The 576,716-nt window shown below is 36.7% G+C and overlaps 32 protein-coding genes, 4 long non-coding RNA genes, 1 other non-coding gene and 1 pseudogene across 80 annotated transcripts; 22 read left to right on the forward strand and 16 right to left on the reverse strand.

The window, feature by feature from the left end:
* Nucleotides 1-4,755: 4,755 nt before the first annotated feature.
* LOC113116220 (translation initiation factor IF-2) lies at nt 4,756-7,375 on the forward strand. Its single transcript, XM_026284240.1, has 4 exons — nt 4,756-5,356; nt 5,526-5,580; nt 6,015-6,129; nt 6,449-7,375. The coding sequence occupies exons 1-4, from the start codon at nt 5,060-5,062 to the stop codon at nt 6,552-6,554; spliced, it is 573 nt and encodes a 190-aa protein (XP_026140025.1). The 5' UTR covers nt 4,756-5,059; the 3' UTR covers nt 6,555-7,375.
* Nucleotides 7,376-7,576: 201 nt separating this feature from the next.
* Nucleotides 7,577-16,180, reverse strand: LOC113116223 (uncharacterized). Of its 2 annotated transcripts, none has more exons than XR_003293995.1 (3): nt 15,855-16,179; nt 14,762-14,927; nt 7,577-7,970 (listed from the first exon to the last, which is right to left on the reverse strand). It is a non-coding gene; the product is annotated as an uncharacterized LOC113116223 (long non-coding RNA). The 2 variants fall into 2 exon arrangements; XR_003293996.1 differs by lacking the exon at nt 7,577-7,970 and adding an exon at nt 9,579-9,666 and having other exon boundaries at nt 15,855-16,180.
* Nucleotides 16,181-16,290: 110 nt separating this feature from the next.
* LOC113116217 (C-Jun-amino-terminal kinase-interacting protein 4-like) lies at nt 16,291-29,273 on the forward strand. 3 transcript variants are annotated; one of them, XR_003293994.1, is made up of 29 exons: nt 16,291-16,438; nt 17,129-17,577; nt 18,085-18,279; nt 18,873-18,993; nt 19,120-19,190; nt 19,288-19,355; nt 19,519-19,588; nt 19,702-19,859; nt 20,361-20,620; nt 21,150-21,207; nt 21,301-21,453; nt 21,597-21,636; nt 21,767-21,894; nt 22,242-22,298; nt 22,388-22,528; nt 23,615-23,741; nt 23,917-24,000; nt 24,806-24,853; nt 25,237-25,378; nt 26,204-26,246; nt 26,736-26,816; nt 26,912-26,979; nt 27,061-27,209; nt 27,299-27,470; nt 27,671-27,784; nt 27,879-27,977; nt 28,092-28,184; nt 28,293-28,549; nt 28,929-29,273. XR_003293994.1 is itself a non-coding variant. In XM_026284236.1 (28 exons), exons 2-28 carry the CDS (start codon nt 17,479-17,481, stop codon nt 28,400-28,402), a joined length of 2,949 nt encoding a protein of 982 aa, XP_026140021.1. In that variant the 5' UTR covers nt 16,291-16,438; nt 17,129-17,478; the 3' UTR covers nt 28,403-29,273. The 3 variants fall into 3 exon arrangements, 2 of the variants coding, with proteins under 2 accessions (XP_026140021.1, XP_026140022.1); XM_026284236.1 differs by having other exon boundaries at nt 28,293-29,273; XM_026284237.1 differs by having other exon boundaries at nt 22,245-22,298; nt 28,293-29,273.
* Nucleotides 29,274-30,437, reverse strand: tmem238a (transmembrane protein 238a). The gene is made up of 2 exons (XM_026284241.1): nt 30,269-30,437; nt 29,274-29,979 (listed from the first exon to the last, which is right to left on the reverse strand). Exon 2 carries the CDS (start codon nt 29,964-29,966, stop codon nt 29,637-29,639), a length of 330 nt encoding a protein of 109 aa, XP_026140026.1. The 5' UTR covers nt 29,967-29,979; nt 30,269-30,437; the 3' UTR covers nt 29,274-29,636.
* A 7,845-nt stretch (nt 30,438-38,282) lies between these two features.
* LOC113116224 (uncharacterized) lies at nt 38,283-41,613 on the reverse strand. Its single transcript, XR_003293997.1, has 5 exons — nt 40,742-41,613; nt 40,452-40,540; nt 40,129-40,231; nt 39,908-40,036; nt 38,283-39,786 (listed from the first exon to the last, which is right to left on the reverse strand). It is a non-coding gene; the product is annotated as an uncharacterized LOC113116224 (long non-coding RNA).
* Nucleotides 41,614-42,837: 1,224 nt separating this feature from the next.
* On the reverse strand, nt 42,838-49,039 carry LOC113116227 (uncharacterized). The gene is made up of 3 exons (XR_003293998.1): nt 48,937-49,039; nt 43,964-44,048; nt 42,838-43,893 (listed from the first exon to the last, which is right to left on the reverse strand). It is a non-coding gene; the product is annotated as an uncharacterized LOC113116227 (long non-coding RNA).
* Nucleotides 48,972-58,195, forward strand: LOC113116226 (coiled-coil domain-containing protein 106-like). The gene is made up of 8 exons (XM_026284245.1): nt 48,972-49,094; nt 49,219-49,320; nt 51,954-52,139; nt 52,666-52,716; nt 54,769-54,990; nt 55,329-55,538; nt 55,619-55,922; nt 57,235-58,195. The coding sequence occupies exons 1-8, from the start codon at nt 49,040-49,042 to the stop codon at nt 57,257-57,259; spliced, it is 1,155 nt and encodes a 384-aa protein (XP_026140030.1). The 5' UTR covers nt 48,972-49,039; the 3' UTR covers nt 57,260-58,195.
* Nucleotides 58,196-58,722: 527 nt separating this feature from the next.
* On the reverse strand, nt 58,723-73,234 carry LOC113116225 (zinc finger CCCH domain-containing protein 13-like). Of its 2 annotated transcripts, none has more exons than XM_026284243.1 (15): nt 72,659-73,234; nt 68,666-71,752; nt 67,270-67,318; nt 66,608-66,648; nt 64,699-65,033; nt 63,703-63,863; nt 63,335-63,487; nt 63,109-63,238; nt 62,824-62,898; nt 62,627-62,716; nt 62,397-62,545; nt 62,133-62,276; nt 61,839-61,909; nt 61,643-61,747; nt 58,723-60,060 (listed from the first exon to the last, which is right to left on the reverse strand). In XM_026284243.1, the coding sequence occupies exons 2-15, from the start codon at nt 71,571-71,573 to the stop codon at nt 59,924-59,926; spliced, it is 4,548 nt and encodes a 1,515-aa protein (XP_026140028.1). In that variant the 5' UTR covers nt 71,574-71,752; nt 72,659-73,234; the 3' UTR covers nt 58,723-59,923. The 2 variants fall into 2 exon arrangements, with proteins under 2 accessions (XP_026140028.1, XP_026140029.1); XM_026284244.1 differs by having other exon boundaries at nt 69,068-71,752; nt 72,659-73,231.
* A 2,308-nt stretch (nt 73,235-75,542) lies between these two features.
* On the forward strand, nt 75,543-80,005 carry LOC113116228 (cation-dependent mannose-6-phosphate receptor-like). Its single transcript, XM_026284246.1, has 7 exons — nt 75,543-75,835; nt 76,748-76,914; nt 77,017-77,174; nt 77,518-77,624; nt 78,005-78,135; nt 78,245-78,371; nt 78,463-80,005. Exons 2-7 carry the CDS (start codon nt 76,766-76,768, stop codon nt 78,586-78,588), a joined length of 798 nt encoding a protein of 265 aa, XP_026140031.1. The 5' UTR covers nt 75,543-75,835; nt 76,748-76,765; the 3' UTR covers nt 78,589-80,005.
* A 1,408-nt stretch (nt 80,006-81,413) lies between these two features.
* casp2 (caspase 2, apoptosis-related cysteine peptidase) lies at nt 81,414-94,810 on the forward strand. 3 transcript variants are annotated; one of them, XM_026284248.1, is made up of 12 exons: nt 81,414-81,776; nt 81,932-81,947; nt 82,583-82,744; nt 84,243-84,392; nt 84,992-85,067; nt 85,537-85,628; nt 85,746-85,925; nt 86,005-86,133; nt 88,597-88,687; nt 91,691-91,885; nt 91,987-92,096; nt 92,313-94,810. In XM_026284248.1, the coding sequence occupies exons 3-12, from the start codon at nt 82,592-82,594 to the stop codon at nt 92,445-92,447; spliced, it is 1,311 nt and encodes a 436-aa protein (XP_026140033.1). In that variant the 5' UTR covers nt 81,414-81,776; nt 81,932-81,947; nt 82,583-82,591; the 3' UTR covers nt 92,448-94,810. The 3 variants fall into 3 exon arrangements, with proteins under 3 accessions (XP_026140033.1, XP_026140032.1, XP_026140034.1); XM_026284247.1 differs by having other exon boundaries at nt 81,414-81,947; XM_026284249.1 differs by having other exon boundaries at nt 81,415-81,947; nt 91,691-91,879.
* A 2,595-nt stretch (nt 94,811-97,405) lies between these two features.
* LOC113116231 (chloride channel protein 1-like) lies at nt 97,406-131,326 on the forward strand. Its single transcript, XM_026284250.1, has 23 exons — nt 97,406-97,647; nt 108,587-108,803; nt 108,895-109,026; nt 110,822-110,950; nt 111,428-111,561; nt 112,038-112,115; nt 113,144-113,222; nt 115,019-115,144; nt 116,446-116,530; nt 116,700-116,801; nt 116,981-117,065; nt 117,509-117,664; nt 117,758-117,827; nt 121,153-121,263; nt 121,404-121,617; nt 121,834-121,967; nt 123,271-123,452; nt 123,684-123,765; nt 123,999-124,078; nt 125,573-125,617; nt 125,757-125,861; nt 126,921-127,007; nt 127,106-131,326. Exons 1-23 carry the CDS (start codon nt 97,597-97,599, stop codon nt 127,478-127,480), a joined length of 2,859 nt encoding a protein of 952 aa, XP_026140035.1. The 5' UTR covers nt 97,406-97,596; the 3' UTR covers nt 127,481-131,326.
* Nucleotides 131,327-133,142: 1,816 nt separating this feature from the next.
* LOC113116232 (uncharacterized) lies at nt 133,143-168,443 on the reverse strand. 11 transcript variants are annotated; one of them, XM_026284252.1, is made up of 10 exons: nt 168,272-168,443; nt 166,385-166,471; nt 149,319-149,353; nt 146,000-146,035; nt 145,461-145,566; nt 143,350-143,574; nt 141,694-141,834; nt 139,053-139,342; nt 136,473-136,730; nt 133,143-134,754 (listed from the first exon to the last, which is right to left on the reverse strand). In XM_026284252.1, the coding sequence occupies exons 1-10, from the start codon at nt 168,297-168,299 to the stop codon at nt 134,524-134,526; spliced, it is 1,437 nt and encodes a 478-aa protein (XP_026140037.1). In that variant the 5' UTR covers nt 168,300-168,443; the 3' UTR covers nt 133,143-134,523. The 11 variants fall into 11 exon arrangements, with proteins under 11 accessions (XP_026140037.1, XP_026140038.1, XP_026140036.1 ...); XM_026284253.1 differs by having other exon boundaries at nt 145,470-145,566; nt 149,319-149,356; XM_026284251.1 differs by having other exon boundaries at nt 149,319-149,356.
* A 12,573-nt stretch (nt 168,444-181,016) lies between these two features.
* On the forward strand, nt 181,017-203,595 carry zyx (zyxin). Of its 2 annotated transcripts, none has more exons than XM_026284263.1 (10): nt 181,017-181,257; nt 192,902-193,127; nt 193,946-194,196; nt 196,602-196,697; nt 197,481-198,080; nt 198,775-198,919; nt 200,206-200,375; nt 200,548-200,726; nt 201,410-201,530; nt 201,640-203,595. In XM_026284263.1, exons 2-10 carry the CDS (start codon nt 192,908-192,910, stop codon nt 201,751-201,753), a joined length of 1,896 nt encoding a protein of 631 aa, XP_026140048.1. In that variant the 5' UTR covers nt 181,017-181,257; nt 192,902-192,907; the 3' UTR covers nt 201,754-203,595. The 2 variants fall into 2 exon arrangements, with proteins under 2 accessions (XP_026140048.1, XP_026140047.1); XM_026284262.1 differs by lacking the exon at nt 181,017-181,257 and adding an exon at nt 182,052-182,314.
* A 527-nt stretch (nt 203,596-204,122) lies between these two features.
* Nucleotides 204,123-218,020, forward strand: LOC113116235 (kell blood group glycoprotein homolog; annotated as a pseudogene).
* Nucleotides 218,021-218,652: 632 nt separating this feature from the next.
* Nucleotides 218,653-221,091, forward strand: emg1 (EMG1 N1-specific pseudouridine methyltransferase). The gene is made up of 5 exons (XM_026284265.1): nt 218,653-218,845; nt 218,959-219,060; nt 219,355-219,496; nt 219,580-219,788; nt 219,920-221,091. Exons 1-5 carry the CDS (start codon nt 218,696-218,698, stop codon nt 220,031-220,033), a joined length of 717 nt encoding a protein of 238 aa, XP_026140050.1. The 5' UTR covers nt 218,653-218,695; the 3' UTR covers nt 220,034-221,091.
* A 581-nt stretch (nt 221,092-221,672) lies between these two features.
* On the reverse strand, nt 221,673-222,410 carry LOC113116237 (general transcription factor 3C polypeptide 6-like). Its single transcript, XM_026284266.1, has one exon. The coding sequence runs from the start codon at nt 222,301-222,303 to the stop codon at nt 221,767-221,769; it is 537 nt and encodes a 178-aa protein (XP_026140051.1). The 5' UTR covers nt 222,304-222,410; the 3' UTR covers nt 221,673-221,766.
* A 737-nt stretch (nt 222,411-223,147) lies between these two features.
* On the forward strand, nt 223,148-229,978 carry nop2 (NOP2 nucleolar protein homolog (yeast)). Of its 2 annotated transcripts, XM_026284268.1 has the most exons (17): nt 223,150-223,304; nt 223,483-223,571; nt 223,804-223,926; nt 224,046-224,085; nt 224,217-224,275; nt 224,364-224,596; nt 224,924-225,140; nt 225,243-225,442; nt 225,739-225,828; nt 227,483-227,570; nt 227,673-227,813; nt 227,964-228,103; nt 228,221-228,310; nt 228,431-228,553; nt 228,760-228,857; nt 228,985-229,121; nt 229,200-229,978. In XM_026284268.1, exons 3-17 carry the CDS (start codon nt 223,821-223,823, stop codon nt 229,643-229,645), a joined length of 2,208 nt encoding a protein of 735 aa, XP_026140053.1. In that variant the 5' UTR covers nt 223,150-223,304; nt 223,483-223,571; nt 223,804-223,820; the 3' UTR covers nt 229,646-229,978. The 2 variants fall into 2 exon arrangements, with proteins under 2 accessions (XP_026140052.1, XP_026140053.1); XM_026284267.1 differs by lacking the exon at nt 223,483-223,571 and having other exon boundaries at nt 223,148-223,304.
* On the forward strand, nt 225,522-225,663 carry LOC113116881 (small nucleolar RNA SNORA29). Its single transcript, XR_003294101.1, has one exon. It is a non-coding gene; the product is annotated as a small nucleolar RNA SNORA29 (small nucleolar RNA).
* A 9,929-nt stretch (nt 229,979-239,907) lies between the features above and the next one.
* nppcl (natriuretic peptide C-like) lies at nt 239,908-242,341 on the forward strand. 3 transcript variants are annotated; one of them, XM_026285152.1, is made up of 4 exons: nt 239,908-240,104; nt 240,314-240,427; nt 241,323-241,545; nt 241,642-242,341. In XM_026285152.1, exons 3-4 carry the CDS (start codon nt 241,447-241,449, stop codon nt 241,939-241,941), a joined length of 399 nt encoding a protein of 132 aa, XP_026140937.1. In that variant the 5' UTR covers nt 239,908-240,104; nt 240,314-240,427; nt 241,323-241,446; the 3' UTR covers nt 241,942-242,341. The 3 variants fall into 3 exon arrangements, with proteins under 3 accessions (XP_026140937.1, XP_026140935.1, XP_026140936.1); XM_026285150.1 differs by lacking the exon at nt 239,908-240,104 and having other exon boundaries at nt 240,122-240,427; XM_026285151.1 differs by lacking the exon at nt 239,908-240,104 and having other exon boundaries at nt 240,122-240,427; nt 241,416-241,545.
* Nucleotides 242,342-247,355: 5,014 nt separating this feature from the next.
* On the forward strand, nt 247,356-252,175 carry gapdh (glyceraldehyde-3-phosphate dehydrogenase). The gene is made up of 12 exons (XM_026284269.1): nt 247,356-247,447; nt 247,833-247,878; nt 249,374-249,473; nt 249,598-249,704; nt 249,790-249,880; nt 249,961-250,076; nt 250,484-250,565; nt 250,789-250,940; nt 251,259-251,337; nt 251,449-251,532; nt 251,604-251,701; nt 251,880-252,175. The coding sequence occupies exons 2-12, from the start codon at nt 247,856-247,858 to the stop codon at nt 251,947-251,949; spliced, it is 1,002 nt and encodes a 333-aa protein (XP_026140054.1). The 5' UTR covers nt 247,356-247,447; nt 247,833-247,855; the 3' UTR covers nt 251,950-252,175.
* A 1,710-nt stretch (nt 252,176-253,885) lies between these two features.
* opn9 (opsin 9) lies at nt 253,886-261,557 on the forward strand. 2 transcript variants are annotated; one of them, XM_026284270.1, is made up of 9 exons: nt 253,886-254,581; nt 254,767-254,896; nt 256,427-256,577; nt 257,538-257,677; nt 258,422-258,560; nt 258,767-258,881; nt 259,062-259,142; nt 259,455-259,989; nt 261,030-261,557. In XM_026284270.1, exons 2-9 carry the CDS (start codon nt 254,770-254,772, stop codon nt 261,332-261,334), a joined length of 1,593 nt encoding a protein of 530 aa, XP_026140055.1. In that variant the 5' UTR covers nt 253,886-254,581; nt 254,767-254,769; the 3' UTR covers nt 261,335-261,557. The 2 variants fall into 2 exon arrangements, with proteins under 2 accessions (XP_026140055.1, XP_026140056.1); XM_026284271.1 differs by having other exon boundaries at nt 253,886-254,896.
* A 602-nt stretch (nt 261,558-262,159) lies between these two features.
* On the forward strand, nt 262,160-277,176 carry iffo1b (intermediate filament family orphan 1b). Its single transcript, XM_026284273.1, has 9 exons — nt 262,160-263,531; nt 267,285-267,345; nt 267,497-267,592; nt 269,895-270,035; nt 270,782-270,969; nt 271,053-271,173; nt 272,335-272,424; nt 272,673-272,803; nt 273,534-277,176. The coding sequence occupies exons 1-9, from the start codon at nt 262,549-262,551 to the stop codon at nt 273,616-273,618; spliced, it is 1,896 nt and encodes a 631-aa protein (XP_026140058.1). The 5' UTR covers nt 262,160-262,548; the 3' UTR covers nt 273,619-277,176.
* Nucleotides 277,177-277,809: 633 nt separating this feature from the next.
* Nucleotides 277,810-286,795, forward strand: LOC113116244 (uncharacterized). Its single transcript, XM_026284275.1, has 9 exons — nt 277,810-277,920; nt 278,263-278,331; nt 278,525-278,576; nt 281,233-281,343; nt 281,449-281,679; nt 283,084-283,203; nt 283,305-283,336; nt 283,425-283,584; nt 285,790-286,795. The coding sequence occupies exons 2-9, from the start codon at nt 278,263-278,265 to the stop codon at nt 286,035-286,037; spliced, it is 1,023 nt and encodes a 340-aa protein (XP_026140060.1). The 5' UTR covers nt 277,810-277,920; the 3' UTR covers nt 286,038-286,795.
* Nucleotides 286,796-286,945: 150 nt separating this feature from the next.
* On the reverse strand, nt 286,946-302,054 carry LOC113116245 (tumor necrosis factor receptor superfamily member 5). Of its 7 annotated transcripts, none has more exons than XM_026284283.1 (6): nt 301,786-302,054; nt 292,630-292,757; nt 291,997-292,128; nt 289,219-289,374; nt 288,930-289,052; nt 286,946-287,649 (listed from the first exon to the last, which is right to left on the reverse strand). In XM_026284283.1, exons 2-6 carry the CDS (start codon nt 292,751-292,753, stop codon nt 287,549-287,551), a joined length of 636 nt encoding a protein of 211 aa, XP_026140068.1. In that variant the 5' UTR covers nt 292,754-292,757; nt 301,786-302,054; the 3' UTR covers nt 286,946-287,548. The 7 variants fall into 7 exon arrangements, with proteins under 7 accessions (XP_026140068.1, XP_026140063.1, XP_026140065.1 ...); XM_026284278.1 differs by lacking the exon at nt 301,786-302,054 and adding an exon at nt 295,776-295,850 and having other exon boundaries at nt 292,630-294,531; XM_026284280.1 differs by lacking the exon at nt 301,786-302,054 and adding an exon at nt 293,695-295,168.
* A 958-nt stretch (nt 302,055-303,012) lies between these two features.
* Nucleotides 303,013-309,665, forward strand: tnfrsf1a (tumor necrosis factor receptor superfamily, member 1a). Its single transcript, XM_026284274.1, has 10 exons — nt 303,013-303,262; nt 303,658-303,741; nt 304,242-304,359; nt 305,212-305,340; nt 305,746-305,895; nt 306,001-306,085; nt 306,299-306,381; nt 307,649-307,797; nt 308,188-308,308; nt 308,428-309,665. The coding sequence occupies exons 2-10, from the start codon at nt 303,706-303,708 to the stop codon at nt 308,730-308,732; spliced, it is 1,176 nt and encodes a 391-aa protein (XP_026140059.1). The 5' UTR covers nt 303,013-303,262; nt 303,658-303,705; the 3' UTR covers nt 308,733-309,665.
* A 926-nt stretch (nt 309,666-310,591) lies between these two features.
* plekhg6 (pleckstrin homology domain containing, family G (with RhoGef domain) member 6) lies at nt 310,592-326,711 on the forward strand. Its single transcript, XM_026284284.1, has 15 exons — nt 310,592-310,808; nt 312,904-313,093; nt 314,103-314,234; nt 314,335-314,487; nt 314,994-315,089; nt 315,293-315,343; nt 315,673-315,822; nt 315,926-316,036; nt 316,895-317,044; nt 317,749-317,883; nt 317,983-318,102; nt 318,193-318,322; nt 319,799-319,914; nt 321,587-323,016; nt 326,224-326,711. The coding sequence occupies exons 1-15, from the start codon at nt 310,780-310,782 to the stop codon at nt 326,408-326,410; spliced, it is 3,180 nt and encodes a 1,059-aa protein (XP_026140069.1). The 5' UTR covers nt 310,592-310,779; the 3' UTR covers nt 326,411-326,711.
* Nucleotides 326,712-326,767: 56 nt separating this feature from the next.
* lag3 (lymphocyte activating 3) lies at nt 326,768-329,240 on the reverse strand. Its single transcript, XM_026284285.1, has 8 exons — nt 329,101-329,240; nt 328,872-328,995; nt 328,568-328,782; nt 328,270-328,491; nt 327,871-328,176; nt 327,441-327,698; nt 327,186-327,304; nt 326,768-327,045 (listed from the first exon to the last, which is right to left on the reverse strand). The coding sequence occupies exons 1-8, from the start codon at nt 329,150-329,152 to the stop codon at nt 326,926-326,928; spliced, it is 1,416 nt and encodes a 471-aa protein (XP_026140070.1). The 5' UTR covers nt 329,153-329,240; the 3' UTR covers nt 326,768-326,925.
* Nucleotides 329,241-334,982: 5,742 nt separating this feature from the next.
* On the reverse strand, nt 334,983-339,635 carry rpl18 (ribosomal protein L18). The gene is made up of 7 exons (XM_026284286.1): nt 339,539-339,635; nt 338,837-338,923; nt 338,648-338,755; nt 338,383-338,481; nt 335,465-335,588; nt 335,208-335,277; nt 334,983-335,122 (listed from the first exon to the last, which is right to left on the reverse strand). The coding sequence occupies exons 1-7, from the start codon at nt 339,539-339,541 to the stop codon at nt 335,047-335,049; spliced, it is 567 nt and encodes a 188-aa protein (XP_026140071.1). The 5' UTR covers nt 339,542-339,635; the 3' UTR covers nt 334,983-335,046.
* A 1,580-nt stretch (nt 339,636-341,215) lies between these two features.
* LOC113116250 (mpv17-like protein) lies at nt 341,216-343,328 on the reverse strand. Its single transcript, XM_026284287.1, has 5 exons — nt 343,047-343,328; nt 342,392-342,850; nt 342,188-342,258; nt 342,028-342,057; nt 341,216-341,954 (listed from the first exon to the last, which is right to left on the reverse strand). Exons 2-5 carry the CDS (start codon nt 342,840-342,842, stop codon nt 341,835-341,837), a joined length of 672 nt encoding a protein of 223 aa, XP_026140072.1. The 5' UTR covers nt 342,843-342,850; nt 343,047-343,328; the 3' UTR covers nt 341,216-341,834.
* A 1,081-nt stretch (nt 343,329-344,409) lies between these two features.
* c16h19orf85 (chromosome 16 C19orf85 homolog) lies at nt 344,410-347,523 on the forward strand. The gene is made up of 4 exons (XM_026285153.1): nt 344,410-344,959; nt 345,172-345,361; nt 345,865-345,998; nt 346,073-347,523. Exons 2-4 carry the CDS (start codon nt 345,174-345,176, stop codon nt 347,425-347,427), a joined length of 1,677 nt encoding a protein of 558 aa, XP_026140938.1. The 5' UTR covers nt 344,410-344,959; nt 345,172-345,173; the 3' UTR covers nt 347,428-347,523.
* A 741-nt stretch (nt 347,524-348,264) lies between these two features.
* Nucleotides 348,265-385,931, reverse strand: myh14 (myosin, heavy chain 14, non-muscle). 7 transcript variants are annotated; one of them, XM_026284288.1, is made up of 45 exons: nt 385,725-385,931; nt 381,091-381,259; nt 377,376-377,582; nt 375,561-375,717; nt 374,805-374,832; nt 374,237-374,354; nt 373,587-373,634; nt 373,332-373,343; nt 372,175-372,267; nt 372,013-372,076; nt 371,758-371,856; nt 371,517-371,660; nt 371,192-371,406; nt 369,978-370,130; nt 369,721-369,894; nt 369,444-369,617; nt 369,240-369,354; nt 367,881-367,952; nt 367,192-367,397; nt 365,276-365,397; nt 364,898-364,967; nt 364,536-364,696; nt 364,354-364,462; nt 363,438-363,569; nt 363,124-363,330; nt 362,913-363,050; nt 362,708-362,831; nt 361,541-361,712; nt 361,221-361,433; nt 359,642-359,786; nt 359,321-359,527; nt 358,647-358,751; nt 357,816-357,968; nt 357,477-357,725; nt 356,595-356,807; nt 356,252-356,464; nt 355,981-356,142; nt 355,717-355,845; nt 355,538-355,626; nt 355,230-355,353; nt 354,940-355,148; nt 354,055-354,163; nt 353,493-353,665; nt 353,118-353,144; nt 348,265-352,008 (listed from the first exon to the last, which is right to left on the reverse strand). In XM_026284288.1, the coding sequence occupies exons 2-45, from the start codon at nt 381,247-381,249 to the stop codon at nt 351,819-351,821; spliced, it is 6,183 nt and encodes a 2,060-aa protein (XP_026140073.1). In that variant the 5' UTR covers nt 381,250-381,259; nt 385,725-385,931; the 3' UTR covers nt 348,265-351,818. The 7 variants fall into 7 exon arrangements, with proteins under 7 accessions (XP_026140073.1, XP_026140076.1, XP_026140077.1 ...); XM_026284291.1 differs by lacking the exon at nt 353,118-353,144; XM_026284292.1 differs by lacking the exon at nt 373,587-373,634 and having other exon boundaries at nt 351,819-352,008.
* Nucleotides 385,932-388,228: 2,297 nt separating this feature from the next.
* kcnj14 (potassium inwardly rectifying channel subfamily J member 14) lies at nt 388,229-405,694 on the reverse strand. Of its 4 annotated transcripts, none has more exons than XM_026284297.1 (6): nt 405,092-405,694; nt 397,883-397,950; nt 397,432-397,738; nt 395,107-397,349; nt 392,516-392,833; nt 388,229-391,550 (listed from the first exon to the last, which is right to left on the reverse strand). In XM_026284297.1, the coding sequence occupies exons 4-6, from the start codon at nt 396,154-396,156 to the stop codon at nt 391,290-391,292; spliced, it is 1,629 nt and encodes a 542-aa protein (XP_026140082.1). In that variant the 5' UTR covers nt 396,157-397,349; nt 397,432-397,738; nt 397,883-397,950; nt 405,092-405,694; the 3' UTR covers nt 388,229-391,289. The 4 variants fall into 4 exon arrangements, with proteins under 4 accessions (XP_026140082.1, XP_026140081.1, XP_026140084.1 ...); XM_026284296.1 differs by having other exon boundaries at nt 397,883-397,953; XM_026284299.1 differs by lacking the exon at nt 405,092-405,694 and adding an exon at nt 400,925-401,221.
* A 9,724-nt stretch (nt 405,695-415,418) lies between these two features.
* On the forward strand, nt 415,419-420,698 carry uts2r3 (urotensin-2 receptor 3). Of its 2 annotated transcripts, none has more exons than XM_026284301.1 (2): nt 415,419-415,721; nt 418,352-420,698. In XM_026284301.1, the coding sequence occupies exon 2, from the start codon at nt 418,500-418,502 to the stop codon at nt 419,643-419,645; it is 1,146 nt and encodes a 381-aa protein (XP_026140086.1). In that variant the 5' UTR covers nt 415,419-415,721; nt 418,352-418,499; the 3' UTR covers nt 419,646-420,698. The 2 variants fall into 2 exon arrangements, with proteins under 2 accessions (XP_026140086.1, XP_026140087.1); XM_026284302.1 differs by having other exon boundaries at nt 418,355-420,698.
* Nucleotides 420,699-428,641: 7,943 nt separating this feature from the next.
* Nucleotides 428,642-442,222, forward strand: LOC113116254 (MAGUK p55 subfamily member 6-like). 5 transcript variants are annotated; one of them, XM_026284305.1, is made up of 14 exons: nt 428,642-428,775; nt 430,656-430,715; nt 431,309-431,410; nt 433,204-433,322; nt 434,466-434,618; nt 434,815-434,964; nt 435,461-435,688; nt 437,450-437,581; nt 437,950-438,046; nt 438,165-438,236; nt 438,412-438,573; nt 438,786-438,988; nt 439,893-440,021; nt 441,005-441,270. In XM_026284305.1, the coding sequence occupies exons 3-14, from the start codon at nt 431,380-431,382 to the stop codon at nt 441,179-441,181; spliced, it is 1,653 nt and encodes a 550-aa protein (XP_026140090.1). In that variant the 5' UTR covers nt 428,642-428,775; nt 430,656-430,715; nt 431,309-431,379; the 3' UTR covers nt 441,182-441,270. The 5 variants fall into 5 exon arrangements, with proteins under 5 accessions (XP_026140090.1, XP_026140092.1, XP_026140088.1 ...); XM_026284303.1 differs by having other exon boundaries at nt 428,652-428,775; nt 430,638-430,715; nt 431,227-431,410; nt 441,005-442,222; XM_026284304.1 differs by having other exon boundaries at nt 428,652-428,775; nt 430,638-430,715.
* A 3,183-nt stretch (nt 442,223-445,405) lies between these two features.
* LOC113116255 (gasdermin-E-like) lies at nt 445,406-453,174 on the reverse strand. 2 transcript variants are annotated; one of them, XM_026284308.1, is made up of 11 exons: nt 453,086-453,153; nt 452,592-452,635; nt 452,101-452,316; nt 450,864-451,056; nt 448,931-449,099; nt 448,648-448,774; nt 448,385-448,501; nt 447,358-447,485; nt 447,081-447,252; nt 446,841-446,914; nt 445,406-446,378 (listed from the first exon to the last, which is right to left on the reverse strand). In XM_026284308.1, the coding sequence occupies exons 3-11, from the start codon at nt 452,306-452,308 to the stop codon at nt 446,148-446,150; spliced, it is 1,419 nt and encodes a 472-aa protein (XP_026140093.1). In that variant the 5' UTR covers nt 452,309-452,316; nt 452,592-452,635; nt 453,086-453,153; the 3' UTR covers nt 445,406-446,147. The 2 variants fall into 2 exon arrangements, with proteins under 2 accessions (XP_026140093.1, XP_026140094.1); XM_026284309.1 differs by lacking the exon at nt 452,592-452,635 and having other exon boundaries at nt 453,086-453,174.
* Nucleotides 453,175-454,964: 1,790 nt separating this feature from the next.
* LOC113116257 (oxysterol-binding protein-related protein 3-like) lies at nt 454,965-523,027 on the reverse strand. Of its 2 annotated transcripts, XM_026284310.1 has the most exons (23): nt 522,643-523,027; nt 488,906-489,148; nt 483,361-483,477; nt 482,315-482,368; nt 481,028-481,141; nt 479,857-480,021; nt 478,859-478,970; nt 478,656-478,759; nt 476,867-476,959; nt 476,325-476,484; nt 473,325-473,455; nt 472,039-472,146; nt 467,695-467,832; nt 466,954-467,047; nt 466,474-466,718; nt 463,661-463,798; nt 463,511-463,574; nt 463,328-463,406; nt 461,498-461,642; nt 460,333-460,477; nt 460,001-460,127; nt 456,439-456,561; nt 454,965-456,337 (listed from the first exon to the last, which is right to left on the reverse strand). In XM_026284310.1, the coding sequence occupies exons 2-23, from the start codon at nt 488,999-489,001 to the stop codon at nt 456,241-456,243; spliced, it is 2,649 nt and encodes an 882-aa protein (XP_026140095.1). In that variant the 5' UTR covers nt 489,002-489,148; nt 522,643-523,027; the 3' UTR covers nt 454,965-456,240. The 2 variants fall into 2 exon arrangements, with proteins under 2 accessions (XP_026140095.1, XP_026140096.1); XM_026284311.1 differs by lacking the exon at nt 472,039-472,146 and having other exon boundaries at nt 454,968-456,337; nt 522,643-523,026.
* A 14,157-nt stretch (nt 523,028-537,184) lies between these two features.
* LOC113116868 (uncharacterized) lies at nt 537,185-537,456 on the reverse strand. The gene is made up of 2 exons (XR_003294090.1): nt 537,378-537,456; nt 537,185-537,240 (listed from the first exon to the last, which is right to left on the reverse strand). It is a non-coding gene; the product is annotated as an uncharacterized LOC113116868 (long non-coding RNA).
* A 4,200-nt stretch (nt 537,457-541,656) lies between these two features.
* On the forward strand, nt 541,657-558,988 carry LOC113116258 (dual 3',5'-cyclic-AMP and -GMP phosphodiesterase 11A-like). Its single transcript, XM_026284312.1, has 20 exons — nt 541,657-542,658; nt 545,070-545,228; nt 547,819-547,908; nt 548,126-548,266; nt 549,902-549,966; nt 550,104-550,224; nt 551,078-551,153; nt 551,230-551,297; nt 551,446-551,538; nt 551,713-551,763; nt 553,122-553,268; nt 553,477-553,584; nt 554,431-554,540; nt 555,587-555,677; nt 557,299-557,399; nt 557,715-557,792; nt 557,868-557,931; nt 558,239-558,313; nt 558,406-558,489; nt 558,572-558,988. Exons 1-20 carry the CDS (start codon nt 541,816-541,818, stop codon nt 558,839-558,841), a joined length of 2,835 nt encoding a protein of 944 aa, XP_026140097.1. The 5' UTR covers nt 541,657-541,815; the 3' UTR covers nt 558,842-558,988.
* Nucleotides 558,989-576,716: the final 17,728 nt, after the last annotated feature.

Raw genomic sequence — 576,716 nt, forward strand, 5'->3', positions numbered from 1 at the left:
ATTTTGCACCTAGACAAATATACAGTCTATCTCACAAAACAAGTAACTGATAAAAAAATGAAATTAAATCTGACAAATACATGACAAAGCCTAATGGCTGTTCAAACTACATGACCTTTAACATTCTGACAATAAAACTTCATTCATTATCTAGTCTACCTTCTTTTTTTTTCTTTTTCTTTTCATAACCAGAACAGACACACCCCATCCTCCAACCCTCACAGATCCAGTCCGGCCAATTTTGTGCAGAACAGAACACTACACACCTAACCCTCCAAAGAATCTGTAGTTTAAGACATAGATAATTGCTCAAGTGCTATGATGCAATACAAACAAAAAAACACCACTCAAGGTTGAGTTAACAAAGTCAAAAGAGCAGTGTGAAGAAAAAAGCTATGCACAGTTCCATTCCCATTTTTTCCTGAGCACTCCAAGTTCATTCACAAAGCTCCTTCAAATTGTACCTGCACACAACTTCCTGTAAACAGACAAGAAAAAAGACTTTCAGATTTGTGGCCTTGAACAGCATAACTATAGACCCTTTTCCCATTTCTGGGGTTCTGCTTCTAAAGTGGTGAACGGAAACAAAGCAAAAATGCTAACGGGTATGAAACTTTCCACAGGAGAAAAAAAATATATTGAGAGCTTGATTACTGTTGTCAGAAGAGTGAAAGAAAAGGATTTGACGCCACAACCTCAGAAATTGTTTTAAAGTGTATTTACAGCCAAGTTAAGGTTGCTCTGTGCTTGCACTGAATTCTGTGTAAATGCACAATAATGCATAAATGCCAGACTAAATTATGCCTCCTCAGACCCAATTCAGCCCCTGGTATCAAATAGTTATGCAGTAATTGCAGTGAATATGCATTAATGCTTCTTTTAAGCAGCATTACACGTCATGTAAATACACCTAAAAGCCACTTCAGGAGCACTTTTCTGCCACCTTTTCAGTGTAAATTTGGCATTAGAAACACTTGTGCCTAATTTACACAACAAAGGTGGTATAATTGCATTTACAAAGGTATTACGGAGTGAACTGGGTCTGAGCTGGCACATTTTAGGCTGTATTACATTTTTACACTGACTTTTGAGCAGGCACAGAGCAGCCCTATCTCTTAACTCTTAGTTTTCTAAAATAGTAGGTATTTAGACTAATAATAATAATAAAAAAGTATAGTGTTATAAATTGACATTACTTTAAAAAAATGTCAGTGACTTTGAAAATTAGTTCTATTGGGGTTCATTAAAGTTACCATCATATTCAAAGGAATAAATTTATATCAACCCCTCTTACTTTGGCTCTTCCAGTGTCTGATCCACATATTTGCAGATCTTTAAATCTCGCTGTAGAATTTGCTGTTTCAGACCCTCAATCTCCTCCACAGCTTTCTTCTCCTCAGCTTCTTGGTTTTCTGCAGAACAACATGCGAGACGAAAATGACACGGCAATGAGCATTAATAATATCCACACATCTTCATTCCAATCAAACCCTAGAAGCAAGACGAACTCATATTTACCCTTTAGTTTCTGGAGTAAGTCTTTCACTTCGATGCTCTGCTTCTCTAATTTACCCTGAGAGAGGAAGAGACAGAAGAAGACTGTGTGAGAGCAGGAGCATGATTAAGGGTTATAGAGCATGGACAGAAGAAACTGAAACACAGTGCTCAGTTTAACAGAGAGCACAGTAATGGACCTGTCACAACACTTGATTTGCATAAAAGCAGGCAAATATCCACCGCAGGAATGTAATACAAAACATACAAGTCATCTCAGATGGCATGTTTCAACATGTTTCATCATGAGACTCAGAGATATTATTACAATTCATAATAATGTTTTTCTATTTTAATAGAATTAAAAATGCCATTAATTCCTGTGATTTTAGCAGCTATTTCTCCAGTCTTCAGTGTCTTATTACTATCAGTGTTGAAAACAGCTGTCCTGACCCAAAACTTTAAAACGCTGATGCATGCGAGGGATCAAATTAACATACTGTAATACTAATATTTCATTTTTTTTTTAAAATACTTCCTGGTCTTCTGTCTTTTGGTTCTTATGGAAACATGCAGAACTGGATATACAATGTTTTGTCTCCTTCCGGTACAGAAAGAGCAATGGAATGTGTTAATGCATTTTTATCTTGGTTTATACCGCTATATGATCATATAGAGTGCAAATATGAACATTCTTTGCCATAAAGTAAATCTTGGGGGTAAAGTTGTGTTCCTAAAACACTGTTTAATGGTTATGCTTTTGGGTGAATTAATAATTGAAGCATGTAACATTTCTATGGAGTTTAATTTATATGAATCAAGTTTTTCCATAATTTTGCATTCAGTAGTTCATTTTTAATAGTACTGTATTTTGTCAAAATAAATATGTAAAAGTACAAATGCTACATGCAATATTTAATTTAATATTGTGTGCAAGCCACAAGTACAGTGCTTCTCAGTGTTTTTTTTGGGGGGGGGGGGGGGGCGTAATTAAGCAAAGATGCAACAAATGAGAGCAGAGACACTGATAATGTTGCAAATTATTTCTAGTTTTCAACATTGAAAATAATAAGATATGTTTCTTAAGTATACCAACACTGAATACTGGCTTTGCCATGCTGAAAATTATTACATTCTAAAATATATATAAAAATTGGAAAAACTAAGCTATTTTTAAATTGCAATAATTTTTCACAATATTACAGATTTTACTGTATTTTTGATCAAATATGTGCAGCATTGATAAGCATAAGAAACCCATAAAAAATCTGTTCAACTCTAAACTTATTGTGTAAAAATGTATATTTAAATGAAATGGAATATAGCATGATGTAATGTGAAATATAGAATGTCACGCTGCAGGACAACATCAACAAAAGTATTTTGTGTCACCTACTCTCATATCAGAGACAAAAGAGATGTATGTGAAGGGATCGATCTCAAATTACTGAATGAAAATTAATCAACTCTTGATTTAAATCAATGGAAAGAGAATCACTGTACAGTTCTTTGAGATTATTTACACTACCTTCTCAGCATTGCAGGTGCCTAGTTCCTTTTCAGAATTGGCATTGGCTGTCTTAATGTCGTCCTTCTCTTTTTTAAGCTTATCCCTCTGTGTGATCAGAGGATTAAGATTTTTATTCAATTCTTCCACTTTCGTCTTGGCTGCCATGATCCCATCCTCCTTCAGCTTCATCTGTCGATCAGAAACTGCAATGCGTGTTTGGAGGTCACGAATGTGGAGCTCCTGCTGTACGGCCTGGTAGATTATAACAAGAAGCGCACAAAAGGCCAGAAAAACCATTGCTGATATGGCTCTCATCCTGAGGGAAGAAGAAAAGGGTAGAGCAGATGAAAGGTGTTCCTCCGGGGAAAGTTGATTTTGTTTTCTTTCTCTTTCTCTGGCGTGCTACTTGGTTCTCATAGCAGCAGCGTCTATACTGTTGACTGAATCCAACTTGACTCCCTGTCCTGTCTTCCTGAAAACCTATTGCTTTAAAACAGCGACAGGTAAGCCTGCTTTACCTGTCTGGAGTTAAACAAACTAATGTGTGTGTGTGCGTGTGAGAGAGAGAGAGAGAGAGAGAGAGAGAGAGTGGATCTTCCACTTCCTTGATACTGTTGCTGTGATCTCTGACCAACTTTTCCACTCTCTCCTCCCTCCTTTGTTTTGTCAAAGCAGCTAAAACAATATAGCAGAATACATACAAAAAAAAAATTTATCTGGTGTTTCTTCCAATTAAAGAATGTAACAAGTAGTCCTTCTTTATCTCTTACGCAGACTTTAGGTTTAAAGGTGTGGCATATTAAAACTCATCAAAATTGGTCAATCATTAGCCTACAATGTGGTTAAACAGGATGGACCGGGATATTCTTATTTGCATGAACTAAAGAACAAGCCTTTAAAGTGTATGTCGTCTGGGCATCAAAACCCCTTGTTCCCCCCCCCCAACCACGTTTAACAGGTGCTCACCTGCTGCGTTGAGGTTTCATTGGCCCACTTTACTGTGAAGGCTTGGCTCGACAGTTGTCAAAATGAATTTCTTTCCATCATTGTTCTTGGATTTCAATTCAAGTGTCAAGTTTCAAGCGTGCACGACTAAATTGAATTTTTTCCATGTCTGACAATATAGCGACGTGATGATATACCGGTTCATTGAACTTATAAAAAATAAAACTTATAGATGTTTGATGAGAACCTCAGCTCGATGGCACTTACAACAAACACCAGTTTTATGTGTAAAGAAAAGTGATAAAAAGAAAAAGCTTAAAAGCCCCTTTAACTATAACCTATAGCCTAAGCAAAATACGGGTTTTAAACCTGGCTTTAGCAAATGTTCAAATTTCTGTTTTGGAAGTGTATGCAAATTAGTTTATATTTAAATCAAGTCTTCAACACCTGTATTGTTAACCTTTGCAACTACGAGATGTAAAAGATGTGTAGGCCTAAAGGTTGTAAATGACGTGGCCTAATTATTTATGCGCTGATATCTGGGCGACGTGACATTACAACAGCATTAATACAAGAATAATCTAGAAGAACGTAATAAACAATAAAGTGGCTGCATATATAAGGGTTCTTTCGTGGGGTAAGGATGCAAAATAATCGCTGGATAATTTTAACCAGTTCTTTGAAAACAACGGTTCGAAAGAGCCGATTCTGAGAAATGAGTCGGACGTGCGTCGTGATAGGTTGACGTCACTGCAGGTGAACGCCAATGAGTTCGCTGGATGGGCGTGGCTTTCTTTAAGTGGGTTGTGTTACCTGTAGCGACGTCTCCACTCCCTTCAAACAGCGCTCAGGTGAGCAGGGATCTACCGATCGTTCAAAACATCAAAACCAGGAAGGAAGCTAACTGAGGATCACTTTATTAACCTACTTCCCAGTTGCATTTAGCAATTAACGTGGACTTGAGTGACAAAATAGTTTAAGATCTGTGTTCAGAATATAATGCTCCTGTCTTGTGGGAGGGGCTAGTGACGGGTAACTCTGATTATCATTACACCTGCAAGCGAAAGACAGGTTGTGAGTCCAGTCCAGCTTCTTCTCGAGTCCTCCATCATGAAGTTCCCTGCACTGCTGTTGGGTTTCCTCCTGGTGTGTAGTTTGGGGATCGCTGGCTACATCCACACCACACGAAAGCAGGAGACCCACCTGAGCAAACAGGCTTCATTTCTAGATATTAAGTTCAGAGTGACCAGAGATGTTCTGGGAGAATACCAAGATCAGCTGATCCAGATGAAAACACTGATAGAAAAAACGAAAAAAGAGGTGGACAGTCTAACCAAAGACCTGTCCATAGCCAAGACCTTCGCAGAGAAGAAAAAAGGTGACATTGCTACATGTAAAGGAGACAAGGTGAGCTCTAGAATGCGTTTTATGTTTTAAGTGCTCTCAAGTATTAATATACGTCTTAATTTCTTCATTGTATTACCATTGTACTCAATGGTCCAGCTATTGTGATTGACAGTATACCTTCAAATCCATGTAGGCCTATATGACACGTGATTTATTTATTCTTCTTCAGAAACGACTAACAGATGAAACTGCTGCTGTAGAGTCAGAAAAGAAACAAATCCAGGGTGAGTTGCCATCTCTTTATTTCCACTTTTCACAAGAAAACAGTTTGGACATTTTCAAAGCCCATATTGGCAAAGAATAATATGGAATTAGAAACAGTTCCTGATTGTACCTCTTTTAGCTAGATTTGTCAGTTATAGTAAGCTAAAGCCCATGAAAATATACTGCCCCCTAGCGGCAATAAATGCAAAGCCAGTCAGTCATGCCTGGATAAATCTAGCTAATGATGCATGGTGTAAGTCATTGTTAAGTACTCGAATTGAATCTAAATGTGCTGACAATAGCTTACATAATTGCTCTTATTACACTCATGTTTGCTGTCATTGTTTGCTTTAACCCTTTTACCTAATTAACACAAGTTATATTTCTATCATTTCTATTGTTTGTGTGTGTGTGTGTGTGTTTATAAATGTATTATATCTCTTTCTGTTCACAGCTGAGTTTGTGAAGGAGAAGTCACATTGGGGAACAGAGGCCCAATCTCTAAAAAACCAAATGGAGCAGCTGAGCACCCTTTGCAAGTACATCGACAAGACGTCTGATGAGGGAAAGTGAGTAAATTTTTATAATAAAACTATTTTCTATAGATCTCCAATCTCATGAAGCTGTCAGATAAAGCTAGCTGTGTTTAAATGGGTGCCGAATCTGTTGCTTGGTCTTTGACGGTGGTTCTGTGTGTAAGGCTGAAGGGTCATGGGTTAAAGCCCTGTACATGTTATATAGCCTGAAGCTTTCAAATGAGGATTTGGGATCATTTATGCATTTAAACTTGTAAAATTAAAAAATATATATATATTTATTTAAATAGGAATAAAGTGTATTTCTGCTAATCATTAACATTGCTTAACAATACTTCTTTCCTTATCCAAGGAAACTGTGTAAAATAACCGACGAGGCAAAGCCAAAGGAAATACAAGAGGTAAAACCCAAGGCTGAGGAACCAAAAGCCGAACAGCCAAAAGTAAATGTGGAGTGAAGAAAAAGTGGATGAGTATGCGTGTGTGTTAGGGGAGTGGAGCACAATAGCACGCCAGCGTCCGCTGGAGAATTGAACAGGACGGTGAACTAACTTGAACGTCTTGCTTGGGTTGATCTGCAGCATTCCAAAGGCATCCCTGAAATGACACACACTTTGGGTTCAAAGTTTGACTGACATCATGCCTGGTCTGGCATATTCCTCCTGTGCTTTCTGACAAATATTTCTATGTTCATGAGGAATATGGGATGATGCATGTGCATTTTCTCTATATCAATTGAATTTTGATGTCCACTTCACCCAAAAATGATTTTTTTTTTATTTATTTTTATTTTTTAAACGCTGCCTGTGTCTCGATGTGCATACTATCCATCTTAAATTCTATGTGATATTAGTAATTCTCAATACTAGTTAGGGCAGATAGGATGGATAGTATGCACATTCAGTTTCCTTTCCTTTTTTCTTTTAGAAAAAGAGTGTTAGGTTTAATTTTCTTTCTGGTTGTTTGATTTTTTTTCAAACCAAAAATGTAGTTTAGCTTGTCATTCCGACCCTCCCTCAGGCTCATTCATACGTCCCGCTTGTATCGACCAATGGGAAACTCTGACCCTCTCACTGTCACACCTAATCATCCTCACTCTGTTCCCCCGGTTACTATTGTTCTGCAGAGTTTAATCTGAGCCTTCAGTGACGCAGAAAACCAGTGACGAAGTTGTGAGAGTGGTTTACTCTTGCTCTTCTTTGTTGTAAGTTATGGTTTTATGCTGACACATTGTAATGTCTAATGTGAAAAGATAAATAAATAAAGTCAGAGTATGATTGGACATTTCTTTTAAGTATTCTTCCAGTAAATGGACGTTTACCACTTTGCAATGTAAAGCTCTTTAAAATACTTGTCTAGTCAATGTAGTCTGCTTTTAATCTTACTTGAACATAGTGGCTTCACACTTCACACACTTGTTATGCTGTTTAACCAGTTTGATTGTTGTGTAAGTAAAGGTTGGGTATAATGTGGTTTGAGATGAAACCCAACAGCAGATTTAATATACTGTACTGCTCCACCTTCTGACAAACCTTTGACAGTGTTTCTACTATTAACGGGACATTTTCATTTGGGTTTTAAATTAATATTTTGGGTTCACTAGAAGTTATGTTTAATCAAGAGCACATGGCATGATTAAATGTTCTTTTTAATAAAACAGTAAGTTTTCAATATTAAACGTTTTTATATAAAGTAATATTAAGCTTATAATTTTATGAAACCACTGGTTTAGGTTTATCTGTTAATTTGATCTGGAAAGTTGTTTAAATTAATAGTTCACCAAGTTTTACTTAGATTTTTCTTAACATTTCATTTGAATTCAACCAAAAATAAAGACTCACCCTCGTGTCACTCCAAACCTGTATGACTTTCTTCTGTGGAACACAAAATAAGATATTTAGAGAAATATATATATTTGTGTTCAATGTAACCAAAACTGTTTTGTTACCAAAAAGTTTTTTTTTGTCTTTTTCTTTTTTTTTTCCCCTAAACGTGCACAGAATAGGAGAGCCATTTTCCACTTTGAAATCATAATGTATATGTTTTGTGGCTATACTACTGAAACATTGAGTATTTATAACATGTACAAATTGTCTTTTTGTAATCCAGATTTTGTTTTTGTTTTTTTAAACGAAAGAAAAAAAAAAGAGAGACAAGTGGAAATGAAGTGCATATGGAATATTCTATTTTTGCTGCTGGTTTTATGAACATCTTAATTTAAATTGATTGTTTTTGAAATGGTAAGGTTAACGAGTATTTTTCTGTTTTTCTACATTAATCATGCTTTGTCAAACGGACCATATGTGAACTTAACTGGCTCATACACTGTGTGCATCCCTCCCCTCCCTTCTCTTTTCTCTTTCTGTTACCCCTCGGGCTCACAATTAGGGGAAACAATTAGTGTCTCTCTTCCGCCCTGTCTCACTCAGAAGGTCACCGTGTACAGCGGGGCTCAAAACTGACGATAACATCTGCTTCACTTCTGATTTTGGGCTCGTCTTATGTAACATTTAACGCACTTAATGTGAAATGTAAGCAATATAGAAAACAATGGTTTCAGTGCTGCTACTGGAAAATTATGTTTCCAGACAGCAGTCCAAAAATAATAAACAAAGTAGAATAGATGGTAATAATTGTTTTTTATTTCAAAGGAAAGATTACTTTTTAGAAATGATTAAATATGGCATGACAAAAAATATGAGATTTATTTTTAGACATTTTAAATAAATAGTTGGTAAAATGTTACTGTTATATATTTCTGTATAGTGCACATATTGCAATTGTTCTATAAAAATGAATAAAATAATAAGATATAATACTATTCCATGGACAGTATCAGCAAAGGAGGAAAAACTGTTTTTAATTTATAAATGCAATTTTATAAATTTCTGCTGGGCAGTAAGCAGGCTATACATCCAGATGGATTTCAAACCTGTAATTCTTCAATAGGAAACTCCCCCCCCCACCCTTGGAAGTGTAACACTTTTGAAACAGTTATTTTATGTTTATGACAATTTAGTAATATTAGTTTGATTTTGATTTGTAATTTCAGTCATTAAGCAATTAACGATACATTTTCCAGTTATGAATTACACAAGCAGAGGCCTTTTTCATTCAAAATGAAAATTATCCTTTGAATGAAGCTTAATTTTTGCTTCATTTCCAAGAAATTGCATGTAAAATGTGTAGATAAATATTAAGCATGCATCCAGTTTTTCAAATCAAAATACAAAAATATAATACAATCTCAGGTGTCTAACGAATGCTCAAATTCACAGTGAAATGTAACATGAAATCCAAAATACAATTTTTCCATTGCATTTCTTAGGAAATGATACAAATTAATGTTCAAGTGAAAGGACGTTTAGGTTCAGGTCAGCAAAAGCAGCTTGGGTGAATTTCGCCTTCATATACAGTTTGGGAGAATTTAATTTTGGTAAGTTGAACACAAAAAGACTAGAAACTAAATGACTTACATCTTGTTTTAGAGTTGTGCACAGTCCTGTAAACCTCTTCAGAGAAGCAAAAGGACAAACAGGGTTTTGTGTTAACCCCTACAGTATTTCTCACCTTAGATAAAAAAATAAAAAAATTAAAAATCTCATCCCATCCAGTTATAAAGAAGTTTTTTAACCATTTACTCTCATGCCTTAAAGCGTGAGGAAACGCTTTCAACATCATAAGCAAGATTTCACTAAATTGTATGTATATATAATATTGGTAAAATGTTCCTCATTTTATTGAGGATGATAATGCCAGACAATGGGTTAAAAGGCATTTGGAATATTATTTGAATTCATGTAAAAGGCTTTTGTTTTGCAACAATGTTCTGCATGTCTGCTTTTATTTCAGATTGGCTTTTTAGTTCAATATTTGCATTTAAAGTGCAGTTTCATATGATTTTGAGAAATATAAAATCTCATCCCATACACTGTTCAAAGATTTAATGTTTTGTATCTTCTATGCTCACACAGGTTGCATGTGTTTGATCAAAAATACAGTATGAACAGTGATATTCTTACAATTTTAAAATAAATGTTCCATGAAGATATTTTGTAAATGTCCTACTGTAATTATATCAAAACTTAATTTTTGATTAGTAATATGCATTGCTAAGAATTCATTTGGACAACTTTAAAGGCAATTTTCTCAGGTTTTTTCTTTGCACTCTCAGATTCCAGATTTTCAAATAGTTGTATTTTGACCAAATATTGTTCGATCCTAATAAACAATAGCCTAAATCAAATACTTATTTATTCAGCTTTAAAAATCGACACTTAAGACTGGTTTTGGGATTCAGTGTCTCATATTTCTTATTATTATCGATGCTGAGAACATTTATGCTGCTTAATATTTTTGTGGAAACTGTGATACATTGATTCAGGACTCAAAAGAACAATTTCTTTTCTTTTTTCTTTGTGAAAGGTAAGCTTATACTGCCACCTTTGCTCAGTTTAATGTGTCCTTGATTAATACAAAGACTTCTTCAAACAGTATATTATTCCCATTTCTAATCTTCAACTTTAAATATGAAGCAAACAAGCACTATTGAGTAACACAACTGACTTAATTGTGGTCTTCAACATTATCTAAAACCAAACAGGTGATGCTTTTCCCCAGTCACTCTGGTATCACTATTAAAAATTTTTTGTGGGTTAACAACTTTTATTTGCAGTCTCAGAAATATACTAGGGAGGTAGTTTGTTTGCGGATTCAATACACTCTTGTCTGACTGTTGCCCTCTGTGTGAGTGTATGTGTGAAATCACATCTATTGATCAGCCTAATGCAGGAGGAAGAGCCGGCGGCAAGGTGATCAATGCGCTCTTAATTAACCCCTGTGAGAGAGCATGTGTCTGTCTGTACGCCCGGGTCTAGAAAGGGTGCTAAACTTTGCTCAGGGGTGTATAAATACACCCATCCCAACTGAAACTTGTGACATTCATGCACTTTCTTGCTGCGGTGCATGACATGCTAACATGCAAATTATAACAGAAGACACTTTCAAGCGAAACTGACTTAAAGACATCGAGAATGTGAATGATTTCAGCCTGAAGTCTCCAAACTGTGAGTACTTTTGTGTGAGTCTGTGTGTGCCAATGCATATGAAAATGTTCATGTTCGTTACATAAACAAACAGAATGATTTCATGTCTGTTTAGCTTACTCTTTAGAACCTATTCCTTTATCTTATGTGTTTGTTGGCCAGGTAAAGAATCTTAATATTACTGAATTTAACATACTTAATAACAGAAATGTAAAAAGTCCGAGGTTTAGGGGTATAGGGTGAAAGCATAATTAGCTTTGTGCCATTTCGCACTTCATTCCTTTTATTTTGTCTCATGATTTTTCTAACTTCATGTCCGTTTCAGACGCTGTACGAGATGATGCGGAGGTTCGGATACGTCAGGGACTGTGTGATATGTTTGATATTCGGTTGCTTTCCTTATATCACGTCAACTAAATATCAGACATATTCCTACAGACTCTGGCACAAATCTTCCCATTCTTGGCCTCTCTTCATTCACCATCTGGGTTCATCAAAGATTCAGTTATTCATTACTTCCTTGATTGCTCCTTGAACAGGTTTATAGCTTTGAAGCAACATCAAAACACACAGTAAGACACACAATAACAGATTAATTTATGTTTTTCATGTCTTAGCTTTCATTTCTTAACAAAAACTTTCTGTTTTGCTCATTTATGTTTTACAGAAAGAAATTTACAACTGTGCTAGCTTAATTGCTGCTGTATCATACAGTTAAGGTTTTCACAGTGATGCTATGCAAAAACCATTTTTAGGTTCCCAACGAACCATTACGTGAACAGTTATTTAAACAGCCCTTTTTTTAACGGTTCTGAAGTACTCTTTTCGCAACACATAACTTTTTGTTGAATGTAAAGTTTCCATGAATGTTAAAAGTTTCTTCTTGAAATCTTGCCAATAAAGAAACTTTATTTTTAAGAGTGCATTTACAGAGTAAGTTTTGTATTCTGTGTTCTTATTAATGTTTTCTAACTGAAACTAAATGGCTAGCTGCAGTGTAATAATTTACATTTACTCATCAATTAATATAGGTATGACAAAGACATTTATTCCAAGAGAAACTGACACAGGGAAAATATATGCAATTTTAAAATAATATTAATACAATAATATTACATTTTCATTAAAATACTCAGTACTATTCAACCTTTTGTAGTTCTAGTATTAAACTTGTAGTACTCAAAATGTGTGTGGGTGTTTAAAAAAAAAGAAAATTCACTCTAAATAAAATGCCAGTGTTTATAGATCTAATTTTTAATTTGTCATAAAAAAGACTTTGACCTAGGAAATTGGCCAACAGAGTTTCAGTTAAATGGGCTTGGTCTAATTTAACAATACTCACACTATTGGCATCCACAGTCTAACAAGAGCATTATGGGCCATCAGATTTCACAATTTATAGTCTGACTCATATCAAGGGCGATGACTCTCTTTCAGAGCAGCTTTCTTTGGTTCTCAAATCTTTTGAATCACTATCTGATTTGGTTTGTATATCTTATAACCAGTTGTGTAATTATAGTAATAAATAAGAAATCTCTCTGTGTGTGTCTGTGTGTATGTTACCCTTTAACTCATGACTCAGAAAGCAGTCAGAAAGTGTACAGTCCATGCGCTCAAATTATGTCAGCTATACATTTTTATAAGGAAACTGCATATGATTTCATGCTATTTCAGTCTGAATAGTGAAAATGAATGATGGAGAAGATGAAGTACTGTATATGCCTGAAGCATTTGTTTGGTCATTGCTATTTATTTTTATTATTTTTTTGGCAACAGGCGATGGGTAAAGATTTAATCACTGAAGGTGTTTCTTCAGTTTTACTCAGCTGCCATACAGAAGTAGTTCAATCCATTTTCTTTTTGTTTAAAAAATCCTGGTTATCTGGTTATCAAAAATAAACAAAACTGTAATACACCTAATTAAGTACCATTGAAAAAATATCTTGAGATGATGCATTACAGAATATTCAGATTCATATAACTACTAGCAAAATATTTTAACATAAGTTATTTTAAAATGTTTTTTTTTTTTTAAATTTGTACATTTTAAAAACTAAATTTTAACCCTGAATATACACATAAACGCATCTTCAATATAACCCTACAGACGTGGATGAGACGTGATATTTGTCATTGAAACAAACAAATCTCAATTTTATAATCTTATTCTAATTCACTGCTCATGTACAAAAATGCGTATAGCTTGAAGGGCCAAAAATAGGACATCAAGGATGTATTCATGCATTTTGCAATGTCCCCACAGTGTACACAGTTATTTATTAACACACAGATTAGTGTAATTGCATACGCGATTACATCAGTAAGACTGCATAAATATCCATATTGACACTGAGTAAATATTGTCATACCATTTTTAACAAGATTGTTTTTTTTCACTTTTTGATTTTACTTTAATTGAAAATGCCTTTACTCTTAAACCTCCATCGCTGTGATGTCTAGTTTATCATTATCTGTGCACGAAAACACAAAAATAATATGCACTGTTTCTTGAAGCAACATAAATTAAATTAACTTCAATTAAAAGTAATAGCTTTGTGCATTAAATGCATAACATCATATTTATCTATGTGCGTTATGGTCAAGTAGGAGGGTCAGTTACGCAGAAGTACAGTATAAATATGAGAGATCATGGAGCATCATCACAATAAACTCAAGAGACTCTTAAGAAAGCACAGGAAAGATCAATATACGAGACAAGATTCACAGGGAAAGGTAAAAGCTTTACTTCCTTTAAGTCTAACATTTTGTTTTTACATACCTGAATGTGTCTTAATTTAGGGATTGGTTAGTTAGTCCGTCAGGAAAACGATATATATTGAAAAAATATAATGAATATAAATTATCTAAAGCAATAACTACAGTGATAAACAATAATAATGTTAATACTTCAAGTTTTACTGTAATAATAATAAAGTAATACCAAAAAACAAGATTCAAAAGGTAAAAAATATATATTGTTTTCGCTGACGGTTTAATAAAATGTTATCAATTCTCTATAAAATTTGAACAAAAACATTTAGTAACCAAAAAAAAAAAAAAAAAAAAAGTACCATAAGTATATTTCGAGAGAGACGAAAGAATACTGTGATGCTCAAAACAGTTCAGGATTTAAACAAAGCTTTGAAACCAAGTGCTGCATGCAAACTTCACTCCAAATGATATGTAATAAAGGCTAAATAATAACTGAAGAGCTGGATTTTTACAGATGGGTTCAAATGGTCATATACTGCTGATCGCAGGCTGTCTGCTGAACACAGTTGCTCCAGCTCTCTTAGTGAACAGAGGTGGAGAGTGCACATTCAACACCAAAGGTCACCGCATTTCAAACAAAAGGCCTTACTCTATTTATGTGTGGCACTAATGTCTAAATACATAAACTGTAAGTCTTTGTGCTATTTTTAGGCACCTGTGAATATGAAGGACAGGTCTTCGGCATTGGCGAGAGTTGGATTACTAAAGACTGTTACCAGTGTGTGTGTATGGAGCCCTTCGGCGTGGGCTGCTGCGATCAGTACGTCTGCACTTCTGAGACTACAGGAGGTTTTTTATTGAAGCTTTCCAAGCTGTTTGCATGCGCTGGGGCAAATCTACCCACTAACCTGCATTTATTCAGTGTGTTTTCTCCCCCTGACAGCAGCTCCCTACCAGTGGACTATCCCGAGTGGTGTGAGGTCATCAGAAAGCCCGACTCCTGCACCAGTGTGGCTGTGATGAGAGCCAATCACAAACTCCCTTGTCTTTATGGGAAGTGGGGCAGGACGCGACCTGAGACATGGAAGTCTGACAATGATTTATTGTTCTAAACAAAATCTTAATAAGACGAATTTAGGTTTGCTTGCAGTTTTACTTTTTTGGGAATTGAAAAGCATCAGCCATTTTTAATTGTAGTTTGGGGAATTAATGGTTCTCTGAATAAACAGATGTTGACCCTGATGTTGAAATACGTTGATGTTGAGAACTAATATAATGTCACTAGCTTTACCTGTTTAAATAAAGCTGCTATACACAGAATTCATTTTAGGATACTTGATTCTCAACTATTTAATTTCACTTCACTGAGAAGGTTTTCTAATTAATGGGACATGCCACTGTATAAAACGGAAAATAATCACCATAATTTCTTTATGTGGTCTAAATATAGATTAAATACAGTTAGAAATGCAGTTGCTCTAAATATACAGTAACTTGGATGGACCTATAATTGCAGTTAAGCAATTACAGACAAGTTAATGTGTGATGCCATAATTGTTGATGATTGAATATTTAAATAATTAAACAATTGTTGATTACAGGCTAATGTTGTTATTCTTTCTTCCATGGGATTGCCATCTTTGATTTTTTTTTTACTAAATATGAGGAATGTTTAAAACCTGTATTGGTTGTGACTTTACAATATTATACAAATAAACATAAAAAGACCCATCTAAATTAAATATTGACAAAATGCATAAATGTAAAAAAAAAAAAAAAAATCGAATTAAAGCTTATTTATTTATTTATTTATTTAAACAAAATATGTAAAGGTTTTAGCTTGACAAATGCAATAAGCACAAAAAAAATATATAAAATAAGTACATATGACAAAATATTGCATTTTTGGCATTTATTATAAAACAATGAAACTTTTTACTACAATGCATTTTTTTTATCATTTAAGAGATCATTTTAAAATGGACGTTGTTTCCAGAGTACCGTATTCGTCCAGTGTGTCCAGTATTCTTGTGTTAAGTCGGTGGCAGCAGCAGAAGCTCTGTCTCGTTTCCTGTGCTCTGTCAAGCAGCGGATCTGAAATCTGATCGCAATGAGTCGCTGTCTGTGGAGCGTCCGCAGGTCATAATAAACATGAACGCAAACCTAAGAGCTAACGGTGATAAACTCTGTCAAGATAAAACCGTTCAATTCTTTGATTATCTAAAACCTCTCAAACACAAAACTACAATGTGAAGTATTTAGCCAGGTGTGTTTGCTTTTCTACCAAAAAGTCACATGATAAGTCTGAGCCATCACGTGTCAATGGTCAAGTTTCAGGAAAGTTTTCATTTCTCGTCTAGGAAACCCCGCCCATATCCCGTCCGTTCTGCATAACAATTGGTTCTTATTCAACGATCTTCTTTTTGATTGGTCCAGACTAACGTCACTCAAACTGCTGACGCTCTAACCGCGCCTCCTTCTTTAACCTGGTTTAGAGTAATTGATATCGTTTCTAACGCGAAGGACTTGAATTTCATCCGTATGAACTTATAGACATGGTGTCCAAGCCTCACTAATATGTCAAGGTGAGTTGATAAATATGTTATTATCACAATAAATAATCGTTTACTTATGAAATGTACCGCTAAAAGACCGAGTGTCAATGCAGGCTCAGACAGACAGCGTTCAAGGTGTTTGCCGACGTCACGCAAAGTTTACTTACCTTTCTGTTCAATATTAAAGTTTATTTTTGTACTTTCTATTCACGCGGTAATGCTTTTTTGAGTCTGAGAGACTTGTTAGCCTTTATGGGATTATGTGCGTGCTTATGCATGTGCGTACAGTATGTGCACAAATGTGCATGACGTTTGTTTTTATTTTAAGTTAGTCGTTCAAATAACCTATCCACTAGCTTGTTCACTATTTAGGGTGAACTAGACAATTAATATAAAACATTTATTTACATATGAGCTACAGACAATTTAATAACAAAAGTTAAGTTGTAGGATTTTACAACATTAGATCTAAAACTACAACCAAACAGTTGAGCTTAACACGTTTTGGAGAGCTTGATCATGAACATGGACAAGATTTCTGTTAACATTTATGTAAACGTGTACTTTAGGTTGTGTGACTGGTTTCCCCATTTTATGGTTCACTTGAACAGTCCATGTAGTCTTGCTGTCAATGTGGGGTATTAATAGTGCATAAATGACAAGTGGTTCAAAATGGTTTTGTACTAACGCATGTTACTACCCTTTTTTTTATTCCACCAGAATGGACACCAAATCACCTCCAGACATGAGCAGTGCCGACTAACTCTGATGACTTGAGTCAGTTTAGTTTTTGAAAATGAATTTGAAACAGAAAACGAGAAGCATGGAAGAAGGGAAATTCACTGGAAATACCATTTGGCTTAAGAAAATAGTTCTGCTTCTGGGTAGATATTTATAGGGGCAAGAAGAGATATTTCAGTAGGTGTATATGCTGTCAATAACACATTTTAAGGTAGTGAAAACAGTGTGATTAAAAAACGAAGAGGTTTGGGTTGCATAGCAAGACTGGGGGTACATTCAAATTATAGTTTTATTAAATAAGCCAGTCAGAGAACGGAGAGCTGTGAAACATGGATTATGGTGACAGCGCTCTTTGTGGAAGCGGAGAACTGGAGCTGGATCCGGATATTGTGAGCGAGGAGGCGGGGAAACTGTATTCGGAGCTGCAGGTAACCAGTTAAGAGCCTCCACCTTTATTCACCCACCAATTAAAATATCTCTTTAGGCCTGTTCACACCAAGGTTTAAAACTCAAAAATTCACACCGCAACTATAACGATAACATCAGATTGTTGGAATCACTTCCAGAGCTCTTTTCCAGCTGATGAACGATAAAAACATTGACAGTCAGAATCCACTCGACTTCAAGGAGCTCGAGCATTTCAAGTTTGCAGACGAAATGACTGCAAAGTGCATTTATAATAAACAAAACATAGTTGTTCTCGGTGTAAACAGGACCATTAGAGGCATTTTTAGCATTTGCCACTTGCACAAATGCTAAGTTCACAGAGCAGATGTTTCACTGACTTTCATAAGGGAAGTGAGCCGTAGTATTTTTTCCCCTTTATAAGCACAAGTTATATGTAGAGCTCTTCCTGTGAGGGCAGCTGCCCACTAAGATAAGAGCATTAAATGTGTTGGGGGAATACGAATACGATTCACACTGTTTCTTTGTAGTCGGTGGTGGAGACCCATGGAGCTGGTGTGGTGGAGTCCCTGCTGCCCATCCTCGTCTGGGTTCTGGAAGGGCTGGCGAGCTGCAGGGCTCAGCTGAGAGAGAGAGAGGAGGAGGCCGAGAAAGAGAAAGACGAGAGAGAAGAACTGCTGGAGAGGTATCAGAGTGAGAAGACCCTGAGGAGAGAGAGCCAAGAGGTGAGACACAACGGTGGGAAGGAAGAATTAAAGCTCTTCCGTGACCTTTTAACCTTTTTAGCTTTTTATTATACTTTTTTTTTTTCTCAAAATATTTCATCTTTAAACGTGAACTGCTTTATATTACAGAACTGTAGTTTGGGATTTTATATTGGCACCCATAGGCAGAGTTAGTGGCCCATTCATGCATTCAACAATTATGGGTTTATGGGAAGCTTAATACTCCATAAACAGAATAAAGCTATTTGTGACCGCCTGGATAAGTTCTGTTCAAATTGGTCACATTTCTAATTGTTTTTAATATCCATTATAATATTTAATTATTAATTCACATCCTATTAATTCAACTACATTGCGTTTAACAAAAAAAATAATAAATATATTATTATTATTATTAAATAAATATACATTTAGCTGTCAACCGTGAATAATACGTATATCTTTACTGATGCCATCTCATGTGAGTGTGCATGATCAGAAACATATTTATTATGTATTTCATTGTCATTTCCTTTCTAATTAGTTTTGCACAAAGTTGCACCTATTAAATGTAAAAACTTTTTTAAAAATGAAACTTGTGTACATGCCATCAGCGCTATTTGGAGTTGGATGACCAGTTTGAGCAAGAGAGGAGGGCAATGCGTGCAAGAGAAAAGGAGAGAGAAAAGAGAGAAAGAGAGCTGGAGAAGAAAGCAAGGGAACAAGCTGATCAATGTGAGTCTCGCCGAATAAAACCTTTCACCCTTCTGCCCTCTATCTGCCCATCTAGAATGGTAACACATTGGCATGGTCTATATTAATAAATATTTGAAGTATATAAGCATTGTATTTTATTTGTAGTGATGGCTTTGGAGGAGCAGAAAGCAAATCTGACACGAGAGCTAAACTCAATCAAACACACACATAACAAGGTCTGTGCATCTGTGTTAGTTTAGCTTGAGCTTGTTGGTTACTTTACATTTAAATTGCTAAAATATATATTTTTCAATCTTCTCTTTTAATATCCAGTTAGTACTGACACACCGAGATCTGCTGGAAAAGAAAAAGGAGTGGGAGAGTGAGGCCTTCACTTTTAGGTAACACACACTTCCCCTTTCTTGAGAGGTAGAGGAATGCCACAATGTGATACACATTTCTTGCTTAGCATGATTTGCAAAAAGACTAACATTTCCTGTGCATTTGAGAAGGTAACTATTAGAGTGTTGTGAAGTGTCAGCGGGACATTCTCCTTGTTTGCAGGAATCATGTGCACCGCAAACATTCAGAAGCTGTTTCTACCCAGGGTCAAACAGAAACCTCCAGTGAAGAGGTTCATTTGTTTGTTGTTTTCTCCAAACAATATTTTGCATATTTTTGCATTCATGTCTACTGTAATACAATAAATATCTGTACTTTCATAACAGCATCCTTTTTATCTTGCAGCATGATCCAAAAGCTGGCAGTGCCCCTGATTCCACTGCGTCAGAAATGAGTAAAGTGACCGATGCTGAAGCTGATAATAATAACGGTCAGTCCTTCATCAGTGACATCATAAGCTCCACCCCTGAGCTGGCTCATCTGAAGGGCTTTATCCAAACTAGGTATAGAAATCTTTATAACATCTCATTGTTTTGCCCTAGACTGTTTCAACTTTGACCATGTTGAATATGTAAAATGTATATGAAAATTCAGCTTTGCTATCACAGGAAAAAATGTATTACAATAGAAAACAGTTCTGTAGATTTTTTTATACTGGAAAGGCGCTTTAAGACTTAAGAATTTACATATATAAGAATTTACATATATATATATATATAGCTTTCTGAATTTCTTTTCTTTTTATCTTCCACTTTGAGTCCAGGAAGTGAGTGGGAGTTGATCATCCTGTTGATGTTCTTTTATTTGGTTTACTTTTAAGTCATGTTAGATGATTCATTGTGATTTTTTTTCCTTCATGAAAAAAATGAGAAGAAACACAATCTGAGTTATAATTTGATGGTTTTTCTTTTATACAAATAACTAATCTCTTTCCAATAAACTTTATCTTTTTATCTTCATTTTTGTCTTGTTGTTCACCTCTCTCTCTCTTTTGCTCTCTCCAGCTCCACTGTTTGCTCAAAGACAGCAACTTCTGATTTCAACTCCACTTTGCTTGATGAAATGAATCAAGCCCAGGAGGATAAGAGAGAGGTGGATGAAGACCAGAAGGTGAAAGATGGAGAAAAAATGGAGGAGGAAGAGATGGATGATGACTCTGATTGCTTGGAGTGGGAGTTGAGAAATACAGACTCTGTGTTTTCAGAGTTATCTGAACTCAGCAGTGAATATGTCGAAAACGTCGACCGGGGGGCCAGTGTCAGAGGTACAGTACGATCATGTGTCTAATTTGAATGTATGTGTGTTGTTTAGATGAACAGGGAGAACAGCATCAATCCTTTTTATCAAATCTTACGTTTTTTGGTTTATTATGCAGCTCTCTGGAAGACTTGATTCTGATTGGTCAATTGCAGTATTCAGATATATTTGTATATAGTAATCACTAAACTGTAAATTTGGCCCTTGCTCTTCTGCACTGTGCTAGTTTCACGTATCACTCCGTTGCCCCTTTCTTTTCATATAATAAAATAATTTAACCCCAAGCTAATATTTAATGTCCATTCATGTATTTATTTTTTTGGTACGGGCTTGTAATAAGCATTCAAATGTACAGTCAGCTGGTTATACCGGTAAAATAAACCATTTCGGGATCATTTCAGAACCCCTTGTTTATTTGAATAAGTGTAACACTAATAATAACCAGCTGACTTTGCATTATGCTTTACTTCAATATAGATCCATCACTGTCTACATATGTGTGTGGTTGAAGCTTTGTGTTTTTGTTTGGTTTGCAGATAGCACAGAGCAGTTCGAGCAGATTCTTTCTCAGTATGAGGAACTAAAAACCACTCAGTAAGACAGTTTTTCTAATCAATCCGTTTGAGGCTCGGATCATGACCCGTGTGTTGTTATACAGTTTTTCCTCTCTCTGTGTCTCTGTCTCAGTGAAATGGTGGATGCTGCTCGTAAGGCCCTTATATCCCGTGTTGAGGAGGTGACCAGTGAGAGATCTGCCCTGACTATGGAACTTGATTCTTGCCGTGAAACCATCAGCCGACTGGAAGGAAAAACCAAAGAGATGGAGGATGAAATCAAGCGGTAAAAAAATCTCTCAAAGAGTAATTTTCATCTGTTTTGTTACTTTTAATGGTTCAAATGAACAGGTTTGTTAACAGTTTGTGTTTCGCTTGTTCTATTATGTATGTTTTTTTATGAAATGGCTTTTTATATTTTTAAAACAGGTTACGAAAAGAGCTTGAGACAATCTCAGAGGACCCTGATGTAAGTCTGCGATTGATTTTAGTTGCATTCCTGGAATGTTTATGGACGTCACTCTTCTAGAAATGATACTTTTTTAGTAACATTGAAATCAGTCACTAATTCCTGCCTCGTTCTCTCTTGCTCTCTCCAGGCTTCACTACCTACCTCCCTCCGTCGCTTCTCTCGTTCTGAGATGGCCCGGGTGGTCATGGAGAAGAATCAGTACAAAGAGCGACTGTTCGAACTGCAGGAAGCTATGCGGCGTGCCCAGCTTCAGAGGTGTGTGAAATTCTCTCTCCCTTGATGCAAATCTTATACTGACTGAACCGTAAACTGACTGATCTGTTCGCCGTCACCGTAAGTGGAGCATTATGGGTATTAATGATGCAACAAATAATGTGGCTTGTCTGTATATTTGTAACTTTGAATGAAGTCTATAAATAACTTCCCAGAAAAATCTCTCACGCCTGAGCACCTGAGAAACCAAATACCCACAGCGCCCTAAGATTGTGACCTCTGCACAAACAAAGACCTCTTTTGTTGTTGTTGTTGATGTTTTATACACAGAACATGAACAACTGTAGTATACACACACACTGATTTATGCATTCTGTCCTTCTCTACAGTAGAGTTACAAAAGAAGAGCGCCCCCCTGTGGAAGGGAAGGGAAGTGTCTGGAGCAGGTGAGGTTACTGTATATACTGTACAACTAGTGCTAACAGTGAGTTGGTGCGTGGTATTTCCTGCTGTGAGCCTCTCGTTTTTCTTGCAGGTTTAATCGTTTTCTAGGTTTGACAAAGGGTCAGTTAGCTCCAGCCTCAGCTGTTGCTTTAACCATCTCTCCCACAGCAGCTTCTGCACAAACACCAGTGGGGTCTCCACAGAAACTCCCTAGAAAATCACCCCAAACAGAGTGAGTCCTCTTGCAGTAGTAGTTTTAAATACCTGCTAATTGATAGCCATGATCGTTATTTTGCTTTGTATTAAAGTAGAGTATAAATGTTAGTTTAATATGGTTCTTAAAGTTATTTGATTTACAAGAAATTTTAAATTGCCTGATATTTTTAGGCCTCGAGCACCGCGGTGCGAGGATCCTCTTGGAATTGCTCTGTTTCTTATTATTGTAACTTGACACACAGTCATGAGGCTGTCTGTCATCTCCTGTTTTATGCTTTTTTTTCCCCCCTGCATGTTGGTTGCACCATATGACCCTGACCTCCGATATTAATAATCACTGAAGGACTTTTGAAATACATTTTTTTACAGGGTTAAATATTTGCCCCAGGAAAAAAAAAAAAACACAGGATAAATAATAATTTAGAAATTAAATACATTATAATTACTCAAGAGGTATATTCAATTCATTGTATGTGTGATTTGTATTTTTAATGTAATGTAAATTTATTTAAATGTCACTCACAAATGAATAGAAATGTCATTCACTCAAATATACACTGCGATTCAAAAATGGTAAGATCTGTTTGTTTTTGAAAGATGCCTTTTGTGCTCACCAAGGATGCACTTATTTGATAAAAATAAAGTAAAACAATAATATTATTGAAAAAAGTAACTCTTATGTTAACATATTTTCAAATGCAATTAATTCCTGTGATGGCAGAGCTGAATTTTCATCAGCCTTTACTTCACTCTTAATGTCTCAATATCATTTAGAAATAATTCTAAAATGCTGAAATTATTATAACCGTTAAAAAGTTTTGCTACCAAATATTTCACTACATTTATGCATGATACATTTATATTACAGAAAGTTTAAAGGAACAGCATATTCTATTCATATTCATATTCTAATATTCTATTTATTTTTTAACATTAAGAAAGTCTTTACTGTCAGTTTTAATTAATTTAATTCACTGACCCAAACTTTTGAACAATGGTGTGTATTTGAGAGACTATATACACACACACACATTCTCTGTTTCTTGTGCTTTTCATTATTACAGTTTGTTCAAATAGTGAATGATTTTTTTTTCTTGTGCAGAAGTTCTCCATCTCCCAGATTAAGGAAAAGAGAGTTGTACAGAGAGATCCGTTCTCATGTGTGGGGTACTCTGGGTAAAAAACAGCTCCATGGCTGGAGCATGCCTCTCTGTGTTACAAACATAAAGGTAAACACACATCTTTATCTTGTTATCTGTAGCACCAGGTATAGAGCCGTCTATTCCCCAAAGTGCATCTGAAACACATATTCAAGTCCAAGTGTGCTTATCAACAATATTTACAAGTAATGAATGGGATTATGAATCTGTCAGTTGATTCTGAAAGTGTGTTTGTGTGGAACAGGACTCTGAACTCCCTCCTGAGCCCAAAGATGTGCCCGTCCTCATCCAGCTGAGACTGCTGGACCAGAGAGACTCTACAGCCAAGGTGAGAGTCCCTGAACAGTCATCCACTCTTACTGTAGTACTATTGACATACTATTATTGAAGCTATTACTTATCCTAATAGTCTTACTAATTTTAATATTTCAGCATTAAAGGGATAGTTCACACAAATATTTAAATTGTCATCATTTACGTACCCCCCATTTGTTAAAGTTTCTTTATTAAGCTGAACACAAAAGAAGATATTTTGAAGAATTAGTTTCAGCTTTTTCTTACAGATAAATGACACCAAAATTCTTCTATGGTAAATATACACAGTTACAGTATATACATGATTACATTATATTTATTAATATTCATTATATTATTATTTCAATACTAAAAAAATAATTACAAACACGTGCACGCACACACATAAAGTGTGTGTGTATGTATGTATGTATGTATGTGTATATATATATATATATATATATATATATATATATATATATATATATATATATATATATATATATATATATATATATATATATATATATATATATATATATATATATATATATATTTAGTTAACAATAAAAACATTTAATTTAATAAAGTTTTGTGTCCCAGTGATAAAAGAAGAGAGTGTTAATTCAGTTTAGGATATGGTGAGTAATGCCAGCTTGAACATAATATAATTGGTGCTTAATATCTTACGTCACCATAGTTTACATTTGACTTCGTGTTTATTTCCCAAGAGTGTATGCGTAACCCAAAGAGGAAGTGATCTATTCTGACTTTAGCCAGCGGAGATGAAGGTCAGGGATGTAAAGGATGTTGATTAATAAATCTTGAATCTTTTACAGCTCACATGTGCTGTCGCAGTTCCTCCAGAGATATCAGGAGAGCAGACGGTACGTTCAACAATCCTTCACAGTATTTACAGCTGATAAACTTGTACAGGGTTCCCACACCTTATGACTAATGCATTACTGGCCGATTACTGGTTTTTAAAAAGAATTTCATACACATTACACTCATAATAAGCAATCTCGCCAATTGAATATTTTTGAGCCAAGCCTAACTAGAATAAAATTGTAATTTCCCAGCACTGGAAATCCCAGTTTTAAATTTCCCTCATATTTTCAGGTTTCCCATCAATGTGGGAACCTTGTATTACGGAACAGGTTGTTTTCTTGTCCAAAAAATGCATTTAACCACCACCTTCACCTAATTACCATGTTGCATGATGTCATTGATGGTTGTAAACATGTCACTCGCCGCCTCGCTTCCTCAGTGTTCTGTGTGGGCCGTCACTGGACCTGCATCCAGCAGTGATGTCACAGTGATTGACCCGGCTCGCTCCAATACCATTCTGGATCAGTTCAGCCTCCCACCCACGTCCCCTGCGTTATGCATCTGTGCTGTGCCCCCTGCTGGTCAGTCTGAGCTCTGCAGCTTTGTAGAATTTCCCCAGGTGTTCACAGCTGGATCAGTGGTGCTTGTGTAAGACTTCTGATGTCAGGGGCGATATCTGAGTAATAGTACTTATCTATCGTATTATCTAGAGGAATGTGTGCTTTTCTTGAGTATTACTCAAGAACACTTTAAAATGTACACTTTTTTCCAAGAAGGAAAAATACAGATTTTTCTTTTAGCATTTTTAAAGTACTCTATCATTCAGTCGTTTGGGGCTTGTAAGATAAATGTATTTGAAAGAAGTATGTGGGTCTTATGCTCAGCTAGGCAGCAATTATTTGATGAAAAATACAGCAAAACAGTACTGTTTTGACATATGATCCCAAACTTTTTCCCACTGTAGTGTACATACTGTATTTTCCAGATTATTGTAACTTAACACAGTAAGAAGGTCAATCACTTTTATTTAAAGCCAACAAAACAATTTTTTATGTCCTAAAGACATAGAAAGACTCAGGAGACTGAGAAAACTCCTTAAACAGGTTATTTATGAAGTTTAAAGTTATTCAAAACCAGTCTCCTCAAGTTGAGGGAAACTGCACTTCAGAATTAATTTAAAGGATCTTAGCAAGATCCTTCTTTGGTATTTTCTTCACTTTACCCATCACAAACTAAAACAATAATCTATATTTACACCCGTCTGTAGTTTATAGTTGAATGTTTTCTTTATTACATATAGCTGCATTATTAACGTTTCATGGCATTTGTCTTCATATGAGAGTATGTAATTCTAAGAGAATGTGTTTTACTGAATGTTGTTTCACTTATGTCTGTGCTTGTGTTAGGAGACACTGCGGGGACCGTGTGGATTGGAACACTGGATGGAGGGTGAGGCATGCCCTTCTTATTTAATTTTATTTCAGTAGGTTTTATCCCTAATATTAGTTGACATTTACATTTATGCATTTAGCAGACGCTTTTATCCAAAACGACTTACGGGGCATTCAGCCTATACATTTTTTACCAGTATGTAATTGAACCCACAACCTTTTGCACTGCAAACACAACGCTCTACCACTGAGCCACAGGCAAATTTTCATGCATAATTTAGTTTACAGAAATAAATTCCTCCTAAATGCTGTATATATACTTGTATGTAGTTGAAAAAGTTATTTTTATTATTATTATTATTATTATTTAATCAAAACAGGCCAACTGGAATTTGATTGATATTATTTGGATTAATTAGTTATCAATTTTTGCAAATGAAGTCTTCCTATATATATGTGTGTGTGTGTGTGTGTATGTACATAACAGTATATACTTTTTTTTTTTTCTGCTGCATGGGTTTCAACTGCTCATGTTTCTTTCTTGCAGTGTGCTGATTCATTCGTCCTCCAGCTCCAGACGCCGCTGTCTGCAGTCCGTCAGTCTTTCTGAGGGGGTTCACTCTCTGACGTTAGTGTCTGTTGAATATTGTCTGTCAGCTTGTGTCATCTGTGGTGTAAATGAAATTCCTGAGGTTTCTGATGGAATCCCTCCTGTTTGTAAAGGTATTCTCAGGGCGAGGTGATCGCTGGCTTGGCCAATGGGACGCTTGCATTCTTCACCCACAGTTCAGGTGTCTTTTTGTGGCTTAGTCTGCTTGGGTGTGTTTTTTAAAATATACATTACTTATTACTTATAATTATAATTTTTCTAGGCGTCTGGAATCTCCAGTCTCAAGAGGTGCTTTCGCTCGGCACGCCTCCTTTGCAGCCCGTTCGTTGCTGCTTAGCAAAAGAGGGCTGCCTTTGGGTGGGCTACTGGAATAAAGTTTACATGATCAGTGTGAAAATTCGGAAAGTAGAGGTTGGTCTCTGACCGAAAAGGTGTCATTGATTGTTCATCTTGTGCATCACAATCCTCACTCATTCACGTTTCTCTTTCTGTCCATTTAGAAATCGTTCACAGTGTCTGAGCGAAGTGAGCAGCAGGTGCGTTTTCTGTGCGCGGCAGGAAGTGGCGTTTGGGCTGCCTGCCGTTTGGATCCAATCCTCAGGCTATTTGATTGGACAACTGGCCGTCCTCTACAAGAAGTAGATTTATCATCCATAGTGACTAAAGCTTTAGGTATTTGATTTGTATTTATTTATTAATATGGGTAATTTATTGAATTTTACATGCATAGGTGTCTACTCTTCCAAAGCATTAGTGAGTTGTTGACTATCTTTATTCAGCAAGGATGGATTAAAAATTTACAAAAGTGACGCATGATTTTGTATGTGATTTTTATTTTTTATTTAATCTGCTTGGGCATCTTCATTTTGCAGGCTCTGCTTTCCTGTCCCTCTCTCCTCTTCAGATCACAGCCTTGTCTGTGGTCAGCGGGCGGTTGTGGGTGGGAACAGGAAGTGGGGCAATCTTCTCAGTTCCACTTTCCCTAAGTGAGTGTTTTCCCCCTAACTAAAATTAACTATTCTTAAATGGTTTGGAATTGTGTAACTTCTAAATGTTTTGATCTATTTTTTTTTTTTGCAGCTTCAGAGTCCTGCTCTATACCATACTGCTCTCTTGCTTCAGCTCAGCTCTGTTACCATGGCCATCGACAAGCAGTTAAATTCATCATTTCTGCTCCAGGTTTGAAACAAATATTGTTAACATTCAGTAACAGTAGATGGAAGATCAGTATTGGCAAGTATTTCAATACTTTGTTTCTTTTTTATCTTTTTTTTCTTTTTCTAACCAATGCAGGCTGCCGTAGTTCCTCCAGTTCAGCAGATGGCGCTGCTACTACCTCTCAGCTCATTCTCAGTGGTGGGGAAGGATACATCAACTTCCGAATTGGTGTGACTTTCCTTTTGGCACAGTTATTATGCCATAAATAATTTACATTTTTCCATTGAGAATGTTTTAAGATAAGATTATAATTAAGTGTACTATTCTTTCCTTTAGGAGATGATGGAAGTGATGGGGCCAATGAGTCTGTCCTACAGAGATCAGAACGAAGTCACATGATTATTTGGCAGAGCCCCACCCCCTCTGTCCCAAACCCCGCCCTCTGAAAGCACTTCAGCTGTTCACTCAAACAGTCTTTAAGCTCTATCTGGATAGGATTGAGCGTACTACATAAACAATGCATCAATTTTCTCCCGTCCCCCTTCTATTGATGCTCCCAAAGAGAAGTAAAGGGCTAAAGTCAAATTAAATCAGTAAGAGTTCTAGGACCTACAAATCTTCATTCTGCACTTTCATTTTTTTTTTTTGTGATCTAACTTTAAATGACATTGTATTTTTTTTAGTTTTATAACTGCTCCACAGACTTCTCTCCAGTGTGCCTTAATGTGCGTTTCCAAATTCTGCCTTGTATTTGAACAGTGACTTTTTTTTCTTTTTTAATTGTACACAACAATCATCCTAAATACTGGAACAAAGATGGTGTGTAATTGTAATGCTAGGCCAGGACCTATTAATATATAATTTTTTATTTTATTTTATTTTAAATCATGAGGAGTGATGCAAATGATATGCTGCTGGCCACAACGTGAAGTATTTTCAAAAAGAATCTTATGTTTGCTTGTCTTGCATTAGAAAAACTGGAAAAACTGGCACAAAGAAAAGTGACATCAAGATTGACACACTACCTGCATTCGGTGACTTTGACATCTATAGTGCACATACTTCAATCTGAACAAAATGGTTATTTTTCTTTAGGTTTGGTGTTATGGTGTGGTTTTATTTTTCATTTTATTATTATTGGTTTCAAAGTTATATGTTGTGAAATCAATGGAAGCTTCTGTATGGTGACTTGTGCAGTATTTTTGGAATGTGTGGCTCTTCCTATTTAATAAGCGAGAGAGAAAAGTGACAATGTTTTGTTAACTGGAAAATGTTATGAAAATGTGCAACTTTGTAAATACATTTTCACTCTGATTATAAATTGTTGAGTTTTTTTGAAAATTATTCAGTATTGTTAAAATGAAGCTCCAATGCTGCATGCTCGGTTTTAAATTATGAACAACTGATCAGTGCTTAAAAAAATGTATCACCCATGTTTTGCACAACAGAAGATTTATATACACTGTATAAAAGTTTTGCTGCAAAAAAGAAATACAGAATTACGTGTCCAAAAAAAAACTCATAATGTACATTGCACTACAGTTCCACATAACTGCAATTTCATAGTTTTTTGTAGTAGTAGCATCGAACACCACATTGTAACAATCATACTGTATCTGTCAGCCTTCATCCGTGCTTATCGATCCATTTTCCATCTGAGATGTTGGCCTCGCGCGGGGCTCAGGGCGTGCTGCGGCCGCGGTGGGGCTTCCGTATGCGGCGGCTCAGGGTGCGAGCGATCCGCTCCACGGCGTTGCGTTTGTGTGTCAGCTCAGTTCCTGATTTCAAACCCTCAATATTCCCACTGTACCACATCACCCAGCCCCCCATAGACAACAACACCAGCAGAGCTCCCGAATACAACAACAGATCCCCAAAGTCGCGACCCCCGACCTCAAGCGGCACGAACACACCGATCAGAAGAGCAGACACCCCGAGAAGATCCAGGAGGACTGCCAATACCAGGACAAACTTACAGTGGGTCAGTCCAACACGGTCAGCTGCAGGCATGGTGCACGCCCTTCTGCCACGAGAAGAAATCAAATTTAAATTAAATTTATGCATTTAGCAGACGCTTTTATCCAAAGCGACTTACAGTGCATTCAGACTATCATTTTTTACACATCATAAGAAGAACAGTATTAAAATCCTGAAGAGTCTCAGTTCTAGTAGAACAGGCCTTTTCGATTAATAAAACTGAAGATATCTTTTAGGTATAAAAACAATTGTTTTATGTTGCTTTATCTATAATCGAGCACTACCTTCCAAATAAAGAACACCAGCCTACACTGAGAGATTATAATTTTACTTACCTTTTATGACTGAAATGATATTCGTTTACGCAACTGCGAAAGTTGACACATTTGTGGTCGTTTGTGTTTTTCCGGGATTTGCCACCTGAGTTCAATCTAGCGGTGACGTCACGCAGGTGCGATGTCTTCTTCTTCTTCGTTTAGTTTTATGTTGTTAAAGGTCCATACCGCCACCTATTTTGGAGTGTGTAAAATCATGGCTTATCTTCTAAATACTCGTTTCATGCATAAACTTAATTAAAACTTCAACAACTGCGCTTTGGGAATTTTCTATCCCTTTAATATCCCATTCCCTCCCAAATATTATAATACATTCTTTAAATCTTCTACATTAAACTAAAACATCTATATTTTCTTTGCAATCACATACCTCACATTTATCTGTGTTTATTTTACTCGTAAGAAATAAAATATTAAGTCTAGTATGTCTTAAATTTAGTCTTGTCTATATTATTTCCTCTCTTCTATTTCCTCTCTTCTGAATTCTGTAATATTCTCTTCCTTTATTATCTAAATCCCATATCTGTTTATTATTTTTTTTGCCACTGTTTATCAATTTTACTTTTAATTAAAGAGGAATAAAAGAGGAATCTCTATTTTATCAGAATTATTTAGCACATCTTTCTCTAATTTATCAGCTTCTTCATTCCCTAAGATTCCTATGTGCTGGAATCAACAAAACTGAACTTCTATTTGCAATCTTTCAAAATTTAACAATACTGAGTAAATGTCTTTTAAAATATCATCTCCAGTTGTTTGATTTTTTGTCTTCCTCCACCCATTGTAAACCCAGAGATACTACAACTAGTTCAGCTGTATATATAGACACATGATTGGATATTCTTTTTTGAATCTTACTTTGAATTCAAGAATAGCAATACGCACACCCACATGTCCATGATCAGGATCTCTAGAACTATCTGTGTACATTTCTAAATAGCCATAATATTTTTTTGTTCATGAACTCTTAAACTAAATTACAAATATGTTCCTTTCCATTCTCCAACCATTGCTTTTTATTTTTAATTATGTCTAAGTTAACCATAGGTTCTAGAAATATGGTGGAATTATGACATTTTCTGTTATAAAATCAAATGTATTCATATCACATTCTTTAGTTTTCTTACCTATGTTCCAACTTAAACCTTTAAATACATGTAGATGCAAGATATTTCTCTATACTAACTTTTTCTATACTTTCTATACTATACTATACTTTTTGAGAATAACATATAACACAATTTAGTTTGTGGAATTTTAAAACCCAATTTATAAGACCAATTTTCAACATTTTTAATTTCTTTCAGAATTTTGTTATTAAGGGGGGGGGGGGGGGGGGGGGGGTGAAATGCTCGTTTTCACTCAATCTCCTGTTAATCTTGAGTACCTATAGAGTAGTACTGCATCCTTCATAACTCCAAAAAGTCTTTAGTTTTATTATATTCATAAGAGAAAGATAGTCTGTACCGATTTTTCCCAGAAAAACACGACCGTCTGGAGGCGTGACGTGTGGGCGGAGCTAAAGAATCACGAGCGCCAGTAGGCTTTTGCGTTGAGAGCGTTTGGAAACTGTGACATTACCAAGGAAAAAAACATCCAAAACAAACCATGGCTAACAGTCAGATTTGGCTTATATGTATGATCCAGAATCAGAACCAGAGGCTGAAATTTAACAAGAGCAGCATCAGCAACGACGTCTCTATGTGGTATGTACTGAAACTGTATATATTTGCTTAGCGGTTTTGTAAAATGGCTAAGTTCCACTTTATGTCGTCTTTTTTTAAAAAATTTTTAAGCTGTACATGTGGAAAGTGCAGCTTAATGACAACATCGCATGTTGTTTACTTAATGTGCTTACGCGCTGATAGCTAAGTTAACAACACAGAGATATTTGAAGCAGTTTTGCCCTTGCAACCAAAAACACACTTCTTTTGTGACAATTTGGTCTCTCGCTCTGATCAGTGAATGTCAGTGCTCTGCTCTACGGGAGCGCGCGCTCTTCCGGGGAGAAGTGCCTTAGGACCCATATAAGGAAATTCCGCTCCATCTAACGTCACACAGAGCCATACTCGAAAAAAACTTTCCGAAACTTGTGACAAACAAAAAGGAACAAAAATACTCCTTCAAACGTACACCTTAATTTTTGAAACTTTGTCCATGTTAAGCATGGGAATCCAGCTCTTTAACAGTGTAAAAATCTCAGTATGCATGAAATAGCATTTCACCCCCCCTTTAACATACTTAAAATTTTTTACTCTTTTTCAAATGACACCTTCATCAGCATAAAGGGCTGATTGACTCCCTCACCCTACATGGCTAAACATATCATTTATCATAATATTGAATAAAAGAGGACTGAGCACACTACCTTGAGGAACTCCATTAATAATATTATACCGATCCTACATTTACCATTACTGACCTATTTGTTGAAAAATCTCTTTACCCAATTAAATAGTCTTGCACTTATTCTTAGATTATTCATTTGTATTAATAATCCTTCTCTCCACATAGAATCATACGTTTTTTCTATATCAAAGTAAACAGTCATCATTATTTACTTCATACTAATTGACTTTTCTATTTCATTGCTTATTTTAATTATAGCATCTGTTGACCTTTTCTAAAACCACAATGATGGCTATTAATAATCCCTTTTTTCTAGATAATAATTTTCTTCATCTATTTGCAAAGATGTGATGTTAATGCAATTGGCCTGTAGTTCCGGACTTTCAGGAACCTTCCCTGGTTTTGGAAAAGGCAGGATAATTGCTCTTTTACACAGTCTAGAAACTTCACCTTCTCTCTGAATTGTATTAAATAATTCCAGAGTGAACTTTAATGCTTCTTCTGGTAGATGATGAAACATGGTATAGCTCTGTTGATCTTGTCCTGGGGCTGAATTTTTCGATCCAATGGCTCTTTTAAGCTCCATCATATTAAATTCCAAATCTAAAGGGTTATTCCCATCTTTCTTTTCAATAATTAGCTGCCTATTTCCTCTTAACATTTCTTCTTTCCTTTCCTTATGATAGTCAGTAAGATGACTGCAACTATGTATTCCTGAAAATTACCTAGTAAATCAGCCTTTTCCTTTTCTGTAACATCAATGTCCTCCCCTTCCAGGAAGTACAGGAATTGATTTCTAAACTCTTTTCCCACAGATTTTCTCCACACATTTCTTTTTGTGGATTTAATAGTTCTTCTCACTATAGTATTATATTATATTCTCCATATTCATATTTTTCTTTAAAATGAATTGAATTCTTGATTTCTTTCTTTAATTAACATAGAACATTCATCACTCCACCATGGAACTAATTTCTTGTTTTGAGATATTACTTTCTTAGGAATGTATTCTGCTGCTGCACTAATTATCATTCAGCTAACTTTGCACAAATGTCTACATTACCATTCATTTGTAGTAGTTAAGCTTCTTTTTTACAATGTTCTTTAAAATCTTCCAATTTTGCTTTGGAGAAACACCATTTATAATCATTATTATCCTTTTGTCTGTATACTTCAGCATCGATTTTACATAAAAATGGAAAATGATCACTACCAAGATTTTCTGTGCTTACTTTCCATACAATAAAACTAGTTGTGATGAAACCAATGTAAGATCAATGCTAGACATTTTTTTTCTTCTCAAATCAATTCTAGTACCCTTTAAATAATTTAAACATACCAATCTTCATAAATCCATCAATTCTTCAATCATTACTCCATTGCTATCTGTATGTTCACTACACCATAAACTATTATGGGCATTAAAATCTCCACACCATTTCTCTATTTCCATTTCTTTGCATTATTTAATTAAAATCATTTTATCATAATTTTATATTATAAAAATTAATTATAAAAGTACAATACTGATTATTATAAATGTATATGATTATGCATTATCCTAAAAGCTAATCCTTCCTTAATAAATGTAGTACATCCCCCTCCTTTTTTATCAACTCTGTCTTCACAAATTGAACTACATCCTGTTAGAACAAGGTTTAATTGTGGTCTTAACCAAGTCTCTGGGGTTTCATCCATGTCACTTAAAAACTTCTTAAATTCCTGGCCATTTGCAATTTGACGCCTCGAGTTCCAATGCAAAATACTCAGTGCCACTTTTATCCACTACCGGAGTCAAAGTTTAGGGGATTCATCATTTCAAATATGGCCTTGGTCTCCATACTAGAAATTCCTAGGTACTTCTTTGCAGCTACTTCTGTTTCCTCAATTCATATATTACTTTGCATATGAAAGCATCAAACTTTGTATGGTTAGGAGAGTTTCACTCCTGACCCTAGGGTTGTGGGTGTTCATGGTGTGTGTTCACTTTGGATGGGTTAAATGCAGAGCACAAATTCTGAGTATGGGTCACCATATTTGACTGTATGTCATGTGTGTGTTTTTTTATTTTACACTGATGAGATGGTTCTTTCATAAACCCTTGAACTCCTGTTTCCTTTACTTTTTCTTTCCCTGTTTTTACAGGTTTGTTTTGTTTAGGCTTGGTTACATCTGAAACTTTCTTCAGTGCTTCTGCAAAGGAAACATTATTCATAATTTAGATTTTTCCACCTTAATTTCATCCATAGTAACAGATAAAGGATGTCCCGATATAAGTTAACTCCTCTGAGCTTCTGTTCCAGGAATGTGCATCTTGATATTCTACGGTCCAGCGTTTTTATGTTCAGTATCTTATCTTGTTGAGCTTGTTGACAGTGTGAATCATAATTCATTTATTGCTCAAGTATTTAGCGAACTTGACCGTTCCTACCTCAATCACCTTGGCCTTTGAAATCGGATGGAAGTTATCCTCAAAAGTCAAAATAACACTGAATTGGTTCATTGACAGGTATTACATTATCACGTCCTCTCACTTTTTTTAAATGTATATCTTCTGTTTCTCTTTTTTCTTATGCTTATCATCTACCTTTTGCCATTCCATTTCCCTGTTAATATCTCAACTCCCATACTGAGATCCTGAAGCCATTCAATGAGATTCACGATATAGCTGCTGTGACTCACCTCTGGTTCCCTCCATTCATCATCCAGTGGCTCCGCCTCCGACCCGCAGGTGGTGTCGCGTGACCCGCCTTTCTTAAACGTCATTCATTCACTCGTTTGTTTTCCGTTACGTTTCCCCTAAATCACAAGACATGAAACATAAGAGGATGTGACGTTGGGGGCTTTTTATTTGGTTTCATTCTAGTATAAACACCTTTCACACTGATTTACCGGTTTCCAGCGAACCAGATGTCGTTTCTCTCAAACCAAAACCAAAACGTAATTGTAGAGGATTTACCGGGATTAACTGACAAAACATTCAGAAGCGCGTGAATCTCAGTGACGCTTTACTTCCGTTCAGACAACGCTCTGTTGTTTGGGGAATGAGTTGTATTTTTCAGGAAATTTATCATAGCTCTTAAAAAAAAAGTCCCTTTTTGAAAAGTTTGCGTATAAACACTATTTAAAATGTACTTCGTATATCATATGAAATAATAATCCAATTTTTTTTTAATTCAATAAGATATTATTTTTTTTACTTCTCAGATGTGATGTTATACTAGTCTATGATACATCACACCTGAGGAAAAAACACCTACATTTTATTAAGCAAAAATATGAAAGTTGGTTGTAATGAGATCCATAAATGCATTAAGTTCTAACCAAAAAGTAATTTTTTATGATTTTATAATAAGTGGTAAAAGTTGCCATATGGCACCACTGTATCAAAAAGAAAAAAAAAGAAAAGAAGGGTAGTTTTTCTATAAAATTATTTTATTTTCTATGTAAATGCACATTTCTTTTAAACATTTATAGATTTATATATTTGGAACTTATATATTTGAAGAATCACGAGCACGAGTAAGCTTTTGCTTTGAGAGCGTTTGGAAGCTGTGACATTACCGAGAGGAAAATAACATCCAAAACAAACCATGGCTAACAGTCAGATTCAGCGTATATTTATGATCCAGAATCAGATCCAGAGGCTGAAATTTAACAAGAGCAGCATCAGCAACGACGTCTCTATGTGGTATGTACTAAGCTGTATATATTTGCTTAGCGGGTTTGGAAAATGACTAAGTTCCACTTTGTCGTCTTTTTTTTGTTTTGTTTTTTTTTAAGCTGTACATGTGGAAAGTGCAGTTTGATGACAACATCGCATGTTGTTTACTTGATCTGCTTACGCACCGATAGCTAAGTTAACAACACAGATATATTTGAAGCAGTTTTACTCACCGCCTGCGGTTCCAACACACGATCGTGACCCTTTTTCGTTGGGATTGCATTATCCTTAAGAAATAAACGATGTGCAAATCCGGCGTCAAACTGGGCCTTGTTTGTAAAACAAGCATCTTCGAAATGCAGGGAACAAACACAAACACTTGCACAACTCCGTTGATGCTCTGTAAAAATAAACTCCATCCACTGGTCCCTTAATGCTGTTTTTTTTTGGTAATCTGTGCAGGGTTGTCTTGCTCTGGCAACCAAAAACACACTTCTTTTGTGACATTTCGCGACGCTCTCGCTCTGATCAGTGAAGTCTGTTGTGCTCTCAGTGCTCTGCTATACGGGAGCGCGCGCTCTTCCGGCAGAAGTGTCCTTAGGACCCATATAAGGAAATTCCGCTCCATCTAACGTCACACAGAGCCATACTCGAAAAAAACTTTTGGAAACTTGTGACAAACCGGAAGGAGTATTTTTGGAACAAAAATACTCCTTCAAACGTACAACTTAATTTTTGAAACTTTGTCCATGTTTAGCATGGGAATCCAACTCTTTAACAGTGTAAACCCCCCCCCCCCCCCCCTTAAGAATAAAGAAATGTGTAATTTATACATAAATAAAGCTACAAACAGCACATCACTGGCTACCAGGGTTTGTTCACCCCAAAATTAAAATTAGTCCATGTTTTACTCACCCTCAAGTTATCCTAGGTAGTGTATGTGACTTTCTTCCCTCAGACAAATAAAATCAGAGTTATATTAAATTGTTCTTGTTCTTTAAAGCTTTATAATGGCATTGGTGGGTGTTTTTGTTCAGTAGTCCAAAAGTAGTCATATAAAGCCCATCCATCCATATTAAAATGTTCCTCATGCTATGGGGGGTGAATAAGGGCCTCCTGTAGCATTTCAATGCATTTTTGTAAGAAAACGATCAATATTTAAAAGGTTATAAACACTTCTCTCTCACTTCCACTAACTGTCATATGTGGAAGCCGTTCCGGGTGTATGATGTAGGACATATGTCCTCACGACGGTGAGATATGCAAGTCTCCAGAGTTTATTTACAGGACAAAAGGAAGCAAAGTTTCCTTACTTATGCCAAGGAAAGCCAGTCTCCTCTGGGCTTATATCAAAATCCTCTGACATTTTCCTTTAAATTTTTTTCTTACATTTTTCAAGTTTATGACTTTTTTTTTTTTTCTTTTTTTTTTTTTCGCATTTCTGCATTCGTCATACGTCCTACATAATCTACAGGAATAGCATCCACCGACGACAGTTAGCAGAAGTGAGAAAAAAATGCATCAATTCACCACAGGAGGCCTTTATTCACACATCAGCCATATGAGGCATGTTTGGATGGATGCATTTTATTTGACTTCTTTTGGACTGTTGAACAAAAACACCCACCCACTGCTATGATAATGCTTGGAGGAGAAAGGATCATTTTTTATATTCATTTGATTGTATTTGTCTAAAAAAAAAAAGTCATATAAACCAAGGATGTCTTGGGGGTGAATTAAACATGGGCTAATGAAATTCTTTTTGCACCCTCAGATTCAAAATTTTCAAATAGTTTTATCTAACCATACATGTAAAGATTATTTATTCAGCTGTATAAATCTCAGTTCCAAAAAATGTACCATTATGACTGCTTGGTTTTGTGGTCCAGGGTCACATATTGTTTTAAAAAAAATTAAAAATAAATGTTAAATACACATATGGCAGCACTGTACTATGGGTTAAGAGTATAGCAGACTACTTACAAAAAATGCATGCAAATATCAGTTGTCATTTTTTATTTAAAAAAATATAATGCAATACAATGATTGAGATATGTACAGTACAAAGAAATGTTCAAGTCTTTTGTTTGATACCTTTAAAAGTACACCACTTAAATACTGTAAAGTGCGTGATTACAGAGTGAAAAAAACTAATAGTCATCTTATAATGTATAAGAACCTTCCATTACATTCATATGAATAATTAGATGAACCCAAAAATTTAGTTTTTTTTTCAGTCCAGTAAATGCTTGTCTTGAAATATTTTTACTAACCTTATAAAAGTTATGTTCCATGACCTGAAGGTGGATTTTTTTAAATAATTATACTAAAAGGCCTTTTACTTAATAATAAAATCATGAACTACCAGTCAAGAGGAACATGGTATAGATTGTATACAGTAGGCTTTCACCCAACTCAGTCTTTCCCACAAGAATCTCATTTATTGTCAGAGGTATTTGTTCATGCTGGAGGTCAGAGGGGTCATGCACTCATTATTTTTGAGAGGGCATGAGTGGGTTGGGGGGGGGGGTCGTCATGTGACACACAGTGGCCACAACAGCATATTGGCAAATTATTATTAAGCATTATTTATATTTGTAATTTTTATTAGTAACATTCCCAGACATATTAACTATACCATGAAATATCTCGATTCTCACCTTCATTGATTATTTATTTGATAATATGCGAGTGTCAAAGTAGCCTAATAATGTAATATATTAAATAAGTATAAAAACCTGTCTGTTTACTTAAGTAAAAGATATGGGTGTCATGCCATAATATATTTTAATATGACTGCCTTTATAATAAAAACGTTGTAAGTTAGGCTATTAATATTTCATTGTAAAGAAAGAGAGCAAAGAACATTTTCACTGACAGTCTAGAGTTAAATCAATCTCAAAAACTCCCATTAAAATCATTGAAACTGTTAATACTGTGAAATTAATATCTTATTTAAAGATTCGCACACACATCTGCTCTTTGTTGTTTCTGACGAGAGAATTTGCCAGAAAGAGGTATTCAGGTGACTCATCGGAACACCTTTGATTGGCTAATGCTTTAACAAGCTCAACAGAATCTTGTGTGATTGGTGATAATTATGTGCAGTCCTGTAAAAGCGCGCCAGCCAGCGAATGCAGATCTGAATTTAGCAGCTAATGATATGACTCGCTGAACATTCTCACACAGCAGAAAATATAAATCGCTTATTTTTGCTTTTGGAAGCTGCATTCAAAATCCACTTGGCTTTAAAATCTGAATGGGCATGAATGGGCATGAAAGGGCATGATGCCTCTTCTGGATGTAGAGCTGTGTTCTTGAGTCATACTTCAAGCTAATATCCCATCAATTTTTGAGAGAACACAATAATGGTTCCTGCCATGCCATTTTTTCCTTTCTTTTTTACATTCCCATGTAATGCTATCAAAGGACTTTTTGAAGTATCCGGACTGACATCCACACACGGTGTTATTTTGGGGTGTACATGGTGAAATCACCACCGCATCTGTCAGAGAAGCAGTCAGAGAACAAAGAGTGAACATGTATAAAAATATATACATTATATAAGTAATTTAAACTCTAAGTTCATTACAGAAGTCATGAAAGGAAGAAAAACTATATCATACATGGCTTGGTGCATTTCTCGCATCTGAAGCAGTTTGGGAAATAATTCATTTTGTCTAGGAATGTCCCGTTCTCACATTTCTGACATTGAGATGGCAAGTCTCTAGTGCATTTTCTTACCAACTTATACCCTAAAGAAAAATACATGACAGGTGAAGGGATTAAACCGGATATTTCCCTGAAAAATGTAAATGGTATTAGTTAAACATTTCAGACAGTGTACCTGGAGCACATTTGTCACAGCAGAGCCCGTCGCTCCAGTATTCATTTTTAGCACAATCACTTTTGCTGCCGACGCTGCGCTGCCCCATCACAACGCCTACGATCTGAAGTAAAACAGTTCATGACAGTTAAAAGGGTAACTATTTTTGCAGCTGAACTTAAGGCTTGGTATTATGCAACTGGATGATGTCATAACAGGCTATCCCATGAAATGTAGTTTAACCTCAGAACATCTGCCAAATATCTGTTGTGTGATTAAGAACACAACCATGGTGCTCATATTTGTGAAACTTGAAACCTGCTCACTACTTTCTAATGACTTACCAATGATGACAAAATACACAGCAGGAGTTTCCAACTTCGTTGTCCTTGGATGTGAAACATGCTTCTTATCATGGATGCAGTCAACCCTTCTGGAAGAAGAAGATTTAAAAGTATATTTCAGAAGACCAGTTAAGTATATATTGTCTTTGAATTGTGATATACAATATGTATTATCTGGTTAAAGGTTACATTCTGTGTGAGATATAGTTGTACATAACTGTATCTCAATATAATATTGATATATTTGTAGAACTACAAAACAAAATACAAAGAAGAGCACGTGACTTTACCTCTGTCCTCCGGGATCTAATGTTAGAGTTGCTCCTGTTTCCTTCAAACTGAAAGAACGAGTGGAATGGAAGCCCTTACAGGTTCTTATTTAAGTAGACAAATTACTCATCCTCTAACCACAAAACTATGCGGGGTACAATAAATGTCCCAATTACAAAACTTTAAACCGGTCCAGTCAGGTTTAGTCATCACTATGAGGAACTGAACTGGGAAAAACCTTTACTCCAAAAAGAGGAATTCCTGTCTCATGTCTCAGAATAAAGAATATTTAAACCTCTGTTCCACGAACATCTCTAATATAATATATGGCTGATTATCAATTATCAATAAACTAATTAAAAACAAATTATTAAATAAACCGATTCATAAACATAAATGTATTTATTTTGACCCCAATGATGGTTATGCATTGTAACATGCAATACATTTTCAATTCATATGTTTTTTTTTTTTATACACATTTTGGGCCAAAAGGAAATGTACTAAACAAGCATACACCAAATGTGACTTATTCCAGGAAATAAGGGAAGTTAATTTCTCCAGCGACAGTGCACAAGTTCCTGCTCAGAAATTATGATGTTTTGTCAAGGTTATGTTGACACTCTAAGTTATAAGAAATAGTCATTTGTTTCAAACTAAAGCCAACTATTGAGGCATTGTGGATCATTGATCCCATCATTTTCCAGCAATGTACAAATCACATGTATCTGCATATTTTAAATTAATTTGTGGAATGACCGCAAATACACTTAATCCTTTATTTTATTGATCAATCAATATAGTAACATAGCTACGGTGCCCATAAGGTTACTTGTTCGGTTTACTTAGTTTTGTCGTGGCCACGACATAATAACTCGTGGGAACGTGATAATATGTCGTGGCCACGAGATCATTTTGTCGAGTTAATGACATCCTTATGTCGTGGCCTCGAGATGCTATGTTGAGGGAACAATAGGGGTGTGACGGTTAGTGTATAACCATGTCATTAAAATATTTTTACAAACATTTTTTATCAAAAATTATTTTAATTTTTTAGATAGGATCATAAGATGCGCAATATATCGGGAGACATGGTTTTTACCACTTAATGAAGTTTTGTAAATCATCAGACATGATATTTACCACTTCATTAAATTTTGATTTGTAGAAAACCTTTCTTAAAAACTAATTTCGTTTTGTACAAATTTTATCTTAATTTTAATAAATGTTTCATCAACCAATTGCATGTATTTTAATAAATAAAAGGCAAATATAGCAGACAATGATAACCGACATGGAAGCACCAGCGCGCCGCGTTCACTTGCACTGCACTGTGAACTAGAGCGCATCTCATCCTAAATGAAACTCAGCGTAGGCCTATGCCTCATACATTAGCATTAAATATCTTTGCTGCATCCTTTCTAGAACAGACAATGGCTTTTTTTTGCGGCTCGCATCAGCAAAGCATTGCATCATCCATAGACCGCAAAACAATCAGCGGATGGCGGGCGGGTGCGGCTTTGAAATTTGCTCAAAAAACGTTGGCGCGGATGATGAGTTTTGTGACAGATCTCCTTAATAAACGGAGGTGCTGACACGGAGTTAACCCGCTATTTCCAAGAACAACCAATTGACTCTACAGCAGATCAACTAGCATGGTGGCGAGACAATGAAACACGCTGTCCGCTCCGCTTTTGGCCACGACATATTATCACGTTCCCACAAGTTATTAGGTCGTGGCCATGACAAAATGAAGTAAACCGAACAAGTCACCTTACGGGCACCGTACATAACTTATTAACTGACATTAATATTTTTTTTCTTTTCATTATTCAACATCAAACTGGATTTTTGCCATAGTGGCTTATTAAGGGACTGAAGATAAAAGTATTACGGCATGAATTGTGCTAAATGTGGTCCATTAAGCATCGATATGAAGGTATTATAAACAATGAATTTCTGTAGAGCTGCTTTGAAACAATGTGTATCGAAAAGGTGCTATACAAATAAAATGGACATCACATTGAAAAATCAAGATACTGCATGAACAAGATGTTTTTTATAAAAAATATTATTTTAATATTTACTAATTTAATTTTTTTATTAAACAGGGTTTAGTTTGTTAAGGGACTTTTTTTTCTCTCAGAACCACTTTTAAAATCTGCAAAAAAGAGAGAAAGTCATACAGTTTTGGAATGACGTGGGCGAGTAAATGATGACGTCAAGCAAACTAGATGAACTAGAAAAGATTACAAATGGAAAGAAAGTGTGCACGAGTTATCGCATCATCAGTCCACACCCATTGGGCTTGACTCAGTGACTTTTGTTTTAAAAGTAAGTTTAGTAACCATGACCATGCCAAAATACTATAGAATTTATAAACTAGAATTATAATGACAGAATGAATCATCTGGGTTAATTACTAGGTCCAGACATCCTAAAAATAGTCTTTGTATTCTTTGTGAAAGTATCTATTGAATGTTGCATTAAGATCTGACAAAGACTATTTAGACAAATGACATTACCAGAAACGAGTACGTGCATTCAGGATAGTAGCACCTTTTTGTTTCCCAGCTTGATGCTGTCGCTCCTTTTCATAATTTACTATTATGTAAAAGCCATAGCTTGGACAGGGGCTAAAATGTATTTTGCTCTTGTATGAATATAATAAAAATAGATTTTTTTTTACAAGCCAAGTCACATTACAATAAATGTTTTTTTGTCAGAGGTATTTGTCTATGCTGAAGGCACATCTGTGTTCTTTGGCAATAATATATGGTTACATTCACATAATTACTAAGGCTTCCCTGCTTATTATGTTTTAGTCATACAAAAACAGTCCTTTTAAAGGCCACACACCCCCATGAAATGCTATAAAAAGGACTTTTTGAAGTATCCAGACTGATTATTTTGGGGTGTATACGGTGAAATCACCACTGCATAAGTCACAGAACAAGTCAAAGAACAAAGAGTGAACATCTTAACAAAATCAACACAGCAAAATATACATAACTGACATTTTTATTTCATTACATAAGTCATGAAAGAAAAATTAAACTGTATAATACTTAGTCCATCTTGGGTATATCCCTCCCGTCTTGGTATATCCCTTCTGAACATTTCTCACACTGAGATGCCACGCCACTAGAACATTTTCTCATCAACTTTAACCCTGGAGAAAAATACATGACAGAGATTAAGCAGTCTATTCTTCTGAAAAAACGACCGTGTAGACAGTGTACCTTTGTCACAGCGGAGCCCGTCAATCCAGTATTCCTTTGTAGAACAATCACTTCTGCTGCGTGGGTCTGCCGCAAAGTCTGCCATCTGTGGAAACGTGTAACAGCTCATGACAATTAAAAGGGTAACAGTTCATGACATTTAAAAGGGTAACAGTTCATGACAGTTGAATTTATGGCTCGGTATTGCGCAAGTGGGTGATGTAATCACTGGGTAACCCTCGAAATGTAGTTTAACCTCAGATCTGCCAAATAACTGCTGTGTGATTAAGAACACAATAATGATGTAAATTAAACATATCTGTAAAATGTGAAATAAGCTCACTAGTTTCCTATGACTCATCACTAATAGTAAAAAAAAGTTTCCTAATTTTTGACTGTAGAGGAAGTAACAGTTCATCAGTCTAGTTGCAAATTCTATTCCAAGAGATTCTGAGTACTGTTTTTTGTTCCAATAAGTAATATCTGTCTTATCCAAATTTAATTGGAGAAAATGATTGGTCATCCAATCTTTAAAGATTTTTAACAAACTCTGTTAGATTAGATAATTTAGAAGTTTCATGTTGATATATATAGTTGAATGTCATCAGCATAACAGTTGAAATGAATCCCTTATTTTCTAATGATATTACCAAAGTGCAACATGTATATTGAAAATAGCAGAGGGTCTAGGACAGATCCTTGTGGATCTGCCATCTTCTTGATTTGCTAATTTCTGAACTATGCTTTTTGATATAACAGCATGATGTCACTATTTATCGCATCATCAGTCTACACTCATTTGGGCTTGAATCAGTACCTTCATCTCAGGAATGTAGTTACTATGAACATGCCAAAATAGTGTATAATTACTAAAGCAGAATTATAAGAGAATGCATCAATTTATGCATTCTTTGTGAAAATATCTACTGAATGTCACAATAAGATCTGACAAATAATATTTAGATATGCATTACAAATGACATCAACAGACATGTAGTGGGTGTCCACTGAGGAAGCAGCCTTTTATTTCCCAACTTGATGCTGTTCCCCCTTTTCATAATTTGCCTTTATGTAAAAGTCTAACCATGGATGGGGCAAAAAATATATATATACAAATCACTATTTTACTGTTGCATAAATAGTATGCAAAAGTATTACAGGTTTGTTTTTTAATAGTTTTGGCACTATTTTCAAAAGCAAGTTGTACATTTCAAAACTCTTAGTATTCTGAACATCAGTACTCACAACTGATCATCATTTTTTCATTTGCAAAGGTACAAAACACTAAAAACACAAAAGTATCCCTTTCATAGCATAAAATGTTTCATATATGTAAACATGTTATTCATGGTAACTGCTTTTTGTAAGACTATTACTAAACTTTCATTTCCTTTTCTTCTCATGTAGTTTAATAGGTGTCTTTCAGATTGATTAGAGAAGCATCTGAAAGAGGAAGACAGAAAGCATCAAAGACAGCATTTACAGTATGTCATGTAAATGGAGAAGAGAGCAGGAAAGTACCATAAGTCAGAGTGAAGGAACGAAACTGTAGACTGAGTCATATGATACGGCGATACCATTTACTTTTACACGACAGCTCATGCCTGTATCATATCTTAATCATAACACCTTTTGATGACACACCGGAGTAGCATTAAACTGAAAGAAAGTGAATGTTGTGACATTTGCTCAAGTATGGTAGCCCATACTCAGAATTGGTGCTCTGCATTTAACCCATCCAAGTGCACACACACAGTAGTGACAAGTGAACACACCATGAACACACACTCGGAGCAGTGAAATGAAAATGTTTTAGATGTTTCATCTGTTATATATTATACTAATACACACATTGTTGGGTAAGGGTAAAAAACAACTAATAATTAATAATTTAAACAGTGTAATAGGATTTTTGTAAAAAATTATTCTTGAACTGACCAAAGTATTTTTAAAGGGAGAATGTTTAACATTACATTTAAAATTCATGTTAAATCCACTATTGTTTCATATAGAATTGTTTTGGTCTATACATTATTTAATGCAATTACTTATGGCTTATCTGTAGGAACTGATGAGGCTGATGGCAGACAGATGTTGGAGTGTGCACAGGTGGTAGTCAGAGATATATAAAACACCTTATATTCTCAACCCTGTAACTGACAAAATAGGATTGGTTTAAATAAGATTTACATCTAGTCCATATCCTAGAAGTCCCTGCCAGACCTGTCTTGTTCCTAGAGCAGCAGTGAGCGCCGACCCCGAGCCTGCAGCAGTGAGCGCCAACCCCGAGCCAGCAGCAGTGAGATCGGTTCCAGAGCCAGTTTCTGTCCACGCTGATGCGGGCTCCAGAGATGTTGTTAAGTGTCCAGAGGTCACTCCTGTCATGTCCACAGATGTTGTCATGTGTCCAGAAGATGTTGTCGAGTGTCCAGAGACCACTCCCCACCCTACACAACCCAGACCTGCCCGGACCCCTCGTCGTCAGCCTTCATCCCGTCCACCTAAGACTCCTGACCCACCCACCCACCCTGGACCCCCCCCCCATTAACTTTGTTGTCCTGCCTCCTCCCCTTCCTTGTTTTTTATCTGATTTGCCACCCTAACCCTGTCATAGTGTATTCATGTTTACCTTTATTGTTATTTGTCATGCCTTGTTGGTTTGTGTCTCTGTCAGTCATGTCCCGCGTTTGATGTCCCCTTGAGGAGCGTCTGGAAGCCGCTCCTTAAGGGAGGGGTTCTGTCATGATTCTTCCCTCGTGTCCTTGATTTTCCTTTAGTCTTGAGGCAGGATCATGACAGGCCCGTGTTTTGTGTACAATTACATGGCATTGTCTTTGGGCCATGTGCTTGTGTTGTCTCGTTTCCTTGCCTTGCCCCCCTTGTTATCATAGTTTTGTCATTTATTGCTTTACCTGTGTCACCTGTTATGTCATGATTAGTCTCCCTATTTCTATCCCCTTGTGTTCACTGTCTTACCCCTCTTGGGTTTTGTTTTCCCCTTTTTGTCTTCAATAAACCCTGTTTGTTGTGCATCTTGTCTGCGCTTGAGTTCATCCCAACCCTCCACGTGACAAAGTATGAACATGTACAGCACTCAATACTTAATTGGGGCTCCTTTTGCCTGAATTACTGCAGCAATGCAGCGTGTCATGGAGTCGATCAGTCTGTGGCACTGCTCAGGTGTTATGAGAGCCCAGGTTGCTCTGATAGTGGCCTTCAGCTCTTCTGCATTCTTGGGTCTGGCATATCACATCTTCCTCTTCACAATACCCCACAGAATTTATGTTGGGTTAAGGTCAGGTGTGTTTGCTGGCCAATTAAGAACAGGGATACCATGGTCCTTAAACCAGGTAAAGGTAGCTTTGGCACTGTGTGCAGGTGCCAAGTCCTTCTGGAAAATTAAATCTGCACCTCTATAAAGTTGGTCAGCAGCAGGAAGCATGAAACGCTATAAATCTTCCTGGTATACGGCTGTGTTGACCTTGGACCTCAGAAAACACAGTGGACCAACACCAGCAGATGACATGGCACCACAAACCATCACTGACTTTGGAAATTTTACACTGGACCTCAAGCAACGTGGATTGTGTGCATCTCCTCTCTTCCTCCAGACTCTGGGACCCTGATATCCAAAAGACATGCAAAATTTACTTTCATCAGAGAACATAACTTTAGACCACTCAGCAGCAGTCCAGTCCTTTTTGAAGCAAGACGCTTCTGATGCTGTCTGTTGTTCAAGAGTGGCTTGACACAAGGAATGCGAAGCTGAAACCCGTGCCTTGCATACGTCTGTGCGTATTGGTTCTTGAAGCACTGACTCCAGCTGCAGTCCACTCTTTGTGAATCTCCCCCACATTTTTGAATGGGTTTTGTTTCACAATCCTCTCCAGGGTGCAGTTATCCCTATTGCTTGCCTTGTACACTTTTTTTTCTACCAGATATTTTCCTTCCCTTCACCTCTCTATTAATGTGCTTGGACACAGATCTCCTGTGAACAGCCAGCCTCTTTTGCAATTACCTTTTGTGTCTTGCCCTCCTAATTTTCTATTTTAATTTTATATGATGAGGTTGGGGTTGAGTTCAGACTGAGTGACATATAGTCTGTTTTTTAGAAAATATTTTGCATATTTTTAGTAAAATGTTTTTTCACAAGAAACACAAATACTTACATTGTTACCAAAAATGGGTACATTTTAAGTAGATACAAGAAAAAAATGCTTGGTGTAAGATATAAATAAAACATAATTTTATGATTATATATATATATATATATATATATATATATATATATATATATATATATATATATATATATATATATATGCAAGTGCAATATTTGTATTAGTCAAAATGGGCATACCAAAGTATTGTGAAAAGTTCACAATTCATTTTGTTGAACGCTACTTTAAAATTGCATGAACTGCAAATATTAATACTGTACATTGACTCTCAAGGCTTTTATTTTGAAGGTGGCATAATAGTGTCTATCTTCACGTTGTTTTTAGCTCTGCTACTGAGGGTGATTTAATTGTTATTGTTAGCAGGCTGATTCTTCAGCAAACACAGCGAAAGTGCATTGAGACACGCATCAAATACGTGACAGAAAAGCACCTTCACACGCGAACAACGGTTTGTACGTTACGTGTTTAGTGTCATCACGTGTTAGAAATACAGCGTGTATTTGGGATGGCTCTGTATGAAACGGTTTAAATGTGTTTAATTACACTGAGATGACTGGCTAACTGTTAGCTATTCGGCTCAGTGCAGTTAAACAAACGGTGTATAATCCCTTCACCACTACACTAACCGTGAATAAGATCAGTATTTTTTGATATCAAGAAGAGTGCAGCTCATGTTATAACCTGTCTAGTTGTTTTGGTTGTGGCTGGCTGGGTGTCTGGGTGATTGAAAGATAGTGACAGTTTGCCTGTTTAACTTTGTAACGTTACTCGTAAAACTGGTAAAATGCTAGTCATCTGGCATGTTTTATGTACCTTTTGTGATATGTTGCCGCATGCGTGTCTGCAGAGAAATAAAGCAGATGTTGTGAGTATTTTGGGGTGACAGTCGCTCTTCTGTGTCTGAACCGGTGGAAATATGAATGATGCGGATGCAGCCTCAAGAAAGCGCGCGAGCTCGCGAGAGCTCCAGAGTAAGTGTGCACGCGCTATAATAACACAGTCATAAATGCACTTTGGAGCTGATGACGTAACACCTGTGAATTTCCCTGAAAAAAATAATGTCCATCCTACGTGTCTTTAATCATCTTTCTTCAGCTCCCAAGAACGAGGATGCCTATGAAATCCCCATTCCCTTTGAAGACAACAACTTTGATCAGCAGGGAGGCTTCTACAACCAGAATGACCACAACTTTGACGGTCAGTTCAGATTATCATAATTATTACTTTGTATTGTTCGAGTGTCTTAGCGAATGTTAAAGGTTTAGTTTACCCACAAATGAAAATTCTGTCATTTACTCTCATTCAAACATCAACAACTTTTCGTTTCACACAAAGAAGGATGCCTCAATAACCAACGTTACATTATTAGGCTTAGCTTCCACACTAACTAAAATTCAATACAGCTTTATAATCATAGCAAGAAAATACAGGTGCATCTCAGTAAATTAGAATGTCGTGTTCATTTATTTCAGTAATTCATCTCAAATTGTGAAACTCGTGTATTAAATTCAGTGCACACAGACTGAATTAGTTAAAGTCTTTGGTTTTGTTAATTGTGATGATTTTTGCTGAAAAACCATTTCACCTACTATCACTATCAAACAAATTAGCATACTCCATAAGACCAATAAAAAACATTTTTAGTGAATTGTTGGCCTTCTGGAAAGTATGTTTATTAACTGTATATGTACTCAATACTTGGTAGGGGCTCTTTTTGCTTTAATTACTGCCTCAATTCATCGTGGCATGGAGGTGATCAGTTTGTGGCACTGCTGAGGTGGTATGGAAGCCCAGATTTCTTTGACAGTGGCCTTCAGCTCATCTGCATTGTTTGGTCTCTTGTTTCTCATTTTGCTCTTGATAATAGCCCATATATTCTCTCTGGGGTTGAGGTCTGTTGAGTTTGCTGGTCAGTCAAGCACTCCAACACCATGGTTCTTTAACCAACTTTTGGCAGTGTGGGCAGGTGCCAAATCCTGAATAAAATCAGCATCTTCAAAAAGCTGGTCAGCAGAAGGAAGCATGAAGTGCTCCAAGATTTCTTGGTAAATGGGTGCAGTGACTATGGTTTTCAAAAAACACAATGGACCAACACCAGCAGATGACATTGCACCCCAAATCAACACGGACTGTGGAAACTTAACACTGGACTTCAAGCAACTTATAACTATGAGCTTCTCATCCTTCCTCCAGAAACTAGGACCTTGGTTTCCAAATTAAATACAAATCTTGCTCTCATCTGAAAAGAGGACTTTGGACCACTGGGCAACAGTCCATTACTTCTCCTTAGCCCAGGAAAGATGCCTCTGACATTGTATGTGGTTCAGGAGTGGCTTAACAAGAGGAATACGACAACTGTAGCCAAATACCTTGACATGTCTGTATGCCTTTACCCTAGCCACAGTCCATTCCTTGTGAAGTTCACTCAAACTCATGAATCAATTTAGCTTGACAATCCTCATAAGGCTGCGGTTCTTTCGGTTGGTCGTGCATCTTTTTTTTCCACTCAACTTTCTGTTAACATGCTTGGATACAGCACTCTGTGAACAGCCAGCTTCTTTGGTAATGAAAGTTTGTGGCTCTTTGTGAAGTGTGTTAATGATTGTCTTCTGGACAACTGTCAGATCAGCAGTCTTCCCCATGATTGTTAAGCCTAGTGAACTAATTTGAGAGACAATTTTGAAAGCTCAGGAAACCTTTGCAGGTGTTTTGATATAATTAGCTGATTGACATGTAATCATACTCTAATTTGTTGAGATGAATTGGTGGGTTTTGGTTAAATGTGGGCTAAAATCATCACAATTAAAAGAACCAAAAACTTAAACTACTTCAATATGTGTACTTTGAATTTATTTAATACACAAGCTTCACAATTTGATTTGAATTACTGAAATTAACTTTTCCACGACATTTTAATTTATTGACAAGCACCTGTAGATTATTAGCTATGATGTTTCTGAAATAAAATATTTATGACCGTAAAAACAGTTAATTAAAAATATACACATATAATATTAAAGCATATACATAAACCTAAATAGGAAATAAATGGTTATGGAATAAGCGTGTGTGCTATTCTGTGTCCTAAAAACTAAAATTGGTGTCTCATATTTTACAGTCAATGCAATTTATGAAAGGCCATTAAATCTGTGTGTTCAAATTAAAGTAAAATGTAACTCCCTTGTTATCCTTTAACATTTTCATAGGTAACTTTAATTTAACTACAATTTTTTTTTTATTCAGTAACTGTAACCATAATTTAGTTACATGTAACTAGTTACTCCCCATCACTGCTTATAGTACCATCATTCATTATGTTACGTAGTTCTAAATAGGGAGTGACTGCCGTATATGTACTTTTATTATTAATTAGGGTAATTTATGTTGGGCATCGGATACGCTAAGGTTTACATTTTCTGTTTTATAGTTATATTAGTTGGGTTGGGGTTAAGTTATCAGGGTTGTTTCTCCTTTTTGATTATTTCTTTGTTTTCGCTTCTCTCAGTTTCCTACTTTTTCCCCATAGTTTCTTAAATAAATTTCTTTAAGGACTGCTAATCTTTACTTCTCAAAATAAATGGACTTCGCCTTGAACATCATTGTCTGTTGTCGGATCTCCTTATTTCATGGTTTGCCCCATTGCCAGCTGTGTCTCATTTAAATGTTTCGAAACATCCCCCAAAAATATCAAGCACGTAATCTTTATTTTTGAAGTTGTATGTGTTTGAAAGGACACTATAGCAAGTAAATAAAGACAGGATACATTATAATTTTTGGTTGAACTATGTATAGGTCACCATGTGGTTATATTCGCTTGTGTTGTGATTCAGGAAGTGATCCGCCAGCACAGAACAGCTCGTACCTGTTAATCAATAACCTGCGCACACAACTACAGATCTCACTGGAGAAGAATTCATGGCTGCAGAAACGCATCGAGGACCTGGAGGAGGAGAGGGACTTCCTGCGCTGCCAGCTCGATCGGTTCATCTTCTCGACCAAGAGTCAGGAAAGCAATGGTGAGACGAGGAAAGAACCAGAGGGAGAGAATAGATAGAGAGTGAGCGAACACAGTACTGATAGAGGATACTTAGTGCCACAAGAAAAAGTTAATGCAGTCAAAGGTCATTTGAGAAACAGTGGAATGTTTGGGAGAACTGTCATGTTGCACTTTAGTTTGTGCCTTTTTCCATAAACACTCTTCAGTTTACATAGTTTCATTTGTCATGCATACATGCTTTGTGTAGTGAAAGACAGGGAGTTGGATTTATAAAGTAAAATCAGTACTGAATAAATCTTATGTGTGCGAATTATGTAAACAATCTACAGTCCAGCTACACTACTATGTATGCATATTAAGTATATTATGGGCTTTGCTTTTACTATCCACAGAAAGAAAGGGTAATAAACAGTTTTATATGAAAAATTTTACATTCTCTTATGATCATGGCTGCAGTAAATCATCATATGATGCAGAAGTCAGGCTGCGTATTAATATAGATTTCCAGGAGTGACAGGAAAACTGAATTTCTGTTTTCCCTGCAGGTAATGATTCCAGGAGTTTTTCTTGGAGAAGGACACGAGAAAATGATCGTGGTAAAAACCTTTTTGACTTTCGAAAAATTAGACTCATTGAATATTATTAATACTATTATTCTTTTTATAAATATTTTTCATAATTTTTATTTTATATTTCCAGCTTTCATTTTGGTAAAATTTTTAGTCTTTTTTTTTTATTATTGTTCTTCCTTTTTATTAGTTTTTTTATGTTTATTTTTTTTTTTTGTGCTGTTCAGTTTTAGTTCATATTAGCTGATTTATTTCCAGTTAGTATTTTTAGTATTTTAAAGAGGTCACAGGCCCCCCGCCAGTGCTCTGTGCCATTCTTCCCTGAAGTTCACCACTAGCTGACCAAGTCGTGGCCTGCTTACGCACTACGCAGCTCTCACTTCAGTTGATGTCTCTCAGGAGTAGGACTATGAGCAAATGCCGCCCCTAGACAAGGCCGTGGCTGCTCACCTGTGTCATGCTTACCTGAACCTCTCCCTCATGAGATGGAAGTTAACGTTGAAACAGATCCTCGCGCAGATTTGCCCACGGGGACTGGTTCTTTTCCCACGATCTGAAAGATGCTTACTTTCACATCCAGATAGCCCCCCCATCACATACAATTCTCGAGATTTGCGTTCAAGGGCGTGGCTTACCAATATACAGTCCTTCCCTTCAGGCTGTCTCTAGCTCCTCGCACTTTTAAAATGTGCATGAACGCGGTGCTTTCCCCTCTGAGACAGATGGGAATCCGGGTTATTAATTATCTAGACGACTGGCCCAGTCGCAAACCGAGCAAGACCATCACAGATCCGGTCTCCTCAGACACTTGTAGTGTTCAGGCTTCAGGGTCAATTTTGCCAAGAGCTCACTCCTCCCCAGCCAATGTATCACATTCCTGGGTGCAGTCTTCGAGTGCGCCCTGGCAATTCAGCAGCTCGCAGCTTCCGCCAGGTATAAAGCCTGTTTCCCTCTGAAGTTTTTCCAGAAGATGCTAGGGCTGATGGCTTCCACCACCCCAGTTTTGCAGCTCGGCCTTCTACGGATGCGGCCTCTGCAAAATTGGCTGAAACTCCGGGTCCCACCTCATGTTGGCGGCATGGCTTCTTCGCATCACGGTCAATCAGGCCTTATAATAAAATATCATTGTACAGAACATTAATAAATCCTAACTAAAATATTTGAAGACGTTTCTTTTCGCTTGTGGTCAAAGCCTTTGTTGTGTTATCTTAACATGGTAAGGGTGAGAATCCTTGATGCAACATAGAGATTGCAGGGGCCAGATGCACAAACTTCGATTGGTTAATTCTAAATCATAATAAGTCTGACCAACCAGCAGTAGGGCTGCATGATAAACGTTCACTGACAAGCTCTATATGAAATATGGTCATGGTTTTGAGCAGCTTTTCAGTGAACAACGGCTCTGTGTAGTAAATGCTGCTCCTTGTCAAAGCGCGCAGGTGATGGAGATTTACCACTGATTACAAAACCGGCTTCACTGACAAGTTGCGCATAAAATATTGCATGCGATTTATCGTGCAGACCTAGCTAGCAGTTAGCTGAGGGTAATGAATCTCATTTTTCATATTCAAGTTAGACAAGTCTTTAATCCGTAGCTGGTTTTCCATCACCATGTTTTTTTGCACATTTTGAAGTATCGCATTAGAATCAAGTGATGAAAACGCTGAATTTTTTAAATAAAAATGCCTTAATTAGCAAATGAATTTATGCTCACTTGAGGTGTTTTTTTTTTTTACTTGTGCAAAAAAGGGTTAATGGAAGGATAGAAATGCATTTTGTGAATAAATTCCTCCAAGCACATAAAAAAATGTCATGTGACTAAGTGCTATGGGACGGTAAATCCAGACTAACCAGCGGGCCAATCTTGTTCCACAGCATCTGAAATGTTATATGGTCATTCGGAAATGCCCGAGCAAAGTCTATGAAAGTATTTCTGTATAATTGCCTCCCAGAACTGTTAAACGACTGCATTCCTTACAGCAGCATCCACCTCCGAAAGCAATGACAGCATTCGTTGTGTTTCGTCTAAGCCTATTATGCAACTGGCCACAGAATTAACTTTAATCATTAACGTTGCAGATCAACAAGTGGAGAACCAGCGTTCGTCCAACCGTCAATCATTCCAGCAGAGGCCAACCCAACAGACCTCAACCAATCCCAAGGCCCTGAGCTCTGTTCCTGGTCCAGTCAGTGCTCAGATAAATTCCTTGTATGGATCTCCGCACCCTCAGCCTCTTCTGCAGGGCCACGGTGGCGGCAGCACCAGCAGCGGCAAGAACAGGTCCCTCAATGAACTGCAAGGTGGGTCTAAAATGTTTTTTAACCTGTATTTGCACTATATTGCCATTTTGGTTTAAATGTTTACTGTATGTCTACAATAAGCATTTTTACAGCTTAGTTAAGAAGCTAACTTAAAAAAACCCTGAAGGCACTATATATTTACCATATTTCCATGTATGTTTTCATGAGCTTAATATTTTTCTAAAATATGATTAAAATGTTTTTTGGTATGTTATCCTTAATGTTTTTTAGAAGCAGTGATATATTTTTGCATGATTCTTTGATGAATCAAATTCAAAAGAACAGCATTTCATAGAAATCTTTTGTTTTATTTTTTTCCTTTTTTTATGCTTCCACAGAATCCCTCACTCTTCTGGGAGACGAAGAAGAGGATGACTACCTCGAGGATAGCTACCTAGAGGAAGAGGAAATGATGTCTCGAGAAGATGTGATCACAGAGAACATGTCGCTCGGGAACATTGGCACAGCTGGAAGACCCACCGGCAGTCATCCAGCTCTGAAGAGAAGAAGGGTTTTCAGAATCGCCAGAGGGAGAGAAAGACAGAGAGGTGAGGAAGACGAACAACTGCCTTTCTTCTGTTTCTGATCTCTTCAGTTCATCTTTCTCTCCTTCTTGCTGTTGTGCTAGTGAAAGACGCAGCGGGTGTGCTGTTCCGCTACAAAAAGATCCTGGTAACATACCAGAGGTTTAAGAACATGTCCAAGGCCTTCCAGATCCACGGTGTAGATCGTAATACGGTGGCCTCTACCACACCCATCGCTGAGCTTCTGCTGGTGGCTCCAGAGAAGGTGGCTGAGGTGGGCGAGTTTGACCCGTCTAAGGAAAAGCTTCTAGACTACGCCCGGCGGTGTTATATCGCCCTCGACCCACAGACACTCAGCAAAGTGCAAGCCCTGAAGAAGAACAACCTCCTCCTTCCCATCTCATACAGGTATTAATACATACATACATACATACATACATACATATATACATACATACAGATGCTTAGCAATTATAGTGTTCCTGTTCAATTTCTTTACTCTTTGTCACTCTTCCAGGACATAGTCATTTTACACAATTTATAAAATAGTTAGTTATAATGAATTGTTTATATGTACTGTTTTTTATTTATATGTTTATGGACTATATTGGAAATATAGTTTAAAGGAGTCATATTATGTTTTTTTTTAAGGATCACTTTTTTGTGTTTTTGGTGTAACAGAATATATTGACTTAGGCCCCGTCCACACGGAGACGCGTTTCTGTGAATATGCACAAATTTTTTATCGGCTAGATGTTTCGTCCACACGGATCCGGCGTTTTCGTAAGGTGAAACCGCTATTTTTTGAAACCGGGTGCCAGAGTGGATAAATTTGAAAACGCCGTCTTTGCGTTTTCGTCTGGACGGCTAATCCGTATATTTTCTGAAACGATGACGTCATCAGCCCACGTCTCCCCCCTAGTCAGACACCTCTACGTCACGTAACCGCAACAAAAACATGAACAAAAACTGAACGATTGTCTTTTTATTAACTAACATTAACACAGATTAATATTGTTCCATGTTCGTTTGTGTACCACGTGCAAGGTTTATGAGCATAGTCCAAGTCTTCTTCTCTGTTTTAAGTATATCTCTGTGGCAGAATTACAGCGCCACATACTGGTCTGGCATGTATACTAAATCATTTTGCGGTTTCGTGTGGACGCGGATATTTCTTGAGACGAGGGAAAAAAAGATCGGATTGGGGTAAGCTCCGTCTCCGTGTGGACGGGGCCTTATTCTCTTTGGATTTGAGACTTTGCAACTTTACTTTTCTTCTTTATGCACCAAAAGCTTGTAACACTCCATAGAGAAAGGAAACATTGAAATCGCATTGTATGACCCCTTTAATCAATATATTCTTAATAAATAAGCTCTCTAATAATAAATACTATATTTTAAGGATGCACAGATATTAAAATGTGTGCCAATAGCGATAAAAAACAGGTGGTTTTAAAATGTACAAATCAGCTTTAAATTTACAATTCAAAATCATAAATATCCATTATGAACTGAGATATAGCTTCATGAAAGAGCTTTATTTTTATCAGTGTGTTTTAAATGACTTGTGTAGATCATAATAGCATTCTTACATAATCTGTTGCGTTTGATTCAGTGTGGAAATTTAGATAAAACACATTCTTACATAAGGCACAAAATCTTGTATCGACAAACACTTAAGAAACTGACTGTCAGTTTTTTTTTTTTTATGCTTCTCCAGGTTGAAAGGAACGGATAATCGATAATAGGAAGATTTAGCAGGGTGATTCTTATCCTGCTACTATACAGTGGAACCCTTCACTGTATTTTAATGTACCATAGGACACACATCTCCCATCTCAACATTCACATTGTTCTGTTCAGATCCGCTGTACTCTGATCCAAGTGTATTATCACTCACTCATGAAACTGGACGCTCAAAGCTGCGGGTGGGTTGCACACTTTTGTGTTCAGGTTTGATATTTTAAAACAGAAGTTAGTTCTCAAACCCATTTTACACCATTCTTTCATAACAGAGTTTTTAGTATCCCCCAATTGTTGCTATGGTTAAAGCTCAAGAATTTCCCCTTTAGTTATGATATTTTCTGCTGGGTCATTAGATCCTTTCCGTTGTCCCAAGCGTGTGTCCTGGTTCTCCGTATCTCATAGCACTTACTTGACAGACTGAAAGACTTTTGAAATGTAGGTTCTTCTAAAAAGTGGTGCATGCATAGACCCATGCACTCCTCCTATTTTAACACTGTGCTACTCTACGCAAGCGGCACCTTTACGTTCTCATTTGAACCTCTTTGGATGTGATTTGTGGCGTGTTCGTGCATGTGTCTCCCTTAATAATGGCCTGTCTCCTATTAGATGACACTGACTGTTCAGCATGTGCAAAGTTTATATAGTGATATAATACATGTTAAAACAGTTGGTAATAGTACTAGTCTAGTACAGCATAGTGCAGATGTTAATGTTGTGTGAGGGAGTGAGTGCAGAGATGTTCCTGTTCTACCTGGTGCTGAAGTACTCATGAGTGTGTGTATGTGTCTTTGTTTTTGTTTGTCAAATTCACTTTGTGTGTGTGGGTGCATGTTGGGTGTTTGTTAATGTGCAGCGAGATTAGACTGTTCATGGCTCCTTTAAGCACATTTTGAATCCTCCAAGTGGTTAATAAAAAAACAGCAGGTTTCTCTTTACATCGCAATCTTCTTCCTCACCATCAGATCATGTTTGTGGGAACACTACGAAAAGTTTCAGTTTGTTAACAGTTAATACATTAGATGTCATAAACTAAAATGAACAGCATTACTATTGTTCAGTATTGATTTACTCTTTTATACCCTAGTGAAAAATAAATTTACTTAAATGTATCTAAATACATTTATTTAATGCTAAGTATACTAAATATACTTGTACTTATTTATAGACTAAATAAAAAATATCCTGCAATTGTACTTACGGTATACTTAAAGTTTTGTTTTTTATATATATATTAGTAAGTCTCGAACAATATGTCAGTAAATATGTTAATAGATTTGAACTGTACTTAGAATATCACTTTTTACTAGGGTAATGCATTATTTATAAAACTTGAAATTCAAAAAATATATTAGCTTATGTAGAAATGAACACTAATCTAAAATAATTCTTGAAATTATTTTCTTTTGTAAGTTCATGCTACCTAATACATTAACTAATGTTAACAAATTGAACCTAATTGTGAAGTGTCACTGTATTTGCATTATCTTGCACTTTTTAATGTCATTTTCCTGTCTGCTACCATTGATTAAGGGTCTGGGCTTAAGTATATATCAGTTTCACCTCAGGAACCAATCATTCGCGAATATTTCAAGTACAGTTTAGTTGATCATAAAATCATTTTCCGCTGTTGTGTTTGAGAAGCTGTTTATATAGTCTGGTCTTTTCTGTTATACTTTCATGAAATGTTCATTGATTCTTTGTATTGTGAATCACACTAAACCATTTGATTTCCTACTGAAGCCTGGGCCACTTTACTCTTTCATGCTGATTCTCCTTTCTTAAGGTCTTGCTACCTAATAGCCTTCCCATAATTCTTTAAAGTGCACTTGATAACACTAAAAACCCCATCTGCTAAATCATGAAATCATGTTCTTTCAGGAAACTAATTATCTGTTATTTTTAAAGGCATATTACAGTTATATGCTAATCAGTTTGAACAGGAAGCAGAGATGGAACTACACCATGAAAACAACACTCTTTTTTGTTAAAAACCTTTATTATGTACATTGTAGACAGCCTTGGGTACTGTACACCATAATTCTTGATCCCAAATAAAACTTGCACTAAAGTCCACTGTTTTTCACAGCTATTAATAATTTGTCCTTTTGCATCTTGTGTCCTAGAGCACACCAACAACTCTTCAAACGGTATTCCCATCAGGCTGCGGTCAGACAGCATTAATATTCCATGCTGAAGGGGATCTGATGTTTATAAATAACAGAGAACAAGTAGTTTTGGTGCAGTATTCAGTATTACACGCAGTGAAATGGCTCGCTCATATTGTGGACAACAGACTGTAGTCCAAATCTCTGCCCATGAATGTCTTTTATAAAAACTATGGAAGCAGCACAGATACTCATTCGTAACACGTACTGCATATGAATACATTTGTTCCATTTGCAATCTCTGTCAATGTCCATAAGATATCGTAAAAGTTCAACTGCTGCCATTCAGCATCATGCCATTCCTTTCTGCAGGATGTGGAGTAGAACCCTGACATGGGTGAGACCATCACACCCACATTACTCTTGATTGTATTCACAAAATAAATAGAAACTTCCCATGAAGTTGAGACGTAATTCTAGAAGTCTTACAAAAGTAATACAAAAAAATTGTAATTAGAAAAAGTCCACCTGAGAACATTGAAGGCTATGCATATTGCTTCACATTGCAGCTGTAGCAATTTTCACGGTGTCCAGAAGGTTGCGCTTTCTTGCTTTGTCGCTGACTATTGTCTCCAGATGAGACTCGGGGGCCCAACCACGTTGTCTGTCTGACAGACGAGTTCCTTCAACCCAGCCTGAATAAAAAGGAGAGAATCATAAATGGAATTTTGCCCTGAATTTGTCAAAGCATCCTTTAGCAGTTCTGGAATGTTACTTGTGACAGAACAACCAAGAATATCTACTAGGATCCAGTGGAGTTCATTTATCAGCACTATGAGCACACCTCATTAGTAATGCAATCATTGTACACTGTGTGGGAAAATATGCCTGTTTACATAAACTGTGGTAGCTAGGAATGCCTTAGTCATGAAAGAAACAGTCTTAAAAAATCTCCTTGAGTGCATTGTGTTAATAATACTGGTCCAAATAAGGAATAGAGAGTCTATCCAGTTGCCATCCCAAATATTGTTGCTAACCCTGAAAAAGTCGTATGAATTTCACATCTGATGACAGAAGAACCCTCTAGGGCAAGTGACAAATCCTCTTGATTTAGAGCCAAATCCAACTGCTTCTGACTTTCACCATACATTCTACAACGGCAGAGTCCGATCCTGCTCCTGGAGGGCCACCTTCCGGCGGAGATTAGCTCCAGCACCAATTAAACACTCTAGAACTATCTAATCTAGGTCTTTAGGATCACAAGAAGCTTCCAGGCAGGTGAGTTGAAGCTAATATTTGCAGTAGAGTGGACCTCTAGAATCAAGATTGGACATCCCTGTTTTACAGTGACCTAAATCAGTGCTTCTCAAACCTTTCCTGGGGAACCCAACCACTGCATATTTTCTGTGTCACCTCTATTTAACCTACCTAATTCAACTCAGTCAGTTCAATAGTAGAGTCTGCGATACTTGAACGTGGTGTGACCTGAGAGGAAGACATACAAATGGTGCAGCAGTTGGGGATCCCCAGGACAAGTTTGAAAAGCACTGACCTACATCTGGGGGTTTCCAAATCTAGACCTGGAGAATCCACTGAACATTTTGTTTATCTCCTTAATCAAACACTCCTGATTCAAGAATATTATCACCGGAGCTTTACACTACGCCTATGTAATCCACTGGAACGCCATGCTCTTGTGAACATGCACACAACAACAACAACAACAGTTAGCGCAAGAGATTATGGTTTGTGATGTTTTAAAGCTGTTTTTGATCTACCCGCACAAGTTCTACAAGAACTCTTCCATTGTATGTTGCATTAACAATAGAGACGAGTCTCATAAGATGGGCGTTAACGGGTTGGTTATATTTCTCGTCTACCACAAATCCCTTAGATCTCTAGTGAATTTGGGCTGGGTGCAGTCATGCAAGTTCTTAAACTAGACAATAAATATACTATCAATAAAGGCCAACAGAGGTTCTACTTTATAAGGTGACTACTTGTTTATATTGGTCAGGTGTTTTTTTAGGCTAACAAAACTGAACAAGTCAAGGTATGCAGGTGCACTTGATAATTACAGACAAGTGTGTTGAAACGGAGTGATTTCTGCTTGTAGGTAGATTTCCAGGAAAAGGATTGGGTGCCCCTGGGCAAATGTGAGTCCTAACATGTGAACCAACCATGGCTTTCCTGGAAGCAGTTGCAGTTCTTAGCACTGTTCTTAACCATGTGGTTAAAGATCTTTTTCTTGTGTTCATGTGATTAGATTTAACTCACCATCACTACTCTGCTGGTGCACTAACAGAACTTCAGCTTTCTCTAAACTTAGCTCATCGGGTTGCTGAGCGACAAATGCTTTGATGCACTGCATTTGTGGAATGTCTGCAAAAAAAAAAAAAAAAGGTTAGAACATGTTAATTAACTTGCATTAGAGTATTTACTTAGTTTCTTTTAAAGCAGGAAATGCACATACCCTGAACGGCACTGAAGTCAATCTCAGGATAAGGACGTGAAAGTGCTGATATCCAGCGCAATTTATTGGCTCTGAGAGATGATAGAAAATGAAAGATGGGAACAGATTAATTTAATGCAATATTCTGCACAACCAGATTTCAAAACTCAAGATTCTATTGGAAGTTGGCCCTACAGGAGCAAGACTGGACGTTCCTGCCCTACAGGGATGAGGACTTCACAGGCATGCACATGTGGCAGCCATTGCATGTTTACAAGCTAGCAACAGTTTCTCTCTCATAACTGACATACTTACTGGGTATCTGTCCGCAAGAGCAGGGCTTTCTGTGGCATGTGCAGACGGAACAGGTTCTTTTGTAAGGAATGCAGTTTGAACCTGCAGTTCTCAACCCGCAGCTCCGACACCGGTGCATGATCGATAACTGTAAACCTACCCCCTCTGCAAACAGGAAGTTAAGAATTAATTGCACCATAAAACGAAAGATATAATTTGCATTAAACATGAAAAGCCTGATTTCACTTTTCAAAGACTAAGAATGAGAAAGAAGGCAAAACATACTCTTTCCGCAAAGAAACCAGGAGATAGTCATTGAAAAGGTGCATATAAGCATTTCTCTCTTCTTCCCTGTCTTTCAGAGAAAAGTCTATCAGTTCAGTCACAGGTCCCTCTCGTACCAGTCTGCGGGACTGACTGATCAATGGAAGAGTCTAAGAGAGACAAAATAAGTCATTGTACATTTTAACTTTTATTTAGATGGCAAGTTAAGTTCCCAAACATGTCATGCTCACCTTGCACTCAAAGTCAACTTTGGCATTGAGGGTCACAAGTGACTCGATGTTCTTCATTTGAGAGATACTTTCATTACTCTCCTGAATCATCTGTTAAGAAGCAAGGAAACACGGTGAGAAAGAAAACTGATAAGAAATTCCAGTGCGGAGATGTGGGTGACTTAACTACATTGTTGCAAGTGCATCAAGAATCTCACCTTTTCGAGTAGTTTCATGGCCTTAATGGCCTGTGCTTCATCCTTGGTTTTTGAAGCAGTTCTCTTTACAATATTCTACCCAACAAAAACAAGAGAAAAGACAGAATTTAGAAATGAAGCATGCCATATTCGTTGTGACAAGATGGATGGCATATAATATCAAGATGATATAGCATATACAAAGAAGGCAGGTGAGAAAGCATGTGCTCCTAGCAAGCATGAGTCATGGCATTTCATGCAAAGTCGGGGAATTTGTCATCAAAAAATGTGGAGCGAAGGAAGTACCTGCACAAGCAATTTGAGGCGTGTGATTCTTTGAAATGGTAGAATGAGGAAAGAACGCAGAGGCAGTCGCTGACAAACCGGGTTACGCTCCAACTTTTCCACAACTCTACGGAATTCATGACTCTCGTCCCTATGAGAGATGGTGGAATAAAAAATAATAATAATCATATGGACAAAAATAAAACAGGAGAAGCTTTTTTCAAGACCAGCGCAAACAAATACTCACATCAATCTTTGATATGTCTTGTCCTGGTAAGATTGGTTGGTAAGGTATGGCACATACACATTTCTGAATTCTGGACAGTGTTGGATGATGATGTCACAGACAGTAAAGCGCATAAAGTCCTTCTCCACTGCTTCTTCCAGCTGGGACAGAAAGCTAAATGAAAAGAAGCATATATTGGTGATATTAGTAATTCAGATTTCAGAGCAGACATTTGAGAACTGACTCCAAGATGAATTCATACACGTTTAGGGAGTTATGTCTTAAGATGTCAGCAGCACACATAGTATATGTAGAAATCTAAACATCTTTCAAAAACTAAAAAGTGTTTATCTTCAGTAATTCTGTTAATTTAATGATAGGATTCTAACCTGTGACTGATGTCTCTAACATCATTTAGCCTGGAAAACAGCCAGTTTTTGTCTTGCGAAGACAGGATACCTTTGAGCTGTTTGGACATGACAAAGTTCTCCACTATGATGTCCAAACTGTGACGGTATGACGCTTCAGAGGTCACCACCTCAAACCTCACCTGAAAGAGACAGAGGCTCTTCATGCTGCTATCCTTACTAATAAAAACAAATATCTTTTGAAACACCTGTTTTGTTGCATATGGGTACTGCAATGTACCATGAAAGCCTGTTTCTGTCTCAAGATTTAAAGTTAATTGTAACATTGTATATAAAAAGTATGACTTTATTTTACACAAGTACAATCAGTTACAGTTGAAGTGTTCCTTTATATCTCAAAATAAGCTAAATCTTGCTGTGAGGACTGATGTGGTTTTGCATCTCACTCTGTTACATTGTTTTTTTTTTATCCCAAAATGTGATTTAAATCTTGCATTTATGAATTTGTTTTATTTTAATTGTTTACATTTACACAAATGTATTTCCCAATTGTGGTATTATATCTTGCAATGTGACTTTGAAACTTTTTGCAAAACCTTCTTACACAATTACCTGAATGTGTACAGTAAATAAAGCCATAATGCAAAAATACGTACAGTTAAAACAGTGGAAACTTAAGCCAAACTTAAACTTAAAAATTTAATTTAATTTAATAACAAAATATCTAAGCAGATTCAACATACTTTTCTAACATCACTTCTCACATTTTTACAATTGCTTCCAACCACCAAGATCCTTTTTAGTAAATGCACAACATGTTAGTTCCCCTCAAGTTCATTGTTTTATCATAGTGAAAAGTTTTGTTGCAAAGTGAGCTTGATCTGTTTTTCTTTCAGAGAAATCACTCTTGGTTTGGTATGTTATTATCAAGTACAAAGAAATGTATCATACATTTTTAAGTTTATGACTTGAGCCACTTTTAATGTTTAGTAGGGGATAACAATCAAATGATTCTACCTCCTGCAGGCGTCTCTCATCACTAGTAAGTTCCTCCAACTCTGGGCTGGTCCTCACTCCAGGGAGATCCTGCCACAGTGTGGGTGAGAAAGCAGAGATGGACAGGCGAGGGGACGGGGGTCTGTTTATGGATTGCTGAGGCACATTTAAACTTTGGCTGGTTTGGGACAGATTTTGAGGCAATATGATTTGAGGGATAGATGGGAGAGTTCTGTGTGATAACTTAGGGGAATGATTCGGAGAGGAAGATGTGCTTATTGACAGAGAATCAGAATGAGACAACTGAATCTCTCTGTTCTGCATCACCTCACTGTACTCCTGATACAACTGAGAGTCTGCAAGAGAAAGAGAAATCACTGAGATGATTCTAGAGCTGTGCTCCTCAACTGGACCCAGATTTTATACTGGAACTATTAAAAATATAAAAAAAAAATACTATTACTAATACTAATACTTTTTTTTTATACTATAAAAAAACACATCCTTGAAGTCAAGCACTGCCATTAATTAATATTAGCAGGAGGGACAAAATAAGCAACCAACAATTTGTATAAAACACATTGTGGTTGGCAGTAAACCAACCATGTTTACTCTCACTGCACATGATCCCGTATTTAATGAAGCCTAGGCCATATTTTATTTTAACTTTATGGTTTGTTCATAAGTGCATGGCATGCAACTTGTCTATGCTGTTATCTGCCTAATTGGCAGCAGAATTTGCTTAAAAACCAAGAAATACTCATGAGAAGTTTTTTTCTTTTCCCTTTAAAAAATTACTATGTATAATGCATACATATAACCATACCTTATACATATACAGTACAGACCAAAAGTTTGGACACACCTTCTCATTCAAAGAGTTTTCTTTATTTTCATGACTATGAAAATTGTAGAGTCACACTGAAGGCTTCAAGGGCTATTTGACCAAGAAGGAGAGTGATGGGGTGCTGCGCCAGATGACCTGGCCTCCACAGTCACCGGACCTGAACCCAATCGAGATGGTTTAGGGGTGAGCTGGACCGCAGACAGAAGGCAAAAGGGCCAACAAGTGCTAAGCATCTCTCGGGGAACTCCTTCAAGACTGTTGGAAGACCATTTCAGGTGACTACCTCTTGAAGCTCATCAAGAGAATGCCAAGAGTGTGCAAAGCAGTAATCAAAGCAAAAGGTGGCTACTGTGAAGAACCTACGATATGACATATTTTCAGTTGTTTCACACTTTTTTGTTATGTATTTAATTCCACATGTGTTAATTCATAGTTTTGATGCCTTCAGTGTGAATCTACAATTTTCATAGTCATGAAAATAAAGAAAACTCTTTGAATGAGAAGGTGTGTCCAAACTTTTGGTCTGTACTGTATATAAATTAATTTGTAAGATACAGTAAATGGAGCAGAAAAAAACCTAAAAAAGGCTAAACCTGTCAATGATCCACCAGGTCAAACAGAGATCAAGTCAGAATGTCATAGAAAGCAGGTCAGGGTTTGAACAGGGCAAAAAAACTAAATAAAAAAACAAGCATGAACATCCAAGAAAGTGTTTTTAACACTAAGCGGTTTATCTGCAGTTCCAAGTGAAATGCAAGCATAAACCTGCTCTTTGCCTGGAGGACTAGCCAAGTAGCATAGTCAGGAATGGCAAAACTTTCCCTGCACATTACATCTGAACTGTAACCATGTTATTCCTTTGTTTTACAGCCAGATACAATCATATTATTTACACTTTCATTAAATTGATATTTGTATCACTGGGAATTGTATGTGTCTTAGAAATGTTTTAATGGATCTTGAAGACTTTAAATAGAAATATTTTTCTGTTAAATATTTATCTAATCTGTTAGAGCAAAGTCCCTATAGTCTTTGGTTATAGCCATAAAGATCAAGACAGATAATGACAATCCAGGGACTTACTAAAGAATTTCGAATTCCTCTTTCTTGTCCTCCTAAGTTTCCTAAAAGTAAGAAGGAGAGAGAGAAAAACAGCAAAGGACATGTTATATAATGGTCATTTGTAAGATTTTCTACTAAATAAAATACTGTCAGTGGGGATAGACCGCATATAAAGTTATAAACATCAAACCGAAAAAGAAAAGGTTTCTCATGTCATGGTATCATTTCCATTTTTTTGTTGAAGATATTATCAGAGTTAGAACCTCGAAAGTAACCCAATTTTCCACTGAACAATATTAGATGTCCTAAAAATGCATGAATCCAGATGTAAGCACATTAGAAATGGGAATCATAGAGCATAAATTGAGCTGTCTTGTATGTCAGTCTCTTTGCACCAGTGTACCTGCAGGATTAAACAAACAGTTATGGACACCATCGTTTTCAGTTATGGACATCATCGAATACATTTACTATTCATAGTCAGCAACAATTCATTAATTCCTCCAAAAATATCCACCCACCTGCTATATGTAAAATAAAAAAAGCTTTTATTAAGCTTGACAGACACACCTGGAGTTGTCATCTCATATGAGTGTACATGATTTGAAATGTTTATCAAAAGTACAATTAACAAGGAACAAAATATAGGAGTGTTTATACATGCAGTATACACGTTCTCCTACCTTAGATCCATTTCACCCCAGGTAAGACTTAATTCGTCCTCTTCGTCATCTATACAAACCAAAACAGAGAAATCGGGACACATTACAATGTTGTTTTTAAGCACCTTAAGCTTTGATTAACCAAGATAAGATAAGAATCCAGTAAAAATGTATTTCAAGCAATACAGATGGGGATGGTTCTACATAGCTGTACACAAGCTGTACACATGGGAACCGCCTCAAGCTTTCTACAGAATAACTAAAAATGATAGACCGGAAGGCCTCTGGGTTTGAGCAACTGAACAGCTCTCAAGAAAATGTGGCAATAAATAAAAATAACCCTAATGCAATGAGAAATATGAGGTGGAACAAAAACAGTAAAGTGTACTGGAGGAAGACTTGTTATGCGTGAATGAGAACGGTGAAACATAGGAAATCTGGCAGCTCAAAATTCTGTCTCTTCCAAGAAATGCTGCTGTTTAAGAAGTCCTCAGCGGTCATGACTCCAACCCCACAAGAATCCTCAGGAGCCCTCTTGAGCTTCCAGGCTGTTAAAATGAGACTACCCCAAAAAAGAAAAAAAATGCTGGGAGAATACATTATTAGTTACTCCTGTGTTATGAGAACCTAAAGTGTACTGTTTGTGTGGTTTCAGATTCGTTTAATGTCCTAAGAATAGGTCTCTTAAACAATTTTAGGAATGTTCTCAGAATATTATTATTATTATTATTATTATTATTTCTTTTGACATTAGATCCATCATTGACTAATTATGTCTGACACAAGGCAATATGAATGAAAACTGAAAAATCACTGGGATGTGTTATACTCTCATTCTTTAAAGTGTCCACAGTCACCAGCAATCCATTTGAACATAAAACAACATTTAGGACCCAATTGTATCAGATTAAACAGAAAAACATATCTGCCACGTGCCTGTCAGTGAATAGTTTTAACTGCTTATTACTGTTCAAATGTTAGGAACAGTCAGTTACATGACAGGAAACAAAACATTTTAATGTCCATATTGACACTTATTTAAGGGAAAATAATTAATGGAGTTCTGTGTTACATTCTTGCGTAAGCACATTTACCCTCTCTATGTGTCATTATACGTGACAAAAGTGTTCCAGTGGCTCAGTGGTAGAGCACTGCGTTAGCAGCGCAAAAGGTCAGGGAACACACACACACACATATAAAAAAAATAATAAAATGTATACTCTGAATGCACTGTAAGTTGCTTTGGATAAAAGCGTCTGCTAAATGCATAAATGTGAAATATACCACTGGTATAATACATTTGAAAGAATAGGTTCAACAGACACATTTCGACCTTTCACAATCTCTTCTCACAGAGTGGGAGCAGGTGGGTGACTGAATGTCCAATTCAGCCTTCTTATGCTCGTCTTCCTCTCACCTGATTTGTTGAATATTCTCGTCCTGCGGTCCCTTCCAACTCCCTCTTCCTCATCCTCTTCCACTTTTTTGGTTTTCTCCGCTGACTTCCGGAACCCTCGCCTCCTCGCGTGAACCTCATTTCCCAAATTTCGAAAACTACTAGAGCTTACAACAACTTCCTCTTTACTCTCATTCTTCTTAGATACTTCTTCTACCTTCCCCTCTGCCTCTCCTTCTGAGGAAACCATGTGGTGGTTAGAACTAGGATCGAGCCAATCACGGTTCTCATTCAACTCTCTCTCCATCCCTCCCTGTTGTTCTTCTCCTCCCTCTATTATTTCTTTCGCTTTCCTTGATTTTTCCATTTCTCTCTCACTCTCTGTTTGTGTGTTGGTTTGCGTGTCTATGTGTGTCACACTACCTCTTGCATTTTCTGTGTCCACCGACTTTAGACCCAGGATCTCTTTCATCGTGTTCTTGGCCCATCTAAAGTGAGTGCTCCAAGTGTCATCAGAACCAGAATGTTCCATTGAGTCTCCAGTGGTTTCTTTTGCTCCTCTTTGTATTTTATCTTCAATATGAGTCTCTGTTCCCCCATGACCATTATTCTTGGATGGCCCTGAAGTTTCAGAAGGGTCTTGTAGGAAGAGTTGGGTGTCTTGTTCTGATTGCTCACTGGGAGGAATAATTTGGACTTTTAGTGATGTTACACTCTTTGTTGTCTGGTCAGTACTTCTTGCTCCCTCCCCTTTGTCCTCATTGGGACAAAGACTGAGGTTGTCCATTGCTCTTTCAATGTCCTGTTCACAGTGTTCAACCTTTTCAAATGTTTCATTTATGCTCATTTCACCTTGGGTTCCCATGTTATGAAATGAATGCTGATTGGCTGCCTCTTCAACAGTAGGATGTACATATGAATTTTCATTGGTTTGTGACGTGGGATGGGTCTGATCAATCACACAAAAGACACTTAGTGGTCCTTTCGGAGCTTCATTTGCCCCATTTTCTGTGTCCTCTGTAGTTCCTGATTGTTCAGAGACAGCTTTGGGAACTCCACCTTCCCAGAATTCTTTGCAGTCTTCAAAATCCTCTTCCTCTGCATCATCCCCTCCACTGGAGACAGTTACAAATCCATCATCTGCTGACAACACTCTGTTCTTCTCAGCTTGCGATTCTACCTCACTTCCTTCCTCATTCTCTAAATAGTCATGTCTATTATTGCTTCTCTGTTCATCTCTTTCCTTTTCTTCCAAGTTATCGGCCACTTTCTCTCTTTCCATCTGCCACTCTGATTCCATGGCTTCTTTATCATAAGCCATGTCTCCTTCCATCCTCTTCTCCTCGCTTTCTGCGTCCACATCCCTCATGAACTCTCCAGCCATTTCAAGTTCTCTATACTTGTCCTCAAGACATTTTTTCTTGGTTGGTTTCCTTCTCTCAGGCTCTTCTTCATTTCCTGTTGTCATGATTTCTTTGTATCTTTGGATGTATCTTTCTTTTGCTTTCTCTCTCTCTGTGTATTCTTTTAAACAAGGTTCTTTTCTCTCACTTCGAGGTTCCAGCCACATTTTCCTTATCTTGTTCTTCGGTTTCTTTGTAACTGCTTCCTCAGAAGCAAAGCTTTCACTCTTCTCTTCATTCCTCTGTGTACTCCTGTCTTCCTGCACTTCCTCTGTTCTTTCCTTCAGTCTCTCTTTATCAGTCTCAGATGTGTTTTCTCTGTCTCTGTCCTCAAGGTTCTCTCTCATCATCCTATTTTTTTCATTTTCAAAATCACTTTCTGAAATCAGCTCTCCAATAATCTCCATTTTACGTCTCCCTTTCTCTTTGTACTCTTTCCTCCGCCTCTCCCTCTCTTCAATCTCTCTTTCAGAGTACCTATCCCCATCTCTTGTCCTTTCTCCATCTCTATACCTTCCTCTTTCAGCTGTGTATAAGTTAGCGTCTCTTGAGTCTCTTGTTCTATCTCTTGGTTTATCTGTCTCTTTGAGCCGTTCAGAATTTTCTCCTTTTGGACCATGATAACCTGTCTCTTTGTAATCACTTCCTTTTACTGCCTTGTCTCGCCATCTTTCGGCTTCTCTCTCTCTACGTCTGTCTCTCTCTCTAACTCTGTCTGCCCTTCGCTCTGCATCATTGGCTCCTTCACTCTTGTAGAGTTTTTGTCTTTGTGTAGAGTCTTCTTCCCTCTTCCTTTCCTTACCCCTGACTCTTTCACTTTCTCCTTCAATTTTTATATCTCTTTTCCTAGATCTCTCTCCCTCTCTCTGTCTATCAGTCCTCCTTTCCCTATCTGAAAAGCTTTCTGTCTGTCCTTCCATGAGCCGAGGATAATATCTGTCCTCTCTGTCTCTTTGCCGATGTGTTTCTCTGTCTGTCTCTTTGTCCCTCATGCCTGAAAGGTCACTGACCCCTGGATAACTTTCTCTCCTTCTATCTCTCATTCTAGGGTCAAACTCCCTGTCTCGTTCCCTCTGTCTATCTGGCTCCACCATTACAGGCTTTCTCATTTCAATTCTCCTCAACTCCTCCCTGTATCTTGCAATTTCTCTTTCACACTGCATGTCCATGTCTCTGTATCTCCTCCTTTCCTTTTCTCTTTCATTTTCATACAGTATGTCCTTCGGTCTTCCCATTTGACGCTCTCTTTCATAGTCTGTAAGTGGTATGTTTCTGTCTCTCAATCTGTTTGGTTTTGTCATCCTTGGAAAAGTGTCCCCTTTTCTCCTCTCATTGTTTCGATCTCCATACTCAGCCTGCTCTGACATTGTTGAGCTTCCATTTGCACATCGATCTCCATTTCTCCGCCTCTCTCTTTCTCTCCAGTCAATCTTTTCATCTCTTCTTCTGGTTGCAGGAAATCTCTCCCTGTCCTTAATCCCATCGCACGTGTCTGGCACCATTTCTTTTTCTCTTGTTTTTTCCATTTTTTGGTGTTTCCAAGTCTCTTCTTCACCCAGGTCACCTTTGCCAATTAGCTAAAAGACTCAGATCACAGTTTGCACTCGGTCGATAACCTGTCTAGTGCACCTTAAGAGGATTGTATCTGCACAGTGTCTTGGACGGTCCAATTAATTTGACTGGTTTCCATTGCAACATAGAGAACCTATAAGGGAAGTCAAAAATCAATCAGTGAAGTCAATAAATCAATCAACCACATATAATTCATATTCCAAAGAGGAAAACATTCAAACATATTCTTGGAAATCTTCAAACTTTGGATCTTGTTGAAACGTGTCAGTTAGATGCCTTGGCAGCTTAAACAGTTACTTAAACTTTTTTTTTTTTTTAAGTGTCAAGTTGAATGCCTAACATGAATTAATTATTGATGCTTATCTGAAGTTACTTGGACTCAAAGTATGAATTTTATCAGAATTTTATTTTATTAATTCCCAGACAACTGAAGCTATGACCTTGGTGTTTCTTAAACTATACTCCACCAGATAACTTACAGCAATGCAACAGAAATACTGTTCTGGTCAAACGAATCACTTCAGATCAGTCTAATATACTGTTAATATGTATAAAACATATTGCCATTTGTATTTTTTATTGATATACTTCTCTTAACATTTCTACAGATCAATTACACTAATAAGAATTTATATTATGAATTATATATACAGTTGATAAACAGCCTGTTTGTCAGTTCAGCAAATTACAAAGAATGCAGTTCAACCAACCACTTCCCTATACTATTCTTGTATCTTATTCAGAGGCATTTCAAGTAATTCAAGCCTAGGAACAGCCAAAGCACTATTAAGAGCAGTTGAAGGAGCAAGTCTTTGACATAGCTGACTCATGATGCTCATTGAATCATACGATGTACAACAAATTAACATTAACAGAGTCATCAGAAAACCACTGTGGTGAATATAATAAACAGATTAATATTCCCAAGCATGACAATGCAGTATTTGCTTGTGATGTGGACGTTTGTTTAAAAAGGTTTGCTAAAGTAACAACAAAAAGGAAAAAATGAAAAGTTTTGGGAATAATGCAGAGGACTCACCTGAGAAGTGTCTTTGGTGACGCTTCTCTGTCTCTCTCCAACTTTTCCTTTGCTTTCTTGACAAAGTTAAGCTAGCAGGAATTGCACAACTCACAGTCATTTAACATATCAGTGTTTGCCCATTGAGAGATCCAAAGTTGAGCGAGATAAATGCTCTAAAAACACTGATTTAATTATCCAGCCTGCCTCTGCTCTACTTAATGTGTTCAGATAAGCAAAAATAGTTTTCATCAAAGTAAAAAGATTCTCGCAGTGTTCCCCTCTCTCTCTCTTGCTCTCTCTCTGTTTCTATATCTCTCTCAGTTTCTCTCTCTCTTGTCCCCTCCTCCCGCCCTTCTCAAATTCCCAAACAAGTTTGAACAGATTGACACTTATCTTCCTCCCCTTCTTCTGTTTTCCTTATGCTTTCGCTCTCTAGCACTGTTCTTGAGGAGCTCCAGAAGTAACCTTCAAGCTTGCACGCAGCTTTTCTTTAGTTCTCTTAAACTCAATAGACCCATAGTAATTGCGTTACAGCTTGTTCCAGTAATTCAGCCTTTCACACACCTCACCACTGCATGCTTCTCTTTCACAGAAGCAGGAAGTGCTCACATGTGTCACATACAAAGTAATGTCGCCTGCAGTTTATGTAACACAAAAGTTCTCCAAAAAAAATCTGTGAAAGACAGTGTAGCATAGATGACGCATTTGCGCATTAGGAAAGATAAACTGGAAAACACACACTTTTTTCTCTTTTTGCACAAAGTTTAGTATAAATTTATAAATATATTTTAGAATAAACTTTTAGTTTAAAATCAAAATATTTTTAAGTGATGATTAAGCGATATTGTTTGTAGTTTAAAATGCTTGTGTTTAATTGATCATTTTCTAAAGAGTCTGATGCTATAGGCCTAAATAGCCAAGATTCCTGTCTTCAAATTGAACCACCTGAACAAACTTAACTCCAGAGCATGCTGCTATCTAAATGCAAACAAGTATAACATAATAATCTAAACAAAACTGACAAAATCAATTAAATCTTCTGGACTAAGGTCAGGAGAAATGATCTAGCAGGTTCTAATGTATGACAGGCAAGAAAGGGCTCATTCAGGAAGACTGAAGTAAATTAATCAGCAGTGTTGGGTAAGTTACTCAAAAAAAGTAATCCATTACCAATTACTTCTTTGAAATTGTAATTTGATTACAATACTGATTACTGCATTTAAAAAGTAATCTGATTACTAATTACTTTCGAGTTACTTTAATTTTCAAGTTATCAAATCTAGAAAATACACTACAAAGATAAACTGGTTGCACTTTATTTTACGGTACATGTACTTATATGTACTTATAGTGTACTTACAGTGTATTTATCTAAGACATTTCTGGTAATACAAGGTAACTACATGGGGTAAGATTATGTTTAGGGGTAGGTTCAGGGTTAGTACCTAGTTATTACATAATTATTGTAATTACTATAATATGTACATAGTATGTACATGAGGAACGGGACTGTAAAATAAAGTGTTACCAATAAACTCATAGTTCTTTCATTAATTTAATGACTGAAAAAAATTCACAAGTAGCCTATTATTTTTATAGCCTACACTCCCATTATCTTCAAAACTTTTTTTGTTTAGTAAAATAAAATAAAAAATAGGGTGCACTTTCTGCAGTCGACGTGAATATCTTCCTAAATTAGTAATTTAAATGAATGAAAATGACCTGAGAAATACAATATATCTAAAGAAAGCTTGAAGTGTCTATTATTAAATTAAGTATAAGTCATGTCGAAAAAAATATTCTATTAAAATAATCCATATGAAACCAATGCGAGTTACAGTAGATTTAGATTTCATTTAAACTTTACCGCATTACCAGGAAAAGTAACTTGAAATGTAAAACAGGTATTTCAAATGTAATTACAAAGATAAAGTATATCCTGAAATCCTAAAGGAGAAAAGAAGTGCTAGCATATGGCCTTGGTTAGTTAACTAGTAGCATCTCACAAAACCACATATAAACATATTGGCATATAATAACAAAACACATCTAAACTGGTGCACTGAAATTAAACTGGTGCAATGTTAATATTACAAAGCTGATGTAAGAACTGACTGGATTAGCATTGTCACTCCATGTGACTAGTATTTAAACACATAACTTATGCTATATATATATATATATATATATATATATATATATATATATATATATATATATATATATATAATCTAACCAAACTCTCTTTGAGACTGAAAAACAGTTGTCATTTTCCTATAAAAAGCACAAATTAGGCCCTTGTTCATTTCTTGATATTTGAGATCAAGAGATTTGAATAAACGTTTTGTTGGACTAAAATTATGTTTGACATCCTAAGGTTGAAGATCAACAGCTCCTCAAGGTTAAGCACCTATGTTCACTGACAAACTGTTGAAAAAGACAAAACAACAGGCATTATTAGGGGTTTAAATCATACAGTCTATGGTTTAAATATACACGTTTAAAATACAAAAATTATGTTATAATTATATATATATATATATATATATATATATATATATATATATATATATATATATATATATATTACCAACCATATCTAATAGTTATCACCACAAAACATTACTAACTTTACATGATTAATGTATGATGTATAAAACTGAGGGCGTTTTCAAATGATCTTTGGTCAGCAAGTAAGCTATGAACATTCAAAGGTATCATTGGAATAACTAACTAAACGTTCGCCGTACTTCCACGATAAAATCCACATCGAACAGGACATTTTACTTTTAGGCTTATCGGGAAAAACACGTCTTTGTTTAAAGATGAACTAGATGTACAGCACTAGACTGTACTTGTTTGAGCAGCACTCAATATCCATGCGCACGTGCAGCACTTCGCCTTCCGCCTTCCGTACAGTCACATGTGGCGCCCGTTTAGGTTCACTTCCGCGTTTGAACAGAAACCATTAAATCCTTTGAATAATGCAAGCGTTTTAACGCGAATATAATCAGGAGTTTGTTTATTCAATGTGTTTATTGATACCACCGGATATTTTGGCGTAATGTCGTTAAGTATTGTTTAAAGACATTAAGTGCGACAGTTTGGGAAAGAAGATCCCAAGCTGGGTGGACAGCTATTAAGATCTTTACTTGTATTTATCTACAGTAAACACGGTCATAGGAATTCCGAAAGGTTGGTTTGTGATCAGCTTTATGCCTTTATTTCATTTCATGCATTATAAAGATGACAGTTTATGCTAACAGCATGTTTGTCTGGTTTCTAACTAAAGTTCTTCATGACCGTTTGCTTCATTGCTTACTTGAACCATGCAGTATAGCTTTAGTGTTGTCTTTTTCAGTCATTTAAAATAATCATAACACCGTTTTTGGCTTTACAACCAGGTTTTTGTAGTTTTGGTAACAGTTTGTAAACATGCACAACAATAGCATTCTTAGCGAGTTTTATCAAATTGTAAAAATAACAGCATCTGTCTGTAGTTTGAAAAACAAAAGTCTTTATTAAAGAACCTACGATGATCTTTCTGATTTAGCGTTTCAGAGTGCACCTTTTTGGTTTAAATCCTAAGCACTTTAGACCAAAAATATTTCACGTTTCAGGAAGTAATTGTTCAAAATCTTGGGATCATTAAGATTTTAATGTTATTTAATGCAGTCTTCTATGCTCATCAAGAATGTATTTATTTGATCTAAAATACAGAATTTATATGCTGATTTGATATCAGTGTTGAAACTGTTGTGCTACTTAATATTTTTATTGGAGCCTGTGATATTTTTCTTTGATTCCTTTATTAAAACAACAGCATTTATTCAAAATAAAAATTATATTCAAAAAAACATTTAAGCAGCACAACTTTTTCAAACATTGATTATAAATCAGCATGCATAGAATGATTTCTGAATGATCATGTGACTGAAGACTGGAGTAAAGCTGAATGCTGAAAATCCAGTTTTGTCATAAAATACTGGAGTTTGCATAGGGAAACCTGTATTATATGCACTGCCCACATTTTATGTGCATTCGCAAGTCAATCATTGCATAAATTCACTGCTCAGTTTTTTTAATGTGTTGCCCTTTTCCCATCAGGTGTCACCTGTGAAAGTCATGTTGCTGTCTCTGAGACTAATCGCTCCTCTTTTCCTACTACTTGCTGGAGTGCAAGCTGAGTTCACCACAAAAAACTGCAAGCTGATTTCAGGGAGCGAAACTGAGAAAAATACGCTCAATTTACTGGAGCCTCTCACCAATCAAAAGTAAGACTGTGTTTTTTTTTTTTTTTTCAAGTTGATCTAGCATTCTTTCGGTTTGCAGTTTGTGCTGGTCTTGTTAACTGTTTTCATATTGCCTCTGAACAGCTTCACCGCAGAAAGACCGGGGGACGCATATGTGTATATTTTTCAGGTGTGTGGAGATGCTGGCGGAATGAAAGATGCAGGTCTTGTGCAGAAAGAAAAAAAAGATGGAAAGGTTGTGCGAATCGGCAACTACAACCAAACACGAGCTATTAGAGGAAGTATGTAACCTTGCTTGCTGCTTTTTGCTACAGGTGGACTTTTCGAAATGTATCTTTCCTAATGTTTATTTCGGCCTTGGTATCTTTTTGGAATCAAAATTTGAAAGGTTGAATTGTTATAATTTATAATAATGACTACTGAATATTTCTGTTCTGTCAGCTGATTCTTCTGTGTATTGTGGCTTTTGTTTAATTTGATTATATAGTAGCAGTTAGCAGGGATGCATTGTAAATGCAATAAAACGCATCTAATTTGGCTAAATCACAGAACTTTTTCCATTTGTCACAGGAAGCCTTGCTAGCTCATTTTTTGACCCTAATTCTCCTTTTGTCCTTTATGCAGGTGACTGGATTCTGCTCTTCTATGAGGGGGGAGATGCATACGACAACCATTGTTCAAAAGAGCCGAGAAGTGCCTTGATTATGATTTCATGCAGTAAGAGTACTAAGGTATGAACTCTCCACCCCTATATTAATGAAATAAAAATGCATTTATTAATTTTTCATGGACTTTTAAAATCTATAATTAGATCTGGATAAGAAAAAATTAAGCATTATTATTGATCCTCATAACCAGTGTTTTGAGGTAATGCATTACAAGTTACGTAATCCGATTACTTTTTCAAGTGACTAGTAAAGTAACACATTACTTTTACCATAAACAAAGTTAGTAGCGTTAGTGCATTATCATGTTGGAACTAAATAATGATCTCAGGTATGCAAGATAGACCCTGACAATAACCAGAATGACCTCATAATTTCAACTGCAATTATTTCTTAGCTCTTATTACTTTTTGTAATTTTTTGTGTGTGTGGGTGTGTTTTCTTAGAATGCATTTTCGGTGGTTTTGGAGGACAATCAGAAGGACAGGGGATGTTATTACCTGTTTGAACTGGATTCTGATGCAGTCTGTCCTGTAATCCCATCCAAACTCAGTGCCGGCTCCATAATCCTTATTATGTGAGTGCTTCAAAATTCTCACAGTGATCCTCACACAATTAGAGATCATCAAGGAGCAAGATGAATGTCATACTTTACATGTGATCATGTTCCTGTTTGCTCTCCATAGTGTACTCTGCTGCCTGGCTGTGTATCTCACTGGTGGATTCCTCTATCAGAGACTCGTAGTTGGAGCCAAGGGAGTCGAGCAGTTCCCTAACTATGGCTTTTGGTCACAGATTGGCAACTTATCTGCTGTAAGTATAATAATTACATAAACATTTGTCTCAGTTTATCTTTTTTTTTTTTCTTAATGAATCAAATTAAAAAAATGTTTTATCCTCACAGGATGGATGCGATTTTGTCTGTCGGTCCCGTGGCAACAGAGAAGAAGCGCCCACATATAGAGGCGTGGCTACTGAACCTCTTGGGGAAGAGCAAGAGGAAAGGGATGACCATTTACTTCCCATGTGACCAAATCACATGAACCAATGAGAAGAGGCTGGACAGTTATTACGGTTTTGGAACCCAAAGAGAGATGTTCAGTTCAGCAGATGTATTTCTGGTTCAGAGCTGCTGTTTTTTTTCTTCACAATAGCACTTATTCACTATTTATCCATAAAAATGTTGATTTGGTGTTTGTTAAATGTTATGGTTTGCTAATTAGTTTTCAAAAATCCAAAGACATATATTGGATCATTTGATACTTATTACAAGATATCATCAACATGCAACACTGCCCCTGTTTTCTCTCTTTATAGGAAGTAAAAGACATCCAAGCTGCTCGACTGCGTTACTTGTAGTTTTGTTTAGAACGGTTAAATCTGCTTTTATTTGGAGAATGAACCCATCTTTGGTGAAACTTAAATGTTGTTGTTTTTTTAGTTGTGCTCCACCAACTCAATCAATTAAATGTTGAAAAAGATTTTTCTATTTCCAGATTTTCCAAAAAAATTAACTTATATTGATTATTTCAAAAATTGAATTAAAATATGCTAAATATTGTGGTAGTATAAAGAAGTTACAAGGATCTGATGAAACCTGCCTCTTTAGTTTGTTACAGCCTGTATGCAATGTTTCTGAATGATTTTGTTAATGATAAATTGCTATCATAACTGTTATTAATAAGATACTTAAGAAAAGTATGCTTTATAGAAGTTAAAAAGGTTTTCTGCGAGGGACCCATTTGTGGCACATTACTGTTGATATCAGTTAACAGATGTGACACAACATCTTTCCGTTTTTCACTTGATATTGCAAATGTTTATGATACTTTGACTAAGGGATATATTTCATATGGTATAAAAACTACATCCTCACTGGAAACCACAGCGTAAATTCCCAGACTATGACAGAACACTATTATGTTTGGCTTTCACCGTTTTTAAGTACTGTTTGTTTGAATGCACTGAAGCTTTTTCGTTTTTTTAGTGGAGTCATATATTTTCTCTAAACATAACCATGTTCTTGAGGAGCCTAGATGGTGAATGAGTTTAAAAACTCCTGTTTTTGAGGTAATAGATCATAGCCTTACATGTATTTGCAGATCCAGGAGGAAGAGAGCTGATGGTTATCAACCCAAGCCATACGAGGTGTTGTGAAGATTTGGTCTGTGTATAAAAGCTAGAGGCTTGAAGAGCACCTCTTATCATCAGATTGAAAGTGCTGGTTTAGCTTTTGCTTTAACAACTAGAGTCCAACTAATAGCATAAAGAGGAATGATGCATTGATTTGGCTTGATTCTGATGTACAGTACATCAGGCCTGTGCAAAGACGTGACTTCACTGTTCTTGCTACTGCTTTATTGTTCTTTACAATTTTAGTGTGAAAAATTCATATTTTGTTTGCTTTGTTTAGTAGAAAGTGTGAATAAAGTGTTTGATTACTGGTGTGTGTGCGCACTTGACTAGTGTTTCTGTAGAACTAACTAAATCTAATGAATTAACTATTAGTTATTAAGTTTGATCTATTTTTTTTTGTCCAATATTTAAATTACTAGACAGTTAAGACATTCAATTTTTCTTTCGTTCCTCCCTTTCAGTTCCCTTCTACTGATGGCTAAATCTGACTGGACTAGTTTCATTTAATATTTTGTTATTGCATCATTTAGGGTACCCCGCTGCTTAGTCATGTGGGTATGATGTAGAAAGGTGACTAATATTGTTACTTAAATGGACTTCCATTTCATTCATTCTTTCAGATTAATGGGACACGTCATTTAGGAAGAAAAAGCGACTCTACATTATATCCTGGAGGAAAAACGTAAAGTCGTGTGATCTTTGTCAGTTCAATTATATTAATATTGAATTGAGATGTTATATAACTGTAACTGCAACAAAATATAACATTGATTTAACTGGATACATTTATAATTCTACACTGTAAAATATAAATAAAAAAATAATTATAACAATATATCTACTTAGAATCTTGCCAGCAGATTGTAAGCAATATTAATTAAATTCAGCAATTAAGAATTAAGTTAGAATGAATCAAATGAGCTGTTTAAGGGTAATGCATGCAAGTGCAAATAAAATAAAGAAAAATTAACTAAAATATGGACAAAATGTTTCACTGGATAACCCCCCCCCCCCCCCCCCCCACAATGCTAATAAATACTACTCCATGACATTATTTTGCTAAGACAAAGATAAAGTTACTTATTAAAAACATTGAGTGGATTAATAAAAAATAATGTAACTTAATTAAATCTGATCTCAGTACTATAAGACATTCTGAAAGAACTCTTGATTTATTATTGCCAACATCAGTCATAGATATTTGACTCTGATTTCCACTTTTCCACAGGTTCTATATCAGCAATCTGGGAACTTGGTTTGGATGCAGTGATTGGAATTCAGGTTTATATATTACATTTGGACGTTACATTACAGTCTTTTTTTTGCACTAATCAATATTCACCTCTAAATTAAGCACCAATTATTGTTACATATAATGGTACAAATATTAGAAGAAAACAATAGTATAGTATAGTAAAAGAATAGTATTTTCAGTTAATGCAGTATAATATAAATTAAAAAAGAGGCAGCCTCTGGTAGTCCTACTACAACCAAGCCTGGTTGAGTCTGGGAAATATGGAGACTTTAAATAAAATGTGAAAAGAAATTAAACTTGTGCTGATATTTTATGGTCATTTGATATCATGAAATCACTAAATGAACTGTATTTCTAAGTTTCAAATTTCAAATTTCAAGTGGATGAAACAAACGTCCACACCTTTCGTGGGCGGACAAGGCTGTGATAGGCTGCTTCTCACGTCAATCATCTACATGCACAATGCTATTGGCTGGCCAGTAGGCTGGCTCAATCATCACCCGCGGAAGTTTGTATTGAGATAATCTGAGAGCTGTCAGTTATTTTTTAAAAATACATTTTTTTTCGGTACGAATTTTGTCGTTTTGCGTGTTGCCTCGAGAACGAAGAAGAAAAGACTAAGAGAAATTTATTTTAAAGGATGAATTTAGCATCGAGTACACGAAGCCTACACGACGCGCTAGCACCTGACTGCTAATAGTATTGTGTAGCTTGTTGTTATTTTAATAATAAAAAAATTATCGCTCCTCAATTTCATAACCAGCCTAGGAAAGGATCACAAAACTATTTAAGCTGCAATTAAGCAGCTGTCTTACTTTTATTATAAGGTTAGTGTCAGCATTGTTATGTATCGTTTTGATTAGCATGCTAATCTAGTTTGCAGCGCGAGCTAGCATTTATCATTCTGGATTTACATCAAATGAACCTCACGCTTCATACATCATAATTATAGTGTAATTTTCTGTCATCTCCACACGGCAAGGACTGTACCAAAACAGGTAAAGTGAACCTTGAAGCCTTTATTACTTGTTGACACTAGCAGGACACTGTGTGGAGGCACGCGGATCTCTTGAGCCTCCTCACCTGTGTGTGTACATGATCATGGTCGATGTTTTGACATCATGAACACAGACGAAGGTCACTTTCACCCCGAATAAAAAAGAAAAACCTAGTAAATTAAATCTGATAAATTATAGGCTCTATGCAAATAAAGGCATACTTAAAAATTAACATCTTATCGCAGTGACATTGACAGTTGCATGTTAATATAAAAACAGTATAGTAAAATGTTTTAATTTAAAGTCAGAATGAAGTAAACACAACAAATACGACATATCAGAATACTTAGAAATATTAATATATTAATAAAAATCTAAAATAATAAATATTAATAATGTACAGGTAATAGGTTTTTTTTACATAACTATAATATAATCATAAAAAATTAAAGTCTTAATAAATTCCAGTATCACTTAAAAAACAGTTTAAACTAATTTTGTTGAGTTATAAACATTTTTATTTTTGTATAATTTATAACCGTTCACTGTTATTTTATAATTTCTGTTAAATTGTAAAAAAAAAAAAAAATAATAATAATAATAATTGGATGGATGTTTTCCATTTTTAAACTCAGAGGTTCATCATGCTGGGAGATTGTGGCATGAAAGAGTGGGAGAGACGAGCGCTCAGGAAGAACTCTGTCACAATTCTGCAGGATTTAGTGGTGGATGATCTGCTGATCCAGTGTCTGCAACAAGATGGAATCCTTACAGAAAACATGGCTGAAACCATTATGGTACGTAGTATTACATCACTTTGTTGATTGTTTTCTGCGACAAACAGTTGTTCTGCTATGGTACAAGTCACTTTAGAAGCCACCAAACACTTCTATGTTTTCACTATTTAAAGACAGTTACATAAGTAGTTACACGAGTATGTATGGTGGCACAAAATAAAACGCGTCGATTTTCTAAGTGGATAAAAAATGAAAACTATAATGTATGGTGGAATTATCTTCCTTGTGGGTTGTGTAGAGGCACAGCTCCAGCGCACATGAATCTAATGTTTTAGAGGAGAATGTGTGTGTGGCAGTCAGTTACCACCCCAAGTGTTGATATTTACTGTACTTCGCAATCACAGATTCTAGCCTATGTCTTGGAGTATATGAGCCAAGTAAGAATTTTCACTGGATATTGTCATCTGAACAAGTAAGAAGTCGCACGTTTGTTCTGACCAACTGAGGGAAAAAAAGCATCACAATGAATCACGCTACCAATGGCGATTTTAATCTTAAGATCGGTTAGCTCATGTCACATGCAAATTATTATTATTGTTATACTTTATTCTCAAATTATTCATGTAAACAACATCAGCATTGCATGACTGTGAGGAGGCCTATAGTGTGTATTAGATTTCAATTTCTGTACAGTCTAACTTCTAATCGTCATACCATTCGAATTTCATATTAAGAAATTCATTTAACCAAAAAAAGCTAATTATGCTTCCTTTGAACTGGTTGTCTTTCAAATACAAATCTCTTGTAAACCCAGGCTATCTGTAATCAGATGCACATTTAAAACTGGAATATAATTTAATTTCATTCACATGTGTTTCATGAACATATAATCCTTTCTGGATCACAATCCGCCATCAACATGATACATTTAATTATTCCAGCTGCTGTGAGAAAAGGCTATAAAGGATCCTCCACCTGGAGGATCCTCATATGCGATAGTCTAGTAGCTGGGACAACTTCTTTATGTTAACGGACGTGACGTAATGACGTGGCACCATGCTTGAATTTCCCATGAAAACCTAGAAAAAAATGATTATAAGCTAACCGTTGTGAAACGGGCTAAAGTAAGGTGATAGTTTTGAACACCGGCTAGTTATGTACTTGTTCAAATATTGATTTCGGATGATTTTTAACTAAAAAAAGTTAAGGACTGCAGCTTTAATGCTGGTTTTATATATATATATATATATATATATATATACACGTAGAGTCTGTGAGAAATATGTTTTAAGTAGAACATGTTGCTTAAACTGAAATTTGATGTATGATAATGAAAAAGATAATTTATTCAGCTTTCAGATGATGTACAAATATCAATTTCAAAAAAAAAATTAATGGTCAAGGGTCACATGCGCGTACACACACACACACATACACACACACACACACACATACATATGTATAGATATATATAGATTGATTTAATAGTCCTAATGTGTAAAGACTCATAAATAAAGCTTTGATTATTTTTAACTATGGTGAAATTTTAATCTTTTAGGCTAAACCGACATCCCAGGGAAAGAGTCGTCATTTGTTGTTTCTTTTGCCTAAACGTGGCCCTCAAGCATTCAGCAGCTTCTGTGCTGCTCTTACGGCAACAGAGCAACAGCATCTCTGCAGACTGCTCATGGACTTTACTGAGAAAGACGTGAGTTCGTGCCCTCACTTCAGAATCACACCCACTTAAACTGACTTGACCGGTTTCTTTAAGAACAATGGTTGCAGTGATCATGCAGTGAGGGACTGGAAAAGTCTTCATCAATAACAGCACATTTGATGAGTTGCAGGGAGACAGATGTGCTGTTATCATAGGAATTATTTTTTTATACTTAATGGAAGGAGAATAAAGCATTTTTTTTTCTTTATATTGAAAATTATATATTTTTCCTAAACATTATATATAATCAACTATATAAAGTATTTTCTTTTCCAAAATACAAAATGTTCTCTGGTCATTAGTGGCAGATCAGTCTTCATAGAGATCACACCACGCACAGAGTTCAGATCTGGGTCGGTGGAATAGAGAGAGTAAAACTAAAGGGGAAGTTACAATGCAGCAAAGTCAATATTATGCACCAGTTTATTACCACACCCAAACTGCACTGATTCTTTAAAAAAACAATTACAAACTCTCCTTTCCTTTGTATTAGAGACTGACTGAAACTGTCATCGTGGTGTATATTCTGCATTTTGTTTATGTAGTCAGTGTAGAAAAGTGATTTTCTGTTTTGTTTATTATCTTCACAGAAAAGCTTTTCAGAGCCATCACTGTCCTTTCCAACTCAGGAATGTGTTATACCTGCGAAAAGAGCCCGGACTCATGGTGAACACTTTACTGTAACAACGATAAACCAAGCCAAATATCTGATACTGTTGTACACATGGATAAGGACATCCTATCAAAGAGGATGGTCATAAAAATTACTTTTTAAAATTGGTGATAAGTTTGCTGTAGGTCTTTTATTTTTACATAATAAACATAGCCTTATGGATGTGATTTCCAGTAAGATCTGTCCTGAAATTCTGAAATCATTGTTATTGGTTAATAAAAGTGTATTTATTTCAGGTGCCAAGACAATATTTACAATATTAAAATGTTTAATATTTTATTTTGTTTCAGCTTTATTTCAGTTACTAATAAGCATGTTTAGTTAAAAGTTGTAGTTTTTGTTAGCAATAACAATACCTTTTTACATTAACTGTTATAGAAGAAAGAACAGTTTGTAAAGGCAAATTATGTTAGATGAGTTTAATATTTTTGAGTGAAATGGGGTGGTTTTTGTGTGTTTTAGGGTCCATGGAGATGTGTTTGGATGCCGACTCTCCCGTGACCACAGCTGTTCTTCCCTGCACGCCGGATTTTTACCAGTCCCATAGATCACAGGTACAAGGACACAAACCCTATTCCTTTGCACACTCACACACAACCCATTTTATTTGCATATAATTTAAGCTATGTTAGCACAGTGTGTAACCTCTATGCAAATGTCTTTCCTTTCAGGCTTACCCGATGCGCTCCTGCCCACGAGGACTGGCCTTGGTACTGAGTAACATGAGGTTTGACTCGGCTAACAATGAGTTAGATGTCCGAAGGGGAGGAGAGGTGGATGAAGAGACGCTGAGAAGACTTTTCATGGAACTAGATTTCACAGTCAGCCTCCACAAAGACCTAACAGCAGAGGTGAGTTAGACACGCTGACAGATTCAGACTGCACTGCAAAGCAACGTCTTTTATTATGGTTTTGTTTTGTGTTTTTCAGGCAATGCGCAGGTGCCTAGAGCAGTTTGCCCAGCAGCGGGAACATGCACAGTATGACTGCACTATTGTGTGTTTGCTGTCACATGGAGTTGAGGGATCTGTCTATGGCACTGATGGACAGCTGCTGGAGGTGCGCTTGATTTTAATACCTAATTCTTATTGATGCACTGAAAATTTTGGCAACCAACAATTTTGGAAAGGCCAAAACAGTTGGGTTTTATTTAACGATTTACTGATTTTGTAAAAAAATGCATTATATTATGTATCAAATGTCCATCACCTGGTTTCAAATGGGGCGGCATTTACTACACAGAGCCGTAGTTCACTGAGAAGCTACGCAATATCACGTCATAATCGCAGATGATTCGCATTCGGTAAACTATAATATTTTATTACTTGAAATTAGGGGGGGCACGGTTCGCTGAAAAATACCGAACCTTTTTGATCAGTTTATCATTCTCAAAAAATAAATAAATAAGTAAGGTTGGCGTCATAATAGGAATAAAGTCAAAACTATGACAATAAAATCATGTTACAATGTGTGAAGTAAAAATGAATATATTATACCTGTATACTCTGCCAAAAATAATTTATAAAAAAAAAAAATGTGGCACTTTTCATTCTTCATATTTAACACAAAAAACAGCAACAGGCTTACTGATAATTTTTTTTAACTCAAATTTATTTCACTTAAAACTCATTTGTATTGTTCAGTTTTTTTTTTCTCAACAACGTTTTTATTTTGTGCTGCAAATATTAAACGGGAACATATCTATGATTCACATGCTGCTTGAAAGGAGGCGAATATCTCACTACAAATTAAAGAGTGTGGAAAAACATGTATTGTTTGTATTTGATCTTAAAATTGACAGAAGGCTGAGGCTTTGTGTAATAATAAAAAGTAACAAATGCCAAAGCTTATTACGATAAAAAATTTACATATTATTTCCAAGCATATATATATATATATATATATATATATATATATATATATATATATATATATATATATATATATTATATATGGCCTGTAACTAATTTATCATTATCAACCAGTGGAATATTAAATTTTATACTTTCAACAAATAACAAATAATTTTTATGCAGATAGCTAGTAACCACGACTTAATACATTGGAAACAGGACGTTTCTCGCTCAGCGCAGTGGAGTGCATTCTTTTGTTAACTTTGTGGTTTATTATTTTGAGTCGTTTGGGATGCGGTGACACAGAAGACCCTCTTACAACATATTGCTTTATAGATCTATTGCGTTTGACGCTCAGAAATGTTCACATAATCATGCTGAACATTAGAGGTCTTCACAGTGCACCCGAGACCTGTCGACCCGGGACCCGTACGGGTTCGGGTCTATATTTTAAATCATTAGCCGGGTCCGGGTCGGGTCCGAATCTATTACCTCGGGTCCCGGGTCTGTTTAACATTGTGTGTAATACCCGTGCGATCGGAGTCATCGGACTCAGATAACATCCGGCCGTGATCAAAGACTGCTTGTGTTTTTAATAACTTGCAACTTGTAAAATTAGGAAAAGAAAAGAGTGAGCTAAAAAAAGTGATCTTTCTCTCTCTCTTTCACTCGCAGACTCAAGAGTTAATACAAGTGCACACACAGTAATGCTTGCAGACTTGACACACTCATGTTTAATATATTTCAAATCAGCAACACAATCTGAGGTGAACTGTCACATGAATGTTTTCTATGACGCTCAAATTGCGTTAAAGCATTTTAGGTTGATAAAGCTAGCACGCATGTGCAGTTATGTTTCTATGGCAAGCAGTGAGGGACACTTCGACCGCCAAACTGCGTTTTACTTCGTTTTACTTTAATTCTTCGCAACAGGTTTATTGACTAGTAATAGCAATTTAAGGTGGAATATGTGAACGTCGGGTCCAGTCGGGTCTGTGTCTTCCCGGCGGGTTCGGGTCCAGATTTAAAAAAATATACGGGTCCGGGTCGGGTCCGGGTAGGCATTTCTCGGATCTACACGGGTCCGGGTCCAGCTTTTGAAATAATAGACGGGTCCGGGTCGGTTCGGTGTAGTACATTACGGGTCTCTGTCGGGTTCGGGCACGAATTTTTGGACCCGTGAAGACCTCTACTGCACATATCAGTAATGCAGCCTAATTAAACTGAACCGCACTCTGGCCCACCTCTTCCAACCAACTGTGTCGAGCGCGGCACGGATCGATCACATTAGTCAACCGAGCCGGGCTTTGGTGGTCAGACGCGCTCGTGGCACGTTTCTCATCCTTAGAAAATAATCGCACAGCCTAATCGGTATTCTGTAATTAAATCGACTAATTCAAAAATCGTGACCCATCCCTAATTATTACTATTATATTTCAAACTATTTCAAATTTAAGTTTTTAAAAAGTCTGTTTATGTTCGGCCAAGTGCATTCCGAATTTCCAGTTTTGACACAATTTTTATTTCGGTGCATCACTACTAATTTTTAGCTATAAATATACAGGTGTGATTTTATCAGTATGTTAGTTCCACTTGAAGTAAATTTATTGCATCACATAAGATTATTTTATATATCAGATTTTCAAATATCTCTCTCTTTGTCTCTCAGTTGGACTGGGTGTTTGAGGTATTTGATAATGCCCGCTGCCCTCTGCTCCAGAATAAGCCAAAGATGTTCTTCATTCAGGCTTGTCGTGGAGGTGAGTTATCAGTGATTAACCAGTCATTGTTAATGTGTTTTTAAACACAGACTACCGGTCAAACAAATGGACACACTTGACTGACTAAATAAAATAATGTTTTTGTTCATTGAAATAAAGAGTATAAAAAAGTAGAAATATTAGATTAAAAAATTTAAACTTAAAAATCTTTAGAAGAAAGTTGCCTTGTTAACTAACCAAAATAAAATACATTTAAGTTGATGTGATGAAATTAATTAAATTAGAACTGAAATTAAATGATAATAAAAATGCCAGAAGCACATAACAAAATTACAAAAACTAAAAAAATTAAGCTTAAATATATACTATATTATAAATAATACTTAAATAACACTGGACTGACTTTGTCCTTTTCTCCTAATTTTTAAAATAATTTAATCACTTCAGTGTTAGAAATTAGTTTTATATACATAGCGTTAATTTCATTAACAAAAACTATGACAAAATGACTAAGACGAAATGAAGATGAAACATGAAAGTGTCATTCAGCTAGTCTGACTTCTGGACTATATTGTTTGCTATTGTGGTTGCTGAATATAATGCACTTACTCAACAACTGTTGTTTTAATAGAGAATTTGGAATTAGTGGAACTACTAGGAATTTCATATTAATTTATACAATTAAAAGCCTATAATGGCCTATATCAGATCAGTGAGCTGCCATATTGCTCAAGGGTCTAACCTCAGTCGTAGTATTTTAAGTTGGAAACTGAAAATCCCAGGGTGTCCGCGGGGTTGTAAAAGGTAGTAAATGAAATTAGCCAAAATGAAGGGCATTAAAAAGTAATAAACGTCATCTGACAAGGTATCAAATTTTCGAGCTCAATTTTTTTTGATACACTTTAAATTCGTGTTAAGTGCAGGCCTTTCGTCTAACATTTGCGTGGATTTATTTATATGTTGAGAGAAGGACCTGAAGGATATCATGTGAGGTGTTCATTGGCACGCGCGCACACTGAAAAAAACTGGGTATCCGGCTGGCTTGCTGCCAAACATGTATGCGAGCTCGCTTCCATTCAGTAATTAAAATATGGGGAAATGCAAGTTTTCGAACCAGTTTTCACAAAAGATTGCAAATTTTCGTAATTGCCACAATTTCCGCAGAACCTGGGCTTAGAAGCGTCCAGTGATGTCATCGCAATGCGCATTCAGTCCTTCTCAGTCTTATCCTTATTCATTAAATAATGTTTAGACATTATAAATGGCAGTAATAAAAGTAAATTTTATCAGATGTAATATATTTATTACCTCTGTAAGACGTCTACTAAAGATCTGGGAATCATCTGCTGTGTACTCTGATAAAAGTCTAAGAAGTAGTTTTACATGGATTCTAATAAATGTCTATTTGACATCTAACAGGTAACATCTTAGAGACATACTGCAGATGAAGAAGCACTCTTTAAAATACATCTTTCATATGTATATGCAGACATTATGTGCGATTAAGGTACATCACTGTCAGGTGCTGGAGCCTCCTTCTGTAGAACTTAATGGCACTAGTGCTGGTGTTGTCAAACCTTAGTCTGGAGACCTACAGTGGTTCTCCAAGTCAGAACAGTCCTAACAGTGTTAAGAGAATGTTCTGTGTGGTATATTTTCACTGCAAAACAAAAAGAAATGTCGCAAATATAATTGCACATTTTGAGAAAAGCCGCAGAAAAATCTGTTATTTTGATCGCAAAAATTGTGAAATCCTGGAAACCCTGTTTGGTAGACCTTACATAGTTGTTTGTATTCTAACATTTTCACGAATTTGTGATAATTTTATTATTTAGCCTACTGTTGATTTTCGATGATAGTAGCTATAATATTGGAAAATTGATTTAATTAAATGGAGGTTGGAGTAGACTAACTTACCTGTTAAATATGCAAATTCAGGATTAATAGCTCCAGTCTAGGCCACAAGCAGGCAGGACATGGCATGACTTACTGGCTATAATAAAGCCAAACATAAATTATAGGGATTTTGTTTAAATGATTTTATCGTATGTTTAATCATATCCTGAGTATCCCCAATAGTGAGCCACAGCTGGAGAACGAATGATCTAACTTTGACAAAACAGTCCTGACATATCTAACACTGTCAAATGTTGCCCAACACTTGGCTCATGTTTTACTTTAGGTTAATAATGCTATAATTATAGGCTAAGGTTGTCTAATAAAGCAATAAGCCCTGCGAAGCCGTGGTTTTTGCTAAGCTATGGACCAAAACTATGGACAGAGGCCCATTGTGATTAATCCCTCTGCTTTACTTAAATGTATCAGCTTAATTTATTTTAATATGTTTATGATTAATTTAAAATATAATCATGTAATTTGTGTGGAAGTATTTCGAAATCTGTGGGCACTGGAAGTGTGGTGCTACATGTCTGAGGCACAGATAGCAGGAAGTGAACAGCCGTTGGTGTATTGAAGCACAAATAAGAGTCTTTCCTGCTCACTGAAGCTGCACGAGAGTAGTACTCTACCTGTCCGTGCCCTGCACAAGCGGAGACAGTGAAGGGATGTTCAGCTCAACTTCTCGGGTGTTGGATGAGAAACGAAACCGACTAAACTGTGACAAAACTGAAATGTTTATATATATTTTTTTGTTAAGTAGGATCGGAATCGGCCATGAAAAATTATGATCGGTGAATCACTAATCATAACAATTATAATTTTTGAGCAAAAACAATTTGTATTCATTATACAGCATGACAAAAAAGGGACTAAGATTTCATTGACTAAAATCTGTCTTAAATGCTTAACTTAAACTTGACTAAACAAAAACAGGACAAGGTTGACTAAACATGATGAGTAAAATGTACATTTGATTAAGACCAAGACTAAATTACAAATGGCTGTTAAAAAAAAAAAGTTTGTAAAATAACTTTATTTTATACCTTTATTGTACTTTAAATTGTCAATGAAATAACCACGGAAGTTAGCATGGCGTTCATGAACCCTATCACACATGCAAACAAACATTTCTTTCTGTTTCAGAGGAGATGGACAATGGTGTGGACCAGTTGGATGGTCAGGAACGGACTCAGTCTCCAGGCTGTGAACAGGGGGATGCTGGCAGAGAGGGGGAAAGAGATGACAAACAGAGGGAGGAGAATGACAGGGAGAGACTGAGAGTCAAACTGCCCCAGAGATCCGACATGATCTGTGGCTTTGCCACCCTCAAAGGTTTCAGTGTGTACACATTGATGTGTCTTCGTCTGATTTCTTACCATTCATCATGTCATATGTCACAGCCTGTGCTGATTTCTAATGTTTTGTGTTTTGTGTTTCAGGCACTGCTGCAATGAGAAACACCAAGAAAGGGTCCTGGTTCATTCAGGAACTGAACAGCGCAATCCGACAGAGAGCCAACAACACACACCTGGCAGACATTCTTGTGCAGGTAAAACGTTTTAGTCCTTTTATTTGAGTGACTTTTGCACATCCTGTCTGTCATAGTCTGATTGCGTGAAACTGCAGTAGATGAATTTTGCACCATTAAGGTTAATGATTAACCGATTAATTGATCGTTAATTTAAGCAACAATCAATCATGGAAATGATCGTAAATTGACATCCCTAGTTAAAATGTATTTTGCTTTCTCTGTTGTTCTCTGTAGGTAAACAGTCGAATTAAAAGCAGAGAGGGATATGCACCCGGTTCAGCCCATCATCGCTGTAAAGAGATGTCAGAGTTCACCAGTTCCCTCTGTAAAGACCTCTACTTCTTCCCCAAGTACTACCCCAACAACTAGACACACACACACGCACTCTCCAGACATGAAGCACACACAGAACACACTGCCCTCAGAACTGATTTTGATGCAGTTGCTGGAGCTCAGTGCATGTGTGTACATCCATCACCTGCTGTACACTCAGCGCTCAGCACATAACACACAGAGTCATGTAAATCTACTTACACCCATTCCATGTGTCGTCTGTTTCACATTCCTCAGCACAATGACAGGTTCATTAGGATGTGTGTGCATCATTTACAAATGAGTGTTTTTTATTTCTTTTTTGTCTACGATGCACTTAGAAAATGTATTTTTTTTATGCCTTGCTCTTTTTTTTTAACCCATGAAATTACTAAGAGTAAAGATGCCATTTGTGAGAAATATGTGGGAAAAAAAATCCATTTGTTTTCATGTTTTATAGGGGGAGATTGGGGTTAAAAATATTTTTTTTATTCAAATATTATTCTTTTTTTCATTCAACAGCTGTGTAAAATTTTACACAGAAATACCCTTTTTTTTACTGAAGCCAATATTTGATCAGGCTCTTGTTTTAACAGATTTATTTTTATTGTTTTCAATTTACTTTGTACAGTTTTTTTCTTTCTCAAGTTAACTCAAGTTCTGTATGTTTTGTAATTGCAGAGCTTTTTTTATAGCCAACCTGTAATCTTGTTGATACATTCAGAGCAGCTGCCTGTCACACATACGGTTGGTTGTATGGATAGACATGCATAGTAACATTGTGCCAGTACTATACCAAACCCCTCCTGCCATTTCACTCATTGGATTCACTCATACTTTATCTTTGGTTTCCTCAGTGCAGCTTTTCATGCATTCTATCAACATCAGTACAACTTTAAATTAATGTTTTCTATAAGTACTGTGGCATGACAAATGGTAATTTTCTTTAGTAACCCTGTGTTCACCATGGCAGCTTTATTGGATTTTAATAGGGCTTCCTGACTCAAAGTTAAAAAAAATTCTCTATTTTGGTTGGCATATAAAAGTTATTTTAAAAAAAATATAAATACTCTTGATCGTCCTGTAAATATTCATGCAATTCAAAAACTTCCGGATTTCAGTTTCATTCCAAATGGTGTTTTCAATGCGGAGTATTGTTAAAAAAAATAAATATATATATATATATACTCGCGCACACATCCTCATAATGTTTCATGATTATGCCTGTACATATGCATATTTCTTTTACTCTTGCACTTTTCTTTTCACTTTAAACATTCTGTGTGCCAACAAATGCACATTATGGAGACTGAAAGGATGCTGTCTGGAAGAAAAGCCTGCAGGTGGTGGTAGAGAGCCTTTGTGCTTCTTTAGCTCACCTCGTATCATTTAGAGAGCGGTTCCAGGGTTTAGACTCAGTCTTCTTGTTCTGCACACACACCATTATTCCTCCTGGGAATCTAGAGCGTAAATTTGATTCCATCTGTGTCTTTGTCTTCCTGATTCTGTAGTCATGACCTTAAGGTTATCACTCAATGTGATTCTTTTATTTTACTGTATTTTATTTGTACTGTTTTAGAAGCCAATGATGTAGATGTACACTGTTCATGCTGATATTGCTTTCAATCAACCTGCTTATTATTTTTTATTTTACCTAATAAGCTTCTTTGAACTTGAATATAGGGATAGGTTAATTTTAAGCAAATTTAAAATCCTAAATATAAAGTGAGGGGCTGGTGCAGATAAATAATTTATAAAAGATTACTTTCATAATGGGAAAAAGTGCCATGTTTGTTTAGAAAAAAAAAAGTATTTAAACAAATGTCTGGGTATTTGATGAAATATTATTTTCATCAGTCATATGAAGTTTTAAATAAAAAACAAAACTAAAGTAGGAAACATAAAAAGGTATAAAACTAAAAGGTATACACTAAGAAAATGTATTAAATTCAAACCCAAAGTTTTGCCAAACTGTATAAGTATTTCTTAAATCCTGCACTCATTCCATTGAGAGAATGCCAGCGCATTTACAGTACGTTCCCCAAAACCAGCCTAGCTTTGCTTTAAACAACTCAGGCTATTTCTCAGGCTGTGTTAAACTGGTTTTGAATGTGTGTTCAGAATTGTAATAGGGGAAGCGTTGTGATATTTAGCCCCTTAGGTTCTAGTTGTGGGAACAAATGTTTAAAAGTTCCCTTATGATGGTATTGAAACCCACAATGGACAGAGATGCATATTATAAAATCCAGTTTAGTTCCTGCCTGATGAGTGCCTACCTTAATATTACATGGTTTATTCACTGCCTTTTTCATCTGTACTAACCAACTATGAAAGGTGCTTAAAGAATCTTTAGGGAAACTGCCATTTTTGTATTTTTGTAATGCAAAAGCTTCCATGTAATAAAGAAATACTGTTCCAAAGACCTTTGACTTGCGTCGTTGATTGCTGAGTTTTGAGTCTATTGTCTGGCTGGTTATAATAGAGTATCAGCCATGTTGTATTAAGTTGTTTAGTATTCGATGTCTCTCACTCCCTCTCTGTTTTTCAGAGTTGTCCTCGGCTTCCGTGGTGATGCATTTTTATCTGCGTGCTCGGGTTTCTCTCTCCTGCCGTGGCTGCAGGGACGGCCGTCATTGTACCGATCCCGTAACACCTACCCATCTGAACTGCTAGCGTGACTCCAGCACTGAAGCCTTCGCCGCAAGGCCCAGATGGTATGTATATAAATGCGTGGAGGATTACTTTAATCGCTTTATTTATTTTTAGGCTTTATTTAGTTGTCCACTGAGGTATATCCTGACCCATCGATTGGAAGGGCCAGTTGTGATATAAAAAGCGACACGACAAACAACACAAAAAGGACCCCGTATGCAGCACTCTCGTCAGATCAACGGATGCTTCACTCGGACGTCCCTCTAGGTTAATATCCGTAAACATTTCAGACTCTAGAAGCCACGAGTTGGCAGAAAGTTTACGTATTCACCAACCCGTTAATCAGAGTAGTGGTTGAATAGCAGCAAGAGTGTGTTGTATTTTAAGACTCTGTGGGGCATCTGAGTTTCCTCGCTGCTGCATTGAACGCTGTTGTATTGGGTCACGTTGCCCCCCCCCCCAGCTCCTTCCAAAACGCATACTCTCTCATCATGTTACACGGGTGCCCCCGAGGGGGTGGTGTCCTGTCAAAAATCAGGACTCCTCCTCGCTCGCCAGAAGGAACAAAAACAAGAGCTGGAAGTAAAACGGAAATCCGACAGGGAGGGGTTCAGGCCCGCAGATTGATGGGGAGGTCTAGTAATGACTGAGAGCGGCGGGGATGTCGTTAATGTGAAAAGACAAGCAAATCTGGACCTGTGTTATCTATTTAACACAAAACACAAGTGCGCTCATTTGGGCTCAACTGTTTCAGTCACTCTCTCTCTGCCAGCTCTCTGTTCGAGTCTTTGTCTTTTTATTCACAACAGTACACTTACAGTAGTAATGTTTTTTTGTAAACAATTTTTCTTCGTAAAATTGATCCTTATTTATTTAATATATCCTGACAATGCTTGTGTTAGAATTTGAATCATGTTTCTGTTGACTACAGAATGCGTAGATTAAAAGAATGGTCACCCTACAAGAGTTTACCATGGTAAACATAACAAATTCAATAAAAGAAAGTTATTGTTAACATTGCAAAACTATGACAGATATCGGTTTATATTTCTGTATTAGTTCTGAAATATATATTAGAGTATTTCAAGTGGTTTTTTTTTAGAGCACTGGAAAAGTCATGTCAATTAATCCGATTCTGAAGTCTTTTATCAGGTAGAAATTATCGTAGATTTTTTATATGAAAAAATATTTTGGTAACTTTACAGTTAGGTTCTGACTTCTAACGTTAATGTCAGTTAATATGAGCTAACAATGTCAAATACGGATGAAGGGTTTATTAATATTTGTTAATGGTGATTTTGATGTATACTAATACATTATGTATTAGTTAGTAGTATTTAATAGACCTGCACTAAAATGATTGTACAGTGAGCAGTTGTATTTTTATTAACTAACGTTAATAAAGATGATTAAATACTGTAATAAATGTATTGCTCATTGCTAAAGAGTTCAGAATTGGGACCCTAAATGTGAAGTGTTACTAATAATTTTTATTTATATTCATATTTTATGAATTTTCTGACATTCAGGTAATTTTCTGACTTTTATCCAAAGTTATTTATAGTGCAATTTATTTATAGTTAATTTTGTTTTGGAAATACTGGAAATATCATGGCATTTCAAAGTTAAGATTCCTGGGCCTTTAAAGTACCAAAAAAAATTCTAAAATGGAAATGATAAAAAAGAAGAAATTTTCATAGTTTTTCTATCAACCTCTGTTAAGTTGATTGATTAAAAATGCTATCCATTTGTCGCAAATTACTGTAAATGATAATAATTCTTAGAAAGTGTGGCAACCCAGAATATTCAAAGTTTCCTAGAATATTTCTATAATTCCAAATAGAATTACAGTTAATTTAAGGTATATCTTTTTTTAAGGTTTTCACAGCCATGAAATATATCAGGTAAAAAAAAAAAAAAAAAAGAGGAGTTCTAAAATAGTGATTGTAGGTCCTGGAAATGTTTTGAAAATTAATAAAATAACATTTCATGGAAATTTCTTACTGCTTTCTGAACACTAAAGCATTGCTCTTTGAGAGTGCAGTCTCTATAAAATAATTTAAAGTCCCTGTCCCATAGGATAGGAACAATTCTGGAAAATCGTAGGTCAAAATCATTGAGAACCCTGACCTTTGTGTTACCAGCTTGCTACTTTACTAAATTTGCCAATACCATGTGTTGGACAGAAACTATGGAAACCATGGTAATGTTTTGAAAGAGTTGTGAATGTTTGTGATGTGCGTGCGTTCACTGCTCCTTCATAAGTGTTGTTGCAGCAGTGTTTTACAGGTAGGCCGACTCTTTTCCAGTTTGTGGATGGCGTGTTCCAGTGTATCTAATTGAAGAATCACACGTCTCAGCATTTTTCTTGCATGTGTGTGTTGCGGGTACTGTAACATAAGAGTGAGACAGCATGTGTGTATCTCGTGCTTTGAGAGGGGTGGTGTGTGTAACTGAATAAATGGGTAAGAGTCGGTGAGTGTATGTGTTTCATATGCTGTAACACAGGAGTGAGACTGCGTGTGTTTATTTTTGGCTCAGTGCGAGCGTGTCGATGGCTGCCGATGCGTCGCAAAGGAAAGCTCTGAGATACCAGCAAACCCTGGTCAGTCACTGTCTTTCTGTGCCTCTTTCTCTCTCCCGTTGTTTTGTTGTCTTACGCCGAGGCGTTTCACTGTTTTGCTTTTGGTGGGTGGCTTGCTGAGATTTGTCATGGTCAGTCTGGTCTGTTCTAACCTGGAAACGCTTGTCTTCCCAAAATATGACTCTTTAAATAATGGGTCTCAAAGTCTTTCACTTCACTAGCCTCGGCTTTAATTGATTTTCCATTCTATTCTTAGTGGTGGTGACACACATGGAGCTCACTGGGCTGTTCTAGCACAACTCATGAATAAGTATGAGAATTGTCGTAACCTGTGTCAACACCCGACTGATTAAAGACAATCTGTCTTGTAAACTTGCATTAGAGTCAATACAATGGATTTGTGATTTTTTTTTTAATCAGATGCTTATTCAGAGAGAACCATGTTTTGCGTGTTCTGCTTCCAATCTCCTTGTTTTTTTTTAATGCTCATCAGTCATTTTACGTTTACTCCAGGTTGCTTCCCATTGCAGCGTTTACATTTTGTGAAATCCGTTTACTGGTGTCATTCGGAGTGGAAAAAAAGTCTCTGGTTTCTAAAGTTTCTGTAAAACACCTCAAATGCCCTTGAGGATTATTTGCGATGTCGTAGACTTGCTGAACTAAGCAGATGTGTGGACCAAATCCGTGATTTCGTATTCGTGCTAACCTACGCACTCCATCTTTGCTGCTATACGCTAGCAGAAACCTGAGCATGCAGGTTAAATATACGCCTGGCCCTGCTGCTCTGCATGGACGCTATATGGCAGAGAGGAACGTATGGTCAGCTGGTCAGGTGCATTGAGCTATTTGTTAGAGTTTGGTTCTATTGGACAGCTTATTAGGAAGGCCGAAAGATTGTATTAAAGTAAAAGGAAATAGTTTGAGCACAAAAGGTCAAGTGTCAAAAGAAAGCGCGAGAGAATAGTCGTAAATTTGGTGTGTGAGAAAGTGAGACGATGGGGCGAAAGAGCGTCAATTCTTTAGCTGTCAGTTTTGCACTGTCACAAGTCATTAAGTTCCCACACACGGGCTCCCCTCAAACTTCCATTTCTCCACCTGTCTTCCTCTCTTCTCTCGCTCGCCAGTTCCCACATCGATTTTCCTCTCCTGCTGCACAATATGGGAAGATCGCCAGGGCTGGGAGCTTTTTTTAACCTCTGTAAATTTTACGCATTAACGCATAACTGCCCCTGCCGTCCCCTTTCTGTCCGTCTCGCACACGCAGGAGATTCCTGTAGGGAAAATAATCCAGTCAGAGAAAATCTTGATCATTAGCCTTATTAATAGGCTTTATGTGAGTGTTTTCCTCTTTATAATCAGATTTAATTCACTGTTGCTATTCATTTGTGCTCTGAAGATGAACAAAGGTCTTATGGGTTTGGAACAACATTAGGATGAGTAATTAATTACTGAATTTAAATTTTGGGGTGAATTTACCGTTTAAAGGGATAATTCACCTTAAACAATTATGTTCTTTTATTCACTTTAATGCTGTTCCAAGCCTGTAATACACAAAAGAACAAAAAATTATTTTGTCAACCAGATGTTTTTGGTTATGGAGACATTCCGGTTGCATTTAATTTAACAGTATGTTTAATAGGGATGCAACAATACAGTTAGCCCACGGTTCAATTAGGGTTGCATCGATCTGATACTCCGGATCGGTATCGGCTCCGATACTGGGATTTTCTTCAGGTTGGGTATTGTTCAGAGGAGACAGATCCAAATCTGATATTGTCCTTATACTATTGTGTTATTGTCGAGCCCCACGAAAGGCATTCAAACATTATAAAGCACCAAAACGTTTTCGTGGACATATTTCAAGTGTTCTAAAGCTGTTCCATAGTTTCATGTGAGGTATTAATATCGATGTAACGTTAAATTCAAGTTCACATAAACTCTTCTTTCAGCTGCATATGTCATCCTCCATTCAGCAATTAAAACAGCGTGTTGCGCTCGGTTACAAGCGTTAGTCCAAATGATGAAAGACTCTTCAAGAGCGCACATTAACTGAGGTTTAAAACTGTTCAAAGAAAAGGCTCATTAAACTAACGCACAGATTAATACACTACATATCAATATCTCTTCCCTTTGAACTATGTCCAGCTCGCGAACGAATCGTTTGATTTAACCGGTTCTTCCCAGTGAACCAGTTCACCAAATATGACTGAATCGTTTGAACTGGTTCGCGTCTCCAGATTAATCCACAAATTACTTAAGTTAATTACTTTTTTAACGTGGCTAACACTTCCTCTGAGTCTAAATAAACCAATATCCTAGAGTAATTTACTCAATTTACTAAAATTTACTCACATTTACTCAAACAGTTAACTGAACTGCAATGAAGAGAGAACTGAAGACGAACTTGAGTCGAGCAGCTTGTGTGTTGTACTAACTTTTCTATGTGACTCCGTGTTGTTTCAAGCTCATCATTCTGCGCATAGGATGAGCATAAGCGCTCTGTGCCACTCTGTATTGGTGCCTTTAGTATTATAATACTTTTCTGCGCAAAGAGTATTATTTGTCTTTCTTTGTCTGTCCTATCTATCATATGTTGCTACCTTAAGTACTATTCTATACATTTAAAATAAATGTCTTTTAGATTTCCATATAAATGTCCATAAAAAAAGAGCAATGTGTAACATTTTACCAGATCAGATCGGTTCTGAAAAAATGGTTCATTGCATCCCTAGATTTAATACACACTTTGGTTTTTTAACCTTGTTTTTCGGTTTGGTTTGGTTCTGATGGCTTAGCACTTTTTCCTAAGTAAATTAACAACACAAAACGTCTGTTCACTAATGTACACTGGAGAAAGAAATGGATTATTGTATGTCTGTTTAAAATGTGTTTTTGAGAGGAGGAGTATTTTGCCTATTTTTACCCAGTTTGCTAATGAATTTGGCCATCATGAAGTGTTATAAAACATGTAATGTCTGTTTCATTCATACTGGAAGCCAGGAGGTGCTCTTGGGACAGAAACTCCATATAACAAGAAGCATTACAACTAATGACATTCCAGGAAATCCCTAATATGAACAAAGTTGTCCAGCTATTACTATAGCTGAGTAAAGAGAAGATAGACATGTTTTGAATGATGAAACATAAAGAGAATAAAAACTTGACTGCGACAGTATAGTTTATATGTGTTCATCAAGCCATCTCGGATATATATATATTTTAAATATATATATATATATATATATATATATATGTATGTATGTATATGTGTGTGTGTGTATATATATGTGCTGTCACAACATTATCACTTGGTTCATCCATGTAGCATATGATCACACCGAAATCTGCATTTACGCTGCCGTTGACCTAAAGAGAGCTGCTGTTATGTATATGAATGAAACCGCTTTACAGTCAAACAGTATCATTATTTCTGTTGCAAACATTCAAATCACAGAAGTACTGGGATAAAAGTTTATAGATACTATATAAACTCAGATGTGTATGGTAGCAATTAAAATAGAGTAAATAAACGTTAAGTAATTTGACACTTCAAATGAAGATTTGCTGATTGTATTGTTAATGCCAGTAGGTGGCGAAAAGGGGATGTTAATGTATTTGTCTATGAATCATACAAGAGATTTTTTCCAAGAACACTTGATTTATCAGGTTAGGAAACGAGTACGTCTTGAGTGAGTCAATGAATAATCCATTAAATTACATGCAATTTTGTTTAGTTGTCTGATGTTTCCTCACGATATCTTTATAATCGTGAGAGAACCACAACTTCCATTGAAAAAACAAACAAACAAACTCAAGAATTTTCTCTTCTCAGCACGTAAACTCATGGGCACACACAAAGCCAATTCGGAAAGAGATAAAACACGCAACACACAAAACCTAAATCAATTCAATTCGTAAGCTAGTATTGAACCATAGATGTCATACCAACAGTTCAATGTTGTACTGAGAACTGTGACATCCCTAATGTGTTCTTGCAGTATACTTATCTAAGAAAGTACTGATACAAAATACAAAAAAAAAAAGTAACTACATGGTTAAGATAAGGTTTAGAGGTAGGTTCAAGATTAGTAACTACAGTAGTTATTATAATTACTATTATAACATAGTATTTGGAAAACTATACTAATGTTAAAGTGTAATTGACGTTTCTCTAAATTTCTTTTGTATTTCATAGTAAAAATTCATGCAGTTACATAGTCCTACTAAGTGCAAATAACCCACCTTGTTGGCTGAGGTAATTAACACTAACTCTCCCCATCACCATGACAGCAATATCAATAGCAGCAGCATCATTGGGAGGAAAGTGTGTAGCGGTGACATTTGACGCGATCAACCCACGTTCGAATACTCGTTCTTCCTTTTCACATCACATATCACATCAGATCAGAAAGATATTTATGTTCAATAAAAATTAAGGACATATTCGAAAAAGTATTGAAGTTTCGTACGGGTGTTTGTTGGGTAGGGTTACGAGTAGATGTAGTGAGGGCTTTATTATACCAATAGGGTGGCTTCCACTTAATATTTTTATTAAAAATAGTTATTTAAATTCAATACGTTATTATGGTAAACTGTTTTATAGACTGTTTTTCTGTTAGTAAACATTGTGATGTTTTTCTGTGGGCTGAGCTTAGGTGGAGGCAGAAAGATTCTCCTGAAGTTGCCAAGTCTGCGGTTTTCCTGCTGAATTTTGCTACTTAAACACTGTTGCTGCGGGTTGTTTATCTTGTCTGCGGGTTGAAGCGACCCAAACAATGTGATGTTTAGCCCCTGGAATGCATATTGTACCAGGGGAACTCTGGGCTAGCGATTGGGCTAGTTTTGAGTGGCAATTTGGTGTTTTGTTTTTTTTGGCCTGAACGCTTCACTAATGCTGTCTATGAAGTTTTTTTTCTATGAAAATCTGATTTTACCTGCATATTTAAGGTCACTCACTGTCCAGAACAGCGATTGTTAATTTAAAAGGTTAACTTTAACAGACAAAATTTTATATATTAAATTTAAAATCGGAGCCTCTTCTACATCTATTCTGGCTCCAACATGACAACAAGATAATACTTTAAGCTCCTTATGTTGCCGAATCTGTGCTGGTTTGAAATGGCTGTCTCCAGTCTTTCCTTTGTTTTGCCTCCAGCTAGCATTGTGAAGTAATTGTAACGTCAGCACTAAAAGGGTCTATAACGCATTACAGTAATAAGGTGCAGATATCTGTCTCTATTTGCAGTAGTAGAAATAGCATGCAGATACTATTTACATTCATTGCTATGAAAGTACTGCTGTATTTACATGGTGTAAATGGAACCTAATTTAATTATTTGGGAGGATCAGTCCCTTTTATGTGGGAATGATGGGATAGGTCACCCAAAATGAAAATTCTGTCATAATTTAGTCACCTGTATGACTTTCTTCTGTGACGAACAGAAGACATTGGACAACACTGATTTTCACGGTGTAGACAAAAGTCATAGGGGTTTGGAACAAATGAGGGTGAGTAAATCATGGTATCATTTTCATTTACACGCAAACTATCTCTAAAAATGCTGAATTGTTCCTGGGAGTGTCAGGTTTAGGCTTGAATGATGGAAATTATAATTTGCCTGGTGTGAAACAAAAGAAGTCAATGGAAACTTTGCACCATGATGGAAAAACTAATGCTGGTGTCTGGTCTTAGATGACCGATGCATTTGTTTGCAACAGTGTTTGCTCATACTAATGTTAAACAGCACTGCGTGTTGTTTTTAATGGGCACACTTAAGTGATTTCACTTCCAGGTTAGGCAGCTGCTGATGACCTCTTCTGTAGCACAGAGGCCTCTGGGAGTCTGACTGCTGATTGACAGCAATGAACAAACTGAGAGTCAAATGGAGAGAGTGGAGGGAGTGTGCAGGAGATGAAAGGGTTGTTGCATTTGAACTTTCACTTCATTACTGGGCAGAAATGCAAATAATAATGTTTTGAGGATGAATTAGCATATTCCAGGCGTCTTGTGAACTACAGGCTCCAGGAATATCCTAATTTAAACAAGTTTGTTTACTAGCTCCTTTTGCTTAAGTTTGTGTCTTGCTTTTAAATACATTATTAATAAATCGAAAATGCTTAACTGATCAATAGCATATGTTCTTTCAAAAGTATATACACAGAAATGTGCCTTAATGTGTAATTAACTGTCCAAAAGTAATAATAATAATATAGTTTATTTCAAAGACTCAGAGAGCAAATCTAAATCTGCAATTCAATTTTTTTTCAAAGCATTAACAATACTTTTTATCAATAAAAAGCATTAATACAACTGCAAAATGTTATTTTCCCCCACATTAACTATTTACACCAGAATAAATAATGCATAGTCATATCAATAATAATAATGATAATGATAAAAGTAATAAATAAATACATTTAATGTAATTTTTTTTAAATGAACATAATTAAATATGCAGAAAGGTTTTAATTTAATATCCTTCAGATTTAATGCAATTAATCCTTATTAGTAACCTGGCAACCTGAACATTTAACCTGAAAATCCAGTAGTTATTTTTCTTCCTCAAAATAACTTATAATCTAAACCTATGTCGTGTAAACATGGATTTGTTTCCACACAGACTGACAAAAACGAATCTAACTCCTGGAAGTTGTATAAATCCGAAATGGTCCAATAAGATTAGCTCTTTCCAATTTGCAAAAGTGCCGTACACTCAAAAAAAATAAAAAAAATAAAAAAAAAAAAGTACAAAAGCTATCACTGGCATGGTTCATTTTTCAAAGGTACACTTTTAGGAACTAATATGTACAGTTTGGGTACTAGTTTGTGCATTTGAAGTACCAATATGGACCCATTACGCTCAAATGTATACCTTTTAAAAAAGTACCACCCCATTGACAACTGAGAGAAATAAGCATTAACCTGAGACTAATGGCCGACTTTAATGTTTAATAAAACATTCTTTTATAGTCATCTATTTTTATTTTTGGACCGTGTGGAGACTTTGTCACAAAGCTGACATCTATCAACACCATTAAACTGAATTCAACTTGAGCACAGACCACAATACATGAAATGACGCAGAAGACATGTTCACATCCAGATACCTGCAGTGGACTTCAGCTGACCGCCAGACAGGATTAGGAAGCCACAGTCCTGTGAATTAACAGCTGCTGACAGCCCACTGTCAACCGCAGTCTGCAAATGAAGTGCACTGCATTATGGGTAATGTGGTTTACCTCGATGTTAAGCTACAGGACACCCCCTATAAGGCAGATACAGTTACTATTATCTGAATATTTTGTGAAGGTTAAAAGGAGGAGAGGAGGAACATAGGTACACAGCAGACGAAGACTGAAAGAGGAAAAAGAGCAAGATGATTAGGGAACCCATCAACACTTTTGAGACTGTTCTGAATTTTGACCAGATTCTGGTGAGATTAAGCATTATAATATTTGTATTTTTTCTATATACCTCTCTATACTGTACAGGATTTCGTTACCTTGGACTAGTAAATGTTGATAGTGCTCTGTTTTATATATTTTTTATGGAAATCTTGTCTTAGTATTTTCCTTTATTAATTTACTGCTTAAAATAAAGAGGAACACCTATGCAAATGTGTGAGTTTAGTTGCTCATTGTCAACTACTAATAAAAAATGTAAATGTCAAAACTACATCATTTTTTACATATGATTTCATATTTGATAATGTTTATATTGATTTATTAGTAATTACATTTGATGTTAAGTTTTCTTAAATCTTTTTTATTCTTTTTTTTTAAAGATTTGATCAGTCTTTCTTGATCTCCTGATCAGTCTGTCAGTAAATGGCTCGGATTGTATTATACTTCTACACAAACTTCTACACACTATCCATTATATTTCTGTTTTTAATTAACTCTCAAAGTCACTATGTCCTTCAGTGCTTATGTCTGTTAGCAACTTTCACTCTCTCGCTCTCGCTTGTCTTTGGGCCCTTTTTTTCTCTCAGAATAACACGTTAGATTGTATATTTTTGGTCTTATTCTTGAACTTATAATTTGTTGATTGATTTCAGTTGTATAGAGAAGACATCGTCTGCTGTGGGGTCAGGCCCTGTGAGTTTTAGGCCACGGTTGTAAAGTTAAGTCTGCATTGTGGGACCAGAGGAACAGGGGAAACGAGTGTTAGAGAGAGAATATGTTGTCATAAAGTAAATGTTTTCTGTTACAGAACAGTCTCTCTCACGCTGTCAACCTGAATCAGTTTACTGACTTCAGAAAATTGAAGAGGCGATGATAGAAACAACCTTGGGTCTTCTGTCTATCTGACACGAACTCTGCTATCTTATCATGATAATGTGATGGATGAGAAAATAATTAAACAACCAAAAGTCTTCTTATTCTCAGGGTTTTTGTTAAACTGGTCATTCGATGATATTCGAGTGTGTGTGTGTTTGTGTGTGTGTGTGTGTGTGTGTGTGTGTGTGTGTGTGCCAGCATTCAAATGCAGTGTATAAATGGCGTTGCATAGCTGGATGTCTCATATGAGGTGCTCTGTGAAAGAATGTAAAATCTATTCAGTATGTTCAAGACTGCAGCTACACAAGAGGTGGGTTTGTCTCCATTATGAATGCATGCCATAGAATTCAGCATTTTTGTTCACTTTCATTCAAATAAATAAATTCTAAATAAATTCTAGATGTAATCATTAAGAAGTCATTTACAGTTTTGGACATTATAATCAATATTTTGGGTTGTTATTTTGTATGCTAACATTTAACAATTACAGACTCTCTCTCTCTCTCTCTCTCTCTCTCTCTCTCTATCTCTCTCTCTCTCTCTCTCTCTCTCTCTCTCTCTCTCTATATATATATATATATATATATATATATATATATATATATATATAAAAAATAGTATATTTTTATATTAAATAATATATTTCAATGTTTTTAAAGAAGTCTCTTCTGCTCACAAAGCCTGCATTTATTTATTCCAAAGTATAGAATAAAAACAGTACAATTTTGAAAAATTTATTTGAATATATTTAAAATTTTATTTTATTTCTGTGATTTCAAAGCTGAATTTTTAGCATCCTTCCTCCAGTCATTTTATCCCTCTGGTCAAAAAACATTTATTATTATGTTGAAAACACCTGAGTAGATTTTTTTAAGGTTATCTGATGAATTGAAAGTTCAGAAGAATGGCATTTATCTGAAATGGGAATCTTTTCAGCTTAATTCTGATATTTTGGATATCTCTATTCGTCAAAGAATCCCAAAAAATCAGCTGTTTTGAATATTGATGATAATAATAATGATAATAATAATAAAAAAATGTTTGTTGAACAGCAATTTGAAACAGAAAATTTTGCTTTGATCACAGAAATAAACAGAACATATTTAAATGTACTTCCCTTTTTAATACCCTTAGTAAATCATCCTAAAATAGAATTATGAAATTAAAATTAAACATGGACTAACTACTGATCTACCATATAACAATTGTTCTTAAATTAATTTAAAAAAGCCATTTATTAGTGAAAGAGAATAACTTTGTCATAAATGAGTTCCAAAAGTTCCGAATTGCATTTGGAAAATAAACCTACAGTAGATTTACATTTGAAGGAATGAAGCACACTACTGGTGCTGCAAAGTTTTCAATGTAATTTATTGGTGCAAGTCTCACTAATCCGCTCTAAATGATACTATAATGGTTTGATTGATTGAGTTATGTACAGAAATGTTGTCTTTTATAAATTGCATAAAGCTACCAAAAATGCAGCTCTTTATGTACTTTTGTTTGGAAAAAGAATTTGTGATAAATGCCTCAAAATGTTTGATAATTTCAGACGTTCCTTCTAATTTATTTATTTACCTTTTTATATATATTTATTTATTTTAAATGCCTTACATAAATACTCAAATATGTTGAGTTTTGTGTGTGTGTGTGTGTGTGTGTGTGTGTGTGTGTGTGTATATATATATATATATATATATATATATATATACACACACACTGTATTTATATATTTTTTAGTGTTTCTGAGTGGGCATGAGGGGGCTGAATCTGATCCCTCCTGTCTCGCACCATGTGGGGTCTGTGCTGATCAGGAATGTATGTATGTAGGCGTGAGTATTGGGTGTAATGGAAGGAAGGTGAAGAATGTCTTGGTGGACCACTTCCTCCTTTACTGGCCAATATCCAGAGTATGATGGGCAGCCCATTATTTTGTCATTTGTGTACTCATATAGCTCATCTAGAAATCAAAATAGATGATTCTTATTTTTATGGCCTCCATTTAGTTTGAAGCTCCCTTTTCTTATTGATCCCCACAATTTAAGCAAATCCCAAATGGACTAAATCAAGCACCACCCTATGTTGTTTTGCCATCCAATAAGCTGCTCAAATATAAATCACAATAGAGAAGATAAGACAGTTGCAATTTCTAATTCATGGCCGCCGTAATCTGTTCTTTCTTTCTTTTAAAGTGTTTGGCTTTTTGAAGTTGGTGCAGTATAGTTGGGAACTTTGAGTACTACATTTTCGGCTGAATCTTGCGCATGTGTGTGTACACTGTACGTATGATTGAGAGTATCTCGGGGGAGCGCTTTTTCCATTCTGCCCAGTTAGACAGCATGACTATTTCTGTCTGACATATATAAATGACTGTTACTCACCACCACACACACTTGCATTGATTCCCTTCACGTTCCTGCTTCCACAAGTACTCACATGCACACAATCACACTGAGCCAATGTGCACTATGAGAGTTGTGAAATCAAAGGCTTTTCCACCATTAAACTGCAGTTATCCACATCATCAAGAGTGACTTTTCCCCCATATCTACTTTGTTCACTGCAGATTTTCTTTCCATTGATTCTCTTCGCATTGATCAATCTTCTCTCTTCACTGAACAATGCGGGTGTCATGTGGTCGTTTCTGTTCCTAGTGAAAGCCACATTCTGTGTTTTTCAGCTGTATGGGGAATATCGGGAGCAGCTGGGTAATATTGCCAGACGAGAGGCCACACGTCTGTTGACTGAAAGGCAATGGAAGAGGCATGCCGGCAATGCCAAGGCAACCAGGAGAGGCCATGGCCGAGCACATCATGCCAGCCTGGATGTGGGGCCCATGACACCAGGTTTAAGCCCCTCCTCTATAAAGAAGCCACGTCCCTATTCCAAATGCCAGGGTGAGTGACTAATGAAAACCCTTTCTGTTTAACTAGAAATCGAGTGCACTGGTCTAAAGTGACTAGCCGTTAGAATGTGTTTGCCTTGCAGCCTGCCTGTCCCGGATCCAGAGGTATATAGTGACAAAGTTGGGCGAGGACTGGATCTTCCTGGTTCTTTTAGGCCTCACTATGGCTCTGGTTAGCTGGAGCATGGACTATGCCAGTGCCAAGAGCCTACAAGGTAAATGTTCCTTTTTGGTGACACTTTAAATGTGTATATATTTAAGCAAAAAGGTATGAGAGGCTCTGTTATATTGTGAAATAGTTGTGGCTTCAAATGTTATTCTTCTATTTAGACAACACTTTATAAAAGGGTCCCATTAGTTAGTGTTAGTTAACGCACTGAATAGCATTAATGAAAATTAATAATAATTACAATGAGCATTCTATTTGTTACATTTGTTTATCGTTCATTCATGGTAACTTAGATCCATTAAAGAATAGTAGTAGATGCAACATTTGATTTTAACATTTTAATATTCTGGCTTTAATTGCTCACCCTCATGTCCTTCCGAACCCGTAAGACCTTCATCTTTGGAAAAACAATTGAAGATATTTTTTATGAAATCTGAGAGCAGTCAATTGTGAATTATAAAGTCAGAATTGCAAGACATAAAGTTGCAATTCTGGAATTTTGACTTAACTCGCAATTAAGAGTTTGTATCTCGCAATTTTGACTTTATAACTTGCCGTTTTTACTTTATATCTCGCAATTCTGTCTTTATAGCTCGCAATTTTTACTTTATAACTTGCCAATTGAGTTTATATCTCACAATTCAGACTTTATAACTCACTATTGAGTTTATATCTCACAATTTAGACTTTACAACTCACAATTGAGAGTTTATATCTCACAATTTAGACTTTACAACTCACAATTGAGAGTTTATATCTCACAATTCAGACTTTACAACTCACAATTGAGTTTATATCTCACAATTCAGACTTTATAACTCGCAATTGAGTTTATATCTCACAATTCAGACTTTATAACTCGCAATTGAGTTTATATCTCACAATTTAGACTTTATAACTCGCAACTGAGTTTATATCTCACAATTCAGACTTTATAACTCGCAGTTGAGTTTATAACTCACAATTCAGACTTTATAACTCGCAATTGAGTTTATATCTCACAATTCAGACTTTACAACTCACAATTGAGAGTTTATATCTCACAATTCAGACTTTACAACTCACAATTGAGTTTATATCTCACAATTCAGACTTTATAACTCACAATTGAGTTTATATCTCACAATTCAGACTTTACAACTCACAATTGAGAGTTTATATCTCACAATTCAGACTTTACAACTCACAATTGAGTTTATATCTCACAATTCAGACTTTATAACTCACAATTGAGTTTATATCTCACAATTCAGACTTTATAACTCGCAATTGAGTTTATATCTCACAATTCAGACTTTATAACTCGCAGTTGAGTTTATATCTCACAATTCAGACTTTATAACTCGCAACTGAGTTTATATCTCACAATTCAGACTTCATAACTCGCAGTTGAGTTTATATCTCACAATTCAGACTTCATAACTCGCAATTGAGTTTATATCTCACAATTCAGACTTTATAACTCGCAATTGAGTTTATATCTCACAATTCATAATTTATAACTTGCAACTATGACTTTATAACTCGCTATTGAGTTTATATCTCATAATTCGTACTTTATAGCTCACAATTTTGACTTTAAAACTCACAACTGAGAGTTGATATCTCGCAATTCTGACAAAAATTGTATCTATAAGGATACATCACCTTGTCTCTAAGGAAGTATTCTCAAAGATACACATTTGTGCCTTAATTCAGCCTAAATAGTGTACATTTTTACATTAAGTATATTTCATTAAATTTAATCAACACCCAATGTGATGTGTTGTATCATAGATGTGAGGAAATAAAGCATATCCTACAGTGAAACTTTTCTCAACCTTTCTGTTTTTCTCTGTCAGCATATAAGTGGATGTACGGAGAGCTGAAGGGGAATGTGGCTTTGCAGTATCTGGCCTGGGTCTCATATCCCATCATCCTCGTCGTGTTTGCATCCCTCTTCTGTCATCTGGTCTCTCCTCAAGCTATAGGTTTGTGTATCTTGTATTGTGTACATCCTCTCATTCCTGCTTTTAGTACCCTGTATTATTTCTGTTTGTCCTCTGTTTTTTGCTGTTGCATTCCCATCTCTATTCTGGTTCTCTGCTCACGATGTCACACATTATGTTTGTATCTCTCTGTTCTGTCATCTGTACTCTGCTATTATGCTTTATATTCAGTTTTTGTATCGTTGTTGTCCTCAACCCACCTCAACCCCCCCACAACACTTCAAATCTTTGTGCCCTCTTTTCATGATGTGATCATCACAGTCTAGTTTCCTCTTTCGTTCTCTCTCCTGTCCTCAACACATTTTTTTTGATAGCTCCACATCAGACTGGAGGATCCAATCTTTTTTCAGTTTCAGTGTGACTAGATCTACTCTCTGTATTAAATTGTGTTTATGTTTTATGGATTAATTTCATGCGCATCACTCCCTCTCTCTTGAAAATCTTTTCTCTGTCCCTCAGGCTCTGGGATCCCTGAACTCAAGACCATCCTCCGAGGTGTGGTGTTAAAAGAGTACCTGACGCTCAAGGCGTTTGTGGCTAAAGTCATTGGTCTTACAGCTGGGCTGGGCAGTGGTATGCCCATCGGGAAGGAGGTGGACCTCTGCTACATTCATATTTTATATTTTTATATAAAAATGTGCACTTTTATTTAAATATATAGCTCTATCTATACAGTATCTATCTATATTTAACCATGTTTATCTATCTATCTATCTATCTATCTATCTATCTATCTATCTATCTATCTATCTATCTATCTATCTATCTATCTATCTATCTATCTATCTATCTGTCTGTCTGTCTGTCTGTCTGTCTGTCTGTCTGTCTGTCTGTCTGTCTGTCTGTCTGTCTGTTTTATATCTGTCTATCTGTCCATCCATCCATTCATCCCCATTCTTTTGTTCTCATATTCTTCTGTTCATTTATTAGTTCAGTTATCTTGCTAACCGGTTGCATCACTAATTGTGGCTCTTTGATGGATTCACAGAAATTAATTTGGTTACATAAACTCTCTTCATTGTTTGATCTGCTGCAGTTTATTGATTCATAACATCCATTAAATCCCCAGGGTCCTTTTGTGCATATTGCCAGTATATGTGCGGCAGTGCTGAGCAGGATCATGTCCATCTTCACCGGTGTGTATGAGGTAAAAACCAGCCCCTGAGAGCTTGTTCGCCTGAGTGTGTGTGTGTGTGTGTGGCATGAGCGTGTGAGTTACTCTTCAGAAGCTGGCGACCTTAATTGCTGATCTAGGATCAAGTTACTCTCATTGGCATATAAATTCCCACTCCACGCCACAGCCATCACAAGTTATTTTATGAGTAGGCCGATGCCAAAACCTGTCTCTGATCAACAGTTAAGGATTATGATGAACCGCTTTTGAATGTTATACTTGGTTTAATATTACAGTTTGTCTGTGTGTCTAATGTTTATGAATTTAAAAAATAAATGCTAGTCATACTAATTGCATATTACTCTCCTCTCATTCCCTGTATTCTCTTTTTATCCCCGTCTCATTGTCTCTCCCCAACGCCTCATTATTTTTGTCCGTCTGTATTAATAGTGATGGTATTTTTTGGCATGTGTCTTGGATGTGTGTGTCCTGATGCTGTTTTTTTAACCCCACCCAAATTACCCAGAATAGTGCCCATGTTCAGGATCTGCTGGTGTGTGCCTGTGCGGTAGGAGTGGCCACCTGTTTCGCTGCCCCAGTGGGAGGCAAGTCACACCCACTTTTACCCAGCATGCATTGCTTTGTATTATGTATATGCACTCTATATTAGTTTAAAACATGATGTTCATCTCTCTCATCTCCTTTCTCTTTTTTAATGGGTGTTTATGCTTAGTTGGTATGTGTGTAAAGCTTTGGTTTGGCTTTCTTTGCCACATTGAAAGAATCCACACAATTGTGTATTGACATAATCCTTTTGTTTTTCCTTTGCTTTTTATCCATCATTCCCTTTATTTCTCCTTCCATTTGGCTGTACTCTTTCTTATTTTTCTTTCATGTTTACTTCTCTCTTGCTCCCACGCAATGTACCCGCTGACATTCCTAATCTATTCCTCTTTTTACATCTCTTCATCTCCTTCCCCTCTAACACTCTCGTTCTTCTTTTCTGCCTTTACCTCAAACTCCCTCTCTCTCTTTCTCTCTCTCTGTCTCGGTGTCAGTAGAACCCCTATGGTTACACAGACATACTGACAGTAGGATGTGCTGTTGGGGTGGGCTGCTGTTTTGGGACTCCCCTTGGAGGTAAAAATCTCCCCTTCTTTCAATCCTCGTTGTTTTCACTTCCTCTTCCTTCTTTTTCAGCTTGATGCCTGCTGAATAATTAAGCTCATCAACACTTCACAATTAAAAGCACCCGTGTGTTATAAATTCATATGCTGTGCATGTTTTGTTTCTTAAAGAGTGTGTATACTCAGTGGAGAGCTTGATAAAGAGTGGGCCAGTACATTTTAAGTACTTTTAGAGAGTACTTGCATGCAGATTTCAAAATGTTTTTGTGTGTGAAGCTTTCATAACTCTATTAACTACTTTTATTATTACTTTTTATGAGGCTGTTGAATGCTTGTTTCTGATTGGTTGATGAACGTTTTATGGTGTGCCATTATTTTCAGGGAAACGCATGACTAAAGTAGTTCCAGACAGGTCTTGACCACATTACATGTCCATATCACTTCACCAAATGATTTCAGTTATTTCACAGGTCCTTACAACAGCAAAGAACCAAAACCCGCAACAACACTGACCAAGTAAAAAAATATAGCATTTCTCCCACTCTGTCCTAAACAAATGCACACACATAAAGTAAAGATTCACATGTGCGCACACGGAAACATACACATGCACAGAAACGTGTTGTCAGTGCTGCTCAGATGATTTTATGTTTAAAACTCAATTTAAAAGCTGAGTGCCATTTCTCACAAGCAAGGTAATACAGCGCAGTTCTTGAATCAGGTTAACTTACAGTTTCACTGTTAGTGGAGACGCGAGGTGTTGGATGAGATGCGCAAGAAATTAATCCTACTCACAAGAGCGTTTTAAGGACAAAAACCTTATGAATTTCTTTTAATAGCTGAACAATATTTGAGGTGTGGTAACCACAGTATATGAATAATTATTCTGGTCCATTTAATCATTAGAAAATAATGCAGATCCCACATTACCACCTTCTTTTCTAATAATTCAATGGGGCACGTCATCAATTTTTCCTTAAATAATATTATCACTTTTTTAGTGTACACTTTTTTTGGCAGCTGTTCCAGAAGTTTTTTTTTTGTTTTATATTTGCTTATCTAATTTCTCTACAGAATCATGGGCATCGTTGTTTTTCACCAGGAATAACAACATTAAACACAATTATGTAAGAAATAAGTTGAAATAGTGCAAACTTATAGCTTCAACAAAAGTATTAATGACCTCATAATTCAAAGTAGGTCTGCCTTTAAAGGTTTATAAATGATCAGATCACAATTTATTTTAAGGTCCAATTCTCATCATTAACAAACCGTTAACGATGACTTTTGCCTCAATACATTCCTGTTTTGATGCTTATTAATAGTTAGTAAGGTAATTGTATTGTGTAGGATTAGGATCAGGGATGAAAAATGGTGGTGGTGGTGCAGAATATGTGCGTTGTACTAATAAACAGTCCTTCGGCCCTATACTAAAGTATTAACCAATTGAACCTATGGAGAAAATGAATTGTGCATACTGACCAGCCTGACACAGCAACACTGTCTCAAACAATACAGTGAGTTTTGGGCAGGGCTAACTGTTTTATTGACCAATGGCAGATGGGGAGTGTGTTTGGGGAAATCTGTTTGAAAACAGTCATTACTTTAGCAGTATTTTTAATGGTTTTCTAATTTTGTATTAATCAAACTATTTATCAATTGATAATTATTTTCAACTATTATTATTTGTTTTTGTTACTACTATTCACCTCTCTTGCACTCTAATGTTCTCTCTCTAAATTGCTTTCTCTGCTGTTATTTACCTTTCTTTTTTAATCTATTTTTACTCATGCTCTCTTTATCTCTCAGGTGTGTTGTTCAGTATTGAGGTCACGTCAACATATTTTGCAGTAAGGAATTACTGGAGAGGATATTTCGCTGCCACATTCAGTGCCTTCATATTCCGAGTTCTGTCAGTGTGGAACAAAGATTCTGGTGAGAAGCACACACACACACACAGATATGATAAATGAATAATAAATTAATTTAATGCTGTATGTCAAGCCTGTCCACTGCTTACTGAGCACTTTAAATGAAATACATTCTACAACATTTATTTCCAGCCTGTTTTGATGTTATAAAGTGCTGATGTTATAAAGTATAGTCCGACAGCACTGAGACCTTTCACAGATTCAGGTTTGATTGTGTATTTGGATGTTTCAGACAGACATTCAGTGGTTGGGATTTTTCAGTGACTTCTTTTTATTGGTCGACCGACATAAATTTAAATAAATAAATTTATGCATTTAGCAGACGCTTTTATCCAAAGCGACTTACAGTGCATTCAGGCTATCAATTTTTACATATCATGTGTTCTACCAGTTGAGCTACAGTGCTCATTTTTTCCCTTTTCTTTACTGTCATTGTTAACAGTTCTGTCTAATATGGATATAAGTCTGTCTAATAATCACACAAAGGAATTCAAATGTATACAAAAAGTATTATAACGATTGATTTTATAATATTAGTAATAGAAAGGCAAACATTATAATACTTTCTCGTTTGCTGTCAGCATAAAGCAAATATGCATTTATATCATTTAAATAAATCTTTGAATGACTAATGAGTATTTAATTTCACATAACTTGACAACTTCATCGAATCCAGCTATGAGATCTTGTGAAGTGTGTATGTTCAATCCAGCATGATGGCGTGTTCTCTGAGTTACTGCGGTCAATGTGAATTGAATGCTATAAATTTTAACCTTGTGAATTTTCTGTGTTATAAGGAGCAGATGCCACAAAACACATATTTGCATTTGTCGAACCCAGAGGCTTAAACATGAATTTAAAAAATATATTAATTATATCTGCCTTATATCAGTTATTGTCCCCCCTGCTTTCCAAGATATTGGCATCTGCTGTCAAAAACAACTATATCGGTCGACCCCCTACTTATTTCGCATGTTATACTGTTACAGCAGTTGATGAGTGAGTCACTGAATTATTCACTTTACTATTTAATTCCACATAATTGTGTTTCAGTAAACAGACTTCATTATTGGTTTCAATTCACACAAAATTTCATCATGCTTTATCTTCATGTGTAACTATATCATTGGGGGGAAATAGGCAGAGTGTCAGTATTGCATCTACTTAATATTAGCAATATTTATTGAACTGTTGTATAAAAGCAATATTGCACATGTATAGTTTTTGTAGTTGTAAATATCAGCACTGATATTCAGAACAACAGTGATTTTGCTTAAATATTACTAAAACTTTTTTTTCCCACAGTTACGATAACAGCGCTGTTTCGTACAAACTTTCGAATGGATTTCCCTTTTGACCTTCAGGAACTGCCAGCTTTTGCAATAATCGGGTGTGTGGGTTAGTGTGTGTCTATGTATATGCATGTACAGTATGTGTAGTTATTAATTAGGGTAAAGTATATGTGCATCTAAATGATTGTTGAATGTAATGTTTTCTTCAAATAGATGTCACAATTTTTGATCTCTAGGTGATGTTTCTAAATGTGTTTGTGTTTGCAGGATCTCATGTGGGTTTCTAGGGGCATTCTTTGTATATCTAAACAGACAAGTTGTTCTGATCATGAGGAGACCAACGGCACTTACACGATTTCTCACAAAACAGCAAGTCACCATTTTCCCAAACTCATTTTACAAACCAGTTTTAACTTAAAGAAAATGTATTGATCTATTATTTCTCTTTTACTGCATAGGACATTGACAGTGACACTAATAACATCAAAATATTATGATAATATACTATTACTGTGGTAATTATATCTGTTTGTGTTTGTTTGTTGTAGCCGGTTGATTTACCCTGGTGCAGTGACACTAATTATAGCCTCCTTCACATTTCCTCCGGGCTTCGGCCAGTTCATGGCTGGAGAGGTGTGTATTTACTGTGATATACTGCACACATTCATACTCAAACATTTCTTTTGTTTGCAAGAACCAAATATTAAAAACAACCTTTAAACGTGCACTGAATTATTTATTTTCTATTCATCTGATATGCATATATATCATATTACTGATTTCTAGAGATTGGTTTTCATCTTTTTGTGTAAAAAAATGTAACCTTTAAATTGTGAGGTTACCTACGTACCAGTTCCTAGACCATTCCATAAGAGAAGGGATTTCACCTTCAGAATATGGATACTTTACTTTAGCAAAACTTAGCCTAGATTAGCTAGTTTATTTAACCATAAAACTGTCATTGAAGAGCTGCTTGAGACTCACCAGGCAGCTGCTGTTTCCCTTCACTGCTACATCGTGAATTTGTCTTTTGGAAGTCTTTTATATGTGAAGTCTGTTTCTCTTTTATCACGCAGCTGATGCCCAGAGAGTGCATTAATTCACTGTTTGATAACTTCACATGGACAAAGATCTGGGGTTCACCAGCTCCACCTGGATTGGGTCGCTCTGCTGCCTGGCTCCATCCACAAGTCAGCGTCTTCGTCATCCTTATCCTCTTCTTCATCATGAAGGTGCTCATTTGTTGAAAAAATATTTCTGTAGTCAAATTCCATTATGTATGCTGTCTAAATGTTCATTTCTTTTTTGTCTCCCTGCACTTATAGTTCTGGATGTCTGCAGTATCAACTACAATGCCGGTCCCTTCTGGAGCCTTCATGCCTGTTTTTATATTGGGTCAGTCATTCTATTTTATTAGCATATCATATAACTTTCTAAGACCTAGCAATCAATTTTGGATATTATATTGGAATTATCATTTTGTTTATATCTCAGGGTTCATAAGTCATGATATAACTTAAAACATTATATTTAATACAAATATTAAGTGGGTATGGCTAGTATAGTATTAATCTTGTGAAGCCTGACTTAAATATACATACATATATTAAATGGAACAGTTAAATTAGGTTTTTTATTTTCAATCTAAAAAAGAGCATATTTTTGTACTTTCATGTCTCATATAGCTTGATATAGCAGTGTAATGAAGAAAGGTGTGACATAAAAGTGGGGATCCATGTGTAGGCTTTATTCCATAGAGTGTAGTCAGAACAGGCAGGGTTAAACACCAGCAAACACATCCAGGGCAAAGGCAAAAGAGTAATCCACAAGTCACACAATGGTCAGGGCAGGCTGAAACAGGATCAAAACACAAAGACAAGGAAACAGGGAAAATAGAAACAGTGAAACTAGAAAACATGTAAGAGCTAATCAACATTCACTCACCAGTGAAGAGAGAGTATGTGTGCTATTCTTATAGTCCTACTAATATGAAGCAGCTGTGAACTGGTAATGAGTGCTGATGAGTCCATGCAAAGGATTATGGGAAATGGAGTCCTGAGTGAATAGCAAGGTACAGGATGGAGTGCCCTCCCACCAAGTAGTGGCTTCCAGATGATCTTCAACAGTCCAGAGTTCCGGAGTGAGGTGGTGCAGAAGCAGAACAGGGGGAGGGATGGAGGGCCAGATCCATGAGGAGGGGAGGAACAGGAGACTGAGGCAGAGCCGGCGTAACAGAAAGCCAAGGCGGAGCTGGTGGAGCAGGGAGCCAGGACGGAGCCAAAGACCACCAGGGTAGAGCAGACGGAGCTGAAGAGCAACAGGGTCGAGCAAACATATCAGAAGAGTACCAGAGTGGAACTAAAGACCACCATGGTGGATCAGAAGCCCACCACAGCTGAACAGACAGGTCCGAAGATACACATGATGAAAAGGATAACCACCACAGCAGTTCAGATGGTTCTGGAGATCCCCACCATGGAGCAGACGACCACAAGGCCATGGCCATAACATGACAGGACAGACTGGGAGTTTAGAAATGGCCTTCTTAGTCATAACAGCACAGACTCAGAGTTCAGAAATGTCCTTCTTAGCCAAGACATTGAGTGAATTCAGAGGCAGTCTCTGTGACAGAACGACTTTTATGTCCGAGACTGGTTGTTCTGCAGTGGTAGCAATAGGAGCTTCAATGGATACAGAGAGTTCAGAGACAACACTTGCAGCCATAACAGAGGGATCAGGAAACAGGTAGAGTTCAAACATAGTGTCCGTGGTAGGAACAGAGAAGACCGGAAACACCATGAGCTTGGGAAAGTGTGCTACTACTGTCAGAGAAGGTTCTACAACCGAAGTTGCCACCTCAGAGGGAACAGGAGCAGACTCTGGGACAGATTCAAGGGCTGGAGTGAGCTCTGGGACAGACTTGTAAGTTGGAGCAGACTCTCGATCAGACTATTAGACTGGGGTGAACTCTGGCTCATTTTCATGGATTAGAGTGGTTTCTAGATCAGACTCATAGACTGGAGCTGACTCGGGAGCGAACCCATGGACAGGAGTGAGCGTTGGAGCAAACGCAAGGGCTGGAGGAAGCTTGGAAATGGGTTTAGAGAATCCAGCAAATCTGAAACAGACTGTAGAACTAGAGTGGACTCGGGAGCAGATTCAGGGACTAAAGCCATCTTTGTGCTGTATACTCAGGAGTTGAAGACCTCTAGTCTAGCTAAGGTCATGGGTTGGAATGAACACTAAGCTTTGTTTTTCGAGGCTGAAGCAGTCACAAGACACAAGATCAGGGGAGGAAATAAACATTGGGCAGTGGTGTGGGACTGAAATCATCTATGAGCTAGACTCGGGAACAGAAGCCCTCTCACGACCAGACTTGGGACGAGACTCAGAAATGGCTTCCATGATGGGACAAGGTTCTGGAACAGGAACCATTATGAGACAAAACTCAGGAATGGTGGCCATAACAAGACAAGGCTCTGGAATGGCGGCCATGATGGGATGAGAAATCTTATGAAAAGTCTCTGGGTTGGCAGATAAAAAAGTACTTAAATGAAACTCTCATCATGTAACGACACAGTACGAGAACTCGAATATCCTTTTGCCAGAGGTGAAGAAGCTGATCGATTGGGTCCATGATTGGCCCGAAGTGCTCAAAAAACCGCTGGATACAGGTGTGGCTGGTGATTCTGTAATGTGCAGAAGTGGGGATCCATGTGCAGGCTTTATTCCATAGAGCTTAGTCAAAACAGGCAGTGTCAAACATCAGCAAACACACATCCAGGGCAAAGGCAACAGAGTAATCCACAAGTCAGGCAATGGTCAGGGCAGGCAGCAAACAATCATAAACAAGGAAAAAGTCCAGGGATCAAAACATGAAGGCAAGGACAAAGTTCGGGCAAAAGATTATGGGAAATTGAGTCCTAAGTGAATGGCAAGGTACTAAATGGAATGCCCTTTAGAGGAGCTCATGGTCACTCCTGCTGGTGATCATGACAAGTAGAATATGGTGCTCATGCTTACAGAAAATATACATTAAAAAAAATTATTCAGAGGACCAAAATGTAGCAAAAATATGCACTTTAGTTCAATTGCTGATATTTATTTGGCCAAAGTAAAATTGTAAATTGTAATGAAAATCAAATTTTTCATTGATTAGCAGTAGATTTGTAAGATGATATTTAAATGCTTAGTTTTATAATTACAGCTCTGGAGTTTTTATTTTATTTTTTATTGTGGGGGCAAAACATATAATTGAGTAAAATACAACATTGAGGGAGATATGTAAAAATAAACATTCCTCAAAAGCCAGATGTATCATATTCAATACTTGCATATTAAAATTATTTTTCAAAAATGTGGGATGGAAGTAGCTTAAGTCCAGTAAATGTTTTTCAAGAAATATTAGTAACAATATAAAAGGTGTTCTTGCATTTACTCCATTAAAATTTGTAGAGATTTCAGATCAAAAAGACGTGTACTATGTGGACGTTTTTAGAACTAGCTATACTAAATGCTTTTGGTTTCCCAAACGTGTAAACGTATAATTTTTCAGCAAAGTTTTGATCACGTTAATAGTTCAGAGACCTTAGATTAGAAATTTGCATAGCAAATATGATACCGTAGGCTTTGCAGGGTAAAAATAATTACATGATGAGATTCATACATTATTTTTAATTGTAATGTGACTGAGATAATATGATAGTGTTTCACCAAGCAGGAGCAGCATTCGGCCGTTTGGTGGGTGAGATCATGGCCACGCTGTTTCCGAACGGAATTCTGTTTGATGGGATTGTGTACCAAATCCTGCCTGGAGGCTATGCAGTGATAGGTCTGCAAATATTCCCCTTCCAGCTAGTCCTACACCCCTAAAATCCATTTTTACTCTTAAAGTAGCAGATTTATTCTTCCCGTATACTTTCTCTTTCAAATTTTCTGCATCTGACCGTCTGCTTCTCCCTGGGTGTGTAGGGGCAGCAGCTATGACAGGAGCCGTCACACACACAGTTTCAACAGCAGTCATTTGTTTTGAACTGACGGGTCAAATCTCACACATTCTGCCCATGATGGTGGCCGTGATTCTCGCCAACATGGTGGCACAGGGTCTACAGCCTTCTCTTTATGACTCCATTATTCAGGTCAAAAAGCTGCCCTATCTTCCAGAGCTCAGCTTTGGCCACATCAGGTACCACTACCAGATCTCTAGAGGCTGGTGTATTTTTAGACGTGATATTGCATCTGAATATATGATAGCATCTTTGACCTCTTTTCCCTTCAAACAATATCATGCTTTAGAGTTTTATTTGATGATTCTGCCACAGAAGGGAAATGAAGGAATTCACAGAAACTGTCTTGATCTCTTGACATAAAATATCTGTCTCTCTTTTTCTCTGCATGGCAGTAAATATAATATCTTTGTGGAGGACATCATGGTGAAGAAAATAAAGTTTCTGTCACCTCAGTCCACTTACAGAGAGCTGAAAGATCTCCTGGAGTCCATGTCTCTCAAAACCATCCCGCTCGTCGACTCCAAAGGTCTGTGTTGGGGAACAAACCACTTTGTATTCATATTGCAGATTAGATTTCCTATTGAAAAGGCCAGTTAAAACCAGTGTAAATTTCCTATTCAAGATGGTAGAACACCATAGAATGGAAAACTGTACCCATATAGTAAAAGACTGTGGTAATATTGAGGGGGAAAAAAGTGACTTTATGAGAAATGTAGCCACGGTTACAAAGAAAAAGTCACATTGTGACATACAGTGTTAAAATAGATTCTAACTGTGGGATATAAATTCACGCTGCGAGATATAGTATGGAAACCCATTTCCGCCTGAGAGAAAAAAATAAAAAAGGTAACTGTGCGAATTATAAATAGTCAGTTTATCAGAAATAAAGTCACAGTTACACAAAAAAGTCCAAATTAAATTCTCAGTTATGATATATACATTGTAAGGTATAAAGTTTCAATTATGAAAAATAAAGTTGGAATTAATTGAAATAATCACAGTTGTGAGATTTAAAGTGACATTGCTAGAATTTTCAGATGGCAAGTCTTAATTTAAGAGAAATTAACACAATTATGAGAAAAGTCACAACTCTGAGATATTAAGTCATACTGCAAGATATATTACACAAGCCTATTTTCACCAGGATTTTTTTTTTTTTAAGAATTGTGAGATGGTTAAAAATAACACATTGTGACATTATCAGAAATAGTTGCAAATGTGAGGAGGGGGGCAGGAAATCACAATTGTGAGAAAATATATAAAATCACGATATATAAAGTTGCAATTACGTGAAGTAATTATGAGAAATAGTCGCAATTGTTAGATGTAATGGCACAGTAACACTTTAGAGAAATTTCCCTGAATAAACTAATTACTGCTTTTTCATGGTATGTTATAGTAGTCATGTTCAGGTATTGGCTAGGGTTACGGGATCTAGAATATGGATATGTGTTAATATGTGTTTTATAAGTACTAATAAAAACCCAATATGGTAGTGATACGTGCGAATAGTGTTCCCTAATCTAAAGTGTTACCAAAGTCACACTGTAAGAAATAAAAATGCAATTACAGGAACAAAGTTTGCAATTATGATATGTAAATTTTACAGTGACTTTTTTTTCCTCTGAGGCAGAAACAGCACCATAGCCACACTGTTCAACAGCTAAATTAATTTGGTTAAACTAGTCTGCCAGAATGGTCTTTCTGATGAAACTGTTTGACCAGGCATGTCTTGCTGGTTAAAGGTGGTTCAAAAGCTAGTTAATGTATGCTGATGATGACGAGTTGGTATTTATAAATAATTGAAAAAAAGTCAATTATTTCCCCAGAGTCAATGATTCTATTGGGCTCCATTGAGAGATGTGAACTTCAGGCCGCCTTGGATTGGTCCCTCTCTGCTGAGAGGCGGGTTTATATCCGAGGTGAGGGCGTGTCCAGCCCGGGGTCAAAGGTCAACTGGGAGTCCTTCGCCTTTGTGGATGAGGAGGTTGGAGAGGAGAATGGAGACAAGGTGGGAGGAGCTCCAAAAGTGTGCTCACACACTGTTGTTCCCAGAAAAACCCTAGAGAACGTTTTTTTTCCCTTATCTTTTTTTTTTTTTTTTTTTTGCTCAGAGGTTGATGTTAAGTTCTCTGAACTTAACTGAACATCAGTAAGCAGAGCTTTATGCCAGATAAATGTTTCTTTTCTGAAAATCTAAAATTGAAGTATGCTAATCTTACACTAACTAAAATGATTACAGGGTAACACAGTCTCTGAAGAGTGTAACGGCCCACTGGGGTCCACCAAAACCACAAACGTCTCCACAAATCACTCCACATCTGGTGAGTTGTGTTTGTTACCTGGCAACAAGTTCTCAAATGTTCTTGCTGATCAGTATCCAACTCTACATCATTTTAACTATTCAACATACAGACCTTGTTTTAGAAATCAAGCTCATTTCTACCAGCTACATAAATGTTTACCAGAAGAGGTTTGTGATATCAAGACTTAAATAGTCTTACTTAAGTCTTTTAAATAGTCACAATTAAATAGTGAACCAGTGTTATTTATGTAGCAGGTGCCCTGCAGTCTGTGAGGAGGACTCTTCGTCGTCTTTTCTCCTCATCTTCCTCATCAGGGCAGACTGAGCTGGAGGTGTGTCTCTTAGCATTGTTGTCACTTACAAGGACAGTACAACTGGCTGAAGACTTGAGCAGGGTTAACATGAGTACATGAGTTTAAAGCAGGAAATCATCTATACATGCTGTTAATTATCTCAGACGATACTAATATCTTTAATTTTGTCAAATATGTTTTATTTTATTTTAAAGTTATGTGCCTTACTCTACAGACCTCCATTGTAAATATTTTATAAATGATTGTCCATGGTATTTGACAGCATATGGATCCTGAGAGTGCACACAATTTTTTTTTTTATCTATTACTTTTTACTCCCAAAGTAATAAACCAGCAAACAAAAAAAGGGAAAAATAGAATATGTATCTGCTCAGCCAATTATATAAATGCCTAAAATTATAGAAGTATAATATTTAATTGGTGTCATAATCATGATTGGTAAATACAATTAATTGCTTTTAACTTTTGTTTCTGTTCTATGGAAAAGGATTAGGGCCTTTTAATAATAATAAAATATAAAACCATCTCGAGATTAAAGTGGTTACATTTCAAGAAAAAGTTATGTTTCGAAAATAAATGGAAATCATTGCTTAACGAGTGTTTAATAATAATATATTAATCAGGGGTAGACAGGCTATAGTGAGGGCTTTGTTGTCCCAATAAAATAATTATTTAAATCAATGTTATTATTGCATCCTGTTAATGTACAACAAAACTGAGGTGCAAATAGTATCTACCACTATTTATAAGTATAAATAGCATCTAATTAACTACTATTTACACTTATTGCAAAGATCTGCTACTTTTACATAACGTAAGTAGAATGACTAGTTTCACTTTGTGTAAATAGCACGTATCTAAAATGCTGCTGTTGTCACTTAGTGTAAATAGTACATACAGTATAACTATTTTCACTGTAAATAGCATCTGGCCGGGTGCCCAAAGTCCGTCTTCGAGCCAAATGCGGACCATGGATGAATTTCAAACGTTCTGCAACTTGTCTATTGAAATGTAGTCTTTTTCTCAAAACATAACGACTTTATTCTGGAAATGTAATGAGTTTAATCTCAACATTTTATCTGGACTTTTTTTCTTGAAATTTAACACGTTTTTTTCTTGACATTTAATGACTTTAATCTCGAGATGGTTTTAATTTTTTTATTATTATTGCTTGGCCCTAATCTTCTTCTGTACTGTTCTTCCATGTAAAATATTTCTTTAACAATTTCTGTTTTAATGTTGTAGCTTGTATATTTTTACTTTGAATAGAAAGAAATCACACATTTTTATATTTTTGCATTTTAAAATCCAGTTGTGACTTTTGTCCTGTCACTTTCCAAAATGCTGAGCTCACACCAGCAGGTGGCATCAAACATGCTGTGTAGGGCATTTGGAGTCACTAAACAAGATGCAAAATTTAAAGGGTTATTTTTAGTGAATTATTATGTTATCCTTCAAACATTCACATACTACTTCTGACCCTCCGTCTACCTCTCATTCCTCTCTCTGTAGAGCCCTGCAGCTCCTCCTGTAGTTGATAACATGACTCCTGAAGAGGTACGGTGATGAATTGATTTATTTCCACTGCAGTTCAGACAGACGGCACAATTAGCACATCAGTCCCAAAGCTGTCTGTAAGCTGTCAGTCACTCGCAGTGACATCCTGACCCTGATTATGTTGTATTGGGGTGTTCAGATCAAAGCCTGGGAAGAGGAAGAGCTGGATAAGCCCATTGATATCGATCAGATCCGTGTTGACCCCTCACCTTTTCAGCTGGTGGAGAGAACATCCTTGCATAAGGTAATCCACAATCCGATTGTGATCGCATATGAAATACTGTGTATTATATTAAGGATTTATGTTTTGCCAAGTGAATCATGATTTAGACTTTTATCTGTATGTGAATGTCAGTCCAAAGCTCTCATTATTTCATGCCTTCAGGGAAATGTTTTTTTTGTTTTGTTTTGTTTTTATGATAGAAACAACATCATTATATCCTGCATTCAGAAGTTTATATGTATGAGCCCAAAAACACACACTAAAAATGTGTTTCATTTTATTAGATATTAAAAAAACAACACAAAAAATAAACCAGAACCAAACAAAAAACACAAAAAAATTCAACCAATTTAAAAAGTTACTATATTTATATTTGCATTCAAATAATAATAAAAAAGAAATTATGTAAATATAAAATACAGTTTTATTTAGATATTTTATTTAATGTGGTGATTAATCGTATTAATTGTAAATTAATCACACGTCAAATTTTGCAGATAAATTACGTTTTAAATTACAAATATTTGTGTTAAATGTGAAAAGCATCAAATAGGCAAAATGGAAAGAAATATTTAATGTGATTCAACAGAATGTATTACACATAAATTTTTAAGCTGCAAAAGATATGTATGTATGTGTGTGTGTATATATATATGTGTGTGTGTGTGTGTAAGTAAAACTCTAAATAAGAAACTAAAACTGTCAGTAGGTGGCAGTAAACTTCTTAATGAGTAATTCATTGAGTCATTCATTCATTCCATTCATTCAAACATTCAGGAATTAAATAAATGTCTCTCTTTATGAATGGGCTGTTGAATCATTGAATCACCCGATTCATTCAAGTTGCGGATTCTAAACTAAACACCAGAATGTAAATATGAGACAAAATCTCTCAAATAACTCATTGTATAAGTGCATCGTTTATCACTAATCATCTGTATGAAATGTCAGATAGGTCCAGAGTGGGGTAGGTAGATTAAATGTGCCAATTAATTAAATTATCTTTATAATGTGTTAAACCGACAGCCCTAATATATACCCATACATGCATAAATACAATGTTTTTCATGTTTGTTTCAGACTCACACCCTGTTCTCTCTGCTGGGTCTCAGTCATGCGTATGTAACTAGTATTGGTAAACTGGTAGGGGTGGTCGCACTAAAAGAGGTAAAGATTGTCTGTCTACATGTATTTCTGCATTCTTCCTATCATATGCTCTAGTGTTAGAGTAATTAATTCTGCTCGTCTCTCTTTTTCACTCCCAGCTCCAGAAAGCAATCGAGGGTTCGACTCGTAGCGGAGTGCGACTGCGTCCTCCTCTGGCCAGTTTCAGAGACGCCAGACGCAAGGCCAAAAAGCCTTCGCGTTCCCCTTCCGTCCCATCCTCTCCCACTCGGGACAGAGAGCTGTGGAGCGAGAGTGTGAAGAGAGAAACTAAAGACAAGTCCGCTGATAGTTGTATCCAGACAGACGTCAAAGAGTGTGATATAGCCACAGGCAGCAGCAGCAGAAGTACCGCCAGCACCTCTCAGGAGCAACTACCTTCCCCTTCTTCTTCCACACTCCCTCTCTCCTCTCGTCATTCTGTGCCTGAAGGAGAGGTGGATGCTGATAGAGAGAGTGATGAGGAGCCTTTATAGGCCTATTGTTTATCATTTTCTCAAATTCAGCCCTCCGGGGGGATGCAAACCAAATTATGGTGCCGACTTTGGGCCCAGCACAAGAGCTGCACCTTCAGACTTGTTGATTGATTTTCTACTCTCGACTCTACTCTACAGGACTCTCTATACTCTTTCTTTCTAGAGGTTTTTTCACTTGTTGTCTATACATTTGTACATATGGACAGTCGGTCTGACGCATCTCACTGAATGTCTTCTCCTCCTTTGCTAGTCGATCCCCGTGTTTGTCTGCTGAACCTGATATTATATCTGTAAAAATGAAAGATTTGTTTCCCTAACAAGTGATTTGTATTTGATCTGACCCTTGTCTTGGTATAACTGATATTTCTTTTTAATTGTATAGATGTGAAATTTAAAACAATATTTCAGGTTCAATACAAGTTTAACTCAGTTCAGTGCTAATGTTAGCTTTAACTAAGATTATTTTCAATTGTTTTGTAAATTGAAATGAAGCTGAAACGATATATATATAATTAGAAGTTTAAGTCAAATGAAGTTAAAGTTCTAGGTTACAGTTGTTGACATTAACGAACTAACAATGGAAGCATACTTCTAAAACATTTATTAATCTTAATGCTAATTGCCACATTTATTAATGCATTATTAAAATCTAAAGTTTTATCTTTTAATGTTATTTAATGGACCTGGGCTAACATAGGGTAACAATGAACAGTTGTATTTTTATTAACTAAAATAAACAAAGATGAATAGATATTGTAGCAAATGTGTTGCTCATTAGTTAATGCAAATGTTATTAGCTAAAGGCACCTTGATTAAAATTAAAACAAAAATGAAAAATAATTATAGCAATAATATAAGCTATAAATGCTATAATAGTATGTACATAATACTAAAATAACACTGGCTAAATTGAAAACATTTGTTACAATATTGATTAGAACAACATCTGTCCTTTGTTTTCTTTAAAAAAGCAAAAATCATTGTTAATCTATTTTTTGGGAGGGGGTGTGGTTAAAAGTAAAAAAAAATGAAGGTTTTAGTTTTATAAAAGCACTTACATTAATTATTCTGTGAAAATGTGTGAATATTTTAATAAATACGGCTGTAAAGCTGTTTAAATCATAATTGTTATCATCATTTTAGGGTTTGTGTTTATAGAATTACATTGTCATGGTAACAAAGTTGTGAATTTGTATAATTTTAAACACAAAATGTTAGGAATTGATTTAATTCACACTAAAACCATCTTCACATTAATATTTTCTATATCTTGTAGCTATAATATTTAAACATTTTGTATTTAAACGTTCACTTTCATTGTAAGTGCCTCAGTAACCAAATCATTTAAAAAAAAATAAAATAAGAAGAGTACATTTATTTTTGTGCCGCAAATAATTTAGTCACAATGTTGATTGATCTTGTGCTGAACCTGGTATATTCATCTAATCACTAGACATTCATTATGAAGCTGATTTGTTTACTACATAATTTAAGCTGCAAAGTCATTACTCTATCATTGAATCTTTGTTTAATTATTATAACTATTGATGAATATCTGATTCGTTTTTATTTGTTTTAATGGTCTGAATAGCATGCAGGCTTTTTGCCACGTCTTAAAAATACACAGTGCGCAATACTGCTTTGTTTGCTTCATTTATTAATTTTTTCTTCATTATTTTGGGAAAAATAAAGGAATAGTAATATTCTTGAAGGTCAGGGAGGTGTTTTGTTCGTGCAGGAAAAAGAGATGTGAAAGAGAGAGTCCGATGGAGGAAGAGGAAGAGCACATTGGAAGAACCCGCTCAAAACCTTCAGTGAAGCATGCATAGATATACGTATCACAGAGCACTTCTTATATCACACCTCTAACAGCTCAGTCAGTCAATGGATTTGTGCCTGTATAGCTTGCTAAATGTGTTGACTCCACGCAATCATAAACCAATTTGATCACAATAGTGTTTTTTTTTATCCAACGTGTTACTACTTCTGAATATGATTCTTCGACCAAGAGGAGACAACACAGGGTTTGAGTAATAGACAGATAACATGGAACGAGAGAGGAGGAGAGAAAGACAAGTACACTAGTTTACAGAGAGAAGGAAAGAGGTAGAACAAAAGAGCGGTTACAGCATCACGCCAACAGACAGTTTTGTAGTGAAAGATGGCAGTAGAATTGTACCAAAAAATCCATTTGAGATCAGTTCATCTGTAAACACAAGTGATAAACCACTACATCCAAGGAAATACATTTGGCTTTTTGTTATTTATTCATTCGGGTATTCCTTATCTTACATAAAAAGCAATAAAAGAGAACATGACATCACTCCTTTGGTTGCAGCAGTATGACCTGGCTTTGTGATTGCCGTGTTACTTTGATTGGTTGATTATGTCATTAAAATCTTTGAGGCATTTTTCAGAAATGGAATCATTAAAATGTGGTAGTGGAATTACAGGCACAACAGAGTAAATAAAGAAGTTGGTGCTCTTGAATTGACAAAGTCATTTAATATCCCTCAGGTGACAAAGTGTGCATTCATAATCCTTTATAATATTTTACTAAGTACCAGAGTCAGAGCACTGGTGTCTGGTTTTCATGTTTTCCGATACTAGGCTACAATGTACAAAACAATCGATTTAGCAACAAGATTAACACTGCATCAACTTTACAGTAAAACTCAGGACTTATCTTTAATTCAGTCGTTAACTGAAATGCAAGATGGCACCAGTTGCGCTTTTTCGTAAATGAGAATGTGTTTGCGACGCGATAAAGATACACAAAAGTAGCACCGGTTCTAGTTATCTGCACAATGCCAAGTAAGGCTTAAAGTAATCATGAGATGAGGGAAAAACAATTAAAATACACACAAATCCATGGCCACGGTTTTGCATTTCATCCCACTCGTATATGGTTAATAAACCATACTCCCAAAATTCTTAAATTCGTTGGTTTAACAAATCTTGCCTATTGATAAGCTAATACACCGTACCCACAAGTTCTCAATCTGTGCGCTGAGATTTATAAACCATACCTTAGTTTTTTGCGATCTGCAACCAAATTATCAAACTGTAACTTTTCTAACTTTTTTTTTCAAAACGTAGGCTATGTTTTCACAATTCGTTGCCTTTGGGAAACCGTTCGGATTGCGAAAGTGATTTACAGGTGACTTCCGGGCCTCCATTTGACAAATATGAGCACAATAAATACATTTAAAGTTAATGAACTTTAACAAGTAAGCAATGACTTTTGTGCTTACAAGTCAGAATATCGTAAACGCGATAAGTCAATGCATTAATAATTATGCAGTCTCTTGAGTAAGTAGGCTACTTATTTTGAGTAGGCCTAATTAATTAGGCTACTTTGTGACCAATAAAAAAGTATGTTCTTTGCGTACGACATTCAAACATGATTGGTCATTATCACATGACCTAGCATTGTAATTTGTGTCTTTACTGCCAGTAGGCTAGTTTAGGGGAGTATGCAATTTTGAATACAGGGAATATCTCAATGATTGACAGTTCGTTTATTAAGGTTGCAATGGGTTAGTTTATTAAGACTAATTTATAATCATTGTATGCTTTAGACATATAAAACATCTTCGTTCGCACATCATAAACAAACTAAACTCAGTAACGTAGGAAACTCATTGATATTGTAATTTAATAGGGAGAAAAACAATATACGCTTATAGTTATATACGATATAGTTTTTGAATTGTTTGGTGATGTAGGCTAAATCAACTTTTCTTTTAAATAAAGTTTTTGGAAAGGAATTGTGCTGATTTCAGAACAGCATACTAATGTGAAATATAGAAGATAAAGAAATTGTTATGTTTGACTATCACTTTGCTTCATGATAAAAAAAAAAAAAACACGAGAAAGATGAATGATCACATGTACAGTATAACATATTTTCACCAAACCAAAGTGATACCATTACAACCAAAGGTGCATTTATCTCAACATAACAAAGAGATATCATACAGGCTGCAAAGTGAAATCCCTCCCCTATAATTCTTAAATAAATAAGTGGGCACATATTATTTCATGTGAGCAACCTTTGGAGTTCTGAATTCTTCACATAATATAAGATGTACTGTATATTATAATATATTATGACAGTGAATAAGTTATGTTTGAGTTATTATGATGTAGACTCTGCTGTTATATATTGTTATATAACCTAATAAAAAATATCATATTAAAACATTATTCCATACAAGATGTTCGGAAAGGAAAATGTGTCCTGATTTTTTTTTTTCAGTGACAAAAAGTATACAAATACTGTACACAAAAATCTGTCAGAGCCTCCTCAAGAGTCCAGACGTGAAGTAATATGTACCCCAACAAACACAGGAGGGACTGCACACAATTCTGTAGAAAAATAAACATTGTCCCAACATTGCATAAACAATCAGTCAATAAATAAATTCATTCATGTAAATACACTTCATATAGCTATTAACGCTATTTCTTCTCACCGGCAAGTTTGTATTATACACAATCATCAAAGGTGAGCGTGTCCTCCAAAGAAACTCATAATAACCGTCTACACGTTGTCCTTTTTTATTTATTTTTTTATCCTTGGTGAATCATGCATGACATCACATTGCAGGATGATGTAATTACTTCTGTTTCTGAGCCAGACGTCTGCTCCTGCTATGGGATGCATACGCTTCATATCCGTTTATGAACAAACACCCAGTCAACGCAAAGCTTTTAGCATCAGTTACTGTATAATCAGTGACCATGACAAACAGGAAGACGCCTGTGCAGTTCAGAAATGACCTGAGTTGTTCAAGAGGTCACTTTCGACTCAAACCAAAGTCCATTTCCATTTTCATTCCGTGGAGACATTATTCCTTGATATCTTGGTGAAGGATATTTACAGTATGAGTATTTTGTTCTATTCTCCCCTTATTATATAGTGAAAAGGAACTGTAGACAATGAAATACTGTACATATTTTGGAACAGAAATTATGACATGCTTTATTATAAAAATAAAGTAATCATCAAGAACTAGTCCTGCAAATGTAACAACAAGTACATGTACGAGTCGCCAAAAGGACTGTTTGAGACAAAAATGTTTACTGTAGATTTCTTCTATTTTAGTCATTTGAGGTTATGAAGCATTGCCTTTCCATCTTTCTCCTCTCAATTGTCATTCATCACGAGTTCGATTAATCTAGATATTTCAAAACCATCCTTAAGCCAATGTTTGACAAAACCAGAGCAAAACCAAAAATGTTCATGTGATTTAAAAAAAATTAAATAATGCAAATTTGGGATCAGAACTGAAGTACAGTCTTTTTGTCTTATGAAAGAGTACATTTTCAATCTAAAAGGCATCTGTCCTTCACCCAGCAACCAATGCAAGCGCAAAAATGTTTTTTCCCAAATTTTTCTCTCATTTAAGTAGCCAGGTAGTCTCGGCTCAGCTCAGAGTACTGAGGTCCAGTGCAAATATCTATACAGTGCTGTGTATGACTCCAGAGTAAACTAACAAACATCATGCATGCCAAACCACACACAGAGAACGAAGCCGGGTATGTTGCACTCCAGTATGAAATATATCTGTGTTTGCATGAATAAGTTTGTATTACTACAAAACAAAAAGTATAATAATAATAATAATGAATTAAATACAAATAAATAGAAATGGGCCCAGTTATGTGGAAAATAAAGGCTAAAAAAAAAATTAAGTTGGGTGATTTAATAAATTAAATTTTTTCTCCGTTATTTCCTTTATAATTTTGCATGGAAGCACGGGAGAACATCACAGGTATGGGTGTATATATTTGTGCATGTACCATACCGTTCAAAAGTTTAGGGTCAGTAAGATTTGTGAAAGAAATTAATTATTTTATTAAGCAAAGATGCAATTACTTGATCTAAAGTGACAGTTTCTACTTAAAGTATAAATGCCGTTGTTTTGAACTGTCTTTTCATTAGATAATCCTGAAAAGAAATCTATCACTGTTTCCACAAAGGTATTAAGCAGCACAACTGTTGTTTGTTTTAAATTGATAATGATAAGATTTCTGAAGAATCATTTGACACTTAAGAAAGGAGAAATGGTTGCTGGCAATTCAGCATTGGCATCACAAGAATAAATTACAATTGAAAATATTCAAATAGAAACAGTTATTTTACACTGTAATAGCATTACTGTTTTTTTTTTTTTGCGTTTTTTTTAAAAAATAATGCAGTCTTAGTAAAAAAGAAGGTTCCCCAAACTTTTGATTGGTACGTACAACATCTATTTGCTTGAGTTAATGAGGGTTTGAATACTTACATACTGAATAAACAGACAACAGAACTGTGTAGGCTGTGCAGTGGTTTGTTTCAGTTAATTGATTTTTATGTTTCACAGCACAGAAACCTCTGTATTGAACCAGTGTTTCTCCCAGCAGTGTCATAAACTACCAAATCTTGTTTTTTTTTATGTGTAAACGATTGTGTTTTTAAGTAAACAGGGTGAAAATAGAAAAAGGGATAATTTGTGTTATATTGAGTGCATTTGACCTCTTATTCTGTGTGGGAACTGAAATTCTGAAGGGCATGGGTTGTCAAAACTTGTGTTAGTGTCTATTTTACAATTATATATTTAATATTTTAGTTTTTTTGTCTTAGAAAATAATCATATTATCATCATCATCATTTAACTATAGTTTCTTTATTTTTGAATAACGAGTGCCATCACTCCTTGTAAAAGCATGCACATATTTAACCGACTGTTCTTCATATTCATCGTCCTGAATTACATACCTCCAACTTTGTTTTCCTTACTCTCTCCCTTCTACGTCCCAAGGATTTCCCATTCTGTGCCTTCCTTTTTCAGACATCCATAATATAAGGCTTACAAAATAATAATAATAATAAGAATAGTTTTCATGTAAGCAGTGCAGTAATTTCAGTTCTGCTTTTCCATTTTGCATTGGAGCAGTCACTTGAATTCCATCACAATTGTGTTCGATTCCTGAAAGAGGAGTTGATATTGTTTGATTAAGTTGACTGAAACAAGCTCAAGTCTCATTCCGGCCACTTAGTTGGATGCCATGACGTCTACAGATGACGATTCAGACTCCTCCTCTTTTTCCTCAAGCTCTTCAATTACAGACGGTGAGACATCAGACGCCTTGCGCTCTGTGCTGAATTCTCCAGGGGCTTGACCAGGACTGCTTCCTCCCAATGAGGTCACTTCCTCTCTCTGCGTTACTGGAGATGGAATTAATGTCACTGGTTCTGGTTCCATGCATAACGTAATGTCTTCCTCCTGGAAAAGAGGCTGGACGTTAGACTGGGTACGTGTCTTTTCCTGTTTACAGCCGCGGTGTTCAATCTCTGTGCCAACAGTGGCACTAAATGAAATTGGAAAACAACTTTCGAAACATTTGTGTTGTAATTTTGTTAAGTGGCTGGTCTGAGACTTGAACAGGCTTTGTATTGGGACAAATAACATTTGGGACTCAAATAAGCAAACTACTGTTGAAAGTTGCTTTTGCAGTAGTTCAGTTAAGTCATTTATAAGTTGTTTCTCATTACTTTGTAGCTCTATCAAATATGTTTAGTGTGATCTACCCGACCAGGAATGCATTTCCAATACAATGATGTAAGTTGCTGTTTAACCGCTGTATGATTCCTTGTTGAACATACAGTATTAACTAGCTAGTAATAATGAAACCTTAGTCGCACTTCCATTATATGAACCAAACTGGCTCAACAATATAGGAATGACATTATTGACGTCACTCACAGGTGGTGAAGTTTTACTGCTTATTCACTGGTTCTTTGCATGTTTTCGTATGTCATACTCCGAGGTTCCCTTACACATTTATGCAAATGCGCAGTTGCACACTCTTTAAAAACAGCGCTGATTTGATTTTCCATTGGCCTTACCAATAGCAGCCAGTTAGAGTGTTTAAAAAAACCTGTCTGAAAACAGCCATTATTTTTGCATTTCCTCCTGGTGGTGCTATTGGCACAGATATTACAAACTAAAGCACTGGAAAAGTTACACTGTAGCTGTAACTGATTCTGACTGTGATTTAGAGCTTATTCCAACAGTGAAAGGCGTTACAGAAAACTTAGACAGGATTCATACTTTTCTAGCTGCTGACAGATATATATAAATTCCTATTAACTTTCTACCGAAGTGCTGTTCTCCAGAGATTTTGGTGCTGACATTTTCACATTTCTATTTGATGCTCAGCATCACAAGTCTGTGTGGAGCTGTTGAGCACTTTACTGCACAACAAAACATGAAAACTACAACATAAAAGGACAAATATACTTTTCACTAAACATAAAAAGGTTAGGGTTTAAATGGAAGAATAATAGATACAGTACACTACTAAAATCAAGACACTATTTAACAGAAATATTAATTACTAGAAGTACTATTAAAGTATAAAGTACTATTATAGTATTTATTAATTTTGGTTTAAGTTTTAATAATGTGAATTTGTCATTATTAGTTTTCTAATACGTCTATTTAGCTTTTTCTATTGTTTTTCTGTTTCAGTTTTTATAATTTTTATTTCAGTTTTTCATTTTGGTACTTGAGCTTTATTTCAGTTACAGTAAATGGTTTTCATGTAATATTTATTAGAGAAAAATTTACACTAAATGTCTCAGCCGATGCTTTTAGCCTATTATCCAGAAGGATATCTGCAGATACTGATGCCGATACCGATTTGATGTTCATTCATGTTCATTGCACGCTAAAATGTATTAAAATGCACTGCCGCTTGAACTGAGGCACTACAGTGATCCGTCTTGTCACAATTAAAGCCGTCAAAGTGTCATTCATTGTCTGAATTTCGTGACAGAATAGACAGAAGTACGAAAACACAAAGATCTTTGAGATTACTGGGGTGGCGTGCTACAAATAATATCTGGTATAGAAAAAAACTGCCAATTATCGTCCATTCTAATATTCTCATAATCATCTCAGATATTTATATTTATTTAAATATATTTTATTTCACTCACTTTGATCTCTTCCTCTTCCTGGGCTTCCAGTAAAGGTGAGTGATCTGTCGTCACCTCCTCTGTGGGGGCTGTTAGATTTCCATCTACTGTTACAGGCATACCCATGTAGCCCAACATGTCTGCCTGGTAGGCCTCTGTCTGCACTGCCCCCCACAGATCCACTAGTGGGGGGTGAGTGCGGGGCGGCAGGCTGTGGATGGTGCTGTTGGGAGTAGCTTGTAAAGACTGAGTGGCACTGTGTAGTCTTTGCTCTATCATCTGCAAACACAGAAAAACTTTTAAAGTCGCCATTGCGGTAAAAATGTGCAAGCCACTTTTTCAGCTGCTTCTCTTTCCCAATTCATGTTATTCATTCCAAAAAACTGACATGGACCAAAACAACCAGCACCTAAAATGACAAACATCTATTTAAAGGGGGACAATTATTTAAAATCTGCATATTTATAAAAAATATTATAAAGAATGAACAAAGCATCTCATAAAACAACAGCAATAATTGATCAGAAATCAGAAATTAGTATTCATATTTCAATAGGTTAAGACAATATAAAATATAAAACAATCTATTGAAAAAAAGCTTATTACAATTTTTTTTTTAAATGCATACACAGGTATTACACCATATCATCATATATTTACAAATATTTTTACCGTATCAGATTTGTAATTTTCAAATCTAAAGGATCTAAACACATTTAAAACAAATGCATTAATAAAAAAACAAAGTTGACAGATAAAAGTACACAAATGGAGTGAGGGTCATGCTTAAAAACTATTAACCAGCGAGTTCATTTATCTTATCCAGTTTTCAAAGAGATTTTTCTGACTCGGTTAGATGATTTATTTGTTTCATGAAATGGGCAGTTAATTAAACATCAAGCCAAAACCACAGTGAACGATGTCTTCTACAGAAGCGTAAAAGCTCCTAGTGAGTCTTGAAAAGTTTATACAGAGATCAGAAATGAGATTTTTTTACTCTGTTGTGTTACAATCGCAATGGCTGGTGGAATTTGTGTTGTTTTTATTCCCCATTTGCTCCAGCGAGACCTCATTTACTGTAACGATCAGTGGCTTCTGGTTAATGGCTGAAGGATGGAACCTGATTAAGTTTTTACTGCTCTCACTGCTGATCCTGGGGCTGCTGTTGAAATGACCGCTGGGACCTGTGCTGTTCAACACCAACATGATGCTGCACAGCAGAGCAAGAGATGTCCTTGCGGTGGCTGCTAAGTGGAATTGGTAGTTTTGTAACTTACCTGTTGCTGATTGTAATATAAGATCTGTTGCCACACAGCCTTATGGGAGTCTTATGTTAATGTGCCAACAAACTGTTGTTGCTGAGGAATATGGAGTCCTTTACCATTACAGGAGATGATGATGTAGAGCTTTATTTTGTCCCTACTTCACACTGATGTGAAGCGAGACAGGTGCACATTTTGCTTTTTCAAGATTTTTTTTATTCGTCACATACACAATTATATAGAGCATATATAACCAGCAGTGAAATGTGAGATTCCACACTGACAGTGTTTCTGCAACCTAATCCCTGTACAAAAAATGATGTGATTTATTTATTTATTTATTTTCATAACACTTTACAGTTTAAGGTTTCAGTTGTTAACATAAGCTAACAATGAAAAAGACATTGAAAAAGATGTATTGATCTTTGTTAATTTCAATATTTACTGATAAATTATTACATTTAAAAGTGGTAGCTATTAATATTATTTAATGAAAATGAGATAAAAAGTTTTTTTTTATTAACTAATGTTAATAAAGATTTAAAAATACTGTATAATGTATTGATTATTGTTAGTTACATGAACTAATAAGATTAATGAATTGTTTTGAAGATTATATACATTTTTTAAGATTTAATCATCTTGGTTGATATTAATTTCAGTATTACAAATAAATTATTAAAATTTAATTGTATTTGTTAATATTATTTAGTGAATGCAAGGTTATATGAACAAACAATAAACAGTTATTTTTATTAACTAATGTTTATAAAGATTAAAAATACCATAACGTCTATTGCTTATTGTTAATGAACCAACTAAATAACTTCTAGGACATTATCATAAAGTGTTACTATTGCTACTATATGTTTTTTTTTTTTTTTTACCATTGTTTCATATTTTGTAGTTTTTTTAACCATTACTTCATATTTATTTTTTTTCTAATTATAAAAGCACTTGTCAGACAACTTAAAGGTTTCTTCTGACGAGAATTTATTTATTTATTTATTATGATATCAGGACAGTTGTGTCACACTAAAATGTTTGACCTCATGCCCATAAAAAAAATCTAAATTAATTTTAATTCAGAAATTTCAAAGATTCTGGTCATAAAAAGGTGTATTCATTAAGACCAAGACACTGAATTGCACTTTTGAATAAATTAATAAATCTGGATGTGTGCTAATGTTGATGATATAATAATGATGAGATAAACATGCACAGCTTACACACTGCTTACGCATATGAAACAGGCCTTATGGGATTTGTAGTTTTCTGACTCACCTGTAATGCACCCGTTGTTACAGAGGCTTCGGGGAGTTGTAGTTTTCTCACTCACCTGTTGCTGATACTGCAGGAGCTGTTGCTGCTGGTATTGCTGGATCTGCTGCAGGTGCTGGATCTGATACTGCTGCTGCTGCTGTTGGGACAGGAAGTGAGCTGCTGCATTTGGGTCAAATCCTCCCTCGGTCCCGACAGACATGACATACGAACCGGTGGCAGGAGAGGCCACACCTGACTGTTCATTACTAATTGGCTCCCAAGCATCAGAGGAAGAAAGGCAGTAAAGACCCTGGGAGACGTAATTGTGAGGCCACACCTCTGCAGAGGAATGGTGCACTGTTTGGTCTGGAAGAGACGGAGAAAAAGAACAAAAATATGACAAATTAAAACATCAAGGGTAACATTCTGTATATTTTATCTTAGTTTTAAATCTTAGATCATTATATATATATATATATATATATATATATATATATATATATATATATATATATATATATATATAAATGGACTTGGAATATCGGACCGAGTTGAAATTCTTTTAGAAGAAAGAGAACGCAGAGTGACATGAGAGAAATGAAACTAGCACAGCTACAGTATGAAGCAAATACATTACCAAAATAATCAAAATCAATTATTATAGAGACTCATGTAATAATCATTATAATTGATCAGGGTCTAAAGTTTGAACTAAAGTCTTTAAAAGAAAAGAAAATGTTCCTCAGTTATAAAATTAAAGGTGGTCAAAGTACACAAAAAAAAGAAAAAAAAAAGAAATTTAATTATATTATTTTACATGTTGTTTCATCATTTGGCTGCTTTTCGATTCACTTTTATGTTACAGCCAGCGCTCTTTTATGATGCTTTGATTGAACAATATTTGAGATGTTAAAATATTTGAGCCCACATTCATGACAAAGCCTTTTCCATTTCCATTTTATTCTCTTTGAGCCAAATGACTTTTCATTCTCATCTGCATGCAACAGCAAGATAATTTCTAAATTATTATCTGATTGTAAAACAAAATGTTTGATAATAATAACTGCCCATTCTATTTCTGTGGGTGAAACCTCTCGCCTCAGCATACCCCATGGCCATCGTTGTGAAATTAAAACGAGTGTTCAGTCATTTTCACCCCTCCAGCAGGGCAGAAATGAGATTCTTTATTTAGTGAGGAAATGGCTTTGTAATGCAGCATAGCAACACTCACTGGTGCACAGACTGCCCACTGAGCTTATTCTACTCTTGCCCTTTATCTCTCTATAGACCCTCTGTGCCAATGAAACCATACATTTGTGATTTGTGCTCTACTGCAAAAACAAAACAAAAACTAGACTCTCAAATGATTTTAATACAGGTCACTCAAGAGGAATTATGCAATACTGTAAACTAATAAGCATAAATACAAACAGCAGTACTTTTTACTGCTCAAATGCATGTGCATGAAAATAAATTTTGTATTCAGCAAAGATGCATTAAATTGATCAATAGTGACAGAAAAGACTTACACTGTTATATAAAAAAAATCTATTTCAAATAATATCATTAAAAACTTTTTTATTTTTCAAAGAATCCTGAAAATAATATATTATGGAGTCCATTGTTTAACAATGAAAATAATCAGCATATTACAATGATTTCTGAGAGATGTTACCCTGGAGACTGATGAAAATAGATTAATATATATGAAAACATATATATTAAATAAATATTATAAAAACAAAATTAAATTTACGTAAGTAGAAAACAGTTATTTTAAATTATAATAATATTTCGTAATATTCACATGGTTTAAATGCCAACTGAAGCCTCTGTGAATATAGACCTAAGAGACTTTTAAAAAATATATTTAAAAAAATCCTAAAGACCCCAAAACCTTTGAAATCTAATCTAATCTATTTTGTGTAAATTAGTTTCTGGAGCAGAGCATATTTTACTCCTTATCTGGTGCTGGAAATCAGGTTACATACTTATATTCTATGACTTGTGCCACATATGTTCCAGATGTTGATGAGAAATTACCATCTGGATTAATAAAAGCCTTTGGTTTGAAACTTCCGGGCCTGTGAACCTAGTTTTGTTACACCTCTGCCCTAGCGTATGACATAATTATCCCATTATCTGTCTGTTACATGTCGTCATTTGGCATGCAGATGGCTTTGGTTGTTCTGAGCTCTCATGTGAGTCTGTAAGGCTGTTCTGAAGTGCTCACTGGATAAGTTCTCATTCTCCTGGGAGTCACGGGTCCCTGACCTTTAGTTATTCATTTATTCAAAACCCAATGTGCACTGCATTCCAAATCAGCTGCAATATAGCAATCGCACCCTCACTCTTTCAATGGAAAGCTTTCTACTTAGAGAAAACTCGTAGCAGAGCACTATATCAAAGGAAAACATAAGAAAATGTCTACTTTTTCAGTCCTTACGGAATTAGTCATGGATTTCAAGCATATCCTCTTGCCTTATTTTTTGAGCTGAGATGGAAAGATGGGCTAAGTTGGAGAAGGAACGTGTTTAATTCTGGTTTATGACAGCACGCTGCCTGAATCATTGCAGCACTCATCAGAGCTCACACTGTGACGTGGAAGTTCTGTTGCTAAATTGATTTTATCCTCAAGTTTAGGCTAGGTTTCCAGTAGAAAGAAACACAGTTCTTCTCTGAGCTTGGAAGTGCATGCTGGGAAATGTAGTCAGTACCTCGGCTGGTGATGCTCTCCTGGTTGGCCTCGCTCAGGTGGGCTACGCTCCCCTGATTCGATCCAGCGCTTGTGCTCTCACCGTCCATCGAGCTCCAGGCCAGCAGCGTCGCCTCAGAGATCGCAAACTGCTGAAGCACACCTGACAAAATTCAGGATTAAATTATTTAGTGTTGGCCATAAAAACTCATCTAAGCTACCTAGCATTGCAAAGTTTTAAAGTAAGATTGTGAGAACAGGACAGTTGCATTTATGAATATGTGTGTATTGATACTTGTTTGTATTTTGTATTTATGCAAGTGGTGTTATTGCTATTCTACTTCTGATTGTAACTGGGTAATATAATGTCTGATTTTGGCTGTATGTTTGAGACTAATATTAATTTGAACCTCGAATCTTAAAACCCCCTGTGTTTGGACAACGTAAGGGTTATATAGATTCAAATATACGCTTTTGTTGTTGTCAGTAATTTAGTTTCTTTTAAGGAAAATGGATACTTTTAATTTGCGATGACACTTTAAAATGATCCAATGTGACAGTAAAGAATTTATATATTTATATATATATATATATATATATATATATATATATATAAAAAAAGCTGTTCTTTTAAAATGTTATATTTATCAAAGGCTCCTGAGTGAGTGAAATGTTAAGCAGCACTGTTTTTAACAATATGATTTTTAATAAATGTTTCTTCAGCATTTTAGAATGATTTCTGTAGGATCATGTGATACTGAAGACAAAAAAAGTAATAAATTAGATGTTTAAATGATTTAAAATGGAAAACATCTATTCATTGCAATAATAGCGATTAAATTGTAATAATATTTTACAATATTAATTTTTGTATTTTTAAATCAAATAAATGCAGGTTTGGTGAGTAAAATGTCTTTCAAAACTTTTGATTTACGCTTGATTTATATATATTTAACCCAAGGGGGAAAAAGTGTCATTTGTATTTTTAAAAGATATTTTTAACAGTTTATATGCTTAACAAATTAATCCAAAACAATTATTTTTTTCAATTCAATTTTTCTTTTATGTTTAAATTAAAGTCTGTAATGGACAAATTCATGGACATTCATAAAAATAATAATAATGATAAAATAAAATAAAACAAAATGCTTATTCACACCTCAAACTTAATCTATGTCAACCTGACTGTGGAAATACTATAAAGAAGCCTGGTCATCTCAGAAATGGTGTTATGAATAAGAGATACAGTAGCAGCAAACATCCCAGACACATTCGCCACATTCTCATAGTCATAAATAACTTGAGGTATGATGATGCATTCAGCAGCAGATGAACTTAAGATGGATAGTGGTTAATATGGATAGCGCTATCTCTCACACAGTTCAGCATTTCATAAGAAGCATTAAATGCACTCAGTTTATTTCACTCATGATTAACCCCTTAGAGAGGGAATAGGGAGATTCTGTCATCCCTTACCCACCCTTTGTCATTCCAAACCCCTGTTGTTCTTTCTTCTGTTGAAGATACATATTAGTAACCAAATGGTTTCGGTTCCCATTGACTTTCCCACTGTTACACTTCCACATTGAGGGTCTTGTGTATGTCGTGGGTCTTCAGTCATTTCGAAGCACTAGATTTTGTGTAGGTCCTTCTAGCTATTAAACACTCTGTCTCTCACCTGCGGCGAAGCGAGCCTCCTTCTCTCCGTCACTGAGGTCGCTGTATGCGTCATTCTCCAGCTTGCGCTCTTGTTGGAGGTGCAGACTGGAGGTGCGTCCCGCTCCACTGCCCCCCACACCCACCGTCTGCATGCCCCAGCTCTGCCACTCAATCATGTGAGCCACGCGCCCCTGGGCCATCGCGGTCGGCTTCGTCACCTTGTCCTTCATAGAGCGAGACACTCCTGAAGTGGACGGAGGGACAGAGGGAGGATGATGGGGTAAGGCGGCGGCGGGAGGACATTTTTTAGAATATGGAGAGAAAGAGGGGGGGAAATGAGAAGAGAATAAATTAAATAGCTTTACAGTATGAGGTCATGTGCTCAGAGACTATATGGGGTATATGAGTGAATGTAACATGGAAATTGGGAATAGACTGGTGTGCTCAGTGGTTGCTCTTTATTATCCTCTTACAGACTGAATTTAAAAAGTACCATCATTATCTGTTTTTATCTGTTATGATTGTTTTAGTTTCACTGATTTTTACTAGGACTGTTATATAAAAGTATAACACATCAGCTTGACCCAACCAAAGTTAATACTTTCAATAATTAAAAAATGACTTTGTGTTTTACATAATGTTGCAAAAATAAACAATTACGGTTCATCTTTATGGAAAACAACCTGGAGAAGAAGACATCTGTTTATTTGAACCTATGGACAGTTTCCTTGTTTCTTTCAGTTATTATCTCCTAGTTTCTGTAAATTAAATGAAGTAACTAAAATTATTAGAATTTCTTGATTCCATAAATTTTAAGAGCTGTATGTTCATCAGGGATCCCAATTTTAGGTTCATCAGGGATTCCCAAGCCACACGTACAAAAAAAAAAAAAAAAAAGGGGGTCACTGTGATGGTACTCTTTAAACTGCAGGTACCAATATATACAGTACATTTATGTACTATTTACAGGTTGTTGTTGGTATTTTTTTTTTTTGACTTTTTTTTTTTTGAGAGTGTATGAATTTCACCAATCTTGTGAACTTACATTTCTACTATAAAATTTTTTTTAATCACAATTTCTACCCATTAAAATATTTTAAAGCTTGGTGTATCTGAAAAAAAAAAATAATAAATTGTAAGACTGTAATAAAATCTTTTTTCTGTTAAAGTGATTAAAAGTGTTTTTTTTTCAATTATCCTTTAATGTTTTAAATTTCAATTGCCAATGCAACCTCTCCATGTGCTGTGTTATAACGTTTCTATTGTTGACAAATATGTGTAGAATTGTTTGGTAAGGAAATGAAAATGACTTCTATAATGAGATGTAGATAGTTATGGTATTGGAAAATAAATAACCAAGTTTAAGTGGCAAGGGATGGGAATTTGTCTTGCTAGAATGACTTCTTTCCACACTAATGCAGATCTACACAAAATAATAGCCTTACACTTTCTCCTGCATTAGTTTTAGCTTATTCAATGAAGCTACAGCACATCTGTGATACACTAAAGCCAGGCTGTAACGATCTGTTTGAATACCAGTAAATTCTGTGTGCAGACTTTATATAAGACACAGAGAAAAAAATCAATTGCTCTTTGCCATTTGGACAGAATCTATATATACATATATATTTTTTTACCAGTGCATTAGTGCAAACATACAGAGATCATTCTAAAGGCTCTAAGGTAATGCCTAATGAAATGATGAACATGAATTATTAAAAGTGAAGGAAAGGATCTTTCAGAGAAGGATATAGACTGCACTGCACTTTACTGCACACAGCAGTACGACAAAAACACAGATACAGGAGTCTGAGAACAACATTACAAGACACACACTGACTGATCTCTCCACTTTACATACAAAAACCTGCCTCGCACATCAACCACCGCTTAGGATAACATGAAAAGCTGTATGATAGTGCATTGTGGGAAGCATATTGTTTACTTTTCAGGAAACTATTCGTATTTGGATCTGGAATTCACCAATGGCACGAGCCATTGGAGAGGGTTGTAAATGGAATCGGGTGGTGAAAAGGGAAACCCACAAGGGTCCATGTTGGCTCCATCTCCTCCAGCTCAGTTTGGAGTCAACATGGGGTCAGTTTACCATTTCACAGGACAGACACACACCTGACACACCTGTCAGAGAGGACTTAGCCAGAGCGCCGATTCCATAGGCGTTGGAGTTCTGCTTCTTCAGCCGAGGGAGGATTGAAGTTGTGTCCTCCATTGATAACTGAAATGAAGCAAGGAATTCAAGAGAGAAAAATGGGACAGAAAATAGGAAAGGTGAAGGAATAGATGGTTTTCGATGAAGCAGGAGCAGAAATGAAATGCACAATTTTGAGCGTGGGCGGAAGTTTATGGAAATGAAAGAGGTGATGAGAGAAGTGAGGTAGAAAGTTAGCAAAGTGGTTCCTAGAGGTTGTGAAACTACATTTCCCAACAGCCTGCTAATTCATTTCTGTCCATTTGCATGATGGGAAGGGTAGTCTTTTATCATTTACATCTGCAGCAAAGTAAAACTACTACTGCACACCAAAAAAGTCACCGCATAAGAGAGACGGATCAAACCGAGGAATGGGGATAGGAGATAGGAGACAGCTACTGTGATTCAGAGGAAAATAATGAGAGGAAAGAAATGGAGGAATGATATTCACAACACTTACATTGATTCCATCCCATGAAAAGTCTGTTCGGCCATGCTGAGAGCGAGAGGAAGAAGGCATGGGGGAAGAAAGGGATGGGGATAGACAGAGTTGAAGAAAGAGGAGAGCAAGACAGACGGCCACAGAGAAAGGAGAGGAGAGAGAGAGGGGGATTGTGACAGAACAAGGCATTTTAAAAACATGTGAAGTTGAAAGAGAAATAGAGAAATTAAAAAAAAAGAACAGAGAGGAAATCAAATTCTGAGAAGCCGATTTATTGGCCGGACTAACAGAGAGGTGACATAAGAAAAAATAAATAAAATTCAGTCACTTTTACTTATCCTCAGGTTAATCCAAACACTTCTTGGCACTTTGAAATACAAAATGACAAATAGTGGTTGCTGTTTTCCATGCAGTTACAGTGAACTGGAACTAAAGCTTTTAAGCACCATGATCGTATATCATAAAAGTGGTCCATACAGCTGTCTAAAATGTCTTCGGACACCACATGACAGCTTTGTGTAAGGAACAGGCCAAAATGTGTTCATCGGTGAGCTGTTAAACTATTGCGATTGAGTCCGTCAGCTGAATCTAAAGAAATGGATCATGCTTTGAGTTCATGAGATATATAAACTATATAATACATTTTATACATATACATTTTGTTCTGTTCACACAAAGCTGACGTGGTCGTGGAATATAGCGCACAAGTCATTTGGGGTGACTTTTATGATAAACATCCTTTACATCCTTGAAAGCTTCAGTGGTTGTCCATTGTCAAAGAATGAAAAAAAACAACGATTGTTTAAAAAAAAATCTTCTTTTGTGGTATGCTGAATAAAAAAGTTATTGTGTTGAGGATGATTGAAATATGAGGGTGAGTAAATTATGATAGTTTTATCATCTGCCAGGTAAAAATCACATGCCTGATTGCTTAGAAAAGTAATAACACATCTCTCCTCAACAATCTGCAGGATTTGATACGTTGTATCACTCATGTGTATAGCAGAAACATAAATGTTTATTCAGTTTCTCCAGCTGTAGGTATGAGCAATAGTAATATTGAAGTTTGCTTTGGCAAGCACACAGAAGCATTCAGAAAATAGATTTTACATTAAAAACTACGGCCTCACACTCCTTGCATAGACTATTGGACAGATAAAAGCTATAAGTAAAGCTTATGTTAAAAGCAAGACTATTTCTATGTAGCCTATAATTAACTTGTTTTTATAATACAATAAAACAACAATACAGTGACAAAGAAAGCAAATACATGGAGTCTAATGCAGATAGTCCATGCTGAAGACACAGTAGGTGAAGGGAATGAATGCTGTAATAGACTGTAATGTTGACTATTTTTAGAGGTAAAGAGATACACTAGCCAGGAAGGTTCAGGGACAGGGATCAATCCCAGAGAGCTGGCTTTACTTACTATTACAGATCAGATGTTTTGTATATAGCACAAGAGCCTGTGGATGTTACACTACATTTAAGTACATTTTCATTTGTAGCAATATGTGCTCAGAGCTGTCTGATATTTGTATATTAAATCAGATGCTGAGTAATATAGTCAACAACAAACAAAAAGTCGTTAAAATAATTTGGGAACCTCCTGGAGAGCACAAACTTCAAACACAAAATCAAAATGAACATTTACTTTCAAACAGTGCACAATTGATCAGTAGCCAACATCTTGCTCCAAAGGAAAAAAAAAGTGTGTACTCTCCAATGATTAATCGCGATTAATCGCATCCAAAATAAAAGTTTTTGTTTGCATAATATGAGTGTGCATTGTGTATTTTTATTATTTATATATAAATAAAAAACATGCATGTATATATGTATGTTTGGGTAGCTAAATTGGTAGAGCATTGCATTAGCAGTTCAAGGTTGTGGGGTCGATTCCCAGGGAGCACATGTTAGGTAAATCTTTTTTTCCTGAATGCACTGTAAGTTGCTTTGGATAAAAGCGTCTGCTAAATACATATATTTATTTACTTTATTTATTCATTTATATTTATATATAATATGAAATATAACATAATAATATAAATATTTAAATGTATACACATGTAAATATTTTCAAAATATATACTGTATGTGTGTGTATTTATATATACTGTACATAATAAACAAGGTACACACATACATATATTATGTAAACGAACATTTTTATTTTGTATGTGATTAATCGCGATTAATCATTTGACAGCACTACTTCTTTTCAATTATTATTTCTGTAGGTTACACTGATACACCAGCAAGTGGTGACGCTTGACTATTTTTATAAATGAGTCATTTGAACCATTAATTCCGACTCATTTAAAGGCATTGATTCATTCAGCAATGAACCACCACTCAATGGTTCGGAGTGACTCTGCTTTGGCTTTGATTTAAACTAGCTTATTTTCATTGACGGAGCATAAATAGACAAATTAACCTCCACTATTCTGTATAAAGTGTAAGTATGTAACCAATATCGTAGATATACTGTAAACAGAAATTCTTGTTTGGTTTCAGATATGCGTCAGATATGGATCTAATTCATTTTCGAATTAAACTGTTTGTTGTTATTAGGACTTCAATCAGGTACTTCAGAATCAGAAAGGGTGACAGATGAAAGAACCGTGTGCATTTACTTATTAACAAGAACATAGTATCTCATAAAAAAACCTTTTGAATTTCACATATTTTGTCTTCATGAAGCAAATATGGAATCAGCTTTAAAAGCTTCCAAAACTGAGAGAGAGAGAGATAGAGAGCAAATCTCATTTATATGCTTTGTGTGAGATAAAATTGATGCTTGCCTTAATCATTCAAATCTATCAACAATATGCATGAATACATAAGAAGAATTAAAAGCAAGCAAAGTGATGTGTCAGTGGTGATACTGAGCATACACTGAGCAAAATCCTCATCTCTCCCTTAAGCGCAGACCCAGAACCAGTCTCCAGTGTCACTGCACTGCAGAGGCGAAGGCAAATACTATAAGCTTGCTTTCTGGGTCAGTTCTTAAGGGTGTGAGGCACAAAACACACAAACTTAACCAAAAGTAAATGCTAACTACGATAACAGCAATCTACAAGCCAGGTTGGGTAAGCACTGAACTACATGCTGTTATCTGGGCTAATGCACTAATGTCTTTCTGCGGTTAAGGAGGAGAGCTGGCTCGCTTCTCTAACTGAGATAATCTCTTCCTGTTTTGGACACCTTGGCCTCTTTCTTGAAGCAGGATGCTTTTGCAGGAATTTGTGGTGTGGAGTGTCAAAGCGTGTCAGCATTGTTGAGATATCTGTCTAATTTAGTGTATGTTTGTTAGTGTAATAGGCAGCTGGCGTACCTGTTCCCCATCCTTCTGCACAGGAACTCCATCTGCTGCTGGACAGAGAAGGAGAAAAAAAAGTGTAAATTATAGCGGGGTGCTGTGAGACTCAGATAGGGAAAGTATAAGCAGGGCATATATTTTTGTGATTGGAAGAGTAAGTGGCTGTGATATAAACATTTCAAGGATCAGGGAGTGATTTCTTACAATAAAACACTGTAAACTACATTAATTCATCATATAGTACATCTACTGAGAACTTGGACTTTGAGTATTTAATAAACATTTATGAAAGGTGAGTTGTTTGGAGTTTAATTGTGGAGTTATGGCTGGTGAACTCTTAGTATGAGTTGTCATTGTCATAATTCATGTGCTTGTCTCAATGATTAAGCTTGTGTAAATACACACACAGGCGGTACAGTGAAACCCATTCAATACAATACAGATATAAAGCACCATACTTTTAATACTGATGTGGCAAATAGAAAAAATACTGTTTAACCATTAATGTTACTACAAATTTAGCTTAGAAAATAGTGCATAAAATTAGCTTATGTAAAAAAATTTAACAAAAACAGAGAGCTCTCTTTCAGACAGAAAGCAAACAGAGTAATGATGACAAAAAGAGAAACATCTTCAGGAATATCACATTAAACAAAGGCAAAGCTAAATTTAATAATACTTTAATTACAGTCATGATAGAGTCTAATCATTTGCAGTTTAGGCCTATTTAATTGTCAAAAAATTATGTTAAATGGTTATAAGTATCCACATAGATTGAAAATTAATTCATTTAATAGAGTATCATTTAATAGGTATCAGTATTAGTATCAACATCAGGCTTTCATAGTACTTGGTAAAATTTGAATTTTAGGTGCAATTAAACACAAAAATTTGGATCGTTTATTATTTAAAATATATAAATCACATCATAACCTTCAACTTATATGATAATCTGTATGCATATAATACATGCTCTTCACTGTCATGTCGCATTACAGAACTATTTCTATAAAGTGAATGGATGGCAGTCAACAACAGAAAATGACTGTGCATTGAAAGCCTAATTGAATCCGATCCCAACACCTTTCACCTGCCTACCTACATGCTGTTCTTTCATTATAATCACAGCTTGACCTACTGATAAAACACCTTAACAATAGAGAAGAGAGAGAGAGGGAGAGTACATGTGGAGGTGGCAACCTACAGTTAACCAGGAGTCCAAGGAAACAAAAAAAGAGAGTGAGAAACCCATTTTTCTTCCCCCCAGCCACTGCAGCGTAACATTATTATATATTTCATTAGTTCTCATGCACTGGCCCACTTCATAAGTGCCCTAATAATATAATTAAATAATTACGCAATGCATTACCTAAAAAATGACGGGCCAAAACAGATACGGTGGAAAACAGGTCACCTGTATTTGGGCCTGAGTGATTAACGAATCCGATCCTTTTATTTATTTATTTTGCTCCTTCCTTCCACAGACTAATCCTGACTCCACAAAAACGTAATTACAGAAGGCCCTGTGCTAATTAGGCTTAAACACAGCGTTGGTCTCAGGGTGATTTCTCACATTATTAAATGAGTAATATTCTTTCATAATCAGCCATGACATGGGCTAGGGTGTGTAACCTTACACTGCGCTAATTATGTCGGGATATTTAGAAAGGATTTTGGTGTTTGTGACCTTCCCTTGTTTTGCAGAGATGGTGAACGATTGTAGATGCATTCTGTTATAATTAATTAAATCATGTGGATAAACAGGTGAGATTGAAAATAAGAGCTGTCGAATCTCTTATTTTCGACACTCAGTGCATATTAAGTGATTAAAAATATTAAGATCATTGGTAAGAAACCCTTTTGGCTGTTTTACAATACTCAAGAACCATTATTATGGGTCCCATCAGAATGAGAGTTCAGTAATATTGCTATCTCCAGTGAAAAATCATACGACACACAGATCAAGCACCATTAACAAAAAAAAACCGTTCAAAACAAATATAATTTTGAATATAGATGTGAGAGAACAACTGGACTTTTTCACCGGAAGAAGCTTTATTTTGGATTATGGAGTTGTGTTTATAGGCCTTTAAATTTAAAATTCCTTAGTGATGTATTCATTTATTACAAACACACAACCTTTCACTTCACAAGACATAAATACATTTAATGGAATTCTGTCTTTTACTTGTGGATTATTGTAACGTTTTTATGAGTTTTTTGAAGTCTCATTCTTACGGCACCCATTCACTGCTGGGGATCCATTGATAGACAAGTGATGCAATGGTGCATTTCTTCAAATCTGTTCAGATGAAGAAACTAACTCATCAACATCTTGGGTGGCCTGAGGGTGAATCACTTCATTTTTTGGGCAAACTGTTTCATTTGTTTAATTTACGAAGTTCTCATTAATCGAATAATTAGTGCAACCCAACAAATGCCTTGTGTGTGTTATACGGTGTGATGCAGAAATAGAAAGCCGTGTAGTTTGATATTTGAGAGGGAAACTGTAGCTGATCTCTCTGTCTGGATGACAGAGTGCTCTGTGGTCTCTGGAGTGACGGCTAACGCTGTGACACACTGACCTACTGATACACTAACACCAGCCATTTTATTCTGTCCCTTTAGAGATTACTCAACTGTCTTTGTCAAGATCAGGACCCAGACATTGTGAAGATACATCTGTGTCTTTCTGGCCCAATTAAATTCAGGGTTTAAATGGCAAATTTGTGGCTATTAAGCATATGTGTATTTACCATGTGGATATACAGTGGGACTTTGGAGGTGGGGGCTTCTAAAATCTGGTAGCCATTCTGGTGACCTAAGCCAGATAGTTATTTTGTGACTGGAATGAAACTCTGGTTTGATATGAAAGGTTATGAAAGATTATTGTGAGATAAAGTTTAAGATAAAATAAAAATTGAATTGTGAGATATAAATGTACAATTGTTACGTAAAGCCACAATTGTGCGAGATAAAGTCACATTGTGATACTGTATATAGTTACATTGCGAAAGTCCCAGTAGTGAAATACAAATTCACAATTGTGAGATATAAAATCACGCCACGTTGAAATATAAAGTCGCATTTCCTAGAAACAAAGAATATACTGAGAAAATGGTAAGATATATAAAGTAACATTGCAAGATAAATAGTCAACAATTCCAAGAAACAAAGTTGACGTTGCAATATGTACTCGCATTTGGATATACAAAGTCGCAATTAACAACAATGAAAAACAACAAACTGAGAGATATAAAGTCCCAATTGTGAGATATATAGTCACTGAGATAGAATGGGGAGGCAGATACAAGGAATTGAATGAATTGACAATGAGACTGATTTTTGTTTTTTTGTTTTTTTAGAATCTAATTTAACTCCTGATGATATGTCATTAATTGATCTAACTCTAATGTTTTTTGAAAGCAAACACACTAAATAAACTCCTGCTGACCATATGACTGATTTGATAATGACTGGGAATGTCATTAAAGTTGAAGAAATGATAATGAGGTACTGCAGCATCTAATGGTCCCCATTCTCTCAGCATCCTAGAAAACAGCAGCCAATTCAATTAAAGCTATGAATGTGGCACTCATCAGTCTATCCAGCTGGCAAACACCCTTAATGACCTTGAAGAACCTCAGCTAACCTACTCTGAACCAGAGAGACGATTCAATCAATTTTTATTACATTGTCTTACGACCCAAATGTCTGACGAAATATAACTAAATTCCCATACTACATACAGTCTGTTTATTATTCACAAAAACGACAGAAATAAGCATTAATATTCAATATGAGCCTGTTTGCTCTGCAGGGCTGTCTGTTGTAGCTCTTTCTTCTCCTCTTAGCACTTAATCCCCATTCATCTCTTCCTTATTACACAGTGACTGTGATTTTCTGGTTCCCTCTTCACTTTTGACCCTTGACCTTTCACCTGTCCACTGAATTAATCACCTCCTCCAGATAAAACATATTTCCCTGACGTAAATCATAAGGTGCCTAAGGCAGTGTGTGCCCTAGATAACAACACAAGCATCCGTGCACACACATAGTAACACACCTTTGGGATTCATTTAGCCAAGATTAACACTTCATACACACACACACTGTCTGTTTAATGGCTCTAAAGCTCAGTTAACTGGATAAAGACTAAACAAAGGTAACTGCAAATCTCATAGAGTCACTTGGCATTCGCTGCTTTTGTTTTTGTGAGCATTGCAAACTGGGATTTGAATTGCTCACATTAATATCAACCATATGCCGTAAATTTGCATTGCCTCCACGATCATGGGTTGCAAGAAACAATGTTTTGGTGTTCAGGTTGAGGTTTTGTAAATCTAAGCTTCCGTGTGAGATTTTTTAAAATCATGCCAAGCAGAGTTGGAACTTCCAGCTTGCGGAGCCATTTCCAGGTTTCCTGGCCCAAAATGTATTTTAGTAAGCTGCTTTAGTGAATGTTGGCTCTGCATGTAGAATCCTGAAATAGGATAACAAAGGTACAAATTATACAATCACAAGTACTGTAGAGAAACATGTCTCCACTCTATTTTGTTTGTATGGCCAACATAAACAGTTGAAATCATTCAATCGCTTCCATCAAATTCCATCTTATTCCATTAAATCATGGAAATTAACCCTCCAAAACTTGGCACATGTTCAATCATAATCATATTCCATTTTCTGAAGAAAAATGTGAGTGGGTGTTGGTTGCTTAGGCATTCTGAGTGGTTGTTAGGGTGTTTTGAGCGGTTGCTAGGTGATCCATCCATAAATTAGACTGTGGGATTTTTTTTTCACATTTCATCAATAACCAGGTGAAGAGTTTCTATTTTTATAAAAGTAAAAGTAAGCTGCCCTTCTGCTATATTGCAGTGAAAACACTGGAAAGCAAATTATTTTCATTCAGCACAAGCAATCCAGGATGAGTCAGGCGCTGGGTCGTTAACATGATTTTCAACTAAAAACATACTTTTTGTGTGTCTTTGGCTTTTCATTTACATGCTAACAGCTGTTAAGGGGCCTGAAAATGCAAATTTTTGAACGTTTTGAAAATGATACCTTTATTGTCTCTGTGTGAACTGCAAAAGTGTGAATTTGTGAAAACTGTGATGTGTATTACGTGTTCAGACTATAGATTTGTGAACAGACGCATAGAGGGACATCGCCAACTACTGGCCTGGCATGAGTAATAGCGTTTTTAGTAGTTTTTTTTTGTGAATCTGAATGAACTAGGATCATTTCGACATTGTTGTCATTTTGTACATGCATTTCAAAAATGCCAATGAAAAACCTATCCCCCCCCCCCATTATTTAGTACGCTGCTGTCGTGTAATCATCGCTTAGAGATTAGCACCCTTGGCAACTTCCTTGTAAAGGCATGCTTTTAATAAAGCTGATGTGTGTGGTCAGCTCAAATGGACAAATGGTCTTGTCAGCAAACCTTCACTTGCAGTTAAAAGGATTTGACAAAAACATGAGCTAACTGAATCCGTTATACAATATGTCTTCTCCAGGCAGTCATACACTGTATTGTTTTAGAAAAATTACACAAAAACATAAGAATTTCATCAGTCTCCGTACAGGGTTTTAGAGATAATAGGAGAACTAATGAATGCTTGTCCATAAACAGTCATTAACATGTACAGTGTCCATTAACAATCAACACAAAACTGAATGACATGTAAGAGAATCATCTTTGCTTAATGTGCACTTACACTGGATACTGACTGGAAGGAATGATGTCCTAATATTTGGAGAAAGCTATCCGTTAACACTCATGCACAGTCCAAAAGATCTACCAACAACTGTTCTAAACTGTGAGGTTAAAGGTACCAAATAGAGATCCCTTAAAATCATGTTAGAATAAAAATTTGCAATGTAATTGTTAGAAATGTTGTATTTTCTCAAAAATATATAAATGCAAAAAGATGCCAGATGGTGTATTTACAGTAATCACTCTCTTGAGCTTTTTAAACTAAATTATAAAAAAAATGAAAATCAATTCAAAACGGTGTTAGAGGGTTCATTTTTGTATGGTTTTAACTTTTTAATAAAATAAAAAAAAAACAAGCAGAACTAATAGAATAGAGTGCTAGTGTTAGAGATACATTGTTTTTATAATTAATAATAAGAAAAGTAGATAGAATAGAAATTTAATAGAGAGTTGATATTGTTAAAGGATCAAGTGTGGATAGAAGAGATTGTCTTTAGACATTTCTTGAAGATGGCTGAAGACTGTTTGGATCGAGTTGGGCAGGTCATTCCACCAGGAGGGACAGTTTATGTAGAAGTCTGTGAAAGTGATTTTGTGCCTCTTTGGGATGGCCCTAAGGCGCTAAGAAGCAAGATTCTGGAGGGCACAGATGTGAATTTACAGTATAGTTAAAGGGGTGCAGAGCAAAGGGCTGTTTTGTAGGCAAACATAATTGCCTTGAATTTTATGCGAGCGGCTATTGCAGTGCAAACTGATGAACAGAGGTGTGACATGCATTCCTGTCAGCTTGTTAAAAGACTACTCTTACAGGATGTTTACATCCTCTGTTGCTCAAAGTTCACAGTTCACATGCACTTGCATTTTCCGCTCTGCATTAGAAAAGAAGTGAATGGAGCATGAATACATACAGGATCCTTTTCTTTCAACCTAGCCAGATCTTATACAAATCAGTTAAAATGGTAGCCTAATATGCTGTCTAGATACTCATTTTACAAACCTCTACTGGGATTCCCAGTATAATCAACAACAGCATTGCTTGAGGACTCGCAGCTAATGATATCCAATCTAAAACATTCCCCAGTATCATTAGCTACTGCAACAAATTCCCACTCATGAATTAACCGACTTCCAAAACACATTATTTTCCCATTTCTTTCATTCTTTGGGTGCAATTTAATGGTCGCCCAAGACCAATTCATCAAATATGTCCAAGAAATCTGCAGAATGCGTGGACAATGAGAGCCGTGCTCTGTGTAGCCTATAAAGCTTTTGCATGTGCTGCATAAGGAGCGATATCAGGCGAGCACATGATCCTGTACGAGGAGGCGACTCGTTTTCCCCAGCGCTTCCTTCTCTCTGACACCTCCCCTGCGGCCGAGCCACGGCGCAGCTCTGCTAGTAACGACGCAAAGCTGAAGAGAAGAGGAGGGATGAGAGAGAGAGAAGCGCGGCCGTGCGGAACGAAGAACCCGCATCAGCCACAGCGCGTCTGCCGCAGCTGGAGACTGGAGTTATGACAACCGCCGCTAAGAGAGACTCTGTCCCGGAAGACTGAGAGGAATTCCGGTGACCGTCAGCTCGTTTCAACACTGAAGCGTGTGTTTGTGATTATCAGCTCGTGACCCGTGTAATAAATGCCCATCCGTCTGTCTGCAGCATACAATGATTAATCTATTTCTATATAGCTGTCATTAACGCGATGTAGGCTATGTGTGACTGCAGAAGAGCACTGCAGCTCTGTTAAATCTCTTTGGGGAACTCAAACAGCACTGAAGATACGGGTTGAGTCAAACTTCGTCTGCAAGGGCGTAGTTATTCAACGCTGACATCAATAGAAAAGATTGGCTAGTTTTGTGTGTCTATGAGAGAGATCGCGCTTAGTAGGCTAAACATATCATTAAGCGGGATGCCATTTCACAGATGCCATGTTCAAACAAACATAAACTATATATATATATATATATATATATATATATATATATATATATAGTATATATATATATATAATCTGAATTCTAAAACCATATTACTATATAATTGAATGTGTCAAACGATTGCATAAAAAACATCCTAAAAACTGTTGAACAAGGAAATGAACCTGCATCAGAGAGGATAAAATCATAAAAAAATATACATAGAAACTTAAACTTAAATAAAATAGGCTACATAAAATAAAATAATTTTATGTTTGTTCAAAAATAAAAATGATCTTATAAATAATAAGATAATATCACTTCCAATTGTGAATTTGTTGAGCTTAATTTTACCCCCAAACCAGTTAAGTGCATAACCCAACCCACAGCTGGTTTTATTGTCCAACTAAATCAAGCAGTCACCTGTCAAGAAAAGGTCAGACTTTATGGATTCAGTTCAGAATAAATTACGACTGGATGCGAAGTGTGACAAACAGTAATGCTATTTATTAGGATGTCCAATCAACTAAGATTGAGGTCAGGGTGAATTTTTTTTCAGCATTTTGCAAATAATCTACAGGCATCTACAGAAAATTTAACTAATTAAAATATTAAATGTATGCATATATATATATATATATATATATATATATATATATATATATACACACACACACAAACACACACACACACACACACACACACACACACTCAGTGCAGAATGCCTCTATATGTTGAAGTAAGAAGTCAGCAATATTAACACACAAAAACAGGTCAAATAATGGCTTATAAAGTTCATGTTTGATACACACGTTTAAGGCCTCTAAATGATTATTATGATTGAATATGATTAATAGTTTATACTTTTATTTAGCAGGTCAAAGTCCTTTAAGTATAAATATAAAAATATCCCCCTTCTGGTTTCAGTACACGTGTGTTTTTGCGGTGAAATCTTTATTGGTTTTTATAAGCTAAACATTAGAATATCTTTTATATTGTTATTAATATTTAAAGGTGAACTTTTGCTGGACTAATGCAGCTAGGTTTATTTGATTATCCATACATATTGTTTTTTTTACAAGAAGAATCATGTTTAAAGTGTGAGTGTCAAATATTTAAATGCATTTTATATACTGTAAGTCTCCTAAAGATCCCATTAATTTAGATTACAAGCTTTCAGAATTTCATCTTACTTTTTTCATATAGATCGCAGCAAACTGCTCCAACTTGCATGTTTTCTAAATTTGGGGATATCTGAAAAAAAATAAGGTGATTTTTTTTTTTCTCCTCATGTGAGCTCCATATTTTCCTATATTATACATCAAATATAATACTAAGGATAAACACATATACACACTTTTTAGATACATAGATTTTGTGTAAAGGTTCATTATTTATTATTTCAAATGTCATGCTTTACAGGGTTAATACAAAACCTGCTCTACACACATAAATGCAAACCCAGTCAGGAATAATAACACTCCCTGAGGAACAACACCACGCTTGCAGTGAGTTTAGTCCTGGGAATAATCACACTCTGCGTGTGAAGTATGACATTACTACATGACCAGTAATTTAGCGCCATGCCTGAGTCACACTTTTATTTACTTACTTACTGGACATTTTAATACAAAGCATATACCCCATCTGGTGTGTGCGTGTTATTTGCTTTATTATTTGCTGAGTCAAGCAGCTGGAGACACAGCAGCAAGGGGATCATTATGAAGCTCTAGCTGCGGACTCATGCCAAAGCCCACGGCATGCTGCACTGAGTTCAGAAACTACCAGAGGCACAACAACTCTCGCTCATCCATACATTAAAGTCTCAGGTGTCTAATGTGGTTAAAGCGCATTAGATCTGTGCAGGTTTCTGTTGTTAAACTGCTAATCTATAAATGTGCATTGATTTAATATAGCTAATTGATTCCATGCTTTGTTTAAAGGGATAGTTCACCCCAAAATGAAAATGTTTTTATCATTTACTCACCCTCGTGTCATTCCAAACCTTGTTTCTTTTTTATGCTGAACATAAAATAAGATATTTTGAAGAATGCGACAGTTGTTGGTCTCCATTGACTTCCATATTTGGGAAAGAACGTCCCTAGGTTACGTATGTAACCCTAGTTCCTCGAGGGAACGAGACGCTGCGTCGAGCACTTTTGGGGAACGCCTTTGGCAAGAACAACTCTGAATATCGTGTGCAATCAGTTCAATGGAAGAGCGTGATGTCACGGACGGGGTGACGTAGCGACCAGGAAGCTATAAAGGCACGTGCCACGCAGCTGGCCTCAGCTTCGAGTAGGGAAGCAAGCGCAGGCAGGGGTGCCGGGAGTATGGCTCGGCTCGTTCCTCTTCGGGAACTCAAGCTGCGTCGAGCGCTTTTGGGGAACGATGTGCCAATGCTGCCAGACTACCAAGACTCTGCCTAGTGTGTATCCGAAGAGCACAGCTTAGGACGAGAGGACAGAAGAGCCAGGAGCGGCTCGCATATCGAGATTGTAAAATCTGGTGAATGTAGAGGGCGTGGAACACCCCACAGCGTTGCAGATGTCCAAGAGGGCGACACCTGCTAAAAAGGCCTTAGAGGCAGCCATACTCCGCGTAGAGTGAACCTTGGCTCCCAAAGGAAGGGGAAGACCAGAGGACTCATAGGAGACGTTGATAGCCTTGACTATCCAACGACTAAGGGTCTGCTTGGTGGCAGGAGAACCCTTTTTTGGAGGACTGTAGCATACAAGCAATTGGTCAGACTTTCTCCACAGGGCAGCTCTGTGGATGTATGCGTCCAATGCTCGCACTGGACACATACAATTTAGCTTCGCCTGGTCTGGCTCCCGAAAGGGAGGAGGACAGAAGGCCTGCAGTACGACAGGTTGTGGTGTGACAGAGGGAACTTTAGGAATGTAACCCGCTCAAGGGTATAGAAATGCTTTGGCCATACCAGGGGCAAAGTCTAGATAGTTAGGGGCCACCGAGAGGGCCTGAAGATCTCCAACTCTCTTTAGAGAGGTAATAGCCAGTAATAGGGCAGTCTTAAGTGTCAGATGTCTGTCTGAGATTTCTTGAATTGGCTCGAATGGAGCTTTGCAGAGAGCCTCTTACACCACAACCAAATCCCATGGGGGAATACGGGACCGTACTGGAGGTCTCAGCCTCAGTGCACCTCGGAGGAAACGTGTAACTAGGGGGTGTCTACCCAGTGACTGGTCACTGAAAGGGACGTGGTAAGCAGCTATGGCCGCCACGTACACCTTTAAGGTGGAGTGGGTTAACCCCGCAGAGAGCCTAGCTTGTAAAAACTCCAGAACTGTACCAACTGGGCAGTTAACAGGGTCAAAGTGGCGATCTCTGCACCATGAAGTGAAGAGTTTCCACTTCAGGGCGTACAGTTTCCTCGTGGAGGGAGCTCTGGATTGGAGTAGGGTCTCAACAACCTCGGTTGAGAGACCAGCTGCTAACAGATGTGCCCCCTCAGGGGCCACACCCACAGCTTCCACAACTCCGGGCGAGTGTGAATTATTTTGCCCTGCGCCTGAGAGAGTAGATCTGTCCTGATCGGAATCTGCCATGGAGAGCCGTCGAGGAGAGAAATCAGATCTGCGAACCATACTCGGCCCGGCCAGAACGGGGCTACTAACAACAGACGGATTCTGTTCAGGCGTACTCTCGCCAGAACTCCCAGGAGCAGAGCGATGGGGTGAAAGGCATACAGACGAAGCCTCGGCCAAGTCTGTGCCATGGCATCTAGTCCCAGTGAAGCTGGGTGAACTAGAGAGAACCAGAGGGGACATTGCGATGTCTCTCGAGTCGCGAAGAGGTCCACCTGAGCTTTGCCAAATATTTGCCATATCTGCTTCACCACCTCGGGATGAAGCATCCATTCCCCGGGCCTCGGCCCCTGTCTCGACAGCATGTCTGCTCCCACATTCAATCGCCCAGGAATATACACTGCTCTTAGCGAGAGCAGTTTGCCCTGGGACCACAGGAGGATCTGGTACACCAGCTTGTACAGGGGTGTGAACGCAGACCCCCTGGTGATTGATATAAGAGACTACCGCTTTGTTGTCGGTGCGCACTAACACATGACAGCCTCTCAGGTCTGGGAGGAAATATTTTAAAGCTCGATATACTGCTAGCATTTCTAGACAATTGATGTGCCATGTCAGATGGCGACTGCTCCACAGACCGCGGGCAGGGTGGCTACTCATGACCGCACCCCAACCGGTGAGGGACGCATCTGTTGCTAGCTTTACACGGCGACCAAGAGCTCCCAACACCGGGCCCTGATTCAAGAACCAAGGTTTCTTCCATATGTCTAAGGGACGAAGGCATCGCCGCGTGACCTGAATAGTTCGGAAAGGATTTCCCCTCGGGGAAAACCCCTTGGTCTTGAGCCACCACTGAAGGGGCCTCATGTGCAGGAGACCAAAAGGTATCACGTTGGATGCAGCTGCCATGAGCCCAAACAGTCTCTGAAACTGCTTCACAGTGAGTGACTGGCCTTCTCTGACTCTCTTGACTGATGTGAGGATCGACTCGATCCGAGCAGGAGACATACGTGCCTGCATCGTGGTCAAATCCCATACTACGCCTAGATAGGTGGTTCTCTGAACTGGAGAAAGTACACTCTTCTTAGCATTCAGTCTCAAACCCAGCTCCCCCATATGGGCGAGAACAACACCTCGATGTCGAACCGCCATCTGCTCTGATTGAGCTAGAATCAACCAATTGTCGATATAATTTAGAATGCGGATGCCCTGCATACGGAGGGGTACCAGAGCCACATCTACACATTTCGTTAACGTGCGGGGTAAGAGTGCAAGGCCGAATGGAAGTACTCGATATTGATAAGCTTTGCCCCCGAAAGCGAACCTCAGAAACTTCCTGTGTTGTGGAAGGATGGATATGTGGAAGTATGCATCTTTGAGATCTATCGTGACAAACCAGTCCTCGGATCTGATTTGAGCTACAACATGTTTGACAGTAAGCATTTTGAACTTGAACAGAGGAAACTCTGGAACGCCGCCGCCTGCTTATGGGCCTCCTGGAACCTGTCGACGACAGTATTGACTGTGTCGCCGAACAGGCCCGAGGCTTGGAGCGGGGCGTCCAGGAGGCAGAACCTGTCACGGTCTTTAATTTGGGACAGGTTCAGCCATAAATGCCTCTCCGCGGCCACCAAGGCTGCCATAGACCGCCCAATCGCGTGAGCAGTCTCTTTGGTGGCACGGAGGGAGAGATCAGCGGTCCGTCTAAGCTCTGCAATATCGTCGGACTTGATCCCCTCTCCCTCGTCTACGTCTCTCAGCAGGTCGGCCTGATATGCTTGAAGGACGGCCATGTTGTGAAGGCACGCCCCTGCCTGACCTGCTGCCACATAGCCCTTGCCCACTAATGCTGATGTCGTTCTTAATGCTTTTGTAGGCAAGGCCGGAGCCTTCAGAGACGACGCCGAACCGGGTGACAGATAGCCCGCAAGCATCTGTTCAACCCGTGGCATCGCTCTGTACCCACGCTCATCGAGCCCTGTCACATTCCCATAATACTGCAAATCAGGGCCGAAGAGACGGGTGGAATATGGGTGTTTCCACGACCTCGCTATTTCGTCATGGAGGTCTGGAAAAAAGGGAAGACTCTGGGCTGGAGGTGGTTGTCTGGGCCTGAGATACCGCTCATCGAGTTTACTTCTCTGCGGTTCATGTTTTTTCTCTGGGGGCCAGTCTATCTTTAACTTCTCGACTGCACGAGTAACCACCTCCAGCAGCTCCTCATACTGGGGCGACAGGGGTGGCGAATCCCTACCAACTGTCTCCCCATCCACCTCATCAGACGAAGAGAGGTGGAGTGTCGACCCCTCGCCCTGGGGGGAAGAAACCGACGAGTGTGCTTCCGATCCCAGGGTTTGGGCGCCGGATCTAGCAGATGAGTAAGGAGATAAGGACTGGCCCGTCTCCATTCCCTCTGCCAGATCCACCTGCGAACCCCACAAGTGCAGCAGCCACTCTGCCTCAGCAGAAGCAGGGCCAGAGCCACGGGGAACGCTGGCGAAGGCTCCCTCCTCGAAGAGAGCCCTCCGGGATCGAAGCGTCCGCATTGGCAATCTCCCTCGAGAGCCGACTCAGCGTGCTTCGACCCCAGGCAAACCACGCATAAATCATGTGTGTCTCCAGCCGTGATGTAGCGCTGGCATGGAGGAACACACAGTTTATAGCGCGATTTGGTTTCGCCCTTCAAATGTCTGGTCTTTGCTTTAGACTTAGGCATCTTAGTCTAATAATACTGGACAGACAACAGTAAATTAGACTTACAAGACAGACTTATGAACATGCAAACACAGAGCGCTTGCTGAAAGACGCGAAGCTGAGGCCAGCTGCGTGGCATGTGCCTTTATAGCTTCCTGGTCGCTACGTCACCCCGTCCGTGACGTCACGCTCTTCCATTGAACTGATTGCACACGATATTCAGAGTTGTTCTTGTCAAAGGCGTTCCCCAAAAGCGCTCGACGCAGCTCGAGTTCCCGAAGAGGAACTACTATGGATTTCACTTTCTGGCACGAACCTAAATGGCTTTTGACTTAAAGATTTTGGGTATCAGAGCGAGTTATTTCACAGAGGGATGAATGTGTTTTTCAGCCTGATTCGGTTATTTTATAAAGTGGCTCTCCAGTGTGATTCCAGCCTCTCAGTCTGACATCTGGGTCACAACTGAGGACGTGCAGAATTATTTAGCAGATATTTGGAGAAAGTTTATTTGATACCAAAAAACTTTAGGAAAACACAAAGACATACCTTCGGGTGATTTTTGATACAGCAATAGAGCCAGAGATGATGCAGAAAATCATGCAAAAAAAATCCATTGGAAAATCTTTCAAAGTAATTAAAAGTTATTGTTCTCTGTTCTAAGGGTAATTGCATGTCTGAAATGCTGCTGTGCCATTAAATGATTAAATCAATAAGCACAGAGGACAACATTTCATAAATGCATGAAAACCTAATTTATCGGTATGATGAATCGTGGTTGTTGTTTTTGAACCTTTGTGGTGAGACTGTGATAATGGATGCTGAGAACATGCATTTCCTTTCGTGGCAGCTCATAAGCCCACACATTTCTGCACCACATCTGTTCTTGCAGCAAAACAGCAAAGCATTACTTGCATTATCGCAGTGCTAAGCTGCATTTGCTTGTTTGTTTTGAATCATTTACTACAGGGATCTCAGCAGGATGAGAGTGTGTCCAGTCTTTATGACATCCACTGGCTTCACAACACAAGGCTTCACTTTACAGATCAATATTGGGCTACAGACGTGGACAGAGAAAGTAGAAAACACCCATCTTATACCACACACACACAGACGAGGATGTCTCATAATGCTTTACTCTACTTAGTAATAGTGTAGAAAGAGCCACAGGTTCTGTTCAGATTTTTCCTTATTATTACTAAAGTATATTTGCAAACTCAGTGTCTCTGTGATACAGTCTAATCCTGTACAAAACTAGATTCATAGTCATAAAGTCATAAAAAGAAATGATTGATTCAATCAGTGTAGATGAACTTGACTGGTCTTCAGAAACCCAGCTAAATGCCTCTGGTGTGACTTTAAATGCAGACCTTAAGCCAAAAACTCATCACCAAACACCAGTGGCACTTACAAAACTGTTGCAACAGAGATGGAAACACAATTTTTATAAACATGAATTATGTTTCAATCTTCCTTGCCACCGTTTTGGAAGTGCATTTTTCTGTTCTAAAGGAGGGGGTGTCTCATTTTGTCCATATAGTGTATACAAGTCACTGGTGTTTGGTGATGAGTTTTTGTGTGTAAAAAGTGTCATTTCTGGTGGCAGATTCCCAAACCTTTTTGTCAGCCAAACCTCTCTGATGTAACAAATTTGCTTTAAGTAAACCCTGAGATTTTAAGTTTACACTGTAAACCCTAATAAGTTCACTGAACTCAACAAAAAAAAAAGATTTTGTAACAGATTACACAAAGTGATGTTTTTAAATGTTTTAAGTTTACATAAAATAAAAAATACATTTCCATTTGCCTTAAATTATCTCAATTTTAACTTGATCCCACCCCACCTCACTCATTACAATGATAATCATATACAAATAACTTCTATTAACAGTTTAGATCTTTATAGTTCAGTGCCAGTTAGCATCAGCACACTGGTGTGTACTAACATACTTATCAAAACGACTCACAATACTTGCTTATAAATATTCAAATATCACGCAGTATATACAAGCTTTAGGTTTTGCTTTCCATCCTCAACCTAACCACAGTATCTACTCTTCACCACAACGGTAACACTACAAAACCAACATAAAAGAAACATATGTAAATCCTAACATAACACAACATTTAAGTAATAACTTATGTCTCTGTATGTTAATCTTTATCTTTATTTTCCTTGTTGGCTAGTGAAGAGCATGCTGGGAACTAGAAAACACAATAATTTTAAGTTCACCTTACTACAGCAGCATTTTGAGTTTACAGAACTTATTTCAATTAAGTCCAATGAACTTCATTATTATTTGAATGAAATTTATTTTTTTATTTTGTATTCATTTTCACTGTTATAATTCAATAATTTCAGTAATTTAACAATTTTCAGGGTTCTTTGACGTTTGTGACATACAGGTCAAGAAATAACATAATTTATGTTTTTTATTTACATTTTTTTAAACAATTTAATACAACAGTCTACTTCAAAACCACACACACACACACACACACACACACACACACACACAACTCATTCTGTATGATTTATAAGCATTTTGAAAAATGGAGACATGGGTTATGTCCTCATAAGTCACCCTCTTCTTGTAATACCTGTCATTACCCATACCCATGTCATTATACAGAGTTGTGTCCTGATATTTCACAAAAACATGCCCCCCCCCCCCCCCCCACACACACACACACAAATGTTTAATCAGACCTTTGTGGCAAGGTAGGATTTCAAAATTTGGGGGGAAAATTAAGAAAGGTTGTTTGTTTTTGTATTACCAAATTCTGACACAAACATGTTAATTTATTTTGTTACTAAAAATAAAAACAAAGAAGCACATTACAAACAATAGGACAAAGATATAATTGAAGTAAAGAGTGTTTACATTTTTTGGGGTAGGTATTTAGGTTCAAAATAGAGAAAAAAATAAAAAAGATAATTTGAATAATTACATTTAAAATAAAACACTGCACTCTATATACTGAATATACACTGATCCCTTTTTAAAGCTGCACAATTTATTAAGTCAAAGGAAGTATGTAATATTCTCTTTTACTTTTGTTGTTTTATTCAGATTAACAGCATAGCAGCAGGTATACTGGGCTGCTGTCACTATAAGACAGAATGCACAGGTTCAATATACCAATGCACATCCATTTTTGTCCCTACTGTTTTCATACTTAACTGACTGTGTTTAAGTGAGTACTCACCAGGAGAGGTTTTTGGAATTTTGATGAACATTGATTTGTTGTCAGATTCTGTACAGTTCTGAGTGAAAATAATCAGAGAAGCCTCCCCTGCAGCATTTATTCAAACAAACACAAAAATAAAAATAGATGACACATCAGATGAGCCATCAGAGGGACAGACACACATTTATGTTTATGGAAACAGAATTTGAATCTCATAGTACTGAACCACATATTCAAATAAGTGGTTCGGCTGAATTGATTCTGGCACTTGATTATACACCTCAAAACAGAATATTACCGGTCCTGCACAGCACGTTGACCTCCATTTTAGTGCTGCGCTGTGTTATAAACACTATTTATCAAACCCTCCTCCCTTTTCCTCCCTCCTCTCTTCCGTTCCTCCCCCTGCCTCTCTCTCTCTCTCTCTCTTTCCTTCTCTCAGTGTGGATGTGAGGCAGGTGGCCCAGCAAGAGAAGTTTGACACAGTTTCTACGTCTGATGTTTAATGTACTGTAGTGCTGATGTTGAACTGTTCTGGGCCAAACTCAGCTTGTTCTGCACCTCTTCTCATGACACGATGCATCTGAAACTTAAACTATGTCAAAATGCAGGTAAGTGTGCAGAACAGAGTTTCCCAACCATAGCTTCATTCATAAGGTTCAAGTACCTCTTCATCAACACCTAATAAGAAATTTAAATAAGAAATGTTATTTTTCAAGTATATTTTATATCATTCATCACTATCATTAATAATCAATTAATATAATAAAATATTATTCATATGACACAACATTAAGTATAATATATTAAATATTTTACAATATTACTACATATTACATTATTCTTTTTCCTTAAGGGGAACTGAAAATTTTTTTTTAAGTTGAGGTCATATTTCTTTGACAAAAAATAGTTGCTTTTTTTTTTTAAATTCTGTCAGACTAGAATAGAAAACAGAAACTGACACCACAAACCTTTTAAGCAAAGACACCAAATCAATGCTGTGAAAGTTCTGGTTTTAAAGTGTATTTATTGAAGGCTGTAGTAAAATTGTGGAAAATAAACAATTCTATCTACATCAAGCCTACATTTACCAACCAATCTCACCTGAGATGCCCTATAGTATTTTTGAAATGCCTCATTTCTTTCTGAATCAGATTACATTTGACTTGGAGGTGTATTTAAAGGGATAGTTCACCCCAAAATAAAATCTGTCAATATTTACTCACTCTCATAAGGGTGAGTAAATGATGACGGAATTTTAATTCTTTAGGGGACACCTTAAAAATGCCACGGAACCAGCTAGGACTCATCATTTGGACTTATCTGTTAAGTGTGTGTCGGATTCAGGATGGTCCCAACCTGATTCCCTCCTCTCCCTCACACACTTTCCCCTCACTTCTCCTGCATGTATCACCCCTCCCTCCACCCCTCTCTCCATCTCCCTCTCACTGCAATGAAATTCAGCATGTTTGCTATCTCTGCCTCTCACTATCAAAGTGCAACACGATACCACAAGTGCCACTCCAACAGTAGAATTTTTCGCCCTCCGTAATCGCCGTAAACAAGCTCTAACACTGTATTTCATCGCTCCATCATCTCAGCCTCCCACACACAGACACCATGCAGTAGCATAAATCAGGAGATGTGGGTTGGAATCCAAACACACACACACACGCTCGCTAGCGAGTCCACACTCCCCAGTGAACGCACAATGTGACAGCTCAGACATTAAACTCAACGTTTCCCTTCACCAGCCAAATTCGTTTCACACATCCCGAACGTGAGGCGAAAATCGCCAGCCACACACCAGCAACCCCCTTCCTGGTGCTGTAATTACCCCTCGCCCTTAATACACCCGCTTACGTGCACCCTGCCGGAAAGTAGAAGAAAAGAAGAGGGTCTTACTGAGGGTTCGAGAGCCGATACATCCCATGGTTTATTCACAAAGGCCCTGGGTACAAGCAAGGAAGCGCTAGCCTTTCAACATACATTCTCTCCTATCTCTCCTTTCTCTTTTCTGGCTGCTGATTCTCTCCACTCATGCTGTTCCCTCCCTTTCTTTCTCTCTCTCTCTCTCTCTCTCTCTCTTTCGCTCTCCCTCCCTCTCTTTCTCTATCTCTCCTGCTCCCTCTCTCTCTCTGTGCAGTCAGGGTGTCTTACCTCTTAGCCTACGAGTCAGTGTGTTAGAAATAAGCTCTTATCATAACACTGATTTAGTCATATTCACAATTGTAGGTATAATATACATTTTGTGCCCTTCATTAGGGTTGAAAATTGTGTAAATATTTTATTTAGGTGTATCTGTAGTAGATAATAGTTCATGATCTCACTGAGAACTGAAAATGCTAAGTTGATTATTGTGTGTATTTATGTGTGTGTCATACAAGATTTCATGTTTATAGCCACAACTGTGCGCTGCTGCGCGGATGGGATTCTCTCGCCCCGTATCACTAGAGGGCTCAAAAGAGCTCCCACAATGCAGTACAGATGTCTCTCTCTCTCTCTCTGTACTGACCACTGAAACCAGCTCACACAAACAGGCATTACTGTGATACTGGAAAAATATGCGATATTGCCACAGGATATTCCTGTGAGGCTCTCAAAACTTGAAAGCGCTCTCTCTCTCTTTCTCTCTCTCTCTCTCTCCTGTCATTCTGTTCATTCTGGTCCCTCCCTCTGTCTTGGTGGCAAAAACACACAGGAGGAGTGGCTTTGTTATCTGGAGATCACCGCTGAGCACTTTATCTCTATCACTCTGCTTTTTCCTTTCCTTCTTTCCATCCTGACCTGCATATTCGTTTAATTACCATGAGGTGATGTCTTTCTCTATGCTTTCCCTCTTTCTCATGTATAATACATGCATGGGGCTGTTTCTCTATGTATTTGTCATAAACTCAGTGATGCAGAATGCAGAGAGAAATGGAGGGGTTGAGAATTTTTAAACAAAATTAGGTTGGAAGTAGAAGAGAGTAAGAGAAAGGGGCAAAGGAGAGTTGAGGGAGGGAGCTGAGGCACAAGAGGAAATTTGGGCAAAGAGAGAGAGACGGAGGGAGGGGGATGGTTAATTCTGTATGTACACAAAAAGACGGCTAGACGCAGCAGTCCAGCTCTAATCTACCCAATCCTAGAGAGTCTTACTGTGCCCTGGCTATTTATAGATTATCGTCTCTTCTACTATATGTGTGTGTGTGTGTTCTCTAATGTGATGATGTGGTGTTGCTTTGTAAATTGGCCTGTTCTATTGTATGATCCAATGAATTTGTCCTGATCAAATTAATTAGAATTCTCTATTTGATCTGTGGACAATAATGGATGTTAATTGCTAGACTGTGAAAGCAGGATCTATTCAACCTCTGTGTTTGTGTGTGTATGTGTGTGCGTGCATATGAGTGTGAGTGAATGAGTCAGATGTTACCTACATTTTAAGGGCCAAATCTCTCCACAGGGATAAGAAAACAGATTTAAAAACATATTACATGAAATCTTGAATAAGAGAAAAAAGAAATAAAAGAAAATATAGGTCAGTAACATTTTAAAGTAAGGTTCAGTTAATTTATTTCCCATGAACTAACAATTATTATTATTATTACAGATAGGAATAATTATTTACATGCTCATAGTTGTCACACACCCTCTATGCAAGTAAATCAGCTGCATAGAATTAAGGCAATTTGTTCAACAGACAATTCGTTTGAAATGAGGGAAGAAATTCAAAGGTGTTTTGGATTGTGCAGAGGAGAAATTAAAAGCAGTACAAAGGCAACATCTACTCACTCCGGCTAATAAAACTCGGAATAATAAAAGAGATTTCTCTGTACAATTACAACATACACTTCTCAGGCTACAACTCTTTGTAACATTATATGGAAATATTGGCGTATTTTACAATCAGACCCAGGTCTTTCAAAAATGTTTGAACACCCCGAAACATTGTATTTGGTCAAGACCAAAGCAAGTGAACTAGCAGACTTTCCTTGTGTGAATACACCCTAAGTCACATCAATCTGTGCTTGGAGTACCCCAGGGTTCAGTCCTAGGTCTTATTCCATTTTTAATATAGGACCTTTTCTCTTCTGAATATATTATCCAGGTACATATTTTTTTACTTCAGCTGTTACAACAATGGCTCACAGCTCTACTTCTCGTTCCAGGCTGACAACTCCACAGGAGTTGCATGGATTGCAGACTGCCTGGTAGCCCATTTGGCCTAAATTATCAAAGAATATGTCCAACTCAATCTAGCAAAGACAGAGTTCTCTGCTCTTATCAGTCAGTTTAGCAATGCAATGCAATTTCACACTAGCTAGACTATGTACAATAATGCACCCACCCAGAACAACTGAACTTTACAGAGCACACTGACAAGGTAATTCAGATTTCCTTTGTTCAAAAACAGATCTGTCCATTTCTGTCTGAGCATGCTACACATATTTATCATATTTTACAATCAGACCCAGGTCTTTCAAAAATGTTTGAACACCCCACATTAATGTCTTTTGAGAAAGCAAGAAGTTTAAAGAGCGTTTTAATTAAGGCTGAAGTCTCTACCATTTACAATTCCTCCAGGTAACTATAAATGTGGAAATTGTATTCAGTGTCAGTACACCAGGAGAGTGAAATATTTTCAACATCCCTAGAACAGGCAAAAACATATTTTATGAAAAATGTCATCACTTGCAATTCCATTTCTATGAGGACAAGTCTTTATAATATGTTATTGCTAGAAGTACTTTATATATGTTATTGCTAGTATGTGCTTTCAACTTTGTTGCATTAAGGACCCTTTAATTCACTGTGCAGAATGTATGGTCCATATAAAGAGACTTGTGTGGAAGAACATGATTGACTTGTAAAAATCCTAGACCTGACACCCACTGAAAACCTTTGGAATTAATTTTAACACTGATTGCAAGCCAAGCCACATCACTCAACAACAGTGACTGACCTCTCTGATGCTCTTTTGTCTAAATGAGAAAAAAAACCTTCCCAGAGGAACTGAAGCTGTTATAGGAGCGAAAGGGACAGATTAATACTTTTCGCCAAGCTTTGGAAATCTAATTTTCCACAGGACACAAAAGCATCAGTGAGGTCAGACATTGAAAGTTGGCTGTTCCAATTCATTCCGAAGGTCTTCAGTACAGGATCAGGTGTGGTTTTTTTTTTTTTTACAGGCCAGTCACGTTTTTCCACATCAGACATAGTAAATCATTTTTTTTCATGGTCACAACTGCACAGTGTGATTGCAATTTTGGAGCAGAAAAGGCCCACCTCAAACTGATGCAATAAAGTATAAAGTACATAGTTCTCTAAAAATTTAATTTGATTAAGATGTGTCTTCCTTAAAGTTAAGTCGAAAAGGGTGTCCATCTCATTTTGACCATAGTTGATATGTTGATGTTGATTTGGGGTATTTTGGTGTGGACCTTTTTGGCAGTTGTGAATACAGCAATCACAACCAAACAACCGTACCAAGACCCAGCTAAAAAGGTGGTCTTTGTCTACTTCCAAATGAACTCTGGTATGGTTTATTTTACAATAGCACAGCATTTTTTTTATATTGTGAAATGACTTTTTTTTTTTTATTAAAATTTTTTTTTCGGCAAGTCATAGTAACAACATCATATGACATTGTCTTATATAAGGCTTATAAAAAAAAAGTTTTTGCTCTTCCTGTTTTTCCCTGCTTAAGAACGTCAATGGATGACCTTAGCACACGTGGGGTTTTGTTTACTATTTCTGGTCCATTTGCAAAAAAAATGACAGGGTGAAAGAGAACAGCAACAAACAATATATATATATATATATATATATATATATATATATATATATATATATATATTTATATATATTTATATATATATATATATATATATACACACACATCAACATTGTATTTGGTCAAGACCAAAGCAAGTGAACTAGCAGACTTTCCTTGTCTGAATACACCCTAAGTCACATCAATCTGTGCATGGAAGTACCCCAGGGTTCAGTCCTAGGTATTATTCCATTTTTAATATAGGAGCTTTTCTCTTCTGAATATATAATCCAGGTACATATTTTTTCCTTCAGCTGTTACAACAATGGCACACTTCTCTTTCCAGGCTGACAACTCCACAAAATCTGCATGGATCGCAGACTGCCTGGTAGCCCATTTGGCCTAAATTATCAAAGAATATGTCCAACTCAATCTAGCAAAGACAGAGTTCTCTGCTCTTATCAGTCAGTTTAGCAATGCAATGCAATTTCACCACCCAGCTAGACTCGTGTACAATAATGCACCCAGAACAACTGAACTTTACAGAGCACAGAGCACACTGACAAGGTAATTCAGATTTCCTTTGTTCAAAAACAGATCTGTCCATTTCTGTCTGAGCATGCCACACAGCACCTTGTTGTGGGTCTTGTGCATGCTACACCCCTCTTTGTCTTGCTTCACTGGCTGCTAGTTGTCTCTTATACCAAGACACTGAAGATCAGATATCTGTCACTATGTCTCACTTTCATCTCTAGTCTGTACTTCTCTGACTAACCTTGAAATTTGTATAGCAGCATGTCTCATATTACTGGCACTTAAGGATGAATCACTTATGTCTTCCAAGTCACTCCAGATGAAAGCTTCTGCCAATGAATAAATTGAAAAGAAAATAGTAGAGCTGGTGTATGTGCAAAGTTTGTGTCCAAACCCTTCCACCCCTTCCCCTACAAAATGACAAACCTCCCAAAAACAATCACAAGATTCAATTTTGTTTTCATTGCTCAAGCTGGCACGCATAATAGTCCTCTCTTATCTGTGGTTTTTTTTTTTTTTTTTTTTGAGTGTCGTGCACAGCCATTTTCTGTGCCAATTTCCAAATCTGGGCTCTGGCTGGGCCACTTGAGGACATTCACAGAGTTGTCCCGTAGCCACTCCTTTGTTATCTTTGGTGTGTTCACTGTTAACCCTTGCTGTATTTTCTAGGGTAAATAACTGTAAAATAGCCAGTGTTTTGCTGTATCTTCTGGGAACAATATCTTACTGTAATATGAGGTGCATCTTTAAGAATTTATGCAGCTCAAATAATAAATTACAGTAAATTACTCAATGTACCCATTACAGGTACCAACTGTAACATTAATCAGTAAATTACTGTCCTCCGACACTACTCGAGTGCATTATGCCACATTATATTGTGAAGTGTACACATATTCAGGCAGAAACCAAAGATTTATGCAATATGCATTAACACACACATACACATGCACTGACTGCCTTATCCTAAAAGTGAAGGTGTTGCCTCTTTAAAGCAGCCTGGTGGTCAAGTCATTTGTTTACTTTTCAGCGTGCATCGTTAGTCAACCAGTTGTGACGTTTTCATGTTTTAATCCTTAAAATGGAACCTTACACAAGGAGTAAGTAAACTGTTCAAATATAAGTGTGGTTTCTAGAATACTTTATGTGAAGTTAAATCGTTATTATTTGTTCTTGGACTTCCTTTGTTTCCAGAATGCTATATGGTTAGCTGAGTTTTGAGCCTCTCCTCAAAACTTAGAGTGACATCCCTTGGTGTTGCAAAATATTGAATTGATCAAAAATTTACCAACTCAGATTGTTTATTTATTTAGTTGTTCAATTCAATGTTTTATTTATTCATTTAATTGGTTAGTCAACATTTGCCAGAGTGTACAGATGCAAACGGTGCAATGTGCCTTTCCACCAGCTTAGTGTTATTTATGCACATATAAAAAGACACCAACATAGAGCAAATTTTCAATATGCCTGTGGAATGCAGAAGTGCCCTTGTACATTTAAGAAATTCTCCTCGTTTAGGCCTCATATGCACAGAAATCAGAGGCAGTCACAAAAACAAGATAAAGTTATACATAGGCATCCACAGGCGAACCTCCACTGTCAGGTCCTAGGGTGTGCATTTGTGGCTTGTAATTTTTCAGAGCTGTGCTTCCACTTGCAAATTCATATGAGATGGTAGAAAAGTTTGCTCACTCCCTTTAATGCACTAATTTTTATTTAAATAATTGAATACAACTATTAAAATAAACCCTTTTAAAGGGAATATTGCTACGTTTTTGCTGAGTAATCTTTTTTTTTTTATGTTGTTTTCAAGAAAACTTCCACCAAGATGTCAATGGAGACTGAGCAAACCTTACCAGCCACACCATGCTTGGTAAGCATAAAATATATAGTAAACAACCTATGTTTCTTTGCAGTTTTCATGGTGACTTTTCATTTTTTCAGGAGATAAACTTCTAACCTCAAGTGGATGGTCAGCATTGAGGGGAAAGTGACACATTGCATTGAAGAGAAGCTGGATTTTGCTGCAGCACTCTCTGCGTTTTTTTTGGTTGCTTTTATTTTTTTTATATTGAGTACCAGGAGTCAGCCAGTGCCACACTTGAGCTTATTCAAAGGTCAGTGTTAAAAATCATTATGTCCAATCATGGTTTTGTTTAAGGAATATCTTTTTTGCCAATATGTATTTGTTGTTGTACTTGGTTCTCATAATACAGGTATATATATTTTTTTATATATATATATATTTTTTCAGCCGCAAAACTGGTTCAGTTAAAAGAAAGGTTCAAAATGTGAATCCACATGTCCATACATTTTTGCAGAACCTTACCAAATTTGCATAGAAAACATGTAATTAAGTAAGCAAAAGCAATATTTCTTAAGACTTTCATTATAAAGACAAACTGGTAATTTACTTTTTGTTGAATTATTACAGGTTTGGAACAACATGTGGGTCAATGGTGACTGAGTATTATATTTTGTCACTACATATTTTGTGTGTGTGTGTGTAATACTGTAAAGGAAGAAAACATTATTCTGTTATAATTTTATTGTAAATATTGATTCATTAATTTTCTTTTATTGAAAATATGCTTGATTAATTAAGTTACTAAAATACACTGCCGTTGTTGTTTATTTATTTTACTTTTGTTATTATATTGTTAAGGAAATAAGAATACTTGTATTTTGTTTATAATTTTTACTGATGTTGTAAGATGTTATTTAGCCAATTCTATAGATAATGTGGTTGTTTCTGTGTTTTTTTTTCTCATTTTAGTATATGTTCTGATTTGTTTAATTTTGTGATATATAAAATTTAATGTATTTGTTTTTCCCAAAGTAATAAAATATATTTGTATGCTCATTTTATATGCATTGTCTTTTAAAAAATAAAAATGATTGTCATTCTGGTGTTACTCAAATATCATATACAGTAAATTTATATGCAGTATTATACTGAGTGGTTTCGTGTAATTACAGTAAATAACTGCAAACACTCCAGCCTCACTGTAGGGATGGTATTGGCCAGGTGATGAGCGGTGCCAGGTTTCCTCCAGACATGACGCTTGCTATAAAGAGTTTCTCATGGTCTTAGAGTACATATATATATATTTCAAACAAACTTCTAGATAATGAAGATAATGAATTTAAGTTTTGGAATAAGGCTGTAACATCAAAATGTGGAAAATGTGAAGCTCTGTATACTGTTCAGATGCACTGTATATACATTGATGAATTGTTCACAGCAAGATCTATAACAAGCATTTGCAAAATAGTGCAGATCTTCAGTTCATCCCAACTTTAATAATCCCACTGATATTCATTATTCAGTCATAACTGAAAAATCGAGCCAGGATGATACTTTCAAATGCAGCATTCACTGTGTTCAGTTCACGACATTCAGAAGCTTGAGATCAAGAACAAACTGCATGGTTGAGTATTCCCAGCTCTTGCATACGACAAGCTATTGTATAACAAACAAGAATGTCCCTTAATTAGGCCAGGACAGGGAATCCACACAGGGGGTGGTCATTACCTCAGTGTTGCTGCCCTGTGAATGATCTTTCTGTGAACTTTGTTGTACTTGGATTTTCAAATAATTGTGTTGAGATAATTAGGTCCACCTGTCGACTCACATGTTCACAGACCTTAGCAGGTAATAATAGAGCACTCTGAACCCTATAACCTCAATTTTCTTTCTCGTGCACATGTGCACACACAAAGGCAATTGGAAAGGGGCATCTGGAATCGATATGCGTTTGTTATTCTGTTGCCTTTTTGAGGCTCTCTCTGATAGTGCTCATTCAATTCTACTTAATTTGAGCAAAGGAGGAGGCCGGATTGATACACACTGATTTATATCAGCGGTGGGCTCACTGATCCTCACACACAAGCGCACAGCAGTGGATTACATACCCTCCTAAAGCATGAGCTGTGTGCTGGATTTAGACAGCTGTGATTAGCATGATGTATATGTCATTTATCAAACTCATGCACATGTAAACATATATGCACGCAAAGCAAATTTGCACACACTGATAGATCTGGTCCAGGACTGACACATGCACCCTACAGATAATGTTTGACTCGTTATTTGATCCAATCGTGAGGACATGAAATCTCTTTTAAATTGGTGTCTCTGTGTTACTAACTTGAAATGCTCAAGGAGCTCCCATGCCTCCTCTATAATTTAGATGTTCCCTCTCTTGAAGTTAACCTACATTCCCTTCCTTCATGTCTAGACTCCTGTCTATCTGTTCATCATCCTCTCTCCCATGTATCTGTCCGAACTGCTCTATGTCTACTTTCCATTTGCTAAACATTGTTGTCCATCAAACATGATCTTTGGTGTAGCTGTTTTATAAACACCAACTATGCCCAGGGCAAAATCACTTTGCATCTTTCTTTTCTGTTTCTTCTTACGCCATGATAAAGAAACTAAACTTTAAGCAGAGACTGTGTGCTGGCATCTGGAGGACAGTGACGGTAATACAACCATGTTTAATGATTTAAAGCAGCAATGGGTCAACTTACTGTAGATAGATATCCATATCTTTTATCCATTAGCTGAATCTTAAATACCATGCGACTGATGAGACTGGAACTGAAGGCACATGAAGTCCTGATGCTGATGACAAGAACACACAGTCTCAAGCTAAAATATGGTTGATTTTATTATAAATTATATATAAAAAATATTACAAGTTGCATGCAACAAGCAAAAAAACAAAACAAAAAAAAAAGTATTCAGAAAATATAATGTGTGTGAGAACCTGTAAACATTGCATTATATGTAATTTTAATATAAAAACGTATAGTTTTTGCAAATAAAAATTATTTCAGGTGAAAAACTGAAAAAAAAAAAAAAAAAATACAAGCATGACAACCCATATAATTAAATGCAGAGCACGATTTAGATGGCTGTATAACTTTTATACTTCTATATAATATAATAGCCATATCACAACACTAAAATAATGCAATAAACTAAGTAAAAAAAATAGAACACAAAACACCCTAATGAACATTACTGACTATATAAATATATTTAGTTTTGTGTTGTATTTTCTTTTACTGCATTATTTTAGTGTTGCGATGCTCTTCTGACTTTTTTCTATTCATGTGCATGACCTGCACACCATTTACATAATATGAGTATTGATCACGTTCTATGAAAAGGTAACTTACCATGGATGTGGCATATTATTTTACCACCTGTATTATCACGGTAGATTTTAAGTAGATGATACGTCACTTAATGGAACTTAAGTGCTACAAATTAAAGTGAGTGAAGTGAAAAGTGAAGTTATAAAATATACAGATGACATTATAAAATAAATTATAAAATATACAGATGACATCTGTAATACCTGAGACGTTTCCACTGTAAATTTAACCATTTGTACATTAGAAAAGTAATTACATGCTTCTCCCCAATAAGCTGCAGAATTTGATATATCTTTTGTAAGGCAAAAATAAAAGAACAAGTTTAATACTGATGATTAGGGGATTGGAAAACCCCTAACTGTGAACAGTGGCAACAGTGAAGCTTGCCATGCACAACTAAAGTGTATATTTAGTTTACTGTAAACTGTGGATAATCAAAGCAAGTTTCCATTTACTTTCCATGAGTGGTCATACATGATGATTATGCACATTTCTGTAACAGAACACAAACAGCATTGTTTTTCTGAATGCACGTCTCTGTTCCTAAAAGAAAAGGCAGCTGAAGGAGGAGAAAGAGTAATTTGACTCTTCTGTTTCCAGTAAATTAGGCTGAGTACGTCACTGAAAATGCATGCTAAAGTTTTGCAGTGAAGTACTTTAAGCGTACACTATGACTCATAGCGAGGTAGGGGAGAGGGATTGTTCCATGCTAAGTCTTGGCTGAGCTCCAGGCTCAACGTTGATGCCAGAGGGTATCCTTCTGTGCAAACTCTCCTTCACACGGAGAGATCCGAGGGCTTGCAGAAAGCGTTCAGCACATTTACCTCTCCCAACCTCACAATCGACAGACATGACACATGTTGTCTTTGTTTTGTTTTAGTAAATCTCAGTCTTTTCTAAAATGTCTTAAACTGGTGCACCTCCATAAGCAAACGAACCGGATGTTGCCTGGGATTTGGATTCATGTCAATACAAGCCAGTGTTTAAGAACTGCTTTTTCCATAGTAACAAAATCCTGTTGTTGTTTTGGAGCGCTGATTTTGAATGACGGCCATATGTTCCCCTGATAGTTCCCTCAGCGTCTCTGCTAAAGCGGGCCTGCGATGGAGAGTCGTGCAGTCTGAATGAACGGCAGATATTTTCCAGGCCACTGTGTGAAAAAAAAAAAAAAAAAACATAATGCACCTGAATCATTAATAGGCCTCTGGAGGATAAAGAGTGTTAGAAAGAAAGAGACTGAAAGAGAGAGAAGGAAAGAAGGAGGTTAAAATGAACAGGATGGGTGGAACTACCTTCTTGCAGGATGTTTAAAGAACAGCCACATCCTTACAAAAGCGTTATTATTATGCACCTTGAACATACTAAGCAAATTCCCTGGTTAAATGATCTATATTGCTGGTCACCAGAATGCATATCATGTGATTGGGACAAGATGAGTCCATGAGTTCCACACTTAAGACACTTATTGCCTGCAAAGGATTCTCAACAAAAGATTAAAAATGAACTTAATTTGATTTATGATTATATATATTTGTCCAGTTTACATTTGAGACCCTGAAAATGGGGGGACTGTTTATAAAAATAGTTATAATTCCTTAAATTTTGATGCCATGTTATTGTTCAACCCCAAAGTGTCAATGTCCAAATATATATGTTCTAACTGTATTTGAACTTTAAATACATTAAAAACATAAATTTGTAAGTAGTACATCTTTATATGTTATTTTTATAATTGCTAATATATTTGTAATTACACCTTTGTACTGATTGAGTTTCAAATGAGTGTATTAAATATAATTACCTTAAATGTAATACTGAATAACACACTATAGTTAAAATTATAATCAAGCTCTTTACATGTGCTTTAGTACTTTAGTCAACACATCAAGCATGATTAAATATTATTAAAACTGAATTTGAAGTGTACTTTAAAGTAAAGTAATTTGACAAAGTGTACTTAAGTCTGTTAAGAATCACTGGTCCCACTTTATATTAGGTGTCCTTAACTACTATGTACTTACATTTAATTTAATGATTTGCTACAGTACTTTTAAAAAAACCTGCATGTAAATACATCTGTAATTAATTTCTCTAATTACATTTATTATTACACTGTTGGCCCATTCCTTACACCTTAAACCCACCCTTAAACCTATCCATACCACCAAACCTGTCTCTTACCTGTACCCCACCTCAGTATCAGCAAACGTGTTTTGCAATACAGTATGAACACAATAACTGCACTTTTTTTGTTGTTGATAAAAGTAGTTAAGGCCACCTTATATAAAGTGGGACAGAATCACTCATGAAAATGGGCTTTTATGTTATATCTGCATGTACAGTTGTAATTTGAAAGTACAGCATGTACTTTTAGGATTTGAAGTATACTGCAAGTGCACATTTAATATAATTAAGTACACACGGCTTCAGACAGCTGTGAATGTACAGTATAGTGCACATATTGTACAGACTTCTATTCTGATTCTTTATGGTGCTTTTTGTACCTCTTGGAACTCGACAGCCTCTAATCCCCATTCACTTTCATTGAAAGGAATAGAGCAGCCACATTTTGTGTGCGTGTGTGTGTGTGTGTGTGTGTGTGTGTGTGTGTGTGTGTGTGTGTGTGCGTGTGTGTGTGTGTGTGTGTGTGTGTGTGTGTGTGTGTGTGTGTGTGTGTGTGTGTGTGTGTGTGTGTGTGTGGAAGAAAATCAGTCATATGGGTTTGGACTGTCATTTGGTTATATAAATAATGATTGAACATTAATGATATTATGTGGACTATCCCTTTAATGCCTTTCGGGTGACCCTGTTTGCTTTGAATTAAACTGGAACCGGCTGTGGAAAGTAGTGTGTGCAGCAAAATAGAGGTTGACCACGACTATTAAAACTAACTTGACTTTAGAAGTGTTGTTTTTGAGTGAGGCTCCAGGTTTTGTGTCAGTTTGATCGTCTCACTGAGCACTGCGTGTTCTTGTCTCTTTCCCTCTGTGTCTTGCCAACCATTCCGTGTGTCTGTATCTAATAAACCCCGACCTCCTTTATCTTTCCCACTTTCCCTCCCTCTCTTTGGCTCTCTTTCTCAATCACTTGCTCACCCACTCTGCCCTTACAAGGAAAGGCAGGCAGGGTTGATGTCATAGAATGAAGAATGTTTAAAGAATCCAAAGGGGGCGAAACGGAGGGAGAGAGAGAGAGAGAAAGAGAGAGGTGTTTGGTTTGTAATACGCATGACCTGTGCGAAAGACAAACGAGAGAGAACTTGTTTGGACGGAGGGATGGTGTCATTCCTTTAAGACATGTAGGGGGAGGTCCAAAAGCTGTGCATCTGAAAGAAACAGGAGTAGAGACTGCAGGAAAAAGTTATCTTCGAAATCAAATACTTTTACAGGCCTACAGAGAGATACAAGAAGGGAAGGCGAAGGAGACAGTCTAACAGGTAAGTCCAAGATATTTTCAGTACAACAACAGTGCTGATCGTTTGACCTCTTTATTTAATCACTGTCTAATGGCTTTTTTGCCTTACAAGTGAAGTAACCATTGAACAGCGTAAAAAAAAAAAATATAAATAAAAGAAGCAAATAGTATTTGCAATTAAACTTAATTAAACTTTAATCAGCGTTATTCCAAGTAAATTGGAGAGTTTAAGGAATTTCCGATATTAAATATGTTTTATATGTATATTATATGTAACCAATAAACCACATATATTACTTTTATACAGCTGGTCCTATAATTTTTTTGAGAATATAGAAATGCACATTCCAGGTCTGACAATCAAAAAGTGCCCATAAATGTTCGGCAAATATATTTTAAAATTAAAATATTTTCATATTTTTAAAAACGTTTTGATCATGGTTTTAAACATTATATCTATTTTTTTATTATACATTATATCTTTTTTTTATTATTATTTACTTTTTGTGAAATACTTTGCCAGTAAAATGTCCTTTCGTTATTTTATTTCTATTAGGGATGCTATTTTATAACTGAGAAGATACAGTACATGTAATATCTCCCCCAAAATTCATTTTTCACATCTGATCATTCAGAGTTGTTCACTAACTGTGTATTAAAGGAGGCAAAAAGTGATTTAAACGCATAAAACTTTAAAATCTGAAGCCAAAAATGTGCTGATCTCTTACCATCAGTTTAGTTCTCATTGGCCACCGGTTTTGTCCCACCTCCAGCGGTCAGGAGAATGCGGAAGCGTGAACCGGAAGTGTGTCAAGAGTCGGTACATTAAGAAAAAGTTCATGTGGGCAGATCAGATTCGCTGATGATCATCCCCACCAGAGCTTCTTAGAATTAACAGAACAATGCCTAATGCCAACACCGCGCCATAAAGCGATTCAAATTCAGAAAAGATACACAATAAAGAGGGAAATTTATTCATTAAACTGTAGGGATTAAAAATAGACGCGGAGACTGCATTAGAGAAGCTGTAACGTTACTGTTTTTTGGCACAACTGCACCTTTCCAGAGGAAAACGAACTGTAAGTGCCTTTGTTTCACCTTTTCAATAATATGTAGCTTAATTTATGGTTCGTCACAGATGCATGCTATCTGTATTTGCATCAAAACCGCAAACATTGCATGCATTCACAGTAGTTTAGCACTAACTTACACAGTTATAGTAGTGACATATGATTGTGTGACATGATAAATTAGATTTTGTTTGTGTGGTTTTTGACTCGAAACGTATTTTAACTCTGGTAATGTTTCATAGTTGCATTGTAAATATTGTCATGACTGAAATGTTCTGTGTGAAATAACGTTAGCCATGATTGTGATGTGAGGGGTGGGGCGCACGCATATGTCAACCAAATGCAATCTTATTTATAAATGCGTAGGCTACACCTAAAGATTCGTGGCGGGAGTTTGTCAAGTGTGACTATCTCCATAATTTGTGTTATTTTCAATGGAAGCTTTATCTGTCTTGTTCCTGGGCTTCCAGTCAGATATCCATATAAGGTGAAAAAGCAGCTTGTTTTAGCTCGTGCTGTTCTAGCGGCTGATAAGAGAACACCAGGAACCGCTACACAAAGTTCTCGCGCTATTACTCGTTAGGTTAATTCAGTATTTGTGGCGAGATTGGTGTGATGAGTGAACGCAGGATTTGTCTGGGTGAAGTCCCTAAAGATGACAATGGGGTTAACTGGCCTTTGGGCGACGCCAGTGTGGTTTAGGATTTTCCAGTTCAATAAGAATATGCGCTGAATGAGGCCCTCGGCCTGGAATGAAAGGTATATCAGCGCAGACTATAATAACATGGTGCCTCCAATTCTATTTACTTATTTAGTTTTTTTTTACTTTTGCTTTATAAATAAAAAAAATTAATGTTCAGTGCAACAACTTGTTTGTAATAATAAGAAGCCTAGAGCAGCCACTTAATAATTTCATTGAAAAACAGATGGATTGAACTCTGATTGGATGAGCATAACAGGCACATCATTGAAAAGTCAGATTAATGGAACAGTTCACTACCCTCCAAAAAAAAAACAAATGAAAACAGTTCTTAACAAGCAGGTATGTGGATTTGGATGATGCAAAGCAGCTTCCTGTTGGTCCGTGTAGTCAATGTTGGTCCATTGCGAATTCTGCGAGGGATGATATCTTTCGCTCTCACATGAAATTTTCCATTTTATTTCTTTTTTTTCTTTTCTTTTTTCTTTTCTTTTTTGAGTACCAAGAAAGTTATTTCTTGTGTGTTTTTTTACAACACTGTATAAAATATTTTCATGTCAAGAATACATTTTATTTTCCACAGAAATCAAGCAACAAGCACGGAATTCTACCGACACACTTTATGACCTAATTATCCACTTAATGACCCAGTTATACCCCCCACACCCACACACACACACACACACACACACATATGATAACATTGTGCGATCCTTATATGCGAGCCAAACACACCTCAGACAGAGCGTGGGTGTGCCGTACACTTTTCACCACAGTCGCCTCAAAATAATAGAACCCCGCTGCTTCTGGAGTTGTCACTGTACCAAGTTCCAGCAGAGTGTCTTTGTACGTGTTTAAACTGGATTGAGGAAAGGAAATGAGTCGAATATTAGTCATTGTAGACGAGCATTGCCATACGAATGATTGTTCATGTTCAGTATGTCATAGCTGACGTTATCTTTCGAAACAGACTGTAAGTTGTAAGTTGTAACTAACCAGGACCAGTGTGCTATCCAAATTAGTCTTAATTTAGCCGTGAACACTTATCTACATACTGTGTTAGTTGCAGCTACTCAGCGACTTGATGGAGAAGAGATGAAATCATCTGTAGAGGAAGCCAGAAAACTGCAATGCAGAAAATTACTGTCAGTTCCCAGCCAGAGAGGAACGATGAGACATTTGTTTGGGTCTACGGTTGATGTGTTAGACTTCTTATTTACATTCATGCATTTAGCTGACAGTTTTATCCAAAGCAACTAATTGAAAAGCTTTCTGGCCACCGGCATTCACAGTAGAACATTACTCACTGCAGTTTCAACATGCCTTGTTATTTATTTCTTCTGTCTCCAGTGTGGTGAACAGAATGTTGAAGAATTTGCTCGTCTCATGCACTGATCCTCTAGTTCCCAAGTTTCCCTCTGAGGGTAACGTTTACAGGCCGCAGTATCCATCAAGGCTGCGTAAAGGGGCTTTGTGTAGCCAGATCAGCTGCGTTGTCTCATTTAACCCAAAAAAGAGCCAGACTCCCTATATCACATAGTCATTCTGATCAAGTGATGAAATGCAGACATGCGTAAGGCCACTGGAATCTTCATATTGCAGCTGTTTCTCTTTCTGTGACACACACACACACACACACACACTGTGAGAAGGTGCTGGTTCTTTCAAATCTTATAGTGGGTAATGAAAGTCACAGAGTGTTTTCCCTGGGTAGTGTTTTGTCTGGTTTGAACTGCATTGCGTTAAAGTTAGACTGTTGTTTTGCATGTGATGGATGTCCTCTCAGTAATGTATAGTCTTCTTCACATTATCAGAGAGTCTAGCGGTGCAGCCAAACCGTTACTGTACCCATGGAGACCAAACACAGCAGCCAAAACTGGCAGCTGGTGACCTCAACAAGCAGACAACATCCTGCGCTGCTCTTAGTTAGAGCTGTGAATTCACAATATGTTCCCAGTGGTTTTGAAGGTGAGATAAAATAAGGTCATATCATGAATATTAGGATGTGCTTTTTATTTGACCATTTAGTTTCTTCAGAGACATCCTTAAGGACCCTTCAGAACGTAAAACTGTAACTATATAGATAACTATAATTACCATACCATTTTTAATCTAATTTTATAATTATTTTTACAAAAAATGTATGTAAATATATGTTACCACTAGGGCTGCACGATGTGTCGTTTAAGCATCGATATCACGATGTACGAATCGACGATAGTCACAGCGCAGGATGTGCGATGTAGGCTGTCGTAGTTGATCCGTTATTCATTAACTGTACGGGCCAGCTGCTCCCCGGCCCTTGACGAATGTGATTCGTGGAGAGCGAGAGAGAGCATGCGTGCACGAGAGAGAGAGAACGCGAGCGAGCGAGCCCCAGCCGCAAGCTCACCATCTTCAAACAACACGAGCGCTGTCTTGCTCTCTCTCCCTCGTGCATATTAATCAATTGACACGATGGTGTCGATGTTTAAATCATTTAAAATGAGGATGTAAGTGTGCTCACCCCATTTTTGTTTGTAAGAAAAAAATTAGATTGGATTTTATATCGCAATATATATCACAGAAAAATAATATATCGCAATGTAATTTTTTCCCAATATCGTACAGCCCTAGTTACCACTGTGTTGAAAAGAATTTTTACAATAATTTTTAGTGTAAATTACAGTAGACATGTTTAGTGCTTTGACCGTCCTTCATTTGAACTAAAGGTACCCATTGGCCAGAATGAATCATTCCATTAACTCATGTTGGTTGTCAAGGAACGCTGAATAGGTTGTTGTAGCAGCGCCAAAGCTAACAGGAGATGTGGCTAACTTGTGGGTCTCCCGTTCTCTATGGTGCGCTTAGCTAAAGGGAACTCAGATTTAAGGATGTGGTCATCCTTTCCATTTTGCGGCAGATGACACTCACAAGAGTAAGTCATTGCTGTTTGCTTTGAGCACTGCTGTCACGTCCGCTCTGATGATCGCTTACTGGAAACGGCTCACTGGATCATATTTTTCAAGTTCATTGTAGGTACCCGCAAGCTTGTATTGATCTGGAGATGGAGGCCATGATGAGAAAAAATAATCTTTTTGGACCTCAGGGTTTATGGCTTGTTTTCTGTCCTGTGTGAATATTTCATCAGAATATGCACTTCTGCATTATTAAACTTAACCAGAGGCGAAAAGTTGAAGAATTTGCACTTTACATGCGACTGACTCTCACTGCACAGTGCACACTCAGCTCTCAGGACTAAAAATAGTCTTAAACCTCTCTTTTTTTGGCCTTAAACTGTGCTTGCAGTCATGGTTATGCAGAATCCATTTCAAGCTTCTCAGATTTGGAGATGGTTTGGTGGACCACAGTTACAAGATTGTCTTAAATCATGAGTCATAAGTCTTGAAGGTAGGGCAGAAGGGATCTTTACCTCAGACATTTGGGAATATTCATGTGAGCTGGAGCTCTTCTTTTCAGGACAGAACATGAAATGGGCTGGAGTTTGTGGTTGTAGTTTCGTGTGGGACTGACTTGCTTAATGATTCATAATTACTAACCTTGAGAAAATAAATATTTGCTGGTGAATAATTATATGGCTGTCAGTGGACTGAACTGCGTGCTAACCAATATTTACACATGTGACAAATTGAGTTGAAACAAATTGAAACAAACCAAGGTGAGGAGGAGCTTGCAGTTAATTGGTGTTTGTTTGGCACAATGAAGTGTGAAGAGTTTATGGTTGCTATAGTGCAGCATGGCTCCGTAATGTAGCATTCAGTTGATGTATGATCACAGATGTGCATATATCAGCTATTTTACAGTGGCTTTTAATCTGAATTTGCAGTTTAAACAAGGTCTGCAAATGAATCCGAAATTAAACTATAGAGCAATGTTGCATTAAATGCTCCACCACAAACTCAAACTCTGCATATGATCTGAGTTTAGGACCTATAACATGCATTTTGGAATGGAATATGCACCAAACATCGTCCCACACTTGTAATGAGAAGCACCTATCAACAATAGAAAAGATTTGGAGAAGAGGTCTCCCTGCAGTTTTCTGTAAAGTGTATATTACATATACTTCTCAAAGGGGTCATGTGACATTGTTTAAAAGAATATTATTTGGTGTAATGCAATGCCGTTTAAGGTTCAGAAAATTATTTTTCCAAATACTGAACATTATTGTTGCTCCTCTCTGCCTTTCTGAAATGCATTGATTTTTACAAAGCTCATCGTTCTGAAAAGCGCAGTGTGCTCTGATTGGTCAGCTGTCCAGTGCGTTGTGTTCGATTGAATACCTCAAGCATGTGACAGAAACAATAGGCTTGTTCGACTTCATGCAGCGCCGCAAAGACCGCCTGCAGCCTGACAAAAGTTATGCATTCTAGTTAGCCTTGATGACGAAACACTATATTCTCATTGGACAGATTGTGTGATGATAAGGACGATATGTGTTGCGTGTTTTTTCCAAAGTTTTTTCTTCTTTATTTGAAAAGTCTTGAGATTCAAATATCTGATATTCAAACAAAACACACAGAGCATTAACAAAAATTAAGATTAGGGTATCTAATAAATATTCTTCTTTTATAAGAGTAAAGGTTTGGAAGAAAACGTTCTGGTTAACCTGTTGCTTATATTTGGAAAATGAATGACATTGGTTTAACACACTTAATATATATCACACCTGGCCTGTTGTTTTGGAACCTGGTGCATTTACCCCTTAGTTTGGTTAGTTTGGGCTCATATATAAACATACATACAGTACACACATCATGTATATTATGTAAAAACAAACGTTCATTTTGGATGTGATTAATCAATTTGAAAGCACTAGTTTTAAAGTAATTTTTTTGTTGTAGTAGTAGTAATAATTGTTATAATAATAATTATTGGTATTGGTAGTAGCTGTAGTAGGTAGTAATATTTTTGTTAATGTTTTTGTTAATATTAAATTAGTTTTAATTTATTAAAATCAGGATATAATATATTCTTTACAATTTACATAATTTTATAAACAAAATGACAATGCCTAATAATTTTCTGTTTGTACAGTGTGTAGACTCAGAAATACTGTACGAGGATCATTACAGGATCATCATTCCTTGGCATTAAAAAAAAATTGAAAACTAGTTCTCCTAATTTTTACCGAACATTTTCAAACTGGATGAGTCCATTTGAATGTTTGACTCTGTTCTTCTTGCTAATTTACTACAGGGCACATTTCAGATGAGAAGGTGTCAGTTCTTCTGAGATGCTGAACTGAAACGATGAGAATGAAAGTGGACTGCATGTTTCTTTCCTACCTGACCTAGAATAGCATGATTTGGCAGGTCACAACAAGGCAGTCAGGATAGAATAACAAAAATGTGGCTCCAATTAGTATAACTAAAAGATGTTCTTTAGTCATGGAATCCTTGTACACATCATCTGCCTTGGAAGGCAGCAGTGGGTTGAAGTAGAACGATAATTGACTAGGACAGTACATGCTGCAACCGATGTCTTTAAAGTGTTTGCCTTCATCCGTAATTCATACTTTCGAAGCATGAGTCTTTGATATGGTTCACTGGCTGTATTACGAGAACTATAGAGGGAAAAAAGTAATGAGTAGTCATAGGGTCAAATGAGACTTGGCTCAGTGGCACAAGCAGGAGGAGGAAAAGGGGAATGAGGTAATGCCGTCGTTTTTAATGGCAAACATGCTTGAGGTAAATATTTGCACATAGCTCATGCCATGAGAGCACTTCTGTGGTATATCACATCCACATGTCTCAAGCACTTTAACTGTTTCTTGTTGAGGCTCAGTTGATGGTACCCCAAGGCCTCGCAATGGGAAAGTCATGGTATGACTTCAGCCCCGATAACCTCGGTTTGGAGAGCTTGCTTGAGTGCGCACACAATCAAAACAGAAATTATATCCACCAACTAGTGGACTTTTGTATCTTTTTACTGTGCTTTTGACCATCTGTGTTCTGTAAGTACACCAATTTAAAGACAAATAATATTTCTCCTTTATCTTTTGGCATGAAAGGGTGCCTTGTACTATGAAAACATACAGTATTGTCAAAGCTCAAAACATGTAATTCCTTTTAAAGCATCTTATGAAACAGAAGCCAATGCAGGCCATTGTGTTCACATGATCAACAGACATGTCAACAGACATGTTTGGCTACGAAGCAGAACGCTTCAAAAACAGCATTGCAAATGGAATCCTCTGAAGCTCTTCAATAGCTATGTTTTCATCCAAAATTCTGAATTAAACTTGTGCACAAAATTGAAATATTGCATAAAGCACGGTTTCCATCCAGTCAGTCGAAGAGAACAAAATTGTCACTTCCTGATTAACTTGCGCTAAATATCATGAAGAAAAAGTAAATTTGCTGCAGTAGGAGAAGGCACTGTATATAATATTCTTTGTTTACAATAAACTACGAACCATGGAGTGCACAAACGAATCGCGGTCATGTTATCTTATTTTCAGAGCCTGCTGTTTAGGAACACAGTTCTGGGAGTTAATTCTAATGAAGTACTCTGACGAGACTTTGCTCAAGTATTTTAGAATGACAAAATAAGCTTTTCGTTCTGTTGGTTGGTTCAGTTTCATGCGCATTCCCATTAAGGAATTCACTCTGCTAAATTGTTTCCATTATAGTTTATGCATGTTTCCTTACTGGATAAGAAATGTATCCTACTGAGCTGAGCGCATAAGTTTTTTTTTTATAATTTTTTTTATGCAACTTTTTTGAATTTATGTGCATTTTTGTACTTTCATCTAGCATTTTTTTTTATCTGGTATCCCAGATAAAGTTCAGTATCCGGTACCTAAACACTTGATGAATTAATGAAGTAAAACGTGAAAGCTTGTGTTATTACTGGTTTTGTGTAGCACCTTCTACTCTGCACATCCTTCTGATGCATCCTAATTAGGGCTGCACAAGTAATCGAAATTAAATCGCGAAGGCAATAAATTGCAATTAGGCAGAAGCTACGATTGTCATGCGTATCTTTCATTTGAAGCACAGTTCTGTGATCAGCAGGAAATGTTCATCCAAAGGCCAGAGGGAGCTCTTGTGATGAAAATCCAAATATGTCCCAAAGAAGAAATCCAGGAAATGGCTTTCCTGCAGCTGAATACAAATACAAATACAAACACTCGACTGACGTTATGAAGTGAGTTTGGAGTAAAAACATTATTAAATGTGGTATTTTCTTGTGCTCTAAGATGGAGCAGCATTTACTTCACAGTGCCTGTTCAATGAGAAGATATGAATCCGTTGTCATTATTGCAAACGATTTCGTCAATTTCATAATCCTTCGATTATATCATCTGTGATTATGAATGTGATTTTGCATAGCTTGTCAGAGAACAACGCCTTTGTGTGGTAAATGCTGCTCCATCTGAAAGCAGGTGATGGAGATTTATTACTAATCACAGAACTGGCTTTAACCCTCTGGGGACGGATTAGGCGGTACCGCCCAAAATGGCATACTTTTACAAATGTGTAGTTATCTCAAAAACTATTAATGCTAGAGAGATGCAGGTTTTTTTGCCGTCTTCCTCAGATTCCGCTGAAAACAGCGGTGTCCAGTTTGTATATTAAACACTTCCCTTATTGCGCAATACCACTGCGTAAACAGGCCAATGAAAAAGATTGTGCTAGGCAGATTCAACACGCAACAGCCAATGGAAAAATTGCCGCTGGGAGGAGTCTTTTTCTAACCCAATCAGAGGAAGGTTATGTCTTCTAGCGATTCAGAGGACTCTGTAGCTCTGCTGTAGCCTTGTAAAAGCTGGCTGGACTAAAGTAAAAGACATGTAATCAATAAGCGTTCAGAGAATCAGCATCAGGGTGGAGAAAGCAGAACGCGATCGGAGTGTTACAGAGAGCGATCGGAGTATTAGCGAGCACAAAGAGCTAAATTCGAGCGATCGGAGAATCAGCATCACGTGGAGATAGCAGAAAGTGTGTTAGCGAGCACAAAGAGATCAATTCGAGAGAGATACAGCATTATTACACAATTGTTTTATCAAAATGGCAAGCAGTAAAAGATTTACGGCAGAACAAGCTCTGGAACAATTACTGGAAAGGCCTGGAGAGGCCTTGCTTTGCTCACTGGCATGCCTAGGACTGTTTTTAAAAAAAGTTAATTATTTAATTGTTCTTTACACATTTGATTAAACAATAACACATTTCTGTCAAGCAAAGAGTTTAAAAAAAATATATTTTCTTTGTTCAAAAACTGTTCTATATTGTGTGTTTTTCAGTAATAAATGACAAAAATCTAATTTTCGTTTTTGAAATTCTCTAGTTTATTGTAAAATTTTTCACTCATACTTCCTTTATATAAACATATTGCATGCATGCTTATGGTAGCTTAGGGTCTTCTGAATCCATAGATACCAAACACAGGGTGTTTCATCTCCTTTACATATGATTTATAAGCCCAAATATAAAAATAGAGAAAACAGACCAAAAAGGGCTTAGTCCCAAAAATAAAAAAAACGCCTAGGACTGTTTTTTAAAAAAGTTAATTATTTAATTGATCTTTACACATTTGATTGAACATTAACCCATTTCTGTCAAGCAAAGAGTTTGAAAAATATATTTTTGGGTCAAAAACTTTTAACTATTGTTGTGTGAGGTAGGATTTTCAGTAATAAATGACAAAAATCTCATTTTCGTCTTTGAAATTCTCTAGTATATTGTACAATTTTTCACTCATACTTCCTTTATAGACATATTGCATGCATGCTTATGGTAGCTTAGGGTCTTCTGAATCCATTGATACCAAATACATGGTGGTCCATCCTCATTACATATGGTTTATAAGCCGAAATGTAAAAATAGAGAAAACGGACCAAAAAGGGCTTAGTCCCCTAAGGGTTAATGAAAAAATGGGAACGACAATCGCGATTAATCACGCAGCCCTTGTCCTAATAGTACAAATAAGTGGACAAGGTTTATTTGACAAGGCCCATGTTAATTTAAGTCTGAGCATGAACAGATTATGCAGAGCGGCTGTTGTTTGAAGTATGGGCGGTTAAAATTGTATTGTTCATTTAACATATGAAGATGTAATTTCTTAAAGACGCAGGAGCAAGCAGAAAGTCTAAACCACTCATATTTTAATAAGATTAGGCCAATAAATGGACATCAAAGGACACAAAAAAAAGTGTTATGTGAACCTTTATTGTGAAGCCGAATTCTGAGAGTGAGACTTTCCTCTCTGGATATGAAACCAAGTTAAACAAAGTGTGGATATGAAACAAGTCAACATAAATATAGACATCATGAAAGTACCTGAGATTCACAAAATGAGAAGTGAAATGCTTGGCATCTAATTCATGAAAATCATTTTTCCAGAAGTTTGGTTAAGGATTTCCTTGTTAAACCTCACCCAAGTTATGCAAAGTACTTGTGTTTGAGTACACAACGTTTTTCAGACATGTTTCCTTCTTGTTGGACTCTGAACTGTTTGTTCTAACTTGTTCACGTTGGTTTAAGTTTAAAAAAGGAACTTTAGTTATGACGAATCTGGGAACAGCATTGTTTACCTTGATTTATTTACTTCCCTGCAATTACTGTGAAGTCAGATGCTCACCACATCTTCAGCACCGTTTGATACACATATACCAGCCATTCTATCATGAAAGGAATTTCCTGCTCGTGTTCAGGGTGTTTCAAAGGCACATGTTCAGATTTAACCCAGATGGTTGACTAACCTACATACAGGTGCGTGGCTCTCTTGAGAACCAATTCCGCAGGAGCAAAACCGTTTCATGCACCAAAACTACAGACCACGTACTTAATTATTTTCCATATGTTGTAAATCCAAACTATGCATTTGGGCATTAACTGTGCTGAAAAAGTTGTCTAAAATGTAACCCTTCATTGTCATGTTGTCATTTTCAGATCAAGATGGCTGACTCTAGCACTGGCAAGCCTATTATGGTCACTTCCTCTGTCTCCCTCAAAATGACTGCCCCTTCTTTCTACAACCAACCCAAAAAGTTTGCGTCTGTCGCTCCACCACGCCCCAAAGGACAGATGGCCCCATCACAGCCGTCATCGTTTGTAAGCACTGGTGTTATTGGACGAGTTGGAGAGATGCCCCCGCCCCCTTCAACTCTTTGCGAGGGTAAGACAATAAAAAATGTTTTTTTATCAATGTGCTCTTTTGTATAAATATGTTTTATGTTAATTAGGACAACTTTTGTAACATTTTCAAAAAAGGTTTATTTTAACATCTCAAAATGTCATGTAGTGTAACAATAAAATAAAATCTATATATTTACACATTAAGTACAGTAAATCTCTCTGATATCATTTCCTGTTTAATGTTTTCATGATTAATTTTCTCACCACATGACATTGATTTCAAATATGAATATGCTTTGATTCAGAAGTAATAATAAAAAAATACACTAAACTGTTCATTATGGTATTAGTAGCAATAGTTTGTTGATCCTTTATTATACATTGAATGTGAGGTGCTTTTAAGAAAGCTAACCCTACATGTTTTTGAGAATTAAGCTTTGTTTATCTTTGCAGACAGATTTATGAGCAACAGATTGCGCAGTTGGAGTAATTCTCTCCTCACCAGAATTACAACATGTGTGCATTTTCAGACATGACTGTTAAAATATTCACTTTTGAGCCAAGTGTTAAAAGCGTATAAACAACCAACTATGACTTGAAGGATTGAAATAGCCTTTTTTTATCTTATGTCGGCCTTATATTCATTATCAGTATTGTCCGTCAAATACCAGCGCTAATAATCTAAATGATTGTTTTCTGATAGGTGAGGGAAGCAATAGTGTATGCTAATGTGCGTGCAGTATGTATCATGCTTTGTGTAGAGCTGAATGAACAATGCAGAAAGGGATTGTCTTGTTATTGTATGAGGTGGTGGTCACTGGTGCGAGTGTAATCAAATTCACTGCTTCTGTCCATTAGACTTCCCGCCCCCTCCTCCTCCACCACTGGATGATGCAGAGCTTCCAGCCCCTCCTCCAGAATGCCAAATCACACTCCCTGCATCTGATGCCCCTCCTCCTGCGTTCCCAGCCCCGCCCCCTGTTGCAGAAGACCTGAACCTCCCTGCACCTCCCGAGGAATTAACCTCTGCACCTCCTGCCTCCTTCCCTCCACCCCCACCACCTCCTCCTCCTCCTCTCCCTGAGACCGGTGCAGGCGTCAGCTCTCAGGTAGGTTACAAAACGCCTGATTTCATCTCAACTTGATTTTAATCTTTACAAGTCTTTTCTTGCCCCTACATCGTTTTCAAACTTTATATATTCCCCTTTCTTTATGGTTGAAATTATTTAAGTTTAAAAAAAAAATATTCTTCCATGACAGCTTTATTCAGATAAACTATAAATAATAAAGACATCATTAACAGGTTAAATAAAAATCCAATTACATTTTGTAAGGTAGTGCAGTATTTGGCTAAATGGGCACTCAAAGCACTTTTGATTTTGATTATGAAATATAACGTTATGTGACACATTGTTTACAAGCTGTTTTATTGACATTTTTCCATTGTTGAAATACTGATTGAGCTATTACGTAAGACATGATACATGTAAATAAGTTGTAATGTTTCTTTCAACATATATTCTGTCAATTCATGTTAATTTGGTGCTATAACTTGTAGAAAAGGTGTGTTGCCACTTCATTTGAATTGAGGTGGCTTCATCTATCAAGCCGCAATAAAGAGCACCAAAATATATTCATTTATAGTTAGAATTTTGTCATAAAACTGACAAGATTTGTAGGTGAGACTTTTTCATATCAAAAGTAACAAAGCAGAGAAATCAGTATTGTGAACCCAGCCCCTACCTGCTATAGCCAAAGGAAGAAGAAGATTCGGAGAAGCACTGATTAAACTTCATGTTTTAGCCAAAGATTTCGTCCAACCAAAACCATTTTGTTTATCAACATTTTGGTGCATTACTCATTATGGCCTGAGATGGCCTTCAAACTAGTGCATTTTACATAGTCTTATGTAATTCTGATAACTCTGTTTGTAAATGAAGAAAGGAAGTTTTAATTGAGCAGTTTGCTGCAGTAAACTCTGCTATCCTGTGAGACACGGTTATGCATGCTGCCTGCTGACATGTCCATATAAGCCCTGGCTCTATTTATGGATGTGTTATTGTGGTGAGTGCGATGTAATTGGGGTACATCATCACTCTCACAGGGCCTTGTTCAATCAAACAGACCTGCTGTCGCTGCTAAAAGAACAGTAAAACTCCAGTCTAAAACATTTTTGGGAAACATTTTCTTTCCATAAGATTTTACAGATGCACAAAGCTCGCTGACTGGTTGCTTAAATGACTGGTTAATTTCTAGTTTACCCAGAGGCGAAAATTCGCAGAAAATATGTTCACCCTAAGGCCATCCGAGATGCAGATGTGTTTGTTTCTTCATCAGAACAGATTTTTACAGATTCAACATTACATGACTCACCAGTGGGTCCTCTGCAGTGAATGGGTGCCGTCAGAATGAGAGTTCAAGTAAAACATCACAATAATCCATGAATAATCCACATGACTACATCTGATCAGTCAATGGCTTGTGAAGTAAAAAGCTGCATGCTTATAAGGAAAAAAGTTGGTGTTTTAATTTTAAACTGTTGTTTCTGGCTGAAATTGCAGTCTGTGATCATAATAAAGCTCACATCAACATCACATCGTCCTCTCACATCAAAATGCATCAGCATACTTGTTTAGAACAGCTTTGGACTGTTTTAGCTTGTAAATGGTGCTTGTGCATATTTCTCTGCTGATTCAGACATAAAAACTTTCACTGGAGAAAGCAATATTATGGATAGAGGACAGTTTGAAGGTTGATATCTTGGTGAATTAATTACAAACACACAGGTTTAATGCCGTAATTGATGAAATTGATGCAGTAAACAGTACAAGTTGCTATGAATGACCAAAGACGTCAGTCTAACTCGTCGGTTGCTGTTGGAGTAGCTGACCACAGTGCCTGATCCTGAACGTTTACTCAGTTTTAAGGCTTGTGAGTTGTGATGACTCTTTCATTTCAACTGTCAAGCAGTAAAGTTATTTGTCATAGAAGGTGCATATTTTTTTCTTTGAACATTGTGTGGTGATTGTACAGTGCCGTGGTTTTCTCCGAGCAAGACTGTAATTTGTTTGTGTCTTTCTCAAATTTCTAAGAGCGTCATCCCTCTCATTTTGGATTCACACGCATATTCTGCCCTTTTATTTTCACATATAATTTGATCAAATGACTTGAACTAGGCATTAAATATAATCTAAAAACACTTCTCAAACAGCGTCCTTATTTATATCTGATCTTTGCTCATTTAATATTCTCTGGATTGGTTTTATTTTATTTTTTATCTCTGACCCGATCATTTTCTGTTTCACAAATTCCTTGTTTTATTGCTTTGTACTTTTTTCCACCCTTTTATTGCCTCATATTTTATATACTCTTGTTCTCTTTTTGACACTAGATCTGTTTCATGGCTGAGTCACCCTTTCTTGTCATTCTCTCCTAAACCACGTCCTCTCTGACTTCTCCTGCATCTAGTCTCCCAAATTCTCTCTTACATTGTCTCTTGTTTTGTTCTCCATAGAGGGTGTTTGAGAAACAGACCAGTTTTGACAGGCAGCTGGGCACTTTGACCGATATGTTATCAGAAATGGAGACGAGCAGACCTTTCAGTCCAAAGGTAACTGCAGAGCCTTTGACCTCTGATGTTGTAAACCTTAACCTTCAGGGTTCAGCTATTTTTCTTTAATTTTTTAAACCTTAAAATTACAATTCTGTATCATTTACTCACCCTCATGTCACTTCATACCTGTATGACCTATTTTTCTTTAGTAGAACATAAAAAGAGATGTTTAGTAGAATGTTCATGCTGCTCTTTCACATACAATGGAAGTATACAGTGATGAAATATTACACAATATAAAAATGGTCCAAGTGACTCTCTAGCATAGGGTGAGTGTGAGTCAATTTTATTATGAGTTAAAAAATAAATAAAAATAAATACATTTTTGGCAGGGGTCAACTTGCATGGAAAGGTTTATGGCTGATGTCCGTATTTAAAGAGCAAAGAGGCCAATGACCAAAAAAGTTGAAATATATAATACAAATTCTAAATATTGTAATATTTACTAAAATAAATCTACATTTAAAATGAATCAATGTAAAAAAAAAAAAAAAATGTAAATAAATACATTTGTTGCGAAAATATTTTTGATCTAAAATAAATTTGCATATGATTAATCCCATTATACTATTTTCACAAATTAAGAAATAAAAATGATTTACACTAAGCATTTTGTTTCAATTTTCCATGTCCATAACTGGATAATGGAGGAACAATTATTTTTCACAATCTTAATCTTGCAACATTTTGACGCAACAATTTAGAAATTTTGTAAGACTTTTACCTTCCTTTTTCCCCATCAGATGTGTGATGTATATCTGTTTGTGTTTGTTTGCTCAGTTGCCTAGCCAGTTTTCATCAGCACCAGCGCCGAAGCCTGCAGCGCCTCCACCGACCGCTCCTAAACCCACCCTCTCCTTTCTGCCCCCTCCTGAGCTGCAGGATCGTCCTCCCCCTGCACCTTGGGCTGAGGAGCTACGTGCCCGAACACGACCGGCCAATCAGAACACAGCATCTGCCCCTGCCCCTGCCCCTGCCCCTGCCCCTGCCCCTGCCCCTGCCCCTGCCCCTGCCCCTGCCCCCGTGCAGTCATTTCCTAAAGGCCCAGCTGTGGCTCCAAAGACCAACTTCCCTCCCAGTCAACTGAATTCAAATTTTGGATCCAAAACCGTTAGTCCTGCGCCTACTGGAGGAGCAAGAGGGTTTAACCACGCCGTTAAAACCCCTCCCCAAAGCTCTTTCCCACCACCTCCACCTGCCGCCCCTCCTGCCCCCGTTCCTCCACCAGCGAATATTCCCACCCCTGCACCTACTTTCAATCACTCTGAAAAATCTCCCACTGGCTGTCAGCAAAGCTTTGCTCCGCCTTCTCCTGCTGCACCCAAGACATCACCCGTCTCGTCATTCAACAGACCAGCAGGAAAGACTGTTCCCCCGAAGGTGGGTGTGCTTCAGATTGTTATTTGATGCAGTTATATAAATTAGATAAGGTGAGGTAACAAAGTCAAAAGAACTGTGGAAAATAAAGTTAAGTTTAGGCTTTAGTTTGGTGAATAAAATGCTGTGTTAGATATGTCTTACATTTTGGTTTCATGACAATCATTGCACATGATTGGGAATAAGAATTGATGCAGAACTGACTTTGCAGTGTAAATGATTAAAGAGAACCATAAAATAAACGACTATACATTTAATATGCAAAGAAGTTATTGGTTAGATTTTGAATTGTTAAAAATTAAATTAAAAATGATCGAAAGTGCAAGGTTTCTATTTCAAATTAATTTTGTCTTTCTTGTTATCATAGAATCTTAAAAATAAATCCATAGACTGTAATAAGAAATCCTTCTTGACTTCAAAATCGGCGATTTCTGAAGAATCATTTGACACTGAAGACTTGAAGTAATGATGGTGAAAATTCAGCTTGTCCATTTTATATTTTAAAATATATTCAAATAGAAACTTATTTTAAATTATAATAATATTGCAAAATATTGCTGTGTTTTTGATCAAGAAAATGCAGACTTGGTGAACATAAAATATGCTTTTAAGGATACTTAAAAGATATAAAGTTTGCAAATCTATAACTGAAATGATCTATGAAAACAATGTTTGAATGCACTGATTTCTGTTTCAGGTGTCTGGTTCAGGTTCAGGTTCAGGTTCAGGTCCTGGTGGAGCTCCTCTCACTATGAGGGAAGTAGAAGAGCTGGAGAAAATGACCAAGGACTTTATCAAAGACATGGACAAGCATCCTCCTGTGATCGCCTCTCCAGCTACAGGTGCACTAATACTATCAGCTCCACCTTGTGTACACACCCACACCATTAAGATTTCATCCTAATTTCAGTGAGTTCCTGGTTTGGATGTTAATTTAAGCCTCATTCATAGACGTCCATGTGGCTCTTGTTTAACACGCCGCAGACGAGCTGTGATAAACACTGACTGTGCGATGGTGCCAGATGTCTCTTTCTCTTTCTCCGTCTCCCTCGCTCTTTATCAGTTTATGTAGGTGTTCAGCTTGATATAGCTTCTCAATCTCAGTTTATTACTCTATTATCAGTGTCTAAACAGCACAGCGCTTCATCTCTCCCGTGTCTGGATCTCTCTGGATGAGTGTTGTAATGATCTCACTCTGTCTTTGTCAGTATCGAGGGTTTGTTTTTCTTGGTAGCTTAGATGTGTGCAGGTTCAAGCTAAAGATACTTTTTGATCAGTTTTTGATTTGATCAGTGTATTTATGTTCCGTGTTTGTAAGTTTATTTTAAGCCTGGTATTTTCTTGTTTATAGATTGACTTAGTTCTTTGTTGCCCAGTTTGTTGCTATGACCCTTTGATAAGCCCCGCCCCCTTGGCCGCTGTCGTGCAGTCAGACAAACACCACAAAATGTCCTGTAGAAATGAGAAATTTGTGTTGAAAGAGCTACTTCATCCAAGAATTACAATTCAAAAGTGTTTTTCACCTTGTTTTCAAATCGTGTTTTATGTTGGAACCTAAAACATATTCTGAAAATGTCTTCTTTTTTTCAGTCTAGTCTAGTTTTGAGTCACTTTCAGACTATGGACAGTGTATTTTTTTATTTATTTTTTGGGGGAGGATTTCCTTGTGATTCTGATTCTCCACTGATTAGTGGAGATTTTGTTTTTGCAAGATCCTAGATAATGACGTTTTTCACCAGTGTTATACGTGACTATTTAAAAACTAAGTTAAAATAATGCAGCCTGACGGCTTTAACCAAAAACCAAACGTCATTGATTTACGACTGTTTTTTTTTTTAAACAACATTTTTAATTGTTAAAAATCAGTTCCTCTGTGGAGAAAATGAATGGGTTTTCTACTTCTGTAACGCAACTTTTGCTGTTTATGTGGTGGACTGCAAAAAGTAGGATTGGTCAAGAATCTTTTTAATGTGGGTCTTTGGGAGAATTAGTGATTCCTAGCTGTTAGAACACAACAGTGACCTCTCCTGTCACCTAGTTGGAACGCCATCTGTTTTAATACTACTATCATTAATCTTTGTTCACCTCATAAATATCTCTAATATTATGAACATATTTTTCCATTCAGAGGTGTGTGGTAACTGTGGAGAGGCTCTGTCTAGATCTCAGCCAGCAGTAAGAGCGATGGATCAACTCTTCCACTCGCACTGTTTCTGCTGCGTGACCTGTCAGCGCCCCCTGCAGGGCATGCAGTTCTACGACCGGGACGGGACGCCTCAGTGTGAGGACTGCTACACGGTGAGACATGTGGAATTACATCTTCGTGGTTTACATTTTTTTGGAATCAGAAAAACTTGTTATCCACGTGGCATACTTTGTTCACGTTACGTTTTCTGACATTGTTCACCCATTTTGTTCATAAAAACGTGGCATTGTTTTTCTTACTGTCTGTCTTCGTGTGTGTTTCCAGAATTCTCTGTGTGTGTGTTCTCGCTGTGGGGAGCGGATCAAAGATCGTGTGCTGAAAGCGGTGGGCCAGTGTTTCCATGCCCACTGTTTCCTCTGCACTACCTGCGGCTGCACCCTGGAGGGCGCTCCATTCATCACCGATGATGATAACAACCCCTACTGTGTCAAAGATTACCATCGGTGAGCCAATCACAGCTCAGTTATACACTACTAGAGCAACTGAACTGATTATCCCATCTAATCAGTCATCAAAGTTATGAACAAATCAGAGAGATTTCAAAGTCTTTTTATTTAATTTGGTATTCATTTTCTCGTGGAAATGACTTTTTATATGTTTTGGGAATGTCTATGTCTTAATTAGATGTTCGTGTATCCTAAATAGACAGTTACATTGGTATTTTCAATTTTCTTGTGTAGTTGACTTACACCTTGATTGGAAGTGATGCACAAAATTGTTCAGTTCACATTACCATTTCTTGACATATCTCATTAGATATTTTTTTTTTAGCATTTTATGATAGCGAAATGTTTAGTGTGGTGGAAATTATGCAATTTGTATAAAAAGTAGTAGAAAATCATTTTCATTTCCACTGAATGATTTCTGATGTCATTTTAATGATGGATTATCATATATTAAGACTGAAATTTTAACTAGCAAAAGAGCCATTTTAAAATAAAAAACTAAATTTGTAAACAAAAAAAATTAATGTGACTTTCATAGAGCACAAAATTTAGAATAGGAAAAAATTAACACTTGGTTCATAAAAGTGCATGAAGTTGAATAAACACCCATTTAAAATGTTATATAATATTAAAACCGATGTTTTCTATATCTTACCTTCTCTCCTTGTTCTCTCCCTCAGCCGTTTCTCTCCTCTTTGCGTGAGCTGCAATGAGCCGATCATTCCCGACCCTGGAAGTGAGGAGACTCTCAGGGTGGTTGCCTTAGAGAAGAACTTCCACCTGAAGTGCTACCGCTGTGAGGTGCAAAGACACTTCCGTTTGTTATCTTTACCTATTTGTTCCAGCCACAGAATAGAGGAATCATGTTTAAAAATGTCAAATAAAAAATGTCGACTCCCTTTCATTGCAGGACTGCACTCGTCCTCTTTCCATAGAGGCAGACGCTGATGGCTGCTATCCGTTGGATGGCAGAATTCTGTGCATGAAGTGTCATACCCAGCGTGCCAAGCAGGCCAAACACTGATTGGTGAAACTTGCCGCAAACCAAATTGAAAACACATAATTGGCTCAGCGTTGACAATGAATTTTCAGTATGTGTTTGTGAGTGTTGTACTTCTCTCTTCTGTCTCACATTCTCAGTCTCCTCATGTTTCGCCTATCCTCAACAAAGTTCTGCTGCTTTCTCTGAATGGCCTTATTCAGAGTTCGGTTAACAGCTTGCCCTCTTTGCCCTGGCTTTTTTCTGCTAGGGCTTGATGTGTGCGAGCACAGTGTTAGTGCCTCCCTGTTGAATGTTAAATGCAACACAATTTTTACCCCTAGATTGATATGTAAAGTGTTAGAGAAATGATTTTTAGGCTTGAATTTTTACTGTAGTGGCTGACTCAGTGCAGAGGTAATGTACTGCACTGCCGTCTCAGTTCAGCGAGCTGTACGACTCCCAGCATGCCTTGAGAAAAACTCCAAACATCCATAAATTGTACCACAGCTACTGAGGCGAGATGTAACCTCTGTATATCCACAACCATCCATGCACTTTCAATAAGGCTTTCCGAAACATACCTTGTAGTTGATGAGAAGGGCTCTGTGTGAAATGTGTCCCGACAAATGTAAAATAAGCAAAAACCAAGCTAGGGAAAGGCGAAAGAACAACGCAATTTATCTATTTGTCATGCATGCTTAGTTTCTAGAAGCGTTCACTTGTAAATGAACAAAAATTTTTCAAAAAAGCACATTTGTTTTGTCCTAAAACGTATTGAACAAAACATGTGATTATACAGTTGAGTAAGTTTGCGTTGATGATCATAGCCAGTGTCAGTTCAGTTGGTTTTCTTTCCACATATTCCCAGAGGTATTTAGTGATTGTACACTTGAAGGTTCGATTTGACGATTAATAAGTATTTCCAAAGAAAAGCACATCAGTCACTGAGCCTGTTATATTTAATAATAAGTCATAAATGTGACATTGTAGCTAAAGCTTCTTTGAAAACATCTGGATAATAGATCGTATTATCTACGCAAAAGCCTCAGAATATACTTAACTAGAGCATTTTGGTTATACATATAGCAAAATTCATTCAACATTACAAAACTGTACAGTTCGTTTGATCATTTTTGTTTAAAAACAACAGTGTTACTTACTGTAGAAAAACCAGCATGTTTCTGAACAGATTGAAATATTAGATTTTTAACTGTCAGCATTCCCTGTCAACATTTGGCGTTTTAGTTCATTTGTTTAGTTTTTTTAGTTTCGCGTGTTGTCGTGTTTTTCATAGCAGCTACTCTCTCACTAACACCACTTATTTTGGCTTTAAGGTAGCACTGATATTATTTTGAGAATTGCATCTGTATTTACATCCGGTATCTCAGAAAGGTTTTATTTATCTTTGCACCTCAATGCGTGTTCCCTTCCTGGCGTTGTATCTTGACTTTTGACTAACCAAGAAATTCTCGTATGTAATAATCTAATAAAACGATGGCTGCCATCATAAAAAAAAAATAAAAATGACTTGACCAAATCCAACACATTATGCATGATTTGTAGTTATTGTTATTACAGTGTTTTTTTACATTATGTTGCACGGTTGCCTCATTTCCATGCTGTTATCACAATACTGCTGATTTCAGTAAGCCGTCATTGACCATTTGAACACTTATGGTTTAGCCTTTATGTATTTACCATTCATCAGTACTTTGTCCGTTGTTGTTTTGTGCAAACTGAACATCTAAATTCCTCTCTTAATATGTGAACGTGTGTATGTTTACTGTCGAAAGTATGCCAAACGTGTTATTTTTGCTATCATTGTTTTCCTTCCATATTTGTACTGTATTCTGAACTAATAAAAGTATCAAGTTGACAAATGGAGCACTTTCCCAGTCTCGGTTTCATTTCCTTGTTACAGGAATGTGTATCTTTACAGTTCTGCATATGTTAATGGTTTTTGTCATGTGACTGCTTCCGAACAAGTTCTTTCCCACGCAATGTGTGACGTGCTCTTTTGTGGTTTTGCTCCTCTCACACCCCCTCATTTCTTATCAGCTCGCCCCAGCCTCACACACACCACTGATAGCCAGGGGTCCCCACATCTGGATGTAAAATGCCACATTGAAGGTGTATATAAATCTATATTAATTATGCCACTTCCTACACTGCAGAACTTAAAAAAAATGTACTTGCAGTTTTGTAGTTTCCTCAAGTTTAGCTTGGGTGACTCTTTCAAGTTCATGGATTTTGGAGCAAAATCATCTTCTGGCCCTCATAATTTCAAGAAATGGTGAGATTCGGGAAATATTTCTAGAAATGCCCCCGTTTATGTATGTGTAAAAGAGAGGGGTCTTGTGGGAAGCCATGTCATTACATGCTTATCAGTCGATGAAAGAGTGAACAGAGAGTGTGATGAGGGAAGATAGTAGTTGGATGACTTGTGGGTTGACGGAGGAGAGATAGAAAAAGGAGCAGTGTGACGAAATCGAAAGCTTCACTGGAAGAGCATTATGTTGGAAGAATCCTGACCAAACTGATATAAAAGAAGAAGAACAGTATGGATCATAACCCAACTGTACATCAGGTGAGGCTTTCATTTTTGGTCTTTTGCTGGTTTTATTAATAGGACAGAGGTAGTCATAGAAGAAGGTGGGATGCAAGGGATCAGGAAACACCACGAGCTGGGTTACCCATATAAGCACCACCAAGCACTTTTAGCAGTGTGCTGTAGAGTTATTACCTTAATTTTAAAGTTATGCCTTATGTCATGATGTTTTTTAGTATATAATTGATTGGTGGTGGTGTGTAGTCAAGATTACCAGTTCAATGTCCTCTATTCATCAATAATGTGCACTATGCAAGGCACTTAACTTGAGGTTACTGCAAAGGGAAGTCTTGGTGCTGTTTAATTCCTCTATGCAATTCTTATTTTTTATGTATTTTTTTATTCAGTGGTGGAAACAGGCTTTAATATTTGTAAGCAATTAAAAGAAAAGAAAAGAAGAAAGACAATGTATGTATATCTTATGTAAGATTATATGAAGTCTAAATGTAATGTTCCTGTGTTTATATAATTTATGAGAAGCTGTATTTTAAACAGGGAAATTTACATTTTCCCTTAAAGCTGCAGTAGGTAACTTGTGTAAAAATAAAATTAAAAAAACTGTCATTATGCCCTGACTCCTGACAGTAGAATATGAGACAGATAATCTGTGAAAAAATCAAGCTCCTCTCTCTCCTCCCAGTGGTCCTATTGCCATTTGCAGAAATACGCCGCTCCCGGTAAGAAACAACCAATCAGAGCTGCGGTCCGTAACTCTGTGTTCAAAATGTAGAAAAATGTATATAATAAGAGAGTACACCATGAATCCATTTTCCAAACCGTGTTTTTAGCTTGTCCTGAATCACTAGGGTGCACCTATAATAAGTGTTTATATTCTGACTATTTTAGATTGCTTCGGGGGTACCGCGGCGGAGTAACCCAGTACCTTTGTGATTCTTCATAGACATAAACAGAGAGAAGTAGTTCCGGCTACGATGTTCTTCCGCAAGACGCAAGCAGTTCTGTTTATTAACCGCTAGAAAGTCAACAGTTACCGACTGCAGCTTTAAAACGTGAAAGACATCAAAGCAAATAACACTACTTTAACTTTTAATGAAATAATTGTGGTTCTTCATTTTCATGTTCCTTAGAGAACATTTCTTGGATTCGCTCTAATTGCGGTTGGATGTTTGACTGCCAGTGTAATTTCAGTCCATCATAAGAGTTGCATTCCTTCTTTTCCCAGTTGTGTTTTTAAATGAACATTTCCATACAACACGTCTATCTCTATAAAACATAAAGAGTGAGTCATTTACTAACTTTATATCCCCACAGAAAATGGTCACCACATCAGAGGAACAGTCTCAACCAAATCCAGAGGGCTGCTACAAGAACCGCAGGCTCCTATTGGTTGTTTTGTCCTTTTCTCTCTTTGCAGCTGCGTTATGTTTGGGGGTCTATTCCCACCTGCAAAAGACTGCAGACCCCTGGATGTCACAGCGGAAATCAAGTACAAACCTAGCAACAATGAACTACAGTAGAACTTATGGTAGAGTTTTAACAGTTTTAACATTTTTCTGCTGCCCCTGTGACTACTTCCTGTTTGCCTGTGGGACAGGTGGATCTTCCACCAGTAATCTAGGACACAGAGTCAAGCTGATCTCCAATGAAGAGAATGAAGAACTGGACACAAAAAGGGAAGTGAGGATGAGAAGAGAGACAGATGTTCAAGGAAAAAGTGATGCACAGCTAGTCAAATTTCCAGACAGAAAGACTGCTTTAGTGAAAACTATTAAGGAAATATTAGGTTAGTGAAATTTCACTTGTGTTTTTACCTGACACAGAACAAATGACACAGTTTCATAGTGTCTTCAGGTTCCATATCTGCTTCTATCTGTCTATCTTCCTGAGCCTAAGCTGGTTTGCTGGTCTTCTTGACGGTCAGACTGGTCTGTTGGTTTTAAAGAGGTCTGGGGGACTTTGTCAAAAAAGTTGCATTGTAATGTAAATAGCAACAAATATTTTCTTTCATATTGTGACAAATGGAAGTCAATTGTAAGAAAGGGGTGGAGTTTAGGTTTACTAAATGATTGGAGAAATCTGGTATACATCACTAGAGAGAAGTTTGTTGTTTGACTGGAAGATTGAGTGATGGCATTTTGATTAAAAGTTACAATAATTTGATTACAATAATGCAAAAAATATAATAATAAATATAGCATTAAGCAGCGATTGCTGGGGTTCAAGCTCGTAAGGCATTTAAGCATACAGTACAGACCAAAAGTCTGGACACTCCTTCTCATTCAAAGAGTTTTCTTTATTTTCATGACTATGAAAATTGTAGATTCACACTGAAGGCATCAAAACTATGAATTAACACATGTGGAATTATATACATAACAAAAAAGTGTGAAACAACTGAAAATATGTCATATTGTAGGTTCTTCACAGTAGCCACCTTTTGCTTTGATTACTGCTTTGCACACTCTTGGCTTTCTCTTGATGAGCTTCAAGAGGTAGTCACCTGAAATGGTCTTCCAACAGTCTTGAAGGAGTTCCCCGAGAGATGCTTAGCACTTGTTGGCCCTTTTGCCTTCTGTCTGCGGTCCAGCTCACTCCTAAACCATCTCGATTGGGTTCAGGTCCGGTGACTGTGGAGGCCAGGTCATCTGGCACAGCACCCCATCACTCTCCTTCTTGGTCAAATAGCCCTTGACGCCTTCAGTGTGACTCTACAATTTTCATAGTCATGAAAATAAAGAAAACTCTTTGAATGAGAAGGTGTGTCCAAACTTTTGGTCTGTACTGTTTATTTGTTACATACACCTTGTGTTGCGCTTTTGGACACATCATCAGTGACAGTACCTGGGGTCCCCTCACCCAGGTGACCCGACCAGGAGTGATCAGTTCCCGGCCTGCGTCCAAGAAGCGTTCGCCCATTGTTTGTCCCTCCCGATCCACAGCCTTTATGAGGCTTTTTCTGCAGCCTCTGATGCTGCACTGATGGTTCTTCTCTTGCACGCTCCTGTGATTCCCAGGAGACTGTAGGCCCTGCAGAGTGACTTTCCTGCAAAGCCCCTTTCCCCAACCTTGATGAGCAAGCACTGTGCACGCCACCCTTAGTTGCCAGTCATTCGCTGTTCCCAGCAGGCCTGTCTGAACTGTTGGTCGGGAAGGCGGGGGTTCTCCAAATCATAAATCAATGATAAAAAACAAAAACATTTTTGGCAAATCCAAATGATTTACCATGGAAATATGATGTTTCTTTTAACATTTATGAATGTTATCGCACCAGATGTGGTCCGATCCCCTTAAAACTTTACATGCTTGTTTAGAATCACCTGTTGCATGTGCTCAGCAGGTTTCATGAAGTTTTACATTTTCCTTTAGACATTTTTTTTTTTTTTTTTTTGCAAAAGTAAGGTTTTTACATCTTTTGAACCATTTTACAAACAATTTGATTGACAGCAGTGGTTGTAGAGGCAAAGTTATCCAGAATACAATTCAATTCATCTTAAGTTTATTTGTATAGCGCTTTACACAATGCTAATTGTTGCAAAGCCGCTTTGCAGAAAATTTAATTTCTACAATATATTTATTGGTATTTTATCAGTTGTGACTATTGTCAAATGATAAGGCAGAAATGTACGGTAAAATTCAGTTAATGAAGTAATCAAACAAATGATGAACACTTTTAACAGCAATTATTATATGTTGCAATCAAACTTGTAGCAAAATTTGGTAGTTCTGTATGTTGTTTCAGGGTTGGCATCATCTGAAGTCCTCTGAGGGGTGGACATCATCTCTTCTCAGGTGTTCTGGATCCAGACTTGAGCTTGTGTCCCGTGGCAGAAACAGAGAAACAATTAGAGACATAATTAGCATAGCTGCTGTTCCAACCAAGCAAAAATTATTTGTTCAACCCAAGCTAAACAATAATAATGTGAATTTGATCAGATATAACTGCAGTTTAAGATTATGAGATGGATTATATGAATGATTGGCCAAAGATGTGTCTTTAATCTAGATTTAAACAGAGAGAGTGTGTCTGAACTTTGTCAGGAAGATTATTCCAGAGTTTGGGAGCCAAATGCAAAAAAGCTCTCTACCTCCTTTAGTGGAGTGGAATAAACCATTTAGGGCCTTATAGGTAAGTAATAATAATTTGTAACAAAAATGGAAGTTCTATTGCATAATACGAATATCGTGGGTATGTGCGAAAAAAATGTAGGAAGTACAATCCTTTATGTCTATGTAAAATGCAAAATCGCCTCCCCCAGGGACTGATTTCTTTCAAATTTCACTCAGACCTTTGGGGTTGTGAGTCGAACAGGCCCACTGAGTTTCAGTTGTGTTGAAGCAGTCTTGAAGAAGTTCTGATGATCCTTCTGGCCACACTTGAATCTATTTTTGAACTGGTTTGGCGACTTTAATGAGCAGTCTGTATGCAGGCATTAGCATGACAGTGACGTGGTCTGAGGCTCCGAGGTGGGGGAGGGGGAGGGCTTTGTAAGCTCCTCTCTTTGTGGAGTAAACAAATTCCAAAATGTTATTACCTCGTGTTGGAAAGTTAATGTGTTGGTGTATTTTTGGAAACACACTCTTTAGGTCATCATGGTTGAAATCCCCAGCTATGATGAGAAAAGCATTAGGGTGTGCTGTCTGCTGCTCATTGATGTGCTGGTACATTTCATTTAGTGTGTCGTTCCTGTTGCTGATGATGTTAAACGGGGGAATGTACACCGAAATGAGCAGTATAGCAGTATATTCCCTCGGCAGATAGAACGGCCGGCACTTAATAATCATAAACTCCACCAGGGGTGAGCAGTGTTTGCTGATTACAACAGTATCGCGGCTACACGCGTCATTGGTGTAAACACAAAGCCTGCCACCGCAGGGTTTTTCCTCCCGCAAACAGAGCTCTGTCCACTCTATAGCACGTCAGCTGAGCTGGTCGTGCTGAATAGCGCAGTCTGGAATGCTGTTGCTGAGCCATGTTTCCGTGAACATAAAAACACAACAGTCTCTTACATCCTCCGAGTTGAACGTAGTAATCGATTGTAGTCCAGTTTATTGTCTAACGAGCGTACGTAGATGGCTTGTGTGGGTTAGCCGTTAGCCTAGCCTAGCCTAGATACCTCCGCACATACCCCTCTTCTAATTCCTCTCACACCGATACTAGATACTTTAGGACCAAGACCATGCACCCAGATTTTCATGTTGATAGGACAAATGCTTGCACAGTTATAGCCATTTTTATGTTTTCTCCCTATTAGTGACCATGTGACCAAGCTCTGTGATTTTTTTCCTGTAACCTCAGTAAGTGTTCTGAGTTTGGTGAAGATGTCTTATTTCATTCAGTTTACTAAAGTGTCCCAGCCCCTTTCACACGTTTTAGCGCCCCTTTGCGACAGTGAGTTGAAAATTACATTTTTTTTTTAATTATTGGCATTCACTCACCAGAGAATCTTTCTGCACTTCCGATCAGGCGAAAAACCTAGGACTAGTTCGCAAAAGTCTTTTTTTCAAATTCAACGATTGAGTCTGGGGCATGCATTTTGTCGGGCGTGAGCACTGTATCGCCTGATTGGGGCGAGCCTTGGTCATCTTGTAGGCAGTGTGAGTACTACCATCCATGCAAGTTTCAAGTCCCTACAACTTTCAAGTCTGCACAATCATTTTGAGTTTGCTTATCTGTGATCATTCCGACAATTACAACAGAGTTTCATTGCTATGCACTTGAGTCCCAAAAAAAAAAAAAAGAATCATGCATGGATGCCTCTTTTGTAATAAGATCAATAAGATGCATTTAAAAAATTTACAGGATTAATGTCTGGCGCACCATCATAAACCAACTAAAACCAGCAAGCCATCTTTGGCTGTTTTAAGTTATTTATTGGTTAATCTCAGTAGTTATTTATGATACATAATTGTATAAAACAATCTTGAATCATCTTTGATATTCAGTCTGTATGATCCCTGTGTGATCAGAGGCTCCTGAAGAGGGTGCTTCTATAAGTGCAGCAGAACAGAAAGCAAAGAAATACTTCAAGACCTGCATGGATGCAGAATCCCTAGAGAAAGTGGGTTCAAAACCCTTCCTCACACTCCTCCAGCAGGTACAAACACTTTTTAGTATAAAGGAAACTAAAAGCACTTGCATTCCATCAGGGATTTTGCTCCAGTGTTGTTTATCTTTTGGCTCTCTGTCTGTGTGTGTAGTTAGGTGGTTGGCCAGTATCCAACGGATGGAGTCAGACAGATTTTAACACCACCCTCGCCCTGCTAATGAGCCAGTACTCCACATTTCCTTTCTTCAGTGTGTATGTAGTGTCAGAGCCTGGTGAAGAGCAAATGGCTTCTGATCAACACTACATAAAGGTGATTATTAATCTAGGTAGAACATAAGCAATTGGTAGAATGATTTAGAGATTAGTAGCATGATTTACAGTTTTTTCAATACTTAGGTGAACAGCAGACTACATGAGCTATGTGGATCAGTTTTTATTGCTTTGGCACAAATGCATTCAATGACAACTTCTTTCATATTACGTTTTTTTTTTTTCACTCAACCACCATCAAAATTCTGTGTACCTACAATCTGCATGTGTGTGTACATTTACAAAACTGTTAAACTGAGAACTGTGTGAAGACTAGACCTTAGTATTGAGAAAATGGGTCTTAGCAGTTATAAAATGCTGTAAAGACCCTGTAAAATAGTTCATGGGCAACGTTTTCTTTTCTGTTTTGATGCATTTCACTGATTTTATTATAATTTGATTACATGTATTTTGTATGGAAGTTTATTTATGGCCGTCAACAAAAAATTAAAAAGGTACAGTAATTTTGACTTTTTATCTCACAATTCTAACTCTTTTCCTTACTATCCTGAATTTATATGTCGCAGTTTACTTTTTTTTCTTCAAATTCAGATGTGATGTATTAATTCAGAACAGCTAGATATAAATGGCATTTCTGAGAAAAAAAAGTTTTACAGAATTACTGACTTTTACATTTTTGTTGTCGTGTGTAAATACAATTACAAGATAAAAAGTAATTACAAGATAAAAAGACGCAATTGCTTTCTTTGATTTAAAGCTTTAAAAGCTTTTTTGCAATTGCAAGTTTATATCTGAATGTCTGAAGTCTCTGAACTGTTAGATAAAAGGTATCAAATACTTTTCTATTCCATGAAAGAACATACATTTGATGTTTTCGTCCTTGAGACATTTTAGTGAGTAGTAATTTGGATTCTGCTCTTGTGTACATGAATCCTCAATATTTTGGTCCATTTTTTCATTGTTTTTGAGATTGTTTTACACTCTAGTTCATATGTTGGATAAAAATGTCCATGTACATTTCCATAGATTGATGAGCCTCATTTTCAGTTCCCTATTGATTGGAACAGCAAGACACAGAAATCCAAAGCAAGTTCTTGGGTGGGTATACAGCATTCTGCTCAACGTATTATTCATAAGTGGTTATTTAATATTGTTGTCTTTGTTCCTCTTTCTCAGTATTTGCGTTCATTCTACATGTCGTGTTGTCAGTACCTGAAACTCTTGGGCGTTCCCTCCAATGAAACCACTCAGCACTGCGGTCTTTATGTATCTCTAGCCACAACTTTGGCTCTGGCCACGACCCCTGTCCACTACCGCTTCAGTCAGGAGTTACTCTACAACAGATATACCATCCAAGAGCTACAGGTCTGTGTGGAAATCTGATTTACTCTATAACATATGTTAATAGCTCAATAAAAATTAAGATTGCCCTATAAGAATTTTTTTTTTTAATTCATATGGAAATTCAATTTGGTTTTGGAAAAAATTTTTTTTTATACATTTTAGAAAAAAAAAACTTCAGTTTATGTTATGTGGAAACTAAAAAGTAAAAATAATTTTCCTTATTTTCATATTTGTCATAGTTATTTGCTTCTAAATATTTATATAAATCTACATTTTGCAGTAGCATCATATGATAATCAAATCATGTGATATTTTACAATGTTATAGTACATATAATATTGACCTTCACACCCATTAATGGGGGTCTGCAAGCCAAGGGTCTTCTCTTTCATATTTTTGTATTTCGTTTTATGTTTTTCTTAATATTTTTGCATCTTGTCAGTGTAAATTTAGTATTATTCCAATGTTATCATAGTATTTATTAAATACTAATGCTTTTCAATTACCTTTTATTTTTTATTATTAGTTGCCATTTAAATTTTTGGTCACGGTTTAATATTTTTGGTATGTGCTTTTATCATTTCTTTGAAATCTTTTTATATCATGAATTATTTTTTATTTTATTTTAGATTTAGTTAACAATAACAACACTTGAACAAATTATGTTGCTGGTCACACCACATGACTTGGATTTGGCTGACAGAAGTTTTTCAAATAAGCAGATTTCCAAGATAAGAGACTTCCATTCATTTAATGAGACTTTTTTTCATTATTATGATAATAGCACAGTTAAAGCCATGATTTTATAATTTTTTTTACTTTATGCCACATATATAAATTAATAAAATAATTAATGAATAAATAAATACATATTTTTTTAAATCAGAAAAACATTCACATCATAAAGACATATATTCAAGTTATTGTGTGAATGAATTGCACTTTTGATATATTTTTATTACAATAGATCTGGACAAAAAATATTGTCATATCATTAACCCATGTAAAATACAGTACCTGTGATGTGTGATGATATAATTTTTTTCTGTGCTTCACAGACTCTGGCTCCAGCCATTGATTGGCTTGCTTGCCTACAAGCCATATTTCAGCCTCTTCCCATCAGCCAATCAGATCTTGTTTTAGTCTACAATCTCCCGTATATTATCCACATGTCCCAGACAATCAGTAAATGGCAAATCCTGCATGAGATGATGGGCACGTAAGTCACTATTATATTAATATACTTAATCAATAGATCTTGATTATTAACACAGATGTTTGTGCTTATGTGTAAATATCCGCAGGGGTCCACTTCATACATACATGATCATGATCTTTTGCACACACTCGTTCCTGCACTGGACTCGAGGTTCTTCCAAACAATGAGAAACTTTTCCATTGCATCTGGAGACACACAAGAGGTGGGTCTGCTTTGAAGGAATTACCCACAATGCCTTTTTATGTGAATTAAAGCATTGCAGATTGCATTATATTTTCTAATACTTATACTGTCTTATGATTTTAGGAGATGCCACGCTGGTTGCGATGCGTTCAGCAGACGGAGCGAGGGTTTGACACTCTACTCATTCATGCAATTAGACAAAGACATGCACAGAAGGAGGTACATGTTGATTGGATGTCATGAAGGAATAAAAGAGTATGCATTAATGTGAATTTAATAAAGCAATGACACGTGAGATTTGACAAGGGTTTTCCTCTCTCCGCCAGGCTGAAGAGTTGATTCATGATGTTTATTCATCCCTCGAGAAAAAACTAACAGATTTGATCTGGAGGGATGACAGATCATCAGCCTTTATTTTGAAGAAGGTATGATGTGAATCATATACAAAAACATATCCTACTGACACTGTGTATGGGTCTGTGTTAAAATCATTTTGTATATATTTTTCAGATAAAATCTATCAATCCAAGACTCTCCGCTAAAACAAATAACCTCAGTCATGCAGAACTCAACCATCTCTACGAAGAGGTGAATGAATTTCGATGAATGGATTAACAGTCAGTGTAGTGAATGGAACATTTTCATTCCTGAATTCCCTCCTTCGTTCTCCATCTTCTTCTCTGCACTAGGTGGTTTTAAATGAGGAGGATTTTTTCACCCAACTACCTGCAGATGCTGGTGCTGGAGCAGAAGAGCAGGAGCAGACTGCTCTCACATGGTACACAGACTGATGGGTTAGTGCTCTCATATTTGCTGAATAGGTGCTAGTGAGGCCAGCAGGGGGTGATCACCCTGTGGTCTGTGTGGGTCCTAGCCCCCCAGTATTGTGAAGGGGACTGTATGTCATTAAAATCCCAGGATCTCCTTTTAAAAAAAGAGTAGTGGTGTGACCTCAGCATCCTGGCCAAATTTGGCCTATGACCATCCTGGCCTCCTAACAATCCCCATATCTACTGATTGGCTTCATCACTCTGTCTCCTTTCCAACAGTAAACTGGTGTGTGGTGGGTGCACTGGTACAGTATGGGTGCCGTCGCATCATCCAGGTGAATGCTGCACACTGGTGGTGGACGAGGAGATACCCCCCTCACAATGTAGAGTGCTTAGAAAAGTATTAACTGGTATTATATTCATATTTTTAACTAATTCACATTTTAGTTTCATACTTAATTTGTTTACATTTTTTTAATAACTGGAGTAGTGACAGATATTTTCTTCCAAATTGTGATGCACATCTGAGCAAAATGGATTAGCGAGAATAAAAAAACAATATAGGGAATAGTGGAAGATCTGAATGAGAGCTTGTGGTTGATCATAGAAATATTAGTTCAGCCAAAAATGAAAATTAGTCAATTTTACTCACCCCTAAGGAATCCTAGGTGTATATGAATTTCATCTTTCAGACGAATCCAATCAGAATTATATAAAAAATTGTCCTGGCTCTTCAAGCTTTATTATGGCAGTGGGCAAATGTTTGTTTTGCTCAACAGTCCAAAAGTAGTCAAATAAAGTGCACACATCTACATTAAAACGAGCATCACACGGTAAGACACTTATCCATATTTAAAACGAAATAAACCCCTTTTTCTCACTTCCGCTAACTGTCGTCGACAGAAGCCGTTCTGGGATGATAACGTAGGACATATGAGTAGCGTAAGCACCGGTGATTAGTGGCGAATTCAGAAGTGCAACGGAGAAACAAGACAAAACGCTGGTCACGAATTAGTAGCACAAAACAAGGATTTGTAAAGAAAAAATATATGAACCAAAAGGAGGCTGGGTTTCTTTTGCTCCTGTAAACAAATGTTTGTTTTCGTGATACTACACCTACATCATACGTTATCCGCCGGAAAGGCAGTCTCTCGGGAATGTGCGTATGACAGTTAGCAGAGGTTACACAAAACTGTTTATATCGTGGATATTTTTCTTACAAAAACGCATCTATATGCTACAGGAGGTCTTATTTCTCCCCCCAGAGCCGTGTGATGCGCATGTTAATATAGATGGATGCGCTTTATTTGACTACTTTTGGACTGTTGAACCAAAACACCTGCCCATGCCATTATAAAACTTGGAAAAACAAGAACAATTGTATATATAAATCCGATTGGATTCATCTGAAAGAAGAAAGTCATATACACCTAGGATGACTAGAGGGTGTGTAAAACATGGACCAATTTTCATTTTTGGCAGAACTAACCCTTTAAGTGGACAAATGATTAGAAAAGTCAGTCTGGAAGATCGAGTTATTACATTTTGATAAAACATCCAAGTAAATAAATAATAAATCAAATGCATTCATGGATGACTTGTTCAAAATAAGATCAATAATATACATTTAGAAAATAGATAGGGGGAACTTACATTTGTTACCAAATTTAAATCATCATCCATTTTACATTTCTGTCTTTCCTTGCCTCTAGATTATCTATCACTCCATCCATCTCTGGAAATGACGTCATCATCCCTGTTGGAATGTTTGTGTCACCCTTCTTCCATTCCTCATATCCCAGGTATCAAGTGACATCATACAGTATAAAACAGAATATTCAGTGGAAATACTATTACATTTCAAGATTTGCACCACTTTTAGTAAAATAGTGCTATTTTGTAACTTGAATGATAGTAAACAACATCTGATCTTTTGACCTTGTTTTTATGACTAATTTTTTTAATGAACTCTTCTACTTTTATGCGCTGAATGTAAGATGCTTAAATATGCATGCATAAATTTTTTTTTATAAAATGTTTACATCAATATTCTATAGGGCAGTGAATTATGGCACACTGGGATCTCTGATTGCTAAAGATCTTCTTCACCTTCTGCTCCCTGATAGTAAGTCAGTATGAACCTAAATCTGCATGTGTGAGTGTTTGAGTCTTTTTAATCCCCTTCTATGTTTTTCCTCACTAGTCCACACACAGGCCAACAACACAGAGTCAGAGAGCATGTGCATATGGTCTCATTATCAGAGTGACCAAGGATCCAGGACGGGTCGGCACATTCTCTCTTTCCTCCTCTCAACAGCAGGAGGTTTGGGTGCAGTTCTCTGCTCTACAAGTGGCACTGGATGTAAGCTAACCTGCTCTAAACAAGGGTTTTCAATATTTTATTCCATGGACCCCCAAATATGATTATCCTCTGGAATTGTAACCACCCTCAGGCCATCTAAGATGTAGATGAGTTTATTTTATTTTTTTTGGAACATATTCAAATAATATTTAGCATTTAATTATTGTCCCACCTCTGCAGTGAATGGGTGCCGTCAGAATGAGAGTTCAAGTAGTAGTTCATAAGTAATACACAAGTCCAGTACTCAAATTAACAATTTATTTTATACTTCAAACCGGCTAAAATAATCAATAATAATGCTTCCTCCAGTAAAAAAAAAAAAAAAAAAAATCATCATGCCTGAATAAGGAGACAAATGTGCACAGATCAAGCACCATTTATTAGCGAAACCAGTCCAAACGAGTTCTAAACAAAAATCTTGGTGGATTTTGATGAGAAAGGACAACAGGGGATGGACTTTTTCACTGAAAAGGGCAATTATGAGCTGTTTGTTGAGCTGTTTTTATAATTTCTCTCATTCTGACGGCACCCATTCACTGCAGAGGATCAGTCGGTGAAAAAGTTATCTTCTGCTGAATTTCTCCAAATCTGTTCCAATGAAGAAACAAACTAATCTCGGATGGCCTGAGGGTCAATTTTCAACTAATTACAATTTTGGGGTGAACTATATTATGATGTTTTTTCGTTATGGTTTGATTATTTACTTTTTTATTTATTTATTTTTATCTAATTTGTAATATTTATTTATTTATTATATTATTCATTATATTATTTTCCCCTTTAAACTTTCAACAAACCTCCAAACGTTCCCTTGGGGGTCCCTAGACCACAGTTTAAGAACCCCTGCTCTAATCTAAAACAATGCTCTTTTCATTGTTAGCCATGAACCCAACGTTTTTCTTTGACAACATTTTATCTTCTTTACAGGCTTATAAGAAGAGTTTCACAAGGCATCCAGAAGACTCATCTCTGTCGGCCTCTCTTACATTCACCTGTTCCTCTCCTCCTTTACTAAGGTACTGAGAACATGTCAGTAAATGCAGAAGCACTCAAGCACATGTGAAAATGTTCAAATAATATGTTACAGGTAACGTGTGATGCTGAGTTCATGCCCTTTGAACCTTCCTTCTTGGTGACAGTCCTGTGTTCAAACTAACGTTTCTGCCCTGAACCACTGAGCTGTGTGTATAAATCTCAGAATCATCCTAGTGAGATGTGTCAGAGTCAAACACTGAACTGAATCTGAGAGGAACTCTTTTCCGCTGAGACCTGTTGGAGCTAGTTTGGGACTATTGAACCATTAGAGCTGCTAACTGTTTAGTAAAAAAAGGAGAAGGTCAATCCAGAGATCATAAATCTTTTTATTTTCACTTGTTAAGGAATGGGTTTATAAATGTAATGTACAGGCCACATACATTTAAGCAATATTATCACATTTGATAACTCATCTACATAACGAACAGTTAAAACCTGCTTGGTGGATATGATCTCTCACAGCACTTTTTCTCACAGCAAAATTTACCATGTTTTTACTATAGTGTTAATTTTTGGAGGAAATGTAGACTAATACAAAATTATATATATATATATATATATATATATATATATATATATATATATATATATATATATATATATATATATATATATATATATATATATAGTTACACTGGTTTACATATCACATACATATTACAGTTAAACTGGTTACTAAACCAGATTTATGGTAAATTTTACCAAAGAAAGAGAGCATTTTTTACAGAGTAGAAGTGTTGTTATTCATTAATGATGGATAATTATGTGCTTATTCTCTCTGTTGTGAATACAGTTTGAGGTCTGAAGTCTGAATGTATCATAAATGTCACACTTATATTTGAAATTTACTATATTTGGATGAAACATTAAAAAAGGTATTTTTGCATGTGTGCTTTTTGGTCTATAGGTAATTTACATCAGGAGGAAAAACGTTTTCATCAAAGTCCAATCTGAATACACGTGTTGTTGTGACGCACATTTGATTCGTCATAAAAAAAAATTATTATTAGGGAGTTTTTTTATTATTATTTTCATTTTTATATATATATTTCTGTTAGTCACTCTGGTCCACACTCCAGTATAGTAGATGGCGGTAATGCACCTTAACGTTGGATATGCCACCCGCCACAAACCAATAAGAAGACGAAGAAGAAGACGTTTGACGCGCCGTAGTTCTGTGTCAACATGGCCGCACGCGCTGGAGACAAGCGTGGTCTGGAGCATTTAGATGAATATGACCCAAAACAAGCAAAACAGCAAAAAAGCTTGCACGAACAGATGACGGAAAAGCGTCTTGTTGTTGTTTTGGAAGGAGCGACGCTTGAAACCGTAAAGGTAAAAGACATCTAAGCTTTTCAGAGACTGAATCATCGTTTGTTATCCACTGGATTGACACTAGAGCGTTAGAAATATTTCCCCTAACCGTATGTGAACGTGTCTCTTTGCAGGTTGGAAAGACATTTGAGTTGCTGAACTGTGATCAACATAAGAGTATGATCATAAAAAGCGGAAGAGACCCTGGGAAGATTCGTCCTGACATCACTCATCAGGTAAAGCTCTTCATCTGAGTTACAACGATTTCACTATCAACAGGCTCCTTTTAATAAAAGGCGATAAAAAGTTATACATTTTTGCACATTCACTTTGATGAGAGATTATAGATCTGGTACACTATGGTTTTAGTTACAAATAAGTTTTAACTTGTATGTCACTGAGAATAAAATGAAGAAAACTGTCTTGCAAAGATATTATGTTAAGTAAACCCATATGAATTTAGTTTAAAGCTGAGAGATTTTTCGTTGTCCCACATCTGTCCTCTGAATGTCCTGTCTGCGTCCCCACAGTGCCTGTTGATGTTACTGGACAGTCCTCTGAACAGAGCTGGACTGCTTCAAGTCTACATTCACACAGAGAAGAACGCTTTGATCGAGATCAACCCACAGACGAGAATTCCTCGCACTTTTGCACGATTTTGTGGACTAATGGGTAAATTCACTCCATTCAGTTTGGACAGGTTTGTAATGCGAAACATTTGTACGTTTATCTTACCACTACTTGTCCTCGTATAGTCCAGCTGCTGCACAAGCTGAGCGTGAGAGCAGCAGATGGTCCTCAACGCTTGTTAAGGCTGATTAAAAATCCAGTGTCGGATCACCTGCCAGCTGGATGCCCCCGATATTCGACGTCGTTCAAAGCAGGAGATGCTGTGTGTCCCCGAACAATCGTCCCTAAAGATGGACCTGCCGCTGTTGTCATTGGAGCGTTTGCACATGGAGCAGTGAGTCTGATACACTTCTCCTCACAGCTAAATCAAGGATATTCTCCATGCATAGATACGACTTTCAGAAATGTGAATTATGTCATTGCTTTTCAAGTAAATCGCTGATCTGTTTCTCCATCCTCTCGTAGGTGAATATCGACTACACCGAGAAGACGGTGTCCATCAGTAACTATCCTCTGTCTGCAGCTCTGACCTGTGCTAAGATGTGTTCAGCGTTTGAAGAGGTTTGGGGAGTGTTATGACCAAACCAGACTGTTACGAACTGCCAGGAACAGATCTTTGGACTGTGATGTGTGTATGTATACAATCCATTCCTTGGAGCAAAAATTGTGTTATATGACGGGACAACAGAGGAGAATATTTCATAATACAATTTAAACTCACACTGACGCAAACCAGCATACCCTTTAAAGTGTGGGGTATTTAACTTTGGATTCATTTTGTATAAGTTTATACATTTAATAATAAACCCAGATTTACATGTGTGAAACAACACTTTGTCTTTATTCTCCTTACAGTGAACAATAGCGTGCAACAGCGGGCTACATTTTTAGCAGCCTTGGTTTCTGGAAGTTTTCTTTTTCTATTCAAAATGTCCACGTTAAAGGAGTGTAAGCCATAAATAAAACTACAATTCCATGAAGCATTCTGAATGACAATAAAAATGGAGAAATATAAATTCAAAGTTGTTTACATGAATAGCAACAGCGTTTAGGATAGATAAAATAGTACTACGGAGTTGTGTTTTAAAGGTTCTTTACACCGAACTGTTCAAAAGAACCGATTCCCACTAAAGAATCGGACCTCCAATCATTACTTCCATAGCGAGAGCATCATGTTATTCCCTGTGCTTCGTGGGAGTGGCAAAAAATTACAAATTGTGGCTCTGATTGAGAGATTTGGTGTGTGTAATCACGTGCAGTGTAATTTATCAACAGGAATTCTGCTTTAAAACTCAGTTCTTAAAAATGTGCCGTTGATTAACAACCCCAAGTTCGCATCAGGTCTGTCTTTGAAGGTTTTTTATCATTAAAAATAAATTCCCTTCTAGAGAATATGAAATGATTTGTAACTTCCAGACTTTTGCAATCACCAGGTTTTATTGAGCATTATTCTGAAATGTTATTTTCAAGTTCTCTTTTTAAGCGTCTCTTCGCTTTTAGACATGTTCTGGTTTATCACAGTTGTCTTATGGTTGTACTGTATCTTTAATCTTGTATTCTCTATTCTCACTATACATTTAGAAAGATTTAAAAAACTCCTATGTTTAGGCTCCGGACCATTAAACTTCCTTGACCATCAAATGTGCTTTTAGATGTTGTTTTTTCCGTCTAGGCTTGATGTTGTTTTCTATGTTTTCCTTGTTCTTTCACCATTGACACCTTTGGCTTTTCTACAGGCTTCAGGCTCTATTAGTTCTTGCAGTTCAGTTCCTGCTGAAGGTTTTCGCAAGTTGAGATACATTTGTAATCTTTCAATTATTTGAGAAATTTCCCATCTAATATTTTCCAGAGATGCAATAAGGCGAGAGGGGAGGGGGGTAAAGGTGAGAAAATTACACCGGACTAGAGGCATGCTCCACATGGAATTAACTTTAAAGATATTTTGTATATATATATTTATATCATTTGTAGTTACTTTAATATATTTTTAATACCTTATGTCCAAAACTGTATTTTTTCTCAACACAAAAATTAAGATCCTGTTGCAACATTTAATAAATATATATATATATATATAATCAAAATCCATGTCATGCTGATTTGAGTTTAACTTCAATTATTCAGTAGCGAACCACTTTGAATAACTTAAAATTGGATAGATAGATATATGGATGCTTTAATAAAAAAATAATAATAGTAATACGCAGAGACAAACACATACATAAAAACACTAAATAAAAAAACACTTTTATTAAGCACCAGAACGCGTATGTTTACATGCAGTAGTATGTAGATGATCAGAAAGCAGTATTTTAAGAGCCCTCGTCCTGCTCCTGTGTGTCGGTGAGTAGAGAGCAGCTTTTCTCCAGGAGCGTGTCTCGAGCATCAGTCTCCGTCTCATCCGCTGACTCGTCGCTCATCTCTGCATCCTCGCAGTCTTTAGATTCGTCTAGCACAGGCTGATCAGTGTCTGTGGGATCCAGGAAGCGACACACTGCGCTCTTCCTGCCGAACGACTCTTCCTCGTGGAGAGCCAGCAGCTCTATCTGGTTAGAGACGGGCTCGTCCTCCTTCCTCTCCGACAGGAACGTCCGCTGAAGCTTTAGCTTCTTCATGGTGTGACATTTGTATTTAAGAGCTGAACCGTGCTCTTCAAAGATCACGCAGGTTCCGATGGCATCCTCGTATTCTCCGGCGAACAGATAGTGGCCCAGCTGCATCACGGGCTGCTCGCTGTCGATGTCCACGATCTTACACGAGCCCTGCCGACTGGAGATTACATCCGAGCTGATCATCCCAGACAGCTCCGCCACAACCAGCTGCTCCTCCTCCTCCCACTCGTCCTCCATAGCTTTATCTGATCAAGCAGTTCCACTCATTTAACTTCTTGGAGTGTCATGCAACTCATGAGCTCGACAACTTCAAGTAGCGAATTGCTTTCGTAGAATGCGCGCGACGGAAGTAGTGATCGGAAGTCCGATTCTTTTGTGGGAATCGGTTCCTTTGAACAGTTCGGTGTAAAGAATCTTTAAAACACGAATCAGCAATTCCACGTGTTAGAAGAACAGTATTTTTACTTAATTTACTTATACAGTGACCAAATTTCACATTTTTAAGAGTACATTTACTAATAAGAAACCCGGTGTTATGGTTTTGTATACTGAAATATATATTGACCGTATCAGAGACACAATAAGAAAGCTGTAAAAACTTTGAAAGCTTGTGAACTTTGTAATATAAAGTTAGGCCTATTTATCTGGTTATCTGAATTTGCATGCATATGTGTGTATGTGTATATCTTGTGTCTTTGTTTTGAACTTTTATACCTCTTTTTACACCTTTTTATTTATTATTATATTCTATTCTACCCTTTTCTTTTTTATTCTTATTTTGATGTAATTTCTTAATAAAACATTGTATATTACTGTTCTTTAAAAAAATATTTAAAATAAACAATATCCTTTTCCTACGTGTGTGTTGCTCGGTATTTAAAGTTACTTTTCGCATATTAATTAAAACCTCGGTTCACCGAGAAAAAAAAAATTATATATATATATATATATATATATATATATATATATATATATATATATATATATATATATATATATATATATATATATATATCAATGGATTAGGTAAAGATCCGACTCCAAAGAATGAATCGTTCATCCATCGGGCATCGATAGCAACTTCCGGAAAAGCAACGTGTGCTGAAGTCACATGTGCGCTAGTTCATAGCACCTGAGAGACACATGTACTCAGGCAACTTTACTAAATTAGAGCTAATTATTGTCAGAGTGTCCTAGAAAAGTTCAGAATAAGCGCAAGAACCTGTTTTTGTTAAACAGTGAGTATCTGATGTTTTTTTGTGTGTCTTTATTGGTTCACTGTAAGCTAAATTAGTCTCGTAATTTGTAGCGTGCTAACGTTAGTTAATGCTGCGCAAGATACATTTCAATATTTATTTTCTAAACATGGTATTGAGTTTACTGCAATAATATAAACATAACGGGTTTGTATTTTAGTGGTCCTCTGAATATATTAACATTACGTGTAAAACTGTGGAAGCAGCTCCACGCTCCGATCTGAAAATCATCCAGTTTGTCACGATTAAGTAAGCCTAGACATCTATTTTACTATAAATAAAGTTAACCCTATGAATTTTGTAGATGAGTATGTTTACATGAGTGTAATCCTACAGTATGAAAGCCACATGGGGCATGCCCTGGCAATCTACACAATGACTGTCTAGGTTTCTGTTTCTGGCCTAATTATGAAGTTTTTTGTTTTTATTATTATGGTCAAATATCAACTTCTTGTTTACTTGTATTATTACCGTACAACAGGTTTGTAGGTGTCAGTCATGGGCAGAAGGTTGGACCCCACCACCAAGGTGAAAAGAGGACCTGGACGTAAGGCCAGAAAACAGAAGGGAGCAGAAACTGAGCTGAACAAGTTTTTGGTTGATGGTAAAACACACATTCTCTGAGCGATTTGATTACTGGGATACATTTTCATGTTTTATGTATTCAATATTTATATACTCATTTTAGAATATATTGAAACAATGGTTATTCTCTGTTTGCAGAGGATGGGCCAAAAAAACTTTCAAGCAGAGCGAGAAAACGGTACGTTTCTTTTAAATGACTGCATATGAATAACTACATTTAGTTTTTTAGTTTTTTTGTCGTATTTTTGTATCTCCGTGGTAATTTCTTGTGAATTGTATTAATTATTTTCCCAAAATAAATTTCTATAGAGCTGTAAAAAGAGCCCAAGTAACTAAAGAACCCAAACAAGAGGAAAAGCCTAAGAAAGGTATTTAAACATTTAAAAATGGAATTATAATGGATTTACAATGTTCATGCACCCATGAATCTGTAAATGAAGTATTTCCTATTTGCAGGATTCTCAGATGAGAATAATAAATGGCTTAAACCAGCACAGAGGAAGCGAAAGATTGAACAATCTGAAGAAGGTGAAGACAGTGACAGCCAATGGGAAGAAGAAGATGATGATGATGATAATGAAGAGGGCTTAAATAACAAGGAAATGGAGGAAGAGGATGATGACGATGAAGATATGGTGGATGACTATGGTGCTGATGAAGGCAATGATCAAGACAGCGATGGAGAAGAGGTAGGATTTCAAGCAGTGAAAAACATTTGTATAGAGGAAATCTTGTCCTTTCTCATGTCAAAAAGGGGATATATATATATATATATATATATTGTATTTTGCATGTGAGATGAACCAGAAATAATGTCAAAATACATTTAGTCACTTCACAAAATAAATATGCAATAAAATGAGGTTATGACAGCATTGTAGCATACTACCATTTGAAATATCTTTTATCATATATTATTATTATTATACACTATAAATACTATCAAAAACAATCAGCATAGTATTCGAAGCGTAGCCATTTCCTTATTGTAATCACATCATTACTTGGCCTGTCAGCTTCTGCCAATTGAGAAAGCTGCAAGAAAACAGAAAAAACAAGCAGGCGTGAAACCAGAGAGTGATGATGATGATGATGATGATGAGGAGGAGGAGGAGGAGGAAGAAGAAAAGGAAGATTTAAAGGAAGATGAGGATGAAGAGGATACTGTACAGGCAAATATTGACGAAACTGAACAATTCAAACTCCCAGGTGCAGCAGATCGAGCGAAGGAGGGTGAGTTCAACTCTTAGTATGTCGTCCAACTAGAGAAATTCACAGCCGCAGAATTACATTGCTCTAGAAGTGTATTTTAACCCTCCGTCTCAATATGTGCAGGTCTTTTAGCGATGGACCTACAGACCATCCATCAGAGGATCAAAGATAATGTGGATGTGCTGTCTCACTTCAGTGAGAAGAGAGAAGAGGGTAAAGAGAGATCGGAGTATCTCTCTCTGCTGCGCTCTGACCTCTGCACCTACTACAGCTACAACGAGTTCCTCATCAGCAAACTCATGGACCTTTTCCCACTCTCTGAGGTGCGTGTTTGTGTCTGCTAATGAGGAGTAACTTAGCATGACTGGGTTTTTAACCATCTCAGTTGCTGAAGTGTAGATGCTTCCTGTTTTAGTACCACCCATCTGCCTCCTCACAAGGTGTGTGGCTATGCTAACAGGATACAGGAAGTGTCTGTCAAGATCTGAAGGGGTGGATGGCCACACCTCCTCCACCTCTATATGAATTGGCAGTACATCTATATCAGAAAAAAACTGTCTTTGTAAAGCTTTGGAAATTGTTTTCTTACGTGTCGTTTGACGTACATGTTCAATTTCAGCTGATTGATTTTCTTGAGGCCAATGAAATTCAGAGGCCGGTCACCATCAGAACCAACACCCTGAAAACCAGGAGGAGAGACTTGGCTCAGGTCTGAAAAGATTTCTGTTCCATTTAAATATTGTGATATTTTGTATTAGTTCTTTTTGCACCTGCTTTGTGATTGGACGGTGTGAAATATTGGATCCAAAACATGATCCAGTTACTCGAACCTCATCAGAGCTAGTTTAAAAAATGCATGTGACCACAGTGTATTTGTAGAATGAATGCAAACATATCGAGATACATCTGAACAGTGTCAAAAGATCAGCTATCTGTTAGTCATTCACAATACTGCTGGCTTTTAAAGGAAATAATCACCTAATTGAAAATGTTTTAAAAATTTTGGACATGCCGTCATGAATGAGACTTCTTATGTGAGGCATGCAGATCATGCACTTTGGGGAAATCTCTCAGATAAAGATGGTTTGTAATTATCAGTAGTGTCCTGCTCACACAGAGGTCACTTCTAAACCAAGCAGCTTTCTAGTGGTCGCAAACGGTACAAAAGCTGTCACTGGGGCACAATACCTTTTCAAAAAAAAGCTACACTTTTGTACCTTTTGGCTACTAATATGTAAACTTGAGGTACAAAGATGTAAGTTTCGTCCCATTCCAGTGATAGCTTTTGTACCTTTTTTCAGAATTTTGATAAAAATAACGAAGTTATTTATAAAACGAGAAAATGCATAGATTAATCATTCATAAATATCTATAACATGCGTTTGCAAAATAGATAGGGCACATTTTCATTTTATGCTGACTTTGAAGGGATAGTTTACCCAAAAATGAAAATATATGATGTTTATCTGCTTACTCACTGGGCATCCAAGATGTTCAGTAGAACGCAAATAAAAGTTTTTTAATACAAACCGTTGCAGTCGATCAGTCTTATAATGGAGGTGAATGGGAATCACGGCTTAAACACAATAAAACAGAAAAAAATAATTATTATTATTAAACCCTGTGGCTCTTGGCGATACATTGATGTAAAGACACAAAACGATGGGTCTGTGCAAGAAACTGTACAGTATTTATATCGCGCTTTACCTCTAATTCACGCAATGCCTGTACTCTCCTGAGTGCGTTCTCAGCAGCAGGCACATGAGGTGTTTTCATGCTTTGTGGTGGATCGCAGACTTATGTGCATTACTGCCACATCTCTCTCAAATGAGAGATATGTGACGGTAATGCACTTCTGAGTCTGCGATCCACCATAAAGCATAAAAAAGACACCTCACAAGCCTGCTGCTGAGAACGCACATAAGTTCGGACATTGCGTGAATCAAAGGTAAAAAATGTCAATGTATCGCCACGAGCCCCAGGTTTATGTTTGTGTATGTTTTCTTTTTTTTAGTTTTATTGTATATTTTAGCTGTGATTCCCATTCTCATCCATTATAAGACTGACAGACTGCAAAATCTCTGTTTGTATTCTACTGAAGAAACAAAGTAACCTAAATCTTGTATGCCCTGGGGGTAGGCAGATAAACATCATATTTTTGGGTGAACTATCCCTTTAACAGTCATCAAAAATACTGTATACAAAAAACTGTCACAAGGGATACATCTGAGGCCTATTTTTACCCTATTTTAATACCAGTCTCGCCTGCCCAATGGGAAAATCCCAAAACTACAATAAAAAAATACTGATGTCAGTCTGGTTCACAGGCGTCTTGTAATCTAAAGGCATGTTCTTTAACACAGGCTCTGATTAACAGAGGAGTGAACCTGGATCCATTGGGGAAATGGTCCAAAGTGGGCCTGGTTATATATGACTCTTCTGTTCCCATAGGTTAGTTCCAGTGTCATAACAAAACAAACATGTATTTTTTCATTCTTCATCTTTCATAGACTGAAAGAATTAAAGTTATTTGTCTTTCTCTCTTTTAAACAGGAGCAACTCCTGAATATCTGGCAGGCCAGTACATGTTGCAAGGTGCATCATCGTTTCTGCCTGTAATGGCGCTTTCGCCCCAGGAGGGGGAGTCAGTGCTGGACATGAGCTCCGCTCCAGGAGGCAAGACCACTTATATGGGTGAGCATATGCTTCTCTGTCACAGTCACGCCAACTGCTGTCTTATTGTACAGCGACAACAAAATATTACAGTCAGACAGTTCTACAATGTTATATTAAAATGTTCTGAGAGTGTGTGAAGCCAGATTGTATATCATTTGTGTGATGCAGCTCAGCTCATGAGGAACACAGGCATGATTGTGGCTAATGACGCAAATGCAGACAGACTGAAGAGCGTGGTGGGAAACATCCATCGTCTCGGTGTCACTAACGCGGTCATCTGCAACTATGACGGCAGACAGTTCCCCAAGGTTCTGTCCTGTTCTCTCTCTTTTTGTTGTTTCATCTAGTGTCATTGTTTTGGGTATATATATATCCAGTTTTTTTTATACATTTCTATACAATTATGTGTTTTACTTTAATGGTAGGTGATGGGAGGTTTCGATAGAGTGCTTTTAGATGCTCCTTGCTCGGGTACCGGAGTTATCTCTAAAGATCCAGGAGTAAAAACCGGCAAGGTAACATTATTTTCTCTTTGTGGCATTTGATACTGAAGCTTTTAAAGACCAGCCTTTATTGTGAAGTGTACTTTTATGTACATTCTCCATTGAAACTCAAACTTTCTGTCTGTCTCTCAGGATGAGGCTGATATTCTTCGCTCGGCTCACCTGCAGAAGGAGCTCATCCTGTCTGCAATCGACTCTGTCAATGCTGATTCTCCAACTGGCGGATACCTTGTTTACTGCACATGCTCTATTATGGTTAGTTGCACACACTAGCTATGTATCCATTTTTCCTATTTTTATGCACATTTTGAAGTATCACATCAGAAACAAATGATGGCAATGCCAAAACAAAACAAAAATTCACAAAGTTTTTACGCTCTTTGAGTCTGCATTTGCTTTGTCATATTGTGATCGGTGTTACATGATCCTTTAGAAATTAATCTAATATGTCTTCTCCATAGGTAGAGGAGAATGAGTGGGTGGTGGACTATGCTTTGAAGAAGAGAAATGTAAAGCTGGTCCCCACTGGACTAGACTTTGGCAACGAGGGATTCACCAGGTAATGAGGTCTTATTTGAGGTCCATCTACAGCAATGAATGCTGAGCTCCTAGAAACTGAGTTTGTAATGTGAATTTGCCAAAGAAATTATGAAGTGCACTTAGAATATATGATCTCCTCTCCACAGATTCAAAGAAAAACGTTTCCATCCCTCTCTTAAACTCTCTCGCCGATTCTACCCTCACTCCCAAAACATGGATGGATTTTTTGTGGCCAAGCTAAAGAAGCTGTCTAACACCATCCCCACTGCCCCAAAAGAAACAGGTGTGTAATCATTTCCCATTTGTTTCCACATCTTGTTTATTTTCTGATCTGGTATTAAATCTATTAACTGTTCTTCAGGAGATGAAGCAGAATCTACTAAAATGGAGACCGCAGCCTCATCCGAGCAGGTCCAGAAACCAGAATCTAAGCAACAGAAGCCCACTTCAAATCCAGAGAAAAGCAAGATGGGCAAGAAGCAGAAATTAAAACAGAAGAAATCTGAGCCGGCCATCATCACAAAGAAAGCCGGAGTGAAATCTGAGAATAAAAAATCTGATGGTCCCAAAGGGGCCAAAATCCCAAAGTTGGATGAAGCAGCATCCAAAAAGAGCGAGAAGCCTGACAAAAAGCAGAAGGTAAAGGAACTGAATGGAGATTCAACAAAAGAGGTAGGGAAGGAGAAGAAAGAGAAAAGCCAGTTGGAGAAAAAGAAAAACAAAATGCAAAGGAAGAAATTGTTGAAGAATAAAAACAGAATGGGGAAAAACAAGTTTAGGAAGTTAAAAAATGTGCTTGGACACTGAAAACAGTGGCCAGTGAAATTCAGTCTTGTGTCGCAGTGAACTGCCATGGACCTGTGTGCTCAGGACTGGGATCTGTCATTGGTTTGACACCAGATGGGAAGTTCAATCAGTCCCAACGTGCTGTTTAGGGACTCGAAGATTATCTTTTAGAAGTGTACACAATTTTGTGTATCTATCCTGCTTCCCAAGACTTTTGTCCACCTTTATTGTTATCGCTTTACTGTGAGGATTACTTCAAACATGTGGTATAAATCTTATAAATGTATATGTCATTGTCCGTTTTTAATGGATTTTGTTTTGAAAAAGAACATTTAACTGAAATACTGCAAAGGAGTGAGTATATGGTCTGTTTTTCTGTCACCTATTAAAAAGAAAGTTTGAAAAAAAAAAAAAAAAGTAGTTTGGTGTCTGAAGAAGTGACGTCTGAAACCTTGAAGTACTTTGGTTTTAGCCTTCCCTGAAAAGAGAGTGACTGAAATGATATTTCACGGCTCGTCTTATAACCTGACCTTTCGTTTCAGCCTTTCAGGAAGTCACCTCAGAAAATCAGATCAAAAACTACTGAGGTAGAAGTGAAATCTTGCTTTGAGCCCGAGTGCATCACGACTGCTGTTCAGCAGAACCTATTGACATCACTTTTCACATCGCAAAAAAAGTTTTCTTTGGGTTCAAATGTCTAAAGCGCTCAGCAGATGATCTTTCCTCCCACCCGTCTGGCCCGGTGCCTGTGTAACCATGGTAATGAACTTATCGCATTGTACCCTCTGAACTGCGATGCTTTCTCTGTGCTTGCATGAAATCCTTCTCGCTCCACAAAAGATGGCCCGAAATGCCATAATTATCGCCGCTTGTTCCTCCCAAAGCTGTTCATTCGGTTGAAATGAAGCACAAGTGTTGGCAAAGCGTTTATTTTAATCACATTGCAGTGATTACATGCAGGGAGATAATTTAAGGTTGTGCCTGAAGGGTAAACGAAGCCATTCAGCAGGCCTGTGGGTAAAACGCTCCAGATCAGACTGGTTTGACACCCCACTGATTAAGTGCTATTGTTGAAGGGTAATTATCAAGATCACCTGCGCATATGATTGCAGGGGTAGAGTGTCCAGTCTGTCTTCAGTAAGAACTACTTCCTTTGTTTTGTACAGTGGAGTTGAGTTTTCTCTTATTGTGTCACCGGTATAGTCCACACTAATGTTTTAGGTTGGTTAGTGGTGCTTACAAAGACGAGAAACACTATTAGGGTGGTTAGGGTAATGTGGGACACTTTTTAGCCATTTTGATTTGTGCATCATATTTCCATAGGAAAATAAAATGATACATCAAACTGTTATATCATTATGAAATCCCCAAGATGTTCCTTATCTAAATTGTTATTAAAGGGGAAATGGCACATATATTAGTGCTCCTTGTGCCAAATCGTTAAAGAATTTGTGGATTTTTTTTTTTTTTTACAAAGTCAATTTTACATTTAACACTCCTGGGCCTGTACCATGAAGCTAGATTAGATGGTTAGCAAGGTAAGTTTCAGGTTAGTTTGCACCAATCCTGGGTTTTAGGTACCACGTAAGTGGCTTGGCTTTAAGCAGCATTCATTGCCATAGTAATTTAATGGCTATCCTGCTCCGGGACAGGTTATGTTCTGGGTTAGAGAGCTCAAACTGAAGGTGGACCAATCAGATGTGAGAGAAGTGACACATGTCTGACACAAAGTCACTCCAGTTTATCTTGCTCCAAATTAAGGGGAATAATGCTAAAAAAATATAAAAAAATAGAAGTGTGGGTTTTGTGATAATTACGGAGTCATTATATGATTTACATAATAATCGTGATTCATATTATTATTATTATTTATCTTTTGCACACAAGCAATTTTAGTTTAACAGTTATTATAAATTGTTTAAATATTAATGTTTACAGATCATGTAATATAAATAAGCCGTAGTATCAAAAATTGCATTATTTAAAAAATAATAAATCTGACCTTACAGGTTCGAGTCTCTATCACTATATATTTTCAAATGTTTAAACTAAGTTAACATGTTTCACTTGTCACTGCACTGATGGAGCAAGATTATTTATTTGTCCTCCTTCATTTTTCATACCACATTTAAATTTGTCCTATTCTTCAATCTCTTAACCTTTAGCAAAACCTTTAACCTTTAGTTCTGAATATCGCTGGGTCTCTCGAGGGAAGTAAATCAGACTTGCTTTGTGCTGCAAGGCTCGTGATTGGCTGTTCACTGGTGATGTCACACAATAATGTGAACACGCTCCACAAACTCAGGATCAAAGCCTGAGTTGACAAAGAAAGTTGATGAACAGCATCATGGTACCAACAAAGCCGGATTGGAGAGGTTTTGTTTTGTCAACTGAAAACTAAACCTGTAACTCTGAATTTGTTCAGCTACCATCATGGTACAGGCCCCTGGGCAGTCATGGACTCATCACGGTCCAGGATCCCATTGTCCTCTAGTGGCTAAATTGTGAATCTGGATCTTAAAACAAATAATATTGCTTCATTATAAGCCCTGAAATTGACAAAATTACATGTACTTTATGGCATTATGCATAACCTTCTTAATGCACATTTTATCAATTGAATAAGATGGTATTTTTGACTGTCCCACATGAGTCAAAACCTGCTGTCCCACTTTTGAAACATCCTTTTCTAAAGTGGGACAGCAAAGATTTCTTTAAATAGAAAATATTCTTAACACATTTTAAGAATATTATTGCAAAATATGATGTATAGATTCATCACAAATGTAATTTGATAACAATTCAGAACAACGTTTTATTATCCTTAACATCAATTTAGTCTTAAACCTATGTCAGTGTCATTTCAGTGAACTTTACAAGAGGTACTTCCTGTTTGTTGATTTTCTTGGCCACATTTCTGACATCATTTCCAGAAAGTCCAGCGATTTCAATAACTTGACACTCCTGCTTGAATTCAACACCAATCATGTTCACTTTAATGTTATAAAAGAAGAGATAAACGCAATGCAGCTTCAGTTACCCACATTACAGTAATCCACCCTAGTCCTGAACAAGTTTTGTGAACTAGTGCGTAAATGTAAATGGGTTAATTAGTGAGTGAGTTTTTGTATGATTTCGAAAAACTTTTATGCTATTTTCAAAGAAAGTTAATGGTTAAATATGTAATGTGTAGCCAGGTAAAAAGTGATAAAAATGGTTTTTGGTAAATCTTTTTGTACATATTTACAAATAACAATTTCACATCATAATAATTTAAACAAAATAAGAGGGATCATGAAATTTGCATGTTATTTATTTGTATTTCTTATTTAGTACTGTCCTGAATAAGCTTTCACATAACAGATCTTTACATATACTCTACATATACACAAGATATACATATACTTTACATATACACAAGATAAAATAATAACTGAATTTATAACAATGACCCCATACAAAAATTTGCATACACTTTAATCTTAAAGGGATGGTTCACCCAAAAATGAAAATTATGTCATTAATGCATGTCGCTCTAAACCTCTGATTAAGAACTCTGTTCATCTTTGGAACACAAATTAAGATATTTTCGATGGATTTTGAGAGCTTTCTGACCCTCCCATAGACAGCAAGGTCATTACCACGATCAAGGTTCAGAAACACAAGAAGATTGGTTAAATAGTCCATGTGACATCAGCGGTTCAATCGTAATTTAACGAAGCTACGAGAATACTTTTTGTATGCAAAGAAAATAAAAACAACAACGCAGCCGTGTGACGCAGCTGACACAAGAAAAGCATAAGAAAATATCTTAATTTGTGTTCTGAAGATGAACGGAGGTCTTATGGGTTTAGGAAGTCATAAGGGTGATAATTGATGACAGTATTTTCATTTTTGGGTGAACTAACCCTTTCATACTATATGCCATTTCCTAGATGATCTACGACTTTGATCTACTTTTATATTTTGTGATGATTGTTCACGAGTCCCTGAGCAGTTCAACAGCCTGCTGTCCTTCAGAAAAATCCTCCAGCTCCTGCACATTCTTTGGTTTTCCAGCATCTTCTACATCTGAACCCTTTTCAAAAGTGACTATGATTTTATTGGGAAAAAAAAAATGTTTATATAATCATTTACACACACACAAAAAAAATCATAAATTTTGTAAAGTAATATAAAAAAAGACATTTTATAAGTCAGTGCTGTATTATACATAAATACACACACACAGCATATATTTTGAAAATATTTACTTGTATTTACATTCATATTCATACTCCTATAAATTATATAATATAAATATATTTAATATATATAAACGTAACATATTTTTCCTAAATATATACATGCATGTGTGTGTTTACATATACATAATAAATATACACAGTATACACATATTATGTAAACAACATTTATTTTGGATGTGATTAATCGTGATTAATCATTTGACAACACGTATATTAATATACATATATATTTGATTTCAAATTAATAAGAGGTTAAATATCTTTGACTTTGCACACACAGGCTGCATCCGAATATGCATAGTTCCTTAGAAAGTGAAAACAGTATTTGATGCTGGTAGGTCATTGACATTTCTAATGTAGTATGTCCAGAATACATAACACAACATATGGAACAATTGTTGTGAAGTATATACTGTACTTATTCAAAAGAAATACCTACTCGTAGTATGCGATTTTAGAAGCAGCTATATTCATGAGGGTCTGCAGGGGTCTTCTCTTCGATATTATCTGTTTTGTTTTTGTAAAGAGGGTCCATATCATAGAAATTTGGGGCTTTTTTTCACTTAAGTAAGCAACCACCGATCAACTCCGTAGCATAGCAACATGCTCAGAACAACTCAAACCCCTTAGAACTGTGGATCTGGAAGTAAAAACAGCATCAGAAAATTCATATCACATGAAACATATTTAAATAACAGCATTTCCGTTGGCCTGGGGTGTTGCCTGTATGTAAATGTGCCATCCCATCCGCCCCTTCAGTTTATGTTCCGCTGCGTTTGTTATGTTTTGATTGCCTCAGTCTCTCTGTGGTGCATCTGAGCATGTTTGTGTCTTGTCGTGACTTCACAGATTGACCGTATAGTTAATCCTCTCACAGCGGGGAAATGCGCCAGTCTTCATTATATCCTCCAGCTGCCTATATCAGGAATGACTGCAGAAACGTGTAGGCCTTCGCAGAAGTCTGTACCTGGGAGACGCAGCTGTCAAACCCAACTAGCCTACATCTTACCACTCTGCTTCAGCCACAGAATAGTTCAAAGAGGACAATTCTGCCATTGTGCGCTCTCTATTTGTTTAAAAAAACTTTTATTTAATCACATTTAATTATCAATGGCAGAATATCCAGGGTGATCTTCTCCACTGTTTTTATATGTAAACATGAAATACTAGATGGATGGGTTTAAAAAATATATATATCTAGACCCTGCATTTTTATTTTTTTCATTGCACTAGCCTGCATCTTTCAAATTCTTATACATGGGAAGCTTTTCACAAAACGTGTCCTTAGACCTTGCATTTTTTATTCCACTACCCTGCATCTTGCATTTTTAAACGCAAAAACATGTTCTGTGTGAATAGCCCTGTAACACTTATCTGTCAGATGTTTAGTATGGAGCCCAACACATGACATGTAGGAAAACATTTATAGCGCGCAGCACAATATAATAATTTGTTCCCTCGTTTAAATAAATTGTGCATTCAAAATAAAAATTGTGTTCCCTCATTTTACTTAAGTTGTGTGGACGCTTTACTATTTTACATTTTTTTCCCCTGCATGTCATGTGTGCGGCTCCGTAGTTTAGAAACCCAGCAAGTGATGTCAAATTCCGCAATGAATGACTCTTTAGAATCAATTCTATGATTTTCAATGGATCAATCCTAATTATGAAAGTCAAGTTGACAGGTCAGTTTGCACTGAACAGAGTGGCTCCAGCATAAATGACTCGCTCGCTCTGAATCTAAATGAGTTAGAGCCACCAAATGGCACTGAGACAAACCTATGTTCAGGTCAGATAGCAACAGGTTAACTGCTAACAGTGAAAACACAACTGATCTGATCATTTTTAGTTCTTTATTGGAGCTTGACAGCCCCTTTGCCATTCACTTTTCATAGTATGGACCTGAGCAGCAACATCCGGGAAAACATCCTCTTTTTCAGCTCTAAATAATGAAGAGAACTGATATGAATTGATATTTAAGATATTCCCACAAAATGTTTTTTTTTTTTTTTTTTACTTCCTGTAGAGCTTAAAATGTACAGCACAGCTTGTTGATCTGGTTCTGCTCAGTCTTGTCCTGTGCAGAGTGAAGGTCTGTCACAGCTGGGTCTGACAGAATCGCTAGACATCATGTCCTCTCAGTTTCACTACAAACTTTCTGAACTCTAAGACCTTTATTTTGAATTTTAGAGCTCTTCTCAGGGTCTGTTGTCCTCTCACCCACCCACAGAGATGAATCTGCCCACTCTTATTTCTCGCCACACATGTGCACGCACACACACACGCTGCTAGATTCCCTGCCCACAGAACTGCAGAAAACACACACACACACACACATACCACCTTCGCCTCTTTCTCTCACTCAGAGGTGACACGCTGGTGGGCTCTAGTCGTATCCTACCATACCCTCGTTTTTCATCCTTGTCTCATCCCTCTCTTTTCGCCCACCCGTCCTCCCACACACCTTCTCTCTCGTTCTAGCGTTCTCTCTCTGTCTCGCTTTGGCTCTTTCTCTGTGTCTCTTGAGTGACAGTCAGAGAGGACTGTAGAGGCCAATTACTCTTCTGCTGTTTTGGTGAGTGTGTTATATAAAATAAGAGCAGCTTCTGCTGTCTACGAGAAGCAGACATCTCTACTTCTATGAGTCTACAATCATCTCCTGCTCCTTGGATAAACTTTCTGGATCATTCTGGATGCCTATAATATTTATGTGTATAACTTTAGAATTAAAAGGGGTTATAGCTGATGTTTCGAGATGAAAGAATTATAATTAACTCTTTCCCTGCCAGAACTAAACTCTTTCATATCCAGAAAATGTTGTTATATGAATATCTGAACAAGCAATATGTCAAAAGGAAAAACAGAGCCTAGCTTCATCTGTTGTTTTTTATCAACACTTGAATGCAAGTTTAATTACTTAGAACTTAAAATGTAAAAGGTTTAAAACTACATCTTAATCAGATTCAGAACAATAATAAAATCAACAGGATGGAGAAGTTTTCTTCCAACAACACATCCAAAGCTTGCGCAAAGCTTCCTGGCTCGACGTTTGATGTTATGACAGTTTTGATTCACATGCATAATAGCGCCATCTACTGTATACCAGAGAGAACACAGAAAGATGGAAAAATTGTGGTGGTGGAAGAGTTAATTCAAGGGTTTTTGAAGGATATTATCGTTAGGGATCACAGAAAAAAACTGATTGAAATATGTAAAAGCAAATTATAATTTTCATTTTAGGACTGTCAAAGTTAGTATGCAATCTATATAAAATATTGTAAAAAAAAAAAAGAAGTAAATATATATATATATATATATATATATATATATATACTAACAATAAATTAATTCTACATTTGCTATGTAATTATATTTATTATTTAATTAAATATGCTTTTTCAAGTCACAGTCACTTAGCTCCAGATTATCAGTAAATGTTTACCCAATAATGAAATGTCATTATTTACTCACCTTCATGTCGTTCCAAACCTGTATGACTTTCTTTTGTGGAACGTATAAGAAATACGGAATGAAAATTCATTAAGTCCATAACTCTGTCACAGTCCATAAAGTCTGGGTGAAAGCCTTGTATTATTTCATGACTGCAGTCTTGTGTTTTAACTGTTCTGATGCATTTTGAGAGGATGGATTTACTTTATAGTCTCCATCAACAGATCACTGCCTGCAAACAACTCCTATTTGGCATTTAGAAACTTGGGTCACCCAGTCAAGCTGAACTGATAAGGAGGAAATGGGATAGATATTATTATTCTTAAACACCAGAATAATGAATAAGCACAATGTGTGAAACCTGTTGTTTTTGGCTGTGTGTAGCACCTGCAACTCTGCATTTAACTTTCTGAAGGATCCCAATTGTTAGAAACCAGCAACATGTTTGTGAAACACTGCGATGTGTGTAATGTTTTGTAATCTGTCACAGTATAAGACAGTTTTTGCAGAGGTTGTTACAAAACGAAGAGACAGCTCAAACATTATCAAGCAGGAAAGAAAACTTGCCGTATATGTTGCAAATCGCTTTAACTCATTTAGCATTTGAAAACTACATTATAACTTTTTGTACAAAACCTTGACTTTTTGATAACTCTCATATTAGATGAGGTAGCTTACATTAGAAGTTGACTGATATCTGTAATTAGAGTAAATAGGCTCTGTAATGTAAATAAAGTAATTAGATCTTGTAAACGACTCTGTCGCTAGGTTACTGCTAGATTGGTTGCTAGTGGCAGCAGCTGGCTGGATAAACCTGCGATCCTTCACCGTGTGAGAATCTCAGACAGGGTACACAACCGTAAAAACACTGGCTTCAGCCTGATCAAACACGAGAGCCCCTCTCTGGACTCTGATGCCAGGGATACCTCAGGGCTGTGTGCGCGGTTTTCTAGAAAAGTTCTTGTCAGGCCATTATTATGTTAGACCACTGTCTGTTTGTATGCTATGAGATAGATCATAATTATATATGATGTTTGTGTTGTGGTTAAATGATAGTGTCGTGTTGGTTTGTGACAATGCATTCTCTATCAACACATATCAGGTTGTCTTTGTGTATAAGGCCTCTTGATCCACAACTGTTTTTATGTTTTGTAATAGTTGTTTGTCCTGTGCAGCTAAACTGCTCACTGTTCTTCAGAAAAATCCTCCTGCACATTCTCAGGTTTTACAGCATCTTCTGTATATTTTAACCCTTTCACAGTGACTATGATTTTGTGATCCATTTTCCCTATTGGACTATTAAGGGACTCATACAACTAATAAAATGCATGATTTTTTTTTTTTTTTTAACTGATGCTCACGAAGGAAACAATGCATTAAGAACAGGGGGTGTAAACTTTTGAACAGATATGTAAATAGTTCTTATTTTGTTTAAAGTATATTTTTTCATTTAGTACTGCTTTTCAGAAGCTACTAATTAATGCTCAAACTCGAATGAAGAACAGGTGACGACTCGTTAATTAGAAAGTAAGAAACGAGGAGCAGGAATCTAGAACAGAGGAACACAGGCCTTCGTAGGACCAAACGAAAACTAAACCAAAAGAGGCAGATTGTGACAATTAGTTTGTTTGTTTTTGAATGTCAAAATGTTTTTTCTATTTCATTTATTTTAAATTAGTATCATTCAGTATGTAATATAAAATATCCATAATATAAAACCTGCATTTTTCTAGAATTAAAATTCAAACAGCGAGAAATTAACAGTGCACTTCATGTCCTAGGACATAGATAGATGCGTAGAAGAAAGGATCAAATAAAGTTCAATAAAATTAGAAAGAAAAAGACGGTCTGCACACTTTTCCACACTTGAAAAACAATTCTAAATTTATTCTGTAACATTTCAGTCCCATGACCTTCATATTATATAAACAATGCAGGGTTTTCTCTCTCAAAAAAATGCACAGATTTCTGTGAACATTCTCTCTCTCTCTCTCTCTGAGGGACAGAGAGAGAGAGAGAGATGTATCTTTATTGTATACACTATTTATTGACAGAGTTGTGTATGTTATGAATAAATCACTGCTAAACTGTTTTTCTGTGATACTCTTGTATGTTAGCACATTGTGTGTGTGTGTTGGCTCTTGTATCGTGTTCTCGAGGCCAGGGGGGACAGTAAGCAGATGGCACTGGCAGTTTGTGATGGTACTCACAGAGAGAGAAAAGAAAAAAAAAGACACAAAGACATTTTATCACAATGACCCACAGAAGCAGATTAATGAAAAAAAGAAAAAAAAAGAGAAAGGTTTCATATTCAATAAGTGACTTTTAGTGCAAATTCACTTTACAAATGAGCTTTATTCAGATTATGGATATTGACCGTAACTTCAGGACTGTGCGTATGACACAGGAACAGCTAGAAACATCTCTTTCCTATTCAAACAGCTCTATATATCTCCTTGAGTTAAGTCCACCAAAAAAGTGTTGGCCTCCTCTCAACGGACACAATATTCTGCCAGCTGCTGGTGCTTTTGGACACAAACAGAAGGATGTGAGGAGACGAGGGATGGATGGACGAGGAATGAAAAAAGGAAGGCTGAGCTCATTTAAAGTAGGGGGCAGAGGGAGACAACACCTGGTTGTGGTGCCCTGCGTTTGTGTCACGACTTCTTTTGTGGTGTGCGTGCATATGATGTCATATTCCAGGCAGAAAGTGGCATCCCCTCGACAACATCAAACACCCCCTCCATACCTCTGACATCATCTCAGAGACATCAAGATAATAAGGTGCGTTTGCGTATATGTGTGTGTGTGAAGGAGACAGGGGAAAGGGAGGGAAAAGAGGTGTGTGTTGTGGAAGGGTGGAGGGGACGGGCAAAGCATATATAGACACCTCATCCTTAGATATGAGATACTAATAACATACTCATCCAGCTCACGCAAACACACACTGACATACAAACAGCACTCGCTTTAAATCACATTCCTGCACACAGAGGAGGAAGAGAGCGGAGAGGAAAGACAGGGATGCTCTAAGCAGGTGCCAGAAACAGAGGGATGGAGGACTAAAGCATCCAGTCAGGTTTCAAAAGCTCTTCCAACTATTAGTGGTGAGTAAAACAATTTGAAACTTTACAAGCGTATTTTCTTGTGTGAAACATATTAATCAGTACCGTTTTTTACTTTGAAAACTTAGTTTAACAACTATATTTGATTCATATCCGTATGCCTGCATTTCTTTAAAAATATGAAACACTTATGGAATTTTGCATGAACGTCATTGATCTCGAATGTTTTTCTGCACAGAATAAGGGTGCATTCCATGAAACCTGACAAGAACATGGCTGAAACAACAAATAAGAAATTGCATAAGAATAGTGATAGAAAATTAATTTTTTTGTGACATTATTTTCATCACAGTTAAGGACTCCCTCAAATTCTCATAATCGTAATGCTGAATCAAAAAAATAAAAATAAATACAAAGAAAATAATTATTATTCCTGTAATGTGCAAACATAATGTTGATATTTTTGTTGAAGTTGAAGTGTTTATGTCATAGTAATATTTTTTGTGCTGTCTTTAAATTAGTGCTGTCTTTAAATTGCTGATTTAAATAGAAAAGAATTATAATTTTTAGTGTAATACAGTTAAAATAAAACAGCATTAAACTAATATAATGATAATCATTTTTGATATAGGAATAAAAAAATGTAAGAAGTACAATTTCTGTGCAAAATGTAAGGAGAAGATGTATTTACATTAAAATAATGTCAAATTATTGGGGGAGGTGGCATGGATTTTATTTTATTTTATTTGTGAGATTAGCCTATTTACTGTTATACAGTTATAGTGTAGTCCAAGATGCCTTTGTTTCTTTTCCAAGATAATTTAGTTCTAATCTGAAAGTTGTATATGTAGCTGAATTTATTCGAAATGCACAACAAACTAACCTATTTCTGTCTTTTATCTGTTTCTCTGTATGTACCGTGTATTGTTCTCTGCAGAATGCTGTTTTCTGTTTCTCTCTCCTTTATCTGTGTTTGAGTGTGTTCATCTAAACTTGTTCATCTGAATCTATCCATACCGACTCACATTAGCAGTGTATTTGGGGCCATTATCACTTGCACCATGCTGTGCTCCTCTGTATTTGTGGTGCTCGTGGTCCTTCTGGCCAATCCGGTGCCGGGCCACACCCGAACCCTTCACACCCCTGACAAAGCCATGCAGGTGGGCTTCCTCACACCATTAGTCACATACATTTTTAAGTAGTAAATCCAATGTAGCCTTATTCAATAAAAAAGAAATCCTGTCTCCACGATGCAGGTCATCGAGCAGTTCCTTGAGCGCTACAATGACCTTTTGACCCTTGATGATCTTGAGAACCTCACAAGTGACCAGTCAGAAGAGCCCTTGCAAACTTTCAGCTCTGGGCTAAAAGTGGCAGAAAACCCCAAGTGGATTGACATACCTGTTCAGAGCGAGAATGCCTGGCTCCGCCTCTTGAAGGGGGCTCTGGCCAATCAGAAGCGAGCGCCTCCGGACCGGTTGCGGAGGGGTTGGAACCGAGGCTGTTTTGGCCTGAAACTGGACCGGATCGGCTCTATGAGTGGCCTCGGCTGCTAATAATGAACTGAGAGACGGCTCGAGATGATGAGATGACTGTTGTCCCACTTAGCTCTAAGAAGAGGTCATTACCGAATTCTGGTCTGGTTTGGGACTAGTGAAAACTAGGTGGACAAATTCATTATATCGTGTATTTCAATAATACTTATTTTTACATTGGATTTGAAGTGACATGTTGTGTTAACTGTATTTGTATTTATTTCTTAATGAAGGTAGTAGTGTTTACTGGTTCCTTGAGATGTAAATGAGATACAATCGTTTGATAATCTGCTAGTAGTTTACTAGTAAGTAAAGATCTTAAAATAATCTCTCAAATAGTCTCAAAATGCATGATTTATATATAGAACATATACTGCTCACCTTCTGTAGTTTTGGCATGAATAAAATTTCTTCCACGTCATGTTTCTGCGTGTCTCATAATTGCGATACCTTCGAGTGTTTTTATTCATGCTATTATTCGAGTGTCCCATGTGCTTTTCTAAATCTGTGTGTTCTCCCACACACTGCAAATCAAGGAGTTCATGGGCTGCAAATATGCAAATGGTAGAATGTAACAGGATTCTCACAGTCCTAATCAGCTCCCATTGAACAAAGACACGCAGGCTGTCTGACACACATCCACATCCTTCTGATGAGAAGTGGGCAGTCTGGGGTTTAGTGCTGGATACATGAAGGATATTTCATTTTTTAAGGAACTTAATAGTTGCTCATGGAAACATTTTATTGAACAATATGTTACTAAAGTGAATGTGAACAGCATGTCTCTGCATTAGTGTTTCCTCTTCTAAAGCAGAGAAGGAGTTGGTAGTCTACATGCATCCACAACCACTGAATCATTTGGGAACTGCATGAAAATCCTTTTATTTCTTACCACTCAATCAGCATGTGAAATGTTCATGTAGGCGTTAGGATTATATTTTGTGTGAAAAAAAAAAACATACTATGTTTAGGCACAAAATCTTGAACATTCAACTTGAACATTTCATAGAATAGATATTCTCTCTAAGAACTGATGAGAGTTTTACATTAAAATAATTTGGCAAATTAGTCTGTTATGATCTATGTCCTCTGTTCTGTCTTTTGTTTCTACTGTATAATTTAATTTAAAAGCTATGTCAAAGTGAGTATAAAGCAATGGGGTTGTTAAAAGTGTTCATTTTGTATTTTTCAGTAACCCCTTGCTGCTTGTGCACATTTAGAAGACTACTGGGGTATATATGTGATGATTGTCAATTTATATGAAGTTCTTTCTTCAATGGAACACAGATCAATTCAAGTTTATAGCGCTGTACAATATACAAATCATTGCAAAGCAACTTTACAGAATATTAGGTTTCTACAAAATATTTAATAGTAGCTTATCAGTGGTGGCTGTCAGTTAATGTACATATGGCATTAATGTACGGACAAAAATCATTTAAAGATGTAATCAAACAAACTATGAACAGCAATTATATGTTGCAATCAAACTTATAGCAAAATTTGATAGTTCTGTATTTTGCTTCAGGGTTAGCATCATCTGAGGTCCTCTGAGGGCTGGACATCATGCACCTCTTCTCAAGCCCCTTTCACACTGCCATTCCGGGAAATACAGGGGTAAAGTGTTCCTGCAATTGTTCCTGGGTTGCTAGATTTTGCACTTTCACACTGCCAGTGATGACCCGGTATATGTGCGTGCTTTCACACACAACCCTTGAAGATCCCGTAATGACACGTGACATCAGCGCGTGACGTGTAATGTACGAGTCGACAACGCTAGGCACTTTATACTTTCACTGAAGCAAGCGAATGATCTCAGCGTCAGCGCGGAAAGTGAGGAACTAACTGATCTCTGCTTCATAACAGTTTGCACATGTGTTTTCGTTGCGAACGTTGATCTTCCTTCAAAACAGCCGGTAAAAGAGTCGCGCGATAACGCGCGTCATCACTTCGACACGGAATTAGATCTGGCTTTTGTTCACACAGCGCTCGTCCCGGGTCGAACTCGGTAATTCAATTCGGTAATCCGTCCCGGGACGTGGTTGCTTTCACACAGACGGCGACCCGGCAATGTTCCGGAAATATTGCGGGTCCGACGTGCAGTGTGAAAGGGGCTTCAGATGTTCGGGATCCAGACTGAAGCTTGTGCAAATTCTAGTTACCACCCGTGGTAAAAATAGAGAAACAAACAGAGACATTAAGATTAAGATCAAGTCAAACTAGCAATGAGATGCAGCCTTGGATTGAAATTCTTCATAGAGATCATAACACAGAAGATGTTATGTAGAATGCCCAGATAATTCTTGCATTATAATGAAAGTGAATGGGCACCAGAAGCGTGAATAAGCCAACCAGAGAGAGAAAGAAGGAGAGAAGGGAAAAAAACTATAAAGTACCATAAAGTAGATCAAAGAACTTGTTTACATAATTAAACCACAGTCACCATACACTTCCACTGTATAGAAAAAAGTAAACAATCTTATAAATAATTGACATAACTGTAACTTGAATGCCTTCCATTACAAAACATCCGAAGGCTATATAATCGATTTATTCCTACTAAAGCCACTTGTTTTCAAACTTTTTATCAACAGAAACTAAAAGTGTCAATATATTTAATAAATGAGCCACAATTATTTTTGCGATTCCAGTTAAAAGTATTGCATAATAGTTGATAAAACAACAAGTTCCTAATCATTATAATTACATTTTGCAATGAAATTTGAGTTAAAGATGTTTATAAAATAAAAACAATAAACAAAAAATACTCAGTTTACACTTTGTTAGTTTTTTTTTTTTTTTACAATAAATTAATCAGAATTATTTTAATCATTCAGAAGCCCCCTATAGGGCCCCGGGCCCCTGGTTCAGAACTGGTTGTTTAAAGGAGCATTCCCTAACTCTGATATAACTGAAATCAAACTTCAGACCTATAGACCAATTTTCTGCCACTGTTTCCAATTATTACATCCATATATATGCCCATAGTAACACATTTGTATAAACTGCAAACCTAAAATAATGAAAATCAGCTCGAATGCATTATTTTATTTTGACCACAAGATAGCACTAGATCATAAGATAGCACTAGACTTGTCTGGGCAGTCTGCACTTCAGACAGCACAGGATCCTGGACTCTGAGCTCTACCGCTATGCCACTATAGTTAATATATAACACCTCACATACCAGCTAACAGAGCCGGTGAAGAATGATCCACAGAGTTAAAACAAAGTTCAACACATGAAAACCGGTCCGCAAATCTTCCAGCTGAAGAATCTGGAGTGAACATGGCAATGTGACGTGACAGACGTGCTGTTTGTGTTTGTCAGGGGTACATTCAGAAGCCTTGTCTGATTCTGTCTGAATCATGTGAGTCAGTCGTAACGGGTGAAGTGGATTGTGCAGGTCACTCCACAGGAGCACAAGCCGCAGTGGAAAGGGTGCAGGGTCAGCCTTTGAGTGTTTGAGTATTTTTAGTCTGACCCTGGCAAAGGTCCAACACATTCTCTCTTCTGGCTGGGGAGCAGACATACACTATTCTGAGGGGCTGTTACTGAGTGCTTTCAGTCTGTTTAAATGAGAAGAATTATTTAGAAGTTAATAGTACATGCACATAGAAGTATATACATTACAGGTACCCCATTTCATAAGGATGTTATGAAGATTAAAGGGTGAGCTGCCATTTTTGAAACTGTTACGCCCCACTTCAATATCCTGTGACAAGCTTTCTTTGGCCTTCTCTTCATCTCTGTGACCTCGGATCTATCAAAAGAAGCCAAAAGGTCAGGATGGCAGCAGTCACGGCAGTCCAAAATTGTCTGCAGTGCAATCTTAGATGATACTTAACACCATAGCTTTAAGTAAAAGGACGAGACTAATTCAATGCAAAGAAAAAAACAGGACACATATGTAGAAGTTAAAAATCATATCTTGCAGCAAAAGTGCAGATTTACTGTGGAACATTAGAACATTGCACTTTGACAGCTAATTGCTATAAAGCCAGAATTGTTTAGTTTTTTTTCAATGTGTCCTTTTGCAGTGATGGAGCACCTCATGTCCTGGACTGTGTTGGTGTTAATTACTAGTATAGCCCTGTGATAAATTGCAGACATGAGACAAAAGAGTCAGCTTCATTTAAATACTTCACCCCAACGCTAAATTGGATGAATAACAGATAGATTATAATGTGATTAATCAAATGCACTTTATGATTAAATCCACTCCTGTAATTTAGAAACTAAGCAATTAATCTACCCTGTCACTCTCAAAAGGACTGTGCTTGTTTTAAAGGGACAGTTCACCCAAGTGTGACATTTCTGTCATCATTTACTTGTTTCAAACCTGAATGAGTTTCTTTCTTCAGTTAAACACACAAAAAAAAGATATTCTGAAGAATGTGGGTAACCAAAAAGATGCTGGTAGCCATTGACTTCTATAGTATGGGGGGAAAATATTAGAGAAGTCAATGGGTACCAGAAATTGTTTGGTTACCCACATTCTTCAAAATATCTTTTGTGTTCAGCAAAAGAAAGTCAGTAATACAGGCTTAGAACAACTTAAATGTTACTAAATGATGACAGAATTGTCATTTTTAGGTGAACAACACCTTAAAATAGAAAACCAGTGTAATCTCTAACCAGATTGTTCAGACATTAGTCTGCTTTTCCATTTGTTTATCGTGCATTGTCATGCATGCAGATAAGAGATTGTGCAGGTAAAAAGGCATTGGATTTGCCAGGATTGTGGGATGCTGTGATGGCAGGGTGAAAGGAAAGGGTCACGGTTTTTCCTGTAAATGTCACACACTCTCGATGAGGGCGATTTGATCCTCTGCTTCATCCCGCTCTCGGTCTGGGCCAGTTACTGTTAGAAGGTCAGAGTGGATGGACATGTTCAAATCAAATGTTCTTTTAAGAGAAAACCATTAGCAAGCTCATTTTATCCAAAATGTATTTTTGCCACTATAAGTACACTTGCAAAAATGTGGAGTAACTGCACAGAGTTGTCAGCTCAGCAAGTCTCTGACTGTCTGCTTTCCTTTATTTAGGAATGAACCTCCAGACTTTGTGTTGGTACTTAGATCATTAACAATGTATACAGTATATGAAACATTTCCTCCATGCCAAAAGATGCATTTTTAAAAGACTACTAATTATTACACTACAGCGCTTACTGAACAAATGCCTGGTCCTTAAATAAAAACATTAAGCTTGATCGTATGCACTGCTGATTTCCAAAAGGAACAGTAGAAAACTTTTAAATAAGTCAGTAGTTATATAATGTTTTACAAAACACGCAAAAAAAAGTCTTCTTTAGCTTGATTTCATTTGTTAGATTTTAAGTGATTCAGTTGTTTCATGCAATTTTCCCCAATACGACCATGTCATTCTAAGGGGGCGTGGTAATTATGGCCTAAAGTCCCAGGGGGCGTGGTCAACGCCGCCGCACCAGATATAAATTAACCTCATGCTCGTCATCGGTCTACTCACACCAAGTGTCAGGACGGACAGAGGCTTCTCACAAACGGTAAATAATTGTTCATACACGGTTCATAGCGTGTAGTGAGTTGTTTTCTTGTCGAAGTTCATAATACTCATGAAAGGTCCTTTATTGAAGTTATGAATTAAATCTGCATGGAATGCGCAGCTGAAAGTGTGGGAGAGCTTATTGTGACAGTGCTGCATGAAAGCTGTTTGTTCAGATCTATATAACTACTTTACCTAAAGTTTTAGGCCTGCAAAAGGCAAATGTTTGAACTTGAGTTGTAATCTCTTGAACTTGAGTTTAAACGGATATGAGCTCATCTCTTGATAACAGCTGCATGTTCACAACCTGTACTTTGTGCTTGATCCAATAATGACTGCCGCAATGTAGTCAAATAACTGGATGTTTTCTGTTTTTCTCTTCCCAGAGGACAAGACCAAATCAGGCATCATGGTTAAAGTTGGTATCAATGGGTAAGCCCTCACAAATACAGATCCCAACAATCAGCTGAGTCTCTCGCTGGCTGGGCTGTGTCTGCAATGAGAGACCCTCAGCACCAGCTGTGACCTTTCCAAAGCTTAGGGAGTTATGTAACTGGAAATGTGATCCTTAAGCTACATGTACAGGGCACATGCATCGTTCATGCATGCACTTTTAGCCCTGAATATTTCACTACATGTTCAGTGCTTGACCTATGCAATGTTAAGGTCCAGTTTACAGCAAACCTACTTTGGTCAGCTCAAACCGTCTCTGGTCAGCTGTGCAAAGTCTCTTTTTCACTTGAAGGTTTTGGCTTGGTTTCTAAAAATTAATGCATAACGAACCATCTGTAGCTGCAGAACATTCACAGTGAATAGATGAGCGTAGCATGCTACTTGTAGAAAAGTATCCTTGATTCCATGTCTTTATTTTTTTAACTCAAGGTGCACTCTGAGCTTACTTTTTTCATGTAGACATTAAAAAGGTTATAATACAATAACTTGTTTCTAATTGATGTAGTAATTCAGTTTTCACTTAAGTGTTATTTTAAAGTAGACTTCAGTAACTGCAGATTTGTGTACTTTCTCAAAAGGTGTCTGTCAATCCTTTCTATACCCCATCATTACATGGCACTTGAGTATCCTGAAGCTTTAAAAGGTCAAACAGTCAACCTCATTTACCAGGAGCATTATCTACAGAAGTTTCTACCTTTTTTAGCCTGTTTCTCGAGCTTAACGGACTTGATGCAAATGTTTCGAAATTGTGCTTCCACTGTATCAGTATGTCTTATCAGTTTGAACTGCTGTCCACTTATATATTGATTTAATGGAAAGCTGAAAGTGTTGCAATGGAAGAGGACTTCTATGGAGTCAGTCCTGGCTTATCTGTCTTGTGAGCAGTGCTGTTATAGGCACCAAAATAGCTCACAATGACAGCTGGAGGCCTACAGAAGTTCTTTATCACAGTGTGAATGGCAGAGGGCAGGCCTTCTGAAGCTCTAGCAAACTCTCAAGTGCTTTAGTAGTACCAGAACTAATCCGTACTAGACCATTCCTCAGGGTTTTGCTTTATTTTCTCTGGCACATATTGAAGGGTTGGCGTTGGGAAGATGTAAACCTGCTCGCTGGCTATCTGTTTACTGGTAGGTCCCAAGTGGGCCCAACCACAGGGCTCATGAGGACAGGAAATGGTTTTATACTTGTTCAGAAATAGAACTTGTGCGCCATCTAGTGGCTGCTGCGAGGAACTTGCTGTAGGTGTTTGCTTTTGTGCGTGACGATGTATGGCTCTTATTAAAAGCGTTTTTTTTTATTTTTATATGGAGTTAAAACCGTAGTAATGTAAAATTACACTGCACAACTTCTGTTAGATTTCAAAGTGTTATTTACTAAGTTCAGCAGACATTACTCCAGCCTTCAGTGTCACATGATACTTCAGAAATCTGCCCAGTCATATTATTTCATCCTCCATAATTTTAAATCCACACAGATTTGGCCGTATTGGGCGTCTGGTGACCCGTGCTGCTTTCCAGTCCAAGAAAGTAGAGATCGTGGCCATCAATGACCCATTCATTGACCTTGATTACATGGCAAGTTCCTAATTTTGGTTTCCTTCTGAGTGATGGTGGGCTGAATTTCCTTAGCCTTTAATGCAGCTTACTCTAAAGTTTAGGTTTTTTCCTTAAATCTGACTTCCCTTTTGTTTCTTCACAGGTTTACATGTTCAAGTATGACTCCACCCATGGAAAGTACAAGGGTGAGGTCAAAGCTGAAGGCGGCAAGCTGGTCATTGACGGTCAAGCTATCACCGTCTTCAGCGAGTGAGTGTTGTCTCTACAAATACTACGTGATGTATTCACTGCTAGGCATTGAAATGTGAGATGACCTCCATCTGTGTCCACACAGGAGGGATCCAGCCAACATTAAATGGGGTGATGCAGGGGCTCAGTATGTCGTGGAGTCTACTGGTGTCTTCACCACCATTGAGAAGGCGTCTGTATGTAGTCCTAGTCATGACGTCAGTCATAAATCCTAATGTGCACGTCCGGTGTCTGAACCTTTGCTCTCTCTTGCTAGGCTCACCTTAAGGGTGGTGCCAAGAGAGTCATCATCTCTGCCCCCAGTGCAGATGCCCCAATGTTTGTCATGGGTGTCAACCATGAGAAATATGATAATTCTCTTAGTGTTGTCAGGTAAGGATGTAGACTTGAATGTCATGTTAAATTGACCAACTTTGTGTGACCAGGAGGAGCCATTTAATTTAGTTAATGAATAAAAAATGTACAACATGAAATATCAGCTTATTAAATTGTTAGTGTTTTGGACCTTGGGTTTTTATGGTAAAATAACTTGTCGATTTGATTTTAACTTTCATTAGACACTTTATCAATTGAATGAATTCAATTTTACTTTAAGATTTAGTGTTCTCATGTGCATGCTTTTTGTTATATTGTGCCATTATGGCTAATGTCCTGTAGGGGGTGTACTAAAGTTAAACTCAAGCATGTTAAGCCCAAAAACTTAAACTTAAACCCTGCATTTCATTCCAATGATTCGTTCCCTCTCTGTGACTGACACCACGGGTCTGTCTGTTTCCTAGCAATGCCTCCTGCACCACCAACTGCTTGGCTCCCTTGGCCAAGGTCATCCATGATAACTTTGTCATCGTTGAAGGTCTTATGGTAAGATTAAACTGCCTTTCAATCTCGCCAAAAAGCTTTTGGACCTAAAATTGATTGAAACCTGACGCGTCACAGAATTTTATTCTGTTCCACTTCTACTTATCAAGCCCTACACTTGGTTCTTATTAAAATGCATCATGATCCAAATAAACGAGATGCACGTAGAGCTTTGGTTTTATAATCTTTCACAGGATGTTAAGTCTCCCACTTCCCCTTTTTTCAGAGCACCGTTCATGCTATCACAGCCACACAGAAGACCGTGGACGGGCCCTCAGGAAAACTGTGGCGGGATGGCCGCGGCGCCAGTCAGAACATTATCCCAGCCTCCACTGGGGCTGCCAAGGCTGTGGGCAAAGTCATTCCTGAGCTCAATGGGTCTGTAACGCGTCCGTTGGATTTGATTCCTTTCGTTTTCCAGATTAGTTTTAAATTCAGTTTCCATGGAAGTGCTCCCCTGTGCGGTTCTTAAAGGTCATGGCTAAAAAAAAAAAGTTCAGAGTTTACCTATAGGACAAGAACGCAATTAGTGTTTTTTTTTTTTTTTTTTTTTTTTTTTTTGACCACTTTCAAGGGTTTTGATTCACTTCCTGTGATTACTCAAAAGTGGAATGATCCCCTCGGGGGAACTTAATGACTGGTTTCGTTTTTTCTTCTGCTTTCTTCTGTCCAAACATGCTCTGCTTGTTATTTCAGCAAGCTTACTGGTATGGCCTTCCGTGTCCCCACCCCCAATGTGTCTGTAGTGGATCTGACGGTCCGTCTTGAGAAACCTGTGAGTTGAATGGTTTTTTTTTATTTATTTTTTCCCTACAGCAGGACTGATTCATTCTGGGTGCAGTGTTGGTGAACTGACTGACCTGTTGGCTTCATCTCTCTTCTGCAGGCCAAGTATGACGATATCAAGAAAGTGGTCAAGGCTGCGGCTGATGGACCCATGAAAGGCATTCTGGGATACACGGAGGACCAGGTATACATGATTTATTTCATTGTCGTGAACTGGTTTTTCAGCAGCGTCTTATAACTTCCTGCTGTGTGCAGGTGGTATCCACTGATTTCAACGGGGATGTGCGTTCATCCATCTTTGATGCCGGTGCTGGCATTGCCCTCAATGATCACTTCGTCAAGCTGGTCACATGGTAAGATTTGGCTTTCCCAAAGTCACAACTCCTGTGTCCTCTAGAATTCGACTCTTGTTTTTTGTAAATGGCTTAATCCATTTGGTCACTCCTTTGCTTTACTCGAACTACATTTTTCAAACTCCACTTGGAAAAACCAGTTTTGAATGACCCCTTTTAATTCTTTTCCTTCCTATAGGTATGACAATGAGTTTGGTTACAGCAACCGTGTGTGTGACCTGATGGCACACATGGCATCCAAGGAGTAAACGACCCATTTGTTGTGGTTGACGCGTGACCCACCGTTCTCCCATCTGGTTGGATGTTTGCACCAAATGCCTGCAAGGAAATTACATGCTTGACTTGAAGACCAATGTTATTTTTATATGAAAATACTCTGTTCTGTTGTGTGAGGTTAAAAATGGATGTTGACTTCAAAAGGATTTTCTGTCTGCTGACAACCTGTGACTGAATAAAGTCCTCTGTTTGTGAGAATTGGTGTTTGTTTCGTCTAGATGTAGTGACTCATTTGGGTCGGACCATTTTTAAATTTGGAAGTTAAGGTAAACCATCGGTTTCCATGGCATGTTGTCATTTATTCAGCTTAAGTTGATTTTGTTGTCATGTTATATTGCTTAATTTGCATGTGCATTGTTCTAATTTAGGAGTGGTGTGGTTAATGTGCAAACTGAAGTGTTTCCCAAAGCAAAAGTGGATTTCAATTGAGTTAACTATCGGACACTTCATGTACTTAACATACAACGTTGCTTAAGTATGGAGTTATGCGTTCACCACCGCAGTGCCATACCAGCAGTTATTGGGGTGGGCCAGTAAATTTGGGTGGAGATTTTAGGAGTACTAGGGTAGCAAAGTTAGTGTTTGATGGAACCTAACAAAAAATGAAGTTATACACTAGATGTGTAGTGAACTTTGCATAACAGAAGTGCATTTTATTAGGTGTAAGAGGCTTACACTGAATTTCAACACCATGTGCTTTCTACACTCACCGTATGAGTGCTTGGGAAACATTTTGAGGGCTGTTTTAACCAAAAACTACAATGGTAATTGAACAATATAGTCCAGTGAAAGTAGGGAAGTCTGCACCACAGCCGTGTCTTCCCCAGAAACAAAATCACCAATCAGAATCCAGTAATAGACCTTGAGTTGCAGGCACCAAAAATTCAGCCTATGCTTATGAAATGTTATTTGTTGGTGTGAGATTTTTATAGTTATCACTTTTTACAGCTATGGTTGGGAAAAGTCTACTGAGGTTCCTATGCATTATGTCCTATAAAAACTAAAATCAAGAGAACAGAATTCTGGGAACATGTGAGTTACCCAGAGACCGTTTTAATGCTGTGATGCTGTAAGTTTGAACATTAATAAGGTTTATAAATATATAGTGTGAAACACTGAGGGGGAAAAAAATCTGGATTCTGTTAACCCCCTATTTTAAGTTTGAAAAGCCCTAATTAGTCAAATGACATCACTGTTCATGAGAATATGAGACTGTACTTTGATATTCCACTTTAGACATTATACCATAAGTAACTTTGCAAATACTTGTCAACTATCAGTATATTAGACTATATGCAGAATATCTGCTTGCACTTTATTTTGATGGTCCGCCAATAGAGAAACTTTGCAAGTACATCAACTTTTTCTGCTAACCCCAACCTAAAATCTAATGAAAGTCATTTGACATGCATTTGCCAAGTCATTGATAGTTGGTAGCATGTCTAAAGTGGACTGTCAAAAAAAAAAAAAAAAGGGCAACCACATGATTTGATCGACAGGAAAGTTTCTGTTAGATATGATCTACTGGTAAAAGTTATGAAATATTTGTTTTTAGTTAAATACAGTGTCACTTTGAAACTGCTCTCAATTAAGCGCTCTGTTGCAAGCTCCCTGACTCACTCTTTTAGTTCAATACTCAGTCCATTTGTGGATCGGGGGCAGTTTTCCATGAATAATGCACCCTGACAAAGACATGCCATTATTTCAGCTGATGGGCCTTTATGAAATATGTCTATCAATGTTATTGATGTTTTAGTCAAAGAACAATGGACATATTTCAGCATTAATGCACTGCATTATCAAGGCACAGATTTACCAATGATGAGCATGGTGCTTATTGCAAAAAACAAAAACAAAAGTGTGTATATATATTTATATAAAACAATAGAGTTGACATTTTCTAAAATAATGCAATCTTAAAATGTTGTTTATGACCTTAGGCTCCAAACTATCATCTTATTACAAAATCAGTGTTTCATAGACTCATGGTTTAGCCTTAAAACATTAGACTTATGGCACAGCGTGTCCTTGCATTTACTGTACGTGTGTTTATGCATGCACTTTAAAGCTGTTCAATTCTGTTGATAAGAATGAGGACAGAGGATTAAGAGACTTTAGTTGTTTCGTTCAGATAGCGGTTGCACATTTACTCTTCCGTACACAACACTGACCTCGACCTCTTTCTCTTAAACACAGAATATATCACTGTGATTTATTAATCTTATAGCACCAACGAGTGTTGTCTAAACCGTTTGTTCATCTCAATAAAACATCATTTACGGCTCCTGTTGTCTATAAATACTAACTTTGACTGTCCTCTAATCCCAGAGGTGTGTTAGGAGTGCAAAACGGATGAGAGGAAGGTAGAGGTGTGGATAAAGAGGGAGGTGGGAGTTCAAAAGTATGGGAGGGTTAGTGTGCATGAATCCTGATGGTCCTCTGGCAGACTGACCAAAGCCAAATTGATTCGCTCCTCCTGTATAAACAGAGAGCAACAGGGACAAAAGAGGCTTAAGACTGAAAAGCAAGCATTTCACTTTGAGATTAAGAGACAGTGGCAGACTGAAATCACAGAGAGACAAACACTGAGACTGGCAGAGGAAGGTGAGCGAAAAACTTTCACTTTGTTCTTTGCTCAGATGTGCCTCTGTGGCAATATTTCATTTGATCACTCTCATTTAAATCTGAATTGTACTTACGCAGCTGTATTTATTCCCATTTAAATTGGAATTTCATGTAAATCCAACATTTTTTGATGTTTTCCTTTCTGTCTGGTTCCCTGTTATTAGTGAATGTCTAAGAGAATGAATGGCTCGTGGATGGGGTCTGTCTCTGTCCCGTCCTCCATCCCTCACGCCTTCCACTCACAGCTCTCTTCATCCGCTGACCTCAGCATAGCCATCTTACTCATCATCACAGGTCAGTTATTCATCTTTTGTGAAATCATTGTTCATTACGTAGAGTTCAGTGGGTTTCCAAATGTATAAAGACCACTATTGAAAATGCTTTTGATTAAGAGATGCATTATTAAGTAGTAAAACCCAACATATGTCTAGGTTTTTTTTTTTTTAATGGGAGTCTGCTCTATTTATTCACCCAGGACTTGAACTGCAATCACAACCTATGCAATCTAAAGACACTTGTCCTCTACAATCAATACACCGCTGTGCTGATTTGCACAATAAATACAACTGCTATTACAGAGTCCTTTAAAAACTGCAGTGCAGCAAGAGGTGCTCATATGCATCGGTGTGTGTGTTTGACCAAATCAATATTTTTAGCTCCTTGCAAAAAAAAAAAAAAAAAAAAAAAAAAAAAAAAAAGTTATTGGATGTAGAGCATCAATTGCTCTAAATAAATAAAGCAAATAAAACAAACAAACACTGGTGTATTGGTTGACTATAAGTAATCTTACTATTAAATTACGTTAGCTACTGTAGGAAAATACATGTAGTGTAATACAGTTAGAGTTATAAAAAATGTTTACAGCATTGAAATATATTAAAACTCTCACTGTAGTAAAGTACAGGTATTGCCCCATTAAAAAAAGAGAAATTGGTTATCTGAATGACTAAAATTTAGCTTGCTATTTAAAATACATCTACATTTTACTTTTAAAAGCAATACTGCAACATTACAAGCATTATCATATATTTTTAATATTAAAATTGTACATTTTACATTTAATTTATAGCGTTACGTGGCCAAAATGATTAGAGCACTAGTACTTTCGCCAGCTAAAAATGGTTATTTCTATCTTTTGATATAGTGTGTCAGTAGGAGATATCAGTTTACATTTCCAAACATTCATTTTGCCATTTAATTGTAATAATCAAGTGATAAAGAAAAAATATTTCTGACATTATTTTTTTGACAGCATCCTTGTTTTATAGCAATTATACACAAGTGCCTAAAACTTTTAACAGTACTGTATAGCTTTGGTAGGTTTATTGAAGCATGATGGAGACATTGCCACAGTTCTTCTGGATTTATCTATTATCTATTATATATAATATAACACTTTTTTAAGTAAATGCAAAAGTGAGTAACACTGTCTATAAAGTAGGGAATATATATTTTTTTTTACAACTTTTCTTCCTGGAACAGTAGCATAAAATAAAAAAGCAACTGTGCAAATTTAGACCCCATCCCAAAACGTCCCACCCCCTGGCTTCAAAATAAAGAAAAATAAATAATAATAGATAAAATAAACAACAATAAATCAAATTAATTAAGTAATATTGATACATAAATAACAATAAAATTATTTTTACAAAGATTTTAGAAAAGATGACACAACACTTAAAACTGAAAGCCATAAATGTAAAGTTTTTACATTAGATCCACGAGAAGTTCGTCTGTCCATTGTGTGAGGAGGATTCCAGCGGTTGACTAATACAGTTTTTGGTTGTGATATATATGATCTATATCTCTCTGTGTCTGTCCCAGGTGCGGTGTCGGTGGTTGGGAATGGGCTGGTGTTGCTGGTTTACGGACAGAGGAGAAAGAAGCTCAGAGCGCACGAGCTGATGACCATCAATCTGGCCGTGTGTGATTTCGGCTACAGCCTGCTGGGGGCGCCATGTCTCATCATCTCAAGGTACCAGCACTGCACTGACTGCGACTGCTTTAGACAGAGCGTGATACTGAACATGTATTTTGAAGTTTGCTTGGCATACCAGTGTGCATTGCAAGTTATAAAGCTCTCTTTAAGCTTATATTCGAATGCATCAGTCGCTCTTGTGATTATCCCTCCGATATCTTCTGGAGTTTGTGAGAGTTAGTCAAGACCAGAGGATTGTGTCGGTTAAGAAAGAAGATTGACAGTCCGCGTATAATCCATTGATGATGATATTACATAATACAGAACATAAACACAGACTATATTATAGATATGATTTGACTTTAGAGGGGATTTAAAATTGAACAGACATTTGGTCAAAACACTTTAGATGTGCTCTTATAGCTTTATTTTATTTTTATTTTTTTATCCATTCGCTTATACTACTCTGAAGGTCAGAAAAAGATTTTTGTGGGGGAAAAAAAGAAAACAAAAATCCTTTGAGATCTCAAGCCACTATGTCTCATGGTACTGAGAGTGCATTCTCAAGGGGCTAAAATGGTTTCACTTTATAGAGCTGAAAGTATTCTTTTTTACCCACAAACCACCAAAACATGCCCTCAGATAGAGGATGCTTTGTGAAAAAGAAGAAATGCATTTGTGAAGAAAAACAACATAAATAACATCTTGGGTCAGAGGGTATAAGACTATATTAAAATCATCACACTTGGCCTTTTGGTTTCTGAACAGCCAAGTGTGAGATATATAAATATATATATATATATATATATGTGTGTGTGTGTGTGTGTGTGTGTATGTATATATGTATATATACACACATACACATACATACAAGAAGAATTTTTTAAGGTTCAGGCTTATAGAAAATACATTTGAGTACATTAAATGTGTAGTTATTTTAAGTTATTTTTGGATTTGCTGTGCTCAGTATTTTGCTTCTGCTCTTAACTTCTCTCTCTCTCTCTCTCTCTCTCTTAGTCTGTCGCATGCATGGATTTTTGGGGAAACAGGATGTATGTGGTATGGGTTTCAGGGCTTTGTTTTTGGCATTGGGTCTCTCATCACTACCTGCCTTATCTCCCTCGACCGCTGCTTCAAGATCTGTAGCTTTCAGTATGGTAATTTTTATCCACTGAATTTTTGTTGTTTTATTTTATTATTTTATATGCAAATGAGTTCAAATATAGGCCTGCCCAGTCATTCATGATGCAAGTAAAGAATTGGGTTATTCTTGCTGGACAAATAATTAGCATGATCACTGAGGGAAATCAATTCCCCTATATTCTGATGCCCCTTTTCCTGAAGAATTGTACACTTTAACCCCAAATAAGAGCACATATCAAAGAAATAATATCATTGTCTTAGTACATAGTATTAATATTGCTGATTGATTTATGATAAGCGTAATCTACATTGTACATGCATTGCAATTATATTAAATGAACTGAATAATTTTGAGTTTCAATTGAAACTGCCTGTTTTTAAAAAAAATCAGACATGAAAAACATTTTAAATCTCAAAAATAGAGAAAAAAGCATGTGCTGAGCAAATGAGATCACTCAAGCTGGTTTGTGGTTGAATAAATATATTGCATTATTTCCGTTATTACAGTTTGCCTCCCTACTTGAAAGTATATTATGTCATTGCACAAGATCAGAGATAATAGTCATTTATGAATATCTAGTGCATGGCATAGATGTCTAATTCTGATGGACTGCATATCTTTCTCTCAGCTAACCGAATCATGCTGTGACAGCTGAGATAATAATACCCAGCTAGTATATTTCAGTCCTACCCAGCAACTGTGGAGCCATCAAGTAAGCTTTTGGATGTTCTCTAATGTACTTGTTCCTTTGTCTCAGGTCAGTGGATTGAGAGAAAACATGCCTCTCTGTGTGTGGCTCTGGTGTGGATCTATACATTATTCTGGGCCTTACTTCCTGTGATTGGCTTTGGTAGTTACGGCCCAGAACCATTTGGAACCAGCTGCACCATAAACTGGTAATGAACCGTAACCATTAGTAACACTTGTAAATGAGTCACTGACCAATTCCCCAAAGATTGGTTGGTATTTTCAGAGTGCATTCTCAAGAGACAAGTATAGCGTTCACTGTCAAGCTGCTGAACCTTATTTTACCCACAAACCACTGTAACATCCACAAATCACAGATGTTGCTGTGTTCATGCATTGGTTCCTGTGGCCACAGGTGGAGAATGAAGTCTTCACTCAAGGATAGAGTCTATATTTTCCTGATCATGTCACTCTGCTTTGGAGTTCCCACCATCACTATCATCACTTCATACCTCGCTATACTCATCAAGGTGAGAACATTCAAATGAACAATGATTCTGAAACACTTAAAGCCAAGTCACTAAAAATCATTTCAGTTTACTCTGAAGATCATGTTAACGATCAACTGTCATTGGACTGTTTAATCCTAATGTTGGCTGAGGATCTATTTAATTGAATTGCAGTGTTGCTACAGTGTTGTGTGATTTCAGGTGTATCTGTCTGGTCGTGTACTGGCTTCAATCCCTTCATCAACTGTCACTCACAACAGCAAAGATCTCCGGCTGACAAAGGTACCAGCTCTGATTGATCACCCATCATACCTCTGGAAAGGACCCACTTCTCAGGCACAATGACTTTTAATATGGGATATCTTAGGGTGTTTGCACACTTGATCCTATTAAAGGGTTTTAAAATGAATCAATCTACTAAAAAAGAATAATAAAGTAAAAATGGACATACATTTGGAAATACACATTAAAAAATGAATAAAATAATTCTGTTACCTCCACACCACTATAATTTTTTTTTTTCCTTTTCATGATTCACAAGCAATTTAATATTTTCTTCTTGTATCACGCAGTTCCTGAAATGTTTCGTTGCAGATAGCAGCAGTGGTGTGTTCCTCATTTCTGGTTGCCTGGACTCCCTATGCGATCGTTTCGCTCTACTCTGCTCTGACTGCTAGAGAGGAGCACACTGGAGAAGACGGAGGAAGCGCTCTCGTGAGTGGAATGTCAGCAGCAGGGGTCGCCCATGGCGGAGGGTTGTCCGACGTCTTTGCTTTTCCCTTCCTCATTAACTGGACCTCTTCAGAACACTTCGGGGATGCTTTCAGCTCCTGGAGGAATACGACTTCTGATCATTCCCATCATTCAGTAGGGCATCATGGATCAAGTTCAACTGTGGGTTCTGCACATGGAGGAACGAATGGACATGAATCACATCTTGTGTCCATCCTGAAGCCAGAGGTCTCACTCATTCCAGCTATTTTAGCCAAGTCACACTGCATGATAAACCCCTTCATCTACCAGATCATGAACCGTGACTTTAGGGAGGACGTCTATGATCTCCTGTGTCTGAGAGGAAAAGATGGAGAGAGGAGGAGAACAAGGAGCACGGACGGCAGTGATTCTGATGGTCAGGATCTATCTATCTATCTATCTATCTATCTATCTATCTATCTATCTATCTATCTATCTATCTGTCTGTCTGTCTGTATCTATCTGTCTGTCTCTGTCTCTTTCTGTCTGTCTGTCTCTATCTATCTGTCTGTCTGTCTGTCTCTTTCTGTCTGTCTCTATCTATCTATCTATCTATCTATCTATCTATCTGTCTGTCTGTCTGTCTGTCTGTCTGTCTGTCTGTCTCTATCTGTCTGTCTGTCTGTCTGTCTCTATCTGTCTATCTATCTATCTATCTATCTATCTATCTATCTATCTATCTATCTATCTATCTATCTATCTATCTATCTATCTGTCTGTCTGTCTGTCTGTCTGTCTGTCTCTATCTGTCTGTCTGTCTGTCTGTCTCTGTCTGTCTGTCTGTCTGTCTGTCTCTATCTGTCTGTCTGTCTGTCTGTCTCTGTCTGTCTATCTATCTATCTGTCTGTCTGTCTGTCTGTCTGTCTGTCTCTGTCTGTCTGTCTATCTATCTATCTGTCTGTCTGTCTGTCTGTCTCTATCTATCTGTCTGTCTGTCTGTCTGTCTCTATCTATCTATCTATCTATCTATCTATCTATCTATCTATCTATCTATCTATCTGTCTGTCTGTCTGTCTGTCTGTCTGTCTGTCTGTCTGTCTGTCTGTCTGTCTCTGTCTGTCTGTCTGTCTGTCTGTCTCTATCTGTCTGTCTGTCTGTCTGTCTGTCTGTCTCTATCTGTCTGTCTGTCTGTCTGTCTGTCTGTCTCTATCTATCTATCTATCTATCTATCTATCTATCTATCTATCTATCTATCTATCTATCTATCTATCTATCTATCTATCTATCTATCTGTCTGTCTGTCTGTCTGTCTGTCTGTCTGTCTGTCTGTCTGTCTGTCTGTCTGTCTATCTATCTATCCATCTATCTATCTACCTGTCTTTCAATATGAACACAATTTTGTAAAAATGTTTTCTCTGTTTATATTTCTTTACGTTTCTGTTTCTGTCTCCATCTCTGTATATTCCACACATGCAGGGTATCGTGGAAGCGTCACTCTCTCTTACATTCACAGCTGGAGGAGAAGAAGCACAGCAACCAGTCAGTCATCTGGGGAGCGTGTGAAGAAAGATTCGTCACGGAAGAGTAGAGGGAGCAGAGGAAGTAGAGGTCAGAGAGGGTTCTGTCAGGACAGAGCAGCAGTCGGGTTGGCAACCTTGGATACTACAACCTTAGATACGCAGGTCAACTTGGAAAGAGAGAGAGGGAAGGAGGTGGAAAGAGAGACGAAAAAAGAATTAAGAGAGCCCAGCACTAACTGCTCGTTGATGGGTGAAGAGTGATGCTTGCTGTCTAAATAGACAGCAACAGTTCATAATGCACTTAGTTAGCTCAAAATATCTGTTGTTTTAGTTTTGAAAAAAAGAAAAGAAAAAACAGTGTTTATTTTTTCCATTAGTGTTATCCAGTGTGTGATTTTGCACCTATCCAGTCTCACACTGGTGCAACACATGAGGCTCTAGTTAGGATTTTCATGCTGATTTTGTCCTCTGTGTGTTTATAACTGGATCCTGTGTATTTATTTATTTATTCATTCATATATATATATATATATATATATATATATATATATATATATATATATATATATATATATATATATATATATATATATATATATATATATATATATTGTGTATTTAGATATTTAATGGCTTTAATTGTATTTAAGTTTGTACATGTTTAGAGAGCAATATCCAGTCCGAAGTATTTAAAGCAGCTATTTCTGAATAAATGTGAAATGTAAATAAAGTTTACAATAATTAAACACTTTGATGTTTACTTTGCAGTTCCTAAATAGATTAATAATGATAATACAAAAACTAAATCAGAAGCCCTATAAGACCCAATGAAGTACAATAGCTATTTGTTGCAGATCTGTGACGTCGTGTTACTTTGTTATCATGATGCATGAGGTAATATCTTTTTTACCGTAAGTACCATTCTTGGACAAATAGACAAGGGGAAACCCACACGGAGAGCCGTTATTCGCCTTGGAACAGTGATAGGTTATATGTAAAGATAATTCTGGACAAATTCATCTACAAAAATAGTTTTGCGCCACTGGAATATTCGAGTAGCAGACACGAGCTGAGAGCTACTGCTGATGTTACGGTAGTGTCCTCACCGGAGCGCTGCAGAGAGACTCGACAGCGCAAGTGTGCTCAGGTTTGCAGCCAGAGGAGAAACAAGACGTTCGTTTGGACCTGTTTTAAATGTTAATAGCTGACGTTAGTAGTCATAATATCCTTTGCTTGTTTGACTAAGGGTTTTGCATGCTTTTGTTTTGTAGTTAGTACATATTTTTGCGATTCCATCGGTTGCTGCAGTCTCCATCAGCGTCTTACTCAGCATTTACTCGCACGCTGTAATACTCTTAACTCGTTACATAAGGCTTCAGAGTTAAACGTGGACATCGCCGTGTCTTTGGGTCGCCAAACGCCACCACTGAAATCAAGCCGTTAATTATTTTGTTAGTCAGACATAGCTGGTGTTCATGCCCGATCTGCAGCGCTTCAGTTTTCCGCTCCGTAGCATGAATTCTCCTCTCCATCAGCATCATCAGCAGCAGCACCAACAGCACCCGAATCCAGAAGGACCCGGTCATCCCGATTCTCCCTCGGGTTTGCTCCCCGAGGCTGCTGTCCTCGGAGTTCCCGATCCATCCTCGTTTTTCCTCGGAGAACATCCTGGAACACAAACCGCATTTGACCTTACAGCATCCTCTTATCTGCACTTCAGTCCATCGCTCCACTGGTCCCAACCTCCTCCACCTACAGCCATGGCACTGAGGAACGACCTGGGATCCAATATAAGCGTCCTGAAGACCCTCAATCTGCGGTTCCGATGCTTTCTGGCTAAAGTGCATGAACTGGAGAGACGCAATAAGATACTGGAGTTACAGCTTCAGCAGGCTTTAGACAGCAATAATACGGGTGGATGCATGGAGGACAGAAACACCAAAGAGATCGGTGTGCAGACTGGGTTTATTGGGCCTATCGCTGTCCGGCCTGGGTCTTTGTCCTTTCAAAACACCAATAACTCTGCTAAACGACCCACTACATTGTTAATGCCTTCTCTTACGACCGTCCTCAAGCTTGAGCCAAATAAAGCTGACGGTGAGAGCACAACTGACCCAAACACTACTAGAAACCCAGCCATCATGGTAAGTCTTGCAACACCCACCACCGAACCCGCCTCGGCCAACACCAACAACTCCAATAATGCTCTGCATGTGAGCAGCGTTGGCACCGGGACGTCTCCCAGCCTTCAGCCTCGCTTCCTGCCGGGAACTATCTGGTCCTATAATCAGACCCGTAAACTGGGAAGCGGGTCAGAGACTCGGGTCACCAGTCCTGGAGTGTCGTGGGTCCACCCGGATGGCGTGGGTGTCCAGATAGACACCATCACCCCAGAGATCAGAGCACTTTACAACGTCCTGGCCAAAATCAAAAGGGAGCGGGATGAGTATAAGCGAAGGTGAATATAGGTGCTTTGTATGGCTAAATGAGAAAGAGGTTTCTGTTTCTGGCCCTAATAATAGGCCTCCTGCTTTTCAGGAGTGTTTCAAGAATCATGATGGATTTGAGACATGATTGCCACCAGTTTGTTATTATTTGATATAATTAGGGATGTTCAAATTCCAGTTGATATTGATAAGCTGATAATAGTTTGATGTTGTGGCTGAAAACTTATAACTAGACAATATTAATTTGATATATATATATATAAAATTAAACACCAAAAACTAACATATTGTGAAGTGAATTTAGGCATCACAACATTTTCGTGTACAATATGAAAAATGGATAATCATTTTCAGATTTGCTAAAGATATCATTTAATAGTGTTATTGAATTATTAGTGTTTTTGAAGATTAGCATCTAGTAAGTGTTAGATACTGTTCAAAAGTTATCAGAATGTTTTATAAAAGGATCATGTGACAATGAAAACTGCAGTTATTGCTTCTGAAAATCAAGCTTTTTTTATTAAATCTATAAAATAATTATAAATTGTAACTTCTCAATATTAATGTTTTTGCTGTATTTTTGATCAAATAAATGCTTCAAAAACAATATAAATATGTTAAACTTATTTAATCTGTACTAATCATTCCAAACTTTTAAACAGTACTGTAAATGCAAAAAATAACTAAACATTGAAAATACGACATGCATCTTTTAATTCAAACATGGAGAAGAAAATAATGTTTTAGAATTGTGGGAAAAAATAATAGTAATGTAAATGAACAAGAATTATATTTAATAATATTAATAGTAATAATAATGATTATGATACAACTACTACTAATAATAATAATATAAAAACAGTAATAATAATAATGTTTATGTCTAGGTTACTAATAAGCACATTTGTCACAATGATCATGTGAACTCTTCCAAAAACCATAAAATACCAGATGTTCTTGTGTCCATTGAAGCGGCTCTTTAAATCATTTTTTAACCCCATTATATATATATATATATATATATATATATATATATATATATCAATATATATTGACCCTGCAGGTGTTCAAGAGAGTGGAATGCGTTTTAAAAAGAGAGAGAATGAGTTGTGACTTGCAGCTTTTGTGGGATAAAATAGAGCATAAATCATTTTCCTCATCTGCTGTTAATCATGTGCAGAGACATGAAGTGGGGTCTATATATTTCTAACGGCTGCTTTAGTTATTTGAATCAAGCTGAGGTTATTGCATGGAGTATTGCAGAATGTATGGGATAAATATGCTCTTAGTTAAACTGAAGGTGATCTGAGGAGGTTTTGAGGAAGGGTGGAGACGGATGCACTTACAGTAACACAAACCCAAGGCTTTTATTAATATCACCAAGCTAGAGTTGAACATGAGAAGCAAAAGCAAGGAGGATCATATGTACAGTATGTAGAAGATAAGAACCAGCTGGAGGGGAAGTAAAGGTCGTGTTTCTCATAAATGGTGGTATTCAGTCAGTGTCTCAGCTCTTTCTGTCCAGACCTGCAGCAGCCGGAGCGCCTCACATTCCACCTGCTGTCAGTCATGTACAGCAGCTTTCTTTAGGGCTGAGCGGGCCGTCAGTTCGCAAACTCAGTACTGTCTGTTAACTCATCAGGACAGGTAAAAAACACTGTTGAGCAGCAGAAAAGTCATTTGGGTTCTCTGTCTTAAACCCTTCTGCTTCATAACAGATGTTATCGTGCATCTCTCCATCTGACTCCTTCATCATTTGCTCTGCTTTCAGCTCTTCTCAGACTTTATTTTCTGTTTTGGATTTCTTATTTAGTGAGCGTTCTCTTGCTGTCTCGTCCTCGAAAGGGTTTTTCTATCTGAATATGATATAGCAAAAAAAAAAAAAAAAAACACAATTTCAGCCACACAGATTCAAAATAATTTTGTTAAAAATGTTTTCACTAAATGAATATATTATATATATATATATATATATATATATATATATATATGTCATTTATTTTTTTTCAGTGATGGTAAAGCTGAATTTAAGCTTCCATTACTTAAATCTTTAGTGTTCCTTCAAAAAGCAATATTTGTTGCTTAAGAAACATTTCTTCTTATTATTAGAGGAAGTTCAAAGGACAGCATTTATTTCAAATAGAAATCCTATGTGACATTATAAATGTCTTTACTGTCTCTGATCAATTGTTTTGCTGAATAAAAGTCATAATTTTGAACTTTTGTACACCATGAGGCCGACATTATGTAGACACCCTTTTCTAAAAACTGAATGCTTCATTGAAATTCAGCTTTGCTCAGTTTTGTAAAGGTGTTCCAAAGCAACCTGTGCAGCAAAGAAAATGTGACTTAACGTCCTAATTGAGCACCTTTGGGATGAATTAGAACTCCACATCATGTCCCTTCACTCATCATCAGTACCTAACCTCTCTGATGCTCTTTTGTCTTCTTAAACGTTTCATTTAAAGTGTGGCGGACAGTATTAATCCTCTGCTGCGGTAACAGCTTCCTCTCTTCATTAGACGGATTTACACTAGATGTTGAAACAGGGATGCCGGGATTTGCTTCTATTCAAACTGGAGAGCATCAGGGATGGCATTTGTATCATTTGTTTCATTTAGGTTGCTCCATTACAGCCACGGCATTCAGCAGCAGTGATATATCTGTTATATCTGCATTGCAGTACATACACAGGGACTCAGAGAAGCTGCAGAGAAACAACCTCTCTCTCTCTCTCTCTCTCTCTCTCTCTCTCTCTCTCGCTGTCTTCTTCTCCTCTCCTCGCTCCTGTTATCTGTCACTCCTCTCTGTAATTGTATGTTTGCACCTTGGATTGGCAGTAATGCACGGCCTCAAACTAACCTTTTAGTCAAGTGATGATATATAATAAATATAGAGGCTGATGCATTGTTCTGAATGTTAAATAGCTTTACATAAGGACAGGGCTTGTTTGGTTCCAGCTCATTGCACTATACTACTGCACTGGACGATATTACTGTTGAACAGCCACACAGTAAATTACTGTAGGGCTGACTGGGCTGATGGATCAGTTAAAAGGACTGAATGGACGCAGTCATTGCGCTTAAGTGGAGCTTTAGCATACTCAGAGAAATAAAAACACTTACACATGAAGATCACCGTTTTCTTCTGTAATAGGACCAATACGTGTTTTGCTGTTGCTTCTTCCCGCTTTACAAAATCTTCCAAACAACATTAAATTGTGTTTCTTTGACACTGACTTAAAAGATTAGGCTAGTTTGTAAAAAAAGTGAAACTTTGGCTAGCGTTAACTCGTTTTCTTACGTGGAGCATAAAAGGAGAAATTTTGAAGAACGTATTGGTTGCACTTTTCCAAACAATTACAGTGAATAGAGGCTGGAGCATTTACACTCAAATAAGGATGTAAAATCCCCATAAAAGTATAATAAATGTGAGCCATATGACTTGTGTACTATATTGCAAGCCTTGTCAAGTTATAGTTTTGTGTGAGAAACAAACTGAGTCATTGAGTCATCTTTTAGATTAATTGAACCAACTGAGTTGGTTAAGGGAACCAGACCAGCTGATTCTGATAGATCTGACTTAACATTTTAGTTGATTTCTCAAGCAAAGCTAACATGTGGTTTCAGAAGGCTTTAAATATATATTCCCAAGTCTTATTGTTTTAACAAGTTGTTAGCTAGTTAAATAAATGACATTTTAAAGTTCCCGTCGTTGGGACAAACTATGCTGTTGGTTCTGATGCTCTGGTTTTCTGCTCTCAGATGGGAAGAGGAATACACCATGAGAATGGACATGGAGCAGAGAATGAATGATCTACAGGAGGTGAGGAACACTTTTACATGTGCACTTATAACAAGTGCTGTCTACAACACTCGACTTATTTTAATTTCTGTTGGAATTTTCTAGAATAATGTCCATATGTTTGTAATTGTAATTGTTTATGGACAATAATTATGGATATGCATCTGTGTAGGACCTACAGGAGAGTGAGGTGTGTCAGGATGAGCTGGCCCTCAAGGTGCAACAGCTGAAAGCTGAACTTGTGCTCTTTAAAGGACTCATGAGTAATGTGAGTATGAGAAGCAAAATACACTCTCAGTACACTCAAACACAGCATACAGGGCAGGAAATTATCATCAAAATTTTTTTTTTTTTTTAATCAATTACTCAGCCTCATGTTATTCTGAACTTAATGTCATGCTCCCGTGTAAAAAATGCTCCCGTGTTTCTTTCCATATCAATGAATGCAGTGGCTACTGTCAACTGTTTGGTAACCAACATCATTTTGGGGTTAACTATCCCAAAGTGCCTTAAGTGTCTTAAGTGCCAATTTTTCAAAACTGAGATTTATACATAATCTGAAAGCTGAATAAATTATCTTTCCATTGATGTATGGTTTGTTCTGAAGGTGCGAAAAAATCTAAATACTGAGAAAGTTGTCCAAATGAGGTTCTTAGCAAAGCATATTAATAATCAAAAATTAAGTTTTGATATACTATACTGTATTTATGGTAGTAATTTACAAAATATCTTCATGGAACATGATATTTACTTAATATTCTAATGATTTTTGCCAGAAAAATCTATAATTTTGACCGATGATTGCTAAAAATATACCCCAGCGACTTAAAAGACTGTTTTTTTTTTTTTTTTTTATCAAATGTAAATCCATGTAAATTCATGTCTCGTTCACATTTTCTTGATTAAATAAAATTACGTACAATACCAGAAAATTTTATGTTTTATGTTTTTACATTAACAATGTAATCTATATTCTGTTTCTGAAAGCCAAGTATGAATCTCATCAAGTTCGTTTCCTAAGCATTTTACATTTACAATGTTTGAGTTAACAATATTTAAACCATTTATTTTATTTGTGAACTTATGTTCGGCTATTCTTTTTAAAAGTTCACTTTTAACACATTTTGAATGATTCAGTCATCAAAGCTTGGCAAATATTGGTCACAGAGACTGAGATTTACTACCAAACTGATTACTCACTAAAACTCCCACAGATCATGTTTTCAATGTTTACTCTACACAAGAGGCGGGATTTATCGCATAAACCCGTCACAGCGAAACACAGCCAATCATATCGCGAGGCATTCCATCCTCTCACATGGCTTTCCCCCATTCATTCTCAGAGACCCCCAGCAAACTCACTCCGCTGTTTGTTGGTCGGTTAAAACTAAATGAGCTCAGGGGAGGCAGGACAGATCGCTATTGCACAGAGTTTCTTTAGAAAAACAAGTGATTTACAAACTTTTTAATGATATATTTTGTAATATATGTGTTAATTTTTGTACTACAAATATTTTGAGGAGGCACTGCCTCCTTTGACTCGTTGATGTACATGTACATTCAGTACATTTGGTAGTACGCATTAACTATTTTTAAAAGGCGATATAAATAATTATGAAATTACATATAAAGATCTACTTAAGTCCTACTTAAGTGTGTTAAAAAGCACTCAAAAAGTTAATTGCATTTAATATAAATGTAATGCATTTTCATGTTTTCTGAAACATTTCATTCAGTTCATATTTAAGAAACATTTGTTTAAAGTAGGCTATATACATTTTTCTGTAATAAGTAATCTTTTTAAATGTATACTTAAGTGCACTTCTTTTTCACAAGGCCTGTTTGTGCTTTTCCATGCAATGCATTTTAATGTGTACTAGGTAAAGGGTTTCAAGATCACATTGGTTGACCAGCACTAAAAGCAGCTCAAACCAGCACAACTAGCATGGAGTCTAAGCTGTTTTTCATGGCGGCCGTTTAATTGAGTGGCATTGCTGATGTAGAGTTTAAATCAACCATCACACACACTCAGAGGTTTGTTTCTGACAAGCTCATGAACAATATGTGCATTCGTAGCACTCACATTTTTCGAGAGCAGGCACTCGTCACATTTTCTGGAGAAATGAATGTGCCTGTGTTCACATAAACACATGTGCCTAGTACATGTAGAATTTCCCACCTCTATACTTTCCGCAATTAGCACTTTATTTACATCTTCGAATGTGTTTCATGGAATTTATTATCTGAAAATGAGACATTACCCTCCTATGTATCAACTACTTTTCCCAGAAATGATTGATCACAGAGTTCAAAGAGTTAAAAATAGCTTGTTTTGTGAATGAGTTTAATACACACGTTATTTACCCCCAAATCCAAGGAACGACACAGACATCACAGTTTGCCTCATTGTGTGCCACAACAGACGTGCCACTGCGGTTTCAGTTTCATATCGTCTGGATCTCCAGTGTCTTGAATGATACACAGAATACCCAGAAACTAGTTATTAGTTTTTCTAATTACTCTTGCTTCTGATGACACACTTAAACCCACACGAATCTGCTCACGTACAGAACCTGTCAGAGCTGGACAGTAAGATCCAGGAGAAGGCCATGAAAGTGGACATGGACATCTGCAGACGCATTGACATCACGGCCCGCCTGTGTGATGTCGCACAACAAAGAAACTTTGAAGATCCAATCAAGATCTTTAAGGTATTCAGAAACTCACACTTCTGCACTTCCCATTTTTCGATTGTTATTGTTTTACTGCATGTCTAATCTACAAAATGTTATAATATTTGAAAGATGCGAGGCTTTGAGAATGCAAAATAACTATTAAATCCTGAAACCCCTGTGAATCACACAACATTACGAAGTCCCCGAATATTTTCGATAAACATTTTAATAACAATTTGATAAGAAACACCTTTAATGCTGGTTTTAATCCTCCATGTTTATTGGCTTAAATCTCACTATAAATGATGGCACAATGTTACCTTATAATTGTTATTTTTAACAAAACGAAATAATAAAAATTATTCATAGATGTTTGATCTTTTTTTCTTAATTGCCCAAATTCTCTTTCAGTGTGGACTGATAAAAAAAAAAAATTAAGCTTAATGCAAGACCAATTTAATGCCTCATGCTTCTCAAATAAAAGTAGAGTTTTCAGTTTCAATCTTATTACTGGAAAACAAACCAAAATGATGTTCTGCGGTGTTATCTTGCACCCTTGTTATTCACACAACACCCCAGTCCTCTCTCTATGTCACTGACTCAGCTGCTGTGAGTTTCTGCTGACACCTGCTATAATGTCTGAGGCTATTGCATTATGGGTAGAAGAGGGGAGCTGTCCAGCCTATAAATCATTTTGCATGTTTGTTTCAGTACTACACTGGGTCAGAAATGTCAAGGCTCTGAATTGGCCTAACCCTTTCTCTTTCTTTCCTCCATCTCAGGTTCCCAGTCCTCAGAACGCCATCACCTCTCGTGCCCGTAAACAAGCCTCACAACCTGCTAATGGCAGCGAGACAGATGAGCCGGTCAGCACGTCTGAGAGCGATGGAGGTGGTGCTCGAGAGGATGAAGTGTGCACCCCGTCCACTCTCCAGATCAATGAAGAGATGCAGAGAATGTTGACCCAACTGTGAGCCATTGAAAATGCTTCGCAACTGTTCTTTTTACAGTTTGTTTATAACTAATGTAATGACTTAACGGTGTCTTTGCCAGGCGTGAGTGTGAGTTTGAGGATGACTGTGACTCTCTGGCTTGGGAAGAGACAGAGGAAACGCTTCTTCTATGGGAGGATTTCCCAGGATGCACTTTAACAACAGACACCAGTCAGGGGGAGGTTAGTGCACTGCATTCTGGATCTATTCTGGTTCATATGTGGTTGACATACTATTCTTGTTATTTCTTACCACTTCCTTTTTTGTAAGTGCTTATGTACATTCACGGGTCTGTATCATATAATGAATTTTTTACACTTTTTGCCCAGATTATGATGTTTTCCACTATAATTTACTGCATATCCTAGACTTCTGGGGGCCCTATGCAAAACCGTCAACGTGGGGGTGGGGGGGGGGGGTGGCGGGCGTCTGGGTTCGCTTTCAACTCTCTTTTTTATTTTTGTCTCGAGAAAGACACTGTATGACATTCATGTTTCATGATTTGACAGGTTTTTCAGTAGAAAGGGCGACAGCGCACCGCATTAAAAGAAATGACATAAGTGGTTTTCATAACTGCTGGCCAAATTCATAAACGAAACTAAAATTAAATCATCTTTGAGAGCAAGGGGGCCATTGTGTTTCGGAGCGTGCGTACTTTGCATATAGGAACAATCGGCTCTGCTAAAGTGTGACATCATTACTTTAATGAACATTTTCCAGTACTAAAATTGAAACAGGTTGTTTTTTTTACAATAATTGTAACACTTTTATGAAAGTGACCTCTGCTGTGATTGGCTAACGTCTTTGAACGTGAAATTAAAATGCTAGCGAGACCAGTATAATTGGCATTGGCCCCTGTTTCAATAAAGCTTTCTGTGCAAAGACTTCATGACAAAACAAAATAGAAACTCTTAGAAATGCATATATTCAATAAGGTCAGGCGCACAAATAACTGTGTCCATGCCTTTTCATCGCTAATTCTTCACAGGCAGTGTCTAAAGGAGAACAGGATTCTGGTCATCCAGTCATGGGGTTCGCTCATAGGACACAACACACACACACACACTGCTCATATTTAGGTCAGGGTACTCAGTTCAGTTTGCTGGGGGGCGGTTCGATGCTAAACATTACTGACATTAGTTAATGCGATGTTGGCTGGAAGTGTGTTGCGTTTCATGGAAAGCTCAAAGGATTCAAAGTGTTTCGAGTTTTCCATCAGCGGGGTCATTAATCTAGTATTTTATTTTCCCTCTGGTAAAATCTGATCTGCTGGTGAGTGCTTATGCTTCAGCATGAGATAATGTGTCTGTGGCCTTTGTCTCTCTTTCTATCCGTCTGAGCAGGAGGAGTGCTTGGAAAAGGTGATTAAGGACACCGAATGTCTTTTTAAGTCCAGGGAGAAGGAATATCAGGAGACTATAGACCAGATAGAGGTGAGAAGTTTACATTAACCAGCATTTTACTTTAAACTCATGCTTTTTTCATTCTGTTGATTCTGGTTGACTGATTGCAAACCCTACAGTTTTTGTAAAACATCCTGTCAGGGATGCAGCAAAGTACTTTATCTCACAGTCATAAATCCTATGTTTTATGTACATGTTATTGTATTGCTGTTTTCTTGTAATTTATACTGGATGCTAAGCGCAGTCTTGCAGTCTTTATGCATTATGTTTGTCTGTAGATGGAACTGGCCACAGCAAAGTCAGACATGAACCGTCATCTTCACGAGTACATGGAGATGTGCAGTATGAAGAGAGGACTGGATGTGCAGATGGAAACCTGCAGGAGACTCATCACTCAGAGTGGAAACAAGTATGCAATCATCCACAAACACATATTGGATTTTGACACTTAAACCTGTTAGCATGGTTGTTCTTAACCCTGGGTTATCTTGTTCATACCATATCCTGGTTTTGAGATTTCACACTATACCTTTGTAAACCATGGTTTTACATTTTTCTTTGCATATTTATGAAGTCAGCAACTTTGATTGGACAAATACAGCATGCAACGAGCATTTAGCCTGTTTTACCCATCTGTGTAGATGTCTTAAAGTGATAGTTCGCCTAGAAATTAAAATGTACGTGCCCTGATGTTGTTCCCGACAGTGGAAGTCAATGGTCACCAGAAGAAATAAACAAATAGAGAGAGAAATGTGATTTTTAGGAGAACTGTCCCTTTAAGTGTTGTGAAATGTACAGCAAAAATTACTCCAAATGTCAGTGCTATTCATCTACTATTTTAATCATATTAATCACAACTATAACGATAATGCTACCGATGAACGATCTCAATGGAATCCCAGCTGATAAAAAATTCAAACATTGACAGCCAATCAGAATCCACCCTGCTTTAAGACGTTGATAATTTAAAGTGAGAAATGACATAACTGCAGCGTGCTTATAATAAACAGAATGTTATTATTGATATATTTGTGTATGTTAATTAGGGGTGTAAAAAAAGACTAACTGTACTATTTCTTAAAGCATAGGAAAACTATATTTTGTTGATTTTTCTCTTGGTCTCTTTTGCCACCATACAGTAAATCCACTTCTTCTCTACCTGGAGGTGGTACAGATGCAAACGGAGAAACAGAGAGGGATAAAACCGAGGGAGGAGGAAGATAATGATGCCGTCAGTGTTTGTAGGAAGAAGAAAAAGTGCCCCTCATCTCTTCACGGCTGCCTTCATCGGCACTTCTCATGTTTTTGCAGTCAATCCAGTCACTGCCTCTAGTGGTGGTAAATGGAATTACACTGTATGTGCTCAGTGCCCAAAAGTAAACATATACTGTGACTTTTTTCCCCTATGGTTGTGCCGAGCAGCTTTACTGTTTTCACACCTACATAATCTTAAAAGACGAGAGTCCTGACAACATTCATTGAGCCCATCCACCGGCAGGTATCGATCATGTTTTCCGATCCGATGGCCAAATGCCTGAGTCATCGTATTTTCAGAATTGAATAGAGAATAGGTAGAGAATCACTGACAGTGTTTTCGCAAAGTTTCCATTTCCTAGAGACTCCAAGGGGACATTTGCTCTCTTGCAGTTGCCGCGTGTACCATTACGTGCCGATGTAAGCCGTGGGTCAGTAGGTGTGTCGTGCTTCCTGTCTGAGCTGTTGTAAATACTGTGCTGTTAATGCTAATGAAGCGCTGAGGTAAATGTAGCCTGCACATCCCCCATCTCTGTGCTCAAATTCACACAAAACATATGACATTTCATTCTAACGGTATGCGCTTGGTAGTCTCGGTTGTATTTGTGCTTAGAATAATGAGCGCTTTGACTTCCTCTTTTGCGGGTGGAAAACATGAGTGATGGGTGAGGTCAGATGAGTGAGATTTGAGGATGTTATGGCTCAGAGTAGATGTCAGAGCGTTCTGCATGTTCACTTCTGTTATTTCCTTTTTACTTCTCCCCTCCTTTTGCTTCTTTGAGATCAGCGATATTGAGTCGATATCTCGTTTCAGAAAGGTGTATTTCATGAAAATGCTATATATGAAATACGTTCACCTTTGGCATTGTTCTGTTTCGTAGACCTTGCTAGTGCCAATGATGGCTGAGATCGATGCACAGATCTGTTTGTTTGTCCGACCAGTTGGTTTCATTGGGATCAGTCTTGTAGTCCAGAGTGAGGTGACATGAGTGAAGTCCTTTAGAGCAAATTTTGTTACAATAGATAGCTCTACCAGTGGACCTTTAGAAAGAGAGGTTAAACTTACCAGTCAAGGATCTCACTAAAGACATGTTTGACAGACGTATGATCTTATGGAAATCATTTTCTGCCTCAAGAGTTTAAAAAAGATCATTGTGACTCTTTCTTGTAATCCTGAGTTGATTTCTTAAAGTAACAAATTTATTTCACATAGCTGCAACCCTATACCTACATTTGCAGCTTTAGGTCTCACAATAGCAACTTTTTTTCCTTCAGTTTTTATCTCACAACTGTGACTTCATATCTTATTAAAACATATTTCTTTTAACTTTGACATACCTCACAGAAACTCTGTTACTTGTAATTGCGACTTTCTGTCTCACAATCACAACTTCATTTCTGATCATTTTCTAGTGACTTTATATCTTATGGTTTGACATTGTTTCTTGTGATTTTGACAAAGTTGTGGCTTTGTTTTTCATAATTGCGATTTCATTATAATTGCAACTTTGTTTATTGTAATTGTGACTATATTTAATTACGTTGTTTCTTGTAATTTTGATTTGATATCTCACAATTGCGACTTTATATTTAATGACATTGTTTCTCGTAATGACTTTTGTTTTTACTCTGATGTGGGAAGGGGAAATATTTGGAGACTGATTTTTTTGTATGCATCTTGCATATTAAGAGTTGTTGAACTATTGAGCGTGAGATCTCGATGGGTTTGATCTGTTCGATTAGACCTAAAAATCCCATGAAATAGTTTACGGATAAATACAAATGTTCTTTTGTACCCACCTAAAAGAGTGAGATCCTAATGGGTTAGATTCACAGGAGAATGATCTTTCTTGAGTAATATATCATGCAAATTCATGTAATCTGGGTCTAGTCTAAAGTTCTCAAGAACCTCACGTGATTTGTAATAATCAGCTCTATTTTTGGGAGAGCACGCTCTAATTCTAATCAAACGCCCACAGGGACTAATACAGTAGTTCCAGAAGAAACTGACAAACTGACTTCTGGTTGGCTTTGTTGGCCATTCATATCTGTAGTCAAATATGTATTTTGCGTGTAAACCACAGCTTGAATTCAAGAATAGAGACTAAAAGTCTTTGAAAGAGACATTTCGTGTGCCAAATGTGCAATAAAAGAGTCAGGAAAGAAACTTCACCCAGTGAAAATGAAAAGCATTAATACAGTACATATCACTTTCTATGATGAGCCAGAACAGGATTGAATCTTTTAAACAGTTTGTTAGGTACCATCCTCAGGTTGTTTTTCTTTTTATCTTGTTCTATTTTTTTGCATACTGACTGATGAACAACGCTGTGTGTCTGCCTTAGGTTTTTCCCTCTGAACGCTGTGAAGTTCTGTAGGGGTTTTGCAGATTCAGTGTCGTTTTATTTCTATCAACAAGTCATTTATTTCACTTAAAAACAACGTTCTATGGGTATCAGTTAAAAAAATGTGAAAAAATATTTCTTTGAAAAAAAAAAAGATAAAAAACAGCCCAGAAAAATCAAAGGATGCGCTTGATGATTAATTCAAATGTGACGATTTGATTTTGAGGAAAAGGCTTTGTTTATCTGTGAACTAAATATTGCATTTCTGCTGCCAGTAAGAAGCGCTGTAAATGTCTGAGCCATTGTTCATTCACAGATTTGTATTTTTTTATTTATTTTAGTTTTTTTTCTTATGTTGTTTCGCAGGACTGAGCTGAACTACGTATGTAAGATATGTATGCATGTGTAAATGTATGGAGTGAGCACTCCGGGTTTCTACAATGAGTAACCGGTTATTTTCCACAGCAATTTACTTGTTGTTGGTTGCTATAAGACTTTAAAACAAAACTCTTTGACAAGAATTCTGTAAACGGTTCAATAACCACAAATCCGGTCTTGTATGAAATGACAATAGTAGACAGTCAGGAAAATGACTCATTGGAACTTAAACTGAATGAAGGGCTTTTGGATATTTCCAATTTGCAGTGGCTACCAACGAGTAAATTGCACACAATATCTTCACCAAATTTATTACAGATTAAGTGCTTAGAAAGAATGCTTATGAGCAATAATTGTATGAATGCAATGATGCTGTAACCTAGAAGAGACAAAGGAAGAGTGGTGTTCGCTCAAACGCTGGCTGTGCAAGCAAGTCCTGAACCTTAACAAGAGAATTACAACATTTGAAATGATCACTTGGGACGTCAGAGTCATTCCTAGCATCTCTGTGTCATTCTGTAACATCTCATCATAGGGATGTTTCTATTTTAGGGACCTCCAAGGGTTCTCTTTACATTTGCACATGTGCCACCGTGGTTGTGGGTATCAGATGACCAGGACTCAAAAACTGCAAAAATGGTGCATGTGCATTTTGATTTAAAGAGTAACAGGAACATGAGTATATATATATAAATATGTATGCATGTAACCCAAAGCTGAACAAGAACTGCTCGCTTCACTGCAAAGTGTACAGAAAGACTGGAGCTTTAAAAAGATTTCAGAATAAAGGTTACTGCTGAACACACACACTGCGAGGAGTGGAGTTTTTGTGTCATAGTGTGTTTTCTTTTTCATTCTATAGGTCACTTTTTCCTCTTTAGTATCTGTTTTTTCTGTTAGACTGTTACGCACTTAGTTGCTTAATAAGGTAGTATTGGAAAAAAAAATAAAGTGACAGAGAAACGGCGTGAAGTGAAAAGACATTTAAGATCAAAGCCACAGACATTTGTGTGAGATGACCTTTTGTCTTTAGCTGCTTCATGACGATTTTAGGTCTGGAAACGTAACCCCTGTGTTTGCTGGACATAAAACTGAACAAACCTTTCAGTTTGATGTCCAGCAAACTCCTTTTTGTTTTTGCACGGAGCTGTACACAAAATGAAAATGACTCGTTCAAGTTATGAACTTGAGTGTGCAGCTCCGTGCAGACATGTCTGCAAGCACATGAATGTGTTCATATGTGTATATTTTTATGAGGCATCCCAAAACTCTCCAATTAGAAATAGACACATTTTGAATGTGTCTAAGCTTTAATCAAACCAGTAATAATGAAACACCAATGAAACCGTGCCAGCCGCACAGTGAAGCTCTCTCTCTCTCTCTCTCTTCACAACAGTAAGCAGGTGATGGACAGTGTGAGAAAGAGAGGGAGGGGAGTGACAGGAAGCCACAGCAGGTGAGGAAACCATGAGATGAACTGATCAGAACAGAACTCAGACTGGCAGAAGACACATAAACAGAGGCTGACAGATTTTGGATTCGATTAATTGTGAGTTACCGACCATTTTCACTTGTATTTTGACTATCGTCTTTCTTTTAAAATGCTGACTACAATTTAAAATTAACTTAAAGTAGGAGCCGGTCACATGCTTATTTCTTGTCTTTATCAGATCCACAAATCTACTTCCCCTGTGTTTTTGACATACTCGGTTGTTGCAAAATGAGATGTTTTATTAGTCATGAACATGTGAACACTGAAGTGAAACTTTAAGCACTCTTCTAAATCACAGTACTTTATTCGAAAGTTTGATTGTGTTTGTGTATATGCTCTCCAGTGACTGATGGAGGGTTTGTGTGATGTTGGATCACTGATATAGTTGTATGTTTACAGATGCTTGTCACAGTGTTATCTGTAGCCATGGTGATGCTGACAGGTCACCTGATGTATGGGCTGCCTATGGTAAATTATGCTAAAATATGCATACTATATATTGTTCCTAGAATGGTTTGTTGTGGAGACTCGTAGTGTGCTGCATGCTCTGTGTTCAACTAATCTGCTAAAGAACTAGTGCAAAACCGTATTTTAATGCATTTTAAAAACACAGTGTCACTCAACTGGATGCATCCATAACACATTTTCTTGTTTTAAACAGGACGGAAAAAGGCTAAATCCAAGGGCCCTTCCAGTAGAGCTGTGTGATCCAGGTGAGAAAGCATTTCGGGCCATTATTTCTCTCAGTCTCGTATCCGGCATCAATTTCTCTGAACTCTCTCCCCGTTTTTGTGGAGTGCGTCAGCGTACCTTTCTGTCACAACACTTCCCAGTATTACATATGTGATGAGCAAGAAATCAGGACATCACTGGTTATTTATTAGGTTTTTCTTCACCGTTCTTTCTTCTTCCTTTCCCTCTGTTTCTTTTTCTCTCGTGATGGGAAATGGTATGTTCTGACACAGAAGCATAAACCACTTCCTTCATTAGAATGCCACTGCCTGTTTGAGCTACTTTGTAACGTCCTGTTTTTGATGCTATTTCTCGTCTATCCCTTTAAGAGACCTCAGTCAGCAAGTCTGGGTCTGTGCAGAAAAGTGTGGTGCATGTATGTGAGTGTGTCTGTGTGCTAGCACCCACATCCGCCTCAAACAATTCAACATTTGCCCTTTGAGCTAAATATCTGTGCAGTCAAATCCATGTTAAGTTATTACTTTTAAATGTGCTACGATAGTCCTTTTAGTATCTATGCAGTGCATTAAGTTAAATAAAAACCTTTGCACTTTTCTGATAAACTTTTGCTTTAACTTGCAAACCTCTTCTTATGGGACTTATTTGAGGTGGGAGGGCAAAAACTATTTATAGAATAGTTTTCTAGAAAATGCAAAGAGTTTTAGGGGAACGCATCAGTTTTACTAGAGAATGCACTTTTGATTAAAAATGTTCGGTTAGTGGAATTTTTTTTTTTTATTATTATTATTTCAAATAAGTCAATCAAACAAATTACAGTAACAAGAAACCCCATCCCACCCCTTATTTCATTTTTCAACATAGTAAACTATTTCTTGTGAATGAACAAGACCGATTCATTAGCCACCATAGGTAAATAAGAATACTAAAGTTCATTAAACTGTAAAACTAAATGCGCTACAAGTTTGTGTGCTTATGATTATGATAATAAAAAATAGTTGCAAGCAGCAGTTAAGGGCCCATGCACAACAGCGGTAGAATGAGGGGCAAATTTTCAAAGCAGCAAGCGACCAACTGCAAAAACAAAAAAATATTGGAGATTATTTTAAGCAAAATCCATAAATAGAATAATTTGTAATGTGACATAACTGCTTAGTACTTTTGACCAATAGGTGGCGTTGACACCGAATTGATGTGGTATAGTTAGTGTAAGATGCTATACGCCAAATAGCAATATATGCGATATATAGTCAAAAATATAATTCATTAAAGAAGCAGCTACTGATGAGATACAATTTACCCCATTATGATGCAGTGCAATCCGATTTCGATTCGATTCAATATAATGCAATGCTATTAATACGATGCAATGAAAAATATGATGCTATGCAATTCAATTTGGTACTGATAGTTTGCTTTTATTTCTTTGTTTCAGACAGACGCTGAATCATAAATTAACTTAAGTGCCTTCTGACTTCTAAAGGCCCGTTCACACTATGCACAATAACAATGATATAGATCATTGATAAGATAACACAAAGATAACAATAAAGATATAGTTCTAAAACGATAATATAACGACTATAACGATAAATGCACTGAGAAACGATATAATTGGAATCACATTCAGAACCATTTTGTTTCCAGCTGATGAAAAATCCAAACATTGAATCAGAATCCGTTCTGCTATAACGGTCTCGAAAATGTAAAGCAGCAGATGGGTGTGCAATTAGAATAAACAGACGATATCGTTCGCTGGTGTTGACGCTAATATCGGTATCTTTATAGTTATCTTTATGGTTATCGTTCTTGGTGTGAATGGGGCTTTACACCTCGGTCTCCGTAATGTTGTGACACGTCATGTTCCCGTAGCAGCAGTAGAGATGAGAAAATGCGATGATAGAATTATTGATCATTTCTCAGTAATAATCTACTAATAATTATATATAAATAAATAGTTTTTTACAGACACAAATATATTAGAAACAGTGCATCGCACTACAAATGCTAACTTGTATCCGATGCACACTTTTTTAAATCGATGCATTGCATTGTTAACGTGTATGTTGATGCACCGATGCAAATAAGAATCTTACCATTAGTGCTAATAAGTCAAAGCTGCAGACATACAGCCTTTGATGCATGCCATCAAATTCATTGATGCGATATATGACAACCGTTCTATCATCATGAAATCTTGAAATTTTAAGAAGGACAGAGTTAGAATTTGCTATGATAAATGTTCAGACTCTTTTCACTCAATGTGCCAGCTTTCATAACTTTTACCATTAATGGTTCTATGAGCTGCTAAAGTCTCAAGAGCAGAAATACCAGATCACAGTACAGTTGCTTCATGATACCCAAAACATTCATGTATTATGAAAGAAACTGTAATCTGACCAATTGAATCTTCTGAATTTTACACGGCGTCATCAATTCACACTCACACAAGTGAGAGATGCAGCTCAAGCTAAAGACATCCATCTAACACCTTCATAATTTGACCAACAATTGCATGGCCTCTGCCCTCTTTCTATCTTAGACAAACTCAACTTCTATAGACTAAAACTTATTTACTTTGAATTAATTTGACCTTAATGTTCTTTTTTTTTTTTTGTCCTCTGTATTTCCACTTCCTATTTTTCCCCTTCGTCTTCTCTACTGTTCACCATCTCTTAGGATATTATTACACTTCTGACAATAAGTGTGTTCAATGCGATCTCGGTTTCTACACAAGTGAGAAAAACAGAGAGGATAGATGCCACCGCTGCTTCCAGAACTGCAGACCTGGTATGAAGCTTGTTACACCTAATTAATGATATTATAAACAAGATGAAGTGAGAATAGAAATAGGAAGTATGGCAAAACGTGTGTGTGTGTATGTGTGCATGCTAGAATACAACATGGAGGTGGAGAAGGATTGCACAAGGACATCAAATTTAGTTTGTCGCTGTAAAGAGGGTTACATTTGTTTGCGCGATCCATACACGGACCAATGTGACTCCTGTGTTGCTGCCCCCACCACAATCCCATCTTCCACCTCTGCTGATGTCCCATCATCCACTACATCCACTGCATCCACTACATCCACTACATCCACCACTTCATCTACTAAGATTGAACTGGGTAAGCACTGTTGTTTATCTCTGCATGATGTATGTACAGTTGTATTCTAGGGGTAGTACGCTTGATGCAAGGTTTGATTATGGACTGGGCCAATATTTTGACAGGGGCTTCTGAAGCATCAGGCCCCATGGCCAGGACCGGATTCATGCTAGGCATGTGCCTATGCTCACAAGAGGACCCAATTACAATAATAAGGAGAAATAATTGGCTATTTATTCTACCTACAACAGCAAAAGAACCAAAACCAAAAAAGACATTTACCAAGCAAATAAATATAACACACATTAAGATAAAAACAACAACTCTTTCTATGTAGTATAGAAATATACATTTAATACATTTATGTTTCCTCCTGATATTTGGCATACAAAGAGACCTTTTTAATAAAGTAGTTTTGCCACTGACAAGCATACCATTTCTAGGGTGGCCACCTTCAATACAGAAAAATAAGGGACGCCTGGGGGGTGGGGGATGAGGTGGATGACGTGCGAGTGGTGGTAAATCACAACTTAAAACTTAATGTAATAAATATACAAATATTAATTGCTAATGAACTGAAGTAATTTTTTTAATATAAGGTGGCGTGAAAACAGATTTTGGATAAAATGTTTGTCATTGTTTGCAGACAGTAACACCATCCAAACAGTGAAACCAAATAATAAATAACCGAGAAGAAGACGAAGATCAAGAGCTGCTTTAGTAGGCAGTTTACCAGTCATAACACACTGGACCAGCTGACCAGTCAGAGCACATTTCATATTTTGGAAAGAGGGGTTTCATTGAAACAGGAACAGTGTGTTTGAGACAGATTGGGAAGAGGGGTGCTGCAATAATGTAAATTATGTAAATTATGTTTTTGGAAAATCAAGCATGAAAACTTTAGAAACCCCCAAAAACAAAATAAATGCTTTATAAAAGGGCATAATAGGACCTCTTTAAAGTAGAGTAAGTGGCCTGCCACTAGGAGGAGCAGGAGGTAGGGTTGAATACTTAAATCCTGACTTTTGTCATGGATTTTTGCAGAAAATAAGCTCTGAAACAAACCAAAGTAAAATAAATTAATACATAAATATGTTCTCATGAACCCTAAAGCGTTAGATTCACACGCAAGGTCTTGCATTACTAATGTATCTAACACTGACATAAGTATTTTGAGCTTGTGTTAACCACAAACATTATTTCAGGAATTAACAACACATTCAAACTTATGTCCGGGTTTCAAGGGTCATTCGTGCAGCACAGTAGAAAGTCAAAACAAGTTCCTTCAGTCTTGATATTCGTTAGATATTTAATTGCAGACATTCATTAGGGAAATCTTTCCCTAATAGGATCTTTTCCATTGAACCTGTTCAGCTATTCATCTCAACATAAATGCTAACTCAGAACCCTGTGTTTATTTTACAGGTGACAGTAAATTTGTTCTGTGGATTTTATGTGGATTAAGTTTTCTAATGCTATCCATTATCATCCTTACGCTGTTCCTCCGGCTCTGCAGGAAGAAAGAGAAGGAATGTTTTAAACATTGTGAGTAACACACACCTAAACACAAACTCATTTTTTTCTCCTATGTTTTGTGAGTTAATCCTTATCTTATCTTACCTCTCACTGTCTCTTTTCTTCATTAGTTGTCAGGCAGTGCTCGTTGGGTGATATGGAGGTTAGTAATGAGCCATTGTACACTTTGGCAGTATGTGATTGTGAACAAGTCATGAATTATCTGACTCACAGTCCTTCAATCTCTTCAGGTGGACAGTGAGACTGCACCTCCTACTAGCCAACCAGATGAGCAGCCCCATGCCCAGGAGATGCTGTCACATGGCAGCACACCCACCAATCACAACACAGACTGCTCGTTTCATCAGCCAATCAGCTCGGAGCAGGCTGTGCCTCCAGCTGGCAATTTAGGTACTATAAAGAGTAGCTTTTTGTAATTTTCTTCTTTTATTAAAATTATTTGACTGTGAAATCATGTCAAGTGTCCAAACCAATATACATAAAAATGCAGTAAAACACAAAACAGAAAATTGTATTATCAAGAGGACCACTGTAGACCCTCATGATTGTGTGACAAGGTCAATAAGCTGCTTAAAATATCACATAAATTGTTTGTATGTATATTCATGTAGGCTATGTATGAAATTAAATGTAATACAGACTTTTCACTCAAGGGTTATCTTTGCATTCAGTTGAGCTAAAGTTTCTTTCATTGAAAACTCTGCTCCTGCTTGCACTGGCCTCCATCAAGAGGGTAGGGGACCTGCATGAATTTTCGGTCGACGATTCGTGCCTAGAGTTTGGGCCGGCTAACTCCCAGGTAATCCTGAGGCCCCGGCCTGCCTACGTGCCCAAGGTTCCCACTACACCGTTCAAAGACCAGGTGGTGAACCTGCAAGCGCTGCCCCTGGAGGAGGCAGACCCAGCACTGGCTTTACTCTGTCCCGTCCGAGCATTGAGATGCTACGTAGACCGGACACAAAGCTTCAGGACCTCAGACTAGCTCTTTGTCTGTTACGGAGACCGCCAGAAGGGGAGTGCCGTCTCTAAGCAGAGGATGGCCCACTGGATTGTGGATGCCATAGCCCTGGCTTATCAGGCTCAAGGTGTGCCCTGCTAGTTCAGGTTGCAAGCTCACTCAACTAGAAGTGTTGCATCCTCCTGGGCGCTGGCATGTGGTGCCTCGCTGAAAGATATTTGTAGAGCTGCGGGCTGGGCAACCCCTAACACGTTCGCTAGGTTCTATAGCCTTCGTGTAGAGCCGGTATCCTCCTGATTTCTCACCTCAAACGGGTAGTGGCACTGAAAGGCCCCGGTTAGCATTGACTTGCTAGACTTAAAAGTAGACTAGACTTAAACTAGACTTAAACTGCTCCCGAGTGTACATACTGTAGACCCTGTTGAGATCCATGGAAGGCCAGGTTCCTTACTGATCAATCAATCAATCAATCACCTTTATTTATATAGTGCTTTAAACAAAATACATTGCGCCAAAGCACTGAACAACATTCATTTGGAAAACAGTGTCTCAATAATGCAAAAATCTCAATAATGCAAAAACCCAAAAACCTGAGACCTAAGACTCGTATGTGTATAGTCCATGGTATAGCCTTAGAGCCTGTGTTTCCCCGGCAGACTTCTGCCTTCCCAAGAGGGTTTTAATCACCTCAAATTTCTCCATATACACCTAAACGGATGCTAAATGTGTATTTGCTCCCGAGACCTCCTTCGGGAAGGATGGGGCTTCCTCAGCGTCCCTGTTCCAAGCAGAACGGATACGTTTTCCCAGTGTTTTCCAATCTCACCCAGTGAGGTAGTGCTTTGACAATGGTGAGTGGAACTACTTGTTCCAAGCCCCGGCCTTCACCTTATAGGGGTGCAGGCGGTTCGCACAGGGCACTGGAAGGGGCAGCACCCATGGCGCTTTGGTAGATCCCATTTTGCGTCGGTGACCGACGTAGCATCGAGAGTGACCGACTCAAAGGGAAGGTCTCGCTTACATATGGTAACCCTCGTTTCCTGAAGGAGGGAACGGAGACGCCACGTCCTGTTGCCATGGTTGCTGTGGTCTCCGGCTCGGCTCCTCAGCGAAAACCTGGTATGCATAGCACCTGTTGCCTTCTTATACTCACACTGTGATCAGCGGCAGCTGGATGCAATAATTGCATGCCAATGTGCATTGGCTCGTTTAGTTTACACTCAAAGTAGATCTATCTCTAGTAGGTCTATCGAAGCGGTATCCCATTTTTCATCGATCAGCGACGTGGCGTCTCCGTTCCCTCCTTCAGGGAACGAGGGTTACCATACATAACCGAGACGTATTTATCACACAGTTTTGACTTTATAACTTGAACGCAATTGCAAGAACTTTTTTTTTTTGAGAAATGCGAGTTATTAAGTTGCAATTGCAAGAAAAATAGTCTGAATTGCAAGAATTCTTACATCTTGCATTTGCTATGAAAAATGTCAAAAATATAAAATAAAAAGCCGCACTTACCTTGTTTTGTTTTTTATTCAGTGGCAGAAACAGGATTTGATATGAACCACATAAAAAAGCAATAAAAAAAAAAAAACGTGCAAATAGTATGAAAAATCATCATTCTCTCTTTCTCGTAGGCCCTCTTCACATCTACGGTCCCAAGACAGTTTTTGTTAGTTTGCTCAATCAGTTTGGACTGGATGGCGGCGAGAAAAAAGCACAACAACTCCAAGAAGAATCGCTAAGCAATATCAACGTGCCCTGCCCTCAGTCTCCCCCCGTCCATCTGTCTGAGGAGGAAAGGAGCAGAGAGAACGATTTCATCTTCTTCCCATCTCAAGAGCAAGGGAAAGAGTGTCACATATCTAAAGAAGAGGTGCTGTGAGGGATAACGGATTATTTGTGTCCGTCTTCTTCCGTACTGTTCGACTGCGGTGTGGTTTGTTTTAACTGATGCTTCATGAGTACCCAGTAGCAAAACTCTAACCCTAGCAGGGGATTTCATCTAGAGAGCAACAGGCTGTGTTAGGGGAAGGCCTGGGTGTGTGACTAACAGTATGGACCACATACTTGTTGCGTATGAGCTTGACAGTTCATGCCAGCTTTGCAATTTCACCCATAAACTACATTTATGCGTAACCACTGATTCTAAACCATCAGAATGGCAGTGGGATGCTGATGTTGACTGTGGGAAGAGTCGATACCAATGGCTTTCACGTCTTACGATGGCTGAATGACTCTCAGGAAGTGTTTGAAAGCAAGAGCAGCTCTAAAACATTCAGAAGACCAAAGATTCACAGATGTTGTGAAATGTATTTTATGTACATTTATTGAAGTCATTATAACTGCAATGTTTCCCATAATTTTCTATCTATCTATCTATCTATCTATCTATCTATCTATCTATCTATTAACTTCTGTGGCATTTGAGTCTTGACATTATCGAAATATAAAACATTTATAATTAATTGTAATTAATTCTATTACAAATGTAAAAGACACAAAAACAGTTTCTTGTTCTCACGCAGTTTATCAGTGTTCAAACACGTTAAGTCCCTGGTTAATGTTGTCAGTGTTCTTCCTCTTTTCTTTGGTTTTTAAGCGACAGACATGATGGATTGTGCCATCAAAAAAGCCCTGACATTTTGATGGTGGTCTGGAAATGTCAACATTGCTTCTTCATTTAGAAGTCATTAAGCAGAGCACAGGAACACACTGTTGTGTCATCATATATTATTTTTTACATTCGCTGTTATACACATTTTTAAACTTGATATTAATCATTGAGTGCAATAAAACCAATAAAGATTTATTTTTGTATATGTTTCTCAGAGCACTTCATTAATTTCATAGCAAATGCAAATACAAATACAATTTCTATTTTATACAACTGGGTAGGTAGTTGACATACTTTAAGATACTTCTAGGAAATGAAATGCTATATTCCCATCAAAAACTGCTTTTTAAAATATTTGAAACAATATTTTGTTCATTTTATTATCATTTTATAGATGCAGTTTCTATAAATTCATATTACTTTGAGACATGTTAAAAATAAATGAAAAGCTTCATAAACAATAAATTTACATGCACTTTACCTCATACATTCATTTACACTTAGAAAAGTCCATAGGCATGGTGACCAAAAACTACCCAATTATAAATACAAACAAGCGAGCAGAGAATAAAACCTTCATTTGTTGAAAAAGATTAGCTCTATGTTGTATGTTATGTGCAGTGGCAACACAAATCTCTCTCTATCTCAGCATTTCTCAGGAAGGACAGTCATTCTCACAAAACCTTCAGATGGGTCACCTGAGTACAGATTTTGCAGGTTTGTATCAGATTAAATACTCAATCCACAGACGCATCAGTGGTCTTTTTCCTGCTCTTTTCTCAGACATCCTCCAGTTTTTCAGTCTTTCCACACATCTCCTGGACTGGCATTGGTACCTCCTCTTCCTCTGTGCACTGGCTGGATCCAGAGTTGCTCTTGTCTGTGCAAACATTGGGTGAAATATTAAACACACAATTTTATGGAAATCACACAAATTGGTTTACTTCTAAATATTATAATTAAGTGACTATAGAGGTTAATTAAAAATAGAATAATTTTTTTTTAAATGGGTTTATGAGTTTTCATAGGTTTTCTGTAGTCAGAACATTCTTTCTCTACTCAGATACTCTATATTACAGCACAACTTTAATGATGGCTGTTGTTGTTGTTTATTATTAAATAAATAATATTTTATATACATAGTAGTATTTAGTATTAGGAAACAGTGCGTGATGGTAATTTTTGTGAAATTTTTCCACCATTAGGTGGCGACAAGTGACTGTTTTACAAGTGAGCATTTAAGAATTTTGTATTGAAAGAGACTGAAATGGAAGTTATTTTTATTTTTAATAATAGCTTGTTAGAATCAACAAATGCAGTGAGTAGCACTGTCATCGGAAATCATCCTTAACAGATGAAAGGATAATACGACAAAGATATCGCTTTCCTCAGCGGACATTCAAACTCATGTTTTATTATGAATATGAGATTGAGCTAAGGAATGAATGCTGTATCAGATAAAGGGAGAAACAATACTCTACACCACATAATACAGTGAGCTTTTAATTAATACAGTGAGTTTTTAATGAAGCAACTCAGCGTTCCTTCGTTACTAGTTCTAAAGTGACATTTCCGAATAAGTAAAGGAGGCTTGAGCTCAGCTGTTAAACTGTCAAACTGAGATTTGAATCTGAATTAGTTCCACACAAAGGGTTTATAATGACACTCTGCTGCTGTTTTTTGTATATTTTTACACTCATGTTGTCGTACTGTTCAACGTAATATACCTCGAGCAATACCGGCTCTATATCAGTGGCTGTGATTAGGCCAGAGACACAGTTCAACATGCTGATATAAAGACAGTATTGCTCTCTTTCTCAATGATATTGCTCATTTATCTTATATTATTTTATATTATTAGATAAACAAGATGGGAAACACTCAAAATAGATGGTCAATCCATCTTGGATTATAATTATATTATATTATATACAAACTGGAAAACACACAAAATAGATGGTGAGCCCATTTTAGATATTATATGATATGATATTATTAGATATACAAGCTGAGAATTATATTATATTATATTATATTATATTATATTATATTATATTATATTATATTATATTATATTATTCATGCAATGGAGTGTCAGTATAATAAGAACTCATGCAAGTGTATAAAGAGCACTGATGTGTTGTTTATAGTAGCACTGACCAGGTGATGCTGGCATGATCCATCCATATTGTCGTGCATTTCTGCTGATGAGAAGGAAACAGGTGAGCAGAACGCACACACACACACACGCACAACACAGACTCACCGAGATCCACATTATATCTGGAAGAGGTTGATAGAAAAGGAGCAAATGGATGGAGAAAAGGAGAGAGAAAGAGTAAACAGGTCAATAGAGAATACACCTGATATACTCTGTGTGTGTGATAGACTCTTTGCCTTCAACAGCAACTAATTTAACAGGTTGACCACAGCGGGTCAGGACACTCACCATGGGTGGGCGGTATTGTTGTAGTAATAGCTGAAGGAACAGTAGCTGTCTGAATTTTCTCACACGCTTGGCAATCACTGTCTGTGCATCTGTAGCCCTCAACACATGTGCACACTGCATTACTTGTTGTCGTACAGTTCTTCTTATACGTCATATCTGCAAAGTTAAAACAGTGAAAGGGCTTATGTAGCACTATAAGTGTATATTCGTTTCTCCAACTGTGAGAACTCACACTTATCAAACAATAGTTAATTTAATTAAAATGTTTACCCCAGAAATTTCATCAAAAAATATTATTTCTACCATTATTACCACAAAAATGAAAGCTGATTTGAGATGTGGTGAAAATAACTTGATTGATTGAATTGAATACAATTTCATATGAAATTCTGTAAGAATTGTCAGAATTACTGTTTAATTGTAAATGACCCACACAATAGAAAAATATGCAGTGTTCACATTTACCTTGACCGTTCTTTGTTTTCATCACATTTCATCTCAGAGATTTTTTGTTCAACCATTTGGGGTCAGTAATGAATATTCTTATTCAGCAAAGTCACAAAAAAGTATACTGATCAAAAAAGACCGCCAAGGCATTTATAATGTATCAAAAGACCTCAATTTCAAATAAATGCTGTTCTTTAGAAATTTCTATTCAACAATGTATCCTGAAAAAACTCTAACAGCATCCAAAAAAATGGCAACACAACCATTTCTCATACACTTTTATACACACGTGGTCAGAAATATTGGAACCCTTGATAAATATGATCAAAGGCTGTGAAAATAAATCTGCATTGTTAATCCTTTTGATCTTTAAAAAAAAAAAAACTCACAAAAATCTAACCTTTCATTGGAGGATAAGAATTTAAAATGGGGGGAAATATCATTATGAAATAAATGTTTTTCTCTAATACACATTGAACACAATTAACGGCATCCTTTTATTCAATCGTTTTTTAAACCTCCATTTGCCAAAACAACAGCTTTGAGTTGTCTCCTATAATGCCTGATGAGGTCAGAGAACACCTGACAGGAGATCAGAGACCATTCCTTCATCCAGAATCACTCCAGATCCTACAGATTCCCAGCTTCTCCTCTTCAGTTCACCAGATGTCCAGGGACTCCAGCAGAAATATAAGCCCACGACAGCAGTATATTTCATTAACACAAGGGATACTTTTTATCCGTGTTCAACAAACCCATCTTGAGTCTTTGCTGCAAAAAAATCTAATTGTGTAGTTACATCTGATATTAGCTAGTCCTGATTGAAGTTCCAGTTGTGTCTGAAAAATGAATAAACTGGGGATTGTTTTTGGATGGGAGCATTTTCTTTTCTTGATTTTTTTTTTCTTGAAACCCTCCCAAACAACATCTGGTGATGTAGGTGCTGTTTAATCATTTTTTAAAGGTTTTTAAGACTCAACTATTTCCTGTAATTCTCCAGCTGTGGTCCTTGAAGAGTCTTTAGCCACTCAGACTCTCCTCCACATCATGCATTAGGACGATATATACACATTTTGTAACATTCTGTTGATTGGAACTTCTTAATTATTGCCCTGATTGTGGAAATGGGAATTTTCACTGCTCTTCCCTAAAAGTCACTTTCTAATTTGTGAAGCTCAGTTATCTTTTGCTGCACATCAGAAATATGTTCTTTGGTTATTCTCATTGTGATAGGGGAAACAAATGCTAAATTCCCTTAATAACTTATATTCCTGTGAAACAAGAAGCCATGGCTGGATAATTTAATGTTCATAATAGTGTGCTCAAAATTGTAACTATGAATATATTTTACTCATAACAATTTCTAGGGGTACCAATAATTGTGCCCAATGTGAATTTGAGAAAAACAATTATTTCACAATGAGATTTTCACCCATTTTCACTTTGATCATATTTACCAAGGGTACCAACAATTCTGACTACGTGTGTATGCACCCATGATTATTTCTGAGCACCAAAGCAGAATATTAGAATGATTTCTGAAGGATCCGGTGACACTGAAGAGTTCAAATGTGACCATCTCACAACAAAAAGAATGAAACCCTTTAGGACATAAAAGTGCCTCCACTTCTATGTGAGCACAGTCATTTCAACAAGACAAGTGTCAAAATAAAACAGCAAGCTCAAACTGTTTTTTTTTTTTTTTGCTGACTCACAAATAAACTCTCACACCACCTCAGGATACTCACTTTTCATTTCTGCTCATCACTTTTTATCACGAGACTCCTTGGCCAGGTCATTTGACCATAACATCCATCTACAATCTCAACTAAAGTGTCATTTGGCACACGCTTTTAAATACTTGTTTGTTCAGTTACTTTAAACATTAGTTTCTCTCGTTTTGCTTGTTATATCATCTTTTCTTCCCAATGACAATTTTTTGTATTTTAGCTTGTATATTAAGTATTTAGCTTGTTTAATCGTTAAATTCAGTCTTCAGCAGGACATCTGCATATCAAAACATCTCTGTAGGCAGTTATTTCCATTACCACTCAGGTGCACCTGTTTTTTTCCAGTGCTACACAATGTATTTTCAAGATTTGCTGTCCTACATCATGTTTGTTACCAGACGGTTTTCAGACCCCCACCTACAGTACCTTCATACTAAAAACCCACCAGGATCTGCTGAAGGGGAAGCCCCTGCTTTGTTTTACTGTCATGTTTGGTATTTCTAGTATATGACTTTTCAAACTGATTCATCTGAAGATTCAGAACATCATTCTAAGAACATACAACATGTTTTATGATCATAAAGAAATCGAGTGGACATACGGTCTTTGGTGCACGTTCTGCAATCAGGGCACCAGTTGAAATAGCTGTTATAGTCGTTCGTGAAGAAGCCATTTCCACATGTCGCACACTGAGTAGCAGACTGGTATTTGCAGTTCTCTAACACATACTCTCCTGTATAAACACACACAAAGGCAGGGAAACATGCATGTGAGGAGAAGTACTGACACATTAGTGTGGCAGAATCATGCTGACTCTGACAAAATGATGACATTCATGAACGCAGTATTCAACGCTCACTGGTTTGAGAGTTTACATGGTTGAGTTCAGAGAACAAGTCATCCTCATCCGAGAAACTTGATGTGTCATTCAAAGACCTTAGATAAATGTCATTAAACCAGACTATAGCTGAACCCTGAAATATTCTTATATAATGCAATCGGCACATCCTGACTTTTCGAAATATGCCGCAAAGAGCCGAACATCATTTAAATGGTGCGTAAACGGTATACAATCAATACTATAATAATTTGTCTATAACATTAGACTAATTACATTACACTTTAGTCTTTATACTCTGTTAATTATCTAATCCTAAGCGAACAACAGCCTAGTTCTTTTTCTATATCTGACTCAACACTGCACACAAGTGATGAGGCAGCTAATTTCATTTACCTGGTTTACATTTTTTGCAGCATGTTTGGTCATATAAGTACTCTGTTTTGTCATCGCACGACGTTGATTGGACGAGTGGAAGGACATGTGATGAAAGCAGGAGGACACTGAGCAGGGCAAGCATCTTACTGGAAGAGAAAAAAGAAGCATGTGAAGGCTCAGAATGACACATGACACCTGGAATGACTTTAAATGGGTTCAGAGAATGTTAAGTCATACAAATCATGAATATATTACTTGGCTGTGACTGGCCTCACTTCATGTTAAATGTGATAATTACTGATAAATAATTTTTTGGTTAAATTAGGTCCCCTCCCTTTATTTTGATCTTTTGTCACAAAGTATGATCAATTAAATATGCAATAAAAAAATAAATAATAATAACATATATGGGTTAGGGTTAGGGTTAGGGTTAGGTTTTATATATATATTAGCAGAAATGTTATCTTTAACATCTTATCTCTAACATCTTAACATTAATATAACATATATATTTTTATTAGATTTTTTGTTTTACTTTTGAAAAGTTGTATATTTAAAAAACCCTTACTTTTTTTCCCCAAAACAAATACTATTTTGTTGAAACAAACAGTGAGTTAGTAATGTTATTCTGCCATTATGATAAATTATAAGTTCTCTAATTAAAATTAAATACTTGTATTCCAAAACAAACATAATTTTGTTGAAACAAACAATGAGTCAATAACGTTACTTTGCTATTGCTCATCTCCATACTCTGTACAAATAAGTGCATGAAATACTGTATTATTATACAATGAACATTTCAGCACAGTAAAAAAAAAAAAAAAAAAAAAAACCCTGACAGATCCGGCCATTCGCTTACTAAAATCAGCTTGACCTAGTTACCTTTTTGTAGCTGTCATTGATTTTAACTTTTAATTTACATTGATAAAACTATTTTTCAGTCTCACAATAAGATCACTATAGATTTGTTGCAACATCACATACAAGTTGACCCTTTTTTACCATCCCTGTTAAATCCCGCATCCTTTAAATATGCTCTATGATAGTGAAGTCCTCAGAAGAGTGTGGCTGAAGTCTTACCTTGAGAGCATGCACCAGATAGGAGAAAAAGACGAGAGCTGTGAGTTAGTCAGGCCCCTCTGAAACTTTGAAGATGAGGGGACAGCTCTTCAGCATTAAATCTTTATCAGAAATGTCAGATGAGTCATATTTAAACTAAGTTCAACAAACGTTATATGAGTGTCCTCAGGACCCCCAATAGCAGCAGCGGGTCTTTCTGTTGATATTTCTCCTGCGCATCTTTTTCCTCTACCCCAAATGTTCCATTAAAGGTTTTCTGTCTTCTTTTAACTTTAAACTAGTTCCAAAACACACTCTCTCTTTCTCTCCGTCTCTCTTTGAAATGAATACATGCGCACACAAACACTCTAGATGAAAAGGGTCTTGATCCATCATCATGTCTCATTCTGAGTAAAAGCATGAGTAAAAAGACACGCTCTTAACAGACACTCATTCTGAGATGTGAAATCAGTAGTGATGCCAGTGGTTGAATAACATCCAATCACACAGAATCCATGAAGCTCATCATTTTATCCTGAGTTTAGATTAAAGCATCTGCTTCGCATAAAGTACACTTTGTCTGAGAGCTGCCATAATGGTTTCTATTTTTGGTTTATTTTCCAAAACATGAATTCACTTTATCTAATCTTGATCCACTAACTCTTTCTCCTTAACTGTTACTCACACTTATGAGCTGTCAACTCATTGGTTTGATTCGGTGGAACTGATACCACTATGAGAGAAGAGTCATGTCCTTCTTGTAGTTTGTAGATTGACATGCCACCGCAGCACACGTGCACACACACAAACTCAGTAGTGTTTACAGTAAAAGGAGGGCTCACCACAACATCGCTACATCTGCGAAGATATAAGAAATGTTACCTCAGCACATACAGATAACATCACACGCTGACAGGCAGGCAGTTTTCTGAACTCTGCACCAGGCTTCGAGTAAAAGAGTTTTCCGCTTATGAGTGAGACCCCTCCTCTAAGCAGTCACATTAGGTCAACGTGAATTTCTATTCCGTCACATACCTGTTACTGGTGTGTTTTTGCATTTAAACTGGTTTCCTCTTAATATTTTCACACTTTCCTTTACAGGCGACAGCTGAAATTGTGAACTGACTGAAGTTCATTTGAAGGTTGAAGATGAAAATCCTGACTGATATTGAAATGTTCTCTTTTAACATTTAAACTGTAATTTTTGTCTATTTTAGTCATCTCTTGCAGGGAAACTGTGTGTTCAGCAATATGTCCAGTAGCCAGATTCATAAGAAAGGAGTTATGACATTTCTTAAAATAAGTTTGGCAGAAGTGCAATTCTTGAAACTTTTCTCAAATGCTGAAGTATTCGCAAAGGCTTGAAAATGACGAGGCTGAGTGGCGTTGTGTTTGAAATATATATTTTTAAAGAGTCTTTCTAAAGCAATATATTTAAAATACATTTATTTCATACTAAGTATAGTTCAAATGTATTAACATATTTACCGACATATCATTTCAGATTTACAATATATAATTATAATTTAACTTTATTTGGAGTATTACTTGTGCACAATGCACATTTCTTAATATTAAGGCTAAAATGTTTTAATATCACTATTGATTATCTTTGAATAATATCAGGCTTTAAATACAAGATATTTAAAGTTTACCTGAAGTAGATCCAACCACTTTAGCACAGTCAAATATACTTCAGTATATCTTTAATTGGACTTCAGCATTACTTCCGGACAATGAAAGTGCATTAAGTACAAAATTAATTTTTCTTATTTAGCAGACTTTAAGTATGCCAGTTTAGTATACTTAAAGTACAATTGCAGGGTATTTCTATTAAGTGCCTAAATATGTAAATGTATTTGTGGTATACTTAGCATGAAAGATAGGTGTTTCAAATACATATCTATTTTTCACTAGGGGAGCCTATTGCACTGAAGAGAGTAACTGAATTTCAAATTCAGCAAAAAAGTTACACAGGACTTATCATTGTTTATGCTCTTGATAATTATTTTAGAGTATTCATGCACATCCCTAGTGGCTAGAGTCGCAATATTTAATAGCAACAATTATTCTGAAACCAATAAATTAATTTAAAATCCTACCTTTCAGAATTTAAGACAAGAACCGGATAATTTGTGTAATGATCATGGAAGGAAGCTGATGCAGAGCCATGAGTTATAGGGAAGTTACCGAAAGAATAACGAAGTGGAAAGAAGGTGGGGCCATAGAAGGATTAAAGGGGGGGTGAAATGCTCGTTTTCACTCAATATCCTGTTAATCTTGAGTACCTATAGAGTAGTACTGCATCCTTCATAACTCCAAAAAGTCTTTAGTTTTATTATATTCATAAGAGAAAGATAGTCTGTACCGATTTTTCCCTGAAAAACAGGAGCGCCTGGAGGTGTGACGTGTGGGCGGAGCTAAAGAATCACGAGCGCGAGTAGGCTTTTGCATTGAGAGCGAAGCTGTGACAATACCGTGAGGACAAAACCAACCAAAACAAACCATGGCTAACAGTCAGATTCAGCCGTTTATTTATGATCCAGATTCAGATCCAGAGGGTGAAATTTAACAAGAGCAGCATCAGCAACAACGTCTCTATGCGGTATGTACTGAAACTGTATATATTTGCTTAGCGGGTTTGGAAAATGACTAAGTTCCACTTTGTCGTCTTTTTTTTTCTTTTTTTTTTTTTAAGCTGTACATGTCGAGAGTGCAGTTTGATGCCAACATCGCATGTTGTTTACTTGATGTGCTTACGCGCCGATAGATAAGTTAATAACACAGAGATATTTGAAGCAGTTTTACTCACCGCCTGCGGTTCCAACACACGATCGTGACCCTTTTTCGTTGGGATTGCATTATCCTTAAGAAATAAACGATGTGCAAATCCGGCCTCAAACTGGGCCTTGTTTGTATAACAAGCATCTTCGAAATGCAGGGGAACAAACACAAACACTTGCACAACTCCGTTGATGCTCTGTAAAAATAAACTCCATCCACTGGTCCCTTAATGCTGTTTCTCTTTTGGTAATCTGTGCAGGGTTGTCTTGCCCTGGCAACCAAAAACGCACTCTTTTTGTGACATTTCGCGACGCTCTTGCTCTGATCAGTGAACGTCTGTTGTGCTCTCAGTGCTCTGCTATACGGGAGCGCGCGCTCTTCCGGCAGAAGTGCCCTCAGGATACTCTGCTCCATCTAACGTCACACAGAGCCATACTCGAAAAAAACTTTCCGAAACTTGTGACAAACCGGAAGGAGTATTTTGGGAACAAAAATACTCCTTCAAATGTACAACTTAATTTTTGAAACTTTGTCCATGTTTAGCATGGGAATCCAACTCTTTAACAGTGTAAAAAACTCAGTATGCATGAAATAGCATTTCACCCCCCCTTTAATGGAGGGAGGTACTAGGATGGAGGGAGGAGTAGAAAACCACAGTGGAGCAGGACAAGGAAATGAAAGGGAGGATCACAGTGAATCTGGCAGAACAGTAAATGAAGAAATGAAGCCAGTTTTTTTAGAGTATGGCTCTTTGTGACGTTAGATGGAGCGGAATTTCCTTATATGGGTCCTAAGGCACTTCTGCTGGAAGAGCGCGCGCTCCCATATAGCAGAGCACTGAGAGGCTGAGCAGGACAGACATTTCACTGATCAGAGCGAGAGCGTCGCGAAAAGTCACAAAAGAAGTGTGTTTTTGGTTGCCAGGCCAAGACAACCCTGCACAGATTACCAAAAGAGAAACAGCAGTTTATTTTTACAGAGCATCAACGGAGTTGTGCAAGTGTTTTTGTTTGTTCCCTGCATTTCGGATTGCACATTGTTTATTTCTTAAGGATAATGCAGTCCCAACGAAAAAGGGTCACGATCGTGTGTTGGAAGCGCATGCGGTGAGTAAAACTGCTTCAAATATCTCTGTGTTGTTAACTTAGCTATCGGCGCATAAGCACATCAAGTAAACAACATGCGATGTTGTCATCAAACTGCACTTTCCACATGTACAGCTTAAAAAAAAAAAAAAGACGACATAAAGTGGAACTTAGTCATTTTCCAAAACCGCTAAGCAAATATATACAGTTTCAGTACATACCACATAGAGACGCCTTTGCTGATGCTGCTCTTGTTAAATTTCAGCCTCTGGATCTGTGTCACAGCTTCCAGACGCTCTCAACGCAAAAGCCTTCTGGCGCTCGTGATTCTTTAGCTCCGCCCACACGTCATGCCTCTAGGCGCTCGTGTTTTTCCAGGAAAAATCAATACAGACTATCTTTCTCTTATAAATATAATAGAAATAAAGACTTTTTGGAGTTATGAAGGATGCAGTATTACTCTATAGGTACTCAAGATTAACAGGATATTGAGTGAAAATGAGCATTTCACCCCCCCCTTTAAAGACTAGACTAGTGGTTATCAGTTCCAGTCATATCATATCAGCACTCAGCACATTTTGTATGCATCTCTTATCACTCCAGACATTTCCTCTACTTGACCTGTGAAGAGGACATCACAGGATATTCCAGCATGATTCCATTTCAAAATGAGTACTTTTGTTCCATTCAAAGGTCACAGAAGTGTGCGTGCTGTGAATTTAAATTGTATTTATTTACAGAGGTATATTATTTCACACTTCACTAGTAAAGTTTCATAAAACTTTGAATGAATGTTTCAAAGTGAAGTCAACTTCAATGGATTTTCCTTGCACAGGAAGTAGGGAACAAAGAACAATGTGTAGGAACCGTGTCAATTGGAATGCAGTTCATTCATGGACCTATCTTCTATTGAGCTGGTTATCTGGATCAGGTGTGTTAAATAGCTAAGAGAAGCATGCAACAATGCAGAGCAGTGATTTATTTTACCAGTAACCAAGGTCCAGCGTCTGAGGCAATACCGGGAATTCCCCAATGCTGGGTGGGACCAGCGGAGGACGAACAATATCCCCGGGTGGAACAAAGGAGTCCACTGCACTGTACATAAACAGAGAGGATAAGGAGCTAAAGCCGTAGGCTGAGGAAGAGAAAAGGTTGGGGAACTGGTTCTTGGATAGACTTTCCAGTGTGAGCTTGCACTGAGATGAGGCTTCCACTGATGAGTAAACCACAGGAAGTTTTGGAGAAAGAAGCCCTTGCACTGACCATAAGGAACAGTTTATGCATTGACATACAAGTAGAAAAAATTTGAATTGGTGATGGTGCCATGTGTTTGGGGGTGGGGGGTTGTGCTTACTTTTGGATGAATCTCTGGCAAGTTTGACGTAGCATCTGCTGGGCAGTTACTTACTGTAGTTCGGTCAACTAACTTTTACTGTATGTCTCCATTCAGATGGTGTTAACTTCATCTGTTTTATTCTTGAAGTAACATTCTATGGTGGCTTGGCTTCCATGGTCAAAAGAATGCAGTTCCAGACAGAATTCAATAACACCAAAAAATGAGAAGGTGGTATACTGTACAAACTCAGTACTTGGAAACTGAACAAATAAAAAACTAAAAAGAAAGGCAGGAAATACACTCAAGTCCAACACAAACAGAAGGATCTTCCTGGAGTCCACCCATTATTCTGATGATAACAGTTTTAATGGCCAGTGAGGATTATCGGTTAACATGTATGTCTTAAGCAGGAAATTAGGGTGTTATAGCATGTTCTCAAATTTTAATGCACATTTCTTAAAATTAAGTATAAAACATTTTTTATGTCGATATTAATGATGATTGCATGATCTCTGAATAATATTTGTCTTTAAATGCAAAATATTTAAAGTGTTCCGGAAGTAGAACCAACCACTTTAGCACAGTCAAATATACTTTAGCATATCTTTAGTTGGACTTTAGCATTACTTCCACACATTAAGTACAAAATGATTTGTTTCAGTTTAGCAGACTTTAAGTATCCCAGTTTAGTATACTGTACAATTGCAGGGTATTTTTATTTACCACATAAATACTCAAATGTATTTGTAGTATGCTTAACATGAAATAAATGTCTTTCAAATACATTTTAGTCTATTTATTTTTCACTTGGGATACCAGACTGTTAGCAACTTTATTATGTAAAAAAAATAAGTTGAAATAATGCAGACTGCTGGCTTTAAAAAAGCATACACAATTTTCAACAACAAACAAAAAAATTTCATCAGCTGCGTCTGGGCAGGCGACATCACTTCCTCAAGCCCCACTCGCGCCAAAAAACTCCAAAAAACTCCACCGAAGTAAGAAGAAGAAAGTTAAGTCTGACACAGAGAAAGGGACCGATGTGTGCATTTCTAACATGTTTGGTTGGTAAAATAAATGTGGTAAATTTAAATAAGAGCGTCTTCCGTGTCTGGAATGGATGTATTCTTGAGTCTATAAGGTAAAAATAATACAATAAGATAACCTTGTTTGAAATGAAAATATTGGTTTCATCTATACTACTAGGTAAAGTTACTTATACTACTTTATAATGACTGGGTTAAATATAGGGGTGCACGATAAATATCGGCCGATAATAAATGCGCATCTCCTCAGTAAAGCCGGTGTTCTGACGATTTGTCCTACCCTGTCAGATTTTCCTACCTTCCACTAAAACAGTGGGTAGTACAATTCGACAACGAAAAATGCTACTGTAAAGTTATGATTTATTAATGTCTACACCTACCACAACTCTAAACCTACCCTTACAGTAATGCAAATAATGTAATTATGTGTTATATTCGCAGTTGTAGCTAGAAGAGATACAGCTACAGGAAACCAATAATACATTTTTTTTTCTACCAATTAGATTGTTTTTATTAAAGTTAACAACTACCCCAACCCTAAACCTACTGTACCTATGCAGATACATTAATTATCGTTTTTTTAGCATGAAAAAAAGGGCGCGAAATTGATGTGCGCATGCACAGTAATCCCTGAAAAATAGTAAAGAGTAAATCGTGTGCACAATTTACTAATTCATTCCCTCAATTTATTAAATTGTGGGAACAATAACTATTTCATTCACTCAATTTATAAATTGTGCGCATGATTTACTAATTCGTTCCCTCGATTTGCTAAATCATGCACACGGTTTAGCAAATCGAGGGAATGCAATAGTAAATCGAGGGAATGCAATAGTAAATCGAGGGAATGCAATAGTAAATCGAGGGAACGCAATAGTAAATCATGTGCACAATTAATTTATTTTTTTCTTGCAAGTCATGTGCAGGGCTCCGTAATTCTCAAGCGTCACGTTTTTTAAAATGCCAGGAGTGTGCGTTCGGGCAAAAAAAAAAAATTATTTTTTGATTAAAATAACTCATTGGTTACTCAGCTAACCAATCAGAGTGCAGGAGGGGCGGGGCAAATTCCACACTATTCAACTGTCATTTTGCCAAAGCAAGGACCAGAGCAAGTACTCTACATTGTGTCAACATTTTAGTCAGAAACAAATTATCTACCAAATCAGAAAAAAGTAGCAGTTTTTAGCAGCGGATATTTTAAGATAACCAAAGGGTGAGTCATCTGAACGGTAGAGAAGTTACAAGCAGTGTTTGATTCACTACAGTTATTCAGTTCATGGCAACACACCACTATTCATTCTTTTCCATTGAGGCACTCTTGGCAGGTTAATGGAATACAACCAGTATTAGTGTTTTTTTTTTAACTACCATCAGATAAAAGAATGAAAAATAGTTCTAAAAAATATGTGCTTAGTATACAATGTAAATTAAATATCAGACCTTTAAGAAGATCATTAACAGCATTATATGTTATTTGTTTTGAATTAATTTTGGCACCATGCTAAAGAACAATCCGTGGGCAATTTGTACAATCTCCATGGTTACATTATAGGTCACAGGGGAAATGAAGACAGGATGTGGTTTCAGAGGTGAGGAAGTTATTTCTTCGCCTCAGTTTGCACTACATTCTGTCTGCGATAATCAAAAAAGTCTTTAACTTCTTCCTCAACTCAGTGAAGAGTTTACGAAAATAAAGACAAAACATGGTATTTCAAAGCAAAGATAATTTCCTTAGTTGCTATGCAATGCAAAATCACACACATACTTTTTTTCATACATGCACTTGCATTTATTTTCTATTTTATATGGCCTTACTTGAACTGGTAATAATTCACTCATAAATGATAATGCTGTCACTCACCCTCAAGTGAACTCCTATGACTTCCTTTCTTGCATGAAACAACAGGCGAAATTCTGAAGAAGTACTCCTCTGATCCATGCATTGATAATGAATGCTGAATGAAGATGTCAAGCCTTAAACAGGACAAAAATTTACCAGAACATGATAAAAAGCGGTCCACGTGAAGTCATATGATTACTTTTTGTGACAAACAGATTTAAATTTTAATCTGCAGACTTGCTCAACTGAGGACGGCTCATCCAGACTGCAAATTAGGAGCAAAAGTCATGTAAGTAGAGATGTCTGATTTGTGAAGAATGATTTGAGTCTGATCTTTTCAAAGAATAGGTTGATCTTATTTATAAAACCACTCTGAATGATTAAATCTGATCGTGTTCTAAGTTCAAATCATCCACTCAGTAATGCAAGTTGCAACCATTAACCAGAATATTAAAAATGCCTTTTTTAGTTTCATGAATTAAGAAATTCATGACATGAGGGTGATTAAGCTAAATTGGGGTTTTAATTTTGGGGTTAATAATGGCTTTTTAAGTCTAATTTGACATTCTGATATATAAACCCTAGCAAAAAAATAAATAAATTGAAAATAATAATATACTTAAAATACATTTATTTCATACTAAGTAGTCTATTAATATATTAACTGACATATAACTCGAGACTTAGGCTACTGATATAAAAAATATAATTCAACTTTATTTGGAGAACAATATTTCTTAATTTTAAAGCTAAAATGTGTTTCAATGTCATTATTAATGAGAATTGGATCTTTGAATAATACCGGTCTTTAAATGCAAGAAATTTAATGTGCATCTGAAGTTTACTTGCAATAGTTCCATTTTAGCACCAAAAAATATACTTCAACATATCTTTAGTTGGACTTCTGCACAATTAAATAGCAAAATTTGTCATATAGCACAGCAGTTTAGTAGGCCAATACCAAAACTACAATTGCAGGGTATTTTTATTAAGTATCTAAAAGTATTTGTAGTATATTTAGCATTAAATAAATATATTTCTCATATATTTTTGTATTTTATTTTATTTTTCCTTTTTAGCCTTGGCTATGTGCATATATGGTAAGTCTCCCAAGCACAATAAAAGACATTCAACACAGTCCATACTAAGCTACCGTTAGCAGACACTGAACAAGGACGTTTTGTGTCCTTCAGTGTGCTTCCATTACTGTGTAACTACTGTGATTTTGTCAAAGTTGTTATATAACTTTAGAGTACTTTCGGTTTCATCCAGCCTCTCGAATTCCTTCATGAGATTTGGCACGAGAGGAGGAGTTGTTGTGACGCATAACATTTCCAGTTAAAGACTGCCCTTCTCCGAGGAAATGGACGGTAGCGATACTTCAATCTCACATTTTTAAATTCGTTTTCAAATGTAGGCTATATTCCAGCTCTCTTGGGGATGACCGAGCTCTTCTGGGAGAGTAAGACGACACGATGTTGGATCGCCATGAGTAAAGGTAAGTTCACGCGAGCGCAGTAAAATCTCCACACGGAACTTGATCGTTATCTCTAATGTGGCACTTTTAGTGTGGGTGTCGAGATTGTACCGTAGGTTTGAAACGGATGGAAATGTTAAAGCGTCTCGCCGTTTGTCTTCTTTCCTAGTGTACATGTCTGTGTGGGTCTCATCTGGCATTAACAATAAAAAACTATTGTAACTTTAGATGTTACTGGGTGTGTGGTTTAGGTCTCGTTTGTTTCACAATAGGTTACTGTAAGAATAATCTGCTTTATAGACTACAAGGACATCAGAGTTAATGAAAACTGTCGTTTTTCTTATTTGATAAAGCTGTGAAATTAATCATGTTTAAGATTCTTAACTTCAATTCCCCCTTCTCCTGTGTCCGCCTAGTGTGTTTGGTGAAGTGAGAAGTACTGCTTTAGCGCCCCCTGTAGCGCCATGAGGGAATGTCAGCTGTTCGCTTGTGTTCTGCTGGTAAGTTAGCATTTTCAGAGCATTTACTCAGCCACGAGCCTTCATATCCAAAAGTGCCCCAGGTGGCCATCTAAAATACTTTATTAAAAGGTTGTGTTTTGGGCTGCTTTTCATTATGGTTGACTATGATTAAATAGCTTAATTATTCAGTGACTTTACCTATACATCAAATTAATAGTCAGGTTCCATAATCTAATTTTAACTATAACATGTAAACATTTCAGGACCGACCTACATTGAGATTTTGTAAGTTATGATGAGTGTAAGCCATGAGTAAGTGTAATTTCATTAAAAAAGAAAAAAAAAAGTTTAATGAGGACTACATTGCCATAATGAGTGGAAAGGTTGTGTGTGAGGAATTACTTCTGGTTTATTCACCTCACTTGAAAGCAAAAATAAATCAAGCACTTTTCATGGTGGAATACAGTATTGCACTGTGCACTCACACAAAATGTAAGGTTCTGGGATTTTTAACCTAAATGATCTTTTGTTCCCCACAGGCTCTAATCAGCCAGTCATATGTAATATCAGTTAGTGGAGGTCCGACTGGGAAAGGATATTGTCCTGAAAATGAATACTGGAATAATAAGGGATTCTGCTGTGATAAATGTCATGCAGGTAAAGCTCATTTAAATGCAGGCTTTATGTTATAGATGTACAGAGTGTATATCCCTTCAGTGAAAGGTGTTTTTTTTGGTTTGAAGAAGATTTATCATATAATGTATGGAAGCATATGATTTGCAAAATGTATTTTGTAATGTAACGTGCAAAATGACAATGCTATATGTACAATGGCAATGTATTTCTTTATTTAAATTTAAATTTTCCTTTTCCAATACATATGTGCAACATTTGGTGCAAAATGAAAATACAGTTATATGATTTACATTTGGCATTTTCTTCTCTAGTTTTCACCTGTAAATTAAAAACTAATTTTAATGAATTTATTACATGTTTATTACATATAATAAATGGAATTGTATCACCCAAATTGATTAGCTATTTGTGACATGTCCAAGCAAAAGCTGTAGCAAAATGATCATTTAAATGCCCTTTTTTCCTAAATGCATTTAGACTTTACAGATACTGTAGGACACTTGAGATTGCATTTTTATGGTGATACCATGTGATTATTGTAGCAAAATGCATTCTGAGCCAAATGTGCAGCAAAAGGGAAATCTTTTATTTTTCTTAAATGGATTGACACTTACACTTAAGACATTTCAATCGCATTTTCATTAAATACCCTTCGATAATGGAGTTTAAGTCAATATGGATTTGAAAATGCATTCCGAGCCGATCCGGCACCCAACCTGTCAATCATAATATCTAAGCGGGTCTTGGCAACAAGACGCACCTCAATATTCCCCATTAATCAACAGGGTGTGTTTTTTTTTTTTTAAGAAACCCTTTGTTCAGCTTTCATAGATGGTTTTGTTCTGTCCTTTGTCCTTCTGTTTTCTACTCTAGGGTTTAAATTGAAAGAGGAGTGCCCTAAAAACAACACGAGGTCCTTATGTGTAAAATGTGAGAATGGAACCTTCCTAGAGACCGCAAATCACTATGACAAATGCTTCAGTTGCAGGAAGTGCAGCAAAGGTAATGCCATTTTAAAACTCTGATTTTCATATTTTCTTGTTATTGAAGAGGTAGTTAACCCTAAAATGAAAATTCTGTCATCATTTACATAACTGTTGCATCATTCCAAATCTGCTTTCTTGCTTCTGCGGAACACAGTTTGGAAGAATGTATTAACAGTTTTTGTCTAAACAATGAAAGTCAAATGTAATTGACTTTAATTTTCAGAACAAAAAAAAAAAAAAAACACTAAGACGTTTTTTTTTTTTACCAATTTTCCACCTTATAAGGGCGAGTAAATGATGACAATTTTCATTTTGGGGTGAAAGTATCCCTTTAATATGTGAATGATTGTTAAAGACTTCACACAACCAATTAATTTGACGTTTGCTCAGTTTTCATGTGTATTTCTTCCTTTAATCACAGCCAATTCCAAAGAGCTATCACCATGTACATTCAGAAGCAATAGAGAGTGTGGGTGTGAAATTGGATACTATTTCAACAATCTAAGCCCCTCGGATTGGGAATGTTCTCGCTGTAGAAAATGTGGACCTGGACAGCTGACAGTTGCAGAATGTAAGTCCCTCAAGTTTAATAAAGCCTCTTAATGAATTAAAGATATACATTAATCTTGTTTTTACATAATGGGATAACCTTAGTAAATGTTTTCAATTTTGTCAGGTGGTAAAAAACAGAATACAAAGTGTCAATGCAAAGAAAACCATTATGCTGTCCCTGGCAAAAACCTCTGTTTGCCGTGTGCTGAGTAAGTCAAACTTCGGTACTCTTCGAAATCCTGCTGGCACTTGTTGAGAGGTTAAGCTGATGAATGCGCTTGTTCATCTTTTGATTTTGAAAAGTCTAAGTACACTTATGAATTCAGATGCGTTTAACTACACAAGCTCAGTTTTGTTGCATTTTGAAATGCGTTCACCTGAAATGAATACCTCAGTACAAGTACACATCTTTTATCTTATAGATGTCAGGATGATTGTCCAGACGTGTGCAAATCCACCACACCTCCTAACATTTTAGGATCTTCCAAACCAACTAGTCCTCCAGGTGAGTACTGACCTGGGACATCTCCTCTGAGGAGGCATTGCCTCTTCAAAAAACTGGTTGAGAAATCTATGCAAATATTGCAAAATATAAAATAAAAAACTTTTCTTAAGTAACACTACAACAGCGTTTGCAGCCGGAGGCTACATCTCTCGCTACTCTCCTAAACCTATTGAGTTTTAACAGATCCCCAAGGCATGTGTTAGGTTTCGTAAGGGGAACAGTAAATTGAGAATGCATGTTGGAAAATCACATGAGAAGTGGCTATGATTGATCCATGCAATAAATCCCGCCTCCAGTCTTTGTATTTGTCACAAGTTTGATTATCAGTCTGAATGAACAAACTGATGGCGTTAATGAGAAACCCAATTAAAAAAAGGAAAAGAAGTCACATCAAAATAAAATTTCAAATAGACTGAAAACAGCATGGTGAAATTTCTTTGATGGCTAATGATCTGAAAAGCTGACAATTAATAAGAACAGCTGAATAGTCATTATTATGGAATAGTTATTGTTTAGGAATGAATGCAAGAAAAAAGCTTAAAACTATACTGGTTTTTTTCTTTTATAAGACTGGTTATAATAAATAGAACTTTACATTACATTTTTAAATGGAATTGGGTAACCCTTTATTTTATGGTGTCCTTGTTACACATTGTTGCATATACTTCTTATTATAATAACAATACGTTATTTATAATTACTGTACATGCAAGTAACCATAAACCAAAACCTAATCCTAATCCTGACCATATAGTAGTTCATATTACTCAGTACTTACATGTATAATTACACTGGAACAAAGAGACCTTAAAATAAAGTGTAACCTAGAGAAGTAATTGTTTTGTTTATTTGATACTGTAAATAATGTTAATTTAACCAGGAAAAATGTGTAACTGAGACAAGAATGTACATTTGATTTATAAAAAAAAAAAAAAAAAAACGCACACCACTGGTACTGATCAACACCCATCCAATAATGTGTATCCCTTGGAAATAAAAAATATTGAAAAAGTTGATGTTTGTTGGCTTTCCTAACAGGACACTGTTGGCAAAATACTGTAAGGCTTTAGACTGTAACGATAAAGAGAGCTAGTCCGATATTTTTTTTGAAAGCATGAGCAATCTTGGGAAGTCCCCTCGCGTGTTCCTTTGAATTAGTCTAGCCATGACTAAGCAGTGATCCAAAAAACAACACGTGTCCTCAGGCAAGGAATAATGTTGAAGGGTGAGCTAAATGAGTTTGTTTCTGTTCTCCTTGGTGTTTCAGGCTTAATCCATCACATACTGGTCCCTGTGTGTGCATGCATCACGGTTCTAGCAGTGGGAGTGTTCCTGTTATACGAGGGCATCAGACTTTGGAAGAAAAAGAGCCGTGCTTTGTCATCACAGCAATCAACACCTGTTTCCGATGATCAGGTAAAATGCTTGTTTGACCTATGACTAACAATGACAGAGACACCACAACCATTCTTCTCCACAATGCTAAACACATAATTACAGTAGCTTTGTTTTTGTAGAAGATGATTCAGCTTTTATCGTAAATACTAATACTAATGTTATATCACAGGGACCCCCATCTGAACTCTCAGCCGACAAATAATATTAACAGAATTGCACTAATGCCTTAAAAAAATAAATGCTAAAGCGGTGCTGTATTACCTGTTTTTGTTAGTTAAACTGGTATATATATGTAAAAAAAGCCATGTTATCATCATGTGATGTTTTATACCCTATTTGACCGTTTTTGCATTTTTTAATTATTATTATCGTATAGTAATTAATATATATTTTTTATGTTCTCCACAGACATTGATTATCACAGTGGCACCAGACAAAGAACTCGATGAGAGCGTTCCTTTCACAAACCAGCCGTGCGAACCGGAGCTAAATGGGAAACTCCCAGACTGCATCCCAAGAGAGATCAAAAGTATGTCTGTGTTTATTTCGTTCTACCCATAAATCCCTGGAAGCTGAAGTAACGATGCTTGTGATTCACATCTGTTGTCTCTCTCTCTCTCCCCGTTTCTTTCACTTTCACTCTTGTAGTTCACGAGTTCTTCTATTTTGTGCTGGACGAGGTGCCTATCGGAAGATTTAAAGAGCTTGTTCGTCGTCTTGGTGTATCTGAGCAGAACATCGACAGGGCCGAACAAGACCACAGGAACAGCAAAGATGCCCATTACCAGATGCTGAAGGTTTGGAGTGACAGCGGCAGTGGAGGAGGGAACAACGTTTTGCCATGGCACCGCATCCAGATGTTTGTAGACACTCTGAAGGACATGTATTTGGTTAACTGTGCAGACAACATCGAGAGCAGGTTCCTTTCAAAGGACCCAAGCACTTCAAACTGAGGCCATTAGAGGAGAAAGAAGAAAGGGCATTAAAGAGCGAACTTAACCTCCACCAGTTTCCAGTGGATTCCTTTGAGAATGGAACAGCTGTTTTTTTGGCCATGTCATATTTCCAGCTGTCCAAAGATTGCACACTAATGTTTTTATGAATATGCTTATGTTCTTTGTTTGTATGCAAGCTTTTTTTTTTAGTGCTGTCAAAGTAAATGTATCTGAATGAGGGTGGTGGGGCGGTTGGGGTTTGGGTTGTAATTTTTCAGATGTGTATCGGAGATGACATAATCATAATCATATTCTCTCCAGGTTCACCTTATCATAGCACACATCTCACAATAACATGTCCAGGTCACACACACACACACACGCACACACACACTGTTCAACATTTTAAGGAAGAGTATTTTTGTTTGTTTGTTTGTTTTCAAGATTGTGTTCATTAAGACGACATTTATTTGATCAAAAACAGTCAATAAAAAACGGTGGTCCCTAGCAGCCTTTACTCCAGTCTTCAGTATTAAACTTAAAAACCATAAGGTTCGTATTCCTTTCATTGACATTTCTTACATATTCTTTTTTTGGCGGTGACCTGGGTATGTTCTTGATGGGTTTCGTGAGAGGCCTTATTGACCCAATAATGCCTCCAACTGTATAGATGAATTTAATGCTGATAGTAGTTGTATTTGCATGTACAAAACAAAAACAGTTTATAATTGCATTTGCATTTGAGGGGTATTTTATTTAAAAAATTATACAGTTTTCTGTTGTTGCATTATTCCACGGAATGATATTGAGCTTCAGCTGGAAACTAGCATTAAAATTCAATGCAAATGCAAATTATAAAGCTGATCTGACCAAAGATGTTTTTGTTTTTAAAATTTAAATTCCTATATAAATAACCCATATATGCTGGAAAAAAACATGGTTTTTCAAAACAAGTTGAAGGATTGAAATAGTGTTTTTTGTCAAATGAACTTCAGTCATTTGTATGTGTCACATTTTCTTTTACAGAGGATGAATAGAAATATAAGAAAAATTTCCCTAAATACATTTTTATATATTTTATCTCTTTTTTTTTCATTTAACTGCCTAAAAACACAAATAAACAGTTTGTATATATTTTTTAATTCATGTGTAATTTGCTTCTTATTCTAATTCATTCTTTATCAGTTTAGATGAAACCTGGAAGTACATGCTTTGCAAAAGGCCTCAGCAGCACTAAATCTACAAGTGTTCTGTTAACAGACCTTTAACCACTAGACAAGCACCAAACCCAGCTCTGTTTCCTTTGATAAAAGATGCATGAGTAATTATGTCCTGATGTGCATATGTTATGATCTTGCGCAATGTTGCTTTTCTGCATTCCTGTCCCACTGTATTTATTTCTGTCTGATATTTTTTCACGCCCTCTCTCGCTTCCTTTTTTTTTAATCAGCTGAACTGCACGCGTTCACAGCTTGACTGATACCACACAATATGTACTATAGACATGAATAAAAACAGATAAAATTATTAATAAATGTAAAATGTTCAAAATCGGATTTACACAAAAGGAAGATCCTTTAAATCTACAGCTAAACCTAGGTATACCTAAATATGACCATGGCATCATGTTGATGGGTTTTTCTTTGGTAAGCACCTGTCAAATCCTCCCAGCATTTTAATTTCCTCATTGGAGGTGAAATAACATCTTTCTTCCTTATTTTGCATGTTTGCATGAGTGTGTGTGTGTGTGTGTGCATGCTTGTCTTTGTGGAACTAAACCACAGATCATCCATGTCTAAACAATAACTTAATAACTTACAGTTGTTATGTAGCTGTGATCAAAGGCTGGTTGGTTGTCAATCACATCAGAAAGCAGTAATGGCCCAGTCAGGTTTATCTTCTCAGGGTGCAGTCATGCCTGAAATAAGTCTGAAGAATCTGGTCTCACTTGCTCAACCTGTTGCTGAAGGAAAGGGTAAAGAAAAACGATATAGAAAGACAGAGGACTCAGAAAGACAGATCCAGAAATACAAGAGGGACAGAAAGAGACCTTGAAGATGTCTGAATGAGGGAAATGGACACAGTTAAATCCAGGTATCTGTTGGGGAAGACTTGTGTGTGTGCGTGTGTGTGTGTGTGTGTGTGTGTGTGTGTGTGTGTGTGTGTGTGTGTGTGTGTCTAAAACAAGAATCACATGTAAACAATTAAAGAACTGAGATTGTACTGTGAATCTAGTTTCGCTTCAGACTTTGTGGGACTTGCTGATATACAGTAAATTGCCTTTAAATCTAATTTTAGATATCCCATGCTGAATTTGTTTTCAAAATGATGTTATGACTTTGTGTTTATGGCATATTCAGTGTTAGGCCTGCACTACAAATGTGGTTTTATTAACAAAGTTCGGGAGAAGCACGATCAGATAATCATCCAATTTGGCACAGGTGCATCTCGTTTAGCTAATCATCTTATAGCACGCACGCGTATATATATCCAGTCTTCCTACCTCCTGTCCCACGACAGTTTTTCGGCAACCCTCCTCCACCCCAACTCCTCACTTCTAATCTATTTATCCCAAATTGGGATAGGGGGAGTTATTTGGGTTCGGGCTATGCTCCGGGCCCGGACCCCTCCCCCAGGACAGCACGCCAAAATATGCCTACTATTTGCCTTCAGATTAGATGTAAGGGTGAACTCGTGAAATGTGCATTTGCAAACAGGTTCTGTGCATGTATATGGCTGTGTGTAAGTGTTTGTGTGTATTTTACCCTGAATTGACGGCTGATGGTAATGTTGACAAGGTGAATATGAGCGGAATTGGTTTCTTGCCCAAAAGTGATGTCAAACGGGGGCGGATATTCAGATCTTTCACAGGACATGTGTGTACGGGTCTCCTGAATCACACACCGGTGCATTTTATGCCCGTGAGATTCATGCATGACTGGGGAAATCTGACTCATCTGAATTACAGTGAATTCTGTGAATCAGAGTTGGTGTGTAAGAATACTGTATGTGTATTTATAAGCTTCAGCTTGTCTGTGCATGCCATCTCTTGTGAATGGCATGTATTGTGTATGTGTGTGTGTATTTAACACTTTATTTACTTACATTTAAAGGACAGATTATTCCTCTGAAGTGAGCTAAACATTTGGGGATAAAATTAATTATCAGTTTTGGGAAGTCATCCTATAATTTAAAATGAAATCCTTCCATGTGTGATGCTGTAAAATGTGATGTTTTTTTTGTTATTTTTATTTTTGAATTTTTACTATTATAGTAATTATGTTAATTCGACATAAAATTGCTGGTGGATTTATTGGTTTAATATTTTTTTTACTGTTTTTTTTTCAACTATTTTTACTGTTCTTTCTAACAGTTTTAAACTCCATATATACTAAATATGCAAAAAACACAAATATAAATTCTACAATTAAAAATGATATTTGTGTAATATACTAATTAGCAGTGAAATAAAAAATAGTATGGTATATTAATAGTTCTACAATTTATAAAACTACTTTAATGAATATGAAGTTTTTAATAATGAATTCATTTGAATTATTAATATTTATCAAATATGGATTACATGTTATTTATATCATTATACATACAGTATGTACAGGGAGCAGAAGACAGTTCCCACGGGAAATATGCCTTAACATAGTAAATAATGTCATAATGACAATATAAATTAAAACAATGTTAAATAAATTAAAATATAATACAAGTGTTCAGACTGAGGGGGTAGAAGACATCATTAGCTCAATATAAAAACAAGATGAATGTACGTCAATGGAAAATGATCGAAAACCCACCATGATAGAAAAACAAGTGTGTGTCTGTGTGTGTGTGTGTGTGTCTGTGTGTGTGTGTGTGTGTGTGTGTGTGTGTGTGTGTGTGTGTGTCATGCTAGGTCAGGTCATGAGATGTAAAATGTTTTGAGATTTAAAGGGCACCAGTGGGCTCCAAATGTCTGGTATCAGTTCCTTCTAGTTGTGGTTTACAGTGGGTTTTAAATGGTTATGTATTATGCACAGCACAGTGATAAATGAAGCATAGCAGGTATGTTTTTTTTTTTTTTAGTAATTACTCAATGCTACTATTTTCACTTCTACTTTCCCTGTTTACTGTTGCACTGTTGTTGATCTTATTCATGTGTTCCTCTTATTGTAATCCTATCTGTGTCTATTAGTAATCCATCAAAAGGACCGGAACTGAGCAATGTCATGGCCCCAGAGGAAACTGCCCTCGGTGACAAGAGTGACAGACAGCGGGAGGAAGAGAGAGAGGCAGACACAGACACTCCTGATGGACTTGCAGTACTGTCAGTCGGTCAGCGGAGGGCACGACAGAAACACAGATACAACACTGTAGGCTACCAGGTACTCAATTCAGCAGATTATATTATTCAGCACCTGGAATTTCATTGCATTATGCAGCTGCTTTCATATAATCTGACTTTTAATGCATTTTAGATCAATAACATGACCATCCAAAACAGAAAAAAATGTAAGGGGGTACTGTACAGTTTTGATATCATAATTAAGAAAAAAAGATGAAATTCAATTTTGAATTTTAAGTAGTTAAGCATATTGTTTTATTAGCAAAAACATCTCTGTCATGTGTTGCAACCAGCAAAATCAAGTGGTGCAACCAAGGTGCTGAAGTAAAGCAAAAAAATGGTCAATGTGTGTTATGACATGATAAGATTAGTTCAAGGTATGCAAAATATTGTGTGGTTCATCCTTCCAATGACGAGCACCAAATAACTCAAAATTGAATAATTAATTATTTTTTAAATATTTAAATAAATGATTATATTTTAGACATCATTATTATTAAATAGTTAGGCAAAAAAAAAAGCAACAAAAACAAATATATTGTCATTCATTAAGCAGATTCAAGAATGATGGAAATTTGGCTCTCCATATCCCAAAAACTTTATATTTAAGCTTTTTTTTATTTTTTTGCTAAAATTGAATGGCATGTGTTTTATACAATCCCTGGGAAATCAAATGGTGCACTACTTCCAATGTTTAGTTACAGAAACCCGTCATACACAGATTCAGCCGAGGTCTTTTGAATTTAACACCCATTTCCTCTGCTTTCGTTCTGCAGCTCACATGTTCAGATGTCCAGACAGGTGCATATGCTGATTTGATTGATACTCAGATGATTTAACCAAGTAGAACATTGAACAGTGTGCTCTGTTGGTTCTGGAATGACATTTGTATCAGTCCCGCTATATGAGGAATGCTCTTCCAGGACCAACAAATGATGTTTTCGCAGAACCATGTTCTAGTTGGGCTTTATAAGCAGACACAGATTTAATCTGGATTTACCTTATTGCTGTCAATTCAGCTTGTCACATTTATCAATTCTGGTTGTCAGAAAAAGAAGCAGAGGACAGCTATGGACTTTTCTACAGTGAGCAAGGGAACATCTGCTGGGGCGAAGAGCAGGGGTGCATTAAAGCAGGCACTTTTTAGCCAGGGAGTGTCTGACAGAAATGGCACATTTGAGGTAGGTCTAATTCTTTAATATTTATTTATTTATTGCCTGAACTGGTTCATAGTTGGATACATGGACTGATTACATTATTCTTTTTCCAATCTTTTTCCAGGAACGATCAGGTGGTGTACAGGGGCAGCTGGACGCGTTGAAACAGGTTTTGGACTTATTCAGTACACCTGAGGACCTGAGGTGGACATGGGGCGAGCGAGGTACTGAGAAAGCACTGGAAAAGAGCTGGACAGACATAGTGGACTCTCATGAGGTAAGGCTAGATGCTACACAGATTCCTCAATTGGGCATGCGCACGTCAGTATAGCCTTATTTATGTCACACTGTACAACAATAATCACAGTTTGTGCATTATTGTAAGGGGTAGGTTCAGGGTTGGGGTAGGTGTAGACGTTAATAAAACACAATTTGTGTTATTATTTGTAGCATACTTTTCATATGCTCTGCTTATGAAAAGGTTTTATATGTTAGCTATTTATTAAATAACGTATAACATTTATAGTAACTCTATATACCATTTATAGGGAATAATTAAAATTATATAAATTAATACGAAATCGTCATCTTGTAAGATAGTTCAGGTAGGCTACATAGCATGTGATCGGTGATGTCTGTCGAAAGTGTAACACTGAATCATGCGCACTGGCAGGAATGTGCACTAACTCCATCAGACCAAAGACGACAGAAGAAGTGTGTTGTTGTTGTTGTTGTGTGTATGTTGGCGTGTTGGTGACATGATCTATTTGTCTCTAATTCTAGTCCATGTCAAAACCCCAGCGGCACCAGCAGGAGGCGCTGTGGGAGCTTATTAATACCGAGCTATCCTACATCAACAAACTCACTATTGCCAAAGAAGTATGTCATAACACTGCAGTTTTTTATTAATGAGGATTTATTACAGTTTACTTGAGCAGATATAGACAATTAATTCACTATAACAGCAAAACAAATCGAATAATCATGTGTTTATGCTGAACAGATATTTGTTTTGCTTTGTATTTCCATGTGTGCATTTTAAGTGTATTTCTTACAGATCCTCTTTCCTCTTTTCTGCACAGTTTGTGATGGCAGCACTGTCACACTGTCACAGACATGGATTCCTTCAGGAGGTTTGTGCGTCTCGTCTCATCTCTCACGTTTACATGGAGCCTTTTTCTTAAGAATTGACCTTCTAGAGTTACATACTCAGCAATGGCAGGCAGACGGAGTGCACAGCTGTATGTGACGGCAGAAGTGTGGTCAAATAGTGTGCCACTCTGTCATTCATTCTATAACCTAGAGCACCGGTGATGTCAGAAATGGAAACACTTTGTACGGATAGAATGGAAAATAATTTTGCTCTGGTGTAGAGTAGAGCGTGTGGGCTACAACACCTGTCTCGATTCATCTTTTTCCATTTCTGTGTTCTTTCTTTCTTTCTTTCTTTCTTTTTTTTCAGGTCAGCCCCACAATGCTCTTTTCCAATCTTCCTTCTATCCTTGAAGCACATCAAATCTTTTGGCGTGAAGTGATGTATCCAATGTTACAAGAGGTCCGTCTCACTGGAAGACCGTTCGACCCTCTCAGACTCGAGGCAGGATGTTTGCAGGTATGACACAACAACAGTACATGAGATTCTCAGCAATAAAGCTAAAAATAATAATAATAATAATTTCAATCGTTTTACCTCATTTCTTTAAAATCTGTTTCAGTTTCCTGACCGTTTTCCTGCATACTTTGAATACTGTTTGGAGCAGGAGAGAAATGTGGAGCTGACACGCAGACAGCTCGACACAAACCCACATTTTCACACCTATCTTACGGTACTCAAAATCAGATTTATATGTTGAAAGCAAGGAATTATCCTATTGGGAAAAACAATAACAATTAAGAAATAGTATCAAGAGTGCTGATGCTCTTTTGGAACGCCACTAAACTAAAGTTTTCGAGGGAAAAAAGCAATATTTGTGGACAATTTTGGCAATGTTCATTGTGCAAAATCGCAAATCAATGGGGCCTACATCCAGGCAATTTCAAATTCAAAAAAGAAATACACAACCTGTGCTAAATGAAAGAAAAGAAACTGATAAAATGACTGAATCCTAAATATGGTAATTACATAATGTAGCAACATTAATTAGCATTTTCAGAAAATCCTCTCCAGATCTTAATGTGCAGAACACCCTAAATTAAGGCTGGAAAAAATGGTCAAATATAGACATTGAGATGGGTAGCGAGGTGTGAATTTATTTTCCACGTTTCACATGAACCGCTTACCACACCAAGTTCCCCTGACAATGTTTTTTGCAACAGTGGACAGTATGCAAAGTAAGTAGGGTAGAAATGAGTGTGAGATAGCCTGCCTTTATGGTGGTGTGACTGTAGCTGGAGGTAATGGGGGTGCGCAGTTTCCTGAAGGGTACATAAAAATAACTGCACATTAAGCCCTGAAATTGCTTATCTTTAATTATCTGGCTATCCAGAAAACTGCAACGTCTGCGTTGAAGTCCACATGCTAATGTGCGATCATTTAATCATTTAATGTAATCATTTAAGCAAAATAAATGTCAGTAGTAAATGAGTTCAGATGCACATTTCAAACCACAGATGAACATGAGCTATAGATAACAATCGAATGTGTTGCATGAAGAAAGCTTTTTCTGATGTATTCGGTTCTGCAGTGGGTGGAGAATCATCCCCAGTGTGGGCGAATGCGTCTGGGCGATATGCAGGCCAAACCACACCAGAGGATCACCAAGTACCCTCTTTTACTGAAAGCTGTTCAGAAGACCACAGAAGACCACCCCACCAAAAACGCACTTGAGAGAATGGTGAGGAATTACATCATACACTCCACTTTTAATTTGTACTATCTTAAAAAATAATAATAATAATACTAAGTGCATTATAAAAATGACATACGTTAATAAAAATGTTGAACTTTACTGAAGCAAAATGACTTTATGAGATGAATTTTATTTGAATGTATTTAAAAAATCCAGATGGACTAGACGATGGAGGGATAAAAAAAATGGTTTAAATCCTTTTGTTGTTGTTGCTGGTGTTGGACAAAATACTAACCTTCTTTTTAGGACTTAAGGATTTTTGTGCATGATTACAGTGAAGATTCATACTTTGCAAAAACGTGTTAATTCGGTTGATGCACCTTCAGTGCTACGGTCATTAAAGCAAAAACTGGGGAAAATAAATTACATTCTAAAATCGAGTGATATTGTTAGTATGAAAAGAAGAAGAAGAAGAAGTATATGAAACCAAAGGAAATAGAGGCACTTTCACTAGTTGGTCTTTATTACAATAATATTATGTGTGAAATATCACACCATGAAATGATCATGTCACTAAAGAATATGAGTCAAACTATTGAGCTGCATTGTCTTTGTTATCATCTCTGTAATGTATGTCTTGCTATACACCTCTCTCTCTCTCTCTCTCTCTCTCTTTCTTTCTCTCTGTCGCTTTATTCTATTATTGAAGTTAAAGATGTCTGAGATACTGTCTCTTTTTTCTCCTGCAGTTGTACAGTGTCAGTCATTTTCTAGAATCTATCAATGGCTATTTGCAGCTGAAAGAAGATACTCTTGCCCTCTCTGTTGCTGCTCAAAGAATAGAGGGATGCAAACTAGAAGGTCTGAGTGAAGAAATAGACAAGGTAAACAACAACAACAAAAAAATCTTGAATAACCATAAATTGTACATCCTTTGCGTGTATACATAAGAAAAAGGGCTAACAGAAAGATCTCCACCACAGTACGTCCGTGAGTTCTGCTGCTTTGATTTGATGAGGCCGGTGAGGGGGGTGGGGCCAAATGTCATAAGGAAGCAACTAATGGAAGAAACGTTGAAGGTCAGAATAAGAAAGGACACCAAGGCAAGTGAAAAGACGAACGAAGCTAATGTGATGTATTAATAATTTTTGCTTTGAACTCATAATTTCAGCTTTGATTTCTGGTTATGTCAGGAGCTTGTGGTCCTGCTCTTCACTGATGTGTTGCTGATGACCAAAACGCAGAAGAAATCAGACAAGCTGAAGGTAGTGCGTCCCCCTCTGCCTCTGGAGAGAATACACTGCATTGAGCTCAAAGATGGATGTGAGTGTGAACACCAACTCCTACACTTAACAATCTCCCCTGTCTGAAAGAACGTTTTAAACTGGGCTCGCATCAGTATGTAAACCCCGTTAATATGTATGGGCCATATTTTGCAATAGTTTTGTTTTAATAGGGCAAAATAAAACATTAAACACATTCTGAAATCTATCTAAATATCTTCATTTAATATGATCTTTACTTAATATCCTAATGATTTTTAGCATAAAAGAAAAATCTATATATTTTTTTGCTATTGCTAAAAATATACCCCAGCGACTTGAGACTTTTTGTGGAGAGAGTTTTTGTGGTCCAGGGTCACTCTTATTATATACCTTAAACTGTACCAAAAAGATCTGATACATCATATGTTTTTATCCTATGCAGTGTGTGAAAAAATCTTAACGTACAGCAGATTTTCTGCCAAGACATTATCAGTTAAGTTTATAAAAATAATTTTTACACCAAAACTCAACACAAAGCAATGTGTATTTTAAAATACTAGCATTACATCAATTTCTTTGTATTAACACCGCATGAGTCTGTTTTAACTGACTTTTGTGATTACCATATACGATGTGGTCCCAAAATCTTTCATTAAATTGAATTTAAACCATAAGCATAGTTTACCATAAACAAGTTTTACAAATATCAAAAATGTAAAAAACGAAACATTTACGAGTTTCCCACTTTTTAGGTCACTAAACAAATAAGCAAATCTGTGACATCTTTTAATCGAACTCCTACAAAAGATCATGTTTTTCTTCTCATTAAAGAATAAGATGTCTGACAGGTGTTAAGTTATGCTGGTTTTACCTAAGGTTTATGTAGCTCGAGGGCTGCTGTCACTATTAACCAAATAATAAGTAAGTATTAAATTCATTTTATTATTTTTAAATTGTTGTGCTGATACAAAAAAAAAAAGAGTCAGTGAGCCTTATATGCATATAGAAATTTGTAAATCAGTTTGTTTTAGTTTCTATATACTGTCATGTAACAAAGGGGATCTCAGAGAGCAAGGGTAGGATTCAATTACAGTGTTATTTAAAGTGATAATCATGAACACAGGCATAAAAGAACTACAACCTAAAAGTGTCATATACTCATATACTTTTATATACTCAAAAGCATGAAGACACAAAATGCAAATTTCAAAATGCACATTGATTTTCCACATAGAAAAGGCTTTTCAAATAGCTCTATGTGAGCATTCTGTTGTTAGCATGTCAGGGCAGAGCATGGCATATTACTTGATAAGCTTGTTTTTGATTGGCTTTTTGAGAATGACTCCACCTAGGGTGAGTCCTGGTACATTGTCACAAAATATTCATTATGATTATGTAGTTGTGAATTCAAACATGAACGTTACCTGTACATGGAATTTGGAGTCTGGTGCACATTATGACCTCAAGAGAACTTCGAACTATGTATTATATGAAGCTAGATTAATTCTCACGCTATATCTGTTTCTCCCCGCAGATTCGTTTGTGCTGGTGGAGGTCGGTGATCTAGGATGTGCTGTCAGTGTGAACTTCCTGTCCACACCGAGTCCAGACAGCTGCACGTCATGGGTGTCTGCTCTGCGTGAGACTCAGGTACTGCAGCAAACACACTCGACACCAGTGCGACAGAATATATACAAGCCCAACCCTGAAGAAATGTATTCCTTTTTTTTTTTTTTTTAAATGAATTTTTTGTACTTTTTACTTTTGCCACTTTCCACGAATAGGGTATAAAAAAGGATTTGAAAAGGGTAAAACATGAAGTCATTTTTTATGACTAGGAAAATGTTGACTGTTGATCTTCGGAGCTGCTCAGACTAATTTATATACAATTTATTTATTTAGTTGCGTTTTATACTTCGTTAATCTTAAATGAGGTTGTACTTTTTTTTTTCAACCAATCCTCAAATCCTAGAAATTAAATTCATAATAATTTAATTAGAATCTAAATAAAATAGACAAAATATATTATGTAATAATAATAATAATAACAATAATAATAATAATAATAATAATAATTAACTATACCAGAATGGGTAACAGGGTTGAAAGTAACAGGATTGTAAATTTAGCCCAAATGACACTGTCACTCAATAAAGGCTAATAAGACTTAAAATATACTGATTTATAGTTATTGTTAAACTTCATAAACTTAATAAACTAAAGAAAATATTTAAAATAAGGTTTTGCTATTTTTTTTTTTTCAACCCTGTTGCCACAGATCCTAAAAATTATATAAATGATTATTGAATTAAAATCTAAGTTAAATAGACAAAGTATATAAAGAAATAACAATAACAACAACAACAACAACAATAAACTACACAAGAATAGGTAACAGGGTTGAATGTAACAGCATTGTAAATTTGGCCTAACTCCCACTGTCACTCAGTTAGGCCATTCGACTTAAAATGTATTGTTTTATAGTCGTTATTATACTTCTATTTAATAAACTAAAGAAAAATATTGTAAAATATTTTAAATTAGGTTTTGCTATTTTTTCAACCGTGTTGCCACAGATCCTAGAAATTATATCTATAATTATTGAATTAAAATCTAAATTAAATAGACAAAGTATATGAATTAATAATAACAACAACAACAATAATAAGCTACACCAGAAAAGGTAACAGGGTTAAATGTAACAGGGTTGTCAATTTGGACTAAATTACATTGTCGGTCAGTTAGGCTAGTTAGACTTAAAATATATTGTTTTATAGATTTTATTAAACTTCTATTTAATAAACTAAGGAAAAATATTTATTGATAGTTTATTCTTATTAAATAACAGAGTAGAAACTAACAGGGATGCAGATTTTCCCTATGATTACTCAGTAGGGATCTATAAGGTTGTTCCTCACAAATGCAGTATACATTACAATTAGTCGAATTTGAGAATATTGAATGATAATATTTACTTTTCTTCACTCCATGCTTTAAAAAGGAACTACTGACATTAAAATTATTTGTACTTGGGGAAAATCATGCAGTAATAGGTGCATGTATAATGTGACAAACAGGTAATGCGCATATTACACTGTATTGACAATTTATTTATGGTTCTTGTAATTAAAATTAGTTTATTTCTGAAGAGATAAACATGAGATTTGTGCAGTTAATGCTTAATCAAAAGTAATTGGAGTGTGCCATTGTATCATTGAGTTTTATATACCATAATATACTTTACGTGCAGTATAGTTTGTGAGCAGAATACTGTATACTGTAGAGTTTGCTACTATAAACTGGTTCTTGTTGATGATCACAGGCGGCCTTAGAGACCTTGAGGAAAAATGAGACCAACAAAACACTGAAGACAACAAGTACGACAAAGTTTGGTGGTTCAGAGAGACTTCCCACTCAGGACGAACTGTCTGACAAAGTCATAGAGGATCCTGATGACCAATCAGTATCTGATAGATCTGATAGTGATTTTGAGTCGGGGAGGCTATATCCTTACCATGGGGGAAAGTCTGATGAAGAAATGTTGATAGAAGAAGAGCAAAGTAAGGTTCAGCAGCTGCCAGAGGATAGAAACTCTCCACTGATTGGCCAATCGAATGAAGTTGCGGCAACGACTAATTTAGATGGATTAAAAACTGAAAAAGGAACAAAAATATCAGAAAGGCGAGTTACATGGAAACGTGGGCGATGGTCATCTGTAAATTCTAATGACATTACACAACAGGACTTACTTGTGAGAAACCAGTTGAATGGATCATACTTGATGCCTGGTGGAGATGTGGAGAACAATAGCACTTCTATTCAATCCCTGCCAAGCACTTCTGCATCAAACAAGTCTCTAATAACTGCATCGTCATATGGGACAACTGCAGAAACAGAGGAACCAGTGCATCAGGATCCAGATGATGACTCTGAAGAAATCAGGAGGAACTCTTTATACAGTCAGTCAGGAGATGACCAAGGGCTCCTCACAGAATCACGGAGGTTCTCCCGGAAACTGAAGTCGCCTCGCATTTGGAAAAAACGGGCCAGTAATTTGCAACCGTCTGTTCCCTCAGACATTTCCAGGACAGATGTGAACGGATTGGAACTTACTCCCAATTCAAACTCCAATGGAAACCAGAGAAGAGCATCCAACCCTGTGAACAGTTTAGAACTCGCCTCCGAAGCAAACTCCAGAGGAAGCCAGAGAAGAGCATCCACCCCTTGCATTAAACCCCAAGATTCCCCCCGAGTGCTAAAGCTGGGATCTCTAAAAAACAACCATGGCACTTTATGGTATGTTCCTGAAAAAAGCTTGTCACCAGACCCTCAGACGCACTCTGAACCTGAGCAGACGTGTGATGGGAATGTTAAAATGAAACCAATCAAACTGAAGACACGGAGGAGAGCCTCCAACCCGAAAATCAGCTCCTCTCAGAGTTCCCTTCCACCTTCTCACAGACGCAGCCCCTCGCCCCCAGCAGGCCTGGACCCCCAGATTCCCCCTTCTCCACTCCAGGGCCTACTGCAGAGAGCAAAGGAACGGGAAAGAGAACGTGGACTGGGAAAAAGAGAGGGAAGGAAAAAAATCCCTCTACAAAGTTCTCCTACTGTTTCTGCCTCTCCATCACCGTCAGTTAGTGAAGGAGAGAGAGCGGCAGAAAGAGAGGAGTCGACAGAAGATGGGATGACATCTGCTCATGGATGGAGAGAGGGGAACGTGGATGGAAGTGAGGATGAGATGACAGACAGGTGAGTCTACATGTTGTCTCCTCTTCTCTGTGAGAAGTGAGGCGAAAGCACAATCTGAAAACAGTTCTTAGCATGGTTGTATCATGAAGTTTAAAAAAATTTTCTTGATCTTCTGAGATAGAAAGAGCTTGTTATACTTTAAAACCATCAGATGGCGTCATGCAACCATTTTTTGGGGAACCGGTTTAGATTCTGGCTATTTATTTAAAAAAATGCAACAAATTCTATTCAAATCCCAACCTACAGTAACATACTGTATGATGCTGTTGTTGTTTTAACTGGACTAACAGTGATAACCTTGTTTTTAGCGTAGATATAGCTTTAGCATTTTAATAATCAATGATTTTGTGTTAAATGGAAAACGAGTAATATGGGAGCATTGATAAGTGAAGCATGAGGGGTCATGATTTTCACAAGATTTTCAGTTTATTTTCAGATAAATGGCGCACTAAGGTTATATATATTATATATAAGTAAGGTTATATATATATATATTTAATTAAATGAATTTTTGTAATTTAACTTTGTATAATATACAATATAATTGATAATTTACATAGAAAGGAAGCATAGCAGTTAAAAAGGGTCAGAGAGGGGACGAAAAATTATGAAATAAACTTAAGGTATAACCTATATATATTTTATTTTATATATTTTTTTGTTATTAGCATTGAATCTCAGCCTCAGTTATGAAATAATCTGTGATAAATACAGTATTGTTCAAAATAATAGCAGTACAATGTGACTAACCAGAATAATCAAGGTTTTTCGTATATTTTTTTATTGCTACGTGGCAAACAAGTTACCAGTAGGTTCAGTAGATTCTCAGAAAACAAATGAGACCCAGCATTCATGATATGCACGCTCTTAAGGCTGTGCAATTGGGCAATTAGTTGAATTAGTTGAAAGGGGTGTGTTCAAAAAAATAGCAGTGTGGCATTCAATCACTGAGGTCATCAATTTTGTGAAGAAACAGGTGTGAATCAGGTGGCCCCTATTTAAGGATGAAGCCAACACTTGTTGAACATGCATTTGAAAGCTGAGGAAAATGGGTCGTTCAAGACATTGTTCAGAAGAACAGCGTACTTTGATTAAAAAGTTGATTAGAGAGGGGAAAACCTATAAAGAGGTGCAAAAAATGATAGGCTGTTCAGCTAAAATGATCTCCAATGCCTTAAAATGGAGAGCAAAACCAGAGAGACGTGGAAGAAAACGGAAGACAACCATCAAAATGGATAGAAGAATAACCAGAATCGCAAAGGCTCAGGCAATGATCACCTCCAGGATGATCAAAGACAGTCTGGAGTTACCTGTAAGTACTGTGACAGTTAGAAGACGTCTGTGTGAAGCTAATCTATTTTCAAGAATCCCCCGCAAAGTCCCTCTGTTAAAAAAAAGGCATAAGCAGAAGAGGTTACAATTTGCCAAAGAACACATCAACTGGCCTAAAGAGAAATGGAGGAACATTTTGTGGACTGATGAGAGTAAAATTGTTCTTTTTGGGTCCAAGGGCCACAGGCAGTTTGTGAGACGACCCCCAAACTCTGAATTCAAGCCACAGTACACAGTGAAGACAGTGAAGCATGGAGGTGCAAGCATCATGATATGGGCATGTTTCTCCTACTATGGTGTTGGGCCTATTTATCGCATACCAGGGATCATGGATCAGTTTGCATATGTTAAAATACTTGAAGAGGTCATGTTGCCCTATGCTGAAGAGGACATGCCCTTGAAATGGTTGTTTCAACAAGACAATGACCCAAAACACACTAGTAAACGTGCAAAGTCTTGGTTCCAAACCAACAAAATTAATGTTATGGAGTGGCCAGCCCAATCTCCAGACCTTAATCCAATTGAGAACTTGTGGGGTGATATCAAAAATGCTGTTTCTGAAGCAAAACCAAGAAATGTGAATGAATTGTGGAATGTTGTTAAAGAATCATGGAGTGGAATAACAGCTGAGAGGTGCCACAAGTTGGTTGACTCCATGCCACACAGATGTCAAGCAGTTTTAAAAAACTGTGGTCATACAACTAAATATTAGTTTAGTGATTCACAGGATTGCTAAATCCCAGAAAAAAAAAATGTTTGTACAAAATAGTTTTGAGTTTGTACAGTCAAAGGTAGACACTGCTATTTTTTTTGAACACACCCCTTTCAACTAATTCAACTAATTGCCCAATTGCACAGCCTTAAGAGCGTGCATATCATGAATGCTGGGTCTTGTTTGTTTTCTGACAATCTACTGAACCTACTGGTAACTTGTTTGCCACGTAGCAATAAAAATATACTAAAAACCTTGATTATTCTGGTTAGTCACATTGTACTGCTATTATTTTGAACAATACTGTATATGCATAAATATGTGATATGACCCCTATAAATCGTACTGCATCTGTCGAGTATAAAACTCATCTTTGAATGTGTATTCATGTTTGTGTGATTTTTTTTTCTTTCCTTTCAAATTAACCCCAAAAATCACCTTAACTGTCCAGTGGAAAATCAATGATTTTCATTTTAAGTATATCTGTTCCATTTGTGAGAGATTGATGGTATGATATGACTGTCGAGAGTCCTTTCTGTGTTGAGGAACCTGACAGTTTCATGTGCGTTATTTCTTCTCTCTGCCCACACGTCGCACAATTCATCCATGTACTGTTACATAAAAATCTTTCTAAATTATTACATTCAAACCTTCCCTGCAAATTGTATTCAAATTTGACAACATCATTGTCCTGAAATGATATATAATCACTTGTTACTTCTTTTGGATGATAGACAAATTAGTTCTTCATTAGGGCCATTAGGAGTCAGGCTTTCCCCTGAAGAATGATTGCATGCAATGATATTGCACTTAGAACACTTCTTTAATAATTCATCAAAAGCTATGCAATTCTCAGTACAGGGTATATTAGAAACACATGAATTAAAGTTGCATGACATTTCAGATTATTTAAATGCAGCTTGAGCTTTTTGGTTAATAATAATTGATTACTAATAATAATAACTTTACTGTACTGAAAAAAGTGTTTGCACTCACAAATAATTACAAAGAAACACCAAGTAACACAGAACTGAACATTACTGTACATATTGAAGGAAAAATACTGGAATAGTATTTTCTTGTAAACAACTTTGAAAAATCATTTTCTGCAGTGTAGAGAAGAAAGGACATTTACCCATAAACCACTGTTCTCTCCCTTGAAGCAGTAATGTCCTAGAGGGCATCAGCGTGGACTGGCCAGGCTGGTGTTTTGATGATGAGGAGGTGTTTGACTTTGAGGACTTAGAAGATGAAGACTGGTTTAACACGACGCTGAACACAAACGAGCCCGGCAGGTCAGAGACCAAACCGTCAGAGAGGCAAGATGAAACCGAATGTAGTGAGGTGTAGACTATTAAATCTGTAAAGCACTTGGAGAAATACAATGTATATTTATTTTGTGTTGTTTAAGGATTATGCAGCATGACTATTATGGTCAAATATATTTGAGTGATACATACAGCCTGCACAAGGTTTTTTTATTTTATTTTTTATGAAAGATGAATTTTGTGTCTATTGTTATTAATATATTTACTTAAATATATCTACTGTATGTACAGAATGTTTTCTCTGTATAGCGATATCAAGAACCTGTTAATATTGTATTTACTGTGCAAAAGAAACAAAAATCAATTAAAACATGATATATGAAGTATGTTGCCCCTTTATTTACATAGATTTTACATTTATATTTAAAACATATCTGCACCAAAATTAGTTTTTTTACAAAATGTATACATTTATATGTCAGTGATGTATTTACAGTTTAAATGGACTGCTACAGTTGTCTGTGTTTAAAACGAACTCACACACACATCCACATAGGCATCTGCCACAACACACACACAGGTTTACACACACACTGGTTAGAGATCTCCGACACACACTTCAGTCACTTTTGGCCTGCTCCTCTCTCTCTGCTCTCGTTCAGTGGCGGCCTGATGGACGATGGTTTCCATCGCAGGGTAAAGAAGGATCATCTTCTTCTGTAAGGAGGAATAAATGAGATGAATATTAAAAAAGTGGTAACAAATCTTTCTTTTTAGAGAGCTTTTGTCTTTTGCAGCTTTGAAATATCAGTATGAAGCATGAAGCAATGCCTTGTTAAATCGAGACTGAAACATACCCGGCGGTAGTTCCTGTACATCTGGAACACAACCAGGAATACCACCAAGAAGAAAACGCCCAATCCCACCACCATAGCGGTTTTGTTGCCAGAACTTGAATTTTCACTCTTTACAGCGCCTGGAAAAAATGAACAAAACCGAATCAATCCAAATGTACTGCTTCTAGGGCTCATTTATCAGCATGCTGCTTTTATTTACTGCTGTGTAAATGCTAATGCAAAGATCATTTACTGTAATATAACTGCTCTACCTACCCATCACATGAAGTTCGTAAGTCACGCTCCCCAGAACTCCTTGCTCCCCGTAGTAGCGACAAACCCATTCACCAGCATCTTTCTCACTGACTTCTTGAATCCTGACGCTCTTTGTCTTTTGAACAGAGCTCACCGTTCGAGTGTCGTTTGGGCCGTAATTCACACGGAGCCACTCATAGGAAGTGATCTGGCTGGGGTTGCTGAGATGGCAACTCAGGGACATGGGACCGTTACCACTGGATGATGACGAACTCAAAACTAAACCGAATTCAGAGAAATGCAGCATTCAGCAAATTCGGTTCTTAGTTCTTAGTTACTATTCAACATTAAATGTACAGTTGTATACATATAGTATTATCATATTAAAACTATATATAATTTTATGTAGCCACTTCACCCAGTATTCTGAGTGATGCATTCTTCTTCTCACCTCGAGCTACAACTAGCTCCATCCTTCTTAGTACTGTATTGGTCTCTCCATTCAATCCCTTCATCGTTCCTGAGCATGTGTACATCCCTTCATCTCCATCCTGCACTGTCTGTATAGCAGCTGATGCCGAGGGCCCAGCAGACTTGTTGAAAGATTCAGGGAGAGGAAGAGGAGAGTATGATGTTGTGGAGGTTCTGTTCCACGTCGCGGTGGAAGGGATCAGACCATCGGTGAAGACGCAGGGCAAGGGGATGGAGGAACCCACTGCAGCGTACACCACTGAGTCGTTCTGAGGGGTGACGATTCCTGGGAAACCAACGGATGAGGTGGATGAGCGACTCTTGCAGATGTTATCTGAATGATGAAGCTGTTGTTGTTGTTTTTGAAACGGACACTCACCTTTGACCTGGAGGGATGCGGTTGCCTCTACCACTCCACCATTGTATGTAACCTGACAGGTCCAGTCTCCTCCATCTTTTTGAGACACGTTGGAGATGTTGGATCTCCATGTTAATTTGCCGTCTCGTTTCCAGTTGATTTGTACAGACTGTGTCCCAGGACTGACCTGGCACGCTGCCTCCATTCCTAATCCTTCCACCACTACTGCAGGAGAAAATGACACTGCGAAGAAAGAGAAAATATTACAGGAGACAGCCAATGACTTAATAAAGAATAAGTGACAATTCTCGGTTATTACCTCTTACAACTCTGAGATTGATGACCTTCAGCGTCCGAATCTTTCCATCGACTTCACAGATGTACTTTCCTGCGTCCTCGATTGTCGTTTCAGCGATGTGGAGGCTGTAATCCGCCTTTCCAGATTTCGGGACGGGACAGTTAACACGTGATGGGTTTCTAACCTGACGAAACTCTAACCCGCTCTTCTCTCGCCGCCAGACTGTCTTCAGGACACTGGGAAATTGAGAAAGAGAGCGAGAGATTAAAATGCCGATTGTCAGGTTTTGGATAGCTGCGTTTGGGGATGGATGAAATGTTCTTACTTTCCGACTATCCTGCTCCAGGAGACTGCGGTAGGATGTGAGAGCGCAGAAGTCTCATCCCTACATGGCAGCACTGCTAGAGAACCATGAGCCACAAACACATCATGTTCCTGACACTGAGCACCTGCAGAACACAGAAAGACGGCACATTTAAACCTACACGAAGAAGTTCAAACTAGCTGAGAGAGATCAATCAATATTTTACTCTACTCTAAAATGACACGCTCACCTTCAAAAACCAGCGCTAACCCCAGAATCGTCAGAAACTGCTTCTTAATCATGTTTCTTCTTTTATCTTTTAGTTGTTTTCCCCTAAAACCCTTGTGCGTTTACTCCCGTCTCTCGGTTCATGTGCGCCGTCTCTGGTCTTTGTTCTTGATTATATAGTCTTGTGGGAGGTTATGTGGGTTGCAGTGTAGTCGGGGGGTTGCTCGCTGTAGGTAGTTCCTCTTCTTCTCAACATCACATGACTTCTAAAGATGCATTAGTGAAACTGTTGCTGTGCGGTCTGACTGACGTACTTTGGAAAAAGTTAGAGACACAAAGAGATGCTCAGAGAGTAATAGAACGAGGGAGAGGCAACTCTTGGGGTTCAGTTCTCCCCCGGATTCACCAGGTTTATCTTGAATTTTCTCTCACCATGTGAAACATCTGAAAGTATGTCAAACTTCAAAGAATGGAAACGTGTTGATATAAAAAAGTAACATGGAAAATGTACACAAGCAAGAATGTCTGTGTTTATAAATAATTAGGGTACTGTTGTGTATGTATATATATATATATATATATATATATATATATATATATATATATGCATACTGTATGTAATTGAATTTATCTGCATGGTGCTTTACACAATGCATATTGCTTCAAATCAGCTTTATGCAAAATGCATGCACTGTAAGAAGAAAACACTTAGAAAACTAGAGCGGAAAATTGCAAGTACATTTTCTGTTAAATTGACAGACATTTCCTTTAACCCTAGAACACCCTACAATGCAAATGAGTCATTCAAAATATGGGTAAAACTCAACAATCAGTTCACAAAAATCCTTTACATTAACAGATTAGGCTGCATTTTTATAGTTTCTTAGAGTGTTTATGTATATATAGTCATTAGCAGTAGTATTTGATATTGTAATTCTATTTGCACATTTACATATTTGCATGGTGTTGAAAATATTTTCTATTACGTGCAAAGAATAATATCATATCATATTATATCATAGAATTCATCAGCATAAATAGATAACAAACATATAAATAATTTAGCCAACATATAAATAATTTATGCTGCAGCATGCAAGGAAATTCATGCCTAATTCGACGATATATAAAGATGCATTAGGGGGAGAATCATTGTAATTATAAAGAATGTAATCAAGTAATCAATAAGAAATTAATTCTATTCTTATTACAAGTATTTTAAAATGTAACTTAATCTAATTACAATTACTGATTAAGTAATTCAGTTTACATGTAATGAGTAACTATCCTGCTCTGTATGTATGTATGAATGTATATTCACGTTTTGTTATGTTGCAGCGTTATGTTAAACTGCTTTAAGTAAAAAATCTTCCTCACCAATCTACACTCCATACACCATAATGAAAAAGCAATGCAGCAATTTTAACATCTTTGCAAATTTATTAAAGATAAAAAAAAACTTAGGAGCATTCATTTTACTTGTAAATGTTACCACACTTTTAATTACGTTGGATGGGTATGATTTGGAAAGGCACACACATCTAAATAAAATATCTGAAAGGTGAAAGTGAAGCAAAGACCAAAAAAACAAATAAAAAACACTGCCTATAGAGCTCAGAGACAGGATTGCATCAAACCACACATAATGGAAGATTTTTGGAGCTTAAACCTGGCCTTCTGGCCAAAATTAGCAGAAGAAGGTCTTTGGTTTGTGTAGTGACCAAGAACCTGATGGTCACTCCAGCTGAGCTCCAGGATCATATGTGGAGATAGAACACTTCACCAATCTGAGCTTTATGCCGGTGTGGGCAAACTCAGTCCTCTCCTCAGTGAAGATGCACACATGAAAACACACTTGGAATTAGCAAAAAAGCACTTAAAGGACCCTCAGATTGTGAGAAACATGATTGCTCATCACCTGCAGAGTACCATCCCAAAAGTAAAGTGTGCTGGTAGCAGCCTCATGCTGTGGGCATGGGACTGAGGGACTCGTCAGAGTAGAAGAAAAGCTCAATGCACCAAAATAGAGAGCAAGCTTGATAGACCTTAAACCCAATCAAATATTTCTGGAGAAACCTGAAAATGTGCATCTGCTGTCAGCCAACCTGACAGAGCTTGAGAGGTGAACAGGGGAGGAGAAGAATGGCAGATAATTGCCAAATGCTGATATGCAAAGCTTGTCGCATCATATTCCAAAATACTTGAAGCTGTAAAAGTGCTTCAGCTTAGTACTGAGTATGCAATGTACTTATTTTTTGTATATATATATATATATATATATATATATAAATTTACAAAGCTGTGACAGTTCTGTTTTCTAAAGAAATTTAACATAAGTTTGCAATAAAAAAAATTTTTTTAAATGAAGGGGTTTGAATATTTTCGCAATGCACTATATGAATGCCAAGACAGCATAAATTATTTTTTTGTACTGAAACTAGCCCACCCTTAACCAATGGCTAAAAACACAAATGGCATGTATAGTTTTAGCCTGCACCGTGGCATCATTGTTTGTTTATGTGGTTGTGTAAGTGTGCTTTCTGTTATGTCAGCCTAGTTTTAGAGCTGAGCTTCGGAATGCATTTGATTCAGCCGTAGATATGCGGATGTGCGATCAGCATATTCTAAAACAGCACCACTTCCAGTAAAGGCAGAGAGACTGTGTGTGAGTGACATGAATATGGGGGCTGGAGTTGTTTTGATGAAGAAAGAGTTTGTGGCTGACTCAGTCGCTCCCCTCCCATTTACGCTTTGTTTTTCACTCCTCCTATCTTCTCACAATCCAGTTCAAGAAGAGGCATCTTTTGTAGTTCTTAGCATGCCGTGTACGACTCCAAGAATCGGAAGCATCGAATTTCCTTCCTTGTTGCAAAGTAACCCCGAAAAAAGTTTATGTTTAGGATCTTAATTTCTTTGAATGAGATACAAAAAATTAGGCTAAGTAATTATCCAAATAAAAGTCTCAACCAAATGATCTCAAGGTGTTTATTAATTAATTTGTGAAGTTCTCAATGGTGTTAACATTTACATTATGTTTGTTTTATTAACATTTGGCAACCATAAATTGTATATCTCTTGATATCTATCTGTATAAGGGATCATTTTTTAAAAATTGGATTTCAGAGGCTGCTTATGCCAGCTTAGTGACGTTTGAACTTCTCGCCAAGTGGAAACAGTAAGCTGGCTATTAAATATGCAAATATGTAAATCCATGGAAAAAGCAGAAGGTAGGCCCTAGGCATGCCTTCATGAGGTAAAGTATGGGAGGATAACCGCAGATCTTCAGACTCTTTCATTCTTAGATTCTCATCATTTCCTTCCTGTCTGCATAATGTGAGCTCTCATGCCCATCATGCCCACATTTCACACATAAACATCCAAAATATCGACCTTGATCGACCTGAACTGCTGCTATGAATCTGGGCCATGTTGTGTTTACATACAGCGCACAGATATCAGCATTCCCTTTCATGATCTCCTTCTCTTCAGAACAGAAGCGGGGATAAGAGCGAGTGATGGGGTCTTTCCTATTTACTGTATATGATATCTGATACAGCTGATTTGAATAACAGAAAAGCTGGGGAAGAACTTTCTGAGCCCCTTTGTGATGTGCATGGAAACTAGACAGAGTCATGAGTGGGAATACTGTGTGCATGCAGATAGCAGCGAGAATGGAACATATTAACACTGATTATGCTTGATGGAGGGATTATGACAGAGATATTACATATTCCTTCCCCTTTGACCCCATCAGTCATTTTCTCAGAAGAACAGACACCAGCGTTCTCCAGATTCATCTGTATTTGCTTTCTTGAACATGCTGAATTGAATTATTTGAATATATACTTGAACAGACTTTAGCAACTGTCAAATGCATCTTCTATATGGAGAAATTAAAGATGGCAATTTTAGTGACAGTAAGTGTCACAAGTTCTTGCTAAAGTTGTCTCTTTTTATTGTAGTTTTTATTATAAATCCATAAAATATTTGAAACTTTGCCTTAATATGACAGTGAACTTTCTTTCTTTTTTTATGGTAATTTTCTGCCGGGACATTATGTGTTTTCATATTTATTTCAACTGTAAAACACAACATAATGTAATACGTAATAATAAATAAATAAATAAAGAGAGAAAAGTTGTAATTGTTAATTATGTAAAAAAGCAGTAGTGTGATTTGCAATTAGCGAAACATTAAAGATGTTCGCCATATAGTTTTCGATTCAATAGGTAAATATATTTATATATATATTATATTTATATATATATATATATATATTTAATTATATTTAATATTTAAAAGAGTGTATTTCGAATGAAATTGGTATTGTAAGAGGCCTTAAATGCATATTCATAAACACCCCAGTGACACATTTAATTCAGAAAGCCAAGCAAATAATTTATTTAATGTCTTGCAGGCTTTTTTAGTGGCCAAAGTTCCACGAAAGCCAACAATAGATCACATGAGCTGTTTCATTCAAAACTTTGAATCACACAGAACATTTCTCCATAGAACTTATTCGAAACAGAGCTTTATAGATTATATGAATAGATGACGAGTCTCTGAGCGTCACCCTCTTACCGTTTCTTACATCATGGCATTGATTCGTTTCATCTAGAAAGTTTTGTCCTTATATAGAAACCCCTAAATGTGTTTTAAATTCAACAGACTTCTGTGTGATTTCTTAAAGGGGTTTAGAGTTTGAGAACCTGCTCTTCACAAGGGCTTCAGATTTCCTCATTTAAAACCATTTAGAAATGAAGTTTGAAATTATCAGTGGAAATTCAGAAATTAATATTCATTGTTAGTTATTATGATACCATCACATGTGGCTGAAACTATAACTGTCTACCGAAGTGTTTAATTTGTCTGGTATATACTGGAAACAACAACCGCGGATTTGCAGATCAAATGAGGTCAGTTTCTGAAAAGTGTTTACTCACCAATAGCTAAAGTGCTTTGATTACCGGCCAAGCACTTCACTTCATTTTTGTTTCCACACACTTCTGCTGTCGCATTGCTCATCTTAGTTGCATCGTTGTTATTTTCGGTGCTTGCATAGACATCCTACATGTCAACAATTTCGAATTTGAATTGGGGGCATTGTATTTTCTATTGCTTTCTCTCAAAACCTCTGAAGTGATCTGCATTGATTGAATTTGGTATTTTACTCAAAAATGTTACTCATTTTAAAAAACATAAAAAAAAAAAAATAGCATACTTGCATTGATCTATTTATTTTTGCGAACAGACATGCCATTGCAATGCCATAGAGTCCAACTCTACTTAATCTAAAACGAATTTTCTTACTGGACAAGTTTATTGCCTTCCATAAAGAGTTTGGAAAATTTCTACTTTTAAATATAAATTTGAGCAATTATCTATTACTGAAATATGTTGCCAAAAACGTGGTTAAAATAACACTAATCTGGCCTGACAAGATCATTTTAAAAACATTTTTCTTACGAATTTCAAAAATTGTGAGCTAAATTAGATATTTACAAAAATGTATCACTCGCTTGGAAAATTTTCATAAATGTTTAACTCAAACGGTTTAGGGCTTATTTTGTGCAAACGTACATGCAAATTAAGATGGAACATTCAAGGTCTGTGCACCTGTCCTCTGACGTTAACTTCTTGTAACTTGACAATAATAATTCTTAGAGTTAATTCTGAAACTGTATTGGAAAACGTGCATACACACATGTAGTTACAAAACAAAATTTCATCATTAGGTTTGCTTTTTCCACCTGTTGTGGTTAAGTCACAGTCATTTCAGTGCTTCAGGTGCATGCAGGGTGTCAATTTCACAAGTAAATAGGATTCAAAAAGGGGAAAAAAAAAGCCAGTACATTTCTGCAAAACACTAAGCTTTTTTGAACAGAGCACAGATGAACTCAAAGATTGCTTTTGGACTATTATCCAATCTTTATTTGCATCACAATATTGAATACAAAAAGACAGATGTTTAGTTCTTGTATCCTCGGCTGGCTCTGCGACCACGGGCACGCTCGAACTTCCTGCCTTTGGAGCGCACATAGGGTCTAGAGAACAGAGAAACAAGCTTTGAGTAAACTGTTCATCAAAAGAATCAACGGCCTTAAATTAAAGTGCATATAGTTTCCTTACTTGGTATGGCTGTGGGGGGTTCCAGGAGCTTTGCCAAAATGCCTGTACACCTCTCTGGCCTTACGGGGTCCTGCGGACAAACAAGACAAGAGCTTTAACAACCCTGAGCTTAGCAGAAAACAAAATACCCATGTTGAAACTTAATTCAGGACATAAGCAATAAAACAAACTTAAATAATCCGGAGGTGGTTATGAAGACCAATCTGACTGAATTAAATTTTTTACTCCAGTTGAATCCTTGCTTTACGACCACGTACCTGACAACAGAACGGTGCCCTGTCCTCTTGGTGCAGTAAGCGCCAGCTGGTCAAAGGTCATGATCTGTCCACCAGCCTTCAAGATCCTGCTACGAGCACGGTCGGTCAACTTCAGGGCACACACCTGTGAGACGACACAGGATAGAGAAATGAGCATTTGGACATTGAGACCATCTCATAACTCTGTGCGCTCATCGGCAGGTGTCAACAGAAAGAGACTTCAGAAAGGTTTGTGTGAAAAAACATCAAGACACACACCATTACTTGCATCGGATTATTAAAAGCATCATTATCCTTGTAACACAAAGTAATTCTCAACTGTAAAGAGAAAACTTACATATATAATTCACATTACATCACATTTAATTTTTTGCATTCTTTTTTTTTAAATATGATATAGCAACAGGCTACTTTTTATGCATGCCAATACTATTAAGCATTTACAGCAAACATAAAACACGTGTTATGAAACACCAAGAAACATTTCATCATTTGAATACATTTAGTATATACTTAATACAACTATACACATCCAATTATATAACTATAATTTATGCATTTTATTATAAACCAAAGCAAAATGCACCTTATACAACATCAATAAAGAAATTAAGAAAACATGTTAACTACGTATGCACAATATGAGATATTTGCCGATATCTGATATGCTTAAACTCTTTTTGGCCGATAACCAATACGGATACATTTCATTTTATTTGTTCAGGTATCAGTACAGGCTATATAAAATTATTTAAATTTCCATAATATTGTGTCATGTTTGTGATTTTTTTTTACTCATGCAAGCTATAGCTTTTTGACCTTTATACTCATTTTATGACATCAATTACTGCTTTTATTTAATCAGAAATAGTCTAATTGTTATTTGTGTATTTTACTTTCATTTTATTAAAAGTAGAATAACAGCGCCACCTATGGATTTGAAACACCTCACTGCTGCCACTGCACGTGCCATCACAGTTTATTCTATCATACACAATGCGTCATTGTAGTGCTGGGCAGTAAACCAGTTCATACCGAAAACCGGTGTACCGTATTTTTCGGACTATAAGTCGCATCAGTCCAAAAATGTCTCATGATGAAAAAAAAAAAAAAAAAAAACATAAGTCGCACTGGACTATAAGTAGCATTTATTTAGAACCAAGAACCAATACAAAACATTACCGTCTACAGCCGCGAAAGGGCGCTGTATGTTTTCAGTGTAGACTACAGGAGCACTGAGCAGCATAGAGTGCCCTCTGGTGGCTGGAGACGGTAATGTTTTCTCTTGGTTCATGTCAAATTAATTTTGATAAGCGCACCTGACTATAAGTCGCAGCACCAGCCAAACTATGAAAAAAAGTGTATACATTATTTTCTTGTTACAATGTTAATTTTGAATATACCGCCATACCGGTGTACTTAATTACTCAGCGTTTGGAACGAACCCTATGCTGCGACACTGTTTCAGACAGACCCTTTACAATGTTGTTCTTATAAGCAGCGACTGCTAGGCCTGGTGAGGGTAAACTCAGCACTGCTCTGGTATTACGTTATAATGCCTGTTTCACACATAGTCCGTCTGCTGTGTGTATTAACGGATTCCAGCTGCACGAGGTTGCCATCAGGGTGTTCAAGGAGCGGTGCGTCCACAGCAGTGCAGCGATTGTTAACGCACGGAGTCTATTTTTGCTGTGTTGAACGCACTGAATTAAAGTGAAAGTGCATTGTTTGCGGGAAAAATGAACATGGATTGACATGGAAACGCTGTCACATGGGTTTTAGGCTAGGTTTAAAACAAGAGCACTTTTAGATAAACAAGGAAAACAATATATGTTCACTTTTATGGAAGCAGGAAAACAAAGTTCATTAAGACCCGTGGGATTGCTTGTGATAAAGATTTAAATGCAAAACGCACAAGACTTTCTGTCTGTGGGGTTTTCATTTTAAATATTTTAACAAGAAAAGTAGGCTAATTATTGTGTTTAAATGTTTTGCCACTTGCTTAAGCAGCTTATTATACAAATCTAGAAGTAAAAAGCATGAATAATACATTTATATTTATTGAGTTTAAACTAAAGTCTATATGAAAGTTTGTTACTGTTTTGTGATAAGACTTACGATGCTGAAAAAAAAAAAATACTTTTTTTTTTTTTTATTACATATGAAATCAAAACAATGGACAAATGTTGTGTTTGTGGACTAAACGGACATGGATCAGTAACGGACTGCAAACATGTCCTGTTTGAAAGCACAATGAGTCCGTGCTGCAGACTGCATATGCACTGCAGGCAGATTATGCATATATAAGATCCATTTTATGCAAGTGCTGTCGTGCTATTGCATAAATATTGTCGCCAAAGGCGGCAACATGAGCAATTTGCTCCAGGACCTTAGCCGCAAGAACGTCTTGGAATATCAACCAGCAGAAAATGCACTGTATACCTGATCATGCATGAAAAAAAAAAAAACATTTCACATGGAGCAGCATTAACTACACCGATCCGTTTTTCACTGACAAGCTGTGTAAAAACAATTATATAAAGAGCATTTTGTGCATCTTTTGCGCAGCTTGTCAGTGAACAATGGCTCTGTGTAGTTAATGCTGTTCCATGTAAAATAGTGCAGGTGATGGAGATTTACAGTTGATTCCAGAACCGGCTTTAAAGAGATGCACATTAAATATTGCATGCAATTTATCATGCAGCCTGAATGAGAACATTAAAAAGACAGCATACTTTAATAAAAAGAGGACACATTTAACTATTCACATTTAGCAATCATGCAGTTTAGCATCTCTTAAAAACAAATTCTCACGAACAAGTGGTAAGAATCAGAAGCAAGACAGATGTGTGGCCAGACAGACCTTGAACTCAAAGGCTTAATGACAATGTTATATGGCTTTCATTGTCTGGTCTTACCTTCAGTTTAGGGATTTTCTGAATTCTGACGTCATCAGTAATAGTTCCCACAACAACAGCAGTCAGGTTTTCACGGCCTGGATGCTTCATCTTACGGATCTAGAAGAAAAAATAAATAAATAAATTAGTTAAAAAAAAAAAAAAAAACACTTGTTCATCTTTTGAACATAACAGAGGTTCACTTATGTGACAAGGCTTAACACAACAGGGCAAATGTAAATGAGATGAGATGCATATACTGGAGTAAAATTGGGGTTCATCTCACCAGTCGGGACAAGGCCATAGGGGGGCGGTTGGTCTTGCTCATGAAGAGCCTCCTCAGGATGACCTTGTTGAAGGGGGCATCAGAACGGCGAGACAGGAATCTGTACAACTACAACAGAAATGCATTGGTATAAAATGAAAGTAACAAACAGACATACTCGTGTGTCTTAAGTTTCATTATGGTTCTTACCTTGACCAAGAGCCTCAGGTAAATATCCTGACTTTTGGGCTCCTTCCTGTGAACCTTACGGTCCTTGTTGTGTCTGATGTCAACTCCCTTTTAGATCGAACACAATATTCAATTAACGTTACACACAAATAAAAAGATTAAAACATAAAAAACGTGGAGCTGTGTTAGATTCAGCACGTTCTCAATTACATTAGCCACTATGATGTATATTTGTGAAATAATGGCTATAATAAATACAAACCCAACGTAAAACTAAGAGAACTTCATACGATTAATATTAATGCATCGGTCTCAGATAACTTACATGTGGCTCAGAGAAACGCGCATTACCAGCGCTAGCATAATTAGCTTAGCCAACACGAGTTCGATTCAGCGTCCAGGCAACATAAAATAAATATAAGCAAATATTCGCCGAATATCTGTGTATACGAAATTTTAATAAGGGAGTAACACGTTGTCGTTTGACATCTTTCAGTTTTTCAACACACATGAATGGAAACCTCTGCTTCGCGGCCCGATGTGCGCTAGCCGACATTTACTTACTAAAGCCACACACAATACTCTACAATACACATATTTTTTGACTTGTAGTACTATGTAATGCTTCTAAACATAATCTGCAGCAGATTTAGAAGACCTATAGCTGAGGATGGTGGCAGATTTTGTAAACTGGTACATTCCTTAAGAAATCAAGCTACCTACCATCTCGGACTCAGAGTGAAAAGGGAAAAGGAAAGCTCGCGAGAGAACGTATAGCGAGATCACGGAAGGCTATGAGTCATGTGACTGGAAAGGCGAGTCCGGATTGGTGCAAGCTTCCTCTCATTGAAAAACCGCGAGCTTGCCTTACTGTCTATGGATAGTTACAGAAAGGTTTGTCATACAGAGAAAACACACTTAAACATTAAGTACACTATTTATTGAAAGTCTTTCTAAAACGCATTTAACCAAACAAATAGTTTAAAATATAAGTATGAACTCAGTCTCTATTTTAGTTACAAAAATCAACTAGTTACTCTATCTCACCATTACTTTTGAATCTTGCAGTCGAACTAGTGAGAGAAAATATAGGCATAGACATTCTTTGTGGGACCTTTTCTATTTGCAGATTAAACTCTTCTTCCCCCACTTAAAATTAAAGAGGTGCTACCAGAGTTATTGAAAATAACGGTCTTCTCAAAGGCATTAGGTCTGACTCTAAACTTTAAATGTGAATCAATGGCGATCCATAATTTTAACTTAGTTGATATAGAGGGCATTCCAGTGAAAAAATAGGTAAAGTATTTAGGGGTTAAATTAAAAAAAGGGTTATATCATCTAAAAATGAAAATTATCTCATTAATAACTCATGTTGTAAACATGTTGTTCCAAACCCGTAAGACCTCCGTTCATCTTCGGAACACAGTTAAAGATATTTTAGATTTAGTCCGAGAGCTCTCAGTCCCTTCATTGAAACTGTGTGTACGGTATACTGCCCATGTCCGGAAAGGTAGAAAAACATTATCAAAGTAGTTAGTATGTCAGTTAGAATTTTCTGAAGCATCAAAAATACATTTTGGTCCAAAAAAAGCAAAAACGACGACTTTATTCAGCATTGTCTTCTCTCCCGTGTCTGTTTTGAGCGATATCAAAACACTGCAGTTTAGTGATATCCGGTTCGCAAATGAATCACTCGATGTAACCAGATCTTTTTGAACCAGTTCACCAAATCAAACTGAATCGTTTTAAACTGTTCGCGTCATTAATAAGCATTAATCCACAAATGACTTAAGCTGTTAACTTTTTTAATGTGGCTGACACTCCCTCTGAGTTCAAACAAACCAATATCCCGGAGTAATTCATTTACTCAAACAGTAGACTGACTGAACTGCTGTGAAGAGAGAACTGAAGATGAACCCCTGAGCCAATTAGGTGCACTATCCCTTTAAATCCTTCAATTATTGGTTAGCTCGAGACCTATTTATATTGGGTAGAATTATCTTGACTAAAACTGAGGGAATATCTAAACTTATTTATCTCATGCTTTATATATCTGCCCCAAGAGTAGTTAAATCGTTTATTTGGAAAAATAAAACAGATACCAAATCCCATATGGCGAAAAAGTATCTCCTTTCGGTACATTCAGAATTAAATGCTGAAAGATTGTTTAACAAAGTCACACTCAATATGGTATCATATTCCTAACCACATTATTAAAAATATTGCCAGCCTTGAATTTGTGTTTAGATGTGATGTCGACCCTTGCGAAATTCCTCTGAAGGTATCTAATTTTCATAAACAATTACTGCTTTTTTGATAATAAACTTTTCCCCTCAGAAGTCCACTCTTTGGAACAATAGGGATGTAATTATTAATAGGAAATCTCTTTTTAAAAGGGACTGGTATTATTGCTATTCGTGATTTATTAGATGATAATGGCATTAATAAATACAGAGTTAGAATTACAATAAAAGGTTTTAATAAGGTATGCAATGCTATACCCACTGGATTGTTAAGAATAATCCAAAGCGGTTTTCTGATCTTTTATTTAGACCTTTCTCTTTAATCTTTGAAAATATGTAATGTTGACCTTTTATAGAGTAAGTGTGATAACAAATGTATTTACAAAGAACTTAAACACATTATCACTGGTGATTATCAGTGTTATTTTCTGGGAGAAGTTAAAAACCTTGGTAAAGGACAAAGCTTTTACCCATTATGTGGAATACCCAGTTGCTCCAAAGGTCAAGGAGACTCATTACAAAATCATCTTTAGGATTTACCCAGTTAGTGACTTCATACAACAACGATTTCATTTCGAGTTGGATCCTTGTGGTTTCTGTTCTTCTTTTCCTGAAACACTTGAACACCTTTTCTTTTACTGTGAGGTATGCTTCTAAATCTGGGTTCAATACACTACTGGCTGTCAGTAAAAATGGAGACAATATGTTGCATATGTTGATTAAAGACCAGCCCATGTTTTGGCTAAATTCAAAGCCAAGCAGCTGCAGAATAAAGCCTAAGTCAGGAAGTCACTCTTCTGTTGCTTGAAATGACACAAGAAGACAGTCCAGCCAAGAGCGACTCCTCCAACAAAAACAGTACGAGCCACCGGTGGGATCAGCGAGAAGTTCACAGCCTGAAACAAGAATATCATTTATGGAGAAAATGAGAAAACAGGTGAACAGAACAAATGGATGGACTAACAGTACCTGCATTGTTGACCAATACACAACTCCAGTCTACCGGAGAGAGAGAGAGAGAGAGAGAGAGAGAGAGAATTAAATCAGTGTGTCAGAATTGATCCTGAACCTTTATTATTTACATTTATGTTGAATACTTCTAGTGTTCTTCCTGTGTTTTTTTGGTTACCTTATAAGAGCTCCAAAATTTAGTTCTCCAGTCTTCAAGGGGATCCTCTGCGCCCTCCAATGTGCTCAGCCCTTTAGAAGAGTAATAAACCCCTTACAGTAAAACATTTCCAACTATGAATTCATATGCACAGATATGTGTGCATTACTTCCTTCAATTATGAAAGCAGAAGCGGAAGTATGATGAAAATCCCCTGGTTCTCACCAATGTAGAAAGCACTTATTGTCATAGGGGCTGCAAATAGCTGGTCCAGAAACACTTTAAGTGAAACTCTTCTGATCCCTCCTCCTGGAAACATCCTCTCCAGCCCCCGTAGCCAATGGTAATTGAAGTTGGCATGAAAACAGAAGCCAACCAGTGCTACCCGAGCAGTCTGGGCCCAGTCGATGCTGTGTTGCTGAGGAGCATGTTGAACTGGAGCCCTTATTTTGCTATCATCCTCTGCGTTTGCTTCTCCAGCCACAGGAAATTCTTCAGTGGTAGTGTTGGAGGTATCTTCTTGTCCCACTGGATCCGGTATGTGAACTGTCCCTTTGTCCTGAGCTTTTCCCATCATGCTTTGCTGAATGAGGTCTGCTGTGGCAAAAAGCGTTGTGTATCCCACCACATTGGAGATGTATGGGTGGGATTTGAACAAAACCCATGCTCTGTTCATGATGACCGCTAAACAACGATAATAGATATGTTATTACACTGAAACATGCACACTGGTTTGGTCGGGTCTAAAAGTAATTTCATTTGAATGTGAAGTTTTTATGTTTACAAATGACAATGACAGATAGATAGATATAGACAGATAGATAGACAGATGCTTAATGATTTTTAAAGAGTGTAAAAACACACTTTTACAGTAACTCACCATGTAGCTGTCCAGTTTCAGAATGAATGACAAATCACAAGGTTCACTTTGTTGGATCTCTCATAAACAAGCAAGCTGATTGGTCAAACACAGACAAATCGGACCTGTTTGTTCTGTGGTACAAAGTTCTTGTAGCAAGAATGAGTGTTTATGATAACGTTTATCAGTCAGAGAAAGAATGTGAGAAAAGAGCACATGGTGAGAACCAGGGAATGTAAGTTAGGAACGGGAAAGGCATTAAGTTAATAATCTGTATACAGTTTTCTCATGATAATCATACAAAATTAATATGCAGAAATCAGATGCACAATATGAAGTATGAAGCTCACCAATGTTAAACTGGAGAGAAGGACACTGTAACACCAGGCAGAAAGCTGACGTTCTTCAAAGCTGAGAGAGAACATGAGCTGCAGTGACATGTGTGTGTGTGTGTGTGTGTAGTTGTACTAAATATAGTGAAGAAACTCCTGTCCACAGACAACTGCAAATGTTACCATAGTGCTGAATGATAATGGACCAATAATGATTAATATAACTACATTCAAACAAGATGATATTACCAATTTGCCATCAGAGTCTTATTATCTAAAACTACTGAAAATAATTTATTATTTCAAATAACGCAGGAATAAAATATGCATTAGAGGACAAACTTATACTTAAAAACATGTAAATGAATATTAGAAATGCTGCCTTGTTAACTAACTGAAATAAAATAAGCTAAAGTACTAGAATTCATGTAATTAAAAAAAAATATTAACGCTATAGAAAAATTAGCTAAGCAAACTAATAAAAGTTACATAAAACACAACTAAACAACTGACTAAAATCTGAAAACTGAAAAGATAAGAATAAAAACTCATTTGAAATGTGAATAAATGTATAAATTAAATAACACTGAGCTTGGTTAAAATTAACAGAAATACCTTTGTGAATTCCTTTAAGTTATTTTTGAGAAGGAAACAATAAAAAATTAAGATAATGAATATAATAGTAATATATTATTATGCTTTTTTTCCATAAAGCGCATAACTTTGTCAAATTATGTAGCTGTTTAATTGTGTGTATAAATACTGTTTCCACAACTGAATGCGATCAAACATGATGCATTATTTCAGATGTGAATAAAACTACACCTTGGTGTCATTCTCATGAAAAAAATAAAATAAAATGTTCCACAGAAGAAGGACCATCTCTTCCAAACAGGGTTGGAGCACAATGGCGAGTAAACGATGACAAATTTCAATTTTTTCACTATTTGGCACTAGTTTGTCTATTAACAATTGTCCAACAGAGAACATACATACATCACTGCAGAATTCTTTCCTTTTAAATTAACTAAAAAAAAATCTAATTTCAAATATAAAAAAATGCTATATGTGGGTGCTGAATTTTTCATTTTCTTTGATATCACAAATTAAGCATGCACAGTTCAAATGAATATGTATCTGCTGCTATGAGTCCTGTCCTCTGGACTGCGTTCCATTATGAATAACCCCACAGATATGTAAAAACAACCTTTTGTCCTAGGGCGAAGGCAATTTGTCAGTGGCAACCAACGGAGCTCTCAGGCAGGAGAATGTGTTAATGAGAGATCAATTAAAGGCCCGTTAAGCGCTGTGTTTGTTAACACTTAACAAGCGCTGCTGTTTCTGACAGAGCTTCAGTTGACTTCTTGGTAATTGCTTTTCTTTTTATTTGGCTGCACTTCTGTCCTCTTTAATGGTGCTATCTTGCCATCCTTTATCTAAGCAGACAAAGAATCGCTCATTCAATGAATCGATGCCACCCTCCTCTCATCATTCGCTCTCTCTCTTTTGGTTTCTTGGTCAGTCAAGGTACATAACCTGTGCAAAGCCTTTTGCTTCTCTGTGCACATCAATTCAAAGTGGATTCTTATTGAGCAACAGAAGGTAAGCTGGGCTTTCATATAGAAAGATTGAATTTGGTTACTATTAGGTTTTAGCGATCTAAATCTTGTTTAAATGCAGCGTTGGAGTAGTTCTGCTAATGGTGAACATAAGCTTTTTTGACATTCTTTGACAATTTAGAAAAGTTACTGAATCTGATGTTGAATTTGATCTCTCTGTCACGCTTATATTTATCCCTCGTTCTATTTCCAAAGCTATGCGTCCATCCAGTATTTTTACCTTTGAACCGGGGTTGGAGGCGGGAGTGCCGTGGGGCCGTGATCTTTTTACTTTCGTGACTTCAGCAGCGGGTCACATGATGAGGACTTTGCAAAGACCACGGAAAAACAAGCCATCAAAACGACAAGTCAATCATCGCAGGTTTCTGCACAACATGATACAGAGGTATGCTATACTGGATATATTCATATAGTTCAAAGATATGAACAAATCTACAGTAGAGCAGTAATATTGTTTTAACATAAAATAACTGTTTTCTATTTTAATATAATAAAAAATTTCATTTATTCCTGTGATGGCAAAGCTGAATTTTCAGCATCATTACTCCAGTCTTTAATGTCACATGATCCTTCAGAAATGATTGTAATATGCTGATTTGGCGCTCAAGAAATTTGTATTTTTATTATCAATGTTGCGTACAGTTATTTCATTTCTTTTTTTTAAATGCAGGATTCTTTAATAAACAGAAAGCTTAAAATATATATATTTAAAAATATTTTTTTTACTGTCATTTCTCACTCATTGAATGTGGCCTTGTTGAATGTATTAATTTCTTTAAAAAAAAAAAAAAAAAATTTTACCGACCCCAAACTTTTGGCTGTAAATTTATATATATATATATATATATATATATCATTATAATTAATATTCCATTTGTGTCTACACAGAAAATTTGCTGAAATAGAGGCATCGAACCATCAGCTTGCATCTGCTTTATGTTCAACTGATAACCCCCCCGATCATCTCACTCCCAGATTATCTCACATTGAAACAGACCAGTCACCCAAACCTTCAAAAAGAGGTAAAAGAGCCTTACTTTTTAATGTTTGTTCTGGTTTGGTATAAGTTTTGTGACTCCTTGTTCTGTTTTCTAAGCTATTGAATCTTATATATCTGTAAATGCTGACAAAACTGAAGCGCTTCCTGAACAACAAGAGGATTTGTGTGACCTCTGGACATTGGACAGTCTTTTGGACACCGATGCGGCTGATAAAAGTTTCTCACCGTGCCAGTTCTCCAACAGTAGAGGAACGAATCCGAGAACTGAGACGGACGGCAAAGCTTTGGAAAACATCCCTGCAAGCTCAATGGAGAAGGACATCGACTTCAGCTTCGAAAGGGAGCCAGCATCTACTGGTTTAGAAAGCCTGACTCATATGAACAACAGTCTCCTAGAGGAGAGCGTGTCCTGGTTTGGGTCCACTGAAAGAACAAGATCATATTCGAAACCACGTCTCACCAAGTACCATGACGTGAAGTTGCTCCCCACCGATGCTGATGTTCAAGACCTTTCACCTCCTTCTCCAGTGATTTCACTCTTGTCTTTGGATTCATGTGATTTGGAGGTTCAGATGCTCATAGATGCAGAGCACAATGTGAACCAAATGCAAGATGCCAGCATCAGAGAGAGTCTCCAAATGGATATGGTGGATGACCTTGACCTACTGGATTGTTCTGGTACTCCTGGAGATCTGGCTAAAACGGCTGAGTGGATGGATCACAGTGAAGAGTTTCCAAGCTCTCTGGATTCGGATCTAGAGAAACTAACAGGTTCTTTTGGTGGGGCCAATAACTCCATGTCCAATTTGGGCCAAACAGGTCATGAATGTTTTGCTAATGTTCTCTGTAGTCAAGAGCCACATAGACGTAGTTTCCATCATGATGAAATAAACTATATTATGAACCACAATATGATTCTAGAAGACCGGTTCGGTCAGGTTGAACCTTGCATGAAGACGAATGAAAAGGAGGATGGTTATTTAGATACAGATTTTTCTGTCATGGATGGTAATCACATGTTCCCAGTATTTGAGAGACAGTTGGACCAATGCAAAAGGATTCTTTATGAAAACTGGGAACAACAATCTCTTAAAAGCTCATACAAGAACTATACAAGTCCAGATCTGATTATGATGCAAAGCACTGGTATCAGAAATGTTGACAAAAACACTGTTCAGGTTGAGAATCTCAACCAGACTTTATCAGGCTCCCAGTGCCCGATAACATGCTGCCTTGAAGGTTTTTGTTATCATAAAGAAGCCTCTGGTTTTTACACGAAATTCAGAGGCAGTCACAACTTTGAGGGCGTGGCTACATCTTTCCCAGCCACACTGCATAAGCTCCACCCCACTCCAATTCCGACTCCGCCTCTAGATGATGATTGGTTGTTTGGTAATATTGTGGCGGAGGAAGAGGTGAATACCATGAATAATACATTTGGAAAGTACTGATCAGTCACTGGACAGTAATTGTATGAACTGTATTCATGAATTTCATTGTTTATTACACTTTTGTGATTTTTATGATAATTTCTGTGAAATGTTCTCGTCTGAGGTGTGAAATATTCAGTGTTTTCTGAAATAAAAACTGTATGAGTATTGTAACATAATACAAAAAAAAGAAAAAAAAAATATTTAAATGTATCAATTTACTTTTTAAATTTAAACTGATTTTATTTAAAGAGCAAGTGTTTCATTATCTTTGGTCCGATATGGTTGGGAAGGCTTAAAAAAATGCTTTAAAAGTTATATATTATTGTATTTTTGCATTTAAGTTAAATGTCTATTTATTTATCAATTTAAAGTGATTTATTAATTTATAATTTTATTGTTATACATAACCACGCTTTTTAATGTATAATGACGTTTTAAATTTCTATTTAATTGAAAAGCAATTCACTAATTATTATTAGTTTATTTTATTGTTAGATATAAATATATTTTAAAACTTGGCATACTGCAAAACAATTTAAAATGTCTAATAATTTGTCAAATTCAACTGTGATTTCTGTTTTTGGTTAATAAACGGATTCATTCTGTTTGTTTTCAAGTGTATTTCATTCCCTCCCTGTAATTGTAAGTGGCACTATGCAGATGGTGAATTGATAGTGTGTTAGCGTGAAAATAAACCACACTGATTTCAAAACCAATGGTATATTAAAATTCACCCCAGTCTCAATTTATCATTATAGCAAAATAAAGCAAAAGATCAAATAAACAACATGGTTCAAAATTCAAGTTCCACAAATGCAAAAAAAAGCACAGAGTCCTCTTCAGAAACACTTCAGATACAAACATGTTTCTCCACTGGAGTTTTAATTCCTTTTCATACATATTCTCAGCTATTGTCCACTCGTTTGACTCATCAAAGCTGCATTATCAAGCACAGGTTCAGTATAACAAAGCTCATTTATCAAACTAAAATATAGCATTCAAAGAAACACGACTGTTTTTTTTATTTTATTCAAATGCACTCCAAATTGATTTTATGAGTTTGAACAGCTCTGCAAATCTGTCCGTTAAATGTACAAATAAATTAAAATGACTCAGATTATAGGCAGATGTAATTTAGGAACATGGACAAATAAGAAGAATAAAAACAATCTGTTGTACAAGGCTTGAGTCTTTTGGCTTGTGTGTGCGCTCCTACCATTTTGTCTTAACAGCGTGGTTTCCTTCCGTTCAATCAACATTTTTCAACTAAATACAATTTCGAGGGCAGATACTGTTGCCGAACCACACAGGTGGTAATAACTGCGCTAATAACAGTGTAATAAACTCTTCAGTGCATCAAATTGTAATCTCACAGGCTGAACAGATCTTAAATATGTTCAAATACTTAATGGCGGCGACAGACAATTATTATTCACAGTTTAACACTGTTATCGCTGGAAAAGCTAGAGCAGCGTATTAAAATGCTTATCAGCTCAACAATATCTATGAAGGACAGTATAAGAGACTTGCGTTTAGTGAAGGTCAAGGGAACTTGCATTTGTCATGAATTCATCAATTAAAAAACAAAAAAACATTTCAGAACCAATCAACACCTTTAATCCAAAAAGTTTCTACGAGAAGGATGTCTGAGTCAGATTGCTGTTAGGGAGACCTAATAGTGTCATTTATTTATCAAATTCCAGACCGCGTGTATTTTCTGCAGATACTACAGGCACTGTTGACATGCATACAGCTAAAATAATGTCCCTTTAGTCATTCATATGCACAAGATTGTGTGTAACAGACGCTTTGAACCATAAATATCACCACATTCAAAAATGAACAAACAAACAAACAGTCAAACAAAAATATAATATGTCCTTTTGATAAAAAAAAAAAAAAGTTGCATTGATATAACGAGATAAGTAATAACTACCAGCCTTCAAACCCTGGGAAAACAGGCAAGATATTATATGTTTATAACTTCACAAGTTCACACCATGAGACAGAAACTCAGAAATCCTGATAACAGACTTCTCACTCTTGCCCAGTGTCAATGTTACATTCTTTGAGGTCCGCTGCAGCTCATTTAGTGAAAATTTATTTTTTTATGCTGTCCAGTGTTACTGACTGATACCCTGCTAACTGTAAACCCATCCTTACCCTCAAATCTCTTTCATTTTGCCTTGTTTTCACTTAATATTGCAAACTATACAACAACCATGACATGTCTATGTGCAGACAAAAAAAATCAATACAAAACAAAATAAATAGACTGCATACTGGAATTCTCTTATTTGATAAAAATTACAACAAGTCTGGAGCCGATGTGTTAAGACATAAATTAAGAAATCCTAACTACCTATCTATGTCACTACCAACAAAAGCGTCCCTTTAGAGTTACCTAACTATCTATGCACAGTATCTAAAAGGGTCTGATCTGCAGCACAGATACCATGAACTTAATAGAGAGCTGAACTGAATACTAAAGTTTGAAGGAGATCACAGAAGGTATATTTCAGATACCTAAGAGTCGTTACTGTTAAATCTACATGGAGGTGGCTGCTTTTCTTTTGTTTTCTGCTATAAGTCCAGTATGTGTTTGACCTTTTATGTATTTTTTAAATTTTATTTTCTGTATCCTCATTTATTTATTTTTCTTATGGTCAGGTTAAGGCTAAGATGTAAAAGCTATAATGGCCAGCTCAAATTTGTAGCATATTCATTTAATAGAAAAGCATTTTTCTCTTTCTCACTTGTCTGTCTTTGTTTTATACAATCATAGCCATCTATGGAAGCCCGTTTTTACCTCAGAGTAAAAAATAAAAAAGATAACTGTGACATTTTAAAATAAGATATAAAGTCACAATTAGGAGTTATAAGGGCAGATTTACAATCAGCTTGCGCCAGCGCAAACCCTCATTCGGAGTTAAAAAACCAACTGTCAGGATTTACTAAAGACAAGCAGTGAGAAATTAGCGCTGAAAAGGCATGGGCGCAGTTATTTTTTTGCAATTCGGTTATTTTTGCAATTCACTTGATTTAATATGCATTTGTAGGAGTTTTTCTTTCAATCTGTAAATTTATGGAAGGTAAGTATTTAAAAGAATCACACAACGCGATTTACTTGCGTTTGAAAGTTCACTGGAATTTGCTCCAATATTTAATTAGTCTTATAGCAGGCAGTAATTTGCATTTTCATCATGGAAATGAAATGTTACGTCCGTGTTCTTTAATGTGCATCTTATCAGTAAATAACCTGCAGAATTTTTCCCTACCATCTGCACTTTTATCGAAGTGCTCTCTAACGCTAATTTGTAAATCTAGCCCATAAAGTGTTACTGCACGATAGAAAGTTATGTCAAATTTTAAGTTACAAAGTTACAATTAATGGAAACAAGCTCGCAACTGCGAGATGTAACGTTGCAATTGCGAGGTATATAGTCAAACCTTGTCACATTTTGACATATAAGACCACAAATGTGAGTTATAAAACTGCAATTGTAAAAAAAAACTAACTTGTTTGTGAGACGTAAAGTGACAATATATGAAGTCATTCATTGCGATTGAGAAAAACAAACTTTCATTTGTGACATATTTAGTCACACTATTAAGAAAGAAAGTTGCAGTTGTGAGGTATAGTCACATTGTGATATAAAGTCACAATTACGATAATCAAAATTGCGGTGGTGACATAAAATTGCAATTACCTTTTTTTTTTCTTTACTGGGGTGGAAATGGGCTTCCATAATCATCCCCTCTGCCTAATTTTGTATAACAAAAAGCATTGTTCTCTATTTATCTGAAGAATAGCAATCACTTTTAAAATTCAAACACAGAGATATTCTATAATACCTTGATCCTGTTCAACTCTCAATTTCTTAAAACATTACATCATTTTTTGAGAGAGAGAAAGTTTCTCAGTGCTTCGAGGGTTTGATGGCTTGTGCGAGCACAGAGGATGCATTCTAGCCTGATCGTGGATCATCTATGCAATACCCGATGGCCTTTGATTGCCATCAACATGCAAATTTTTTTCCTAAACACATGGCTTTTGATTGATTGAGAGAGAGCTTGAGATGGCCGTCATAATTCTACCACAACAAGCCTGATATACTGCACCGATATACAGTACTTGTATTTCCCAAGGAATGCTGGGAAATGCCGTTGTCTTAAAACTGCAGTCTTTACTGACTGCTTGCTTGGTTTAAATAGTACTATAAGAGTACTGCACCAGTCTTTCTCCATCTTGCATGCTAATTCATCTGTTCATTTAAAATCAATAAATCACATTAACTAGCTTCAAGTTACTGTATGTGTGACAGCACGGATGTTCTGTTATGTGTATGATTGCGAAAGCTATGTAAGTTAAACCAGTAAAACTGTCCATCTATCACACTCTCCCCTTCTTATTCAGCGTCGGTAAGGCTGTATGGAGGAGGGGGGCCCAGGGCGTTGTCTGAGGGTGTGGGGGTACCCGGCGGGCCGCTGGACGGGGTGGGAGAAGCACCTGGATCCTCAGAATCAGAGTTCTCCTGAGAAAGGTCATCCACCAGAGCCCTGCGGCCAGCACGCATGGAGATAGGGAGCGGAGCTCGCCTGAGACACAAACACAGATATAGAGAATTAACTGCAATTCATGCACAAAATATAATATAGATATACAGTGTCCCCAAACCATTATATATGAATTCGACACAAAATATCAAAGCAAGTTTTGACTTTTCTAGACATTTTCACACATAGCTGTTAAGTTCAGAAGTTATTTGACAATAAAACAAAAACAAAAAAAACAAACAACATTTTGCTTTAAAACAATTGTGCTATAAACAAAAACAAAAGCCAAAATACTGTTTAATAATATTTTTGTCAAGTGTTTCGTTTTAACATTTAACCAGTGTTCTCGAACTCAATTCCTGGAGGGCCACAGCTCTGCAGAGTTTAGCTCCAAATCACACCTGCTTGGAAGTTTCTAGTGATCCTGAAGAGCTTTATTAGCTGGATCAGGTGTGTTTGATTAGGGTTGGAGCTAAACTGTGCACAGCTGTGGCCCTCCAGAAATTGAGTTTGAGCCAAATGCTATAAACAAACAGAAAAAACAGCCAAAATAGCATATTGCTTTAAGATGTTTTGTCCAATAAACAAAACAAGAAAACAAAAAACTCAAGCCAAAATACAGTGTAATAACGTTTTTGTCAGATGTTTTGCTTTAACACATTTTGTCTAATAAACACAAGAAAAAAAAGCCCAAATAGTGTAATAACTTTTTTTGTCATATATTTTGACCCCAAAACATTTTGTCCTATAAAGAAAACAAAACAAAACAAATCAATACAAAACAAGTTGTTTTGATATTTTGTTCCCCGATTAAGTGTAAAAAAATACTGTTTGGGTTCACTGTTTACAAACTGGAAGAAAGAAAGGAAAAAAGAGAGGACGATGAAAGAGTGAAACTAAGTCCATGATTGGTGGAAGAGAGAATCTGTGATTCATCACCATCTATAATCACAAAGTGACCCATAATTCAATGTAGATTACACCATCTTAATATGCTACTGAATAAATCAGTTACAAAGGACTAAAAAGGGCACCTCTACACCCCTTTACAGTCTCAACAGGGCACCTCTACACCACTAGAATCAAAAGGAGAAAGGATAATTGCTCAGAGAGGAACATAAAGCACACAATGGTCACACACGAAAACCTACTGTTCTGACTTCTGTCGTTCTGTGATGCTGAGTGGGTGTAGGAGACAGACAGACAAATATGGATGGACACACAATCAGACACATTAGATGAGGCAATGAGTGAATGAAACATGCACATACAGTGAAGAAATGGTTTGATGACATGCACATATACAATATTTATATATGAACAGAATGACTAGATCTTCCACTGTAATATAAGCACAACATATGGCAAGTTACCTATTTTGTTCTGTTCTGTGATATTTGATACATACTGTAAAAATAAGTATCTTGTCATGGTCTGGGCTTCTTGTTGCTTTTTAGCTGTCTGGTTAGGACACGGTGTTGCTCTCTTTGAATTTGAAGCACTGTCATAACCATCCTAATCTTTACCTGAGTTGGGAGCGGAGAGTGTTGAGCTCGCGGTTCATGATCTGCATGCTGTCGCTCATTTCCTCCAGCTCTCGCTGTAGCTTCCTGCGCTGAGCGTTGGAGCGAGAGTTCTCCTCCTCCACCTCCTCTAACTGCCTCTTCAGCTGACGGAGACGTCCCATAGACTTATCCAACTACAAAAAGAGAGATTTTAGAACTGTACAATTTCATGTGTGCTATGCTATCCATAACAAATAATATGCATCCTGCAAATCATGTGATGAGTTTCCAGAAGTTAATGAAGGCTGGTAAGGTAGCATTAGCTACTTATGATATATAATATAAGCTGTTGTAGAGTTTAGCAATTATGTTTCTGACAAGAAAATGCATTTAAAAGAAGAAATACAGACTGAATGGATAATAAGCAATGCTTTGCGGGATGAGTTCATTTTATCTCAAGCTGATTGATTTGGCTGAGAGTTTAGAACCCTTTATTGAAATGTTACATGGAGAACTGCGTTAAAGAAGGTCTAAATCCTACACAGTTCTCCAGAGAGACACTGATGATTTTTTTTAGGAGTACCTGTTCTCTATACTGATCTGCATGTCTCCTTTCATCTTCCACCTGTATCAGAACTTCTTTCAGTTTCTTCTCCGTTTTCCTCACAAGCTTATTGGCCATGGCTCGCTCCCTAGGAAGGGAGAAAAAGGGAGAGAAGACACACAAAACATCACATTGCTGGTTTGATCTTTACAGTAAATTTACATCCTTAAAAATCTAATTCACACAAAAAAAATCTGTCATCATTTTTTGCTTTTTTTAGAAACTGTACACTCTTGTAGATATAATGAAATTGAATAGTAACCCTAGATTTCAAGCATTATTTTTAGTGAATAATCTTAGTTTGTTGGTCACACAAAGCTATCAGATGGCTTTCAAGCACATTAAATATTACACGTAAGTTGTATAGGCCATATTTAAAATAATTTTAATGAAACGTTTCGTCCTGTTTAGATTTTTACCTGAACTATAAGTAAAAGAACACTTTTTTTTTCATGGAATAAGGGTTTTAAAAGACCAATAAAATGACTGCTTTAACTGTACTGACAATATCAGATGAGAACATTATCTCAACATCGTCACTGTTATTGAACTTAGTCGAGCTGAATAACGAAACGTTTACCTTCTGCAGAAGTTGAGCTAGATATTGACACTATTATCTTCAGTAAAACTGCTTTACAGTTTAAAGCCATGAATAATTTCAAAACGGACTAATCTTATAACACTAGCAATTTTATTTTCCTGTTTATTAATGTGAAGTGGCTTTGAAGCAATCTGCATTGTATTAAATGCTATAACAATATGACTTCATTTGAATCGACTCGAATAAGAAACCATGCTGTTTTGGAAAGACATCTGTACATTCGACTTCCCCGTTTTTCTTTAGCTCCCCCTCTGTTTTCTTACTGTCTCTCCTGCTCCAGTTGTTCCTCCGCAGATTCTATCTTGGCCTCCAGGGCGGCGACACTGAGGCGATGTTTTCCCTTCACTGTTCCCTCCATCTCACTGAGACGAGTTTTCAGCTCTTTATTCTGCCTCTCCAGAGTCTCTCGTGCGCTCTCGCTCTTCTGTGCCAGCGTCCTCTCTCCAGATAACTGGACTGTAAGTGTCTCAACCTAAAAGAAACAGAGAGAAGGGCTCTGTCTCTGTGTATTTGTCTGGTAGTATAGTCTGTGTTTGTGTGTTTCTTTGTCTACCTGCAAAGTGCTCTTCCTCTGCCTCTCGGCTAATAGTTCAGCGTTACTTTGTTCCTCCTCTAACTCTTCCTCCAGCTGAGTGATTCTGGCCTCAAGACGCCGCTTCTCTTCCAACAGTGCAGATCTGCAGGGGAAACGAAGTTTCACAACATGAATCCTATTTACTTTTCTAATAAATAGGCCTGGTGTTCAATAATGTGGACCTATGTATTGTGCACAATAAGACAAGGAACATGTATTAAGAGAGTAAGAATGGGGAAACTGTAATTTCATCATCACTGAACCTCAGCACAAGCACAGATACTGACTTTCCAGTTGTACTGTTGATGATTTCATCTGCCAGTTCTTCTCTCTCCTGTTGGGCCTGTCTCCGCTGCCTCTCAGAAACAGCCAGCTCCTGAGAGAATGTCATAAGAAGAGCACAAACAAAAGAATAAGAGACTCAAAGTAGTTCAATCATCTGGGTTACACAGGCAGAGGAACACACCTCTGTCAGCTGTAATAGTTCTGCTTCCAGCGTCTGCAGCCGTTTCTCGCTGTCCTTTGACTGGGCAACAATCTCGTCTCGAGCCAACTTGGTCTCATCAAGCTCACGGATAAGCTCCTTCATCTGAGTCTGGAAAACACAGAGGAACACAATGAATATTTACATCAGGGCTTTTCAGCTGATTTTTTTCGACTACTCTGGTTTATTTGAATGAAATCTGTCCTTTTGTTGTGGTTTATCTAATGATCAATTAAACTGACGAACCTGGAGACGTTTCATCTGTCTTAGTGCTTCCTCTCTGCCCCGATTGGCTGCTTCCACCTGAGTCTCCGCCTCCTGCAGCTCTGTCTCCAGTTGTTTTTTGACAGTCAAAGCCTGAGCTCTCTGAGTCTTCTCCTCTTCAAGCATTGTTTCAAGTTCTCGCACCTGAACAAGTGACAGAAGAAACAAATAAAGAGCAGGAGAAAAAAGGTGGTTATTTACAATTCTTTTCAAATATATTCTCATCGCTTCACTTCAGCTGAAGGCAGTTTACCTGTTTGTTGAGTGCTCTCCTCTTTTCTTCTCCTTTCTCCTCTTTAGTGCTGATCTCTCTCTCAAACTGAGCTCTAAGAGCCTGAAGGGTGACTTCCAGTCTGAGGCGAGCGTTCTCAGCTTCTGTCAGCTCATCCTCCAGCTCCTGGGTCTGTTCTTTCAGAGACTGGGCTTCTGTTTCCAAAGCCCGTCGAGAACGCTCTAGCTCATGAACCTGAAGAGGCGTGACAAAGGCAAAAAAAATTGATTTTTTTTAGCACAGAATAAGCTCTTGTTATGTATACACTATAAATAAATGTTAATAAATATCATATGAGAGTGCATTGGTAAAAAGCAAGTTGTACATTTTTGCCCACGTCATCTTGGGCGTTGACGAGCTGCTCCATCTCCAGGCGGAGCTGCTTATTGGTTCTCTCCAGCTCATCTCTCTGCTCTGTTGCTTCATGCAATGCCCTTGAGAGGGACAGGAAACGCGTCTCCTTCTCTCGACTCTCTGCTTCTGCGCGGTCCCGTTCCTCCAGCAGCCGAGCACTAACTGCTTTCTCCTCTGCCAAACACTGAAGGTTAAGGGTCAAAGGGTGAGGAACCTCTTGAGCTGCACTTCTCATTTTCAAGGCTTTTTACTTTTTACCATAGCCAATCCAGCCATCTATCCATCAGCAACCAGCCAGTCTCTCCATCCATCCATCTATCCACCATTACATCTATCCATACATACTTCCATTTATCATCCATCCATTCATCCACCAGTCAGCCCATCCATCCACCATATAATCCATCCATCAGTTCATCCATTTATCATCCATCCATCCATCCATTTACCAGTTAATCTATCCATCCATCCATTTATCATCCATCCATCCACCAGTCAATCTATCTAACATTCGTCCATCCACCTGTCAATCCATCCATCATTCCTTTCATCTCTCCAGCCATCCAAGTGAATCCATTCATGTATCTATTCATCAAGTCAAACCATCCATCCCTCCACCATCCCATAAATTAATCCTTCCATCCACAAGTCAATCACTCCATCATTCCATCCATCTCTATATGCATGCATTCATTTAGTCGAACCATCCATCCAACCCTTTGATCCACCAGTCAGACCATCCATTTATTCAGTCAATCCATCCTTCCAACCATCCAATCAATCTAACATCTATCCATCCATCCATCCATCCATCCATCCAACCATCCCTCCCTCTCAGTGTTTCCTACTGTACCTGATCAAATTTCTTCTGTCGTTTCTCCAGAGCAGTGCAGTTCTGTCTTTCTCTCTGCAAAGCAATTGTCATGTCCTCTATCTCTTCTCTCAGCCGTTCTTTCTGTCTCTCTATGCGTTCTTTCTCTTCTTCTTTGGCTCTCTCTCTCTGTACGGCGTTCTCCAGCTCTCTCTGCATCTTCCTCCTGGCCTCCTCCCCGACCTCCACCGCTGTATTCACTTCCTCTGTCTGCTTCTTTAGATCAGACAGCTGCATGGACACATAAGCATACAGTAATATCATAAAACAGAGTAAAGATACAACAACAGGTTTCTAGATGAGTGAAACATGGATGTGTACCTGTTGTGTGTGGTTCTGAATCTGGCGTGTAAGTTCTCTGGTCTTCTCCTCCTCCTCCTCTAGTCTCTCCATCAATCCAGCTTTTTCTTCCTCTAGAGCACGCACACGTGAGCCCAGTGCCAACTTCTGCCGTGTCTCTTCCTGCAGTAGATCCTAAAAAATAGCAAACACACACGCATACATTAAGCATGCTTAAGAAACCATCATATTCACAGTCAGAGAGACATCACAGTCTCTAAGATCTGCTTTAAAATGTAAAAACAATCAGAGGATTTCATTTCCTATTCATCCATCCAGCCATCATACAATGTGTTTCTTCAAAATCAGTTGAATTAAATGGTTAGTACACCCAAAAATGAAAATTAGCCCAAAAATTACTCACCTTGGAGTCTTGATGACTTTCTTCTTTCATACGAATCCAGTCAGAGTTATTTTAAAAATGTTCATTGATCTTTAGATTAAAGTGATTATTATGTTTTGAATATGGAAATATTTCTTACATTCGTTACAGGAGGCCTTTGTTCACCCCCCAGAGCGAATGTGAGAAAGTAATGCTTTTTTTAATGTATGTGCTTTCTATTAAACTTCTTTTGGACCGATGCAGTGCAACACCCGCTGAGTGGCATCAAAGAGCTTGAAAGATCAAAGACATTTTTAAAAATAACTCTGACTGAATTTGTCTGAAAGAAGAAAGTCATATACATCCAAGATGACTTCAGGGTGACTAATTTATGGCTTAATTTTCATTTTTGGCTGAACTAAACCTTTAAGTCCCATTAGCCTATTAATATGTAGCGGAAGAGAGCAAATTAAAACACAGACACAAGTTACCTGCACATCATGAAGTTGGCTCTCCAGACTGCTGACCTCCTTACTTAGGCGGTGAGATTTGGACTCAGATGAGGATAGGGAACTGGACAGAGACTCGAGCTCCGACTGAGAGGGAGAGGGAGAGAATTCAGTGTTTGGATGTTTTTAAAACTGGTTTGATTTATTGGTTAGTTTGTAACATTGTGGTTGGTAAACAAGCCAATTACCAGCTTGGACCAGCTAAAGACCAGTTTGGACCAATTAGAAACCAGATACCATGTAACAAAATTGCTACCAGCTTAAACTAGATTTTCCAGAAAGGGAAGGATTTCTGTGGGCAAAACTTTTTTTGCCATTGTCTACTGTCAATAGTGTAGCAATGTACTGTATGAAGCATAGCTCTCAAAGAACTCGCTTTCAAACCAAAGTTGTTTTCATTGTTCAGCTCAACTAATTCACTTAACCAACTTTTGTTTCCAACAGATTTCTGGATTTTAACTGTAAAAATTGGCCCAAAACACAAGCTGAGTTTACATGAATTAGACCATCATCAGGTGCTGTTCCCAGGTGCCCACCAGAAATCAGTAAAAAAAAAATGTTTATTTTCCATAAATCAAGATTTTGAACTCTGATGTAAAATAGCCTTGGGTCCACACTGTGAAATTAGTGGCCTTAGTTGAAAGGCTCATTTCTACCTGGAGTTTACTGAGTCGCTCCTCTCGCTCCTCTCTTTCTCTCTCAGCCTGTGTGAGGCGTGCGTTGAGTTCCTGTAACTGTCCCTCTGCTCGCTTTCTGCCCCTCTCGCTCTCCATCTTCCCTCCCTGTAAAGTCTTCAGCTCAGCGCTCAGGTTCATCCGCTCCTCCTCCAGAATGGCCTTGGCCTTCTCCAGAGACTGACGGGACTGTGAACATACACGCACATCAAAGGTTGGCAACTTAGAAATACAAACCTGACTTCCCAGGGTAACAACAGCTTGTAAACAAGTTGCATTTGACGTAAATGCTAAGAGACGCACTCTTTTGGCGTTGTCCAGCTGCTCCTGTAGGGAGTCTATAGCAGCGGTGTGTTTGATGCGGAGCTCTGACAGCTGGGCTTCGTGACGACGAGTCTCCTCCTCCAAACATCTCTGAAGCTCTCCTAATTCAGCCTCACGACGAGACCTTAACAAACACACATGATTCAAATCAGGATAAATAAAGCTGTTCAAAATGCCTACGTTAAAATAAAGTCTACTTTTCTGATAATTGTCATGAATGTGCACTTGAAGTGCACTTCAAATCTTAATATATATATATATTTTTTATATTGTACTTGTTGGTAATATAATATTAAATAAATAAAAGGCCACTTAAGTGTGTATCATGAAACTCTACTGTCTTTAAGAACACTTAAGTACACATTTAAAAAGTGCACAATTAGAGGTTTTAAAGTACAAATTGTTGTTTTAATCTTTTTTTGTGTTTTAAAGTACACTTATGTTACATACTAAAGCACATGTAAAGTACTTAGTAATGTGTTGAGTAAAGTAACACATACATTTAAATAAAAGCTTCACTAAAAATGTGATGAAAGTATATTGTAGTTTACCATAAATGCTTGTAACTACATTTGGCAGTACACTATTTTAAACCACACAATTAAAGCAATTCTGAAATAATATATGAAAATATAAATTACATATGAAAGTGTACTTAAGTCCTGTTAAGATGGGCGTACACGGTGCGATTTTTGCTGTCGTACGAGTTCGCATGTGATTTTTTTCAATCGTGTGGAAATCGCGTATTCTCGTATGGTCGCGGCTCGTATCATTTGCGATGAATTACGAGCCGAGCAGAGTGGCTTACGAGCACTTCCCGACCTTGCGATCATTTTTAAACATGTCTAAAAAGTTTGTGAGCTATCGGTTTGAATTTGTGCCATTTGTGCTGTTGAACGAGCCGATTTGTTGATTTATCTGAAGTTGACCAATCACGAACTACGAAAACCACAGAAGAAGAAAGACGAAGACGGCAGCTGAAGTCTGTCAGCAACAGCGAGCGCTGTATGATGTTTCTAGCAACGTATTTCAACTTCGTGCGATTGCTTCTGGAATTCGCAGGTTGTAAAATCGTGTCGTATATCATCTCGTCCGTACGATTTTCAGATAAACTCACTCGTGCCGTGTGCGTGAACATACGATCTTCCGACCATCCGAATTCGCACCGTGTACGCCCGCCCATAAAGTAGCTCAAAACAGCATACTGAAGTTAAGTTACACTTAAACTGAAAAAAATTATATTATACAGTGTGGTTTTTTTTATAGATTTGTATAAATTGAAACTATCATACTTTATTATTTATTTGCAATCAACATTCATTAAGTGTCCAAAATGAGTTCTTCTGTACAGTTTTAAAATATATTAAGTATTCTTTTCAAGTGTATTTCTTTTTTACAAGGGTTTAAGTGTTTTCTCATTTTTTCGTGACAATTTAATATCAATATTTGTCTTTTAGTTGTACAGTTTCTGCCTTTTTTCCAGTAAGTATGTAAAGATTTTCAGTAAATCGTATTTAAAATTGCACACACACACACACACACACACAAACACACACACCTGAGCTCTTGCTGAGCAGCTGTAGTGTCCAGTGTATCTTCTAGTTCAGTCCTCAACGCCTCTAACTCCTCTCCCAGATCTCTCCTCTGTTTCTCAGCTCTCTCCCTCATTCCTTTTTCATTGTCCACCTCCTCTTTGAGCTCAGAGACCTGGGACATGGCCTCTCTCAGGGCTCTCTGAGACTCTGCACGACGTGCCCCCTCTTCTTCCAGCCTGAGGGAGAGTAAATGTAAGATATGTAATTGTTAAGGAGTATTACTTCTTAAAGTGGCTGTGCTACAAGGAATCGCTCTAAGATAGACTTATGTCTGTGCATGTACCGTGTCTGTAGTGTGGTGATCTCTTTCTCTCTCTGGCTCAGGCTGCCTCTCAGCTCAGTGACGAGTAAGCTCAGGTCAGACAGCTGCTCTTGGGCCTCCACTGCCTCTCCTTCCATCCGCCTCTTCCACTTCTCCTGTTCCAGACGGCCCTGCTCTTCCCTCTTCAGACGCTCTGAGGGAAAGGGAAAGACAGTTCTTTACCTGTTTGTCTTTTTATAAAAGAATAGTCCACCCCAAAATAAAAAAAAAAGTTATTTATTTACCATCATGATATTCCAACCCCAACAATCCCAGTAACAGGAAGACAAAAGGAAATTTTTTAAAGAATCTTTATGCTGTCCTTTTGCATACTAAGGTGTTTATATTGAGCATGTAAGACGAGGTTCAAAAAGGTTCGCCATAAAAGCAGTTCATGTGATTTGTTTTTTTGTTCTCCACTGTTGTTGTATGGAAAGGAGATGCATAGATATTCATCAAAAATCTCTCTTTTTAAAGAAATATATGATTGTTGTATATATGAGATACACTATCATTCAAAAGGGGTGAGTGAGATTTTTGAAAGAAGTCTCACCGAGGCTGAACATATTTAATTAAAATACAGTAAACAACAATATCGTGAAATATTATTACAATTTAAAATAATTGTTTTCCGTTTCAATATATTTTAAAATGCAATTTATTCCTGTATGACAAAGCTGAATTTTCAATTTCAGCAGCCATTATTCGAGGCTTTAGTGTCACATGATCATTCAGATATCATTTTAATGATAATCATATGCTAAGCCGTTGCTCAAGAAGCATTTCTTATCATTATCAATGTTGCATAATGTTTTGCTAAAATTATTGTGGAAACTTCCTATTTTAGGATTCTTTGATGAATAGAAAGTGTTATTTGTATCTGGAATATAATTTTTTTGTAACAACCAAATGTCACTTTTGATAAATTTGATAAATAAAAGTATTAAATTCTTAAAAAAAAAAAAAAAAAAAAAAAAAAAAGATATATATATATAATGATCCCAAACGGTGATGTAAATAATGAATTCCATAATTGTGTTTCTGCCAAATGTAATAATGCAGTCTTGAAATCTCCAAACAAAGAGCAAATTAGATCTAATGAATCATCAACAAAGTATTTCAAAGCATAATTAACACAAGGACAGTTACCTTCTAAATCAGCGATGACAGCTTCCTGTTTATTTTTCAGCTTGTTAAGACTCTTCACCTTCTCCTCTTCTTCTGTGAGTTGATCTGTCACTTCGTTCAGTCTCTCTTCCAGATGTTTTTTCTCCTGAGAATGGGAAAGACATATTCTTGAACCGCTGTACCATTCTAGCTGCATTCAAACAGCAGTCCTCTTCTCTTTATCTACCTTGCTTAATCTGTCTCTCTGCTCTCCCACAGTCAGCGTCTCGGCCTCCAGACTCTTCACTTTGCTCTCCAGGGTGACTTTCTCCAGCTGGAGGCGCTGACGTGTCCCCTCTTCCTCCTCGAGCTGTTCCTCCAGATCCTGAGAGAAAGAGACAGTGATGTTGAGAGAATAGTGGACATCAGACGCAGCCAGAAACACTCATCCTCCTCACCTGCACATGTTGCTGCATTCGCTTCTTCTCATTGGTCAGCTGAAGGGCCCTCTCCTCTTCCTCCTCCAATCGGCTCTCGAGCTCGCCCAACACATCTTCAAGCTCCTGTTTGCGACTGGCCAGCCGCGCTCTCATTTCCTCTGCCTCTGCGAATAACTCGGCCTCCGCCTGCAGCTGGTCAGTCAGCACTGACTTCTCCTCCATCAGCTTTCAAAGAGGACATCAAGATGAATGTGGAAATCAAACAAATAAACACTTTCTTTGGATTCCTAATATGCTCAACAAAAATGAGTGAAACGAGGAAATAAAGTTACCTGTTGGTTTTTTCTGTCCAGTTCAGAGAAGTCATGCTCTAGTTTACTCAGATTGTCTTTGGCTTTCTGAAGCTGTGCTTCCCGAGCTTGAATCTCTTCATCCTGGCGGGTCACCTGCAGCAAGGGCTTCACCTGGATAAGAGGTCAAAGGTCACAAAGCAAATAAACACAGAAGACACCCATTCCAAATCTCATTTTCCAAAATTTGGGAATCTGCAAGGGTTAAGTGATATACTTTATTCAGCAAATATCAATAAATGTTGATACTTTTTATACTTTATTTAATGATAATTAATATTTGGCTGTTATTTTTTTGCCCTGTGTTTTTATAGTAATGATAATTCTTAAATAATAATCATTAGTTAATTGTTACAAAAAATACATCAAATAAACAATGTTATTTTAAACTTTCAATTTATCAAAAAATCATGAAAAAAGTATCACAGTTTCCACAGAAATATTAAACAAAACAATCATCTTCAAGTGTGATAATATGACATGTTTCTTGCGCATTAAAATCAGTATATTAAAATGATTTCTAATAGATCATGATAGTGTGGACAGGAGTTATAGCTGCTGAAAATTTGTTTTCATATTAGCTTTAATCCCAAAATAATAGGTGCTCGTGTTTTTCCGGGAAAAATCGGTACAGACTATCTTTCTCTTATGAATATAATAAAACTAAAGACTTTTTGGAGTTATGAAGGATGCAGTACTACTCTATAGGTACTCAAGATTAACAGGATATTGAGTGAAAACGAGCATTTCACCCCCCCCCTTAACAAAACATTATATACTATTTGTGTTTGCATGTTAGCCTTAACTACATTTGAACTAGATGCATTACCTTAAAGTTCAATTAAGCCCTACTTAATTTTTTTTGTATATAAAATGATTATGTAGTGCTGTGTGTTACCTTGGTGAAGAGTCTCCACCACTGCCAGTTTCTGAGCTTCAGGTACGCAGCACAGTTCCTCTGCATCACACGCAGAGCGCTCAGCTGCTGCTGCTTCTTATGGAAAGCCCTGAAAGAACAGGTCAGTTAATACGCATACATACACATACTACACACACACACACACACACACAGATGATTACCTCCTGGCAAGATATCCACGGGCCACGCTCTGGAAGTGGATGATAGTGTCAGTGATCTTCAAGTCTCGTTCTTCCTCCAGATGAGCCAAAACTCCAGCCCGGAAGAACACCTTACTCTGTCCCACCCGGAAAAGGTTCTTGTCCAGCTCCAAAGCACTGATCTGTAAGTCAAGTAACAACACATAATCAACCACCTGTACTGACTAAACTCCAGAATACCAATCAGAGTTCTGAATAAAACACTTAAACATCACTCGTCCTGAAGCATTTGTGCTGTTCACGTTTATTGATCAGAAACACATATCCTCTATCAAATCAATGTTGTGAACTCAATAGGTTTAAGTTTGAATGGAATCACTTACCATTAGCACACACGCCTGTTTGCCATCCATAAAGGTTCGAGGAATAGCATTTGGAGTTAAGATCTCATACCTGAGACAGAAGACAATATAAGATTTTTTATTTATGCAAGCTATACCTATATACACACGTTTACTTGCTTTACTAATGTAAATGGGGACATTCCAAAGATTTCTATTGCTTTACATACAGCTAGTTATGAATAACCTAACCCTAACCGAAAACTTTCTGCATTTTTACAATTTAAATAAAAGTTTATTTTTCAATTTTTAGACCGTTTTAACAAAGAAGGGTGTCCCCAAAAGTAGGTTTTGTCTGATTTAGCTCACTTTTCTTTACAGCTTTTTCCTCAAAGTATATACATAGTAGAATACACGCACCTCTGTCTGAACTCCTGGAATGGGATGCGGTTCGGGAAGCCCTGTCTGCAGATCCTGATTCCCTCCAGCACCCCATTACACCTTAACTGATCCAGAACCAAATGAGGACTCAACTTCCCTGCCTGTGACAATTTCAAGAACAAAAAATTAGGCATGCTACAATATTAAAATGATTAAATGACCAATAAATTCAGTACAAGTTTAAAGTGTAAAAAAAATAAATAAATAAACCACTAAAGATTGAATTAAAATATATATTTGAAATGTTGCACAATGTAAAATGAGACTTGCTTTTACAATGACAGCAATGGCAGAGTGTCAGATGACAGCAAATATAATCGAAATGAGCATGCATAACATTTAGTCTGAAAAGCAAAATAAGCATATATGTTTAGTTTTTTTCCCTCCTGCTGTACATATGTTAGATCCCTAAATATATGTGAAACTCTCAAAAAGAAACTTTAAAAAATGTAAATGTTAAGATGCTAAAGGGCTAGTTCACCCAAATAGAAAAATGATGTCATTAATGACTCACCCTCATGTTGTTCCAAACCCATGAGACCTCCGTTTAGCTTCAGAACACAGTTTAAGAAATTTTAGATTTAGTCTGAGAGCTCTCAGTCCCTCCATTGAAACTGTGTGTACGGTCTACTGTCCATGTCCAGAAAGGTAAGAAAAACATTATCAAAGTAGTCCATGTGACATCGGAGGGTCAGTTAGAATTTTTTGAAGCATCGAAAATACATTTTGGTCCAAAAATAGAAAAAACTACGACTTTATTCAGCATTTTCTTCTCTTCCGTATCTGTTGTGAGACGCATTAATTCACAAATGACTTAAGCTGTTAACTTTTTTAATGTGGCTGACATTCCCTCTGAGTTCAAACAAACCAATATCCCGGAGTAATTCATTTACTCAAACAGTAGACTGACTGAACTGCTGTGAAGAGAGAACTGAAGATGAACACCAAGCTGAGCCAGATAACAAACGAAAGATTGAATCGTTCTCGAGTCAAGAACCGGTAGCATCGGTTTTCGGATCACCAGTAGTTCGGTTCTTTTCTGTGAACTGGTTCTTTCAGACAGTTCGATTCAATAAACTGGTTGAAGAAAATGGTTCACCAGTTATTTTGCGCTCGACATAATGGCGTCATTGGCGATTCCTGCCCTTGATTCAAGCCTTCGGGTTACCTGGGCTCATAACACTAGCACAAAATCAGTTCAGAACAAGTCAATGTTTTGTTCGTTATCTGGCTCGGTGTTCATCTTCAGTTCTCTCTTCACAGCAGTTCAGTCAGTCTACTGTTTGAGTGCATGCATTACTCCGGGATATAGGTTTGTTTTAACTCAGATAGAGTGTCAGACACAAAATAAAAAAGTTAACAGCATAAGTCATTAATGCTTATTGGAGATGCAAACCGATTCAAACTAGTTCAAAAAGATCAGGTTACATCGAATGATTCGTTTGTGAACCGGATATCAGTAAACTGCAGTGTTTTGAACTCGGTCACAACAAGCACGGAAGAGAAGACAATGCTGAATAAAGTCGTAGTTTTTGCTATTTTTGGACCAAAATGTATTTTCAATGCTTCAACAAATTCTAACTAACCCTCTGATGTCACATGGACTACTTTGATGATGTTTTTTTTACATTTCTGGACATGGGCAGTATACCGTACACACAGTTTCAATGGAGGGACTGAGAGCTCTCAGACTAAATCTAAAATATCTTAAACTGTGTTCCGAAGATGAACGGAGGTCTCACTGGTTTGGAACAACATGAGGGTGAGTCATTTATGATATAATTTTTATATTTGGGTGAACTAACCCTTTAAGCTCTTATTGAGTAAAGAGAAGTCCCATGGCAACTTTTCAATTTCTAGTAAGATTCTATAATTCATTTTTGCCTTTTTCTTACCTTTTTCTCATGGTTAGGGATGATGCAGCGCAGGAAGTTGGGGTTGGTGTTGCGGAGGGTGGCCATCAGTTTAGTGAGAGACTCTTTATAGAGCTGTCCCACCGTCCGAAACATGCCCTTCTTTGTCTTGAGCCCGGCGGCCCCAAAACTCACCGGTCCACTGCTCTCACCAGATGACACCTGATCCAGACCCACAATCCTCTCCACTGACAAGCACAAAACAGAGATGTTAACATATAAAATGGACATGTGTATGGCATGTTCAAACAGCACTTTGACTCTATATTAGAGCTATTAAAACATACAAGAACCAGAAATATATTTTTTCTGTTTTGGTAAAAGTCTTAGTATGAATGTGTTGTTCTGTGTGTTGTCTTTAAGTTTCTCCAAACAGAAAAAATTATATTTCTATATTTAAAGAACCTTAAGAATGCTTTATGAAGAATAAACTAGAGACAAGCAGATCACATCCATCTAATGTTAAACTCAACTAAACTAACTAGAACAAGCTATTTAGCAACCCATGAAAAACAAACAACACTTTCTACTAAACTACAGTGCAAAACAGCAACCCACGCATCACATCACAATCTGATGCTATGATAAAGAGATGAAAGAAAGAGTAGAATGTTAATCAACAGTTAGATGAACTGATGAAGAGATTAAAAAGCAAGAGCAGAAAAACCTACTGCTGTCAGTGCCATTGGTTTGCAGTGTGGCATAAGAGTCAAAAAAGTACACGCGAGGAAGAGTTTGAATATCTGAGGAGACGACAGGAGAGGAGAGGAAAGAAGAGGAGAGGAGAGAAGAGGAGAGGAAAGAAGAGGAGAGGAAAGAAGAGGAGAGGATAGTAGAAGAGAGGAAAGAAGAGGAGAGGAGAGGAGAGAGAAGAGGAGAGGAAATAAGAGGAGAGGAGAAGAGGAGAGGAAAGAAGAGGAGAGGAGAGGAGAGGAGAGAGAAGAGGAGAGGAAATAAGAGGAGAGGAGAAGAGGAGAGGAAAGAAGAGGAGAGGAGAGGAGAGAGAAGAGGAGAGGAAATAAGAGGAGAGGAGAAGAGGAGAGGAAAGAAGAGGAGAGCAGAAGAGAGGAGAGGAGAGGAGAGGAGAGAAAAGAAGAAAAGGAGAGAAGAGAAGAAGAGAGGAGAGAAGAGAAGAGAAAGCAAAGCGTTAGTCTATTGTAGATTACAATATTAAATATTAGTAATAGAGTGAAAAATTAATTATTAATACTGCATTATCAAACATTTATTAAAAACACAATCATATATCCTTCCTTTGATTATATTGACAGCTTTAAGACAGTTTTAAGCTGTTTTACAGTTTGTATTGTTTTTAACATTAACCATTTATAAGTACATGTAATGCATTAATATTACTTAGTACTTATATAATATATAATTATATAATATACAACTATATAATGTATAATTAATATAATATAGTATAATTACATTATAACAAGATCAACTTAAAATAAAGTGTAACCGTACCAGTTTGTAATTGCATCAAGCTATTAATTTATTTAACGTTATTGTTAATATTAATAATAATAATTATATTTATTTATTTATTACAAACTTATTAGTATTAGTAGTAGTAGTAGTTTTCTTGCTTCTGAATGTAAAATCTTGGGAAATAGTAATTAATATTATTATTATTATTATTTATTTTATTTATTTATTTCCTTCTGACATTTACGGAAATTAATAATAATACCAACAGCACTAATATTATTTGTTTACTTGTGTATTTCTGCTTTAAATAAGTAATAGAATAAAAACAAAATTAATAACCATTTATTGATAAATAATGCTAATATATATCAGCATTTTGTTTGTACTAAAAACTTTAAGGCTGTAACTAAGCCGCTTTAAGGTTTGTATTGTTTGTACCAGTTTGTTATTGTATGAAGCAATTAACTTATTGTTGGTGGTGTTGTAGATATTAATAATAATAAAAATATACTTATTTATTCAAATACTTTTAAAAATATTTATTTATTTATTTATTTATCCTTAATAATTATTTTATTTTATTTTATTTTACTCACCCTCCCTCCACAGCTCAGAGATGAAGGGATCAGATGACTGATGCAGGAGAGATGCAACATTATCATTCAATGGATCCATGTTCTTTATCAGCCACTCATCTGCCTTATAGTCCACCTGGCAGAGTAAGAAAGTATTATGACTGCACGTTGACTAGAAAACCAAGAAACCGAGACTACACCATGGTAAAAAAAAATTCATCTGACCTTGCCAGCATAGTGTATAATGGAGAAGTCGGCCTCTTCTTTAATCTGCCGCGGCCGCATGAACTTTGAGTGTGATCCCTGCTCAGCTGACAGCTTGTCCACAAATGAGCGCTCAGTCGCCCTCGGAAACCAACACTCCTCATCCAACAGTGCCAGGACGCCAGGAGGATGAGCCTGTGGAGCAAACAAGCCAGAAACACTATAAAGACACCGCATGTCAAATCAGGTGGTTCTACCTGATGTGAATTAAGATGTACACACAAACACACACACTGACCGGTCTCTCGATGAGGTCGATGCAGGGCTGAAGATCCAGACCGAAGTCGATGAAGCTCCACTCGATGCCCTCTCGCTGGTACTCCTCTTGCTCCAGTATGAACATGGTGTGATTGAACAGCTGCTGTAGCTTCTCGTTAGTGTAATTGATACATAACTGCTCGAACGAGTTCAGCTGTTCAGAGAGAGAGGCACAGAGAGATTAATATTTCTCAGCTGAGTAATAAACAAGCATTAAGACTCTCAGAGCTCGCTCACCTGGAAGATCTCGAACCCAGCGATGTCCAGGATCCCGATGAACGAGGCCCCCTGACGCTGTCTGCGGTCCAGCGCTCTGTTGATCCGGTGCACCAGCCAGCGGAACAGACGCTCATATGTGGCCTTCGCCAAAGCCTCCACCGCGAAATCAGCCTAAACGCACACAGACATGAACAAAAACATTTATATTGTACAGCACCGTTCACGATCCTTCAGGAAACATTCTAATATACTGGTTCACTGGATCATAATCAATGTTTAAAATGGTTTTGCTGCTTAATATATGTATGGAAACTGTGCTACATTTTTTTTCAGGGATCTCTGATGAATAGAAAGTTCATAAAGTGCAGCATTTATTCAATTATTTAATCACAAACTAAATTTGGCTTTGAAAATACCCCCAAAAGGTCATTTAAAGCTATTATTGTGTTAAATGGTTAGGCTACAATGGCCTAACGTAAAGTATGGAACATCTCAGTATTTTCTGTTCATGCAAAGAAAAGTCACTAGTGACCAAAACATTTCATTCATTCAGGGATTCAGTTAATGGCTCTCTCTCTATAAATGGGCTACTGAATCATTGGTTCATACGATTTGTTCAAAACATGGATTCATTTAGAAACCAAACACTGCTGTGTTGCTCAGAGATGCTGTGGCTGCTGTGGCTTCATAGGTAATATTTTCATTGACAAAATTGAACAAAATGCACAACATTTTTGCAATTTGAGCAATTTTGCACAATATTACCTTCTTGTTTACTGAACTGTTGTATAAAATCACATTTGCGCATATGTTCTTTGTGGAATAAACAGTATTCTTGTGATTGCTCTCGCTGCTGGTGTGAAATCGCTTATCATATAATATAAATATGAGACAAAAACTCATACAAATCATTTTTTGCCCCAGTATCTTGAATTTTTAGGGCATGACTGAATTTATGTAGTTGTTGTCCTGCATCACATTCGTCAACAGTCCACTGTATGAAATATAAGATGACATACAGGTCTGGGGGCGGGGCCACCATGCTAACCGCGTTAAAATATTTTAATCACGTCATTTTTGCAATTAACTAATTAACTGAGTTAAACATCTTTAACACCTACAGTAGGTAAACCGTGCATTAAATGTGCTGAAGTAACACTGAAGTGTAATAAAAACAGTTCCTTTCTATGTATTTGTAGTTGAAATCTTCATGAAGCCACACAAACACTCACCTGCTGCTTGGTCTGGGCCTTCTGCACGTACTCGCGGCCCACTTTGATGCGTGGAGTGAGAATGGCTCGGCTGAACTCCAGGACACTGATGCCCAGCAGGTGGCAGAGTTTCTGCGCTGCTGTGTCGTCCGGCATCGAGGCCTGATCTGTGTTCTTCTCTTTCTGAAACGTGATGTTCCCAAACTGCAGCACTGCAGAGATCACCTTTAACATAGCTGAAACAAAACAGAGACGCAGCAGGATGGAAAATCAGTTCTTTTTGTTCAGTGGTCAAGTATGTGGTATATGTTTTCTTCTCCATCTATTTGAGAACCTCCTCTCTTACATGTGGATTCTTCCTGGGTGAAACCCATGATAGTCACCGAGTCCATTGTCTGGGTAAAGTTTTCTGAATCACTCTGACCCGGAACAGGAAGTGACCCCCCACAGATAAAGCGGTACTGATCCGCACTGCCCAGCAGAAGCTCCTCTACAGAGAGAGTGAAAAATAAAAATGTTTCAATGAAAGAGAATGAAAACCTTTATATTGTGCAGCTGTGTTATGTGTGTGTTTGTGATCTACTGACTTCTCATGGCCTCAGAAGCTCCAGAGAGGAGCTGGTAGAAGATATGGAAGGTTCGCTCTTCTTTAGCCTGACGAATGGCTCGGGACTTCTCCAGCAAATCTGATACACGTGTGGGTTAAAGAGAAATGCACCAATAGAAACCTTGTTTTATAGTCTATATCATAGGCTGTCATCAACTGAATGAAGAAAGGCAGCCCAAATTTCATTTATTTTAAGTTGTCGACTGGTGATTTTTAGTGGATGTATAAAGGATACAGGTCTCAATATTAGCACCCACAATATATCCAGCAACATCAAAATTGATTCTGATGAATTTGCCCTAAAACAAATATAAAAGCTTGTTAGAACTGATCGAAACATCAAGTTTAATATCTCAGTTCAAGTGATGATGGTTGGATGTGCTGTTGCAGGGCTTACAAATCTGGAAGAATTGTCATTTTTGACGGTTTTGGCATTGCCGAAGGCTTCAAGAATGGGGTTTGCTTGTAATAGCTGTCTCTCCAGTTCCCCCTAGACACAGGACAGGAAGAACAGCATGTCAGTGCAGGAATATTACCAAAACCACAGAAAAAAAGCCCAAAGGAAACCTCTGAATGCAGAGACCCAGCAGCATCAGCACCAGCATCAGCATATAACTGCAGCCAAACAACTCTCACACAAACACACATACGTTTACTTCACTAAATGGAGACTTGGCACAGAATTATATTATTTTTGAATAAAGCAAATTATAATTACTATAGACTCCAAACATTAACTCAGTTATTATTAAGACGAAGGGTTGTTCCTCCACAAAAAAAGGAGTGCAGATGTATTGTAAGGTGACGTGATCTTAAGTCTTGTTTGTCAATTTCACAAAAAAAAAAAACATCACTGTATGATAATGCACAAAAAACATTTTTATTTAAAAATAAAATATTTACATATGTGTATGCAAATTAGGTATATAAATAAAAAAGTTAAGGTATTATTTATTATTTAGGTATAAAGTAAATAAAAGATCAATCTAGGCATTTTTGACATTTGACGTTTAATCCAAATGTTTAATTCAACAATGTAATTTGCTTTTTATTTTTATTATTATTATTACAAAAAGTGATAAAAAAGTAAGAGGACAAGATTGCATAAAACATGTTTCGTGAATTAAAATTAAATAAATAAATAAATACATTTAAATCAGGTAAAATAGGTAAAACAAAATTTAAAAACCACTGCCCTAAACCAAACCCTAAAAGAAAATTGTGGACAATAAAAAAGAAATTAAAAAAAATATAAAAGGTGGTCCTACATTAAAGCTAGGTCTAAAACACACACACACACACACATACACAGTTGAAAGTGCAAACTTTCAAAATAAAATTGCAGCTCAGCCACAGCCTTCAGATGAAAACAATACAACAACAAATAAATTGTACAAGCTAGATAATCTGTTTTGGCTCTGAGGTTTTGCTCTTACCCTTAAAGAACAGTGTGCTCTATTCTCTCAAAAACAAACCATAGCAAAGCTTTACAATAATATGCATACAGCGCCCCCTGCAGGCCCCTAGTGGAAGTATTAGAGCACCCATACTCACATACTGCATAGTCTGTTAGAGTCCACAAAATAAGAGAGAGATGGGGTGGTTGAACAAGTGAACAGGACAAACAGGGGACAAAAAAATATAACATACTGGTGAGCAAAAAACATAAAAACATGGTTAACAAAACAAAACAAATAAATCCACACATTATGAGGTTAAAGTGGCAGGACATGAATTAGAACGGCTGTAATCTGAACTCTTTCCTGTTAGCCGGATGTGTCAGTCAAGAAGAGAAAAGCCCCCACTCACCCTGTTCACAGCACTACTGCCACGACCCAGAGAGCGCGTCCCATCCATCTTCAGCCCAGAGCAGAGGACAAAGAGAAAGAGAAAAGAAGAGCAGAAAGAAACAGCAGGACCCAGGAAAGAGAGGAGACGGGGAGAGAAAAGCAACCAAGAAGAGCCAAAATCCACATATTAGAGAAAAGCTGCATATAGCCCACAGATACACCAGCAGTTACAGCTTTATAACTCAAGAGTTAACAATAACGATGAACTGAAGCAAGAGTGAAAGCTTTAGACCAAGAGTTCCAGCTTAAATTATAAACAATATTTATTTTTATTTTAACATTTAATGCAAATAATGTTTTTGCAGATTCAATATAAAATGTTGACAAAAAATACAACCAACATAATTTTTATCGGTGAATGTATTGGCAAGGCAAGTACAAACACTGGATCTGCAGAAGATTTCGTAATATTTTTGTAATTATTATTGTATTATTGCATTATGTATCATTTATTCTTATTGTTGAACAGAGATATTGGAGAACTAGGCTGCAGAAAAAAAACACACAAAAAAAATAATAGAATCGCAAGGTAAGCATGTGCTGACTTGTTAGAAAAGCAGAAAGTAGAAATAGCTGCCTCTTCTCTCCCTTATAAGTCCCCATGTTTACCTGCAGGGCGCTGTCTTTGGGACGACCCAGAGTGCCAGACTTGTGTGAGGACGCAACATGTGCCAGATACTGAATCACTTTTTTTGTGTTCTCCGTCTTTCCTGCACCAGATTCCCCTCTGAACACACACACACACACGTATATAATCAGTACAAATAAACCACCTTCTGCTGTAAAATAGGTTTAGTCTATTTTCAGAGTTATTCAAACAAATACTAGCAGATGGCTTAGATTTTAACAAGATACAAAACACATATGCTGAAATAAAATTAGCAACACACGCCATAATGATGGAAATAACATGTTTTGATTGTCTCTCTAAATGAAATTTATATGCATTATACCAAGGTCGAGAGAACCAACAGAGCAAAATCTTCTGGTAACTTACTGTTTACTAAATTTCTCCCTTATGCTGTAAAACTGTGTAACCTCTCCACCTTAAATGTTCAGTTAAGTGTTGACTGATTTCTAATCATTAGAAATCATTTGTTTTAATGGTCTGAAAAAGCATATTTTCTGTACTTTCTGCCGAAATATGTAGTCAAATATGCAGCTGGTTGAAACTCACGTGCACAGGATGGACTGATCTTCTCTGTCTGTGTGAGGAAAACAACACACATTACCATAACAAATCAACAATTACAGTGACTTTGAATTATGTGAATTGTGTAACTGAATATGAAAAATTATTTATATGAGAGAAGAAACATATGAATCTATGCTCAGAAATAATAACTTAATTATAAGGATTCTAAGGCAGTACACTGAATGTTACTCTACATGAAACACAAATATAATAATATTGGGAGCATCTACTTTTGATTTTGAAGACTAGTTCATTCATTCATTAACAAATTTAATTAATAATTAATATTTATAAATGGTCCTCCAGTTGTATTTTCTGTATTTTTGTGTGGTTAAAAAAAAAGTTTAAACTCTTAAAGTGTTTAAAAAGATTAGACAGTAAATCTTTCTGACAGTTAAACCATTACAATAACATTATGTCATTTAAAAGAAATGAGTTAAGACACATGGCATAATTGCCATGGCTCTTTTTTCACTTCAAACACCCACACACACACACACACACACACACAGACACACACTGGTCAGGCCAGTTTATTAAACACAGACACACCCTGAAAAGCAGGAAACAGGGTGAAAACGCTGAATCTCAGTGTCTCAGTCCCGCCTGTGGTTTCACACTGTTAGTACTAAGTATGTGAAAGAATTCAGTCGTCATGCAGCAACATGAAACTGGCTCTTCTGTCTAACTACTGCGATGCAGAGGTGTATGAAGCAGGTTAGCAGGTTGCCATGGTACCTTGCAGCATGCTCCTGTAGGCCGCCTCCGATATGGCATAGATATGTGGAGGCATCTCGTGGCGTTTCTTCCCACGATACATCTCTATGATGGAATCGGTATAGATGGGCAGGTTCTTATAGGGGTTGATCACCACACAAAACAGGCCGGAGTAAGTCTGTGGGGCGTCACACACAAACACAAGAATTCAGACAGATGGAAACAATGATGCTGGATGTCGAATCTATTTTTGGCAGAGCTGCCCAGACAGACCACCTGATGGACACCGCACACAAAACTAGCACTAACAGTACTTGCAAAAATCAGAAGCTGCGATCTGATTGGCTGCCTTCAGCCAGCTTGCTGAAGCCAGAGTGCTCAGGTTTTTATCAGTCTAAAGCACATTTGGAGAGTGGGCTGCTATAATAATCGATTTTAAGGAAGAATTACGAGCCCATGAGCTTTAGGTTTGATGCACGGGTTTCCAAATTAATGCAAAAACTTTTGATTATAAATCAATGTTACAATTGTTAGTATTGTTAAATACTACACAAAATGGTTGTACAATTTACGAAGAAATTAGCGATTATAAATCAATGTGATGATTTTTATTATTTCTAAATTAAATATTAAACAAAATATGAATTATTATCAGACTTATTTTTTTAAAGGATCTCGGTGCAAAATTTAAAATTATTTACATAATAATAATACATTTGTAACATTTTACAACTGTAAAATCACAATAATAATATTTGTGTCTTTTTTTTCGTATTTTAAGCTTTGATCAATCGTTTATTCTGGTGGAAAATCAAAGGGATAATATCAAACATATTTATTTAAATAAATACATTTTGATAATCAAACAAGGCCATATCATGTTTTCAATTTTATTTTGATTAACTGTTCAGCCCTAGTTTTTTTGAGGCACTTAGTCGCAAGTAAATTAAATATTCATAAGCAGAACTTATTTTTGCAGTTATGTTACTATTATTAATAATAATAATAATAATAATACATTTAACATATTATTTTAGTCAATTTTACTAAAACATCATATAAATTTAGAAATAACATTTGACATCATAGAAAAAAACTTAATCAACTATTTAATAATTTTATATATTAATTGTACATTATAATCTTCCATTTAACAAATACAGCATGTCAAACTGCTCTTGCTCATCCAAGCATGGAAAATTTTATTATTTCCATCTCATTTTAAGTGCAATTTTCCAAACCTTATAAAAAAATAAATAACCCAGCAACATTTTTTTGGTGAAGTGGACCAGACGTCACGCTTATAGTCAAAACAGGCATGCTTGCCACTGTACACAATGATCAGAAATATGAAGCCTGTTCTCAATATTATATATATATATATATATATCTCTCTACAAACACCGAAAAGTGAACTTTCCAAATCAACATGATCTTATGCACTCATTTAAATTTGATTACTGTACCAAGTCGGGTGAAGTCAACACTGGGCTCAAGTGACTCTTTTGACAGATGTGTTATTAAGAAGGGCCCTTGATCTTGTGTGTGCATGAGTGCATCTGTGCATGAGTGTTTGTACTTTCTTGGCTGCGTTCAGCATGAAACCTGAGCAGAAATTTGAACTGTGAGCCTGTGATGAACAAACACGCGTGTGTGTGTGTGTGTGTGTGTGTGTGTGTGTGTGTGTGTGTGTGTGTGTTACACTATCCTTCTTGCTTACTCACACATGCCCACACACACTCATCTGATGGCAGGGCACAGTGGCAGGCATGTGTCTGGATTTAATGCTTGCTAAACACACGTGGGGAACAATTCTGTCTTAAGGCAAACACTCACATATATGAGTCCTGAATAGTATCTCTCTCGTAGGTTGTTTAAGACAGAGGCCTCATTGAGGCACGTGAGATCGGCCATGTCTTCAACTTTACTGAATCGAGGCGGGTTCATCCGCTGGAGCTCCTCCCTCGAAAGCGTCAGCTTCTTCCCACTGTCTGTAAGCTCCACCTCCACCTCGTCGCCTCGCTCCACGCGGATGCTTGCAGACTGACCAAAGGAAACACAGGCAGAAAGATAAAAGATGATGAGAGACTACGTGAAATGTGCTCTTTGTAAAATGTTTTTTATGTAACGTGCTATCAACACATTTGCAGCTGATATGTCACTGTCCTTTATTAAAGTCATGATCACTGTCAAATTTTCTCTGATCATATTTCACTCCAACAAATAACGAGCAACATTGTTTAATGACAAGTAAGCACATTTATGACTCGGTCGGTAATATAATGCATTAAATAATTAAATAAAAATTCAGTAATGCATAAAATAAATAAAGTACAACGTGATACTATAACATTTATTTACAAATGTTATCTAAGTGTAAAAAATATATTAATATATACTTTTGTAGCATTTAGAAAAATGTTACCTGGATGCAAAAACATATATATGTTTTATAAAGTTTGCACATATATACATATATAATATAAAAGTATGTATTTAAAATAAAAAAAATTTTTTTTACATAATCTATGTGTGTGGACTGTGTATATTTATTATGCATGTATAAAGACACACACATATGGCATATATTTTGAAAATATTTACATGTACAAAATAAATATGCACAGTACACACATATATATTATGTAAACAAAAACCTTTATTTTGGATGCGACTAATCACGTATTTATATATATATATATATATATATATATATATATATAAATTATATAGAATTACATTATTTTCATGACAAGTAAACAAATTTGCAACAAAAAATGTATATATTTAGTATAAAACAAAACTAAAACTATATAAACACACTTAGTCTTTTTAAATAATTTTTATATAAAATTAGATAGATTATTATATTATAAAAAATATTTTTTAAATTATACCAAATTAAAAATATTTACTTACATATTTACTTATTTATTTTGATTTATTTTATCTTAATGCTCCAAAAAATGTTACCAATGCACAGTGGGACTTTAGTGGGTTTATTCAAACAACACTGTGAGATAAACACACACAGTTTCAGTATTTCAGAGACTGATAATGATGTTTCTCACACAGGCATAGTCACTTTGTAAGAAACAGAGAATACATTCATGTTTGATGGAGACAGACAGTCTGAGGGGGAGTGTGTCAGAGATTGAGAAACAGAAATAGATATACTGAGACATAGAGAGAGAGAGTGTATAGAGTGACCTCCAACAGGAAGTGCTGAGATCTCCCTCTCTGTTCTCTCTGGCAGTCAGTCACATTCTCAACATGGGACACTTCATGACGAGGCCTCGTTTTGAACTGCGGTGACGTTTAGCAACCACTGGCTCAACAAGTGCATTGCGCTATTCATAGTGTCATATCCAAGCACTAAAGCCCTGACTCAAACACGTGTTTGGTGGGTGGGCTGCACAGAAGTAGCTTTTCAACTAGACGGAGAACAACATAAACAAGGTCAAAAGGTGAGCAGCAGATTAGAGCTTCCTGTCCTGGGTTGTAATCTGCTCCTCAAGAACCTGACCATCTAGTAGATCTGGCTCAATTTGTGATCATTTACTTGCTGTTATTAAGTTTTAAATCTTAATGATGGGCCTTTAGTTATTCAGGAACTGAAGAATTTTGAAGAATATTCAATATGTGGTCACAAAAGACGCAGAACCAAACTAGCACGACCGATGAGATTTAAAAGTGATGAAGGGGAAGATTTTCAGTCATCAGCAACCTTAAAAAATGTCAGACACAAAAATCATTCCTGTTCATTTTTTTTTATTATTCTCCTTGAAGTCACTGTTGTCACAGTTTGTTAAAAAACATCCTGTTGTTTCCTTTGTTTTCATACTGGCTACTTTCTGCCTGATAATTTAATATTATATTTCTTATTATTATCCTGTCATATATTCACTGCGTTCTGTGTGTGTTACCTGGTCTTTATTTGCCTACATATGATTCCCAGTGCACCCAGACATAATCAGATTACTGAGTGCACTGTCGCTCACAATGACTGCTTTCTTTTTAGTAACATTTTTTAATATACTAGGATTATACTATAATAGGATTACAGAATCAAGAAGTTTCTATTTAAAGTATTGTTTTCTATTTCATTTTCTTTTCACCATGCTCAAATTATTTCTTTCTAATTTAGTAAATATTATGTCAAATGAACTGTATTAACATATGTGTTTGTGTATAGACAGACAGACAGACAGACAGACCGATAGATAGATAGATAGATAGATAGATAGATAGATAGATAGATAGATAGATAGATAGATAGATTAGAATTAGAAATTGGAATTAAGATTTTAAAGAATTTAAAGCCATTATTGTGTTATATGAGAAAAGCATGAAATACATATTTGAAGAAAAAAAAATCAAAAAGAAATGTATCTTTTTCAATTTTTTATTTACTTTTTTTTATTTTTTTTGGGTGAACAATGCCATCAGTTTGTTTTTTCATTAATATGATTTTTTTTTCCAGATTTTTTTATGAATAAGTAAATAAATAAGTAAATAAATATTTTTAATGAAATGATACTTTAAGTAAGAATCTAAAACTGCCAGTAGGTAGCAGTAAATGTTTTAATGAGCAAGACATTCAGTCATTCATTAGTTCATTCATTCATTCAGCCAAGGTTGAATCATTCAGGAAGTAGGTAAATTGCACTCTTTATGAATGGCCCAATGAATCGTTGGTTCACCTGATTCTTTCAGAACACCGACTCATTCAGAAACTGCGTTACTTGGAGGTGCACAACACTGATGTGGCTTTAATTGGTAATATTTGCATTGGCAAAGCTGATCAAAAACAGACAATACTTTGTCTAAAATATAACAATATTAAGTTCGTATTTACTGAATTGTTGTATAAAATCAGTATCACACTTGCACTCTTGCTATTTGGGAAAAAAACAGCACTCGTGTGATATTGCACTCATTGTTCATGTTATATTGCTTAAAGGTGCTGTACGTAAGATTTTAACTCAACTAAAGCATAAAATTACCATAATATGTTTGCAGATATTTAAAAAACATGCTAAATTAACATACTCTTTTATATGAAAAACAATGCTACAGTCAGTTATTGTTCTTTGAAAATGTGCGTTCCGGGCCGGAATGTTGATCTTTGTTTTGGTTTGTGAAACCCACCCACTGCCAGTTTACCCAAATGTATTTCTGCACCCTGGGTTGCCAGCTGCCGGAAAACACAGCATAGTTCATTTCATTCATCGTCAAGTGTGCTCGTTCCTATTTGTGTCACCAATCTGGCAACCTGCGTATGCGTCAAGCCTGAAGAGGAGGCACCTTTAACTATATCATATGATATAAATATGAAACAAAATCTCATACATGGGAATTTTCCCCAATCTCTTGAATTCTAGGGCATATAAGTGCCTTATTTAGGCTACATCAGGCAGTGAGTTTTACCGGTGTGTTCAGCTGTACTGGTATGTTATTTTTGTCCATATTTTGTCCATAATACTCTCTGAAATATCATCAACAAATGTAAAATAACATACTGCTCAAACACACTTTGTATCAATCTTACCTCAAACCCATGTTTCTCTGAAGGCACCCATACGAGTCTCTTAGCCGCCCAATCAGCTTGGCTGGAGGCGGAGAACACTGCGGTTGGTGACCCAGGCCCCGCCCCCGTGGACAGGAAGCGGGTGACATCATTAACATTGCCTCCCGCTGGCCTGGACATGGTTGTAGCACTGTGTAGGAGAAAGAAAGAGAGAGTTGTAACTCTTTATGGAGGAAGCACAGCAGAGACACCGATCATTACCCTTTATAGAATTATACCCATCATCATTATGATGCCACTGAGGCAATCAACAAGTCCATCAATCACAAAGAACAGAAAGGAACGCTGAGAGACAAACCAACAGACAAAGAGTGCTGGAGAGAGAAACAGAAAGAGGATTACAGTATTGTGACATTTAATATTGGGGTTATACTGAAGGACGGTCTGATTGAGAGCCTCAATAACAGTGTGCAAATGAGAAAATAAAATCTGATTGCGAAAATGCACACCAACATACTGTATACATTCATGTATTTTGGGTCTTGCTGTTGAATATCTGCATTTGCATTGACATTTATGCATTGAGGAGATGCTTTTGATCCAAAGATCCAACAGCAACAAAAGCCATTTCCAAAGAGCCAACAACATTTGAAATATAAAATGCCATCTTTATTAGATAACTAGATTAAAATTCTGTACCGCAGCATTACCGGAGAACATTTAACATATAGTTTAGTGAACACTTCACCCATCTACTTCTTATCAGACCAAAAGTAAGTTTATCTGTTTGTTGAACCAATATTGTTTGTCAGGCTGTTTGGGATGCTCACAGATGGAGAGAGCTGTCCATTAGCATTCCTATTCATTTTAATGGCAGTTGCTTGGCTGACACAGGCGAACACAATATCTGCCATCAATCACATGAGATGTAAATGTGACTAATGCTAACGCTCCATGGATGCTGGAAAAACACATCATGTGGAAAGACAAAAGTTCAAATGTTTGGGGTCGGGAAGATTTTGTACTGTTTTTGAAAGAAGTATCTTATGCTCACTAAGACTGCCTTTCTATGATTTAAAATACAATAAAAAATATTTCATATATATTTTAAAATGTACTTTCTTAATGTGATGACACTTTTGATTAATTTAATGCATCCTTGCTAAGTAATAATTATTAATTTCTTTAAAAAAATACATAGACAATTTTACTAACCCCAAACACAATTTATTTCAATACATATTTTTATTTATTTTAGAACTCGCCAAAAATAAATGGATACTGTTGAGGCTTCTATAACAAGTTTTTCAATCTACATCATATTTGCAAAAATAACTTTTTCTATCAAAATGCACTGTGCCTTTTTGAATGGCTGTTTATGGGGAAAAAAATGCTTTTTGCAGCCAGATGGTCTAGTTACAACTACCAGTATCAGCTAGCAGAACCACGCTAACCAGCTAATCCTGGTCTCTATGGTTAAATCAGAGCAGAGTTTCGATTTATGCTGGAAATCACCCTAGAAATAGCATGTTAAACTGGGAGAGGGAGCAAGTATTGGAGCACAGACAGAAATGACACACTTGGCCTTTTTCCGTGGGTTTGATGCAGTGCTGCTCCTCTCAGTGTGTGTATGTGCCTGAATGCATGTGTGTCTGAGGTGGATTGAGGGACGATGTGCATGTTCTGAATTTGATGGATCGGTGATGTGACAACCAGGCCAGAAAGAAAGCAAAGAGTGGAAATGAGGTCTAACCTTACAGGAAAAAACAGGCCATTCAGAACACATATTCCTATCCATGGTGTATACTATCAAACAGCCCATTCAACATCATTGCCTTTTATAACCTAGTGCATTATGGTGGGGGACTACATCTTAAAGTCATCTGAGCACTAAAAATATAAATGATATATTTCACCCATTCACTCAGACTCATGTTTCAAACCCACTTTGCTCCATGCAACACAAAAAGAGAGGTTTCACAGCATTTCCTTGCTGCTCTCTTTATTAAAATTGAATAGGGACGCTAGATGTTGAGCTCCAAAAATGTATTGTTACCAATTGTTTATTTTGATAATCCAGTAATCTCCAGAATATTTTGGCAATTAATCAAGTATTGTTAGCAAGTAATAACCAGCTACACTTCATTTAAGGTGTTGTTGTTACTGTGTAATTATACAATTAAGTACTGAGTAATAGTGATTAACATACTATAGGGCTAGGAGTAGTGTTTGGTTTTTGTAATTATGTATAATTTACTGTTATTACTATAGTAAATACATAACATGGGTGTCAAGGACACTGTACAATAAAGTGTTACCCAATAGCCTTTGAAATGACTTTAAATACATATATAAACAACACTGGGGCAATAATAATTAATTCAATAAAGCAATAAAAGTAATTTTAAAACACATTATGTAATAGCTATATATCTGTGTAATAGTAAATAGTAAATAATGTATGTACTATATGTAAAGTTGGCAATACAGAACTAAAATCATAAATACTCCAAATACACTATTTTCACATCCCCATTTATTCTTTGATTGTTTGGAAATGAGCATCATGGACATTCTGCAAAGTGTGTCCTTTTGTGTTCATATAGAATAGAAAAAAAGGTACATATAGGTTTGGAACAACATGAGGGTGAATATACATTTTGTCAGCTGAACCAATGTTATGTTTGTAAATCCAGTACACCTTCTATCCTGTCAAAAATGAATTATAGTCTAAGGTCTATTGGGGTATCTCTTCCACCTTTCCACTTCATTTGCGTGCCCTAGAGAAGAAAAGATCATCATAAACCATTCTGAACTTCAGTATCGCTCAGATAAACAGGCTCCCTGATTAAAAGAGTATTGTTATATGCAGTATAAATCCATATTCAAATCAATCAGGCCACATAACAAAGCCCTCTGTTGTGACATCCAGGCACTGAAGGAGGCTGTGAGCCTGTGGGCAATACAGCCTGTTTGACTGGACCCGGTAGTGACCTCACCCGACGCTGTTTCAAGAAATTTCGTAACGAAAGCAGGAACTTCACCAATGTAAAAGTCTTCCAAGTTTTCTGACTAAGATTGTGCAACACAAAGGGAATGTGTATATACTAGCTGAATTCTTGTTTTTTTTTTCTTGTCATCTGCTCTTTGTCCCAGTCCACAAAATTCCCCAGAGGGCTTCACAGCTCTTTTCCACGTAACTCAGAGTGATCGTAAACGCTGGCTGGTTTAGTCTATGCATGTCAATCACTTGGGTGTGTTTTCCTATAAGTGTGTTGGCAGCATCCAAAACATAACGATTAATGCAATTCAGACACTTTGATGAACTTCCAAACGGCCTGTAATAAATCTCACTGCACAATATATGATGCAATGCCATAACAGACACATGCTCTTCAATATTTAGACTGGTGGTTGATCCATATGGATTTTTCTATGTTTGACTATCAAATAATGATATTTGCCCCTAAATATCTGTGTGGTGCATGCAACACAGGAAAGTATGGACCCAGGTAGCACACCTTACCCATCCACACCATCCGATGAGATCATTGTCTTTCTCACAAGAGATGACAAATATGAGAAGACAGAGGGTGTATCTCTTTCATTCTGTCCGTTTCACTCTCTTTTTCTCAAAATTTTGAATGTGAATTGTATTTTGTTGGAATAATTCTTTGTTTACCATGAGATATTATGAAAGAAATAAGGTTAAAGTGACAGTAATTTTAGGAAAATATAAGATAATCAAAACTGATCTGTTGTACAGACAATTTTTTGATTTTTTAGATTTTAGAGCAGTGAGTGTTCATATATATATATATATATATATATATATATATATATATATATATATATATATATATATATATATATATATATATAAATTTGGATGTGACAGATCACTCACTCATATACACAAATTAGAGTATTTTAATGCTGGTCTTTGATTTCAGACTAGTGTTATAAAAATATATATAAATCATTTTTTGGTGTATTACAGGCGCGTTCCAGTCTGCCTCGAAATGCTGTCTAGGTAGTGAGTGCACTAGGTTTTGAGACACCGCGCCGGTAGCCAGGCTGGGTCCGTGTCTGTTCTGTGTAGGTCTAGCAAAGCTGATCTGTTCTCATTATAGAAGACCTACAATAGCCCACAAAGAGGAGAAACCACACCTCGGGCATTAGGCTATATGTGACATAAATAGAGCACCTCTGATGGTTAATGCAGCATGGAAGAACGGCAAGAACGGTTCATACTTTCTTAAGATGGCTCAGGGAAACACCCTTTAACGGTGATTACTGACTGTATCTGCATATGAAGAGGAAACAATATTGTCTCTGTATGCGTTTGAATTATTTACTATATATCTATTCACTTGATTCTCAAAGAGCGTGCTATTTGAATAGACTTAATACATAATTAATAAAACGTTTTGATACCGCAAATGCGAGTTAACGCGCCCGCGATGTGGCTGTTTTTTATCATGCATTTAACGCCGGGGTCTTTCCAGATCTGTATACACATTCTCGGGGGAACTGTCCTTCCCCGGAGTCATTTTCGGCTTTATTTCGAGGCCCTATAACCCACTGAAACATGATCACGCGCACGGCACAGAATAAGGAGATACGGACCTAACACAAGCCAACGCGTGTCTTACCTTAAATGTGTTAATCCAACTCTCAGGATATGACTAGAGATGTGAAGAGGAAAGAAACGTGGTCTCGTGTGTTTTTTTTTTTCCTTTTCAGTGTGAGAGAACTAATAGCGCAAATGCGGCTTTTCGCATTACAGCGCTCCCGTGAAGCCGCAAACTCATTCACACTGAGAATAAAACAGACAGGGAACGAAGCGAAGTGATGGCAAACGGAGAACTTCACCGAAACGCCGACACTTCCTCACTATTGACCAATGGCGTTTAGGATTTAGAAGCTTAATCCCGCCCTCCAGAAAATAGAAGCTAATTAAAGCGCTCACTATCCCTTTGAACCCGCCTCGTGAATAGGACAGAGCGGCCACGCCTTTGCACTGGCGGCTTCTCGCTCGACAGCCAATTAGATGCGCTACGGTAAGATTGACAGGGCTGAACGACCAATGAATGGCATGGAATGGGTGACGCTTGTCTAGATTGACGTGGCAGCAGGCCAATGGCAGAAGAGCAGCAGGTGCCGCTGCAGGACTGTCGCGCGGTGGTGTAGAGATGTGCGCGCTCTTTGTTGACAGCAGCGCACTGTGTCTGTCTGAAGCTGGACGCCCCAGATTCCGCATTAATGCCGAGGAATCTGAAGATCGAGGTATGGATGTCCGCGCCTAACAATTACCGTAAAGTCAGAAATGGTCATAGAACCAAATCAGAGGTGACTACAGCTGTTTAAATTGAGCATAAATACACCATACAGATAATTAAATGACAATTTAGCATATTATGTATTGACCTAATAGTTAGACATAACGTGATAAATTGACAAATAACGATGATTATTATTTTATTATTTGTAATTAATATAACAATATAATAATTACACAAGTCAGAAACATTATAGATGATTACAGCTGTTTAAATTGATACAATGACTATTTAGCATATATTATTATTATATATAATATTATTGTTTTGAGTTAATTTAATAATTAACATGTTGTTACTATAAGTATGTAGGCCTAATACTGACATTACCCCAATTATTAGGCTACTATTTAGAAGTCCTTTTTATAAAAATGAATACTTTTTTTAAGCACAACATATTTGGAATACGCATAGAAATGTAGGAGACAAGTCAAGAAAGCATGTTTTTTTTTTTATATATTTTTTTTTATTCTACACATGTCCATGAAGCACATTCTGTCTTACAAAGTAGAAATGTGAATGGAACAGCACAGAGGCCTGGACACTGATTGACCAATAACTTGCAATAACTGCATTTAGAAAATAAATACAAATAGAACATGAGCCTCTGGATGATAATGGTGAACTCAGGCAATACTGAATCATGGAGTGATAAAAGCATCTGATAATTCGTCATGGTGATGGTTTTCCTTTAGTATTTAGAAATGTATAAAACAAAAATGAGGTAAAAATGCAAGTGATGGGTCCAGTTAGATGTCAAACTAGGGTAACCGGACTGACAGACAAGCACACACACACACACACACATACACACACACACACAACAGTACTCACACAGGCCTATTAAAGTCATTTTGTGGTCATGAAGACTAATGATAAACAAGCAAGCTTACATGCAGAGAAACAGAGCAATTTAAATAGATGACCATAGAAAATAAGTGGATACATTTTCTATTCAAATAGTGGGCTAGATATCTACGATTGTCCTAAGATAACAACTGTACACAGCCCTAAATTTTATCTGTGATAGGGTTCAGTCGAGTGTATGTATATTTTAGTCCACAACTAAAACTACAAGAGTACAGAGACACAACTTGAGAGACAGAGACAATTTATTGTTGCTCATTATTATACTATGAATATTGATTTGTATGACTTAATTTAGCCAAATATCCATAAAAAATATCTTATATTTAAGCATAGGCAATGTACATTACTGTTCAGAAGTTTGGGGCAAGTAATTAATACGGTAGTTTGTTCAGCAAGGATGCATTAAATTGACAGTTAACAGTAAAGACATTTACAGTGTTACAAAATATTTATATTTAAATTAAATATTGTTCTTTTGATCTTTATTATCATTCAAAGAAACCTGAGGGGAAATATATAATATAAAAATATTGAGAAGCATTTTCCATTGTGATAATTATAAGAGAAGCTACACCAAATCAGCATATTAAAATGCTTTCTTGAAACAAAATTGCTTGCTATATGAGAACAATAAATAGCATTTTTAAAAACAGTTATCTTATAATGTAATAATATATTGCTGTTTTTACTGTATTTTTTATCAAATAATTGCAGCCTTGCTGACTATAATTGACTGTGTTCAATAACATTGCATTCAAAAACGTTCTACAATTCCTAACCTTTGCATATTAGTTTAATACATATTTTGTGTAATATTATTATTCATGCAGCTACCAATAGCCAAGTTTTCTTCCACATTTTGTGCCGTTTATTGTTAAAATGCATTTTTTTTTAAAAAAGCACTAAAATGCTGTCTCCTGCCTGTTTCCTTCCAGTTGGCCTTTTACTGATGATGAAACAGTTGCATAAGCAAAATAAATAAATACAAAATAATGATAATAATTTGTCATTTGCAAAGAGACATTGATTCAATGTTTGCCTTTTTCCCTTCATTTAAATGATCATTAAATCTATTTTAGCAAAAAATACTTGGACGAAAACTTGGCAAGTGTCTCAGCTCTATGTAACACATTTGACCATATTCATATATAGACTCAAATAGATTTTTCTCAAAAGATAAGCATGGAAAATGTCTACAGGTTCCATCTGTGCCTGTAACATCAGCATAATACAACCTACATTTCTCCATTACTCCCTAAAACCTCAAAACAAGCAGGCTTCACTTTCAAAGGCACACCGCCGGCAAACGAATTACAAAAACACACAAGAAGAAACCTGTCCAGCAACATGCTTTAGGTCAGAATGTTTGTGTGGTTGTTTAAGAATGAATGGAAGCCAGAAAAAATAATAATAATGCCCCAGTCATTACATAACAATACTACAAACTGTAATAAGCCATTTACTAAATTTACCAGTTACTACTACACAGTTATGACACACTGAAAGAAAGAAAAAATTAAAGTCAACAATCCAAAATATAAATATACCCATATATACTATCAGCTAATTCTTTTTTGGTCTGTGCAATTGTGACAAATATGTTACATTATTACAAATTACTCTGAAAGTGCTTCACATAATCTTCTATGTGTATTATGATACAAAAATGCATTAACTTGAATAAATAGAAAAAAAATATACAGTACATAAGAGAAACAACTTGAAAATGCTGCAGATTTTCAGTAGTTTCCTATTTTGCAGTGACTCTAGCAGGCATTCCCACATTCAGTAAGACACAAAAGCTCTCGCAACAAGTAATTTGATTTTTGAGAGAGGACTTTTTTTCTTGGTTTTTTTCTTACTAGTGTATGATATTGTCATAAGAAGTTATTTCCAATAGGTATTTCCTTCCAATTGTTTAATTGTGAAATCACTCATACTGGTTGCGGCCCCTAGAGGCCACTGTTGTGTCTTGATCAGGTACACATGCTGGAGCCACCGCAGCTCATGTCGATTCTAGAAGATCGCCAGGTTCAATCAGCACACTGGGTCGGTGTTGCAGCTCTCCTCATGTCAAAATGACCTTCTCCATCAATTCCTCTATATTCCCCCACTCCACAGTCTTTGATCTCATTTCAGTGTGACCGACCTGAATCTCCTGTGTTACTGCTACCTTCCTCTGCACTCTGACTTAAACATTACCTTTGTCCTTTCTGAAACCCATCTGAAAGCTCTTTCCCTACAAAGCTCCTACTTTTCAGGGGGAATTCATTAAAGATGAATGAAGTGTCAATGAGTTCATTTAAGTACTGCACTGCTGAACCAGTTAAGATTGCAACAGAAACAGGCCGAACAGAATGACGAAATGTCCAATATGGCGTCTCTAGTATATAAAGATCCACATCCCCCCAAATTTTTTTAACTTCTGGATCTGTCGTCCTTAAAGGGATAGTTTACCCCAAAAATTTAAATTCTGTCATTAATTACTCATGTGTAATTAATTACTCATTATGTGGTTCAAAACCTGTTAAGCCGCATTCACACCAAAATCAATAACTATAAAGATAACAACAGTATAAAGATAAAGATAGTAGCATTCACACTAGCGAACGATATCGTCTGTTTATTCTCAGCGCACATACGCTCGTCTGCTGCTTTAAATTCTTGAGCTCTTTAAAACAGGATGGATTCTGATTGGCTGTCAATGTTTTTATTGTTCATCAGCTTGAAAAAATCGTTTTGAAAGTGATTCCACCGATATCGTTTCTCTGTGCATTCATCGTTATTGCTGCGGTGTGGACTCTGCTATTCTTTTTAGAACGATTTTTAGAACTATATCTTTTATCGTTATCTTTAGTTATCGTTATTATTGGGCATTGAGACCTTCATTCATCTTCGGAACATAAATTAAGATATTTTTGTTGAAATCTGAAAGCTTTCTGACCCTGCTTAGACAGCAATGCAACTGACATGTTCAAGTGTTGTCATAAGTACCGACTTCAGTATTAGTCGGAATTGAAATTTTAAAAACGTACATTTCCCGCTAACATTTGAGTGCTTTTGAGCCAATTCTGAAACACTGCTGTTTTGGCCAATGTGTTCACGCGCTCCACAGACATAACTGTGATTGGCTACAATGATCATCTCTTCATGCTCTTCACCGAGCACTCACACAGAGGAACATGAGAGCATTTAAAAGCAGGCATCTGACAGCTTTTAAACACTCATGTGTTGACATTTTTGAAACATAGGACATTGAAAAAATAGTTAATGTAGCCTTAATTTTATGAAGTTACGAGAAGAATTTTTAGTGCACAAAGAAAACAAAAATAATGACGTTATTCAACAATGAACAAGGCAGTTGCATCAGATTTGCTCTCTTGCGAACTATTCTCACACTTTCTAACTTTCTACATTTTAAATACATCTCACTACAGTTTTTTATCATTCATGTATCATTCAATATATTGATAATTTTAAAATGTTATTTAATTTGTATGACTTCAGTGTCTCCCTACCCAATTTGATAGGACCTATGTATGACTAAAATAGCTGTTTCCAAGATGGCCACCTGAATTGACTTACTTTGAAAGATACTTTGATAGCGTCTGATAAAACAGGATTACAGGGGTTAGTGAAGAAGACACATGCAGAAATATTGCACTAGTTCAATGTATTAGTGAATTCACCCCACTGTCTTGCTATCTTGCTCTTTCGTTCTCTTCTCCAAGGCTGTGAGAGGCCCCTTTCCCTCTTCTATTCTCCATCTTTTGTGCATTCTGTCTTCTCTCAGCCCATCCTATGCATGACCTATTGTCATTAATCAGTCCTACATTGTCCCTTTACGGCCCTCTTTGCCATAGTCCCCTGTCCAAGTCTTACTCTCCAGCCCTCTTTCTCCCGAACTCCTCCCTCCATCCTGACCCTTTCTCTTTCTTTCTCTATCTATCTCCCTTTCTTTCTTTGACCGCTGCTTTCCCTTGTGCCCTTTCATCCCAGCCGCATGGCTCAGTGTATGTGTGGGTGCTCACTGCAGGAGTCTTGTAGAGATGGTTGTGTGGGCCGAACGAGAGAGGGGGAACAACAGGGGGATGGAGAGAACTGGTCAGGGCAGGGAGGGACAGAGGGGGAGAGCTGCAGAGCCACCTCGTTCTCGTAACAGAAGGAGGAACGGGAGCCCAAGATGTACTTGTTCTCGGCTAACTCTTTAGCGCTGCAGGTGGGCGTGTCCGGAACCTCGTAAGTCCTGTTGAAGTATGAGTAGTCCACCTAGAGGTGGGGAGGACACATGACAAGCACAAGGCATAACCAGATTTGCATTTGCAAGAGTCAGGAAAGGAATGTTGTTATTTTAGTTACAGGACAAGTTTTGGGGATTAGTTATACATAAAAAAAAAAAATTAAGCAGGAGAATTAGCACTATTCGCAACACCATCTTTGCAGCATGAAGATGGCTTTAGATGGTTTCAAGAGTTCTTATTTATTTAGAATTGACTGATATTCAGAAGGGAATTAAGAAAGCCTTTTTAAATTTAAATTAATTTCCAATTAATTAAAACTGAGGTTAAAGCAGATGCCAGGAACAGAATAATATTTTATTTCTCATGAGATCGGGTTGATCATATTTGATTTCATATTCATAATTTTTTTTCTCTGAATTGCATTTCTACATAAAATTCTTCTTCCAGTCATTAGAAATAATACATTTTGTGTAAAACGGCCAATTAATTCCAAATTATTAATTTGGAATTTGGCCTGACCCTATTTCTTATCAACACAAACACTGATATGTGGTTTCTTATTGTGGTTGCTTAGTAAGTAAAGTCGCTATATCAAGAATTGTATTTATTCTTTATTTAACTTTTTTACAGATTGCTTATTTTTCTATAAATCTGGCAACACTGTAAAGAAACCATTCCAATCACAACTGAGTATGTGAACAAAGTCAGAATATCACAATGTGATTGCTGTTGGTTAGAACTTAAATGGCAATAATTCTATTAGTCAACAGATTTGTTGTTGGATGGATTGTGGTAAGTTAAATAGAGCTGAATTACATAAATCCAAATTCTATTTTAAAAATCTAACCAGAATGTTTGAGAAGTTTCGATATAATGTAGCCTTACACAGTAATGAGTCCAATATGGTCTTCTACACTTTACATCTACAACCACTACATTTCCTTACACATCCGTCACTTTCCACCCTCCATTTTTATTCTCTCTGTCTCTCACCTGGTAGCAGTTCTTCCTTTCATAGAGCACAGGTTCAAAGCGGTGACCCCAGAGGATCTCAGAGGCCAGGTATGAAGACCGGCATTGGGTTGTCATTGCAGTGGCCTCCACCATGCCCTCCAGAATCACCACCACTTCCATATCTTTGTCTTCCTCTAGTGTATGTTTGTCCACCTCAAAGAAAGGGCTCTCCTCATTAATTTCATGCACAATTGTCACAGGTGACACCAAAAAGATGCGATCTGTTCCTGTGTCAAAGCCGACATTGAGGTCTGCATTGTCCAGTGGCAGGAACTCACCCTCAGGGGTCACCCGTGGCTGCAGGAAAGGTCAAAAGCACTGTTAAGTTTTACATACTGTACAGTAGATCAACGTTTTAGTCATTTTTATTGTTTGACATAAATGTCCTTTTGCATATTTAGATTAGTTAGTAATTTAATAACCAATATGTATTAATTACAGTCCATTTTATACAGACTGACATGGCACAATTTTTGTGAATGAAAACATTTTAGCTGACGATAATTTATAAAATGGGGAAAACATGTGTCTGTAACATACCAAACTTGAACGAAATTTGCCACAATTTTAAACAAGTTATAAATATGTTTTTACACATATCACATATTTCAAAGTTCACAACATTTCTGCCAGTAATTTCGACCTCCAAATCGATGTTATGTGTCGTAATCACACAGTATATGATAAAAAAATGTAAAAGCTGTCTTCCATGGACAAATCCAGTCTGTGTTTTGTAGTGACATCAGGATGTGTTAGAAACATTAGAACTGCATGTGGATATGAATAGAATAAAAGACTAATATAAACATGATCCTCAGTGACATTCACAAACACAATGACACATTTGAATACATTTACGACAATAAGATTTCATTCACTCTTAAAAATAAAGCATAATGACACAAATAATTTAACCAGGCCGTTAAATTAAGTCTCACACACACACACACACACACACAATGGTTTGCTCTGGTGAAATTAATCCCCTCTGCAAATCTTATAAACCTCTGGTATGAGCTTGAACAAAACAAGCCGTTATTAACCACACCAACTGTCCAGATGTCAATCTTTCTCATTCTTTTTTCTCTTTCATTTACTCATCTTACCATGTATTCTACCTTCATGCAAGGTTTTTCTTTCTCTTATACACTAGACTACCCTTCAAAAGTTTGGTAAGATTTAATGGCATAAATTATTGAAAGATGTATTTTATGCTCACCACTGATCCATTTTTTTAATCAAAATACAGTAGAAATGGTAATATTGTGAAGTATTATTAAATATTATTACATATAACAAAATGTAATTTATTCCTGTGATAGCAAAGCTGTGTTTTCAGCATCATTACTATAGTCCTAAGTGTCACATGATCCTTCAGAAATCATTCTAATATGATGATTTGTTCCTAAATGAACATTTCTTATTATTATCAATGTTAAACGCAGTTCTACATTTTTATGAAAAGAAAGTTTAAAAGAACAATATTTATTTGAAATATAAATGTTTCTAAGATGTCTTAACTGCCACATTTGATCAATGTAATGCAACCTCGCTGAATTAAAAGCATTCCCTAAAAAAATAAAAATCTTACAGTTCTCAAACCTTTGAATGGTAGTGTACCTTCAAAAGTACCACAGTTATGCCATGACAGCACTAATTACAATACAACGGTACAGTATTACCATCACTGTACCAAGGTACAGTCATATTTCCAAGCATCTCTGTCCCTGTTTATTTTCCCTCTGTTTCACACTTTCCAATTATTCTGACCTCAAAGCAAAATCAACCTCCACTTTAAAATTTACTTCAAAACTGGTGTTGAAATTAGCTCTTGTTTTGGGGATAGTTTCCAACCAGAACTAACCTTGCATTGTCAAATTATCTTTTGTTTCTTTTCAAAGAGTTTTAATTCAGAATTTAATGCTCATCATAGAATAGGTATTTTGGTATAAGTCACTTTTGGCGCTTTTTCACTGCATGGTACGGCTCAGTACAGTTCACTTTCTAGGGGTTTTCTACTGAGTACAGTACCTGGTACTTTTTTAGTACCACGTCGGTTGAGTTTCCAAGTGAACCGTACCATTACCAAAACATGACGTGTAAACTCTGCTGATCACATATTGGCCGCAGAGAATTGTCATTACTTGCGTCACTGAACTTGCGACACAAACGCATAAAGAACCGCTAGATTTAAATCAGTACAGCCAGCGAAGGATCGAACGCAACTGTTTTGAACGAGCACACCTTTTTTTAAACAACCAAAAAACGTAGTTGTCTGTTGTTGAAGGGCAGATGTTCCTATCATTGATAGCAGAGGAGTGGATCCATTGAGGGCTTGATGGAGTGATGCAGAATGAAAAAGCTTTTTTAGGAATTGTGGGAGTAGAGGCGGCAAAACTATAACGACGTGAATAATCCTGCCCACTGATCCTTAATTGCAGTGGAAGTGCAAACCATGCAGAGCCGAGTCGTACCACGCAGTGGTAGCCATTTATGTAATGTGTGAATTGCATTTTTATTCTGTTTAAATGAACAGACAGGACAAGACACAAACAAAGCATCTCACTGACCTTCAGTATCTGTGCTCGTACATGGGCCTCCACCAGGTGGCTCTTGCGCAAGTTTCCCACTCGCCACATCATGCAGAGTTTCCCGTCCCTCATGGCCACCACAGCCACATCCGAGAACACCAGTGTCTCATTGCGCTTCTTGGGCTTGGCGATCTTAGCCATTACCGCCCCAATGATGAAAGCGTCGATGATGCAGCCCACAATGCACTGCAACACGACAGCCAGCACCGCCAGGGGGCAGGCCTCGGTAACGCTCCGGAAGCCATATCCTATAGACGTCTGCGTCTCCAGAGAGAAGAGGAACGCCGCCATGAAACTGTTCACCTGCTGAAAGCAGCGTTCCTCTGTCTCTGCCACCATCTCCGCTCGACCGGAATCCCCTACGGGTTCCAGAGGAGCCAGCGAGGAGGAAACAGATAAAGGAGTTGATGAGGAAGATGATGCCAGGGGCACCAGATCCCCATGAGCGGCGGCGATGAGCCAGAACGTGAAACCAAAGAGAAGCCAGGAGAGCAAGAAGGAGAGGGTGAACACCACGAGCATCCAGCGCCAGCGGATGTCCACGCAGGTGGTGAAGAGGTCGGTGAGGTAGCGCTGGCCCCTTTCGCTCATGTTGACGAAGGTGACGTTGCAGCGCCCGTCCTTGCCTACAAAGCGCCGTCGGGGCCGGCGGGACTGGCTGCGGCGTTCGTGGGGTGGCAAGGCCGAGAGGGCAGACGAGGACTTTCTCTTGCTCCTCTCCCACCTCCCTTCTGCCCCAGACTCCCCCCTGAGCGCCGGGCCACGCCCTCCTCCTCCTCCCCTCCTCCCTCCCCCTTCTTCATCATTATCGTCATCCTCTGCATCATCATCATCCTCATCCCTCTCTCCGCTCCTTCCTCCATTGCTATGGTGATGGTTGAGCACTTTGCCATTACAGTTGGGTGACGGAAGTGTGCCCGACTGGGAGGAAGTGACATCGTCACACTGTGCAAGCCTCATGACTTCCTCCTCATCCAGCGGGGTGTCCACAACCGCACTGAAGCGCCTCTTTACCCGAGCAGCCCCCATTATTGGTGACAGCAAGGTGATTGCTAAATGTTCAGGAAAATTGAAGCCTTGCCAGCTAAATCCAGGGTCAATATACAGAGGCAATGATATATATCCAAACTATGAATTGTAGACTGTATTCTACAGTGAGGCTTATGGCTTGAAGGAGACCGTATAATCATTCAGATCCCGGCAGCCAATCGTTGCCCAGAGTCGGAACACAATCGCATTAGAGATCATCTCTGACATCATCAAAGAGTCTCCACTTGAGTGGTCCGTCCACTGTCTGCTAGTAATAAACCGGTATTCCTGGACTATTGCACTGAACGCAAAGTTCCAAAGTTGTTAGATGCAGTGAATGAAGAAAAATAAAAAATCCAGTTTCAATGCAGTTTCTCAGCTTTGGCAGTAGTTTTGCTAAGTTTAGGAGGTGGGCAGAGACTAGACAGAGGAAAACCGTGCTGCTGTAGGTCTATGCGTAACATATAGCAGTTTCATAAGAAAGTGAGCAACTAAAAGGCACAAACAAACAAACAAGGCGATGCTCAGGCAGAGCAGAAGGATGAAGGAAAACTGAACTTACATAACATGAAGGAAAGGCATAAACAAGCCTCACATATAGAGGGAAACTGAAAAGAACATGCACTAAACTGTCTAAAACATATGTGTGTAATAAATAACAACGTGCATATACAGACCAATCTTTCCCTTTGGGACCTCTTCAGCTTTCCTTATTTAAATGGTGAGACGTTTAAAGACACAAGAGAGACATGCAATTAATATGAAAACTAGTCAACATTTCTTAATACTTCACAAATGGGACCTCTTTGCCTTCAATATTGTGCAAATATAACTCTGGAACAGAACAAGTCCATTTCTCAATCATATTAGACATCAGAACAATTTAAACAGTCAAACAGTGACATTCTGTTACAGTCATGTTTCCATCTCCAGTCTCCAAACACCAAGAGCCCAGTTCTCCAAAAGAAAGCGTAATTTTGCTCTAGAAAAACTCTTGATTGAAGTTCTATAACTGAATTACTATAGTGCACATATAACAATAGTAAGAGGTTTAGAGTGAATTGAATTATGACTTGTTGGTTCACTTTGATCTCTCCAAAAGCTTAAAAAAGCTAGGCGATGCTTTGAGATCTTCTTCAGAGTCCAAGTCCAGTTTGGTCATCAACAAAACACATGCAACTGGTGAAATGTTCCTAAAAATGAACATTAAGTCAGATCAATTATTAATGTCGTAGGATTAAAAATTAAATCATAGGAGAACTGAAGTGGTGTTACCTTTTCATACACCTTTTAGGAACCTGTAGTTCGAGGCTTAATGAATGTGAAAGAGAATTTTTAAAAACTTCCACTTGAGTCCACTTGAAACAAGAACTTATTCAAGGATGAAATTAGAAAACATAACACTCAAAAGAAAAAGAAAATTTCTAAAGTGAGAGGTGACAAAGTTTCATCTTCAAATATTTGTGCTAGAATATATCCACAGCAAATACAACTCAAGAATAGTTTGTCAGGGCCCCATCACGTTCCTTATTATTTGAATCTGCGGTTTTTGCATTGATGACATCACAGTCTCTGTTAACTCCTAGAGAGAAAGCATAATTATGAATGTTAAAATGAAATTTAAGGACTAGATAAAATGCTGATTAAGTCTGATTATTTATCTCCAAGAAAATGTTGTAATTCCATTTCAAAATTCGAACAAACTTTTATATATAAATATAATTACCAGTGCTGGCAGTAAATGAAGTGCATAGATCATCCCGTGTCTTCTTTGCCCTTTCGGTCAGCAGAAATCTGCTGAAAAAGAACAAATATTATGTAAAAGATAAGTGTTTCCTAAAAAGTCACCGGCCCCTCAAATTGAAAATTAATTGATTGATTCATTAATTTAAAAAAATTATGATGAAAAGTAATTATGTAGTAGTAAACCATAGATGAGTAATTCTACATTTCAGTAATACAAATTATAAATGTAGTATTTGTTTACTTTTAATATCAAACATATAAAAAATAATATTTAAATTTGTTTAATAAATAGACTTTCAATGTAAACGGCATAGACTTTAACCACAATAAAATATTTTGCTCATAGTGCCATGTGTGTGGTTCACTAAAGGATTTGGAGAGTGTGTGAGTCACATCTTATCTCACCACCAGTCTTTGACCTCTGACTCTAACCTCTACACATTGTAACCTAGGGCTGTGTGTATGAGAGAGATCTCATTAGAGCACCAAACCTATTGATTAACACATGCACCAATGCTGCTGAAAATATACCATTGACACAGAGCTACTCGGTATTCATTTTCTCTAATAAGTTCAGCTGCAGCACTTAACTATGCATATTGTAATAAGTTATCTCTCTAATGAAGACTTATATGAATAATGAAATGTTGCTCCTTTTAAAAAAGCTCACGTGCAACAGATATTATTTTAATAACACTTGTACTATATGATTTATGCTCAAATAATGAAAATAAGAGACAATTGAGTGCAACAATCCTGTTTCTAAAATAACCTTAGCATATAATACACTTTAACACTATAATAAAACACAACCTTTAAATACTTTATAACGTTTAATTATTGTGTGTGGACTGGAGGTCTTTTTGACCTCATACTGAATTATTATGCAAACAAAATACTGAAATGATGTAAAAATCAAATTAAAGCATTGAAACATAAAAAGTAGAAGTAAAATGAACAAACCAACAAACAAAAAAGCCTGTAAAAAATAAGGCATATTTTACAATTTCCACTTTTTCTAAGCATTTTTTTTAATTAATTGTGAATTTATTTTTTACAAAAGGTCAGACGTTCTTGTGTCCACTGAAGCACAAGATGCTTGAGAACTAAAGCAAATTAAAGCAAAAAAAATAAAATAAATAATATATATATATATATATATATATATATATATATATATATATATACACAAGACCATAAATTCAATATTATCCTGATAATATAATTTGTAAAGAAAAAAAATCTACTCAATTTCCACATAGTGGTCTCAGATTAATAATAATAAAAAAAACAGTCAGACTCTCTCACTTTCTCTCTCCTTATCTCTCTGTGCCTCATGTTGGAGGTGTCTGGTGAAATCTCCCATGCTGTTAATGAGAGCTGAGTGCTCCTCAAACACCCCTGATCCTCTACAGCATGTGCAGTGTTCAGAAGTGTGAGATATGGGAGCAAGGTCAGCGTGATACGGGACATTCTAGAATAATTGCTGGCAAAGCACCAATGCAGCAGTGCCAGACTTATGTCGGGAGCAATTAACAGGAAACTATTGAAATCTATGTAAATCAGCTCAAAGGTTACACCACAATCAACTTTAGACTACATAACAAGCTTAATAGCTGTACCTGCCCCATCTGACTCCAGAATATTTTAATAACAGAAGTTGACTTTTTTTTTTAAGGATAAGCTATTTCAATAAATGTCCCAGTGCTCTATGAATCTCATTGTTTTCAACAGCACAGGTGTATTTTCTCTCATCTCTCTGACACTCAGATTGCATTTGTCACTCTATCCATCCTGAATTCTCTCTCTCTGTCTTTCTATCGCTCTCCCAGATTACATGTCCATGTTCAAGTGTTATGAAGAGAGATTAAGTCCCTGTGAAAATCATTTCAATAATATTCTGCACAGTGAATGACCTTTTGAACTTTTCTCTCTAACATACTCTCTATTTCACCTTTTCACAAATCTGATGGGGATAATATTCTGGAGAAACTCTCGATGTACGCTGTTATTACATCACATGGCTGAGGTCATGGTGATTTATAAAGTACTGTATGTGAAAGTCATTTTACTTTAGCAAGGACTGACAATGCTGACTGACTCATATTCTATATACTTTATGCTTTTACAGGCACTTTGCATATGATAAACATTTGTTTGTAAATGGGCAAATAGTATGTTTGTCTTTTATTTATAATATTGACAACTTTATGTAACCAAGAAGCGGCATAATTATACATAGCAGCATACTTCCACCAAAAGGGGTTTTGTTCTAAACCACCATGGGAATATTATGTTTCTGGTTTTGATTTGATACTTTTTAACAGTTTTGGTGCCTGAATGTTTCCATAAGTTATTCTTACAAAAACATTTGGAAAAACAGAATGCAATTTTGATTGTCCTCAGCAATTAATTGCAAAATTAGATAATCGGAGATTTCAACTGAATAACAAACACAGTATAACAAATAAGAAATACATTTAATATAATTATTTAAATACAGTGTTTACTTTTCACTGACATTGAAAACATAAAAAAACAATTGTTTATCTAAAAATAATTTTATTATAGTTAGTTATTAATGTTAATTTCGAAATTTACTAATGCATTATGTTTGTATGTTCATTCTATTTAATGTACTTGAGCTGACATTAACAACTAACTGTGTATTTTTTGTATTTTTACTGACTAATACTAACAAAGATTTAAAGTACAGTAACCAGTATACAGTAACCAATATATTGCTCATTAGTAATATTAGTTAAAGCATTGATGGGACCAAAATGTAAAGTGTTACCCATATGATTAAACATTTATAGCTGCACCTGCAACAAACACAAGATTCATACTGAGAGTCATAACAATGTTAAACAGGCAAAATTTAATTTGCAGAAAATCAACGCCTAAAACTACACTGACCAGAGACGTAATGGAAAGAACTAATTGTTTTCAAATGATAATGCTGATTTACTGTAACAACATCAGTAGTATTGGTAGATGGTGGAAATGCATGCTATGTCACCTGCAGCAGAACACATGCAGTAATCCAACAGCCCACATTCAGCACAACCAATCCATAGTGTCATCGATTCCTCTATGCCACGAAATGAGGCCACAAAATGTCCATGGATTCACATGGCAGGGCTGTGTCTCTCTCAGTGTCCCTCTCTGGCTCACTCTCGATATCTCGAACTCACTTTCATTCCCTGATTTTCTCTCTGCTTCCATCTCTCTCGGTCTAGATATGCCAGAAGTGTGCGATGAGATTATATGATCCAGTCAGCCTGCAGAAGCCTGGCTGGAAACTAACTAATGTTAATCTGAGTGGAGTAATGAGAAAGTATTAACTACAGATAACATCACCACTCACTGCATTTCTACACAATAGGCTTCAGTGCAATCTTGTAATCATTAGAACCTAACGTATGCCAAGAAGAGCCAAGCTAAATCTGTTACATGCATGAAAGAGTAATGACCGTTTTTTTAAATATTGAGTTCGGTACAAGTTAAGATCATTCAAGAGCATTTGTGTTATGGTAATTAATTACCACAAAAATCATTTCAACTCACCCTTTACAATAACGGACATGATAGAGGCCACTTCATAAGTGTTCAAATTCAGACCGTTATTGTCACACAATGTAAACAATTTGCAATTTAACATGATTTTATTCTGTTAAACAAACGTGAAGTTTTACAACTTTGACGCAATAACAACACAAAAACTACTGTAATTTAAACTGTTTTACAGCTCAAATAATACACAAGTTTTAACAGAATAATTAATGTTAATGCTTTTATAAATGTATAAATTCTCCATTCCTTATTAACCTTTTCTGTATAAATGTATATCCAATTTTACAACTTTGTCATATGACAATACAAACATGACTGTAATTTAAGCAGCTCTAATAATACACAAATTTTAACAAAATAATTATGGAATTATTAGCTTTACATTTTTGCAAAAAAAAAAAAAAAACACTGGTAAACTTTATTAAAGCCTTTATTTATAATACATTATAGAATGGTTTTAATGCATAAATTATGCTTCATAATGCACATTATAGTGCACTGTACAATCTCATAAATATTTGTAATCACAGCTAATACATTGTCACATTAATTCATTGTTACACTATGCGTTTTAAATTCAGTTAAAATTGACAAAATATAATGTATTATAATGCACATTATAAATAATTATAATGCATTATACCCTTTAAAAACCCATTATAATGCATTAAACATAAAGGCTTTAAGTAAAGTGTTACTAGAACACTTTTGTGCTACAATTTTCTTTCTAAAGATATATCTAATTTTACAACTTGTCAAGCCTTAAATATATATATTTTTTAGAGCTCATACACAGATTTCTGTTTTTAAAACCTCCAAAAACTGGCCACATCTACTTTTTTAATCTTAATCTACATTTCTTTTAGTTTTGTTGTTGTTGTTGTTTTTCTTTATTCTATCAATTGAGCTAAACTTGAAGTAGACCCTGAATATCCCTTAATGAATACATTTTCGAACACATAATCATTCTTTATGCCTGTCTCTCTCCATAGTGTAACATAGCATATGTCTAATTCTCCTAAAGTCTCTCCTGCACATAACACGGTGCTCCTGCTCGTTCACTTCTCTGTCTCCCTGGTTTCCACACTGTGGTCTGGTGCTGCTGAGACAGCACCACTTCAACCCCAAGAGCTTCTAAAGTGTTGTGTTACCTTAGATATACGTGGGAGTGCTGAATTTGTATGGACGAGCCAGCGCTGACAGAACTTACCCTATTTCTTAGTCTTTGCAAACCTTATTTCTATAGGATACTACATTGACTTTATGGGTTATGAATTAAATGAGGAACTGCTTCATGGTGTCTTATCATAGAACCAATAGTGTGCACGAGAATCTTTATCACATATTCATTGTGATAAGAGCAAGCTAGTGCATGTTTAGTTGGTGAGGAAATTAAAATGTACTTTCGAACAACAGCTCAAGAACACAGGTTGACATGGAAAGAAACTATATTGGAATTACTTACAATGAACTATCTTGGCTGAAGTCCCGTTTAAACCAAAAGCGATAACTATAAAGATTGCTAAAACAAAATTTAAATTAGTGCACACACCAATGTATTATAATTTGTCACTAAAATAGATCTATAGTCTCCTATGTCTCCAGATCTATAAAGTTATGTCACTTTAAATGCTCTGAATTCTGATTGGCTGTCACTCTTTTCATCATAACATCAGCTCAGTGTGATTCCAACAATCCTCTGTGTCGTTATCACTATAGCTGTGCGTGTGACCTCCCTATTCTCAATGAATTAGAATGGCTATTGAAACTTTATTGTATGATAACAAAAATGATAGCGGAAATAATTGTTGGGATCACTTTCAGAAGAATATTTTCCAGCTGATGAGCAAAAACATAACTGACATCCAATCAGAAATGGACAAATTTGAAAGTTGCAGGCGATGTAATTTGGTTGAATTGATGATTCAATGACTCATGGCTCATCATGATAAAGACAGTCACTTATTTCCACCTACTGTCTAAATAAAGTTTCCCGAAAAATGTTTCAATGAAAAAAATCCCCACTAAAAGACTGACAGATTGTGTAGACGGAGTACAATTCCACTACTGAAGCCTGTAGATTTCTGATTAATGCTGATTATATTCCACAAATCTTACATGCGAGTATATTTTAATAAAAATATCTCTTCTCCGATGTTCATCATCTCAACCATCTCAGACTCAATTTGTCTCTGTACCTCCTACAGCTCTGCCTCTCGCATTCTCGGAGATTAATTGTTGGACTGAAATAATGCCTCAATCTTTTCATCTCATTGTTATTTTTTACTTTGCAGCGTTTCTTCTGCTCATCCTCTGCACCCACGAAAAGAAATAAAAAAATGTTGTTTGTCTGACACATATCAAAGGCTAATTCTCATGTGACATAACTATACATCGCATAATAATAATGGCTAGATTAAATGGTAGAAAGCATAACACTCTCTCATGCTATCGCTTTCAGATTCTCTCGATCACGTGGAGGAGAGGAGGATGGGAGATAAAGAACTAATCCTTTAGTCTCAAATAGTTCAGGGTTCATTTTCACATCACCACATAAACTCAAGCACAATTTATCCTTACAAAAGTGATCATGACATTGCTATAAAATCATTTCTACAGAAATCAACCTTTTTACTCTCTCTGTGAGTCAAATAAAGAAAGCACTGATTCTTAGAACTAATGACCTTGAGGTTAATCTCTCAACTACAAACTAATAATACTGTAAACAGCACCAGATGAAGAAGAGAGAAATGAAACAAAAATCCTCTTTGCAGTGGCACTAAAGGAGGACAGTTATTTCGATCCAAAAAAAGGTGGAAAAAGCCAAATTTAGTGTGCAATTGTCCTTCTGTGTAGCTTAATAAAAAAAATTATAAATGCTATGCAAAAAAATGTACTTTAAAATTACAGACTACAGTATCAACTACAAATCTAGACCTCTTCATGTAGAATCCTATAAATATAGCTACTATTAAATCTACAGTATAAGCCTTGAGGAACCGTTTTTATAACTTTTAATAATTATATTAACAAACATTATATATAAATGTTATGAAACCTTTCACAGATTTCGTATTTTTATGTTTCATATTATATTCATATATATCTGATTACATTCTGATCTCTATTATCTATTAATTTACATACATCGAGTACATTCATAAAAACGTATGCAACTGAATGTGAGACATTTTCGACAATATTTTTAATTACTTAATGATTAATGAAGGTTATTAAGGCCTATAAAGCTAGCAGTTTTGCTGAAAAAGGCTGCTGTGAATGAGGCCTGACTGAAATGCCTTTCACCTTGAGACTTGAGTGTTGACTAGTTTTATTACTCATATTTTTTTGTTGTAAAAAACCTCAAAAGCATACTAAAAACAATTGACCTAAATGTTGAGCAAATCCACTATCAAAAATGTTTTGTTTTTTTGTATCTTGTTTTCTAAACCATTACAAGACAGGCTATATGGCTTAATGTGGTAGGCATAGTAATGAACTACGTCATTCACAACTATAGTATATGTACAATCGGTTTTCTTTAAAAAAATATATAAACAGCACTGACAGTGGAAGTCAAATCTGAAGTTAGAATAACAAAAACGACACTCACCGGCTCGTGCACAACTTGTCATCACAGTGTAGTCCAAATGAGCGTTATTTCTTTTCAGTTTCTATTTAATTTATGTAAAACTTTTCCTGTTCAGAAGATAAAGCGTCTCCTGATTGAGGATGCGTCGCATTTAAGAAGATTTGCAGCGCGTGGAAGTGTTGCGTGGGCGCTCTCCGCGCGCTCTGCTCCTCGCGCGCTCACCAGCACGCACGAAAAACTTCAGTGGAAGCTGCATCCTCTCCTCACCCTCTCTGCATCTTTTCAGTCTAATAACTCTTTCTTTTTACTTAGTCCTTGTCTCATGCCACAGAATTTACAGTAACGGTAATCTGAATGGTTTGGTGAAGTAATGTTGCACTGTTACGTCACAACATCAGAAGTGTGTTTGGATCGCAGTAACACAGTAAGTACAATAGGCTTATATCTAAACTCTAAAGTGGATATGACAGACACATACAGCAGTATAAAATGTGTATGTTAAAAAATGCCTACTTTAAATAGCTCGCACGAGTCCAAAAAATAAAAAAGACTGAGATTGATCAATGGAAAATGCTCTCCAGGCACGGAAACAGAGAGCAAAGAGAGGCTGATGGAGAGCGACAGGCTGACGTGACTGCAGAGAAGTGATTGGTTATCCACTGTTAAGTAATGTTTTATTTGTGACATTATTAAATATTTGGTTAACGTATTTTATAGCCAACGTGTGTTGGTCATAAATATGAAGCGATTGGATTATATTTTACAAATGACCAAATATGTGGAGGTTTTGGATCAGCTGATATAAATAAATTTAAGTAATTCAACTGATGATTCAAATGACTCCAACAGTCAACCTCATTTATTTTCACGTGAGCTGAGGTTGCGCATATGAGCCGCTAGAGGGCGGGATGTTTCTATTTTCGGAGAGAAAACTGTTTTCATCCAAAGGGGTTGTGCACTTGCTGAACCAGTATACATTTTTACAGCTAACACGGTTCACTGTGAAAAAGTGGCTTGTTATATAAGTGCAAAATAAAAAAAAAGAAGAAGAAGAAGAAAAAAGACACTCACCTGGACATGGTTATACTGTGACTGACTTAGATGGAGGAATGAATGTGCCTCAAAATGTAAAAGAATGTGTGGTTTTACAATAAAATGGATCTGTTTTAAGTTTAACAAGATGACGGTGGCTTTAACAGCCATGTACATTCACAGTTTTAACGTCCCATTTACAATATATCCATGTACTATAATTTTTTTGTACAGCCTAATAAACTTTAGGACATTTGGACTTGTTTTCGAGAAATGCCGATTCCCTCCGGTACCACTCTCTGTTTTTAGTCTGTTTTTCCACACTTCGTCATTATAATTTGTTCTGCCTGACTGGATGATATGCTTTCAATAAAAAATAAAAATTGCAGTAAATTAATTAAATAAAGATATAATTATTTAATACCACTGTATAAAGTGATATAGGCTATATTTCTGAAGGGACATGGAATTAAGTGTCCTTCTACTCACATAATGTCTGAACTCTGTGGCTTTTCTGTCTGTAATTAAGTAAATCATGTAAAACAAGGACACGCACAAACTGCTTTTGGCTATTATGCCATGAAATGAAATGGCCAGATTCATTATATGATTGGAAAATTGCCCAATTAATAAAAATTGTATTTCAGTATGCAAAATAGCCCTCTTAAGTGATGCATCTCAACACATGTCAGTTCTCAGAAAGCATGACTGGTTCATTTCGATGGAAACTGGGATTATATAATCTAACTTTCATGAATGCAGATGTAATCCTGTGCTAGCTTTCAGCACATGTTCAGTGTGGTCCTGGAATAAGATAAACATCCAGCTGAACAGAAGCCAATCTCCACTGGAGTCTGATCCACTCGCTGTACCTTGGGTTGCCAGATCTATAAAACGCTGAACTGAAAGTCAGATTCACTGAGTTTGCTTTTTGTTCTAGCAGTGGAAAAAGACCCAAAACAACACAATTTTGAGATAAATTTGAGTTAACTAGCCTTTATCTAATTTCTTCACGTCACCATCAAAAAATGTAGTAGTAGTAGTAGAAGCCTTTTACTTTTGGCATGCTCTGTTTTGAGAAATAGAATAAGAGCAAACTACTACTGAAATTCTGCCAGTCAACATATTTAGAAAATGTGTGAACGTCATTTCTCTGAAGACAATGTTCTGTATGACCCGGGGTAAAAAATAGACAACTTTGCAAAAATTTAAAGGAGGGAATTTTTTTTTTTTTTTTGTCATCGGCTGGCCTAGTAAAACCCTGGATTCTCTCTCAAAAAATAATTCAGTCTCATAAAACAAATGCACACTTCTTAGTTTAAGTGAAATTAAAGATTACATTCTGGATGGAGATTTTTAGTGAGCCTTTCCTGCAGGTTACTTTGAAATGCCAGTAGATTTTGATAACAAGTGACTTCATCATTCAGTCATCGAATCTAGTCATTGAATCATTCAGTCAAACGATTAGTTTAAATGCACTGATTCTTTCAGGGATGAAACAAGAGGTGTGTCACAAAAATATTTTGCCATTTAAGTAGTGAGTGTCCCCACACAGAAAATTCCCAAAAAAGTGGACACCTGTGCACTCAACTGTCACAGCTTTCCTTAAATATTGGAGGGGGAGGAGGTATTATAATACGATGGTTGAGTAGGGGGAATTCAGGTCAACTGGGACATCTTTCGCCATTGATATGACTGGGAAAAAATAGTCCAGTTATCTTGAATTAACCCTACATCGGCCCTGACCCAAATGGCACACTCGGGACTTGTGGACTTCCACACTTTGGTGATGTCATGTAGTGCAGACCTAGGGCCCTTGGCACAAGTCCACAAGGACGCATTGAGAGGTATTTTTGGGACAGACTCGATCGTCATGCCGGAAATAACCGTCTGGTCTGGTTGCTTTTGCTTATGCCACCTGGGCATTAGACAATATATATATATATGATTATTTAAATAATGTATACAGTTGTAATAATACATAATGTTCCATTTAAACTACAATTTTAACACATAATAAACATGTGCGTGAGTTTCAGGTGAATTAACAAGTTTAAATATAAATACATTGTTTACATATGACTCAGTAAAGCCGGACATTCGGTTCTGTTTATTTAATGAATCATAATGCAATCGTATTATTCAATGCGCTGTTATTATGTTTGCGATATCAACCACTGGTCGATGACCATAATGTTTGAGTTAACAACTGGTAAAATGTACACCTAGGTCATAAAAAGCGTAATGATACCTACACTTAAATATTTTCTTCTCAGCCATGTCATCAATTGCTTTTGAGCGAAATCTCCTCCCATCCGTTGTCTGATTGGCATTTCGCAAGGCTTCCTGGGAAGTTAAAGTGTGCGGAGCCTGCATCTATGCGGGCTTCATGGAAGACCTCTTCAAGGGTACAAAAGGGGCGCTGCTGAGCACACTTTAGAGCATTAAAATGGGGTGGCCTACGGACTCGTAGACTCGGCGAGCACGCACAATTTAAGTCCACGAGACCGAAAGTCCATATGAAGTTCGCCATTTTGGACAGGGCCATCAGGGGTTATCAACTCTAATCTAATCTCGAGGTCCAGCCTTGATCAAACCCACCTGCTTGTGACTTTCTAGTAATCCTGAAGGCCTCGATTAGCTTGTTTAGTTGTGTTTAATTAGGGTTGGACCTAGCCAGAAAGTTTTTAGACCTAGCTAGAAAGTTGACCTCTGAAAGAAAGAAACCCTTTCCTACAAAGTGCGTAGTTAGTGCATAGTGTATAGTAAATCAGCTAAGTACCTCTATTTTTGAGTGAGATGTTAAATCATTCGAGTAAACCAATTTGTTAGACATGCGTTAGACATTCCTCCAACACAGTCTGTTTAATGGTCGGCTTGCACATAAATTAGATGCACTGAAAATCATTAGACCTTCTTTTGCTGTATCTATGCTGTCCAAAATCACATACTCTCTGAGTAGTTAGCTTACTTCTTTTAAGGAATTACTTCATAACAATTTATCTCTGTTTTATATATACAGTAATATGTATGTGTGTGGTATGAATGTATTCTGGACTTTTGAGATTCAGCATGTTGTCATTGTCATGTGATCTTTCTCAAATATCTTTAATCTCAAATCCTCTCATTTGTCCTCTTTGTGTACACTTCAAAATGTTTTGCCAAAGCAGGTCATCCAGGTAATTTTTGTCTATACTGTTTAATAAATATTGTACATTTAGATATACTTTTCTTTTTGCATACTTTTTTAAATTTATTTTTTTTACTTAAAATATAGGATGGAAGTATTTACATATCTGTGCAGTCATTGATTTATTCAGTATTTTCAAAAGCAGGAACAAAGTAACTTTCTCTATGACAGTCATTTGCGTCCATTTATTGTTTTACCCAGATATGAAATACAGAAAATGCTGTTTCTTCTTTAATGGTTCAAAGACCAGTAGACCAATAGAACAAGCAGACACAAACTTATTTTCATTATTCAAAATTCATAAATCATGAAACATTTTTCAAAAGTCAGTTTTCTATTTAAATGCAAAATATATTTTTCAGCTTTTTAGCATCTCTATATTTATATATTTGCACCATATATTAAATCCTGGTAGTGCTCTAACACAATGTGCTCTATGTTCTTTCAGCAGCCATGCATGGTCCTCTCCAATATCACACAATTTGGACAAAATTATACCCCAATATATATAATTTCTTGACGAAAGCTCTGGATTCTGCAATGTTTATTAGGCTTTGTCTCCATTGTTCACGGCTCTAGTTCTCAAATGAACATGCAGGAGAAGCATTACTTTCTAATTTTGCTAAAGAAAACTGGTTAAAATTGACATTTCTATATATTAATTTGAGCATTGTTCACATGTTTATTAAAGTTTCAAAAAGACCAAAACAAACATCTGAAAATAAGACAATATTTTACTTTTCTTATGGCAGCATTTTGTTTACGATTATAATTTCAATTCCGTTTCTCAGCATTGCATTTAAAAAAAATATATATGGTTAAAAAGGGAAAAATTAATGGATGCAAAACTACATGGATCAAATTAGGTTACAGATTACAAGTTCCCCTATTCAGAATCTAATTAGTAATTCGTGATTTTTTGCTTGTGAATAACAGCTCGTGTGATATTATGTCTGGCTGCTGTGCTCACTGATCAAGTTTTTGGTCAAAATTCTGAACTGATAAAAACAGATGTGTATGTGCGTAAACATGCATGGTACTTGAGGCATAGATACAGCAAAAGAACGTCTAAAGATTTTCGATGCATCTAATTTACATGCAAGTCGAGCATTAATCAGACCGTTTTGGAGGAATGTCAGTCTTTTGTCTTTATTACAGAGGACTACTGAAAGTGACGTGACTATAAACATCAACACCAGAGATGGAGGATCAATATTTCATCTTGAGCTCCACTAATCAGTCTGCAGGGAAACAAAACCGTTTGTTACGCGCAAAAATGTCCGCCCATTTAATTAAATCTGCTGTACGGAGAAGTCAAACAAGTGGGCAATCTCTCAATAGGCTGATGAAGACTTTGGAGAATTAATTAACATAATGTAAGCAAAGCACAAGGGCGGTTCACGAGAAGCGGTTCACAGCCATTTAAAGGGTCTGTGATTATTTATGTCTATGTACCATAATCAGATTGTTTTTTGTTAGAAACCCCTGTGCACAGGCACAGCACAGAAACACACACGCAGGTTCAACATGGGGTCTCGTGGGGCTGGGCAAGTGTGTCTGACAATTATGATCCCTTTGATGTGAAGGGAGACACCCTGGGAAGGGCAGGACCTTCCCCGTAAGCTTTAGACATCAAGACCACCAGGACATCTGATGTGTTCATCTACACAGAAGCCTCACGCCAGCAATCAGTGAGAAATGAAGATGTCTTTTTATTCAGAAATTTACGAGGGGTTGAAAAGGGCAATGTTAACCTGAAAATCAATCATATTTTCCTAGGTAAGGATGATGCTTTTGTATTTTCATCTTTGTCACTTCAGGTCTGTGTTTTTTTTTTTTTTACTGAGACATCAGACAAATGTTCTGTCTCTCTCTTGCTTTTTGGTCTCTGTCCCGCCTGTCTCTCTTTCTATTAATCTCTCTCTTCTTTGCCTATTTTGGCAGGCCTGTGCCAGGTATTTGTTGAAATTCCTCACACCCCGCGGGGAGAGGTATGTTGCCCTTCTTCTCGTCTTGGCCCTGGTGCCTGTCTCTGTCCATCTTGTGTTCTCAAATATACAGCACATGCCTGGGACACGCTAAGCCCAGATCACCTCTCTAAATCCTGCAGACTTCACACAAGAGTAAGAACCCATTTTAGACCAACACAGCCGTGGTCTGAGAAAGGATTTGCAGTCTAATGCCTCAACAGGCATAGTATGAACATGAAATGAAAATCCTGTCATTATTTACTCCCCCTCACTTTGTTCCAAACCGGTGTGCTGTTATTTAAAACAATTTAATAAAGCAAAAATTGTTTCTTCTTTTCCAGAAGAAGTTCGTAGTGACCTTGGCTGCTACAAAAGATATTTAGAATAATATTTGAACTATGTTTGTCCAAGAAAATGAAATTCAGTGGGGTCCAGAACAACACTGGGTCTCAATGATTTTCATAGTTTAAAATAAATAAATAAAATAAAAATAAAACCTATTTTGTGTTCCAAAAGTAATACAATCTTGGAAAAGCATTGGAGTGACAAATGATGACAGGATATTAATTTTGTTAATTGTACTACCCATTTAAACCAAACAAAGAAATCTTGAAAATGCCATAAACGTAGATCATATTCAAGGTTTTCTGAAGCCGTATGATAGCTGGTGAGAGTAACAGACTGAAATGAAAATGATTCACTGGTTATCTTAACTTCCACTGCAGTTTAAAAATGTTAAAAACTGATTTAGAAGAACTGGAATATTGCACAAAATCCATATCGACTACTTTTATGTTGTTTATATGGTGCTTTTTCCAGACATGGTCTGTCATACACGTTGAATGAAAAAGATCTGTGTCAAATATATTAAAAATAAAAAAATAAATTAAATACCAAAAAAATAAATAAATAAAATAAAAAATAAAAAAACATTTTTAAATATCCAATAAAATAAAATAAATTATGACTTGAAATGGTCATTACAATCAATTTGAAAAGTGAAAAAGAACTTAAAAAACACAGCAACTTAAAAAGATTAAAAAAAAATGATATTAAAATCTTCATAATACCCAACATATTTTCATATTACTGAACAACTACCATGTGGTTGCATACATTTCATATAACTTGAAAACACAGTGCAGTATTAAAAGTATGAATTTAGTGTTACAAAATAACCATTTGGGACTGAAGAAAAGTGGTCTGATACTTTTTAAGCTCTATAAGTTTATTTTAACTCTCGCAAAACTTTAGCAGTCTGACAGTAGTTCAGTCTTTTATTGTATATTTTCGTGACTCAAATGCCTTCAGTTTTACTTATTTTACCGCGGTCACAAAATAAGTGCATTGAAAAATCCTGAAGAGTTAATTGATTAAGCAGAAGCTCCATAGACTGCTCTGATGAGCCGGTTGGCTGCTGGTCTCTTGCGGTCAACTTCACACATTCTCTTCTTACTTCATTGATTAGATGTGTTTGAGTGTTGACCGTATCGGGTGTTCAGAGGTGGTGTTAAGTTGAAGTGTGTCTGCGGTGTGTGTGTTGGCGGGAGTGTTGTAGATGAGCAGATATGTGTGTGTTGGCCTCGTGTAGATGTGTGTTGGCACGCAATGCAGCGCTGAATTTGGTGTCAGTAGCTCACAAGGAGACGGGGTTATAACTTTTGCTCTCTGTCTGTCTCTTTCTCTCACTCTATTACTCTTTCTTTCTCACTAGGCAGTAATTTATGCCGGTTGTTGCTTTACCCTGGACCTCCTTCATCTTATGAGTCATATTCATCTTACAGGAAAGAACATATGTCTGCTGACCCAACTGCTCTTGTGCTTCAAAGATCTAGAAACAGAGTTCCTTCAAGATCACTTCATAAATAATTGAAATAAATTAACATTAACAGATATTCTATATAATAAATCTCAGTTACGTGAAAGAATTTAATTTTATTTCATTTTATTTTGTTTTATTTTATTTTATTTTCCCCATTAGAATCTAATGCGATTTTGGTATTTGTGTGGATTATACATTCTGACCTTACTGGTTAAAATGTCTTTTGTGTGTTTGTGTGTGTGATTTCCACCAAAATTATATAAAAACAAAGGAAAACCAGTCACCATAATCAAAACTGTATGGAGCTCAAGTATCACTTTCCCAATTTTATGTTTCCCTTCTTGGTTTAACAAAAGTTCAAAGGGATGGTTTACTTTAAAAAATTAATATTCTGTCATCCTTTATTCACCCTCATGTCATTCCAAACCTGCAGGATTTTCAGTCTTTTGTAGAGTACAAAAGAAGATGTTTTAAAGAATTGTTTTTCCAGGCATTCTCGGGGAAAAAAAGGTACAAAAGATGTCACTGGAATAGTTTTCAAAAGGCACTTTTGAACACCACCACCACACATTCTTACAATAGCTCTTCCTATTGCTCTTCCATAACAAGCAACTGTGAAATTTCAGTTTACATGTAACACATTTTTCAGATAAATGTACTGTACAAATATAAATGTATTCATATAGCACTGGTGTGGCTGCAGCTGTATATATATATACACACACACACACACACATATATATATATATATATATATAAACACACACACACACACACACACACACATATATATATATATATATATATATATATATATATATATATATATATATATATATATATATGCTTCCAAACTTGATTGATTGGTAAGATTGTGATTCTTATTAAAATGGCAAAGGAACTGACATTTTTTTGTAAATTTCTGAAGATTCCCGAATGTCTTTAAAAATTCGGTAAAGTTTCCAGAAGGTTTTCCATTTGCCAACTTGGCAGACATTAGGCATTCCATGTGCAGCCTCACGTTGATGTCCATGATATTTATGGATATACTGTACACTCATGTCTGAAAGATTTTAATAACTGGATGGATCATTTTTTGCATGAGACACAATGAGAGAATGCTTAGAAGTTCTGTAAAGTTTGGAAATTTTATTGCGAATCAACTCATCAGTTTTGATCAACAAACCATGTGCATTTAGTTTACTGTGCAAATTACTCTTTTGTACACGTGCCAAAATGCACACAATCTGCTAAAAACAATAAGAAATAAAAAATATTATGTGAACAAAAATCTTACTGTTTTGTGGTGGGGGGGCCCTCTTGTTCTATATTACCGTAGAAGAACTGTATCAAAAGTAGTACCTAAAAGGTACAAAAGTGTACCTTTTAAAAAGTTACTTACCCAGTGACAGCTTTTGTACCTTTTTTTTCCTGACACTGTTTAAGTCAGTGCATTAAGTCGGAAACAACATTAGACCCCATTGATTTTCATCGTATGACAAAAAAACTAGCATTTTCAAAACATATCCTGTGTTGCATCGAAGAAAGCAAGTAATAAAGGTTTAAAATGATATGAGGTGCATAAATTAATTTTTTTTTTTGTGTGTACTATACCTTTAAGAATCCATTCATGTGGTCCTAATGGACAACATACTGTAGTCTGATCAGAAATGCAAGATGTCCACACCATGCATGAGTAAGGAGGTGAAAATGTCTTTCCACTGAAACGTTTTCTGTCCATTAATGGTTATGTATTCCTGTATGGTCGTTAGAGAGCGATACAATATTTCAAGTGATTAAATGGTTTTCACTGCCTCAGCTGTGGTTTGGATTGTGACGCATATCAAAATCTCATCCAACATTTTTCACGCATGATTCAATTCAGCCTCAAATAATGGGTTTAATAATATGTTCATTTGTCCTCCGAGTACCTGTATAACTGAAAACATTTCATGCACCTTTTCATGTTTGTTGTTTTAACTCTTACAATTCTCTAATAAATGCTTCCTAAAACGTTCCTTGCATGCTCCCAAACCCAAATAACTTTGATGGATAGTGGACATAAATATTGTTCTCTGACATTTACAAGTGTTTTTCCTATGGTATACTGACTGTATTGCTTTTGGCACTATTAAATACTGCCCCAAAGCACTGACTTTTCGCTCATAAAAGTGTTGGTTAAGAATGAGCTGAAGGTACCTATAATCACAAGAGAGAAGTTAATGATAACACCGCAAACATCAGTCAGGGTTTGAGACTAAACCCTTAAATCACATTCAGTCCTTTGCCAATGAAGATCAATTGTCTCCATCCAAGGCAATTCATAATCGTGTGGGTCTTTTATTAAAGACACCCTTCTTTCTTCAGTCTTTCAGCACACTCTTTTCATCCCTCCTTCATTTGCTTCAGACAACATAAGAGTGAGAGGAAGAGGAGTGGACTGGCTGTGACTCACAGATATTCTACACCATCCTAAAGTTTGTCCTTAGAGGAACATTAACATCTCTCTGGGCTTCTTGATTTATACCTTGTAAAGACACAATTTAATTAGGATGTCCCAGAGTGGGGTTTTCGTCTCTTGAAGTGTGGATATAGGTCGACGTATGGAACATGCCATCTCTGAATACTCAATTAAGGGTAAGACGATTTTCGGATTATAAAAAAATATCGTTTAGGTAGGTTACAGTATTAGCATATTAGTCAAATAAATTGCATTCGTCTGTTGCTCAAAAATTAAAACCAAAATAGCAACTGTTTTAATTGTTACAGTTTTGTTTCTTATATAGAAATGATTTCAGAATAACAAATGACAATCTCAGATGTCTTGTATGAACATGTAGTTCTCACATGCGACAACCATAAAGCCTTTTAATTTCTAATAAATACAAGGGGCGACCGGAAAGTGTTGTGACACATTTTACTTCATTTTTTTTTTTTTTTTTTTGCGTTTTGATAACTTTGATAGCTATATGTCACCACATTTGTCTGCTATATGTAATTTAGAAATCTACAACGAAGTCATATCTTTAAACTAAATTCATGTCAAGTACAAAGAGTGCTGTTTTAATCTCTCCCACTATCGGGTTAATCGCAAGGGAACGACGTTTTAAATGTTGAAGCCTATAGGCTACATGAATTTATTGTGCTTATTAATTTTACTTGTTCAAAATAAGTATTGCACACCGAGAATCATTTCACTTATTTCAGATAAAACAAACAAAGAACTTAGAGTAGGCTCTAACATGGAAACATATAGAGAAATCCATAAAACATGCTAACATAACAAACAGTGTAGGCTAATGTTTGTCAACTGACACTGTCCAGTTTTATTCAGTCTCTTCCTATAGGTAGCCTAAAGCATAGAAGTATGGAAAGTGTTACAGTCCTCCCCGTCTGGTCAGCTGATACTATTTATTTATTTATTTGTTTATTTATTTATGTATGTATTTTTAACAGGTGAAGCGCTTGTGTGAATTTGAGCTTATATTCAGTTTAAACAAGATGACAGTGGTAGCACATGGATGACAGTCTATGCGTTTCTGCTATGTCATTTAACATTTATTAACATTTATTTTTATATTTAGCATTATACTTTCTTACCGCAATATAATTTTCCCCTCTGTAAAACTTTTAAAGGTTTTACACGCAATACACACTTTTGCTGTCACCTCATCAATGAGTGATGTCACCCCTGCCGTTCATTTTTACTCACTGATAGTGTTACAGCTCACTACGTGTCGCAACATTCCCCATCTCCCCTTCATAATTCAACGCAGATATAGGCCTAACGTGTTCGACATTATTATATTATGAAAACAATAAATTACATTAACTAAAATTGCTGTGCTCAGAGTTGGAGTAATTTGCCACTGTTAACTGTCAGTTCCTAAAATTGTTCAAAAATTAGTTTTATTACGAACAATATCATTGTTTTGTGTATTGAATTGCCTTACTGCGTATTTTAGGATTATCTAAAACGTATTAACTTTTGCAAATCTGTCAGTCGCTGTGTCAGTCTATTAAGAAATGTGTTATTTAAAGCTCTGGTAAAGGGATGCTGTGCCTGTGCCAGTGGGTCACTTCACCAGCAGCTCGTAACCCGTCTCTCAGGGTCACCATGTGCCACCTACATTCTTTCCTGCGAGTGTCCGCGCGCCCCCCGGCAGGGCTTTGATCTCCACACCCGTCATAATGATGAAGAATAGAATTCCCAAGACCTTACAGAGTTTATATGTACTAAAAACAGATAGACTTATTCTAAAAATGTTCAAATATCAAGTTTTTATTTTATTTTTTATCCTGCACTTCAATTAATATCAATCAAACTACAGAATACAGCTAACTAATTCAGTAAAAACATGATAGCACAATAATAAGAATTAAAAATAAATTAAACATGATTGGAAATGAATAAAAACGGAGTTATCTGTTTTTTCCAAATAAACTCTTCATATTCAAAGCAAGGGTTTCTCATTATTTATTTCAGACAGGAATTTCGAAAGTTTGTGAAGAAAATGATCGCGCACTTTACATGTGATATTGTTGACCCATAACTGTAATAATAATAAATAATAATAATAATAGGCTAATAACAACAACAATAATACTATTAATGATAATAATAAAAACAATAAGGATCAGTTGAAAATAATAGGCTATTAGTCTAGTTATACATAGCCTGTATTAACCCTTATTTGCTGTCTTTATTATTCGTGTATTTCGGTGTAATTCCAAAAAACAAAAAAAAACAAAAAAAAAAAACCCGCAAATGATTATTGTATAGGCTATGTGTAGCATTTTTGTGAATATTTATTTTGTCTATTTATTTTGCATGCGCAGTTTTTTTCACGCAATCATTTCCGTTTCATAAATTATGAATTCAGAATCTTGATGACTTTTTAAAAGAATGATAATAATAGATAGAAGTTATAATGTATCTAATAAATCTACGATAAAGTGATAATAATAGGGTACTTTTGACGTTTTTCCGTCTTAAGCATGCTGTTGCTATAGTTACTACCCCTTAAACCAACACGACATTTGTTCAAAAGCGCCTATTAACACACTCTGTCAAACATGTAACTTTTGTCTGGTACTGAAAAGTTTCTTAAAAACATAAAAGATAAATTATTTAAACCTGTCAGACTCAACCTAGATATAGATGTAAAAAAAGACTTTATAAAGGCAAAAGATGTAAACAAAAGTTTAAAAAAATCACCATTTCCTTTTCTCTTTTTTGTTTCTCTCTTCTACCTCACCCATTAAAGCAGTCCACTCACAACTCTCCCCTTCTAATTTGGACTCCCTGATAACCTGGGCTCAGTGCTAGTTACTCTAAAACACTCTGAAGTTACCATTGGGCTCCTTCTCTCAGCGGACGGGTACTCATCTTGGGACTCTTGCTGTCCAGGACAAATGGACGTCTCTGGCTCTACTTCCTTTTCCTCTTCCCCTTCCCCTTCATACACCTTCCCCTTTCACACTAACCTGTCCCTTCCCTCGTCCTCTCCTTCTCTCTCCCCATCCCCGAGTGTAGCCTCCACAGCTCTCTTCTGCTTTTTCCTATCCCTTCTTTCTCTGCTGGGCATTGTTGGCAACCTCTACACCCTAGGGCTTCTCATTCGCCGCCGTAGGATGTCAAGAAGGCGGCGTAGCGCTCCTACCTGTTGTTACCCCTGCCTCGGCACCTCCTCCCCTTCTTTCTCTCCCTCTTCCTCTCCCACCTCCTCCTCCTCGTCTTCTTCCCTTCACCTGCAGGTTCTGAGTCTGGCTCTGGCAGACCTGGTGTACCTCTCCACCGCCCCCTTCATTGTGTACGACAGCCTGGCATCTGACTGGGCCTTCGGTGAACTAGGCTGTCGGCTCCTACTCAGCCTGGACTTGCTCACCATGCATGCAAGCATCTTCACCCTCACTGCTATGAGCCTGGATCGGTATCGAGCTGTGGCCGATCCATTGGCAGCCTCGTCCACACCTTCCTCTGGACTCCTGAGGGTCGCTTTGGCCTGGGGTTTTGCCGTGGCTCTCAGTTTGCCCATGATGATCACCCTGCACCTGGAAGACGGAGAGAACCAGGAAGGCAAGTTGTGCGTTCCCGCCTGGGATGAACAGAGTTCAAAAGCTTACCTCAGTGTGCTCTTCTGCACCAGCATCCTAGGCCCAGGACTGGCCATCGGAGCCTTGTATGCAGCTTTAGGGAGACTCTACTGGGTATCTCAGACGCAACCAGCTTGGGTCGGAGGGGGCAACGCCTACCCACCCCGTGCACCTCGCCCCAAAGTCCTACTCCTCATACTGGGGATTGTGCTGACTTTCTGGGCTTGTTTCCTTCCATTCTGGATCTGGCAGCTTCTACCGCTGTACCGACCTGAGGTTCTGCGTGTGGTGCCGGTGGGCACGCAGGTGACCATTAATCGCATCCTCACAGGGTTGACTTATGGGAACTCGTGTGTGAATCCGTTCTTCTACACACTGCTGACAGGCAAGCGCAGGCGGACCAGCAGGAAGACCATAAGTGCGGCTGCTCCACTTTGTCACAAGGGCAGCTCTGAACAACAATAACAGCTGCCCACTTTTTTGTCCCCCATGCAGCCCATGACCAGTAAGACTGTGCATAGTTATCTTTATTAAACAGATTACTAATTTTGGTGCTTAAGGGCTTAATGATTATAGCTTTACACGTGTGTTGTGCAAATAGTAATACTCTGTAATCCAAGGCAATGATGGTGTACTTTCTCTGCTCCCTGGACTACATGTATAATTATAGATAATCTATAAGCATAGTGTATAAAGGTCCCCGCAATCCAAAATGAAATACTAAGTGACGAGTTCTTATAAGTGTTTCTGAAATATTTAGGGTTCATCACCTTTGAAGCAGAAACCAAACAATTCTGGTCAAACTGCGTGTGAAACATCTGTTTTATGGGGCAACTTGAAAGGGACAGACAAGCTTTGTCAGGATGAATTGCCCTGGGATGGTCTGACAACAGGTGTGAACCATTTAAATACCAAATTGGTTTATTAGTCTAAGTGCAAAGGAGAAATTACATAGTAAAGATTTGGCTTAAAGCTAAAGGACGTGTCAGAGTTTGCTCTGTTGAGGATGATAAATCACTTCGGTCATGAAGCCAAGGCACACAATCTCTCATTCTCCAATAGGACATTACGTTCTCCATGAGGTACTTCATTATTCTCAACTAAAACCTCATTTTTAGCCAACAGATCTGTTATAGTACTGACTTTGTGTATTAATTGGCACCTTATATGACTAATTTGTCTTTTTTATTATTAATTGAATTATGTGATTTTAAACAAAATTTAGAAAATCTTAAAATTATACTTTTTCCCCCAGTAGCACATCTTCACACATTTGTTCCATTTGCATCCCTTTTCTTGTTTATGCATGTTAATGGACAATAGAGAAATATTTCTGTGTATCTAAAAAAAAATATTCAAATGTTAAATCATGCTGTATTAAAAAAAAGATCCTGGCATATCTGTATTATATTTGTTATGTTTTCCTGTTAAATAATGCATTGCTTTGCACAAGAAAACTTGCCTGAAATAATCTGTAAATGAAATCTGGTGCTTATCATAATATGCAATAAAGAAATATTCTATGCAAGAACCCCAGCAGAATGGTTTATGAACTGAGCGAGTCCTCTGGGAAGTTTTCGGAGATTTCCTGACCTGAAGAACCCCACTGCCTAAATGATACTGCAGAAACGTAACACTGTAAAGCAATACTCTCCTTATTACAATAGCAGATGAGTGAGTTTTTCAGTCAAGAGAGAGGGAATGTGAGAGAAATTAATAAGAGATAAAGAGAAAAACACAGAAAAGAACAAGAGAGACTGCAAATGAAATAAAATGAAATATGGTTTTCATTCAGGAAGCATTCATTTATGTGTCTGCATTGGCCCGGACTATGCTTTTGCTAGCATTCAGTTTTTTGTGGGTCTTGCATGGGGTGTGTGTGTATTGCACTGCAGTGCTTGGATGTGACTGTGTTTTCATTGGATAATATGAGCCTTATTGAGTCTGTATCAGCTTTTTTGCACTTTCTGAAACTGCCCCACAAATATGTGTGCGCCTTTACCTTCATGCGAGGTAAGCAAACTTGGTAATGCTGTTTTTGACATATTGACATCATCATAGACAACTACAGACTAGCCAGAAGAAATCTTGTTTTTGCACTGTGTACAATTCATGCGTATTGTTGAATGGCAGCACTGTATTGGTTTGTGGTTGCCTGCTGCTCTGTGACGCACATGAACAAATATTGTTGAAAATACTGCAGACCTCTCTGTCTGGGTGTCATGGGGGTGTCCTTAGCTTCTTGGGGATCTTTTTGGGACTTGGCAGTTATGGAAGGTATTTTTTTAAAGACAAATAAATACGGTATGTGGGACACCTTGAAATAGATAATCTGGATACATAACTTATTAATCATCGAACACCTAATCTGTGTTTAAGCACAATTTTTATACAACACTGATGTTCTCCTCATTTGGTTTAACACATCCACCCAGTCTGTATGATGTAGTTTGGAAGAACGCCATCTAACATGGGACTCCATGAGGACCTGATGTGTGCACCTCTCTATACTCTTTTCATTTTCCTTGGGCATGTGTTTCCATTTACCTGAGGAACATCAGAGCGCATTGAAGGAGTTATATGTACATGTTCCTACCTAGTGACCGTTGAAAGACATAAATGATGTCCTCTCAATATGGCTCAGTTTGTCCCACTCATCCACACTGCACCTGTGAAAAACAGGTTTGTTGTGCATATGTGAGTTGATAGTTTACAATTTACTCACCCCACGTTATTGCAACCGTGTATTATTTCCTGTGTATTTTAAGCAGCGTGTCTGAGCTTCTGTCTTCTAAACAAGTAAAACGGAATGATTAATACGGTTCCAAAAAGTTCCTTGAAAATAGCTCTTAAGTCTAAGTCATTATATTTAAAGTCTGCAAAAGCCATATGCTATTTCAATGTTCAATGACGGGGAAGATTATCAGTGGATCATGGCTTTACATTGGGTCAGTTTTTCACACAGAGTTACCATATAGCTTGAAATATAGCACATTAATCATATGGATAACTCCTGTGAGATTATATTGCTTTTTTGGAGATTGGCAGCATAAATCAATGTTTCACTGTGAGGAAAAGAGAGGCTTGAACATTTTGCCAAACATAACATTTTGTGTTTAACTAAAGAAATGGAAAATATAAGAGGTCAGAATGAGGTAAGTAAATGTTAATTCACGAGAAGAACTGGTCCTTTAATTTAGGCTGCAGGGATGATAGATTCATTTAATAGTATTTAACATCAAATCTTCTGGGCAATGTTCTAAGCCACATGGTTTAATGACATTATTCAAGTTCAGCTGGAGGAGTCTGGGGTCTTAAACTCGGACCCTCTCTCCGTTGTTCTCTCTCAAGAGGGTCTGAATGATTGAGCATGTGATAAACTTCAAACATATGCTAGAATCCCGCAAACCCAAACAGTGGAAAATATTGCCATGAAGGAGGGCAGCAAATCCATAAGCTGTCAGTTTATATTGGTAGTCACCAAGAGCTGGTATAGTTGAGGTTTCCAACAATAACCGCTGCGACTGTGTCAGAGAGAAACCTTTCGTTTCGAAGGAGGCAGCAGTAAGACGGACCTCAGAGGTACGTATGGGGGAAATAGCTTTCTTTTTTTTCACTGCATCGTTTTGTGTTACCTGCGTGCTTCATAAATCCAACACATGTTCCTGTTCCTGGAATCCTGAGTGTCTTTCCATCCTCACGCTCCCTTGCCTGTGCTGCAGTGTTTGTGGCAGGGGCAGGTGCCCCTCCCTTGGGCAGTCAGCTCAGGAAAGTCTCCTGCTGGGCAGACGAGACTAGGCCGAAGTTTAGGCCAAGCTCCTGCTGAGAGAGAATAAGAGGCTCCCTTTCTCTAAGATACACATACACAGACTCAAATTCAAAATTCCCATCTGGTTTTTCTCTCTCTCTCTCTCTCTCTCTTTCTTTGTACACCCATTGCTCTTTCTATCCCTTGTCCCCTCTTTAAGAGCAGTTAAAGAATAGCCTATACAATTCCCTGTAAATATATGCTTGTAATTGCAAACAAAATATCAAAGTTTGGGGTAGGAAACACAAGTTAAGAAGCTCCTAAACTTCACAAATCCGTCAAATCAGTGCTTTGAGATGAAAATACACCTGATTTCAGTAAACGAGGATTCCTACAGCTGATCAGTGAACTCATGAATGAGCCAGTATAAAATATAAGGTAATTAAAGTTGATAAAAAGTCATAAAACATTTGATATTTACTGAGTTTTTACTTGTTGCATTTACAAAGCTTCAGCCAGATGTTCTGAGTGCTTTGACTCATTTTGAGAAGCAACTGTTTGATTGATTCTTGACTGAAAAAAAAGCATTTTTAATATAATAATAATATATATAATAGTAATAATAATTATATATAATTTAATATAATAGTAATATATTTCACAGAAAAAAAAAAGTGTGCTTTGTATGTAATGGACGCCAAAATGGAGCGTGACGCAACACAATACAACCAATCTGAAGCTTAAGGGTCCAAATCAACCCAATCTAATTAGAAAGAAGTATTTTATGAGGGGAATTCGTACAACGTGGTTCATAAGGAAACATGAATTTTTAGAAAAAGCATGAAAGTCCACCTTCACATATGTTTACAACCTAAACATATAAACAAGACAGCAGGAGTTTATGAATAAGCTATCAATTTGACAAGATAAATAGTTATGAAGTGCCATTAGATTGTGTTGGTCCAAATACTGGTCATATGATATGATGTATAGTATGATGCATTTGATCAGTTTTTGTAACGTTTATTTGAGACAGCTTACAAAGACGCTTGAAGCAAGAAATAACCAACAATGACTTGCTCAAGGGTGCTGATTTATTACCGTAACTTATGTTCACACACATACACTAGGACGTTTATGTCAGCACGTTGCAAATCTTGCAGATGTGACTGAAAACCTGTCTTACACTGCCAGCAAACAGAAGAGGCCAGCAATACAAGTGTCTCTTTGTAGACCATGGGGTTGTGGTGCCGTAAAGCACCCGTCTCCTGCCTCAATCCCTGTCTTCACACATCCATGTCAGCCGCCAAGATCAGGCCAGACCCTGGCTTGCGTACTTTGGAGGCTGGAGGTTATATAAATGAACATCAGAGCCACTGTTCACAGTCTGGTTCTGACCAGCAAAACTGTAAGAATGCCATGTCTGCACCTCTGGCCAAACCTGATGATCATGCTTTTTGAGAACGATCCACTGAATGCAAGAACATGACCCCTCTGTACAATGAGGCAGGGTTAAAATAATATAATTACGTAGACTTGATTAATGACTAAGAAGTCTTAATTTCATGCCATATTTTATATTACACTTCTCAGCTTATAACTTTGCTTATTTCTAGGTTTTACGGACAAAAATTCTCAATACTGGACTTAGAGTATGGACACTGCAATACAACTTATCAGTTGTATAATGCTTGGGGCTTTTGTAGAGATCTTGCACCTCCTTGTGGTCTGATGTAACTGACTGCATCTGAAAATCACTCCTTAAAGGGTTAGTTCACCCAAATAGCAAACTTATGTAATTAATAACTTTCCCTCATGCTGTTCCAAACATGTAAGACCTCCGTTTATCTTCGGAACACAGTTTAAGATATTTTAGATTTAGTCCGAGAGCTCTCAGTCCCTCCATTGAAACTGTTTGTACGGTTTGTACGGTATACTGTCCATGTCCAGAAAGGTAAGAAAAACATGATCAAAGTAGTCCGTGTGACATCAGAGGGTCAGTCAGAATTTTTTGAAGCATCGAAAATAATGAAAAAAAAATAGCAAAAACTAAAACTTTATTCAGCATTGTCTTCTCTTCCATGTGTGTTGTGGGAGAGTTACACTGCAGTTAAGTGATATTAGGTTGATGTGATGTGTGATTTGTCTCAATTTTATAATCATCGATTATTGGCTCATTCAGTTTTCAGATGTTGATTTGTGAAGTTGCTAGGATTATTATTCTTCATCGGTTAGTTCAGATCGATTCAAATGATTAATTGAAAAGATTTGAGTTATAAGATCGAGTTGTTCGCATAATACAAATTTTATTTTGTATTAAGGTTCTTAATTGTTGTTTTACATTTACCTAAATAAATGTTCAGTTGTAGTTCAAAATAAAATATTACCCAGTGGAAATATTAGCATAAATAAAGACAAGACAACTTGTCATCTAAGTTAATTCAACTTTGGTGACTTTACTCATTCTTAAAATTGAACAGTTTCATTATTACCAGTATAAATTTTTTTTGCTATACACAAGCAATTTAACTGATTTTTGATTTTTTGCTTTATAGTATAGTTAACCGCTGTAATATGTACTGTTTTTTTATTTTGATGGTGTTTTTTTTTTTATCAGAATGTGACAGACAAAATAATTGAGAAGATGAATGTAATGCTGACAGAAAAATGCCCTAGTGCACCTAAACTCATGGGAAGACCGTGTTCACACAAGGCAAGTCATAAATAGGAAAGGTCAAAAAGGTTAGATCTGACTCTTTTCTCTTTGGTTTGTAGGTCTATGGGGCACGATAGGAGTACAAGTGCTGGTACATGTGTAGTGTGCAATAGCAAACAGAAGACAAGGTGCATAAAAAGCTGTAAATCCAGATTTTATTTCTAACTCCGAAACAAATATTCCTATGGGAAATATGAATGAGAAAAATAGTTCCTGAACCAAGGCTCCTAAAAAATACACCAAAGTGCTCCACTTGTTGCACTCTTTAAGTATAATTGGGTAAAAATGATGTGTTATGTTAGATGATATGACACTTTATGCTGAAATTGGTGAAATGCAGAAAAAATACCCCGTTCAGCAGCAGTCACCCATGATTCATTTATTCAGAGACTAAAAGCGTCTGCTAATGGGTGGTTTTCAAAATAGTGAACATAACTATAAGATGATCAAGTTTTTTTGATTATAGCAGCCTGTCTAAAACAACATGCATAACATGAAGCATGATCAGTTTAACCCATTTATCAAAAGTGGTTTTAATTTCTTATGATGTAGTTTTTATTAGTGAACTTCGAGGATGACAACTTCATGAATAATTGGCAAAATGCAGAGCTGTTTTTTCTTGTTCTCACCAATATCACATATCAGGTTTTTGCTTTGTCTTTTTTTTTCCTCAGTTCTACATTTTTTACGTTAAATATGAAAATACTAAGGAAATACAGAGATTGTCAGTAGATTTGATTTAGTTGGATAGGTCACCTGGTTTTTCCATCGTTGTTGGTACTCCACTAAACACTCTTTTTTTCACTTTAGGAAGAAGCTCATCAGGGTGAGATCTTAAGTGTTATGTGACAATGGTTTTCACTTATTGGAAATCAGACTACAGAGTCATTCTACATATCTGCTTTCTGTCCAAATGAGAGATTGGATGACCCAAGTTCATTTACCAAAATATAACACTATATAATATAAGGCTTTAACATTTTCTTTTAAAGAGAGAATTTTGACATACAGTAAATCCAATAAGTATTCAGACCCCTTCATTTTTCATATTTTACAAAGTCATGGTAAAATGAATAGTTCATTGGTAAATGAAAGTTGTCATTTACTCTCATGTGTTGTTCTAACCCCGTATGATTGAATCATGTTCTGGAACAGAAAATAAAATATTAAACGTAATGTCTCAGTATTTTGTTTTGGGGTTTTCTTTAACAGTATTCTTCAAAATATCTTATTTTGTGTTCAGCAGATGAAAGAAAATCTTAACAGGTATCGAACGACCTGAGGGTGAGTAAATTATGATATATATTTGTGTGTGTGTGTGTGTGTTTATGAACTATCTATTTAACTTAGTACTTGGTTTTAAAGCACATTTGGCATCGATTAAAGTGAGATGATGCGACAACACAAGAGCAATCAGCTTCAGTTTGTCAGAAGAACATAAAAGACACATGCATAGGGAAACTGTGTAAAATGACTGTTTAATGTAATATAATGACTGTATAATCTTTTTCATGTGTCTTCAGTTTTTTGCCATCCCCTAAGTGATCTCATTGGTGACCAGAGAGTGGCAGTGTGCAACTTTTGCTCTGATACTGTTTTCATTCACTCATTATCATTATCTTCTGTATTATTTGTTATGCAGTGTTTGTGAATTAAATGCATTGAAGAAATTAATAATAGTTTTTGTATACTAATTAAATATCAAACACGTTTTTAACCTCATAAAAGACTAACAACATTTAGAAGTCAAGTCAAGTCACTTTTATTGTCACATCACCACACCACATGTGCCTTGGTGAGTGAAATTCTTGGGAGCATGCTCCAAGAATTGCAGAAACAAATAACGTATAACCATACAGACTTCAACAGATGAAAATGTGCAATATGCACACACACACACACACACACACACACATATATATATATATATATATATATATATATATATATATATATATATATTAGTCAGTACACACAGTGTACTATTAGACATACTTACAGTTAGCACTACACATTATACACGATACACTATACACAGAATGTACACATTCTACATTATGTAAACATAAATATGCAATAAAATAGTGTATGTGAACTGGATACAGAAAATATAATCGTCGGTTTTGGCTACTTTACAGACCTTACAAGAAGTTTGAATTTCTAAAATATGTTATAATATCAAGAGAGAACAAACACTTACTTAAAACACCTTAGGATAAACAATATGATATGATTAAATAAAGGTCAGTGACCATGATATGAAATGTCATCTCTCATAATCACATTTGTATGGTCAAAGTTTGTGGGACATCAGCTTTTAGAGTCCCTCAATTTATATATAAAATTATATATAATTTTTCAAACTTTAATATACAATCTATTGCACATAAATGGTTTAAATGTGTTGCTGTCGCCCTCTTCTGGACAATAACATTAAAGGCATCATGCCTTTCTTCAGTTGTAAAGAAATAGTTTTTAAGGAAAACATTTAAATTATTTTCTCCATATAGTGGACTTCTATGTTGCCCTCGAGTTTGAACATCCAAAATGCAGTTTAAAATAATCTTCAAACGTCTCTAAACGATCCCAGCCGAGGAAGAAGTGACTTATTTACTTTACCTACTTATTTAAAACAGAGATCACCAACTGAAGATGTACATAGCTTAAAGTGTGATCCCATTATTGTAAACAGAATATGTCATGAGAATAATGGTTAGTAATATGGTTGTTGTCCAAACGTCTAGTTCCCTAATAGAGTCTTTATAAAGGGAATACTACCATTGCAATTTAGAATTATTTATAAATACATGTCATAACATTTAACACTGGTGCATGGTCATACACACCCTGAGCAAGTAATGGGGAGAAGAAAGTGCATAACGTCTTACATATTTCACAAATGAGTCGCGCATGATAGTGATCCCACGGAACAGTCCACGACCAGTGGGCGTGTCCTCTCGCATCCCGTGCCTCTGATTGGTTATTCCACACATGCGTCGACGAATGGGGCGGGTCCGACCGTCTTTGACTGAGCACTAGAGAGGATAAGTGTCTTGTTCTGTCTGCTTGGGAAATTCATGGGGCTTTAAATTTGTCACCGGGACACAGGTCCACCCAGGGGGGTCAGTGAGGTAAGTCTCGCGAACTATGAATGATTTGGGATTGTAAATGCGGGTGTTTGTGAGCAGTTCTCTACACGTGGCTGTCTATACAGCTGTCTCACACTGGGGACACTTTTGATTGGAGCGCTAACCAGCTAAATCCAGTTAGCAGTCTAATAATAAACAGCTGATTGCTGCTAGCGCTCCGCGGCTACACTGTTAAAGCTAACCGTTGCAGCCAATTCTAGCTATGAATGAATGAAAGAACTACGAAAACGAACCGACCGAACACATAATGTTAATTTTATAACCTAGGGGGAAAAAAGGGGCAGGTTTGTAGAAGCTGTACGTTAGTAGCTCAGCGAGAGCCACGCGCTACGCGTTTCCTTGAAGTTGAATGGGCCGCACGTGCGCTTGTGTTTCCATCATAAAAATCTAATGCGTACTGTCCAGCGTGACTGAAACCTTTACAAATGGTAGGTTATATGAATTGTAACAGTATCTGAATAAGACGAGCCACTGCCAGGACAGTCATCTGTGAGCGAGTTGCCTGTAACAATCAATGAGAGCAGTTCACTGGCCTTTTGTCGCGTTATAACTCAATTACAACACACAGGACAAGTGCAGAGCTGAACTTCAGCTATACAGATACTACTTTAGTGGGGCCATTTACGTATATTTCAAACTTCACCAGCAGCCAACCATGTTTAGCCCTTTACCTGTTTCTTAACCTACTGAATGACCATAGTTTAGTAGCAAATCAAGAGGGAAAAACACTGAATCATGCACAGCTGTGATTTGTTTATCATCTCATTGAATCATAATCATAATTAATTCTATTTTCCACCTTCAAGGAAACCATGCAGTTATGTTTTTGAACATCACATTTAAGGGAGAGCAGAAACCAAAAAGCAATATTGATGTGTGTATATAGCTGCTATTTTTTATTTATTTTTTACTTCGTGTTGAATGCAAGCTTCTCTTATATGCCCCTCCACTTTGAAACAGCTTTGCCTAGTAAGATTCTCGCCCAACCCTTTGGCCTCAAGCTGTAAGTGTGAACATACTATTCTACAGTATACTGTACAACAGCACATCATGTGCAATGATTCATAGCACACCAGACGAGACCGATGGTGTCATCAGAATGAATTACTCTGACCGCACCAGTATACTGTTAGTTGTGCAACAGTGATGGGCTTTAAAATTAGGTTCCTAAAAACAGTAGTCTTATTCCAATTAATAATGGTGTTGGATGGAGTAATTGAAATTTTATGTGTGACTTTCTTTTCTTTTGGTTTCATACAAAATTGCTCTCTGCGATGTGAGACTGGAAGCCTGCTGTCTTGATCTCATAATGACTCCCAATCTGATTAAATTTCCACACTTATTCGTAATCTGTCGCATACACCTGCCGTCACAGTTGTAGTATTGTTCTACTTCCTTAACCAGTCAAGAGTCTTGAAATGGAATATGAATTGTATTGGACTTGCTAAGACATGATTTGTTTGCCCTGTGATACAGGTGTGCATTATTATTCATGTTTTATACTGTGTTTGATTGAAATGACAATTATAAATGGAAGTTATTTCTGTGAAAACATTTTAATAGGACAATTTGGTGCTCAAGAAACGTTTATCAATGTTGAAAACAGTTGTGCTGCTTAATGGTTTCCACAAAATCATTGGACATAAAAAAAAAAAGACTATTTTATTAGAAATTTTAAACGTTCGGCGTTTATTTTCAATTTATTTTAATAGAATAATTAGAATGATTAGAATAACATTCCTTACCGTCACTTTTACTAACTATTAGTTATTTTAATCAGATGTCAGTCTCTTTGTTTGTGTATTGCTGTTTTTAAGTAATGTGGGAAATCTGACCTCTTAAAGGTTTTCTGTCTTCATAAGCTCCAGATAAGAAGAGGCTGAGCAGAAGTTCTGTGAACTGCTCTGAAATTAATTTTGCAGGTGAGTTAATGCATATGTATTGTTGTATTGTGTTTTCCTTTCTGTGCTGAATTGACGTGCATGAAAATACTAATTTCCTCAAACGATTATGGGTGTTATGATATCCAGAGATGCTGAAGTAAATGCTGTTGCCATTGGTAAAGTCCAACTTGAGTATTTTCTTGTTTGGTTTGTTTCTACACAGAACATATTGTATGTGCTTCTTCATAAACACACACTTTATAGGGTTGTATAGCTGTAATCAGCAATCAACAGAAACCGCTCCAGATTTAGTTTGTAGAATATCTTTGTTTGCTCGTCTCTGATCATGTGGATGGACTGTTGTGTGTAAAGATGGTCTGTTTGTGGGTAAAGTCCTTTTCTCTTAATTTCACCTCATTCCTAGTTCAAGGCCCTCAGTTATACAAGATTTCAAAGACTACTGGATGGTTCTGATGCACTTAGCTGACACTGCACGGAAAACAATGTCTCTGGCTGGTTTTTATCATAACCGTTTGACTTTCTCATTTAGTTTTTAATGGAAATGGAGGAGTAGCACAGAATGATGGAGTGAATAAACATTCTGATGTGGACCTGCTTCTTCCTGTCCCCAGGTGCATGGTTCTCATTGCTATTGAAGACAAAATTTGTCTTAGCCGTGAACTTGCCCTGCAATATAGGAATAATGACCGTTGCCAATGCCAAGTCTGGCACAGGTAAGCACCTTAGAGCCTCTTACAGGTTTATAGGATGCTTTATACAGTAGATCATTAGGGTCATGATGTTTGTGATTGAAACTTATATGGGTCAGTCGGCATGGCCTCAATAATTATTTTTTTTAAGGGACCATGTATAAACGTTGCTTATGCACAAAATAAAGGTGTGTTCTCTGCCATTTTGTGTGGTTTGTTGCCTAATTGAGGGAGAGGTCTCTGTGTGGGTTTGTTCACCATGGAAATGGTTACTGTTTGCATTATGCAAATTACTCCACTTCGTGATGAATATGCCCTTTTGGAGGCTCTCAAGTTGTTTATAATTGTCCGAGTGCTTTCTGATGCAGTAATATACACATGGATTTTCGTCGTTCTGTTACTGGAAAGCAGTAGGTTGTGTAGTGTGTTGACCGTAAACCGGATCCAAAATCAACTTCCTGCCAAGCTGTGGAAACTATTTTTGAATTTTATTGTCAGGAGTCTATGCATTCGTTGTTGATCTATGACTTGCAATTCATGTAAATTTAAGTCCACTTCCAACAAAACTTCTGTTTTTTTTTCTGATTTTATACATTTTTATATATATTTGAATATAACAGTAATATTTTTTTGTCTTGTTTTGATAAGTTTGTTGCTGTAACCGGTTTCATCGATGATTCAAGATGGACTTAAATGATGCCTTAAAAACCACATCATTAGACCCATTTGTTGAATTACTAATCATCCATGTGGGCCATTGGCAGTGTTGCCAGATTGTATGGACTATTTCCAGCCCAAAAGCTTGCCAAAACCTCCCACCACCCCAACAAAAAAGGCCCAAAACTTTCATAACTGTCTAAATAATGTGAGAGAACGTACATCAAGATTGATGAGGACCATTTTTAACTCCTTAAAACAAAATGATGACACATAATACAAAAATAAATAGGCCACATATTCCAGGAAAACCGATCAAATCAGGGCAAAAGCATTAAAGAGAATTACCAAATATGATTAAAATATGCAAACTGACACTGTCAAAGTTGTAAGAAAAAAATGACCTCAAAAAAAAAACAATGCATCATTTTCAGTGTCAACTGTTTGGAGTAAACCAATTTCAATGCAAAAAGTGCTTTAATTGTATTTATTATATTTTGACTCAATTTCAGTATGTGTTGTGACTGAAGGTAGCTCCACATTTAAACAATTTAATATTTATTTATCTGTCAAAGAGAATAAATCCTCCCATTTGAAGCTTATGTTCATTTTGGGCCCTTCTTTGTAAATATGATCAGATAAACATGATTTGTTTTGCTTGATTACTTCGTCTAAACTAGATTTTGTCTTAAATGGAAATGGTGTCTTTCTGTACAGTTAGCATTTATAAATGAATCATATTTTATACCATGTTATTATATTGTAAAACTGTATATTTGTATAATATACACGCATGGTTTTAAGTGCATGTAGGCCTATGCATTTTATCATTTTTAAAACTGGCGAGTACTAATATTGAGCTATGATTGTAAAAATGGTTGGCTACATCTAGTCTTACTTGATTTGTTCTTTGAGAAGTTCTTTCTAAATATCTCTAGTATGAGAGATGTGATTTAATTAAACTCTAATCTTCCATTTCATATATTTTGATACCATTATATACAGTTTGTAGTGTTTAAGATTTAAAACAAAAAATGGGATATATATATATATATATATATATATATATATATATATAAAAAATAAAAAAAAATATATATATATATATATAAAATAAAAATATATATATATATATAATTAATGATGTGTGTGACCCTCAGCCATGCAGCAGGTGCTGGATAACCTCAAGGAGCTGCCGCCTTCAACAGGAGCCAAAGACATCGACCTCATCTTCCTCCGTGGCATTATGGAGAGTCCCATAGTTCAGTCCCTTGCTAAGGTATAAACCAATATTTCATTTTAACTCCTTTAGTTTGATAGCTACTGGGAGAGGTAATCAAATAATTGATTATCATTATACATGTTACTTTTTGAAACCTTTTAATTTATTCATTAATAAGACCGCTTTTACCTGCCCCCTAAATATCAACCTAAAGTTCACCAGTGCACACATTCATGAGGCCAGGGATCAGTTGTTGTGTCACAGGTCATAAGAATGTGATGTACAGGGGGCCTCTTCTTATTCTTAATATAGCTGTGTGAAATTGTTTAGATTGTGAGATCTACTGGTTGAGTTTCACGTTGTTTGATTAGGAACTAACACGTCTTTCTGAGAAACGTATAGTCCGTGTTACTGTTGATTTTTCTAGTAAGAGCTAGTTTACAGGTGTCTGACAGTTTGATCCACATTAATGTCCAGTTTGTACAGTCTATTTCCTTTGAAAAACCATGTGCTGACACGGTTTTCAGTCCTTAATGATTTAAAAAAAAGGTGCAGGTTATTCTTGCAAACACCTGATAGAGAGCAAACTGAGAAAGCGAGAAATTGCTTAACTTTTGTTCAATAACATTCTGTGTCCGTGCATATTCATGTAGATCGCAAAAAATAAAAACCCAAATTGAAAGTCTTAAAAATTCCCACCACTGTACAATTTCAAGCACATATCAAACAATGTCTTCATTTGTATAATTTGGTGAGAATGATGGTCCTAACATTTTTACAAAATAATTTTTCGTAAGTTTTATGTATATGCACGATTGAGAACTAATTTTGCTTATTACAACTTTGAAACCATACACAATTATTAATTCATGCATTGCAGTGACTGACTGACTTCTATCATTAAAGATTTAAAGTCTGATGAAGAGTAAAACAATCAAATGTATTAATAGAATATTTGGAAAAATAACAAAGGCTTGTTACAGTTTTATTTTTTCATATTTAAAAAAAATCTTTTAATAGAAATGAAGCACTGAGACGCTTGATTAAATCATTATTCTTAATGACTTGGTACAGTTGTTAGAACCCTCTCTCCCTTCTGAAGTGTACCTGGCAGTGCATTTGTTAATCTAGACGTAATCCATTAATCGCTTTCTTGGCAAAGACGCTCAAGTTATTTAGTCTCCGCCCACTCTCTCTCAGGCTCACGAACGATTGGAGGATGTTAAGCTGGAGGCGGTGCAAAGTAATAACGTGGAGCTAGTGAGTGAGATCCTGTCTGACATGAGCAGTCTGACCACTCATGATGAAAGTGCAGCAGAACTCTATAAGATCCTGAAGGAACCACACTTCCAGGTAACTAACCTCTTTGTGTTTCTATGAAAATATGTTGACTGTTTATGTACAACTGTTTATTCATCGTGTAGCCGCCTTAGCAGAAAAGGAAGCAAGATCACCTATAAGCACTTGAGAAATTGGACAAATGAGTTGACTGTAGTGGACAAGGAAGTTGGTTTTATTTAGTAATTTGTTGTTTGTATTGTATTTTCAGTCCCTGTTAGAAGCTCACGACAAGGTGGCCTCGAAGTCCTATGAAGCTCCTCCCACCAGCACCAATTCCACCAGCATGACCAGCTCATCCCTCATGCCGGCTGACACGGTTCGCATGATCAGCATCCAGAAGAAGGTCGGAGAGCCTCTGGTGAGTGACAGATGTTCTCAGTTTCACAGGATTAGATCCCACAGACGGTCAGATCTTTAGCTCTGTAGAGTCTCTCTTCTAACAGCTTGTGGTTCAAATCCAAGCAGTGCCATTTGGTTGGTCAGCGTTGAAAAAGGCCGAGCAGCAGAGCTATAGTTGGCAGTGTTTTAACACCTAGTAAAATGTCATTGTGTCTCTGCCAAGGTCAGAAAGCCCACTGAAAACAACCTTCATTTATTGATTACACATTTCATAATATTAAAAGCCACTGCAATTAACATTATATTTAGGGATGTTTTGAAATATTTCAAACAAAGTCAATAAAAGAAATGGCTTTTAATATAATAATATAATGCGATTTTTCAATAAATGAATGAATGAGGTTGTTTTCAGTGGCTTATATAATATAATATTCCCCATCATCCCTTAATAAAAAGTATGTCTCTAAGACTCTTTGTGCCGGCATTTCTGCAATTCATGGCGTCGTCTCTTTTAGGGTGTAACATTCCGGGTGGAGGATGGCGACCTGGTCATCGCCCGTGTTCTGCACGGCAGCATGATTGACAGGCAAGGCATGCTGCATGCAGGTGACGTCATCCGAGAGGTGAACGGCCGAGAGGTGGGCAAAGACCCCATGGCATTACAGCACATGCTGAGGGACTGCAATGGAAGCATCACACTCAAAATCCTGCCCAGCTACAGGGACACACCTCCGCCCGCACAGGTCAGCGCACCACCCATTCACAGCAAACCCAGTCAAAGTTAAAAAATATTCATCCACCTTTTTTTACAAGCTATTTTGGTACTAATTTATTCAAGTTGATAGCACATTAGAGCTGCTCCATTGTAGCGGCTCAGTACTGTAATCACAAGACTTCCTTCTAATGATGCAAGGAATCACTCTTTTTATACAAAAAAATAAAATTTTCTGAAACATACTTCGCATCTTTCTTTATCTGAAATCTTTTGGGACTTCTATTCCAAAGCGACTCGTATAATGCAAGTAACATCAACACATTTATATCGGTGCAGAATGAGAGAGATGCATACATCCTAGCAGTTTTCACACAGACTGCTAGTTTCGCTTTTATTTTGATAAATGTATGCTTGACATTTTCAATGTTGTTTATAGTAATTGCTCCTATAATAGTTTTATTTACGATTTGGTTTACATTTTTAATGATGCATATGCTAAGTGAGCAATAAAGATCATGCAACAGAAGTTTCTCCCTCTCTCCTTATCAAATTAGTAACTTGTGCATTGATTTACTTATTTGCTTTTGACATACCTGACCAAACTACAAACTTTCCAGTGACGTCTGTGAAAAAAGGGATATTCGCTTGAACACTGGATATTTAACATTATATGAAGTACATGCATGTACTTAATAGACATCCTTAATTTCTAATAACTCCATTCTACTCTGTTTGTTTTGTTGTCTGTTATTCTTTGTCTGTTCACATGCCGTGTGGTATCGGTGTTTGCTATAGGAGCATTTGAACTTTAATTAATTTTAATTTATTACATTGTCTAAAATTTGTGACCATTACGGGACAAACCCATACAATTTGTACAAGATCGTCCTCATCTGAACTGCTGGTATCTTTCCCTAATAATAAGATGCTCAGAGTACAAAATAAATCTTGTCCGTATATTGTCTGTATAACCTCCTGATAGCTTATGGGTCCGAACAATCCTTGAGGAGGAACAAGGAGAGACCTGGCCTCTGGGTGCCTCCGAATGCCATCGGGCTGAAGCTGAACATGGTTATCCCTATTAATAACACGACCCGTGCTAAGTAGGGCAGATGGGAGGAGTTAAACATGCGCACCGCACACCCTTACTCTCTACTCTAAGGAGATCTGGGCCTGGAGAGAAATAGATCCTCATTCTCAGTCATTACCTTTTTTTTGTACTTTTAAGCAAGTTTGTCCTTTACCCACTTTCCTTGAATAAATGCTGTGTGGAAAAACTCTCCAGATAGCAAACATTGGGGACCTGTTCCTTGTGCCAAACCTAAATTCTGTCTTTTTTAGACCTGAACTTTACTCTGTGACTTGGTTATGTGCAGTGAATGACCGCTGTGTGTTTGCTGTTGGGAAATCCTCGCTGATAAAGATCCACCGGGATCCATAAATATTTCATGCGAAAGCTTCATAGAGAAGCCAATATAAAACACACACCAACATAGACCGTCTCTGTTACTATTCATTTATTTCCCAGGAGGATGCAGTATTCTAGAGACAAAACCTTGACAATGTAAATTGGCTCCTAGCATTACACAACACAGATTTTTGTCAGTACAACATGAAAAAGCTTGTGCCTTTTTTGGGTTCCATCCAATCATCATTTGCATAATGTCTCAGCATGTTTTAGATATCTTTTGTCTGTGAGTTATGACAAGATTGTATTTTTAGGCTATAATTAGCCGCTTAAAATGAGTCAGATGTTAATAAACAGGTGTAACAACACTTTGCCCTTTAGGTGTATCTGAAGCCACATTTCAACTACAATCCTGACACGGATAATCTGATCCCTTGTAAAGAGGCTGGATTGGCTTTCTCTAAAGGAGACATTCTGCACATAGTGAACAAGGAGGACCCCAACTGGTGGCAAGTGAGAAGCATTTGATATTTATTTTTTTGGTCAGACTTTATTTGAATGTCCAGTTCTCGCTGTTAACAAACCATTAACCATGACTTTTTTTTTTTAATTCAAACTCCTTATTTTCTGCTTATTAATAGTAAGTGAGGTAGTTAAGTTTGGGTATTGGGAAGGATTGGGGATGTAGAATATGCGTTTTGTAAGTACTAATAAACAGACAATATGTTGATAATAGGTATGCTTATAAGCAACTTGTTAATAGTGAGAATTGGTCCCTAAACTAGTGTTTCCATTTTTTTTTTATTTTTATTTTTATTTTTTTTAGTTCTTTTTGTTTTTTCTGAAATGTTTGACATTGACTTTTTTTTGTTTTTGTTTAGGCATGTAATATTAATGGAGGCCGCACTGGTTTGATCCCCAGTCAGTTTCTGGAGGAAAAGAGGAAGGCATTTGTGAGGAGAGACCTGGATGGATCAGGTACACTGGTGTTTTTGTATTGTTTTTTTCTAGTTCTGGATTCAATTATTTTAGGGATATCAAAGTTCCTTCTATTTGCATTTATGCTGTAAAAGTTCCACCTGTGGGTTTGTTTTAGGAATCCTCTGCGGGACATTAACTGGAAAAAAGAAGAAAAAGAAAATGATGTACTTGACAGCAAAAAATGCAGGTTAGATTTGCAATTTAAGTTGTACTTGGTGAGGAGGAGAGATTTCTTTCAGAAATGTGAAAAATAAGTCTTACCATTTTAAATAAATAAATAAATCCAAACTGTTGAATGGTAGTGCAAGTATTTTAGTTTTAAATGTAAAAATTAACTTTCAAAACTTCTCTCTTTGTAATAGAATTTGACCGCCATGAATTACAGATCTATGAGGAAGTGGCAAAGATGCCTCCGTTCCAGAGAAAAACTCTTGTGCTGATTGGTGCACAAGGAGTGGGTCGCCGAAGCCTCAAGAACCGTCTGATTGTGTTAAACCCGTTGCAATATGGAACCACTGTCCCTTGTGAGTATATAATTAAAATTAAAGGGGTAGTTCACCTTAAGTCCATGGTCTCCATTGACTTCCATAGTAAGGGGGAAAAACACAGTGCAAGTCACTGGGGACCAACTGAAGGTGAATTACCCCTTTAATATTGTTCATTATTACATTAATTACTACATTTGTCATTTTACTAATAAAAAGTCTGTCTCGTCTCAATTTCATCTGTTTCTCAGTCACTTCTCGGCATCCACGCGATGATGAAAAGGACGGCCAGTCGTACCGTTTTGTGTCCCGGGAGGAGATGGAGACGGACATCAAGGCAAGTCGCTACCTTGAGCATGGAGAATACGATGGCAATCTATATGGAACCAAAATCGACTCGATCCATGAAGTCGTTCACACAGGACGGACTTGCATACTGGACATCAACCCACAGGTGAGTGCTTTTGTTAATGACACCGATATGTTTTACTTGGATATTGTACTGTGTATTGTAATCTGATGGACCACTGTCTTTACATATTAATAGCTGGGGAGGATGTGCTAAAGGATGAACTACATATTTTCATAATCCTGTCCAGGGATTCCTTAACCCCTTTGACCTAAAAAAATTACTTTTAAGTACATTTTAAAGTGGTAATGAAATGGAAGTAGTGCCAGACATTTTCTTCCATTATTATGAGGTAAATCTTGAAAAAAAAAATTGATTGTATGAAAAGTGTGGCATATGTCACCAGAGAGATGTCTGATGATTTACTGGTAGCTTGAGATTTTGATAAAAAAAAAAAAAAAGAAACCTTCACAATAAGATATTAGCAAAATGGTAAATTTTTGTTTCCTGGTGGCAAAGTAAAAAAATATCCAAAGTAATAGTTTTTTCCCAAAATTATTTGTTCAGCTTTTTATGAACTCACAAAAGCCTTGTGGTTTCTGATCATTTTAGATCTTGGATATACATTACAAAAACTATAGCAAAATGCTATTTTTGTTCAATAATTGTTGCATATTGTGCAAGAAAATAGGATAAACTGTCTTTTTGACGATTGACATTTCTTGTCCTGAAGTGAGTTGTTAAAGGCCTTGATTTTTATATAATACAGAAAGAAAAATGATACCTAATTGCTTCTAATTGAGCAAGTTTGCCAAGCCTTTTCTAAAAACGCACACCTACCAAAGTAGAATTACAAATGAATAAAACACATTTTACAGAACCTTCATATTTAATGGTATTTAATTATTTGAAGATTACACTTTGAAAGCATTTGCAATTGGTTTGTGAAAGGTGCCATATATACAGTTTTTCTTGTGCTTCGACTTTGTCTGATAAATGTGCTCTGCAGGCGCTAAAGGTACTGAAGACATCAGAGTTTATGCCATTCGTGGTTTTCATCGCTGCCCCAGAGCTCGATACACTACGGGACATGCACAAAGCTGTGGTGGATGCTGGGATCACAACCAAACTACTGACGGTCAGCCTCATTTCTGTCCATCAAATTCACTTTCTCCGTTTCTTTCCCAACAATGTAGAAAACCGTGGAGTTACCATAAGCTCAGAGTTTGACATGGGGCCAGTTTTAGTAATAGCTTGCACCAGTGTAAGCGTAAACCATCTTTTGCGGTTATTATCGTACTTTCAGAATTTACTTGAAAATTAAGACGCACACATGAAGAATTAGCACTAAAAAGTAGGATTGCCAGGTTTTCTCAACAAAACCCACCCAATTGCTACTCAAAACTAGCCCAATCGTGTTTCGAGAGGGGTTTCCTGGTAAAAATCGCATTCTGGGGCTAAATACTGTTCATGTTTTTGTTATTGGGGTGGATTCAACTCACAGACATGAAAAGCAACCGTGTTGAAGTACTCCAGTTCCACGGGAAAAACACGGATTGGCAACGCTGCTGAAAAGCTGTGGACAGTTATTTTTGCACTTGAATTTGAATATGAATTTGTAGGAGTTTACTTTTCAGATTTTTTTGCCATTTGTGCTATTATTTAACGCCCAAAATAAGGCTTTATTTTTGTAGCTAGGAGAGGCACGGCAGAGAGCGAGTTTTTGTTTTTTTTCCACACGTATTAATTTTTGAATGCTAGAAATACATATTGTTTACCAAGCCATGTTATTTTTAATTCGCTTCAGGAAATAAAAGATGACTTGGAATCCTCAACTAGGAGTCACACAATACCAGCTCTATCAAAACTACATTTTTTTGGCCTTTGGTTCTTTATAATGTACTGTGGCTTTGTTATTGGTTCATTCTTTATATGCGACTATGCTCATTTGCTGTGCTTGGTATAATACATTATTAGATATATAAATAGGATGTTGCATTGCTTATTGAATTTTCCTCGCCCATCTACGCTGTTTTGGAATTGGCCTGTTTAGTAAAACTGGCCCATGTTTCTTTTAGAAGCCTCAAGTAAGTGTGACGACTCCTGTTTCTGTCTTTTTAGGAAACAGACCTAAAGAAAACAGTGGACGAAAGTGCCAGGATCAAGCGGGCGTACAATCACTACTTTGATCTGACTATAGTTAATGACAATCTGGACAAGGCCTTTGAGAAACTGCAGGCAGCTGTGGAGCAGCTGAGCACACAACCTCAGTGGGTCCCTGTCAACTGGGTTTACTGAGACGTACAGCGGTCCAAACACCCCTTCATCATCATCATCGTCATCATCATCGTCATCATCATCTGAGGCACAGAACACAAGTTCACACTGAACGGACCCAGCAGTCACTATGCAAATGTACACTAGCCATCCAGTCACGACAGACATAAGGGAAGTGTACTTATTTATTAACATTATTTTATTTTCTACTGACTAAACTTAAAAGCAAATAGGATTTTTTTTGAATGGCTTGTCATTTAAAATAGTGATTTTTAACAATTTTCCAAATAAGTATAAGCTGCATTACAGTATTTAAAGCAGAGGGCTGTTTTCTTGCTGTAATTTTAGTGTTACAAACGTTGGTTTACAGTGCAGGCTTCATCTCACATTTCTTCATCTGTCATACAGTTCAGTCACTACAGTGTCAAGCAGCTTTAGTTTATTCAGCTTAAAACTTAAGATCTTATGAGTGTGATTCTATTCTAAGTGTTATCCTTTCATGTCAGTTCAATTCAAGGAAGCCAAATTTAACTTTTACAAAATCACAATAGCACTTTATTTTACAGTCCTGTTATGTATGTACTATAGTAACTAGGTACTAATCCTGAACCTATACTTCAGTTGTGATGTGAACGCTTGAAGGGGTCATTCACTAAAAAAATGATTTACTCCCCCTCATGTAGTTCCAGACCTGTCTGAATTCCTTTCCACTGATATTTTGAGAATGTGGGTAACTAACCAAACAGTTGAATGGTTACCTACATAGTATGGAAAGATACTATGAAAGTCAAAGGGGACCAGAAACCATTTGGTCACCCACATTCTTTAAAATGTCATCTTTTGTGTTTAGCTGAAGAAAGAAATGCATTCAGGCTTGGAACAACTTTAGGGTGAGTGAATGATAACTTAATTGTAACTTTTGTGAACTCCTGCTTAATTGCGTCATCCCATCCTTGTGATCCTGGTGTGTTTTTCTACTTTACTACATTTCTACTGAAATGATGGGCCGGTTCAGTGTTTCCACCTTGTGGACAAACAGATTTGTGTGAGGAAAAAAAAAAACGTATCAAGACAGATGCTGTGCCCGAAATCAAATACTTCCCCACTGCATAGTATGCAAAAAGAAATAGATTTAAAATGGTACACAAACTATAGTGTGCATTCAATGGATATTTTACTATCCCAAGAGGCCTTGGCAGAGGATTTATAACAGTAAAGCAATGCAACAGATGCCAGGAGGTCACATGACAGTAACATGGCAGATGCAGTATGTTTGAATTTCGTTCATACTACCCATTCTCATATTATATAGTAAATACTTTTGCAAAGTTAATTCCAATTCAAATGTAATGCCCATTACAGAGATTTCAGATGCACCAGGAGCTTGATCTCTGCAAAATGAAAGTGAAGATTTTCTAACTGGTTGGTGTTTTTAAATAATGCAATGAAAATGATGCCCCTTACCTGACCCCACCCCTAAACACAGCAGCAAATCAGGTTGCACAAGTTGAAAACGCCCTCATTTTGGCCACGTCCTCTGATCTGGTAACCCATTACTGTCCTGCTGAGACATCTATTTGGATCAAGGACAGCATACAGTACACAAGTACTGTGCTTATGACAAAATTTACGTCACATGCACTGTATTAAATTTCTTAATTAGTTGCATTTGTTTCTTAACCACCTCACACAAATACTTGTCAATGCAGGTGTTCATTGTTATTGTGGTCTACGGTAATTTGTTGTTCTGTTTTCATTTATTTGTCAATTCGAAACAACATCCCAGACCACTAATTAAATTAATGCAAAAAATTTAAAAGCACATGTACTGCAAAAGTACTGCAAACATAATATACTTGCAGTATAAATACACTCTAGGCTTAAGGGCAGTTCACACAGAACAAGTTTGTGTTCCATCGCACATTTTATATATATATATATATATATATATATATATATATATATAATATTCATGTGTCTCGCTTCTTTTCAGTGTCTGATTTTTTTTTTTTTTTCATTCATCAGTGCTGCACCTCTGCATCTGGATATTTTTGTGTGGCATCTGTAGTTTTTAAAAGCAAAAGCCTGTTCTGTGTAAACCGCCCTTAAAACCTAACCTTAACTCAAGTCCAAGTTACCTTACATTTATATTAAGTGCATGTACTATAAAATAAAGTGCATGCAATATCATGGGTTTATAGAATTATGAGCTAAAGTCATTGTGTTGCTTGTATGTCCTAGTATACAGAATCAGCACTGTATTTAGCTAAATGCCTTTCTCACAGGCACAAATTCACATTCAATGGAATATAGACCAAGTGTGTCGTGATCACAAGCTACCTGGCCTCACAGATTCATAACCTGTCATCTAGCTGTATGTAGTGATGTACCTCTGTCTCTGGTGTCTTGCTCCAGTGTCTTTTTCAAGGCTTTGTAACTGATTTTTATCCAGGTTGTGTATTCACTTGAAAATTCTATATTTTGCGATACAGAGAGTTGTATTTTCTGAAATTAAACCGCTGTCTAATAAATTAATTTTAATTTTGGATCACTTAAGTCTTTATTTTCTGGGGCCTCATTTATAAAGTGTGCGCACGCTCAGATTTGATCTTGGTGTGCGTACACTTAAATCCACGTCAATGCTCTGATTTGTAAAAACTGCCTCTGATGTGGAAAGGTGCTTAGTCTCACGTCAGGGTCTGAGTACTGCAGGTTTTTGGAAATGTACAGGTGCTGGTCATATAATTAGAATATCATCTAAAAGTTTATTTATTTTACGAATTCCATTCAAAAAGTGAAACTTGTATAATATATTCATTCATTACACACAGACTGATATTTAAAATGTTTATTTCTTTTAATTTTGATGATTATAACTGACAACTAAGGAAAATCCCAAATTTAGTATCTCAGAAAATTAGAATATTACTAATGACCAGTACAAAGAAAGGATTTTTAGAAATATTGGTCAACTAAAAAATATGAAGATGAAAAGTAAGAGCATGTACAGCACTCAATACTTAATTGGGGCTCCTTTGCCTGAATTACTGCAGCAATGCGGTGTGGCTTGGAGTCGATCAGTCTGTGGCACTGCTCAGGTGTTATGAGAGCCCAGGTCGCTCTGATAGTGGCCTTCAGCTCTTCTGCATTCTTGGGTCTGGCATATCTTCCTTTTCACAATACCCCATAGATTTTCTATGGAGTTAAGGTCAGGCAAGTTTGCTGGTCAGTTAAGAACAGGGATAACATGGTCCTTAAACCAGGTACTGGAAGCTTTTGCACTGAGTGCAGGTGCCAAGTCCTGTTGGAAAATTAAATCTGCATCTCCATAAAGTTGGTCAGCAGCAGAAAACATGAAGTGCTCTAAAACTTCCTGATATACAGCTGCATTGACCTTGGACCTCAGAAAACACAGTGGACCAACACAAGCAGATGACATGGCACCACAAACCATCACTGACTGTGGAAACTTTACTCTGGACCTCGAAGCTGAAACCCATGTCTTGCATACGTCTGTGTGTAGTGGTTCTTGAAGCACTGACTCCAGCTGCAGTCCACTCTTTGTGAATCTCCCCCACATTTTTGAATGGGTTTTGTTTCCCAATCCTCTCCAGGCTGCGGTTATCCCTATTGCTTGAGACCTTTTTCTACCACATCTTTTCTTTCCCTTCACCTCTCTATTAATGTGCTTGGACACAGAGCTCTGTGAACAGCCAGACTCTTTTGCAATGACCTTTTGTGTCAATGGTCGTCTTTTGAACAACTGTCAAGTCAGCAGTCTTCCCCATGATTGTGTAGCCTACAGAACTACACTGAGAGACCATTTAAAGGCTTTGCAGTTGTTTTGAGTTAATTAGCTGATTAGAGTGTGGCACCAGGTGTCCAGATCCTTTTCAATGTAGGAAGAGTGAGCTGCAAGAAAGCTTACAGGTGCTGGTCATATAATTAGAATTCCTTCATTTAGTATCTCAGAAAATTTGAATATTGTGAAAAGGTTCAGTATTTGACTCAATACTGTATCTTTTTACAATATTCAAATTTTCTGAGATACTAAATTTGGGATTTTGCTTAGTTGTCAGTTATAATCATCAAAATTAAAAGAAATAAACATTTTAAATATCAGTCTGTGTGTAATGAATGAATATACTGTACAAGTTTCACTTTTTGAATGGAATTAGTGAAATCAACTTTTTGATGATATTCTAATTATATGACCAGCACTTGTAAGCTTTCTTGCAGCTCACTCTTCTACATTGAAAAGGATCTGGATGATGACTGTTGATCATTTATACGTTAATGACATTAATTAGGATTCATTTAGAAGGCAGAGAGCTGAAACCAGTTGTGCGCAAGTTCAAGATCATTTGCCATTCATAGATTTCACATCTGAAAGAGAGGCGTATGTGTGTTTTCTGTGCATACATTCATTCTATGAATCACACATACGCATAAGAATTGATCGTAAGATTTGCAGATTTGCTCTTGTTGAAGTTTAGATGGAAAAAAAACTGAGTTAAGGAATTTAAGAAAACATGGACAAAATACGATGTAAACAATTTATTGTGCATTTGCACACATTTTTACATAAGTGTATTTCCAAGGTTGCCAGATTTTGACAACAAAACCCGCACCCAGTTGCTACTCTGAACTAGCCCAATCGCGTTTCAAGGTGGTTCCCCCGGTCAAAATCATGTTCAGGGGAATAAAAAAAAAAAGACAAATTTTGGGCAAGATTCCTGTGGTAAAATTCGCATTACAGGGGATAAATTCCATGTTATTGGTGTCGTGAACTTGGTAAAACTGTATATTCACTCAAGGTTTTGATACTTAAAAAAAAAAAAAAAAGTTTAAAATGAATAGAAAATTTCTATAAAAAAAGGCCTCTTAAGGATTAATAATATTTTTCATATCCCAGGGTTTGTAGATTGTCCACAGCTTTAAGTGCCCTTTGGTCCACAGTTTACATAGCTTTGCGGTTGTCCTCCAGTCAGACAGGGGGCACTAGAGATGCCAAGCCTTTAACAGCAATGCACAGCATGAGAGGAAGGCGATCCTGTGGGTTGCTGATTTTTGTAGCAACTGAGTCCTTCTGCTTAAGCAGCTTCACGTTACAGGAAGCAAAGAGTGATGTAACGTTCTTGAAAACCTTCTCATCGGTTAACGCAGCCAGAGCAGCATCTTTCAGAGAGGACTTCTTATTTGAAATCATATTTTGCACCTGCAGGACAATAAACACGTCATCTAGGCAGTAAAAGTTAGTTCTGTTCCTTACATGTACATAATTAGCATGATAAAGGTAATGATTTCCCCTAGGACTGTTTTTTTTTTTTTTTTTTACAATGATGCCTCTGTATTTATGAGCAGATTAAAGCCTGTATTTAACACAACCTTTTTTTGACTTCTAAATCTCAACACCCATTCACTGCCATTTGGAAGAGTCAAGACATTTTTAATATAACTCTGATTATATTTGTCTTAAAGAAGAAAGTCATATACACCTAGGATGGCTTGGGTGGACTAAATCATGCGCTAAATTTAATTTTTTGGGTGAACTATCCCTTTAGACAGGCCCTATTTGTTACTTGGCTACTTTAATGCTATGCTTCCTTTTTTATGGATCTTTTCTTTGATGAATCTGTTCTTAATATGGAGTACAGTTACTTAATATGAAGATACTCACAAGATGAAGTAAAGCTTGCAGGGTTGCGTAACTGCAGCAGGATTTGAGCTCAAGCAGAGCAGAGTCAGTCATCTCTAGATGAACACATGATTGGTTATGAGAACAAAGGTGTATGATAACAAACAACCATCAGGAAAATGACGATGCATTGAAAGTGAAACTACTGATTGCTTTTATGACCAGTTAATAATATACAAAACACAATCCATGACCTTTATTTGTCACTTTAACTGAGCTCACCATCTAAGGAGCTGATGAGCAGATGGGTGGCAGTCAGAGCGCTGAGTTTCTTCTGCTTTCCAGAGGGGCTAGCACCAGCGGTCTTCTGTATAAGCTCCAGTGTGGCCTTCAGAGCAGGCACCTTCTCTAATGCACTGGGATCAGCCTGCGTCCCATCACACAGGTCCTCTAGCTGAGAGAGAGAGAGAGAGAGACAAACAAGTCTAAAGCTGTCCAACATCTGTCTATTATTACTGTTCAAAAGTTTGGGGTCAGTAAGTTCCCGTGTCTCACTCACTGCGTCCTCCAGCACGCTGATGGCTGCACTGTCCTGCAGGAGCTGAGAGATCTGCTGGAATAATGAGGAGCGAGTGCTGGATGGGAGTTTAGAGAGAACTGTCAGCTGCCCTTGGAGTCCTTCCAGATCTTAAGAGGGAAAGTAAATCATCTTTATCAAAGCTTTTTTTTATGGAAATAATGTAAACTCTATAGTTTTAACCGACTGTCTTTACTTTAACTCCATTAGGTCAATATACAGTGCTGTGAAATAATATTTGCCCCCTCCCTGTTTTAATATTTTTTTGCCTACTTGTCACACTTAAAAGATTCAGATCACCAAACAACTTTGAATATTAAACAAAGATAATCAGAGTAAATACAAAATGCAGTTTTAAAATGATTTCATTTATTAAGGGAAAAAACCTGTACCTGGCCCTGTGTGAAAATGCAATCTTGGTTTAATATTAAAATTAGTTTAATGATCTGAATCATTTAAGTGTGACAAATATGCAAACGATAAAAAAAAAGAAGGGGGCAAAAATGTTTTCAACTAATAAACCAGGAATAAAAGTAAGTAGGTACTTCTTTTGAATAATTAATTCTGTAATTCTGTATGTTCTATATACTGTGAATGTGTTATGAAATCAATCCAGTCGTTCTGTATTGACTATATTGGCATGGTCATGTGACCCACCAGTGTCACTTTACAGCCATTCACAACTAGTAAAGAATTCACTTCTTTCACCGGTTTTGTGAATACTGTGAATTCAAACACACCACGCTTTCACATCCCACTTTTCACCTATTATATAGTAGGGAAGTGTGCGATTTATGATGCAGCCAAGATTGCTGTGTTGTGATGTATATGTATAAAAGATTCATTGTTTTACACTTGGGGAAATTAACTTTGCTGTTGCACACAGTTGTTGCTGTTGATAACAGTTATCGCTGAATAATTACTCTGAGAAAAAATGATTTATTTAATAGTCACATTTTTTTTCTGTTGTTCTCAATGAAAAATGTTAGAGTAGCTACTGTGATGTTACCTTCCTGCAGTTTATTGGTTGTTTTCCCAGGTGCAGCACTAACTGTTCTTGCTTTCTGCACCTTCACTGGCCCGTCAACTTCAAAACCACCCTTGATATTAGGCAGCAGGCACAGTTCTGACAAAATGGATGAGAGCACATTCATGGTTGTTTTTATGTTTATGTGTAAAAATCTCAGACTCTGTGCAATGACCTTAAATCTGGTTCCTCAAGCAAAAACCTCTGGAATGTAATTGGTACAAAACTTCCAAAGAAAGATTTACCGTAGTGTCCAGTTTGAGCAACTTCTAGTTCAATCACACTGTAAGCAATGGTGGTTTTGGGAGGGATGTTGATCGACACATTAGTGTCATACTCGACAAAAGGCTTCTCTTTATCATTGACTGACACCTGCGGAGAAACAAGAGACAGGCGGGACAGTTTGTATTAGGAGGAGAGGAGACAGGAGGCAGGACCGGACACGTCCCCCGGGAATGTTGTTCCTGGATGGTGATACACCCAAGACTGTCATCGGAAAAGAAGAATGTGTGATCACAAAAGCCCTACCTTTATGGTTTTATTGAACCCAAACATTCCAGTGCAGGTACCACCTTCCTGAACGTCCTCTGTGACGGTGCAGGGCTGAGTGGTGACGATTCGCTCCTTCACGAGCGTCAGCACCTCCCTGTGAGACTCCCGCGTCTGCTCGATCAGAGAGTGTGTCAGGTCCAGAACTCTACAACCATAGCACAACCATAGCACAAGTGTGACAAAAGTTATGACACAATAATAACACAATGAAAGTAAAAGTGACGTGACATACACACACACAGAGCAGTGGGCAGCCATTTATGCTGCAGCACCCAGGGAGCAGTTGGGGTTTTGGTGCCTTGCTCAAGGGCACCTCAGTCGTGGTATTGGCGGCCCGAGACTCGAACCCACAACCCTAGGGTTAGGAGTCAAACTCTCTGACCACTAGGCCACAACTTCCCCACAAAAAACAAGTGTGTGACATGGATTTACTGTCAAAAATGCATGCGTCTACACGTGCAAGGTGTGTCTCAAGTCTTCATTGTCTAGAACTTTTCACCTGCATCAATGCACCTGGATTAACTTTAAAAAAAGAAACGGTTGGAGATATATCTAGCTTTACATTTCTCCTGCTGGTGTTGTCAAGATTTAGACAAATAAGCCACTCAATCTGCACATAGAAATAAAACCTCGTGAATCGTTTTTACATTTCTAAAAACAGTGTTCAATTACTGTTTTTTCCCCACACAATTTATAGACATACTATATATACATATACATATAGACACAAAAACATTTTATTCTAGCTTCACGCATTATTTTGTAACACTTTAATGTGTTTCATAAAAAATAAATAACATTTCGAACAAAAAGCTGAAAAAAGACTGAATTGGATTCAGAATAATAAAGAAAACCTAGATGGAGTCGATCAACACTCCAAAGCTTGACTGTAATTATTACCTCTTCATCGGTCGACATTTTATTCCATAACGTTACAGTTTTGATGTGTTATTATTATCTGGCATTTCTTTTTCCTTCTTCACTTGTGTTTTTTTTAGAAATTCTGTGCAGAAGATGTGTACTAGCGCCATCTATTGTATAATAGTGAAAACACAGATACTAGTAATAGCTCAAATATATTTATAATTTTTGTAAGTATGAAGTCAATTATACTTAAATGTCATTTTAAGTATATTTCTGAGGAGTACGTAAGCGCATTTCTGAGAAGTACATAACAAGTAAACTAAAGGCATACTTTCCTATTTTTAGTTTAAAAGAAGTATATTAATAGCACACTTGAATAAACGTATTTTCCATAAGGGATTCAGACTTAATTTTTTTTTTTGTGAGATTTGTGAGATGTGAACTTGCAATTGTAAGAAAATGCCAGAATTGCAAGCTGACTGACGAAACATGAACTTGCGATTGTGAGTTCATATATCACAATTCTAAGAAAAGTAGTCAGAATTGTGGACATAAATTCAGAATTGTGAAATGTACACTCAAAATTGTGATTCGCAACTACATTTGTTTTAATCTATTGGCAGCAATGTGTTTCCACAGTCTATTCTTATTTAAAAATAAAATAAAAATAATAAGTTTATGTTATCATAATCTTTTAACTAGACACACAATTGCCTCATATAATAATGTGATAAAACAATCAAGCATACTTAGAAAACCAAAGCATATTTATTCGATTCCTTCAGCCTTAAATCTCAGTTCGTGATGGAGGGCAAAACGGAAGCAGGAGTTCACGGAAAAACAGAAATAGGACAAGAATTTTAAGCACAAACAACACGACTTGTACTTTCATTTCCTCATTTTCATTCAGCAGGGTCTGTATCTGTCGCTACAGGCGAGATTCACGTGTACAGTACTTAAACCACAGTGCATATCACCACACTCTTATCTGACCAAGCTTGTGAAGACAGTGGCTCTGAACACAATCATGTGGTCAGTCCCTCACCTGGACTTGGAAAGCTGTAAGAGATTCTGTACATCCACCTCCTGCTTCTTAAGGTTTCCAAACGCTGACTGAAGTTTGCTGGAGCTAGCAACCCCCGTATTAATGGTCCCCGGCCCAAAATCAGCTGCAGCACTTCCACTTTTGTTATCCACAACTTTGCCATTAAAGGTCAAAAAATCAGTTTCAACCACAGCTGTGAAAAAAAATATTACTAATTTACATCAGCTCTCCCAAACACGTAACACCTTATTAAACACAAAACCACCTGATTTTAAATAGAGTTACACACACAAACAATTTTCCCATAGAAAACATGATACTATAGTCCCTTGAGAAAAAGAAATGTATGCCAAATTATAAATGTACATTTTCTTAAAAAAAAAGTTTATGCAGATATTATGAAATGAAAGGACACTTAAGTGTACCTAAATATAACATGTGCCTTAACAGACTTTAGTAAACTTTTAAAGTGCACTTTGTAATAATGTCAAATTTAAATCATCGTTGTTTTCATCATCTTTTGTTCTGCTGTTTTTTGTGTTGACTTAAGTTAAGTTAAGACTTAAGACTTAACTTAAGTACTTCATTACAAGGTTACACTTTATTTTAAGGTGTCCTTGTTACAGTGTAATTACACATTTAATTTAACTACTCAGAAATGTTAATTAACTACATTAAGTATTTACAATATGGTTTGGCTTAGGGTTACTTAAATGTAATTAAGCATAATTTTTGTTCTTATAATAATAGAAAGTATATATAACGTGTGTTACAAGGCCATTCAAATAAAGTGTTACCTTAAATGGCAATTTCATTATTACAAATGTGTAATAAAATATATATATATAAAAACGTTACAAACAAGTCTCAATACATTTTTTATTTAAGTATATTTTAGTTTACCATAAATCCATATTTCAAAGACTATAGAATTACTACTTAAGTGGGTCGTAAAAGCACTTTAAAGTTCAACTAACTGCATTTAATATACATTTAAAACATAAACATATTCCTATTTAATTGAACATTACAATCCGAAAATTTCAAATTTTATTCACACTTAAGACATTAATTTAAAGTGTATTATTTCCACAGTTAATACTGGTTTTTCGTTATTATTATGTGTACTTATTTTTCACAAGGATAATGGCTTTAAAAGTGATAGATTAATCAAAAATTCAAGCTATCACAGTCCATATACTTATCTGCACAGAATGACTGAAAGGTCACACTGTACCTGGATTTATGGGATCTCCCACAAGAACATCATTTAGTTTGAAGTCTGATGTTAGGTACTTGGGCCGCTGCCAAAACCAGTAGCGGTTTCTCTTGATGACCAGGGCCAGAGGAGTCAGACCGTCCGAGTCATTCAGACGGGACACTGGGATCAGGGAACCATCAACGTCGATCTCATAGACCAGGTTCTTAGTGGCTTTCGCAAACATCTTTCATGCTGACAGGCAGAAAAAACATAAAACTGTCACAAGTGTATTTCATTTCAAATAAATGTACTCCTGAGACTGTTGTATTAAATGCAAATAAATAAAAACCTACCATAAACTGGTATCATATTGTCATGTTATCATATCATAATGCCAAGGGATTTTATAAAGTACCATGGAATATAATTTCACATAAATATTTACTTTATTTTTCAGTGTAATTGTTTCACATTACTTGATACAGTAATAACATTAGGCTAAACATAATTACAAGAAATTAACTTACAGTTCAGGTTAATTAATAAATGTAGAAATGCACTGGAAGGACACCTTAAAATAAAAAGTAAACAATGAATCATATTAATCATTCAGTACCATAGTATTACACCCAGATGGCATCTCTGTACCGTGTTTCTCTCATCTAAGGACCTACACTTTTCAGATCACTAGAGCTGTGATATACAACAAGCATATTGACCCAGATACACTTGTTTGACTCAGTGTATTCGCACAGTAGCCTTACATTATGATAGTTCCGTAATTATCGATAGCTAACTCATACCTATACATAATTTAGTATTACACTGACACAGTGACACAGAATAATCCCTGCGTCTCATAATGCCGAAAGGTAATGTTACAATGTAGCGATAGAAACAATCCTTTCTTAAGTTACTTAAGTAATCGTTTCTTCTCTTCATAACGTAACAGTTTTGACAGAAGTATACTAACCTAATGTTAAAGTAACAGAAAACCTGTCAATTAAAATCTCGCGCTTACCGTCTCTTGCTCTCTTCGCGATTGAACACAACAACTGACTGACACAAAGGCTCAAGGAAGAAGTCCGGTGCTTTAGCGTAGTCCCGCCCCCACGAATTTCATTGGCTCACTCCTTGACGACGAATTTTTCATTTGCTGTACAAGGTGTCCATCAAAGCATCGGCTTTTTTTTATCTCTTGAGAGAGGGTTTTGTCGTCAGCTAGTAAGTAGTTTCCAAGTTGCCACTGAGAGAGTTTAATTTTATACATAGGTTATAGTAATTTTGTTTAATTGGGTCACAGCATGTCTTTAACATCTTATCATTTTATCTAACGTAGGCCTACCTTGTCCTATATGTCTTTATGGAAAGCAAATCCCACGAAACTGTTTATTTATTTATTTATTTTTATGTAAAAAAAGAAGGCAAGGCTTGGAGTATCTGGTGTGGCTCACAGTAGGAAGGCACAGTCTGGAGGGAAGAGACAATGACAGTCTGTCACACTAACTGGCTATGTAAGAGTAGTGGTGGAAATAAAAACACAAATCTGAATTACAGTTGATAAATGTCTCTCAGAAATAAATTAATAAATCAGTCAATAAAAAAAAAAGTCTAAACATGACCTGCTGTCCAGTGGGATCAAATCTTCTTCTCTACTAAGGGAATGCAGCTGGAAAATATACATATTTAGAATATTTTAATTCAATTAGGAACATGACCCAACACAAAAAAAATGTCTTGGAAAAAAGTAATATGGGTCTTTGCCTGCATTATCTAATGTTACCCCTTGAGCAACAGCAATAATGTCAGAATCATTTCTAACCTCTGTGGATCAGTCCTGCACACTGGCACAAACTCACAAACTGCTCTCTCCCGATCCGTTCACAACATTTCTGTTTACCAAGATCTTGACATGACCAAAACATTTAATTTCTTCTGCTTTAACCATTTTGACCATTGGTCAGCCTACTTCTTTGTTTTGGGTCATTCTCTTGAAGCAAGACACACTTTCTGTGGGGCTATAGTTCAAAGACTAACATAATGACATTTTCACAGGGAATAAAAAGATTTAACTATCCTGGGTTATGTTTCCCAAAAGCATAATCTAAGTAGACTGCACAGGTAGAAAAATGGTGCCATTTGTTTCTATGTTTTTAGGCTGCTTTTGGGAACATTAGTGTACAGTGTACATTACAGTTGAGTTAAATTCCTATTATTACGTTAAAAGTAACACCTCTCATTTAAACCAAAAGTACTGTTTTGACTCATTTGTCCACAAAACATTCTTCCAGAAGTCCATAAACACAGCAATATCATCCTGCAGTCCGAGACCGGTTGCCCACTGAAGCTAAGCAGGGTTGAGCCTGGTCAGTACCTGGATAGGAGACCTCCTGAGAAAACTAGGTTGCTGTTTTAAGAGGTGTTAGTGAGGCCCGCAGGGGGTGCTCACCCTGTGGTCTGTGTGGGTCCCAGCGCCCCAGTGTAGTGATGGGGACACTATACTGTCAACAAGAACCGTCCTTCGGATGAGACATTAAACCGAGGTCCTGACTGTCTGTGGTCATTAAAAAATCCCATGCCACTTCTCGTAAAGAGTAGGGGTGTAATCCTGGTGTCCTGGCCAAATTGCCTCCGTGGCCTCCTAATAATCCCCAACCACTTGACTGGATCTGTGTCTCTCTCCTCTCCACCTGTAGCTGGTGTGTGGTGAATGCACTGGTGCCGTTGTCACCAACTAGTGTGCAAACCAGTTTTTTATAGTGAAGACCCAGTTTCTTTTTATCCAATTTATTGAAACACTTTTACACTTTTTAAATTAACTTTTTTCCAGTAAATATATATTTACTACTGGAACCAAAAATGGTTTGTGTATTATTTAATAAATTCTCTTAATCTAGTTATAGTATTAGCCCCATTATTTTTTCATCTTTTTCCCTTTTCAACTCCATTTTTATATTCTCTTTTTTAACTCTATGACTCATTGAACCCAGTGCTGCAATGCATCTGTCAGCAGGAAATACGTTGTGGGCTGTCAAGGTTTTTCCTCAACCACAATAAAAGCCCAGTCAAAGAGAGAGAGAGAAAAAAATCTACACGAATAACAGTTCAGGGATGATGCATTTTAAACGGATTCATAGCAGTACATTTATATTTTCATCTTCAAAAAAATCCCAGACTATAAAATCTGAAACTTCAGCATCCCACATTCATTGGCCGAACCAAAGGAAATTGTGAATCCCTGCACTCTCGAACTTCACAAATACACTCTTTAATAAAAAAATGGGTTCCAAAAGGGGTTTAGTTTAAAGTGAGACTTTATTGAAGGACAGAGGAAATACTGCAGTGATCAACACGCAAGTACCTCAGTCCCCAAACATCCTTCGTCAGTGTGTAGTGAGAAGAGCACAGGTTACAGGTCAAACCATGTGGAAGAAGCTTTAAAACACTGCCAGACTCATGTGTGTGATGGTAATGTTCAGTATTGTTGAGCCATCTGTCAGTCTTGTGAATAAGTTAAGAGGAATATAAATGTTTCTGAGAACCTCAAACATTTTGTTCATTCAAGTGTCTCAGAGTAAAAGGCGGTTGTAAAATTACAATACTTTGTGGCGATACATTGGATTTGATTAAAAGTTCTAGCAAAGTGTATGTATATAATTTAATATAAGGCATTATATGTATTATATTCATATTCTAATATACAACAAATTCCTCGACAGTTTGATTTTAAGAGGTAGTCGACGCAGTTTTGTTCTGACAACATACTATACTCCTTTTTTTTTTAAGGTGGGGTCACCTGCAGTACTACATTTAGCCACAAGGGACCACAATCCAACAGTTCTTCTCTTGGTTTCTTGTGCTACTTACAATGCACATCCAAAAAAAAGATAATCTTTTAACTGGGCCAGGATTGCATATTTCTCATACTTCCAAAGTCCTTTTGCATAAATGAAACAACTGCAACATAATGTAAGCATATTAAGGCAACTGAACAGTTGGGACCTTAAATTATAAATGTTAAGGAATGATTTGAAACAATCAGCTACCAGTCTCGCACAGCTTTATCAGTCTCTACCTCACTTTAAAAGGTGTGTGATGTCTCCTGAAGCTGTAATGCTGGCCAGAACAGATAAGAGCAGGCAACAGTGAGCACAGATGTAGTTGGCTTCCTCTCAGTTACCAGAGGACCGGACAGTCAAGGTTGCTGAATCCAGGATCTTTTCTTAACTCCCAGTAAGTGTTGTTGCTCACCCAGGTGTCATCTTTGGACTTCCTGTTGGTGGTAAAGCAGAAAATAGTTTTGAAAACTAACTAGACTTGGCTGAGTAATGTATTTTTCCTAAAAAGACAGTAAGTAGTGTAGTTTGTTCATACTGGAAGAATCGAGGTTGATGTGTGATGTGGTTCTCCTCCAGGACTTTGCGTCTCTCTCGCTGCAGCTGTTCGATTCTCTGCTTCTGCACTTCTGCAGATTCAACGTTCCCTTCCTCCAATAACCTGCAGACACAAACAGTGTCGTATGAAATTCATTGCATAACATGACTGATGCATTGATGTCATCGTCTGGTGGCCCTCAAGGTCCTCTCTGGTCTCATCGGCTGTGACACATTTATGACGGAATAACGCCAACTATATATGCCAAAATTACTCGTAGTATAGTTTTTCTACAATACACAAACGAATTGTCACACTTCAGTATGCGAGTTGTAAAATTCCAATAGCAAAACTTATAATGGTAACAGCTTAGCTCATCAATATTAATTAGAACAGTGTTATTAGTGTGCACTTAAATAACTTAAAGCTGCAGTAGGTAACTTTTGTAAATATATATTTTTTACATATTTGTTAAACCTGTCATTATGTCCTGACAGTAGAATATTAGACAGATAATCTGTGAAAAAAATCAAGCTCCTCTGGCTCCTCCCAGTGTCCTATTGCCATTTGCAGTTACGGACCGCTCCCGGTAAGAAATCAACCAATCAGAGCTGCGCTCCGTAACTTTGTTTGTGTTCAAAATGTAGAAAAATGTATATAATAAGCGAGTACACCATGAATCCATTTTCCAATCCGTGTTTTTAGCTTGTCCTGAATCACTAGGGTGCACCTATAATAAGTGTTTATATTCAGACTATTTTAGATTGCTTCGGGAATACCGTGGCAGAGTAACCCAATACCTTTGTGATTCTTCATAGACATAAACAGAGAGAAGTAGATCCGGCTACGATGTTCTTCCGCAAGACGCAAGCAGTTCTGTTTATTAACCGCTAGATCGTCAAAAAAGTTACCTACCGCAGCTTTAATATTCACAGCATATCATTTTTAATAATCACACTTTAGTTTCTTCTGAAATACTGAAACCTTAAAGTACTAATAACTGTCCAGTTTATTTGACAGTGGTATCATGTACTGCAATAATAGTAATTAAAACTAATATTAATATAATTAACATGACATAATATTATTCATTTTTTTATTATTTATTGAAAAAAAGAGAAATAGACTGAAATATAAATATCAGAATTTTTTTAAATTAAAATTAGAAATGGTGCCTTGGCAACTAACTGAAATAAGTTTAAGTACTAAAAAAAATAAAATAAAAAAAATAAAATAAAATAAATTAGAGCTAAAAAGAAATATTTTTACAAACAAAAAATAATAACATTACAAAAGCACGTAGCAAAATTACCAAAACTTAAGCCAAAATTAAAAAAAGACAAAGCATTAGAAATATTAATAAATACTATTATAGAATATAAATAATATTAAAATCTTGATCTACTGCCCACTGGATATTCTGACTCTAGTTTCACATTATAAACCAAGGCCAAAACCGTTTTCTAATATTACATTTTTAAAAAAAGTTTTTTCTTTTAAGTTTTCATTCATTCTATCGTTAATTTAAGTTCATTTTGAATTTAAGCCAAAGTTGCACCAACTGGTATCCAGTGTTCCCACACCTAGATTTACTTCAAATTCAAATTCAAGGACTTAATGTAGGGACACATTTCAAGTGAGAGCGAGGTTACATCATGTTATCTTGTAAGAAACATTGTTACAGAGTCAAACACAACGATGCAAAAAAACATGTGACAGATCTGATATTCTTTGTTGTATTACTGTTTTGCATTATATTCGGTACAGCCTATACGGTCTTCTAAAATGATCTGATATTAACTTTTGCATGGATTTTATTGAAAAGTGCTTAGGTTCATGTATCCAGAATTTTATGAATATGCTTTTAAGTTTTTCTTGCATCATGGGTTTACATGATCTTAACAAGCAAAGCGATTCGACATTAATTCCCGGGTGTGTCTGTGAAACATAAAGGTGCCATCCTAGTAGTTTTGTACGCACATGAACCATATGGACCATATTTTAGTTTTGCAAAATGAGGACAGTGGGTGTGGGGGGCTGGGATGTGATTGGTGGTTAAAGTAGTGCAGTTACCATATCCCAAATATAAAAAAATATATAATTCCTTTACCTACATATTTTACGGTCACTGTTATGCATATTGATCATAAACACAGCTAAAATGCTTCCTATCAATGGCCCTCCTTCACAAAACTTAACATCTAGCACAGTTTTCATATGCAGAATGCAAAATGTTTCAATACAAGCATTTTAGTCAAATGTAATTGAGCAACATTTCAAACATTTTGAACCATATTGACCATATTTTAGTTTTCCAAAAAGAGGACAGTGGATGTGGGTGTGGGCGGGGGACTCGGGTGTGGTTGGTTGGTGGTTAAAGCAGTGCATTTACAAGGGACGTCCCCCAGTCATTTTGAACGTCAGTTTAGGTCTGCAGTAGGTCCACTGTGAAATGTTCGTTGACGTCCCTCATCTGCCATTTCCATTACAACACTTGCGTGGGTTTTTATCATCAGACCTGACCAGTGTTGGGAACATGTCACTAAAATATGTAATTTAATTACAAAATAAATGTAGGCTAACTTTAATCTGTTACAACTACTGAGGAAAAAAACGTGTAATTAAATTACAGTTACTTAAGAAAATGTTAATGATTGTTAATTAATTAATGAAAACATTAATGGTTTATTGTTTTATTTCCTATTTTGGTATATTCAAACAATTTTTTTCTTTTCTTTTTTTCCAAGGCATTGTTAGATGCCAGGGTTTCCTGTCATAGCTATGCAAAGATTTGATTTCAAAAACAGTATAATAGCTATTAAATTATATTTTAAGATTTTAAATCTGTATTTAACCTCAAAAAGATCTCAAAGCAAAAAGAGCTGCTAAAGTCCGATTTGTGAGGCTTTATTTTGCGATATTAGAATGTTTGCAGGGAACAGATGGGATTGGACACACAAATCACGAGAGCGGGCAATAATGGTCAAGTTCAGTGGGAGCGGGATTAGGAAAAAAGTCCCTCACAGCGCTCGAATACAAAAACGCACTGGCGACTGTAGAAAGTAAAAACCGAATTCCTGACATTTTGGGAAATATGGTCACTCTAACGTCATGGCAATGTACAACACAAAATACTTCACGCATGAAACACTTAACGTATATGCGCATAACTTATATAAATCAAGCAAGCTTCTATGCATAGGCCACGAAGTGTTGGCAAAATAACACATTTGCGGATCAGAGGGAACAATATGGAATTTTTATCCAGAAAGCTTCTTGCACAAAATAAATTCAAGCACTTTCAGGGACCTGTATCAATGTTTGTTTATTTACAAAAAGTTTCCAGGGCCTTGAAACTCTTTTTTTTTTCAGATTAACAAACTTTCAAGGATTTCGAGGACCCGTGGGAACCCTGGGTATCATTTAAAAAATACATTATAATATTAGCACGGTGAAGTGTCATTCCTGTTAACTGCATTTTCGTTTTTAACTTTCGTTCAATAATTTAAGTTCAATAAGTCCCAGTTAAGTTTTCATTGACAATATAGATGTATGTTTTTACCTCTGGTCGAACCGTAGTCTGGTGTCTGTGGGTGGAAGAAGTGGTTTGGTAAGAGGGTCGAGTTCATTGAGCTCCATAGCAAACTTAGTGAAACCGTAGTACTGCTCATAGTCAGGAGGCATGGGATCTGTACACATAAACACACATAAATAAAAGCTGATGATAAAATGTTTTCATCGAAATACATTCTGAAATAATAAAGAACTGCTAAACACTAGTAACTGTACTGTCTGTGAAATACATCTGCCAGAGGGGACCAGAAAAACAAGGCACATCTAAAAAAAAAAGAAAGAGGGCAGGCTGTGTGTGTGTGTGTGTGTATCGGTTCCTACTCGTCCTCCAGATGCAGGTAGCAGAGGGTGGGCTGCCGCAGTACATCCCCTCGTGCCATTTCCCAAACAGCTTGTGCACGACTTTCCCTTTGTGATCTGTGACAGCTCCCTCCACCTCGTTCATGCTGGAGTTCCAGTACTTCGCCTAGGAAGGACACAGACACATTTGATCAGAGCACCTCCAAACAAAGAAGTGTTTACATATTTAAACCAGACCACCTGAGTTAATTATACTGGCACTAAAAAAATGAGTGAAAACAGAATTAACTCGACATCAAGGGATCACGAATGTGGCGTGACATTTAACAGCAAGGTCAGATGGAGGAGATCTCCAGCAGATGTCATACTTGAGTCAGACAGTGAGCTTGATGAGTCTCAGAGGGGAATGAACCATTAATAATCATCAGACTTTTGTGGAATCTCATTCTGTCCCGTTTCTTCTTTTGATCTTGCTCTCCTTTGCCCTAATTGAGCTCCTGTCTGATCTCTTTCTGTCTCTTCTTCACCCCTCAGGAAAGCCTGACCCGTTGTCCTTGTTCAATTATCTCAACTGTGCTTCACAGATCCCTCATTAGATGCTAAAAAATGTGGAGCTCTCTGAAAGGCCAGGAAGAGTTGACCGACATGTTTTTGTCACGGCACTATGGAAAGAACAGGGTTTGGGTCCAAATGCAGGGAAGAATCTTTTAATTAGAACAGAAAGGCCAACAAAGCAGAAACAAATCACCGGAACTCAAGCAGAAGACAAAAAACACATGATTAATCTTACGCAAATAACATTACCATAATCCAGGCAGGTAGAGAGGTGTGAGTGTGGAGAATATATATTCGTGAATAAATGGGGGACAGCTGTGTGTGTGAGTGTGTGACAGGTGTAGCGAACTAGTGACCAGGTGTGAGTGTGAGTGTGTGAGTGGGTGACAGCTGTGTGGAGTGAAGGTAATGAGTCCGGGAGAATGGAGGTGGCGCCCTCTGGTGGTGAGAGGGAGGATCACCGGACTCATGACAGTTTTAGGTCACATGTGATGGTGAAACGAGACAGGTTTGAATCACAAATAACAACTGGTCCGGTACATTTAGGTAAAGAAACCTTAGGAATATCCAAAAATTAAACATCTCAGAATGCATTTTTTCTCAGAGTGGACAAACAGCAGAGGCAGCTGACCTTGATGAAGGTGACTTTACACTGGCATTTTTCACTGTTGGAGTTTTTGATGGAGATTTCTCCGTAGTGCTCGATCCAGCGCTGCCCGCTCAGAATGTTGTGAATACATGATGTCACTTTATTCCATTCATAGTGATCTCCAAAGCTGAAGGTGAGAGGAAAGTATGAGTGCATATATAACGGTATATATTTAGTACCAGGCCCATATTTTGTCATTCTGAGATTAGTGGATGATAACCATGCTAAGTTATCTGATTAACAGAAGTGTTAGTTATTAGTGTTAGTTAACTCTCTGTATGTCTATAAATATTTTTTTTTTAAATAGTGGATTTTAAGTAAACATTATCTAAAATAATTTTTCAAATTCTAGCTGCAATGCATGTTTTGTATGTCTCATTTGCCAAAAATTTGTTTATATTGTATTTATATTTAGGATATTTATGCTACTACTCAAAAGTTTTGGGTCAGTAAAATAGTTTTTAAGAGAAATGCACACTTTTATTCAGCAAAGACGTAATCAAAAAAATTAAATAAAGGTGTTTACAGTGTTACGCCTAAATTTCTATGAAATAAATCAGCAAATTAAAATGATTTCAGAAGGATGATGTGACACTGAAAACTGGAGTAATGATGCTGAAAATACAGCTTCTGTCACCACAGGAATAACTTACATTTTAAAATATATTACAATAGAAAACAGTTATTTTAAATTGTAATAATATTTCACAATACTACTGTATTTTCTAAATGTTTTTGATCAAATTCCAGCCTTGGTGATTTCAAAAGTCATTACACAAAGGTATTTAGAACACAGACTGCTATAATCGACCAATCAGAATTAAATATTTCAGAGAGCTGTGAAATAGATCAGCATTACAGAGCACATCATCAGTTTCCCTACTCTAGATCTTGGCACCGTTTACTGAAAAACCCATTTAGCCTCCACTAATATTAATTTTATGGTATTTATTGTTCACAGACCTCAAGTACTTGTTGCAAAACAACAGTAAATCACCAAAACTAATACACATTGAGTTTGGGGGAGGACACTGAGCTCCATTCACAGGATCTGTATACCCCATAAAACAGTGGAAGTGCCACAACCCACTCGGCATCATGTCACTACAATGTGTGATGCTGTTGTCACTGACAACTTCAACGCCTGGCTGCCCCAGTTTAATGTTTCCACGAAAGATAACAGCTTCGATGCTTAGGGTGAACAAGGACACTAACAAAATCAACCACAGCTGCTGCTATCATTTGGACAATGCCATCATTCAAGAAACAAATTGCTCAGACTACAATCTATTCTCAGTTGGTTTTGCCAAAACATATGAGCAAATGACCACTTCTTTTTATCCACACTTATATTGAATATTGTTGACAGTTTTGGGGTTAAGTGTTATAACAAACCACATCAATATTCTATGCCCATTTATTTACTTACACTGTAAACGGACACACACTGTAATAAGGTGTAAAAATGTATGTCATGTTGTTATAATTTAGTTTAAAGCACTGAATGATTTTATTGCATGCCACTTTTTTGTTGGGTTTTTAGAAAGTGCAGTCAATAGCAATGCAACTAATTTGTAACAATCTGACCATTTTAGAAAAGTTATCTGCAGAGTTGTAGAATTAGTTTGAATAAGTTTGTGTAAACTAATTTGCCATCTGGCTGTAGAATTCCACTGCAGTAGCTCTATTCTGCAGAAAGAACATTAATCCTTAGAGCTTGAGATGTTTTAAAACCTGAGACATGACTTGAGTCAAAAAGAGCAGACCGGACTGTGTGTGAATTTAATAAACAGACAACAATAAAGAACTCACCCAGGGAGAACCACATGAGTAGTTCCTACAGGTACAATCTCCATGGACTTTCCCCAAAACTTATTCCTCCACCTCACGTCTAAAATCAGTCACGCATAACACACTCAGCTTCATATCTACAGACAACATTAGCTTATTTGTACTAACACAATAGTCCTGGTATTATTAGTGTTGTGCTGTTACCTTGCCAAAAGATGAAGTTTTTAGATTCGGCTTGACATGCAGAAATGGGGGGGTGATGGCTGACCTGGAGGTTGAAAGCAGTGCAGCTGTGTGAGCCGTACACACATTCACAAACCTGCTCACAATTACATCTTACAGAGAGCATCCTACCTGCTCCGCCACAAAACGAAAACCTTTGTCTGGACGATCACACTCGTAGGTCTCACCCAACACTGGATTAAAGGGTTTTCCCCCAGCTCTGTAGTGACTGGAAGCATAGCCGGACACAGCAAATGTTGCAATGTACACCTACAAACAGAACACAGCACATTTGGTTAGTTATGTATGTTTTCCATTTCACAATATTTTTTTTATTCAAAGGATAGTTAGCTCACCAAAAAATGAAAACCTGCTGTAAATTTCTCACCCTCAGGCCATTCCATCCAAAAAATAGTTTCTACATCAAAACAGATGTGGGGAAATGTAGCATTACATCACTTGCTCAACACTGGATCCTCTGCAGTGAATGGGTGCCGTCAGAACGAGAGATAAAAAACTTTCTTAACTGCTGATAAAAACATCACTATAATCTACAAGTAATCCACATAAGTCCAGTCCACAAACCAACATCTTGTAAAGTGAAAACCTGTATGTTTCTAAGAGAAACATCCACCATTAAGGCTTTTTAACTTGAAAAAGTAATTTCTGGCCAAAATACGAGTCCCGAATGCATGATAAAGCTTCCTACAGTAAAAATGTCCATGCCCTGTTGTCCTGTCACATAAAAAAGAAATCAAAGTATTTGTTTGGACTGTTTTCACCTGTAAATAATGCTTGATCCCGGTTTATTTCTTTCCAGACTCGGTAGAGATGACTGGAAATAAACAATATTATGCTTAGAGGACTTGTATTTTAGCTGGAAGCAACAGTTTGAAGTTAAATGTGTTAATGAGGAATTTGTTTATTACAAACACACAGCTTTTCACTTTACAAGACGTTAATTGGTGGACTGGAGTTGTGTGGATTACCTGTGGATTATTTTGGTGTTTTTATCAGCTGTTTGGACTCTCATTCTGACGGCACCCATTCACTGCAGATGATCCACTAGTGAGCAATTGATGTAATGCTAAATTTCTCCCAAACTCGTTCACACTTTAAACTGCCTGAAGGGGAGTACACTCATTTTTGGGTGAACTATACTTTTATGAACTTATTGAAATGAAATGATTTATTTTCTGTCTGACAATTTAATTCACAACCTATTTTATTTTCAGAATCTGGCGTGAAACAAAACCAGAAACCAGGAAGCACCACATTTTTTTATTCAGTACCAGAAATATTTTCTTTAGCCAATCAAACGAGGGAAAATGTGGCCTATCGGCAATCAGCTAAGATTTAATTATTTTTTTTAATGAAATTACAGACCAAGACCAAGAATGTGCATTAAGTAAACAGATCAATTATCATGCTGACTTGAAGTTCCAGCTGTCTTTGTCTCTTGTGATTGAGCCACTAAGCTACTGACCTAGACATTAGTTAGCATTGAAAATTCGAAAGATAAAGCTATTATCTAAACTGAGAGAGAAGATTGTTTCTTTCCTCAAGAGAGTAAGAACAATGATGGGTACTCAGAGTGTCACTGGATACAGTAGAGTGCAGCTGACTAAAGCAGGGAGAATTATTTCTGAATAATAATCATGCTCTCATGAGTTACAGTGGATCCCATGATGATGAGCCTGGATCAGATAGGCTTTCAAAAGAATCACTCTACTCCTAGACAAATCACATCAGGCTAATAAAGTGTGTATGTGTACAAATGCAATGTGACATCATAAGTAGTTAGACTATGGATGTGTGTGTGTTTGTGCATTTTACAATATTAATGATAAACAATATAATATACAATTTAATGATAATATACCATTTATATAAAATCACTGTGATATATTATGGTATATTATTGTAACAATGATTGTTATAAAATGCTAACTTGAAGTCAGACTATGAATGTGTGAATATTACAATATTAGCAGTAAACAATATATCCAAAACTCAAAGTAACTTCCTGAGAAATTTACCATTTCTTTTGAGTAAACGTCATATCATATACAAACAGAAAACCTAAAGACTTCACAGCAACCCGTCAAAATAAAAGTTCGGTTTAACTTGAAGAAACTGTGACAGAAATAACACTTAATGTAATGATGTCACTACTGCTAATAATAAAACTAATGAAACATTATTTTGAAAGGAATATTTACAAGAAAAATGATTTACCATAATCCATTCTGCAGAAAAATGTAACATTTTATAGGGCCTTAAAATTTTAGTCAAACTTTTCATAAATTGCTTTTTTGTTGACATGTTTGTATCATGAATACAATTCATTAAATCATTAAAAGAGAGTCTTGAAAAATTCAAAAGGAAAAAAGGGAACTGGGAAAAAACGTAATAATAATAATAAAAAAAAAAAAGATTTCATAGGGTCCTACATAATAGGAATTTGAATTGAACATGACAATATTATTAGAATATTAATATGCAATAAGGACAAGATCTCACCTTTATGAGATATTTTAAGAAAGTGCATTTAAACATCTATTTTGGCTCTATTTGACAGTAGTGTTTATGCTTGTATTATGCTTTATTATGCAAATCCTGAGCTCTCATCTCTTCCCTCAGTGATGTTTCGTTACATTAGCTTTGTATGGACACGCAAATCTGAACATAAAGCAAAACCAGAATGCTTTGCATTCACAAATGACAGTGAGAATGCCTCTTGAGAATTCATTTTTGCACCAAAAATTAACATTTCTTGGCATTTCTAGCATTCACTACTTTGATGACAACATTTCTTTTTATTTGAATGTACCCAATGACTGAGATTAGTTCAAATAATAATGCAAGTTTATGCATGTTTTTGAATCCAAACACTTTACATATGCAAATAGGTTTACGCAATTATGTGTGTGACCTCTTCCTACCATACGCTCAAACGGGTCCTGTGTGTGTGCAGCCTTGTCCAGCAGTTCGCTGTACTCCAGCTCCTCACACAGTCTCTGCAGTGTGTTGAGCGGCTCGTTGAGTTGAACAGGCATGGCTACTTTAGACAGGTCCTTCCCGATGTTGTTCTTCAGGATGTTCCATAGGCTGATGTTGCTGGTATTGGGACTGGGGGAGGGAAGACAAGAGCGCCGCTGTTCCTGAGATCCACCGTTCTCTACACAAGCTGAAAAAGAAAAACACGGATTCAGAGCCTGATCTCCAGAAATGTCTTAGGAAGTTTCAGGTCAGGCATGTTAAAATTGCTTGTCAGTGCTTTTTTTCTGAACACAGCAAATCCCTCACACAGCTATAAAACAGCTGTCAAATGTAGAGTATAAGGGATTCCCACTGAATCTTTGAAATAACACTGGAATGACAGTGAAATATCAATGACATGAGGAAAAATGTGGCATACCCACCTGTATCGAGTCTCTCATTCTCCACCTCGTTGCTGAAGTTCTCCATAGACACGTTGTCACTGATGTCACTGATATATGAATCATCTTCCGAAGGCTGGCAGGAAACCACACATCGTCATTACAGGTGCTTGGCTCTTTAACATTATAAATGTATCACAGACCACCTAGCAGCTGAAAATCATCAACACGTGCACTCTTTAATAAATCATGTTAAAAACCATGTTTTGGGGTCCATCATTGGAAAAAAATGAAGAATTTTTTTTTGTGGCACAAATTCTTGCAGAAGCCTAATTCTGCATGAGGTATTTTTAGAGAGAAGCGATTATCTACAATTTTCATATTACTGTGAGGCAGAAATGAAGTTATAGTGAGAAAGAAGCTGTGGAATGTCATGTGTAGCACTTATGGCATGTTTAATATAATTAGGCCTTTCCTCTGTCTCCTAATAGGGTTTGGTTCAATGTCTGCCTGAGGTGAAGGAGAAAGCAGAGGCAACTGGCCTTCTGAGGAGGTTCAGTAAATCTACTGGATGATTTGGTAGAGCTAGGCAAAATGTGCATGCAGTCCATGGTAACATGGCACTATACTATAGTCTACTAAAGCCAAACTGTGTTGTACATGGATACTTCCAAGGTACGACTCATTTTGGTAACGTTTGGTGCCCAGCAGTAACTCTACTGCATTGACACTTAGAGCAGCATGAGTATGAGACTGATAGAAAAGATGAGATTTTATTCTCACCTCATTTTCTGAAGAGCTAGCTGACAGCAGCACTTCCTGCGCATCAAAGAACTCCGATAGAGACTCTGTAATGGAAGCTCTGCTCTCATTAGACACCTGGTGGACAAGAGGACGGGAACCATCACTGGAGTCCTGCTTCTGTATGAAGACAAATCATGGTTTCATGGTTTCAAGTCACAGAGATGAATGGGTGAATAGCAAAAAGAAAACAATTATATATAATTAATTCTATAATACCTATTTTTTTCAACCATTTCTCTCTCTCTCTCTCTCTCTCTCTCTCTCTCTCTATATATATATATATATATATATATATATACACACACACTCACTGGCAACTTTATTAGGTACACCTTGCTAGTACCAGGTTGGACCCCCCTTTTGCCTTCAGAACTGAATGTTTCATGGCATAGATTCAACAAGGTGTTGGAAACATTCCTCAGAGATTTTGGTCAATATTGACATGATAGCATCACACAGTTGCTGCAGATTTGTCGGCTGCACATCCATGATGTGAATCTCCCGCTCCACCACATCCCAAAGCTGTTCTATTGGATTGAGATCTGGTGACTGTGAAGGCCATTTGAGTAAAATGAACTCATTTTCATGTTCAAGAAACCAGTCTGAGATGATTTGGGCTTTTGACATGGTGCATTATCCTAAAGATAGATCAGCCATCAGAAGATGGCTACACTGTATTCATGAAGGGATGGACATGGTCAGCAACAATACTAAGGTAGGCTGTGGTGTTTAAATGATCCTCAGTTGGTACTAAGAGTGCCAGGAAAATATTCCCCACAACATTACACCACCACCACCAGCCTGAACCGTTGAGACAAGGCAGGATGAATCCATGCTTTCATGTTCTTTATGCCAAATTCTGACCCTACCATCTGAAGGTCGCAGCAGATATCGAGACTTTTCAGACCAGGAAACTATTTACTGTTTCCTATTGTCCAATTTTGGTGAGAAAATTTCCGTTTAATGTTTAGTGACAGGAGCAGCCCCCGGTGTGGTCTTCTGCTTCTGTAGCTCATCTGCTTCATGGTCTGACGTGTTGTCCATTCAGAGATGGTATTCTGCATACCTTGGCTGTAACAAGTGGTTGAGTTACTGTTGTCTTTCTATCATCTCTAAACAGTCTGCCCATTCTCCTCTGACCTCTGACATCAACAAGGCATTTTCGTCCACACAACTGCCGCTCTCTGGATATCTTCTGTTTTTCTGACCATTCTCTGTAAACTCTAGAAATGGTTGTGCGTGAAAATCTCAGCAGTTTTTGAAATACTCATAGCAGCCCGTCTTGCACCAACAACCACATTCAAAGTCACTTAAATCCCCTTTCTTCCCCATTCTGATGCTCGGTTTGAACTTCAATAAGTTGTCTTCACCACATCTAGATGCCTAGATGCATTGAGTTGCTGCCATGTGATTGGCTGATTAGCAATTTGTGTTACCAAGCAATTGGAAAGGTGTACCTAATAAAGTGGTCGATGAGTGTGTGTGTGTCTATATATATATATATATATATATTAGTGCTGTCAAAATTAGCGCGTTAACGCATTCGATTAATTTGAAATATTTAACGCGTTAAAAAAAAATAACGCAATTAACGCGGTTGCAGTTTTTTTATATTTCCAGTTGTGGTCTATGTGTGTTCAACGTGCAAAGAAATATGGATAAGACCAAGGAAGGACTTTTAGACGGAAAGTTTCAGTTTAAAATTCTGCCGGATTACTCTTCAGTCTGCCACAAGAGCTCATGAACTCAAATGTCATTGTTTAAAAAAAAAAAAAAAAAACAATGACTGTAACAGTGCGTAAATCAGACCTTTCTGTAACGCTAACGTTAATAAGCTTAAACGAAAATAACGAAATAATTGTGTAGCGGAGTATTTTTTGTACACAGTGCCGCGAACTGTCAATCACTCCTGTTCGCGTGCATCACTGTCCTCCTCAGCTGCAGCAACTTGCGCTCTCTCTCTTCATCAAGCTTTAAAACAAAAAGGGGACGAAAAGATCATATTGTCTTTGTGCATAGGCTATAGATTAATTAGATAAATGAATATCTAAATTTGTGCCTTGCCGTCTACGGTATTTTTTTAGAACTTAGAAAAAAGATGCTGCAGCCAATGAGCAGCCAGCGGGGGCTGCAGGACGACTCAACCTCCGCAGACAGTTTTTAATGTTTATCAGACAATAAATACTCAAGATTTTGCTTTAGTATAACTCACAACGAGTTTCACACACCTTCTCCGGCCACGTTGAGTTGTTGACACTTAACAGTGGGAAAAGCGACACATGCGCTATTCACTTGTATAACTTAAGGGTGAATGGGTAATGTAGTTTCTGCTCTGAGTGGGATGAATTAGGAAGCTTGCATTGTGAAGGGCGCTCTGAAAATCGGCAGTGCAGGTAAAAGATTAAAACCTCTATTAAAACAGATGTCCAAATGAGCGTACCGGTACGCTACAAGCACGTTCTGGGCGCACGGAGAGGTGGCGGTACGCTCAAGAGCTATATTTGGAAGTGGCGGTACTGAGTACAGTGCGTACTGGCCCACTTAAAGCACTGGCAATGACTATACTTTGGAATTTTTTTGCAGTCCACTTAGAATTCAACATGGAAATCATTTTTGTTTTTTATTGGCATTGATTGTTTTGAAATTCAAATGGTACTTACATGCCTGTGTTTTTATTTCTGTAATAAATATGGCTTTCAAGCCAACAGTTAATTTGGAGGATATTGATGGTTTATTGCAGGAATGTTGTTTACATGAGAAAATCTGTGTTACAAGTTAAATAAAAATTCCAATAAACAATCATATTTTGAATTTAAATAGTTTCTTTGTCTTGAGTTTACATTAATTATTTATATTTTACATTTACATATCCAAAAAGTTTCAGTCTTTTAATTGTGATTAATCGCGATTAATCGCGATTAATTTTTAAAAATTGTGCGATTAATTAGTTAATTTTTTTTAATCGATTGACAGCACTAATATATATATATATATATATATATATATATATATATATATATATATATATATATTTGTACGTACATTGCAATGCTTATATTGTTCTTAATGTTCTAACTTTTACCCGGGAATCAATTGAGGCTTTACATATGATATTATGTAGACTTATTTTTTTTATCTATGTATTACACTTGTCTAAAAAAAACATTTTGTAATATATATTTAGGCTCTTTCCCATATCACACACTTTTAACAAGGTAAACATAAATATACATGCATAAATAAACTATAAACAGGTAATATGTTTAACAAATAAAATTGAAATAAAAGTCCAAAGTGAATGTATTAATAAAATGGTAATAACACCATAATAATCAATGTATAAAAATGCACTGATTAATGAGAAGGTATTGATCAAATATGTTTTAAATATGGTTTAGCTGAAAATAAAGTTTTATAAGCGAAATGTATGAATAAATTCTAAGTGAACTATTAAATACCACCATTATATTTTTTAGAGTGAAAAGTGTTGAGAGAGAGAGATTTTTAACAGTTATGATTTTTATACAGTGGGCTTCAGAGATCTGTTATGTGTGCCTAATTGTCATGAAAATCCTAATGAAAAAATATAATTGGTCTTAAATTAGGCTTCATTTTCATTACATTTTATTTGTTTCTTTTTATTTTTAGACGAAATTTGTCACAGATATTTCTTCATGAGATTCACTTCATTAGCTCACACACGAACAAACAGGATACAAGTTCCCAACAGAAGATTAAAACAAAAATGCAGAATGAAGGAGAATATATCTGATCAGCACAAGACTAATTTAAAAAAACTAAACTGGAACAAACTTTTTCTTTGTAATCATGACTTGTTATGAAACAGTCAGACAAAAAGGAAAGACAGTTGGCAAAGCTCTGCAAGCTAATTAGCGTAAAAGCATTACGTTGACTAGAATGTCAATTAGGGAAACTGGTTATTGACATAGCAATTCCACAGGAACAGAACGCTAATAGCATGTGAAGCGTGGGTGCTACATAGAAGGTTGTTAGTGAGCGTGCAAGTGGGTTTGGGCGTAAACTATCCAGAGACATGATTAACTGGCACTACTGAGTCTGACTCAGCCTCTCAGAGTATCTGTGGATTCAATTAACATAAATCAACTGAAGCCTTGGGTTTTATCCCAAGCTTGCAAAAACTATTCAGTTGACAAAAAAATGCACTAATTCTTTCTACAATAATGAAACTCCAACTTGTGAATAACGAGCAATGAAGATTAATGAAAAGTATGGTTGGTGGCAGCTATAGAAATGGTCTGGTCTTGACAATGGCACTAATGATTGAACATTTCCCAGACCCACCTGCAGGGGGCCAGGGCTGAGGTTTATATGGACAGAGGGTTCAGAGATGTGCGACTCAGCGTGAATCTTGCACAGACGCTCTCGTAGCTCAGCGTTCTGTGTTACAGCCTGCAAAAGCAACCAGCAGATACTCACATGGCTTCCACATAGACATCCTAACTATCTAAAATACTGTGAACAATGAAAAGAAAACAGGTCATTATTTATTCACCCTCATCTATTTCAAAGTCATATATAGTGACTAGAACAAAACAAAGGCAATAACCTGTAGGGGTTCTAATCCTTTTTATGTAAATGTGCTAGACAGACATCTTTGACCTCTGAATTTGCATCTTTTGAAGTCTTTTGCGCAACACTGTAGTGCTCAAGATAAAAAAAAAAAAGTGTTTTAAGACTTCACGTTTTTCGCAAAACGTTTATGCAAAAGCAAATCTGAGATTTAAACAAGCAAAATGTGAATGTGATAGAATAAAGTTTGATTTTAAGGTACTGTAAATAACAACTTAAAGTTGAATGGGGTATAATTACTAAATTTGTAATATTTATTTAGAGCTTGACAACCCTGATCCTATAATGTATTCATATTGTGGAAAACTGCAGCATGAATATTTTTCAAAATATCTCTCTCTGTGTTCTAAGAATGAAAGAAGGTTAAATAGGATTGGATGAGGGTGAGTAAATCATCCCATTTAGATTTTTCATGTGTACTGTTCCTTTAAAATTGTCTAGCAGAAAATAAAAGTTCTGGAGTTCAATATTACTTGAAAATAAACGTGACCAGTTAGGTGGGAGCTGGACTTTGAATTTCAAACAGATTTCCTGCAGTTCTAAAAAGATAACAGATAAGAGTTATTTTGCCGCTTATTTTCAGAAGTGCTAGAGAGGGGTTCTGCTTCACAATAATGTGACTCACTGAGGAAGATGAGTCATTATTCAGTGTTACAGAACTCGATTTAGCACAGACTGTTTTTAGCATGTAAAAATGTTGCTGTGAGGGTCAACGCTATTGTTCACAAGATTCATTGGAAGCTCGTCATACTAAAATAGCACTTCCACAGGTAATTCTCTGCACTTTATTAAAAAGCACATCTAAATATTGTCTTATACTTTGGCCATTCATAAACTGATATAAGAGCTGCACGTTTACAACAGCACCAAACAAGAGCTCTGCTTGCATGCAATGCTTTAAAGAAAAGTTTAGACAGGAAATTGAATGATTGTTAGTAAATAGCATTGAGAATGTACGGAGAGGAAATGTGTGTGTGTGTGTGTGTTTGTATGCATACAGCAGCCAAAGCATTCTTCAGTCCCAGGAGCTGAGCCGAGGGGGCAGGACAGGACTCATGCTCCAGCATCTGTTTAAGTCTCTCTTTCTCTGTTGTCAACATGCACAGGGCTGATTTCATGGTTGTATGAACTGGAAACAAATACAAAAAAGAGTCAAGCATCCTTTCAGGAAAACATACTGTATTAGGAGAAACCATTTAAGGATATGTTTTTTTTTTACATATTCATGCATGGTTTATTAAACACAATCTGCTTGTAATTTGAAGGAGTATACATATTCATGCAATGCCTAGAGATGAGTCATGTCAGGAAGAAAAAAAAAAGTATTTTAGTGCAAGTATCTCCATTTTTTCATTATAGCAGGAGTGTTAAGGGCCTTTCACATGAGCAAGTTTCATGTGCTGCTTTGGCCTCCTTAAACCTGCTGCAGATTCAGATTGTAAGAGTGATTTTAAAACGTTGCTATAGTAGTAAGGAAACTATAGCAACTATAGTAGTAAGGAACTGTGCGCAGTAAACAGTGAAAAAGTACTTGAGCTTAGAACTAGAAAATGTTGATATAAATTTTATACTAGGGCTGGGTATCAATTCAGATGTCTCGATTCGATTCAAGCTCTCGAAAAGAATCGATTCTCAATTATTATTTTTTTTATAATTAATTATATTTTTTATATTAAATTCATTAAATAGAGTTTTAATACAAATGCTATTGATATTTCAAAAAAATCGTAAACATTTTACAAATGGTGAATTTATAAAAAGAAATTAAGAGCCACAGATCTGTATTTTAATTTTATTATTTTAATTTACTTTTCTTTTTTTATATAGGGTCCTTTTTAAACAATAATAGCGCTATATAAAATGCTGTTCTTAAATTTTTCTGGTAATCAGATGAAGGCATACAACTATTTCATTTTTATCTTAATAAAATAAAAATAAACTTTTCTTTTTTTGGCAAACAAAGTGCTGCACAACAGAGGTTTACTGTTAAAATTAAAATAATTAAAATATAATAAAATAAAATAATTAAAATAATAAAAAATGTAAAATACAGGTTTATAATTATTTATTAGTAGTAGCATTGTTTTTACACTGAGTCTTAAGACTGCTATTTTCTATCTATTTTTGACAGTTTATTCACGTGAAACAAAACTTTTATTTTGACAGTTTGCCGTGAGGAACTTGCAGCTGATGTGTATGTGATTTGACGGTAGTTTTGTCAGATGAAAGGGTAAAATGCTAATGAAGTGACTCTCAGAGCAGCTGTGGATGAAATTTGAGTATTCATATCATCATAGTGAGACGACAGAGACTGAAAACACTGCGAAACAGTGCAGTGCACCATCCGCCATTCATTCATTGTGGAAATCATGGCGCCTTTACACATAATGTCAAATGCTTCCACAGATTTGTAGTGTTACTATGAAATAACACCTGACCATTGCAAATCGTACATATTGCTTTGTTCTTATCATAAGTATCTTCACCATGATAAGCACTGAATGAGTGACAGGTTTTCTGTTGTAACGTTGCGTAAATTAATAAAAGGATGACATCTAGTGTAGAAGGCTAATGAAAAGATTCACATTAATCAGATCTTCTTTTAAATGTTTGCTGAAATAAATACTGGAAAAGATTGATTCGTGGCTTTTGAGAATCGATATCGAATCGACATCATTTAAAAAAACGATGAATCGAAAGTTCTATTTTTTGTTTTTGCCCAGCCCTGTTTGATACTTAACAGAAATAACAAACAACTTGTTGAACATGGTTTTGCCAAAGTTGACTTCTTCAGTATGTGCTTGGAGAATATAAATGAGTATTAGAAACGGATTTTAGAAACAAGGAGGTAAACCTCAGATTTGTCGCACCTAAAATAAAACCTAAATTAAAAATCTAAATATATATTCTATTTAGAAAATATTATATATACACTACTGTTCAAAAGTTTAGGGTCTGTGTGATTATTATTTAAAAAAAAAAATTATACTTTTATTCAGCAAGGTTGCATTAAATAGATCAAAAGTTTTCCAAATGTTTCAAATAACTGTTGTTCTTTTTAACTTTCTTTTCATCAAAGAATCCTAAAAAAAGTAAAAATAAATCACAGCTTCCACAAAAACTTTTTTAACATTGATAATAATACAAAATGTTTCTTCAGCACCGAATCAGCACATAAGAATGATTTCTGAAGGATCATGTGACGTTAAAACAACTACACAAAACTACACATTAATTTAAAGCTGTGTATCATGTGTCTTGTATTAGCAGGGCCATTTCTGTCAAGCAACTTTTGAAACAGCATTATAGAAGCACCAGTAATAAACAGATATTATATATATATTATTATATTATATATGTTGCATAATTTACAATGACCAACCACTTGCGGAAAATAATGTATTTTTCCTTTCAATTCACACCACTGCAGGTGCCGGAGCCACCAGATTATTTCAATGGATATGAAAAGACCACAATTTGCATGATATACTGCGCTAGCATCCCTACAATTTAACTAGCTTAATCAGCTAGATTAGATATAGTACATTAAGTCATCAGTATTCACTAAAAATACAATAGTGGTCAGTAATCTAGAACAGCACCCAACAGGAACTAGCAAGAAAACTCATGCTGTTCTAAGCATTTTAGGTTTTTTTTTTCTTCTTGCTGGTCACCTTATTTAAAGAGGTTTTAATACTGTCCGATAAAACCTTTTGACCTGTGCTAAGGGACCTGCTGGATAATTTAATTGGCAATGAGATACTGATTTTCACAATCTTCATGAAGACAAAGTGCAAAAAACCATTTGCAATCAACATCTGTCACATTCTCCCGAGTTTTTGCTCTTCCCTCAGCAATTTCCTCCTGATGACATGTATTTTATATGCAAATAAGACATTCTGAGCCAAAAATGTAGGAATCGGGGGAGAATGATGAGGTGAATTATTCTAATAAATAGTGATACATCACTAAAACTAGTTTACTGTGGCAGAACTCACGGTTGTTTGCGACACGGCAGAAGTCTTCCTGCAGTTTGGATACATCTACAGGCGAGTCTAGAGGTTCATGGTAAGCCTTCTCATTGGTCAGGTCTACAGAAGAAAGGTTGGGATTGGATGCATGGAGACGGACAGAGCCTGCTGAGATACAGCTCGGAACCTATAAAAATGAGGAGAAAATACGAGGTCAACGGTAAATTATGCTGCTATTCATTTTGGCAGAGAAAGCACTGTGAGTTAAATGGCCTGGGAAAAACAGGACAGGAAATTTCTCTCGCATGCACTAATACTTAATAGTCCTTTTATGTAATACTTAAGGGACTATAAAACAAGGCGTGACTATCATTGTCATCACGCTATTCATGCATGTAATACGTCAGCAAATCAGCTCAATAAAACATTACGTTATCATTAAAAATGCATGGCTCTCTAGTAATTTGAAATATTCATGGAGTGGTTCGTAACTGCCTTGTAAGCTTCACAAAGCCTTTTTAAAGGCAGTTTTATGTTTTAATATCTGCAAGTAGAAGGTCACAGATCACCTGCAGGGTTGTTTTGTTGTCTTTCCCGTAATTCTTGGTGCGCCATTTTCTGGGATGTCTCTTCTCTTTTTTTGGGCTGTCGTATGTTGAAGCCTATACAAAATGCAAGAGAGTGAGACACTGTTTTAATTTCCTATCATTCCCCCAATGCATATTACATATATACATATACAATACATATTCTTCTAGTACATATCAGTTAGGAACTGATATAAGAGAATATGTATAGTTTTAATTTATCAGTATTGGATATATATTGGCTGATACTGGAAATTTAATTGTGTATGTTTATTTCCCCTATTTTTACATCTATCTAGCTTTGCCATCGTTTAATACTCATTTAGCAAGTTTATATTTAAACATATTAGTAATTTAACTAATTTTGTAATCTTTAGCAAATCTTGACATGAATATGCATTTTCATACTATACATTATAATTGTGTGATGCCCAAATTCACTTAATGACTGATTATATTTGTTAAGTGTTTTATTTTTTTATTTATTTATACAAAATAATCTAGAATATTGGCCATCTATTTGCTATTGGGCATAACATGCAAAAAACTAAAAAGCAAAAAGAGAAAGAATTCTGTGACAATTGGAGTAATGTCCAGCATCTTAAAACATAAGTTTTCTGATTTTTAACCAGCTTTGTATTGTTACAAAATCAGCAGTTTATGTAAATGAAAAATGTGTACTCGCACCCAGATCTCTCCCAATTATTTGTCGGCCAGACGACACAAAACAAAAAGCTGCAAACTAGCCAAAGATAACATTTACATTCAAAGAACTAAAATAAACAGCAGTTGTGATAAAATAAGTCGGCCCATTTGGCAGATGAAAGAACAGCTTTCTGTATTATAGCTCATGTGTAACGGCGGTTATGTGGAATAATTTGATTTATGAATGCAAAACGCATCATGTCTATCCTTCTGAAACTGTGCTTTCAACTGAATGACTATTTGTCAGTTGAGCCGCAGGCAAGAACATTAACAGCATCCACAGGCACAGCTGGACCACTGCCTGAGGAAATAAGCCTGGCCTTTTTTGAGGGCAGCAGTTTTAAAGATTCTGTCTATATTAAACATTTTAAAAAGTTAGTCCAAGTAAAATTGGAAAAATCCAAATTAATACAAATTCAACTAAATACATCCTTATATTTGTTGGATATTTATAGAACACTTTATCTAACTCCTCTGATATGTGATTTAAAGGGGTCATGTGATGCAATCAATTTTTTCTTTCTCTTTGAAGTGTTACAAGCTCTTGGTGCATAATGAAGATCTGTGAAGTTGCAAAGACTAAAGTCTCAAATCCAAAGAGATATTCTTTATCAAAGTTAAGACTCTGCCACGCCCCTCTAAAATGGCTCATTCAAACACGGCCCACATGTCTACGTCACTATGTGGAAATATTTGCATAATGCTGCCTAATTGTTCACGCAAAGAAAGAAAGCATTCTTTACATTTCCGACGAGCGCTTACAGTGATCGGTCAATCACAATGCACTGGGTCAACTGGCCAATCAGAGCAGACTGCGCTTGTCGGAAGGAGGGACTTTGTAGAAAATTATGCGTTTGAGAGAGGCGGGGCATAGAGGACCTACAATAATTATTAAAAGTATTTAAAAATAATTACTCAGCATTAAAAAAATAATGTGTTTTTTCAACATATTCTGTAACACCAAATACACAAAGCATCATATGACCCCTTTAATTATTTGATAGTTAACAAAAATAAAATCTTTTATAATTACTATTGTCATTTTTGTGTGTGAGTGACATGTAACCTGCAGAGCGTTGATGGCTGGGGCGGAGCATGTGCGGTGTAACACCTCCATACTTCTTAACAAGTGATTCAGTTCCAGCAGCTGAGCCTCACATACAGAGAGTTCTGAGAGAGAGAGAGACAAAGAACATTGTACAGAAAAAAGCTGAAGACGCAGCATTTTCAGAGTGAGATGGATTCATAAATTGGTGTGTGTGTGTGTACCTTTGGTGCACCTGTCCATGTCATCAGAAGATTGGAGCCAGGCAGTCACCTTGGCCTGACTGGTAAAAGGTCCCGGGGAGTGAAGAGAGGACTGCTTTGCAAGAGAGGCACGCTACATGAAGAGAGAAAGAGGCAGAAACATAGACAAAAAATGATCGAGATGAAAGAGAGAAAGAGTATATGTAAGGTCTCCTGTAATAAATACATATACAGTTAGTGGACAACAGTGTTGGGGAGAAACTAGTTACATGTAGTGGAACTAAGCAATTTAATTACAAAATAAATGTAATCGTAATCAGTTACTTTTAAAAATGTTAATGATTACAAAGGGGCTCTAAAATATAAGACACCAATGTTTCAGGAGTTTAGGATAGAATAGCACAAATAAATGTTTTATTTCCTATTTGTGTTTAAAAAAAATTTTTTTTTAAGATGAACTTTTTTTCCAAGGTGTTAGATGCCAGCATTTCCTGTCATAGTTATGCAAAGATTTGATTTCAAAAACAGCATCATAGCTTTCTTCTTATGATTTTAAATCTGCATTTAACCTAAAAATTCTATCAAAGGTTTTTGATGGTGAACATGCTTTAAAACTGAATAATTATCCTCTTAATTCAAGTGAAGAAGGATTTAGAATAACATTAATCAGTGTTGAGTACTACTTTAAGGTTTTAAAATGAATAACAGTTGAAAACATTAGAAATTTAGAAAAGCCATCAAATGTAATCAGGAGCATTACTTTAATAAAGTAACTGAAATAGTTACACTACTTATTACATTTGTAATCTGTCACCTATTGGATTTCCAAAGTAACCTTCCCAACACTGGTAGACAAACTAAATAAACTAGTCATAGTGAGAGAGACTATTTTGTGAAAGTTGCCACAAACTGACAGAGCTTTTAACCTTGAACAGTCCTTCAACTTTCTCTCAAAGTTAAAACACTTGCACAGTCATCGATCTTTCCATCTAAACCCTCTACATGTCCCAAGGCGTTACCTTTCTGATGGACTGACTGTCAGGTATCGTGGGGGAGGAGGTGAGGGGGTAATGAGGGTGGAAGAGCGTTTTCTCGTGAGGGAACATGGCGATCTCATTCTGCCTGTAAAGTCTGTGGTGACGCAACTTAGAGACCCATTCATCAAACAGCTCCTGGGACTTGATCTGCAAGCACAAGGAGACCACAGTTAAAGGTTCAGAATGAAGGAAACCTATTCAATCAGGATTCAGAAGCTGTTTTTCTTGACATCATGTAGCTGCACTTTAAAATGGTCCAGATGAAGGCTGACCTCGTGACTTTGTATTCAACATTTAGACCCAGGGTACTCAACAAGCAGCCTGCCTGTATTCGTTTTGTGGCCTGCGTCATGCAGAACATTAATGTATTTTTATTACAATTTGTGCTCAAAATATAAGGCAGATTGATTTCTTTGATTAAATGTATGCAATCGCAGTAGTAAAAGCTGCTTGATATCAGCAAGCTAGGGATGTGCGTATCGATCTGAAGTACCGATATATTGATACTGATAAGAGTATTGAAAGAATTGATATTCAAACAAAAATTATTGATACTAAGGTGTGTTTTATTTACCGGTGATTTTGTTTATTTAAAAAAATATGTATTGAATTGGATGAATAACCTAGTTTAGAACTTTATATTCAACAATTTCATACTGACATCAAAATGTGTAACTAAATTTAATGAGAGAATTCAATGTGATTTTCCACTGCGGTTAATTAAAAGAAAATTATTGGCGGAGGGGTTATCTATACAGTGTATATTATATCAATTTGATATTGTTCTTATACAACAGTTCTAGTAGTAAGAAGTTAATATTGTGTTATTTTAGACATAATGTTGTCTGTTTAAAGACAAAGCAAAACTGTTCAATCAGTTTAAAAGCGGCGATGCTCAGACAGATCGGTGTGTTACATCAAAGTAGACTGCGAGCGCGATTCAAAAGCATTCTCACATAGTATAAATAATACCTACTCATCAGTGCTATTTTAACATAAGGCTAAAGCCAATCTCCTGTGCCATCATAATGTAACATGTTCCAGTAAAACTGCAGCAAAATTACAGTATGCACCAATCTCCACTTATGCTTTCCCTGTGACCACAGAGCATTATGACTCTAAGGTCAGTCTAATACTATAATTTTTGTGATACCTTCAGGTGATAAATGTTTTCTTCAGCATCCAGATCAATGCACTTGGCTTTCTTCTTAATGGCCATGACGGACAGCCCCACATCAATGCAGCCATGGAGCTTGCCTTTCTCGACCTGCACAAAGCACAGACAAAAGGTTTGACCAAGAAATATCAGCCCTAGCTTGTACAGTATATCAATACAACAGATGCTACTTTGTTGCAATGTACTCACATTACTACTGAGCAAATATGTTGCTCCTGGTTAAACCTCAAATGAATATAGATCTTGTGCTTTTCCACAAATAATTTAATCTACTGCATCCTTTCAAAAATACAACAGAGTGATACAACAGCCCTAGTCATCCCATCTTACTCTGGCTATTTAATAGGTTTGAATGAGTGACATAGAAGTAGTGATGAGAATTGTGAAGAATTTAAGAATTTGATTCCATTAATACATCCTTTAGCATTAATATGCATTTATGCATTTATGTCAGGAATACATATTTGAAAAAAGTAAAGACATTTTATAATTTAAAAATAGTGTATCTTTAAAAAGAAGTGTATCTTTAACTACATACTGACATATAACTAAGCATACAAATTAGTTAAAAATATTAATAAAAAATTACCTGCTCAAAAGAGACATTTACCCCATAAACTCACTAAATGTAGAATTTGTGAGCATATAGCCCTCTATAAGCATATTGTGCATTCAAAACACAAACATTTCAATGTGCAGCACATTAAATGCAAGAGGGTTCTGACTAATTTTGCTAATGGATAACCTTGTCAATGATCCATTCTCAGAAGCACATTCAACTAGTGCCCTTGATTTAGAGGTCAAAAAGGCTCCAGCTACCTCTGAAAGATATATGGGAGGTTGAATACGTACGTTCATTATAATTTAATACCCTAGCTCTAAGTGTCCACTTCATAATGCTGTTTACGAGGGCAGACTGGCATGAGGGAAGGTAGGTTGCATAACAGTTTCTGTTATGAGACTTACCGCTTTACATTTGCAAAATATCGGCTCTAGATGATGCTGTCAAACCCTGGGGACATTAACTTTGATTTTACATTCCCATAGCTTGAGGCTTTTATCGGCAGGAAACATATATTGACGGAAAGATGGAGGTTTAGGACCTCTATCTAATCTAAAGATTGCTAGAGCTCTGTGAAGACTTACATGATGGAGAACTGACCACTAAAATTCCTGAGTGCTTTACTTCAATGGATTGAGTGAGTGAATGTGTGTGTGTGTGTGTGTGTGTGTGTGTGTACATGTGGGGCCATTTAGACTCACATCAACTGCGCATTTAGCATACTTCAAGATGCCCTTGTCCAAGTAGAAGAACCTCTGTAAAGAAAGAAGCACAAAGAGGAGAGGACAGAGGAGAAATTTGGGTCAGATTTATTTGGTAAATGATGAATGTCCTCTCAGGGGATGCTTACGCACTCTTGATGAATGAGAGGCTGTGCATCGCTATGCCTCTTTTCTGTCTATTCTTGTATTCACTGTTTGGCTGAAGGGGAATATGGGTATTTTTGGAGAAGAGACCTTTGAATGGCTTACTCAGGGTTGTATCTGAATATTAAACCGGCATTGAAGAAAGTATTTTTGCATGCATAAAAAATGCTAACATCACCTTTATTCGTGTCTGAAAATTATAACTTAATGATATCATCTTGTCTGAAAAAGTTGAAATGACTGCCATTTATTTAAAGTGCTTTTTTTATGTTGGTCTGATCAACTTCTAGTTTAACCTGTTTAGTAAAATCAAAAAGAACTCACTTTCAATCATTGAAAAGATTAAAAGAAACAACTCTGTTGATTTGCAGACATTATTGTGGCTTTTCTTAATGTTTCTGGTGTTTTCATTGTTGTTGTTAGTCCATAACAGACAAAACGATAAAAAATTATAAAAAGACAGCACAATAAAATTAAGGTCTTTCATCTTAATTTTCATATTATAGCTCATTTAGTTTTTGTTTCGGGTGAAATTAAGTTATAAAAACCCCCCAAATTATTATGTTGATCGACATTAACAGGCTGTCTTGAAAATTTGATTATGTGTAATTTTTTTTAATTCATAATTTCTATACTCTGTATGAATGTTTCTGTCTGCAATTTATTTGTTATTATTGATATTCAATAAAAAAAAACAATTTGGCAGTAACAAATTTGAGTAATTTTTTAAGTGGGGAGTCAGGTCTGTGTTCAGGCAGGCTCGCACGAATCCGCTCAGACCTGGAAATCTCAGCACTGATTTATCTAATTATTCCACTTCTTACAAATATTTAGAATTGAACATCGGTAGAGGCATTAATACATGGCTATTTCCTACATACCTTGTGCCAGCCTTTCATTGGCCACTTTCTCTTCTTCAGCATGTAGCCAGCCTGCTTTTCTGGCTCCTGAACATTGGAAAGACCACCGCGCAAGCCCTCCACAATCTCCCAGCTGTCCTGTACAATTTAATTCAATACATGCACACACTGCACAATGAAACAGTATAGTGTTTCTAAATCAGTGCCAAAGAAAAAATGTTCATAATAAATGTTGTTATAATGATGAAAAACGTGCAACATGAAGCCAGAGAGTCAACAAATAAAGACAAAGTGAGGAAGTCACTTGACAGATTAATGTGGAACAGACATTATGGTTATTTAATATATAACTAAATTAATATATACACTTTTTTCAATTATTTTTCATGATATATAGTGCTTTCATGACATAAAATTAATTATCATGAAATATAATATTTTGGTCATACCTCATACTTATTATTTGTGTGATAAATACTGTAGATATTTGTAGATTTAAAATGAATGATGAAAGTGTGGATTGAACAGTGATGAAAATTGCTTTCAATTTATATACATTTACATAAATATGTTTTAGAAAGACACAAAGCAACAGCTAGAAAAATGAAGTTGCTGCAAACTTAGGATTCTTCTCCATTTAATATCCGAATGTGGGCAATTAACAATGTGCATACTGTTCTCAATCGGGTGGAAATTTAGAGAGGATAGCTATTCTCTTTATTATTTAGAGCGCTGACAGATGGGACAAAAATGTGGGTCTTCATTCTCCCTCTTCAGCAAACTGTGTCTCTTCCTCAAGGCAAGAACTGCACTGCCCAAACGCACGCTCAGCAATTCACTACATCAAGAACAACTTTCAAAGAGACATCTCTATAGCCAAGGACAAAACCCAAACATGCATTAAGAACCACAGCGTGCGATGATGAAACCAACCGCTCTTACACAACAGCTCAAATCAAACAGCAACACAACCTTCAAGGGATACTGTGTTATGACAGTGAAACAGCCCAGCTAATCAACCAGCCCTTGTAAAAGGAAGAACACATTAGAATAATTTGAAAACATATAATACTTACTTATTACAGATTATAGATTTAAATAATAATTGTTATGTTACAATTGTTAATTGTAATGTTAATTGCAAAAAAGACAAAATAAAAAAAGTTCAAATTCAATTAGCTGAACCTAATTTCTTTCTTGACTCATTTAACTAGGACTTATATGTAATATATTGATTGTATTGTATACTAAAATAGACTATAATGTAATTTCTATGGAAACTTGTATGTCATGTCATATTTAAACTTGTAATGAAGCTATGATTTAATACATTCAAAATATATTAACTTTAAATAATAAATAATATACAATTTAAATAATAAAGTAATATTGAATAACAGACTATAGTTAACATTTTACTTATGCACTTAACATGTGCTTTAGAACACATTAAAAGTGAGTGTACTTGTTTAAAGCACACTGAAATATTTTGCTATTATTATATTTGCGTGTACTTACTGTAAGTGTGTTAGGAAAGTACACGAAAGTACACTCTGAGGTACACGTGGTATTTTATTGCATTAATATATTATAATATAATATCTTATAATCATATTCATATAATATATTATATAGGGCTGCACGATTTTGGGAAAAAATGACATTGCAATATATTATTTTTCTGCGATATATATTGCGATATGAAATCTAATCTAATTTTTTTCTTACAAACAAAAATGGGGTGAGCACACTTACATTCTCATTTTAAATGATTCAAACATTGACACCATCGTGTCAATTGATTAATACGCGCTCTCTCTCTCTCTCTCTCTCGCCCTCTAGCGTGCTCTCTCTCTCTCTCTCTCTCTCTCTCTCTCGTGCACTCTCTCTCTGTCTCTCTCGCTCTCCCTCTCTCTGGCCCTCTCGCTCTCTCTCTCGCGCTCTATCTCTCGCAATCTCCGCGAATCACATTCGTCAAGGGCCGGGGAGCAGCTGGCCCATACAGTTAATAAATAACGTATCAACTAAGACAGCCTACATCGCACATCCTTCGATTTGACTATCGTGGATTTGTACATCGTGATATCGATGCTTAAACGACACATTGTGCAGCCCTAATATTATATAATATTTTTATTTATTTATTAGGATTTAACCCCTTGAGATGTATCATCTCGTTTTCGAGGGGGTCCCCAAAAATAAAATATCACAATCACAACATAATATTTGTATAAATATATACATCTATGAATTGATGAATTGAAAACTACCTTTTGTTACCCATGTAGTGACACAAAGAATGTAGAAAGCTATAAAGAACCAGCAGTCTCAGAAATAATTAAATTTATTTGGTACAGTAGATAGTTCTTAGGACATTTCTCTGAAGAAGTGGGTACCAGATCACCTAGTGGGATTTCAGCCCTCTTTGCAGTACTTTAAACTCTACACAACATAATTCCATGATGTTGGTATTGAGAGTAACGTCTGCCACCCGAACAGTGAAACATATCTCGGCTTAGAAGGAGTAATGAGCTTTATAATGCTACAAATGATGAGATTAAAGATTACAGCCTCATAATCAGGTCAGCGTGTTCATCTGAGGAGAAGGACACGCATCCGCCCTCCAGAGCTCCGAGCATATGAACACACATATGTGCAGGTGCACACAGATATATTAAATCTACATAATAGGAACAAACCTGTGTGAACAGTGATTGAAGACAAATAATGGCAACCAAAGAGCAGAGAGCAGACTTTTGAACCCTGCTGTATTTATCCTTCATTTCCACAGAACATGATTAGTTAACACTAATTTCCTCAGACAAAAGCCTTAGGAAGTGCCACGGAATTGCAATAAATGATAACAACAAAGGGCTGCTAAGTTTTTATTCATCCGGCGCTCAAGGCTTATTTCATAGATCGGTTATATTCATATTTCCCCACAGTCATCTGACTGAGAACAGGGAGATTAATACTGTGTTTCAGTACAGTGGGTAATGGGACTGATGAAGATAAAGTGGAAAGGCATAGCTGGGAAATTTTTGGGTAAAGTCCAGAAATAGTTTGTCTAGTCCACTTCTTTGTGCTTTCATCTGTACTGTCGGCCAGTTTTTCATTTGCTTTCAGAAAATTCTATATATATATATATAAAAAAAAAATTTTTGTATAAAGCAAAGTAGAGCCTCACTGATATGGGTTTTTTGGGGGCCGATGCCAATAATGATATTAGGGAGTAAAAAAAAAGAGACAGATATCGATATATCAGCCGATATTCTTTATGTATAGGCCAGTGGTTCCCAACCTTTTTCAACTCGCTGCCCACACAACCAAACACATATGTTTGCCCGGCCCACTGCAACAAAATTAACTGACCCCGCTATTGTTGGGTTAATAACTTAGTTCTTCGAAGCTAGATTGGTAACTGTCTTTATTGAATGAACTGGCAATGAACAGAAAATAACTCGGTCTGGCGGTTTGGCATATGCAGCAAAAATATCTAAGATAAATTGGCGTTTTATTCTTAAACCAATCAGCGAGCTCGAATAGTGGAAGCATAGTTACAGTTTAATATGTATTTATATGAAATGATGTTATTATGTTATGACATTTTTACATATATGAACAATATAATTATTGCTTTTAATAGTTATTGGCGGCCCACCTGCAATACCATCGCGGCCCACAGGTTGAAAACCACTGGTGTAGGCTATATTGCACAGTAAAGTCAAAAGTTGGGACACGATTCCCATTTGTGTGTCCAAACTCTTGACTGGTTCTGTATATAGAATACAGTATATACATAAACAGAATATATATACATAAATACACATTTTTTGCAATGACAACTCAAATGTGGTGATCAAACACTTATAATAATAATGTATGTGACAAACATAGGCCTATGTAATGAAGGCAGGGTATTTAACAATTTAACAATAAACTTTATTTTTCAAAATGAGCCTGACATCAGTGCACTTAACTGTAAATGTCATTTCACTTATAAATAACTAAAACACAAATAGAACAAAATATATATAACATGAATTAAGAAAGTGAAAGAAATAACTGTAGGGCAAGCAAGCTACTGCCGGTCCAACAGGGACAGGTTTCTGCAGGGAGCACAGCTTTTCGAAAGGTAATTTATTTGAAACAGCGGACTCGGATGAAGTTTGAGCTCATCCACGCATCTCTATACTACACTGACCTGGGTCACCAGTACCAAACAATGGAGCGAGCTATCCGTCTATACCTATATATCTGCTACAGGCTCATATCAGCAGATAATATCAGCAAAATGATATATCGGTTTGGCTCTAAAGCAAAGTATCATTCAGGAAACGCTAAGGCAAGCTCGTCATCCGAAGACCTATAAACAGAGCATCAGGCTTTTTGAACAAACACAGCTGTCTCTTGTCACTGTATTTAAGCTTATATTTAGTAGATGCATGTATCCATGGAATTTTTATTTTGATCAACATCAAGATTTTTATGCTAATACCTAAATGAATGTTTTAAAATCAAAACAACCCTTAAAAGTAATTTTAGCACATAAATGGATGACTTTTTTTTTTTGGTCTTGGCCGGCTAGATAAGAGCAAATAGGAAGACTTGTTACTGCCAAGACATACACAGACAAGCAGCTGCTGCACAATAATAGATATATAAAATGGCCTGTAGCTGATGAAGACAGGTGGAGCTGGAGGAGGTGGAGGGTATCAGAGCCAGACAATTTAAATGTTGACCAAATAAGCTCAACGGCTGCAGTTACAGCTGAGAGCAGCTTGTGCCTTGTAGTGAACAATATGATCGCTCTATGAAATTATATAGCAAGGAAAAATCAGCCTGCACCATGTAGAGTTTCCTAACTCATATAAAAAATGTTTTGTCCTAGCACTATGCATTTTTCTGGTATGCACTGAGCACTGTATTTTGAAGACTTTTTCTAAGAGATTTTTCTTGGAGAACAGGCTTTCACACTTTTTTACTATAAAAGGGTGAGAAAATGCTATAAAACAGTGGTAGACTATATATTTCATGTCACACTGCAGGGTGTCAATTCCCTAAAATAATTTTACATTAACTCCCTATTAACAATACCATCAGGATAAATATTAAACCTGGAAAATCAACACAACTGAAAGTCTCAATTTATCTCACACACACTAATATAAAACAGTGGGAAGTCTATGTCTTCTTCACCCTCGGTGCATTAATATTTGATAGTGCTACTTAGGCATTTTGATTGCTTTGCATGAAAAAAATAAGAAATGAATGTTTTTTTATTTTATTATCCACTGGGAGCTGGTTGAGTTACAGTTTCAGATTTAATTTTACAAATACTGTCACTGAGACACTAAAACTACTAAAAAACTTTAAACAAAAAAAACTAATATTATGTACCAGTGAGGTAGTAACATGCACCCCTTGGGGCAAATTAGGAACAAAGGTGTACCCTTTCGAAAGGGTACTGCCCCATTGACAGCTTTTGTACCTTTCTTTTCAACAAAAGTGATACTTCTATAAACTTGAGCTCATCGTCTGCCAAATCAAATGCATACACACTTACCTGTCTGCTCTCATGTTTGGAGGAGGAACTGCTATAGCTGTGAGATGGAGAGGAGATCTTCTGGGACATAGTGGAACTTTTTTCCTCTGAGCTCATCTCCTGCTCTCAGTGAGAAGGAGAACGTAAAAAGGAGAGGAAGAGGAGGAACTGGAGAAGAGGAAAAGAGGGAGGGGGAACCGACAGCTCAGCAGTTGTGGGTCTCCATTTGCTTGTTCTTCCTAAGCTTGGACACAGTGTTCGAGCCTGTGGACAGACGAAGAGAGAAAGAAAAGATTGATCAGGAGATGTATGTGAAAGGCAACCTCAACACGATGTCAGGCTTTTATCTGTACAGGTAATGAACACCACTCGCCCACCACAGGATATCAGATAGCAGAATTATCTGAAAGTATAAAGGCTTGGTCAGCAAGACACACAATCTGAGGGTTGTTTTGAGGAAGGATGCCAGCGTGAATCACTGGAGATACTATAGATGCCATCCCCGGATCATCTCCCACTCTCTCAGCTTCTTCTTATGAAAGTTATGAAAAGTGTGGGGGCTGCATTGAACACACATCGACTTTATGAATCTGTGCTTCATTTATAGCAGTGACAGACGTCACAGATCGCCGCTCTGTAGTAACCATCCTTCCTTCCCTGTCTCATCTCTTCCACACTGCTCTGTCTTTCTCTCAGTGTGGTTCTCACATGAATGGAGAAACAGAATGCAAATGTCCTCTTGCTTTGTGTCTGGGTTTGTTTGATGTCATGTGTCACGACAGCACCATATGCACACTTGTGTTACAGCACCTGTGCTGGTTATTAACGCAGGTTACAGGGTGTTGGATAGATACACATCAGATACACACAAATATGAGACATAAATTAACAAAACTGTCACAATAAGTTTGAAATCAGTTTAAATCAGTCTAAAATCACCAACCTACAGACTTGTATGTCGCCAAGGCTGATGTATGAATGAACTAATATTTGGTATTTTTTAAATGATCGTGTTGGTCGATACATTTTTCTTTTTGGGCAGTAAGTGCTCTGTTGGTTACCAGTTTTCTTGCTTTTTATTAATGTCTTTCTTTCTTTTGTTTAAATGCTAAATAGAATGTACTTCAACTTCAGAACATAGGATCAACATATTTTAAACAGATTCTTAAATCCCACAATATAAAATAAATCAGTTTTTTTTATCAAGTTAAAAATTAATTTTCAATTGATTTGTTTTTTAAATAACTATGTCTAATTAATATTAAAATATATATAAATATTTGCAATATGCACAACTGTTATTCAAGTGTTATTTACATATCACATATATCAGCTTTATATTGCTTTATATTTGATCACTAACAACATACTACACAATATGGAAGATGAACGAGTCGCTTTTTGACATGCCCATTAATAACATATTAGCTTTTTATTAGTCCTTATAAAGCACATATTCTGCATGACTATATTCTACATCCCTAATCCTACCCAATTACCTAAATTTAACGACTAACTTACTAATTAAAAAGTCATAGTTAATGGTTTGTTAATAGTGAGAATTGGACTTTAAAATAAAGTGTGAACAAATTATGATTTGCGGAAGTGGATCTTATGTGCAAAGCCTTTGTATAATTTTATATTGTGGCTGAGATTTTTTTTCCTAGCATGTCTTTTGAAAAGCATATTCAAGTCTGTCTCTCCCTCAGTTTTCATCATTATGAGCAGTAGCACAGGTCACAATATGGGACACGGGAATGCAGCAAGGTTAATTAGATTAGTTTTGCCCCCTTCATTTCCATCGGCCTGTCAAGTGAATCTCAATAGAAACACACAAACCTCTCTCTCACGCTGCTGTCTCACGCTCTCTCACTCCGTCTTTTAGGGAAATTATACTTCAGCTTAAGCTGCCTAAAATTCCTCTTCTCTGGGAGTAGGACACAGGAAATTGTGAAAATGTAGTATGCGGTATGTCCACTCTTCAGCTGATGTGTAAGCTGCACATGGGCAAACTATGATTTAATCACTTCCTGTGAGGATGGAGTAATCTGTTTCTTAATTCACCAGCCTCAGTGCACTTGTGTTCATTTGACCTGACATGCTTTTACTTGGATGACTGAAAACCTAGAACACAAGCTGACATTCTGTCATTGAAACTGTCTTATCATATAACATCCACCTTGCATCCAAAGTGAACAGCCAAGACAGGTTGCCATTTACACCTGATATTTCCATGCATTCAAATGATTCAAATCAATGAGAGGGTCTTTCCGATTACATTCATTTAAGTCAATATGTCACTATAAGCATGCTGTTGAACCCAACTTGCCTGAATTTAATTTATTTTTATCACAAATGTTATAGGATCACTAAACAATTAAACCTACAGTAACAGAAAGGGTGTTTGTTAAGCACTTTAGTTTATTACATTTCAGTATTTGCTCTTTATACCTTTACAAGGAGTTGTGTTGTGACCTTCAAAACACCAAGAGAGATTTGTTGTCTATTTCTAGTGTCATTTTAGGTGAAAAAAAAACAGCTGGATATTTTCATTTAGGTTTCCTCTTTTATTAAAGAGGTTGTGTGTTTCTTTTCATCTAAGATGAATTGAATCAGTCAGCATGAAGTCAATTGTTTGACTTGTACGGCAACTTCCTAAACCTCTTACTGAGCAATTGAGCATACAGATACAGCCAATTACGGTCGCAGCATGTAGCCGCTTTAAGTAGCTGTGGTGACTGGTTTGTTCCGGTAATCAGACTCCTGGTTGTGAGTAAACGGCACTCTCCACCGCCGCCTGTCTCACCTCACCCCGTGCCACTTCAGAAGCCAACAGAGAGCAGCTGCCTCCATGTGCCGCCTCTATTATTTATTCATTCACTTTCCACTGATCACACTCAACACACACACACATACTGTACCAATAAGTGGCAGACATTAAAGACATGAAACTTGAAAGTTTGTAAAGTTTCAAAAAGTGATTGAATTATTTTAAAGGCAAAATCAAAATGGATCAACAAAGACAAATGTCATAACACCTAAAATATTCACTTTCTTTTTTACCCTGTGAAAATTTGAAATGATGTGGATTTCTGCATTGATTACTCTGTGGTCTGATCTCCAACCAGGTCTCTAATGCTGTTTGTTCTTTCACAAACACCATTCTTATTCAGTGTTTTCAGACAATGGACACCTGAATAAAGCCTTACACTGCTTTGTACAGTTTTCTGGAGGTCCACTGCTGTTATTCATCTGTTCTTTCAGTTCTCTCAGGATTGCCTGCTGTGTTCTTCACAGGATGTCTGCTTAAGGGACAGAAGAGAGCAGTCCAGGTCTTCAGCAATGCTTTTGTAGCCTTTTTCAGCTTTGTGCATCATTGTAATGCATTTATTAAAGGTCCTGCGAAAGCTTTTGAGATTGAGGCATGATTCACATTCAACAATATTTCTTAAGAAGGACAGATTTGTCAGTAAACAGGTTTTTATTTAAAGAGCCCGGCACCTGTGTGACCAACACTTCCAATCTCATTTCCTTAACTGACTCCAATTATCTTTTGAAGTCTATTATTGTTTTCTTCTTTTTTCAGCCTCTCCTGTCCAAGATTGTCTATAATTGTGACATATATATTTATATTGTTTTATAATTTTAGACAAAGATCAGAGCAAATTTAATGAGTAGTCAATGCAGGAATTCAGATAGGGTTCCCAATTCTAACCTTTCTGTTGTATATTAAAAACTAGTCATGATGATGAACTAGTCCAACACCTGACAACATGATTTCCAAGGAGGATTTGTTCTTTAAAGCATTTTATTCTGCTTAGTACGAAGATCTTTAGTTGTTACTAGGGCTGTGCAGATAATAGAATGAGAGTATCATGCGCATCTTGTCTGTAAAGCCGGTTCTGTGATTAGTAGTAAATCTCCATCACGTGCATTCAGATGGAGCAGTGTCAGGATTCTGCCCTGACAGTCTTGTCTGTCTGTCTTTGTTTAATGTGTCTTTGTTTATTTTGTGCCTGAGCACATGGCTGTCTTTGTTTGTGTTGGCCATGTGCTCCTCTTGTCTTGCTCCTTGTTTTCAATCACATTGTTTAGTCCTTATTGTCTATTGTGGTCACCTGATCCTCGTGTGGTCTGCTCCCTTTATATTGTGCTTATTTTCCTCTTGTCTTGCTGGTTAATTTTGTGTGAGCTTCATGTACATTCTTGTTGCTTGTGTCTTGTTGGAGTTTGCCTTTCAGTGTTTTGCATCCAGTCTGGTTTAATATTTTTCCACATGTTAAATTCTAGTTTTTCACGAGTTCACACTTACATATAATAAACTAAGTAAAGGTGTATTTGGCAAATGCTGTGGGGAGGGGAGAGGGCTCAGAGCTCGGTTATTACTCTCAATCCTGGGGTACTTCCCTTGTCCAGGAAGAGGGGTCCGAGCTCAGGTTTTAGCCCGGAGCCAGAGCACTCGCCTATTGTGTGGACTGTCTTCCAACCTCGTCCTTTTGTGTTCCCATTTTGTTAATAAACTCTGTTTCCTCTTTTCATTCTGCATCTGGGTCCTCCCTTGCCAAACCGTGACAGAGCAGCATTTACTACACAGAGCAGTGATGCACATGATGGATATTCACTACTAATAGTAATCTTAGTACTGGCTTTTCTTACGAGAATTTGATTATTTGCACAGCCCTAGTTGTTACAGTTTGCAAGGAAGAACTCTCTGAGAAAGCTGTTCGCTTATAGAAACATCAAACGTCTTTTCAGTCAGACTGCACAATATTTATATTTGCTAAGTCTTCATTAACGTCATCGTCTGCCATCATTTCTGATGCTCACCTACATAGAATTTAAAAAGTTTAGCAAAAACCCAAGCACTTGTAGTAATGTTGCCAATGTTTTGCCTCAAAAAGAAAAAAATTGTGTTCTACTCAAACCATCTTTCAATTGAACACAATATAATTTCAATGTTACGATCATTATTTGAAGAAAAATTCAAATAAAAAGATGGCAAACCTATTAAGTGTGCACCAGGCTTAGGACCAATTATTCAAAAAGTTATTTAGGTAATTCACAAACTAGTCACTTTGAAAATGTGAATTGCTGTTCATCAGTATTTTATGTTCATTAAATTTTTTACCAAAACTCTATATGCTGATCAAAAACATAAATGGACATGTTATGCATTAAAGGGACAGTTTACCCAAAAATTAAAATTCTGTCATTAATTACCCACCCTCACGTCGTTCCAAACCTGTAAGACAGGACTATTCAAATCTTGCCCTGGAGGGCCAATGCGGTTGCAGAGTTTGGCTCCAACCCTGACCAAAGTCACCTGCATGTGATTTTCTAATGATCCCAAAAACATTGATTAGCATGCTCAGGTGTGTTTGACTAGGGCTGGAGCCAAACTCTGCACCGCATTGGCCCTCCAGGGAATGATGTGAATAGCCCTGCTGTGAGACCTTTGTTCATCTTCAGAACACAAATTAAGGCTACGTCCACACAAAGCCAGAGCTTTCCCTATCTGATCTTTTTTTTTTTTAACCTCATCTCAAGAAATATCTGCATGTACACGACACCACAAAACCTACCCAAAACGATGTAGTATACATGCCAGACCAGTATGTGATGCTGTAATTCTGCCATACAGCATAAAAGAATATTATTGTGTAGGCTGCATAAATATAAAAATGTAATGATGGATAGTCATTGCGTGTATTAGAATTAGGCTATCTATTTGCAATTCGGCCTATTACTACTTATAATGATGAATTAAATTGGCTAATTAATTGAACAATCGTGCCAATACACACACATATATATTAACTGACTCATCGCGCAGTGCTTTGGTGGATTCCTGCTTGTCCCGTAGATGATCTGCTCACGCGCTTTAACTTTGCGCACGAGCAGATCGGTTTCTTCGCTTATGAAGCTTTCAGCCTTTCCGCCAACAAACTGTGCCATGTAAATAGCGGTCCGCCATGGCGTGGACGTTGGAGGCGTGACGTGTGGGCTTTTGCGTTGAGGGCGTCTGGAAACTGTGACATTACCGTGAGGAAAAAAACATCATCCAAAACAAACCATGGCGAACAGTCAGATTCAGTCGTATATTTATGATCCAGAATCAGATCCAGAGGCTGAAATTGAACAAGAGCAGCAGCATCAACGACTACAGCAGGACGTCTCTATGTGGTATGTATTGAAACTGTATATATTTGCTTAGCTGTTTATTAGTTTTACTCACTGCCTGCGGTTCCAACACACGATCGTGACCCTTTTTCGTTGGGATTGCATCATCCTTAAGAAATAAACGATACGCAAATCCGGCGTCAAACTGGGCCTTGTTTGTAAAACAAGCATCTTCGAAATGCAGGGAACAAACAAAAACACTTGCACAACTCTGTTGATGCTCTGTAAAAATAAACTCCATCCACTGGTCCCTTAATGCTGTTTTTTTTTGGTAATCTGTGCAGGGTTGTCTTGCCCTGGCAACCAAAAACACACTTCTGTGACATTTCACGACGCTCTCGCTCTGATCAGAGAACGTCTGTGCTCTCAGTGCTCTGCTCTATGGGAGCGCACGCTCTTCCGGCAGAAGTGCCCTCAGGACCCATATAAGGAAATTCCGCTCCATCTAACGTCTCACAGACCCATACTCGAAAAAAACTTTCCGAAACTTGTGACAAGCTGGAAGGAGTATTTTGGGAGCAAAAATACTCCTTCAAACGTACAACTTTGTCCATGTGTAGCATGGGAATCCAACTCTTTAACAGTGTAAAAAACTCAGTATGCATGAAATAGCATTTCACCCCCCCCTTAAATTTTTGGGTGAGCTATCCCTTTAACTAACCTTACACAAGCAGAAATACACAAAGCACACATGGGCAAACAAGCATACTGTATAAATCATGCAAACAGACACACAATAGCCATCTTACAAACCTGCAGAAGTGCAAACACATGCACACACGGTATGTAACCCTAGCTTTAGGAAGCCGGCTGTTTTTCTGAAGAAAATCTCTCGGCATTGAGTCAAGTCTTACTGTCCCTATGTGCAATTGAATACAGCATATTACAGGCTATTTTCCAACATGCCAAAACAGACACAGGGACAGAATGCTTTGAGTTGTAAATATAGGTGTTGATATCAGTTAGATCTGAGCTATTTATGTTCTTCACATCCTTTCTTAAGAATCTGATGGTTAAATGCTGACTGATCCATAAATAGCACTTTTGTTGTATATGGTTCATGAGTTAAGGTTCATAAGATTGTTTTCAGTGGCAGCTTGCCGTCTGTAATCAAGGGGCTCAAGCTCTTGACTTCAAAGAAATAGTTCAACCAAAAAAAAGTATTCTGGCATCATTTACTCTCCCTCATATCATTTCAAACCCATTTAACTGTCTTCTACAAAAAATATACATTTTGAAGAGCTTCTTCATGTACTTAAACCTTATAAGAATATGACAACAGTAGTCTGTGTGATTTTAGACTAGATGTATTCCGAAGCCATATAGTGTTTTGTGAACAACGAACTGAAACTGAAGTTATCCCACACTGATAATCTCCTCCTATCGCGCTCCTACAGATCAATCTGACTCATTAAAGAGGCATTTTCAGACAGAATAGGAAGAATAAAATATTTTTTTTATGTTTTACTGGTTATAGGCAAAATGTAAAGCCAACCATTTTGGGGGCAGTGCTGGATGGTTCTAGATTATGAACACAAGCATAAAGTCATATTACTGGAGGTTTATGTTAAGCTAATGGTAAACAGGTGCCTTTGTAGCCTTCACATAAAAAAAAAAAAAAAAAAAAAAAAAAAAAAAAATTAAATTAAATTTGCAGTGGAAAAGTGGAAAACGTGAAAAAATGGAAGCTGTGATTGCCAAAACTAACTAAACTAAACTAAAAACATAAAGTAGTAACATTTTAGGAATTACAGATTAAACTGAAATTTAAAGTAAGAAAAAACATAATTCAGTTATATGTTACAGTACTATACTAGCCTAATGAAGTAGTTTTAACAGCATGATATACATAAAACCCTATTGTACATAACTGATAAATAGAAAAAAAAAAGATATTTCAGTGAAAATCCATAAAATATCAAGTGACACATAATTCAGCAAATTTACTGTTCTTTATCAGCTCAACCCTGAGATCCAGCTGAGCCGGGTAAGAAGTTCTGACTGGTGAATCTCGGGTGCTTAAGTCATACAAGAGACAAACTAAGGAAGTGGGGTACATCATAGCGCTCCAACCCACAGACAGCTGGTTAAAATGAAAGATTCATTAATGCTGTGGGCATTCCAAGACCCTCTCACACAATACATCAATTATACACACAGAAATAACAAGCAGATACACAGACTCTTCATTTCATTCTTTAATCAAAACTCTGTCATGGCAGGAAAAGTAACAGCTGTTAGTTAGCACTATTTATGACTTATTCATTATTGATGAGTGGAGCAAGCGAAAGGGAAATGGACCAACAGACTTGTTTTAACAGAATCACAAGAGCAATTAACTCTTTGCATTATACATAGCCTATATATTCAACACAGCAAAGAGACGCCAGTCTCACATTTTTAGTTTGAATGTATAGTTGAGATGTGTGACCTACTGTATATACAGTGTTGGGAAGCTTACTTTGGAAATGTAACAGGTTACAGGTTACAAGTTACCCTATTTCAGGGGTAGACAAGTTTGTTCCTTGAGAGCCGCAGCTCCAGTTCAGCTCCAACCCTGAAAAAAACCCTCACCTGCCTTTAGCCTTAGTAATCCTGAAGACATTGATAACTTATTCAGGTGTGTTTGATTAGGATTGAAGCTGAACTCTACAGGAATGCAGCTATCTAGGCCAACCCTCTACGGACACCCTGGCAATTGAATTGCCACTGGCTACACACACATATATATATATATATATATATATATATATATATATATATATATATATATATATATATATATATATATATATATATATATATAGTACAGTCTTAATTACAGTCTTAAGTATAGTCTTAACATCAGTCAGTCAAGCATTATATTATTTAATAATATAACTTTAGTAATTAGAAATAAACTTGATAACCATGGTTGAATGCATATTAGTCATTTTAAATGAACATTACTAGACTGGGGGTGGTGCTTTTTTGGTCATTCAATGTTTCTGTAAAAAAAAAAAAATTGGTAAACAAATTTACAAAAAATACTGATAAGATAATTATGATACAAATTCTACTAATAAGAACTATAAAATGCACTAAGGATTACTAAGGATTAATGAGCCGCTGGATTCATGAGTATTAAATAATCAGGTTTTGCGCATTCGCTCAAACTTATTTGCTGAAATAAAAACAGGGACTGAGATTGCAGCCAATGAGATTGCCATTTGTGCATTAGCTTTGCCCACACTACCAGAGAACACGGCAGTCCTTAAAAGCTGAAGAATTCCAAGTGAACGCCATTATTTCGACACACTAGAGTTTAAGGTACGTCAAATACAGGTGCATTGCACATCGATTTCAGATGAACTGAAAAACAGTACAAATCGCTTGACGGAGAGTGAAACTCTGAAGGGCTCAGTCAGAGTGTTCGGCGAGTGAAGATATATATGTGCTTAACTTATACTTAGCCTCAAACTAATTTATTAGCCATTGGCTAATATTAGACATCATTTAGTCACCCAGAGTGAAGATTTAGTTGCAAATGTGAGTGATTTACCTGCAATGTAGAGGGTTGTAGGACTGAACTTGCCTACCCCTGCCCTATTTAAAATGTTATCAGTGTAACTATTTCAATTACTTTGTTTTAGTGACGTAACTGATTAAATTTGATTACTTTTTGATCACTTTTCTACATTTCTAACAAATGTTTTCAACTGTTAATCATTTTGAAACTTTTAAAGCAGGCACGGTTAACCTTACATTTGTACTGAACACTGATTACAGCCAGACATTCAAAATTATTATAAAAGATTATAATAATCATTTAATTTTAAAGCTCAACCCTACACAAAATCAGACTTTAACATCACTCTTTTCTTTTAGAGCATTCTAAAAATGTATATATATATAATGTACATTAAATGATAAATGACATGTAATTACTGTAATGCCAATGCAATTAAAATACATAATTATATTGTATTTAATTATTTATTTCTTGCATTAATGAGAGAAATTATTGGGGGGTTATGCAAGAATTGTGCTGAAAAAAAAAAATGACAGTCATGAAAATTTAGCCATAATGCAAAAATATTGGTAAATCTTTAAAAATTAAGTAATTGTCAGCTACATGTATCAGCCTAACTTTCTATACCAAAGTATTCCTAATAAAAACTGTATGCTAAGAGATTGACAACTCCCATAGAATAATATTTGTTATTATTTATAAGCAGACCAAATGTGATAGAGAAAATGAAACCAAACTAAACCAAACAACAGTGAGCCAAACTTTCCCTTAAGATTATGCAAAGATGCAGCACAGCAGAAAGACACAGTGACAACCACCTCTGCGGGTCGAGACCCTGCACTTGTTAGCGCACAAAAACGCGGGTGTGACGTCATACCGGCTAGGTGACAGGCAGCTCTCTCTATGTTTGCAGCCCTGCAATTTAATCTGTCTGTCACAGGGTGCAGCGTATTGTATGTTTCTTTTGAAAGTGAGCATGGCACAGACAATGCCAAAAATAACTACCACACAAAGCTCTGACAGAAAACGAATGACAGTGGTGGTGCGACAGGGCAGCTGTGGACGGATGTAGAGCTATAATGTTCCAGAAGATGACAGGGTGATGTTAAGGGGTCTCACTTAATGTAGAAAGCCCAAATCTCTCTCAAACATACATAAAAACACCCACATGCAAATACACGTTGAATAATTGCTCTACATTGTTCTAATATTTTAAAAGTATATAATTAAACCACAGAACACTTTATTATTGTAAATGAAAGAGGCAGTTTCAGTCACAGACAGGCGTAAATGCACTGGAGTGATCGTATAGGCAGATTATCATTAACCCACAGCCGGGGTAAGCGGGATAATCAGGAGGATTTTACAGTGGGCTGGAGTAATTGGCAGTATTACAGGAGCGATGGAGCTTGATTAACGAGGTATACACCTTGCAGCAGTAACCTGATGGTGGTTTAGCAGACTGGAGTACATTTAAGGGGGTTATGACACACAGAGCTTGTTAGATGAATGGCTATGGTGAAGGTTTCTTCGCAACTTGTGCCTGCACAAAGCCTTGGCAAACATATCAAGCAAGCACTTATTCACCTACGGGGATACTGACATGCTAGAGCTAGAATTTATGACACAGGCCTGTATTTCCCTCAGGAGAATCTGGTTTAATGAAGTACATTCAGCTGTATTTATACAACCTCTACGAAAACCGATGCTCTTTGGAGACCTCTGGTTTAATTGTGTTTTAGGTTTATAACTAGCATGAGATTAGTGAGGTATTTGGCTGCATAAGATTTATTTCACATGTTCAAAACAACTCAAAAAGAGTTGACATTGACAATATGTATAACTTGTGGTGAAGTTCTTTTATTTAAGCTAATGTCCTTTATGTGTCCTGAGATAAAAACAGTGTCTAAAAAATAACTCTTTGGCTGAGCATGATTCATTCATGGACAGTGCTTCCATGTGACCAAATCATGTTATTTAGTCACAAGTTATTTGGATATTTCCAAAGTTCTGGCATGAAACTCTAGATGGCTCAGTCTGATAGGTCGAACTCAATCTGACATAATGACATCATTATTCCATGGCAAAGATGATTGTTTCTCTCCTGTATCACCAGCCAATGAGCTCGCTGCTCAGCATTCAAATACTTTGCTAGTTCTGCTGTAGCAGTTGCTGCGCACTTCAGAAACCTTCCCCAGTTCCGCCTGTATAGATCTGCTATGGGGTGATCATGCATGGGGATTATTTTATATGTTATATGCACAGCAGCAATATTTCTTACTTGCTTACATCAGCATGTTGTGGATGTATTGGCAGTAGCAAGTCTCGGTACTTACTCTGGAGGCAGCAGCAGTGAAGCAGATCTATCCCATCGAGACCAAACACATTAAAGGGATACTCCACCACAAAATGGTTCCAAACCCGCAAAAGCTTCGTTCATCTTCGGAACACAATTTAAGATACTTTGGATGAAAACCGAGAGGCTTGTGACTGTCTCAATGACTGCCAAGTAAATTGCACTGTCAAGGTCCAGAAAAGTATTACAGACATCGTCAGAATAGTCCATCTGCTGTAAGTGGTTCAATCAGAATTTTATGAAGCGACGGGAATACTTTTTGTATGCAAAGAAAACAAAAATAACTACTTTATTCAACAATTCGTCTCCTCTGTGTATCTCTGCATCAGCCTAGTGCATTAAAATTGGAATAATTACTTCACTTTTTAGTTTGGGACTTCTTGTTAGTATTCCACGTCAACTGATCACACTAACAATCTTCCCCTTTTCTGTAGCTCTCAAATATCTTTTGTGTGTTTTAAAGACATTGATAATATCAGAGAGCTCTGCCAGAAGGAAACATTAGCAGTGAATAACAGCTTAAGTTTCAGTCTTGATCCGCATATAGAAATATCATACAGATACACAAGTCATGGGAATTACTGAAAAAATAATAATAATCTGTAATACTGGTGTGGAATAACCTAACAACATGATGAAGCTAAGGATGTGCTGACCAAATTTTCACATTTAGTGAACTAAACTTCAACAATCTGATCCCTGTAGCACTGCAGTTCCAGTATACAATAGATGTCAGTCTGAAGTCTGGCCTCTGGTGCTACACGTCAAGTAATATTACACTGGATGACTTGAACAAGACGTAGTCTTGAAATCAGACATGGTTTTATTTTGAGAGAAGATAAAACATATATGACTGCAGAATTCTATACTACAATATTGGGGGAGTATCTGGATGAATGAGCACGGACATAGAGGAAAATCGACAGAGACCAAACAGGAACACAAAGTGAGAGAGAATACACACTCTTAGAAATATGTGAAGGAAAAACAACACGCTTTATCTGTAGCACTCTAATTTACACATTTTGTGTCATTATTAAATAAAAATGTGTAGAAAAGAATAACCTCTTTTACACACATTTCTGTGTAGTTTAAAAATCAACACAACTTTTATTTTATTATTTTATTTTATTTTATTTTTATTAACACAATATGTGAAGACCAGTGTGCTAACACTTCTATGTAGTTTTTAAATATGTCCATTATTTAAATTAGCTAGTGTGAACTAGGGATGCACCAGTTCACCGGCCATAAACCGTATAAACCGGTTTTTGGTCTTTTTTTCTGCCCATTTTTCCGGAAGTGCGCCCGCGTGCACATACTATGGGGTGTGCACGGATAGACGAACATTCGAATATTCGTTCTGCTCTAATTATTTAGATAAATAAAAATTATATTCGAATATATATATTTTTGCTTGCCATAAAAAAAATGTATTAAAAAAAGTCCACAATAAAACCTAATTCGGTCACTTTATGTGATTCTCCACCCTATATTTGAAGATGTATGCAAGCAAAAAATAATTAATTAATGAATAAGAACTGGGCTCTTCAGTACTTCAAATATGCCGTGGAGAATCACAGAAAGTGACTGAATTCAAGAAGATTGTTGCGTCATCTCTCAAGCAACTAATAAACAACGCTAACTTGGAGAATGCAGTGAAAACTCCTCTTCTCGCGTCCGCCCTAGACCCTCGGCCCAAACATCTCAGGTTTCTCGATGAAAACATGAGAGAAGTAAGAAAAAATACTTTTTTTATCAGAACATTATCAGAACATTTTCCTTGATGCGAGTGGTGCGGATGCAGCCGCCATCAACGATGAAGAGGATGCAATGCCCACTCGTCAGAAAAGGCTGAGCCAGTTCTTCAGCGATGATTACAGAGAGTCCAGCTGAGACGAGTGGGAACAGTTCTACCAGAAAGACTCGGGAGATAGAGGAATGTACGAAGCATACATTTATTGACAGCTCAGCGAGCACAATTATAAATTTATTTGGCGGAAGGCCCCGTCCATGGTTCGTAATCCGAGGGTAGCGAATCTGCATTTCCTGCCTGAAGACGAAGGCAGGGGCGCAGCAGACCCCCCTGGAAGGTAAGGACAGGACCATCCTGGTGGTGGTGGGGAGGGTGGAGGTTGTTGTCGCGTTGGCATCTGCGAACTCAAACATGTGTAAGTACGATCTTTTATACAGGAGTATAAAGACGTGATTGGATAATGATGAAGGTAATTAATGACGAAGTGATTGAGTCTTCCTGGCAGAACTTAGGCTAAAGCTTCCATTTCTTGCTGGAGTCATGTATTCCACCAGATGAGGAACCCATTCAGTGGTGAAACGAAAACACGAAGCGCTTCACAAAACTTATTTGCTTAGCACACCGTTATTTGTGAGTCCCGCCAACGTCTGTTCCATCAGAGCGCGTTTTCTCCGCGTCCGGCTGTATTGTTAACAGACTAAGGAGATGACTTTCCCCGATCATGTTTACATGCCTGTGTTTCTTAAGAAGATCATGTAAAACAAAAGAAAAGAAAGCAAAAAAGATTTGCTGACAGTTTCAAAATTAAGTGTAGCATTCTGTACAATAGCCTAATTGCTGCAGGCTGCTTTACATTTTTTTTTTTGCTTTTAATCTGTACTTTTGTTTGTTTGCACACATTGTTAAAGGTTTTCAGCTACAAAACACAATGTGTAATGTTCAAGCTTATTGTGTAAGCTTGTTCAAAAATGATGGAAACAATAAATGTTGCTGAAAAATAACGTCTATCTCATTAAACTTAATTTAAATAAACAAATATTCAAATATGATATTTGTGGAAAACGCCCATCCCTAGCACATACTACATTGTAATCGTTCGCTATGTAATTTGTGTGGAAGTATTTCGAAATCTGTGCGCAGGGCACGGGCAGCCGTTTAGCACTGGAAGTGCAGAGCTACACGTTTGAGGCACAGATAGCAGGAAGCGAACAGCCGTTGTTGTACTGGCGCACAAATAAGAGGCCCTTTCCTGCGCTCGCTGAAGCTGCACGAGCGGTCCGCGCCCTGAACACGAGTAGACCGTGAACAGATGTTCAGCTCAACTTCTCACGTGTTGGATGAGAAACGAAACGGACTAAACTGTGACAAAACTTAAATAATTTTTTTTTGTAAATTAGAACTTGCATACATGTTTGAAAAGCCAGAAGTAAACGTCAGTTCTGTATAGGATGATTATTTTTATTTTACCTTAAAATTATATAGAATTAATTTGATTTAAAAATCACCTGCTGTAGACCACTGAAAATAAGTTGCATTCATCCAATTAAAACATTTTAGGGTAATGATCCACATCCATATGTTTTTACTTGAGACAATAAGTTATTTTTCATTGGCTCAAGTAAAAAATATATAGATGTGAATCATTACGCTATTTTTTTTTTTTTATTGGATGAATGAAACACTTTGTATCTTTGTTTTATTCTCACCAACATTATTTGATTTTAACATTTTGGAATAATGTATTTATATAGCATACTTTTATTTAGTCTCACTGGTAAAGACCTTTTTTAAATTTAAAACCAAATTAAAAAACTAAAACAAATACTGAATGCTGATTAAGAAACATCTTATTGAATGTGTGTTGATTGTGTTGTTTGGACTGTAGAACTATGCAGTTATTGCCTTTAATTTCACATGGTTAATCTTTTCATTTAAGACCAGTTCTCTGTAGTTTCAACCCAATTCAAAAACAAAAGCTAAATGCTGATGTCTGTACCATCTATGTTTGTATTGAATGTAGGCTACTTACTGTGCAGATACTGACGTTAGTTTCAGATGGTTACGGCTTTTGTTTTCAAAATTTATTTGGCCTATTAAATACCAAATAAACATCTTGTTTATACACACTTTCCTTCTTTCTTGTTTGTTGCTTAAAGATAAAAAAAATTGGAAATCGGTATCGGAATCGGCCAGTTTGCTTGTAAAAAATCAGTATCGGAATCAACCATGAAAAATCATGATCGTGCATCCCTAGTGTGAACCAATAGGGATTAATGTTAGTGTCTTTGAAATAATCCAGTCAGCTCATAATCATTTTAGTCTGTAATGATAGTGTGGTGGCATTTCATTTACTTCTGTATTGTTGTAAAGTAAAATATCGTATTTATACCATAATCGCTTTATTATGTTAATCGACCACCATGTCCCGCCAATTCGAGCTGGACCCTGCTACAAGATTCCTGAGGTAAGCTGTACTTGAAATCAAATTTTCTTAAAGGGGGGTGAAATGCTCGTTTTCACTCAATATCCTGTTAATCTTGAGTACCTATAGAGTAGTACTGCATCCTTCATAACTCCAAAAAGTCTTTAGTTTTATTATATTCATAAGAGAAAGATAGTCTGTATTGATTTTTCCCGGAAAAACACGACCGGCTGGAGGCGTGACATGTGGGCAGAGCTAAAGAATCACGAGCGCCAGTAGGCTTTTGCGTTGAGAGCGTCTGGAAGCTGTGACACAGATCCAGAGGCTGAAATTTAACAAGAGCAGCATCAGCAACAACGTCTTTTTGTGGTATGTACTAAAACTGTATATATTTGCTTGGCTGTTTTGGAAAATGACTAAGTTCCACTTTATGTCGTTTTTTTTTTTTTTTTTTAAGCTGTACATGTGGAAAGTGCAGTTTGATGACAACATCGCATGTTGTTTACTTGATGTGCTTAGGTGCCTATAGCTAAGTTAACAACACAGAGATATTTGAAGCAGTTTTACTCACCGCATGCGGTTCCAACTAGGGATGCACCGAAATTTCGGCCACCGAAAATTTTCGGCCGAAAATGGCCTTTTCGGTTTTCGGCCGATAGACTTTTATCACCGAAACAACACGGCCGAAATGTTGTGATGACGCAAACAGAAACCGCGACCTGCACGTGCACCTGCATAGCAAAGACCACGAGCTCCGCGCGACATTCACTTCACACCAGTGAGAACATTCTCTCTCTTCATATTCCTTTATTCGCAGCACTAAAACGTCTCCTAACAAAGAGATTAAGACGGACCACGAAGTGAAAACAAAGAAAAGTACAGTCTTATAAAGTCTGTTAGCACACGTCTCACTGAGATCTTTTCGGATCCTCTGCACTTCATCGCGAATGTGCTTGATCCGCGTTCTAAAGACCATTACTTGGATGCGGAAATAAGGCAGCGCGCACGAGAAATGATCCAGGCCGCGCTAGATGCGGAGAACCCGCGTGGAGACGGAGAAGCGCCAAGCGCAGGAGACAGATCAGAGCGCAGAAAAAAAAGACTCGTCTCTGCACCAGATGAGTGCCATGCACCATCGTTGTCTGATATGTTCAGTGGAATTCTGCAAGAAAGTGCCTCAAATAATAATAATACGTTGGCTATTTTGTTCTTATACACACACACAAACATATATACATACATAATATCAGATTGTAGCCATATTTATGCTAGATTTTCTGCTAGATTTCTGCTTTAATTTGATAAAAATCTTTATTTATGCCCTGGCCCTATTTAAATACACTCTCTCAAATATTTCTCAAATGTCAGGCAGATGACAAGCTCAACTGCTCAACAGCTAGATGGTTATCTGTCTGAAGTCCCCCTCCCCAGAAGTGATAACACTCTTGCCAACTGGAGAAGTGATGCACTTTCTAGTCCTACACAGAAAAATTTAAAATGCACTTCACCTAAATGCACTTTGTTTTTATGAGAAAACTGTTCATTTTAAAACCTTTCTGCAGGCCAGTAGGCCTGTACATTATTGTTAAATATACACATGAGTGGGATAAATTTTTAGTTTGATTTTTATTTTATACTGTGCATTGTTGCAATGTGCTTAATAAATATTTACATCATTTGTAATTATGTATTTTTATGTTTTTTTTTTAATAAGTTATGTAATTGTAATTATCTTTGAAACTTTAATATTAATTCATGCAATTGCAATGTCTTAATTTTAGTAAAGTTAGTACACGGTCATAGCAATAAATGCAATGGTACTAATAATTGGGATAATTTATTTCGGTGTTTCGGTTTCGGTTTTCGGCCTTGGTTTTCTCTTTTTCGGTTTTCGGTTTCGGCCAAGAATTTTCATTTCGGTGCATCCCTAGTTCCAACACACGATCGTGACCCTTTTTCGTTGGGACTGCATTATCCTTAAGAAATAAACGATGTGCAAATCAAGCGTCAAACTGGGTCTTGTTTGTAAAACAAGCATCTTCGAAATGCAGGGAACAAACAAAAACACTTGCACAACTCCGTTGATGCTCTGTAAAAATAAACTCCATCCACTGGTCCCTTAATGCTGTTTTTTTTGGTAATCTGTGCAGGGTTGTCTTGCCCTGGCAACCAAAAACACACTTCTGTGACATTTCGCGACGCTCTCGCTCTGATCAGTGACCGTCTGTTGTGCTCTCATTGCTCTGCTATACGGGAGCACGTGCTCTTCCGGCAGAAGTGCCCTTAGGACCCATATAAAGGAAATTCCGCTCCATCTAACGTCACACAGAGCCAAACTCGAAAAAAAACTTTCCGAAACTTGTGACAAACCGGAAGAGGTATTTTTGGAAAAAAAATACTCCTTCAAACGTACAAATTAATTTTTGAAACTTTGTCCATGTTTAGCATGGGAGTCCAACTCTTAGAGTAAAAAACTCAGTATGCATGAAATAGCATTTCACCCAACCCCCCCCCCCCTTAACGTTAAATTAACAAAATCAATGTTTCCTGCTGCTGTTGTTTTAATACTGTTTTAAAGGTGCAGGCACAGCGACATACTGTAACATTAGCTGAAGCACATTAGTCACATAACGTAACTTTACTATAAACCAAGCAGCTTTCTGATGGTTAGCACAACTAAAACGTGTTGAAATTTAATTTCAAATCAACACACTTTCAGACAAAATTCCAGAGAGTGAACAGACCTTTACAAATGACTGAATTTAGCATGTAAAATTATACCAAGAAGTGGTAAATATGACCGCACTTTTAAACTCTGTATTTCACTATGTTTTTGTTCAAAAAAACAGAACAAGAAAGAAAGAATTAGTGCTAGCAATGCACTTTTATTTATTATGTGTAAAGTAGTGGTAGATTATTTAAAGGTTTGCTGAAATTATTAGCAATATGTTATAAATGCCATGGAGCCACTGGTGCAGATCTGGTAGCTTACAATCTAAATTGCTAACATTATATCAAATAAGTGAAATAAGGGGGAGTTGTGGCCTAGTGGTTTTAGAATATGACTCCTAACCCTAAGGTTGTGGGTTTGAGTCTTGGGTCGGCAATACCATGACTTAGGTGCCCTTGAGCAAGGTAATGAACCCCCAACTGCTCCCCGGGTGCCGCAGCATAAATGGGTTCACGGTGTGTGTGTGTGTGTGTGTGTGTGTGTGCGTGTGCGTGCGCGCACTTTGGATGGGTTAAATGCAGAGCACAAATTCTGAGTATGGGTCACCATACTTGGCTATATGTCATGTCACTTTGATAACATTAAGTCTAACATTATGTTTATTACACAGGAAATTAACCAATCAGTAGATGGACAATTTTCTGTGTTCACCATTCAGGTAAGCACTGCAGTAAAACTTAAACTAAATCATTAATTCATACCAAATCAAGCATTCTTTAGTTTATATTTAAGCATTATTTTGTTATTTTATAAGGCAGAAGACTCTCTACCATTGCAGTCCCACATGATCATGAAGACACCTGATATCAGCGCACAGGTGGGTTAACTACTGTAGGGAGGAGAAAGATCATCACAGAGTAATTTCTTGCATCTTGTTGTGTTTTTTGTCTCAAAAAGCTACCCGTTCATTGCAGACAAACTGAAGGCTAAATCCTCAGTTGGAGTCTTTCTCTCTATGGAGCTCATCATCTTTGGACAGAATTTAGGAAATTTAAGTATTAAAATTAAATAAGGTATAATTTAGTTTACACTACAGCTGAAATGTTTTTGAATAAGTTATTGACAAGCTATTACTTACAAATATATATTATTAGGCCTGTCACGATAACAAATGTTGCATGACGATAAATTGTCCAAGAAATTTTCACGATAACTGACTAATATAATGATAATGGCATAATAACGCAGGTACACCTTTTCAAAGATGAAGATCAAAGTGGAGCGAGACAACGTTGTTTTGGAGACTCATCCACAGGCAACTCGTTTTGGGCGCGGGGAGGGGCTTTTTTTTTTTTGCGTGAAAAATATGAGCAGCACAGCACAGCAGTTTATATGTATATTTATATAAACTGGGTAAATATCCATAAACGGGTAAATATTAAAACAAATAAAGAAACCGTGTAAGAGAGTGGTTATTATGTGCAAACAGTGAGAAACTCTATATTATTTATGTCACTTTCACTTTTTACTTTCACTATTTGTACAGTGTGCACGTCAAAAAAATATATTCCGATTTGTAGCTTGTGAAATATAAACCCGCACATTAACCCGATCACTTTATTTAGTGTTATTTAGTGTTCATGTAAACACTACAATCAGATTCATCAATCATAATGAATTCAGTCTGATTGAACCAAAAAGTGTGCATGTAAATGTAGCCATTGTAAAATAGTATATTTACAACCTAATTAAAAATAAATATTCTAAACTGTATTTTAAAAAAAAGTCCTTTTAGACTTGCACTCTATTAATTTGCTGCTTTTTTGTATTGTATCTGCTATCTTTATTTTCATTTATTATACAATTAACAAAAGCAAAAAAGACCTCTAACACTAGCTTGCTCTATTCTTTTTCTATTCTCTGTTTTCTTTTTCTTTTTTATATTATTTAAAATGCCCTTGCTATGTGTACTGCATTAAAATGAGATTTAACTGAGATTTGATATAGCACTTGTATATTATTTCTCTTTTGTTGATTTTGATTGGTTCCATTGTCCTCATTTGTAAGTCGATTTGGATAAAAGTGTCTGCTAAATGACTAAATGTAAATGTTAATACATTTATTTCATGCTAAGTATACTATAAATACATTTTTATATCTATGTCCTTAATAAAATGTCCTGCAATTCTACTTTTAGTATATTCAACTGGTATACTTAAAGTCTGCTAAATTTGAACACCTAATTTTGTACTGTAGACGTACTGCTGAAGTGCAATTAAAGATATACTTAGTAGGGCTGCACGATATTGGGAAAAAAATACATTGCGATATTTTATTTTTCTGCAATATATATTGCGATATTTTTTCTTACAAACAAAAATGGGGTGAGCACACTTACATTCTTATTTTAAATGATTTAAACATCGACACCATCGTGTCAATTTATTAATATGCACGAGGGAGAGAGAGCAAGACAGCGCTCGTGTTGTTTGAAGACAGCTCGCTCTCTCTCTCTCTGCCTCTCTCTCGCGCGCTCTCTCTGCCTCACTCTCGCGCGCCCTCTCTATGCCCTGTTAAACTTGCATGTGGTTTCCCCTCCTGTCAATGATAAACTTTCTCTCTACGATGATTAAGCTGTGCAATTAATCCGCGAATCACATTCGTCAAGGGCCGGGGAGCAGCTGGCCCGTACAGTTAATGAATAACGGATCAACTACGACAGCCTATATCGCACATCCTGCGTGGATTCGTGGATTCGTACATCGCGATATCGATGCTTTAACAACACATCGTGCAGCCCTAATACTTAGTTTATTTTATTATGGTAAGTGGAACTATTGCAAGTATACTTCATGTACACTTTAAATATTTTGCATTTAAAGTCTGATATTATTCAAATATCACACAATCCGCATTAAAAGTATAATTAAAACACATTTTAGACTTAATAATAAGAAAAGTGCATTGTGCACAAGTAATAGGCCAAGTTTAATTATAATTTTTATTTCAGAAAGTTATCTGACAGTAAATATGTTATTCAACTCACTTCCTCATAAAACTTGATAAATGATGCATCACTGCTTTCAAAAAAAACCATAAAACAGAATCAATCATCAATGTAAAAATGCTAATTAAAAACTTTGTAAGCTTTTAATCTAATTTCTAGTCCAATTACTGATTAGTTATTTATATGAAGTAGATAATAGATAAGTAATAGGGCATTATACAATACATACTATTAAATAAAAAATAATGTAAAATTCATCAGCTATGAAATGAATTAAGCTCAATTTAGTTCAGTGTCGTTTCAGTTCAGTTTAATACCATTGATGTTTTAAAGTCGGTGTCATTATCTAGCTAAATTCAGTTCAATCTTTATTCTCATCTGAATAACTGATAATATACACTCACCAGCCACTTTATTAGGTACACCTGTTCAACTGTGTGATGCTATCATTTCAATATGGACCAAAATCTCTGAAGAATGTTTCCAACACCTTGTTAAATCTATACCACAAAGAATTAAATCAGTTCTGAAGGCAAAAGGGGGTCCAACCCGGTACTAGTAAGGTGTAAATAAAGTGGCCAGTGAGTGTATAACTAAATATTACTGCCTTTTAAACCCAAGATGACAACATCTAGTAAAAGCATTTTAGATTTGAGTCCTAATAAATAACAAACTGTTATTAGAATCGAGTGAATTGTTTTTTTTAATAAATGGACATTTTTTACAAATGGAAAACACAAAATGTTTGAAAAAAAAAAATATTGTTAGGCCCATGTTCTTGAAGGGGTGGTCCAGCCACTACAAAACCAAAATGCTGTAGGAAACACTGCCATAAAAACAAATCTACACAGCTCATTGTCTTTCAATGTGTTTCCAATAGATTAAGTCAGGAAATCCCTACTTACTCCATTGAGAAATCCCTGCCCAAAGAGGCTTATGCACACTGTGCCACCTCTGCTTAGCAACCCTGAGTCAAGCCCGTGGGCAAAGCCTCAACTAATCAGCTGGTGGGCCTGAATTATGCAGCAGGTCCTGAAGACACTCGAAAACGAAGTGCTTCATGGTAAATGCATTTCTCTTGATTTGCGATAAATTGCTTGGCATAGGCGGCTGATAGAGGTTTTACTGATACTTGCGTGAGGCCTGAGGTCTCAGAGGCATGAATGACTCATAGTGTTGTGCAAGAAACATGGGAGATTCTCCTACGGAAGTGCATTATAGGTGTGAAATTTATCTCTGTCTCAACAGCGTTCTTCACACCAACAGATCCAGACTAAGGGGTGAAATCTTGTCTTTATCACAACTTAGATTGAGAACTCAATGATCAAGCATTAAAAAACTGTAAGTTTGTGGCTTAAAGCAATAGTTCACACCCTACACCATAAATGTTGATGAACACAGGGAAGGAACTGCATGTTGCCGCAGGAGGTTCTGATAAATTTGCATTGACTCTGCCATGTAGCAGTATAAGAGGCCCAACTCCTGCTGCAGAAAACATTTCCCAAACCATGACTCTTCTTCTTCCACTTTTCATTGACAGCTTTGCACACTTAGGCTTCAGTCTTTCCTCAGTTTGAAGACATACATAATGTTTCCCAAAATTCTCATCGGACACAAATAAATTAAACTTGCTTTCATCACTGAAGTGAACTGTGGACCAGTCCTCTTCTATCGCTACAGAACATGCTCCTCAGCCAAGGGTAGTCTACTAACCCTAGCCCTAGTCTAGCATTTTGATTTTTTTGTGCTGATGAGAGCTTTGGTCAGTACAGAGTGGTCTTTCAGTCTTATATCACACTAAAGTGTGATATAACACAAAAGTTGGGTGTTTCATCTTTGCGGTTAAAACAAGAACAATGCTGCCAAGGGGCTGTTTAGGGGGAAGATTCCCAAAAAGCTAAATTCTCTGCATGCTATCAACACAAAATGCCCCCTTTCTTACCTAAATAGGATTTGGGTAAAAAGACCCTAACCCTAACCCTAAGAGATACAAGATTGGATAAAATTGCCCCAAAACACTCACAACAGAAATGTTGGAATTTTCATTATCGGTTTAAAAAAATGAACAAGAACAATGATCCCAATGATGTTCACAATTTTTCTAGCTTCTTCAGGACAGATAATCATCTTATTAGGATCTATTAGGACTCCAATAAAAGTTTAATGACGTTAGTATCAGTAGCATCTCTTATTAAGGCTATTCTGGGATATTGAGCTGGAGGCATCATTTCAAAGAACTTTCAGAGTAAGTTTCTCAGAGGATGTTCAATCTCAGCTGGACATCTGCCTTCATTAACTTTCACTCTGGCAGCATAAGATGTCTGCTGCAGGTTAAAGTCCAACATAAAAAATGCATCTGGTGCTGATCTAAACCATAACGAACTCCACTCTGCACCTCTGCATGCATTTACATTAAAATTCAAATATGCAGGTAAAATGCAAATGTTTACAATAGACAAAAAGACTTGGGCTTTTGTGTTGATGCAATCTTGAGTTTGAAGGCAGAAACAGGGCAAAACTAACAAGCATCTGTCGTTAGAACAGAACAAGTTAGCATTCTTTACAAATACAAGTTAACACAGTAAATTACAGTAAAAGTACATTTGTTTGATCAGTACAATGGCGTCTAAAAGTCTGAGAATTCAAAATTTAATTTAAACCTGGAAATTACAGAATGTTTAAAGATTTTCAACATTTTTAAATATTGTAATGGATAAATGAATAATAAGCATTTCCTATGCTCAATATATAATCTAAATAAATAATACAATCTGTGGCATTGACCATATCATCTCATGTGTACAAGTGGTCATATGTTCTTCCACTAGAGCACAAAATGGTCTTCGGATCAATAAAATTCATCCTGGAGAAAATTATCATCAGATTCTACAAAAAATGTATGCAGTTAAATTTATGCATCTCTAATTCTGCTGTCATAGACTTATTTGATAGTCATAGTCTTAATTGATTTAATCTTTCACTCAAATTGTTCTGCCGGTAATTCATTTTGTAATGACAACGATGATACGGCATTGGAAAAATGTAAAACAGACAAATTTTTGCTTCTAATTTCAGATTCCCCTTGTAAACTGGAGTTACAAACAATAAGAAATCATTTGCTGTTAATTCCTATAATTGTTACATTTTTATATTACATTGTAAACCACTATTTATGCACAAAAACACACTCAGCTAGAGCTGGAGCATGGGTACTACTTCTGGCTAATTTATCATTATGATACATAATGTGCCATGTCTCTCAGCAGCTCTAGTGTCCTGTTGGTCTGTTCCATCCATCTCCGTGAGCAGAACATTAACCTGTCCTATTTCAGACACACTAGTTGATTTACAAACACATCAAAAAGAGCAAACATGCTGTTTTAGTCATGCATGATATACTGCAGTTATTTTTATGTAAATTAGACAATCTTTTATATATTACATAACAATGTTACAATTCATATTTCTGTTAATCCAGTGTATTGCTGTAAATAATTTCTCAAATGAAAGGTTATGGAAATTAAACCACTAAATCAAAGCAAACCAAAGATAAGATTATTCATAATAAACAAATGCAAGTCATTCAAGGCAACCAAGTGTTACATTATGTAACAATTAAAAACAGTATTATTATTACTTTTTTAACTGTTTTAAATTTAATAAATGTAAATTTAATGAAACCTATTGAGTATGAAGTCAAGATAACTATATAAATTAATTAAAAAATCTGGTACATAGCAGTCTATTACTGTTTATTTCATCCACACACAATGCTTTTTGAGAAGCCTTAATTGTACATTGCAACATCATGAATCATTGCAATATCATAAACAGACTGAGAGTGAAGTGTGTGAAATATGATGAACACGCTATATTCGGAGGCATGGATGTGGCTCTAAGTCTCAGAGTTAGTGTTTTTTTTTTTTTAGATTATCTGCTTATATTAATAAAATGTAACCTGAATGCACAAATAAATAAATCCATGTACAGTCCTGAAGTATTGATTCAGCATCATGAGTCATGACTCAGGAGTAAAAATATTGCAATTTGCACAGCCCTACAAATAATAACACCTAATGGAAACTTTCAAAAATGTGCTGAAAAACGTATTTATGCATTAAGACATAAATGCATTAAAGCAGTTGTGTGTTGCTCAGCAATTATGAACAAACTGCATTTACATTGGACATGAACAGGGCACCGTGGCGTATTGAAATTACAGCCATTAGAATAAAAAAAAGCTGTCTACATTGAAAGTGCGACAGATGTGCTCTTTTCCTCATGAGATGCTGTAGAGCTCCATCTGAACGCCTGCCAAACCATGGTGCTTGAGCCTCCAAGAGCCAGTGCCAGCCAAACGAAGCATGCTCACATTTACAAATGTACTGCCATTAGTCTTGGAGCTCAATGTAGAATACTGTAAAACAGCTCTTTAGTGAATTGTGAAGATAACTTCTAGTTTTTCAAATGGTGTGCAAGTAGATATGGTAGGTTTAATTTTGGTAAAAATCAGTTAGGTTAGCCAGTGATAAGAGACAAAGAATATGCTTTGGAAAATATGATATCATTCAAATGCTTCAAATTCTTGACCTTCAAATTTGACATTTTCATTGCAGTGCTTGCTGAGATGGAAGAGTTAATGGTTCTGACGAAACGTGGGAGGATTCCTTGTTAATACCCTCCATGAAGTCTAGCATTGTGAGAGAGTTTTCCGATTTAATGTTTTCTGAACAGACAAGCATTGCTTCCTGTGCCTTAACCGCTTCCGACCCACATCCACCCAAGGGCCCCTCCCTTCTTTGTAAATCTCTCAGCATGCCCTCCCTTTCTTCTTCTGGCGTGATGGTGCCAAACACTGACTCATTAGAGCTGAGGGGAAAGACAACAATATCAGAGTCGGCGAAAACCATCTTCTACTACATAGAACAAACAGATGTTTGCTCAAGATTTCTTTGTCAGCTTCTTTGATCTATAAGGTCAGACACTGTGAATAGCTACTATAAGTCATGCATGTCTGAAAGAAAAATATTTTTGAGATGTCATGCTGGATTCAGTGAGAGCAGAACTGTGTTAGAGCAGCAGAAATCTTTCTTCTGGCAAGAACGCAAACAGGGCAGTTCAGTCCCAGCGGACCCTCAGAGGCCCAGCAGGAAAATTCAGCTCACACAGAAGACTTCTTATGTCAGCTCTGAGACTGAGGGCCTGACCTAATAAAACTACTGCCTTGTAGAAATACAATGGCAACAGCAGACTGAACAACCTTGACTTCATACTTGTTCTCAAACTAAGACTTTAGACAAATTCTCTGAATATTACTGCATGTTAGTGGTCGGATCGAAACCAACATTTTGGATTCAGCATAACTCAAAGGTATTGTACTTCGGTAGTGATATTAAATTGATACTATAGGAAGGGCTGCACAATAATCACGATTACAATTATGGATGCCACAATTACGTAATCGTTCAAAGCACTAATTCATCGTTCAAAGTCCACTTGTCTTATTCTGCATGCTTAAAGGGGTCATATGATGCGATTTCAAATGTTCCTTTCTCTTTGGAGTGTTACAAGCTCTTGGTGCATAAAGAAGATCTGTAAAGTTGCAAAGAATAAAGTCTCAAATCCAAAAAGTTATTCTTTATAAAAGATAACAGTCAACCACACCTACCTAAAATGGCTCGTTCTAACTCACCCCCACATCTCTATGTCACTATGTGGGAAGATTTGCCCAGATGACTGATGAGATGAAACAGAACATTATTTTATTTACAGCATAGCATAAAACTTTGCCATATAGCAAAACTTTGTTGTGTTTTTTATACATTACAATACAAATAATGGACCTTTTTTTGTTGTTTGTTTTGTTTGTTTTTGCATGACTTGAGTATCACTAGAGCAACAGGACATTTTTTCTCCTAAATTTAAATGAATCCAAATAAAAATTTTAAAAATTTTAAAACTTACATTTTAAAACCAGTTTGGTTTGATTTTTAAAATAAACAATTGCTTTAAAACAGCTGAAACATGTAGCCTAATGAAGTCAGTATCTTCTAAAAGCAGGTTGTTAATCTTACTGTGAATCCGAAAAATAGCTATAGTGGAACCAAATTACAAATTTCACCTTTAAAACAACAATGGATTACCGTATCTGTTAAAAACCACGCTGATTTTAATATCCACTGATTCTTCCATTAGAAATCCACAATCATACAAACATAAGAAAAATAGCACTTCTTTTAATGAAATTTATTGAGAAAATGCACGAGAGGTGAATCTGGACACCAAAGGTCCAACTAATTTATGCAATGTAGGACGGCTAATTATCACATTGTGATAACACATTTCCTCATGAGCAAAGCAACGACAGTGAGCCAAACTTTAGCAATTTATTTTCTGTGTAGGCGTCTTTGTTTAGCAAGGCTTGTGTCTGATTATTTCACAAACACATAGAGTGCATGTAGTGAGAACACCAGTAAAAGGTTTCCATTTTGTTGCTGAAATGGAAAGATGCTAGAAAAAACAAAGGCAAAATGGGCTAACGTTTCACCTCCCTGAAATATTGTCTCTAATGTACGATAATTCACGATGGGCATGGAGTGAATTAGCCATTAATGAAGCCCAGATAAGAGCTTTATCCTACGTTCCCACACACCCTCTTCAAATAACAGGCCAACTCTGATGCTCTAAATTTGGTAAAAGCCACATACTATAACATATAGTAATCTGAGGCACTCGTGAAGACAGAATATTAAATTCCACTTATTGCACTTACGAACTCCATCCAGGGAAGCTCCTAGAAGCAGAGAAAGGCAAGAGCAATCCTTTCAATCAGTGTCCATTTGAAAACACCCGATCGCAGCTCGAATTGAAAAAAGCTCCACTTTAGACTCCGGTTTTCTGCAGAAGAATAGCCTCGTATCTTCAACAGGATGAGTTTAATGAGGCCTTTCAGATCACACAGGAACCGTAACCCTTATCTCTCCACAAGAGGCCCCATTCCACAGGCTGCTGGGGTGCAGATGCATTTTGATCCATTTCTATTTAAGGCAAATCTTTTTTTTTTTAGACAGCAGATACTTTGACCCTTTAATAACAGGTATTTTAAAGAGGCAAGAACAGCAGGAGAACATTGGAGGAACACGTTGAAGCTCTTGGTAATCTTCAATATTTACAAGGCTCAAGAGCCAATTAGTGATGACCTCTGAGCTTGACAACTCATCCGTCTCTGCAAACTGGCTCAAGTCTTTAGATGTTCTGGCCTTTTATGCATTCTATTCACAAGATTTATTAGACCAGAAAACCTGTCCAGCATGAAACACTTGCCCTGTCTATGACTGCCAGGTTTTTTAATAGTTTCAAATGAGCTTCGAAAAACGTATAGGTGCCCTTAGTCATGTTGTTTAAGGATAAGCAGCACAACACTGAAACTCATTTTTTTTTTTACTTCATAGAAATTTGCTATTTGCAGTGATGATTAATTTGAAAGTGTGAATGTGTGCAGAGTAACTGAGGTAAAGTAAATATTCAGCAGGTTAATGCAGGACCACAATGTTCCACCATGTCTCCTTGAGGCAACCCACTCCATGTAAAATACAACTACTTCTATTAGGCTTCTGATATGGCTGGAGGTTCATATTCTCAAAAGTATACAATTGTTTATCTGTAAAGCTTTGTAAGAAAATTATAGAATATGGTGGTGTGGTTACACAGCATAAATATTGCAGAACTCCTACAGGATTATAAAATATGTGGAAAATTGTAGTATTGCTACAGCTCAGACATCAACCATGACTGCAGTATTTAAAATGTTTTGAACTAAAAAGACACTCTGAAAGCAATTATTAGTAATTTAATGTAGTGTAATATATTTATAATGTCAACTTAGGTCACATATAGTCCTGGTATTCTGTTCACAGATAAAGGTTATATCTGGATGAAAAGCATTAAAATCTGACTAAATCTCCTATTACAGCAGTGTTACATATCATGGCTAAGAAAGAACACAATTCTGCAATGCACAAAGGTAGCTATATGCAGTTATCTATATTCTTAAAAAAATGGCTTTTAAAAAATGCTGGGTAGCTGATGTTTTGTATGCGTTTGGCCAATCACTGTACACTAATGCACTGGTAGTTTCTAAAGATTTGTTTTAGACCCTTCTCTATAGTAGAAGCCAATTCAGTTCCCCCAAACAGAGTTCCTTAACACATTCCAAGTTCCTGCGGTGTGGACGTGTCAAAAATCAGGTACTTCCGCTAGGATCTAGGAAAAGGTTCATCCAATGCAAAAGCCCCAATGGGTTAACAACAACTTTTTGAGGACAAAATGTTTGAGAAATAACTTAAGAAATACAGTTCCATTGCTAAAGATGAAATGATTGCAAGAAGTGTATTTTAATGACTTTTAGAAGCATCATAAATAAAATAAAATTAAGTAAAATAAATGTAATAAAATACATACTGAAATGCTATTTTTCTGTTTTCTGTAAAGGAAAAAGAGTTGATTGTTGAAACTGCCCTTTTTCGTCAAAACAAAGACAGCAATTAAATGACACCAAAGGAAAGTTTAGTTGAGCTAATGACATCGGCTGTCTACAACGCAGACTGTATTGAACTGAAATGATGAGACTATATGTCATTGAGTCAAGCATTGAACACAAAGATATCCTATTTTGAATAAGCAACATACGAATACCAAAAAGCCAGACAAGTCTGAGACAGATTGGTGTCTTTCCATCTAGCTGTAACCTCACCCACCTGTTTAGGTTTAGAAATCACATCTTTAATGGATGAGGAAGGCAGAAGGAGGCAACACCAGCCACTGCGCTTGAGCAACCACAGCATCTAACCACAACACATTTCCTAAACACAGTTGAGATCGTAGAGAAGTTCCCATAAGTGAAGAATGAAAGAATCACAGAATCAGACCACTCCCACCCTCCTGATGTCTCTTATCAAACATAGCTTATTTCATCTCACACTGTGACTATGGCAACAGCGTGTGTGGTTTCGTAAAGCGGTCCTGAGCTCCAGTGGGAAAATAAAGGTGTTTTTTTCTTGTTAAAGGACACAGCTATGTGTGGCTCCATGCTAAGCAAGATTACCTGCACAGCTGCAGTCGAAATAGGTGAAAGGTGAAACCAAAAAGCCAATAAACATCTATGTGGTTGTCCTCGTGAATTCTTTCTGAACACTTTGGCCCAGTCATGTTCCCACAGTTTAGCTTACAGTTATATTTGTAGATTGTACATGTAGCGGCATTTTTCACACTCACAGCACCTAACCTGAAAGCTGGACTGCATAGTGGGAAAAGGAGAAGCTGTAGGAAGTACACAAGAGTTGAAGAAATAGAAAGTGCATTGTAATGGGACCATAAGACAATATTAATGGAAAAGGAAATTCCAGCCTCTTATGCATCCTCTAGGTTTGTCCAGACTGGGACATACAAAGCACAGAAATAGAAGGCTGAATGGATGATATGGAACTTTCTTTTAGGTTATTTTTATGACAAAGGACAATGGACATTGAAGATCTTATCCCCTTGCAACTGAGGTTGAACTCTAAAGCTCCCAGCTATATGAGCAGACCTCCTGAATCTTAAATTAATAAATAAAACCTATGTTTTATATTAATTAATACCATATTTAATGTCATGGCATTGGCAAGTGGGGTTCAAGTAATGTCCAGACGACACTGATTTCTTTTTCAGCTGTTCTTGTTCACTTAAGACATACCCGAGATCGGTATTTTGTCATAATTTTGATTTATATATGTTTCCATTCAAAATGGCAATACAAAAGAGGATTCATTTTGGTGTTTGTGTCTGTAACACGCCTCGCTTGGTGTGCTGCTGTGCACATAAAACCCTTTCACCTTTCTTTAGCTGGAATGGTTTAAAACCACTTGTGTGTGTAAACATGTATAAATGATAAACTTTCACTCTATTATGGTTAAATTTTGCAATTAATCCACGGATCACATGCATGCCAAAACATGGGGCTTGCTCCATACAGATCACAGATCAACTATAATACATTCGACCACTATTAATGAACTATTATCAAAAAGATGTAAATAAAATCATATTAAAGTATAAAAACTTGGGTTGTTGATTGAATATAAATATTTTTAATTAAAGACCACAGTTATTGCCTAAAACTATGTAAAAAACCAAAATCGTATTAACTGATTTATTTTATAGCATTATAACAATCTTATAAACACATTTAATTTTCTTTTTTGGGGGGGACGGGGGTTATGTCTGCTATTTTATTAAATTGATGTACATATAAAACTTATTTTATACTTTCAATTTTACCAAACATTTTTTTTTAAATATAATGTATTAAATAACATATTAGGTTGGTGTTATAGGCTCCTGACATGGTGGCACTGATCATAAGGCAGCATTAACTGCTGTCATTCATAATTTGAGATGTCACTGAAGACATCTGCAGCCTGCCGATCCATATTCAGTCAGACTGTCAGAAACAAGCCTTTTCACACATCGCTGCAAAATTCAACTTGACTTCAAGCTACGCACAGGGCAATTTGACATCATGTTTCAAAACACTTTCACAAGCTATAGAAATCTACAAACACAATCCCTATGACTCAGGGTAAATTTCTGTCGTGTCCATCAATAAAATATTGGGATTTCATTATACATTGAATTAAAATAATGAAATAACCGTTTTAGAAATCTCTGCAGAAATCCTCTGTCTTGTGCAGAATCAGATGTTGTGTTTGGTTTCTGTGTTTCTTGCAGTACTGTTTATAGAAAGTGACAGATAAAGAGAGAGGGAGAGAGAAAGAGAGAGTATCCACCTCATAGCTTCTACTCTCAATGGCTGTGAAGGGAGATAAGTCAGACCACCTCAAATTTATCTTGCTGTGAAAATATTCACAAATTGGCCGCTGAAGCAACCAGATGTCTCTTTAAATCATGTGGTCGCAGGAATTAAAAAATCTCACTTCACTTGCACACAGTTCTGGTTGGGACTACATACATAGAAAAACACATTTCACAATCTGTTACCATGGTGACTGGGAAATGACAAAAGACTGTATTTCTAATGGATACAGTGCTTCTTGTCACATTCAGACGGTGTTCAGAGTCAAACAGCAAATAGTCCACACACTCAGGCCTCTCACATACTTTCCCATTCATTTTTCTAATCAAACCATCATCACCTCCATCATCTCTATACTTCTAAGTAGCATGCCATTTTACTGAGGCAGTTAGATCAGCTTCTAAGTTGTGCATTAGAGAGCTTGTCATTTAATACATGCTGAAGTGCAAGCACAACATTTCCTGCTACATCTTTAATGAGCTAATTGCATCTAAAGAGATTAAGTCATCAATACAGAAAGACTCTGATACTGACAAATGCGTACTAACATCTAACATTTAAATGGCAGAACAACTTTGACATGTCTACAAAATAAAGACCCCTTGTGCATTTAAGTAAATACCTTAATATATCGCCATGAATTACGTAACATTTTTTTTTATAAATGATAACCAACCCTCAAAATACATAGCCTATGCAACCTTCACGCTATTCTCAAACTAAAACACTATTAGAAGAGTTTTATCTTATCAAAAAAAGGAATGCTTTGTTATAACTACATGAATTATCATGGGATCAAATAGTTTCCTAAACGCAGCAGATTATTATAGCGCTTTTTTTTACACTGTATCGAGTTGGTAATTACATTACTTGCAATCATGCATGAACATGTTTCCGGATTGCACGGCATTCAGGGCTAATAAAATAAAGTGGGGAAAGCACAAGATAGAACAACGACAGTTCTCTACGACACCTCGCCAAATCGAGGAAGTTTTAGACTTACCTTTCAAACTGAAGTTACTGGTGGTACACCAAACTGACCGCCACTTCCGGAGGATAAGAAAACTGCCAAATTCACAACTACGAAATGAATCCGTGCGACATCTTGTCGACAACACGTCGTATCAAGGAAAAATAATAATAATAATAATAATAATAACAAAAAATATTTATGAGACCGTCTGCTCTTGTGAAGTTTACGTTGGGTATTCACGAAACAGATTTCGAAGCAATAAAAACAGATACAATTAGATATTGTAACGAACAGCTATTAATTCGACATGTAGATATAAAATAATTAAATGAAGTAATCAGTGCTGACGGAGTCGAAAACGTGTCCCGAAGATGCTCTGCCCTCGCGCTCACTGTGCAAATAAACGGGGCTGTTGGGCGCGTGGGTTCTGCGAGCGGTTCACAGACACAACTGAAAGTGGCCTTAGCCAATCAGCGGGGGAATTACCAATACGTCACTTGTAGAGGCGGGGCCGAACCCGTTCCTGAGTGCACCTTTTCCGTGACGTCGCCGCATTCTAGAGCTCATACCTTTATGAATTTCGCTAAATGTTTAAAGAGCCCAACATTGCTGATGTTTGGTTACTTAAAGAATATAATATTTTATTTTTAACAGAATACCAACATTTCTTAATTTATTAATACATCTTGTTTAACCGCTTTCACTGGTCAGCAGCTTGGCTTCTTGAATTGGCTATTCAGTGGTGCTGGATGTTGGTCAGTGAAGGTCAGTCCAAAGTCACTTTCAATCAAAACTACTTTTTACATAGGGCATTATTTTGGAGGATTTTGCTAGACATATGGAACCTTTCAACACATTTTTAGATATAGTCTAGACCTTAAATGGGCAAAAGACCCTCTTATCACAATGATTTCCTCACTGGTACCCTGGATGCTTAAAAGGATAGCTCACCCAAAAATAAGATTATGTCATTAATTACTTAGCCTCATGTCAACTGCAAAGACCTTCGTTCATCTTCAGAACACAAATTTAGGTCTTAGGGTCTTGCGGGTTTTGAATGACATGAGTAGCCTAATAAGTTAAATAATTTTTATTTTTGGGTGAACTTATCCTACAGTTCCGGTAGATACTGGGAAAAATGTTAATTTTGTAAAATATAATTAAAAGAAATTGTAATGTAAAATATAAGATTAAAATATTGATATGTAATAATATTAGGATCATTAAAATTCTAATATTGTATATTAATATTAAAATATTTATATAATAAATCTTATAATGATAAACATAAAATAGGCTATAATAATAGTAAAAAAATGAACATTTACAATAAATCTCTCAGAAACTCAACAGAAAAGGTTATCCAAATATTTGCGTTCAGAACTGTCAAAACCTGTTATAAGATAAACATTTTCAGGTGTCTTATTAAAAGCATAGGTGAGAGAAAAAAACTAAATGAATCTGTTTTTGAATAAGAATCCTTGTAATAATGGCCTTTTTTAGTAATATTCATAAAGGTGCTGAAGGTTTGGGGTCGATGGAGGGGCACTTACTTATTCAATGCGCTTGTAGTGGGGCATCACAAAACATAAATGTTGGGAAACTCTGTGATAACACATTATTAAAAGATAAAATGTATGATATTACATTTAAATTTATGATGTAACTGTAATGGTTTAGTAATCTCAACTGGACAGAAGTTGACGTGGCAGACAGGTTGTTTAGAACTGCATCCTTTATACATACCAACTTCTACTTATGTCATGACAACAGTAAAAAGTCACCAAGAAGAAGTGACTGAACATTCAAAGACTAAATGATCAGATAATTGACCTAAATAACTGTAGAGCATTCAAGGGTATTCATGAGTATCCAGGCCTTTAGTTTGATGTTGAAACTATTTAGCAGCCATTAATAAAAGCCAAATAATATATGAGTAGTGCACTGTGTATTTCATCAGTTTGGTGTTGCCAGCGATGGATGATAAAGTAAAAACAGCGGAGGAATGTTAAGGGTATTGTTAGTCAGAGTCGGACATGCTGTGTATTATGGGGGTGTGTTCACCAAGCCATGCATATTTTTAGCACATTCTTGGGGTATTACACACACCCTCATCATTGAGAGTGCTTATGTGTGTTAGAGGACAGAGTATTCATTCATGGGAAGTGGGTTTGTGCGTGACTGCAATAAAATGTGTGGGCTTCCACCAGATGCAAACAATAATCACACAGCAATTGTCTTACAGTTTGCATCCCCCATCACCCAAAAACCACGCAGTTTGATGAAGCTCTTATAATGGAGAAATGCAGTTTGTGGAGTGTTCATCTAAGCAGCATTACACTATCTTTTTTTTTATTTGTTATTAATTATTTAGCATATTAAATGACACTAATTTTTGTAAATGCTTGTAGTTATTAATTATCAATACAAATGCTCCTAATATGGCCTCTGCAAACTGCATCAAAAATCAAAATTGACAGATGAAGTCTTCAAAACATGCAATGCTTCCATCTAGTGGTCAGTTTCCTAAAAACAAAGCATTACACATTTCTTCAACGTCATCTTGGAAACAACTGACTGCTTCACCCTAGAAGTTCAAACAAATTATTAGATGAACTCTTTTTCCACCAAAATGTGGAACATGTCTTAATCCAGTTTTGTTAATTTTATTTTATTTTTTAGCTATAAACTTTAAACGACCCAATAATTTATATAAGAACGGGAGAATTAATTGGGGGGAATGAAGTTTAGCCAGATTGATACCATGCTACTCCTAAAACATAGGGGATTTGTGAAATGCGCCAAATTAATTAGGCTACAAGTCACACACTTGCAATCAAAATTATTCAACCCCTTGAACTACAAGATATTTTGTTGAAGAGAACAACATTTTTATGAAAAACTATTCAACCCAGCAGCATCAGAAAACTATTGTTTATTAATACACATTCAAGTGTTTTTGAGGACATAAAGATTACCTAAAAGAATCTAATTGGCTCTAAACATTCATTTACAAAATTTTTAACTCCAAAAAGTTACATTTGATAGAGAATATTTTATTCCTTTTAACCGCTTATAAACATTGCCTCAAAGTGCTTATAAGCTTCTGTCACCCGTGCTAAAATCTTTGCCAATTCGTTGTACGAAAAATGATCAACGCTTCAGATCACTGATAATCTTTGGATTTAATGTTGCCACTGCTTTCTTTAAATCCCACCAAATATTTTAATGAGATTTAGTATGACAATAAACTATGAACAGTATTTAGGAACACAACAGTCTGAAGACGTCAACTGCAATTATGACTTAATGACTACATGCAAAGAACAACTTTTATTTTTCAGCTTTTATGAAAAATTACGTAGTAACAGGTGATATGAAAAACATTCTAGACTGCCCTGAGAAGGTCACTTTAAAATTGCAGTCTCTATCTATAAACCTCCAACAATGGCTGAAATGCACGTCATTCTTCACCTTTCTATACGCAGAGGTGTCACAGACTCTAGAATGAAAGGATCTGTGTCCCCAAACGTTCAAGGACAACCAGTGGGACGACACACATAGTGCTGTTAGACATGCTTTTCACTTGTTTGAAAGAGGTTCAGAAGAAGAAATGAAAAGAATACTGTTCTCAGTGTCGTGATTTCATGCAAGAAGTTTATACAACTTCCCAACAAAAAAATGAACTAGACTTGACAAACCTAACTTACAAGACAACCATAAAAGCACGGTACATGCACCCCAAAGCTCGCCACTTGTGTGAACAGCTCTCCACAAAACATAAGGCTATACTGTAGGCCTAAAAATTTCTCACACAGTACGGTGGGCCACTTGCCTTCTCAGTACAAAATAAGGCTAGCAATTTTTGAGATTTCTATTTTATCTTGTGTTACAGTTCAGCATTTGTGTGAAAAACGTGCGAAACATATGTTAGACTAAGATGATGAAATTAAGATACTACAAATTTGCTGTCATAGGCAGCTGAAATACATTAAAAATGATATCTTATAATACCTGTAAATTGTTTAAAAAAAAACATTTGTGACAATTAAATCTAATTAAAATACTAAATTGCTAAATTCCCACATGAAAAAATAATGTAGTAATTTATAGTAAATACTATAGTGTTTTGAACCATACAATAGTAAAGTACTTGAATTAATTTGTTGTGGTAATTCTATAGTTGCTGTGGTAATATAACAACTATAGTAATATAAACAAATTACTTTCATCACAACTTCTCTATACAGCTGGGTTCGTCAGCCAAAGCTCCTTCCAGGACAGCCAGGAACCTTGGAGTTGTGATGAATGATCAGTTTAAGGGTTAGTTCATCAAAAAAAGAAAATTATATCATTAATGACTCACCCTCATGTCGTTCCAAACCCGTAAGACCTCCATTCATCTTCGGAACACAGTTTAAGATATTTTAGATTTAGTCAGAGAGCTTTCTGTCCCTTCATTGAAAATGTGTGTACGGTCTACTGTCCATGTCCAGAAAGGTAAGAAAAACATCATCAATGATGAACACCGAGCCGAGCCAGATAATAAAAAGAAAAGATTGAACTTGTTCTCAAGTCAAGAACCGTTTCTCTCAGATGTGCGCATCCGCAACAGGTTCTTGACTCGAGAACGAGTCAATTGTTAATTCGTTATCTGGCTCGGCTCGGTGTTCATCTTCAGTTCTCTCTTCACAGCAGTTCAGTCAGTGTACTGTTTGAGTAAATGAATTACTCCGGGAAATTGGTTTGTTTGAACTCATAGGGAGAGTCAGCCACATTAAAAAAGTTAACAGCTTAAGTCATTTGTGGATTAATGCTTATTGGAGACGCGAGCCATTTCAAACGATTCAGTTCGATTTGGTGAACTGGTTCAAGAAGATCCGGTTACATCGAGTGATTCGTTCATTCAAAAAGGAAAATGATGTCATTAATGACTCACCCTCATGTCGTTCCAAACCCATAAGACCTCTCATCTTCGGAACACAGTTTAAGATATTTTAGATTTAGTCTGAGAGCTCTCAGTCCCTCCACTGAAAGTGTGTGTACGGTATACTGCCCATGTCCAGAAAGGTAATAAAAACATCTTCAAAGTAGTCCATGTGACATCAGAGGGTTAGTTAGAATTTGTTGAAGCATCGAAAATAAATTTTTGTCCAAAAATTACAAAAACTACGGCTTTATTCAGCATTGTCTTCTCTTCCGTGTCTGTTGTGAGCACGTTCACTGCAGTGTAGTGATATCCGGTTCGCGAACAAATCACACAATGTAACCGGATCTTCTTGAACCAGTTCACCAAATCGAACTGAATCGTTTGAAATGGTTTGCGTCTCCAATAAGCATTAGTCCACAATTTACTTAAGCTGTTAACTTTTTTAATGTGGCTGACACTCTTAGGCTTCTTCTATGCTTCAGCCCTCTCCACCTCCCCAGCCATGGAGAAATGGACCGTGACAGGATTACGGCAGGCACTAATCAGCTCCAGCATCAACATACAACTTCTGTGTACCAAGGTGGATCTCCTCGCCCTCTATACTTCTCTCCGACCAGGGGCACCTTCAAAATCTACTCCTCTGTCCAAGGCTGCGGAAAAGCGAGCCAGGGCCACTATGTTCCTTGCTGAAGGGCCAAGCAAACCACCACTCCCTCGACTATGGGCATCCGGTCGTCAGGCTGCAGCAGAAGACCTTTGACCTTTGACAAAGCTGTCCCAAGCGCGAGCATTGCTCCACTAATTGCGCAGGCCCCAACACCTACCATTCCCTCTTTCTTTTCCACTCTTTCTTCCAGTCCCGGAGCAGTCCCCAAGCATGAGCAGGTTTCCACAAGCAGTTCCAGCGGCTACCTTTCCACCTCTCCTTGCTCACTCTTCCTTCTCACTTTCTTCTGCCATGCCCCTACCCATCCCTCTGAACCCTCTTGCCTTGGAACAACCCCCTGTAGCCAGCAACATCCTAATTCCAACCGTGTCAGGTGTGAATGTAGATCTTTTTTCCCTTTTGTCACCAATTTCATCTCTGTTTGCGACTGCGGTAAATCTTCTGTCACGCTAAAAACACAGCTCACAACCCATCTCATATCTTATCACTTGCCGAATTCATGATAGCTTTCTCCCATTACACAGAAGTCATTTGCACTGTTTTCCCTCACAGGAGACATTTGCGTTATCATACAGAGGCTCTAATTTTTGTACGTACCACAAATTATTTGCAGCTAAATGCGCCATCTTAGTGGCCCAATGGAACCAGTGTCCTTACTGGGGGGCTTTGGACACTGAACTTCATAATAGAGTGTTTTTAGGCTGCCATAACAGCTCATGTGTGGTCTGCCGATCTATTGCCTACTCGACCATTACATGCCCTTTCACCAACACATCTATTACCCCCTGCTATCTATTAGCCATCTCAGTCCAAATCCACTGGATTGATTATTTATAGGGGTTTTGTCCTGTGCTGGTTGGATAAAAAATTGAAAAATGCCTAATAATCAATCCCTCATCCCACATAATTCCCCATTCCCAAGCATTAACAGCCTCATTCCACTCAAAGAATTGACTCTCCACTAACATGACATTGACCAAGCCATTAACCTGATCAAATACACAGGTCATGGCACTTGACTTGCTAAATTCAACATCACCTCTGCCTTTAAAGTGATGCCCATTCACCCAGATTTTTGGTATTTATTCGGCATCCACTTGCATAATAAATTGTACTTTTCCGTCCGCCTCACTTTCGGCTGCAGAAGCAGCCCTAAACTTTTCAACAAGTTGTCAGAGGCAATCTGCTGGATCCTCTCCAACAATTATGCAATACCTTACCTGATCCATCTTTTTTAGACTATTTATTAATCCTTTCGCCTCGTGACTCCATCCTAGCCACCCATCCCAGTTTTTGCATATATCCTTTAGTCATGGCAGCCCTTTTGTGGTGTAAGGAGTGGTCCTCCACCAGCATCACTATCCACTGCGACAACTAGGCTACCATAGACTGCATCAAAAGAGGCCGTTCCCACTCACCCACCCTAATGCCTTTGTTAAGATGCATGATTTGGATCTCGGATTGCGACCAATTCATTGTAACTGCAAAACACATTCCTGGGTCCAAAAATCAAATAGCTGACTATCTCTCTCGCTTTTCCTTCCAGAAATGCAGAATGTTGGCACCAGAGGCAGATCCGCTCCAGACCCCAGTACCTCCATATTCAGAACTGATATTCCCATTAACCATCCACTGAGACCTCTCCTCAAAGCTTACATTAACTCTGTTCTTCCAGGCAACCCTTAACCTTAAAAATATTGACCCTCTGTAGAGGTTACCATTCCATTCACATTGCCCTCACACTTGACACCATGTTTATCCTGGCTTTCTTCCGATTTCTCAGATGCTTTGAGCTTGCTATCACATCTAGCTTTAACCCAGACATCCTCCTCACTATCTCCGGTCTAGTGGTGCTGGATGACGAAACCATCTCTTACTTTCTAAAGCAAGGTAAAACAGACCAGACCAAGAAAGGCCTTTTCATTTTCATTTTCAACCTCCAGTCACCCATAGTACCATACCAAGCCCTCCTAGCCTTCATCCAGCTAAGGAAATCACAGTCCAATCTCCAACTGCCCCAACTGACTCCAACTGCCCCAACATTCGTTTCTGGTTTCATACGTCAGTTCTGCTCCTATCTGGTACCCCAGCTGATAACATTTCCAGCCATTCATTTCGAATTGGCATGGAAACCACAGCAGCCCAAGAAGGCCTCTTCCAGCAGCAGATACAAGCACTTGGTTGTCAGAAACTTTAAAGAGCTACATGATCGGACAGATCCCTTATTAAGAAACCGCTCCCCTACGTGCTCTTCGGCGTTCGAGAAATCCCTCAGGCCTACGTACTGTGTACGGCAGACCGGTAGAAGGAGGGAGGATCAGATCTACCACATCAACCTGCTGAAGCGCTGGGTCGGGACCGAGCTCCAGCTCTCCGCCTACACCAGCTCGACTCCCGTGGTTTTGGATATGGATCCCCAACTCTGCACATCACTGGGGACCATCGTCCGGCAGTAGCCCTACCGTGTCCCGGAGGCTCGGCAACATGCCATTGAGGACGAGGTACAGGAGATGCTGAGGTTAGGGGTAATTGAACCATTGCACAGCCCATGGTCCAGCCCCATCATCATGGTTCCAAAGGCTGTAATGATTTCCGTCATCTGGCCCTCCCTGAAAACAAATACTTGGGATACCAGGTGGGCCGCAGCCTTATCAAACCTCAAGAGAAGAAGGTGGCAGCTATCCTCTCTGCGCCCGGCCCACCTCCAAGGCACAGGTATGGGCCTTTTTGGGGTTGGCAGGGTATTACCGCTGCTTTATTCCTAACTTCTCCTCCTTAGCTTCTCCCCTGACAGACCTGACCAGAAAGGGGCAGCCGGAGAAGGTCCCGTGGACCTCCGAGACGGAAGCAGCGTTCCTCAGGATCAAAGCGGCCCTCACAACAGAACCGGTCCTCCGTGCCCCCGACTTCAACCGCCCCTTCCTGCTGCAGACTGATGCATCCGACACCGTGTTGGGAGCCGTCCTATCGCAGGGCCACTACGCCCGCATGTGGTCTGTTAGGTTCCACTCCCCGCCCTCCCCCGGTCTCCCTACTTCTCCAGAGGAACAGGACGATGCTTGGGGGGGGGGGGGTACACGTGTCCCGAGCTCTCATCAGCATCGCCCTGGAAAAGGAGCAGGCACACCTGCACCTGCTCATCACAGGCTGAGCGGCCACACCTACAACCCATCAGCCGCTGCTCTTATAAACCCTGCAAGAGGGCACAGAGGGGAGAGATGTCTCTGCAAGACTCGGCTAATCTTGTCTTTCCCTTTGCCCGCAGAGAGCAGCATGTGACCACCAGCCCCAATGCCCACGGAAGAGCATGGACCCACACTGCACCAGGGCACCCACAACCAAGACGCGGAGCACCGAGCACCAAACAGCCTCACAGCAATGCCTTCCACAATCCCTTTCTGTTAAAAAAAGAAAGCCCTTCGGGGGAAACTTACCTTTATCCTCGAGTCATGTCCTACTTCACCCCGCCACAATATATATATATATATATATATATATATATATATATATATATTAGGGGTGTAACGATACGCGTATTCGTATTGAACCGTTCGGTACGACGCTTTCGGTTCGGTACGCGGTACGCGTTATGAACTAATTAATTATATTTGGAAAATATATATTTGGAAATATAATGATATGTGTTCAACAAGGTAGCCCAATAACCCAAACGACGTAACAGGCAACGCCCCGACACCCCCGAAGAAGAAAAAAAACACCAACTTATATGTTTATGTTAGGCTACTCAGTCAGGCGCACGCTCACTCAGTACGCGCTGAAGGCTCGTTGCAAAATAGCCAATGTGTTTAACAGACCAGAAATAGAAGATCCTCCAATAACCAACAGGTCTGGTGTTTGGGTGCACTGTGGATTCCCTGTAAGCTATAATGGTGATGGCAAGAGAGTGGTGGATAAAAAAACAATGGTCACATCTGCTACATGACAATAGGGTCGCCTACACCAGCGGGAATAAAAAAAATTAAATAAAAAAAAAGACACCAGCGGGATTACTTAAAACATGTCAACTCATTTACGCCGACATCACCTTAGTGTGTCAGTATCTGGGAAAAGACGAAAAAAAGGAGAAACATACATGCAACAAACTATCCCCGCAGCATTTAGACAGACATTTCCAACGGATTCAAACAGGGCAAAAGACATCACCGCGGCGATTGGTAGGCTTCATTTACGTTACATTTACATTATAGCCGCGAATATGAGACCTTACTATTTACCATTCATTCTATCATCACCATTATAGCTTACAGGGAATCCAAAGTGCACCCAAACACCAGACCTGTTGGTTATTGGAGGATCTTCTATTTCTGGTCTGTTAAATGCATTAGACATTTTGCAATGAGCCTTCAGCGCGTGCTGAGTGAGCGAGCGTCTTAGGGGCCGTTCACATATCGCGCCTAAAAACGCGTCTGCTACTAAATTTATTTAAAAATTGCAATCCATATACAACTATAATCAGCTGTTCCTTCATCTTGGCTGAGCTTTCAACGTTGTTACGGTTAAGGATGAAGCTGATTGGTTAGTTCTTGTCACATGACCCGCGGTGCGCTTGCGGCATTCTGAGAAGTTGAGATGTTTTTACATTTTGCTGTATCTAAAACGTACCGAACCGAACCGTGACATCAGTGTATCGTATCGAACCGAACCGTGAATTTTGTGAACCGTTACACCCCTAATACATATATATATATATATATATATATATATATATATATATATATATATATATATATATATATATATATATATATATATATATATATATATAAAACCACACACACATTTGCCAACACTGAAGCAAATTCAGCTGCTTTTAGATCTTGTTGGTCTGATCTTGTCAAGACAAATTCAGCAGCTGGCAGCTCTCCTCTTTCTATATTTTTCTCTGCAATAATAGCAGTTTATTATATGTTTCTCTAGTTGCATTTTTATTGAGTCATCCAATAACAGAAATTAGTGATTTACACCAATGTGATGCTGCTGCTGGACAATCAACCCATGAGTAAATTAAGAAATATGTTATGGTATTATAAATGACCTATTCAAAGGCCAATGAAGATATACTGCCAGCTACGTTTGGGCACGAGGTTGTGGGTTTGCACACTCAATTCAAAATTATATAAATATCAACAGGATTGGATTTAGTATGCAATAGTATGCAAAGTATGCAATTTGGATTATTTTTTAAAGAACCTATGAGTCCTGATAAATGCAATTTCAAATATTTCTGTAGTATATCTTTTTGGAAATGCATTTTTTGTATTTTCTGTTGGAGTTTTGTAGGCACAAGGTGATATTTTTATTTTGTTACTTTTTCTCTGTTCTGTCAAAAGCTGTTAAATTATTAAGCAGCGTCTCTGTAGTTTCTTATCCTTGTATTGTATGTGGTGACCACTTTATTAAATACAATTTATTTAAAATCAACACTTTCTCACATAACGCAAAGCAGCCTATGCATAGAATGAATAATCGATTCCCGAGCCATTGATATCAAACAATTCAGCACCACTTCCATGGACAGCACCTGGTAATGTCACGTGTAAGACATATCTTAAGCAACCTCCTAGGTATAGTTCGGGGAACACACCTAGAAATGTGACACCTTTAGTTAAGGCGCACTAAGAGACAGACTTATCAGGAAATGCAGCCAAGGATGGTAGCCGCCAAGGAATAAGGTTGGCTATCCGTATTCATGCCAAGTGTTATAATTATTACATATACCCTGTTGAAAAAAAATAACAGCACATGCTGGTTAGGTATGTTTTTAAGCATGGCTGCTGGTTTGAGTGGGTTTAAGCTGATCCAGCTGGTCATGAGCTGCTTTAAGTTGGTCATGTGCTACTAGGATGTAGGTGGTAACAAATAAATATAAGGCTATTTCCCCATTGTGCAATAAAAATACGTGAAATAGCCTTATAAGCATCTGGTAAATGACTAAATGTAAATGTAGAATGTAAATATGCTGTTTTTTTTCAACAGGGTAGATAAACATTAAGTAGATAGATGAATACAACAGTATACTTTTTAAAGTGTATGAAGAAGAAAACTAAATACATGGTTCACAGAGTATATAAATAAGACATCTTTCAACCATTATAAAGTGACAAGAAAGACATGCCTGATAGATTTGCCCAGGGAAGGTCACTCCTAATTTTCTAAAAACATTCACACTCCCTCTATACACTTTCAACAATGGCTAAAAAACAGATTGCAGTCATTCTTCAGTTTTCTGTATGCAGAGGTGGCACAGACGCTAGGAGAATGAAAGAATGTGTGTTCGCAAACGCTCAAGGACACATCGCTGCTGAGAGACATGCTTTTCATTTTTTTGAAAGAGGTTCAGAAGCAGAAGTAAAAAGAAAGCCATTCTCAGTGAAGCTAAGGTCATTCAGACACCTTTTAAATAGAAAATGAAAGGAAATACTCAGAAATCTGTGAACTATCTGCACCAACAGAGCTACAGATAAATGTTTTTATTCATAACGATACTGACGTTTATATTTAGGTGACAAAGGCGCACCTATATATTTTATATTTTAGAGGGGGCACCATTGGCAGATCTTTGCTCAACCTTTAAAAAAAAAAAGATGTATGTGTTTTGTTTGTGAAATGAGTTGCCTGGATACCAAAATGCACAAAAAGCATTTTTGTTATTTAGCATTTATTTTGTTTATATTTTTGTTCTTTGATGATGCCTCCACACGAGAACAGGAGCAGAAGCACTGGAGGGCTGTACTGGGGATCGGTATGATGGAAATATAGCGGGATACCGGGAGATGTGGGAGCTGTAGGGATGTTCTCTTGGAATATCGACTTTAATCATCTTCTTACTGTAAGAACACACACAGATAGAGTTACAGATTGTAAGTCTCAGGATTTTTATAGTGAAAAGCTTGTGCTTGCTCTCTGTCCTTGACCCAACCCTGTCTGACTTAAAAAATAAGTTATTCAACAGTATGAAAGGCAGAGGACAAGAAGAGAAGAGATATATTTATCCACAAAAAAGAATACACGTAGCATGCAAGGTGTCGCCAACAAAAGAGATGGACATATTTTTTTTAAATGTTACCTCATGTCGATGTCTGTTGGTTTGGGGACCCTTGAAACAAAATAATAATAATTATAATAATTAAATAATAGCTTAAGAAATATATACTAACCTAATGTTTAATAAGTGTGTGAGATTAACCATGTAAAATGTTTAACATACAGCTGGTCATTCAGTCGGATATTACTTCTCTTGGTTTGGGTGAGGTCATAATATTGCTGAACGATTACAGACCTAGAGGTAAGCACATTCAAATCTTACTCTTATTTTTTTTTAAGCCATTTAGCAGACATGATCAATGTTTGTTTGATTGTTTGTTTGTTTCACAGCTGACTGTTTAATAAAACAAATTAAATGTTAATAATGGACAGTGGAGCTCGAAAGTTTGGGCACCCCTTGCAGAATCTGTGAAAATATGAGTAATTTTCAAAAAATAAGAGAGATCATACTAAATGCATGTTATATTTTATTTAGTACTGTCCTGAGTAAGATATTGTGCATAAAAGATATTAACATTTAGCCCACAAGACAAAAAAAATGCTGAAATAATTAAAATAACCCCACTCAAAAGTTTGGGAACCCTTGGTTCTTAGTACTGTGTTCTGTTACCTGATGATCCTCGGCTGTCTTTCTGTTTTGTGATGGTTGTGCATGAGTCCCTTGTTTGTTCTGAACAGTTAAACTGAGCAGCGTTCTTCAGAAAAATCTTTAAGGTCCTGCAGATTCTTCAGTTTTCCAGCAACTTTGCATATTTGAACCCTTTCAAGCAGTGACTTTATGATTTTGAGATGCATCATTTCATACTAAGGACAATTGAGGGACTCAAACACAACTATTTAAAGAGATTCAAACATTCACTGATGCTCCAGAAGGAAACAAGACGCATTAAGAGCTGGGGGGTGAAAACTTTTGAACACAATGAAGATAGGCAAATTTGTCTTATTTTGTTGAAATATAATTTTTTTCCATTTAGTTCTGCCCTTCGTAAGCAACAGAAGATACTTGTATGTTTCCCGGTACACAAATTAAGTACAATTTACCTTGATCTTCAAATTCCAAAAGTTTTCACCCCCCAGCTCTTAATGCATCTTGTTTCCTTCTGGAGCATCAGTGAATGTTTGAATCTTTTTAAATAGTTGTGTTTGAGTCCCTCAAATGTCCTCAGTCTGAAAAGATGTATCTCAAAATCATAAAGTCACTGCTGGAAAGGGTTCAAATATGTAAAGATGTTGGAAAACTGAAGAATCTGCAGGACCTTAAAGATTTTTCTGAAGAACGCTGCTCAGTTTAACTGTTCAGAACAAACAAGGGACTCATGCACAACCATCACTAAACAGAAAGACAGCCGAGGATCATCAGGTAACAGAACACAGTACTAAGAACCAAGGGTTCCCAAACTTTTGAGTGGGGTTATTTTAATAATTTCAGCAATTTTTTTGTCTTGTGGAATAAATGTTAAAATGTTTTATGTACAATATCTTACTCAGGTCAGTACTAAATAAAAAATAACATGCATTTAGTATGATCTCTCTTATTTTTTGAAAATTACTCATTTTCTCAGATTCTGCAAGGGGTGCCCAAACTTTCGATCCCCACTGTAAATATATATATATATATATGAATAAATATAAATAAAACATTAAATGTATTCAAATTAATTCATATTTTAAATATTTATAATTTTAATTAAAAAAAGAAAGAATATAATTATGATGTAAAATACTGCTTCTGGAAATATAACATATATATACACATACACAAACATGTGTGTGTATTATTTAATACATGTCAGATGTCTTAAAAATTTTCTGTGCTTACTCAGGCAACACTGATCCTCCAAAGCCAAAGTGTCGATGTCCCTTAATGACTGCAGGGATATAATCATTCTGGGAACTTAAAGTCTTTTTTCCATTAGCCTGCTGGCTTAGCTCTTCATGGTTGCTCTTTGGGTACACCCTGTTGTCCCTTGTGTAAAATTGAAAATCAGTAAGAGTTTAGGTCACATCACATCATTTCTTTATGCTTCATGCACTTAAACATGACAACAAAAGGAAAGAAATATAGGACTAAATTTTAAATGCAGTCTACTATAATATTCTCACCTTGGAATATAGAGTCCAGTGATGCTTAACGGTTGCCTCAAGATTGGAGGGAGTCGGAGTGGAGAAGAGCAGTTTTCTTCTTTCATGCTTTCCAGTGCTGTAGTTGAAGCTGAAGGGTTTGAGCCCAGTTCTGCTGGATCAAAGGAGTGCAAATGCTGGGCAGGTGGGCACCACCATGCAAAACGCGTCTGCTACCATAGGCTTGGATCCCTACAGTGTTCATAGTATTGATTCTACAAACAGCCACATGAAACCAGAGAGTGAAACCTTATCCAAGCCGAACACCATCACTATGGAAGCTCAGCTGCGGCCTTTGTTGTGTTTAAGGGATTTGGTGATGCGAGATGCTCATTAGACCTGCCTCGCTGACAGAGCGCACTTAATCCTACTGTTTAGCCCTTAATCTTACTTATAAATTCCAAATATAATGCAAAATCCTCTTTGAACAAATTAGGCGTCAGTCCCCGTTGGTAAGTTTTAACTGTTACATTCAAAGCTAATCATGTAAATTCAAAAGTAAATGTATTCCTAATGAATAATGCAAGAAATCAATAGCCCCCAGAGAGCAATCAAAGCTCTGAATGTAAAGTCTGCTGTGACTGGGCCTCTGAGTGCAGAATATTCAGTGCTTGAATTCAGGAGATAGGCTGAAACCAGAGCAGGCTATCAGAGAAACACAGATGTAGGCTACTGCAGTGAGTATAAAACTATCTCTGGTTTCACCAGTTAACTCTGGATACATGATATGGAAAAGTCAAGTAGTTTACACATAGGAATGCTTAGAAGGGCATAGTTAAATATTTCATCATTTACTCACTCTTATGTCATTCCTAAACGATTGTCATCCATTCATCTTTGGAACATGAAACCCTTTTTAAATATTTTCTCATTGTTTTTTGTTCAAGCCATCCTCTCAAAAAAAATAAAAATAAAATACAGCTTCAAAAAGTACATAAAGACTTAAATAATTAACACAAATGAAACCAGCTGTCCATTTCAAATCTTCTGAATACATACAGTGATTTATATTATTTAATTTAGGCTTGTATTCACAAATATTTATGATGAATATTGAAAATGTAAATTAGTTTGTTTCTTCATCAAAACAGATTTGGATAAATGGAGCATTACATCACTTGCTCACCAGTGGATACTCTACAGTGAATGGGTGCCATCAGAATGAGAGTCCAAACAGATTATAAAAACATCACAATAATCCACAAAATAATCCAAATTACTTCAATCCATCAATCTTGTCTTGTCAAGTGAAAAAGGAGTTTGGCTGGATGGATGAATTGTAGTTTAGCAGGAAGCAAATGTTGTAATTATGGATTTGTTTATTTACATGCAACTGTTTGCCTAACAAGATGTTAATTGTTGATTATTGTGATGCTTTTTATCAGAAATCCAAACTCTTCTTCTCACGGCACCCATTCACTGCAAAGGATCCACTGATGAGCAAGTGATGTAATGCCACATTTTTCCAAATCTGTTCTGATGAAGAAAACACTCACTTAGATCTTGAATAGCTCATGGGTGAGTATAATTTCAGCAACTTTTTTTTTTTTTTTTTTTGCTTTAAGATTCCAGCAACAACATTTTACATTTTTTATGTCATTATTTTTAAGCATATTCAAACACAAAGCATATTTCTTTACAGAGACTTAATAAACTGAAGAAATTGATTGCAGCTCTGCTTACTATAGCTATTTTACATTTGCCTGTACTCAAGACATTCAAATATTCTCCTAGTATAAAAAAAAAACATTGCCTTGCTCTCTCCTTAATTTTTCATCCATTGTAAAATCAGCAGAAATAAGAGTGAATCTTATCCTTACTCTTGAAAAACAGTCATCTTAATGCATTTTTGTGTTTCAGGTGATTAAAAAAGAATGCAGACCTGTGCACAATAGTCACATATTGTATTTTGTCATCATAATGAAAAACAGATGCTCTATTGTTTATTCAGTTAGCTTTAATGTTACAAAAATGTTTTTTTAAAGGCTTGTGTGCTTGTTTGATATTTTCTTTAGGTTTCTAAATTGAATCCCACCTAATGAATAACTCATCATCATTGTTCGCTATTTAAAACAGCAGGAGAGCTGTCCATGGTTCTGAAACTCTTCACTTCCACAATTCAGTCTTATATGAACATCATCTTATTACATCCCTTATCACAGATTGCATTAAACATACATTAAATCTACCCTGTTGTTTTTGAAAATGTACAGATCTCATGAAAAACTTTCACTCACTGTCTTTGCATGAATATTTGCCCTATGGTATTCAATCAAAACATGAACACACCAATCAATAGACCAGACCCTGTCCAGATGCACCACCAACTGCTTGCCAAGCACTTAAACTGACCGGCCTTATTTATAAGGCTATGCTAAGCAATATATTCAGTATTACACCTTTAATTGGGATCCTCCAGGGACTTTGTCAAAGGTTTTGAGAAAAGCTGGGCTTTAGCACACATGCCAAACTTAAGTTCAGTGACCAATTACCGCCCTTCTCTTCAGAGGGGTTGCTGTAATACTGTACATCTCCTACTGTTGTATTATGAATGTAGTGCAGTGAGCCCGCTCCCTTGGTTGCTTGTTAATACTCAACTATGGAGAACAGGTTTCATTAGCCTGTGTCAGAATATACTGCTGCAAGCCATTAGAGACTGCTTTAAACATCAAGGCTGCAGCAGTGCCTTATCTTACTAATGAACATCAACAGGTATAGGCTAAAACGCACACGAGCAACCATTTAAATGCACTTAAGTGATTAACCTATCAAGCTCAGAGGAACACCATGGAAGTTCTTTGATGGAGCGTAAGCAAACACCTCCTAACTAATGTGTTGGATTTGTACGCTACAATCATAAAATATGATGAAATTGTTTTTTGAAGACCTGTCTGCATTACACAGTACGAAAGATTAAAATGTTAATTAAAACATATAACTCTCTCTGGATGGATCCCAGAAATGGCTAGAGTTAAAGCTGAGGAGATAAAATTATCTAAAAGCAGAACCAGTTCACAGTTGCATTCTTTGTCAGAAAAAATTGTTTTTATCAGCATAGCAACAGTGAGAAAGAGTTCAGTTGGAATGAAAGCAGCTGAACAAGTACACAATGCCTTATTCAGGAGAAGTGAAGGTCTATGTGTGTCAGTGAGTGCAGGGAAATGACTAGTATAGAAGAAGACGTGCAATGGTGAGCTTTTAACCAAAACAGATGAGAAATAATATAAACCTCATATACTTATTTACATATGCAAAGAGGATCTTTGTCGTCCTGAAAATGTTTTCCTTTAATATCATCATAAAGAACAATCAAAAATAAAATAAAACATTTATGATGGTTTTAAAAGCTGATTGCATGGTCAATTATTGCAGATATACGACAATCCTTTCACAATACTTTAAGGCAGAGTAGGACACTTTTTTTTAAAACTGTTCAACCGATTAAGGTGGTTAGGGCTGTTAGATAAACCAGCCACTACAGTATGTTCCAAAAGAGCTGTTTAAGATGACATAATTTTAATGCTAATACAAATACTTTATTACTTTGTTACTTTTTATAGAAAAAAGTTATTTGAATGGACCATATACTGTACTGTTTTGTAAGGTATTATTTTATTTATTTATTGTGATGTTTGCATTTATTTTTTGTAATGATTTTTCAGTGTTCCTGTAGTTCAAACAGTAGAGCAATGTCAAGCTCATGGATATGATTTCCAGTAAATCCATGAACTCAAGTGGCTTTGGCATCTTGCGCATGGTATTAATATTTACTGCTCTTTATTGACTTGATGATTTGAAGGAATGTGATAATGTCTTGTGTACTGTATGTGTACAGCACCATAATAATCCAAGACAAATTTCCCTTCAGTGACAATTCAGCAATACAAATTTAAATTTACATGGGTTTTGTAATATTAAATTCATAATGATTGTGCAAACAGAAATAATAATTCATCCTGTTAGAATATACATATTATGGATAGACTTTTAATGACAAATGATAGCAGCCATTATTTTCAGACAGGGGCTACTTCAAAAGTGTTTAATAGAGGAAAGTATTAGAACATATTTTTTCCTCTCTCTCTCTCTGATTGTCTGTCACACACACATGCATAGCTATAAAAATACTTTCACGAAACAAAAACAGATTCATTAAACTTCCACTGGACACACAAAAAGAAACATCCGTTTTTCACAGACACACTGAACAGACAGCTAGCTATTCGTTTGCTTTCGTGTTTATTTAGGTCCCTCTCAAAGGAAATCTGCGTCTTATCTGCCAACTGCTTGAACAAAATTGCTTATTATACTTAAACGTCATCGCGAATCAGTCATATTTAATTATTTATTTCACTGTTCATCTCCACGAGCCTCATAAAAGACTGTGTGAGGAGGAAGGCTGGAGAACAGTGATATGTGAATGGCAGATGGACGTGTGAAGTGCGTGCAGCAGACGACTCCTCAACAATTTGGCTGTGGCTGTGCCGACATGACAACTTTTGATTTTTCCGACGTGGAGGCATTTTTGGATTGCCATCCGGAGCTTTTTGAGGAATATCTCGCCAGGAAGGGAAAATGTGACACCCTGAGCAGGTGGCTCAAAGAGCATCAGCCGTCCAAAACCTCTGTGGCGGAAGAGAAACGCGGGGTCGCGAGGGATCCCTTCTGGCCCACGAACCCCGACGGACTGAAGCGCAGATCGTCCCACATGGAGCTCCGCAGGAACTTCGCCCGCTCCAAAGCGATGACTGCGCACCGGACCTACGACGAGCACGTCAGTCTCACGGCTCACGAGTCCCAGTCGAGTATGCGACGGCGCGCGCTGCTGCGGAAAGCCAGCTCGTTACCGCCGACCACGGCGCACATCTTGAGCGCGCTGCTCGAGTCCCGGGTGAACGTGCCTCAGTATGCCTCAAGCGCCATTGACTACAAATACAGACTCAAAGAGTCCAACGAGAGGGAATTCTTCCTCGAGCTGGTTAAAGACATTTCTAACGAACTTGACATGACAAACCTCAGCTACAAGATTCTAATCAATGTGTGCATCATGGTGAACGCAGACAGGTGTTCGCTTTTCCTAGTGGAGGGACCGTCTCATAAGAGGACGCTGGTGTCCAAGTTTTTTGATGTGCACTCGGGTACGACGGTGCGACCCTCTTCAAGCACCCTGGACTCAAACGAAGTGCAGGTTCCGTGGGGAAAAGGCATCATAGGTTATGTAGCAGAACACGGAGAAACCGTAAACATCCCGAACGCATACGAGGTAGAACTGCAACTAATAATACTGACAATTACACTGACATTGGTTGCGAATTATTATATGGGGTTTGATGGTTAAACCCAAAGGACGTCGAAGTGTTGAGAGTTTTTTTTAAAGCATGCCCTTTTTAACAGGGGTTTGATTATACATTACAAGTTAGTAGTGCGTATTTTTAACTGTTGACAAATAAATTCGTTTTCGCCAGAGGTCACCGTAACAACAGTTCGACCGGTACAAAAAAAAAAAAAAAAAAAAAACTGGACTAAAACAGCTTGTGTATATTTACATCACAAATCACCGAAACCTAAGTGTATTTTATTTTAAAATTGCATAACTGACATTTGGCTAACTCTAGTTATAATTTATGTCTAGCTAGGGAAAAACGGACAGCTTGTGCCAGGGACTTATATGCAGTGTAGCCTACAATACATACAAAATAAAGTTATTGGGGAGCCCGGGGCTAGTTGTCACAATCTTTACTCCAGTGAATATTTTTCTCAGGTAAAGGTTTATCTTAGCAAATAATGAAATAATGTAGGCATATACTGTAGGTCTTGGGTACAAAAACAAAAACAAAAAAAAAAACGAAAAAAAAAAAACCGCACAACTATTTAACATTTTAAGAAACAATTCAATCAGCGCTGACTTGCCAGTAGGGGGAGCATGCTGTCACACTATATTGGTGTAAGTTTCCATTAAACAGTGTATTATAGACTTTTAGCTACATTTAAAGAGTAAAATAATTAAGAAACAAAACTATTTATGAAACAGCAACCTTTTAAGAGTTGACACAAAAATCTAAAATCCACTGTCTTGGCCAACACATGACATTTGAAAGACACATAACAGCTTGCTCCAAGTTCAGTATTTCAAGTAAAATCTACCTTAATTACTGTATATTCAGTGGCTTAGCTTGCTCTCTAGTTTTCCTAACAGCTACGGCAAAAATATGAACCTTTAGTATGGAGGATAGAACAGAAGTGCCTTTAAAGATTTGTGATTTCTACCATTTCTGCAGCCAAGGCTTTGATTATTTTGATTATGTCAAAAGGTTCAAGAACTTAACAATCCCCATGTGAAGATATCTCGATTACAGTGTTGGCTGTTTCCCCATTGTGTGTACACATCATTATATCATGACCACAGGCAAGCCTTCTCTAGTAAAATGTGGTCAGAAGAGATCCATTGATGCAGTGCAATGAATTTGCCACTATCCTATCATTTAAATGGAATTTTATGCTTTTGGTGGTAATGAATGCAGTTTTCCCCCAAACTGTAAAAAAGTAATAATAATTATTTATTACATTTATATAGCACTTTTCCTGCTTTTCTAAGCACTTAAAGTGCTCTAGATTGTGAGGGGGTATCTCCTTGTCCACCACCAGTGTGCAGCATCCACCTGGATGATGGGATATCACCCATAGTGCACCAAAGCACCCACCACACACAAGCTTACTGGTGGAGAGGAGACGGAGTGATGAAGTCAATCAGTAGATATTGGGATTGTTAGGAGGCCAGGATGGTCACAGGTCAATGGACGAATTTAGCCAGAATGGCGAGGTGACACACCCAATCTTTTCGAAAGACATTCTGGGATTTTTAATGACCACAGAGAGTCAGGACCTCGGTTTAATGTCTCATCCAAAGGACGGTGCTTTTTGGCAGAATAGTGTCCCCGTCAATACACTGGGGTGTTAGGACGCACACAGACCACAGGGTGAGCACCCCCTGCTGGCCACACTAACACCTTTTGCAACAGCAAACCTGTTTTCCCAGGAGGTCTCCCATCAAGGTACTGACCAGCCTCAACCCTGCTTAGTTTCAGTGACCGACCAATCTTGGGCTGCAGGGTGATATGGCTGCTGGCTAAAAAGTGATGCAATATGCAACAAGATTAATCTGAAATACAACAACTACATATACATTTTCATAGTTTTTCCCATTCCCCATTGTGAAGTTGAAGGAATTAGCTTTTTTTTGGTTACACTTTTAAGGTGATACATTCTAATTACGTAATGAGTAATACTAACAACGTGGAATTAATATAGCTTTGAAATAAGATGTGGTTTAAGTTTAGTGGCATGTATTAAGGCAAAATTTACTATGAATACTATTAGTATAGCTAAGTTGTAACAAGGGCACCGTAAAACAGTGTTTTTCCCCCCCCCAGATCATTTTTGAGTTAGATTTGAATAAGGTAAAGTACATAAGGGTATTTGGGACTGATGTGAAAAAAAAAAGAATCAAAACACCCCAGTTATCAACAGATTTTCTTATACAATTATTATATACTGTATTACATTATCAAATTATTATCTCTAACAATTATTTTATATAACAATACAGTAACTTTAAAGAATGAATGTTAATTTTTGCACCTAGCCACAATGTTGTGTCTCCATTGTACTGTGTAGGACCATCGGTTCAGTGATGAAATTGACAAGCTAACGGGTTATAAGACTCAGTCCATTCTGTGCATGGCCATCCGCAACAGTGATGGGGAAGTCATCGGTGTAGTGCAGGCCATCAACAAGAACCCCAGCGGAACTCCGTTCACCGAGGACGATGAGAAGGTACATAAGCTTTGTTCTCCTTTTCTCTTGGCTTCATGCTGATATTATATTTTAAAGCATCTGCTCCAGCTAGTGGATTTATAGTTACATTCTCCAGATGCCCATTACTGTATTGCCCGAACTTTAACTGGTAATGAAACTCTAGAGTGTGGATGTAATTGCTGTGCTGAATCAAAAGAGATCGATAAATTAGCGCCTTGGCGAATATCCTGCTATGCCGGAGTACAAGTAGATCAAGATTTAGAAAATCAGTTATTCACATTATTTTATTCATAACCTTAGAAACAGGAGCATAACCAGTTGAAGCCCTGCGGTAATTTTGCACCTTCATTGAGACACAGCATATGTCAAATCTAGAACTGATATTTGGAAAATTCCAACTGGAAGAGAGAATCCATGCCCTAATCACTCCAAAAGGGCAGAATCCTTGAAGAGTGTCTACATGATATTGTCAGGGATCTGCAAGAAATGGGACCCAAATGCAGAATGAGCAGACAAGGGTATTTTATTAACAAGACGAAGACTGGAACAGCTGGGGAATTTGCAGTGAAACAGTTCAAACAGATGGGCTGGGCAGACAACAATACAGGCAGGAGGGATGACCACTGAGACAGTCCAAGATGACCACAGGCCCAAGCACAGAGTAGGCAGCTCCAGAGGAAGGGCCAGGTAGACACAGGAAACTTGTAGCTTCAAGTGAAACTGCAACGTCACCAGACTAGTCGCCAGGTAGAGACTCACAAGACCAGAGACTTGACACATGAGAGAGGTGAGCTGCTTCCAGGCAGTGGGGTACAGTGGTCAGGAAATCTGAGTGGGGCCAAGACAGGACAATACACAAAAACAAGACTCAAAACGACACAGACAATTGAAGACAAAATTAGAACAAAGCAAAAGAAAACCAAAACTATAATCCAAGAGTAAGAACAAAACTCAATCCAAAACTGGAATCACTTAAGCAAGAATAAATGAAAGTTTAAATCGAATGAGAAAAAAAACTAGATTAGAATACACAAAAAGACTTCCTTTTCTTTTAAACTAGACAAAGCTAAAGACCAAAAAGGATATAAACAACTAGATAAGAGATCAAAATAATTATCAAGCTCAAAGGGATAAATTCTAGGCTAAGAGATGGGTAAACACCAAAACGAACCAGCAGAGACACAAGGAAAGAAACCCCAATATATAGGAAAGTACACATGAGGATCAGGTGAAAACAATCAAGCAGACAAGGGCTAAACAAGGGGGCGTGACCAGGGGTAACAAGGAGGTGGGACAAGGGGAGCACGTGGCAGACACAAACAAAGACAGAACCATGTGCTTAGACACAAAACAAACAGAGAAACATGGAACAGAGACAAGATGGACAGGGCTGTCAGGGCAGGATCCTGACAGATATGACCCTTAAATTTAGTTTTGTTGGATAAAACCTACTTTGTTTAGGTTGATTCAGTAATGTTAAATAAATAAAACAAATATTTCAATAAAATCAATTAATTTGTTTCCACATGAAGCATATTTTTTTTAGGTTCCTATTTTTTTTCTGGTGCAATGTAATGCGGTGTGCATCACCCCATGACCTGTTCTTAACCTGAAAAAATGGGAACCTAAAAACAGAAATATCTACATTAACTGATTTTAAGTTTGGAATATTATTTAATATTGATGAATCAACCTAAATACAGTCATTTATACTAACAAAACTTGCACTGGGTGCAATCAGATAGAAATAGCCATTTAAGGTAACAATTGCAGGTCATCACAGAGTACACCAGAAATTTCATATTATTGCTGTTAATATAATCAATGCAAATTAATCTACATTTTATAGTGGCTTTTTTAAAATATGTTGTGTGTTCCCTCTTTAATTTATACAAATATAAAAGACCCTGCATTAATCTACTATTAAAAACGCATTTCTTAAACATATTTAAATTTCAAATGAAACGCATGATGAAAATATGTGTAATGCATTGTAAAAAAAATAAAACAATTACAATTATTCTGTTTACATATTAACTCGAATTCTTAAATGGTCTAACTTTAAAATGAATCGCAAGGACTCGCCACCCTGGGTCACATGACCATAAATGATCAAATTCCTTAAAGTGAACTTCGTGTATACCATTTGTGAAAGGGTCCTCAATGAAGGGATTCAATTTTTCACTTTCTTTAGGAATGCCCTAAAAAATTATGGAATTCGCCTCTTCAGAACTGTTCTCAGAACAGAGGTTATCTTTGACACTGGTTAAATCAGCACATGCGAATTCCATACTTCAGAATCAATGCTGCAGATCCACTACTGCCGTCAGTCTGCACACGCACATCTCAGACCTTCACTTTCATCGCTGCTTCAAAACAGCTCTCTATAGATAGTAATTAATAGCACTGAATTTCTCCTTAGAATTATTTATGCCAAGCAGCACTGAAAACAGATACACAGGCTGTGCTGTTATAAATGCCCTAGAAATAAACTGATTAACTGATGTGATGCCTCCAGTTCTTCTGCTGGTGTTTTTTCCCTCTTAATATCTCACACTCATGCATCAATCAAACCAAAGCTTTGAAAGCATCACACTTCTCCCTACAGGTTCTTCAAATGTATCTACCTTTCTGTGGAATATCGATCTCCAACGCCAAACTCTTCTCCGAATCCCGCAAGGAGTATGAGAGGAGCAGGGTGAGTCAAGAGCTGCAGAAATGTTGCTGAATAAAACTCAATTTTTCAGACTGATTTCAAATCTGCCTCTAGACTTCTAGACGTCTCCGACAGTGTGTTGCTTGATTTTGAAAGCTTGTTTACAATCCTCAGGTCTCAAGGTTTAAAATATTTAATAATCTGCTTGAAGGCCTGTGTTATCTGAATACATTTCAAGCTATTGCTGTTGTTCCTCAAGGCCCTGCTGGAGGTGGTGAATGATCTGTTTGAGGAGCAGACGGACCTGGAGAAGATTGTGAGAAAGATCATGCAGCGTGCGCTGACATTGCTGCAGTGTGAGCGCTGCTCAGTGCTTCTCCTAGAAGACATCCACTCTCCTGTGAGATCGCTTTTTAGTCCCCTTTTCTCTTTTCTGGCATTTTGTGTTTTTTCGTATCTTTTTCCATCCTTTCTACCTTCCACCATTCTTAAAGGGATAGTTCACCTAAAAATGAACATTCTGTCATTAATTACTCACCCTCATGTCGTTCCAAACCCAGACCTTTGTTCATCTTCGGAACACAGAGTAAGATATTTTTAATGGAACCTGTAAGCTCTCTGACCGTCCCGTAGACAGCTATGATTTTACCTGAACGTAATCAACATAATCAGCATTGTTTACATTCAGCATGTGTAAAGGTCTTACAGGTTTGAAACCACATAAGGGGGAGTAATTAAAGGAACACTACACTTTTTTTTAAAAAATATGCTCATTTTCCAACTCCCCATTTTCGAATTCATTCAGCTGATCTCCGGGTCTGGTGGTAGCACTATTAGCTTAGCTTAGCATAGATCAGTAAATCTGATTAGACTGTTAACATCTTGCTCAAAAATTTCAAGAGTTTAAATTTTTTTCCTATTTAAAACTTGACTCTTCTGTAGTTACATCGTGTACTAAAACCGATGAAAAATGAAAAGTTGCCATTTCCTAGGCCGATATGGCTAGAAACTATACTCTCATTCCGGTGTAATAATCAAGTTACTATTTTCATGTGCTGTGTAATATCATTGCGCATGCTGCTCTCATGGTACAGCAGCAAAGTTTCTTGATTATGATGCTGGAATGAGAGTATAGTTTCTAGCTATATCGGCCTATAAAACGCAACTTTTCATTTTCCGTTGGTCTTAGAACACGATGTAACTATAGAAGAGTCAAGTTTTAGATAGGAAAAATATAGAAACTCTTTAGTAATTTTTGAGCGAGATGCTAACAGTCTAATCAGATTTAATGATATATGCTAAGCTAAACTAAAAGTGCTACCGCCAGACCCAGAGATCGGCTAAAACTGTTTAACTCTAGGGGAGTTGGAAAATTAGCCTATTTTCAAAAAAAGTGGAGTGTTCCTTTAATGACAGAATTTTCATTTTTGGGTAATCACTCTCTTTAAGAAATGTTGATGATTTAATGTGTGACATAAAATACATCAATAATACCACTTTGCAGACTTTTAAAGACTTTTACCACTTTTAAAGCCATGCTTCTGTATTTTGCGTGGAGCCAGTGTTTAGCTTTTTACTTCTGGTGATTTTATTTAGGTTTTAAAATTCATAACATATTTCTTCACTTGTGAAGATTATCATGATGTACTCAACATGTAATAATTTTTTACTTTTGTTGGTCATATAGCTTATTCCTCAACAATTCAAAAGCCAATGGAAAATTGAATCCTATTGGACTTTTTGTCAAGGGAATCTGTTTATTGTTAATTTCTGGGTTGGCCTACAAAATACGTCATCACTGTAGTGCTCTATACAGCTAGTCTTTATCAAAAACAGTTTGTGCTTTTTCTTTGCAGATGACTTGTATTTTGTGCATAGTTGTCACTGTCTGTGTATACCGTTCACCCAGTAGAGGGCAATGTGAACACCTTGAAATGACCCTAGCATTGCTTTACAGCAAGTGTTTACAGCAAACACTACTCAGGGTTTCTTCAGAAAATATCTAAACGTAGTTGTTCTCTCACTGTGTTCATAGGTAGTAAAGTTCTCCCAGACATTTGAGCTCATGTCTCCACTGTGCAGCATTGATCATGACATCAGGTGAGAATAACAGGGCTAGTAATATGACAAACTACTAAATTGTATTTTTTTACATAACGTAAGCGGGATGTCAGCTAATGTATGCCATGCTCAGTATATGTGTGTTGTGTGTATATGTGGGCATTTGACAAAGTCAGCATGGAGAAGGTGTCTTGCTCAGACTGGCTGATCAATAACAGCATTGCTGAGTTGGTAGCATCAACCGGGCTGCCTGTTAACATCAGTGACGTCTGTCAGGATCCCCGCTTTGATGCTGAGGTGAGCAGAATACACCCCCACAGACCAGTTTCATGTTCATTTTGATCACTTGGCCCAAACCAAAGCATGATTCCAAGCCCACATCTCTCTCATGGTGCCAGTTAGTCTAAACTAGCACGTAGTATGTCCTTGTGACAAAGAAGTACACTTAAGCATACTTAAAAAGAAAATATGCTTTAAAATTATATACTTCAGTGTAGACTGACTGTAATGTTTTGCATTACACTTAAATTAACATGTATTATAGTATACAGTTAATATTAAATACAATTAGTTGAACTTAAGAATGCTTTTTTACCCACTTAAGTAGGACTCAAGTACATATTGTGTGATTTATTTCAATAATTTTGAAATGCATGTCTATTAAAACTTTTTAAATATATTGTCTATTTAAATATATCAAGTAGTTTACATGTGCATAAGTATGTTAGTCAGTGCATCAAAATAACTGTACTTCTTTGAAGAATGACAAAAGATTATTAAAACAATTATGAGAAATGTATTTTTGAAGTAAAGCTTGTAATTTGGCATTATTACAAATGGCATTTTAGTGTGTTAAGCAGTATGTTAGGAATAAATGTGTACTTTCTTTAAGAACACTTCAGTGGCTTTTTTTTAATCAGAATTATTTTATCTGCAAGTACAGTTTTTTTTTAAATAGATCTAAAAAAAAAAAGTGAGAAAAAATGAGAAATAGACAGAAAAAATACACTAAAAGTACACATTCAATACAATGAAATACACTTCTTTTACAAAAGTGTTAGCACCGTTAAGTGTGCATATGAACCCAAGTGTAATCAAACACACACACACACACACACGTATCATTTCAAGCATTGTGTTTCATACTCAGGCGGACCAGGCTTCTGGTTTTCATATCAGATCAGTTTTATGCGTCCCCATCTGGAATCGGACACATCAGATTATTGGTGAGTTTCCACACAAGTGTTTAACTTAATACAAACCAACAAAAACAACAATTAAATAATGTCTTACTTTTATTAGGCGTTGCCCAGATTCTGAATCGCTTGGACAGAAAGACATTTAATGATGCAGATCAAAGGTTATTTGAGGTGTGACTTTATTCAAATATTTGATGTTGGAATAAAATTGCCAATCAATATTTTATAAGTGATTTAGAGCCTTACATACTTACTTACATTACTGATACTGTCATAAATCATACTTATGATTAATTTTCCTTTCCGTTGTTCCTAACAGGCTTTTGTTATTTTCTGTGGTCTGGGCATTAACAACACAATGATGTATAACCAGGTTAAAAAGACTTGGGCTAAGCAGTCTGTGGCTCTAGATGTGAGTAATATTTCTTATTAGTATTTATTTTTATGTTTTAAACGGCCCATTAATATAATAGCTACATTTTTGCCTGCATATTAATCTGTCAGACCAGTAGAGAGAAATTAAATTGTGCATGCGTGGTATGGTTACATTACATAGTGTGTATATTGTTATTTCTGTCTTTTTCAGATGCTGTCTTATCATGCTACATGCTCCAAGGCAGAGGTTGATCGCCTGAAGGTAAGATTAAAATATGGAATTTAAGTCCATAAAAAAACTAGATTCCACAGCACTGAAAATATACTAATGTTCTAAATTATTTTTTAAAACATGAAGTTTTAAATATTGAAACATTATTGATAACTGCTCTATTACCATTGAAAAAGTTTGTGTCAGTATAGTTTTTTTTTTATTATTATTTAGAAATGATGCAAAATTATCAAAAGTTACAGTAAACACACTTTTTATGTTACAAAAAAATATATTTCAAATAAATACTATTCTTTTGAACTTTCTGTAAATGAAAGAATCTTTCAAAAAATGATCACAGATAAAATATTAAACAGCACAAAATATATAAAAAAACAGCATAAAAATATTAAACACCACAACTGTTTTGATAATAATCAGAAATGTTTCTTGAGCACCAAATCAGCATATTGCTTTGATTTCTGAAGGATCGTGTGACACTGAAGACTTGAGTTATGATGTTAAAAAATCAGCTTTGCCATCACAGAAATAAATTATATTTTGAGATATATTAAAATCGAAAACTTTAAATTGTAATATTTCACAATATTACTCTTTTTATTAACTGTGTAATTTTATGTTATTTTACTGTATATTTTCTAATAAATGCAACTTTGGTGAGCATATAAGACTCTTGAACGCTTTTACTGTATTTCAAGTCAATGAAAAAAATCAAAATGTGTCACAGGAACAACAAAAAATTTAAATTATATATATTTGTTCATTTAAAAATGATTTTTATCACTTGCTATTTCATGTATTATAAGCCCTGTTGCAATAAAGCTGCTTAAATAAACTATAACTCTAGCAAAAAGTAAACCTCTCTTTAATTACCTATTTTATAATTTATAATTTTATAAATTATTCATTCAGTATCTGATTTGTTGTAAATATAAAAAATGCTTTGGCAATACGCTGTAATGCCTGACATGCAATAAAGCATATTTGAATTTAATATCAACAGCATTACAACTTACTGTATTTGACCAGTGCATTATTACCTTTACAGCGTGGTACAGCTAGATTCTGTATAGTGTTGCAAAATGTGAAATAAGGTTCCCAGATCAGAAGCATATAGCACACCTTTTCTCCAGAGAGACGTGATGAAAACTTCAAATTAAACTCATACATTAGAGAGATAGAAGAGTAAAAAACATCTCAGCCCCCAACGTTTCCTAGAAATTTATAGATGGTGGTGTCCCAGACTTGAGAGAGTTGAGGTATTAATAATTGAAATGGCAGAGTGTCATATACTCTTTCTGTCTGAGCCCTCAGTGGATCAGGCTCTGCTCGGGTGTTTAATTGCCTTGCTGCTGGAGTTGCTGAGATTGTCCCCTCTCCTCTCTCAGGCTGCTAAGATTCCCCTAAGCAGTGAGCTCGGGATCGATGAGTTCCACTTTAATGACTTTTCTCTGGACAGCGACGCCATGATCACTGCCTCCCTGCGGATGTTTTTGGAGCTCGGTGTCGTGCAGAAATTCAAAATTGATTATGAGGTGAGGCAATCACCATCAAAGCGGGGGCCAAATGCCAACCCTTTACTGACTGGGAGAGTGAAATGCTGCTTACATATGTATGGTGTGTGAGGCTGGGAGTGCTGGGTTATGGATTGGGGAGAGACTGTGCTGCAGGCTGGTTTTAGGAACACAGGGAGGGTCTGGAGCTGCGGTGAATACTACAGCATGCCTTTCTGTTCCCGCTCAGGTGCTGTGCCGCTGGCTGCTTACCGTGAGGAAGAACTACCGCACCGTAGCCTATCACAACTGGAGGCATGCCTTCAACGTCTCGCAGTGCATGTTTGTTATGATCACCGTAAGTCACAGATGATGATCCAAGTGGCCTGAAATAGCCTGTGTGATTTGATAGTACACCCATGAATGAAAAGGCAGAATTTATTCACCCTTAGTGATTTAATCGAAACCTTAATTGGTACCGTACTAAATTGATCAACTTAAATTACTAAAATATATAAATGCATGACATGCAAGTTTCAATAGAAATATTTTAATAAGCATATTTTAGTTTATCACAAACCCTTTTACATTCAGCAGCATACTACAGTATAACCATAGAAATCATTATGAAATTGCATATTAAGATGAACTTAAGTCCTAATTAAGTGGCTTCAAAAAAAACTACATTTCAGGTGATTGCATTTTGATTAATAAATACATTTAAACGGTAATACATTTTCGTTTAATTGCAATTACCATGTAAGTGTTCAGAAATGTTACATTTAGTTAACTTTTGAAGTATATTATTTCAATAAAAGTATGCTGAAGTGTACTTTATTTTCACAAGGGAAGGTGATATATTCAGTGTATAATGGCTTGAATTCTGTTCGATATTGTTTTAATTTTTTATTGCGCATAAGTTATAGAGATTACTTCTGTGATGGTTTTAAGATGCTTTTTGCCTTTTTAGAGTTGCACATTCCCTGTCCCAATCCACATTATTTGTATGGCAGAGAAAAGAGACATAAGAGTTCAGTACAACATCAGTAAATGCCTTTCATTTTTGATTGAACTATCCCTCTAATGATATTCTCAGGTAGAAGCTGTAAATGCACATAGTTTAAATCAGTAATGATCTTTCAAGCCATAATTGAATCACTGTATTGGAGGATTTGCAGTAGTAGGTTTCTCTGTTGTGGTCCAGACTGCTGCGTTCCAGGAGGTGCTGACAGACACAGAGACTCTTGCGCTTATGGTTGGGTGTTTCTGCCATGACCTGGACCATCGTGGCACAAATAACGCCTTTCAGGCAAAGTGAGTCAATGTAACTTACGTCAGTGGCTCCAGTTTTTACATTGCACATCAAATAATGACCCAACAGAACCAACATAGCCCTAAAATTGTCTTGTAAAAGTAAAGTTGTTAATGGATGAAACTGTCAATGTTGGTATCTGTCTAATATGACTAACTTCTTCTGACTGACCAATTTGTGCCAATTCTCTGGAGGATATGATTGGCTGCACAGCCTTAAACGCCAACATGGGAGGTGTTTTCTCCTCCCTTTTTAAGGATAAAGTCTTTTTTTATTTTGCTATCCTAATTCTGCATGTTTACACGGCTACCTGCATTTTATTATTTGCATTTACTTTGGCTTTTTCCCCAAGTTAAAATGGCTTAATATTTTTAAGGCAAGAAACATTTACCACCATTTTAAAGTTTGGGGTTGCTAGGATTTTTTTTAAATGTTTTTTTAAAACATATCTTAAGCTCACCAAGGCAGCATATGTTTATTTATTTATTTATTTACAGAATTTATTTGTTTAAAAATACAGCAAGAACAGAAATATTGTGGAATATTATTAGCATTCAAAATAACTTGTTTTCTATTTTGATATATTTTAAAACGTAATTTATTCCTGTGACGCAAAGCTGAATTTTCATCAGGCATTACTCCAGTTTTCTGTATCACCTTTCATCTTGAAAAATCATTTGAATATGTTGATTTTGTGCTTATAAATGTTAAAAAAAAAATAATAATAATTTGTGGAAATCCAATGCTATCTCATGACCAATTCGTACATATTTTACGAGGTGGCGATTTTGTATGATTTGTCTAGACCCCAGTGACAGGTAGTTTTAGGGGCAGGGTTAGGGGTAGGTCATCTGTTCGAATTCATATGAATTGGGGAATTCTTAGAATGTATGTACGATTCAAAAAAATCATACGAATTTGTATGAGTAGGGTCGTACGAATTAATACGAATAAGCAACCTCGTAAAATATGTGTAAATTGCCATGATTTGGGGTTGGGACATAATGTGCTTATTGTTTTGGATCTGATCTGTGTTGTGCTTTCACAGGTCTGGGTCAGCACTAGCGCTGCTGTACGGAACGTCTGCCACACTTGAGCATCATCATTTCAACCACGCCGTCATGATCCTGCAGAGTGAGGTGAGCATGTCTGTCAGCTCATGTCTCAGTACTGAATAAAACTCCATTTAAAAATGTCTACTTCAATTTAAAAACTCTTATTTGCAATGCATTTTATTTTCATTCATCATATGGTTCATGGTATATCCATTACTTAGTTGAAGCAAATGAAACAAATATTCAGTAAAGCACATAAAACAAATTAGTAAAATGAATGTTAGTTTTTCAGTTTGACTTTTCAATGAAATAAACACTTTTGGACTCACACTGTGTGTGAAAACAATGATCTGCGGAACACAATGAATATTGTCAAGCAGTGGACTAATAACCAGTCTCTCTCACACTTCTCTTGTAATGGATTTGCAGAAATGACCCATTTTACCCTCGTCCACATTTGCATGTCTCAGTGGATGGAATGAATGCAAATAGATGTCAGCGTTTGATTAAGTGGCTGATTTAGCTCTGAGCTGTTTAATTATGACCAAGCTCTGTATCGATTTCCTGTAGACGTCCATTGAGCTTTTTTTAACCAACACCAATTAACTGTGCTAAGGAGATTCCCCTCTTGGGTCAGCTGCACTGAAGCAAGGAGAGAAAGAAATTGCTTTCTATCCCAGAGACTGAACATGCATAGAGACACACTCTTTATGAATGAGACTCAGGGGTGTGAAGAGATTGCTAGTGTCATGACTGGCTTTATTTCAGCAGAAAAGACAAGGCTTAATAGGATTACTAGAACTTGGAATGTGAGTCGTGCTTTCCCCAAACTTCACTTACTGTAGACTTTAGGAGAGTGGGGTAAGCTGTGCCACATTTTACTTAACCCTACTGCGTCTACTGTATCATACTGTATTCAATACACTACTTTCTAAGGCCTCTAAATGATATGATAAATGATACATGACCTTTTTTGTACCTTTTGTCATCTAAATGACACTATTTGAGTAAGTGGAAGGCCTTTTCATAAAATTGTAAAAAAAAATCAAATGGTTGTGGAAAGCACGCATTTTGCTGTGAATTATTATTTATTAATTTTACCAAATAAGTATAGAGTAAACATAGAATGCATTTTTTATTGCTAGTAATATTTCAAGATGGCACTTACAGCATTTTAATATAACATTACTAAGACATTATTGATAATTACAAGATTATTAATATTTGTATATATATATATATATATATATATATATATATATATATATATATATTTGATACAGTATATCAAATATGATGCTTGAAACATCCGATAAAGCTCAAAGTAATAGATCTAATTATGTTTAAAAGTGCCTCCTATCAGCTAAAATTAAAGGAAAGCACAGGGCCTCAGAAATATGACTTCTTCCCCGCTGAGATTTTAAAAAGGTAAGTTGACACACGTTAGCAGTAAGCTGTGCCGTTGTAAATGATCAATGACAAATATGGGCATAAAAGCAATGGTTATACAGGACAAAACAAATAGTTTCCCAAAAGGCTTTGAAATTTCATGTAATAAACGACATTATTTTTTTTAAAGAAACTGAACACATTAATTCTGTCAAGGTTCAAGTCATCAAGGTTCATGTGAATATGAATTGTTTCTCCCTCCTCACATTGTCATGAATATTCACTAACATCTTTTTCTCCTTTTTTTTTTTGACAGGGTCACAACATTTTTGCTAATCTGTCCTCCAAAGAGTACAGCAGCATGATGCAGCTACTGAAACAGGCCATTCTGTCCACAGATCTCACCTTGTACTTCAAGTAAGTAATAGTATCAAACGGCATATGTTTCAAAAGTCATAACAACCCACAGCTTCGAACTGCTTTAAATATTCAACCAGATGCATGTAATTCACGTTTGAGCCACAGAGAGGCGCCCTTTGAATAGAGGCAGAAGAGGCCATATTAAGCCCATTTTGTGGCTTTTGTTCAGATCCAGGAATCCTGGTGAAGATCTGAAAGATGCCTCAAGGAACATTGAATAACCTTAAATTGTCCAATTTGCTAATAAGTAATTAATTATTGGTTCTTTTTTTCTTCTTCTTTATTATCTTCATAATTCATTGGATATGAAAGAAGTAGAACCAAGTTCTTTGAGTGTGTTTTGTCGGGACAGTTCAGTTGGAGTAATGAAGAACATAGAGACATGTTCAGGTGAGTGTCTACAATTTATAAAATTGATAACGGAAATGCCAGGATCTGCTGTTAAAATACTATAAATATGACCAGGTCTATGCTGATGACTGCGTGTGACTTGGGTGCAGTGACTCGACCATGGGAGATCTCAAAACAGGTTCCACATTGTTCTATTTTTGTCTTGTTTTTAAGTATAAATATCTTATTTGAGATGGAAAATCGTAAGATAATAAGATTTTATTTGAGAGAGAAAAAATTGATATCATCATATATTAGTTATATTCATCATCATATATTAGTCATATATATTTAGCTTTTTTAATGGAAAATATATACAAATTCGTCAGATGTATGTCAACAGGGTAAGAAAATGATTGTACTTTATATTCTCTGAAACCACTGCAGAGTATATATTTTAGTGGACGTTAAAATATAATGTCATAAATCTATGTTTCTAATTCCAGGTGGCTGAACTGGTGACCAGTGAATTCTTTGAACAAGGTGACAGGGAAAGATCAGAGCTGAAGTTGACACCAGCTGTATGTATTCTCTTATCAACAGATATCTCTGTGTTTTAAAATGTAATTTGCTGGTTTGTCAGTCAATTTCCGGTTTAATCTCTCCTATCCAGGCCATTTTTGATCGTAATCGTAAAGATGAGCTTCCTGTGCTTCAGTTAGAATGGATTGATGGAATCTGCAAGCCATTATATAAGGTACAACGGTTAAATAGATTAAAGCAAATGAATTAACTCCAGCTAATTAACTTTTATACAGTGATCATAATGTATTTTATAGGCTCTTGTGAAGTTGAATAGGAAGCTTCAGCCGATGGTAGATGGAATTGATGCCAACCGAAAGAAGTGGGAGGAGCTTTGTCAGTCCTATCAGCAAACACGGAGAGCCTCTGAGTGCATCTCCAGTCTGGAGTCAGGAGAGACTGAATCGCCTCAGAGTTCAGACTCCACCCACGAGCCAGAATCTAGTCAGAGTGAGGTGACCAATCAGAGCAAAGACTCCACCCACTGTGTGGAGCCATATCAAGCCACGGCAGCCAATTACAAATAAGAGGTGTGATGTGACAATTAAAGGACGGCCCACTTAGTCAGGGGTTCCCAAACGACTTTTTCCTGAACCTCTTATGCGCTGAGATTTTAAGTTAATATTTTAATATTCTAACAACAGATTTGCACATTCAGAATAATCTGATGTTGGTTAATGGTCAAATGACTTTATTTAACAAAAGAGATGAAATATTTAACCCTTTTTCAAGAAATGTTATTGTTTTATTATACATTCTAAATTATAAAAATGAAGTCATAAATGATTGATAATTATAAAAATCATTTAATTTTACACTTTTTATTTTACAAGTCTTAATTAAATTGCAGCCTTGGGTAATCCCACTAAGATATATCATGATTTATATTAAATTTCGATGAAGTATGCAGCCACATTTATTTATTTTAATTTTAGATCTGTTCTAATTAATTATTTGCTCATGACCCCCCAGGGTTTCTAAAACCCACATTTGAGAAACCCTGCACCGTGTAATGACGACTTGACAGCTTTCCTATGTTTATATATGAAAAAATGTGTTGCTAACCAAACTTTTTTATGTGGGCTGCTTTGAGATTGACAATATTTCTATTGAAATCACTTCAAGCATTTACAGCACAATTTAAAAACATTATAAAATGACTATCACTGGTTTTAAAAACAAAATATTTATTAAGAACCCATATTTATTTATTTTATCTCCGATAAAAAAATATATGTATATAATGGAATATGTGAATATGTGCAGGAAGTTCAGGTGCACAAAAACTGAATGTGAGAAATAGCAGTAAACTGTTTCAAAAGCTCAGATGTTGTTCAGTGAGTCTGTGCTGCTATATCGCAAGTTACAAGTTTGCTTTCACAAAGCCTGGCATTACATAAATATAAAACAGAGTTGCTGATAGGATTCCCATGCTTCAGATGTGGAAACTGAGCATTGATTTGATGAATGTATGAATTGATATCACTGTGATCTTTTTGCTGTTGTTTAGACTTGCATGGAAGCATTGGAACACTGTTATAACTGTTGGTTGTGCTATAATTTTATATTGAACAGTATACACAGTGTTTAATGTCTATGTATGCATCTGTGGTCTCTTGTACCTGTCAATCAGGTCCTTATAAAACAGTATAGGTCACATTTTTACAAAATATTGCATATCAGCTGTTTGAGTGGCAAACAGAAGATTATACAGAATGAATGTGAAGTCATCTGTCTTAAACCAGCTTTTTGGGATTCGTCCTTGATAGCTGACTCCTAAGATGAACCAAAGTCAATTCTCACAATACTAAAAATCTGAATTTGTTGCATGCAAAACTGAAACCTGATGTTGGCATGTGGTATTACATGTTACAATTTAGTAGGTGAACTTTGTGTTTTTGAAAGCATTACAAATGCCATGAAATGCATGCTGCAGGGGTTTGACAACAGCAGCTTTCTGCTTTAAATGGGAGTTAAACTTTCAGGTTGTGTTGCAGTCGTGCTACATTTTATTTTGTGCGCACACAGTCAGATTCAGTCTGTCTGTCTTATTCAGTTGAAATGTTATCATTTTTGCATTTATTATGAATTGACATTTAAAAAAGTAAAGAAAACCATTTATATTCGTACACTAAAAAAGAAGGACACAAATTGCTTTATATTTTATTAGCTAACATAAAATGCTCCTATATTTATGGAAGCTTGTCTCCGACCACATAAAAAAGGTAACTTTTTTTTTTTTTTTTTACATGTTACATGTACTTACTATTATAATTACATGCAAGTAACCCTAAGCTAGCCCCTAATCCTAACCCTATCCATAAAGTAAGTACATTTAGTTAATTAATATTACTCAATCTATAAATGTATAATTACACTCTTACAAAGACACCTTAAAATAAAGTGTAACCAAATATTATTTTATACATTTATTTTTTAATAATATGTTAGATACATAAAAAAGGTAATTGCGACTTTTTCTTTCATAGTTTGGATTTTTTATTTACAATTCTGAGCTTGTATATCAAAAAATTGCAGAATTATGAAATGTAAACCTCAACTTGTGAGAAACGTACTCAGAAAGTTACCTTTTCTTATTTATTAATTTTTTTCACATGGTGATAAAACAGGCTTCCATATATATCATACTTGGTGCCTCAATGTGTCTCTTTTAAAATGATTCTCATCCTGTTTTTCAGTGGATCATATATCTATCAAATGCCACATGAATGGCTATGATATACTGTGCAGTTTGAAAGGGGTACACAGGGTCTCTTCTTGCCAGACTGATTGCTGGTCATATTCCTCAGGCTGTTTTGTAAATAAAGAACACTGTGATGCAAACGAGTGTGGTGATCCATGATTGGATGCATGCACATGGTTTTGAAACACCCCTTAAATAAATAGACTTCTTATGTAAATGTCCTGCATGACAAATACTGTGCTCACGTTATCATTCAGAAACATACTATGTGCAAATGACTGATATTAGTCCATTACTCAGTTCCCAGCCTAACCTTTCATGCATATGAGTTTTGCATTATAGATATGCTGCAATTTGTAACAAGCCGAGCACATAAACAGTAAAGCATAGCTTATGTAAATCTGCATATGCATAAATATTTGGCCTGGGTGAAAGTGTGAGAGGACTGATGAAAGCTAGTGTTTGAAGTTGTAGCTGCAAAGAGAGAGAGAAAGAGGCTTTGTGCCGGACAAGCCGACTGATACAAAAGCAGTGTGGCCGGCTGCATTCAGCTCTGCTCTCTGTAATCTATTATTCAACAGGGACTCAGCTGCCTTCCTAAAGCTTTACAACCAAGAGAGAACAGGAATGAGGCAGAATAACTTCAGTTCTGTGTGTTTCAGCTCACAATCTCTGTATATACTGTGCTTTACAGACATATTCTCAACCAGTTCTCTCATTTACCAGCTAACGATTCCCATTTTGTAGAACCAAGGCTCAGGATTATATACATTTTACAAAATTCAACAGCAGAATTGTTATTTAACATTTCATTACGCACCATAATAGATTAAACAGGCCTCTTGTTTCATTCATCACAGTTAATTTACATTCGTATAACTTCTGCTAACACAGAAAACCAGAACATCATAATCCAGGCAATAATTAAGATAGATTAGGTGGCCACCGGAATATAATAGCAATGCACTCATTAAAAAGCAAAACTGTTTTGCAGTAATACACTGATAAGAATACAGTCTTGTTGAGTAATTGCATGGGGCTTCATCACAGATTAAAATTATAATGTTATACGGCTATTTACATAGTAATAACAATAGTGCATTAACAATAAATTCACTCGAAATTTAGAAAAGATACTGGATCAATTTGAATGAAATGAAACATTAAACTAGAGGCAGTATAAAATAGGCTATTAACATTAATGTATGCATGGAAACTTGACAATGACAAGTTAATTTTGCATAGAACCTGTTCATTTCTATGTCTGCCATAATAGCTTTGGGCTTTGCTAAACACATAATAAAGAATAACTTTGTTATTAATTATTCATTTTGTTGCTGCAATGCAACAGTTAATAGGAAGGTTGGTATTCACGAATAAATCTTGTTGAAAAGCATACGCAGTCTGCTCATGCGTTTAGTATTCTTAAAATAATAATGTAACGGATACCGGACATAAATCTGGGTTTGAAAACAAGTATTCACAGCAGTTGCGAAATGTATAAATCAGAATAAAGTTTGAGAAAAATGCAGTGGTTTAATGTTTCGCTCTTTTTACAATTAAGACTATATTAAAGGATGCATCCAGATTGGTTTCATTTTTTGTCATCCTTTGTTGTACTAAAAATCAAAGGGCTTAAACCTAACATTTAAAGTCAAAACTGATGACATAACTTTAGATCTAGAGGTTTACATTTTTAATAATTTTCTTTTACAGATTTAAGTTCAACATTTTGCGATAAGTGATTCAATATGTAACATTAAAACAATGCCTCTCCGAGCACATGGGCCTCTAAAAGTCATTTTTATGTGCATCTTCAAACTCCTGTGGTTTGAAAAAATACAGTGCATCAAATAAAGACAAGCTCTGTTTCACAGTACAAGCTGAGATTTATAACCGCACATATGAAAGTCAAAAAGCACACTCTAGAATTCCCAGTAAAGTTCAGCTAGACTTTTCCGCAGGATGCTACGGCTTCAGCTTGAGTGCTGACAGTAGAGTGCATCCAACTCTGTATGCTCTTAACCTTTTTTGACAGATAACTCTATATTAATTTGGCCCAAACTGCCAGTGTCAGGTTCGAGTTCAATGATTATTTATACTGAAACAATACAGACAGATCCTTCTGCTGTAGCTTATATAAGTATGTTGCTCATTTGCTCTCCCCTTGAGGATGAAAACTTGCTTTCAACCCAATTCCCTGCCTCTCACACCAGCTTCTACAGCTCAATAGCCTTTGTGTTATTGGCCAAAACTACTGTAGAACTTTTATGAAGATACTCCTGTCCACAAATCAGTTATGGGTGGGAAAAGCACGTCTATCTACGTGCATGCCTCCTACAATCAAAAAGATCTCTGTGTTTTGACTTCTTGGTGAAAAATTCATGTGAAAGGAGTATTATGCAGCTCTAGTTCTAGTGCATTTCAAAAACAAAGACTCAGGGAAAAATCACATTATAGGGACTGGAAACTATATTTCTCTTCTCTATCTCCTTCGGTCTCTTTTTTTATGTTATTCTTCATATCAAAAGAGGTTTAGCTCAATGTTGCATCAGACTTCAGAAGAGAGTATAGAAATGATAAACCTTTGAGTTATTTTTGGATGAAACGCACTGCAATGGCTTTAGAACTTCACTGCAGACTCCAGTGAAAGACTTTTGTACAGTTTTCTATTTATAATTGCCTTGTTCTTTTTAGCAGATCAGTCGATCCACAAATAAATGGTCTGTGATAATGTTTGAAAAGAATGCTTGATTGAGTAGCCTACATAAAAAGTGTTCTTTGCCTAAAATAATTATTTATGTTTTGAGCTGAGAGGTCAGATTTGGCGGGAAATTTCTGTCACTCGTCACTTGAGTGAGTACATAAAAAGTAGTGCTGGATTGCAATTAATCGCATCCAAAATAGAAGTTTTTGTTTACATATAGTATATTAGTATAATGTATGTGTAGTGTATTTGTTACATATCTACATATGTACATATTATTCTTTTTATATATTAAACATATTTATAATGTAATTATAATGTAATATATATATATATATATATATATATATATATATATATATATATATATATATATATATATATATATTACATTATAATTACATATATAAACAAATATATATTTTATTTTATTTTTTATTTTTTTGGACTGTCAGTCGGTATTAGTTGGTGAACAGAATTACAAATCCGCACTGATATGATGATCTCTCAAGCAACTATGATATTAGATTTATCAAAGCAACTTGTAATTTTATGTTTAAACCACAGATGGCAATAGAGATGCCAAAGTTTTATACCACCTTATATTTAAGAGATGCAGTTTAGATTTCTAAACTACTTTAATTTGAAACCGATCATTATTGAGTTAAAGATTACAAATACTTCCAACTCTCCAATAATGTTTTTTGATAGAACAATCTGCTTTGGTGTGGAAAGTTTCTTGACATTTCACACAAACAACACACTGAACCATTGTTTTATTGCTTATGTATTATTTATATCACCAGCAGTAAGGAAAGTATGCTTCTGGTCCAAAACTCTCAGCATAGACATGGAAGCAGGCCTGTACATATAACCACTGGAGAGCGAAGCAAAGTATAGGATAATATCCTTTGCATTATTTATGCCTTGTTGTATTCACAAAACAATGTGAGAAAGAGTGTACGAGGCTTAGGCTACACAAATTGTGCTGTCATCTTCTCATGGATAATGACACCTGAACTCTTTTCAATAGTGGAGTATGAAATGACATACCAGATGAAATAAGCACTTCACACATTAGCTTTGTAGTGATAATATAAACATGTTTTGGTTCCAAACCCTGACCCCAAAGCACCTGCAAAATCAGAGCGCTGCCCTCATTATGATGGAAATTGTATTATTATTATTTCCATCTGTATGATTCAGAGCAAGCCTCAGAAGAGCTCTTCTTGTGTTGCTGATGAAACTGCGAGCGTAAGTCTTTTTTGTCGTCCAATAATGAACAGCATCAGACAGATTCACTGGTGCTCCGAGGGCATGTTTTTCTCCTAAAATAAAGAAACAAATAATTCTCTTTGAAAGAGGAAATGCATGCACTGTATCTTAAATTCTGAATCATAAAGTTCACAGATTTTGCTGAATAAGTCATGTTCTCAGTGAAACATAATATGAAACACAAGCAGTTTTTAACAACTTTTTATTGTCATATGGCAATGTTTATATACATTTTTATTTTTTCAAGTGCTATATATATATATATATATATATATATATATATATTTAGGCCTATTTATATGTATTAAAAAACACTTTTTTCTCCACCATTTTTTATATTTCTAAAAAAAAAAAGTTTAAAAAAGCATAACAAATATAATTTACAACATCAATAGGATCTTACACTCTTACACCATTTTATTCTGTAATAATAAATCAATTTTATTTGCTGTACAGTAGTGTCCTCCAGTGGTAAAAATGTAAAATTGACAACATAACTTCTGATTTATGGTCTAATGTCTGTTCCTCCTTTAATACTGTCCTTGAGGAAGAGGAGAAGGAATAGAATGAAGAAGGAGGTGGACGACCAAATGAAGCAGAACCCTTTTCTAACAGACTAACTCCTTCCTTTTTAACATCCAGATAAGAGCAGCGCAAGAGTTACTCAGGGTTTCGAGATGATCTACTCACGAGATCTTGGAGTTTTCTCTTTCAGGATAATTTCGCACTGCAGGGCCGTGTCACCATGACAGCTGACCCCGCCTCTCTGTCCTGACAGGCTACTTTTGGATTCTTTCAATAAAAGCCCTTTGATTGCACACTGGGGCACCTCAGGGTTCCCTGAATGGCTGTCCGAGCTGTCAGAGTGATAGACGGGTGGGTATTTTACCTCAGAAAGTAACAAGCAAGGCGTTAACTCTACAAGTGTAAGACCTCTGCCATTCAAATGGTAACCTCTCTCAGGCAGATGTATTCACTGCTGAAAACCAGACAGCTGAACAAAAGTGGATTGAGATGTACCCAACTATAGAATCTCTCTAAAACGCCACATAAATGAAAGATTCTTTTTTAGGCATACTCAAAAATATTTAAATTCATTTTGTGTAATCTGGTTAAGCTGATGTATGAGTGGTAAAGAAAAATAATGCATTAGCAGTCAGACAGAAACCATGTTGCTTTATTATTTAAAACTATATGACAGTCTATAATGCAAAAAAAAAAAACAGTGTGAACTGAAATGAGCTGGATATGGACACAAACATTACAACACTGATACTTTTATTTAACGAACACTGAATGAACATTAAACGGACTTTCTCTGAATAATGACACTACTGCCTTCTATAGAGATGCTTATAGCTGAAACGAACTAGTTTCAAAATAGATGAACTTGACACAGTTCTTGAACTGAATTGAAACAGCACTGAATTTTAGCCAGATAATGGCACTATTGCATTCTGTAGGACTGCTTTTCAGCTGAAATTTGTCTTCATTTACTCACCATTTCTTCTGTTGACTGCAGCCACTAACTTCCACAGTACTTTTTTCCCATACTATGGAAGTCAATGGCAACTGTTGTATCTTTTTTTGTGTGTATTCAACAGAAACACTTTATGTTTGGAACAACATAAGGGAAATTAAATGATGACAAAATGTTCATCAACTTCAATATGAAGCTAATTTGCAACAATATCTGTATTAAAACACTATATAAATAAATGTGACTTGACTAAAGTGTTGCTTATCAATTAAGACACCCCAGGTGAAAAGGGTAAAAAAGATCATAGATATCATCAGAAATAGATATCATCAAACATCCCCATTTGATCGATCACATTAAGAATTGCAAAATGTGTGTTTAACACATGTGTGTTTAAATGTGCAACGTATGCATTACCTAATAAAAAATGCACCAATTTGTATCCATTTCGAAAACAGAAATCTGAACATTACATAAACCAGGTTCAAAATTCTTGTCTCATTTTGTAAGCATATTAAAGTTTTTACAGAGGGATTTTCTTTTTATTGCTCCATAAATCACCATGAACAGCCATAAATATGTTTTCACCATGTTTTTAGGAGTAAAATGTTGTAGAGTGCTACTGAAGAGATTTCTGCATGAGAAAAAAAACATGCAAATAGATAAAGTGTAATAAATAAACGCTGTCTTTCCACTAGTCTGAAATAACACTGAAAAAAAAGCCAAATAGCCTAAATATCAAAAACAATGTTTTAGCAAGTAGTGTCTTGCCTTCATAAGAATAAACAAGCCATTTGGAAGAAAAAAAGACTAAGGGAAAGTAAAGGGCATAAAAGCCAAGGAGTCTCATAGTCTGCAGATGTCTGGTGGGTCGTGTTAGAAGCTCAGATATATGGACAGTGATTGGCCAGATATAGACCCGGGGTCCGGTGATGGTCTGTTTCCTGTCGTCTGTAGAAGATAATCTTTCTTCTGTATATGAATATTTTAACAAGGTCAGAAAGACTAAGGGCACTTAATGACCCTAATGGATTTTACTTATTGATCTACATACTGCACAGACGAACATAAGCTAAGCGCTATGTTCTTCACATGCATAATAAGTGATTTTATTGAAGAGAGAACATTTTGCCATAGCCTGACACTGTGGAAGCTATAAAGAAAAATGAAGCTAAAGTTTGAAACATAAACTCCAAATAACATATACATGTCAGTGAACGTGTCAGCTTTATTTCTATACTGTCCCCACATTAATGCTTTCGGTGGAGGTAAAAAGCACTGTTTGGATTCGGGTGAGCCGTCACACAAAAGAGTGAGCTGTTGTGTTTGATTTCCGCCATGCAGCTGCTGTACTGTTTTCAACGCAAGGCATGTCTGTTTTGTGTTTCACACAGAGTCGCAGTTCAAGGTAACATGAAGCGGCCCTCGGCTCCCAGCAGCCTCATTAGTTCTCTAATGCTCTAATCTGTGTGGTTTGTGAGACTGGCCACTCAGTAGGGCTGATTTATCAGGGTCTAACATATGGCTGTCCCTGTGCTAACATTTGGACAGAGAAAAGACAAAATGTTTTAGTAGTGCATGTGCTGGATCAAAGAGCAACTCACAGAGGCCTCCAGCTAGCCTCAATGAAGAAAAATAGAGAGCTGACTAACCTTGCATGAAAAGGCAGCATTTCTATTCATGCTGCAATGTAGCAGTGTTGCCAAATGACTCTGTATAGAGAACATTAGAAGACCATCTGCCCAAAAAGATCTGTTGGAAACTAAAAGTCAACTAAAAAAAACATAATTAAAGGAATATTCTGGGTCCAGCAGCCCTACGAGTTGAGTGCAATTAAAACATATTTTTTGGCATTATACTGATTACCACAAAAAAAAAAAAAAAATACAAGACAAAAACAATATATGTTTTAGGATGATTTTAGTGTTAAAAAAAGACTAACATTTCTAGCCTTTCATGTGTACAGTAGCACCATCAACTCTGAAATCCCCCCCAAAAATTAAGAAAATGGTATATGCTTCAGATTTTTCATTTTGTGTGTAAGTATTTGACCAGCAGTAGTGAGTAGTAATACTGTAGTAAATGGCAGTAGTCATTTACTCCCGACATCTGAACGACTGAAGACGCAGAGGATTCATTTCCGCTTGGATCTGAAGGGAATGTGACTTTGATCTACTTAAATGCATTTCTGTTCGCGCGAATCATTCATGATCCAGCCTCATCTACAGAAGCAGTGAGTATAATGTATTTTAATGAATCATTGCAAATCTAATGTGCTAATTAGACAAGTTTTACTATGAATGTGGCTAAAGTAAACAGTCTCTCAGTGAGAAGATGGAAGAGAGGGGCGGAGTCAGCAGAGCTCATTAGCATTAAAGAAGATTGCCACTAACTATCGTGTTTTGAAAAGAGCTGTTTTTTACAGGGTAAAAAAAATTGTTTTATATACTACCATTGAGAAATTTTAAACAAACTATGTTACAGACTTTTCATTAAGATCCTAAAGAATCATATCAACTTGAGGAAAATGGGCATTATATGACCCCTTTAATAGCAGAATCAGAAACACGCTGTTTTTTGTGCCCGTCTCTTTAAATGCAAATGAGCTGCGGCTCCCCGCACCTCTTTCCAGAATAAAGCTGTACTTTTACAGCTCTACCTCAGATACTCTGCTAAAAAAAAAAAAAACATCTTTTTGGTTTTGATTACCATGTCCATTGTGCTGAAATCATGCGTTTTAAACCATATTAATTTAAACTTCTGATATACAGTTAAGGTTAGGAAATCGGCTGTCACGCCATATGTGAGTATACTTCACTAGTTCTCTTTCATGCGTTATTGCACTTAAACTGTCAAATACTCAAAAGTTTATGTTAAAAACAAACAAGTTACAAAAAGTCGGTAATGTCTGTGAAGGTAAATAACTTGGAAAGGCATTGCATGCTTATATGATCTGTGTGGCAGCAGCGTAACATACAGTGAATAAATCAATAAATCCACTGCTCTCTTGTCGCCTCTGAGGCATGGACTCTAAAAACTGTTCTGTGCTTGTCAGTGCAGCCAAAGACAGAACAGTTAGCATGCTTTGCTTGACATTTTGCCTTGGCATTACTAGTAGTACACCACTGTTGCTTACGAAAACACAATGAAAAACACAATTTCCTGCAGTGGTGCAGCAGTTAACGTATGATACATTGACCTGTGGAGCTGATGTTTGTAGAGTCTGCATTCACTCTGTTCTATATTTGAACAATAAAGCACAAAACCCAAAAATAACACAAAAAGAGCAGTTTGTAAGTTTCCCTCCAAAAAAATAACCTCTTCCTTTGCAGTGTACCATTCCCATCTGTACTGTATTTTTCTCTGTGAATTGAGGCTTCATCTAAACATGACTTTGAACTGAAAGCATTTCACTGGTATTTCATCATCACTTTGCCTGGCAAGCAAATGGAGGGAGAAAGTACAAAAAAGACATGTCTTCCTCTAGTAAGGGAGGACATCCATTCTCAGCTGATGTGTCCATGATTAAAAGCTCACCCCAGCACCCTCTTTTTTGTCGAATGGACATCAACATATAACTCACTTTGCTGGACAAACAAGGACTAGATTTGAGCAACATCTAGGCAACCTAAAGCATGTCCTCCTCCTCATCCTCCTCCTTCTCCTCCTCTTCTAAAGATGTTCAGTCACAGGGTTGGGGTGATTGTGCCCACGGTGGGAGACCATGCTAAAGATTCAGAGTGATTCACGAAGGAGCAGAGACGGGAGAATGTGTGGATAGAGCAGCGTTATTTACATTAGTACACCATCTGAGGCATTGGCTCGTCCCATCCTCCCTACACTTATCTGACCTCCACAAACACAAAGAGAGAGAGGGCTGTGGAACAAAAGAAGAACGCCTTCATTCTTCTTTCCCCTCTTTTCACTCCTTTCTTTCTCAGTCTTCTTTCTTCAGGCTCTTCTGTTTACCTAGAGATCTGTTTTAAAACAGTGTTTACCTTTTTAAAAAATACTTTCTTTTATTTCTTTACCTTTATTTACTCATTCAAATTTTTTACAGTAGCAGTAAAACTGTATCACCACAGTAAAAATACGTTAATTGGTTAACTATGAAATGCCTCCCTTAGTAAAAAAAAATACAAATCTTAAAATTTATTTCAATATTTATAAATACATTTATTTCATTATAGGTATACTACAAACACACTTATTTATATACTAAAATCACTTTAATTGTGCAGAAGACCAACTAACGATTCTAATATTTTATTGTTCTGAAGTGGAACTATTGCATTCTTCAAGTACAATTTAAATATCTTTTAAAGTCATTTAAAGTCTGATATTATTCAAAGATCATATACAATCCTCATTAATAATGTAATTAAAACACATTTTACGCAAGGAATGTTCATTGTGCACAAGTAGTACTACAAATAAAGTTCAGTTATACTTTTTATATCAGTAAGTCTCAAGAAATATGTCAAGAAATATGACTTTGAACTAATTTGCTGTAAAATAGTTACACTTTATTTTTAGTGCACTTTAGACATACTTACTACAAGTACTGTAACTTTGCAACCACATTCAACTGACTATACTGTAATTAACTTTTCTAAATAACTCTAACCCTACACCTAACCTGACAGTCTACTAATACTCTAATGAGAGTTAGTTGACATATCATTACAAAGTTACTTATAGTTAGCAGAATGTCTAACATGGACTTTCAAAACAATGTTTAACTGTAAAATGACTGTTTTTTGGAAGACAAATTGTAACATACAATCTGTAGTTAAAATCTGCATTGTATTGAAAAAGCTACAGGTATGGTTTATGAGTCATTTTATAATTCATGGTTAAAATCAATAAAATGAGATTCACATTCAATAATATTGTATTATTGTTCCCCTTATTTTGTTATCAATTATGTACAATACAGTATAATATATTGTGCTGTGTTTAGCTGTTTTTTATAGCAGTTTTTGATGGTGTTTTGTGTTTGTTAGTTTTTAGCCAACGTAACAGCCAATTTTTATTCATTGCATTATCTTGGTGGTCATCAGTATTTTTTTTAGATGCATGTCTAAGCAGGCTGACATGTTATTATTGTTAAATTTGACGTCAGTTTACGAAATATATGATTAAGAACTTTAAAATACACACACCAATGTTATCCTATAATGCCTAAAAACATCCTCTACACTATATTTTACAGTGTATTTTCTAGCAAACACAAGTTTTTTTTTTTGCAATTGCAATATACCACACATATTTCCATCAGCACTCTCTCAAAATGCTTGAGCTCTCTGTACGTCTCTCTGCTCTTTCAGTCTGACCTTAAAACGATCAGAGTAAACACACAGAGGCCCCTGAGCAAGCGCAGACCCCTACAGTGTCCTCCAAACCAGCACTCTCCAGCGTGCAGCCTTAATCAAACATACTGTCATGCTGTTTACTTGAACACACAGGGGAAACAAACTGTAGGAGCCCCTAAGTCTCAGCGTTAACCAGGACCATCTGAACGTGCCTGTTAATGTGAGCAAATGTCTTCATTTTTAGAAGATAATAGTCCGCTGAGTATTTACTGCATATGCTTGGTGAAGACACCTTAAATCCTTATGTTTCATTTATTTTCTGTGTTCGATATGTATTTGCGTGTTTGAACAAAAACAGAAGTCTGTCTGCTTCATTTCCTGCTGCAGAAAGCCTGTTTCCTGAGCTGTGTGCATGGAGCCCAAATGTGGCTCCTCACAGAGGGAATTCAGAAAAGGATCAATTGCACTTGTTACATCTCAGGTTTCCCTCTCCCCACCCCCTTTACTTCACTCACACAGGACCGAATTCTCAGCTGCAAGCAATTACTGCAAGGACTCACTGACTAACAGTTTCCAGATTGCCTCTTGAAGGCTCCCAAATTGAGAAAGACAGTCTGGAGTATGGACAATGTAAATCCATTTCTGGTTTTGTCAGTTCCAGACAGCTGGTCGGGCAGACCAAAGGCTGTGGCTTTTGAGAACTCAGTGGCAATCTTAACATGAAGACAAATTTTCATCCCCAGCAACCTTTCCATCTCATAGAAAGGTCATTCTCTCTGAATTGCAAATATTGTAAAGTCAAGAAAATATCTGGCAGTTTCTCGAGACACTATGTTCAAGCAGGGGCTGACAAGTGGAGCATAACAGTTTTGGTTCTACTGTGCAAGTGTGTTAATGTGTCATTCACGCTAATTGCTTGACATATTTATAAGTAAACAGGTCCTATACACTGTTTAAAAGAATCTTACTTAGATTCAAAGGTAAAAAATAGGAGGATGCCGTGCACGGATAGTGTTTTTCTCATTGCTATGCTTCTCGATTACATATCCGATGTTTATTTTGTTCCCTAAATCTAAGTGAAACACTTTTACTCTGATTAGTTTAATCTTTGATGGAAATTTACAGATGTTGAGTTTCTCTATGGACCGCTGAACTGTTATTATTGTTGGCTTATTTGTTTACAGGCTTTAGAAAGAACAGAAGTAAGACTATCCACTGAAAATGTGATGACGGGAGTCCTGCCATATTGCTGGAAGCAGTCGTGGGGATGGAAAGTTTTCTCAAAACGCATGAGAGAAGGAATGGCCTGCAGCCGACGGCTGTCTGGTTCAATTAGTGAGTCAGAGGAGAGACTCTCAGAGGAAAAACATGGAGCTGTGGTTTCGTCATGTGCTTGAGACAAAAGAAGGCCAGGCGAATACTTGAATTAGTTTTAGTGTAAATTTGACATGCATTCTATAGAGATTTTGCTCTTGTTCATTATTTGAAAAGGTAAAGTGGTGGATTACCATTGTAGTGAGACTGGAAGCAGGAAGAGTACAAAATAGCAAAAAACGATAGTGTTCACAGTTTATACACTTGATGAAAAATCCAGTATAAGATGGTGTTAGCTGAAAGGGGGAAATGGTTTGTGGATGATCCATACTAGTGATGATCCAAGGTGTTGGACTGTCAAAAAAAAAAAAAAAAACCTTGGTCAAGCTGTTTTTTGAAGAAGAGCTAGACAGCTAGCTTACACAAGTAATTAACCAGCTTGGACCAAATGATGACCACTTTAGACCAGTTATTGAGCAACTAGAGCCAGCTAATAACCAGCTATTGTCTGATTTAGACAATGACCAGCCTGAAGCATGTAAAAACCAGCTTGGACCAGCTGGTTTAACTAATGGTCTGTTTAGATCAGCTAATAACAAGCTTGGAGTTGCTATATTTTAGATCAGGTTATGACCAGGTTGGATCATTATCACCATTAAATGACCACCTAATGTCCAGTTAATGACAAGCTTGGATGAGCTACCGTAATAAGCACTAATTTAGACCTACTAAAGACTATCTTGGAACAGCTCATAGCTAATAACCTGCTAAAATTTGGTCACTTTATAGTTCGGCAAACTGGTAGTTGTTTCTTTGCTGAAACTCAATGGTCTACCAGCTTGAACCAGGGTTTGGGAAATGGTACATTTTAAAAGTAGCGCATGTATTATATTTTTTGGAAGGTAATGTGTTATGCTACTTTTTGTTATCTGGGCTGGGCTTGCTTGTTTGTTTTTAATATAATTTTTTTTTAATATTTTTGGCAAATACAAAATCTCCAAAAGTCAAATGTATAAGCCACAGGATGAAGAAAATGTAAATTAAAAAACAAACCTTTTAGCTGCTGCAATTTGGGATGGCATGAAGAATAGGACTTAATAGAAGAAAGTTTGATAAGTTCTTCTCAATTAACAAAAAACTGAAACAAATGTTTTTTATCTGAAGTCACTTTTTGCTTATTAGTATGGTTGAATTTGATCAGTCAAAGTCAGCAGCAAAGACACTGGTTAAGAAAGTGTGATTAAATACATAAAGTATATTTGTGTTGTTAAGGGGGGGGGGGTGAAATGCTATTTCATGCATGCTGAGTTTTTTACACTGTTAAAGAGTTGGATTCCCATGCTAAACATGGACAAAGTTTCAAAATTTAAGTTGTACGTTTGAAGGAGTATTTTTGTTCCCAAAATACTCCTTCCGGTTTGTCACAAGTTTCTGAAAGTTTTTTTTCGAGTATGGCTCTTTGTGACGTTAGATGGAGCGGAATTTCCTTATATGGGTCCTGAGGCACTTCTGCTGGAAGAGCGTGTGCTCCCGTATAGCAGAGCAGAGAGAGGCTGAGCACAGACATTAATTCACTGATCAGAGCGAGAGCGTCGCAAAAAGTCACAAAAGAAGTGTGTTTTTGGTTGCCAGGGCAAGACAACCCTGAGAAGCTGCGCAAATCCACATTCATTATCAGCATTGATTTGCGCAGCTTGTCAGTTAACGACGGCTCTGTGTAGTAATAGCTTCTCTATGTGAAATCACGCACCCCTAATCATGCTCTAAGTTTACTTTACTTTTATTCATTTTGAGAAATACTGAACCTGTTTTTGTGCAAGTGTGATGAAGAAATGCATGTTCAAATTTAAACTAGACTTACAGTATAGTTTTTACAAAGTGCAAACAACACCTCTGTACTCACTCCTGATTTTGGTAACACTATTATAAGGTGTCCTTGTTACATGTTACATGTACTCTGTTATGGTACGCTGTTTAAGGCGTGCGATTTCAGTGCGATTTCGGCAAGGTACCAACTCACACTGTACGGGTAGATCGCATGTGATGTAAAGCCAAAGCTCACGATTTTTGTGCGCTCACTGTACAGCCCAATTGCTGAGTTGCGATTTGACTGCTCACACTTTACGTGAGGAATCAACCGAATCAACACGTAGGATCCCTCAGAACCCGGATGTTTGTGGCTGTTTCTGAATAAACATGCTTTCCCGGGATAAACGCACTGCTTTGATGATATGCCCAATTCTGTGTGCTGAAACGTCCCCCCCCCAAAAAAAGGCGTCGGCGTATCTAGACGTGCAGGTGGCTGGGAAGACGTGGCCAATATGGTCAAAATCCATTTTGCAACGCGAACTGGATGTAAGCAGGCGTTTTTTCCCTCTTTTATTTTTATTTTTCTTTGCCATAACTCCACAAGTTATCCCTCCATCACTTCAGTCCACAATACACGCCGTGTCAGGTGTCACCATGGTTTAATTCATGGTTTCACGCATGCGCAGTGAGGGAAACGCGGAAAATCGGTTCGTAGCCCTGCTTCAATAGTGCGATACCTCACAAGAGGCGACCAAAATTTCTGACATGTCAGAAATCCATCCGACCAACTGATTGCCGGTCGGGAGAGGCTTATCGCCTCTCGTTTCCCCTTGTACACTGCACGAACACTGCACGACAAACAGCGCACGAAAATGCTGAAATTCGGCCCGACCCGATAAAGGGTCGCACGAGTCAGAATTCGGCTCAAAATCGGATGAAAATCGCACAGTGTATGCCCGGCCTTAGGAAGCACGCAGGAGGCACAAGTAAATATAAACAGTCTTTAATCCACGGAACACAGGGGAAATCCACACAACAGGCACTGGAATAAACACACATATACTTTAGACCCGACAAACACTGGAAAAAAAGGCAGAGACTTAGAATAATTCTATACATTTTTATTTCTTTGTGCACAATACATATTTTCGTAGCTTCTGAAATATCTTAATTTGTGTTTCAAAGATAAACTAAGGTCTTACTGGATTGAAAAAACGTGAGGGTGAGGAAAATTTATGACAGATTTTTAATTTTAGGGTGAACTATCCCGTAAAAATAAGCTTAAATCTACTAGTTTACTAGCTTTTAATAGACCAATTAGCAACTCACTACCATATTCCAAAACACTACTAATTTAATCTATAGGTCCCACCTCCTATTAGGTGACCATAACTCCTATGTACTCACATTTAAATGAATCATTTACATATAAGGCACTCATTGCATACATACATGTTTTTACATTGTACTTGTATTTAATATATATATATATATATATATATATATATATATATATATATATATATATATATATATATATATATATATATATATATATACTTGTAATTACATCTGTAATTAATATCTGTAATTACATTTATATTTACACTGTTAACCCATCCTTTACACTTTAAACCACCCTTAAACCAGCAAACCTGTCTCTAACCTCACCCATATCCCACCTCTAGAGCATCAAGTGTTTTTCAGTACAATATGAGCACAGTAAGTACATTGTACATATTTTTTATGAAAGTAGATATTATTTAAGAACACCTTACATAAAGTGGGACCAATCTAT

This window comes from Carassius auratus, chromosome 16 (assembly GCF_003368295.1).
Source record: "Carassius auratus strain Wakin chromosome 16, ASM336829v1, whole genome shotgun sequence".
NCBI classification, from domain to species: Eukaryota; Metazoa; Chordata; class Actinopteri; order Cypriniformes; family Cyprinidae; genus Carassius; species Carassius auratus.

Bases quoted from the DNA above. Each gene is read 5' to 3' on its own strand.
- LOC113116220 (XM_026284240.1), top strand. From the start codon at position 5,060: ATGAAGTTCCCTGCACTGCTGTTGGGTTTCCTCCTGGTGTGTAGTTTG. The intron at 5,357-5,525 runs GTGAGCTCTAGA...ATTCTTCTTCAG, and splicing joins CTACATGTAAAGGAGACAAG to AAACGACTAACAGATGAAAC. The intron at 6,130-6,448 runs GTGAGTAAATTT...TCCTTATCCAAG, and splicing joins AAGACGTCTGATGAGGGAAA to GAAACTGTGTAAAATAACCG.
- LOC113116217 (XM_026284236.1), top strand. From the start codon at position 17,479: ATGGATTATGGTGACAGCGCTCTTTGTGGAAGCGGAGAACTGGAGCTG. The intron at 19,860-20,360 runs GTATAGAAATCT...TGCTCTCTCCAG, and splicing joins AAGGGCTTTATCCAAACTAG to CTCCACTGTTTGCTCAAAGA. The intron at 20,621-21,149 runs GTACAGTACGAT...TTTGGTTTGCAG, and splicing joins CCGGGGGGCCAGTGTCAGAG to ATAGCACAGAGCAGTTCGAG.
- tmem238a (XM_026284241.1), bottom strand. From the start codon at position 29,966: ATGCCTGCAGCTGACCGTGTTGGACTGACCCACTGTAAGTTTGTCCTG.
- LOC113116226 (XM_026284245.1), top strand. From the start codon at position 49,040: ATGAATGATGCGGATGCAGCCTCAAGAAAGCGCGCGAGCTCGCGAGAG. The intron at 49,321-51,953 runs GTCAGTTCAGAT...GTTGTGATTCAG, and splicing joins GAATGACCACAACTTTGACG to GAAGTGATCCGCCAGCACAG. The intron at 52,140-52,665 runs GTGAGACGAGGA...TTTTCCCTGCAG, and splicing joins CAAGAGTCAGGAAAGCAATG to GTAATGATTCCAGGAGTTTT.
- LOC113116225 (XM_026284243.1), bottom strand. From the start codon at position 71,573: ATGGAAAAAACAAGAGAAAAAGAAATGGTGCCAGACACGTGCGATGGG. The intron at 63,864-64,698 runs GTAGAATCATTT...TGTCTCTTTCAG, and splicing joins ATGAGAGACGCCTGCAGGAG to GTGAGGTTTGAGGTGGTGAC. The intron at 61,748-61,838 runs GTATGTGCATTT...TTTTTTTTGCAG, and splicing joins TGACTTCAGTGCCGTTCAGG to ACATTCCACAAATGCAGTGC.
- LOC113116228 (XM_026284246.1), top strand. From the start codon at position 76,766: ATGTTGCTGTCTCTGAGACTAATCGCTCCTCTTTTCCTACTACTTGCT. The intron at 77,175-77,517 runs GTATGTAACCTT...TCCTTTATGCAG, and splicing joins AACACGAGCTATTAGAGGAA to GTGACTGGATTCTGCTCTTC. The intron at 77,625-78,004 runs GTATGAACTCTC...GTGTTTTCTTAG, and splicing joins CATGCAGTAAGAGTACTAAG to AATGCATTTTCGGTGGTTTT.
- casp2 (XM_026284247.1), top strand. From the start codon at position 82,592: ATGCTGGGAGATTGTGGCATGAAAGAGTGGGAGAGACGAGCGCTCAGG. The intron at 85,629-85,745 runs GTACAAGGACAC...CTTTCCTTTCAG, and splicing joins ACCAGTCCCATAGATCACAG to GCTTACCCGATGCGCTCCTG. The intron at 92,097-92,312 runs GTAAAACGTTTT...TGTTCTCTGTAG, and splicing joins TGGCAGACATTCTTGTGCAG to GTAAACAGTCGAATTAAAAG.
- LOC113116231 (XM_026284250.1), top strand. From the start codon at position 97,597: ATGGCTGCCGATGCGTCGCAAAGGAAAGCTCTGAGATACCAGCAAACC. The intron at 97,648-108,586 runs GTCAGTCACTGT...TGTGTTTTTCAG, and splicing joins TGAGATACCAGCAAACCCTG to CTGTATGGGGAATATCGGGA. The intron at 113,223-115,018 runs GTAAAAATCTCC...TTTATCTCTCAG, and splicing joins TTTTGGGACTCCCCTTGGAG to GTGTGTTGTTCAGTATTGAG.
- LOC113116232 (XM_026284251.1), bottom strand. From the start codon at position 168,299: ATGGGATGTATCGGCTCTCGAACCCTCA. The intron at 143,575-145,460 runs GTGTGTGTCTGT...CGTCCACTTCAG, and splicing joins CTCTCTGACAGGTGTGTCAG to GAGTGTCTCGCTCTATGAAG. The intron at 134,755-136,472 runs GTGAGTGAAATA...CCTCTTTTCCAG, and splicing joins AGGAAGAGGAAGAGATCAAA to GAGGAAGACATTACGTTATG.
- zyx (XM_026284263.1), top strand. From the start codon at position 192,908: ATGGCTGACTCTAGCACTGGCAAGCCTATTATGGTCACTTCCTCTGTC. The intron at 198,081-198,774 runs GTGGGTGTGCTT...TTTCTGTTTCAG, and splicing joins GAAAGACTGTTCCCCCGAAG to GTGTCTGGTTCAGGTTCAGG. The intron at 198,920-200,205 runs GTGCACTAATAC...TTTTCCATTCAG, and splicing joins GATCGCCTCTCCAGCTACAG to AGGTGTGTGGTAACTGTGGA.
- emg1 (XM_026284265.1), top strand. From the start codon at position 218,696: ATGGCCGCACGCGCTGGAGACAAGCGTGGTCTGGAGCATTTAGATGAA. The intron at 219,061-219,354 runs GTAAAGCTCTTC...GCGTCCCCACAG, and splicing joins GTCCTGACATCACTCATCAG to TGCCTGTTGATGTTACTGGA. The intron at 219,497-219,579 runs GTAAATTCACTC...GTCCTCGTATAG, and splicing joins ACGATTTTGTGGACTAATGG to TCCAGCTGCTGCACAAGCTG.
- LOC113116237 (XM_026284266.1), bottom strand. From the start codon at position 222,303: ATGGAGGACGAGTGGGAGGAGGAGGAGCAGCTGGTTGTGGCGGAGCTG.
- nop2 (XM_026284267.1), top strand. From the start codon at position 223,821: ATGGGCAGAAGGTTGGACCCCACCACCAAGGTGAAAAGAGGACCTGGA. The intron at 224,276-224,363 runs GTATTTAAACAT...TCCTATTTGCAG, and splicing joins AGAGGAAAAGCCTAAGAAAG to GATTCTCAGATGAGAATAAT. The intron at 228,104-228,220 runs GTTCTGTCCTGT...CTTTAATGGTAG, and splicing joins ACGGCAGACAGTTCCCCAAG to GTGATGGGAGGTTTCGATAG.
- nppcl (XM_026285152.1), top strand. From the start codon at position 241,447: ATGCTGTGCTCCTCTGTATTTGTGGTGCTCGTGGTCCTTCTGGCCAAT. The intron at 241,546-241,641 runs GTGGGCTTCCTC...TCCACGATGCAG, and splicing joins CCCCTGACAAAGCCATGCAG to GTCATCGAGCAGTTCCTTGA.
- gapdh (XM_026284269.1), top strand. From the start codon at position 247,856: ATGGTTAAAGTTGGTATCAATGG. The intron at 250,941-251,258 runs GTCTGTAACGCG...TTGTTATTTCAG, and splicing joins GTCATTCCTGAGCTCAATGG to CAAGCTTACTGGTATGGCCT. The intron at 251,533-251,603 runs GTATACATGATT...TGCTGTGTGCAG, and splicing joins TGGGATACACGGAGGACCAG to GTGGTATCCACTGATTTCAA.
- opn9 (XM_026284271.1), top strand. From the start codon at position 254,770: ATGTCTAAGAGAATGAATGGCTCGTGGATGGGGTCTGTCTCTGTCCCG. The intron at 254,897-256,426 runs GTCAGTTATTCA...TGTCTGTCCCAG, and splicing joins CATCTTACTCATCATCACAG to GTGCGGTGTCGGTGGTTGGG. The intron at 259,143-259,454 runs GTACCAGCTCTG...GTTTCGTTGCAG, and splicing joins AAGATCTCCGGCTGACAAAG to ATAGCAGCAGTGGTGTGTTC.
- iffo1b (XM_026284273.1), top strand. From the start codon at position 262,549: ATGCCCGATCTGCAGCGCTTCAGTTTTCCGCTCCGTAGCATGAATTCT. The intron at 267,593-269,894 runs GTGAGTATGAGA...GCTCACGTACAG, and splicing joins TTAAAGGACTCATGAGTAAT to AACCTGTCAGAGCTGGACAG. The intron at 270,036-270,781 runs GTATTCAGAAAC...CCTCCATCTCAG, and splicing joins ATCCAATCAAGATCTTTAAG to GTTCCCAGTCCTCAGAACGC.
- LOC113116244 (XM_026284275.1), top strand. From the start codon at position 278,263: ATGCTTGTCACAGTGTTATCTGTAGCCATGGTGATGCTGACAGGTCAC. The intron at 278,577-281,232 runs GTGAGAAAGCAT...ACCATCTCTTAG, and splicing joins AGTAGAGCTGTGTGATCCAG to GATATTATTACACTTCTGAC. The intron at 281,344-281,448 runs GTATGAAGCTTG...TGTGCATGCTAG, and splicing joins CTTCCAGAACTGCAGACCTG to AATACAACATGGAGGTGGAG.
- LOC113116245 (XM_026284278.1), bottom strand. From the start codon at position 292,801: ATGTGTCATTCTGAGCCTTCACATGCTTCTTTTTTCTCTTCCAGTAAG. The intron at 292,129-292,629 runs GTAAATGAAATT...GTGTTTATACAG, and splicing joins CTGCAAAAAATGTAAACCAG to GAGAGTATGTGTTAGAGAAC. The intron at 289,375-291,996 runs GTATGTCCACTC...TTAACTTTGCAG, and splicing joins CAGAACGTGCACCAAAGACC to ATATGACGTATAAGAAGAAC.
- tnfrsf1a (XM_026284274.1), top strand. From the start codon at position 303,706: ATGAGGGAATGTCAGCTGTTCGCTTGTGTTCTGCTG. The intron at 306,086-306,298 runs GTAAGTCAAACT...TTTATCTTATAG, and splicing joins CTCTGTTTGCCGTGTGCTGA to ATGTCAGGATGATTGTCCAG. The intron at 306,382-307,648 runs GTGAGTACTGAC...TTGGTGTTTCAG, and splicing joins CAAACCAACTAGTCCTCCAG to GCTTAATCCATCACATACTG.
- plekhg6 (XM_026284284.1), top strand. From the start codon at position 310,780: ATGAGGGAAATGGACACAGTTAAATCCAG. The intron at 313,094-314,102 runs GTACTCAATTCA...TCTGGTTGTCAG, and splicing joins ACAACACTGTAGGCTACCAG to AAAAAGAAGCAGAGGACAGC. The intron at 315,344-315,672 runs GTTTGTGCGTCT...CTTTTTTTTCAG, and splicing joins GACATGGATTCCTTCAGGAG to GTCAGCCCCACAATGCTCTT.
- lag3 (XM_026284285.1), bottom strand. From the start codon at position 329,152: ATGATTAAGAAGCAGTTTCTGACGATTCTGGGGTTAGCGCTGGTTTTT. The intron at 328,996-329,100 runs GTGAGCGTGTCA...TGTGTTCTGCAG, and splicing joins GTTAGCGCTGGTTTTTGAAG to GTGCTCAGTGTCAGGAACAT. The intron at 327,699-327,870 runs GTGAGAAGAAGA...AATTCGGTTTAG, and splicing joins GGAGCTAGTTGTAGCTCGAG to TTTTGAGTTCGTCATCATCC.
- rpl18 (XM_026284286.1), bottom strand. The intron at 335,589-338,382 runs GTAAGACCAGAC...GTCGTCTCACAG, and splicing joins AGAAAATCCCTAAACTGAAG to GTGTGTGCCCTGAAGTTGAC. The intron at 335,278-335,464 runs GTACGTGGTCGT...GTTTGTCCGCAG, and splicing joins GGGCACCGTTCTGTTGTCAG to GACCCCGTAAGGCCAGAGAG.
- LOC113116250 (XM_026284287.1), bottom strand. From the start codon at position 342,842: ATGAACAGAGCATGGGTTTTGTTCAAATCCCACCCATACATCTCCAAT. The intron at 342,259-342,391 runs GTGAGAACCAGG...ACTCTTCTAAAG, and splicing joins AATAAGTGCTTTCTACATTG to GGCTGAGCACATTGGAGGGC. The intron at 342,058-342,187 runs GTAACCAAAAAA...TCTCTCCGGTAG, and splicing joins AATTTTGGAGCTCTTATAAG to ACTGGAGTTGTGTATTGGTC.
- c16h19orf85 (XM_026285153.1), top strand. From the start codon at position 345,174: ATGCGTCCATCCAGTATTTTTACCTTTGAACCGGGGTTGGAGGCGGGA. The intron at 345,362-345,864 runs GTATGCTATACT...GTGTCTACACAG, and splicing joins CTGCACAACATGATACAGAG to AAAATTTGCTGAAATAGAGG. The intron at 345,999-346,072 runs GTAAAAGAGCCT...CTGTTTTCTAAG, and splicing joins ACCCAAACCTTCAAAAAGAG to CTATTGAATCTTATATATCT.
- myh14 (XM_026284288.1), bottom strand. From the start codon at position 381,249: ATGTCCAGGCCAGCGGGAGGCAATGTTAATGATGTCACCCGCTTCCTG. The intron at 367,953-369,239 runs GTGAGTAAAATA...TCGTCTCCTCAG, and splicing joins CTCTGAGCTGTGGAGGGAGG to ATATTCAAACTCTTCCTCGC. The intron at 359,528-359,641 runs GTGCGTCTCTTA...GTATGTTCACAG, and splicing joins AGCTGGACAACGCCAAAAGA to TCCCGTCAGTCTCTGGAGAA.
- kcnj14 (XM_026284297.1), bottom strand. From the start codon at position 396,156: ATGGGGGCTGCTCGGGTAAAGAGGCGCTTCAGTGCGGTTGTGGACACC. The intron at 392,834-395,106 runs GTCAGTGAGATG...CCTTTCCTGCAG, and splicing joins TACGAGCACAGATACTGAAG to CCACGGGTGACCCCTGAGGG. The intron at 391,551-392,515 runs GTGAGAGACAGA...CCCCACCTCTAG, and splicing joins AAAGGAAGAACTGCTACCAG to GTGGACTACTCATACTTCAA.
- uts2r3 (XM_026284301.1), top strand. From the start codon at position 418,500: ATGGACGTCTCTGGCTCTACTTCCTTTTCCTCTTCCCCTTCCCCTTCA.
- LOC113116254 (XM_026284303.1), top strand. From the start codon at position 431,281: ATGTGGACCTGCTTCTTCCTGTCCCCAGGTGCATGGTTCTCATTGCTA. The intron at 435,689-437,449 runs GTCAGCGCACCA...TTTGCCCTTTAG, and splicing joins ACACACCTCCGCCCGCACAG to GTGTATCTGAAGCCACATTT. The intron at 438,047-438,164 runs GTACACTGGTGT...GGTTTGTTTTAG, and splicing joins GAGAGACCTGGATGGATCAG to GAATCCTCTGCGGGACATTA.
- LOC113116255 (XM_026284309.1), bottom strand. From the start codon at position 452,308: ATGTTTGCGAAAGCCACTAAGAACCTGGTCTATGAGATCGACGTTGAT. The intron at 449,100-450,863 runs GTGAGGGACTGA...CTATGGTTGTAG, and splicing joins TTACAGCTTTCCAAGTCCAG to AGTTCTGGACCTGACACACT. The intron at 446,915-447,080 runs GTGAGCTCAGTT...GTGTTCATCTAG, and splicing joins GCTCATCAGCTCCTTAGATG to AGATGACTGACTCTGCTCTG.
- LOC113116257 (XM_026284310.1), bottom strand. From the start codon at position 489,001: ATGAGCTCAGAGGAAAAAAGTTCCACTATGTCCCAGAAGATCTCCTCT. The intron at 473,456-476,324 runs GTGAGTTCTGCC...ATTTGTTTCCAG, and splicing joins CTGCCGTGTCGCAAACAACC to TTCATACAACCATGAAATCA. The intron at 460,128-460,332 runs GTAGGAACCGAT...TTATGTGTACAG, and splicing joins TACCTGCATCTGGAGGACGA to ATCCCATGCCTCCTGACTAT.
- LOC113116258 (XM_026284312.1), top strand. From the start codon at position 541,816: ATGGCAGATGGACGTGTGAAGTGCGTGCAGCAGACGACTCCTCAACAA. The intron at 551,154-551,229 runs GTGAGTTTCCAC...TACTTTTATTAG, and splicing joins TCGGACACATCAGATTATTG to GCGTTGCCCAGATTCTGAAT. The intron at 557,932-558,238 runs GTTCCACATTGT...TTCTAATTCCAG, and splicing joins CATGGGAGATCTCAAAACAG to GTGGCTGAACTGGTGACCAG.